Source organism: Chiloscyllium punctatum, chromosome 19, assembly GCF_047496795.1.
Source record: "Chiloscyllium punctatum isolate Juve2018m chromosome 19, sChiPun1.3, whole genome shotgun sequence".
Taxonomy (NCBI): domain Eukaryota; kingdom Metazoa; phylum Chordata; class Chondrichthyes; order Orectolobiformes; family Hemiscylliidae; genus Chiloscyllium; species Chiloscyllium punctatum.
In genome coordinates, this window is record NC_092757.1 from 81,606,108 (window position 1) to 82,080,694 (window position 474,587).

The 474,587-nt window shown below is 41.4% G+C and overlaps 3 protein-coding genes across 6 annotated transcripts; 1 reads left to right on the forward strand and 2 right to left on the reverse strand.

The window, feature by feature from the left end:
* Positions 1–14,706: 14,706 nt before the first annotated feature.
* On the reverse strand, positions 14,707–81,430 carry akap10 (A kinase (PRKA) anchor protein 10). Of its 2 annotated transcripts, XM_072589846.1 has the most exons (16): positions 81,236–81,430; positions 59,848–59,898; positions 44,875–45,060; positions 40,703–41,272; positions 37,354–37,452; positions 35,939–36,023; positions 32,825–32,948; positions 28,782–28,918; positions 28,285–28,429; positions 26,382–26,558; positions 24,706–24,815; positions 23,672–23,754; positions 22,954–23,006; positions 19,657–19,752; positions 19,539–19,573; positions 14,707–15,425 (listed from the first exon to the last, which is right to left on the reverse strand). In XM_072589846.1, exons 1-15 carry the CDS (start codon positions 81,255–81,257, stop codon positions 19,559–19,561), a joined length of 1,953 nt encoding a protein of 650 aa, XP_072445947.1. In that variant the 5' UTR covers positions 81,258–81,430; the 3' UTR covers positions 14,707–15,425; positions 19,539–19,558. The 2 variants fall into 2 exon arrangements, with proteins under 2 accessions (XP_072445947.1, XP_072445949.1); XM_072589848.1 differs by lacking the exon at positions 19,539–19,573.
* A 23,208-nt stretch (positions 81,431–104,638) lies between these two features.
* Positions 104,639–394,974, forward strand: LOC140491533 (LHFPL tetraspan subfamily member 7 protein). 3 transcript variants are annotated; one of them, XR_011963332.1, is made up of 4 exons: positions 104,639–105,352; positions 248,020–248,158; positions 384,384–388,080; positions 389,591–394,974. XR_011963332.1 is itself a non-coding variant. In XM_072589849.1 (3 exons), the coding sequence occupies exons 1-3, from the start codon at positions 105,041–105,043 to the stop codon at positions 384,608–384,610; spliced, it is 678 nt and encodes a 225-aa protein (XP_072445950.1). In that variant the 5' UTR covers positions 104,639–105,040; the 3' UTR covers positions 384,611–394,974. The 3 variants fall into 3 exon arrangements, 1 of the variants encoding a protein (XP_072445950.1); XR_011963333.1 differs by having other exon boundaries at positions 394,560–394,974; XM_072589849.1 differs by having other exon boundaries at positions 384,384–394,974.
* A 5,974-nt stretch (positions 394,975–400,948) lies between these two features.
* On the reverse strand, positions 400,949–450,260 carry spata22 (spermatogenesis associated 22). The gene is made up of 9 exons (XM_072589185.1): positions 450,218–450,260; positions 446,843–446,974; positions 445,942–446,101; positions 436,488–436,589; positions 433,911–434,012; positions 426,207–426,501; positions 424,622–424,751; positions 411,224–411,321; positions 400,949–401,964 (listed from the first exon to the last, which is right to left on the reverse strand). The coding sequence occupies exons 1-9, from the start codon at positions 450,258–450,260 to the stop codon at positions 401,773–401,775; spliced, it is 1,254 nt and encodes a 417-aa protein (XP_072445286.1). The 3' UTR covers positions 400,949–401,772.
* Between the last annotated feature and the right edge of the window lie 24,327 nt (positions 450,261–474,587).

The window sequence follows — 474,587 nt, forward strand, 5'->3', positions numbered from 1 at the left end:
TCAGTGTATTGAGTACAGGAGTTGGGAGGTCATGTTGTGGCTGTACAGGTCATTGGTTAGGCCACTGTTGGAATATTGTGTGCAGTTCTGGTCTCTTTCCTGTCGGAAAGATGTTGTGAAACTTGCAAGCGTTCAGAAAATATTTACATGGATGTTGCCAGGTTTGGAGGATTTGAGCTATAGGGAGAGGCTGAACAGGCTGGGGCGTGGGAGGCTGAAGGGTGATCTTATAGAGGTTTACAAAATTATGAGGGGCATGGATAGGGTAAATAGGCAAAGTCTTTTCCCTGGGTTTAGGGGATACTCTAGATACTTGTAATAAAACTGTTCAGATGTGTGATGGAGCAGGTAAGGTTGGAACCCAGGCCTTTGAGCCCAGAGGTGTAGGTTGCCATAAGAACCTGAAAGCCCTGTTCTAGAAAGCAGTCCCCTGGTTAGTATTTTTGACGATGGGAATGTAAAAGAACATTCAAGTTAGGGAGCTAATCCCATCACTTCACATTTATGACAGTGAAACATATAAGCCTGAAAGGAGAACTGGAGAGATATGGTACTGGATTATCTTTAAGAAGCAGGTTATTGTGTGCTATGCTTTTGATTGTAATCCATGGCTGTACTGCAGGAAAGCAAGTGTATGCTCTGTGGTAAGAGTTCCATTCAACCGATACAACCAGAACAGATGAACCTGACAATTGTCTCATTGCTGAGTGAATCTTTCATGTGTAGAAACTACTGGTCAACAGGGACTGTACTTCAGAAAGGTAACTAATTGGTTGGAAGGTGTTTTAGGATGTCATTAAAAACATCATCAAATATCTTTCTTGCACATGTACAAGTCCGCAAACATTGGATTCGTCCTAAAGCTTTCATTGTCCAGGTACTGAGTCATCTTCACATATATCATGACACGGTCTGTCAGTGCCAATGTAGTCATCATTCTGTCTGGTGGCTTTGTGTATGTTGAACAACTGGCAGAGTGATATGAATGTTAAAAATGGGAGCAGGCCATTTGAACTTGCTATGCCTTTCCATAACATTATAGCTAATCTTTTACATCAATCCTGCTGTCTGTATTCTCCACATAGCCCTTGATGTTCTTTGTATTCAAAAATCTATTGACCACTGCTTTGAATTCAATAACTGAGCATTCGTATCCCCCTGAGGTACATGATCCATAATGCTTTGAGGAGACAAATGTCTTTCATCTCAATCATAAATGTTTATTCTGTGACGAAACTTCTAAGTTTAGGCTCCCAAGGAAAACATGTTGTCAGCATCTTTCTACCAACCTCATTAAAAATGTATATGTTTCCAGGAGATCATCATTCAACATTCCAAATTCCAAGGAATATACTCGCAGTCAACTCAACTCTCCGCAGAGAAGAGTGTCCTAAGCCCAGGAATCAGTCCAATCAGCCTTTGCTGTATTCCTTCCATGGATTGTGTCTCTGGAGCCCCACCACATCCTGGCTGGGCTGAACTTGTACTCACATTGAAGAACTCATTCTTTAACCTAACTCATTCTTTAAAGTAAAAGGTACCCTCACAGGTTGTAGTTGCACCCTCTGGCTGCTTATCTGTGCATTCCCCATTCCAGTAGAACTTGGACCACTCCCTAATTCCTTTATCCAGCATGTTGTATTGGTGTTTTTAACCCGAACAAGAAAATTTATCAACTTTGCTTCCCGTTTATACCTTATCTCACCTTCATATGATTCATCTCCATCTTTCCTGTATGAAGCACCCTCTGTGTGAAAAAGTTGCCCCTTATGTCCCTTTTAAATCTTTCCCCTTCCACCTTCAACATTTGGCCTCTAGTTTTAAAAGCTCTACATTTGGGAAAAGACCTTTGCTATTCACCTTATCTATGCCCCTTATGACCTCCTACATTCCAGGGGAAAAAAAAACGGTCCCAGCCTTTTCAGCTTCTCCTTATAACTCAAATCATCCAGTCTCAGTAGTATCCTTATCAATCTTCTCTGTACCATTTCAAATTTACTAATGTCCTGCCTATAGCAGGGTGAGCAGAGGAAGTGGCAGAAACCGATATAGTTACAAAATTTAAAAGAAATTTTGATGGGTACTTGAACAGGAAAGGTTTAGAGGGATACAGGCCAAACACAGGCAAATAACTCTTGTTTGATTTGGGATACCTGGTTGACTCAGATGAGTTGAACCGAAGGATTTGTTTCCATGTGGTATGACCCTGTGACTCTATCTCTTTCCATTGATTTTGTCTCCATTGCTGGGGATAGGGTATCAACATGTCTATGATAAACTCACTGACTCACACAATTACTTCAATTACATTGCTCTCACAATACTTTGTGTCAGAATTCCACTCTCCCAGTTTCTCCATGTTATCTGTTCTGATGATGCAACCAACCTCACCAGTGCTTCTGACATGCCTTCTTTTTTCCTCAACTGAGAGAGATTCTCTTTGTATCCTCTTCACAGTTTGCCTTCTAACTGCATTTTGTATCATCAGTAAACTTGGATCCAGTATACTCAGTCCCTTCAACTAAATAATTGCCATATATTATAAATAACTGAGGCCCAATACTGACCATTACGTGAGTCCACTTAATGTAAACTTGCAATAATAACCATTTATTTCCACTTTCCATTTATTTGGCAGTTAACAAAATCTAAATGCAAATGAACACATTCCCTTAATAACCTCTTCTGTAATAACTTTATCAACTGTTTTTTGAAAATTCAAATATACTGTATGTGTTGGTTTACCCATGTCCACCCTGTTGGTTACGATCTCAAAAAACCTTAACATGTTTTTAAGCTTTGATTACAATTTCTTAAAGCTGTGTTGGCTCTGCCTAATTATTTTACCACTCCCACCCTGGTAAGACTTTCTTCTACCCTCTTTCATCAGCAGAAGATACAAATGTTTGAGAACACATTCTAACAGATTCAAGAACAGTTTCTTCCCTGCTGTTATCAGACTAATGAATGGACCTCTCATATATTAGAGTTGATTTCTCTCTGCGCCTTCACTGTAGCTGTAACACAATACATGTATTCTGCATTCTGTTCCATTACCCTGATGTAATTATGTAAGGTATGATTTGTCTAGTTAACATGCAAAACAATACTTTTCACTGTGTTTTGATACGTGACAATAATAACTCAAATCAAATTATGATATTGTAAGTGCTCTGTAATTTGAAAATTTTTATTATATAAACCAAACAGTTTTATACTTTATAAACCAGACAATGACTTGAGGAATAATGGAGTGTGCCGAGATGCCTTCTTTGTATTAAGGACTCAGACATCATGGTGCTACACTTCACAGACTACTCTGGGAGACCTTTTCCTCTCCTAGTTTGGTGTCAAGCAACTGCATTTCATGGTATGTGTGGATGAAGCAGATGGTTGTCCCTGAGCTTTACAGGATCAAAAGTTTGTAGCAAGGCCTAGCTGTGTAAGTAGTCTTTTTGCTGACATTTATTAGAAATAAAACAAATAAAAACAACATACTGGATTAGTGGTGCTGGAAGAGCACAGCAGTTCAGGCAGCATCCAACGAGCAACGAAATCGACGTTTCGGGCAAAAGCCCTTCATCAGGAATAAAGGCCACTAATCCAGTATTTGGTTTTCAGCATCTGCAGTCATTGTTTTTACCTTGTTGAAATAAAAACAACAGTCTAGAGTACGTGGAACCAGGTCTGCGACCTGTCTGCTGGCATCTACATGGAGAATCTGGATTGTGAACAAGCTATAACAATCTAAATGATCAATTGCTGACTACATACTGATGCAACTATATCAATATTCATAGTACACAGCAGGACTGAAGTGAAAAGCACGGATTTTATTAAATATCTTATTAAAACTGATGTCATGTGTATTCTTGTACTTTTTAAAGGTTGATACTTAGAACATCATATTTCCTTTTAGTAGGGTATCAAGATGTGATTTTGGTGAGTAATATCATGGACATATTTTTCAGGCATGTTTTTTACCAGCAAAGATGCATTCAGTTGTCCCATTGATGGCAACAAAATGTCATTAATATGTCTGACCCATTTGAGGCAATAATAACAACACTTAAAAATACAAGGGTAGCTCATCAAATTAAAACACAACTGGTGGCCACTCAATAATTCAGTCCTTGTAGTGCCCAATTAAGAGATTGCAAGTGTAGCTGTAGCAATAATTCCCCTGGTTTGATGTTTTAAAAGACCCTAAGGAAGGTATTGTTGAGGGGCATCATTGAATCCATTTAACATCAACCATCCACCATGGGCATCTGCTACCCTGCCTAGTTGTCTCTTTATGGCCCTTTATTTCCTTGGCATTCCTGCTGTATTTAAAATAATGTTAACGTAATAGTTTATTTTTATCTTTCTCATAAGTGTGTAATGTGTAGATCGCAGTCAATGCAATCAGCTGTTGAATGCTTAGCTTACGATAAGTTAGCCAGAGTAATGAGATGCATTGAGGCTGTGTAATAGGCAAGAGCAAGATACGATAAATTTACTAGAGAGGGTGAGTAAATAACTTGTGAATGAAGAGATTAAAGGTGAGCTACAGTCAAATCAGAGTAGAAATAAAAACAGAGCTTGTTGGAAAAGCACAGCAGCTCTGGCAGCATTTGAGTAGAGAAATCAGAGTAAGGTTTCAGTTGCAGTGACCCTTCCTCAGACCCTTCCTTGAGAGTGGAAATGTATACTAGGTCTCACTGTTGTCCATGTCCCATTACGTAATGTGGCCAAATTAAATCCTTCAAACAAACACAAATGGTAAGCAGTAAGAGTGGGAGAGCTTCCTGGTCAGGCTTGTGATGGAAAACAAATTGTAGCCTTGTCCATCACTCCACACCTCCAGGGTACATCATGCATGTAAAAATCTATGTTGTCACAGCAACCTGAACTCCTTGTAATGGGGGGGATGGGACCTAGCTGGCCAGTGTTGATTAGATGGTTGCTGACTGCAAGAGGTTCGATCCCTGGTCTGGGTAAAGCAGATTTAAGACCTGACCTACTGGTGGAGGAAATTGTGGGGCTATGAGATGGACCTGTCTCCAGGAAGTTCATAGAAGAAGAATCATTATTGATTCCATGAACTGCATTTGGGTTATTGTTTTCATAAAGTGGAAATATTGCTTGTCTGCATACACAATAGTCAATCCACATCAATGGAAATCCGTCTTATAAATGGTGAACTATGAAGGGGTGCAGCAGCCCCATTAGGGATGTACGTATACAAACCTTTGAAAGTGCAAGACAAATTAAGAAGGCTTTTACAAGGATAAATGAGATCCTTGGTTTTACAAATGGAGGTATGGCGTATTAAAATAACAAAGCTGTGCTAAGCCTTTATAAGTCAGGGTTTAGGCCACAGCTAAAGGATTATGGCTATTTCTAAGTCCATGTTTTAAGGACAATATCAAAACTGTAGAGAGGGTGCAGAGAAGAGTAAGTGGAGTGGTGCTCAGACTTCAGTTTGGTGGAGAGAACTGAGAAATTGGGTTTGGTCTTCTTAGAGCAGCCAGGTCATCATAAAGGAGATTTCATAGAGGGCATCTTGCATCTTGGCAGGTTTGTCTGTGTGAGAAAGGAGAAGTTATTTCAAGTGGGACAAGGGTCAGAAAGCAGAGAGAGTTTTAAAGTCATCGACAATAGATCTAGAAGTGGCTCTCTAATAGGGTTTTCTTTCTAAAATGCAGCGAGTTGTTGTGACCTAGAAAACACAGCTGGAAAAGGTATTTGTAGCAGGTTCAAGAACAACTTTAAATAAGGGAACAAATAGTGGAAGTGGTGGAAATTTTCAGAGCTACGGGCAAAGAACAAGGGCGTGGGACTAATTCGATAGATCTATCAAATTGACATGATGGCCAAATGACCTCATTTGGTGCTGCTCCACCCAATGATTCTCCATAAAACATTTTATTGAAGTAGTTTTATATAAATTCGAGTCTCTCTTTCCAAGGTAATGACCCATCAATATATGATTGATCCTGTACTGCTCTCCATTAACATGTAGCAGTAAGATGCATTGCCAGTGTTTCTTGTGGCCAAAACTAAATGCAGAAAAGATGCTTGTAAACTACATGCAGGTACAGCAAGCAACTTGAAAGGAAGTGGCATCACAGCTTCTCCCTTCCAGAGGCTTCAGCTCAAATGTTCTGTCTGACGCTCCAGTGCAGTACTGAAAGAGTTGTTAGAGGTGCCACCTTGTGGTGGAGAAGTTAAACTGAAGCCTCTTCCAAAGAAAATATGGGGTACCATGATGTCCCAGCAATATTTATCTTTTCAGTCCATATTGTCAAACTAGATTATTGATCAATACCACAGTGGGATATTTGTGGGACTTTCCTGCCTACTATATTCCACTATAGTCCACTATGTGCACTATATTCTAAATATCACTGTATTTTGAAGTGTTTCGCTGACTGCCAGGTGCTCTGGAACATCTTGAGGTTGTGAAAGAATCTGCACAATCTGAATCTTGCCCCAGGCCAATTCTTAACTTTCTTTCAACTATGGTCTCACCCATCAACTCTGCATTCAGTTGTCTTTTCAGATAGCTTATTCAATTTATCTATTTGTATTCCTATTTTTAAAAAGTGTAAGCCATATTTTTGCTTTCAAAAGAAATCATCGATTGATGAGCACAAATTGACATTTAAATGTCATATATTTCTCATGTTAGTAATATATGACTCGAAGAATTTAATTTTCATTCAACATGATCATTCGGTTGCAGATGTGAATGACAGAATAATTTGCTCCCCACTGCAAATAGTTCATAGAAGAAGAATCATTATTGATTCCATGAACTGCATTTGGGTTATTGTTTTCATAAAGTGGAAACACTGCTTGTCTGCATACACAATAGTCAATCCACATCAATGGAAATCCGTCTTATAAAGGGTGAACTATGAAGGGGTGCAGCAGCCCCATTAGAGATGTACGTATGCAAATAGTGAATTTTAAACAATAATTCAATCAAAGTGTTAATGTTCAATCAACAAGCAGAAACTACTTTGGATTCACTCTCAATTCACACTCCTTGTCATTCACTACCTAATTCAGAAAATAATTATATTTGACAAATGTTGTGGCATTGGCAAAACAGCAGTTACTGTATGTTGATAACAAAGAAGAATTTTACACCTAACTCCTTAGTACTATTAAAAATTCAATTTACGCTAAGCTGCAATTCAGAACTTTGATGTCTCTGTTGGCTAACAGAACATGACCACTTGAGGGCACTCATAGCACAGCGTGTGTTTTCAACTATTTTGATGAACTCTTTATATAAAGCTAACCAACTGTTTTATTTAGGGTATTGCACCTGGAAGTAATTGTAATAATGATCGGTGTCATGATTTTTTAAACTTATTTTGAGACCCTCCAATTTTCTCTGCAATGGTAGATACGTACTTGGGTATATTCCATGAGCAAAATATCCTTTCTCAGCTGTGTCTAAGTGCTCATTCTCAATATGTGAGGCAGGTACTAGAGAATGACCCCATATTTCCATGGGAAATAAGGGTCAAGTGGAATGTAAAAGAGATGGCTCATTCACTGCAGCTTATTTTCTTCTTGAACCATTGTTCAATGTATTCATCAGTTGAATAGCTTGCTAGGCCATTTACAGGGCACCTTGGTGTGTGACCAGCATCATATGTGGGCTAGACACATTGTAAGGACAACAGGTTTCTTGCTTGATAAGGCATCAGGCTGAGTCTTTACAACAATCTATCAATGTTATGGTCACTTTTTAATAGTAAAGACTAGTTTTATTCCAAAGTTCTCCCGACTGACCTTTCATCCTTTACCCTTCAAAAACAGCTCATCCAAATCTCTAGTGCCCATATCCTATTGTGCATTATGTCCCAATTACTATAGTATTCCTGTTTTCCCAACATAGGATCTTAATCCCTAAACTTCTGAGCTGTTGTGCATTTGGGCAATCTGTCCCTATATTGATGTGTGGGTTAGCCATGGGGAATGCAGGGTTAATGGGGATTGGATGGGATGCTCTTTGGAGGGTCAGCATAGGCTGAATGGCCTGCTTCCACACTGGGTAGCACAGTCGCTCAGTGGTTAACATTGCTGCCTCACAGTGCCAGGGACCTGGGTTTGATTGGCCGATTGTTAAGGCACCTGAGTATTCCTAACTCAGACTTTGTAGGATTAGATGTCTTATTTATAATACCATAAGTTTTTCAACTGTTTTGAAACTTCAAACAGAACATACTTATTTATCATTATAAGATAACTGTTGTCAAGTTTGGGCAAACTGGTTCAAACATGTCTAACCTCTCCTTTTCTGTAGCGGGATGGTGAGCGGCACGGTGGCTCAGTGGTTAGCACTGCTGCCTCACAGCACCAGGGACCCAGGGTCGTTTACAACCTCAAGTGACTGTCTGTGTAGAGTTTGCACATTCTCCCTGTGTCTGCATGGGTGTGCTCCGGTTTCTTCCCACAGTCCAAAAGATGTGCAGGTTAGGTGAATTGGCCATGCTAAATTGCCCATAGTATTCAGGATATGTAGGTTAGGTGCATACATCAGGGGTAAATTTGGGAAAATAGGGCAGGGGAATTGGTCTGGGTGGGTTACTCTTTGGCGGGTTGGTGTGGACTTGTTGAGCCGAAGGGCCTGTTTCCACACTGCAGGGATTCTAAGTCTAATTCTAATTCAAATGTGGAATTCTTCTAAACTGTCCTGTCCTTCTAAATCCCATTCCTTCCAGAATTCACTAATACTCTCCAATGTGATCAAATTTTTGGTCAATCTTCAAACGGTCACCTCCAGCAGCTTGACATTGAATACAATGGAGGAGTTTGGTTTATGATTCCTATGTCAAAAGGTATAGTCATTGTTGTAAGTTTGAAATTAGCCTAATTTTCTGAACACCTTTTCACAGAAAATTATGAGAAATTCTTCATTATGTATAAGAATAGCAAAGTGCATAAAACCAAACAAGAGAGAATGTAATATGATGATCAAAAGAAAATAAAATGCAGTTTTACAAAAGGGACAGTAGATCTAATGGATCCAACAATCCTGTTTTGGAATAGTAAAATTTAAGCCTGCACTAATTGAATTCAGCTATTATCATACTGGGCTGTGTGGGAGCTCAGTGATTAGCACTGCTGCCTCACAGTGCTAGCAATCCAGGTTCACTACCAGCTGTAGCTGATTTTCAGGGTGGAGTTTGCACATTCTCTCTGTGTCTGCATAGGTTTCCTCTGGGTGCTCTGGTTTACTCCCACAGTCCAAAGATTGCAGGTTAGGTAGATTCACCATGCTAAATTATGCAGATTAGTTTTATTAGCCATGGGAAATGTAGGGTTACGGGGTAGGATAGGGTCTGGGTTGGATGATCTTTGGAAGGTCAGTGTGACTTGATGGGCTGAATGGCCTGCTTCCACATTGTAGGGATTCCACCATAATGGTTTCTTTATTGGTGCTCATATTTTATTTTGCCAAATCTTTTTATTTGAAGTTTTAAACCCAATTTCCAAGTTTATAAATTTTTAAAATTTTCCTAATTTCCTCAACACCTCCTACTGTAGTGATGAATAATTTCATTACCCTGACTGAGACTGTAAGTCTCATCATCCTGAAATCATTTTATTGGTCCTCAACACTTTTTCAAAGTGTTTTCCATTATGTGTCCCTTTCTCCAATCACTGTTAATCTGCTTTTTCACATACAGTCATGAAGGACACAAATGAGAAGAGTTGACCTTGTATTCTGTCCATGGCTTTTGATTAGTTGTGTGTTTCAATCCTTTTCAGTATTCTTATTTCCAATTACAATTTTTAACAATTCATTCATGGGATGTGGGTGTTGCTGGCTGTGTCCGCATTTTTTGCCCATCCCCAGTTGCCCTTGAAAAAGGGGTGGTCAGCCATCTTCAATTGCTTTAGTCCATCTAGCGTAGGTCAACCCACAATACCATTGGGATGGGAATTCCAGGATTTTGATTGAGTGATACTGAAAGAACAATGATAGGTTTCCAGATAAGGACAGTGAGTGGCCTTGAGGGGTACTTGCAGGTGGCAGTATTTGCTCTGTTGTGGATTTAGAAGATGCAGCCTAAGGAGCATTGTTGAGTTGTTACAGTGCACCTCACAGATGGTACACACTGCTGCTACTGAGCATAGGTGGTGAAGGGAGTGAATGTTTGTAGATTTGGTGCAGATCAAATGGACAAAGCTACTTTGTCCTAGATGCAAAACTTCTTGAATGTTGTTGGAGCTACATCCATTCAGGCAAGTAGGAAGTATTCAATCACATTCCTGACTTGTGTCTTGTAAATGGTGGACAGGCTTTGGGAATCAAGATGTGAACTACTCACTGAATATTCCTAGCCTCTAACTTGCTCTTGCAGCTGTGGCTTTTTACATGGCCAATCCAATACAGTTTCTGGTTGATGGTAACCCCCAGGAAATTGATAGTGACAGATTCAGTAATGGTAATGCCCTTGAATATCAAGGGGGAATGGTTAGATTCTCTCTTGTCAGAGATGGTCATTGCCTGACACTTTTATGGTGCAAATGTTATTTGCGACTTGTCAACCAAAACCTTGATATTGTCCATTTCTTGTTGGATTTGGATATGCTTTAGTATCTAAGAGTCATGAATAGTGCAGAACATTGTGCAATCATCAGTGAACATCCCCATTTCTGACCTTATGGTGGAGGAAGGTCATTGATGAAAGAGCTGAAGATGGTTGGGCATAGGACATTACCCTGAGGGACTCCAGTAGAGATGCCCTGGAGCTGAGATAATTGACCTCCAACAACTACAACTATTTGTGCCAGGTAATTCTAGAACCAGCAGAGATTTTCCGCTAATTCTAATTGGCTCTAGTTTTGCCAGGGCTCCTCGGTGCTGCACTTGGTTGGCTATGGCCTTGATGTCAAGAGCTGTCACTTTCACCTCACCTCTGGATTTCAGCTCTTTTTTCCACCTTTGGACCAAGTCTGTAATGAGGTTAGGAGCTGAGTGGCCCTGGCAGAACCCAAACTGGGCGTCACTAAACAGGTGCTGCTTGATAGCACTATTGATGACACCTTCCATCACTTTACTGATGATCGAGAGTAGATAGTTGGGGTCACAATTAATGGAATGGGATTTGTTTTGCTTTTTATGTGTCGCGTATACTTGGCCACTTTTCAACATTGCTAGGCGGATCCAGTGTTGTAGCCATACTGGAACAGCTTGTCAGAGGGTACAGCAAATTCTGGAGCACAATTCTTCAGTACTATTACTAGAATGTTATCAACGTCCATAACATTTGCAATATTCAGTGCTTTTAAGCTGTTTTGTGGCATCAGATGGAGTGAATTAAATTGGCTGAAACCTAGTATCATTAGTGCTGGGCACCCCGGGGAAGTGGATCATCCACTCGGCATTTCAAGCTGAAAATTGCAGCGACTGCTTCAGCCTTAACTTTTGCACTGATGTGCTGGGCTCGCCTATCAGTGAGGATGGAAATATTTGTGGAGCCTCCAGTGGGTTGTTTAATTGTCCATCAGCATGCATGATTAATATAAAATAGTTTTTATAACACTTTACAGTTTCTTTGAAATATCTCGAAGTGTTCTATGCAGCAAATTAATTTTGAATACAGCAATAATAAGTTGGGCAGACACATTACAATTCTGATTCTGCAGTTGCAATTGTCCTCAAAAGTCAATGATATAAGAGGATGATTATTCTATTTGTTAAGGCATACATTTGGCCAAAGGTGTGGAAGAACCTCAAGCTCTTTTTTGGGTAGCACCCAAGAATCTTTAACATTCACTTTCACAAGAATGGCTCCAGGGATGAGAAACATGCATTGTGAGAATACATTAAAAACCTAGCATGGTTCTCCTTACAGAAGAGACTGAGAGAAGATTTGATAGAGGTTTGTTAGAATTTAGAATTAGAATCCCCACTATGTGGAAATAGGTCCTCCAGCACAAGCCCACACTGACCCTCTGAAGAGTAACCCTCTACATTTACCCTTGACTCATGCACCTAACCTATACATCCCAGAACATTATGGACAATTTAGCACGGCCAATTCACCTAACCTACACATCTTCGGATTATTGGAGGAAACCCACGCAGACAAGGGGAGAATGTGCAAACTCCACACAGACAGTCGCCGAGGCTGGAATCGAACCCGGTTCCCTGGCGCTGTGAGGCAGCAGTGTTAACTACTGTGCTGCCCCATTTCCAAATCGTGAGTGGGCTTGATAGAATAAATTGGAAGAAACTATTGTCACTTGTAAAAGAGACAAGAAGTAATATGCAACAGAAGCAAAGATGATGTGATAAAAGATAAACTTTTTCCCCACTGTGAGTAGTTTGGATGTGGAATGCACTGCCTGGAATGTGATGCAGGTTCAGTTGAGGGATTCGAAGGCATCAGATAAAAATAATGTACGAGGGGAACAAGGAAAACAAAGCACTAAGGCAATGATGCTCATTTGAAGAACTGGTGCAGATACAATGATCTGAACGGTCTCCTTCTGCACAACAAAACTTCTGGCAAAAATCTCGATAACATTCCAACATCTGAAAGTGGAAATTCCTAACAAGACAGCACCACTTCAATACACCGTTCTCCTGTCAATCTAGAATGGGTTCATGAGGAGTGTTGAACAATACTACTAAAATGGTTTGTTTCAACATCCAATTTTTTTTATTGCTGCTTTTGCTAACAATTCACTTTTGTCTCCATTCTTTTATTTCTCAATGTGTTTGTTCATTTATTTTTCTGATCTGAGGAAGGGCACAAACCAAAAACACTAGGTGAAGCTGCTTGGATTGTTTTTCCAGATTGGATGCTGTAGATAATGCAAGTTGTCTACTTAAAGTGAAGTAGTGTATCACTTTGCAATGCTCTTTCTGCCTCGAAAGATTCATCTTCCACCCACTGCAGTTGTAGCTATCTTATGCTGTTCATGGATCCCAGAATGCTCAGGGTTACCTTTAGGATTATGCACGAGACACACAAAACATGGGCAGATTCTTCCTTTCTGTTTAAGATCTAATTTTCATCCTTTCATGTGACAAAAATCAAGATAATTTAATACCATAGCATCCCTAAAAAGGACAACCATTTTGTCCTACTTCAACTTTCCTTTAAATCATGAATGCTACCAACAGATGTTCATTGTTTCCTGAAGAGTATTAAATCTAAAATGTTTCCATTATATACTTTCTCTGCACACACATGTCCCGTGGGTGGGTTTGCCAGTGTGATATACCTCTTCAGAGCGCACAGTTATTTATTTCCCACAATCCAGGGGGAGTTGTAGCCAATCCAATTCCTGCAGAGGCACAGAGGGCATCAGGAAGCTTGCTGTGAGCTCTGGGGACTGCTTTCTTGGCCACCAAGGGAGAAAACAGACACACACAGATCAACAAGTGCATGCCGACATCACTGCTAGGATGAACTTACTCAAAGCAGTACTGCACCCTTCTGCATTACCTAAATTCCAATAGTGTTCATTTAATTGTGAAACTAGTGTAAGATCATTCAGAATGTGCTTCATACAGAACTTTAACAACAACGGGAAACTGATGATTTATGGGGGTCCTGAACAAAAGGTCATTTATGCAACAAGTATTGTTTTGAAGGAACAAGAACAAATATTGAATTCCCAAAAGCGTTGTTTGCCTCTTCTGTAACTTTCTGATCCTCCCACTCTCTACATCTGTATGTCTCCGTCATTGCTGTCATATGTTGAGTTTTTGCACAGTTGTCTCTCTCTGGAGCATTACTCCTGCTTTGTATGCATAACTTTTAATTCGTTTCTAACTAAAAGCACAAATAGTTGCTAACGTTTACAAAGCTAGAAGTCAATGAGATTTTTTTTAAAAATCAGGAAGTTTGATTGAATAATTTCCTCTGCATTTCACTTCCCTTACAGCATGGGACAAAGGAAAAGACAACAAAAATGCTATGACGTCAGTACATTTTTGGTTTAAGAGGCTTGATTACCAGTCAAATATTGAACAAAATAATCAGTTCTTTTAAGAATCAGGTCTAATTAGAATTTTATGTAAATTAAACAGATTACAAGAAGTATCCAAGATCCTTTTTCAAATTGAGAATATTTGAAGCTCAGGTTGGGGTTCTGGATGTAAGTTTGCTCACTGAGCTGCAAGGTTTCTTCCAGCTCAGTGAGCAAGCTTACATCCAGATCCTTTTTTCAAAGCCAGATTCGCCTTAATGGAATGTAATTGGTATTGATTAATCAGAGCGATGAAATATGGTGTTTTGAAGCTCAGTTCAGGGTCATTCAAGCTATTGAGTTTGTATACTGATTGATCCATTTGAGTTTGCTGCCTGTCAATCTATGCTGAAACTTATTTAGGACGACAAAAAAATGATTACAACAAGAACATTTAAATCGAGAGTGAGCGAGGGCGAAAGAAACTGAGTGTGTAAGAGGAGTGTGTGTGACAGGCAGGTAGATTTATTTGAAATAATGAACTACAATTGTAAGAAAAGAACATTAGCAATGGCCAATGGGTTATAATTATTGGTACAAATAAGATGATCAAGTATTTCACTGTACTCCTAGAAACTATTACAAGTCAGAGGCAACACTGTACAAAAGGTTCACCAGCCAATCATCATGAGTGAAAGTGTAGTGACCATAGTGATTAGAATTTCTTCCCTCCCATGTACTCAAAAATCATAAATAAAACACATCACACCATTCGCAATAATATATGTATTTTAAATCAAACACAATTAAATAGGTATGATTTTAGATTAAGTACATGAATACTTATGCATCCGAAAACATAGAAATGGTACATAGTACCAAAAACCTACACACAGCCTTTGTTTGCCTGTTTGTGATAATACTCAATCTCAATACAATTAGGTAGCATCTGAGTAAATATCTCCATTTATCAGATATCAGCTAGAAACATGAGTGAATTTCCAAAATCTTTACAAAACAAAAATCGCAGTTTGTTCTTTCTTTACTCTGCCGATTTTGTTTTTGAACGAAAATCCTGAAGGTATCTAAGGGCTTGACAATAAAACAGACTGCAACAAACCAATGGGGTGCCATTTAGAACACAGCAAAGCTCTATTATAATAGTCACTTCAAATTCTCTCAGACTATACACCCAGAACCCAGAAAAGAAAATAGTGCTTTGTAATCCTTTGATCTGCAACTCAATGCAGCAACTTCACAAGAAGAACCTTCGTAGAGCCCTGACTGATATTAAGGTTGTTGAAACTGGAGGCTGGCGATCCTGGAATGCATAGTTTTCTTCATACAAACAACGGAGTAGTATCAGACTGTGTACAGTGTCATTTCATGGCTGTGTTAACAGGAAGGAGGTGCCTTCTGCTGGACGTGAAGTGAAGCTATTTGACGAGGAGTGTACAGAAACCAATTCTTCTTCCTTTTAGTCATAGCTATAATTAGGACAAAGAAAACACAGACAACAATCAACTTGTAGCTTGCACAAAGCTACGTTGCCTTCAGGGAACAAAGCAACAATGTTTAATTTTTATCGCAACTGTGATCTAACATAAGGTGTAGGAACAGCTATTCAATGCTATATGTACTTTCATAACACTACACATTTAGTCCATTGGTCATAATTCATTATCCCACTAACAGTCAATGAAGCCAACTGAAGTGACTGCAACAAAAACAGTGTGGCCTTAGAACTCTTGTTTAGTCATCATTTTTTGGAACATTATGGTGCAGGCATGCAGAACATTGGTTAGGCCACTTTGGGAGTGCTGTTCAATTCTGGTCTCCCTGCTGTAAGAAAGATGTTGTTAAACTTGAAAGGGTGCAGAAAACATTTATAAAGCTTGTTGCTGGGGTTAGAGGGTTTGAGCTATAGGAGAGGCTGCTATTTTCCCTGGAGCATCAGAGGCTAAGGGGTGACCTGATAGAAGTTCATAAGGTCATGAGGGGGTATTGGTGAATAGCCAAGGTCCAAAATTGTTGTTCAGCCAATATGCACTGGACATGGAGAAAGCATAGATGTTTAAAACTAAGTTTAAAGTAACGGATTAAATTTTCAGCCTGTCTGTGGAAGAAACTTCATTAATAATGTATTTGAAAGTTGGTCAATTTACTACAGCAACAGCTTCATTCAATCTGACAAAGATTATCAATTCCTAGGAATGAACCGATTAATCCACTAAATCTTGCCAAAACTTCTGAGCAGGAAAAATTGTTCCATTGAGATATTCGATACTTATTCAACTATTCATAAACTGAAAGCAAATATCTCATTCTGCTTTGAAACATTGAGATCATTTCATATTTAATAATTCATTTTTCTGCTATGTAATGCTAGCTAATAATTCCATCAGTAGTTCATATGAAACAAAGCTCCCATGCAATAAAATGCATTCAGATTCATCTCAGCAACATTTAAGGGGATTTGGTTGACTGAACTCAGCTGCTTCAAAATGCTTTTCTCCTAGCCTGTATATCCACTGGAATCTTCAGTTTTCCCCTAACCGCTTACATAATATGGGCAAAATGGATATTAAACTTAGTCCCATTCCTCTTCCTCACCCATTGCCAGCATAGGTCTTTGCTGCTTAATGCATGTCTGAATCAGGGACACTCTCCAAATAACTTTGCCTGCATTTTTGTTTTAGTACAGTTATGAAGTACACAGTTTTTTTGAAAAAGAAACACTTGCCTTCCACTCGCTGTTCCCTCCACAACCCTTTCATTTGCTTTCCTCCTCACTGTAAGCAGGAGGGTTGGAAAAAACAATGTTGCCAAGAAGTTTGTAGGTTGGGAGAGTTTTAGAAACCAAAGGGTGACCGAAAAAATGATCAAGCAGTAAACAAGGAGGAAAATATGAAAGAGATTGCGAGATCTTGTCCAAACAGCAAAAAGTAGTGAAAGTAAATGTAGAGCCTTTAAAAGTTGAGACAGAAGAAATTATAATGGGGATTGAGAGTATGTCAGAGATGTTCAACAAATATTTTGTATCCGACACAGTAGAAGAGACAAAACTAGAAAGAGTGGGAAACCAATGGTTCAATAAAAGGGACGAACTCAAAGGCCTCAAACTCAATTCTGCAGATGTAGTCCCAAAGATACACACCAGGATGCCTTGCAAGTCCTGACATACTGATAATGGGGTGGTTATCATCCGAGAAGTTTAAACTTCCAATGAGCACCTACCTTATGCTTGGAGACCTTTGAAGAAGTCTACAACCTTTTACAGCACTAGCTGTTGTATTCTAACTCAGTTAGAGTCAGAGATTTTAGATGATTCCATCTCACTTACCTGGATAGCTCCCCACAAAGAGTTAGGTGGATTAAAACCATGAAAAACTTCTGGGTAACCCAACAACCAAAACCTTCCCCAACAGAGCTTCAACTCTCCATCGCTGATTCCTCTTTGACACTTCACCAACTATCCTGCCTATACCCCATATACCCATCCCCCCACCTGCCACCTTACCTACTTCTCTCCTTGGCATCTCAAAGAGGGTTTGGATATTGAAACTGTTTATTTACTGGAAAATAGCAGCTAGTGCTATAGAGAGAGAAAGTGGCTTTGACAAAAAATGACACCTTCTTCTGTGAAGATTCTTGTGGTGGGAAGTTCTGCAGGGTTCATTAAGAGAAGTCAGACCAGAGGAATTGCAGGTTAAAAAAATTAGTTTTTTTTTGTCTAAAATCCTATTGCTGACCCAGATAGGAAGACTTGGACCAAACAAAAAATACAAATGACAAAGTACTAGAGAAATTAAGGGTTAAAAGTAAAAATTCTCCTGGACCTAGTAGTGTAGACCTTGAGTTCCAACAGATGTGGATGTACTGGTCGTGATTTTTCAAGATTTCTTAGAATCTGGAATTACTTCAGTGGATTGCAATACAGCTATACAACATTGCAATTCAAAAAAAGTCAGGAGAGAGAAAACAGAACCACAGGTATCCTGACATCAGTTGTAGGAAAAACGTTGGAATCAGTTACTAAAGTAGTAACAAGCACTTAGAAAATCATATGATTAGACAATGTCAGTGGTTTTAGGAAAGGACAATGGTCAGTGACAAACATTTTCTAAAAAGGATATACCTAACAAGGTGGATAAAGGGGAACCAGTGGAATTAATGTGTTTGGATTGTTAAAAAGGTATTAACTGCCACAGGAAAAATAAGGGCTCCTGGGTTTTGAGGTACTAATATGGACAAAGGATTGACTAATGAACAGACATTAAAAACAAATGGGCCATTTTTAATTCTATCGGCTCTTATTAGCGAGATCACGCAAGCAACTTATTGGGACATCAATTTACAATGATTAAGATAGAGGGATTGTGTGGAATGTATCTAATTGCAGACAACATGAAACTAGGAGGCAGTGATGAGAACTATGCAACATATTTGAAAAGATATAGTCTAGTATTTGGGCAAGGAGGTAAATATAATGCAAGAAAATGTGGCAAAACAATGTTTTGTTTTTCTATATGGTGTAAGACTATTAATTGTTGGTGTTCTTCCACACAAGGCACCTAACAGAATAATGTATATTGCCTTGCCCAAGGAAGATCACATCTGTGTTGGGAGACGGCAGTACAATGACGTTTCATTAGATTAATTCCTGGGATGCACAAATCATCTTAGCAGAATGATTGAAAAGAATTGACCACTTTTCTTTAGCGCTTAGAAGAACGAGTTCATATCATCAAGACCTGACAGACTGATTCCCCTCTAGCTGCAGTCTAGAATGGAGGAGAGGGGTAAGTGGTTTCAGGATCAGAAGTTGACCATTTAGGACTCAGATGAGGTGAAATTTCTTCAAAGAGTGGTAAATCTTGCGAGTTTTCTACACAAAGAACTGATGGTATTCAGTCATTTAGCTTATTTAAGACAGAATTGATCAATGTTTTGGTCTCTAACAAAATCAAGCGATAGAAGCATTGGACAGGAAAGTGCAGTTAAGCTTGAAGACAAGCCATAACATTAGTAAATGGCAAAACAGACTTAAGGGGCCTTCTGGTTCTCTCCTGCTCATATTTCTGACTTAGTTATTTTTAAGTCTTCTACCTTCCATCATTTCCCCACCTCCTTGTACCCTGCTTTAATACTCCCTAAAAACTTGTTATATTTCTATCATTTTCTGGTTCACATGAAAAGGATACTGACCTAATCCATTAGTTCCATTTCTTCCTCCAAAAGATACTGTTTGTCCTTTTCAACATTTTAACTATTTCTGGTTTTTATTTCAAAAGTTCTGATTTTTTCTTTCGTATGAAAAATGAAGAAGTGAAGGCAGGTGGAGAAAAAGGTGGGGGAGTGTGCAAAGGGCACCCATAAGACTGAAAGCAAGTGTGAACGCAGGAAAACGGAAGACCGAGGGAGAGAGAAGGTTGTGAGAAAAATTTCCTGCCAATTATGTATATAGTGTTTTGTGAAGAAAAAGTCTACCAATGTAATTCTAGTTGCACCAGCTGCCTAAAATTCACCAACTATTCAATGTTGACTATTTCTTACCATTTCTAAATCTCATACTCTGGACGTGAAAAATAAGCACTTACCTGAGACAAAAATGTATCCTTTACATTCTGGTCCACTGTGAACAACACAACATGTTATTTCAGCAGTTCTTAACAGTATTATTAAAGATATAGTGTTTCAGTAGCACTAATTCATTACCTTTGTGGATTTTGGAACAAGTGGCTCACTTTGTGCTTGTTGTACTACATCATTGACAATCATCTTGGCAATCCGCCATGCCATCTCTTCCTGTGCCTAAAACAGAAACAACTTCACAATCCTATATTGTTACATGGCTGGCAAATGGAAGAAAAACCTCTATTTTGACCCAATTTTTTTTTTTTTAAAGTTTTGTCACCTTCATTTTACCCTCCATTTTGTGAATTTTTCAAAATGGTATACATTGATAGGACGTAGGCTTCACTGGCTGGGCTAGTGTTTATTGCCCTTCCCTTGTTCCCCTTGAGAAGGAAGTGGTCAGCTATCTTCTTGAAACACTATAGTCCATTTGGTGCAAGTACACCTAAAATGCTACAAGGGAGGGAGTTCCCTGATTTTGTTAACATAGCCAGCATGCCCACCTGGATCTGAAACACTGAAGGGAATTAGATGCAGTTTCCCAACAGCATCGAAACTGTGGAGGGAAGGGAATGGAGGTTAGCTGTTACTATTGCACATACAGCAGCTTTGGAATCCAGCTGGATCTTGAGATGTATGATCTATGTTACAGATCATACATCTAGGAGAAAGCCACTGATACAAGTTGTGTGCACAATTAAGATCACAGTTTTAAACATTAGAATCTGAGCAACAAGATCTGGGATGGTTTATTTAATGGACCAGAAAGTGGAGAAAAAATATTGACCAAGTATTCAAAATTCTTAAGGGAAAGGTAAATTGAACCCTGATAATGTACTGTAAACTTATTAACCGGCACCTATGGCACAGCTGGTAGCACCTAACTCCAATGCAGAGTGGACTCAATGGGCCAAATGGCCTTAGTTCCACTTCTATTTCTTATGGTCTTAAGTCAGAAATCTAGGGGCTCGAGACACCGTTTCAATTCAAACTTCAATGGAATATGGATTCAAGTGATTCAGATTGATGGCTAAAGATCCTGCAGCAATATTTGAAATGCAAGGAGTGCCCTCAGCCAACGTCATAAAAACAGATTGCACAATCATTCAGCAAATTGTTGTTTGTAGAATTTACTGCATGTTATAACTATTGTGTACACTTAATAAGCAGCATTTGCACAAAGTAATTCATTGGGTATGGAGTGCTTTGGGAAATACTAAGTGCAAATTCCCTCTTTTCTTCACTTAGAAAATGACATTTATTGCATCTAAAGAAAGTTACCCACTATGATTTCTATAGAAGCATCATCCGCTAGCATGATACCATGTTTATGCAGGATATAATTACCTCTGCAAGTTTAATTGAGTGGATGTGGAGAAGAATTAAATGATGACCAATTCAATTCTGTCTTAATATTCAACAGATATAATCAATCACTTATGATCAAATCAATATTGGGTATTTATAGAAAATATTTTTCGACTAATGGTTCACTGATGAGAAGAACCAAAAAAAAATCAGAAACCAGTACAAAAACATAATGGGAAGATCCATTCACAAAGCATTTCAGGGATAAGCCCAGAAGGTAATGCCAGTCAAGAGAAGCGAAATATTGAGAGATTGGTGCATGTTCAAAACACCAGAACGGAGATGAAGATTTTATGAAATGATGGAAAGAACATAGCCTGGTATCAAATATGAACAGTAAATGGAGACCAATGCTCACAATTTGTTGTGTTGATCATGGTTGTAAATACACGTGGTACTGGTTAACTCTGACATGGTTCATAAAAATACAGAAAATACCAATCATGTTTCAAACCAAATCTAAATTTTCTGTAGCTAGAGACTGGAATTAATTAATTTCAGGCAGCAAATGTGGTACAAATGAAAAACAAAAATTAACATGTGCACTGATCCCAAGTGAACTGTTCAAAAACATTAGAAGTTGCAGAAATGGCAAAGGACGTTTTGCCTATATAGGTCACACTAGTTTGCTGGTCATATTTTGGAAAGTTGGCTTTTCTGACTGTGGGGTTAAAGCAGATGCTGCAGCAGGAGCTCTTTTCGGCAGCATAACATGGCCACACATGTGTCTGCTTATTGCAATTCAATTATTTTTGATTTCCAATTTTGAACTCATGGAATTAGGAGACTACTTGTATTTTTAATGGATAAGAAAAATCAGAGGAAAGTGCAAAGGTCACGTCCTTGTCAGTGTATCAGCATATCCATAATGGCACAGAATTTAAACAATGCTAAAAGGAGACACAAAGTCTATCAGGACTAGAAGGCAAAAAACTGACCATTGAAATGGAATGCCAATGTATACAGCTTGAGAAGAGGGATTGACAGGTTGGAACAAGGTTGACATAGACCTGCAGCTGCGTCTGTTAACTGTTAATCTTAACTAGGCATGGGAACACAACATAGACTGGAAGTCTCCATACACCCCAGCAACGGAAAAGGTGTAATGTTTGCTTAAGTTCCTGCCTACCTGGAACAGAGTACTGTGTGCAAATATGTGCAGTTTCTGGCACATACAAATTAAACACATTGAGCCGGAATGATTATTTTAAATTGTTTCCATTGTAATTCTTAGCACAATTGGGATTATTTAGTAAATGCTGTTCAATAGCAGAATCATATCTAGTGCCGGACACACTACTCAGTTTTGATAAAACGTTTGTGAGCACGCTACTTATTGTGCATGTGTTAAAGGCAAGTGTGTTTGATCCAGTCCACCAGCCAAGGGGAGTATGGCCAGCATAGCTGGTATCACAGTGACCGTGAAACCTACACCATAGTACGCATTTGTCCGGTAGGCAGAACATTTTTTGGTGTGGTAGCAGCAACCCATTAGTGCAAAATCCCAGTGCGAGATGGCTAGCTAACCAGAATCAGCCTGCCTGGTTTGAAATTAATCCGCTAGCAAAGATTGACAATTAACAAATCCTGCAACATCTCCATGGCAACCATGGTCCAACTGATCAGCACCCTCTTCTCATGCTGAAGAAATTGGTGTTCCCTTTTGAACTCTGATTTCTTAACAGTCAAGCGTAAGACTAAAAGTTTGGATTTTGTCTCTTTTTAGACGTTATGATTAAATTTCTGTCAATGAAAATTAACGTGTTGTCACATTTTCTGATGTGAGGATGAGCTGTTGACTTCTACTGGAACTGTGCATGATGATGCAAGGGATATGGAACAGTCTGGAAATGTTGCAGAAAGTGATAATCTTGTGACACTTTACCACCACCATTTTCATCCCAACCAAGCGGAGAATTACTTTGCAAATTATAAATTACTGATGTTTCAGAGTAAAGAATGAGCCAATTTTAAAACTTTGTCAAAATAAAGTAAATAAATACTATTTACCTCATCCGTGCTCCCTTGTACCCATTTCTTCATGGCCTGTGAAAACATGGAACCTGTTTGATATAATATAAAAATAGGTTTACAAATGTCATTTGGAATAGGAGTGCATAAAATCCCTCTTGGTTATAGTTTTCAGCAAGATAATATAACCCTGTTTACAAGGTGGTAAGGTGATGGTCGGGATTTTAAAAACAGCGATGCTACTGTTTTTAATGCTCCATTTAGCACAGTTGCTGATGCCAGTGACGGTTACACAGATTGCTAATTGCAATGATCCACTGGGTGAGCCTTTAATCTCGACCAGTTCTGTCAAGGGAAAACAACATTTCGTGGGCGATGAGGGAAGATGAGAAGTGAGCAAAAAGCAAATTACGGCTGGTTCAAGGCCAGAAATTAACAACATTCACTTTCTACTTTTTTTTGTCTCCACGTCTCCATTCCTTTCCTTCTGAGGTTGTCTTGCACAATATATAGAACAAGTTATTTGTCAGCCATTATGTTTGTGAAGTGCTTACACAAAGCTTGTTGCTAGACTGCAAATATTATATCAGATCTGAAGAATACCATAAGAACTTACATTTATATGGTGCCTTTAATGTAGTGATACTTTCCAAGGCATGTCACTGGAGTGTAATTCAGACAAAAACGGATACCGAGTCAATGACTGAAAAATAGCTCGAGCATCTCTCAAATAAAAACAAACTGGGTGAACACTTACCTTTTGATTTTTTTACATCAGGCTCTGGTTCAGACTCTCTTATAAACTGGCCAAGTTCATTTATCTTCCCAAATGTCATTCTCCTACCAAATAAATCAAGAAGAATTTTGACACAATTGACAAACTTATTAAGACAATTTAGTGCTCACACAATCTGTGCATTATTTGCCATAGTCTGGAATGACACAGCTCTCTACTAGAAACAGAAGTCCCTGTAAAGATAACAAGATAGTCGAAGTTCAAACCAAATTAAATAGACATAAGAAACTCGATCTATGGTATGGTTGGTCTATGGAAGGTTAAACATGAAGTAAGTTAGTAAAATGTACTGAACCATATGAACAACAGATAAAATTGATGAAATTGCTATGATTTTGTAAAAATGCCTCTAACTATAGCTAGTTCTAATCTTTTGTTAAAATGTTTAATAATACAGAACTCAGTAATGTCTGAATTAGCCCAAGGACATTACTGTTCACCACTTCCAGCAACAAGAGCTTTTAAAAGGAGAACTTTGAGTTGAAGCACAAGCAATTGTAAACCATTAGAGTGGAATGGAGGTTTACAGTGTTTCGCTATAAAATAGAAAAAGCAATTGGTATTTTTTTTAAATTAAGAACTACCCTTAACAAAATAAAAGCACAATCTCAATTAGTCTTGGCATAATAATGTAAATGTTTTAGTGATTTTTAGAATGATCTGAAAGTTTGTGTTTTTTGCTCCAAATCCCCTCTGTACAGCAGACAACAAAAGACCTCCTATTTCAATCAGCCTGTTCCACATTGTGATCCCTTGTGCATAACAATACACATTTTCCCCCAATTCACCAGGTAACATGCAACTTCCTGGGAGGTATAGAAAACAAAAGCAAGATAATTAGTGGAATATAACCTGTGCCTTCCTCTGCATGATCAAACTTAATGTATCTAATAATGCAGCTGACAACTTTTCTATTGTTCCCTGGTGCGAATTTAGCAAGCATTCAGTGACAAGACAAACAGAACAGCAGTATTTCCAAAATTGGTGTAACTCACCCTGCAAAAGTCCTGTGATATAAAGATTCTGGCTCTAGACTTGCAGCATCAACAACAATTGCTTCATCAAAGTTTTTCAGGATTTTTACTGTGGCTTTTCTGGTGCCATGCTATTTAAAAGAGGTTAACATCAATGTTAATGTAAAAACAAAATTTATATTGCTTACATTTATTCTGGTCAAGCTGCAGTTTGTGGTGTGAGGGCCCATGAGGTATCATGGAATAACAGGATGCTAACGTCACAGCTTCAGGTGGCTCTCTGCAAGAACAATTTAGCTAGTTCCATTCCTCTGTCCTTTCACTGCGACCCTGAAATCATTCTACCTTCTGGTAGTTTCCAATTCTCCTTTGAAAGCCACAATTGAATTTGCTTTCAAAAGCTTTTCAGGCACATTTTAGATATCATCCCTAACATTTCTTCACCTCATCGTTATTTCTATTGTCATTCACTGTAGCTTAATGTCGAAAGTATTCCACTAATGGGAAGTTTATCTTCATCTACGCATATGAACTGTCATGATGTTGAGCACCCCCCTCAACCTTTGCTTCTCCAAGACAGACAGCAACTCCAATCTACCCAAGCATCCTTGGAACCATTCTCCATTTTTTAGCAACTTCCTTATATGTGGTGCCCAGAATTAGACAATATTCCATTTGATGCTAAGTCAGTGTTTCATAAAAGGATCACCACAATTTCCTTGTTTTTATATTTGTAAAGATCACAATCCTGTACGGTCTAAAAATAAATCACTTTCTCAACCTTTTTCAATGATTTGTGCACTAATGTCTCAGACCCCTCTGTTCCTATGCTTCATTTAGAATGGCGGCTTTTAGTTTACTAGATCTTCTTGATCTTTCCATTAATATACATCACCACAACCTACCCTGCATTAAATTTCATGTCACACATCTGCCCATTCCACCTGATGATCAATGCCCTCTTCGAGTTCAATTCTGTCCTCCCTACAATTTAATTCTAACTTTTGTGACATCTGAAATTAAATGCTACAACAGATAATGAATGTGTAAAGTTGTAGAAAGAATATAAAACTGCATGGGAGAACATAAATTCTATTTCACCAACATCCAGTTAAATCATAACGATTATGTTTTTAGCTGTACATACCATCCAATCACGTTTGGCTCTTAATACTCAATGACTGGTTTCTGTTCAGGAATCACAGGATGAGTTTTGCTGGATCATTCAGGTATTAAACCTGAGCTTTAACTACAGACAATTGCCTCAGAATTGCAGTTCCATTCTCAGAGCCACTATTTTCTCTCTTCAAAGGGGTAACGTTCATTTTTAATGAATTCAGGAGCACTGACACTTCCTTAAATCAACACCACCAATATAGATTGAACAATCTTTCATATTATTTGCTGTTCATGCAATCTGCTGTACACAACTTGGTTGGTGTACATGGACTTGCCTTCATAACAGTCAGTAAATTTCAAGAGTAAATTATTTGATGGGGACCCAATTATCTTGGAATACTCTGAGTTTATTATAAATTAAAAGGTGTCTTTTTTCCCAATTTTATGATAACAAGTTGATCTTGTTTTAAAAAGGTATGCAAGTGACAAAGTAAGGTGGATCCTATACTTCAGTACATTCTATAGACTATAATGTGAAGTACAAAATCAGACATATATTAAAATAAGACCTTTCATACCTGTGCTGCATTACCATCAGAGAAGCCTGTGCTGGGCTCTTGTTCATGAGGACTATTTGGTCCTTGGCCAAGAAAGGGAGTGTAGACTCCAGTAAATTCATCATTTCGTACTGAATGGATGAGATCATTCAAGTACTTGTAGTACAAGTTACTAGACAAGAAACCGGGTAAGTAAACCTGAAAGATAGAAAAGGAAAAGCTATTTATAATGAAGGTGAAGAAAACAATCTGGACATTAATCAATATTCATCAACTTCAAGCACTGCAGACAATACACACAGATTTTCCCTAAAGTCAGCCGATTGACTAATCTTATTTGTGCTTCACCCATTCTGTTCCACCACTAAATTTCTCCAGCTATAATTCATTTACATTCTGCTTCTGAATTGTTAGGTGTCAAATTTAGGGCAAAGTCTAGTGCACTGAACTGCTCATAAATCAATTATAATTTCTAGAGTCATAGGGACATATAGCAGAGACACACCCTTCGGTCCAACCTGTCCATGCCGACCAGATATCCTAATCTAGTCCCATTTGCCAGCACTAGACCCATTGCCCTCCAAACCCTTCCTATTCATATACCCATCCAGATGCCTTTTAAGTGCTGCCAGTGTTTCAACCTCCACCACTTCCTCTGGCAGCTCATTTCATACACGCACCACCCTCTGTGTGAAAACATTGCCCCTTAGGTCTCTTATTTCTTTCCCCTCTCACCCTAAACCTATACCCTTGAGTTCTGTACTTCCCCACCCCAAGGAAAAGACTTTGCCTATTTATCCTATTCATGCCCCTCATGATTTTATAAACCTCTATAAGGTCACCCCACAGCCTCCAACGCTCCAGGGGAAACAGCCCCAGCCTGTTCAGCCTCTCCCTAAAGCTCAAATCCTCCAACCCTGGCAACATCCTTGTAAATCTTTTCAGAACCTTTTTTAGTTTCACAACATCTTTCCAATAGGAAGGAGACCAGAATTGCATGCAATATTCCAACAGTGGTCTAACCAACGTCCTGTACAGCTGGAACATGACCTCCCAACTCCTGTACTCAATACTCTGACCAATAAAAGGAAAGCATACCAAACACTTTCTTCACTATCCTATCTACCTGCGACTGCACTTTCAAGGAGCTATGAACCTGCACTACAAGGTCTCTTTGCTCAGCAACACTTTCTTCCCATTAAGTGTATAAGTCCTGCTATGATTTGTTTTTCCAAAATGCAGCACCTCGCATCTAAATTAAACTCTATCTGCCACTCCTCAGCCGACTGGCCCATCTGATCAAGATCCACATTCATACAATGTTGACAAAACCAGCATTTAATGTCCATCACGAATTGCCCTTGAAAAGGTAGCAGCAAATTACCTCTACGCAACCAAATAATGTGATAGGGCATTTTACAGACAATGACAATTGCCGAGTCTGAAGTCAATCTAGGCCAGATGTACAAGGATAATAGATTTTTTTTGCCTGAAGTCACTGGTGAATCAGACGGCTTTTATAACAGTCTGAAAGATTTATGGTCACAACTAGTGATAATAACTTTGTTTGCCTGACTTATTCAAATAATTGAATTCATAGTCCTCAGCTGCAGTTGTGCAATAACAACCACTACTCCGCAGTCGCCAATAGTGTGCAACAACTCACTGTCAACGGAGTTCAGAAGCTCCATTTATCCTATAAAAACAAACTAAATATTTAACAAAGAAAATAGAAGAATGCACTGAGCACAAACAAAGCCCATGTTTATGCCCACAGTCTTCCTCAGAAAATATTTCCAAAAGTTTTCCAAAAAGTTCAAAGTAAGTCTTCTGCCCACATTAAACAGCAGGAATAACATTGATCATTGTTCAAATTGAAATATGGTTTTACACAAGTAAATGGTTAAGGACAAAGTAAACTCACTTTTTCCATTGTTGTCCATGCTTGCCTTAATGGAGTGGTGAAACAGTCAGGGAGAGGTCCTCCTTCTCTGCAGATATTTGATTCTATTTCTAATCGGACAGTATCATCAAATCCTAGAGGGTGTGTAGCTTGCAAGGAAAAGTACCTATAAATAGAAGAAAAATTAAATAAGTGGTGCTACGGGTCTGTTTTGCAATTCTACACGTAACTTGCCCATGTAAAATACAAAGGCACAAATGTTACAAAACACCAGAGGATGGTGATACCATGGAGCATGAGGGTACATTGAGTGCAAAAATTGCAACAGAAAGTTTAGCTACAAATTATATGGTTAGCTCAAGAACAGGGGGGAAAATATATTACACACTCACCATGTATTGACATGAAACTTGAAGACAAAAAGGGATATACAAAACCGGTAAGTTAGATTACGCTATTTATTCAAGTTGCTTTTTCCTAACAGCATTATATGTGGTTATTTGTTCTTTCATACTTACTTATCATACAAGATCATGGCATCATTCTGTGCTTCTTGACCATCGTACTGCCCGCTTTTAGCGGCTAGTTGAGCTTGGAAGTTGTCTGCAGCCAACCAAAACTGCAGGATATTTACAGCTTCTTCTTTCTCCATGTACTAGAAAGAAAGTAGTAATTAAAAATCAAACCAAATTCTGCAGCTCAGATAGCATCTATTCACAACCAAATGATTACCTGATGTGTCAGTCTTACTGAGCAGAGGAAAGCAACCACTTCTGTCAAATCCACAATAGCAAATGAATATCTATAAAGTGTTTTCATTGGTGTTGACTGAAGATGGGACGTTAGCTCGGAAAATGTTGGAACGTTCATTTTAAATTGCTCTATGGGATCTTTTATTATCCTTTCCAAAGGTGGTTACTTCAACAATGTAGCACTGCCTCGTTACTACAATGCTACTCAACCCCTGCTCAGGGTCCAAAGACTGTAAGATGTGGGAACAGAAGCAGGCCATTTGGCCCATCAAGTCTGCTCTGCTATTCAACAAGATCATGACTGATCTGATAACCTTATCTTCAGTTTCCTGCCTTTTCCCTGTAACTCTCTATTCCCTTACTGATTAAAAATCTCTCAACCTTAAATTTACTTAATGATCCAGCCCCGCCAGTCCTTTGCAGTCAAAGAAATTCCACAGATCTATTACCTTCAGGAAAAGAAATCTTCATTTATCTTAAATGGGTAGCCCCTGACTCAGAGATTATGCCTTCTAATCCTAGACTCTCCCGCAACAGGAAACCTCCTCTCTTGTATCTCACTTGTACCTATAATCTTTGGACGCGTGAGAATGCTAAAGCAACAGAAACAAACGTGCACAACAGGTTCAATCAAATTTCAAGTCTTCATACAGATTAAGAGAAATGTTAACTGGTTTGGTTTGACCTCAACTAGAAACAGTCATGGTGGATACTCTATTGTTGAGGAAAATCACCAGGAAATCATATACCAGTAGCAGCCTACACTCCACACGCCACAGCAAGTATACACAAATTACTGTTTAAATGTACCAATTTATGGAACGCAGCCAATTCTATTGGATTGGTTTTCCACTCCCTTTATAAAATTTGATACAGTATTGTAGAGAGTGTAGCACAGAACTCCCTGTTGGGAGTACACCATTCAGTTAGTACTGTGTTCAAAACTATGAAACCAATAGAGACATCACTACATTTCATCTAATCAAATTCACAGTGGATTATTCTTAAGAATTTTTTTTTAAAGAAAGAAATTTGCAAAGGATAGAACTTTATTCTTAAGAATAATCACTAAGAATAAAGTTATATCCTTTGCAAATTTTTTTCTTTTAAAATTATACATTGAGGAATTACTCTTGGAACATTGTGGTTTAAAATGACAACCATCACATCCTCTCCGATCTTATTCTCACGATACTCCCACATGCTTCAAACAGTGACCTTGCCTCTGACCTGATATCGAACTACGCTTAATATCCACCAACCTAAATCAATTTAACTATCAATCCACTCCCTCTACCATCACCCAAAACCCATTACCTTTCCTATCAGCATTTATACAATTTTCTCGTATGATAGTCAAAAGTTTCAGTTTATTCATTCATTTTGGTAAGGTCGACAATCTCCTTTGAGAACATTATTTGAAATTGCTGTGGGACTGTTCAAGTCTCCAGTAAAGTTGCTTGCCTGTCCTCTTTCAAGCTGTTAATTAAAGAATTCCATAGCTTTATATGGGTTTTCTGTCTGGAAATGTAGGTCTAATCAAGAGTTTCAATTATCTCTTTGAAATTGAGATTATTTACAAACACTCTGGTTATGAAATACCAAAGCCATTTTCTTCATGACCCCTTATGATCAATAAACATTCATGAATCTTAAGAATTTGAACCTCATGTTTTTAACAACAAATGACCTGCAACAATTTAGGAATTATTGATTTAAGATTATTATTCGCTCTGCAAATAGTTGAAATCACCTTAAATGTTAAGTTGTGACCTACATCACACCAAGATAACACCAGAGGAAGGCTGCTGACCCTCCATGTTGGCCTGGAACCTCCAGCAATTACGAGATTATTTCCTCGCTGTTGATGCAGACAAATCAGCAGAAAACGTATGTGGCTATAACGTGTGCACTTTTTCTCATTTTCTTTTAACTCTTTTGTCGATCAGATATTTTAAAAGTGGAAACGGTTGAGGCAAAGGAAGGTAGATGTTTATTTGACCAAACACAGTGGTTGGAGCAGGTTGCATGATTGAAATTCACAGAAATATGCTCAGACTTAGCATTCCTATACCTGGGAGCAAATGAAACCAAACATTCAAGTAGTCAATACTTCCATGATAATATGGAAGATGCAGAATCAAAACATATTTTAAAAAAACATTTTCTCTAAATAAAGCAGAATTGTAAAACGAGAGTTTCACGCAAAATTTCATGGAGGCCAAAAAGAATGAGAAAGGATCGTTGCAAACATATTATACTTTCCCAATTAAATCTGAACACTTATTTTAAAATTATCCACATTATGCAGTAGCATCAAGCAGTTCGTTTCCATAACAATGAAGGACTGAATCATTATATTGTTTAACCAATGTCTAATAAGGACATTTACTCCAAAATGGGAAATCGGAAGCCATTATTCAGAATCCTTGCTCAAGATTCAATTTCCCAGACTCTCTCCCAGCAACTGCTTGAGACTAAACAAATCTGTTCATAACCTTGTTTTACATTCAATTCGGTGAGGAGTTTCCAACTGCATATCCACACCATTCTTAAGAATTATTATTTTCTCCAATGTAATGACACTCAAATTCACCACTGCCTAAGCTCATCTGTTTTTTAAGCTTTTAACTTTAGATTTGACTATTCCATGCTGTTCTCTCACATTCCATTCTCAGAAAACCTAAGACCAATCAAAAAACTTTGCTTCCTCCGCCCTTACTCACACCAAGCCCTGCCCCAGTGCCACCTAAATGGCTTCCTGATCAGTAAAATCTTGATTATAAAATTTTTATCCTTGTACTCAAATTTCCACGCCACTTGTGTCACTCCTCCTGACCCCTGCAATCTCGTTGAGGTCCACAACCCTCCGATCTCTGTGCTGGTTTCTTGGGTTCCTTGATTTTTTAATCACCCCACCACTGGTGGCTGTGCCTTCAGTTGCTCAAGCCCAAAGATCTGCAATTCCCTCCCTACACATCTTAGTCCTTCCACCTCACTTTTCTCCCTAAAGCCAGTTCTTAAAACCTACCTCCTTTGACGAAGTTATTGTTGACCTATGCCTTCATGGTTGTTTGACATCATATTTTGTTTCATAATTCTCCTGGCTCTAACTTGTTATAGAATCAATTTCAAGGCAGACAAAAGGCTAGTTTTACTATTGCCTATGTCAATTCAAAGCAGTTTCAAGTTTCAACAGAAAAATAGGCTTACCATAGAGCCACAGAAACCTTACAGTGTGGGAGCAGGCCAACGGCCCATCAATTCCACTGACCCTCTGAAGAGCATCTCACCCTGACCCAACCCCACCTCCCCCCCACCTTTAAATGTTTGCTTTAAATGATACACTACTTACTGCAGTGCACATCAGTATCTAGATTTCACAAACGTCGTAAATGAGTGACAATAAATTACTACACAAAATATCTGGTGGCTGTACAGTTCAACTGCTCTGTGCTTGGTTAGGAGGGCCTGTTGACTATTCGTGCATTTTGTATTTAATTAGTCAAGCCTGGGTGCAAAATCAGGATAAATATACAAACTTTAGGAAGTCCTGGCATTTATTTCTGAAACCTGGAGACCCTGCTTTAAAGTATGGTAAATGAAATCTCTTACACATAGAAACGTTGTCATCTCCACATTGTTCTTGAATGTGAGTGGCACATTCTGAATATCTGAAGCACACTTATCACAAGTCCATGAAGAATGACAGTCCAATTTGCCACAAATTCTGTTTGTCTGAAAGCTTTTACATCCAGCCAGGTATTTACCAACGAATTAAAAACTTTGCACATTGTGTTACATCGTACCTCTGAGAAATAGAAGAGTGCCGACTCATTGAAAAGAATATCAGCCAGGTAAACAACGCCACTAGTCAACACTTCAATTTGGTATTTACAAAAATGATGACTCCGTAAAAATTCCGTAAAGTGCCTGGAGAGGAAATAAAAATGAGAAGGTCAGCATTCATTTTCTATACTGGGCAGTTAACAGAATCCAGTCTTTAAAAACCCTTCCCTGCACAAAATCACATCATTAGAAACAGGAAAAGGCCATTCAGCCCGCTAGCCTACTCCAACGTTCGATAAAAACACGGCTGATCGGATTATAGTTTTCACTGCTTTCTTGCCTGATCCCATTACCCTTGAAAAGTGTATTAGTACTTTCTGCCCTTAAAGGAAAACTGCAGTTTTAAAATGTTACTATCTAAAATATTCTTGTATTGCCAACAGTACCTTATTTTATAAAAGTATCCCTTTAGATAATGCAATTGCCTTGCAGACTGAAAAGGCTACATAAAATAAATTGCTAGGGCCTAGCAATAGATGACCCATTACTGTTTACAACATTCCATCATTACCTCATCATAAATCTGTTGGCAGTGATGGTCCATATGAATCTTGCCAAAAAGGTTGGCACAGCAGCTACAGCAGTGAAATGTATCAGTACAGGCCATCTCTAATACTGACCGAGGAGTCAAGTTTCAATGATTTAATGCTAGAATGATTGCCATTATTTGGCAATTGCTCCAACCCAAGCTCTATAACAGACACTGCACTTCCAACAATAGCAAATACTGGACGAGCAGAATAAAAGGATGAATTGAAAATGCTGAAATAAAGGGATGTTGTACATCTACTCTGAATTTTCATGATAATAAAATGCAGAAAGCACATCTAAATAGGCTATGCAAATTATAAACCCAGGAAATTTTATACAAACTACTGAGCTCACAAATGACAGTGAAATGGCCAAGTAGGTGCCCCCATCATAGAGAATACAGTTGAGGACAGGCAAGTTCAAGTGATATTTCAAATCATTAAAACATTCCTCACATTCCAAATCTTATAGAGGTAGACAATCCTTTGTCTGAAATCCGAAGTTTCTTGAAGTTTTTTTCTCATTAACGAGGTTGTTTGGCATGCAAACTGTTAACCCAACTCCACACCCACTTGACCCACATCATGCAGGGGGAATGGCTCAGCACTGGCAGGCGTCAATTTTGTCTCAGGGCCCGTAATAGTCAAAGGTGTGTCTGCTGTTCGGTAAGATTTTTAAAATTTCACCGTTAAACTGTCGCTCACTCCAAAATCTGAATTCCTAAAACCAAGTGGTCCCGAGGGTTTCAGATAAAGGATTGCGTACCTGTACCATTTCTTACAATGCCTGTAGAGACTAACAAGATATTTGAATTCCCAGTGATCAACTTAAAGGAATTCTACAAGAATTCAAGTTAAGACTTTGACTGTAACAAACTAAAAAGAACACTAACAATTAAGCAAGTATTACTCTAAATGACAGGAATACCTTCACCCAACTGATAAACCCACATTATAACATACTTTAGAGCACACTTTCTACTGATTTGCAATCTTTTCAGGAAATAGTTTAATGTCAAACCTAGTTTCTAACACATTCACTATGCTCCACTTGACTGACTAACAATCTCTCCTTTAGTTTAAGAATTTCCAAGCTCAGTTGAAGTAACGAAGATCATGGTGATGATGTCGTCCTTGGCTTTGCCAAGGCAAATTTGTGTCTCTTAAGTCACTGTGGGTAGTTTCTTTTGACCACCAGGCTTTCCCAAGCATTCATTCCAGTAGCTAACTCAGTAGCAACTAATTGGAACAAATTTGTGCAACACAGTGATTTGTTGCACTTCTGAAAAATAAGCTAGGAAACAGAAGGCAATATGTGCTATTAAATCTGCTCCTTTCTGATACAGCATGGGGGTGAAAGCAGATTAGAAATAGAAAGTATTAAGGGTGCAAGAGCTCTTAAAACAGTAATACACTTATTTTGACCTTGCGATGGCCTATGGTAATGTTTTGCTAACGTTATGCAATCTTTAACAAAGATGATGAACTATTATGAATGGAATCTACTTTGCACTGAAGTTTTGGAATAGCTTGAGAACTAGATTTTAGTTATGATCCAGCAGCAGTCAGAATGTACAAACCCAGAGCCCAAATTTTAGCTTTATGTTTAACCACAAGATGGCAACAAATCATCAGTCACAATTTCATCAAGTTTTTTCCAGTTTATATCTGTCCCTAAACAGTGAACTGGGTGCATTAGGGATCAGCATTCCAGCTGAAATTACACTCATCTCAGTGACACACATTCAGCAATTCTATTTGTAGGTAATATCGCCAATAAAACATGCTTGGGGCAGTGTACTGTTTATGGTAGCAAATGCAGACCAAAAAGGATCACCTATTTTGATTTAAGAAAGAACATAAAGAACAGTTTTGAAAATAATTGCCTTCACTAATGCTCTAGTATTTTAAGAAATACATATGGATTTTTTCCAAACATTTGAGAAATAGCAGGTTAGTGACAAGCACAATAAGGTGCGTTTATGTACAGTGTTTCAAAGTTAAGTTTCTTTTCAATAAACCTGAACAAAGATTGCCTATTAGCAATTATCTCTCTTCGGTGACTTTGTGATAACTCTTGCATCCCACTTAGTCAGATGTTTTAGGGTAAATGACAGGCATCTGAACTGCCCAACTCAACAGGCAGTTTGCAAATGATTGAGAAATGGCATTTGCTTAATAATCTCATTTAACCTTGTTTGTTCTGTACGATCCACACTATATACAGTGTACGTAGGAACCACTGACCTAGCAGAAATCTTCATTCCAGGTTGGTTTTCAGTACACTGGAATGCTGCAATATATGCATTACTAAATGTATAACATTGCCTCCATAGGTTACCACTGAAAATAGCAGTTTTTACAGGTTTCCTTTGGTTACACCCTCTTACTAGGCATCTGATAGAGACAAATCCACCTACTCTAGTTGCGGGTGTGTGTCAAATTGTATAGGCCTAACATTTGCCCTTCTCCAATATCTTACCCACCTCCAACTGAATAAGCTATGAGTATTTTGAAATAATCATTTCCATCATATTTACTCACTCTTTTTCCATCATAACATACACTACAGCTTGTGCAGAGACAAAACAGTTGGGATCTGCTTGTCCATCTTCTCCACATATCTTAGCTGTTAAGACAGAAGCACATTTGTTTACACCAATGAAAGGATTTCAGTACTGCACAGTGATACACAACCAGGATCCATTTCATAATTCTGAAGCTAATAAGAGAATAGTTTTAAGATTTTTTTTGAGCCACAGGATCAAACACAGACAGGACAGCATTTTCTGTGAAAGTAAAAGTAAAACTAGTCACTGCTAGCTTCTAGGACTTTTGTAAATAGCCTTCAGTTAATTCCTGACCACCCAGAGTTTCTTGAAAACCAATAAATGAAATTTTGGGCTGATGTTTCAAGGATAAAACAGCACTTCTCTCTGGAGCATCAAGCAGCTCAGTCAATCAACAGGTAGGCAAGTTCAAAATGCAGATGCAACAAAAGGGACTGTTCTACCCTTGCATCAGATTATTGTTCAGCAGGAAAGTCATCAATAAAAGGAGAGGCAATGCCCATCATTTACTCCAATTCCCACCTTCACATGCTGATCTTTGTCATCGACTTTTCTTTGATATTTTCTCTCTAAGCTTGGCCATTCACCTAACCCCCACCAAAAACTGTTTTCAAAACTGTTTTCAAAAACCTCCTAAAAACTCATGTCTTCAAGCAAGTCTGAGAGGGACCTAGAAAAATGCATTGGTGGAATTCCCAGTCACCCCACACAACCCCAACTGAGTTCCAAGTTGCTCGAAAACAAGCATGTTCAGTGGACTCATCCAAATGGGTCATGAAAAACATCCACTTTGAGTGACTGGAAACATACTGAAGTTGTTTTTTCCCCAGCTGTGACATCAGTGAATTTTGCAATATCAAACAGCGTTTATTCTTATTAAAGTACCAGTAACAATAACATTGCATTACATACATGCAAGATGAGAAAATTGAATTATGCTAGCCTGTACAGTATTTGTTTTTAAGGTTACAGGGCAGTTAGCCTATACATTGCATTCAAAGAGAGAGACTGCCACCAAAATGACACCTAGCAGTTCAGTGGCAATAGTCCAATTAACTATTATTTAACACATCTGGATAAGATTCACTTCATCTGTGAAGGTGTCCACAGATGATGCACCAAACATTGTATAATTCCACTGACACAAGTTATGGTCACAATACTAAGATTATGAAAGACTATCAACACACATGGAATAGCAGCCCAGCAACAGTCACGTGTGCCATTAAAGAATGGTAACAGGCGGAAAGCTAATGGAAGGAGAGAGAAAAAGTTTGTCAGACTCTTGGTTACTTAACTTGCAAAATAAATTGAGAACGTTCTATATTTGAAGGCCAACTAGTCCCACACTACCTTCCAGTTAAAAGAGTGATTCAGTCAGTTACTTACCTACTATATCATTTCTCATTGCTTCCATAATTGGAATTGGTCTAGAAGCATCTGGTGAAATGTATTTAGTAAATATATTAACTGCATCACGCTCTATACCTGCAGAGGAAAACAATCATGAACATGACTGCTCAAAGTAAAACCCTAGGGTACATTAACGAATGCATTACAATTGTTTTCCACAAGCCTGTTAGTTATGGTGATTGAAATTTTATTGTAAATTGAGGAACGTAGAAAACAGAAAACATACCTGATCAGCAAATTTCAAATATGCCACATTACAGCAAATTAATTTTGCATGGTGGGTTATAGAAGCATATAATTTGTTATGCATCTTTTGTGAACTGAATCTCATTAGTAAGACTATGAAATCCCAGCAGAAACAGCAATACACTTCACCAGGCACAAAATAAATTGCTGCCAAACTCTGAGGTGCCTCCCAAAATGACCTGCTGCCCCAAAGCAATTTTATTAAATCTATCACTGAAATTTATTGCCAACTTTGGGGTTTCTTCTGGTATGGAGTTAGTTTTCTTAATTGTCAAAATAATTTTGGATTTGGCTGTCTTTTGTAAAATCACATTTACACATTAAACATAGCACAACATAGGAATGTAAAAAAAATCCAGAGTTCCTCAATTCAATACAGTTAAAACTGGCCTTTTCCTATATCCTTATATGAACCAACAAATGCATTCTAGTTGGGGATGAAGCAAATGCATCTATTGTAAGAATTAGAGATTGAAAATGGTGTTACAAGAGACTGGAGGTTTGCATTTGATTGTACATAACATACCTTACAAATGGGATACATAAAATTTACTATGCTTCATGTAACAGTGTATAAAGCATTTCCCCTCTGTGAAAGAAATGGGTGGCACGGTGGCACAGTGGTTAGCACTGCTGCCTCACAGCACCAGAGACCCGGGTTCAATTCCCGCCTCAGGCGACTGACTGTGTGGAGTCTGCACGTTCTCCCCGTGTCTGCGTGGGTTTCCTCCGGGTGCTCCGGTTTCCTCCCACAGTCCAAAGATGTGCAGGTCAGGTGGATTGGCCATGCTAAATTGCCCACAGTGTTAGGTAAGGGGTAGATGTAGGGGTATGGGTGGGTTGCGCTTCGGCGGGGCGGTGTGGACTTGTTGGGCCGAAGGGCCTGTTTCCACACTGTAAGTAATCTAAGACTTCTTTACTGATTTTTTTTTGTGCTGAAGAATCTTCAAATATTATGCTTCATAACTAAAGTCTGCTTTGAGGTGCCTCCACAAGTCAATCTTTCACAGATTTCCAACTTCAAATTAAAGCTACATTGTGTATACACTGATATCAGGCTTTTTTTTTTAAGGATATGGCAGGAGTGGTTGTGGTGTTTGGGGTGGGGGGATTTGAAGAGTATAAAGGAGAAGGCTTACTGTGTGAACCATCCCACAATTTGCATCACAAAGAACTAAAAACCCTGAAATAGGCAATAACAAGGTCTGTGGTCTTTCATTAAACTCAGTGAAAATATGAATCTGAATTTATTTGTTGTTTTAAAATTATATCAAATTACCAGAAACAAAAATCTCAGCATCCATTTAAACCAGGAGCTTGCACCTTTTATGAAGAATTAAAGTTAAAAATAATTAAATTTACAATAATGTAACATTTAGACAAATAATGGACCCTTTGTTTAACAAGTGCAGAAACGGATTAAAATAGATTCAGTATTCAACTTATCAAATTCTGCACACACTGAATGATTTTATTATTAATGTTGCTTGTTGGACCTTTATCATGCTTTCTACAAATCCAGACACTAAATTCAAGTAAACAACTGGCTGGTTGCCAGAATTTAAGAATTTGTACAATATATTCAATAAGTTGAAGAATTGAATGCAAAGTTCTACGCCACATGACTTACAGCTTTTTCAATGAAACTTTGACTTTTAGTATGGTGACTTTCAGAGGTGTATTTTGTCCCTTTCGTTTAAAAAAAAAGGAGTCGTTTTCATTCAGAGGTGCTGAGCTGTCTTTGTGAAATCAATAAGGTTAACAGCCTGTGAGGGCTTAGTTTTTTTGGAACAAGATAAGCAGCCTGAATGGATGGGGTCATACTTCCCCAGAGCCAAGATTTTTAGTTTGTCAGTAGCAGTTGCTACTGGGGCCTCGAAGCTGGGTTTGGAAGCTGCAGCTTGTATCTCTCTTTCTCACCATCCCCCCTCTCTGTGTTGTCCTCCTGGACTGGAGAATTGCCTGAGACACAATCTATTTTACTGAACTTTTGTCAAGGGTGCACTTATGGCATGCTACTATATTAGAATAGTTGCAGTTTAGTAGTTCAATAAAATATTATTCAGTTAAGCTTTCCAAAAGGTTTAATTATTCCAATTTCTTTCCTTTCTTTTCCAGTATTTTAACTATAGTGTATGAATAATGCTTGTTTTGCATCAAACCTGGTAGTTTGACTAATTGAATTGCACCTGGAACATAACACAACGCCTGGTACTTGCCTTTAAAACAAGAAAAAGTTAGGGTCTAGGCTTCCTTCTTAATATATTTTGAAGGAGTTTGGTCTGGTCCATACCAGCATTTAATTGTCACCTTACCCAATGCTTGTTTTGAGGGTCAAGGATGATGAGACGTTGGTGAGGTTTCAGCACTCTCCCATTACTGCACTGGAATGATAAATGCTGCCAACTTGTTCATGCAGCATTGTACCAGAACTACACATCATTCTTAGTAAAGTAACCCAGCTGGTTTGAACTGAACCATGTCATTACATATTACATTTACCACTTCCTATTTACAACAGAGTTCTCCATAAGGAAGGTTAAACCATGGAAACCTCAAACTAGAACTCATTTGTGCATTCAAAGTCCACAGAATTACAATTTACTCTGCTACAAAATGGTGGGCAATATCAAAATATGCATTTTACTTTTCAAAACAAAAACACCGGCAACATTCTAAAATGTATACCCTCTTGCACTAAATCAGTGCTGCCTTTCATACCGAAACGCATTTCCTTGCCCTTGCTGCATCGCCAAAAAGGACAATCCTTAAAAGATCCTTTCCTGCCTCATGATGAATTAAGTATAGAGCAGAGATGGAAACTGGGACATTCTGCTTTGTTTGGCTCAATTGCTTGTTGATCAACCTACAAAACACTTTGGGGAGGGCATTATATTTTGAAAGTTAATTACGGATTGGCCATTCTAATTAATCATAACAGTAAGCAATGATTTAGGGAGCTTTTCAATGGGTCAATGTCCATAACAAAACTTATTCCATTATCACAGGTAACACATTACAGAAGAGAAAATTGAATCAAGTGATCAGCTTTGAAAGAAAATAATAGAAGCAGGCTTACTTTTCATCAATTTGCCCGATAGGCCTTTCAGCCCGGTTTGCTGTGCATTTCCTTTCAACACAGGTTTTAGAGATTCTTGACTCGCGGGTCCTGTCTGAGTAGTTATTGCTCTTGATGCCCCGTCATTCAATGGATTCAAATCTCTGCCACCCTGATTTAACGAGTGATTTGGAGAGGTTTTGTTTTGTCCAGTGCAGTCCAGGCTTGTGAGGTCTGAGACATTAAGTTTATTATTACTAGAAACTGGATTACCCTTTGCCTCCAGCTCAGGAGACACAGAGGAATCAAGCGATACCGGCACATCAACATCACACTGTCTATTTGCAGGGGATGCAGGTTCTGCTAAAGAGCTATGCTTTACTGTGTTCAGGCTGTGGGCTCTGATGCGAGACCAGCTTGTGGAGCGGAAACTTTCAGCTTCCAACCAGAATTTAACCAAATGTCCAACTCCTTGCATCTCCATGAACTGGATGATATACGGGAGAGCAGTGCTGTCCTGCAGAACTTGTTCAAGAGTCTTTGAGAGTCTGGAGTTAATCTCTTCAGCTTTATAATTCAGGCAAGAATGACCTATTTAAAAACAAAAACATGAGGAGTGTGTAGCATTTAGTACAAAGGTATATCTGCACCGAAGGATTCTGTAGCAAACCAGAGCAGACCACAGGAGGCAAGAACATTTCTTGAATACCATAATGTTGGCTATAATTCTATGATTGTTTAATATTGTTCCATACCTATTGAAAAATAATCATTCTGTGTAACTGTGGAATCATTCCAATCAAGTATCGTTGGGTACAGCCATTCTCCACAATGTGAAAAACATTTCTTAAAGTAGTAATGCTTTGAAATGGAGCACTTGTAGGAAGCTCGCCTTACTTTTGAGATATTGCATGATGAACTGGTAAAATGAGATATGTTGCACACCAGTCACACTGCAGATTACCAAACCCAACCCTTGGGAAAAATGCCAAAGTGGACATGGTACAATGCCCAATACAACAAGTGTGACAAATTCACATTGGCATTTTTTGTCATAGGTCCGGACCATAAAACTTGCATCCAGTGATTCTTCAATGTCTGACCTTCTAAAGACCTCTCCGCATACTTCACTGCGGACAGCTGGATACATGCATCTCTCACTGTAAAAGGTAGACAGTCAACAGTTATACAAACAGCTGGTTGCAATGAAACATGAAGAATGTCTTTTAGAAATTCAGAAAATAGAACTCAAATAGGGAGAAATACTGCAGAGTTAAATCTTGATCTAATGTACACTGTCAAGGCATTGAGCATAAGAAATTATACTTTTGTACATTCATATCTAACATTATGAAATGGCAATTCTTTGGCCTAACATGACACTCCATCCAAATAAATATGCAGAACTTGAAATGCCATGAATTTGCACCAAATGATTTAATCTCCTCATGAAGCCAGACATGAACAAAAATATCCAAAACTGCTGTTGAATTCCCAAGGGCAATAAAAATAAAAATAGCTCAAGGATATCAATTTAACATTACACTATCCAATATTCAGCATGGCCTCTCATTGTCATTTCCATGACTCCCATAATATTGGGCCTACCATCTGTTGTATTATTCAAAATATATAGAAGACAGTCATAAGAATATTTGACATTGTGCTTCCTAAACTTAATATTAAAATTTAGCCATCAAAATATCTGTATTTTGACTTTTGTTGATAGCTTCTTTATAAATATCTCATTTACTGCTTTGAATCAAGCTTCATTCATTTTCTAAGCTTAGCCTAATGGGGCATAGCCAACAACAAAAAAAGGAAAAATTGCAATAGTCTCTTCTTTTCTCCACTACTCAATAAACATTCTGCTCATCACCAGAACATTCCTAAAATATATGTTACTGCACATTAGGCTTCTAGATTTAGAGCCATAAATGTCATTTTCTTAATGTTTTACATAGAGTTAATATTTCTCACTTAGAATTCCTAGTGTGGAACCAAGCCATTTGGCCCATAAAATCCACACCCTCTGAAGAGCATCCTATCCAGACCCACCCCTCCTCACCAAATGTATTTCAAGCAGCTCGGAGAAAGCTTAATATATTAAAACAGGTACCTGGAATAGACAGGTTATCTAAAGAGGATATACTAGGCTTGCATCGACTGGAGTGCAGAAGTCTAAGAGGTGACCTGACTGAAAGGTAAGATCCTGAGGCAGCATGACATGGTGGATATAAAGAGAATGTTCCTCTTGTGGGAGAATCTACAACTAAGAGTCGCCATTTAAAAATATGGAATCATACATTTAAGACAGAGTGAGGTGAATTTTAACAGAGGATCATGAGTCTTTGAAGTTTCTTCAATAAAAGATGTTGGAAGCAGAATCCTTGAATGTCTTTTCCTGCTCCTAACTCAGACATTTGTATATTTATCTTAAAATTTCCGAGTGAGAGGGGAATCTGTTGATCATTCTCTCTCAGATTCTCACACATACCCTTTATTCTCAGTGGCTATAGATGATGATACATATGGTGAAACAAGGAGACTGAAAGTGAGCACCAAGACAGTGGCTATTTAGTGTGGATAAACGTGGAGCCACCTCCCCAAAAACCTAACCACACAGTGTCGGGGAGAGATCGAGAACACATTGAAAAGCAAGCTGCCTCCAAAATCCATTTTCGTACGAATTCCACTAAGTTCTGATCAAAGTGTTCTCCAGAGGCAAATGCAAGATCAGTGTCAGTTAAACTCTGGTCCTTAGCTTAGTCTTATTTCCTTCCTCAAGAACTTTGCTTCTTAAGCAAAAATGGAAAAAAAATGTTACATTCTGCTACTTGGCACAGTTAAATTTATTAATTACTCATTGTTTGTAAATTATCAGTTTATTGCTTTGACTTTTTTGGGGGTTGCTAAGTTGTCTGTTTTCTTTATGTCTCAACTTTATTTTTGGAATTTATGATACATGTTCGGTCAAAACTTTTTAAAAATTGCTTTGGGGGAGAAAGTTTGGCCAAGCCAGAGTTAGAATGATTCAGAAAAAGGATAGCTCTGAATTGAAAGTTACTATGAATGAGTAATTAATTATTGAAAACTGCTAACAAGGCAAAGTCATTATGTCGTTAAAACAAGAGGAATACAAAGAATTTGGATGCTGTTACTTAATGCATGTGAATAACAGCAAATTGTATTTAAAATTTACTCTTCTGCTTCACATAAGCATTATCAATTAAAAAATTGATATTAGACCATAAGGAGAATTAGAACAGTTAACCAAAAGCTTGATCGGCAAAGACAACTGGATTGCCTTAAAGGAGATGAGAGAGCTATAAACAGATTTTGTTTTAAAAATTCAGAATTTTGACAGTAGGTAGCTCTAGACACAGTCACCAGATAGAACACACTTTTACATATAACAGAGAAGCTAGCAATTCAAATTAATCCAGTGATTTCACTGCATGCATAAGTGTTTGAGGTTTCACAGAAAGGGAAAAAGGCAGCACTTATGAAGTATGTGATAATAGAGTTTGCAAAGGAACAGTTAAGCTGCATAGATTCATCCTGCCGTGTGTCAAACTGGATATGAACATGAAGTAGATATCTATTTTAAGCCTTCATCAGCTAATGTTGACATTATAGAAATTCTATTAGATTTGAAGGCAAGCACACACAAGTAATTTCATATTGATAAAGTCAAACTGGCAACTTGTAAACGTACACACTAACATTATAGTGGGATAGTTAGCGATGCAGTCAACCAACGCAGATGCAGATCCATGAAGATAAAAATTACATTAACAATTATGACAAAAAGGGTTCAAAATGCTTTCAAAGGCTGATGGTATTTCCCTCATTCCACATTGATTCTTCAATATGTAATCTTGATTACGTATTGAAAAGCATACCTAGTTTTGCAAATATAAAATTTCAATTTAAAATTTGCCCTGGATCATTAGGTTACCCTTTTTTTGACAATAGACTACTAATTGCCAAATCATTTCATTAAATATTTGAAGACTGGTATAATGTTGAGACCATCAATTAAGACAACTTAAGCATCTGTAACACCCAATGTACAATAACAAACAAAAACATCAGTATGTCTCATACACAGCCTCTCCAGATTTATTCAAGAGTGTGCATAATTATTTTACTATATATCATAAGCATAAGTTAATAAATCACAACTTTACCTAAGTCTCCAAAATGAGCAGCTTCCATATGAATTGGTTGTTGATTGAGAACTGCTGTTCTGCCACGTGCAAAAGAGTCCATGTTGGCAGAGATGGCATTGATTGCCACATAGCTTGGTCCTGCAGCTTCCAGAAGTGCATTGTTCCTGCTTGGTGATGGGGTTGCAACAGGACTGATGGCTGGGCCTGCAAGAAAGTAAAAAAACAAACAAACATTCAGAGGAAAGAAAAGAGCCAATTACCTTCATATTAAATACAGTGGCAATTCATTACTGGTCAAATGACTCAGATCAATTTAAAAGACAACTAATGATGAAAAGACAGCACAAGTTTTGACATTGTTCATAAAATCTGAGAGGAGGGGCTGGGCAAGGAAATGGGAGAGGGACACTAACACAAATTAAAGATATTAGATATATGTCATACTTCTAACAGGAAAGGTGCGAGCAACATATCATGTAATGTTTTCAGTAACATGTAATCTAATTTAATTGCATAGTTACTCAATTGGAGGAACACCTAAACTTAAGTCACCAAAATGCGTTCTCCCCAACAGGAGACAGCAGTTCAGTGCAGTACAGCCAAACAGTGTACAAGTTCACCAATACTTGCATAAAATCAATTAAAAACTTTCAGAATAATTAACAGAAACCTATAAGCAACATTAATAAAATTCCCACTGCACACTTCACAGAGCTACCCAACATAGTTTAATATATACTTATTTTTAGTCCAAAAACTTGAATATTTTGAAAAAAAGCAAAAAGGTTTACATCTCTCATTTATCAGAGCAAATGCAATAATTCCAAAGGGCAAAAATTTTACACGATGAGAAACCAGCATAGACTGATTGGCAAGTGGATCCCAATTGGTCAAGGAATTGCCAAGCAGATTGTACCAGGAAGCATTTTTGGTTAATTTAAAAGAAATTTGGCTGGACAAATTCCTTTACCTTAGAATACTAATTTAAGCAGCATCTAGCAAGTGTACGTGCACTACCTGGTGAGCCCAACTGACAATCTTTCATTGGCTAACAATATATTACTTAGCACACTTAGGATTGTTCAGCAAGTGCTTCCCAGTCTCAGAATCATAAATAATGATAGACATTATGACCTGGGTTTTGTAACCACAAAGTGATTCAGTATGGTCAGTACTCAGTCTGTTGCAAACAAAGGGACACATGGTTTAATAAGACCTACTAGCCATATACAGAGGTTCTTCGATTATCCGAATTTCAGATTATCCGAAGATGATCTCAAGGTCCTGATAGAAAGATTATGTCAAAGAGGTGCTTCAACACTGATCACATGATTAAAAATGAACTTGGTTTTAGTGAAATACTACCAAGAAGAGTCCTGTACATAGATGGGAGCCCAGGCATGGTCTCAAAATGACTGACTGCCTGCCCCCTCTCTCTCCCCACACTTTTCCTTGAGTTGTACACAGATTATCTTCTCCAGATAACCTTTCCAACATTGCCCTGTAAGGACAATGGTAGAACATGTCAAAATGATGCAATAAAAGGTTGTGCGCATGTGTGCGCTATTTTGTGAGACACTCACACACAACCATTCCCCCCCACCAAAAGGCAATAGTGGTTTTCCTGTTGGTGTCCAGTCTGGTAGCCCTGGAGAGGGGATGGGGAGCAGACAGGGGGCTCACAGGAGCTGATGTGAGCGGGCAGATCGGGGCTTATGTGCATTGTGCTGCTGTCTAGTCTCCTGAATGGGGAGCAGACTTAGCAAGTCTCACTCCGTCAATCGCACTGAACTGATTTTTTTGAAGGGGGGGGGGGGGGATCTTCAGCAATGCTGCAGATCCCTTACACATGAGTATGTGTCTGCTCAGAAACAAACCCTGAGACAGACAGAGGAAGCAAGGCAGGCACAGCAATGAAGGAGGAAACTTCAGAAAACTCCAAGCCCAGAGGAGAGGCATTGAACCAATTAACTAAATAATCAATTATCCAAATGAAATAGTGCCCACCCATCTCGGTTGGATAATCAAGGTTCCTCTGCAGATATGGTCTACATATATGGCACCACACTGGCACTGAAATGTGCATACCACATTACTGATTTGAGACACAGGAAGAACATCCTTTTGGCTTGAGAACAGCATCCCATTTGTGGAAAATACCACAAATGTTGCTGGTCAAATGTAGCATTGTGAAACAGGCTAACTTCACTTCTCAATTCAAATCTTTGAGATGCTCTTACAAGGTGATGAGATAGACTGGGTACTTTACATGGCCAAAAGTGGTGGCCTTGGGTCCTAAGTGCAATACACAGCACTAAAAGCGAAAATAAACAAATTGGGAAAATTAATTTTATCTTCCATTACAAACTTTGTGCTTATAAATGCTGCATTATGAAACTTAAAGTGTTTATCTTCACTATTAACTTACTGAAAATATTGTACTCCGTGCACACTGATGAGTCATACTGATTTCTAAACCATCCACCCTAAAATAATCCTACTACTGAACTACAAGTGGAAATCATCACTACAAATAATAAATCACAAGAATTACAACACTTGAAATATAAGCAAATAAAAAATAAACTGAGGATGATTTGGGATGACTGGACAAAGCTTTACTATTGCTAGCATTTAGAAGTAGGAAGAACTCAGTCACATTACAGTTCAGTTCTCATCATTATATGCAGGGACTGGTGATCGCCAACATCCATGCGCGAAGCCTTGCTAAATGCCAAGATCGGTGTCATTCAGTAGAACAAGTGCTTCATGTCTTTTTTAATGTTATCAGTGTTCCAATGAACAATGCCTTCATTTTAAGAATGTTAGTCATTACTATTATAACCCCACAACAGAATAAAATGCTAAAACACAGTAAATTTATTCCATTTAAATAGAATTTAAGCTATTTATATAATTGTGGATCTGCCACCTCAGACTAATAATTGAAGGAAATAGAGATACTAATACCAAATTATTTAAATCATTAAGGATGTACTTTAAGAAATTTTTAATTAAAAAATGGTGTGCGCTCAATGGTTTTAAAAAAAGATATTTACATGATACAAATATACAACACAGTCATGTGCCTGACTCGTGCAGCAAAACCTGTGACTTCAATGGGACTATTTTTGAAACCCTCTCACGGGTCCAAGTGTTAACATTGGGAGCAGCTCCCACTTAAGCCTTAAAAAAGGTCACATTTACGAGAGTACAACTGGCTTTAACAGAGCCCGCAAAGGATCCTCACTACTCCCCAACGTCCATTGTCACTTGGGATGTGGGAGAGAAAGGGTTAGTGGCAGCTTGTGAATTGCTTTGAAGGTTTAGTGTGGACAAGTCATTGAGTCATAGAGACGTACAGCACGGAAACAGACCCTTCAGTCCAACTCATCCATGCCGACCAGATAACCAAAATTAATCTAGTCCCATTTGTCAGCACTTGGCCTATATTCCTCTAAGCCCTTCCTATTCATATATTCATCTTTTTAAAGGCTGTATTTGTACCAGCCTCTACCACTTCCTCCACCACGCAACACACTCTCTGTGAAAAGATTGCCCCTTAGGTCCCTTTTAAAACTTTCCCCTCTCACCCTAAACCTATGCCCTCTTGTTCTGGAGTCCTTGACCCCACGGAAAATACCTTGTTTATTTATCCTATCCATGCCCCTCATTACTTTATAATCCTTTGACGGATCAAAGGACTCTCCTCTATACTGCAATAATTCTGATTCTATCCTGTCTGTTTCATTAGTGTCCATTTTATGTGGAAAGGGGAGGTATTGTGGTTCAGTGGGTGGTGTCCCTGCTTCTGAGGTAGAAACCGTGGAGTTGAGTGTCTCACTTCAGGATATGAGAGCCAGGGAAAGCACAGCCATAATGTATCCAAACAGGCTGCTTACTAACCTACCAACCTTCCCAATGTGCTTAGGTTAGGCAGTAGGAGGAGAAATTCCTAATTGGCCACATGCTTGATGTGCAGTGGTACCACTCAGGCTGTCACATCAGGGAAAACCTACTATAGAAACTATAGAAACAGACATGAACACTTGCTTTTCACTACCCTGAGTCATTAGATGTGGGAAAGTCTTTCTGTTCGTGTAGAAAAGTATTTCAATACACTTCAGGGAGTAAGGAAGCTATTTGGAAGAATGAGCAATATCTTGGTACAGAGGGTACCAGATGAGATTTTAAAAAGTTGAGACTGAAGGAAGCAGGCAAAGGGGGTTTAGAGCAAATTCGAAATGCAGAGTCATGCAGTTAAGTTCTTGCTGTTCTGATATAGACTTATCCAACGATACCCAATTATCCAAATTCCCAAGCTCACAAAACTTAAAAAAAGGACAAATGTAAAAATAGTAAGTACAAACAATAGGATTGTTCTTATAATGCAACTTAAATGCAGTAAAACATCCAAAGGTACTCAACCTTTTTACTTACCAGCAAGATTGAGATGCTTCACATCAGTTGCCAGAACTAGCATGAGGTTGAGAAACCACAGACTTTAAACCCTGATCACCTCTTTCCTTCTCTTCCCTGTAAGGTCTCCCCCATCCTTTCAATCCTCACATTTGTCCTCTTCTAATTATAGATTACCACACATCTGGTTTTATTTGCTCCATCATTGTTAGCCATGCCTTTTGAAGTCAAGGTCCTAACTTTGAGAATTCTATTTCTAAACCTCTGTACCTCTCTCCTTATTAGGATGCTCCTTAATACACACCACTTTGTCCAAGCTCTTGCTAAGTTGCCCCAGCATTTCACTTGATGTGGCAATGTAACAAATTTTGTTTGATAATCTTTCCTGTGGAGCACTCTGGGATGTATTATGTTAAATGCACTGTATAAATGTGGTGGGATACAGATTGACAGCCAACTGAGCAAAGCAATAAAATTTCTTCTTGTTGTGCACTGATTGTAAGTGCTTTGTCAATTTTTGATGCTTTAGTGGAAAGTACTGAATCCCAGGAAATGTCTGGTTTCTGTCATTTTCCCTGCCATCAATATTATTCCACACCCTGACTGGGACTGAATTGAACCGCTCACCACACTTCGACACAAGACCCAGAATTATGCTTTCAACCACACATCCATGCCATAACCAAGATGGCCTAACTTCACTCCATCTCAACTCATCTCCTTCTGAAATCCTCATCCATATCGTTGCTATATATAAGTGATAATTCCACTGCAATTCTGTCCAGCATACCAAGTTCGCCAGTCCATGAAACTAAAAGTTCAACTAATGTCTGCAGGCGATATCTTAACTTGCATCAAGTCCCATTCACACATCATCCCTAAGCTTGCTAAAAGACAACATCTCCCAGTTTAACAACACATCAATTTTAAATTCACCCAGTTTTTAAATCTCTCCACAGGCCTTGTATGTCCCATTTCTATCATCTCAACTCAAAAATATCTATGCTCCTTTACATCTCACCTTGAACAATCCTATCGTTCATAACTTAACTATCACCAGTGTATCTTCAACTGCTAGTTCTCGAAGCCTCAAAATTCCCTCCTTAAAATCTGTGTCACTCACCTTTTTCCTTTGTCATAGAATGAATACAGCACTGAAGGAGGTCATTCAGAGCATCACAATTAAATCATTTGTGATCTTATTGAATAATGCAGCAAGCTTCAGGAGCCAAATGGCCCACTCTTGCTTCTTGTTCATATGTACTGACCCACATGTATGTTAATTGGGAGTTGGTTAGCTCAGCTGGCCAGATAGCTGGTTTGAACATCGTGGGCTCTATTCCCAATTCAACTGAGGTTGCCATGAAGCACACTAATGTCAACCACTTCCCTCACTTGAGTCACGGTGATCCTCAGGTTAAACCACCACCAATCGTGTCTCTAATGAGAACACAGCCCTATGGTCTAGTAGGACAATGACAATTTTAGCTTCGTGTGTACATCATGTCAATGCTGGCACTCTATGCCACTCACCTACCTTTTTCCCATAGCCCAAAAGTGTTTTCCTTTTTTCTTTCTGAATGAATACTTCAGGCTGTCTTTGAAGTAAGTGTTATAAATGCAACTTGCTGCTCTAATTGTTATGGGTCACAGCACAAAATCTGTGTTTAAAATGGGGAGCCTCAATTAAGAATCTAATATTCAAAATGGAAGCATCACATTAACACAATTGATTGAATAATTGGGGTGAGAAATGCTCTCATTCTGCACATAAATTATAACAACATTTAAAAAGGTACATGATTAGGAAAGATTTAGAGGGATATGGGGCTAGTTCAATTTAGGATACCTGGTCACCATGGACCAAAGAGTCTGTTTCCACACTGTATGACTCTATAACTCTATAAAGGATGCCTGCCTTGAAGAAGTTTTCCTCCTCTCTCTATTCCTAATGAAGGGCTTTTGCCCGAAACGTCGATTTCGAAGCTACTTGGATGCTGCCTGACCTGCTGTGCTCTTCCAGCACTACTAATCCAGAATCTGGTTTCCAGCATCTGCAGTCATTGTTTTTACCTCTATAACTCTAAGTCCAACTGATATAGGTACATTCTCCACTTATTAAGCATACCAGTTGAAAACATCACACCTTCTATTTTAGTTCATGCATGGTCACAAGTGTATTTTGCTTCATGGTGGGAGGAGGAAGTTCATTCCAAAAGCAAAATACCAAATATGCTTGAAATTTGAACTAAAAACAAAACTCTGGAAATACTGCCAGTTCTGCAGACTGTATATGTGGAGAGAGAAACAAAATTAATGTTTAAGATCTATGATCTTAATTTCATGTCAACACCTCTTTGAATCTGGTGAGAAAGTTTGAGTGGTACAAGTTAACTTTGAACCTTCTCCCCATTTCATCTGCAAGAATCACCTTCATTCAGTAGATGCCTAGAAAACTCTCAAAATCAAGATCAGAACCTAGTACACTGCAAACCTAGATTTAGTAAGTACATATAAGGAAACAGGAATAACGACAGGGAATTAGTTTTATTTCACAGCCAGCAATTACCAGGTGCTTCTGTACCAACCAAACCCAATCAAGTAAAGGCTTATGACTGTTGATTCTTAGTAATATATGCAGAGTGTTTCATACCCCCAACAGTCACAAATAGCAACAGTCCTTTCAAATACAGGTTTACAAACAAGGATCCATTTAACCACATTATGAAAACATTTTGTTATCAGCATATTTAGCCATTGTTCCAGGTGAAATGTTTAACTCTAGCTTTTAATCAACACAGTTGGAAAGGTTCTAATTTAGAGGGATGTCTGTTGTTTAAACAGGCATTGCAATTGCTTAATTAAAGACGGCAGATATTTCACAATGATCATGCCTGCCAATGTTGACAGGAAAAATGGATAGTGTTTGTCTGCAATTGACAGGTATAAATTTACCCTGCACAACTAAATTCTAGAAACGAATGGATCCAGTATCACATGTTTTTATCCATATGTTGAAACCAAACTGTGAAGTTATAGAAAGGAATGCTTTCACACATGTTCAATCGATAGTTTGGAAAAGAAGTGTCATTTTACCAATTTGGGAAAAGTGCATAATTTTCTTCTCAAAAGATGCAATCATAGTCACATCTTCATTGTTCAACTCTACTGAGCTATTGAAATAAATACAAGTTGCAATAATAATGTGATCTTTAAAATTTTAAAGATCACAAAATTAATAGATTCCCAACACGGGCAGGAATAAAAAAAATTGGCAACTTTGTGTCATGCCATTTTTTTTCAAATGCTGTGAATCACCATTTTCCTTCACGTTATTTTATCAATCTGATTAACCCCAGCCCAATCAACATCAAAGCTGTACATTGAGCTGTACACCCATTTAGTTTGAAACATTAAAATGGAAAAGTTTGCATATATAGTCAAAAACTATTTACTTTCATAATGTAACAATTCAAGTCTGTCAAACTTCACTTCACTGAATTATGGCAGAAAATAAATCTTTTCATTTATCACAGCATCAAGGTGCCCCAAAGCACTTTACAACAAAAACATTTTTAAAATATAGTCTATTATTTGTAAATATGGCAATTTACAAACAGCAAAGTCACATAAATAGCAATTAAATAATCGGATAATTTGTCCTATGCATTTATTCGTCAAGGGATGGTTGTACACCAGGGCACATTCTCCTCTCAGAATTGTGTGGCAGAATACTTTACGTCCATCTCAGAAGACAGCGCCACTTTTTAACATCTCATCCAAAGGATGGTGCTGTAACTTGAACAATGTACCATTTCCACAGTACTGTAATGAACTGCTACATTAAATTACATATTCACTTTTTTTTAAAAAAAAAGAGGACTGTAACCACATTATTTTTTAACTGAGAATTAGGAATGCATGACACTGAGCTAAAGCTGACACAAAAGAAATGGTAATCATTATGGCAAATATATATGGCTTCAGACTTTAGAGGAAGAAAATTCATTTTCATGCTTAAAGTACATTGAATTTTTTTAAACTGATGTTCAATTGTAAGTTAAGTGACATACAGTACTGTTTTGAAGTCCTCACAACTAAACATGGCAACTTTTTATGCTCTCCTGGTATCTTCAACATTACGTTGTGAGATGAAGTAATCAACAATTTCAATTTCACATCAATACAAATGGTGTTACATTACTGAAACACCTGAAGTGTATTTAAAAGTAAGAGACAAGAGTCAATTCCTAAAACTTGCAGCTTTGTACCCAATATTTCCCGCATGACAATTTTGGCTGGTGTGGAATAACTAAACTATATAAAATGGAGTGGCCTGAATACAGTGGATTAAACAAAAATGACCCATTTCCATTAGCAGAAGCAGAAGCAGTTAGGGGCTACTGATTTAATGCAATCTGTGGAAAAATCAGAGCAGAGTTGAGAAGGATATTTTTAATCCAAAAGATTGTAGGGATCTAGAACTCTCTGGCTGAAAGGATGGTCATAGAGATGTACAGTATGGAAACAGACCCTTTGGTCCAAGCCATCCATGCCGACCAGATATCCCAACCCAATCTAGTCCCACCTGTCAGCACCCGGCCCATATCCCTCCAAACCCTTCCTATTCATACACCCATCCAAATGTCTCTTAAATGTTGCAATTGTACCAGCCTCCACCACTTCCTCTGGCAGCACAATCCATACACGTACCACCCCCTGCGTGAAAAAGTTGCCTCTTAGGTCTCTTTTATATCTTTCCCCTCTCACCCTAAACCTATGCCCTCTAGTTCTGGATTCCCTGACCCCAGATAAAAGACTTTGCCTATTTATCGAGGCAGAAGCCCTCAGGTAATGACAATTTATTTTACTACTGGAGAAGCACTATCTTCAAATGGAGACATCAGATGGCCAAAGCAAAAGACTCTTTTGGTGTTGGTCACCATTTATGATACAACATTTATCAATTTAAGATTCTTCATTGCTACTTGTGGGACTTTGCAGTAAGCAATTTGGCTGTTGGCTTGCAAATATTTGGTATTATTGAATTGTTTGATGTAATGGAACTGGAGCAAAACCATGCTGAAGTTAACTGAAGTGTCCTTTTTTACTGGGTCAGATGGTTATAAACATGAAACACAGATTGTAGATTGCATGTTTTGAGAAAACATCAGACTTCAAACGTTAACTCGGTTTCTCTCTGCACAGATGCTGTCTGATCTGTTGATCTTTCAGCATTTTCTGTTTTCATTTGTCTCATTTACTGCGTTTGCGATTTTCCTCAGTGCAAATTTTTTGCCTGTAACAGTGAATTTTCTTTAAAAAATTGTGGTTACTGTGAATGGTTAAAAATGTCATATAACATGATAGCTGCTTTTAGAAATGAAAGATCTTTCTTCAAACTTAATTTATCACCTCAAACTGTTCATCACCACCACCAATGAAAGAATTATATTCACTGGTACATCACTCCCATATTACACATCTGCAAACAATCTCCTGGCTCAACTCAAGCTGGGCAGAAAGCCTTACATATCATATGCAATCCAGGTGACCGTTACAATTCAAGCAGGCAAGTCTGACAGTTTTGCATATCCTTAGCACAATGAAACAAAATGAAGTGAAAGTGAGCATCGCCATAATGTCAGAGCACCACAGGCTGCTCTCTCATTAAAGAGAGAGATGACTGGCAGTAGGTCTAACCTCAGGGTCACTACGTAACAGCAAAGGGGTGAGTTTGAGAAGACAGCCTTCATGGTGATCTCAGCCTGGATGAAAATTGCACCAGTGTTGTTGGCATCACTGCATCACAAACCAACAGTCCAGCTAACCAACCTTATGGAAAGGAAAGGCTACCATACAACTGCATTAAAAAAGGCAAACTTCCCTACATTTCACTGAAATTCTAGTGATAACTTGTGAGGAATAATATTGCTCAGTGACTGACATTTATATAATTCTACAATTTGAAATTAATCGAGCTAACACTTGAGAATCTAGTTCAGAGTCTGGACTTCTATTTTAAGATCCCTAATGTGAGAGAAAAATGTTATTGCTCTATTTTCAAGTCACTATTTAAAGAAAAAACTTTTGATGTTAAAATATGATTGCATGAGGGATAAATTGGACTTGATTTATGGCAACACAGGGAACCAGTGGAGTCTGGCCTGGGCCATGTTAGTGAAAGCTCAGGGACAGGGTATGCAAGCAAAACTGTTTCACATGACTTAGAACAAATGAAGGCTAAAAATAGTGAAGCCAGTTAGAAAAGTATTGTAAAAATAAAGCCACTATATATAAAAAAAAACCTGAAATGGAATCTGCAGGACAGTTAGCCCTGAAAAAGGCTAGTACTGCAATGATAAATGATAAGAATTGCAGTGATAGGAACAGATGTTGAGGAATAAAGTCAGCTCAAAAATCAAATAAGATACAAAGATGTCATCCACCAAAAGGATCCAGAAACGGCAGCTGAGAAAGCAAATGTTTAGAAGTTTATAGGAACTAAATTAATGACTACAGGTTTTGTCTTTCCTATATTGAGCTGGAGAAACTTTCAAAAACATCAGATAGAATTAAGAATGATCAACAACTGACTTTGAATCAACAATTGTTAAAAAGATAAAGTCAAGCATAAACACTGTTCCTGATCCCATGCTTCTAGATTCTGTCACCATAATGAAAAGGATGAGGAGAAGACGAAGGATGGACACTGGGGAGACTGTTCTGATTGTATAAAGAATACCTGGATCTGTTATTGAACAGATACAATTGGAACCAGCACTAACAGTGGGAACTAGAAATTTTCCAATCAGATACAATGACCAATTGCTTTCAAGGTGAAGGTCAAGTTCGAGAAGGACGACCTAATCAGTTAAAGAGAAGACAACATTAATGATATTAATTCAAAGAATGGTTGGACAGTTATTTGTGATACAGGAATAACTGAAATTTAGAGAGTGAAAAGACAAAGTACAACGATGAAATAGTCATTAGGTGACATCACTTTAAAACCCAGACATCAGAGAAGGCTTTGGACAAGTTGATGCTTTTTGTGTCACTTAAACAAAATCACCATTCTAAGTATACTGGACTTGCTTTATGCCAATGTAAAAATAACCTAAAATATTGAATTGTAATGCTCAGATATTTCAGGAACTTGATAAGAATTCAGCAAATTATTTTTTTCTTTGTTATTGATTTGACCTTAAACAAGCCTTGAACAATCCAACATGTCTAGGTTTGACAATCCTAAATTACAATTCAAATAATGTTATCAGAGAACACACACACACATCGGCTAAGTATGTTTAACCAACTCCTTCAGAACAATTTGCAGCAATTAGTTGATCCCTTTTTCAGCTCAATGTGTTGATGTAAAAGGAAGACAGAAAATAAAAGCAAAATTCAGTTGCAAAACTATTACTTTTAATTTGAAACTGCTCAAATTGCTAAGGTTGCAGTTGAATGTCTCTTCTACTCCCTTCCCTTCATCAGCCCCCAAACCAATGAGTCCTACAAATACAAAAAGAAATCTGTTTTTGTGATTGGACAAAACTAGCATCCAATTGGCTTGAGTTCATTACAGATCGGCCAAGACTCAGCAATCCAGACGGCTGTTAGCAAGTTTAGAAGCATTTCTGAGAACAGAAAGGCTCAAAAGATTGAAACGGCCACCTTGGTTCGCTGCATCCCCACAAAGCATAAAATATTTGTCAGCCAATAAGCGTATCACAGCAAAATTCTAAACTATAAAAAACAATAATAGTAAACAATTTACATTTATGCATTCCCAAGACTGAACAACTTCTATCCTGAACAGATATACTCTGATCAAAAGATTTTAAATTTGAAAACAACACTGGCTTACATTCTCAGCTACCTACAGTTCCAATTCAGCGACCGGGATTCAGGGATTCTTTTTAGTTGGTGACCCATGACCAGTGGGATTCCAAAGGGATCAGTGCTGGGAACGCAACTGTTTACAGTATAAAGGATGTGAATGTTTTGTAGCCAAAGTTGCAGATGAAACTAAAATAGATGGAAACGTAGGCTAAGAGGGGGGATACAGTTTAGAGAGAGATATTGATAGGTTAAGTGGGCACAAAGTTGGCAAATGGGAAAACATAAAGGATGTGGGGATACTTGTACATGAAACACATGGAGCTAACATACATGTGCAGCAAGTAATCAGGAAGGCTAATGGTTGGCTGTTATTTGAAGGGAGTTGGAGTACAAGAGTAGGAAAGCTTTACTACAACTGTACACAGTGCTGATGGGACCATACTTGGAGTACTGCAAGAATTTTGGCCCCCTTATTTAAGAGAAGATATTATATATTGGAGGCAGAGAAGGTGCACAAAGATGATCACTGGCACGGAGGGGCTATGAGCAAAGATTAAACAGTCTGGGATTCTACTCACTGTAATTTAACATATGAAAAAGATAAGCTCATTGAAATATAGAATTGTTATGTAGCTTGACAGGGTAAATGCGGAGACAATTGTTTCCCCTCATGCAAGTGTGTAGGACAAGAGAGCATTGTATCAGAATAAAGGGGTGCCAATTTAAGACTGAGGTGAGGAGGCATTTCTTCTGAGAGGGTTGCAAGTCTTTGGAACTCCTTGCCACAAGACTAGTGAGAGGCAGAGGCCTTATGCATATTTAAAACTGAGATAAGTTGTTTATCAATCGGGGAATCAAGGGTCATCAGAAAAGGTCAGATAAGTGGACGTGAGGAATATTGGATCAGCTATGATCACAAAACTTTAGCATGCAGACATAGCAAGTGATTTGGAAGCAAAAATGGAATATTGTTATATATTGAAAGGCATCAGAATATGAAAATAGAGTTATTCTGCTCAGTTGTACAGAACACAGCTGAGACCATATCTGGAGTTACAGCTAGAGAAACTCAGCAGGTCTGGCAGCATCTGCGGAGTTATTGAGAGGACTTCATAGGGCAGATACTGAAAGCATATTACCTCATAGAAGGAACGAGAACGATGGGGTACACAATTTAAAATAAAATTGGGTCTCCCATTTAAGACTAAGTTGAGGAGATAGGTTTTCTCTTGGATGGTTGAGCCTGTGGAAGCCTCTTTCCCAGTTTGCGATGGAGGAAAGGCTGTTAGGTTTAATGTTTAAAGTAGAACTGCAAATAGAAATGCAAAGTAAGCTCAAGGGAGCAAATGCCCTACTCCCAGACATAACTTATGCTCTGTTTTGAGAGGGTGCAACAAAGAGTCATTAGATTGGTTTCTGGAATGCACTAACTATCCCATGAGAACTATGGTAAAATATATGGTCTCATTGAAATGTACAAAATTACTAATGGGCTTAACAGGACAGGATAGATTTCAAGAGGCTATTTCCTCTGCCTGGAAAGTCTAGAACTAATAAGATACAACTACTATGAGGACGGATTTTGTCACTTACTGGGTTGTAAATCTTGGAAATTCTCTATTCCAGAGGGCTGTAGATGCTAAATTAATAATTATAGCCAAGACTGAGATTAATCGATTTCTGGAGGCTGAGGCAATCAGGAGATAGGAGGATGGTTCAGACAATGGGGCTGATGTGGAAGGTTTGCCATTATCTTGTTGCAGTGGTGTCAATTGGTCTTTGCTTACGCTTGTCCCAATTTTACACAATATAAATACTGTTATAGTTTTATTTAAACAAAAGAAAAATGCAAATACATCTCTCCTCCCATTACTACTGTATTGGAGCTCACAAATGCATATTGCCAGCACAAAGTTAATAGAATTTACAATAAAAGCAGAAAGAAAAAGGAAAAAATCCTATAGAAAAAAATATTTTTAACAAATAATTTTCCAATGTCCATAGAAGCTACTGCTTCATCCAAATGTCTGTAGCTGTCCCTCGGAGCAATTATAGACTCCAAATTACTCCAATAAAACCTTGAGTACATTCACTTCCAGAATACGGTCAAAAACATACAAATTACAGCTTTAGAATTTAAACTTCGGTCACATTTGATATGCCTATTTTTATGACTTCAGCACACTTGTTGGTCTGAAAAGCAAAGGCCAAGTTAAAACAATTCATTACCCATCCTCAAACTATAATGAAAAGATTTGCCATGATAATGTTATCACAAAAAGTCACAATCTTAGATTGGGGATATTTGGCAAATAACATGTTTAGCTTTTATATGCAGAAGTGATACATATACAAAATACATGTTTCAAGTGTTAATTTCAACTGGTGTGTCACACATTTTTATATTTGATGTTAATTCTAAATTCTAATTAAGACACAAATAGTTATCATTCAACACCAAATATGTATCCGTGCAGTATCAGAAGCAGGTTAGATGTTAAGGTGGTCAGGAAACTAACAGATGAAAAGTGCTAGTATTACTGAACATTAAAACCCTGGATATGAATTATAGCAGATATTTACAATGAAATTCAAGCAACTTTTGTGATCCTGACTTATTGTGACAGCTTCATTTGTGGTAAATGTAGTACTGTTCCAGATCATACCAGCATGTGCGCACGGACATACTGCCCGATCTCTACACACACTAGATTTTTTAAAAATTACCTTTGTTGGTTTGTGGCTCTGGGAGTTTCTCTTTTTCCCCTTTGGCTTTACCTGTACAAAACACAAACATACTCATTAATTCGATACTCCAGCTGGCAGATATAGCTGCTCTACAAACACTGTCATACAACATTACCACTGAACATGCATATGTTCTTCAATAACTTTTGACAACCAGGAATTTAATGATAACCTCCATCAGTGACCGAAGAGATCTGAAATTTGATGACCCAATCCAAAATTAACTTATTTACACAGGGCACAAAGTTGGCTGTTGTTTTAATACAGTGTATAAGAAAAGATCAATAATTTTCACATCTGACTGACATTGTCGTCTCCTCTTCGCCACGCAAATGGTGAACACTTACTCAAACTTGCTAATGTGGCTCAAAGTGGCCCAATGGTGTAGATAGAAGTTACTGATGCTAAAAGCAAATGGTCTGGAACATCCAACCTAAGATTTATTTGCAGTATACTTCTGATATCTATATCGGAATAAATTTTCTTTCACTTTGATTCTCTGTATCTGATGTCCAGCTGGGCATAAAGTTGCACAGTGGATTGAATTACTGTAACTATTCTATTATTCTCTAAACTTTCGAAGGTAGACATCACAATGATTTCAAGGGAGAGATTACAAGAAAAATTAAGTTACAGGAATGGCAATGAAAAAAATTGATCGATTTAAAGCATTATGTAAATAGAAAAGTAGATAAACTGCCTTCTGTCAAGCATCTATATCCATTTTCAATAGGTTGTAATTGGAAAATTACTTCAACTTAACAGATGAAAGTGAGCGATGGTTCTGCAACACCAGAGTGCAGGAGAGCATTATGCCAAATATTTTATCTCAACCACGCAGCTTTGATCTTTGGCTACATATAACCAACAGATTTATACTAAATACTCAACAAGTCAGTCAGCATGAACATCCAGTACAAATTTCAGGAGATCTAAAAATAGCAAAGTTACATAATAGCTGTTTGCAAACTGAAATGACAAACAGGGCAGCGGGGCGGCAAAGATTTGAAGATGACCGCTGGATGTGATTTTTTAATGTGCGCCACGCCTCTCCAAGACGTTTCAAATGAGATACATTCCAATTTTACTGGAGAAGACTTTTCTGCAACAATTATTATAATGTATCAAGTCATCACTATTAAAGTGTAAAACGTTAAGTAATTTCCAGTGACCAAAATACAGGGTTAAAGTATAGAAAGAGGAACTTCTGTGCACCATCTTCGCAGGTTTAAGTTAATGACAATCACATAATTCATTTTTCACTCCAGTACAGAAATTCACAAACTTCCTCAATGGCATGATCTTAAATTACTGCCATCATTCTGCCCACAGACCTGGGCCAGAATGGGCCAATGACACTGCTAGTGCTATTGGTTTGACTGATTAATAGATGTGATCATAACACAGTACTGCTTGCGATACTTTACTTGTTCAAAGAATTACAAACTTCATTGATGCTTAATTTAGGAAAAACACAAAAATGAAAATACCATGACTATGCAGGAAATTTATCAGCAACTGTGGAGAGAATCAGAATTAATTTTGAATAAACAGGATTCTTCAGAAGTGCCAGTTTGACTTGAAATAGTAAGTCAAATTTCTCGCTCAGATTTTGCAAGACATGAGCACTCCTTGCAATTCTGTTTTTATTTCATACTTCCAGCATCCACAGTATTTTGCTTTCAATAAAGTTCATTTTACAAGATTACTGCATTTAAAAGTCGAGCAAAAGGGTGCTCTATATCTACACTTAAGTTCAAACTCTGCCAGCTTGAGAAAGGGAAGGTAACAATTACATTGTAAAAATCATGGTTTTAACATAATTGCAATATTCTGAACACATTCATCTCACTTAGCACTGGAGCTAATTACATAATTCCACATTTGTAACAAACATAATAGATCTGTAATGCTATGTTATACTTTGTGGTAATTGTCACAACATAAAATATAGTACAGTGGGGCTAGTAATACTTCAGAGTTTAAACCATGATCTGTCAGTCCAGTTCCACAGATCAGGCAAATTTAGTGGTCATTTAGTGACTAGTACAAAATGTCAACAACATGTACTTAAGTCTTTCAAGTCAACATAAAACGTAAAGATGCTACAGTTGTTTTGCACAGGGCATGAAAATTTCTATCACCTTACATCCCTTTCTCTTTAAGCAAACAAAAACATTCCATCCTCCACCCCCACAACAAAATGCTAGCAGTACATTATTTTCCAAAATGAAATCAGGGGATTTATTTTCTGGTATAACAACTTGCAGCTCCAGGGCTCACTGATCTCTATACAACTCATCATCCATAGTCAAAGTACAATATCACTACAGCAATAAGAGAGGTTTGAGAATCCAAAGATTTCAAAGACATAACTCTCTCCAACCAGCACCACAACAGTGGTAGATCCTCAAAGTATCTTTATAAGACAGTGATCTTCAAGATTATGGATGATTTTGACAGATTAGACATAGAAAGATGCTTCATTTATTTTCCTAAACACTAGGACTAACAAAAAAACTAAAACTAAAAATAGAAAACATTAGAAGTGCACAACAGGATGGACAGCATCTGTGGAAATGGGAAAAGGTCAGCAGAACTAAAGTTAAAAACATCACAGTTGCATAAGTAAAAGGGGCTCAGTTGGAATGTAGAGAAAGGCTGGGAACAACAGAAGGATAGTCTGTGATAAACAGTAGGCCAAGAGAGAATATATGATCACAGGTTTCATGATACAGTAGTAAAAAAGGTTGGTAATGCAAAGATACAAATATCGTGCCAAAAAAAACCCATCTTTTTTGTCCCATAACTAGTCAGTGCAGTTCAGACCCATAGATGTCTTACAATTTAATTTCTCCTGCCCTCCATCACAGACCTTACCTTTCGGTTTTCCCATCTTTCACTTGCTCAAACCTATCACATTTTACCTTTTCCAGATCTGGTGAAAAGGTCACAGACCTGAAATGCTTGTTTCTCTCTGCAGAGACACTGCCAAAACTGCTCTGCTTCAGCATTTGTTTTTATTTTGCATTTCCAGCACCCTCAGCATTGTAATTTTGGACATAAAATAGGGTAGCCATAACAAATCCAATAGGGAATTCAGAAGAAGTTTCTTTATCGAAAACATAAGCACACAAGGTTCACAAGCAGAAGTATTTGAGACAAACCACATTTAAGGGAAACCTGGATAAGCATGAGGAAGAAGTGCAGCCAGCAGTGAGTGAGGTGTGGCAGTTTGGTCAGTGTGGAATTAGGTGAAATGAGGGAGGGAGCCTTTCTTTTTGTTCTGTCTTGTTTTCCTAATTACTTGCACAGATCAGTGGGGACAGGGACAAACCAAAGACCAAGAGCTGGAAGAACACCAAGGGTTGAACGGAGAAGCACCAGGGATAAGTAAAAGTCAGAGAATAAAAAGTCACAAAAGTAAAGGAAGCATCTTAACAGTTAACTAATTAGAAAAGTTAACAAGTCAGACTAAGCAAATTTAAGTTTAACTCATGATGGGTGTGTGCAGCCAAATGAAATCAGTAATTGTCATATGTGGGAAGTCATGGACCCCACCAACATCCTAGATGACCACATGTGGAAGAAACGCTCCACGTTTCAGAGTTCAAGCAGTGGTTGAAGACACTGTGGCACACCGAAACGGGAAATTACGAGAAGACCACATTTAGAGAGGTAGTCACGCTGCTGCTAAAGAGACTGGAGGAAACGAGGTAGCAGCTGACCACCAGGCAAAGGGAATCAGGCAGTTAGTGCAGAAGTCCCCTGGGGCCTGCTCACAAACTGCTTTTCCACTTTTGGAAGCTGACGAGATACTCATTCCTCAAGGGAGTGAAGACTGCACAGGAGGGAAGGAAGAAAGGAGTGACAGTGGTAGGGTATTCATTGGACAGGCATTTTTGTGGTGGCAGATGTAACTCCAAGATGGTATGTTGTCTCCTTGCTGCCAGATCAGAAATATCACTTAGTGGCTGTAAGGCATCCTGAAGAGGGAGGATAGGCCAGAGGCAATGGTACACACAATGGTATCAATGATATAGAGAGAATGAGGGATGAGGTCTTGCATTAAAAATTTAGGGAGCCAAGCAGTAGACTAAAGACCTCAAAAGGTTGTAGTCTTTGGATTACTCCCAGTGCCACATGCTTAAATAAGGTGCCCAGTTTGAAGATAATACTCCAAATGTATAACCTATTTGTACAGGTGCAGCATCACTTCCTTGCTTTTATTCCACCACTCTAATTATAAACCCAAAGGTTCCCCTAAACCTTAATAAGTGCTTTAACTTTTCTGATCATCTTCAGAGTTATGCACTTGAACCCCAAGGTCCCTTTACTTCTGTACTCCCCTCAAAGTTGTACCATTGAGTCTGTACAGTCTTCTCATGTTTCTTCTACCAACATACATTACTTCAAATTTCTCTGCGATGAAATTCATCTTCCAGTTGTGTGCCATTTGACCAACTTGTCAATATCCGTCTGAAGTCACTCAATGTCATCCCCACAATCCACTGTTCTCCCTAGCTTAGTATCATCTACAAATTTAGAGACTTTTCTTATACAAATCAAAAAGCAAGGGTCCCAACAGTGATCGCTCAGGAACACCACTTTCAACTCATTTCCAGTCTGCAAAATATTCATCTATACCTAGCCCCTCTCCTTTAGCCAATTTCTACACCAAGGACCCATCAATACCAAACATTTCTAATTTGCCAATGAACCTGCCATGTAGCACTGCATTCTGAAAGTTGAAACATATGCCATCACAGCAATACCTTGATCCACTGCTTGTGCCACCTTGTCAAAGGACTCAATTTACCCAATTTACGAAAGAACTCTCATTATTTTTCTTGAAGGACATATTTATCTTATCCTGTATTATGGACTTAATCAGTTTTTCCACTATCAAGCTGACAGGTCAGTAGTTTCTTGGGTTATCCTCGGAGCCTTTCTTAAACTGCTTCACATTTTCAAAGTCTCCAATCCCCCAGTTCTAATCAAATATTCAGAGGGATCTGGAAAATTTCTGTCACTAGCTCTGCAATTTGTTCCCTTACCTCACATCTGGAGTAAATCCCATCCAGGCCTGGGAACTTTGCTATGTGGAGTGCTGCCAGTCTTTTTGGCACCTTTTTTTTATCCACTGCTATACTGCTTGGTTGCTCAATGCCCACATTTTCAACTGGTCCATTGTCGCCATTTTCTAATTTAGACTAGAAAGATTGCTGACAGGATTTGACACACAGGAAAGAAAAAAAAAGCTTGTGTGGAGTATAAATATCAGCACAGACCAGTTGGACCAAACAGGTTCTCTACGCTACAGAATGCATTCAATTTGGTGCAAAAGATTTCAGTGTCTGATGCAAAACCCCTCTAACTTAACCCTGATAATCACAGTCAAATAAGCAATTGAGGAACATCATGCCTTTTGTTTTGGTTCCTCATTGATGTGTTATCCGGAAATTGACAAGGGAGGGGGATACCTCAGTGGTTGTGAATACAGCTTTTCTCAGTTGTCAGTTTTTGACACAAGCCATTATTAAAACTCAATTGTCTCACCATCTTGTGCTATTGGCACCCTGATTTTGGTGATAGCACAATAAACAAATAAATACTGCATTACAATCATCAAAAATTGCACGTCCTAAGAAATGGGTTCCAATGGTTTCGTTTGAATCAACTACATTAATCTCAAAAGATCTGACACAAGCAAGCAGATGTACCCAATTGGTTCAGTACCTCCCTTTTCTAATTTATTAGACAGACAATCACTGGGGGAAAGCAATAGATAAACAAATATCTGGGTTGCAATTCCATTGGATTAATGGCCGTTATATCAACAGAAATTAAATGGCAAGGATACCATACATCTGCTGTCAATGCAGTCTTTAAAGTTGAAAACACCTATTCATTTATTCTAGGAGCATAGCTGGAAACAATTAAAGTCACATCAACATCCACTATTATACAGCTTCAAAGAAAAACCTTTCAAATTGTTTTTTAAAAGCATAATGCCACCGTGTGACCAGGTCCTGGTTGGCAATGCTCCCGGAACAATATACACACCTGGCCTTTACTGGATTAAGAATGGGAGATAATAGTAGATAATAAGGTAATAGCTTATGAAATGAAAAAATACTGCCATCTTCATTGTACAGGAATCAAAAACCTTTTCAGTAATGCTGTAAATTAGGAGGTGGAAAAGAGAGAGGAACTTGGTGAAACTACAATCACTTGGGAATTGATACTGAGCATAAATGATAAACTCTCCAGATCCTGATGGACTGAGTGCTTAATGAAGAACTGTATGCTCTGGTGTTAATTCTCAAAAGTGCTTTAGATCCTGGAAAAGTTCCACTGAACTAAAAAGTAGCAAATGTAACTCATCTAGTCAAGAAGGTAGGGAAACAGAAATCAAGGCAAGCTAATAAACTTGACATCTGTTGTAGGAGAAGCTGTTCAAGTTGATCACCAAGGAGATTATAGCTGGGCACTTAGAAAAAATTCTAGGTAATCAGAACTAGTCAGCAGGGATTTGAGAAAGGGAAATCATGTTTCAATAATTTACTGGAGTTCTTTAAAGGAAAATAATGAGTTGTGGATAAAGGGGATCCTGCAGGTACTGTGTCCATGGATTTTCAGCAGTTGTTTGACAAGGTGCCATATTAAAAAATACTATATAGAAGCTCATAGTGCAGGGAGTAGCATTTTAACATGGATAGATGATTGGCTAACTAGTAGAAAAGTGCATTACGTCTCAGTAGGATAGCGCATTAGAAATCTATCCCCAATATTCCCAACATCAACACAAAAGTTAAAGACTTTTATAAAGATCTGCAAAATTCCCCAATTTATCTTTCTTCAGACTCAGATTAACAGAAAAACTGGACTAATATTCTTACTTAACAAGAATTAGTACTCAACAAATAAAAAAAATTCTAGCTACAGATAATTACTTAGAAGCCAGCAATATTAGCTCTACTGGTTAAAGCTCTACCCCAACACCTTCCTCCCACCCCCATCATTTCACGGAAATTAAGAAAAATGAGGAGTGGGGGATCGAAGAAAACTTCAAAATTCTGACAGGACTAGGCAGGATAAATGCAAGGATGTACCTGACGAGCAGAGTGTCCAAAATTAAGAGTCTCTATCTAAGAATTTCTTCATTGACAAAGTGAAGAGCCTGTGGAACTGTCCACCACAGAAAGCAGTTGAGACCAAAACATTGAATGTGCTCAAGGAGTTAGATGTCATCTGAGGGCTGAAGGGATCATAAGTTATGGGGAGGCAGTGGGAATAGGGTATAGAGTTAAACGATCACAGTAAATGGTAAAACAGGTTCAAAAGACAGAATGGCCCACCCCGGTCCTTTTTTTTTTAAGTGGCTGTATGTTTCGATGTTTTCCTTTATTTTGAGAAAATCTGAACATAAATGTAAAGATGTTAGGTTCAAATTAGGACACCGATCAATTATTGTGTGCAGCTTTAACTTCATTATTTAATGATTTTTAAATTTTAACTGATGCATCGGATCTGGATGATGCTGGCCAAGCCAGCATTTATTGCCCACCAAATGGTTACCCTTAGGAAGGTGGTACTGAACTACCTTCGCTAGTGGCCTGCATGGGTTCAAGGCAAAAGCTCACCACTGCCTTCTCAAATAAACATTGGCCCAGTCAGCAATGCCCACATTCTATCAACAATTTTCCTTTATAAAAAACTTTTTTTTTTGGAGACTTGGAGGTAGTTCAGAGAAAGTTTACTTGCTTGACACGTTGATCGAGTGCTGTCTTATGGTAGGTTGGACAGATTGGGTTCAGTTCCAATGAAGTTCAGAAGAGTAAAGGCTGACTAGATTAAAGTGAGAAAGATCCTGAAAGGTCTTGAGGAAACATTGTCACCTCTTCATACACCTGTTTTGTAGTGTTACTGTGAAATTGTGACTAATTCAGTTGTCTAGAACCTCCAAATCTACACCATATTAAGATTGTACCTCTTCTGTGAATTACATCATCATTCCTTAATGCGTCAAACTAGATGGTCTTGCTGAAACTGCAAACTAATAAGACGAGAAAATCATGAAGCAAAGTAAGTCAATGTACCCACCGTTCTAACTCAGTTGTAACTTCCATAGCTAAACTTTCTTGTCTTCCATTCTAAAACAAAATCTTACAATAGATTATCTATCCAGATTATCAATATAAATTCTACAATCTTGCACAACTGGATGCAATTAATTGTATGAAGCTTACAACCAACACATGCAATCACAATAATTTGAACATACATTAACACAAACATACCAAAACCATACTGGAGCAAACTATGAAGGCATAAATCTAAGATGCTCATCAGTGGTATTTCTATTTCCTGGTAAACATCATACAAATTCATGTGTTGATTCAACAGGGAATTGCCGCAGTCTTTTATATACAAATATTGCTTTGCTTTAAAACATGGCCTGACTGAAAAAAAAAATCTGAAAACGTCACCACAATAAATTTGAAGGCATTTGGTTTGTAAGGAAACTTTACATCATACTTTTAAGTATACTGTACAGAATTTTTAAAATTTCACTAATTGCTCAACTCTAATTGCACTTGAAAAAGGTGATGCAACATCACCTTATTTAACCACCGCAGCCTGTGAAATTGCCTAAATGCTGTTAGGTTAGGAAATCATGGCATCACGGAACAGACACAGCTCAGATGGAGACCATTCAGCCCATTGTGTGAATTTGGCTCTCTGCAGGAGCACCTCATCTAGCACCTACAAACTTATCTTTTTCAGACAATTATTCAGATCTCCCCTGAAGGCCTCAATTGAATCAGCCTGCATCACATTCCAGATTCCCACTGTTGTTACGCAAAAATGTTTTCACCGTCATTTCGTTTCCAATCACCACCCCTCAGACGGGAGCAGCTGCCAGCTTCTCCAATCTATCCAGAGTTGCAGGTTTTTCATTCCAGGCAATGATGCAAAAAAGCAATTTATTTCAGAGCCAGAGTGACATGTAGCTTGGAAGCGAACTTATTCACAGTTGTGTTTTCATGCATCTTCTGCCCTTGTCCTCCTGGGTCGATGGGAGTTGCAGAGATGATATCAACAATGTACTGAAGGGTTTCTGCCCCCTCCACATTTGAAGAGTCATCTAAACTTAAAACATTAACTTACTTTCTCTCCATGGATGCTACCTGACCTGCTGTGATCTCCAGCATTTTTTTGTTTTCAGTTGCTGCTGTGTATCTTGTAGATGGCACACACTTACACACTTTGAGGAAACAAATGTTTAAGTTGAAGGATGGCGGGGGGGGGGGGCATGCCAACTCAGTGATTTGCTAGATCCTGGATGATGCAAAGTTTTGGGAATGTTGTTGAAGCTGCACTCAGCCAGCTAAATGGACAGCTTTCCTTCAATGCTTGACTTGTACCTTGCTGATGGTAGGAGAATTTATCAGGAATCGGAATCGAGTTTCTTCCTGCAGAATCCTCAGTCACTGACTTGCTTTTGTAGCCTGTGTTTGTGTATCTGGTGTGGCTAAGTCTCTGGTTTCTTATGACTTACAAGAATTAAAAATTCAAGCTGTCACATGTCAGCTTCAAATATCCTTGGGGTAGCATTCAGGAAGCTAAATTTGCAAGTAATCCTCAAAAAGCCTCATTTAATTATCCCCATTAACATTTGAAGGCTGTAGAAAATCACCCATTACTATTACAATGCAGTATAATAATATACCCTTGTGAAAAGGATTATAGTATAAGTGATCAAAAGGGAAAATTTGGAAATTGTTAAAAACAGATGTGAAAGATTACATATTATTCTGGTTCAAACTTGGATCAAATAAAATGTTTAGTGTTCTCGCTCTCGTCTAATTCATATCACACTGTTATTCTTTGTCTCCTCCCAATTACTTCTGTCACTAAGTTTGCTCTAATATCTTATTTCTCTCAGCTTTCTAATCAGCAACAACTCCTCAATCCTCCAAATGCAGCAGTTTATCACCTCCTGCCCTCTGCAGCTTGTTTGTCCAATCTTTCACAAGAAGCTTCCATGAGCATTTTATCTGCTTAATAACTTCTCTATCTGAACATACAGATGAATCATTGGAAGCCCAGTTTCAGTCCCATCTCACATACTGTTTGAGGTCAAGTATTTCTAGAGTTCTCTCCATCTACATTCTCCTGGGAACATTTGCTTGAGAAAGTCGTCTGTTAACTGGCCCTCAGCTTCAAGTTGGTTTTTTTGCATTTCATGCCTTACTCAAATTTCTGGTTGTGCTTTTAAATTCAAGCCACTTTGAGTTATGGAGTCCCACAGCATGAAGACAGGCCCTTTGGCCCAAACTGGTCCATGCCAATCAAAAAGTCCAATCACGCTAACCCCATTTCCCTGCACTTGGCCCATATCCTTCCAAAATCTTTCCTATCCAGGTATTTGTCCAAATAACTTTTAGATGTTGTTAATGTACCCGCCTCAACCACTCCCACTGGCAGCTCATTCCAATTGCGTATCATCTCCTTCATAGCAATCTGCACTATTTGAGGTGACCTGCATATATCCTTCAGGTTTGTCTGTTGCTAGACCTTCCTGACAAATTGATTGCTTGGGGAGATTTTCTTCTGTTTCTCTGGTTTCTTGTACCTTCAGGAGATTACATGGCTATGGAGAGAGGAGGGGAGGTAAGAGGTAGCGCAGGAAATGTTTGATTATGATTCTCTAGGATCAGAAGTCTGAGACAAGTTTATGAAGCAGCTCATCTTTTCCTATTATTTTTTGTATATTACCATTGATTAAAGAGTACCACATAAAGCTCCTCTGGGCATTACCCAGATTATCTACACATTCGCCATTTTCTTACTTTTATTCTCATCCTCATTATGGCTGCTTTCCTTCAAGTATCCTCATGTAACAGTCATCAATTTATGTCATCGTTATTTATCTACTCAAATCATCAGGGGGTAAAATAACAATAATATTAAAATACAATAAATAAGCATTGACTGCTCTTCAGGAACAATATAAATAGCCTGCAGCAAAATATAACTGGATATCTCTAATTCCAGACGTACTGTCCAGTTGTTTGAAATTTCAGTTGCAAAAGCTGCAAAATACAATCTTAGTTTCCCAAGAGGTAAAAGGTCTAACTTACTTATAACTGTACAGCACCACGGTCTCATCAGGCCATCAATTGCAATGACTTCACTTATCAAATACTTCAGCACAAGTTCAGAGTCTGGGCCCTTTGCCATTACAATGAAGTTGAAAGGGACCCTTAAGAGAATGAGTTATTAATTGGCATAGAAGTTACTTGAGAGCACTCTTATAATAATTAAACAATGACCACAGGAAAAAGGAGAGGCGTAAACTGATAAGCCGGACAATCAAGATTTATTTTTAATTTAATCTATTTTTACACACCTCTGGAGCAGGTGCGATTTGTACCCAGGACTCCTGCTCCAGGGGTCACTACCACTGCACCACAAAGCGGCCCTAGTACAATAATTTTTTTTTTTTTAAAAAACATTTAATCTATTTTTCGAATCAAACTGTTCAGAGACTTTATTACCACCACGCTTCTCTGGAGCAGGTGGGGCTTGAACCCTGGCCTCCCAGTCCAGAGATACAGACAATATCACTGCACCACAAGGCAGACCAGAGGACAATCAAGGTTATGTTAGGAAGTAGAGTGATAATGCCTGGAATGGCCTTTTGGTAAACTGGCAGAGACTGAAGTTATGGAATTACTCATGAGATTTTCATATGCTTGTATGGAGAAATGGAGGAAGTGAGGAAAATCCTGAGTTTCTATGGACAACTGAGCTACATTGGTCCAAAGGCAGATCAAGAACAAAACTGATTTGGCCTTTGTGTCAACAATGGCGAAGCAAAAATAATTAGACATAGTAATGTGTGTGTATTCAAGAACATGCATATTATGTTTTCTGTTAATTTTCATAGCAACCTTATTATGGCACATTCAGGGTTTCTGGTCTATTCGTAGTCGCTAATCTGAGTAGCTCTTCACCAGTCGTCACAGCTCCCCCAGAAAATAACTTTTCCCTCCAAGCAGCAGAACTCTAACTAGGTCAATCAGATTTTCCATGTAAACAGCCTAATCCCCACACAGTGTTGCAATACATCAAATCGAATGTATTATGACAATACTGTGATACAACTCTGTGCCCATTACTGCACACAAAGCAAATTCCATTCCTGCCTTCAGGTATTAACGAGAAGTCAATCACATCGCCCTAAAGCATGAAGCAAAGAAGATGAAAGGAAGAAAAGGAAAAATAAATAAACTGTATGTCATCCCAAGGCACATTCCAAAAAGCTTAGCAGTAAGGTCAACAACATACTGGGGGAGATGAGTGTAAGTGGGACATGTACCCCCCTAATATACTGTAAGGAGAAAATTGAAAATGAGAAACCAGAAAATAGCTCAATAAATTAAGCCCTCCAAGATCCAAGATCATTTAAAATAAGTACACAGGTCACAGATTTAACTCCAAAGTCAGGCAGTATGACAGTGCAAAGCAACTGCCTTGAGCAGTTCAACTTCAATCTTCTACCATGCATCAGGTGTAAAACACATTCTGTAGTGTTACGTAAACATAACCAATGTACTGAGTTCTAAAAGCATAAGAAAATTCAAGGACACAAAAACACCTTCTGCAACATAATGAATTTCCCAAAACTGTGTTCATAAACTGGCCCAATTTTTTCAAAAAAACTTCTCCCAATAGATTCTATTAACAGAAGGATATGTAGATGGCAGAAGCAGGCTGTAGCACATAACTGGATAGACCAGACCATTTGGCCTCTCTCCTCCTCAATGTTATACATGTTGAAATCCACAAATGTTCACAGCACAAAAAGAAATCTATTAAATGTGCCTGCTCCACGGCTATGATTTAATCCCATTCTTCACTCCTCCTTGACTGGTACATATTTAAAATATTCAGCAGCTTTATTTTCAAAGGTTCCAAGAATCCTGCTTCCACCAACATTTCTGGTAGAGCATTGCAACTCCTGAAACCTTTGAAGAGATTAATTTTATGCCCCTTAAGTTTAACTCATTGACCAATAGAAATAGACTAATTTATGTCAGCAAACCAGCTCCATCAGATCATATTGAACAATTTTAACTGAGATGAAAAGCTTCTCTAGTCTCTTCTCATACCCAAAACCTCTCATCCAACAACACCTTTGGGAATCTCTATTATACCCAAGGCACTGACATAACCCAATCCACAAGTACCCTCAATTTACAATTTTATTTTAAAACAAACTATTTGTATTTTCTCACTGTGTCCTAGCCTCCTATAGCACTGGATTTCATTTAGAGTCTTTCATATGGAGGATTCCCAACTCCCAAAACAAAAACTAGAGCATGCAGAATCCTATCAGCTTCTTATGGAATAGTGGCAGTGTCGCTGCCCAAGTTCCCACCAGCTTCAGAGGTGTTTCGTAACACATCTGAATTGGATGATTAAAAGTATCTACCATCATCACTACACGACACGGGCCTTTATTCTGCCAACAGAGTTTCTAGGGCTCTTGTGGCACAGTGATAGTTTTCCCACCTTTGGCGAAAAGATCCAAGTTAAAGTGCTAACTGCCCTGGGAGTGTGACAAAATGTTTGATCAGGTTAATTAAACTAACTGTGGTATCATTTGAGTCACACAGCACATGGCAGTGTCCCTATCTCAGAAGTAAAATGCCGGAGTTCAAGTCTCACATGCTCCAGAGGATGTCATAATATGTCTGAACAGGCTGATTAAAATTATCTACAGATTTATTTGTCAAAGTCTTCAAAAAGAAAATCTGACCTTCTCCAGCAGGAAAGTCATCCACTAAAATTATTCCAGCAGGTTGTTATTGCTGTACAAGCACTATTTCAGCTTAACCCTCAGAATAGCCATTGCGATACATTACCAAGGCAAGTGGACCTCTCGTAGTATTGTGGTTCTGCCAAATCTTTTTAATCGGAGGCTCAACTTCACTTATTTCTGAAGGTTATTCCATGTCAATAATCTGATTCTACAATCATTCATAAGATTTGTTAAATCAGTCCCTCACGCTGTTCTGTTATGTAGATCTCCAATCATATTGGAAAGTAGTACAAAATCTGAATAACAAATTATTATCCTGTCCCTCAAATCAAATACTTTGAAAAGCATTTGACATAGGAGCATAGGAATTAGGTGCGGGAGCAGGAAATTCAGCCCTTCCAGCCCACTGTACCATTAACATGATCATGGCTGATCATACCCTGGTCTCAACTCCACTTTCCTGACTGCTCCACAATAGCCCTTTATCCCACGTTTCGTCAGAAACATATCTATTCCTTTCGTGAATCTGTTGATTGATTCTGCCTCCACTGGACTCCATGGCAGTGAGTTCCACAGATTCACAACCTTCTGAAAGAAGCGGTTTCTCATCCCAGTTTTTAAAACTACCTCTCCCTCACTCCATATGCATGCGCGCTTGTTCCAGACTGTTCCACAAGGGAGAACATCTGTTCAATTTCCACCTTAACAATCCCCTTTAGCATTTTATATACCTCAAAACGGATCACCCCACCCCATTCTTCTGAACTCCAATGCGTACAAACCCAAGCTTTTCAACTGCTCCATGTACAACAGCCCTTTCAACTCTTGAAATCAACCGTGTGAACCTCCTCTGAACTGCCTCCAATACCACCACATCTTTCCTCAAATAAGGAGGCCAAAACTGGACACAATACTCCAGATATGGTCTCATCAATGCCTTACATAATTGTAACAACACTTCATTACTTTTATAATACAATCCTTTTGTAATAAGCGCCAGGATTCCATTTGCCTTCCTTATATGCTGCACCTGCGTACCTAAAGTCTGCAATTCATGCACAATGCTCAGTTGGCTCTACACTGACACACTTTATATTTGCTTCCCATTTATATAATAAGTTGCCCTTTCATTTATTTTTCCAACCATAGTGGACAGCCTTGCACTTATCCACATTAAAGACCCTCTGCCAGATTCTGGCCCACATTCTAGCCTATATCCATATGTAAATTCTAGCTCATCACTGCCTGGTTTCCAACTTATTTTAGTATCATCCATGATCTTTTAATAGTTGCAGCAATTTTATTTCAGGATTCAAACTTTTTTACTTAGTACTGCTTTAAACCACAAGTAAAATCTAAATTTAGAAGTAGATTTTGACAATTATTGATGGAGGGGATATCTCCATTTGCACAGAAAATTGAAAAAGACCTGCAAGCAACAACAAACTGACTAGTTTAAGAAGATATAGCACGTACCTTACTCATTGCTGGTCCACAATTTTGTTCCTCTCACATCACCATAGAGAAATATTCATAGATCAATAAGGAATAAGAAATTAGCTGTTTACCATTTATTTGATTAGATTACTTACAGTGTGGAAACAGGCCCTTCGGCCCAACAAGTCCACACCGCCCCGCCGAAGCGTAACCCACCCATACATCTATCTCTACCCCTTACCTAACACTACGGGCAATTTAGCATGGCCAATTCACCTGACCTGTACATCTTTGGACTGTGGGAGGAAACCGGAGCACCCGGAGGAAACCCACGCAGACACAGGGAGAACGTGCAAACTCCACACAGTCAGTCGCCTGAGGCGGAAATTGAACCCGGGTCTCTGGCGCTGTGAGGCAGCAGTGCTAACCACTGTTATTTGGTTGGTTTTTATACTGAGGGTCAAAAAATATCTATCAAGAATAACTTTCCACAGAATATATTACAGTCCTTCAAAAAACAGTTTGTGTTAATGAAAGATTCTCCTGAAATATTTATATCATAGCTAGAAATACCTTCTGAACTTGAATAATAATACAACATTTCCTAAATACTATCACTCTTCATCTTCACTTTTGCTGATCACTTTGGAATGAGAGAATGAGGAGGAAATGAAACTGGTGTAACCATTTCAAACGCAACACAATGTTTATTGGTTTGGTTTATTTCCTTTATGTCATCTAGAGGTCTATTTAGAGAAAACTTAGAATAAACAATTTGAATTGCCAATGAAGAATCCAAGGTTCAGTATACTTCTAGGAGAAAGCAAGGACTGCAGATGCTGGAAATCAGAGTAGAGAGGGTGGTGCTGGAAAAGCACAGCAGGTCAGGCAGCATCAGAGGAGTACGAGAATCGGCATTACAGGCAAAAGCCCTTCCTGATTAAGGGCTAATGCCCAAAACGTCGATTCTCATGCTCCCCGGATGCTGCCTGACCTGCTGTGCTTTTCCAGCAGTGTACTTCTGCTAGCAAATCAATTCTCAAGAATTTCAGTAATTCTGAGGTTTCTTCCAAAGTTCCCGCTCTGTTTCCTTGTGAGCCTTGGACTATTTCTTTATCTTTTATTCTTAGTCGTATCTGCTTCCATGTTGACGAAAGCTTACTTAATACACTTGCTGAGCATACACTGCTTTCCTTGTGTCAAATAATTCAAAATAAATCTCTACATTTAGTAAAGCAATGTTTACTGACCTGGATATTACTAGTTTTCACAAATGAACACTTTGTTCCTCTCCACTACACACCACAAAACACATACTTGTTATAGTTTAAATCAACTATACAGAAGTTAGCAATTTTCTGGAAAGCCATGAAGTACATTTGCAGCTGCGAGGGTGGATGAGTAAGCAACAGACGTCAACAATCCTTAGTGTTCAGCTGAAAGAAGGTACAACTTGTGCAGGGCGAGAGGCTTACTATTTTTACATGTATGAATAATGCTAATATTACTGTGAAGCTAACCTGTCATCTACAGCAATTCAAATACTCACAAATCTTTCCTTTTGGCTATCATGAAGTTGCTTGCTGAAATAGACCCTCAAAGTTATTAAATACGCATAGACATTGAAGTGCCTACTAATATTCCTGCACTATAGTTGTAAAATGTAACTGACGCTTTGGAGTATACAAGTATATACATTGTATTTAAAAGCTTGTAAAGGCTCAAAGTTATCTTGTACATTAAAAATAATTTACATTTATATAAATCTTTGTGGCCAAGGTGTGCATAATACATGAAGATGATTGCACTTGACAACACATCTGTTTCCCAAGGATTAGGTCCCAGTTTGGAAAGACCTTGTGGGAAAACTTAGATGCCAAGCAACAGCTACTTGCATTTATACTGTAATAACATGGCAAAAAAGTTTCACAAGACTGTTAACAATGGCACTGAGCCACGAAGGAAACATAGAAACAGATGAGCTAGGATATCAGGAGTGTCTTAAAGGAGTAAAGAGAGTGTGCGCCTGTGTACATGTGTTCCAGAGCCTGCACACTAGACAGTTGAAGAGATGAATGCCAATGGAGAATTGAAGGAATGCACAAAATGGAGAAGTGCAAAGATAGCAGAGAAATGTGCACCTGCAGATTAAAGATATATGGAGCAACAAGAGAATAGAGGGATTTGAGAACAAGACCAAAAACTTTAATATTGTGATATTGCCCCATCAGAAGCCAACACAGCACAATGGTGAGTGAATGGGATTTGGTATGAAATAGAATATGGTCAGCAAAGCTTTAGATCAGCTCAAATTTAGGGGGATAGAAGATGGAGCCAGCAAGAATGATGGAATATACAAGTTGTAAGTTTACTCACTGAGCTGGTAGATTTGTTCTCAGATGTTTCGTCACCATGCTAGGTAGCATCATCAGTGAGTCTCCAGTGAAACACTGGTGTTCTGTCCTGCTTGTCATGTGTATGTCTTGGTCTGTGGTGGTGGGTGATATCACTTCTGGTTGTTTTTCTGAGAGGTTGGTAAATGGGGTCCAAATCGATATGTTTCTTAATGGAGTTCCAGTTTGAATGCCAGGCCTCTAGGAATTCTGGTGTATGTCTTTGTTTAGCCTATCTCATGATGGATGTATTGTCCCAGTTGAACTGGTGCTCTTTGTCTGTGTATGGATACTAGTGGTAGTTGGTAATGTCTTTTAGTTGCAGTCCTTGCAGGGTATTTTGTAAAGGACATTCATTCTGCTGGTTGTTGGTTCCGGGTCCTTTAAATTCATCAGGAACTGTTTCAGTGTGGTAGTAGGTTTATGGGCTACCATGATGCCTAGAGGCCAGAGTAGTCTGGTCATCATCTCAGAGATGTCTCCTGTGGTTGAGCATCTGGTCAGTGTGCGTCCACATAGTGAACCCAAAGGACAACATCCAACTAGTAAACCTGTGCCTCACAACTCACTTCACCTTCAATGACAAGATCTACAAACAAATCAATGGGACACCTATGGGATCACCAATATCAGGACTCTTAGCAGAAGCAGTCAGGCAGAGGTTAGAGTGAACAGCCCTTCCCATGATCCAGCCCCAAGTTTTGGGTCTGCTACGTGGATGACATCTTTGTCATCACAAAACACAACAAATTAGAAGAAATCCACAAATACATAAACAGCATCCTTACTGGTATAAAGTTCACCAAAGAGGAAGAGAACAACAACAGACTCCCCTTCATAGATGTCACAGTAGAATGAAAAGCCAACAGAGAGCTGCAGACCAGTATCTACAGGACACACACACCGACCAGATACTCAACAACAGGAGCAATCATCCCAACACCCGCAGGCAGAGCTGCATGAGGACATTATTTAAACGAGCCCCAAACACATTGTTTCTTGTAGTTCCTGGGTGCTGCAGAGGAAAAACATCCATACATCATGTTCAGAATGCAGCACCCATTCTGATAAGCATAGTCCACCGATTCTTACACAACAGACGTAAACAAGACGACAACACCCACAGACTTTAGCCACCTGCCATATGTTAACAAACATTACATTGGACAGACGGGCAGAAAACTAGCCACCAAAAGACTGACCAAATATCACTAGTAACCATACACACAGACGAAGAGGGAACCCAGTTCAACTAGGATAGGCTAAACAAAGACACACACGGGAATCCCTAGAGGCCTGGCATTCAAACTAAAACTCCATTAACAATCATATCAATCTGGATCCCATTTACCAACCTCTCAGAAAAAGAACCGCAAGTGATATCACCCACCACAACAGACCAAGACAATAGCAAGTGGGACAAAACACCGTGCTGCATCAGAGGCTCTCATGATATTACCTAGCATGGTGATGAAATGTGAGAACACACCTACCAGCTCAATGAGCAAATTTACAACCTAAGCTACAAATCTTTAAAATCAGGATACACAAGTCGAAAGACAAGACTGACATGGATAAGGTACAGAGATGGGCAGTATTAAAGGAGGAAGTATGCTGCTGAGCTGAAGGTGTAGATGTGTGACCAGAATCTCATCAGTCTTAATTATGATGCCAAGGTTATGAACAAGAAACTAATACAAAATTAATGCTCTTTGGGTGAAGTACTTCTGGTGTTTGGGAGGTAATCTGGCACAAGGAACTTTGGAAGTTTAGTTGTGTGTAGTAAGATCCCATAACTACAATCAGATAATGACTAGGTGCATTTTAAATGGAGTTGGTTTAAGTGATAATGCTCACCAGAACCCTGGAAGAAATTCCCTATGTTTTTCAAGTAGTTAACAGAATCTTTTGCAATTGTCCAATTTAGTTTTAAGGATTTTAATTAACTTTCTTATTTAAAAGCTGGCACCTTCAGCAGTGGATCACCTGTTTACAATTACAATGATCAGTTAGCTTAGATTCAACACTGAACCATAATTTGAACCATGGTCAATTGACACATAAGTGAGGATGTTACCAATAAGCTGAGGCTTACCGTTTAAATAGGAATATACACAAGAATGATAAATGCAAATTCACACGGTCTTTCATAAATAGTTCAAGTTCTCATTCCAGCCTCTCATTGTCAATTCTAAAGTACATCAATTGTCACATTTCCAGACTAACTGAATGAAAGATTGGTAACTGACAAGTGTGTTACTGGAATTGGCAGAGGTCACAATTGCAATCATGTTGCCTTGGGCATCTATTGTCTAAGTTACTATCCATGATAGAGTATTTTAGCATTTAATGTTTCTCTAGAAACAGCTACGTTACAATTATCTTAAAGGTCTAATGTTGAATGAAGTAGGGGCTTTATGTCCATTAGCTTGATCAAGTTCTAACAAGCAACTCCAAGAAGAGCAAACTAACAAACACATCACTAACTGAGATATACATTTGTAGCACATACATTTCCACTATGTTCTCTACTGTAAGCATTCAAATGAAAAACCACAAATTATAGATCTCATTTTATCCGATACAATTCAGGCAGTTAGCTTGCCAAGCAGTCCATGTTAAATTCAAAATTTATATTTATACAACAGAACATCAAAGTTGGATGTGAAAGGGTGAGAGAGTTCATAAGACTCATGAGAATGGCTTCAGGAGTGAGGAACTTCAGTTATGTAGGCAAATTAGGGAAGTGGGGACTGTATTCCTCAAAAAATAAGCTGTTAGAGGTACTCAAATCATGAAGGGTCTTGAAAGTAGGTAAGAAAAGTTGTTCCCAATGGTTTAAAGAATTGAGAACGACAGGACAGTTTTAAGGTATTTGGCAAAAGTAGCAAGCATGACATCAGGTAAAAACATTTTCACCTAGCAAAGGAATCTGGAATGCACTACCACAGTGTGTAATGGAGGCAGATTCCATTGATCCATTGAAGAGAATTTTGGATTATTAACCAAAAAGTAAGGATGTGCAGGGTTACAAAGAGAAAACTGTTAAGTGACACACGGCAAATTTCTCCTTTGAAGGGCTAGCACAGAGACAAAGTACCGAATGACCTCCTTCTGTGTTGTTGACATCCAGTGATTCTGAGTTGGCTTCACAACAGTTTGAAACCTCTATATACTCAATCAGCTGCGCTCTCTTTATTCTCCCCTGTCTCCAAGCTCCGACTAGTTCTTTGAAACGGAACAGAACGCCAAGGTGACACAGTCCGTGAAACTATGTAGTTGAGATTTGGGCTGCTGGTGAACACATCCGCCTAAAATTGCATAACACTCTCTCATTTCAAAACACAGCAGAAACCTGAAAGTTTGTGCCCTACCCCTGTGGTTTCTCTCCAAACTCTCGGGTTGAATTTAAGATTCCTCTGCCTGAATTGTTGAGTTCACTGCATTAAAATTGGAGCTGGGGCATCTCTTTTCTTTTTAAAGAGAAAGCACTTGAATGTACAGAACATTAACACAGGAAGCAGACTAAAAGACAAATGAAGGTGCAGGCTGTTGTCCACCCTGCTCAGGCAGAGACTGTAATGTGAAGGAGGGAGGGTGTTGCCGAGAAGGCAGCAGCTGCTTGTGGGAGGCCTACCCCCAGTAGTAGGGCCTGGTGCCTCCGCCTCCCTCTCGCTAAACCCGCTTCACTCCTCCTTACCTTTTCGCCTAAAAAATGACATGTTCGGGGACTATGCGGGGAATTGTGGCGCCGCTCGTTCAGTGCATGGCCGGCGGCTCAGACCTCGCTTCATTCATTATACGAGAGGGAAAGAGGGAGCTGTCAAACCGGCACTTCCTCCTCCTCATAGTCTCCTGTCGGCGGCCATCGAGCCGAGCGGAAACCGACGGAGCCGAGCGCTGCCGAAGGACGTGAGTGGAGCCGAACGTTGCCGAAGGATGATGAATCGAGCCGAGCGTTGCCGAAGGGACGTGCGTGGGGCCGAGTGCCGTGCGCCGAGTAGAGCCGAAAGGATGTGGCTGGAGCCGAACGGTGCCGAAGGAAGGCGAGTGGAGCCGAACGTTGCCGAAGTAAAGTGAATGGAACTGAGCGCGATGAACGAAGCAAACCGCGCAAAACGCACTAAAGTGCTAGACTCAGTAGGAGAGACCCCAAAAGGACAAGGGACCCTGGACTCTGCATAGTTGCATTCGCACACTGCAGCCACAAACGGATACCTCGCACAAGTCAGCTATATTTAGCACCAAACCTTTGTTTCCCAAGTTCTTTTTTTCTCTGTTAAATCCGCTGGGAAAGCAAACATGTTGGTCGTTAAAAGTGGTCGGACTTGCGGGTGGTTCGAATTCGTGGTCCGAAGTGCCCATCTCAAACTTGAACAGCATCCACGCATTTTCTGCCAGTTTTATGTTGTTGATTACTTTTAATATACAGGGGGTTTATAAGTAAAAATATGTGGACATTTTTTAAAGAAACAGACTGAAATAATTAAGTTCAATAAAACAAAGAGTTTACTTCAGGATGTTAACTCAAGGACTACATAAAGCTTGTCAGAGAGATATAGAGATATATAGCAGGGAAACAGACCCTTCTGTCAAACTCGTGTATGCTTACCACATATCTTAGCGTAATCTAGTCTCATTTGTCAGCATTTGGCCCATATCCCTCTTAACCCTTCCTATTCATATACCCAGTCAAAAGTCAAATGTTGTAATTGTATCAGCCTCCACCATTTCCTCTGGCAGCTCATTCCATACATGCTCCACCATTTGACCAAGTTGCAGTCTAAAATTGTAGAACTTAATGATGAGTCCAGAAAGCTGTACAACACCAAGTCAAAGGAAGGTAATGTTTGAGCTTTATTGGAACACAATGGCAGGTCAGTGACAGGGAGGTCAGAGTGGGAGCAGGGCCTAGCTTTTATATGCCCAGTGAAAGCAATGTTAGGTCATGTTCGCAGACTGAGTTGAGGAGTTCTGAAAAGAAGATGCTGAACCTGTCTTGGGTCTATCTGATGTAACGGAAACTGCATCATGAATAGCAACTATAATGTATTAAATTGAAGGAAGTGCAAGTAAATCACTGTTTAACTCATAAGGAGGACTTATACACTTAATGGTAAGGTCCTAGGGAGTGTTGCTGAACAAAGAGACCTTGGAGTGCAGGTTAATAGCTCCTTGAAAGTGGAGTTGCAGGCAGATAGGATAGTGAAGAAGGCGTTTGGTATGCTTTCTTTTATTGGTCAGAGTATTGAGTACAGGAGCTGGGAGGTCATGTTGTGACTGTACAGAACATTGGTTAGGCCACTGTTGGAATATTGCATGCAATTCTGGTCTCCTTCCTATCGGAAAGATGTTGCGAAACTTGAAAGGGTTCAGAAAAGATTTACAAGGATGTTGCCAGGATTGGAGGATTTAAGCTACAGGGAGAGGCTGAACAGGCTGGGGCTGTTTTCCCTGGAGTATCAGAGACTGAGGGGTGACCTTATAAAGGTTTACAAAATTATGAGAGGCATGGATAGGGTAAATAGATAAAGTCTTTTCCCTGGGGTCGGGGAGTCCAGAACTAGAGGGCATAGGTTTAGGGTGAGAGGGGAAAGATGTAAAAGGGACCTAAGGGGAAACTTTTTCACGCAGAAGGTAATACAAGTATGGAATGAGCTGCCAGAGGAAGTGGTGGAGGCTGGTACAATTGCAACATTTAAGAGACATTTGGATGGGTATATGAATAGGAAGCGTTTGGAGGGATATGGGGTGGGTGCTGGCAGGTGGGACTAGATTGGGTTGGGATATCTGGTCGGCATGGACGGGTTGGACTGAAGGGTCTTTTTCCATGCTATACATCTCTATGACTCTATGACTATTTTGGACCCTGGCCAGTGAAAAGGCTGGTGTTGAAACTCCTGTGCTTGCATGGATAGATGTGTTTGGAAAGGAAGGGGGTTTTGGGGATGTCACAGAGAAATGATCCCTTTGGAATTCTGAAAGAGGAGGTTGGGGAATACTGTATGTGGCAAAAATGCCAAAGGGTTATATATTCCAAAAAGTATATGCAATCATTTTGGAAGTGTGTTGTTATTAGTAGTTGTTTAGTTTCATTAAGTTGTGTAAATACATGTTGTAATCATAACAATTCAAGCTACCCTTGCGGGTGCTTTAGTTGAGCAACTATGAGATTTACAAGTGAAGTCCATTCTTACTTGTATATCCTTACATTATGATTCCATACATATTAAAACTTTAGGGATCCTGCACACAGCATTAATTCCTGATCCTGCATATTTAATAACGTTGTGATTATATCATCTAAGAAAATAAGTAAGGCTGATATCTAAATATAAAAATTTAATATCTCTCTTTCTCACACCACAACATTCAAATATATTATATAGATAACATAATAACGTTATAGATATATGATAGATATATGATAACAAAATTGTGCAAATTTTTCATTTCATGGGAATCAAATGGGATTAATTGTACCATTGGAAATTATTCAATCTTTAGTAAATTATGCTCCTTTTAAACCTCCAGAATGCTAGTTTTGAAAAAAGATGCTTTACACCAGAATTTGTCACTAAGTATCAAACAAAGTTTGATCCTCGGTAATGGAAATGTTAGTGAAATGTGGTGCTGGAAAAACACAGCAGGCCAGGCAGCATCCGAGGAGCAGGAGAATTGACGTTTCGGGCATAAGCCCTTCTTCAGGAATGAGGCTGGTGTGCCAAGCGGGCTGAGATAAAAGGTAGGGGGAAGGGAATTTGGGGGAGGGATGCTGGGAATACGATTGGTGGAAGGAGGTGAGGGTGAGGGTGATAGGCCGGAGAGGGGGTGGGGGCGGAGAGGTCGGGAAGAAGATTGAAGGTCAAGAGGGCGGTGCTGAATCCGAGGGTTGGGACTGAGATAAGGTGGGGGGAGGGGAACTGAGGAAGCTGGAGAAATCTACATTCATCCCGTGTGGTTGAAGGATTCCTAGGCGGAAGATGAGGCGCTCTTCCTTCAGGCATCGTGTGGCCAGAGTCTGGCGATGGAGGAGGCCAAGGACCTGCATGTCATTGGTGGAGTGGGAGGGGGAGCTAAAGTGTTCAGCCACGGGGCAGTTGGGTTGGTTAGTGCGGGTGTCCCAGAGGTGTTCCCTGAAACGTTCCGCAAGCAGGCAGCCTGTCTCCCCAATGTAGAGGAGACCACATTGGGTGCAGCGGATACAGTAAATGATGTGTGTGGAGGTGGAGGTGAATTTGCAACAGATATAGAAGGTTCCATTGGGGCCTTGGAGGGAGGTGAGGGGGGGAGATTTGGGTGCAAATTTTGCATTTCTTGCGTTTGCAGGGGAAGGTGCCAGGAATGTGCATTTCTTGCGGTTGCAGGGGAAGGTGCCAGGAGTGTGCATTTCTTGCGGTTTGCAGGGGAAGGTGCCGGGAGTGTGCATTTCTTGCGGTTTGCAGGGGAAGGTGCCAGGAGTGTGCACTTCTTGCGGTATCTCAGTCCCAACCCTCGGATTCAGCACCGCCCTCTTAACCTGCAATCTTCTTCCCAACCTCTCCGCCCCCACCCCCTATCTGGCCTATCACCCTCACCCTCACCTCCTTCCACCTATCGTATTTCCAGCGTCCCTCCCCCAAATTCCCTCCCCCCTACCTTTTATCTCAGCCCGCTTGGCACACCAGCCTCATTCCTGAAGAAAGGCTTATGCCTGAAACGTCGATTCTCCTGCTCCTCGGATGCTGCCTGGTCTGCTGTGTTTTTCCAGCACCACATTTTTCAACTCTGGTACTCCAGCATCTGCAGTCCTCACTTTCTCCTAATGGAAATGTCAGTCCCTATATTAAAATCTATGTATAAAAGGTGTATAAGTCAATCTTTAAGATTTTTAGTTAACTATCCTGAGCAGGGGAGAAATGTTACTAGGCTAATCCAGGGAGTTGGAGTAATCATCAACAGGTATGAGTTCAGGTGCATACTCAGGAGGGAATTGTGCTGGGACTTACTCTGGGACTGTTCAACATTAACTCTGGACCTCAAAGTTTCACGGCATCATATCAAACATGGGTAAGGAAACCTCCTGCTGATTACAGGCACTGTTGCCCTTAGCTGATGAATCAGTTCTCCTCAATGTTGATTGTCAGTTTGAGGAAATACTGAGGGTGGCAAGAGCATAGAGTGTACACAGGAGATTCAATGTCATCACCAAGAATGGCACATCTGCACTGCTGAGTTTGAAAGCATTGCTGCCTAACTGCATCTTAAGAAAATGGTGAGAGAACCAACAGGAAGGAGAATATTCACCTCATCGTCACCAATCTGCCTGCTGCAGATGTACCTCTCCATGTCAGTATTGGTAAGAGTGATTGCTGCACAGATGTTATGGAGATGAAGTTCCATCTTCACATTGAGAATATTCTCGATTGTATCATGTAGCACTGTAATGGTGCTCAATTGGAAAGACTTTGAACACATGTGGCAACTCGGGGAACTCATGAGGCACTGTGGGCCATAAACAGCAGTGGTATTGTACCCAAACCACGATCTGCAATGACCCAGTGTACCTGTTCGCCCCCCCCCCCCCCCCCCCCCCCGATCAATGATTACCATCAAGCCAGGGGATCAATCTTGGATGAATGAAGAGTGCAGGAGGGCATGTCAGGCGCACCATAAGGCATAAAGCATTGAGATGTCAACTTGTTAGAGCTACAACACAGGACAATTTATGTGCCAAATAGCATAAGCAGCAAATGATAGAGCTAAGCGATTCCACAACCAACGGATCAGATCTAAGCTATGCAGTACTATCACATCTAACCATAAATGGTGTTTTACAATTCAATACTCACTGGAGGAGGAGGCTCCACAAAGATCCCCAATCTCAATAATGAGGAAGCCCAGTGGATCAGAGCAAAAAATAAAGCTGAAGCTTTTGAACAATAACAGAATAATAAAACAGAAGTGGGCAATCCATTTCAGAGTCCCTGTGCATCACGTGAGTGTTTTCAGCCAATTCCTTGCACTCCATGTAAAATGAAAAAATAGTTAGAGGCACTGGATGTTGCAAAGGTTGTGGACCCTGACAACATTCTGGAAATAGTGCTGAAGATTTGTGCTCCAGAACTTGACACAGCTTTAGCCAAAGTGTTCCAGAACAGCTACAACACTGGGGATGTGGATCCACCCGGCAATGTGGATAATTGCCCAAGAGTGTTCTGAACACAGAAAGCAGGACAAATCCAACCTGGCCAGTTACCACCCCATCAGTCTACTCTTGCTCATTAACATACTGATGGAAGGTGTTATCAACAGTGCTATCAAGCAGCACCTGCTTAGCCAAAACCTGCTGAGTGAGACACCAGTTTGGAATTGTCAGAGACGTTCAGCACCTGACCTCATTACAGCCTTGGTTCCAAAATAACCAAAGCTGAATTCCAGAGCTGAGGTGAGACTGACTTCACTTAACGTCAAGGATATTGCCATCATTTAATTCCGCCATTATCGACATCCTCGGGGTTACCAATTACCAGCAAAATTGGTAACAATTGCCATGTAAATACTATGGCTACAAGAGCAGGACAGAGACTAGGAATCTTACAGTGATTAACTCATCTCCTGCCTCCCCAAAACCTGTCCGCCATCTACAAGACACAAGGCAGTTGTATGATGGAATATTCCCCAGTTGGCTTGATGGGTGAGTCTCAAACAACTCTCAAGAAGCTTCACACTATCCAGGACAAAGCAGTCCTCTTTATTGGCACTGCTCTCACAAACATTCACTCCCTCCAACACTGATGCTTAGCAGCAGTTGTGTACACCAACTACAAGATACACTGCTGAAATTCACCAAGGTTCCTTACAGAACACCTTCCAAACCCACAACCACTACCATCTGGAACGACATAGGCAATAATTACATAGGAACACCACCACCTACAAATTTCCCTTCAATCCAAGGGAGTTGGCCAAATATTTGAAGGGCACTATTTGCAAGGAAAAGGGAAGAACAATGGAAAATTAACTATAAAGCTCTTTCAAAGAGTAAGTTCATGCACAATGGACTCAATAGTCTCCTTCTATGCTATATTATTTTATAATTTTATTATTCATTGGCAAAGGTATAATTATGCATTCAAAATATGGAAAAGAAAGATTTGTTTATTCAAATTAGATATTAAAATAGATATACACCCATAGATAAAAGTAGTATTTTTACTGCAGAGGTAAAACCAGGACTGTCTCTGTGATTAAGAGAATATAAAGTTAGAAGTTCAACTGTGATATGAAAAAGACACCAAATTTAAATAACCTGGTCTGGCCTGAGCTAATGACTAAGGAGAAAAATGAAGATAGCAGCAAGGATTTAAAGTTTGTGATAGAAATTAAAGACAATGATTCAAATATTCCAATTGCTAGATAGTCATAAAAAACATAAAAGCTTACCAAATAGGAACAGTAGGCCACTTGGCCCTTTAAGGAGGTAAAAACAATGACTGCAGGTGCTGGAAACCAGATTCTGGATTAGTGGTGCTGGAAGAGCACAGCAGTTCAGGCAGCATCCAAGTAGCTTCGAAATCGACGTTTCGGGCAAAAGCCCTTCATCAGGAATAAAGGCAGTGAGCCTGAAGCATGGAGAGATAAGCTAGAGGAGGGTGGGGGTGGGGAGAAAGTAGCATAGAGTACAATGGGTGAGTGGGGGAGGGAATGAAGGTGATAGGTCAAGGAGGAGAGGGTGGAGTGGATAGGTGGAAAAGAAGATAGGCAGGTAGGACAAGTCCGGACAAGTCAAGGGGACAGTTACTGAGCTGGAAGTTTAGAACTAGGGTGAGGTGGGGGAAGGGGAAATGAGGGTCCAGGCGTCTCCCACTCTGCCGAGGACATGGAGGTCCTTGGCCTCCTTCACCGCCGCTCCCTCACCACCAGACGCCTGGAGGAAGAACGCCTCATCTTCCGCCTCGGAACACTTCAACCCCAAGGCATCAATGTGGACTTCAACAGTTTCCTCATTTCCCCTTCCCCCACCTCACCCTAGTTCTAAACTTCCAGCTCAGTAACTGTCCCCTTGACTTGTCCGGACTTGTCCTACCTGCCTATCTTCTTTTCCACCTATCCACTCCACCCTCTCTTCCTTGACCTATCACCTTCATCCCCTCCCCCACTCACCCATTGTACTCTATGCTACTTTCTCCCCACCCCCACCTTCCTCTAGCTTATCTCACCACGCTTCAGGCTCACTGCCTTTATTCCTGATGAAGGGCTTTTGCCCGAAACGTCGATTTCGAAGCTACTTGGATGCTGCCTGAACTGCTGTGCTCTTCCAGCACCACTAATCCAGCACTTGGCCCTTTAAGTCTGCTTCACCATTCAATATAACCATGGCTGATTATCCAAAAAAGTATCATGTTCTTACTTTCACCCCCATACTTTTTGAACCTTTTAGGATTTTAAGAACTATATCTAACTACTTTTTGAAAACATCCAATATTTTTGCCTCAGCTGCTTTCCGTGGCAGAGAATTCCAAAGTCTCACCAATCTCTGGATGAAGACATTTCTCTTCATCTCCTATATCCTTAGATCCCTGGTTCTGGGATTGTTGCAGCAAGGTTGCACATCAGGGCCACACGGAATTCCCAATGCTACAAACTCTGAGGAAAATGCTCAGGAGATTGAAACTTCCAATTGGAAATTCACCTCCATCTGAAACCCTCCAAAGTAGCTATTTAAAGCCAGAGACTTCAGTGGAATCAGAAACACTTAAGCTTAATAGTTACCCAGGAGAAAGTGGAGGATTAAAAACATACTCTAGCATCTGGATATCAATTAAATTTAATACCTGAGTCACCACAGACCCTCCAAACAAAACTCTGCAAAACCAACCTGACATCTGTAATCACCCAGCCTGACAAACACACCTCAACCTGACCCCGCTAGACCTGATAACCTCTCCCCATCCCCCAATCCAACGTCAATCCACAAGACCTGATAACCCCCACTAAACACACACACAATGACACGCACACACACACTCACTTTATAACACCCAACAAACCCACACCAACCTGACGCAAGCTTCCTCCACTGCATCCAACACTCAACCCTTGGCTCCAGCCCAACACCCCCATCCATTCCCTTTCCCAGCTCAACCCAACATACCCACACCCGACCCAAATCCCTAACCTATCCTAAGCACATCCACTCCCTGGCACCCTACTTAATTCACTTGCCTTAGTATCTTTCCCATCTCCCCCACTTTATCACCTCCTCCCCGGCATTAGGCTCATCTGACACCTAATCTGACCTGGCACTCTACCCCCCCTCACCCAGCTACCCCTCATTTACCTTACACATTTAAACATTCATAACAGATTTCAATACATCTGTTCGACAAATGGCACTCAGTGTTGTAAAAGGGGAAATGGCTTCTACAATGATCTTCTTTGCTACTGGATTCGAGATTCCTGACCAGAGTTGTAACAAGAGGCCCCTGTTCAGGGATCTCCAGTGCAGAAGTCATCAAAGGTAATCGATCATTTGTAATCCATTCATGGTGGAAACAGGATTTCCGAAACTAAGCATAAAGGCTTTAGTCTTCCTGCTGGTCACATGGAGATATTGTGGTTCAGTTACAAGTGGATGGGAATGGAGATTAGGAGGATGTTTACGTTAGTGAGAAATGTGAAGGGACTTAAACAGCAGCGACAGTTGAACAGATGGTTTCTATAAGGAAAAAAGAAATTCATGAGCTTCTGACACTGTTACAGTGAGTGTATAGGAGACATGGGATGAGGTGATTAGCAGCACAAAAATTGGTTTTTTTTAACTCTACTCGACGCCTTTTTTTAAGCTTAATACTTACGTTTGTGCATCTTTGATGTTATGTTTTATTATTTATTGAGTTGGTAAGTAAGAAAATCTGTCTTTCCTTCTCTCAAGTATACATTGTAATTGGCTCTTTAATTGTGACAACTACGATGTTTAAATTGACGTATAATATTGCTGTCTGCTAATAAAAAAGTTAAAATATTTGCTGTGACCAACAGAGGAAGTAAAAAAAGAGAGGAGTCAATTCACTCCACCTCCTCCCTCCCACCCCCCCTCCAGCTGGTTGTAATGAATGACCCAAAAGTATCAAGTCAATTTCATAAAAAAAGGAGGCCAAATAAAGCATGATGTGATCAAGCTCGATCGGTAATCAATTGATAAATCAGTTGTGTGTCAAACGCACACAAATTCGCACCTCTTGGATGGAACGGTGTCTCTGGTGTACACCACCTTTCGGAACATCCTATTAATCTATTAAATATCCAATGAGCTCTACTGGTTAATCTTATCCCCAACATCCCTTCAAGTAGCTCACTTTCTTTGTGTCTTTTAATGCGTAACTTAATTTCAATTTCCTTAATGTCTTGGACCTCTAAATTATTTCCCAAATATTTTAAAATATTTAATATTAATATGCATTAATTTGATTAAATAAGTTATATAATATTCGAAAGACAGTTAAGTTGAAAAAAATTAAAGAACTATAATATGGTCATGTTTGCTTTAAAGTGCATTTTAAAATGATATTAGAATTAAATTTATATTAACTCAAAAGCACTAGTGCCATAAAATGAATAATCTGAAACCCACTTTATTGGATCCAACAATATTGTTTCCCTTCAGACTTATGCTGATTTCACCTCATCCCCAACTTTAAAATAGAAGAAAGGTTCTACTTCATGGCTTTTCTTGCAATGCATGAATATGTTTTAAAATATTACAGAACGTTTTACAATTGCAGCACTTAACCAAGCAAGTGCACTTTTGTTACCGTTAACATCCTTGCAGTAGTACTATAACCAAAGACTCCTCTCTAAGAGACAGAACAGTTTCAAATGATCAATTCTGAGCAAACATTGTGCAGGATTATTATGTACAAGATATTGTTACTTTGTCAAAAAAAAAGGTGGCATTTTGACTGCCAATTGTCAATAAAATTTCATTCCTGACAAAGGACATTATTGAGAGTCCTAATTTATTAATTTCAGGAGGCTTGAATGATCATTAAGTTAGAGCACCTACCTGTATCAAATTAGAACACATTTATAATTTCAACTACAAACACCCTTCTGAAAACAACCAATGCTAGAGATCACAGCAGGTCAGACAGCATCCATGGGGAGACAGCAAGCTAACATTTTGAATCATCTAGACGTGGAGAGATCTTGACATCCAGAATTGATAGTTTTCAGTACACATTCCAGCATCTGCAGTAATTTGCTCCTACAAGCATCCTTCTGTCTGATGGAGACTCTGTCTCTACTCAGTGCTACCCTCTACTGGTAACTTTACTGATCTGAGTGAGTGCCCAAAAACCAGGCAGCAGAAAGCATTGAAGCTCTCATTCTAGGTAACATTCACATGATCAGTTTGGGTTGCAACTTATACCCCAAAGACAAAAGAAAAATACTGCTATCACACTTCCTTTTTTTTTAAAGTTGCCCCATGGGGCAGGGCTGTCATTGACTGGCCAGCATTTATTGCCCATCCCTCGTTGCCCTTCAGAAGGTAGTAGTAAGTTGCCTTTTTGAACCTCTGCAGTTCACATGCTGTAGGTTGACTCACAATGCCCTTAAGGAGGGAATTCCGAGATTTTGGCCCAGTGTCAGTAAAGGAACAATGATATATTTTCAAGTCAGGATGATGTGTGAATTGGAGTGCAACTTGCAGCTGGTGGTGTTCCTATGTATCTGCTGCTGTTGTCCTTCTAGATGGAAGTGGTCTTGGGTTCGGAAATTGCTGTCTAAGGATCTTTGGTGAATTTTTGCAGCTAGTAGATAGTACACACTGCTGCTCCTGGGCGTTGATGGTGGAGGGAATGGATCATTGTGAATCTGGTGCAATCAAGCAGGCTATATTGTCCTGGATGATGTCAAACTTATTTAGTAAAGCTGCACTCATCCAGATGAGTGGGAAGAATTCAATCACATTCCTGACTTGTATCTTGTAGATGGTGGACAGGCTTTAGAGAGTCAGTAAGTGTGTTCTTCTCCACAGTATTCCTAGACTCAGACCTGCTCTTGTAGCCATTGTGTTTGTGTGGCCTGGGACACTCCCTCGAACCAATAGAGCTGTCCTGGAGCTGAGATGACTGACCTCCAACAACCAAAACCATCTGCCAATGTGTTAGGTATGACTCCAACCAGCAGAGGGTTTGCCCTCATTGATTCCAGTTTCGCTAGGGCTCCTTGAATGCGAGAGTAGGTCAAATGCAGCCTTGATATCAAGGACTGTCACTCTCACCTCACCTCTGGAATTCAGCTCTTTTGTCCATATTTGAACCAAGGCTGTCTTGAGGTCAGTAGCTCTGGCAGAACGCAGACTGAGTATCACTGTGCACTATCGATGACACCTTCCATCACTTTACTGATTATTGAGAGTACACTGATAGGAAAGTAATTAGTTGGGTTGGATTTGTCCTGCTTTTTGTGAATAGGACATAACTGGGCTATTTTCCATATTGTTGGGTAGATGACTGTTTTGTAACAGTATTAGAACAGCTTGGCTAGGGGAGTGGCAAGTTCTGGAGCATAAGTCCGCATTGCTATTGCTGACAAGGGCGCATAGTCATTGGAATATCTAGTGCCTCTAAACATTTATTGATATCAGATGGACTGAATCAAATTAGCTGAAGATTGGTATTTATAATGCTGGGGACCACTATAGGAATCTGCGCTGGATCATCTACTTGGCAGTTCGAGCTGAATATTGCTCAGACACTTCAGCCTTATCTTTTGCAGTTATGCGCTGGGCACTTCCATCACTGAGGATGGGGATATTTGTGGAGCCTCTTTCTCCAGTGAGTTGTTTAACTGTCCACACCATTCGTGACTGGATTTGGGACGACTGCAGAGCTTAGATCTGATCCATTGGTTGTGGGATCACTTAACTCTATCATTGCTTATGCTGTTTGGCACACAAAGTTTTGTTTGGTATCCCTGGTTCTTGCACCTGTTATGCTCTCCTGCACTCTCCATTGAGCCAGAGTTGGTCCCCTTGCTTGATTGTAATGGTTGAGTGGGAGATATGCTGGACCATGAGGTTGCAGTTTGTACTGAAGAACAAATCTGGTGCTGTTGGTGGTTCACAGCATCTCATGGATACCCAGACTTGAGCTGCATGATCTGTTTGAAGTCTATCCCATTTAGCATGGTGATAATGTCACACAACATAATGGACGGTATTGTCAATGTGAAGAGAACACTTTGTCTGCATAAGGACTGTGTGTTGGTCATTGTTATTGATACTATCATGGAAAGATGCATCTTCAGCCGGCAGATTGGGAGGGATGAGTATGTTTTTCACTCTTATTGGTTCTCTCACCACCTGCTGCAGACCAGAATAACAGTTATCTCCTTTCGGACTTGACAGCGCAATCAGTAGTGGATAGTGATGGCAGACCTCCGTCCCCGAAGGGTTTAGTTAGTCAGATGGATTTTTCCTGACAATCCACAATGGTTTAATGGTCATTGGTCATTAATTCCAGATATTTGTTTCCATGACAAGATTTGAACCCAGCTCCCCAGAACATGAGCTGCGTTTCTGGATCAATAGTCTAGCGATAGTAACACTTAGCCATCACCTCCCCCTGTAATCACGTCTATGTATATCTCATCTTATAATGGTTAAGTATAACGGTTATACAGTCTTGGGGTAGAGCATTGATTTATAACAAAGTATTATCTATGTCAAGTTTTTACTTAAAATATTACATGAAGGAGTAAACTGTAGTTATTATCCAGTCTGCATTGTTGACAGTTACAAGAAGTGACTCCAACTATTAGAACACCACTTTTGTGAGTTCGCAAAAAGTTAAATTGCCCATGAAAACACACTTCTATAATTCTTTTAAGCATACCAACCAAAGACTAGGCTCTTGACATCATACATTTCTGAACTAATCAGAAAACCAACCATTACAAAGCAGGACCCAACCTTTCTATCTTTGAGGAATATTACACCCTGCAGTTGGTCATGTAATAGAAATCTATGGGGAGATGGTTATAGTCATTGACCTGGCAATTCAGGGGCCCAGGAAGATGCTTAGGAGACTGGGTTCAAATCCCATTACTGCAGCTAGTAGAGTTAAAATTCAAATTCAACAAAAGTCTGGAATTGAAAGCTGATCTTTAGACTAGTGGCCACAGAACTAATTACTGTTAGGTGTAAAATACTATCTGGTTCACAAATGGGAAGGAACCTGATCTGGTCTACATGTGAAGTTAGATCTGCAGAGTCAATGTTGTAGAGTCTTAACTGCCTTTTGAAAGGAACTCAGTTCAGTTAGGGTTAAGCAGTCAATGTGACACCCACATCACATTTTTTTACCAAATACATTGGGTAGATAATTTTTTTTCACTCAGTGTGTGGCAGTGTGAACCTGGTTCTGCAGGATTGTGATCTTTGTAAAGGACATTAACCACGACTCCGTGCCACACCAAGAGACCATCCCTGTATTCAACCATCTGTCTGTAACATTTTGAGTAAGGCATGAACAGATCCTGATTGGTTAACACATGATCAGGCATTGACCTCATGCTATAGGAATGTCTAACATCAATGCAAGGGGAGCCTGAGGCCTGGAGATTAGATTAGATTAGATTAGATTATTTACAGTGTGGAAACAGGCCCTTCGGCCCAACAAGTCCACACCGCCCCGCCGAAGCGCAACCCACCCATATCCCTACATCTCCCCCGTACCTAACACTACGGGCAATTTAGCATGGCCAATTCACCTAACCTGCACATATTTGGACTGTGGGAGGAAACCGGAGCACCCGGAGGAAACCCACGCAGACACGGGGAGAATGTGCAAACTCCACACAGTCAGTCGCCTGAGGCGGGAATTGAACCCAGGTCTCTGGCGCTGTGAGGCAGCAGTGCTAACCACTGTGCCACCGTGCCACCGTGGAGATGTGTGAGTCACTCTGTGGGATGGGGGCTGGGGGACACTGGCCTGTGGAAAAGGGCAACAGGAGGCAGGCCACCAGGTTGGAGGAAAGATGTTTGGAATAAAAGTCACTCCTGTGCCTTAGCAAGGGCTACACATTTATCCAAACCCATCTATCCACAAAGCATTGAGTGATGGGGAGAATTTTGTCATCCTGAATGAGGGAATTGTACTAATGGTGTAACTGCCTTCAGTCGTCCTTCCCAATGCAAGAAAGTCAATTCACATATTCTAAGGTTCTATTAAGGATAACATCTCCATACCACTGGCAGATCAACCTTCTACAAGGGAAGAGCAGCCAATCATAGCAGCATAGAGAACATTCTTTTATTTACAGAGGAGTTCAGAGGGTGAGAAAGCCAGCCTTTTGACCCCAGCGAAGTGCAGCAGTGGACCAGCAAATCATAGAAGCAGTAATTGCAGCAATAGCACAGCTTGGAACAGTGAGTGAGTGAGTTAAATGAGTGAGTGGGTGAGTCGAGTGAGTGAGTGGGTGAGTGACTGCATGAGTGAATATGAGTGAATGAATATGAGTGAGTGAGTTCTGGTGGTTGGTCAATGGTTTGCTGGGTGAGTGAATGAGTGAGTAACTTGCTGAGTGAGTAACTCCAGTGACATTACCAGAACTAAATAATGCCCTGTCTATTTTGCTGCTTGGCATTTTCTAATGGTCATTCATATAGACTTATGAAGAGGAAATTATGCTTGACTAATCTTCTGGAATTATTTGAGGATGTAACTCTGAAGACGGATGAGGGAGATCCAGTAGATGTAGTGTACCTGGACTTTCAGAAAGCTTTTGATAAAGTCCCACATAGGAGGTTAGTGAGCAAAATTAGGGCGCATGGTATTGGGGGCAAAGTACTAACTTGGATTGAAAGTTGGTTGGCTATAGGAAACAAAGAGTAGTGATAAATGGCTCCATTTTGGAATGGCAGGCAGTGACCAGTGGGGTAATGCAGGGATCAGGTAAAAACAATGACTGCAGATGCTGGAAAGCAAATACTGGATTAGTGGTGCTGGAAGAGCACAGCAGTTCAGGCAGCATCCAACGAGCAGCGAAATCGACGTTTCGGGCAAAAGCCCTGGGACCGCAGCTTTTTACAATATATATTAATGATATAGAAGATGGTATTAGTAATAACATTAGCAAATTTACTGATGATACTAAGCTGGGTGGCAGGGTGAAATGTGAGGAGGATGTTAGGAGATTACAGGGTGACCTGGACAGGTTAGGTGAGTGGTCAGACGTACAGCAGATGCAGTTTAATGTGGATAAATGTATGATTATCCACTTTGGTGGCAAGAACAGGAAGGCAGATTACTACCTAAATAGAATCAATTTAGGTAAAGGGGCAGTACAAAGAGATCTGGGTGTTCTTATACACCAGTCAATGAAGGTAAACATGCAGGTACAGCAGGCAGTGAAGAAGGCTAATAGCATGCTGGCCTTCATAACAAGAGGGATTGAGTATAGAAGCAAAGAGGTTCTTCTGCAGCTGTACAGGGCCCTGGTGAGACCACACCTGGAGTACTGTGTGCAGTTCTGGTCTCCAAATTTGAGGAAAGACATTCTGGCTATTGAGGGAGTGCAGCGTAGGTTCACGAGGTCAATTCCTGGAATGGCGGGATTACCTTACGCTGAAAGACTGGAGCGACTGGGCTTGTATACCCTTGAGTTTAGAAGACTGAGAGGGGATCTGATTGAGACATATAAGATTATTGAAGGATTGGACACTCTGAAGGCAGGAAACATGTTTCCGTTGATGTGTGAGTGCCGAACCAGAGGACACAGCTTAAAAATACGGGGTAGACCATTTAGGACAGAGATGAGGAGAAACATCTTCACCCAGAGAGTGGTGGCTGTGTGGAATGCTCTTCCCCAGAGGGCAGTGGAGGCCCAGTCTCTGGATTCATTTAAGAAAGAGTTGGATAGAGCTCTCAAGGATAGTGGAATCAAGGATTATGGAGATAAGGCAGGAACAGGATACTGATTAAGGATGATCAGCCATGATCATATTGAATGGTGGTGCAGGCTCGAAGGGCAGAATGGCCTACTCCTGCACCTATTGTCTATTGTCATATTAGTAATTGATTGAAATTATCACATTATTACTTAGGAATTTTTCTTTTTCCCTGAAATTCATGAATATTCTTGTGGAAAACTTTAACTTTCTGAAATTTGCTCGTGTCTTGACCACGTTGAGAGAAAAATTGAAACGTGACCCTCAATCAATTATTAATATTGCCATTAGAAAATGCCAAAATGCAAGTTACTCACTCATTCTTTCACCCAGCAAACCAGTGTCAAAAGCTTGGGCAACCCTATCTTACCAAGTATCTCAAAGTCAATGATATTACATTGAGCAGAAGTATTTGCTGAGTGTAAGAATTCACATGTGCACCACTGCATATCATACAAAAACCCTCAGAAAACATCGGAAACCACATGGGTTTCTCAAATAATCACTTGATGTCCCTAAAGGTTGGAAGAATATCATAAACCTATTGTGATTGATCTGGATGCAATAGAAAATGGTTGGCTTTGAGATACGAGCTTCACTGTACTTTAGAAACTCATCACAATGAACGCCGATATAATGGGAAGGAAAGGGTGTTGCAGGTCATCTCAATGCAAATGTCTTAGCTGAATGAGAAGCAGCATAGACAGTGTTGTTCAACTAATACCTAAAAAGATTGTTTACTTACTGGTTAGATTCACTCAAAATAGCTCATACTTTGGCTTCACTTTGTATCTTCTGCATTCCTGAAAAGCTGCTACCAACAAACATTCCACTGACAAGTTGCGGTTTACAAAGAGATTCATGTGTGGAGACAGCAGTAAGGGCTACTTCACTTCTTTTATAGTGCAAGCGCCCAGTATTAAAAAATAAATTACAGCGTTGCAATTAAGTTCAATTTTGATCACCTGCCTCTGGATTGATATTTTAGGCACTGGTTAGCAAATGACACTCTGATTAGTTAACCGTGGAAAAAATGAGTCAATGCTGAAAAGTATAGTTGATGCCAAAGAAACCATTCCATCACAAGCTGCACTCCACATTTTATGTGGCAGATTTATCATTTTAGTGTGGGTGACATTCTACTCATGATTAATTCCTCATTTAAACAAAAAAAGAATAAGCCATATAAATCCAAGATGCTTTTCCGTTCAAAGGATTTGAGGTTGCAACATAACCCCAATAGTACAACTGTGTTTATAGTAATGTACTAAACACAAGTGGAGCTTCTGTATATGCGTTGAAAAATACTTTCATTGCAAAATTGCATCGCAGTTTTGATGTATTGTCTTTGACATGTGAAAGAATAACAATTGCAACCTCACTGCTATATGTTTATCAAGTGATAATCGATAGTTGACTAATTAGAACTGATACAAATCAATACACGTTTTATAGCTGTGAACAGCAGATTGTTGGTGTTGGAATTGTGATCATGATTTGAGGCACGCTGTCTTCTTAAATTGACCTTCATTTTGACAAAATGAAAGATCGTTCACCAGTTTCATCATCATTATCATGTATTGTTACACACTGCTAGTAATTGGATGAACAAACTGGCAACATGGAGCCATTCTGGCTCTAAGTCAAACTTCTGTTCCTTCTAGAAGCTAAACATAGGATTGTTGTACTGGCTTCGATCCAGAAAATATTAAACCTGGATCTTTGGTTGAGAGCTAATGCTATTAAGCATCCTTGTGCCAACACTCTTGATAATTCCACCCCCAGCCCACACTTTCTTGTCACTTTGTGAGTCAGTAATGACTGAACACCGTAACAACTAATTTGCGGCATCCAAGTAACAATCACATTTGTAGTTTAGATGCTGTGAAGGAATCTGAGCTCATTTCAAGAGGTTTCATTAAGCTTCAAATTGAAAGGAAAACAATTGGGAATAAAAATGAGCTGAAGAAAGCAAGGATTTTGAAGAAAAAGCTCAAAATATTGTTTCTCTTCCAACTCAAAGCATTACTTCATAAAAATTGATGTTCAAATAAATCATTAATTGGATAAGAGTAGCAAGGGGAAAGTGAGTCTTCCTCTTGATTGAATCTGTTCTGTACAAAGATATAGGGTAGCCTGCCAGTTGCAGGTAAAGTTGCTCTTTCTCTTCCATATGCCTTCACGTGGAAACTTATTAAGGGACTCAGCAACATCCCTGTGTCATTAAATCAAAACAAATCTAAGAAATGTGACCACCCATCCATCTTTGTAGAGGTTTCTGAAAATATACTTCAAAATGACTAATTTCCAGGATGTGGAACTAAATTGGACAGTTTTTAAAAAAAAGAGCTGGTACAGGCATTACAGGCTGAAAGGCCTCTGTTCATACAGCAAGAATCTAAGAATTTCAAAACCTGTGCTGATAATGTCTCAGTTTCATTAGTAGCTCACTGGTTAGTGCTGCTGTCTCACAGCACCAGGGACCCAGGTTCAATTCCATGCTCTGGTGACTGTCTGTGTGGAGTTTGCACATTCTTCGTGTGTATGCCTGGATCCCCTCTGGTTTCCTCCCACAGGAGAAAGTGAGGACTGGAGATCAGAGTCAAAAAGTGTGGTGCTGTAAAAGCACAGCTGGCCAGGCAGCATCTGAGGAGCAGGAGAATGGACATTTTGAGCATAAGCTTCCTGATGAAGAGCTTGTGCTCAAAGCATCGACTCTCCTGTTCCTCAGATGCTGCCTGACCAGCTGTGCTTTTCCAGCACCACGCTCTTTCCTCTCACAGTCCACAGATGTGCAGGTTAGGTGGATTAGCCATGGTAAATGTAAGGCATCTGAAGGGATGCTCTTCAGGGTGTCAGTGTGGACCCGATGGGCCAAATGGCCTGCTTCTGTACTATACGGATTCTATGATTCTCGTTGATGTGCTTAAGACAGTGTTAGAAAGACTCTGTTACTTGGAGGTTGGCTCAATCAATCTGATTTTAAAATTACAGCCTGCCTTATATGTCTCACTTTTAACAGTAAACACACAGGATCAGATTGGTTCACACCATACCTGGAGCAAACAGTGAACAGCTTTTCTCTCTATTTTTGCTGCATGGAACACTTAGAAGAAACCTTCCCTCTGATGCTTACATAATCACAGAGGAAATTCAGACTTTTATCTGCAGAGGATTATTAGAACATTTGCCTATTTGTGGATGTGAGGCATTGACAGCAACATTTAAAAGAGGCATAAATAGTTAGTTGGAAAGGAAGAATGTGAATGGAAAGGGATGGATGCCTCATCAGCCTGGACCAGGGGAATGTCTTTTGACAGGATATCTCACATGTACATGTGGGACCAGCTGTCCAAAATGGGCTTTGGGGAGGGAATCTGCAATTGGATCTGACTGCTCTACACTAACATCGTTAGTGCAGTCTCAATCAATAGATGGGAATTGGAAAACTTCCTGCTTGGATCTGGAATCAGGCAGGTCTACCCACTCTACCCTGACTTTGTGTGTGTGTATTATATAGAGCCCTTGGCCGGGTCCATCAGGAAGGATGTGAGCCTGAGAGGGGTGACTATTCCAGGTAACGGGGGTCTGCAGGGCCTCCCTGTACTTGGACGATGTCACTGTTTAATGCTTGGATCCGCTGTCAGTGCGCAGACTCATGAGCATCTGCAGCCAGTTTGAACTGGCCTGGAGAGTCAAGGTAAATCGAGGCAAGAGAAAGGCCATGTTCTTTGGGAACTGGGCTAACCATTCCTTTATCCCCTTCACAGCCAGGACAGATTAACTGAAGGTGCTGGGAGTACAGTTTGGAGGGACTGGGTGGTGCTCAAAATCTTGGAAGGAACGCATCACCAAAACAAAACTGAAACTGGTGTTTTGGGAGCACTACTCCATTTACACTGCAGCTACAAACCTGGTCATCAGTTATGCGACACTCTGTTGTTGTATGTAGCACAAGTCTGGCCCATTCTTCAAACCACACTGTTTCAGTCACCTGAACCATCTTCAATTTCATCTGAAAGGCAAAGATAGATGGGGTCTGCAGGAACACCAGGGGAGGGGGGTGACCGTACCCAATGTCATCCTCATCCTGATGGCCACATTTGTGTACCACTGCACCAAGCTATGCATACACCCTCAGTACACAAACACTAAGTGTCACTGTGTGCTGAGGTTCTACCTGTCCCTGGTGTTGCGAAGGATGGGACTGGCCTTGTTGCCACAGAATGCTCCAAGTATTTGGACTATTCCATATCACAGTGGAGAAACTTGCCAAGAGAAACACCTTTGACCACCAGTCCATCAGGAAGTGGTCAGCATGTGGCATCCTCAAGACCCTGCAGAAAAAGGAGAGGGTGGATCCTGTTAGGTGGTTCCCTGAGCAGACCGTCAAATGAGCCAAATGCCTCATCACCAGAACTTTCCAACAAACGCCAAGACGCTGCTTGGCTGGTGGTGAGAAGCACACTACCTGTGAGATCCTTCATGCTCACCCAAACTGTCTGCATCACTGCACGCTGCCCTTGAAGTGGCTGTGGGGGCTGGGGTGGGAAGGGGTAGAGACTGTCACCCATCTCCTGGAATATTCCTTTATAAAGGAGGAAGATGCAGTGGTTTGTGTCTTGGTTCAGCTCAAGCGGCTCTGTGATGCAGGACTCTGTGCTCTATGGTCCGTTCCCCAGGACACACACTGAGACAAACATAAGAGAGATCTTTGGTTTTTTTGGATAGAGTCAAAATCCAATGTTTTGTTTATTTACTTGAAATGCAACTGTGCAGAATTGAACTGCAAATGTGACGTTCTAGATATACGAAAAGAGTTTTTTTAATAAATATAGTATATTTTAAAAATAAAAATAGTTGGACTCTGTGCTCTATGATCTGTTCCTTGGGATGCATCACATTGACTGTGCCTGGAGGACCATCAACTCGGTGAATGGTCTCCCTGAAATGTATTGGTCTTACAGGGCACGGAGTTGATATCGACCAAGGGTTGCAGACTGGCACATTCCAAGGTCCAGGACTATGTGCTGGGGGAGACACTGAAGTTTGGGGCAGCTGCTGCCAAGGCACAGTGGGGAAAGACTACCATCTGAGGTTTACCTGCCAGAACACAACAAGCAAGGGAGCATCAGAAGCTGGAGAAGTCAACTTTTTGGGTGTTAAATAGGGGTCAATTATTGGACCCTCCCAATGCCTCAAATATATGGAAATATAATCTTGTACAAGGAAGGAATGCCTTGGGTTTGTATGTTGGATAGAGTCAAGCTCCAATGTTTGTTTGTTTCTTCATATGCTACTGTGCAGAACAGAACTGATTCAGTGATTATGTCTATAAACAATGCTTTTATGAATGAGGTATATTTTTGAAATAAGATATGTTTTGGTCTCCATACCTCAGGAAAGATATATTGCCATAGAGGGAGTGCCATGGAGATTCAGACCGGCTGAGTTTCTCCAGCGATTTCTGTTTATGTTTTAGATTCTTCTCTGGTTGGGGAGTCTACAACCAGCAGGCACCATTTAAAACTAAGGGGGATGACATTTGGGACTAAGATGAGGAGAACTGGTTTAACAGAGAGGGTGGTTAATCTGTAGAATTATCCATCCCAGAGGACTGTGGAAGCTCAATCTCTGAGTGTATTTAAAGTAGAGGTTGACAGATTTTCAATTACCATGGCAAAGAGTGTGGGCAAAAAGGTATTGAAATGCAAATGCTGCATTTTGGGAAAGCAAATCTTAACAGGACTTATACACTTAATGGTAAGGTGCTAGGGAGTGTTACTGAACAAAGAGACCATGGAGTGCAGGTTCATAGCTCCTTGAAAGTAGAGTCACAGGTAGATAGGATAGTGAAGAAGGTATTTGGTATGCTTTCCTTTATTGGTCAAAGTATTGAGTACAGGAGTTGGGAGGTCATGTTGCAGTTGTATGGGAAATTGGTTAGGTCACTTTTGGAATATTGCGTGCAATTCTGGTCTCCTTCCTATTGGAAAGATGTGAAACTTGCAAGGGTTCAGAAAAGATTTACAAGGATGTTGCCAGGGTTGGAGGATTTGAGCAGTAGGGAGAGGTTGAATAGGATGGGGTTGTTTTCCATGGAGTGTTGGAGGCTGAGGGGTGACCTTATAGAGATTTATAAAATTATGAGGGGCATGGAAAGGGTAAATAGACAAAGTCTTTTCCCTGGGGTGGGAAGTCCAGAACTAGAGGGCATAGGTTTAGGGTGAGAGGGGAAAGATATAAAAGAGGCCTGAGGGGAAAGATATAAAAGAGACCTAAGGGGCAACTTTTTCACACAGAGGGCGGTGCATGTGTGGAATAGGCTGCCAGAGGATGTGGTGGAGGCTGGGAAATTGCAATATTTAAAAGGCATCTGGATGGGTATATGAATAGGAAGGGTTTGGAGGGATATGGGCCGGGTGCTGGCAGGGGGGACTAGATTGGGTGGCATATCTGTTCGGCGTGGACGGGTTGGACTGAAGAGTCTGGTTCCATGCTGTACATCTCTATGACTCTATGTTCGATCATAGAATTCCTACAGTGTGGAAATAGGCTCATCAAGTCCACACCAACCCAGTGAAAAGTATCCCAGCCAGACCCACTCCATAACCCTACGTTTCCCACGACCAATCTACCTAACCTGGACTGGAGCACCTAGTAGAAGCCCACACAGACACAGGGAGAATGTGCAAACTACACACAGTTGCCCAAGTATGGAATTGAACCCAGGTTACTGGCTGTGTGAGGCAGCACTGAGCCACCATGCCACCCTGTCACGAACTGACCATGAACGCATTGAATGGCAAAGCCGCTTTAATGGACTGAATGACTTACTCCTATTCCTTGTGTTGTGACCCACCTGCAGTGGGAGTTGATCCAGGGGCACAAGAGCCCCCCCCCCCCCCCGCTCTTCCCCATCATGAGTTGGAGCCAATTGCAGCTCTCACTTCAATAGGGAAGCTCATTGAGCTCAAAATGTGAAAGGCCCCAGGCACATTAGCCAAGACGGCTTGTTTGTTGTCTGAGAGTATACTTCCCCTCAGGTCTGTGGCCTCACGCTCCCATTGCTGGATTGGTGCTCACAGACAGTGACCTGTCTGCGCCTAGCGGCACCGAGCAAGCAGTACAATAAAAACCACATATACACACACACAGGGGGACGCGGCAACCAATCTGTGACAGCAAAGTGAAAAGCTCCCCTTTTCTCTCGGAAGAACCCAGAGAGAGAGAGAGTGGGAGAGACAACACGCTGTTTAAAGCAGCCTCCCAGTCTATCTTCGGGATTGGAGAATCCGGGTTAATCCCATTGTGGCTGAACCGAAAACAAAACCCGCGAGCGATAATTATTTGTTTTCTTAAAAACTAACAGGATCTCAACTGGGACGGATCCAAGTGCCTGATACCAGCCCCCTTTCTCGATCAGATCTCACTCCGGAGCTGGACTTTAGTTTTTGATGTGAAGATCTGATCAGTGTGAGGAGTAGGGTTTGGAGAGGGATAAAATAAAAGGGAACGAACAGCTCCCCCCCCCCATTCCCAAAAAAAACATCACTTGTCTTCCAGATGCATTCGCTGTTGGATCGGAAAAAGAAGGAAGCGGGTGCTGAGCTGGGCTTGGTGGATATGCCAGGGGACAGTCTGCTCGGGCAGCCCCAGAGGATGTGGACATGTGTGGGCTGCCTCTGGGTGCTGCTCTCCTCCTGCCTGGTTGCAGTCTGCAGTTTCAGCTTCATCTCGCCCGCTTGGATCGTCAGGGAGAAGAGCAAAGAGTCGGTGAGCTTCGGACTGCTCTGGTACTGCTCCGAGAGTGTCTACAACTGCTACACCTTCGGGGGTCTGAGCAGCTTCGCTGACATCCCTTCAGGCACTTGGCAGGTAGGGCCCCGAGGGAACGTGGGGTGTGGATGTGTGTGAGTGTGTGTGGGTGGGTGTGTGTGTGGGGGGGGGGGGAGGGGGGGAGGTGTAGGCGTGTGTGTATGTGTGGGTGGATGTGTGTGTGTGTGGGTATGGCTGTGTGTGGGTGTGTGGGTGTGTGTGTGAGTATATGTGTGTGTGGGTATGTGTGTGGGTGTGTATGGATGTGTAAGAATGTGGGTGTATGTGTGTGGGTGTGTGTGTGTGTGCGGGTGAGGGTGTATGTGAAGGTGTGGGTGCATATCTGTATTTGTATGTATCTGTATTTGTGGGTATGTGTGGACGTGGGTGTATATGTGAGTATGTGGGTGTGTGGATGTGGATATATGAGTGAGTGTGTGTATGGAGTGTGTGTGTATGTGTGAGTGTGTGTATGGAGTGTGTGTGTTTGTGTGTGTGTTTAGAGTGTGTGTATGGGTTGTGTGTGTTTGTGTGTATGTTTGGATATGTGTGTGTATGGGGTGTGTGTATGTTTGGATGTGTGTGTATGGGGTGCGTGTATGTTTGGATGTGTGCGTATGGGGTGTGTTTGTGTGTGTGTATGGGGTGTGTGTATGTTTGGATATGTGTGTGTATGGAGTGTGTGTATGTTTGGATGTGTGTGTATGTTTGGATGTGTGTGTATGGGTTGTGTGTGCGGCGGAGTAAAATTGGTTTGCATGCAATTTAACGACCACCACCAACCCCGTTTAAAAAGCCACACCGATTGCTTGTAAATCCAAAAAGAAGAGAGAGACAGCGAAATAGATATGCTCACAAACTCAAATACACTTAAAAAGAGCTACAGGAGCTGTAAATCAGAAACAAAATTGCGGGAAAATCTCAGCAGGTCTGACAAGCATCTATGGTCAGCAACGAATTCTGAGAAAGAGTCACTTGACCCGAAACGTTAATTCTGCGTGGATGCTGACTGATCTGCTGAGCTTTTCCAGCAATTTCTATTTTGGTGACTCAAAGACTTAGTCTTTGGAAGAGGTGTTGGAAAAGGTATGCTGTTAGGCCCATCAACCCATCGAATCTGCCCCGGATCTCTGAGCATTCTGATTGGGTGCTTCCCTCCATCACCCCGTAAGTGAATGTGTGTTGCAACCCCAAATGATTGATGCAGGTATTAGATCTCGTTTGATTCCAGTTCCCCCACCCCAAATTGTTCCCGCTCTTTCACAAGTGACAGTTCAGTGCTGGGTTTTATGAATGATTTATGCCCTTCTGACCGGGAAAGCTTTAAGGAGACATTAGCCAATGTCTCCAGTGGCTAATTAAAAGGACCAATTCCTCTTGACAATACCCACTGCTAATTTCCTTTCCCCCGCCAAGCATTTTCAAGCTCTGAGTTTCAGCACTGCTATTCCAGACTCGCGAGGTGAAAAGTTTTATTTAGAAAGCAAATATATTATTTAGATTCTGTGTTACTCGGTATCTCTCCGCCTTCTGTCAGCCCGGTGACTAATCTGTATTGACTGTACAAATGTGTTTACTGTAAAATTGTCGCTGCATTGAATATAAACCCGCTGTTTGATTTGCATAGAAAGCTTTATGCATGAGCGATATGAAACAGTGTGCTTGGATTTACAGGAATGTGGGTCTATCGTTTTGTTTTAAAGTTAGCATCCTTTCTGAGAATTGTCATTGCTTCTGCATTTAATGCAGTCGTCATATATTGAGTTTCTACCGTCCTGGAAGGTTTGGGCCAGCTTTGGGTGAACTTTTCTCAGCGCCAGCTTCCCCAACAACATTAAGACAAACGGAGTTGAATGGGTCTCGTTGCGCTCTTATACACTGCAAGCGCCTGCGCTGTAATACAATATGGACCAGCAGGAGGCGCAGTCTGTCACCTCACTCTGATCTCTGAGCAGTCACACCACTGCGCCGGCTCGATCTGTCCCCATTCCCAGCTCAACTGAATAGCCAGCAGGGTTTGAAGAGCCTACAGCAAAATAAACTTTAAGTTCAATGCCCAATCCAGGGCTGATCGACTCAAATTTAGATTTTTTTTTGTTTAAAATAATTGAACCGTGACTTGTAAACATGGGGAGGGTGGGGTAGATATTGTGAAACCTGGAAAATAGTAACTGGGGTAGACCAGGAGTAGGAAATGCATCGTTACAGGGATAGGGTGGGATAGTCTTCACAGGGTCCATGTGAACTCGATGGGACGAATGGCCTGCTTCCACAGTATAGGGGATCCTACTCTTCAAACCTGCTGTGCCATTCAGTGTGATGGCTACTGACCGTCCAACTCAGTACCCTCCCTGTTCCTGCTTTCTCCCCACACGCTTTTCATCCCTTTAGTTTAAAAAACTATTATCTAAGGACCTGAATTTGTCAGCGGCTTCGAATTAGAACTTGATCACAATTTGTATAGGCTGGAGGTGGAAAAAAAACCCAATATTTTTCATGGTTCAAAGTCTTTTCAATACTCATCCTGGATATATATGTTAAGAAGAAAAATAAGACAGATTGTTAACAGTCTTCATTAAAAAAGACCACTGCCAAACTTTATAAAGCAGTGATGTCGAAACACAGCAGGTCGCTTCAATGTTTGAAAAGGATGAGCAATTCTTCTGGGTCATCACTCAACCGCAAACAAAATAAAAAAGGATTGGCAAACATTTCTTTTTCCAGCAACATTACGGGTCCTTTAACCCAAAACGTGACTGGACTTGCCATGACTACTGCTGTTGCTGAATAAAAATTGGCAGTAGATTCATCATAGCGTGTGTGCTGAACATTAAAGATCGGGTCATTTAGGGGCATCTTGTGCCTGGGCCAGCTCTGTGTACTTAAAGGTTACAAATGGGCCAGAAATAATATGTAATTGAATTATAAGATATAGTTTTCGTGTACTGGCTTTTCTGCATTTTGATCAGTTTCAGATATTTTCTAATCAACCTGTTCAGAGATGGTATTACACATCTTTAGAGCAGGTGGGCATCAGTTTTATGGTTATCAGAGATGGATAAAACTTAATGGCAAGTGTAAGTTGTCTGTGCAGTCTGGTTATCTGATGGAGTACTCATCTGCATTGATCTGGTTTGTTAAATTAACCTTTTGAAGGACCACAGTGGCATCTTTAGACTAAACTGAATGTCAGTAAACATCACATGAAGTTGCACAATAGGTTGGATTTGGGATAATCATCCTGTTCTCTCCACCTTCTTCACGGACTTACAGGAGACTGAATAAGTAATGTTAAGATATTGCTAGATATCACAGCCAGTCTGATTATCACTGCAATAGAAAATAAATTGTCTTTCTTTTATTTCCTAATCCCAGTAAACTCAGCAAACGTGATATGAGGTGAAAACAACAGAGGTCTCGGTTGTGATGGTTTCCATTGTGGAATATCTAGTCAACAATCTAGTGGCACAGTGGTTAGCACTGCTGCCTCACAGAACCAGAGACCCGGGTTCAATTGTCAGGCAATTGTCTGCGTGGAGTTTGCACATTCTCCCCGTGTCTGCGTGGGTTTCCTCTGAGTGCTCTGGTTTCCTCCTACAGTCCAAAGATGTGCAGGTCAGGTGAATTGGCCATGCTAAATTCTCCGTAGTGTTAGGTTAGGGGTATGGGTGGGTTGCGCTTTGGCGGGTAGGTGTGGACTTGTTGGGCCGAAGGGCCTGTTTCCACACTGTAAGTAATCTAATCTAATCTCTGTCTAGGTTTGGAATTGCAAATGTAAAACATTGTGACATCTTGTGATAGTATACAATATTCAATGACTGCCATGGTAGCATGGTAACAAGACATTTGTAACATAGTATACACAACTGGAATTTTACAGGAACAAATTCCAATTCAGACTTGAGTGAAAGCCAGTTATCCAAAGTGAGCTTTGTTAGGTTTAATGTAATGGTGCACAATCCGTTCATATTTGTTTTGTTAGTTTTGAAATATTATCCATTCTTGCTTCCCCGCTTCAGATTCTGGATACAAAACAGTGGTTTCTTAAGCAACGTATTAAATTGCTCGTTAATCATTTGCTGTGCAGCCCTGTGCTCTAGCATTCACTAAACATTAACTTTTCCTTTGGCTTCCTCTGTCCAGTTTGGAGTATTGCCACAAATGAACCTTTCAAATGATTTCACTCTTCCTTTAGAATTCCAGCTTTCCAATAATTAATTTCCAGGGGGTTTCTGGCAAGGCATATTGTGAATTAGTCTTATTGTGTGTTAATTCGAGCATATTAAAACAGGTTTCTGACTTGGTTTGCCTCATTTGCAAAAGTATATAAGGTAAGTTCTAGCTTCCATAAAGAAGGTATATTCTTGAAACACCCTTGGGCTTCTGACAGAGCAGTCTTCCAGCATGATGGAGGCTGGGCTGGATTGATACCTGGAACAAAATTAGGGAATAGCATGGTGGGCCGGCTTTCCTATGCATTCCTGTCTCTGAGGAAACTTAAGAAGGGAGGGTCAACATGGCAGCAATTAACCCATCAATCAGCAGCAGGAAGGCAATTAGGCTCATTAACAGCACTGGGATCTTTCTAACACTGGGTGACCCCAACTATGTACTAAGCCCTTGTTGGAGGCTCTTGGTGGCAGATCAGTGTGTCAAAGTCCAGCCCAATGTGTACTGCAGTCAATGAATTAGAAAATAAGTCAAATGGATATACAGCAGGCATCATTTAGTTTTTATGTGTTGATTGGAGGAGGAATATTGCGTGGGATACTACAAGAGCTTCCTTGTTTTTCTCAAAATACTTTCAACACACAATAGATTCTTGACATTACCCTCTAATTTGCAGTATTGCACCAAACTGGCAGGCTAGATTATGGGCTTGAATAAGGCTTGAACCCTTCACTGTTGAATTTAAGATGAGAGTGCTACCATTAAGACAGACTGAAACTAGAGTGGAATCCATCCAGAATAGTGAGTTGAAATCTTTCTTTTGAAGTCACCGATCTTGTGTACAGACACGATCCTCTTTGCTGTATCTAAGATGTTAGAGAGGAAATTGGGAGGCATTGATACTGAGGTTGACCTCCCGACTGAAATGTGAGATGTAGTCCTTTGAGATCTTAATTCAATTACTTTAGGTATATTGTGTGATTATGTCCACTGGATTGCTAAACCCTACAAATAGTTGCAGGAGCAAGTGACAAAGAGAATCCTTACCTCATACATTTACAGATAGGTAACTGTAGAGGAGATGGAGAGACAAGTAACTTTGGCAAGTGATGGAATCCCCTTATGTCTAGGGGTGAGCACAGGAAGCATGCAGGAGCTGCTCACTTCATAGCTTGGCCCATCAAATATCATGTAGCACTTTGTATGACTAGGGTCTGTACCTTCAAAGTCCTACTTGTGGCTAGAGAAATGTTTGCACATCCAGAAGAAAATTAAAACATATAGTTACAATGACATGATTATATTGATAATGATATGATACCCACCCCATCAATGTGCCCATTGAAGTTCTTTCTTTCTTCCTCTCTCACTGTGTTTCAGTACAGTTCTGGGGTCCCTGGGGGGTGGAGGGAGCCTGCAATGCAGTGGAGCTGATTGGCCTTGGAGTGCTGGTCAAGTGAGCCTGGAGTCATTTGTTTCTGGAGGACCCAGGCCAGCTGGGTGTGTCCGCTCCAAAGGCAGGTCCACCCTCCTTGGCTAGAACTAACACAGGGTTGAGGCTGTCTGGGAGGATGGAGGTGGAAGACTTGGGCAACCCTGCAGTGTTCTGAAAGGAGGGCTGTGGGTATCTACTGGCACCACGCCATCTGCTTGTGAGGAAGCGGCACGTGAAGTGAGCTCAAGGTGCCTCATCACCCTGTCGCCTTAGCACCAATGGCGAGAGTGGAGCGCAGATATGTGCACGTAGCCAGCAGAGTCTCAGAGTGCTTCACCTGGTAGACCATGGCAACTACCAACCTGTCCATGGGGACAGCAAGGACCCAAGATTGTTGCTGCAGTCCTGCCACCTTCATACCAGGTTGTCCAGTGCCCCTGAGAAACCTGCCCGCTGTTACCGTTTGTGCCTGGCCATCAACTCACAAAGAGGGGACATCGCAGGCTCCTCTCCTGCCTGGGATAACCAAGTTCCAGGTCTCCAACAGTTCTCCAATGTCTGAAGTATTTCTCCCTTGGAAAGCTGGCAAGATGTGGCAGTGATATACCAACTAGCAGGTACCAGAATATACCAGCTTTGGGCATCAGTATTGGGAACTAGTGGACAAATTGCAACTTCAAGGAGACAGTAAGGACTCTAGATGCTGGAAGTCAGAGTCCAAAGAACAGGGAAGTCCTGTCAGTGTATTTCGGACCGAAACATTGACTTCCCTGCACCTCGGATGCTGTACCCTTCCAGTTTCATATCTATTGACAAGTAACAACTTCACATTCTTCATAAATGTTAATACTGATCCTCCCAGTGAGTTATTGGTGTAGTTAAACTTGTTGAGGAACAGAACATTTCCATGTATAATTGCACATGTTCAGGTAGTGGAAGTTGCTGTCATCATAGTGAGCACTGATAGCTTAATTGTTATTCTAAACGCAAACTACAGGCCATTGCTTTTACTGAACTAAATTGCTTTCTAAAATCTCAGAGCTGTGGTTAATTTATTACAACAAAATTGGTTCCAGAAAAAAAAATCCTTGTTGCAAGACGCTGGGAGATTAGTCAGAACACACGAACAATCTTTTGTATATTCAATGAAAGCATACACCAGTGTAATTGTGAATCTGTAAACCATCACCATGTGAGGACCCAACGACAGAACAATACATGAATAGCTGTAGTGTCTAAACAGCTCAGATAATATTTGCTTAAATAAAAATTCAGTCTTGAAGAGATATATCTGATTAGTAATTGAAAGACCCAGTGGAACATCAAAAGTGCTGTCAACACTGAAACCAGTCCAAAATGGCAAAAGTACATTGCTGTCAGCCTGTTGTGATTTGCAGTAAATACTTAATTGTAATGATGTGCAGTATCTTTTAATCCATACGTCAAACCATTCATCAAGGAAAGCCACTGCCAGAATATTTGATTAACCTTGTAAGATCTCTCAAACCACAAGTTCTGCCTCCTTGCAAATTAAGAACTCATTCATATGCCTTTTAGAATGTGTGAAATTTATATCCACACAAATGGACCATACTTGTGTCCTTCTTCATTATTGTTTCTGTGCTAAATTGCTCTCCTGAAAAGAGTCTATGTATTTTGATTCAATTTATTGCTGTCACATGTACTGAGATACTGTGAAGAGTATTGTTTACGTGTTAACCAAGCAATTCACACCTTGTATAAGTACATCAGGGTAATAGAACAGAACAAAGAATATAGTGTTACAGCTACAGAGAAGGTGCAGAGAAAGATCAACTCTAATATATGAGAGGATTGTTCATAAGTCAAATAACAGTGGGGAAGAAGCTATTCTTAAATCTGCATTTAAATGAATGAGCAATTTTTCATTATTCAAAAATATTACTAAAGCTGTCAGTAACAAATGTTAATAGAGCATGTAGTTAAGGAGGTGATTGGGATTCATTGATTAATTAATTGCAAGAGCAGGACTAAAAGGAGACTTAGTGAGACCGATTTGTGTAAGATTGCATAGTTAATAAACTCTAGTCAAAAAGAAAGGTGCCTTGGTTTCTGTCTCACTGACTGGCTTGGATCTCGATTGACAATAAAACTAAATTAATTGGTCTGTTACTTCTAGTTCAATAACATTTCCTCATTGTCCGATATGATCAGTTATGCCTGCTATTACTAGTGGTGTAATTTCTGTCTGTTACACAGAGACAGAGGAAATTGGAGCAGGATTAGGCTAGATGACCCTTCACGCTTGCTCCGCCATTCATTTGTGCTCATGGCTGGTCATCCAGCTCAAGAGTCTCTTCCTGCTTTTCCCCAATATCCTTTGATCCCTTTACCTTTTGGGGCTATATCCAACTCCTTCTTGAAATCATGCAATGTTTTGGCCTTGACTGCTTTCTGTGGTACAGAATTCCTCAGGGTACAGGCTTACTCACCTCATTAGGTGACTTATTTCAGTCCGATACTGTGAGTTCTGATACTTTCTTCTGATTGAAACTAGATTATTTGAACACCATCTCATGTTAGTTGTGGAACCTTGCTGTGCTTGTTTTGTACATTAAAACAGTGACTTACACTTGAAAATGATGAGATTTGTGGAGTACAGTACTTGGAAATGCACTGTAAAGTAAGACTGAATGAGCATGGCTTCAACATGGGGAGGTGCTTGACAAATCTATTAGGATTCTTTGAGGAGGTAACAAGCAAGTTAGACAAAGGGCAGGCAGTGGATTTCCAGAAGGCCTTTGTCAAGGTAACCACACAGGCGGCTACTAAATAAGATAACAGTCTTAGGCACAAGGTACTGACACCGATAAAGAATTGACTGACTGGCGGAAGGCAGAGAGGAGGGTTGAAGGAGTCTTTTTCAGTTTGGCAGCCAATGACCACTGGAGGTCTGTACAGGTCTGTGTTTGCAACCACAACAGTTCATGTTAAAAGTTAATAATCTGGGTGAAGGAGCTGCAGACATTATTGCTACGTTTGCAGATGACACAAAGATAGGTGGAGGGACAGGTAGTGTTCAGGAGGCGGAGAGGCTGCAGAAGGACTTGGGCAGGCTAGGAGAGTGGGCAAAGAAGTGGCAGATGGAATACAATGTGGGCAAGTGTGAGATTACACACTTTGGTAGGAAGAACAGAGGCATACACTATTTTCTAAACAGGGAAAGGCTTCAGAAATCTGAAGCACAAAGGGACTTAGGAGTCCTAGTTCAGGATTCTGTTCAGGTTAACATGCAGATTCAGTTGGCAGTCAGGAAGTCAAATGCAATGTTAACATTCATTTTAAGAGGGCTAGAGTGTAAAAACAGAGATGTACTGCTGAAGCTGTACAAAGCTCTGGTCAGACTGCATTTGGAACATTTTGGAGTAGTTTTGGGCCCTGTATCTAAGGAAGGATGTGCTGGCTTTGGAGGGTCCTCAGAGGAGGTTTACAAGAATGTTCCTAGGGGTGAAGGTCTTCTCATATGAAGAGCTGTTGAGGATTCTGGTTCTGTACTCGAAGGGGTGGGGTGTCAGCTTAATTGACACTTACAGAATACTGAGACGCCCTGGTACCCAAGGGCACAGCCTAAAAGTGAGATGAGCGGGAGTTTCTTCAGCCAGTGGTGGTTCATCAGTGGAATGCATTGCCACAGAAAGTTGTGGAGGCCAAGCCATTAGGTGTATTTAAGACAGAGAGAGGTTTTTGATTAGTAAGAGGATCAAGGGTTACAGGGACAAAGCAGGAGAATGGGGTTGAGAATCATAACAGCCACGACTGAATGATGGAGCAGACTCAGTGAGCTAAATAGTCTAATTCTGCTCATATGTCTTCTGTCTTATGATCTTGAAAGCACGTCTTTGGCTGTAAGTGTGCTTTGAGACATTCTGAAGCTGTGAAATGTAAAAATATTAATTATTTCTTTTAGCAAAGTCATAATGCTTCAGTCCAATTCCTGTAGCACAAAGGTGGTTCCACTGCTCTGATATGACTCGAGTTAGAGGTCTACTATTATAGCCTAGCTACCTTCCATCCAGCCCCACCCCCTTCCATTTATCTCTCAGCTCCCAATCACCACCTCCCCCCCCCCACCACATCCCTCAACATTCCTGATGAAGAGCTTATGCTCAAAACATCAACTCTCCTGTTCCTAGGATACCACCTGAACAGCTGTGCTTTTCCAGCGCCACACATTTTGACTCTGATCTCCAGCATCTGCAGTCCTCACTTTCTCCTCACTTTTATGCCGACTCTGGCTTGAGCAAGTCACTGGAGCTAAGGTTCCTGCTGTGATCGAATCATGTCTTTTACCAATCAGTTGTGGACAGTGAGAATGTATATGACATTTTGAATACATACGGAAGGTTTAAAAAAAAATCTTTGCACCATTGCATCACAGTGAAAATATCAGTTGCAGTTCACTGATACCTTACACAACATATAACTCACTAGTATGATTTTTGAATAAAATTTTATGGTTTATCTTCTAACATAGTTTTGCAGTGCCTTCTAAAACAACAATAGTTAATCCCTCTGCAAGTAACCTATGGACATATGAAATGGAAGCAGGAATAGATCATCCAGCTCATTGACATTACTCTGCCATTTATAAAATCATGGCCAATCTGACTGTGGTCTGATCTCCATTTTCTTGCTTATCCTTTTGAGTCCCTTGTTAGTCATGGATCTCTAACACTCTCTGGGGAAGAGACTTCCACAGATTCATGACCTTCCAAGAAGAAAACTTCTCACCTCTGTCTTAATTGGGAGATTGCTCATTTATAAACTGTGTCCCCAGTCCTAGCCTCCGAGAAGGACAAACATCCCCTTGGCATCCAGTATGTCAAGTCCCCTCAAAACCATATGTTTCAATGCAATCACCTCCCCTTCCTTTAAACACCAATAGATATCGATGCAATCTGTTCAACTTTCCCCACACAATAGCCCTTTCATCCCAGGAATCTTCTCGGTATCACTTTCAATATCCTTCTAAAAATAAGGAGATCAAATCTGTACACAATATCTAGATATGCTCTCACCATTGCCCTGTATGGTTGATAGAGGCACCTACTTTTATATTCCATTTCCCTTGCAATAAACATTGCCTTGCTATTCACTTTCTGCATCTGCATGCGATCTTTTATGATTCATGTCCCAGGAGACTAGAATCCCCTGCAACTCTGAGTTCTGTCATCTTTCCCTATTTAAATAACATGGTGCTTTTCTATTCTTCTGCCAAAATGGACAAGTTCGCACTTTTTCAAATTATCCTCCATCAGCCACACCTTTTCCCATCACATAACCTATCAAAATCCCTTTGCAGACTGCTCATGTACTCTTCACCTTACTTTCAAACATATGTTTGTGACATCAGCAAATTTGGCGATCGTACATTTGATGTTTTCGTTGAAGATGTTGATGTAGATTGTAAACAGCTGAAGTTCCAGCACTGATTCCTACAACACGCCATACATTACATCTTGCAAACCTGAAAATTATCCATTTATGCCAACTTTTATTCCTTGTTAGCGAACCAGTCAATGATCTATCCTCATATATTAGTCCCTCCACCGTGTGCTCTTATTTTCTGTAATAGCCTTTTATATGACACCGTGTAAATGCCTCCTGTAAATTTAAGCACATCAAATCCAGGTTCCCTTTAATCTGCATTGCTTGTTATTTCCTCAAATAAATCTCATAAATTAGTCAAGCACAATTATCCTTTCACAGAGCCATGTTGATTCTGCCTGGTTGTACTGAGATTCTCTAAATGCCTTGCTATAACTTCCTTCACAATAGCTTGTCGCATGTTTCCTATGACAAATAGTATAAAAAGTGGCTGTAGTTTCCTGTTTCTTTTTATCTCCCTCCTTTTTTGACGAGAAAAGTTACATTCACTAGTTTCAAATCTGTTGGCATTCTTCTGAATCTAGGGAATTTTTGAAAATTAAAGCTCTCAACTATCTCAGCAGCTGCTTCGTTTCAGAGTGTAAGATCGTCGTGATCTGGGGACCCATGGGCTTTTAGTTCTTATGATTTTCTCTAGTGAGTGTAATTGTTTTAAGTTGATCCCTTCCTTTCATTGTATGATTCACACTTATGATTCACTAATGTCCTTTAGGGAAGGAAACTGCCATTCTTACCTGATCTGACCTACATGTGACTCCAGACCCACAGCTTGTGGTTACTTTTAACTGCCCCCTGGGCAATTAGGAGTAGGCAATAAATGCTGCCTAGCCAGCAATGCCCACATCCTATCAATGAATAATGAAAAAAAAATTCTGGGATGTCACTTGTATCTCCTGTAAAGAGATAAGTCTGTTTATCTGTTCAGTTCACCTACCATTTCCTTATTTTCCATCATTAATTCCCAGACTCAGTCTTGAGAAGACCAGCTCTCACTTTGCTTACTCTTTTCCCTATTCTCGAAGCTCTTACTTTCTGTTTTTATATTTCCAGCTTTGTCTCATGCTCCAACCCTAACCAATCATCCCTCTTTTTGGTTTAGTATTTTCTTTTGTTGTTATTTTGAATATTCTATCCAATGTTTTGGCCTGCCACTACTCTTTGCAGAAGGAGATATATACTTCCTTTCAATTGTGTAATCAACCTGACATTCAGATGTTCCAGTCAACTTCAAGGGGTAAGGTCAGTAAATGCAGACAGTTTGTTATCAATGTCCCTCCTTCTCATCTGCACCAACAGCCAACCCATTAACATTAGGCATTTTGGGAATGAGGCATTTCATAATAGGGAGGATCAGCAAAGTAAGAAGGTTAAATAGTGTCATGGTGTGGTGGGACTATTAAGACACAATCCCTGAATAAAATGTACAAATTCCAAACCTCAAATTCTAATTAATGATGGATCCACAATGAATTCAATTAGAATCATCAATATTTTGAGTATTTTAGAAATTGCTTCTATATTATTGTATAGTTAAACTTTCTTCTCTTAATAATGGCTGGGTTGGTTGCGTGCTTCAATTCAGAATATCATTCAGTGAAAATATGCAATGAAAACAGAGGAGTTATTGCACTTTGTTCCAAATTTTAAGTTGTAAAGGCAGGATTTTGATTCCTTCAGAAAAAAAAGCTACATTTGAGACCCACTAATATCAACAAGGATGAATTATTAAAGGTGCACGTAGACAGCAATAATCACAACATGATTTTTAAAATTCACTCATAGGACATGGGCATCGTTTCCTGGCCAGCGTTTATTGCCCATCCTCAGTTGCCCTTGAGAAGGTGGTGGTGAGCTGCCTTCTTGTACTGCTGAGTCCATGTGCTATAGGTTGACCCACAATGCCATTAGGGAGGGAATTCCAGGAATTTCACCCAACAACAGTGAAGGAGCACTGATATATTTCCAAATCTAGATGCTGAGTGGCTTGGAGGGGAAATTATAGGGGATGGTGTTCTCATGTTTCTGTTCCCCTTGTCCTTCTAGATGGAAATGGTCAGGGTCTGTAAAAGTCATTTAATGTGATGGGTTGTTTGGCCAGCCTAATGTCATAATTGCAGCTCCACCATGGGAAACCCCAAGCGATTCCAATGTAAGGTCAGATCCTGGTCTACCTATAATCACCATGTGAAGCAACATTAATATACAATATATAGTACTACTTTGAGGTCGAAGCCTGACAACAGTTCTTGAATTTGCCTTCTTCGCAACCAGTCTGTCTTGAACTCAAACTCATAGTGTGGCATCAAATCACATGGCAAAAGCCGGTGACAGCTACAGGATGCACTGCAAAGGAAATCGTGGCTGCACTGAAGATCAGGAAATAGCCTTGAAATCGACCAAAGAGAGAAGAATTTATCGATAGAGCTTTAAAAACTGCTCACAGCCAGAAAAGTTATAGAACTGAAAAGCTGCTAGGAAGGAAACATCTCTGAACAGAAAGTTCTTCCCAAAGAAGCTACCAGAACACTATAACTGTCTACAACAAGAATTCATTTATAACAATATTGTAGTTGATCACTTTGTTAAATCAATTACAGAACTTGTTCATTCAAAAGATCCAATTGCAGTAGTCTAGAAAATTGTTCAAAAAACATTATACAGCAAAAAGTCCATTGAGTGTATAATAACCATCTGCATGGAGACAGGCCTAATATTCTGAACAATGTACCACACGTAACAATATCAACATGAAATTCTAAGCAATAGAATGCTCTAGTATCTTATCACAGGTGCAGACCCAAAACTTCACATCAACAAAAATGATATTGTTGGGTCTTTTGTCAAAAATGCTGCTTCTCAAAGATGTGCTACACATTGAAGAACATACTAATAGAACCATGAAGAACATGTACTGTAAAGGAACAATGCATGGATGGACTGCTTAATTTCATCCTAGAGGAAATGACAATGCTATCCAACACTAATAATGTGTGGCACCTGATCAAATTCCTTCAGAAAGTTCAAAAATATTGCATCCATTTAAACCTGGAAATCTCAATGTCAACAGAGCTTGTTAAAGTTCGACCGACTAGATTAGATTACTTACAGTGTGGAAACAGGCCCTTTGGTCCAACAAGTCCACACAGACCCTCCAAAGAGCAACCCACCCAGACCGATTCCCCTACATTTAGCCCTTCATCTAACACTACAGGCAATTTAGCATGGCCAATTCACCTAACCTGCACGTTTTTGGGCTGTGGGAGGAAACCCGCACAGACACAGGGACAATGTTTAAACTCCACCCAGGTGGTTGCCTGAGGTGGGAATGGAACCTGGGTCTCTGGCGCTAACCACTGCTAACCACTGTGCCACCATACCGCCATGGTTTTCTCTGAACTAACAGTATGTTCCTGGCTGGAATTCTGTTTCCTTTCTGAGTAGATTCATTAATTTAGAACATAGAACATTACAGCACAGTACAAGCCCTTCGGCCTTTAATGTTGCACTGACCTGTGAAACCAATCTGAAGCCCATCTAACCTACACTATTCCATTCTTGTCTATATGTTTATCCAATGACCACTTAAGTGCCCTTGAAGTTGGTGAGTCTACTACCGTTGCAGGCAGTGTGTTCCATGCTCCTACTGCTCTCTGAGTAAAGAATCTACCTTTGACATCTGTCCTATATCTATCGTCCCTCAATTTAAAGCTAGGCCCCTTCATGCTAGCCGTCACCATCTGAGGAATAAGGCTCTCACTGTCCACATTATCTAACCCTCTGATTATCTTATATGTCTCAATTAAGTCACCTCTGAACCTTTTTCTCTCCAATGAAAACAGCCTCAAGTCCCTCAGCCTTTCCTTGTAAGACCTTCCCTCCATACCAGGCAACATTCTAGGAAATCTCCTCTGAGCCTTTTCCAAAACCTCCACATCCAGAACTGTATGCAATACTCCAAGTGCGGCTGCACCAGAGTTTTGTACAGCTGCAGCTTGACCTCATGGTTTAATCCCTTACTATTAAAAGCTAACACACTGTATGCCTTCTTAACAACCCTATCAACTTGGGTGGCAACTTTCAGGGATCTATGTACATGGACACCAAGATCTCTCTGCTCATCTGCACTACCAAAAATCTTACCATTTGCCCAGTACTCTTTATTCCTGTTGCTCTTTACAAAGTGAATCACTTCACACTTTTCCACATTAAACTCTATTTGCCACCTCTCAGCCCCACTCTGCAGCTTATCTATGTCCCTCTGTAACCTGCAACATCGTGTAGCACTATCCACAACTCCACCGACCTTAGTGTCACTCACAAATTTACTAACCCATCCTTCTACGCCCTCATCCAGGTCATTCATAAAAATGACAAACAATAATGGACCCAAAACAGATCCTTGCGGTACACCACTAGTAACTGAACTCCAGGATGAACATTTCCCATCAACTACCATCCTCTGTCTTCATTCAGCTCGCCATTTTCTGATCCAAACCGCTAAATCACCCTCAATCCCATATCTCCGCATTTTGTGAAATTGCCCAGTGGGGAACCTTATCAAATGCCTTACTGAAAACCATATACACCACATCAACCACTTTACCCTCATCCACCTATTTGGCCACCATCTCAAAGAATTCAATAAGGTTTGCGAGGCATGACCTACCCTTCACAAAACCGTGTTGACTATCCCTAATCAACTTATTCCTTTCTAGATGATTATAAATCCTATCTCTTATAACCTTTCTAACACTTTACCCACAACCAAACTAAGGCTCACTGGTCTATAATTACTAGGATTATCTCTACTCCCCTTCTTGAACAAGGGAATAACATTAGCTATCCTCCAGTCTTCTGGTACTATTCCTGTAGACAATGATGATATGAAGATCAAAGTCAAAGGCTCAGCAATCTCCTCCCTGGCTTCCCAGAGAATCCTTGGCTAAATTCCATCGAGCCCAGGGGACTTATCTATTTTTACACTTTCCAGAATGACTTCTCCTTTCCTGTTTCTAACCTCAGCCCATACTACCTAAGTAGATGTGTCCTCAAATGTCCTTTCTGTAACTATAGTACTGTCCTTGACTAACAATGCCACATCCCACCTTTTTAGATATTCTTACTGAAACATCTAAATCCCAAAACCTGCAACAACCATTCCTGTCCCTGCTCTACCCAAGCCTCTGAAATGGCTACAACATCAAAATCCCAGTTACCAACCCATGCTGCAAGTTCACCCACCTTATTCTGGATGCTCCTGGTGTTGAACTAGACACACTTCAAACCAACTTCTTGCTTGCTGGTGCCCTCATGTGACCTTGAAATACTATTTCAGACCTCTCTACTCTCAACCTCCTGTGTACTCGAACTACAATTTAGGTTCCCATCCCCCTGCTGAATTAGTTTAAAGCCACCTGAAGAGCTTTAGTAAATTTCTCCCCAGGATATTGGTACCCCTCTGGTTCAGGTGAAGACCATCCTGTTTGTAGAGGTCCCACCTACCCCAGAAAGAACCCCAATTATCCAGGAATCCAAAGCCCTCCCTCCTGCACCATTCCTGTAGCTACGTCTTCAACTCCTCTCTCTCCCTATGCCTCACCTCACTAACACATGTCATGGGCAACAAACCAGAGATAACAGCTCTGTTTGTCCCAGCTCTAAGTTTCCACCTTAGCTCCCTGAATTTCTGCCTTAAATCCCCATCTCTCTTCCTATCTATGATGTTATTGCCTATGTGGACCATGACTTGGGACTGGTCCCCCTCCCCCTTCCCCCGAAGGATCCCGAAAGCGTGATCAGAGACATCACAAGCCCTGGGAGGCAGCACACCAACCGTGAGTCTCTCTCATTCCCACAGAACCTCCTATCTGTCCCCCTAACTATGGAGTCCCAATGACGAATGCTCTGCTCCTCTTCCCCCTTCCCTTCTGAGCAACAAGGATAGTCTTTGTGCCAGAGATCTGTGCTCAATTGCTTATCCCTGTTAAGTCCCACTCCAACAGTATCCAAAATGGTATACTTGTTGTTGAGAGGAGTGGCTACAGGGGATCCCTGCACTGCCTGCCAGTTCCCTTTCTGTCCACTAACGATAACCCAACTACCTTTTTCTTGTACCTGAGGTGTGACTGCTAGCATTTACTGTCAACTAAATGCTGAATTCTGGGCACTTTGTACAATACTCTCAAATCTATGAAGATTTTACAACACATTTTGCTTAAGATACTGACAGCCTCAACAGAAGAGACAATAAGTATCCATATTAGTCAAAATTGCATTGATACCCATGTCCCAGGGCAACCATTACACCATTTCCCCTGAGATAAAACAGCTCAGCCACAATTTTTTTTAAAAAGCCTCCATCTGCACATTCAGCGCATTTCTCTCTTGCTGAGAGAGGTCAGGGAAGCAGACTTTCGGTATAATTGCTTCACATTGAGGAACACAAAGTGGCCTGACTCAGCAAAGACATTTCAGATGCAGAAAAGAAACTTGCACTTTTCTCACACTTTTTATGATCTCAGAATATCCCAGCAGAGCTCAATGTCAATTAAGAACTCTTAAGGAATATAGTCATTTATAATCAAACAGAGTAGCCATTTTCTGCCCTACGAGGTCACATAAACAGCAATGTTGCAGAGGTGACCAGATAATCTAAGTTAATGAGGTTGGTTGATGTCTAAAATATATTAGCTGGGAGATGGCTCTCCTGCTCTATCCCAGATAGTGTCAAGAGTTCTTTCTGCATCACTTTCAATATGATCTGGCCAAAATTTAAATGACAAAACTGAAAATTAAGGCAACAATGTCATTTACTTTTCAAATTCTGAACAATTCCCGAGGTGCAACAGGTGTAGTGATTGTAACGAGGTCAGCCAGTGGACCTCATGGAATAGGAGTTCCCTGACTGGGGCTGTTAACCTGTTCCAATCAGGGAGCCCTGACTGACAGACATAAACAAGTGTCAGAGGTTCTGTTCATTCTGAGAGCTGGCTCTGAGGGAGCGGGATCAGTGTCAAGGACGCTCCATGTGTAAGTAAAGGATGAACTGGTGATGGGAAACCAGCTTCTGTGGAGTTATTTCAGTGGCAATGAAAGAAAAGCAAGCTCATGAAAACATTTGCTTGCAACAATTGTCTTTAAGTTGGAGTAAGCAATTTCTGGCATCATGGCATTATTTGGGGCTCTTTTGATTCTGCCATTGAAGACTGGGCCCATTATGTGGAAATTGTTTCCAGGCAAATGACATTGGGGACCTGCAGCTTTTTCAGTTATTAGGAGCCTCGCATTCTCTGAGGCACCAGATTTATTTCAAGAGCTGATGGATTTAGTTAAAGAATATTATGACTCTGAGCCTCCTCTAATTCTGAAGCACTATCAGTTTTACTCTGCAATTTGAGAATCAGGGAATTCCATATCGGGATTTTTGACTAGGTTAAGATGACTGGCAGAGGCAAGTGACTTTGGTTTAACTCTTAATGAGATGCTGAGAGATCATTTAGTATGTGAGATTAATGATGTGACCATGCAAAAGTGCCCAGTACCTGAAGTCCATCTGGATTTCAAACAGCACTACAACATCCTTGTAAATCTTTTCTGAACCCTTTCAAGTTTCACAACATCCTTCCGAAAGGAAGGAGACCAGAATTGCATGCAATATTCTAACAGTGGCCTAACCAACGTCCTGTACAGCCATAACATGATGCCCCAACCTCTGTACTCAATGCTCTGACCAATAAAGGAAAGCATACCAAATGCCTTCTTCACTATCCTATTTACCTATGACTCTACTTTCAAGGAGCTATACCTGCACTCCAAGGTCGATTTGTTCAGCAACACTCCCTGGAACCTTACCATTAAGTGTATAAGTCCTGCTAAGAATTGCTTTCCCAAAATGCAGCACCTCGTATTTATCTAAATTAAACTCCATCTGCCACTTCTCAGCCCATTGGCCCATCTGATCAAGATCCCGTTGTAATCTGAGGTAATCTTCCTTGCTGTCCACTACACCTTCAATTTTGGTGTCATCTGCAAACTTACTAATTATACCTCCTATGATCATATCCAAATCATTTATATAAATGATGAAAAGTAGAGGACCCAGCACCGATCCTTGTGGCACTCCACTGGTCACAGGCCTCCAGTCTGAAAAATAACCCTCCACCACCCTGTCTTCTACCTTTGAGCCAGTTCTGTATCCAAATGGCTAGTTCTCCCTGTATTCCATCAGATCTGACATTGCTATTCGATCTCTCATGGGGTACCTTGTCGAACGTCTTACTGAAGTCCATATAGTTCACGTCCACCATTCTGCCCTCATCAATCCTCTTTGTTATTTTTTCAGATAAAGTCAAGTTTGTGAGACAGGATTTCCCACACACAAAGCCATTTTGACTATCCCTAATCAGTCCTTGACTTTCCAAATAAGTGTAAATCCCTCAGGATTCCCTTCAACAACTTGCCAACCACTGACGTCAGGCTCACCGGTCTATAGTTCCCTGGCTTGTCCTTACCACCTTTTTTAAATAATGGGACCACATTAGCCAACCTCAAGTCTTCTGACACCTCACCTGTGACTATTGATGATACAAATATCTCAGCAAGAGGCCCAACAATCACTTCTCTAGCTTCCCACAGAGTTCTCCAGTACACCTGATCAGGTCCTGGGGATTTATCCACTTTTATGTGTTTCAAGACATCCAGCACTTCCTCCTCTGCAGTATGGACATTTTTCAAGGTGTCGCCATCTATTTCCCCACATTCTACATCTTCCGTGTCCTTCTCCACAGTAAACACTGATGTAAAATACTTGTTTAGTATCTCCCCCATCTTCTGAAGCTCCACACAAAGGCCGCCTTGCTGATCTTTGAGGGGCCCTGTTTGCTCCCTAGTTACCCTTTTGTCCTTAATATATTTGTAAAAACCCTTTGGATTGTCCTTAACCTTATTTGCCAAAGCTATCTCATGTCACCTTTTTGCCCTCCTGATTTCCGTCTTAAGTATACTCCTACTTCCTTTATACTCTTCTAAGGATTCACTCGATCTCTCCTGTCTGTACCTGACATTTCCTTCCTTTTTCTTAACCAAACCCTCTGTTTCTTTAGTCATCCAGCATTCCCTACACCTACCAGCCTTTCCTTTCACCCGAACAGGAATATACTGTCTCTGGACTCTCATTCTGAAGGCTTCCATTTTCCAGCCGTCCCTTTACCTGCAAATATCTGCGCCCAATCAGCTTTTGAAAGCTCTTGCCTAATATTATCAAAATTAGCTTTTCTCCAATTTAGAACTTCAACTGTTCGATCTGGTCTATCCTTTTCTATCACTATTTTAAAACTAATAGAATTATAGTCACTGGCCCCAAAGTGCTCCCCCACTGACACCTCAGTCACCTGCCCTGCCTTATTTCCCAAGAGTAGGTCAAGTTTTGCACTTTCTCTCGTAGGTACATCCACATACTGAATCAGAAAATTTTCTTGTACACTCTTAACAAATTCCTCTCCATCTAAACCCTTAACACAATGGCAGTCCCAGTCTATGTTTGGCAAGTTAACATCCCCTACCACAACCACCCTATTATTCTTATAGACAACTGAAATCCCCTTAGAAATGTATTTCTCAATTTCCGCTGACTCTTAGGGGGTCTATAATACAATCCCAATAAGGTGACCATCCCTTTCGTATTTCTCAGTTCCACCCAAATAACTTCCCTGGATGTATTTCCGGGAATATCCTCCCTAAGTACAGCTGTAATGCTATCCCTTATCAAAAATGCCACTCCCCCTCCTCTCTTGCCTCCCTTTCTATCTTCCGATATCATTTATATCCTGGAACATTAAGCTGCCAGTCCTGTCCATTTCTGAGCCATGTTTCTGTACTTGTATGATATGGTTTATAGAGTTATGGTGTTTGTGCAGTGGCTCACAGTGTGGACCTGGGATGAATGTAACTGTACCACTCAGCCCAGGGTGAAAGGGGTCATATTTTAAAAAGTTACCTTTGACCAACAGCCAGTTGGTCTGGCTGCATGGAGACCAACCATATAGGCCTAGCACTAACTGTTTTCAAGGCAAAGGATGCATCAATGGTGGTTTCAAGTTTTCAGTTGCTCACATTATTAACTTTAAACAAAATTACTATATTACTGAGGCACTATTGTTTGAAAGCCTTGATCAAAGAGGCAACTTTAGGTAAAACGGATATTGAGGTGTAAATTTGGGATATGGGCTGCCTCATAATAGTCCTTTCCCATCTTGGCTGCAGAGCCAGGTACATCTCATAATTCACTCCCATTACCTCATCCCAAACGATTGCATACGTGAACCTTGGAATAGACTATCTTCATCCTAACACAGGTTGGGGGTTGGTTTAGCTCAGATGATTGGGTTATGAAACAGTGTGATGCCAATAGTGTTGGTTCAATTTCCATTATCAGAGGAGGTTGCCATGAAGAATTCACCTTCTGAACCAACCCCCCCCCCACCACCACCACTTGAGGCATAATGATCCTCAGGTTAAATTGCCACCAGTTGTCCCTGCTTAATGACATAGCAGCCCCTATGGTATGCTCAAACTATGGTGACTCCCAATGCACATTCTTTCATTTTGCATCAACAGCTTGCATTTATACGGCACCCAATGTGCTTCATTGGAACAATTATCAAGCACAATTTGATGCTGAGTCTTATCAGAGTAACTGGGGTAGATGACCAAAAGTTTGGCAAAGAGGGATATTTGAAGAAGGAGAGAGAGGGACACGGTGAGGTTCGAAGAGACTCAGTACACAGTGCCTCGGCCAGTGCTGGGGTTATTAAAATTCGGGATATGCAGTGTAGCATCCTCAACGTATCAAGGCAAAAATGTGAGATTGTTTGTGGGTGACACAATAGCATCCATGAAGTCACCAGCTGAATTGCTTCCTTAGCAGAGACATTGGAACAGAAGACAAATTGGGTACTATTAAGTAGTGTTTCTGTTTTCTAAGTGCTATAAAAATGTCATAATTTTCAAGAGACCAACGTGATCAACATGTTAAGCGAGTAATTTTTATGACTCACTGTATGTTTGAGAGGCACTGTCTGGGTATAGAATCCAGTGATTAAAGTGAGTCTGCTAGGAGCAAGTGTCTTATCCGTTGTTAAATTTTCATGAGTCCTGTTACATTCTATCAATGGCATGAAGGGCTGCATTGATGTGCTAATTCTTCAGGCTTGTCTTTTTCCTCCTTTCAAAGCTTTTCTGGCCAGTTTCCATCAGCTTCTTTGATAAAAACAAAGCCATTAGTAACCATGTTTTCTTGGGTTGAGATCGTGCAACACACTTGACAGCTCTGATGTATGCTGCACTGTGTCCTTTTTCTGTACTGACGAAGTCCTTTGTATTCACCTTTGTTTTCTTTATTTAGTTGTCACGTTTGTAATTCAAGAGAGTAAAATAGATTTGCCAATAGAAAGGGGAGCAACACAAGGATTATAATTATCGTGCCTTTTGCCGTTTTTCAGTGTTTAATTTCCCTCGCTTATTCCCCCACGCACCCTGCCTCATCTACTGCCCCCCTCCCTCGTTGCCTTCATTCCATTTTCTTCAAGGTAGCAACTTTTAAAGTCATTACTTCTGTATTAAACATCCATAAGGAAGCATGTAGTTGCTCAGGGTAGTAGATTGTTTCCCTTACTGTGAGACAGGAATTAATGGGAAGGTGGTTAGCTTGCATAGCGGGCCAGTTTAGATTAGATTACTTACAGTGTGGAAACAGGCCCTTCGGCCCAACAAGTCCACACCGACCCACCGAAGCATAACTCACCCAGACCCATTCCCCTACACCTAACACTACGGGCAATTTAGTGCAGCCAATTCACCTAGCCTGCACATTTTTGGATCGTGGGAGGAAACCGGAGCACCCAGAGGAAATCCACACAGAGAATGTGCAAACTCCACACAGAGAGCCACCTGAGGCGGGAATTGAACCTGGGTCTCTGGCGCTGTGAGGCAGCAGTGCTAACCACTGTGCTGCTAAAGTTAGTTAGTAAAGTGATGGGAGGAATGTCCCAATCTCTGGTATTGCCAACCAACCTGACAGGCAGCAATACTAACAGTCCTGACACCACCAAGAACTCACTATTGGATGCTACCAGCACCAGCAGCAAGTTCAAATGATTCGTAATAATCTGTTTAACCTCTGTACAACAAACAAGCTATCGCTTTTGGCGCCCATCCATTCCGTTTAGTCTGCGAGTCAGCCTGGCTGTTTAGGGAGGTTAATGGGCTGGGCCATCATCTATTTTCTGGTTATAGGGCCCATCCTGTTTTATGTGCCTTCTGACAAAAACACATTCAGCAGCAGCACGTCAAATTGAGCCCATGATGACTGTTCCCAGTGGATCTTTCACTGTGACATTGCTAATTAACTCTGTCTCATTGTCATTGTTTATATAGTCTATTCCAAGATTAAAGTCTCCCACATTGCCTTTGTTTCAACTAGAAATAATTTTGTGTTTGGTGCTCTGCCCGACTACAGGTATAACTATTGTTACAGACCTGTAAATTCTTCCTGTCAGGAATTTCTGTCCATTGCTATTCTTAATCTCCACCCATACTGATTCTACGTCCTGATATTTTGAGCCAAGATCTTTCCTTTATGATCAAATCAAACTCTCCCCCTTTTTCATTCTGCCAGTCTTTTCAAATTGCTACATATCCTGGTTCTTCAATGATCTCCAGTCACTAGTTAAAGATAGGTAAGGACATGAGACCAAAAGATCGATATTGGAGCAGAATTACACCATTAGGTATACACTCAGAATCTTCAACTAATTCTCATTTGACAAGATCTTCATTCCCTGGGTCATTGTTATGAAACCCTCCAAGGCCAGCACATGTCTCCATAGGTACCAGGCCTAACACCGCTCATCATTTTCCAAATGCATTAACTGGCACCTTATGGGACCTCAGCAGTATATCTCTCTTGTAATCTAGTCCTCTCAAAATGATTACTAACATTGCATTTGCTTTCCAAAGTGCCAACTGAACCTGCATGTTAACCTGAAGAAAATCCCATTTTTCCAGTGTTCCAGCCAGCATTTATTCCTCAACCAGCATTACTGAGACAGATGATTTGACCATTGTTGCATTGCTGTCTGCGGGTTCCTGGACATGAATCGGTTGCCTTGGTCCCAACATTATAACTCCTTCAAAAACTACTGCATTGATTGCCAGTTGGGATGCAAGTAAGACAATTTTGGATGAACTCAAGTTAATGTTGAAATATTGAAATAATCAAACCCTGAGAAAGTAAAAGGAAGGATGAGGGCTTCTTTTGCTCTATATACAAAGGAGGTTCTTCCCTTGTGTTGTGTTGAGGTTGCATTTATCTTCCTCCTCAGATGAAAAGCCTTTTTAAATGCTCTGCTGCTAACTGTGTGGTAAGTTCCTCTGGTTACTATGGAGAGGGACACCATCTACATCTTTGAGAAATTTTTCTTTGTTCAATGTTTCTAGCAAGGCTAGAAGATTCTGAGGTAATCCATTTACAATGGTGACTACAAAGCCACGAGCTGGAATGTCTGCATTGTGTACCTCACAGGAGGTATCAATAATGAAGATAAAAGACAAACAGCAATGTTTCCCTATATAAAAAAAATATTTTTTGACAGGAAGGTGTAATTTCCCCAAACATACATACTTTTAAAAAAAATTAAAGGAGTTATGACTTTATAAATTAATTCTTTAGATGTTGGCATTGTGGATGAAGCCAACAGTTATTGCTTATCCTTAATTCCTCTTGAGAAAATGAAGACTTTTTGAACCACCGCAGGGCACATGGTGTAGGTAGATGCAGAGTGTACTTAGGAAGGCATTTACAGGATTTGATCCATCGACAATGAGCTGGTGGCAATACAGCTTCAAGTCAGTGAATTGATGAGATGTCACAGGCTTGGGAGATATTGCTGCAGGAACTTTGGCAAGTTGCTGCAGTGTATCGATGGTGCAAGGAGTGAGTGTTTAAGTTACTGGATTTAGTGTCAATCAAGTCGACTACTTTGACCTAGATGGCATGAAAACAGAAAATGCTGGGCAAACTCAGCAGGTCTGGCAGCATTCTGTAGAACAAGTGAGATTGAAATAGGTGGGTACAGTGATAGATTTAGCTTAGGAGAAGGAGTAGTGAGCTGAGTAGCCTGTTTCTGTGCTGTATATTCAATGTGAATTACCTGGATGGTGGGTTAAGCTTCCTGTCCATTGGAAACTCAGAACAACAACCCCCAAATTTCTGCCTTTTCTACTGGAGTTGAAGGTAGAGGAATGCTGAGGGAGCATGCAGGTTGGGTGTTGGGAGGGGATTCCTGATTAGTACTGTGTGTAAAATCATGTGATGCTGTGGATAATGTTAAACCATTATCTATAAATGCATTTCTCACATTATACTCCTGGACCCGCAACATGTTTTGACACAGTGCTTGGCTGAGGGGTGAGTTTCCTCTGTCACATTGGGCATTGATTTAGCACATGGTAAGTATTTGCCTCCCACATTGGTCTTTGTTCAAAGTAGTCAAAAGAAGCAAAATGGATTTGTGTCTCGGATAAATCTTGACACATTACAGCACTTCTAATTGTTAGCTGTACCCCTGGACCTAACAGTTTTAAATGGTAAATCTTGGGGGCACTAAAAAGGAGGAGAAAAGCTCACCAGGAATGTTGTTTTTTATGAATTGACTGACTAATAGGGCATTATTGTTGAGAGGCAATGGTGGGGGTTTGCACAGACTAGTTTGGTTATTCTCATTGGCTGCTGCAACATTTGAAAGGTCTTTGCCACAGCAATAAAAGGCTAAATACTGAATAGGCAAAAGGCAAGCTCACAGCAGAGAGGTGCTTCCAGTAGCATTTAGATTATTAATTTCTTTCTAATTTAAAAAAAGCATTCTATATTCTCCTTCACCCCAAGAAAGTGAGTGAGAGAAATTGATTAATCAAAATGTTTAGTTTTTCCCTGGTCAGTTTTTTAAAAGAGGGCTATTTTATAATAAAGGTTTGAATTGTGTACTACAACCCAAATGCACGATTGAATTTAAGTTCTGCAGTATTGAGGTTAGTCAGATAGTGCATTGTTTAATGTATTTCTGTAAAATATCTGTGCATTATTTTAATGGTCATACGGTAGTACAGAACCTGAGTGTTATTTGAAACAGAGACATATTGGACAAAAAGCTGTGACTGCTTGCATTACTTTAATTCAGCTTAACCGTATACAATTTCTTACGAAAGGATGTTGCACAAGTAAACAACTGGTGACCTTCTCCCTTTCGCTCCACCAATTCCTTTCTCTGACTCCTTGAGATTGAACACTGACAGTGGTAAAATTGAAGTGATTGAGTTCTGCATGGTTGCACAGTTGTGCACAGCACATTTCTGATCTTGACCAGGTGAGATGGATGAAAAAAATAGCTCTAAGTGAAAGCTGTGGAGAGAAAGGATGCGATAATTCAATTGGAAAGCAACAGGAACCCAACATGTTTGTTTTCTGTTCTTGCTAGGCAAACCACGAAAAATCATACTGACTTGAAACGTGAACCGTTTTTCTCTCTCCACAGCTGCTGCTAGACCTACTGTCATTTTATTTCAGATCTCCAGCATCCGCAGTATTTAGCTTGCACTAAACTGAGTTATCCTGAAGACACTTTTCACGCTCGTCAGCAGGCCAGGCATGGACTTCAAGCTGCCACCCAGGATGCTGGTTCCTCCATCAGTGTTAGCTCTGGGCAATTTAATCTGGAGCAGTGCTGGGTGGGTGACAGTGTCTACTCTCTTCCAGTTTGTTAGCTTGTGGTCGGACATTTATTGAGACAAACACACACGGGGACACACAGAAACAGACACAGTCACACATGCAAAGACACACACATGCATACACACAGACACACGTGCATGTGCACACACACCTACACACGCACGCAGACACACGCGTGCACACACAGACACACATATATGTGCACTCAAGCACATACACAGACATGCGCACACACACGTATATAGGCACACATGCGCACACATATTCGTATGTGCGCACACATGAACACACACATGCATGCACTCACATATACATTGTTATGCATACATACAAACAGACACGCATACACACATGCACAGACATGCATGCACCTTCACATATATTCACACACACACACACACGCATATACGCACACACATACACGCATACACACACATACACACACGTACGTGAACATAAACACACACATACACACATAAACATACACATACACATACAAACACATACATATACAAACACACACACACACACACACAATGGTGCGCACCAACTGCTGAAACTATTGTATATTTAAAAAGGTTGGACCCTCCACTTTGGGTGCCATCACCCTCACACACCTTCCGTGGTATCCTGCTGTTGCCTCTACACTACAGGGCACTAATACATAGGAGCAGAAGGAGGCCATCCAGCCCATCGAGTCTACTCCACCATTCAATGAGATCGTGACCCATCTGATAATCCTCAACTCCACTTTCCTGCATTTTCCCTGTAACCTTTGATTCCTTTACTGGTTAAAAATCTTTCTATATCAACCTTGAATATACTTAACGACCCAGCCTCTGTGAAGAATTCGACAGATCCACTACCCTTGGAGCAAAGCTATAGGGAAAGATCAAGGAGTGTGACTAAATGGAATGCTCTTTCAGAGAGGCAGCATAAATACAATGGACTGTATGACCTTCAGTGCTGTCTGATTGTATGATTCTATATTATTCCAAGTTCTCCTGCCTGATGGAGGGATTGATGAGATAGCATTGAGTGTGTCAGCCATAGCAGTAAAAGAGTACATTGGAGTGGCTTGTGTTGTATTGGTGATGAAATCAATCTTCCAGCGCCTCAGAAGTACAGCAGACATACATTTCCTGCATAAATGGCTATGGGCAGCTGTATGATTTATGTGGCACTGTCAGCTTTTATGCCGTCTGCACCATAATCGGAGGAGAAGTAGAGTAAAAAATAAATTTGGCTGCATTTATATCACATATCACGATCAGATTGGTTTACAAAACATTTTTGTGCATGTGATGGTGAAATTGGTAACCTGGAAAGACTGCAGACAAATGAGTGCAAATTATGTGCAGCAAATAACGCATTTAATGATGTGAATTCTGTAATGTAATGGGAGAAGGATGTCACAACTCACTGAAGGCTTCTCCCCCACTGTGCCAAGGCACTGGAAATGCAACAGGATATTGAACTGGAGAGATTTATTTGAAATCAATAGAAATATAGTTCTGGTTGATTACATAAAGTAATCCCAGGAAACAAGACATACTCTCAGGTGTGCCATTGTTGAGTGAAATAAGACAGAGTTGCTTTTGTATTGCCAACTCCATCATTGTCTTGGGGGTTTTATGCCTAATGTCTAATTTATTTCAGAAAAAACAAAACGTATCAGAAAGCCGATATTGGAATTGTGTTGTGACAGAATTCATTCACTATAACAGTCCGCCATGCTCTGACTTTTTAAAAAAAAATACATTCCTGGATTTTGGGTGGTGTTGGCTTCCCTTGCTGTGTGAAGGAGGTTCTGCTGGATCTTCTTCTTGAATTGCTCATGGGGACAGTGACAATTTTACACTTGGATGGCTTGCTGGACCACTTCAAGGATGCTAATAGTCAGCGAGGAGCTCACTTCCCTGAAGGATTATAGTGAACGCGATGAATTTTTACAACAGCCCACCAGCTCTCATAGTGATTGTCTATTCATAAATGACCAGATTTACTGAACTCAATTCACAGCTCACTATTGTTTTGAATCAAGTGCCCGAGGCTCGTAGACCTTTATCATCATTACTGCATAGCTGTTGCCCAGTTTTTGCCAACATTTTGTTGAACGCATCCCTAGAGAAAGGGGGAGCTAGTGAGCTTCACCAGCCACAATGTGAGTTGGAACAAGAGCAAGTTTGATTCTTGTGGGTGCAGGCTTGGGAGCTGCCTCCTCCCTTGTATACCAGTGAGTGGAAGGCAATAGCAAACCCGTACCAACAAAAACTGGCAAGAGACTGGCTTGGGGTGAAACAATAGCAGACAATGAGACAAGGACCTGTCTTCAGGCAAAGCACACAAGCCATGCCACTCCCTGGAGGTATCATTACAGGACCAACTAGTTGTAAATGCCCACACCCACCACACTCCTATCATTGGTCCCTGAACATATCCATCCTCACACCATTCAGAAAGCTAATAAACTCTGGCTTACAGAATTGGATGATTCTCAATTATTGCGTGCCTCTAGCATAACTAATAATTCTAAGTTTTCAAAGGAATTCTTTTTGAAAACCAGGCCTATAATTTCTGTCTAGGGTCTGTTCACAGCAATGTCCTGATGATTTTCTTTTATCTTTGGCTATTCCAAGACAATCCTGGATGATTGACATGGTTGTTATGTGCATGTGTTGTGCAAGTGCTACCAGCAAGAGAGAGACATGTAAACAAAAAGGGCTGGAGATCACAACAGGTCAAGCAGCATCCATGGAGGGGGAGCTTCATCCAAGCTCTGTTGAAGAGTCATCTAGATTCGAAATGTTAGCTTGGCCTGTCCCCATGGATTTTGCCTGACCCGCTGTGATCTCCAGCCCTTTTCGTATTCAGTACAGATTCCAGCATCTGCAGTAATTTACTCCGAACAAGAGAGAAGTGCACTTGCAGCAAATTATCTAACGTTGTCTTTCCATTCTTATGAACTGAACGTTCATTCTCTTTCTAAGGGATGTTGAGCCTGGATACCAGATTCAAAATTCATCAGAGGAGCAGCTGACTGTCCCCACCCACAAACCTCTGGGTGGGTCAGTAATCCGAGGATACAGATTTCAAATAATTAGCAAAAGAGGGCTGAGAAGATCATTTTGTTATGCAGTGAGTCGTTATGACCTGGAATGTATATCTGCAGAAGCACTGGAAACAGATTGAACAATAATGTTCAAATGGAAATTGGATATGTATCGAAAATGAAAAAGACATGCAAGATAATGGGAGAGCAGAGGGGAATGAGGTGAAAGATAACTGCAGCATGAAGGCAGATTGGCCTCCTTCTGTGCTATCAGTTTCTATGGCTTACAAGGAAAAGGATCATGCAAGACCACTCCTTACAACATCACCAACCCGCTTCCCACCCCACCCCCCCACACCCCCACTAACTATTTATTAAATAATTTTCTATCCCTGATCTTATTGTTTTTCTGAGCATGCTGAAGTATCTGTGGTCAGAACTGCTTCAGCCTTATGTTTTCTCCCGTACAAACCAGGTAAAGCCTACTCTGGGTTGAATTTTCATTTTGTTAGTAGCAGGTAGGAACTGGAATTGTTTCTGGGTCCGGACTGCACACCTGGTTGCTATTTAGACTATGGTGTCCTTCTGGATGGAATGGCGACAGGATCGCAGTCCAACAGAGGATGGTGGGGGTGCTCTTGAAACCAAATAGAGACCTCCTAGCTTGAGAGGAGTCACTGGCGGCAGTAAGGGGTAAGCAAAAGATGATTTTGTTTCATTCTTTCATTGAGATGTGGGCGTCACCAAGAAGGTGAGCAATTATTGTCCATCCCTAATTGCCCTTGAACTAGTGGCTTGCTGGGCCATTTGCTAGGGAGGCACAGTGGCTCAGAGGTTGACACTATTACCTCACAGTGCCAGGACCCGGTTCAATTCCAGCCTCGGGTGGCTGTCTGTGTGGAGTTTGCACATTCTCCCCATGTCTGTGTGGGTTTCCGCTAGGTGCTCTGGTTTCCTCCCACAGTCCAAAGATGTGCAGGGTAGCTGGATTGATTGTGTTAAATGGGGGGTTACATGGATAGGGTGGGATCTCTTTGGAGGGCTTGTGCAGACTTGATGGACCAAATGGCCGCTTTCTGCACTGTTTTTCTATGGTCCTACTTCAGAGGGCAGTTAAGAGTCAATCACATTGCTGTAAGGCTAGAGTCATGTGTAGGCCAGACCAGGTTACAATGGTAGATTTCCTTCCGTAAAGGAAATGAGCAAATTGATGGTAGTTTCATGGTCATTGTTACTGAGATGATGACTTTATATTCAGGATTTTTAAATCAAATTTAAAGTCATCATGATTCCGGAGCATTAGCCTCTGGATTGCTAGTCCAGTAGTATTACCACTATGCCCCAACTTCCTCCTGCAAAGATGAACATGAAGATGCCTCTCAGCCCTTTAATAAAAATTCAGTTCAAAAAATACAAGCAGGCAGGCCACCATGCAGGGACAGAGGGATTGATGGGGGCTGGGTTTGACACACTCAGATAGACAGAGACAGCTTGTAGTCGAGAGTGTGGCGCTGGAAAAGCACAGCAGGTCAAGCAGCATCCCCTTCCTGATGAAGTGCTTTTGCCCAATATGTCGATTCTCCTGTTCCTTGGATTCTGCCAGCACCACACTCTCAACTCTAATCTCCAACATCTGCAGTCCTCACTTTCGAATAGGGACAGCCTGGTGGCCAGTCCAGAAACCAGTTTTACTGGAAAGTGAATGTACTGGCCATACTGATCCACTATTTTGAAGTATACAAGACAATTCAGACCAGTACGATTGTACTAGAGGAAGCATCATCTTCCACTTTGACTGAGGACCTGTTTACCTGTTTGTGTGGATACGAATGGGACTACTGGAAAAAAAAGCAGAATTCTCTTGGGGGAAAACAAAACTGCTGGAATCATAGTGGGTCAGGCAGCAGCTTGGTCAGACAGAGACCAGGCTATCATTTTGAGTCTAGATAACTTGAAATGATCATTTGCTCTCTCTCCATGGATGCTGTCTGACCCACTGTGATTCCCAGCATTTTTTGTTTTCAGTACAGATTCCAGCATTTCTAATAGTTTGCTCCTATATAGAGTTGTTGTAGTATCTTGGCCAACATTGCCTCAATTAGCACCACAAGAGAGGGAAAAAAACAGGTTAATTTGCTCATTGGTGAGCCATTCCTGTGTACAATTCCTGCCAGATTTGTCTGCAGAGTAACGGTGACTGCCCTTCAAAAGTAATTAGGTAACAAATACAGAAATTGCTGGAGAAACTCAGCAGCTCTGGCAGCAAAGCTAAGTTAATGTTTTAAGTCCAGTAACCCTTCTTTAGAATATCTGAAGAAGAGTCACTGGACTCGAAATGTTAACTCTGTTTTCTCTCCACAGATGCTGCCAGGCCAGTTGAGTTTCTCCAGCAGTTTTTGTTTTTGTTTCAGATTTCCAGCATCTGTAATTCCTTGTTTTGTTATAAGTCATTGCATGGCTTTGTAATGTCTTGAAGATGTCATTAATTCTTTCTGTAAAATGTAGTGCATGCTTACACAGTGACTAGGAGAAAGTGAGGACTGCAGATGCTGGAGTTCAGAGTTGAGAGTGTGGTGCTGGAAAAGCACAGCAGGTCAGGCAGCATCCAAGGAGCAGGAGAATCAACGTTTCAGGCATAAGCCCTTCATCAGGAAGCCAAAAACATTGATTCTCCTATTCCTTGGATGCTGCCTGACCTGCTGTGCTTTTCCAGCACCACTCTCTCGACTTACACAATGTCGCCAACTTTGGCTGCAAGGCCTCAGCTCCCAAATGTTTGGTAATAAAAATGGAAGAGGCTGGGAAATATAATGTTTCAGACGCAGATTTTATTGAAGAATCAGTAAGAGTTAAAAAAAAGACAGAAATAAGAGGGATTGGGAGAAACAACAGATGGTTTCAGCACTGTAACGGGGTTGATGGGCTGAATGGTCTGCAAGGTAAAAACAATGACTGCAGATGCTGGAAACCAGATTCTGGATTAGTGGTGCTGGAGGAGCACAGCAGTTCAGGCAGCATCCAAGGAGCTTCGAAATCAACGTTTCGGGCAAAAGCCCTTCCAATGGTCTGCAAGTTGCTGAACAGAAAGATAAAGAAAGACAAAAGAAGCAGAAAATATTAGGATCAGGATATGATAATACTGTAATACAAAAATCACAGTTGACAGTAAAAGAAACCAAAGCTTTTTTCTAATAACAGTTTTTCTGATATAATTGCAAAGGTTTATGATCCGATCTTGTGGACAGTTTATACGTGGGAAGGCAAGGAAATGAGAGAATTTCTGGGTTTATTTTGATTTTCTGCAGCCTGGACTGGCATTTCCATTGAAGATTGAAATCATTGAATTGTACAACCAGTTTACAGTCTCGTTCAAAGATATTTGAAAAGGTCTTGATGGGCATAAATATTAAACGCCATTCAACATCCCTCTGGGGAGGGGAGAAATGATAATGACACCTTGGAACTATCTAAGTTGTTGCTAATGGCAACAGCTCCTTCCAGATTTGTTTCAATTAATCAATGCCCTCATAAAGTTCCAGAGGAGTCCATTCTTCCCATAGAAACACCTGTACAAATAGACAAAAGCAAGAACTTGGCCAATGAATCAAAGACTTTATCCAGGTTGCATCATAATCCAGGCTGAATTGCTGCATGCTTCTGCTAAGGGCTGTAATTGTTCTAGTAAAAGTGTCCAAAGTCTCCACTTCTGTTGGATATCTAGCAATTCATTTGGGAAGTACATCATGAGTGGAGCATCACATTTGTCCCTGATGCCTTTTGTAGTTAAATGGTGTTCCCCACTTCAAGTGACATAGAACATTACAGCACAGTACAGGCCCTTTTGCCTTCGATGTTGCGCCGCCCTGTCATACTAATCTGAAGTCCATTCCACCTACACTATTCCATGTACGTCCATATGCCTGTCCAATGACAACTTAAATGCACTTAAACTTGGCGAATCTACTACCGATGCAGGCAAAGCATTCCATACCCTTACTACTCTCTGAGTAAAGAAGCTACCTCTGACATTTGTCTTATACCTATCCCCTCACTTTAAAGTTGTGTCCCCTCACTTGAAAGTTGTGTCCCCTCGTGTTTGCCATCCCCATACTTGGAAAAAGGCTCTCCCTGTCCACCCTATCTAACCCTCTGATTATCTTGTATGTCTCTATTGAGTCACCTCTCAACCTTCTTCTCCCTAACGAAAACAGCCTCAAGGCCCTCAGCCTTTCCTCATAAGTCATTCCTTCCATACCAGGCAACATCCCAGTAAATCTCCTCTGCAACCTTTCCAAAGCTTCCACATCCTTCTTATAATGCGGTGACCAGAACTGTACACAGTACTCCAAGTGTGGCCGTACCAGACGAATAGCTGCTTTGGGGAGACTGCCCATGAAACCGTACCCTAGACAAGAAGCATTCTATGAGTGTGGTGCTGGAAAAGCACCGCAGGTCAGGCAGCATCCGAGGAGCAGGAGAATCGACGTTTCGGGCATAAGCCCTTCATCAGGGAGAGCTTCATCAAACCTAATTTCTTATGAAGAGCTTCTGCCTGAAACGTCAGTTCTTCTGCCCCTTGGATGCTGCTTGACCTGCTGTGCTTTTCCAGCACCATAATCTTGATTCTGATCTCCCGCATCTGCAGTCCTCACTTTCTCCAAGAAGCATTTTATGCCCGGAAAATAAATTGTCGCAGAATTAACCATAATACTGCTGAAAAGATCAACTAGACCCTTCCCTCTGGCATCCATTGCAGTTTATCAAAGGCACTGCACCGTGTTTCATTTTTCTAAGGAAATGGTTGCTAGACTTGTCTTGATTATTCTAAGCTGCAGCCATGGTCGATTATCCCCTTTGAGGAGGATTCTCATAATGATTTGGAATGATATATTTTGAGGAGCCCGTAACTGTTACTCTCCTCCTCCCCAGGTAACCTCCAGCCTCCCACATCCTCCCCTCGCCATTCTAACCCCTTCCCCCCACCGCACCCCCCAAGCCCAACCCCCTCCCTCCCCACCCACTCCCACCCAGCCAAAAATTGTTTCTTGAACACTAATGTCCAAAAATATCCCAGCATCACCGAAGGAAAGCTTTGGGCATCTTTGTTTCTGTGAGGTCAAGCTTTTCTTTCTCTCCTGCTTTGACTTCTTCAGGGGATAAAGAAGTTGCTGTCACTGGTGCGTCCACGCATTCCATCACAGTGACTGCACTGAGCAATATCCCAGTCCATCATTTCAAAAGCTTCACTCTGCACTGGACAGCGCTTTCCACTGTAATAAAGCTGGCTTTTGTCCAGCTGAAAAATGTATTGTGTCAGACGTTGTAGGAATTTCAGCTGCTCCCTCTGAACAGATTTGACGTGGAATAGCCCAAGAAAAAAAAGGCGACTTCCTTTACTGGTCAAGTTTCCTGTATTTGCAAAAACAGATTCAGCATGGTTATAATGGCAAATATTAACAAAAATTCATATGGTCGCACAGAATTTGAAAAGAGAGATGCATTTGGAAGCCCCTTGACTTCCCCTCATCAGGGCAAAATGCAAGATTGACAAATTTCAAGCGATCACCACCATCTTTTCATCCTGCATTCATCAGGATAAACCATCGCAACGATTTCTTCGGTTTGTACATGTTTCAGCAATGTGTCCTTCCAACAATAATCAAAGCTATTAATTCTCCCATGCGCTGTAAGCTTAAAATCCAGTAAATCATCATCAATTGTCACAGTAGAACTGTGCGATTTCCCAATCCAGCTATGAGTGGGATAGCCAATTTAGTGCCAAATTATGGCCAATTTCTTCACTGTGAACTTGAACCTATTGGTTGGCTTGCATCTGCACAACCTAATTTCACTTGAGACCATGACAGTCAACAGGAAGAGGAGACCGTAATCTCATCAGTCAGGGCTGCTTTAAACACTTACCCTAAAAATGAAAAGATATGTGATGGTCTAATACAGAATTCAGTCACAGGATACTTACTCATTATTCTTCAATGCTCATGGCGGAGCATCCAAACAGATTAAAAATTGTGATGTGGAATATGTAGCCTGCTGCATGACTCTTAGCTTGTTAGCAGCTCTGGCAAATTCCAGATGACTCGGCATGGCCATTTGAATAGAAATTCAGCTCAGTTAAGAATTCCTGATATTAAGGCACTGAAGTTGCTCAGGGCAGTTTTGGTAATTATATAGTTGTAGAACTAAGGTACACAGATTTATCTGGAATTGGCAGCACACAAATAGGCCATTTGGCCCAACTATTCCATGATGCTGTTAATGCTACAAACTATCCTCCTCCCACTTTTCTTCAAATAGCTCTATCTGCATGTCCATTTATTCCTTTCTCCCTCAGGTCCTTATCCAGGAATTTCCTGCAATTCAAGATGGCGCCGACACTGGGCGGCTCTTTGTGAGCTCTTGACAGCAGATATTATTCTCACATTTCTTGCAACCGTTCCACACTTTTAAGCCCTAAATTAATGTTCACTGTACTTTGTGCACCTCCTGTGCAGTGTAACCTGTCTGCCTCACTCTGTCTAAGCACCCTATGATCTGTATGTCCTCGTTTGTTATGATCTGCCTGTACTGCTCGCAAAACAAAACTTTTCACTGTACTTAGGTACATGTGACTACAATAAATCAAATCAAACTTCCCCTTAATTCCACCAATTTTATTGGACTTAACAATGGCATGTGGTAGCAAGCTCCACATTTTCCACAACATAGAAGGAAGTGGTGTGGTGATAATGTCGGTGGACAAACAATCCAGAACCCCATTTTGGGAATGTGGGACATAATACACTTAACGGTAAGGTCCTAGGGAGTGTTGCTGAACAAAGAGACCTTGGAGTACAGGTTCATAGCTCCTTGAAAGTGGAATCGCAGGTAGATAGGACAGTGAAGAAGGCATTTGGTATGCTGTCCTTTATTGGTCAGAGTATTGAGTACAGGGGTTGGGAGGTCATGTTGCGGCTGTACAGGACATTGGTTAGGCTACTGTTGGAATATTGCATGCAATTCTGGTCTCCTTCCTAAGGGAAAGATGTTGTGAAACTTGAAAGGGTTCAGAAAAGATTTACAAGGATGTTGCCAGGGATGGAGGATCTGAGCTACAGGGAGAGGCTGAACAGGCTGGGGCTATTTTCTCTGAGCGTCGGAGGCTGAGGGGTGACCTTATAGAGGTTTGCAAAATTATGAGGGGCATGGATAGGATAAATAGACAAAGTCTTTTCCCTGGGGTCGGGGAGTCCAGAACTAGAGTGCATACGTTTAGAGTGAGAGGGGAAAGATATAAAAGTCACCTAAGGGGCAACTTTTTCACACAGAGGGTGGTACGTGTATGGAATGAGCTGCCAGAGGATGTGGTGGAAGCTGGTACAATTGCAACATTTAAGAGGCATTTGGGTGGGTATATGAATAGGAAGGGTTTGGAGGGATATGGGCCAGGCGCTGGCAGGTGGGCCTAGATTGGGTTGGTGTATCTGGTTGGCATGGACGGGTTAGACCGAAGTGTCTGTTTCCATGCTGTACATCTCTATGACTCTATGACTCCAAAAGAAGGTATTCAGACCCCTAAAGTTATTCAACCCAATATTGAGTGAGTTCCAAGATGCCACAGGCTTCCCAAGCAGATAATGAGGTGCTGTTCTGGTGCTGTGGCTTACTGGAGCACTGCAACAAAAGTTGAGACAGAGATTCTGGCCAAGCAACACAATGGTGTGTTGAGGTTTGGGGACATTTCTGTGAATAGAGCATAGATTTCCAGCAAAGTGGTCATCCAGTTCAGGGTTGTAGGTGCTGTAGGGTCACCGGATCTGAATTGTGAACCCTGTTTCCTCTCCAGAGAAGGTGATGAATTAGCCAATTCACAGCCATGTTACCAATTGGCCGTCCTGACCAGTCTCTGAGGGGGATTGTCAAGTTAGTTACAACTTAGGGAGAGATGGTGGTGTCATGGTAATGGGGAATGTCACAGGACTAATGATTCAGAGTACCAGGCTAACGTTCTAGGACATGGGTTCAAATCCCACCACGGCAGCAGATGAAACTTGAATTCGTTAAAAAAAATGTTTGGCATTAAGGGAGAAAAAAATAGCCTAATGGCAATCATGTTAACATTGTTGATGTAAAAACACATCCGGTTCACTAATGTCCTTTAGAGGAGGAATCTGCCGTCCTTACCTGGTTTTGGTGACTCCAGACCCACAGCAATGTGGTTGACTCTTACTTGCCCTGTGAGCAATTAGGGATGAGTAATAAATAATGGCCTGGCAATTTCTATGAACAAATTGAAAAAGAACGTTTTGCTCATTGAGCTTCATTGGTTCCAGGTTGGGCAATACCTAAATTTGAACAGTCTCACTCTTGTCTTCGAATCTCTCTCTGGACTTGCTATTCCCAATCTCTGTAACATTTTCTAGTCTTATGAAACTCTTCCAGTTCTGGCCTTGAGGCCATCCCTGATTTGATTGCTTCACCATCAATGGGCCATGCCTTCAGATGCCTTACATTCCCTAAAAGTTTGGCCAAGGATTTAGTCATCTGCTATTACATCACTTTGTGGGGCTCAAAGGCCACTGTGAAGCACCTTGGGCTGTGTTGTTCTATTAAAGGTCCTATACCAATGCAAAGTCTTGTTAAAATGGGAAATGAATTACAATTGGTAACTCTGTTCCAACATTTAAAGGCTATACTTGTCCTACTCAATTCCACAGAGAATGGCTTGGTGTAAATTAGGAAGTGTCTAGCATATATCCATCATCTTTCATGTGTCAAACTTCAGACTTTAAACTTCAAAGTGTCAAAACACATGAAAGAAAGAGGAACATTGTTAATCATTTCCTGCTGTCTCCTGATCATTAGACAATTTCATATCCCCAAGGCCAGGAATGATGGATTTACAAATAAGTACAAATCTAAATAAACTTTCTTCAACAATTATTCTCTTATTAACCCCAGTCTTCCCCGAATTGGACCACTTTCCCAATCAGAGTAAGTGAACACTCTCATTAAAGGTACAAGCAGAGTTAATTACAGCTGTATTTTAGCAATTAAACATTATCACCATCCTTACGTTGCCTTTAGGCATTCTCTTGTATTGAGCAACAACTTGATACAATAGTTTTAATTTAAAAGATGGCCGTTGTTTTCTCTCCCTAATTTCTCTCTTATTTTTATCATTTTAACTTCACATTCTTTTACTAACTGAAGCTCTGTTGTTGTCATTATGCCTTTTCTCACCTGTATTAAATGTAGATTAAGAGATTTTAGCTTAGTTTATGCTCAATGCCTCCCAACATTCATTTTGAAGATGGGAAGAACTTTGAAGAACCTACCTACCTGATAGGATAAGGCCGCCGTCTCATCTAAGCAGGCGTCGACTCGAAGGATTGATTTAGTCACATCACTGAGCATGTCAATCCTTAATATGTTTCAAGACATCAAACAGAGAGCCACTGCTCGAAGGTGGAAATATTTCATCTGCAGTGACAGGAAGTCAAGAGATAGCTCTTTCATAGCATGTCATAGGTTAAAGATGATTTTCTGGGACCATGATGTATCATTGTCATCTATATAACCTGCACCATTCTTCAGTGTTAGGCTTTAGCTGCTGCTGATGTCTTTCATCTCACTGATCATCTCTGAAATTGTTTTCTTATGTGGTCTACCACTTGTGTGTCTCACTTGCTGGCTCTTAATCACACTGGGTTCATTTGTCCTGGTGAATTGGTGTTTATCATTGCAGCAGAAGAACTTTATATAACATTCAGTGTTAACATCAAGCATTTCTAGATTGGGTAGAGCGTGGACCAGGCGCAATGCTGCACTCCCTAAGTCAATGGTGTTCAGATTGAAATTAAAAATCACACAACACTGGCTTTGATGAGGACCCTGAAGCTCAGGCCATACTGTCCTGGTTGTAGTTGCTGTATAATGGGAATGAATGTGCTCATAAGGATGATTTACATAATAATGTTAGGCTGACACTAACAGTCACATGCATTCAGATTCGAAAACAGGAATGGAGCTATAATCAGCAGTCCACATGTTAGAATATAAATCAAAAGGTTTCGGAAGATATTGAGAGTCAGACAATTGTTTGCTGTTAGATAAGCTAATGGCAGAGATGCGGTCGACTCAGAGTGGGAGCAGTCTTGTGATGCAGGGCAATTTTAAAGTGGCAGACAGTCAACACATACAGACACCAAACACCAACCCCTCACGATAGGCAGAATCCCAACCTGTGCTCATACCTCCTCCCTCATCTCCATCCAAGGCTCCAAAGGATTCTTCCACATCCAGCAGAGATTTTCCTGCACATCCAAACACCTCATCTACGATGTTTGTTACTCTCTATGTGGTCTCCTCTACATTGGGGAGACAGGACGCCAACTTGCAAATGTTCCAGGGAACATGCCCACCGTCCTGTGGCTGACCACTTCAACTCCCCCTCCCACTCCGCCAAGCACATGCAAGTCCTGGGCCTCCACCACCGCCAAATCCACCCGACGCCTGGAGGAAGAATGCCTCATCTTCCACCTTGCCTTCCAACTTGCCTCATCTTCCCCTTGCCCTACCTCATCCCAAACCTAACCCTCCAACTTGGCATTGCCCTTTTGATCTGTCCTACCTGTCCATCTTCCTTCCCACCTATCTGCTCCATCCTCCTCTCCAACCTATCACCATCCCCCTGCCTATTGCTTCCTTTAAAGTGGCAGACAGTCAACACATACAGACACCAAACACCAACCCCTCACGATAGGCAGAATCCCAACCTGTGCTCATACCTCCTCCCTCATCTCCATCCAAGGCTCCAAAGGATTCTTCCACATTCAGCAGAGATTTTCTTGCACATCAAAACACCTAAGCTACCTTCCCCCCAGCCCTACTCCCACCCTCCTATTTATCTCTCAGTCCCCTTCCCCCCAACATTTCTGATGAAGGGCTTATGCCCGAAACGTCAACTCTCCTGTTCCTTGGATGCTGCCTGACCTGCTGTGCTTTTCCAGCGCCACACTTTTCGACTCTGATCTCCAGCATCTGCAGTCCTCACTTTCTCCCAGAATCCCTGTGAGTAGAACGATGGAGTCCATGGAAACAGCACAGTCCATGGTGGTAGCAATATCAGTACAAATCTGTCTTTTTTACTTACTGTGTCCACTTTGTAGGTTTTGGGAAGGGTTAGCTATTAATTTATTGGCATCATCCTAAATGAGTATACCAAAATCAATTAATTTCAGTACCTTGATCTATATGCAAGTATAATGTAGCCCTGAAGCATTGTGCAGTTATGCAGCTTACAAGGGCAAATAGCTTTGACATTCTGCCCTACATTAGCCTCATGAAAATGTTCCAATACCTCAGACAGAATATCCTTGTTGACATTTCTCTCTTTCCGGCATTTAATATTCTCATTTGCCTTCTGAGCACATTGGATGAATTAATGCCAATTAGTACCTAATTCAAAGGACACCTGCTGTGGGCTCATGTCTGCTGAGAGCTGGGTTCGAGATGCTCAAATCTTTTTCACTTGAGATTCTTTGCCTGCAACACTCAGAGGTGACCTTTATCTTGTCTGTCTGGACCGAACGCATACAGAGTACCCAGAGGTGAAAGGACAGTGTTTCAACACACTGGGTCACACGTTCCCCAGAGCAACAGTTTCAATTTGTTCTGTGATTGGAACTGTCAAGCCGTGTGCCATTTTATGCTTTGTTATTAATGATTTCAAGCACATGTTTTATGGCTATTGTTCTCTTTCGTGTACTGAATGTGCCCAGGTACTGCTGGGAAAGGACCAAGTGCAATATTGCAGCACCTCAGAAAAGCGAATAAAGACTGTTATATTCAGCATTATGGACACTCTTTGAACAAGAATAAAAATAAAAATAACAGTTCATGGAGCTGAGATTGTTACGATAGGCTTCTGTCTTAAATTGATTTGTAAGATTACAATCCAAGGTTTAATAAATGTAAAATGACTAGCAGAATAATATCTTATTATCCTATAATGGTTCATATGAAAACTATTATTAATCCCTCTAGGATTGTGACAGCTTTTTCATGCAGAAAAATAATAATAACAAGCTTCTCCTTACTCAGACTGTACAGCTAATTAAACGAGCAGTGGCTCTTTGAGCTTGTCTTTTAAGCTTGAAGTCAGCTTCCAAATTGCAAAGAAAACACAATATCAAATGAGCTATGGATGTAATTAACAGATATATGTACATAGAGACATTCCAACGTTGCAGCCTAAAACGTTCTTCTTCCAGGATTTCAAAACTGAGGAACTTTAATTCCTTTCCTTGCACAATCCGCCAAAATCTTTGTTTCTCTACATCAACCTTGGCATCATATAACCACTTCTAATTGGCTTTGTTTTTCTCTCCTACTTATTCATCTTGGAAGCATCCTGTATTATTGCTCTTGGTGCTTTTCATCAGATTTTTGTAATAAAATGCAGTTATTTAATAACAGACCTGGCCTCCACAGCCTTCTGTAGCAATGAATTCCATAGATTCACCAATCTCTGGTGAAAAAGTTTCTCCTTACCTCCATTCAAAAAGGTCTTCTCTTTACTCTAAAACTATACCCTCGGGTTCTAGTCTCCCCTACCAATGGAAACAGCTTCCCAGAATCCACTCTGTCCAGGCCATTCAGTATTCTGTAAGTTTCAATTATATCCCTCCTCACCCTTCTAAACACCATGGAGTATAGACCCAGAGACCTCAAACGTTGCTCATATGTTAAGCTTTTTATTTCTGGGATCATTCTCGTGAACCTCTTCTGAGCATGCTCCAAGGCCAGTACATCCTTCCTGAGATATGGGGCCCAAAATTGTGCACAATACTCCCAATGTGGTCTGACAAAGGCCTTATAGAGCCTCAGAAGTACATCCCTGCTTTTATATTCAAGTCTTTTCAAAATAAATGTCATCATTGCGTTTATCTTTCAAATTACTAACTCAACCTGCAAGTTAACCTTGTGAGAATCCTGGACTAGATCTCCCAAGTCTTTTTGCACTTCAAATTTCAGAATTTTCTCCCCATTTAGAAAATAGTCCATGCCTCTAATCTTCCTACTAAAGTGCATGACCTCACAGTTTCCCACGTTGCAGTCCATCTGCCATTTCTTTGCCTACTCTCCTCACCTGCCCAAATCCTTCTGCAGCCTCCCTGCCACCTCAATGCTACCTGTCCTTCCACCTATCTTTGTATCATCTGCAAACTTAGCCAGAGCGCCCTCAGTTCCTTCATCTAGATTGTTAATGTATATAGTGAAACGTTGTGTACCCAGAATTGAGCCTTGTGGAACACCACTAGTCACTGGCTGCCATCCTGTGAAGGTCGCTTTTATCACCACTCTCTGCTTTCTGCCAGACAGCCAAGCTTCTATCCGTGCTAGGACCTTGCCTCTGATACCATGAATGCCTATTTTATTCAGTCGCCTCCTGTGTGGCACAGTGTCAAAGGCCTTCTTGAAGTCCAGGTAGATAACATCCATTGGCTCTCCTTGGTCTAACCTGCACATTACTTCCTCAAAGAATTCTAGCAGATTTGACAGGAACGACCTCCCCTTGATGAAACCATGCTGACATTGCCCTATTTTACCACACACTTTCCAAGTATTCAGAAATCTCATTCTTTACAATGGATTCCAGGATGTTACCCACGACCAAGGTTAGGCTAATCGGCCCATAATTTTCCGTCTTTTGCCTAACTCCCTTTTTAAACAGGATTGTCAAGTTAGTGATTTTCCAGTTCTCTGGGGTGCCTCCTGATTCTACTGATCCCTGAAAGAACAACACTAACGCCTCCACAATCTCTTCATCTATCTCCGGTAAAACTCTGAGGTGTAGTCCATCTGGTCCAGCTGATTTATCCATATTCAGGCCATTGAGTTTTTCTAGCACCTTTTCTTTGGTGTTGGCCACCATACTCAGCTCTGCCCCCTCACTCTCTTGAATTTTTGGGATATTACTCGTGTCTTCCACTGTGAAGACTGAAGCAAAGTAATTATTCAATTCCTCAGCCATTTCCTTGTTCCTTACTACGATCAGTCCAGCATCATTTTGCAGTGGCCCAATGTTCACGTTTGCCTCTCTTTTGCCTTTTGCATATCTAAAGAAACTCTTAGTCTTTCTTTATATTACTGGCTAGCTTAACCTCATATTTAAGCTTCTCCCTCCTTATTTCTTTTTTTTGGTGCCCTTTGTTGATCTTTGTAAGCTTCCAAATCCTCTGGTTTCCCACTGCCACATTATATGCCTTCTCTTTTGCTTCTATGCTATCCCTGACTTCCCTAGGCAGTCATGTTTGCCTCATCCTCCCTGTACCATGCTTTTTTTCCCTCAGGATGAATCTCTGCTGTGTCTCCTGAATTACTCCCAGAAACCCCTGCCATTGCTGTTCCACTGGCTCTCCTGCTAGACTCCTCTCCCAATTAATTCTACCCAGCTCCTTCCTCATGCCTCTGTAGTTGCCTTTATTCAGCTGTAATACTGTTACCTCTGATTCTATCTTCTCTCTCTCAAATTGCAGAGTAAATTCAATCATATTATGCTCACTGCCTCCTAAGGGTTCCTTCACCTTAAGCTCCCTTATCAAGTCTGCCTCATTGCACAACACTAACTCCTATATTGTCTGTTCCCTAGTAGATGTTCCAAAAGTTATATGATTCTAAGACTTGGTGCGATTATGCACATGGGCAACAGAGATTTGAATGACCTCAGGATTACATTAATGGGTGAACAACCTGTAGCTCCTTCCCTTAGAGCATTGTGGGAGCCAGTGTGGGAATATAAAATTACCAAGGGAGCACTACATAATTGGGGGAATGGATTGCAGTAAAAGTCTTGTTTAGATACAGTCAATAGAAGTAGCAATGGAACAGTAAAGAGTGCTCAAATACACCCATAAGTAAAGGCAGAGGAAATTAGACAAGAACATGGAGAGAACTGTGAGAACAGTGGGGAGTGTGTTAGGGCAGTTAACATTATTTGATTTGGTTGCGAGCATAAGAGGTACAGTTAGCAAGTTTGCAGATGACACCAAAATTGGAGGTGTAGTGGACAGCGAAGAGGGTTACCTCAGATTACATCAGGATCTGGTCCAGATGGGCCAATGGGCTGAGAGGTGGCAGATGGAGTTTAATTCAGATAAATGCCAGGTGCTGCATTTTGGGAAAGCAAATCTTAGCAGGACGTATACACTTAATAGTAAGGTCCTAGGGAGTGTTGCTGAACAAAGAGACTTTGGAATGCAGGTTCATAGCTCCTTGAAAGATAGGATAGTGAAGAAGGCATTTGTTATGCTTTCCTTTATTGGTCAGAGTATTGAGTACAGGAGTTGGGAGGTCATGTTGCGGCTGTACAGGACATTGGTTAGGCCACTGTTGGAATATTGCATGCAATTCTGGTCTCCTTCCTATCGAAAAGATGTTGTGAAACCTGAAAGGGTTCAGAAAAGATTTACAAGAATGTTGCCAGGGTTGGAGGATCTGAGCTACAGGGAGAGGCTGAACAGTATTTCCCTGGAGCGTCGGAGGCTGAGGGGTGACCTTATAGAGGTTTACAAAATTATGAGGGGCATGGATAGGGTAAATAGACAAAGTCTTTTCCCTGGGGTCGGGGAGTCCAGAACTAGAGGGCATAGGTTTAGGGTGAGAGGGGAAAGATATAAAAGAGACCTAAGGGGCAACTTTTTCATACAGAGGGTGGTACGTGTATGGAATGAGCTGCCAGAGGATGTGGTGGAGGCTGGTACAATTACAACATTTAAGAGGCATTTGGATGGGTATATGATTAGGAAGGGTTTGGAGGGATATGGGCTGGGTGCTGGCAGGTGGGAGTAGGTTGGATTGGGATATCTGGTCGGCATGGATGGTTGGACCGAAGGGTCTGTTTCCATTCTGTACATCTCTATGACTCTATGAGTATAGCCTCAAGGGGAGGTTACCTTGAGAGATCTCAAAGGGAGGCGATGGCCTAGTGGTATTATTGCTGGACTGTTAATCCAAAGACCCAGGGCACGTTCTGGGAGTCTGGCTTCAATCCTGCCATAGCAGATGGGTGGAATTTGAAAATGGTAAATGTCTGGAATTTAACGATGACCATGAAACCATTGCGGGTTGTTGGAAAAACCTGTCTGCTTCACTAATGTCCTTTAGGGAAGGAGACTGCCATTCTTAGCTGGTCTGGCCAACATGTGACTCCAGACTCACAGAATGTGGTTGACTCTTACCCGCTCACCCCCACCCCCCCTCCCAGGTGATTAGGGATGGGCAATAAATGCTGACCTGACCAGCGATGGACAATCCTGTGAATGAATTAAAAACAAAAAGATAAAGGGAATGGGTGAAAGTTTCAGCAGCAGCTGCAAATGCTGCTGGATGGTATGATTGAGGGCATGATGGGAATGGATCCTTCATCCCGGGATGGAGTACATCACCATGGTTATGGTCTGTTTGATTCAACCTCAGACATTTGCCAGGGAGTCTGTGGCGAGGCAGTGAAGTTGGTTTTTGGAGACCGAAGACGATGGCATCCGTTTTGTGCCCTGATTAAAATGGAGCATATTTCAGCACCTCCTGGATTGGAATGTCCGACAGGTCAGGACAGTGAGTGACCTGGAGGAAGCTTGGAGGTGATGGTGTCCACATCTGCTCGCTACCCCTGCTCTTCCTCAGTGGGTATTTCAATCAAGTTTGTGAGACATAATTTCCTCCTACAAAACCATGCTGACTATCCCTAATCATTCCTTCCCTCTCCAAATGCATAGAAATCCTATCTTTCAGAATCCCTTCCAACAGCTTGTGTAGGTTAGGTGCATTAATCGGGGTAAATGTGTGTAATAGGTGAGGGGAATGGGTCTGGGTGGGATACTCTTCGGAGAGTCGGTGTGGACTTGTTGGGCCTAATGGCCTGTTTCCACACTAGGGATTCTCTGATTCTAACAAGTCTGGGACTAAGAAAAGACCCCTTCAATCTCTTTAGCTGTGTGCAGGAAACATAACAACCTATGGCATCCTTTGTGCAATTCCATTTCAGGTAGTTATCAAAATTTTTGTCAAATTTGCTTACATGGATCATCACTCACAGCATCCTTTGTCAGTCCCATACTATGCATTCACCATCCTTTGCATTCAGATGGCTGTATCTAAGCTATTTTTGGCAGCTCCTTCTTCTGAATTTTTGATGGTCTGCCCTCTTGTTGTGAGAACTGTGAGACAATGTATTTGGGATTACTTCATTTTAACAGTTGCAAATGCTTTAGAATAATGAGAGAGATCAGATCAACTGCCTATTACAATCCCTCATGATTTTTTTGTATTCGTTCGTGTGATGAGGGTGTCACTAGCTGGGCCAGCATTTATTGCCCATCTGGCAGTTAAGAGCCAACCACATTGTTGTGGGTCTGGGGTCACATGTAGGCCAGACCAGGTAAGGGTGATAGTTTCCTTCCCTGAAAGATATTAGTGAACCAGGTGGGTTTTTTCAACAATCGACTCATGGCCATCATTAGACTCTTAGTTCCAGGTTTGTCGTTGAATTCAAATTCCACCACCTGCCATGGAAGCGAGGTCCCCAGACAATGACATGGCTCTTTGGATTAACAGTCTAGCGATAATACCATGAGGCCATCACTTCCCCAATTGATAATCTGCAATTGATCCAGTATCATTATTTGACCATCATCACAGTGTATAAATTACCCTATTTAGAACATATCTCACCGATACCCTCTACAATGATCAATAAGACCAGTCTTATGTCTTCTCTACTCCAGGTTAATATTCCTAACTTCTGCAGCCTGATGGCTAGAGTTTAATTATGAGTTCATATTTATCTGAAGCACAAGTGTGAGCAGCTAAAGAGATTGAAAGGGTCTTTCCTTAGTCCCAGACTTGTTAGACCTTTCACACACCATTGCAGACCCTTTGTCCTGTGGTCTGTGGTTTGTCTTGGAAAGATAGAAAAACATTTATTTTCTTCTTCACCTCTCACTTGGCACGTACTGCCACGGGGTCATTGAAAGGGTAGTGAAAGAGGATTGGCATATATAGCAGCTCTTATATCCTACTTACGGAATTCCCAAGACTATTGAGGAACAGCAAGACCCTGTGTCTTTCAGAAAGGGAGACAAGGGAAGTAAATTTGGAGGAAGTGTGAGAGAATTTAAGATCATATCCAGTTAGAATAAAGCCACAAAGCCACTCACAAATTCCCAGACAAAAAGTAGCCATTAAGTCAACCAAGCCAACCCATCTCTCCAAAGCATATGAAACACTATTTTGTCATTGATTTTGCCACCTCCTAACTCATAGATCACTGATTCCCATCCTTCAAGAACAAAATACCCTCTCACATTTCTGCTTCAGTTAATATTAAATCATTAATCAATTCTAGCCATCAGCCTGCAGAAGTTAGGAGCATTAACCATAAAGTAGAGAAGACATAACGCATGTTTTATAGAGGCATTGAGAATTGTAGAGGGTATTGGTGAGATATATTTCAAAAAAGGTAATTTATACACTCAGATGGTGGTAAAATCATGATATTGGATCAATTGCTAATTATACATTATCAATAAAATGGGATTCTCCAGTGTGGAGGAGTGTAGGCCCAGCGTGGAGGAAAGTGGGCCCAGTGTGGAGGAGAGTGGCACAGTATGGAGGAGAGTAGGCCCAGCATGGAGGAGAGTGGGTGCAGCGTGGATAAGAGTAGGCCCAGCATGGAGAAGAGTGGGCGCTGCATGGAGGAGAGTGCCACAGTGTGGAGGAGAATGGACCCAGCATGGAGGAGAGTAGGGTGCAGCGTAGAGGAGAGTGGGTGCAATGTGGAGGAGAGTGGGCCCAGTGTGGAGGAGAGTGGGCCCAGTGTGGAGGAGAATGGCACAGTGTGGAGGAGAGTGGGCCCAGTATGGACAAGAGCGGGTGCAGCCTGAAGAAGAGTAAGCCCAGCGTGGAGGAGAATGGGCTTAGCGTGGAGGAGAGTAGGCGCAGCGTGGAGGAGAGTGGGCCCAGTGTGGAGGAGAGTGGGGCCTTACTTATTTTCTGAGGTGAGCATAGGGTCTGGCATTGGAATCAGCGGCTGCTACAGCAGCGGAGGTAATGTTGGGAGGTAGGCCCAGTGGTGAATAGTGGTACCTGAGGTTTGGCAACTTTGACGTTGGCTAGGCCTGGTGTAGTCAGTGGCCAGCTGATGGAGAAGGGATGGCGGCACAGGTGTCATTGTTGATGATGTGCTGGCTCAGGACTGATGGACTCTCTTTAAGCTTTATCCTTCTATTGTTTTCCTTCTTTTTAAATTATTCAAAATGGTGCAGGATAGTGGCGACATTAGAAAAGCTTTCTCCTGTATTTTACAGCTTCGCTCACTGTAAACAGCAGATGACAATAAAATCATTCATAAAATCATTCATAAATTCCTATTTGGTGACACTGACACTTCTGGAATGAGTCCAACAGAAGAGCTGGAAACTCAAGAGTCCCATTGGCACTTTGAGGAGGAGCTTTCAGTGTCCAGAAAGAAGATCCACAGATGGAAGGGGAGATAAGGTCTAGGGTGAGCAATCCCAACACCAACCGTGGCCTGACTTATGGTTAGTAGCCAGTATGTTAGCTCTAATGAAGCTTTCCAGAAGGGTACAAGTGGGCTTCACTATTTAGGCTCAGGCTACGGAACCAGTCTTGAAGACAATTTCAGCAAAATGAATTAAACGTAGCAGTTTCATTGGCAAGGAGGCCTTAGCAATTCTTCCCTGGGGAGTCACAGTCTTTCCTGAATTGTAGCCAATTACTTGAGTGGTTCTGATAGTGTATGACTTTGTTGTTCACTGTACACTTCAGTGTGCCATCCTTTAATGAAAATGCAATGTGTTAATATTTCATAGCAAGCTCCAACCTGTTACGCAGTTCAACCCGCCCCCATCTGTCACATTATCACAAATTCTGATTGTTCATTTTGGGAAACAAATCCCATCTGTTGAATGTTTCGTAAGCTCCGCCCTCCTTTCAAAATAAAATCGCATTTCGGCGCAAGTCTTGACTTTGCCAATCTTACAATCTCCGACAGCAGCACTTCATGCAGCGCTTGCATCAGAGCTATTCTCGAAACCTGCAATGTGCTCGACTGACTAGAAAGCAATTGCACAGACACCCACTGTTTCAGGAATATGTGCATTTCGGAATAGGTTCACCGTTCCATCACATCATTTATGTTTCAGATGCGTTTTTAAAAAGTTGTTTTCTGTCCTGATTTTAATACGGTAGCTGATTTCTCTGCAGAACATCGCATAATTCAATTGAGTTCAATGAATGATACGACATGAAAAGAGGCCATTTAATCCATTACTGTTGTGCTAGGTCTTTATAGGAGCTGTCCGGTATGTTCCTTTCAAATGAGAATCATTGAATCCCTACAGTGTGGAAACAAGCCATTTGGCCCAAGTGCACACTGCCCTCCAAAGAGTATCTCACTCATTCCCCTACCCTATTACTTAATATTTCCCCTGACTAATACACCTAACCTACACATCCCTGAACACGCTGGGCAATTTAGCACGGCCAATTCACCTAACCTGCACATCTCTGGAGTGTGGGAGAAAATCCACACCGACACATGGAGGATGTGCACACTCCACACAGACAGTCATCTGAGGCTGGAATCAAACCCAGATCCTGGTACCATCAGGCAGCAGTGCTAACCACTGAGCCACTATGCCAGCCCATGCTCTTTGACCATGTCCCTGAAAATTTTGCACTTTCAAGTGATTACTTAATTCCCTGCAGGAAGATATTATTGAATCTGCCTTCACTGCTGTTTCAGGAAGTACATTCCAGAGTTAAGTGTGTTAAGGCCTGTGCTGGGAAATGGAATATGCTTCTATCATTTCAGATCAGCATTGACGCTGAGAATGATACAGCATGAGACGTAAGCAGCATAAACTTGCTTTGATATTAGAGTGCTCGTGATACCGGCTCCTAGTAGCTGAAGGCAATTTGATGGAAGACTCAATAAATGAGGACATTAGGTGCTTGTATGAGAACTGTGTCCATTGTAATTTCTACCCTGATGTCCTAATTACATTCGAACTGAACAAGTATGCAGATGAGATTTACTCACCTTTGCAAACTCAATTAATTACCACGATGCTGGTTGATCAACCACATAGCTGATCTATTTACCATGCCCACTCTTCCCCCAATGGCCTCTCCCAACCCAAATCTTCTTGCCTCTTGAATCTGTGTTAGCTGCAGGCACTCTTCATGCTGTAGCCTACTGATGCCATGGGGAAACATCAAAAATCCATATCAAAATGCCACAAGGAAATTCAATTCAGCAAACCGCCTCTGCAGCACCATCTGAAGGAGGTATAAAAACAAATAATCAGTGAGCTACATGCCATTGGGAAACATATTTCTTGCCCATTAATGAAGGTGGTCATAAATAATGACTAGCATTGTATCCTTGATATATCAGAGACAGTTACAGTGAGGAGAGAATGAGGAGAGAAGAGGTTATCTTTTCTCCCATTAAAGCAGGAGCTATAAACAATGCCTTGCCTTGCATCTTTTGACCAAGTAAACTTGTTATTGCGGGGAACTTGCCATATAGAAGGAGTTTTATACGGTTTCTCTGTTAATTAAAAGAAAATAAATTATGTATTTGTAAGTCTGGTATCAGAGATGGTTACACAAGGAGCCATAGCAAATAGGTTTTACCTCACTTCACTAATAATTAAGGAGTTGTAAATAATACGTTCTTGCATTCTTGGCATATCAAAAGCTGTTACTGTTACTGATATGTTGAGGCAAAGGAGTTTGTACAATTTTTCTATTAATTAGACAGTGATCAGCGATACAAGTATTAGAATGACAGGCCTCTATAACTGAAGGGGGAGTAAAAGGGCGAATCACATCAAACTATATTTGTGTGCATTGTCTTTCTTTTCTAATCATTTCACTGATGATGTCTGACGAAGACACGTCGGGTTCAGCAGCAACAATAAAACTCATCTTGAATAATGATTGGGTGACTTGAGCACAAAATCTATGCAGATGCTCCCAGTATGGTACTGAAAGAGTAAAAGGTGAAGTGACCGTAATCCCACTATCTTAATAGAGAGACACAGCTGGTGGTGAATCTAACCTGAGGGTTGGGCAAGGTTGACAAACCAGGGCCTTCTCAATTGCCTGAGCTAGTATGGGATTTGAACCCATGTTATTAGTATCACTCTGAATTATAAGCCCAGTTTCCCAAGCTAACCACTGTGCGAAAGAGAGCAATAGCGTTTCAGCTGTGACATTAAACTAAGACTCCACCTGCCTGTTGTGGTGCACATAAAATATCTCCTGACACTATTTTAGAATAAGGGAGTCCTCCTTGGAGATTCAATCAATATTTATCTCTCAATAAACATTGCTTTCAAACAAAACTAATTAGCTGATGACAATCAACACTTCCATTTGTGTGAGCTTGCTACCTACACGTTGAGGTTTCCTACATTACAATTGTGACTGCATTTGAAAAGTAATTCATAGGTTGTAAATAAATGCCATTCTGAGTGTGTTATGTAACTATAAGTCCTTCACACTTCCGTACCATGTTTGCATGTTAACACCCTCCATTTGTATCTCTTCTCTGGTCACTCTGCTCCACTTCATTCTCTGACCCTCTCCTCACGCCTGTTCCAACTGTAAGTACCTGTGTGTTATGTTATCAATTGCAAACAAAAGGCCCAGTGGTATTGCAGACTTTATTATTGTGAGTGTGCATCAACAGCATGCTTATATAAAGCACCTTTAATGTGAAGAGATGCCCCAGAACTGTTGTTATGCAAATAGATGTCTTAAAATGCAGAGATAGCCCATAAGGAATGACCATTAGCAAAGTCAGCTAGTGCGGGAACCATGGCTGTGAGTTAGATGGTCATGAACTGACTCGAAGCAGAAGGCTGTTCTCATGGGCAATGATGTGGAGGAGCCAGTGTTGGACTGGGGTGGACAAAGTTAAAAATCACACAACACCAGGTTATAGTCCAAGAGGTTTATTTGGAAATGCATGCTTGTGCTTCCAAATAAACCTGTTGGACTATAACCTGGTGTTGTGTGATTTTTAACCTCATGGACAAGGTGAACTTGGAGAAAATGGAGATGAGAGATACAAAGGTTCTGGGCTAAATTAGTGATGGTTGAGGACTTAGAGCAAGAACAAGGAGAGGAGACCTGTGTAACTTTCCCCTTCTAGATGATCATAGAGAGATTAACAACTTATTTTCAGAGGGCAAAGTAAAGAAATATGACAATTGATTTTGTAGACATGCTCATTGGAATTTGTATACTGGATTAGTGGTGCTGGAAGAGCACAGCAGCTCAGGCAGCATCCAACGAGCAGCGAAATCAACGTTTCGGGCAAAAGCCCTTCATCAGGAATAAAGGCAGTGAGCCTGCAGCATGGAGAGATAAGCTAGAGGAGGGTGGGGGTGGGGAGAGAGTAGCATAGAGTACAATGGGTGAGTGGGGGAGGGGATGAAGGTGATAGGTCAAAGAGAAGAGGGTGGAGTGGATAGGTGGAAAAGAAGATAGGCAGGTCGGACAGGTCAAGGAGACAGTAAGTGAGCTGGAAGTTTGAAACTAGGATGAGGTGGGGGAAGGGGAAATGAGGAAGCTGTTGAAGTCCACATTGATGCCCTGGGGTTGAAGTGTTCCGAGGCGGAAGATGAGGCGTTCTTCCTCCAGGCGTCTGGTGGTGTGCCCGTCTAACTTCAGGTAGTAAAGACATTAGGTATAAAGAGGAATGGTATGGGGCAGAAGGGAGCACATGAAGGGTGAGACTAAGAGAGAATACAGGGAGGCCATATTTGAAGAGAGCTGGCTAGAGTAATTCAGATGTGTCTTGAAACCCCCAGAGGATGAAGATCATTCACTGTAAAGACTCAGGAAAATGAAAAGGGTAGATACTTAGGAGAGTAGGTACTACTCAGCAAAGTGGCGGGAATACTATCATCCTGTGGCATTACCATGCTTGGGTCTGGGAAAAGCCACAAACCCAAATGTCACTTACGTGACAGGTAGAATGGAGGATTCTGTAAACTATGCACAGTATCTTTGCATTCAGCACACTAAAATAGCTCAAGTGTAGCATAAATTAATTATAAATAGTTTCAAAATTGCAATGATTTATTCATCAATTCTCCACAGATTAACATTGGAAATATAAATCAAGAGCCCTTGTCTTCACAAGTGAAAAGGAGCCTGGTATTCTGCACTGCCACTGTTCCAAAAGTAGAGAGAAAAAGGGAGAACAGGATTCCATAAACTTGGAACATACACCTTTTAGGAATGCACATATTTTCAAAATAACTATAAAAGGATGGACTCTGTTCAACAATTTAATCCATCTGCCTCCTGCAATGATTAACTTTCGGTCCACTCCACCCAGATAATTGTACACATAATAATAATACTTTCTTATATTTGAACTCACAAAGGAACATTTTGGTGGGTGAACATGAGACACTGATGTGTTGAATTCTGCACTAGTATACTTGTGTGAGATCAGAGCTGATCACTACAGCAGCCCTTCACTTGATGATTGGAAGACTCTTCACTTAAGAAAATATGATTAAGAGCTTCAGGAGGTGCTACTTTGTAGCAGATAACAATGCTGATGCATCTTGATAAAATATCAAAATATCACAGCTACAGATGTGAACCAAAAGCAATTCAAGTTTGAATCCTGCATTCAGCTTTTAAATTGCTAATTTAGTGCTCCTTTGAATTTTTACACATCATAGAGCACTTACATATAAAATGAAGTTATAAACATTTGTGTTTTGCAAGCTTCCAAGAGTAATTATCTCCCCTTGTTCCTTTTCTTAAAGGTGCCAACTCTTAATAGGGCATAAGTTTGCAGCAACAAAGGCTTTATAGCCCCTGGGTCAAGTGGCTATCCTTTGGAAGCTTAAACTGGATCCTGATTTGATGTGTACTATAAGACATGATAAATCCTGACCTCCCTGCTCAATATTTCATAGAAAGAAGCATTAAATAAGAGTTTCTTCCCCAATGAACAATAGATGTGTGACATGGACTTTGACCAATGTGTAGTTGATATATACCAATTAGACTTTTTAAATTAATTGAGAGCAAAATGTGTATCTTATTTGTGAAAACATTGAATATGATGGGGATACATATAGAGCTAGATAATAAAATACTCAATAGAACATGGCAGTTCTACAGAAATACCACTTGTGGAAGAAAGCCTGTGCAGAATGAATAAGCCAATGCAATTCAAATCTGGAGCATGAGTTGATATGTTTTTGAAGTGATGGAAAAACAGCATTTCAGGTTTATTGTTGGTCTTCAATGAAGATTGAATAAAATAGGATCTCTAACAGTAGAAATTCCATTTGGTCTATTCTAAACAGTGGATTCATTGGACCAAAGAGCCTTGTTTTATTTCATTTTTCCAACATTCTTAGTATGTACCTTGACTTCATTTTGTCAATCATTTTACCCATGTGTGTTTTGTTTGTTCCTTTCTAGTTAAGACATTTGTTTTGCCTCCATCTTGAATATATCAACTTTACTGTTGTAACTCTGATGCTCTACTCTATATTTAAAATGGGTTTTAAAATAGCATCCAGCTAATCAAAGTCCTTTTTCTTAGGGTTGGCTGTCATTGACCTTCACAGTTATGTTGGAGATTAAACAGAGCGGGTTGGAGAGTCAAAATGAACTCATCTGCTCCTTTGGTCAGACCTTTACTTCCACAGTTTCCTCATTCACTTGTTCTAAGTGTTATTTTGTTGATTTTGATAATGTTTATTCGTAATTTCCATGTCAATTGGGCAAGAAGGTTTGACCATGTCAACCAGAACAAGGAAAAAGTCTTCTACGCAGTTGCTTTGATTTTATTTTTTAAACAGAGACTTTTGGGGAAGATGCCACAATATGTAACAACTGAGCAAAGCAGTTGCCTATATAAAAACTGTCCACTGTGACACCATGAAGATCCTCTATAAGATAGATTCAGATAAAGAAGATTCTTCCATCCTTTAAGAATGCTAACCCGCCCATCTTGTCCTTACAGAAGCTCATTGTTTCCACAGTGGCTACAATGTGTTGCAATGGAAGATGGCTTCCCATACTTATGCATGACTCAACCTTCGCATCTACCTATAGGTTTTTTAATCATTATTTTTCAGTTACTTTACCTGAGTTGTAGCTCAGCTGGTTTATAATGTACAGTAACACCAATGACATGGGTTCAATTCCTACACCAGCTGAGATTGCCTGAAACATGGTCACCATCAGGTTAAACCACCACCAGTCATCTGTCTCTCTAATATCAGCCCTATGGTCTGCTCAGACTATGGCAACTTTGCCTTTTTATTTGAGCTGTGCATGCTCAACATTCTATGGCTTGAATTAGTGAACTGCCCCCAATGCTTAATAATATTTCCTTGAGAGTCCCCAGTTGGCACAGACAAGTGACATTTAAGGAGACAAGTTGGTACCAAATAAAATCTGGAGTGCTGCAGGTGATTTTGAGAACAGGAAACCAATTAGTGTTGGTTAGGAGCAATCTGGCAACAGTTCAGAATGCACACATATTGACCATCAAAATAATGGCCAAGTTACTGACTGATACTTAGGTGCTGGAGATCTTCCAGGTGGGATATTTCTAATTGTCCTGATAGTGCTCTCATTACAGACAATAAAGACCAAAGGAAACCAACAGCAAGTGATATAATTTCAGCAAAAATCCAGCAGGGGCTTCACTTTGTAGGAAATAGTGAATGGCATCATTGATGATCCAAAGAATAGAGCTTTGTTCGTAGATTTAAAACTCAGTGTGACCCATACATAGTAACTGAAAGTCTTACTGCAACAGAATTTCTTCCATCCATATAACAATGTTTTGTAACTGTTTAGTAGACAGGCCCACCTCAAGCACTTGGAGAGTATTGGTATGCATTCAGATTGTACATAATGAGATGAAATTCAGATCTTGTAATGATTTCTCTACTGACCTTTCTGTGATTGGAGGAATAAAACTGTTTAACCCTGATGTTAATCATCTAATGCTTCATGCCTCTTTTAGCAACAATCAATTTGGTAAAGGAACACATTTGTAGTATGGCTTACGCCATCAATTAGAAACAATCTAAAGCTCGTGTTTTATTCATGACTAAAATCTTAATTCATAAGCAGCAACTTGGTGACAGGACTGTTTCTGTGCTTTTAATCTTAGTTAAGGGAATAATATTGGTGCAGGATACTCCCTTGTCTTCTAATGGGTTGTTCAACAGTTCATTAGTCCACAGAGACAGATACCATGTTTACCATCTCATAGAGTTACTGAATCATAGAGTCATACAGCATACAAACAGATCCTTCAATCCAACTAGTTCACGCCAACCATGTTCCCAAACTAAAAGTCCTACCTGCCTGCATATGGTGTCTCTGCCTCCAAATCTTTCTTATTCATGAACTTATCAAAATGTCTTTCAAACGTTGTAACTGTACCCTCATCCACCACTTTCTCTGATAGTTCATTCCACACATGAAACACTCTCTGTGTAAAAATGTAACCCCCAAGTCCTTTTTAAATCTTTCTCCTTTCCCCTTAAAAAAAACCCAAGTCCTGAACTCCCCCACCCTAGGGAAAAGATCCTTGTAATTCACCTTATCTTTTGGCCATCTTGATTTGATAAATCTCAAGTAAGGTCACCCTTCAACCTCCTACACTCCACTGAAAGAAGTCCGAGTCTTTCCAGTGTACTTTTGCATCTCAAATCTTCCATTCCTGGCAACATCCTGGTATATCTTTCCTGAACCCTCTCCAGTTTAATAATATCCTTCCTACCACAACCGCACACGCAGCACTCCAAAAGAGGCCTCCCCAACATCCTGTACAACCTCAACATGACATCCCAATTCCTATACTCAAAGCTTTGAGCAATCTGATCTGAAGAATGGGCACTTTCAACACTGCCACACCTCCTCAGAACTGCACTTGTGTGTTAGTTTAAATCACACTATAAAGTATTTATAATACATAAACGAGGCATTCAGCCCAACTGATTTGTGCCTGTGCTCAATGTGAGCAACCTCCAACCTAATTTCATCCAACTCCATTGACATGTCCTCTAACTCTTTCTCTCTCAAGGAGTTTTTCTGGTTTCCCATAGAGGCATCTGTGTGGATATATGAGAATTGGAGCTGAATCTACAATTGAGTTAACACTGCAGAGTTCTAACCTTGAAAATCAGAACAGTATGGGATTCAGCAAAAGGAGAAAATAAGATCAATTCGTTTATGATTCTTTTTCATTAATATGAAAATCTTATTCCCATTATGATTGTGGTGTCAATAAGTGGTCATGGCCTTCAAACTATTAATGCCATGATCTGATTCTCAGAGGTACAGTTTTGTACGTGCAGGCTTGTGCCAAGCTGGCTTGATATAGAGTAATAAACAATCTTAATTTTAATTGTATTCTGGACTTATGATCCTTATCAACTCTAAACTTCAAATAGGCCTCATGTTTATTTTATGCCTGAGTGAATCCAGAGCTATTTTCAATGCTTCCTCCCAGTTTCTGAAATAACTTCTGGGTTTTAATCTGCTATGCCTTGAAGCTTGTCCACATTTTATTTACCTTATTATAGCCTGGAAAATTAGCTTTCAATGGTCACTCATTGAGCCAGGAAATGTTAGCTCTTTGAGAGCAAGCAATTCTGAAAGCCATCTTGGAATGATGTCAAACAGACTTAGAAACATTCAGCGGCTCCAGCAGCATCGGTGAAGAGTGTAAAAGGATTAATATTTGTTAGAAGGTTGACAATATAAAATAATAACCTTGTGGTCTCACTCTACAGTGTGTTAGCTGTGGTTCAGTAGTAGCACTCTTACTGTGAATTGTTAAATTTGAGTCCCACTCCAAGGGTTCATTATAAGAGTCTAGGCTTACACACTAGTGCAACACTGAGTGGATGCTGCACTGTTGAAGGTACTATCTTTTACACAAGACGTTAAACTGAGATCCAAACTGGCTGTATAGATGGATGTAAAGATCCCATGGCACTACTTTCAAGGAAGAGCAAGGGAGTTATCCCTGTAGTCCTGATCAATATTGCATCCTCAATCAATATCAAAAAAGCAGATTACCTGGGTCATTGTTGTACTTCAGTATGTGGGAGCTTGCACTGCTGCACTGCTACAGTAACCTTCAAAGGCTGTAACGTGTATTGAGACACCTGGTGGTGTGGAAAGCAGTATATCAACACAAGTCTTTCTTTCACAGATGCTACCTGACCTGCTGAGTGTTTCCAAAGTTTTCTGTTTTACTTCGGATTTGCAGCGTTCACTGTAATTTGCTTTTGATCTGTCCTGTTTGTGGAATAAATACACAATAACATCATGAACTAATTGGCACATGGATATTTTGAAATCATTCCTGTGAAATCATGTAAGAACTAGCCCTTGGTTGAAGCAGTCTAATGTGTGTTAAAGATTAAAAGTAAAAATAAAAATGACAGTGAGAAAAGGAGTCAGAAGCTGTAACAGCACTGATAAAGATCCGAAGTGATTAACTGAGCTGTCTTTCAGATGCGATCTGACCCGCTATACACTTTCTGCTTTTTAACTAAAGTATCAATGTTTCCTTTCTGAGGGGCAACTGATATCTGTACTTAGCTAGTTTTTGGTCAAAGGGTTTTTAAACATAAATTGTGAGTAGGAGGTGTGTAAATTCGCACAGCATAGTGTAACATTTTTTACTCTTCATTCATTGGGCGAGGTAAATAGGCAAAGAGGATTACAATGGAAAGTGAGTGGGTCATGAGGATGGAATAGTGGAGATTATATCATTTTCTTGTTGCACCTGATGCAAATTGGACAGTTTTGACAAACCAATAGTTGCATAAATATCTGAATCTGCTGAAGAATATGTTTAAAGAACAAAATTTAGAATTTAATTGCTAACCTAATCCCAAAAGGTGTCAATGGTTTGGTGTTCTGAATAACTGATTTTGAACTGGCTTAGATTTGACCAAATGCTTTGTAACGATGACACCCAGTCATAGGGAATAGACACTGTTTTAGCAATTTCCAACTTGGCCCCCAGAGGTTAAAAGATCATGTTTTCATCCACTGAACTTCCCGGTCATCGTATCACTCTTATTTATTTGCTGCCAAAACACATTGCAGCCTACATGGCCTATAGAGCTTCAGTCCAGTGGAAGTGACAAGGCTCCTCTGAGATTAGCCTATGTGCACGTAATTACTGCAAAGTTGAAATATGCACCAACTGCAGCAATCAATTACTGGTCAATGTTACTGCTCACACTCAGTCAGCTTGAGGTAAAAGCTTATAACTGTGGGTCAGCCTTGCTTGCATGTGCCCTGAATAAAATTCCCACTCTGAATAGACTGTCTAAACAGGAAGAACATAGGAAACTGCACCCTCTTTAAAACAATAGCATTATAAATAGATTTTCAAACGCTGGCTGTGCTTTTTGTGTATCATGAACTAGAGGGCTAAGTTTCTAATCTACTCACACATAATTCTCTTAATTTGTGTACAGATGCTAAAAGGCACAGTGGTAAAGAGAGTCAGGTATGTCATAATGCCATACTGCTGCTCCATCAGCCATCGACACTATTTTGAACTGTAAGTGCCTTAATTGGGCCAGTTGTGAGCTCTCCTCCTAAATAGAGCGTTAAATGCCTCCGGTAGGTGTAGTTTCCTGAAGCACATAAGCAGCAAAGATAGATGATAACTATGATGTTGCCTGCCAATTTCTTGCCAAAGAATCCTGAGGGACAGGATGTACTTGTATTTGGAGAGGCAAGAACTGATTATGGATAGCCAACATGGCTTTGTGCGTGGGAAATCATGTCTCACAAAGTTGATTGAGTTTTTTGAAAAAGTAATAAAGAGGATTGATGAGGGCAGAGCAGTAGACGTGATCCATGTGGACTTCAGTAAGGCGTTTGACAAGGTTCCCCATGGGAGATTAGTTAGCAAGGTTAAATCTCATGGAATACAGAAAGAACTAGCCATTTGGATACAGAGCTGGCTCGAAGGTAGAAGACAGAGGGTGGTGGTGGAGGATTGTTTTTCAGACTGGAGGCCTGTGACCAGTGGAGTGCCACAAGGATCGGTGCTGGGTCCACTACTTTTCGTCATTTACATAAATGATTTGGATGTGAGCATAAGAGGTATAGTTAGTAAGTTTGCAGATGACACCAAAATTGGAGGTGTAGTGGACAGCGAAGAAGGTTACCTCAGATTACAATGGGATCTTGATCAGTTTGGCCAATGGGCTGAGAAGTGGCAGATGGAGTTTAATTCAGATAAATGCGAGGTGCTGCATTTTGGGAAAGCAAATCTTAGCAGGACTTATACACTTAATGGTAAGGTCCTAGGGAGCATTGCTGAACAAAGAGACCTTGGAGTGCAGATTCATAGCTCCTTGAAACTAGAGTAGCAGGTATATAGGATGGTGAAGAAGGTGTTGGTATGCTTTCCTTTATTGGTCAGAGAATTGAGTACAGGAGTTGGGAGGTCATGTTGTGACTGATTAGGACATTATTTCTGGTCTCCTTCCTATTGGAAGGATGTTGCAAAACATGAAAGGGTTCAGAAAAGATTTACAAGGATGTTGCCATGTTTGGAGGGTTTGAGCTATAGGGAGAAGTTGAATAGGCTGGGGCTCTTTTCCCTGGAGTATCGGAGGCTGAAGGGTGATGTTATAAAGGTTTATAAAATCATGAGGGGAATGGATAGGATAAACGGACAAAGTCTTTTCCCTGGGGTGAGGGAGTCCAGAACTAGAGGGCATAGGTTTAGGGTGAGAGGGGAAAAATATAAAAGAGACCTAAGGGGTGGAATGAGCTGCCAGAGGAAGTGGTGGAGGCTGGTACAATTGCAACATTTAAAATGTATCTGGATGGATATATGAATAGGAAGAGTTTGGAGGGATATGGACCGGGTGCTTGCAGGTGGGATATCTGGTCAGATATCTGGATAAATTGGACCAAAGGGTCTGTTTCCGCGCTGTACATCTCTATGACTCTATGACTCTAAGTGAAGTTAAAAATCACACAACACGAGGTTATAGTCCAAAAGGTTTATTTGAAAGCACTAGCTTTTGGAGTGCCACTCCTTCATCATATAACCCTGGTGTTGTGTGATTTTTAACTTTGTCCCCCCCGGTCCAATACCAGCTCCTCCAAATCATGAATTCCGTGAAGTGAAAGCAAAGGAAATGCTCACAATCTAAAACCAGGCTTACCCAAGTTGGGGGATGGTTGGGGTGTGGGGGATGGGTTCAGGACCCCAAGTGGGCCACAAACTGGCATTCTGAGGCCACAATCTCTGAAACAGCAATGGCTGCCATGCTGGGGGTTTTGGTCTCCATCTGTCTACTGCTGTTTTTCCTTTTGTAAGTGTTTTAGAGATCCAGGAACTTGCAATAGTCTGACTATTATCGGGAAATTGAGTGTTTATCTGCTGTGCTTCCTGGTTTTTGCTTTATATTTTGTTTTGTCTTGGTCTGTGTACCTTCAACACTGTGTTTAGAGTGGCTTTTGTGTTTTCTGTCTAAAATTTGTTCTGTTGATTCTGCATTGTTCCTGATTGCAACCCACCAATTATTTTCATTTGCATTTGATGATCATTTTCCTTTGTTCTGCATAGACGGCTCTTTAATCTTTGAATAAGGTAATCCTGGTTGAGGGAGCTGCAATCGAGAGTGTGTATGGCATCTGTTCAGATGATGACGTCCTGGCCTTAGCCCATTTGGATATTGATCTTTTAAAACAACACCACTCTTAAAGTGATAACAGAATTAATTCTGCATTATAGTGAAAAGAAAGTTTCTTTTCTTCCTGTTCTGATCAAACAGTGCAGTGAAATCACAACCCATAGAACTGACGGAGACAATTGATGCAATCGGTCTGTGCCTGCTTTTAAATAGAACAATTCAAAATTAGCCTTGCTACTTTGCTCATTTCCTACATTTTTCAGATGTCTATCCAACTTCCCTTTGGGACACGCATTGCTCCCTGTCTCAACCATTCCTTGTGATTAAGTGTCAGAAACACTCTGAGTGAAGAAATCTCTCCTGAACAGCTTGTTCGCCCTTAGTGAGGGGTTTCAGTTGACAATCGCTTGCTACTGACTCTCCAAGTTGAGGAAGTTTTTTTTCCTGATTTCACAACTTTGTAGTTTTAAAATATCTGTTGTCATAGTAGACTCCTTGTTATTCAATGTGCCCATCATCATCTTCTGTAGGTTCTCTCATGACAAGAGTCTGAGGAGGGATTGTCGTAGATTCCCACAGAATAGTTGGTCCATGGTTTGCATACGGGAGAGTTTCCCTTCTGTACTCTTTTCCTTTCTAATGGAAATTGTCTCATTATCATGACTACCCACGCCAAACTGTATTGTCTTACTCTTAATTACAAGTTAAGATTGCAAAGAGTAAATGAACCATTTTACACTAACAATTACTGATCCCCATGTTCTTAGATTACTTATGTAAATTAACACAAAACTAAAACTGAAGTATATCTATCAAATGTTATTACAGAAGTCACTGAGAACAGCTCATATACATCCAGCTGTCAGGTTATAGTCCAACAGGTTTATTTGAAATCGTAAGCTTTCAGGGCATTGTTCCTTTAGGTGAACATGTCCCCTGAAGTGCAGCACTTCAAACACTTGTGATTTCAAATAAATCTGTTGGGACTATAACCTGGTGTCATGTGACCTCTGACTTTGTCCACCCCAGTCCAACACTGGCACCTCTACATCATGACTATATATTTGCTTTATCACATCCAACACAGGACTCAGTTCTATTCTGAGGCCTTACCAACCCAAACAGTTTGTGTGTAATTTGAGAACACATAGTCCTAGGATATCTTGACATGTGAGTTACGAATGCAAAAGATTATGGATTCGCGCCATTTAGGAATAGCGTGAGATAGTCAACATAAAGATGTAACATAAAGGGAGTAATCTGGAGGAATGAACTCACCTGACCTTTATCTTCTGTGGCCAAACTGGAATGATTGAATGGTACAGGCTCTGTAAAGTGATTTCAAATGAATGTCAAACTGCCCATTAGACATTTTTCTAGATAATTCCATCAGGAGATAGTACATTCCACTTCTTAACAACCACCTGTGAAAAGAAATTTCTCCTCATTGTCTTTCATCTGTAATTCGGATGTTGGTAATCTATGTAAGTGTAATATTTTTAATAAAGTTCAAATGTTTGAATGTGTGGTAAATTCATCCCTGGTGTATAGATGGAAAGAAAGGTTTAGATTTATGTAGGCATCTTTCACAATCTCAAGATGCACCAAAGTGCTTTACAGCCAATGAAAAACACTTGAAGCTTGGCCATGGTTGTGATGTAAGGAATTTGTTCACAGGAAGATTCCAAGCCAGCAATGTGTCATCTCTCTCTGAGATGTTGGTTGAGGGATAAATGTTCATCAGGACGACAGGAATAACTCACTTGCTCATTTTCAAAATAGACATTTTTACATCCATGTTAAAGAGCAAAGCAGGCCCATAACGTAACATCCCATCTGAAAAAACAACTAATCTCCATTAGTGCAGCATGCCCTCAGTAATGGGTCTTAGAATCACAACAATCTGACTCTGAGGCAAGTTGCTATCAACTGAGCCATAGTTAACATAGCTGCAGCCTTCTGTCTATAGAATTAGAAAATTCACATTCCTAATATTGGCACCAATGTTGTGTGCCTACATAGGCTAAGGTTTTAATGTCCTAATGTTTTAATGAGGCATCCAGTATTGTATACAGCACTCACCTTGGTCTTATCCCAATTGTGTGTAATTTAATTCTGACATTTTCACCATTTATTTATAAAATGGAGTAGCATTGGCACATGGGGGCAAATTCAGGCCATCTGTTCATAAAAGCTGGACGTTACAGTCACTGCAGCTCCCAAAATGTTTATGTCTGCTGCTCTGCTGATGGAGTAAAAAAGTATTAATATTTTTTAATTGGTGGGGACCAAAGAAACACAACATCATGATTAATAAAACTGGGCATACACTTAACATGAAGAGCACTTTGCAAGATTTCAATGTGCAAGCCCTAGACCAAACCGAACCTTAGGCTGGTTTACCAAAGGGGACATGCATTATTTAATTTGAGGTGACAAGCAAATTCTTGAATTTTCTTGTAAATAATGCATTGCCCCTAATGGTCCCTGTAGGAATGTGGATGCGTGTCTTACATTATTCCTATTCTGGCTGCTGGCTACAAACATCTCTTTGCAGTCTCGAGTGATTGTATTTGTGCTTTCAGAAGGACATTGCCTCAGGTTTGTGAGTGCTTTTACAGTTCATAGATTGACTGCATCTTGTAGCAGAGTGGAAACTAATTGCAATCAGATCAATTGGCTTGTGGGAACTGAAGGAGTTCTCCTTGCTGGAGTGCTCCCATTATTTCATAATGGAGAACAAATCTTTGTGCCAGGCACAGAATGTCCATGCATCGTCGCAGTGCCAAGAATAAGATGATCTAATCATCCTGTGGATAAAGCAACTGTTTCTAGGTTTTCGACTGAGTTATAGTCATGTGTAGTATGAGGAAGCCAAAGGTACTGGGTAGAGTATAAAATTTAAGGAACTCACGTATCAAAGGCAATTAAGAATTGTTATTTCTCTCCTCTTGCATGGGTCAGTGAGAATCAAAAATAATAATAATGAGCAGAATGATTCTCTGGGCAGCTTGCAGCTGCATTTATCCATTCCCCTTTCTCTTTCCCAGCTCACACTTGCATCATTTGCTTCACTATTTAGCAAGGGGTTGTTTTCCCTATCTGTGAGGGACAATGCCATATTCTGGCTTAAAACAGCTCAGCAAATGAGAAGGAATGCCAACGGTGGATTCAGTTTCTTCCCCCCCTCTTCCTCCCCCACTCCACTGAGTTACCAATCTCGAGCACAGGTTAACCTTCTTTTTACGAATGAGGGGAATTCCGAGACTGCACCAGCCGGTCAGTGGCCTGGAATTCTGTGGTAAGTCAGTCACCTTTTGACCCTTCAAAACCTGTCCACTGTCCAGAATGCCCAAGTTGGGAAAGTATGGTGAATTGGTGCAGTTCCACTAACACTCAAAAACCTTCACGCACTCCAGGACGCACAAGACACTCTGTCCAACAATTTAAACATTCACTTCCTCTGCCCCGAATGCACGGTGGCAGTGGTGTACATCACCCACGAGATGTATTGCAACAACATCCCAAACCTTCTTCGGCAAAGCTCCCAACTCTACCTACTTAAGGTAGCAGTTGCCTTAGGACTTCATTACTTGAAAATTCCCCTTCAGTTCACAGCCATCCAATATTCCTTCATCATCGCTTCTTTAAAATTGTGGGACTCCCTCCCCTGCAGCCCTGTGGATGTATTTCGACTTCAAGGGTCACATTGGTTTGGGAAAGTGGCTCTCTGACGCTTACAGAAGGGCAACTAGGGACGGGCAACAAATGTTTATCTTTCCATTGATTCTCTTATGCCATGACTGGAAAGAAAATACCCTCTCTAGACCAGATAGTGGTCCAATCCCAGGAGCAATTTGCCCTCTGAGCTGCCGTGACCCAAGTAACTCAAGGAGAGTAAGGGAATAACACAGAAGGAATCAGAGCTTCAAAGTCAAGCTGGACAATGTAGAGAATATGAAACTTCCACTGGGATTTATCCAGGCGTCACAACAAGGCCACTTTCCATGCACAAAGCCCATCTTGGAAATAGCATGTTAGGACTAAAGCCCAATTCTTATACTTCCGACTTCATTGTTTCAACACTTTAATGGAAACACAGGAAGATCATTGTAAATCCATTAAGGAAGTACAGAAAAAAACCTGAGTCAAGCCACAGGAAATGGCTGTTCGATATGTGAGAACATCACATCTTTGTATTGAGATGAAAACCATTAATAGCTGCATGCACAGTGCTGTGTGAATTTTCCAACCTTGTTCCTCAGTTACTTTGAGAGGAAGGAACAATGAGATTTTTGGATTATCCGTCAGTCAACAATAGGAAGCACCTTCACAGTGAATGGAATAGTACATGCTTCAAAGTTATCTGGCCACAGAATGGGCTCATTAAAATCCATAATCCAAAAAAGGTTTTAAAAAATAGAATGGATTTTAAAAATTCTTCCGTGGGCTGTAAGCATCACTGGTAATGCCAGCATCTATCACCCATTCCTATTGCCCATGGCATGATGGTGATGAGCTACCTTCTTGATCCTATGCAGTCCACTTGGTGTACGTGCACCTACAGTACTGTTCGGAAGAGAATTCCAGTATTTTGCTCCACCAGCAGGGAAGGAACGGCAATGTAGTTCTAAGTCAGGATTCATTGGTGGTGGCATTCCCATGCATTTACTGCTGCTGCCCTTCCCGGTGTAGAGATCAAAAGGTTTGGAAGGTGATGCTGTTAATGTGGTTTTCACTGTTACATAGATTAGTATGTGCAACTTTAAGGAAAACACAATTTGTATCCGTGGTGATCCAACTTGGGATAGCAATTTGCAGTGGGATGCATTAAAGCTGTGAAGGCTCCTCCTGTCTGTCACCATTCCGGTCACCTTCATTGGAAAATCTGGGCGGAAGGTACAATTCAATTATGATACTTTCCATTCAGGACCTGTTGGTAACCGTTGTGTTAGTTGTAGCGATTGCAACAAGGTCAGCCAGGTGGACATCAGAGAATATGAGTTCCCTGAGTGGGGCTGTTAAGCTGGACAGATATAAACAGGAGTGTCAGAGGTTCTGTTCACTCTGAGAGCTGGCTCTGAGGAAACTGGATCGAGTACTTTGCACGTGTAAATAAAGGGTGACTTGGTGATGGGATAATGACCTCTGTGGAGTTATTTCATTGCTGATTAGGATCTGAGTATGTTATTAAGCCAAGGACCAGGGTGACACCAGGTGACTTGTAGCCATTCTAAAACAAACATTCTTAAACTGCAAGTTATAATTTAGCTTATTGAGTAAACCTGTTTGAGATTTTTGGGGTAAATAGATCCAACATTACTTACCAGTCCAGCATGAGAGAGTGGTAATTCTGTATCAAGCAACACTATTAGAATATGATAAACCTGTTGCCTACATTGGTTTCCTGAGTACAAAGCTGGAGGGTTTTCATTCCAATGAATGGATGCCCAGAACCTCTGTGAGATTTTGTGCAGCTTAGGTGAATTGGCCATGCTAAATTGCCCATAGTGTTCAGGGATGTGTAGGTTAGGTGAATTGGCCATGCTAAATTGTCCATAGTGTTCAGGGATGTGTGGGTTAGGTGAATTGGCCATGCTAAATTGCCCATAGTGTTCAGGGATGTGTAGGTTAGATGGATTATTCAGGGGTAAATGTGGAGTAGTGGGATGGAGGGGTGGATCTGAGTGTGTTGCCCTACAGAGGGTTGGTGTGGACTTGTTGGGATTCTGTGTGGGGATTCGAAGATAATGGGGTGGGTGGGGGAAGAAAACACACACGATAGTGGCAATTGAATCTGTACTTCGGTGCAATGCAGAAAAAGTATGACACAAAATCACGGAAGAAATTGAGCTCAGTGTCAGACACAGCCAGTGTTTGAACTTCTCGTGCTCTAATGGCTACAGGAACAGTGTGGTCTAATGCCTGTCAATACTGTGTGTAAAACCCTCCCAGGAGCTGCCTGCTGCTCAGTGTTGATAAGGAGCATTTCCCTCTGTAATTTGGGCTGTCAGTGTGACAGAACAGATTCTAAACTTAGGACAAAAAAGCAACATTGTGATCACTTTTCCGGCTGAAAGTGTTGGGTTAATAGGAATCAGTCAGTGAGTTGTAAAAAGGGGTAGGAATAGTTTAATTCTACACCCAAAACACAAATGCTATGGAGCCAGAGACTGCCATTCAGGCTGTCATATTTGCACTGGATCTGCAAATGAGCTTCACGGTGTAGTGCCATTCCCCCACCCACTCCCTATAACCCTACCCAATATTTCTATTTAAACAGTTATCTTATGTCCTCTTGTTGCCCCAGTTGAACCTGCCTCTCCCACACTTACAGGCAGTGAATTCCAAACTCAAACCATTCATTAGGTTCAAGAGTGTTTTTTTCTCGAGACATGTTTACTTCTTTTGCAAACCTCTTTAAATCTGTGCCAAGTGGCTTCCGTTCCGTTTATGAAGAGGAACGTTTTCTCTCTGTCTACTCTGTCCAGACCCCTCATGGTTTTGAAAGCTTCAATCAAATCTCCACTTAGCGTTCTCCTAGCCAAAGAAAGCACCAATCTATATTCACAACTGAAGTTTCTCACCCCTTGAACCATTCTCGTACACCTCTTCCACACTGTGTCCAAAGTATTCACATCCTTGCTAGAGCATGGAGTCTCAAACTGTATAGAAAACTGCAGCTCAGGACTTATAGTGGTTTGGCATAACCTCTCTGCTCTTCTGACGAAGAATTTTGGCCCAAAATGTTGATTTTCCTGCTCCTTGGATGCTATCTGACCTGCTGTGCTCTTTCAGCTATACATCTATTGTCCCTGCTCTTCTACTCTGTTCCGCTAGTAATAAAGCCTAGGATGATGTACACTTCATCAAACAGCTCTCCTTATCTGTCCTGCCACCTTTTAGATTAGATTCCATTCCCTACAGTGTGGAAACAGGTCCTTTGGCCCAACCAGTCCACACTGACCCTCCGAAGAGTAACCCACCCAGACCCATTTCCCTCTGACTAATGCACCTAGTATTATGGGCAATTTAACATGGCCAATCCACCTGACCTGCACATCTTTGGACTGTGGGAGGAAACTCACGCAGACACAAGGAGAATGTGCAAACTCTACACAGTCACCCGAGCCTGGAATCGAACCTGGGACCCTGGTGCTGTGAGGCAGCAGTGCTAACCACTGAGCCACTATGCTGTCCCAAGTAACTTAGGCATGTGTAAACCCAAGACCGCCCTGATCTTTTCACGTCTGGGCCTTTGTATGGGCTCTCCGTGTTCATTTGACCAAAATGCATCACCTCACAATACATGCTTAGAAATGAGCTTTATCATTATTTTAAACTGAAATATATGATACTAAACCAGTGGATTTTTGTGCTGCTGCTTATAAGCTGATCATACATTTTTTTTAACAGTAAGTTTACATAATAGTCTTCCTTTAGTGAGTCCACTATGTTTAAACCCCTCTATCCCAGTGTATAAACATATAGGAGCTTATCACTCACACTTAGTACTTTCACAGAGATCACTGAGATGAAAAAGATGGAAATTAGGGTAAACGTTTCTTAAGTTAAACTTTTCACGTTTTCTCTTCTAAAAGGAGATTTTGTTCCCTCTGCTTCTCGCTGTGAGAAGCTGCCCTAACCAATGGGACATGTGTTTATTCAGTATCAGATCTGGCAATGTTGCCTGTCCTCAATGACACCACACTGAGTGAAGATTGTTGTTTTAGTCACACCCGCTGAACTGCTGTGTGAGAGAGCGCCTCTGTTCTGAAATAATAATAGAGAAGGAATAATCAGTGCAGAAAGACAAACAATAACACGCTAGCAAGATGGCCAGCGGTGGAGCTGAGATGTGACTCCTCTCTCTTTCTACCCTGCCTGTTTTAATGTGGGGACTTCAGGTCAGCAGGGAAGCTCCCTAGCTGTGTAGACTGTGTGACTTTTGGAATCAATACATCACCGGAAGGTGCTCCACCAACCAAACTGGGAAATACAAATAAATGTGTTTTCTTTTATCCCGCAAGTCTTGTGGGGACTGGGGTATGTGAGGAATCTCACTTATGCTGGAACGCCCTTGGCTTTAACAGTTGCTGCTATGGGATCCCGGTGCATAGTGAGTTGTGAGCACGGATACAGCTGTTGCTCTGAGTAGAGACAGACAGTTTGCAATGTGGAAATCTCCAGGGGGTGCTCAGTGGAGCTCACTTGTGAGCTTTCTCTTCCTTTCGCTTTGGCTGTAATTGCTCTGCTCAACTGATTGTTTGCTCAATGTTCACCTCACCCCACGCCTCCATGAGACTTTCACACCAACTGCTTGTCAGATTAATTGAGAATCTTCATTTAATGCCAAGTTCCTTTTAGTTTGGCTTAACATCTAAGCCATAATGTGGCAGTCTTCAAGACTGAGAATAAAAACCAAGCTTTCGGTGCACAGGGCAGTATAGGCTGTTGCTTTACTGTCACTACTGGCTTTGTGACCTCGTTCCCTGGTCATCTGAAGGAGGGAACTGGGGGCATTGGGGTGGAAGTGGACATGAGGAAGAACAATCAATTGAGTAATGGGTGGAAGGGTTACGGAGAGCAGGCAGAAAGGTGGAATTGAGGTCGAGATGAGAGCGGTCATGGTTGTATTAAATGGTGGAACAAGCTGGAGGGACTGAATGGCCTAATCCTGTTCCTCGCTCTCATGTTCCAATTGGGAGCCATCACCTCCCATTCATACACCAATGTTTGAGAGGTCCATAACAAATCAGCACTGACAGAGGAATTCAATTGCATGTTCCTTAAAAAAATTGCTTTTTTATCGATGCTTTCACAAATTCAGGGGGTAGGCATTTTATCCGGAGAGGGGATGGGGAAAGAGAAGTGAGGACTATTTCCTGATGCTGAACCCACCCTCACACTTTGTGATTTACACAGGGCTCCCCTTCCCCCTGTTGTATTGGAAATGGACTCGCTGTCCAATTAAAGATATAGAGTGGACTGTCAGAGCTGGAGGGTTAATTAGGGGCATGCTAGGCTGAAAAGCTGCAGTGGAGGGTAAAATAAGAGAGAGGGTGCCTCAAAATGGAGGCTGTCTCTCTCTCTCTCTCTCTCTCTCTCTCTCTCTCTAACCTTGTGAGATCCTGGGTCTGCAAAGTAAGCTTGGAGCAAGGATGTCACCACACCAGCATGACTATCTCTGTCACCTGCTACCCTTGTCCCAGTGGGAACCGTAAAATCCAGTTCCTTCAGGGTGTCCTGAAGTACACTGAGGTTCCATTGACATGTTGTCGCTGTTGTAATGCATGAAACCTGGCAGCAAACCTGGGTTTACCAAACTCCAGTAAGCAGTAATCATGATGGGTCTGCCTTCTCAACCTCTCTCCTTGCCTGAGGCGTGGTGAGCCTCAGGTTAAACTCACCACCAGTTGTCTCTGTCTATGTGAGAGCAGCCCTAAAGTGCTCTGGGATTATGGTGATATTCACTAAGGTCTGGATAATCTGGTTCATTTTAGTGATGTCGATGAAGGGATAGATATTGGCCTGGGTGTGAGGAGAACTCCCCCACAGTAGGATGTCAGGCCGGATTTGTGCCTAAATCTCTGGAATTGGACTTCAATGCACAACATCTTGACACCCACTGATTTATAGTTTCTGTGGGGAGACGGTTATGTACACCTGCAGTGATTTGTATCATAGCAGAAACAATACTGCTCGACTGAATACACTTGCAGCATATCATTGTTCAAGTTTTTTTCAACTTTAGCATTGTTATGTCTTTTCAAAAGCAAGTTGAATGTAAAGGCAGCCCCTGACTCTCCTGTGAATATTTATCTAAGATCAGTCTATCACTGCTGACAATGAAGCAGAATGTTTCAGGGCTAAGGTGACAAAGGGTTGGAGTGGCCATCGATGAATTGTTCCTTCAGAGGGCCAGTACAGACACAACATGCTGAATGTCCTCTTTTTTTTAGATTAGATTACTTACAGTGTGGAAACAGGCCCTTCGGTCCAACAAGTCCACACTGCCCCGCCGAAGCGCAACCCACCCATACCCCTACCTTTACCCCTTACCTAACACTACGGGCAATTTAGCATGGCCAATTCACCTGACCTGCACATCTTTGGACTGTGGGAGGAAACCGGAGCACCCGGAGGAAACCCACGCAGACACGGGGAGAACGTGCAAACTCCACACAGTTAGTCGCCTGAGGCGGGAATTGAACCCGAATCTCTGGCGCTGTGAGGCAGCAGTGCTAACCACTCTGCCACCGTGCCGCCCTCTTTCTGTGCTGTGCTGCAACCAAGTGAGGAGGGTGAGTGCCCTCACCTCTCAGCTCAACCCTCTTGGTGGGTCACAGCAAAGGTTTAAATTCTGTCAAAGCACATGGCTGTGTCTCTCACTGATTAAAAATACAGTTAGCTATTTGAAAGAAAGGGTAGCAGTGGCTCAATGGTTAGCGCTGCTGCCTCACAGCACTAAGGATATAGCATGGCCTCTCAGAGCATTAATTAGGAGCATGCTAGATTGAAAAGGTGCAGTGGAGGGTAAAGTAAGAGAGAGGGTGTCTCAAAATGGAGGCTGTCTCTCTAACCAGGAGGCATCTGGGTTCAATTCCATCCTCAGGCAACTGTCTGTGTGGAGTTTGTACATTCTCCCCCTGTCTGTGTGGAGTGCTCTGGCTTTCTCCCATAGTGCAAAGATGTGCAGGATAGGTGGATTGGCCATGGGGAATGAGGGATGGGTCTGAATGGGATGCTGTTTAGATAGCTGGTGAGGATTTGATGGGCTGAATAGCCTGCTTCCACATTGTAGCAATTCAATTCTACAATTTTACTGCTGTCAATCATATTGAGGCAATCACAAGGCTAATCTGAAGCAAATCTATCTACTGAGAAAAATAATAAAGATTCAATGTCAATCTGAACTCCTTCCTACAGACACTTGGGCACACACATACACACACATCACACACAGATATATATAAGCACAGTGACACCCACACACAAACACACAGACACACGCATACACACAAAACACACAAAGACAGACACACACAAAACACACACAGACACACACCCACACACAAACACATACACAAAAAGAGAGAGACACACAAACACATATATAAACACAGAGACAGACAGACAACACACACACACCCACACACACAAACACACCCCCCCACACACACCATGTTGAAAGGTGTCAGCACAAATAAAGATAAAAGAATAGATTTCTGGTTGCCTTTGAGACATAAGGCTTTAAATTGAGGTTGATATTTATTGGCTGATTTCTTGGATGCATTAAGTCGTAGAACAAACTGCAATTGTTTCAAAATTTCGAACACTTCCAGAGCCTCTGAAATATTGGTTTCAGTGTGTATTTCCAAGAGGTTTTGTTTTTCTGGATGGCTATGGCATCCATGTGTCAATGTCCAGTACTCTGCACATGTTACTGACACCCTGAGATCATGGTAAGTTTTGAGGTGGGTTTAGATTGTAAGAGTCTCTGGCACTCACCCCCTGTCCCTGAGGGCAATTCATTTGTTCTCTCAACTCCACCTTGACGTGGATTTGAACTTTTAAACTTTTAAACATTGTCCCAGTCCAATTTACAACCGTTTCAATTGGTTGAAGGTTTTAGAAATTGTATCTTCAAAACTAAAATGGTACAGCCTTGTGACAGCTGTAGTCAGACTGTGATTCTAAAATAAAATTGTGCCATGCAATCTCTCTCTTGCTATCACCAATAAAACATGGTCAAGCAATGACTTCAGCGAGTGAAATTAATGAGACCAATTCTGATTTTACAAAGCTGAGGTTCCCACTTTACAACAGTGACTACACCTTAAAAGGTATTTCATTGACTGGAAAGCCATTTGGAGCATTCCATGACCATGAAAGGTTGAATACGAATGCAGGGAACCACCAGTAGTTTTGCCCTTTCCCAGCAGCTCACATTGGGATAGCAAGAATATTTATTGTAAATATCACAATTTAGATTAAATTACTTACAGTGTGGAAACAGGCCCTTCAGCCCAACAAGTCCACACCGACCCTCCGAAGAGTAACCCACCTAGATCCATTCCTCTACGTTTACCTTCACCTAACACTACGGGCAATTTAGCGTGGCCAATTCACCTAACCTGCATATTTTTGGACTGTGGGAGGAAACTGGAGCAAACCCACGCAGACACAGGGAGAATGTGCAAACTCCATACTGATAGTTGCCTGAGGCAGGAATTGAACCCAGGTTTTGCGGTGCTGTGAGGCAGAAGTGCTAACCACTGTGCCACCGTGCCATCCATTTATGTAGGACAGGCTGGGTAGAGTAGCAGGTCTTTTTCTAGCTTCATTTTAATATTTTATTTATTATTTAATATAAATTGGTTAATACCCAAATTGAAAGATCAGAGAACAAAATGGCATATCACAGCACTAAAAGCTCAATTTAACTGATTTAATAAACTTCAGTAATGGGCTCAACATAGTCATTGTGAGACATGGTGGAAATTCACCTACTTGTTGCAAATCTGATGAAAGATTCTGTCAAAATTTTAATCTATGGGCATTTCCCAAATTCTCTGTCCTTTTTATTGTGAAAAGTTGCATTGCAACTACGATACTCAGAAAATAAAATTCATTAAACTCAAGCAGAGGTTGCTGCATTTTTACTAAAAGAGACCAAATGGTAGGGCCTTTAAGCAATAAATCTTTTATTTTCCAAAGGAACACGAATGGCACTCAGCACTTTGCCATGTTAATATTCATTCTGTTACAAATGGAGCCCATGGCCATGCTTTACTGCTGTGGTTAGGGGTTACATTCATTTTGACGGATAGACCAGTTTAGATCTGGAAATAGGCAAAAACAAAGACAGATATCAAAAATGGGGTTTTAAAGGAGGGAGCGACTACAAGGCTGACTTTAAATGTATGAGCTAAATGCTTGTTTGACCATCTGAGACTGCACTCTGCCTGAGCTCTAAGCTTTCCTCTTGTTTTCAGTCCCAGACTGATCAAACTTGCTGGACAGCCTCAGCAAAATGTCAGTTCGCCTTCCCCTGGGCTTTACACAGAGGGCTGGCCTGAGTCAGATCATGCAGCAGGATTTCTTTAAATTACTTTGATGCCAACATTCAGCTTTTGCTATCTGAAGAAATAAACAGAAGTTGACCATTGTAGGACTGGGTCAGCCCTTCACAGAGTTCCTGTTGTGCATGATACCAATGGAGGTCACCCATTATTATAGAGTCCCTATGGTGTGGAAACAGGCCCTTCAGCCCAACACGTCCACACCAACCCTCTGAAGAGTAACCCACATAGACCCATTTCCTCTGACTAATGCAACTAACACTATGGGCAATTTAGCATGGCCAATTCACCTGACCTGAACATCTTTGGACTGTGGGAGAAAACCTGAGCATCTGGAGGAAACCCACACAGATACGGGGAGAATGTGCAAACGCCACACAGACAGTCAGCCAAGATTGGAATCAAATCCAGGTCCCTAACGCTGTGAGGCAGCAGTGCTAACCACTGAGCCATCATTACCACATCATATAATGGCACGGTTTAGCGAAAAGGATCATATCTCATGTAAGGTAGGTAAATTAAATGATGTATTGTCACTTACATCTGACAGTGAATCATACAGTAAAATACAGTGAAAAGCTTCCACTGTTGCCACAATTCCAGTGCCATTTTGTATGGTTTCAGAATAAAAGGCGTGAAGTGATAGAACAGAAAGTGAGTCTACCTTCCTTCTGTCGCCTTCACCATGTGTCCCAAGCCGGCTCACCAGCAACACCTGTGGTGCCACCACTCTCAATCACTGTCTACCCCTACCCCACCCACTCTACCTCTCTCCATCACCCCATCCCCCACCACCCCACCACCCCCCCCCCCCCCCCCCGCTGCCCTCACCCACCTACCTGGCTCTCCCCCACCAACCCCCATCCTCCACCTCTCTCATCACATTCCACCCCTTCCCAAACACTGTGCACCCCTCCCCCACTCGTCACCTCCTCTCGCCACCACCCTCCACCCCTATACAAGCACATCCACTCCTCCCCACCACCTTCCACCCCTCCCCAAACACTGTGCACTCCTCCCCAAACACTGTGCATCTCTCCCCCATCCACCTCCACCCTAACCCTTCCACCATCCACCCCTCACCCACCACCCCCACCCAACCCTCACCTCTCCCCACCACCCAACACCCCTCCCTTAACATGGTCGACCCCTCCCCCACCCACTCTACCCCACTCCCACTGCCTCACCCACCACCCCTCCCCACCAACCCGCCTTACCCAGCCCCCCCACCTCTCCACCACCACCCTCCACCCCTCCCCCACCACCCCACTCAGTCCCTGCACCCTGACCCCTCCCCCTCTAAAGAGAAAGAAAAGATGTAAAAAGAACAATAAAGTAAGAGCAGATGGGAGTGGATCAGACCACACACAGTCCTGCTACTCTGCTGCCATCTTGGAACTTGGGAGCTAGTCATCAAGAAATGTAAGAGGGAACTTATTCTCAAAGAGTGGTGAGAATGTTGGACTCCCTCCATGTGAAGTTGTTGAAGTAAATAGTTTGGGTGTATTTAATTGTGAATCTAGACAATCATGGGGAATAAGAAGGGCCTGTTATTAATTTGACAGCTCTACAAAAGAGCTGGCCCAGGTATGATGGGATAAGTAGTCTTCCTTTGGACTTTCCCATGCTATGATTGTGAGATCTAGATTGGTTTGTAGTCCAGATCTCCCTCTCATTTAAGTGTCCATGCAACATACCATTGCCAGTCCTATGACCCTTTCAAGTGTCTGTGTTCCACCAGTTCTGGCCTTTTAAGAGTGCTTTCAGCTAGCCATACATTCAGCTGTCAAAATCTAAACTCTGCAGGGACCGCCACACATCCCTTCACCTCCATCTCTCATTCTTACCATAGAATGCACCTTAAAACTTACCTTTCTGACCTAATGTCTGCCCTAATGCCTCCTTATGTGGAACAGCATCCTATTTGTTAAACAGCACTCCTGCTTTGGGCCATTGTGCTACATTCAAAGTGCGATATCAATTCCTGTTTTGATAATGGCCTAAAACATCAGAGCCAGTTTAATTTTTCCTCAGCAAAAACAACTTTGTTTCTATTTTAGGCAGAAACCTGTTTTAGTCCAGGAGGAATTCTGCCTTCTTGTTACTGCAGTGTATATCCCAAGCATCTGCTGCATCATTCCCTCAAACTCTGTTCAATCTTGCTGTGGCTGGGTGCATGATGAAAAATGCAGCGTTTAGAGTGTGCTTCGCCATTTTACTTCCATGATATCAGCAAATTAGCCTCTCTACCTTTTCCAAGTTATTGCTTTTGAGTTGTGTAAGATATTCTGAGTGTCAGACTGTGGAGATTGTGTTTGTCTGGTACATCTGTGGAAACGTTAACCAAACAGCCCTTGGATCGCCCTATGAGCTTCATGCTCTCACTTGCACTTACACTGTCATACACACAGATACATTATAATATGCACACGAGCAACTACAAAATGTACCAATGCAATAGTGTAGTGGCAGGGGACTGAGGGATGGCATTGGATGGGATGGGTGTAGGGCAGGGATGTGGTGGTAGGGGACAAAGAGAAAACCAACCCATTTTCACCTGTGTGTAGTTCCCGTTATCATCTTATCTTCTTCCCTGACTAACCATCACCCATCCCTTTGTCAGCCTGTCTTTCTCTGGGCTCTGCCTCCATCTCCTCTTTTCTCCCCAACAGCTCCTGTCTCCACCATATATACCATCTCTTCCTAGCTCCTATCAGTTAGGGTCACCAGACTGGAATTGTTAACTCTGCTTTCTCTGATGATGCTGCATCTCTTGAGTTTCTCCAGCAATTTCTGTTTTTGTTTCAGGGAGAGGCTTATCTGGCTTTTTAGTTTGTGGGTTGGCCTGGATTACATCTGGTCGTGTAAGGTCTGTCTTTCAAAAGTCCAGCGACACAAGTATTGCATTCTCTATTAGAAATTGCTAACTTATGATGACTCTAGTTAAGGGAACAACATTTTAGCCAGGTACAAAATTTCGGCCGCGGAAATGGCCTGTGCACGTTATAGGTGAATGTACTTCATATATGCAGACTTAATGTGAATGCTGAATATGTTTGTTATATAAGGAACATCATTCATAGAACATAGAACATAGAACATAGAACAGTACAGCACAGAACAGGCCCTTCGGCCCACGATGTTGTGCCGAACTTCTAACCTAGATTAAGCACCCATCCATGTACCTATCCAAATGCTGCTTAAAGGTCGCCAATGATTCTGACTCTACCACTCCCATGGGCAGCGCATTCCATGCCCCCACTACTCTCTGGGTAAAGAACCCACCCCTGACATCTCCCCTATACCTTCCACCCTTCACCTTAAATTTATGTCCCCTTGTAACACTCTGTTGTACCCGGGGGAAAAGTTTCTGACTGTCTACTCTATCTATTCCTCTGATCATCTTATAAACCTCTATCAAGTCACCCCTCATCCTTCGCCGTTCCAACGAGAAAAGGCCGAGAACTCTCAACCTATCCTCGTACGACCTACTCTCCATTCCAGGCAACATCCTGGTAAATCTTCTCTGCACCCTCTCCAAAGCTTCCACATCTTTCCTAAAGTGAGGCGACCAGAACTGCACACAGTATATGATCAAGAAAGTTGGGAGGTCATATTGAGGCTGTACAGGACATTGGTGAGGTCACTTTTCGAATACTGCATTCAATTCTGGACCCCTTCCTATCAGAAGGATGTTGTGAAACTTGAAAGGGTTCTGAAAAGATTTACAAGGATGTTACCAGGGTTGGAGGGTTTGAGCTATTGGGAGAAGTTGAACAGGCTGGGGCTGTTTTCCTTGGAGCGTCAGAGGCTAAGGAGTAACCTTACAAGGTTTATAAAATCATGAGAGACATAGAGTGGATAGCCAAAATCTTTTCCCTGGGGTGGGGGAGTCCAAAACTAGAGGGCATGGTTTAAGGTGAGAGGGGAAAGATTTAAAAGGGACCTAAGGGTCAACTTTTTCATGCAGAGGGTGGTGTGTGTATAGAATGAGCTGCCAGAGGAAGTGGTAGAGATTGGTACAATTACAACATTTAAAAGGCACCTGGATGGATATATGATTAGGAAGGGTTTAGAGGGATATGAGCCTAGTGCTAGCAAATGGGACTACATTAATTTAAGATATGTGTTCAGCATGGACGTGTTGGACTGAAGGATCTGTTTCTGTGCTGTACATCTCTATGAGTCTTTGATTCTAAAGTAAGTCACTCACAAGAATCAATAAACTCTTTCATGGTGCTGCATTTCATCTCCCTGTGTTACCAACAAATGTGCAAGTATTGTGCACTCACACACATTGTGGATAAGCGTCTCCAGGCTCACAAGCCCACAGTCCCTCAGCTTTTATTTGCTAATCGAAAATGCAATGAGCCAGAACTAGATATCCAATTAGCCACATGGAATTTGTGACTAATGTTTCGGACAGTACTGCTCTCACACCGTACAGAAACACTAATGACTGCTGGGAACCAGCTCATGAATGTTGAAACCTTTTAAAACTCTCTCTACTGAAAAATTCTAAGGTCAAAGCCCTGAAGAGATAAAAAATTAACAGGGAGATAATGATGAGAAATTTTACCATTATCCTCATACTTAAATGTAAATTGTCCTGAACACTACATTATCAAAGAGACATGCAGATGATCATTTACCGAGGAACATTAAACTTTAAATTGTTAAAAAGTTTTAGTTGGGATTCTGAGAGATGCAAGACGAGAAGTCACTTCCTTATTTTAGAATATGGGGTCGAGACGGGGTGTGCTGGTCATGTCGCCAGACTAGTAATTCAGGTGTTCATGTTCGAAAACAGCATCTGTTTTGTGGTGTTTCATGGAGGGTTTCCTTCCGTGAGACCTAGTGACTTTGCTCACTCAGTGCTCTGTTGCTCACCTCATCAAGTACGTACCACACCACTTACACTACATTGCGCAGAGCGTGGCAGAATGCATGTTGGTGGTCTCTCCCCAGCTTTACTTGCCTGGCATCATGCAGCCTGGCAGCAGCATGGCATTGTGAAGTGTTGGCAAGCTCCACAGTGCAGTATTGAAGCACTGGACTATATCATAGGTGAGTCCCAAGAATCATGATGATGTGATGAGGCTGGCGCTGTTCTGATACCAACCTCCATGGATAAAGGGCAGTATCAATGGAGTACCCTGAGATGTTGGGAGTGGGGGGGAGAATGCTTGATGGCCAAAATGGAGGACCAGAGAAGACACTATTGAGATGTGTCCATTAGGTACATGTTCAGATTTGCATGTTGGGATTTGGCATTGTTCTAGTTTCTCTTCACTGCCCAGGAAAATAGCAAAAAGCATATATATGAGGCAAAATTGAGTAATAAAGAGATGTCAAAGAATGTAAATTAGTCTCTCATGAGTCACAATAGCCCCAGCTTTTACAGCCTCTCGCTATAGCTCAACCCCTCCAACCCTGGCAACATCCTTGTAAATTTTTTCTGAACCTTTTCAAGTTTCACAACATCTTCCGATAGAAGGGAGACCAGAATTGCACACAATATTCCAAAAGTGGGCTAATCAGTGTCCTGTATAGCCACAACATGGCCTCCTAACTCCTAAACTCAATGCTCTGACCAATAAAGGAAAGCATACCAAGTGCCTTCTTCGCTAGCCTACCCACCTGCGATTCCACTTTCAAGGAACTATGTACCTCCACTCCAAGGTCTCTTTGTTCAGCAACATTCCCCTGAACCTTATCATTTAAGTGTATAAGTGCTGCCCTGATTTGCTTTTCCAAAATACAGCACTCACTTTTATCTAAATTCCATCTCAAGCTCCTCGCCTTATCTGATTAAGAACCTGTTGTACTCTGAGGTAACCTTCTTCGCTGTCGACTACACCTCCAATTTTGGTGTCATCTTGTATACTGTGTGCATTTAAGTATAACACCCACTGTTTTGTGTTGACTGCTCCTCTTCTCATACTTATTACCTCATCTGCTGTGCCTGACGTTAGATTCCTGACCCTACCCTTACTCTCTGGCCTATTACTTGTTCTGGAAATTTTAATAACCCCTGCTGAGCAACCCCCCCCCACCCAAGTTTAACTTTTTCCATGAGTGTCCATGAACTTGAATCCCCCGCCCCATCTCCACCATTTAGTTTAAAGCCCAATCTATAGCCCTCGTTATATGATTTGTCTGGACTTGTCGGAGGCTGAGTGGTGTCCTTATAGAGGTTTATAAAATCATGAGGGCATGAATAGGGTAAATAGACAAGGTCTTTTCCTAAAACTAGAGGGCACAGGTTTAAGGTGAGGGGGAAAGATTTAAAAGAGACCTAAGGGGCAGCTTTTTCACACAGAGGGTAGAGTGTGTATGGAATGAGCTGCCAGAGGAAATGGTGGAGGCTGGGACAATTACAATGTTTAAAAGGCATTTGGATGGGTAGATGAATAGGAAGGCTTTAGAGAGTAAAGGGTCAAATACTGTCAAATGGGACTACATTTATTTAATACATCTGGTTGGCATGGACAAGTTGGACCAAAGGGTCTGTTTCCATGCTGTATATCTCTATGACTAGGTTACCTATAGTGGGAAACAGGCCCTTCAGCCCAACAAGTCCACACTGACCCACTGAAGCACAATCCACGCAGACCCATTCCCCTACATTTACCCAACACTACAAGCAATTTAGCATGGTCAATTCACCTGACCTGCACATTTTTTGGACTGTGGGAGGAAATCAGAGCACCCAGAGGAAACCCAAGCAGACACGGGGAGAAAGTGCAAACTCCACACACTCAGTCACCTGGGGTGGGAATTGAACCCGGGTCTCTGGTGCTGTGAGGCCGCAGTGCTAACCAATGTGCCACCGTGACGCCACTATGACTACCTCATCTAACAGTTAAATCATTGTATGAAAAATTGGACTGTTTTTCTCTTGACATCAAGGATCTTACTTTTCAGTTCTCACCATATTTTTCTGATTAATTGCTCACATCTTCAAGGCCTGGGAAAAAGGTTCAGTCTGTACTGTTAGTAATGGTGGCCATGAAACTATTATTAATTGGTTTTAGAAACCCATCTGATTCACTCATGTCCTTTAGTCAGGGAAATCTGCTGTTCCTCCCTTGTTGATCACGTGTGTGACTCCAGACCCTTGGCAGATATGGTTGACTCCGAGCTGCCCTCTGAAATGGCTGAGCAAATCATTTAATTGAAGGGCAATTAGGGCTGAGTGATAAATGTGGCCTTGCCTGCAGACCCTTTATCCCATGAAAGAACAGAGACAAAAGTCTGACAGCGTAGAAGGAGGTAAGACAGTCCATCGTGTCTGTACAGTCTTTTTGAAAGACTTATCTGATTATCCACTCCACTGTTCTTTCCCATTGTACTGCAGAACAATATAGAATTTTATTATGTGCTCTGAGTGTCTCTAATTCCCTTTCTATTTTGAATTTGTGTGCACCAACCTTCCAGGCAGTGCCTTCCAGATCACACGAAGAAAGCCTCTGCACATATTAAGTGTCCCTTCAGATAAAGCCAAGCTACAACAACAACAAAGACGTCTAATGAAACATTAACTCCCCCCTGCTCTGTCCACACAGGCTGCCAGATCTGATCAGATATGATCAGTATTTTCAACCATTTCCCAGTTTTTGCGATCAGATTTCCAGCATCTGCCATATTTCACTTTTGAACAAAATCTCATATTTATAATCTAATAAAACACCCCAAAGCCTTTTGCAGGAGCATTAAAAGATGATGCACAACACATAACAAGGTGGCCATTATGAAGATCTTTCTCAGCATCGGGGGAGAGATTTTGTGTTTCAATGAACCCAACGTAAGATCTACAATGAGAATTTCGAAATGTGCAGAACACTGGGGAATAGACTGCTACCCCCCATCTTTGAATTTGATTTTGAATCTATCACCCAGTTAAGCTCTACACCAGGAATATCATTGTAAGGTCTATCCTTATAAAACCAGTGGGTAATTTAGAGGTTTTGGGGCAGTGAGATGGAATAACAGACTCTGCAAAATATTCTGGTGCCTGAAAAGGTTACAGGCATTAAACGTCACCTGAATTTCTGGATGGAAAGTCATTGTCAATGTAACAAAAAAATACCCTGAATTTAGCTCAGCAGGTAACAACTGATTCCTGGCTGATATTTTAACAAACATCAATCTGACATTTTAATAAAGGTATTCATTAACAGTGACGGAGATGCAGGTCGTTTCACTTCTGATGTATTATTATGGCCACTGGCACTGCTCTGGAAATGAGGAGCATTCAAATAGTTTGATGCTTTTGGCCTGAGGGTCACACAGGAATTCAGTCTCCAGTGGCTTTAGGATGCACACAGAGGTGGAGGGTGGGTTGCACGTTCTTTTTGCTGTAGATGGAAACTCAAACACAACGTTTTGTGTGAAAGTTCAGATCTGCTGCAGTGGAACTAGCTCCCCAGAGCTGTCTGGATTTAGGTCAGCCTGACAGCAGCCAGTAGAAATGACTCTTTCACTAAACCATGCCTTTATATTATGTGGGAACAGGTAAAGCTGTGAGGTGGGAAAACCAGTGGAACTGTGGGAAAGTTTGACGGTTGAGTCTAATTGGATGGCTCTTCAAAGAACCACGACAGATTCTCTATGTCAAATAGTCTTCTCCTGATCTGTTTGAGGGTGAAACATTAATGTTATTTCACCAAATAACTCAGAAATATGGATTGTCAAGTAGGGACCTCTTCCGTTTCTTTCTGATTAGAGATATTATCCGAAAGGACACTACGCTCTTCACTGAGTGTTGCAGATCTGATAGAGAAAAGAGGGTGCTTCAGGCTAAGAGCACTATTTCAGTGAGTACGCTCTCTCATTTGTTTGGGGGATGTTCCTCAGGTGGCATCGAGTGTCTACGTGAGGTCTGGGAGAGAGAGAGTTAGGGGTGGAGATCACTCCGGAAACCTTGAGAGGACATTTGTGAGAGTACGAGGAAGATATCGATATGTAATAGAACCCATGCTGTGCAGTTATAGATTCTTCATGGGGCTCATCTGTCTTGAAAAATTTAAGCAGGGTGCGTCTTCAATATGCCCCAAGTGTTGAATAAATACGGGTACCCTAACTCATTGTCTGTGGTCCTGCCACAGGCTCTGTGTGTATTGGAGTGCTGTGGCAGGAGTAATAGAGAGATCTTAGGGACTGAAGTCAATGTGAACCCGGCCTCTTTGCTATTGGGTCTGGAGAATTTAACTCCCTCAGATGAACATGGGAAAAAGATTTTTAGCATCCTCACTTTTTGTGTGAGGAAGAACATTCTAATGTGCTGGGAATCTGAGAACCGCCCTCCCCCCCCCCTCCCCCCCGGTTCTGTCGGGGTGGAGTAAGTTAATGACGGAACACATTCCTTTCTTATAAATATGGTGCACCAGAAAGTGGACAATTTTTACAAGATGTGGCAGCCCTTTTGAATTTGAAATTTGATAGCCGGACTGTCCACCGTTTTGTTTAGGGCTTTTGCCTAGCCATGATGGTTTAGTCTAATAAACCTAAGGCCATGAGAGGAAGAATTTTGAACAAACGTGAGTTTAATAATTGATGCTCTCGAAGATTGAGAGCTATGGTCTTGTTGCGCTGAGCAATGTTACTTATTTATTGATTGATTTGTAAAATGTGTCATTTTGATTTCTTTTGTAGAGTAGTATGGTAGTTGGCTTATTGTTTATTATTGCTTTCAATGTTATGATGCTGTATTTTCATATTTTTGTAACTTTCTAATTTTGTAAAGAAAACTTTTTCAATAACAATATTTTTTTTAAAAAGCCTCCTCCTAGGCTGTACCATTTTAAATCCAATCATTAAAAGCTTTCCTTATTTGCTAGATGTCTGTATCCGAGAGAGAGACAGACATCCATGCTTGATGTGTCTACCAATACCTGCTTTAACTGGACACTCAGACAAATGAGGTGCTGCACAGGCTAGGCACTGCCTGCCCAATTAACCAATGACGCAGTACCTCCGCCCACCACTTAGACTGCGTCCTGAGCAAAAGGATTCTCACACTCGGTGACACCAAGTCAACACCATCGTCTGTGAAGATCCAATAAAGATACTTCACCCAATAGCTTAAATGGAAATGCAGCCAATTTACACAAAGCAAGAGCCCACAAACTGCAAATGAATGATGACCATATGTTGTGATTGCTGCAGTGCATCTACTGGTGGGAGAGTATAACTGGAGCAGGACACACTAGCAAATATATTTTGTCAAGGACCTGATCAAATCCCCTCAAAATGTTCAGAGGTACTTTAGACTCTAACCTTTTCTTGTTTTAAAGGTAAATGTGAAGTGTGGCATTCCAGATGCAATTTGATTGGTCAAACTAATGGATTTAATGCAAGCATATTTTATTCATCCACTATGGTTAAAATACAACAAAAGAAAGAAGGAATTGAAATAACTTGACTCTTTTGAAAATCTTAACAGAATAATAGATACAGTAACTATTACTAATCAAAGTGGTGATCAGCCACCTACCTGAACTGTTGCAGTCCATGTGGTATGCGTACACCCATAGTATTTTTCCTTTTATTTTCTGGAGTGCTTTCAAACAACTGAACGGCTTGCTAAGCCATTTAAGAGGGCATTTAAGAGTTAACCCCATTTCCTTGGGAACCATGTGTAAGGCAGACCAGGTAAAGATGGCAGATTTGTAAGTGCCCTCTGTAATTGGAGATGGGCAGCCTTGTCAGTGAACACAGCTCTCAGCTCACAAAGGCACAAGCAAAAGCAAAGGTCATTAGTCAACTAGTCAGCTTTTATTTTGCAAAAATCCAGGTAGTTACATGATCGTTCTGAATGAGAATAGCATTTTATTCCAGATTTATTAATTAATGGAATTTAAATTCCTTCAGCTATTGTTTCAGATTTGGAACCCCTATCTTCAGAGCATTTCTAGTAATATAACTGTGGTATCATGTGATTCATGCAAATCGTGCTGTTCTAACTGAATAAAGAACTCTAATATCAATAGAAGAGAAGAATGAGCTAGAATGAGCATTAGACAAGAGAGCTCTTAGATACTAGAGAGCTGTACTTGATAGTCTACTATCTAAGTGAATAAGGGAATGCTACAGCACACAAGGAGATGAAGAGCCTTACTTAGAGTGCAGGAGCAAGCAGCCTCACACATAGTTCTGGATGTAGGTGTGCTCGCTGAGCTGGAAGGTTCATTTTCAGACATTTCGTCACCATACTAGGTAACATTTTCAGTGAGACTCTGGACGAAGCACTGCTGATGATTCCTGCTTTCTATTTATATGTTTCTTTGGGTTTCTTTGGGTTGATGATGACATTTCCTGTGGTGATGTCATTTCTTGTTCTTTTTATCAGGGGTTGGTAAATGGGATCCAAGTCAATGCGTTTGTTGATAGAGTTCCGGTTGGAATGCCATGCTTCTAGGAATTCTTATGCGTGTCTCTGTTTGGCTTGTCCTTGGATGGATGTGTTGTCCCAGTCAAAGTGGTGGGCTTCCTTTATCTGTATGTAAGGATACTAAAGGGTCATGTTTTGTAGCTAGTTAATGTTCATGAACATTTGATTCAAGAAGATTGTTTGTTCAGTTGTGTTTGATAGATCAGATCTCCTCAGTGCAACTGGCTACCCAGAAGTGTCTGGACTTAGGTAAGCATGACAGTAGCTAATAGATATGATCCTTTTCATTAAACCATGCCTTTATATGATGTGGTAATGGTGGCTCAGTGTTAGTACTGCTACCTCACGGTGCCAAGGACCCAGGTTCAATTCCAGCCTCGGGTGACTGTCTGTGTGGAGATTGTACATTCTCCCTGTATTTGCATGGATTTCCTTTGGGTGCTCCGGTTTCTTCCCATAGTACAAAGATGTGCAGGTTAGATGAATTGACCATGCTAAATTGCCCATAGTGTTCAAGGATGTGTAGGTTAGGTGCATTAGTCAGGCATAAATATAGGATAGGGGAATAGTCTGGGTGGGTTACTCTTTGGAGGGTCCGTGTAGACTTGTTGGACCAAATGGTCTGTTTCCACACTGTAGGGATTCTATGATAGTGGGTGGTGGGTCTGGGTGGGATACTCTTTGGAGGGGTAGTGTGGGCTTGATGGGCTGAATGACCTGCTTCCACATTGTAGGGATTCTATGAAATGTTCCTGAATTTGCCACAGAATTTGACATGTCCCAAGGTGTTGCATTCGGCATGTTTGTAATAGCCCTAATATTTACAAACTACATCCCATCTCTAGGTACATAGCCCAGTAGCTCATGGTTCACATGGTTGAAAAACGATGGCACAGTATATGGGATTCAAAGGGGAAATTGTATAAAAAGTAAGGCAGTGTGTCAGAGGGACACCCATTGCCTGTAGAACAGTAGTTCACTGAGGAGGCTGTGCTCCAAGAGAGGACTGATGGGTGGGAAGTGAATGGCTGGGCGGGAGACAGACCAGGAAGTTGATTCCTAACACAGCGGGGTTAAATTGTGTAGATGTTAGACAGCGATATGGGGATTTGAGGCACAGATGTGCATTCTTTCCCTGTTTTTGACTTTAATTCTCTGTGGCTTTGGTTTAATGAAATGAAACAGATTGTCTTGGTTTTGATAAACTGCGACCAAAGGGCTGGAAATAGATCGAGTAATTAAATCAAGCTCTAATCAATTTTCCTTCCTGGGAAGTTGTCATGTTGGATTTGGATTCTCCTGTGACTGGTTGGTTTGTCCTGTCAGCCCTGAGCTGTGTTGTCTGGCTCTGACTCACATCTCGGGGTAACTGCGACTCTAATTAGCTGCCAACACTGACACCTTGCCACGAGCAGCTATTATCTATTGAATCACCATGTCAGATTTGATCAAGTCTCAGGTCAGACGCCTCGGAAACTGGTTTGCGCCGAGGGCAAACAAGATATGGCTTAATATACAGGGCCTAAAGTCTCACTGAGGAAGCCTTGCTCCCTAGACCTGCTTTAATGTTGCACTCAGTTTCTGTGTACAGGTATCTCTTTTATAATGCGATAGCTGCGTTCTTGTGCAAACCCGCAGTATAGAAAAATCGTGCTCTAGAAACAGCGCTTAAAGTATTGGTGACGTAATCACGTTACAGCTAACACATGTTTTAAAAGTTCCCGCTTTAGAAACAGTGTCCCCAATTCACTAATTGCATTACAGCGGATTCATGTTAATGAAATGCATGTTGTAATGCAGTCACGTTTCTGATGGGGAGCTTATGCCCAGGGCATCGGCTCCCCTACTCCTCAGATGCTGCCTGGCCTGCTGTGCTTTTCCAGCGCCACACTCTCGACTCTGACATCAGTGGTGGGCAAGATGTTGGGGGAAATCTTGAGGGTCAGAATATACATGTATTTGGTAAGGCAAGGGCTGGTTAGGGGTAGTCAACATGGCTCTGTGACTGGGAAATCATGCCTCACGAACTTGATTGGGACTGTTGAAGAAGTAATGAAAAGGATTGATGAGGGCAGACGGTGGACATAATATATATGGACTTCAGTTAGGTGTTCAACAAGGTTCCTCATGATAGACTGGTTAGCAAGGTTAGATCACATGGAAAACAGAGAGAACTGACTAGTTGGATACAGAACTGGTTCAAAGGAATGTGGTGGTGGAGGGTTGTTTTTTAGACTGGAGGCCTGTGACCAGTGGAGTGCCACAAGGATCGGTGCTGGGTCCTCCACTTTTCATCATTTACATAAATGATTCGGATGTGAGAATACGAGCTATAGTTAGTAAGTTTGCAGATGACACCAAAATTGGAGGTGTAGTGGACAGCGAAGAAGGTTACCTCAGAGTACAATGGGATCTTGATCAGATGGGCCAATGGGCTGAGAAGTGGCAGATGGGGTTTAATTTAAATAAATGTGAGGTGCTGCATTTGGAATGCAAATCAGGGCAGGACTTATACACTTAATGTTAAGGTCCTGGGGAGTGTTGCTGAACAAAGAGACCTTGGGGTGCAGGTTCATAGTTCCTTGTATGTTGAGTCACAGGTAGATAGGATAGTGAAGAAGGCATTTTGTATGCTTTCCTTTATTGGGCAAAGTATTGAGTACAGTGGTTGGGAGGTCATGTTGTAGTTGTATAGGACATTGGTTGGGCTACTTTTGGAATATTGTGTGCAATTCTGGTGTCCTTCCTATCGGAAGGATGATGTGAAATTTGAAATGGTTCAGAAAAGATTTACATGGATATTGCCAGGGTTGGAGGGTTTGAGCTATAGGGAGAGGCTGAACAGGTGGGGCTGTTCTCCCTGGAGCGCCGAAGACTGGGGGGGAGACCTTACGGAGGTTTATAGAATCATGAGGGGCATGGATAGGATAAATAAACAAGGTCTTTTCCCGGGATTGGGGGAGTCCAGAACTAGAGGGCATAGGTTTTTGGTGAGAGGGGAAATATTGAAAAGGACCCTAAGGGGTAACCTTTTCATACAGAGGGTTGTGCGTGTATGGAATGAGCTGCCAGAAGAAGTGGTGGGCTCTGGTACAATTGAAACATTTAAAAGGTATCTGGATGGGTATATTACTAGGAAGGGTTTAGAGGGATATGGGCAAAATGCTGGCAAACGGGACTAGATTAGGGTAGGATATGTGGTCGGCACGTAAAAGTTGGACCGAAGGGGCTGTTTCCATCTCTATGACTCTTTGACTCTATGACTGTAACTGGTTTCTGTAGCTGCTGTTAATACCGTGGTCTCTAATGCAGTTTGGGGCTTCCTTCTCCATAATGTGTTTATTAACATTGCATTTGACTTTTCTTGTTCGGTCCCCAACTGATATCTCACGCTTGAACCAAATCCCATGACTGGTTCCCAGTCTAGCAAGGTCTCAAATTGATTGCAAATCATGACCTCACTTCCTGCCCCACATCCCTGTAACCCTGACCAACTAATAACCCCCAGGTATCTTTACTCCTCTCATTTTTGACCTCTTGTTTATTTCCTTTTTCCTTGGCTCCAGCATTTGCCTCCAGACCTTCAGCAGCCAAGGCTTCATTCACTACTCTTCCACATAGTTTGTCATTGACTTTAAAATACTGTGCAGATCTGATGGTCAACAGGAGCACCAAATAATAGTTTTTTTTTCTTTAGGCACTACCCTCGAGAATTCTCTCCCTAAACTCTTCCACCTTTCTAGCTTGCTCTCCCCATTTAAGATATGCTTCTGAAAGTCTACCCCTTTAACTAAGCTGTTCTAATATTGCCTTACATGGCTCAGTGTCAAACTTTATTTGGTTTTGTTTGTTCTTGTGACAAATTGTATGTTTTGCTGCCTTAAAGCTGCTAGTGCAATATAAGTGCAAGTTGTTGCTCATCACCTCTCTCTCCTTCTGGTCTTCCAGAGGAATGAACCAAAATGACCATGAATCCATTGTCAATTGTTAAAAAAAAACCATCTGGTTCACCAATATCCTTTAGGGAAGGAAATTGCCATCGTTACCTAGCCTAGCCTACATGTGACTCCACACCCACAGCAATGGGGTTGACTCTTAACTGCCTTATGGGCAATTAGATTAGATTTCCTACAGTATGGAGCCCAATAAGTCTACACCAACCCTCCAAAGAGTAACCCACCTAGACTCATTCCCCTATCCTATATTTGCCCTTGACTAATGCACCTAACACAATGGGCAATTTAGCATGGCCAATTCACCTAACCTGCACATCTTTGGACTGTGGAAGGAAACCGGAGCACCCGGAGGAATCCAATGCAGACACGGGAGAATGTGCAAACTCCACACAGACAGTTGCCCAAAGGGGGAATTGAAACCAGGTCCCAGGTGCAATGAGGTAGCAGTGCTAACCACTGAGCCACTGTTAACTAGAGTTAACTAATACCTGCTGGCCTAGCCAGGGACATCCTCACCCTGTGAATGAATTTTAAAAAACACACACACATTCATTCACAATTGCACAGTCACACACACATGCAGAGAGTACCATGTATGCACACTCACACTCACACACATGCCTTCTTTGCTGTAATTTTGTATTCCTTGTTATGATCTTTGTACAGTATGATCTGCCTGTACTGCATGCAAAACAAAACTTTTCACTGTACCTAGGTACATATGACAATGATAAGTCAAATGAAATACATGTGTACACACACACACAGGGCAGATAAGGATGGCAGATTTCCTTCTCTAAAGGACATTAATGAACCAATGAGTGAATAACTATGGTTGGAGCACGGTCCATTGGGGCCCAGTATCCGTCAAGTGACATCTGAGAGAGTACCGAATTAGTCAGCTTTGCCTCCAGCAAAAGCCCATCTGGTGAATATTCACCTGCAACTTAGCCACTGACAGGGTATGATATAGAAGATCAAGATTTCCCAGGTTAATGATATAGAAGATGGTATCAGCAATAACATTAGCAAATTTGCTGATGAAACAAAGCTGGGTGGCAGGGTGAAATGTGATGAGGATGTTAGGAGATTACAGGGTGACCTGGACAAGTTAGGTGAGTGGGCAAATGCATGGCAGATGCAGTTTAATGTGGATAAATTTATGGTTATCCACTTTGGTGGCAAGAACAGGAAGGCAGATTACTACCTCAATGGAATCAATTTAGGTAAAGGGGCAGTACAAAGAGATCTGGGTGTTCTTGTACACCAGTCAATGAAGGCAAGCATGCAGGTACAGCAGGTAGTGAAGAAGGCTAATAGCATGCTGGCCTTCATAACAAGAGGGATTGAGTGTAGAAGCAAAGAGGTGCTTCTGCAGCTGTACAGGGCCCTGGTGAGACCACACCTGGAGTACTGTGTGCAGTTCTGGTCTCCAAATTTGAGGAAAGATATTCTAGCTATTGAGGGAGTGCAGCGTAGGTTCATGAGGTCAATTCCTGGAATGGCGGGATTACCTTACACTGAAAGACTGAAGTGACTGGGCTTGTATACCCTTGAGTTTAGAAGACTGAGAGGGGATCTGATTGAGACATATAAGATTATTAAAGGATTGGACACTCTGGAGGCAGGAAACATGTTTCTGCTGATGGGTGAGTGCCGAACCAGAGGACACAGCTTAAAAATACGGGGTAGACCATTTAGGACATAGATGAGGAGAAACTTCTTCACCCAGAGAGTGGTGGCTGTGTGGAATGCTCTGCCCCAGAGGGCAGTGGAGGCCCAATCTCTGGGTTCATTTAAGAAAAAGTTGGATAGTGAAAGCAAGAGTTGGATAGCACTCAAAGATAGTGGAATCAAGGGTTATGGAGATAAGGCAGGAAGAGGATACTGATTAGGAATAATCAGCCATGATCATATTGAATGGCGGTGCAGGCTCGAAGGGCTGAATGGCCTACTCCTGCACCTATTGTCTATTGTCTATTGTATAAGGTGGGTCTTCAAGATCAATGACGATCTCCTGGCTACTGTGTACATTTCCTATTTGGGCAGTCACTAGTTAAAGTCAGGAATGCTAACCTTCATCCCTTCTCAGACCAGGGATATGGAGACCAATTGTAACAACGTAACTAGCACATTGACTAAGATTAGCACATGAAGACAAGTCCCTCCTTGTCTCTATGTGTTACAAGTGATATCGAAGATTGTATTATACTAAGATTCTGAAAGGACCTGACCAAGTAGAGACTGAAAGGTCATTTCGCCTTGGCTGGGAAATCCAAAACATTGTCTCAGGATAAGGGGTCAGTTATTGAGGATTGTGATGAGGAGAAATTCCTTCATTTGGAGGGTTGTGCATCTTTGGAATTCTTTATTGTGGATGCTCCATTGTTGCGTACATTCAAGAGTGGGATTGAGAGATTTTTGATCTCACCAGGAATCAAGGGACATGGTGCGTGGAAGTGAAAGTAGAGTTGAGGCAGAAGCTAAACTATGATTGGATTATGGATAGGAGCATGCTCAAGGGGCTGAATGGTCTGTTCTTGCCCCAGTTTCTTACGTTATGTCTTTATACTGCATACTTCCCTATTCATTGACCAAGGCTGTAACAATACAATTTTTAAAAGACAAATGGTAAAAAGAAAACTATGTTCATTGAATGCAGCATCCTGCTTATTTTCCAGTGAAATCTATGTCCCATCGTGTTATTACTAATTCTGCATCGGTTGTTTCTCTTTCCTGGTGCCTTCCTTCAGTCCGAATATAATCTCCAGCTCAACTGAAGCACATCAGTCCTGTGAAGATGGACATTTTTGAAGCTTTGATGAGAATCCCTAGCACTGTTTATTCTCTTGCCCCTGGCCATTTAAATTTCACTTACATGGATGATTATCAGTTAATGACATTGACACACTTAGATGGGCAAAGCTACCGAGTCCTTAAAGAGCCCAGACATCTCTCCTGAGACAGTCACTAGAAGTGGCCTCATTAACACCAGCAACAGCTTGCCTTTATCGAGCCGATTTAATGTACTGAAACATCCCAAGGTGCATCACAGGACTGACCATCAATCAAAATTCAACACAAGACGCAGAACATAATATTAGGAGAGGTGACCCAAAACCAGCTCAAAGGGGTTAGCTTTTTCGTAGAATCTCTATAGTGTGAGGCTCTGGTACACAGAGAAGAGTATGGCATCCTGAACACTTACTGTCCCCGGCGCATCCTCTTAAATTTCTAGTTGACGCAGTTTCTAAATTAATGGCTCTCGGGGTGCGCCATACGATTATAGGAGGAGACTTTAATCATCTCATGGACCCTGGGGTAGAAGGGATGCCAAGGGGTCTGTTGGGTACACCCCTGCAGTCTAGACAGTTAGTGGACCTGTGTGAGGCGTTGGAGCTAATAGATATGTGGAGGTGTCTCCATCCTAATGGGAGGGATTTTACCTTTTCCTCCAACCCGCACAAGTGCCGCACATGAATCGACATGTTCTTTGTTCCATCGGTTTGTTTGGACTTGGTGTTGGCCTGTAGGATTGGGAATGTAACTAGTTTGGATGATGCAGCAGTGTATTTGGATGTTAAGACCAAGGGTAGTGGAATAGTCACAAGGCACTGGCGCATGGATCCGTTTCTACCCCAACTTTGCACAGTACATTACAAGAGAGTTCAGGGCTTTTTGGGACATCAGTTGGGGTACCGCCAGTAATCCATCGGTGCTTTGGGAGACCACCAAGGCGTTCATAAGGGGTCTGATTATTTCATACTCAACAATGAGAAAGAGGCAGAGAGGAGAGCAGCAGCAGATGCTTGAGGCCTGGCTGAACGCAGCTGAGTCAGCATATTATAACAGACCACTTGTGGTTAAATTACAATGGGTCACGGCTCTCCGGGCTGCTCTGGACTCAGCGCTCACACAAGTGGAGAAGAGAGGGGTCTCCTTTGCAAAGCAAAGACTGTTTAAATACGGGGATAAGCCAGGTAGATACCTGGCTTACCTGGCTAAGAAGAAAAGTACTCCACAGTCCATTGTGTCTATTAGAGAGAGAACTGGCAATGTCATTCATGAGCTGAAAAAGATTAATGCCAGATTTCGGGAATTCTATGCAGAGTTATACCAGTCGGAGGGCTATGGGGGTTGTATAGCGAGAACGGAATCCTTTTTTGAAAACCTGGACTTCCCTGGTATAAACGCAGATCAGGCCTCCCTTTTAAATGCACCTCTGATGATCCAAGAGGGCAAAAGGCAGTAAGGCAGCTCCAAGGTGGCAAGGCACCCGGTGCAGATGGGTTCCTGAGTGAATTCTTCAAGGTGTTTATACATATGTTAGCTGAACCACTGCTGGAGATATACAGTCATTCATGTAGCCAGGACTGCCTTCTGCGCTATCTTAGGGAGGCCAATATCTCCCTTATTTTAAAGAAAGGGAAAGACCCCAAGGAGGTGCATTGTACTGACCCAGCTCGTTGAACGTGGACTTCAAAATTTTAACAAAGGTGTTGACTCTAAAATTGGAAAAGATGTTGCCTGTTGTTATAAGAGAGGACAAGACGGGTTTTATCAAGGGCCCGCAGCTCCTCCAACAATATCAAATGGGTACTGACCATAGTGCAAGTATGTCAGCAGAGATTGGTTCCGGGCTTGGTGGTCTCTCTGGATGCAGAAAAGGCCTTTGATCAGGTTGAATGGTTGTATCTCTTTGCTGTTCTAGATCGCTTTGAGCTGGGAGGGGCCTTTGCCAGGTGGGTGGCAGTGTTCTACAGAGACCCCAAGATGGCTGTTATCACTAATGGGGTTAAATTGAGCAATTTTGGTGTGGGGAGGGGAAACCGAGAGGGGTGTCCCTTCTCGCCGCTGCTGTTTACCTTGGTACTGGAACCGTTGGCGGAGGCCATTCAAAAGGACCCGGAAATAGTGGCACCAAAGGTGGGAATTGGGGAACGTAAACTTACTCTTTATGCAGATGATGGCCTTCTGTTTTTGGCTAACCTGGAAAAGGCTAATACAAAAAGTAAATTATTCTGCAGTTTTTTTGGGATACAGAATAAAATTTGCAAAGTCGGAAGTCCTGCCCGTAGGAGGATTGGTAGGGGGATTGAGGCTGGAGGATGGAATGGAGTTTCCTTCTAGATGGTCATATCTAAGGCTTTCTCTTTCTGGGAATTTTATTACCCTACCTTCCATCAGCTGGACAGAGCTAACTTTGTACCGCAGTTTGAGAGAATAAAGCAGGACCTGCAGCAGTGGGAGGGACTACGCATATCATGGCTAGGTCGTACAGCCTTGATTAAAATGAATGTTCTTCCTTGGTTGTTATATCCCATGAGGATGGTCCCGTTGTCACGACCCAAACAGGTACTGCGGACGTTTGTCGGTTGGCTTGGATCATTTATTTGGTGCCAGAGGCACCCCCTAATTAAATTTACCAAATTGCAACTATCACATGTTATGGGGGGGGCATGGTGTGGACCTCCAAGATCTGAAGAGATACCAAATAGGTGCCCTGCTGGCATATGTGGGTGAACGGGTGCGTAAGGACTCGAGGTCGATATGGCTTGATGTAAAGGCCTCGCAGGTGAGATACCCCCTCATAAACTCACTGTTCATGGAAAAGATGAGATTTGTGGTTGAGCACTGTGAGACCCCGATTATCATAAATATGGTGAAAGCATGGAGGATAACATGGCAAGGTGAGGGCAATTTGCGTAAGACTTTGCTGTTCATCCCATTAATGGGAGCCCCAGGATTTAGACCGGGGTCAATGGACTCCGGCTTTAGAGAATGGGAGGGGAAGGGAATCTCCTGTTTGGGAGATTTATTTGAGGGAGAGGTCTTGATGTCTTTCAACCATTTAAGTCAGAAATATGGGATCCTTAATAGGGACCTTTTCGGATACTTCCAGGTTAGGGATTATATACAGGAGAAAGCCACACTCTTAGCCCAGCCTTACAACTTGGATATAGAAGGACGAGTGCACCAATGTGAAGGCACTCTCTTGGTTTGTACCATATATCATCTGGAGAGAGGGAACGCCTTGTGGGAGACTCAGTGAGATCTGGAATCAAGCATTTGGGTAGAAATCTCATCAGAAACATGGAAGGATATATGGGGGAATGTAAAGAAAATTTCAATATGCAAAAAAGCACAAGCTATGCAATTGAAGATCCTCTACAGGGCCCATACGGTGCCAGAGAGATTAGCAAAGTTTAAGAAAGGATCTTCTCCGAAATGTCCTAAAAGCAAAATTAGCATAGGTACCCTTACACATTGCTTTTGGTCCCGCTACAAGATTCGTGGATACTGGGGTGCCATAGTGAATGAGTTGGAGAAGATCCTAGGAATTGAAGTTGAGGAGAATCGGTATCCTTCTTTTGGGACTGCCGAATTTGCCCTCTTTGGGTGAGCACAGGAAGTAGTTATTTAACATTCTTACACACTGTGCAAGAAAAAAACATCCAAATGAACTGGAAATTAGAAAAACCTCCAGGTCTTGTGGGGTGGCGCAGTCTTGTGATGTCCCCCAAGATTTGTAAGACATGGCGGCCCTTTCTAAATTACATAAACATGGACCTATTGGTGATACTAATTAGGGCCTTTATGTAGGAAGGAGGGCCATATGTGGTGGTCTGGGGACCCCAGGGCAGGCAGAGGCCTGGTAAATACGGATATAATAACTGTTGGTCCCATGGACGGGTGCTTCAGTGGAGGTGCAGCGAGTGGAGCAATGTAATGTTGTGTAATGTACTTTAATTTTAGCAGATTGTAATTTAATTTAATACTATTTTATTTAAGTTGAGTTATTCTATTTCGGGTCAAGTTAAGTAAATATTGAGAAGACTTTATCTTGAAGAGTAGTAGGCAGTTTATTGTTAATGTTACTGTAATCTAATAATGTGATATTATTTCTACTTTTCTGTACTTCTGTACTTTTATAACTTTTTTTTGTAAAAGGGTAAAATATTTTTCAATAAATATATATAAAAAGTCTATATATATAAGTCTACACTGATACTCTGAAGAGCATCCCACCCAGACCCTGCTCCCCCATCCCTGTAACCCCATATTTCCCATGGCTAATCCACCTGGCCTGCATATCCCCAGAGACCAAGAGCAATTTAGCATGACCAATTCACCTAACCAGCACATCTTTGGACTATGGGAGGAAGCTCACGCAGACGCATGGCAAATGTGCAAACTCCACACAGACAGTCACTCAAGGGTGGAATTGAAGCAAGGTCCCTGGAGCTGTAAGGTAGCAATACTAACCACTGAGCAACCACGCCACACTGCCAGGAGTGTCTTGGAAGGAGGAGAGTGAGGTTGAGAAAAGAGGAGGTTTTTACAGTACAGGATTAGCAGTGATCAGGAAAGTTTGCAGACTTCAGATAGTCCGATTGTTCCCAGTTTCCTTTTCCAGCAGAACACTTGGTTCAGATGATTCCTCTGTGTCTGCTCAAAGTTTGTTTCTGCAAACAAACACACAGCTGCTCACTTCCAGCACAAATGCCGCAGCAGAGCAATTCATTTGTTTGTTTTATGCATGAGGAGTTTTACTAGCTTCACTTTAAAATGATTAATTACTGTTCCACAGGAAATGACAAATGCTTTTATGATTCAGGACAGAAGATCAAGGTTAGAGCCATGTGCATCACAGCTAGCACTGTCAACTTATTTACCAACCTCTGATGGCCAAATCTCAAATCTTTTTTACGATGTGGCTTCATCCCACAAGGGATTGCAGTTTGAAGACCCCGAATAACTGGTGATCATCATCTCATCAGGCTGTTTGGAATTAATATGTGGGTCCCAGAGGTGGAAGGATACTGTTCTGGCATTCATGGTCTTGCTGTCATCATCCTTGTTGGCTTAAAGCTACATCAGAATCTACTGCCTGCTGTCTAAAGCCACTCTTTAAAGTGTCAGTCCATGCTGCCTAATAGCACTCTCACTCCCCTGTTCTGTGTTAAAGCTCCACTTCAGGACCTCAGAGCATAACCCAGGCTCACTCATGGGACATGGGCGTCCCTGACTGGCCCCCATTTACTGCCCGTCCCTAGTTGCCCCTTGAGAAGGCGGTGATGCACTGCCTTCTTGAACCACTTCAGTGCACATACTGCAGATACACCCACAATGCCCTTAGGAAGGGAATTCCAGGATTTTGACTCAACAACACTGCAGGAATAGCGATATATATGATGAGTGGTTTGGAGGGGAACTTGAAGGTGGTGTTGCTGCCCTGTCCTTCTAGGTGGACGCTGTGCATTAGGAAGGTGCTGTCTGAGAATTTTTGGTGTATTTCTACAGATGCATCTTGTAGATAATACACATGCTGCAACTGAGCTTTGGTGGTGGAGGAGTGGATATTTGTGGATGTGGTGCCAACCAAGTAGCTGCTTTGTCCTGGATGGTGTTGAGCTTCTTGAATGTAGTTGGGGCTGAACCCATCCAGGCAAGTGGTGAGCATTCCATCACAATCCTGACTTGTGCCTTGAAGATTGCTTTGGGGAGTCAGAAGATGAGTTACTCACTGCAGGATTCCAAAAATCTGACCCACTTTTCAATCCAGTGTATTTATGTGGCTAGCCTGATTCAGTTGATGGTCACTGTTAACCCCTCGGCTGTTGCGAGTGAGTGTTTCATCGATGGCGATGCCATTGAATGTCAAGGGGCTTGATTGGATTCTCTTGTGTTGGAGATGCTCATCGCGGGGCATTTGGGTGGTACAAGTGTTACTTGCTACTTTTCAGCCCACTGATTCATGCCAAGAGGGGTAAGCATTTTGCTAAATTGTTGAGTCAAAGATTTGCCTGTCTTTAAGCTGGCACTAGTCAAAACAAAAGGAATGCTTTCCCTGTCTCCTCACCAGCAATCATCACTCAACCAAGGTAACCAAATTAACAACTGATCATTATCCTCTGCTATTATTAATGTGACCTTATCCTCCTCAAAAGACTGCTGTTGTCATCTATATATTGGCAATCTCTGTGTGTCAAAATAGTTCATTGATCATGAAGCACTTTGAAGACATCTGAAGAATTTGAAGAGAAGCCTAAGGATATCTTTAAAATTATGAAAACCTGATATAGGGTAGACAGAAAAAAATGTTTCTGCACACGAGAATATCCAAAATTGGGGCTGATAAAAAAGGAAGTTGCAAATATTTCTCATAAGAATATCCAGAGACAATTTATTTCCCTAAAGTGGAACTCATTATCAATAGGAGTAGTTGAGTTAAAGAGCACAAATGCATTAAGATGAGTACATAACCGAGAAAGGGATTGAAGTTTATGCTGATCAAGTGTGATAAAGGAAGCCAAGATGCAATTTAAGTGGGACATGGATGACAACACAGATTAGCTACACTGAATGTCTGCACTGGTCTTGCCTAAATGTCCTCAACCCACTAACACACACCCACACACACACACACACACATGCACACACACACGCACCCGGTCTACCCCGATCCTTCATAGGATCATGCCCTCCTCACCTTCAGTCCTCCCCCACCCTGTCCATTGGAAGTTGTCCATTTGACTCTTGCAAATGAGCTAAGTGACTTTAAGAAATGTGCATTAATTAAAACGTTTGTACAAATGAGAAGATTCCACACTGTAGGGAATCTAATCTAATCTAATCCTCATTGAGAAGGGGACCATTTCTTCTGTTTGTCACAGAGAAAAAATGCTGAATGACAGCATGCACTAACCATATGGAAAACAGAGGGAGTCTCAAACTCACTTCAAAATGTTAAAGACATGACACATTGAAGTTCACACTGTATAGCACTGGTAATTACGACACAGAATGGGCTGTCTTGACTTGAATGAGAAAACACTTCACTGCCTTGTAAACTGGATGGTTCAAAATTCCCACTGACAATGACTGGGGAGAGAAATGAATCTCTGTCCCTGCAAACATATCAATCTTTTCTGCAGTTTGTTTATTTAAAACCATACATCTCTTTTAGTAAGTGAGAATTGATGTAAAATATCCTCCAATAAAAACACTTTTATGTGCTTTTGTGAAGCCTTGCATTGATAAAGCACTTTGCCATATCCAGCCACTAAATGTAATGAATCACATTGCAGTCCAGTGGTTTTTGTTGTTAGTTCGACAAATATGGCAGCCACATCACGGTTGCTGCTGTGTTCGTGTTCTGGGTATGTCAAAGGTTCTGACAGAAACTTGCCCAAACTGCATGTGAAAGTGAAAGTCATTCAGATCGTGCAGCCTGAGGCCTAAACCAAATTGAGCTGTGCTCTGTGTTCCAATGGCAGGGAAACCAAAAGGCATGTGGTCCACCCAGTTGGAGGTTTGGTCAACAATCAAGTAGGATGTCTGTGTGCAGGGCGGGGTGGTGTGTCGCTTAGTCGGATGTGAGATGATGGGGGAAGGTATCTCAGATATCCTGTTGGCAGCTGGAGTACTGTGGCTGGTTCTGGGCCAACGAAAGTAAAACAGGCAAAGTTTCCTCCACTTCTGTTCTTGAGTGACCTCCAGCATTCTCTGCACAACATGACACATGGTTAAATGGGTAGAACTTGCATGGAGATCAGTTTTTGAATGCTACAGTCAGTAGCCTCCAACTAGATGTACGTACTTAACCTATCCTTTGTTGTGTAAAATAATGGTTCTGAAAGAGTTTATATTGGAGACTCCATTAGGTTCCTTCCAATTTGATACTGACACACTGTCTTGTGGAGATTCAGGGAGCTAGATTCCAATGGGGGTCACATGTATCATCTCTGGCTCATGCTAGTATTAGTATAGAATAGAATCCCTACTTAGACTCATAGAGTCATAGAGTCATAGAGATGTACAGCATGGAAACAGACCCTTTGGTCCAACCTGTCCAAGTGGACCAGATATCCCAACCCAATCTAATCCCACCTGCCAGCACCCGGCCCATATCCCTCCAAACCCTTCCTATTCATATACCCATCCAAATTCCTTTTAAATGTTGTAATTGTACGAGCCTCCATCAGGCTAACATGCCCACACTGACCCTCCGGACAGTATTGCACCCAAACCCATTCCCCTAACTAACACATCCCTGAACACTATGGGCAATTTAACATGGCCAATCCATCTAAGCTGCAACTCTTTAGACTGTGGGAGGAAACCAGAGCACCCGGAGGAAACACATGCAGACACAGGTAGAATGTGCAAACTCCAGACAGACAGATGATCATGTGATGTTTGTTACAGTGTCCCACCAAAGGCTGTCTAATTTGTTTGGTGCTTATCCAGGTGCCTTTTAAATGTTGTAATTGTATCAGCCTCCACCACTTTCTCTGGCACCACCCTCAGTATGAAAACATTGCCTCTTAGGTCCCTTTTATATCTTTCTTCTCTCATCTTAAACCTATGCCCTCTAGTTTTGGACTCCCTTACCCTGGTGAAAAGAGTCCCTTCACCCTATCCATGCCCCTCATAATTTTATAAACCTGTGAAAGGTCACCCTTTAACCTCTTCTCTCAGAGATGGAAGTTTCTACTTCACCGAGAGTCCTCTGGGGAGGCCATGTTGAAAACATAGTACAAATTAGAATTCATAGCAATGTCCTGTCAGTGGGAGTGACTCCCCAACACCTGGAGATATTTAGATGCCTTTCCCCAAAAAGTGATTCTATTTATAGATCTTAAAAAAACCTTTTCCCACTTCACTGAGGTGCAAAGAAGAGAAAGGAGCAGGAATTGACTATACAGCCCCTCGTGCCTGGTTTGCCATTCAATATTATCATCATTGAACCTTTACCTCAACTCCACTTTTTTTTGCTGCTCTCCACACCCTTTGATTTCTTGACAGAGCAAAGATCAAATCTCAGCCTTAAATACCACCAAGGTTGGAACATCCAGGACCCTCTGGGCAGGGTGAATATCGAAGATGACGGAGAACAAGTGCTTTTTTTTAACACACTGAAGGGGGAGAAAAGGCTATAAGGTGTTCCCTAAATCTGAAAGTGGTTGGGAGGAAAGCCACCCAATCATCAAACAGAGGTTAGCCCTTCGCTTAAGGAAGATGTTTGTAGAGCAGGTTAACATGGGATAGTGTCATTCGCTTCTTTGTACCTAACTATAAGGCATGAGGAACACTGACCTGGGCCTATGTTGCTATTTCCTCACTTACTAATAGAAAATTGATGGATGTCATTGGAAAGAATCATAGAATCCCTACAGTGTGGAAGCAGGCCATTCAGCCCATCAAGTCCATGCCAACCCTTTGAAGAGCATCCCACTCCATCTCTGTAGCTCTCTATATCCCATGGTCTAGTTACCTCACCCGCACATCTGATTAGATTGGATTGGAATCTACAATGTCGTAACAGGCCCTTCGGCCCAACAAGTCCACACCAATCCTCCAAAGAATAACCCATCCAGATCCATTCCCCTCTGCCTAATGCACCTAACACTATGGGCAATTAAGAATGGCCAATTCACCTAATCTGCACATCTTTTGGACTGCGGGAGGAAACCGGAGCACCCAGAGGAAACCCACAGGGAGAATGTGCAAACTCCACACAGACAGTCACCCAAGGCTGAAATCAAACCTGGGTCCCTGACACTATGAGACAGCAGTGCTAACCAATGAGCCACCATGCCGCCCTATGGACACAGCCTAGCCAATCCACCTACATTGCACAAAGCGTCTAGAGGAAATCCAAGCAGACATGGGGAGAATGTGCAAACTCCACACGTACAAGGATGGAATTGAATCCGGGTCCCTGGCACTGTGAGGCAGCAGTACTAATCGCTGAGCCACACCAAAGGTGACCGTAACTGAAATCGAGCCTGCAACCTTTAGATAGCACCTCAATTGACATCAAACACAGACACTTATTCATTTGGCTATGTGCCTACTTCACAGACATAGAAAGACTTGGAAAGCCAAAGGAGTAACAACCTTTGGCAATTTATTGTAGAAACCATCCAATTTCTCTGCTTTAGTAAGATCCTCCCAAACACAAGGAATGTCAGTTAGTTGGGTCAAGCTCAACGAGGGATCAAAACCTTGTAAGTTGCAGACATGCTCAACCATATTGTTAATCTTTACAGTGCGGTTAATTTAATCATTGTTCAACAGCCAAAGCAGATCAACAAGAGCGTGGTGCAACATATTTTTATACCAAATAATTTGTTTCGCAAAATGTGCTGCTGAGTGGAAGTAACATTGACCAGTGAAGTATTTAATTATTTTTATTGAACTGAGTGCATGTATTGCAATAATGAGAGCAATGGATAAATACTGGATCAGGATTTTGTATTCAAACAATTAAACACCTTCATTTTTAAAAAATATTAATTCACAGGACATGGATGTCACTGACTAAACCAGCATTTATTGCCTATCTCTAAATGTCCAGAGGGAGTTCAAAGAGTCAAACCACATTTCTTTGGGTCGATATAGCTGCTGCAACATAGGAGAATTGTGTGAAACTATAAAAGAAAACACAAGTGTTGAACCAAAGAAGGAGATACTAGAAGGGATGACCAAAATATTAGTTAAAGAAGCGGTTTTTAATGTACAAAGTTAAGAAGGGGAATGAGGTTGAGGGAAGTAGCTCCAGAAAGTGGGTCTAGAAAGGCAGCAGGAAGCATTGCTAACAAGTTTAGTCCAAAAGGAAGGACAAAGTTAAAAATCACACAACATCAGGTTACAGTCCAACTGCTAGAGTATATAGGTTGGATTGTAACCTGGCGTCGTGTAATTTTTAACTTTGTCCACTGCAGTGCAACACTGGGACCTCCACAGCAAAAGGAAGGAGGTTGATGTCCAATAGCCTAGTATCTGAAGGATAAAAGTGTCTTGGGTGGGGGCGTGGTTTATGAGGAGGGGACTTGTAGAGCTACAAGAAATTGCAGAGTTAAGGAGGGACAAAGCAAAATGCTTCAGAGGGGATTGAAGCCCAACAATAAGAATCAAGGCAGAAAGGAGATTGAAATTTGAGGCATGGGTTCTATATATGGACCCAGATAATAGTGAGTGTGTAAAAGTTAATCATCAGGTAATGATCACCTTCTTCACACTCTTATATCACTCTGTTTTGTTATTATTATTAACACAGTCGTTTCTTGAACAAGCCAACTTATAAACTGTCAATTCACCGTACCACACCATTTTATTCTACTATTCGACTTCCTTCAGACCTCACAGCTCATTCCACTGTCAGTAAGTTGAGACTGGAATTAGAAGCTGGGGCAAGATTGGTGTATGGTAGGGTCAAGAGCCCCAGTCAAATGATTAATCATTATGCATCCAGTACATTATGATGCCTGTGCTTCAGTTTAATGTTTGAAATCGAATATGGATTGAAACGCACAGCAACCCTGCTCATGCCCGGTGCTGCAGATTAAAGCTTGCTTTTCTCTCATCCACTACATGTGGAACTACTTGTCCAGAGAGTCATACAGCACAGAGGAGGCCTTTCTGCTCATTAGGTCCATGATCGACATTAGCCCCACTTTCCAGCACAAGGCCCATAGTCTGAAATGTTATGACATTTCAGAGGTCATCCAAGATCTTAAATTGTTGTGAGGTTACCTGCCTCAAATACCTTCTCAGTCAGGGTGTTCCAGATTCCCACCACCCTCTGCATAAAAACTCAATGTCCCCCTCAGGCCAGGAGTTTTAGGGGGATGGATGTGAGGAAAACTCTTTTTATCCAGAGGGTGGTTATGGTTTGGAATGCTCTGCCTGGGAGGGTGGGAGAGCCAAATTGCCTCACGTTCTTTAAAAAAAATACCTGGGTAAGTACTTGGCACCTCATAACATTCAAGGCAATGGGCCAAGTGCTGGCAAATAGGATTTAGGTGGAAGGTTGGCTGTGTCGGTGCAGACTTAAGGGCCAAAGTGCCTCTTCCGTACTGTATGATAGTATGATTCTAAAACCTTTTTCCTCAAATCCCCTCTAAACCTCTTGCCCTTCACCTTAAAATTATGCCCCTTGTTATTGACCCTTCAACTCAGGTACAACTGCTTTCCATCCGCCCTGTCTAAGTTCCCCGTAATCCTACACACTTTGATCAGGTTTCCCCCTTAATCTTCTCTGCTCCAAAGAAAACATTCCGAGTTCATCCAGTCCCTTGTCATTGTTAAACTAGGCAACATCCCGGTGGAATATCCTCTGCTACCCTTCCAGTGCAATCAAATCCTTCTTATTAGGGATCAGTGCTCAGACCCCAGCTATTCACAACATATGTCAATGATTTAAACGAGGGAACTAAATGTAACATCCCCAAATACTTAGATGACGTAGACGTGGTTGCGAGGGTGAGCTGTGAGAAGGATACAGAGATCCTTTAGTGTGAATTCAACAAGCTGAGTGGGTGGGCAAATGCATGTCAAATGCAGTATAAAGTGAATAGATGTGAGGCAATCCACTTTGATCACAAAAAGAGGGAGGTGGATTATTATCTGTACTGTGATAAATTGAGAAAGGGGAATGAGTGAAGGTAATCATGCAGCTGTAGTAGGCGGTAAAGAAGGCAAATGCAATGTTAGCCTTCATTGTGAGAGGATTTGAGTACAGGAGCAGAGATGTCTTGCTGCAATTGTACCGGACTTGGTGCACTACGCGTGGAACGTTGTCTGTTGTTTTGGTTTCCTCACCTGGTGAAGGATGTTCTTACTATAGAAGGAGTGCAGTGAAGATTTACCAGGCTGATTGTTGGGCTGGTAGGACTGATATATGAGGAGCAGTTGAATCAGTTAGGACTATATTCACTTGAGTTCAGAAAGTGGAGGCGGAATTTCATTGAAACCAATAAAATTCTAAAGACTAGACAGGGTAGGTGCAAGAAGGGTATGTTCCCGGTGATGGAGGAATCCAGAACCTAGGGTCACAGTTTAAGGAAATGGGGCAGACAATTTATCATTGAGAGGGGGTTAAATTTCTTCTTCCAGAGAGTGGTGAGCCTGTGGAATTCATTCTCACAGAAAACAGTTGAGACCAAACCATTGTATGATTTCAAGAGGAATTGGATGTAACACCTAGAGCGAAAGTGATCAAATCATACAGGGGAAAAGCAGGAATAGGCTGTTTGGTTGGATATTCAACCATATTCACAATGGATAGCAGAGCAAGCTCAGAGGGCTGAATAGCCTACTGTTCCTCCTATTTTCTATGTTTCTATAGTGAGGCAACCAGAACTGCACACTCTACTTTGTCTCCACTTACACCCTTTCCAAACACAGTGAAACTCCACTCTGAGTCTCTGCCTTTTGTCTATGCTTATAATGTTACCATTTGATACCCTGCAGCATTATAACCTTTTCATGCTCCCAACCATCTGTCAGCCTGTGTGCAAACAATGATACTGTTGTACATATTCATCTTATTCTCAGCATTGGCATTGATTCCTGTAGATCCTATCAATTGTTTTCAAACCTGCCACTAGCTGTTAGATTTTGCACCAAATTCCTCTAAGCTGTCAAAGGCATCACCTGAATATGTGAACGCATCTATCTCTGTAATCTGTGGAGAATCAAGCTTTATACACTCATTCTTTGACTGACAAATTAAGAGAATAATTCTGATATGAGTGCCCTTTCACTACAACCTCCCAGTTTTTTGATCACATTTGCCAATTTTACTATGTTGACATTTGTGGTAGCAACCAGTTTGCCTCAGCAGGTGGCACTTTGTAGAGCGAAGTCTTTTCGAGACTGGCTGTGATTATATAAAAGCTTGAGGCACAGCACTAAGTCTTACTGTATTGTGAAGAGGTCTTGAATAATCATTATTGAAAAAACACATCTGCTATTCCATTATTCCCAAGCTGTTTCTTGTGGAGTAATGGGGTGTCAAAGCAAATTTCCTTTTACTTACTGTCATGTTTGATCATCCTTGTTTTCAAATCTCCAATGGCATCACCCTCCAAATTGTTTTCATAATCTTGTTCAATGGTGGTGAGCAAAGCTAATGAGGCTAAAAATGATTGCTCATCCCTAATTGCCCATGAGAAGGTGCTAATGAACAATCGTTGTCCAACAGATAGTTAAGGGGGGGGATCTCCAGAGTTTTGACCCACAACTGTGGAAGAACAGTGTGAGATAGTTCCAAATTAGGATGGGTGTGTGACTCGGAGGGGAACTTCCAGATGGTGATAGGTTTAGAAGGTGCTGCTGGTGAATTGTCGCAGTCTCGCAGAGATGATACACACTGCTACCACTGGTCATTGGGGGTAGAGGCAGTGAATGTTCAAGGTAATGGATGAAGTGCCATTCAAGTGAGCTGCTTTGGCCTGACTGGTGTTGAACATCTCAAGTGTTGTTGGAGCTGCACCCATCCACAAGGTGAAGAGTATTTCCATCCACTCCTCACTCATGCCTTGAAGATGGTGGAAAGCATTTGAGAAATTGGATAATGAGTTACTTTGCAGAATATCCAACCACTGATCTGCTCTTGTAGCCAGAGTCTTTATGAACAGATAGATTAGGAACAGCTCCTCAAGCCTGTTCCGCTATTCAATAAGACCATAGCTGATCTATTTTTGTTTTAAATTCCACATTCCCACTTGCTCTCAATAATTTTTCATTCCCTTACCTAACAAAAATTTATCTACCTCCAACTTTAAATTGTTCAATGGGCTCACCTCCAACACCTTTTGAGGCAGGGATTTCCAGAGTTATACATACTCTGTGAGAAAAGAAAATCTCCATATCTATAGCCTAAAAGGAGCACCTTTAATTTTTAAACAGTGTCCCCTAGTTCTGGACTCACCCACATGAGCAAATATCCTTTAATCAAGTCTGTTCAGAAACGCATACACTTCCATTTAGGCACATTTTTAAACTCGAGTAAAAGTGAGCACAGGCTTCCCAAGCTTTCTTCTTAAGACAACCTACTCATTCCAGTAATCAATTCAATAGACCTCCTCTGAACCAGCTCCCATGCAATTACATCTTTCCTTAAATAAGGAGACCTAAGTTATTTGTTGTACCGACGTGCTACCAGAAAATTTAGGTCCCTCTGCACCTCAGACTTCTTTAGTCATTCAGCTGAAGTGATTCTCTGATTTATTATTCTTTCTGCCAAAATGAACAATTTTGCATTTTCACACATTATACTCCACCTGCCAGATTTTTGCCCACTCACTCAATCCATCTCTGCCAGTTTGCAACCTCTTTATCTCCTTTTCACAACATTCTTTCCTGCCTGTCTTTGTGTCATCTAGGTCTTTCATACAAATTGTTGAGACCCCAACACAGACCTCTGTGGGACCCTTCTCACCACATGCTACAAATCAGAAAATGACCCAATTATGTATACCCTCTCTTTTCTGTCTACCAACTAGCCTTTTTATCCATGTTAAAATGCTTTGTGCTTCTCCCTGTGCAATAACTTTTCATGTGGCACTGTGTCAAATACTTTTTTGGAAATCCAAATATAGTACATTGATGTGCTCCCCTTGATCCACAGAACATATTACTCCTTCAAAGACCCCAAACATTGGTTACACATGATTTCTCTTCCATTAAACTTTGCTGACTCTTTCAAATTACCTTGATATTTTTCCTAAGTATCCATCTATCACCTCTTCCATAATTTATTCTAATGCCTACACAATGCACAACAAGCTAACTGGCTCAGGAATTCCTCTTTTCTGCCTTTCCACCTTCTTGAATAGAGATTTGCTACAACCTAGTCTGATGGAACCTTTCCAGAATCTAGTAGAGTTTGGAAAGTTAACACCAACATGCCCACTACCTCATTGCCACCTAGGATGAAGTCCACCAGTCAGCCTGCAATTCCATGTTGCTCAGTGCTGCTTCCCTACTGATTGTAATTTCACTGGGTTATTCTCTGCCTTCCAACCCCTCGTTTATGGCTATGATTGGGATGTTCTGTAACCTCTGCAGTGAAAACAGAATCAACCATTTCTTCATTTCATCTATCATTACCTTATTATCACATTAACTCTCCATTCTCACTCACTCTAGAGAACCAATAGTCAAATTATTTACCCTTTTCCTTTTTAGTTAGCTGCAGAAACTCTTGCTATTTGTTTTTACATTTCTAGCCAGCCTCCCCTCACACTCTACATCTTTTTCTGCTAATTAACCTTTTAGCTATTTCCTGCCATTCTTTAGATACTGACCAATCATTCAACCTGTCATTCAAATTTACAGACCTATATGTTTCTTTTCTTAAATTTGATGCTTTCCCTGATTTCTCCAGTTAATCATAGATGGTGGTTTGAAAATTTTCTTTGTGCTAGGAATGTACTTATTCTGGGTGTTCAGAAATATCCCTTTTAATGTCTGCCACTGCTTTTCCACTGCTTTGTTCTCAGAGCCTAAAACTCCAGTTCACTCCACCTAACTCAGCTCTCACGTCCACACTGTTGTTCATATTTAAGTTTAACATATTAGTCTTAGACCCAGGTAAAAACAATGACTGCAGATGCTGGAAATCAGAGTTTAGATTAGAGTGGTGCTGGAAAAGCACAGCAGTTCAGGCAGCATCTGAGGAGCAGTAAAGTCGACGTTTCGGGCAAAAGCCCTTCATCCTGATTTTACTGCTCCTCGGATGCTGCCTGAACTGCTGTGCTTTTCCAGCATCACTCTAATCTAGTCTTAGACCCACCCTTCTCCCTTTCAATCTCCCATTGTACTCACTGCTGCCAAGAGGTGAATTTACTCTGCGGTCATTAATTCATCCTAAATCTTTACAAGTCTAATATAACCTGTTTTCTTGTTGGATGCAGAAACTTCAGCTCTAAGAAACTGTCTCAGAAATATTCTATGGACTGTGCAACCAGGCAATGCATATCTCATATACTAGCCTTTGCGTATATTAAAATCACACATGCTAATTGCAATCTCTTTATCAAAAGCACCCAATACTTCTTCTTGTATACTTCATCCTACATTGTGGTTACTGGTAGGGGACCTGCAGACCTATCAATGGCTCTTTTCCCCTCCTGTTGCTCACCTCCACCCACCCCACCTTGATCTCCTGAATAGAAATCATCTCTAACTATTGCATTCATGCTGTTCCTGATTAACACTGCTACTCTTCCCCCTTTACCTAACTTCCTATTCTGCTTGAATGTCACATATCCCTATATTCAGCGCACAATCCTTATCATTCTGTACCCACAACTCTGTAGTGGACATTTATTTATAACGGATATTTATTTACTTGAATATGCACTATCAATTTGTTTACTTTGTAATGATAGCTATGCACAACCTGATATAGATTAAGGCTTTGATTAAGCCTTTTTGTTAACTTTGGTGGCTCAATGGTTGTGTGACTAATCATCTGAGCTCATGAAGTCAGAGCTTATGGTGGAAAGTGTCTTTTTCTGATGGCCCACAACTTGTGATGAATGCTCAGCTTTGTATCATCCTCCAGCCCTAACACCCTCGCCATATCTGGGCTCCTCCAATTCAGGCCTATCTTGGCTCCTCCAATTCCAGACTTTTTTTTTAACCTCACCATTGGGAGCTGTGACTTTAGCTGCCCTGGCCCTAAGCTCCAGAATTCCCTCCCAAAACTTTACCCTCTTCCCCCCACCCCCCCCCTTCCCTCTTTAAAACCAATCTCTTAGATCAAATCGTTGGACACTCGCCCTGATCTGTGGCTGTGTGTGCTGCTCTGGTGTGTCTTTGTTCCTTTCGCTTTGTTAAGAAATGCTCTGACAATGCAAATTGCTATCACGTGCACATGTCCCTTCTTAACTCATGCACTGTACTACAGTGGATACCAAGACTTGCTTTGGCCATTATCTTTTGGAATATAAACCTATGGTTCAGTGAACAGCATAGATATATGTTTTTTCCAAAGTTCGGGTGAGTAGCCAGCACATCTGGTCAACAGGATGGTGTCTCACAGTTGTGGCATCCTCCCCTACCTAGCCAGCTTGCCCCCATGTGTGGAGTGCTTAATCTCAACAGGAGGGAGCAAAGGGGCTTAAGTCAGTGGAGAGAGACGGGATTCTGGATTTGTGTGGTTCCAGGAATCATGAGACCGTGCATTCCAAAGCACCAGAAAAATTCCGGTGATCAGAAAAGATTACCAGGAACTCGTAAAGAGCTGTCATCAATATTTGACGGCCCAGGGCTCCCATAGGCCTGTAAAGTGGCATCTTTAATTTATCTGGTGGACTGGTTTCCCAGCTCTATGTGAAACGAGACTGGTGTTATGCTATAAACTCTAATCCTCCACACCATCTGGCACCATATCATGCGGTGAAATATAATTGTACAGAACAGAATCTGCAGCAGACTGAATACATAATATTGGAACATCATGTGATCAGTAACGTGTTCCTCAGGCTGCCTCTAAGTGAGCTTTGTACCCATCCTGTCACTGGTCTTCTATATTTTGATTGGGGTTCTTATAGGTCTTTGGAATCACGATTTCCACCAGTAAGTTCCACAGATGGCCATGTTTCAGATTTCCCAGGATAATGAGCAGCATTTCAGAGGGGGTATCGGAAAATTGTACAGGAAGATCCGCGTATCAATATTCTGAGAAGAATGCTTGCTCATGGAACATTTGTCAAGCCAGTCTCTGTACTCTTTAAAATAACACAAAATTATCTCATGCTCATGTATTAAAGGTAATTTTTAGCTTTAATTGCTAGGATTATACATGATAGTGAAATAAACTGGATTTAAAAGATATCACAACAGAATGATGTTGACACCAGGACTGCTGTAACCAATGTTGAGTTTGTCAGTTTGTATTTATACACCGTGGGATACTGGAAATCTGACCCTGGTTACAGCCAATCCCACTTAATAGCACAATACTCAAATCAAAGAAAGCAAGCAGGTTCAGGGAAAGCAGCCAAGAAGCCAAAAAATGCCACTTGTTTTTTTTTAAATCTCATTTTTCATGGTTCAGTGCCATCTGGAACCACTCAACCATTGGCAATGGGTAAACAGTAAAGATGAAGGTGTCAAGAAATAAGCTAAAATATCAGAGACGGTTAGAAGAATTGTACTTACATATCACTTAAGACAATAAGACCAATAAGAAGTAGGAACAGGAATAGGCCATTCGGCCCCTCGAGCCTGCTTCACCATCCAATAGGATCATGGCTGATCTGACATTCCTCACATCCACTTTCCTGAGTTACCCCACTTGTTACTTGTCCCTTGATTTGAAGATCATGTCTGCTTGGGCCCACGAATTTCTGCAGTGAGTCTTCATGTGACTGAACGGGCTGATTTTCAATCCACTCCTCCTCAGGGATATGGGGCAGGGCGTCCTACAAAAGGGTGGGATCCTGAGTACAGGATATGCTTCCTTTCCTTTCTATCTCTACTGCTGCTCTGCCTCATCAGAGAGATGCCGTGACTCAAAATGGGATGCAATTTGACAGACAGGATCTTCATTTTGAAAGATTGGTCACAAAGCCCTCCCAGCCATTCATGTCAAAACTACCATCCTTCAAGTAGAGCATGAGAGATCCTCTAAAGCATTGTCTTTGTCCTTCCTTCCTGAATATGTTGGCCATTTTGAGAGTTGAGAAAATAGAACAGGGCAGGAAAAATGCTCTCCGATGGAGGGCTGTGGAAGCTCAGTCTTTGAGTATGCTTAAGGTAGAGATTGATAGGTTTCTGATTACCAGTGACATATAGAGTGATGAGGATGGGGTGGATCACAGGCATTGAAGTCTTCAAGCAGCCATGATTCTATTGAATGGCTTGATGGGCCGACTCCTATTGCAGTGATTTTCAGCCATCTGGATATAATGACGGGTCTCTGAATGTTGATTTGCAGGGGGCTTTCCTGAATACTTGTAGAGCTGGTTTCAAAGGATAAACTATTATTCATTTAAATCTACAGGATGCAAAAGAGACATTGGTGATGGAATTTCTCTAACCTGTGCATGTGTCATGAATATACAATCCAACTGTTTCTGTAACACAGGAGTGTGGTGATGGCAGATCATTGGAAAATAGCTAGCACACCACAAGCAGATCCATCGCTGCTATGGTGATCATGATTACATTTTGTGTAGTCAAATATAAACAAGAGTCTATGATATAAGTTATGCAGTTTAAATATCTTTGAATCTTATTTATTTTAGAATTTGGATTTTGAACTAGTGGCATGGGTTTAGCCTATGTGTGAGGGGGATTTAATGATTAATTTCTTAGTATTTTTGGAGCTATGATTTTTTTTAAACCAATTTGAGAGAGAGAGTTCCTGGGATGCTAATGGAGGATTTGTTTGCATTGAGGGAGTTTTTATAAGCAGGCAGTGTGAACATTGAGGAGCACTTTCTGTTTCTTTCTGCTCGCAGGGATAAGGAATTTTGTTTTAGTTGAGGGGAAAAATTGATTGCTTGCAAAGCTTTTGCTTGTTGGTCAGCGTGGTTGATGTTAAATGTATGAAACAGTTTATCCTAAAGAAAAGAGTTGGTTTAGAAGTGTTAGCAAATAGGTTACCTCAGTGTAAAGATTTTAGTTAGAAAGTTGCGGTGTTTGGTTAGAAGCCTGAATGAGTTATTCAAATCTGAGAAAGTCTTAGCTCAGTTGTTTGAATAATCAGGGAAAGAGCTACCAAACTGTAAAGACCAGGGAATTGAAAGAATCAGTTAAGTTAAACTATAGATATTATGGAGAAGTGAACTCTCTTTAGTATTTGAGTCCTATAACGTGACGGCGTTAGGATCAATGGGATCATATTTTTACTGTGGTTTGAAATCTTCCAAATTTTGTTATTTGTTTCTTCTATCTTCTTTTCATTTGTACAAAAAGCTCTGTACTATTGTTAAAACCAAATCTGCAGCTTTGTGTGTTTGTGTTTCAGTGAAAGACCACCATATTAAATAAAAACAGAACAAAATATGATCTATCAAGCCTGATTTCAGTCTGAGAATTGACCAGTTGGGTAATAACCTCAGCTCAGATTGTAACAATTCAATAACACCAAAATATTTATTTTTGCAAGTTATTTTACCTTTAAGTAATTCATGAAAGTTGCAATTAAGCAATGATGGAGAAGGCTAAAAGATTCCAGTGCATTACTGCATTCTATAATTTACAGCACGCGCTTGAAATAAATTGACCCCAAATGTGTACATTAATTTCCAAAACGTGTAATATTGCTCAGCCTGCCTAAGCTATCAATCAAAACAACACCCATGCTGACAGGCATAATGTTATTAATCGCCTTTGTCTGTACTTCGGAACATTTCAAATGATAATTTCATCTCTGATCTGCCATTTTGATGTATTATTTACTCTGAAGACGTGAGGAAATTATTCTTCTCTTATAGCCATCTCCTACATGAGCAGTTCCCCAAGGGACACTAACTTCTATTTAATTGAAGGCTGGTGGCCACAATATAAAAGTCGTCTCTGTCCTCAAAACCTACGAATGCGACTAAACCTTTCTTTTAGAATCCTGATTGCGACCCTTAACACATCAGGAGGTGCAGCACCTTCCTCCATTATTCAACAAAGTAATACAGTCAGTGCCGAGATATCTAAAGCGATGCTGTTTGGAGGGTTTTCTCATTGAATCAATCATTTTTTTTCTGCTTGTTCATTTAGCCCCAATTAATCTTGTGCAGAACATGTTATTGGACCTCACATCTCGAGTGCTTGACAATGAGTGCTGCCAGTAGGGAGTGTGACTGCAGCACTGCCTGTGCATTTTAATATCACACATTCACCTCCTGTCATCGATCTTCACAGAGGCCCAAGCAGAGGCTGCAAACTGAAAATGGGCGGGGGCAGCTGGTGGCTGAAGAGTCTCCGTGGAATTATTAACCAGCATTTCATCTATTTAGCCCTTAATGATAAACGACAGAGCAACAGAATTTGTATTCCTTTTCCCCACTCACAAGTGCTTCAAGCCTCTCGGACCCAGCATTCCATGCTAATCTTTGTTAGAAACATCCAGCTCACTAAGAAGTCACTTAACCCAACGTGCAAGCTCCTGATATCCCCATAACCATGAACTACCTTCATTTTTAAACATATAAAGAATTGGCTTTGCAAAGTCACTATTGCATCTGCTTTTGCCACCTCTTTGAGACAATGCCTACTAGGTCACAACAATTCGCTGCCAGAAAACAAATTGTTCTATTCTCACTTCTGCTTCCTTTGCCAATTATCCTAAAATCACCTGGAATAGAGTTGTTACTCTGGGAGCAAGTGGCAACCTAGGTGCAAATTGAACTTAAAATTGTCCGATATCTTCAGTGTAATATTATTGTTCAAAATAAATTAGAACGTCTTTCCTGAGCCTGGCATCCCTAGCAGTGTGCCCACTGGTTGTGGAAGAAAGATGTACCTTTATGTTGCGTTTTTCCCAACCATTGGACGTCTCAAAGCATTTTATAGACAATGAAGTACTTTTGAAACATACTCCCTGTTTGAATGAAGCAATGTGATAATGGGCAGATAATCTGCTTTAGTGATGATAGTTGACAGTTAACTATTAGCCAGGACACTGAGCACTGAGCACTGAGCACAGTGGCTCAGTGGTTAGCACTGCTGCCTCACAGACCAGGACCAGGACCAGCGTTCCATTCCACCATTGGGCGACTGTCTGTGTGGAGTTTGCACATTCTCCCTGTGTCTGCATGGGTTTCCTCCCAGAGTCCAGATTAGGTGGATTCTACATTGCCCATAGTGTCCAGGGATGTGCAGGCTAGGTGGGTTAGTCATGAGAAATGTGGGATTATGAGGATGAGATGGAATGCTCTTCGGAGGATTGACCAAATGGCCTACTTCCTCACTATAGGGATTCTATAATTACTCCCTTACTCTTCATCAAAATAGTGCCTGGGATCAAAGTGAGGTCCCCTGCTCTCTTGTTGGTGGCTGGGGTCGCTGTGCCTGTTTCAGAGGTGAGGCCAAGCTTGTGATTTCTATCCCACTCCCTGGTCACTGGACACCTGATCCTGCTGACGGGACTCAGCTTAATATCTTATCTGAAAGGCAGCAGGGGAAGGTCAGCTTAGAATCTTGTGCTCAAATTTGGATTGGAAGTTCAACCCAGAAGCTTATGACTCTGAGGTGAGACTGCTCGCAACAGATGCCTGACAGCAAAATTGACGCGGAAATATTTCCTGTACTCACTTACCATGTACTTCCTGATGTCTTTATGGTCAGAAATATGGCCTTTGTAGGAAGGGACCCCTGAAGCAGTCAGAATTGGCAGAAATCTGTCAGTAATATTTTAGCTTGGAGGCACGGATAGTTCTGTGGGTTGGTGCAGGCTCCAGTCTGATGTTAGAAGTCCCACAGTGAAGGTCAGTAAGATTTCCCACCTTGGAGACAGTAAGGATCACAGATGCTGGAAGCTAGAATCAATAGATGTGCAACTAGAAAAGCACAGCAGATCCGACAGCATCCAAGGAGCAGGAAAGTCAACGTTTTGGGCTGAAACCTTTCGTCAGGACTGGGGGAAGGGAGCCCAGAACAAAATAGAGGGAGGGGGTTGGGGCTGGGAAGGGAAGGTGGAATGGTGATAGGTGGATGCACGTAGGGGGTTACTGTGATTGGTCAGTGGGAAGGTTTCTCCTTTGAATCCTCCCACTTCCTCCAGACTAAAGGGGTAGCCATGGACACACATATGGGCCCCAGCTATGCCTGTCTCTTTGTTGGCTATATGGAGCAGTTGATCTTCCGTAATTACACTGGCACCACTCCCCACCTCTTCCTCCGCTACATTGATGACTGCATTGGCGCCACCTCGTGCTCCCGCGAGGAGGTTGAGCAATTCATCAACTTCACTACCACATTCCACCCTGACCTTAAATTTACCTGGATCATCTCTGACACCTCCCTCCCCTTCCTGGACCTCTCCATCTCCATTAATGACGACCGACTTGACACTGACATTTTATACAAACCCACCGACTCCCACAGCTACCTGGATTACACCTCTTCCCACCCTACCTCTTGCAAAAATGCCATCCCGTATTCCCAATTCCTCCACCTCCACCGTATCTGCTCCCAGAAGGACCAGTTCCACCACAGAACACACCAGATGGCCTCCTTCTTTAGAGACCACAATTTCCCTTCCCACATGATTAAAGATGCCCTCCAACGCATCTCATCCACATCCTGCACCTCCGCCCTCAGACCCCACCCCTCCAACCGTAACAAGGACAAGTGGTGCTCACCTTCCACCCTACCAACCTTTGCATAAACCAAATCATCTGCCGATATTTCCGCCACCTCCAAAAAGACCCCACCACCAGGGATGTATTTCCCTTCCCACCCCTTTCCGCCTTCCACAAGGACCATTCCCTCCATGACTACCTGGTCAGGTCCACGCCGCCCCCTTACAATCCACCCTCCCATCCTGGCACTTTCCCCTGCCACTGCAGGAACTGTAAAACCTGCGCCCACACCTCCTCCCTCACCTCTATCCAAGGCCCTAAAGGAGCCTTCCGCATCCATCAAAGTTTTACTTGCACATCCACTAATATCATTTATTGTATCCGTTGCTCTCAATGCGGTCTCCTCTACATTGGGAATACTGGGCGCCTCCTAGCAAAGCACTTTAAGGAACATCTCCGAGACACCCGCACCAATCAACCACACCGCCCTGTGGCCCAACATTTCAACTCCCCCTCCCACTCTGCCGAGGACATGGAGGTCCTGGGCCTCCTTCACCGCTACTCCCTCACCACCAGATGCCTGGAGGAAGAATGCCTCATCTTCCGCCTCGGAACACTTCAACCCCAGGGCATCACTGTGGACTTCAACAGTTTCCTCATTTCCCCTTCCCCCACCTCACCCTAGTTCCAAACTTCCAGCTCAGTAACTGTCCCCATGACTTGTCCGGACTTGTCCTACCTGCCTATCTCCTTTTCCACCTATCCACTCCACCCTCTCCTCCCTGACCTATCACCTTCATCCCCTCCCCCACTCACCCATTGTACTCTATGCTACTTTCTCCCCACCCCCACCCTCCTCTAGTTTATCTATCTATGCTTCAGGCTCACTGCCTTTATTCCTGATGAAGGGCTTTTGCCTGAAACGTCGATTTCGCTGCTCCTTGGATGCTGCCTGAACTGCTGTGCTCTTCCAGCACCACTAATCCAGAAGTAGGAAGATGGACAGGTGAAAACAGGTCAGGCAACGAGGAGGGATGGGGGGACTAGACATGGGATATGGCTGGGGATGGAGGGAGTTTGAAGCTAGTGAATTCAATATTGAGGCCATTGGACTGTAAGCTTCCCAGGCAAAATGTCAGGTGTTATTCCTCCAATTTACATTTGGCCTCACTCTGACAGTGGAGGAGGCCAAGGATGGACACGTCGCCAGGGGACTGGGAGGGGTGATTAAAATGGATGGTAACCGGAAGCTTGGGTTGGTTGATGATCCATTGGTATGTAAGCTCCCCAGGTGAATTATCAAGTATTATTCCTCCAGTTTCCTTTTCCCACCTCAATAGTTATCATAGATTGGCACTTCATCATTCAGTGTTCTTGTCCATGTATTTTCCAGCTGTCATCAGTGGATAAATGGAATAAAGAATAGAAACCCTCACAGCTTTATTTCCCTTTTACTGTTGATGTAAGGTTGCTCATTATAACAGTGACCTCTGCCAGAAAATATTTCTATTTCCCAATGCTATTGTCACAAGCTTTGTTGAAATGGTTCAGTTTCCTGTCATGCATTTATGAACTTTTTTCTTTGAAATGAGGTCAATGAAGAAATGAATTGAGAGCATAATATTGCAAAACATCCTTTTTTAAGACAAGAAGGTACATGAAGAAAATCCAGAGGTGGTACGATGGTTGTCAAAGAAAGGCAGCATGACTGCACTGCTGGAAGAACAGGCCCAGTGGGAAAACTGCTTGGTTACATAGCTTCAATGCTTGGTCCCTGTGGCAGAAGTGGCACAGTGGCTCAATGGTTAGTACTGCTGCCTCACAGCATCAGGGTCCAGGGTTCAATTCCACTGTTGGGTGACTGTCTGTGTGGCGTTTGCACACTGTCCCCGTGTCTGTGTGGGTTTCCTCCCACAATCCAAAGATGCCTAGGTTGGGTTGATTGGATGTGCTGAATTGCCTGCTGTGTAGGGATGTGTAGGCTAGGTAGATTAACCATGGGGGTGAGGGTAGGATGCACTTCAGAGGGTTGGGTGTGGACATGATGGGCTGAACAGCCTGCTTCTACAATGTAGGGATTCTATGAACTGACAGCTACATCCTTGAAGGAACAGAGCTGGAATTCAAGCCTAGGAAGGCCAAGTAAAAGTAACATTTAAGGAAACTTCACCCCTGGTAAATACTCGCAGTTTGACCATTTGTAATCTTTCTAATCATTTAGCACAGTAAGCCCAAACGTTGGCTGGAGTAAAATACTCTCTGATTAGACTGTGCAGCGGTAAGTTAAGTGACACATCATTTTGATTATTGGCTTTAAAAATCCCTCAGTAAGCAAAAAAAATCCTATTACTCACTTGCCTTTCAAGTGGGTTAATCTATTTTTGGAGAAATGGAAGTAGCTCTCTTATTCCAGAAATGAATAAGTAGGTGTGTTTCTCAATCATTTATCTATAGAATCCACAACCTTGTTAAAATTAGCACCAACAGAAATTTCATGGCTACTTTTCTTCAAAGTGATTTTCTTGGGTGTAAATATATTTATCAATATCATTTTCGGAACAAAAGGATTTCAGGAACAAAGCTATGTCCCCGGGGTAACATGTTTAATCTTTTGTTTTTCTTGTTGCTTAACTGCCTTTGTTTTCTCTATCTCTCTGCTGTCCAGCTGGGAGGATGGGACTGTCTGCTCTATAGATAGCACCATCAGTCCTTTACCATGCATACACCCAGTGTCCTACAATTAAAAAAAGGAATATATATGTAAATTATGTCTTGGGCAGTTACAAAATACTCTGTGGCCTGGGATGTGTTTCTGATATTTAACATGGTGCAGGAGAATCTGAATGAAACCCAGTTAATTAAAAGTCAAATGAATCACATCGTTCAAACAGTAGGATATTGTCAGAGAAGAGTTTCGAGCTTTATGGAGTATTCCACACCTGTGCCCTGTTCAAGTTATGGAGAAACAAGGAGACACACAGTACAAAGGTGAGGCATATTGCCTGTAATGTCTGTGCCCATGTTTGTTCGTTTCTGATTGGCATGTCTTTAATGGAAGAGATCTTGAAGCCACACTGTTAAAAATGAATATTTACATTATTTGCAAGGAAAGCAGTTATAGGACTTCATCAAAATGTTGCTCTAGTCTGGTTCCAACTACATCTAACATCATTTTTTGCTTGACTCCAACAATTGGCATAATAACCATTAACCCCTTATATGACAGTGTTCTGCGAAATCTGTAATACTGAAGATTAATTGTCTTCTGCTGTTTCCCTACCACAGTCATGAGGCTGACAGGCCGGCACTTGTGATCTTTGACCCGTTCCCCTTCGGTGAAAAAGGGCTAGTCTTTCACAACTCATCCTCACATGCTTGAAAGATTAAAAAAATGAAAGCTATTCCCTTCTGTACTCCTCTCAATTCTTGCTGTCTGCTAACTGTCACATTTGTTTTACTATATGTTGACACCGACAGTTGAAAAGTAAGTCATTGGATCATCCCTAGAAAGCAAACACAGAAATGCCAGTTTTTCTCATGCTTAGAATGAGACAACCCATTCTGAGCACCATTCTCCGAAGGAGAGTTAAGCAGCCTGACTCTGCACTGATATGCAGGCTCCTTTTAATCTTGTCTCTAAAGGATGCATCAACTCAACTGCACTGACAGAACATCGTGCTATGAATTAAGCTTCTGTTGATCAAATAGAATCATTTCAGTTAACTATTGATGCATGTACAAACACCAGGAGAGAATTGGGGGGCTCTTGTTGTGTAGCAGTTTAGATTCATTCATGAGATGTGGGCATTGCTGGCTGGGCCAACATTTATTGCCTGTCCCCACTTGCCCTTAAGAAGGTGGGGGTGAGCTGCCTCCTTGAACTGCTGCAATCCATGAGCTATAGGTTGACCCACAATGCTGTTAGGGAGAGAATTCAGGACAGTGAAGGAACAGCTATATATTTCCAAGTCAGGATGGTGAGTGGCTTGGAGGGGAACTTGCAGATGGTGGTGTTCCTATGTACCTGCTGCCCTTGTCCTTCTAGATGGTAGTGGCTTTGGGTGGGAAGATACTGTTTCAGGAGTCTCGGTGAATTTCTGTAGTATAACTTGTAGATAGTACACAACGCAGGTACTGAGTGTCGGTAGTGGAGGAAGTGAATGTTTTTGGATATGTTGCCAGTCAAGCAGGCTGCTTTGTCCTGGATGGTGTCAAGCTTCTTGACTGTTGTTAGAGCCACACTCATCCAGACAAGTGGGGACTCTCCCATCACAATCCTGACTTGTGTCTTGTAGTTGGTGGACAGGCTTTGGAGAGTCAGGATGTGAATTACTCGCAGCAGGATTCTGAGCCTCTGACCTGCGGTTGTAGCCACTGTACTTATATGGATAATCCCGTTTGGTTTCTGGTCAATGGTAAACACCACTAACCCATGTTGTTGATGGAGGGAATTCACTGGTTCTGTAAGGCATTGAATGTCAAGAGTTAACGGTTAGATTCTCTAAGGTAAAAACAATGACTGCAGATGCTGGAAACCAGATTCTGGATTAGTGGTGCTGGAAGAGCACAGCAGTTCGGGCAGCATCCAAGGAGCAGTAAAATCGATGTTTCGGGCAAAAGCGCTTCATCAGGAATACGGGCAGAGAACCTGAAGGGTGGAGAGATAAGTGAGAGGAGGGTGGGGGTGGGGAGAAAGTAGCATAGAGTACAATAGGTGAGTGGGGGAGGGGATGAAGGTGATAGGTCGGGGGGGGGAGGGTGGAGTGGATAGGTGGAAAAGAAGATTGGCAGGTAGGACAAGTAAAGGGGACAGTGCTGAGCTGGAAGTTTGGAACTGGGGTAAGGTGGGGGAAGGGGAAATGAGGAAACTGTTGAAGTCCACATTGATGCCCTGGGTTTGAAGTGTTCTGAGGCGGAAGATGAGGTGTTCTTCCTCCAGTCTGGTGGTGAGGGAGCGGCGGTGAAGGAGGCCCAGGACCTCCATGTCCTCGGCAGAGTGGGAGGCGGAGTTGAAATGTTGGGCCACGGGGTGGTGTGGTTGATTGGTGCGGGTGTCCCAGAGATTAGATTCTCTAATCCTGTTTCTAGCTCAGAATGTCTGCGTTCTAGTCTCACCTGCCCTGGAAGTGTGTCAGAACATGCCTGAAAATGGGTCAACATTATATAACTCCCTCCTTTACAGTACAGTCTTTGTCCCAACGCAACATGGATTGAAGCAGCTCACCACCACCTCCTCAAGAGCAAATAGAGATGGACAATAAATCCTGTCTCAGCCAGTGATGCCCATAGCCCCTTAATCTTTTAAGGAAATAATAATATATCCAAATAGGTTGATTATGCAAAAAGAGTATGGAGGCACTGTGGTATTCCTCCTGTCTCTCGACTGAAAGGTCCATGTTCAAGTCTCACTTACCAGAGCGGTGTGTCAATGCAGGTTGTGTAAAAATAATTCTTTGTCCCATGGCAGAGCGAAGAGTGGAGGTCATTTGGATGTACATAAAGTCAGAGTAAATGGTTGGCAGAATTGGTTACATGAGAGCTGGCATTTTCCAGCCCTTGTTGGCAGAGGACATGCATCCAGCTTCATAATGAGCTTTTAAAGCAAAACATTAGACTTTATTATCAGGTGACAGCTGTAGTGAGCTCAGCAATTAGAAATGTCAGTGGGTGTTTTCCTACCTTGAATTACATTGTATCCATTTCAGCCTCTTGTACTGCATCAAGTCTGTGATCTGCCTTCAGGCAGAATCCCATTGTAAACAATTACTCGTTTAGCTGGGATATTTTACACCAATCTAGCAAGTAAATAGTGCCACCCTTCACGCAGGGATGAGCCATAATAGGTTATGGATTGGCGAGAATTTTTTAAGGAATGTTTAGTGAGCAGGTCTGTTTTCTTTCCTGTTCATTGCCACGCAGCTCCAAGTACAGTTACATGCTAACTTAATAGGCTGCAATTTTGTGCACAGCATTTGACATTTTAATTAATTTAGCTGATGGAATAGAAACAAAATAGATTTAGATATGGAACCAGTAAACTTGCAAGGTATAAACAAGCTAAATATTTTTGACTTGGAAGTTGAAAATTGATGGAGTTACATACAAGAATTTCTGCAAACAGAAACAAGCCATTAGACCATCCAAGAACATCAATTTTCTTTCTACACCCCGTTATATCCCTCATTATATTCTCTTAAGGCTGTATATACCTATCCGTTCAACCCATTTGTACTGTCTCTTGTCAACATACTCAATTGGCAACTTGCACCTGTGGCTAAAAAGGTTTTGACGGCTTTATCCTAACTTCTTCATTTGGAAAGTTCATGAAGAAGGCTCACTGGACTCAAAACATTAACTCCACTTCCTCTCCACAGATGCTGCCAGACTTCTGTTGAGTTTCTGCAGCAATTTCTGTTTTTGTTGCATATTTTGTAGAATTCTTGAAAAAAAAATCTTTGAATGGGCAAAAAATCCTCCCCGCATGCTAGAATATTAGTTTAGCATCTTAATACAATTCGAAATTGATGACCCAATCTATAGACTTTCTGGAATAATTATACAATGACAATGAGAAACTAAGCTAATCAGGCTTCATCCAGCAGAAGGACCTGAACATCTTCTAGAGTCTGTACAAAATTATCCATTCTATTTAAGACGAACTAGGCAATTATACGAAACAGGCCATAAGTTTACCAAGGCAAATTATTTCGTCATTAGCACAAAGCTGGTGGCAAAGTAATTGCTGTGTTTTCTACATTACAAGAGTGAAAGCTTCCAAAGTACGTAATTAGTTATGATGCACTTCAGCCCATTCTGGGATCAAACATGGTGCTATATAAATATATTTCCTTCTTTATATTGCCATGGTACTTGACATGGAAATCTTACATGAGAGTGAGGCGCAACTTTGACTTGAGACTGAATTTAGCGAACACTAAGAGGAGGCTACAGTTGAATTTACTAGTGGTAATGAATGCAAGGAGCATTTAAAGTTTCTCTAGCATTTGCAAAGCTAATCATTCACATCAACGTGTGGTTACCTAGGGGTATGAAAACAGGATTCTTCTGTGTAATGCAGATCTGGACAACAGAGAACTGATTAAGCCAGCAAGACCAGACTTGATCAGAGACTTGCTGAACATTGATTTCCCCAAGGAGCAGGCAGTCCAGTGGGAGTTCCATCCCTGTTAGTACTCCAGCAAGTCTGCTTCTCATATGCTTCTGCCTAAACTTGATCCTTACACAGAGGAACTCTGTTAACAAAACCTATTTCACAAATACAGCAGGGCCAGAGGACAGGAAGGTATCAAGTCCCCTGTTGAGTACTACACATGGTTGCTTGAAACCGGGGGGAGGATAAATCAGCCTACATTATCGTTCCTCCTTTGAAGGTTTGGGAGTTGAGGGGCGCTTTGGGGGTTGGTCAGTGCAGGATGATTCGGTTTTGATGCTGTCTAGTGCTCTGGCGCCCATCCTTTCACAATCACAAGTGGAGAATGGGGGTTTGACACAGGTAGTCTGTAATGGTATCTGTGGAACCTCAGTGTAATGGGCACCAGCAAGTCCAGGAGGAGAGTGCAAGGGGTAGTGACATCTGGAATACACTGTCAGAAAGTGTAGCAGATGCAGTTTTAACTGTGACTTTCAAGAGTTTGTTATTTAAATATCTGGAGAAAATACTTAAAAGACTACCAGGAAAGTCAGGAGAAGTGGAACTAGCTGCATTGCTCTTGAAAGAGCCAGGACTGACACGAAGGGCTGAGTGGCCTCCTTCTGCATTATAAACATTCTGGCATTCTCAGGAATGGTGCAACAGTAAGGACCCTTCTACTCTGTGCAGTAGAACATCGTGACGATTACTCACTCAGCTCAACCCACATTGAGCCTGCTGGAAAACATCAGCCTGGTGACAATGAGGCCATCTTCAGCTCCAGGGGATGGCAAGCCCAAGGTCGGAATGGCATTTAATTGAGTGGGATGATGGTGTACCCAAACACAGTCACCTTCCTGTCTCTACCAGGGTTACGTTCTGGTTGGGAAGGCCCTTGGCCGACTTTCATACCCCAATGTGCACTGAGTCCCCAAAGTAGTCGCTCAGAGCTGTGGAGTGGGGGAGGTGGGGGGAGGGATGGGGGAGAGGTCTGCCACTATGCAACATGCCAATGGCTGCTACCCTGGAATTGGAGTAGGAGGTAGAGGAGGCGATGTGTGTGACCAAGCAACGTCCCAGTGGCTGCTACCCTGGAGGCTCTTCTCACCTCAGGGCTGGGGACATCCCTGCATTGAAGGCTATCAGTGCTAGGAACCACTGCTGTATATTTGCTTGCAAACCCCACACCTCTCTAACTGTTAGATCATCTGTTTATTGGCAGTTTTGGCTGTGAGAAGGTTGTTGTCCAAGACACTAGCTGTCCTTTTTCAAATCTCTTACATCCGTTTGAAAGGCCTCAATTTAACATGTCATCCAAAAACAAAAACACCTCAAGCAATGTAGCTGCCTGTCAGCACTGCAATGAACTGTTAGTCTAGACCATGAGCTTATATCCAGAGAGGAGTCACAGCAACAACTTGCAATTGTATAGTAAAGAAACTATATCAAATCAAATTTGATCAAATTAGAAACATCAACTCTGTTTCTCTCTACTGGCAGACCCGCTGAGTTTCTCCAGCATTCTCTGTGCATTTATATAGTTCCTTTGGTGCAGTAAATCCTAGCTAGGCATTTGGTAGCAATATAATCAGCCAAAAGCTAACACTGCAACAAAGAGGGAGACATGAGGTCAGGTGGCCAAATGTTTGGTCAAAGTTGTAGGTTTGAAGGAACATCTTAAAGGAGGAGAGAACCTTTCAACTCAGTGTCAAGTATGCACCCCAACTGAAACAAACAAAAGTAGAACCTGTTGGAGAAACTCAGCAGGTCTGGCAGCATCTGTGCAGAGAAAGCAGTGTTAACATTTCGAGTCCAGTGAGCTATAATCTCTTGTTCCTTCTTTAGATTCTGTGTGTTTGTAGGATTGTCTGATTTTATTTCAGATTACCAGCACCACCAGTTTTTTCTTCCTCCTACTGATTGAATTACTGCCTGCTATTTCACTGCCAAATCTCCATTACCTTCCCTGTAATTGACGGTGTACTGAGGTAACTCATTCCTTCACAACTACATTGACAGCTTCATTAGGAGCAATGCTGTTTGAGTAAGGCACCTTCTTTTACAATGGCTGTATGTTAAGTCACACCGTTGATTAGAACAGATCTCAGAGGCAATGTGGCATTAAAGCCGAAACTACAGCAATTGGTTATGTTCACTTTTTATAACACTTTAGATTTTTTCTATGCAGCTGTGGTGAGCGTTAGAATCCCTACAATGTGGAAACAGGCCCTTTGGCCCAACAAGTCCACACCGACTCGCCGAAGAATAACCCAACCAAATCCATTCCCATTCCCTATATTTGCCCCTGACTAATGTACCTAGCCCACACATCCCTGAATATTATAGGCAATTTAGCATGGCCAAATCACCTAAACTGCACATCTTTGGATTGTGGGAGGAAACTGGAGCACCTGGAGGAAACCCACGCAGGCAAGGGGAGAATGTGCAAACTCCTTGAGTCGTGTGAGGCTGGAATTGAACCCAGGTCTCTGGTGCTGTGTGGCAGTAGGCTAACCACTGATCCACTGTTGCCAAGTCTTGAGAATTGTCCTAGAATTGGAAGTTAACCTCCTGTGAATAAACCCAGGGGTAAACTCATCATGGGCACTAAAAAAAATGGACTTTTATTATTTCTTTGAACATTTTGATGTTTTCGTCTTAAAGGTATTGGAAAAGGAGGGAAAATGGTTGTGTATTATTAACAGTCAAGACTCATTCAATTAGGTAATAGTTTGGTGGCCTTTCCAGTATATTTGCTAGGACAATATTGAATACGAGCAGAATGCTCAGATACTGAAGCAGTTCATGTTCAAATGCAACAAGATCTGGACAATATCCAGGCTTGGGCTGACAATTGGCAAGTAACATTCACACCACACTAATGCAAGGCAATGGCCATCTCCAATAAGAGACAATCTAACCACTGCCCCTGGTGTTACCATCATTGAAACCCCTACTATCAACAGCCTACAGGTTACCATTGATCAGAAATTCAAATGGGCTCACCACACAAACGCAATGGCTACAAAAGCAGGTCAGAGGCTAGGAATACTACAGCAAGTAACTCACCTCCTGACTCTCCAAAGCCTCTCCACCATCTACAAGACACAAGTCAGGAGTGTGATTGAATACTCCCCACTTGCCTGGATGGGGGCAGCTTCACTAAATAAGCTTGACACTATCCAGGACAAAGCAGCCTGTTTGTTTGTCACCACATCCACGAGCATCCATTCCCTCTACCACTGACACTCTGCCGCAGTGTGTATTAGCTGCAAAATGCACTGCAGGAATTCACCAAAGACCCTTATATAGCACCTTCCAAGCCCATGACCACTTGCATCTAGAAGGCAAGGCAGCAGATACATAGGAACAACACGATGTGCAAGTTCCCTTCCAAGCCAGTCATCATCCTGACTCGGACATTTATCGCCATTCTTTCAGGGTTGCTGGGTCAAAGTCCTGGGACTCCCTCCCTCAGGGAATTATGGGTCTACCTACAACAGGTGGACTGCAGCAGTTTGAGAAGGAAGCTCCCCACCACTTTCTCAAGGGCGATTGGGAATGGGCAAAAACTGATGGCCCAGCCAGCAACACTCACATCCTGTGAGTGAATAAAAACAGACCAATTGTGGTAATGTTGGGGCAGGATGGTTTACGATGGAGGTCATGTGAAGAAATGAATAAACATAAACCTCACAAGAGTTGCTAACCTTAACACAAAAGCCTTGAGTACCATGTTTTGTAGCTTCTAGGCTTCATAGTGTGCTAGTGTGATGGTTTAAACACGACAACTGAGCCTACACTCCTCTAGTACATTTTTGTATTCATTTATGGAGTGCAGGTACCACTGGGGGCTAATGCTGTGTCAGTTGAGTTAGGCTCCAGTTGAGATTAAGAGCAGTTGATACTAATCGGGGAAAAGTTGGGATATTTAAGGATCAGCAAATGTCTCCTCCATCAAGAGTAGTGGCCGTCAACAGGGAGCCTCTGTTCACCAATCCACACCTCCACACGGATGGTTTCAGGCAGATGGTGGAGGAGAGGGCTCAGTCTGCTGGTAAGATCAGAATTAAAGATGGCAGAGGAGCAGGCTAGAGGATGCCCTAACAATTGACACTGTGTGTTTATTTAGGAGAAAGTGAGAACTGCAGACGCTGGAGAACAGAGTCAAAAAGTGTGGTGCTGGAAAAGCACAACAGGTCAGGCAGCATCTGAGGAACAGGAGAATCGATGTTTCGGGCATAAGCCCTTCATCAAGAATTTGGGGAAAGAGCTTATGCTCGACACATTGACTCTCCTGCTCATCGGCTGCCGCCTGACTGGCTGTGCTTTTCCAGCACCACACTGTTTGACTCTGAGAGATCAATGCCATCTACCGAATCAACCCCGTGGTGCCTGGTCTTGGTGGCACCCATGGCTCAAATGTTCCACATTGACTCCTGCCTCAACTCCACTTCCTTATCCACTCTCTGTAACCCTTTAACCCCTTATGAATTAAACAGACTGTACATCACCTCCTTAAATTTATTCAGTTTCCCAGCATCCACCACGCTCTGAGGAAGTAAGTTCCACAACCCTTTGAAAGAAGCAACTGAGGCATTTTAGATGCCAAAGAGGAGACATCCGCTCTACGTTTACTTTGTCAATCCCCTTTGGCATCTAAAATGCCTCAGTTAGTATAAACTCAGTTGGCATCTGAAATACCTCAGTTGGCATAAACTCTGTTAGCATATAAAATGCCTCAGTTGGTATAAACGACGAGATTGCAATGGGTTACTGTAGTCCTCCTGTGGTGGAGAGAGTGAATGTTTAAGGTGGTGGATGGGCTATCAGCCATCTGGGCTGATTGCCCTGGATGGTAGCTCGCAATGTTTTAGAGGAGCTCAGCTATGAGGAGAGTGTAGATTAGAAGCCAGCCAGGAGGGCATTGGTGCTGTCCAGTCTAGAGGTAACAAAGAAATGGAAGAGAGGTTCAGTGCATTGCCCTGGTTTGCTTAGCGCAGCCTAACTTTGTACTTGGTCTTTAACTTTGACTAGAAGATAAAACAGCCAACTGGCTCATACTGAGCCTGCAGGGATTTTATCATTTAGTCCTGATCAATACTCTACTAATTACTCTTGAATTCTACATTGACAAATAGGCCAATTTTATACTTAGGCAATGTTTTGCCACATACACATGGCAGACTTGATATTGAATAAGAGATTAATCTGTGTAAGGCCGCTTGAAGCTTCCATCACCCATTTAAAAAGCCAATCACAGGCATAGATCACTTTTGAGAAAGCAATACATTAAGTTGAGGAAATGTGTTGGGTCCACATTTGTGCTACAAATGTCTGCAACAAGCCTAAGATAACACGGAATGTAATAGAAGGAGCCATGGTCCATAAAGGACCATAGGCATCTCTCTCCATTAAAGAGAGAGAATTGGTTTCTTACAGTTTGAGGGCAATCACTCCACGTGCATGAGGTAAGATGATGAAGCAGGCGTCCATTTAATACCACAGGCTGTGCAGAGATCAAACCTTTATTCTGCTTGAAGTAACAAGTAAATGAGTGGAGAAATTGTCCTTGCCCTTGAACCAGTGTCACTTTCACCCATAAGAACAGCAGAAGGCCACTTAGCCCCTTTAGCCTGTCCCTCCACCAGTCAATGAGATCATGTCTGATCTGCACCCTACCTCCATACCTTTGCTCCACATCCTTTGATACCTTTGGATATCAAACATCTATCAATTTCAGATTGAAATTAGCAATTGATAAAGTTTCTGTTGACATTTATGGATGAGTTCCAATCTTCTACCAGCCTTTGTTTGAAGAAGTGCTTTTCCAATTTAGCTCACAAAACATTTTGGCTCTGAGCACAGTCTGCTGATTTTTCAGCAACAAACCCAAACAAGCAGATAAAGTGCATCCAGAAATCCTAGCCACCCTCCCCTACATCAAAGATATCTCGGAAATGACTGCCAGACTACTCAGACCCTTTGGCATCATGGTAGCCCACAAACCCACCAACACACTAAAACAGCAGTTAATGAACTTGGAAGACCCTATACAGACAACAAGCAAAACTAATGTCATTTACAAAATACCTTGCAAGAACTGTAACAAACACTACATTGGACAAACAAGCAGAAAATTTGCCACCAGGATACAAGAACATCAACTAGCCACAAAACGACATAACCCACTCTCACTAGTATCCTTACATACAGATGAGGAAGGACACCACTTCGACTGGGACAACACCTCCATCCTAGGATAAGCCAAACAGAGACTCACGTGAGAATTCCTTGAAGCATGGCACTCCAACCAGAACTCTATCAACAAACAGATTGACTTGAATCCCATTTACCGCCCCCTGAGAAAAAGAACAGGAAATAACATCACCCCAGGAAATGACATCACCAACCCAAGGAACCATAAACGCATAAATAAAAAGCAGGCCATATCACCAGTGCTTCACTGGAGGCTCACTGATGATGTTACCTAGTATGATGACAAGCTATCTGAAAACGAACCTTCCAGCTCAGTGAACAAACCTACATCTGGTTTGGCTATAATTTTTAGGTTATATCCTCTAGTCCTGCACTCCCAACTGAGCAGAAACATTTCTCACAACCTGTTCCTTTTTTTTATTCATGGGATGTGGAATGCCAGGCCAGCATTGGTTATCCTCCTGACTGTCCTTGAACTGAGAGTCTTACTCAGCCATTTCAGAGGGCAGTTAAGATTCAAATACATTATTATGAGTCTGGAGTCACATGTAGGCCAGACCAAGTAAGGATGGCAGATATCCTTCTCTAAAGGACATTAGTGAGCCAGATGGATTTTCACAATCAGGAATGTTTCATGGTCATCATTAAACATTTCATTCCAGATTTTTAGTGAAATCAAATTCTATCATCTACTGTGAACACTACTTGGGTCTCTGGATTATTTGTGCAGTGACAAAATTACACCATCACCTACCCATTTCTTAAACTTCAATCAAATTGGTCCTTAAGCTTCAAAATTCTAGGGAGTATAACCCTAGTCTATTTAACGACTCCTCGCAGCGTGACCCTCGGAGTCAAACTGTTATTCTTGTAAATCTATGCCTTGTTCCCTCCAAGACTAATATATTCTTCCCAGGTAACCACTGTTCTTTATGGGTCTGAAAGGCTTAATACTGATAGAGTGCCAAAAGCTCCACCCACTGCGATGATGTCCTTAGGATGATGGGAAATATAACTAGGGCTCTTCAAGGAGTCTTACCTCGGACCTGGGTGTCCAAAAGGTCTCAGTAATAATGTTCACCAAATGCTTGTAATATGTAAATTGCTACAAAGATGCTATAAACCATATCTTATTTACAACAACAGACTCTTCTAATTAGACCAGAGGTGGCTATCCTCATCCACACAAGGCCATGCACACTCTGCAGAATATATATCTGGAAGGTAACAGTGGCAGTACATATAATAGACAGAACAGCTCATAAGATTCCTTGTGTAGCCTGACCAAGATGTTGATGAATCACCCACTGCACCATCAACAAGGCATATTTTCCAATTGCATCATTATTGTCCAAGATGGCTACTCCCAAGGGAAACACAGAGTAGATCACGGTGTAGATAGCTACATGATCTCATACACTGCATACAGCATGTCAGACTATGAACAGAGACCCTGAGGTGTATGGAGTTTGACTGAAATCTCAACCACGAGTGGCCACTTATTTTGATATGAATCAGAAGTCCTTTCCTCTTTGACTTGGAGGAATCACTGCTTCTCAGTAAATCACAAAAACATTAGACACAAGCCCATACTAGACCATTAGGGATCAGAAGTCCCATGCGTAGACTAGTGCGTATTGGTTGGAATTTCCTTTTCACTTAATGCTACAAAATAAAACATGCTGCATTGTACAGAAGTTGCCATTGCCTTCAGGCATAGGCTGAAAGGAAGCAGTATACGTGTATAAAGATGAAAATCACAGAATACCAGGTTATAGTCCAACAGGTTTAAATGGAAGCACAAAGCTAGTGTGCTTCCAGTTAAACCTGTTGGACTATTACCTGGTGTTGTGTGATTTTTAACTTTGTACACCCCAGTCCAACACCGGCATCTCCAAATCATGTATAAAGGTGAATATGGCAGGATCGAAACAGTACACTATGGTGCCTGAACACACACAATATTGTGTAGGAACATTGTATACGCCAGCTTGGCTCAACTAGTAACATTCTGATCCAAAAGGCTTTGTGTTGAAGTCATAGGAGTTAGCCCAATGCAATATGTTAGTAATTCTCTCTCTGTGAAGGGAGTAAAAAACTGTCATAGATGTTGTCCCTCAGAAGTAACATTAAACCAATGCCCCAGCCGCCTGTTACAGAGGATTTGAAGCACCTTACATGATGCTGTTTGGCTGAGCAGGAAATGAAATTTGTGTCAATAACCACTTAACAACATTTTAAAAACAGTTTTGATGGTTTCTCACCTTGCAGCTGCTGTGGAGTTGGTGTAGACCCGAATAACCTAAGAAATAGCCCTCAAACCTACTTTCAATACGATTGTGACTAATCTTCAAGTCGTAGAGTCACAGAGAAATAAAGATGTACAGCACGGAAGCAGACTCTTCAGTCCAACTTGTCCATGCAGACCAGATATCCCAACCCAATCTAGTCCTACTTGCCCATATCCCTCCAAACCTTCCTATTCATATACCCATCCAGATGCCTTTTAAATGTTGCAATTGTACCAGCCTCCACCACTTCCTCTGGGAGCTCATTCCATACAAATATACCCTCTGTGTGAAAAAGTTGTCCCTTAGATTTCTCTTATATCTTTCCCCTCTCACCCTAAATCTATGCCCCCAAGCACTAGTGATCATGACTGATTATCAACTGATCCTCCACTCCACTATCCCACCTTATATTCATGCCCCTTGATTCCCAGCATGTCCAAAGTCTATTCATCTTGATCTTGAAATTACTCAATGTCTGAACATCCATAGCTCTCCAAGGTAGAAAGCCCCATACAAGAGAGTAGCTGTTACAACTAATGGTCACTTATTGTGCCATATAAATACAAATCATTTTGAGAGCGGCCCCTATTTTGACTGATATAGCTTTTATCTGAGAAAAGAAGTGAGACTTTTATTTGTCCGTGTCTAGTTAAGTTGCAAAATTAGTGTGAGGCTGAACTAACAAAATCCGACAAAGGTCTGCATCTGGGAGGCTGGATGGGATGCATAAAGAGTCTTGGAATTGTAAACTGTATCTCCGTTCAAGATGCATCGTCCTGCCATTGACCTGCACCATCACAGGCAGTGCCCATAGCAACCAGCTCAAGCAATTACCATTCTTTGTCCTTGCCACGTCTTGTTCAGGCAGATAGAAGATATCATCATGTTCTGGATTAGTGGTGCTGGAAGAGCACAGCAGTTCAGGCAGCATCCAAGTAGCTTCGAAATCGACGTTTCGGGCAAAAGTTTTGCCCGAAACGTCGATTTCGAAGCTACTTGGATGCTGCCTGAACTGCTGTGCTCTTCCAGCACCACTAATCCAGAATTTGGTTTCCAGCATCTGCAGTCATTGTTTTTACCTAGAAGATATCATCAGGCAAGAGAAGGAGAGGCATTGGCCATGTTGCATAATTCTTGGTCTGCTAATCCAGAGATTTAAGTAATGTTCTGGGGACCCTGCCATTAGCAGATGACAGAATGTGAATTCAATAAAAGTCTAATGATAACGATGAGTCCCTTGACAATTGCCAGGAAGAACCCACCTGGTTCACTAACGTCCGTTAGGGGAGGAAACTACCATCCTGGTCTGGCCTACATATGACTCCAGACCCACAGCCATGTGGTTAACTCTTAACTGCCCTCTGGGCAATTAGGGATGGGCAATGATTGCTGGCCTAGCCACTGATGTCTTCATCCTGTGAATGAATAAAGGGAAGAGTTGCTCCCTTGTGTAAATAACTAACTCACTTTCAGTGTTGCTTTTGTTGGACAAAATGAGGAGAAAGGTTCAACTCGTCATTCCATAACGCAGTGTTTTTAAAAGGAAACCTTTGCAGCTGTCATCCATCCTCTGCCCAGTCCCGGGAGCTATTAGTATTCACCTAACATTGATAATAGCAAATGCATTACATGCATGAGGAGACTGCACTACTAATACACGTGTCATTAAGCTTCTTTCATGTGTTTCAGTGGTTGGCTTATGGGCAAAACTCACCTTTCCTTATGAAATATGCCTGACAGCTGCTTAATTAAAATGTACTCGGACGGAAAAGCTTCTTGGCAGGAAAAGGGAACAGCTCCACAACTTGGATCGGCAATGCCAATGGCCCAAATGTAATCTTCTGTTGAAAGACTAACTTCAACAGAATGATATTGGTGGTAAATTAATATGAAAAGGGTGAAAAGCAGGCTGTGCATTTATACAGCGTCTTGTCACAGCTCTCGATCATCTTGAGGTGTCCCACCTTCAGTGAATTAACTTGAACTCCATTAGCAGGCCTCTGGGCAAATCATCTCCCTGGAAGCTCTGAGCTGGAGATAATCGTTGTTTTTCCTGGCTCGACAGGTTTGCTGAGGTTCCAATAAATAAACTTGATCAGCATTCTCCCTGGTCGCACAGAGGTCAGCAGCAAGAAATCAGGATGGTTATTTTGTTATCAAACCGGCTGTATCTCAGCTGCTGGACTTGCTCAGTTGGCTTAGGACGGATTGGAAGTTGCACACTGCAGCTTGTCTGATCCAGCACTCTGCTAATCCATCCCCCATCGATTGGAATGCCTCTCCAGGAATGATCTTCCATCCATCACATAGATATGGCCCGGACTTGGGCTGATTGTATCGTCAGCTTCAGGTTATGCCAGAATTCTGCCAAAATGTGGAACAGTTGTAAAACATGGTAGGAGCTATCAATCTTACAGTGGGCCTCTTTTTCCTCATTATCCTCTCTTGAAGGAAGAGAGATGCAAAGGAGGACTGATGTTTGGGACCACCTCATACTGAACAATTCCTTTATATATATAACCATGTAAACAATGCTGTTGCCTATCTTTGTCAGGTGTTCTACACAGGCGCAATGTCCTTGCTGGATGTTCCATTCAGGCACACTGTCCTTGCTGAGTGTTCTGTACAGGTACACAGTCATTGCTGGGTGATCTGTACAGGTGCACTCTCCTTGTTATGTTTTCTGTACAGGCGCACTGTCCTTGCTGGGCGTGTAATACAAGCGCACTGTCCCTGTTAAGTGTTCTGTACAGGTGCACCGTCCTTGCTGGGTGTTCTCTACAGGTGCAGTGTCCTTGCTGGGTGTGTAGTACAAGCGCATTGTCCCTGTTAAGTGTTCTGTACTGGTGCACTGTCTTTGCTAGGTGGGTAATACAGGGACACTGTCCTTGCTGGATTTTTTATACAGGGGCACTGTCCTTGCTGGGTGGGTAATACAGGGACATTGTCCTTGCTGGATTTCCTGTACAGGTGCACTGTCCTTGCTGGGTGTGTAGTACAAGCGCACTGTCCCTGTTAAGTGTTCTGTACTGGTGCACTGTCTTTGCTAGGTGGGTAATACAGGGACACTGTCCTTGCTGGATTTTCTGTACAGGTGCACTGTCCTTGCTGGGTGGGTAATACAGGGACATTGTCCTTGCTGGATTTCCTGTACAGGTGCACTGTCCTTGCTGGGTCAGTAATACAGGGACACTGTCCTTGCTGGATTTTCTGTACAGGTGCATTGTCCTTGCTGGGTGTTCTCTACAGGCGCACTGTCCTTGCTGGGTGTGTAATACAAGCGCACTGTCCCTTTTAAGTGTTCTGTACAGGTGCACTGTCCTTGCTGGGTGTGTAACACAGGCACACCGTCCTTGCTGGGTGTTCTATACAGGCACATTGTCCTTACTGGATGTGTAATACAGGTATACTGTCCTTGCTGGGTGTGTAATACAGGTGCCCTGTCCTTGCTGGGTGTGTAATATAGGTGCACAGTCCTTGCTGGGTGTTCATTACAGGTGCACTGTCCTTGCTGGGTGTGTAATATAGGTGCACTGTCCTTGTTGGATGTGTAATACAGGTGCACTGTCCTTGCTGGGTGTTCATTACAGGTGCACTGTCCTTGTTGGGTGTGTAACACAGGTGCCCTGTCCTTGTTGGGTGTTCATTATAGGTGCACTGTCCTTGTTGGGTGTTCATTATAGGTGCACTGTCCTTGCTGGGTGTGTAATACAGGTGCACTGTCCTTGTTGGGTGTGTAATATAGGTGCACAGTCCTTGCTGGGTGTTCATTACAGGTGCACTGTCCTTACTGGGTGTGTAATATAGGTGCACTGTCCTTGTTGGGTGTGTAATACAGGTACACTGTCCTTGCTGGGTGTGTAATATAGGTGCCCTGTCCTTGTTGGGATGTAATATAGGTGCACAGTCCTTGTTGGGTGTTCATTACAGGTGCACTGTCCTTGCTGGGTGTTTTATAGTGGCACACACTCCTTGCTGGGTGTGTAATACAGGTGCTCTATCCTTGCTCGATGTGTAATACGGGCCCACTGTCCTTAGGGTATTTTATAGAAGCACACTGTTCTTGCTGGGTGTTTTGTACAGACGCACTGTCCTTGCTGGGTGTTTTATACAGCACACTGTGCTTGCTGGGTGTTTTGTACAAACGCACTGTCCTTGTTGGTTGTCAATCAAAGATACACTGACCTCATCAGGTTTTAACTCACACACACATTGCTCCAGATGGTTTCTCATTGGCATTCAGGAGCGTGAACAATGAACAATTTTATTCCTTCCCAAGCAGATGGGTTCAGACCCATTATACCGCCATTGTCTGAAAACAGTTAACTTGGTATAGGCCAAGTTTGGAAGCTGGGGCCTTTCTACCTGATATGACACAACCCCCAAAGTATTTCTCCCGAAGCCATGTGTCTGAATTTATTTTCACAGCCCACATTGCCATGACGTGTGATCTCCATCATTAACTATTGCCTGTTTCTTTAATGTGATGGAGAATACGTAGGTTGTTCAAACAGCAACCAAACAGAATCTAGTACTAAACCCAGTGTAGGTAACGCACTGAGTCTGCTATCCTGAGAACCAACAGTGCAGCTTCATTGGCTGGAAAACACCTGAGGATGCCTTGAATTAGTGAAAGGCGCTATATAAATGTAACTTATTTCGAGTTAGTGAATGCTCAGAGGAGTCTCATGCAATAACCAGATGAACAAAACAGACCTGATGACATGAGGATTTATTGCCAAATTAATATTGATCTGGAGAAGTTATCCTAGTTGTGGAGTGAATGTAATCCTCTTGAGATGAATAAAGTATAACATGTCATGATTAAACACCGCACACTAGAACAGGATGACGGCCAACACCTCACACTGTGGCAGTTTGCTTATTAATATTTACTAAAGCCACGTACGTCTCCAGGTAGATAACTCTTCAGCTCCTCAATGAGAAATATGCTCGTGGCTATAAATGAACCAAATCTTTTATTGTTCCTCATTCAGACCTCATTTCAATGCTTGATTGAACAGTGGACTTGGTGCTCGTTGGCTTGCTCTGTACTTTCCAGCAATTGTTCAATAAAAATTGCTGCTGGTACAAAGGGATAATGCAAAATGATTAGTAGATGGAAATTAACTGGAAGCTGCATTGTTGAAGAGAGTAGGAAATGAAATCGGAAAAATTAAAGATTAGATGTGGCTTGCTGTGATTTCCTGAGAAGAATGAATTAAGGAAGGAATTGTGTAATCCATCTGAATTTCAACTTGATTTTATTAGGGGTACAGCATGATGGTAATCTGAAGAAGATTCTGAATTATTTTTGTTTACATATTTTTCAAACTGCTTTCCTTTCCCAGGTTGAATATGCCCTCGAAATATGCCTCAGCCTCTATTAGTGCCTCTTTATAGGTGTCTAGAGAAAATGAGAGACAGAGACCCACACCGTGAGTGTAATCCAAGAACCACAGCATCAATATATCAAACACTGTGTTTGGGCTCACTTCTTCTCTACATCTATCAAGTCTGGTAACAAGCAGGAAATAGCACAGATCACCCTGAAGTGGGTAGCAAGGAGGGTCTTGGACTGGCACAGTTTCAATTTCCCCCCGAGTGATTTTCCCTTTTGCCTGTAGGGGCACAAGGCAAAGTCTGCCCTGGCATTGCCCCTGCTATTGATTTTAACCCAGATAAGGAACAAACTCGACTGCCGATCAAATCTGCATCGATCCTTCACTCGATGGCTCAAATGGAATGGTGTTTAATTAGCTTTAGCCACTTTACTATTGGGTGTTGTTGGTAATCCATGTGCCCAATGAAATTGGTACAAAACAAGATAAACTTGCTGAGCTTACTGTTAATGACAGCCAGAAAGGCCCAATTTCCTTTGAAACATATCTACCAATCTGGATGGAGGTTTGCTTGCTGAGCTGGAAGATTCATTTTAAGATGTTTCGTCACCATATTAGGTGATGAAACTTCAGTGAGCCTCCAGATGAAGCCTCCAGGCAAACCTACATCCAGAACCTCAACCTGAGCTACAAATCTTCTCAAAACTCACATCTACCAATGTGGTGCCCTTGGTTACATGCTGACCAATATCAAAGAAGACTTTTTTTCTATCAACGTTCAATGCTAACTCAGCTTTGAGGGTTTTACCTGATTCACAAGCAAGGTATATTTGGTAAAAGCTGCTGATACAGTCCTCAGCTCTAATGCATTGGGTGACAGTGTCGAGATCTCTTGAACACCCATTTCCTGAACGTATGTTAATGTATGTCTTCTGCATAAAGGGTGGTCAAATCTGGAACTCACTTCCCCCAAGAAGTTGTTGATAATTGGGTATCAAAGGGAGTGATGCCATTGTGGTATGTCGGCCATGGAATGGTTTTCTACAATGAAATACTTCAATTACCTTTTCTTCTTCCAACAGCTTTATAGAGAGTTTAGTGTTGGCAAGTCAGTTTTGTAAAGAAATAAGTTTTTAAGTGTCTGACCAACATCAACACACTTTTGGTTTCAAGCCCTCTGCCAATAGTGTGTGTGACTGGCTGCTCAGAAATGGCTCACACTGGGCAGGTATCAAAGCACGAAAATCACAGCATATTTCCTCTGCTTGCATTGATCTATCACTTTGATGCTGGACAACTAGTCTGGTAGCTGAATTCTGGTAGCGCCAATCTGTGATTGCCCACTGCTATATCAGTGAAAGCATCCTTGCATGGTGCACCTCGTAAATTTCCCTCTCCCCTTAAAGGGAGAAGCTCCATTAATAAGATTTGTGATGATGCAACAGACTACACTAGCAAGGATGTTGCCTGGTATTGAGGGAAGGTCTCATGAGGAATGGCTGAGGGACTTGAGGCTGTTTTCGCTAGAGAGAAGAAGGTTGAGAGGTGACTTAACAGTGACATCCAAGATGATCCTCGGATGGTGATGGGTAGCATGAAGAGACATAGTTTTAAATTGAGGTGTGATAGATAGAGAATAGATATCAGAGGTAGATTCTTTACTCAGAGAGTAGTGAGAGCATGGAATGCCCTGCCTGCAACAGTAGCAGACTCGCCAACATTAAGGATATTTAAATGGTCATTGGATAAACATGCGGATGATAATGGAATAGTGTAGGTTAGATGGTCTTTATATTGGTTTCACAGATTGGTGCAACATTGAGGGCCGAATGACCTGTACTGTGCTGTAATGTTCTATGTTCCAAGGGTCCCACAGGAATTTCTTGTGCCAGCCCTGTACCAACAGGCTGAAAGAATAAAACCACGTCAATGAACTGGGGACTAAAATAAAGAAGCGAGCATATCATATAAATAAGAATTTTAATATAAACTAATGAGCCTTTAAAATATATGAAACAAAAGCATTATGATACCAATGAGCCAGGACTGTGATATAGATGAGGCAGATGTGCTGCAATTTAAAGGTGGCAAGGCTGTAATCGAAATGGGATGGCAATCTCACTCGGCTGTAATCTAAATGAGGCAGGATTATAATATAAGTGAGGCAGACTGTTGGCTAGAGATGAAGTATTGTAATTTAAATGATTTGTGATTTAAACAAGTTAGGCCATTCATGCTCAAGGGATAGAACAGAATAAATAACAAGGCCAACTAGAATATCAGAGAATCCCTTTATCATTACGATTAACATTGAGGAGATAGTTAAGATTAAAGGGCTGTAATATAAATAAGGGTGGGAATACATTATAATCAATACAAGGTGAAGGAACATAAATGAGATAAATAAATAACATTAAAAAGCTGCAGTCTAAGCACAGCATATTATGATGCTCCGTGTAAATAAATCAGACTAGTTTGTAATGCAAGTGACAACATTCTGTGATGAGATAGGCTTTGATGTAAATAGTTAAACAATGTAAACCAAGCAAAGGAGAATACATTGTATTTTTATCAATTCTGAGCTAGGAAGTGACCAAAGTTGGAATGTGAAATAAATAAGTAAGGGCTGGAATATAAATGAGGTTGTTCTGAAAGCGAAATGAACTCGGGCTGTAATATTAATGCGATTGTCCTGCTGCTGTCATCAAGAGAGTTATCAACAGAGCTGGTCATCTGAAGCTCCAACAAGAGGGAAAGCAGTCCAGTTAATGAGGAAGCTGCCTCATCATGCTGGACATTGGCTTGTAACACTCATCAGCATGTAGATCACCCATTACAGTAATCCAGGTTTCACACTGTTGCCCTTTGTAGACCTTCCTCAAACATTAGAGAATTTCTGTAGCCAAAAACCTGCACTTATGCTTCCATGGCATCTTCATATACATGCAATTTCTACTCGACAGTGATTAGAGAGCGATCAGGAGTGAGGACACAGGTTAATTTAGCGCACCTTCTCTAACATTGTGGAATTCTGATCAGGTTTAGCATCACTGCTGCCATGTCATCTGAGATCAATAGTCAACTGAGCACTCCGCACTTTTTAATCATATTTCTTGTATGAATTCAACTTGTATATAAATTGTTCAATTCGATGCACTAAGAGAAAATTAACTGTCTGGCTTCATGGAAGGGCACGAACTCTACATGTGATATATTTAGCCAGTAAACAATGGTGGAGCTATTCTATCATTTTAATGTATCGTGTGCCCACATTATATAAAATAGAGCATTTAAATTTGCTCACTGTCTTAACTCGTACAATTACAAAGGAGTCTAGAGCAACCCAATGCATTCCACGGTCTCTTCCACACAAGGAATAAATATTGTGTATCTAATTAAGAATGCAAGGGCTGTTAGATAGGAAGAAGCCCATTCATCACTCCTGCTGAAAGAGTTGTGTCTCCAGATGTGTGAGTATACGTGTGTGTGGGGACCGTCAAGACCCAGCAGCAAGTGGTCTGTCTGACTAATTGAAAGTTTGAACTGAGAAGTGGGACTGAAGCCTTTGCCCATCTGTTGATGTTTCAGACGAGTGCTGTTCTGTGTTCCGGAGGCTGCGTGCTGCTGGCTACCAGTGCCCTGTTGGCTATTGTTACTGTCTTCCTGCCAAGTGGACTGTGTGAGAAGAGAATCTGCACACTGGCTGGCTACATGCAAACAACGTCAGGTGAGTGAACTGACTACTGCGATTCTCTCTGTTGTCGTGTCCAGCGTCAGTGTTGCCTTTATCAATACAGTAATTGAACAGGCAGGAGAAGGGAATGGGATAAATGAAGTCTGCTGGGCTGGGTTATTTGCTGATCATGTGATATATCACCAGCAGTTTGCAATAAGACTTCAAAATAAAGAAACTTCAATGTGTGTTATTCATAGATATCCTATATAGGTTTCTAATGAATATATTTTCTAATAAAATGCATAAAAGCTCACAGACTGTGCACCCACATTTCCTGAATAGATATATCAAATAGGAAAGGGTTGCTATTAGCAAACACACTCAAAATTGGCTACTCATCAATAATCTGTCTCTTTCTCACCATCCTGTCAGCGTACTGCTCCCTTACTGGAATACAGTTCAACAGGAAATCATCCAAGGGGCAGCCAGTTATACCGGATTCTCCATAGTGAGACCAACTGTGCCATCCTTGCTGCTGCCTAGATTGAAATCATCAAGCCCATATAGATTGTAGGACACTTCTTGCTTTGCATTGTTCAACTATAATGACAAGCCACAACAACTTGGATTTGTAAAGAACACCTCTGGTGCAGCAAAATGCCCTCAAGAGCATTATCAATAAATGTGTCATTGACAATCGAGCCTCAGAGGGAGATATTGGGTTGGATGGTCAAAGCCTTGGTTAAGGAAGTGGGTTTTAGGGAAGAGATACATTTAGGGGGCGAATCCCAGACCCTATGGCTTTGGCAGCTAAAGGCACAGCGGGGAATGATTAAAGTTATGTTTCTGCAACAGACCAGAATTGGGGAAGTGCAGGTATCTCGGAAATAATGAAGATGGCAGCAATTAATATATGAAGGCTTTGTCAAACAAAAATGAGTATTTTAAAATTGAGGCATTGTCAGACCGGGAGACCAATGTAATTCAACAAGAACTGGGTAATGTGTGAACAGGACTCGGGTAAAATCGCTGTGCTATTAGCAAAGCCTTGAACAATAATGTGTTTGATTGGATGGAGCGTGGTGGCGCTGTGATGGGTGGACCACCTCCCACCTGCTGTCTATTATTTCAGCCATATTGTCAATGTGAGGCACGTGGCAAAACCTCACAGAACATCCTAGGTCCCTCTGCTATCGCTGATAGGGACATCAGAGGAAGAGCTGGACTCGTTCAAAGAAAATCACTGCAAAACATTTGAGCTGTCAAGTGTGGGTTTTCAATTATAATTGTGCTCATTATTGAAGGAGCATTGTTATATACTAGAATATAACTGTATTTAAACAGAGTCCAGTTCTACACTTTTAATGAGAGATTTAATTTAGTTAAACATACTCCAGAACACTCACATTCCACTGAATATTCGCTCCCCATATTAATACAACCAGTTCATGCCAAATTAACTTTCACTTATATATCCATCACCTGTTCCCTCATTCCATTAGATCTCAGGCATTCCTTCCGATCTTATGAGATTATAACAAGCAAGGGCAAAAATTAACAAGCTCCAAGTTGAGTGTAAATGAGAAAGTGTGTTTGATGGTATCAGGAAAGAATTTCTAATTTTAGGTTTAACATTCTCCCCATGTCTGCATAGGTTTCCTCCGGGTGCTCCGGTTTCCTCCCACAATCCAAAGATGAGCAGCTTAGGTGAATTGGCCATACTAAGTTGGCCATAGTGTTCAGACATGCGTAGATTGGGTGCATTAGTCAGGGGTTAAATGTAGGGGATTAGGTCTGGGTGGGCTACTCTTCGGAGGATCGGTGTTGTTGGGCCGAAGGGCCTGTTTCCACACTGTTGGAATTCCAATTCAATTGGGGGTTTTAACTGCAACACTGCCAGATCTGATTTCTCCAATGAGCATTCTTCAATTTAGACTCGAAACTAAGTTTTAAGCTTTGTTCTTTAAAACCCTGCGTAAATTGAGCTAATTTATATTGAATTTACATGATAAATGGTTTCCGAAAGCACTGAGTGGGCTGAGCAATGAGAATCCTTACAGTAAGTGATAAACCAAGCTGGGTTCAAATCACAAATTCAAAACCATACAAAGTATTGGAAGTAACGAAACCTCATTGCAGCTGTGCCCATGACAATTTTGGTGCCAAAAAAGTTCTGTGTTTTATAAGGTCCACCCAACATCTCAGTGGGTAACTTCCCACTGAACTAAACCATCCAGAACTGGCAGATCACAAACTTGTTTCTTGGTATTTACAGACATAAGGGGAAGTCAAAATCTCAAGCCATAGAATCCCTTTGGGTCTGCACTGATCCTCCAAAGCTCATTCCACTAAATCCCCATAATCCCACATTTCCCATGGCTAATCCACCTAACCTACACATTCCTGGACATAACGGGGTAATTTACTCCACCGAACCTGCACAGCTTTGGAGGAAACTGGAATACCTGGGGGAAACCCACACAGACACAGGGAGATTATACAAACTCCACACAGTCACCTCAGACTGGAATCGAACCCGGGTCCCTTGCAGTGGGAGGTAGTACTCTGCTGACCAACAATCTCAGCCATTGCTGTTCCCCACACTCCACTAATCAGCGGGTAGTAGTTGAGATTGGGCAATTGCGAAAGATGGATATATAGCAATCTCTGAATGCAGTCCCATGCTGATCGGAATATCTGAGTATATGTTGTTTGCTGAGACCAGGGAAGGAGGTGGTAGAGGAACATAGAAGCATAGAAACCAAAAACAGCAATAGGTCAGTCAGCTCTTCAGCCTGCTCTGCCATTTAATATGATCACAGCTGAGCCTCTATCACAATACCTTATTCCCAATCTCTCCCCGTATCCCTTGCTGCCTTTAAAATCTAGCAATTCACCTATTTCTTTCTTGAATATATCAGTGACTTGATCTCCAAGACCTTCTGTGGTAGAGAATTCCACAGGGTCACTACCCTTTGAGTGAAGAAAGTTTTCCCTGGGTCATTCTTAAATGGTCTATCCTATTTTCTGACTCCTAAACCAGGGAAAACTTCCTTCTGCATTCAGTCTGTCCAGCCCTGTTAGAATGTGAAATGATTCAAAATGGCAGCCGGGGCCCTTGTTCCTGATTGTTCTCCCAGTTAGCTGTGGGAGAAAGCGGGGTGTGAAATAGCTGACAATCCTTGTCTGAGCTGAAAGGAAAGATCAATTAGCAGAATCAACAATCTAAATCTAATAATGCAGCTGGACTGGTCCACACCCCCCAACAACCCACCCTCCCCTCCTGGCACCTTCCCCAGCCACCGCAGAATTGCAAAATCTGCACCTATACCTCGCCCCTCACCTCCATCCAAGGCCCCAAAGGAGCCTTCCACATCTATCAAAGTTACACCTGCACATCCACCAATGTCACTTATTGTACCCATTGCTCCCGATGTGGTCTCCTTTACATTAGGGAGACTGGACGCCTTCTTACACTCGCACCAATCAACCCCAACGCCCCAAGGCTAAACATTTCAATTCCGCTCCCACTCTGCCAAGGACATGCAAGTTCTGGGCCTCCTCCACTGCCACTCCCTCACCACCCAACGCCTGGAGGAATAACGCCTCACTTTCCACCTCAGAACACTTGAACCCCAGGGCATCAATGTGGACTTCACCAATTTCCTCATTTCCACTCCCCCGACCTTACCCCAGTTCCAACCTTCCAGCTTAGCACCACCCTCATGACCTGTCCTACCTGTCAATCTTTCTTCCTTCCCATTCGCTCCACCCTCCTCTATCACCTTCATCCCCACCTCCATCCACCTATTGTACTCCTGGCTATCTTCTTCCTAGCGCCACCCCCCTCCCATTTATCTCTCCACCCCGGAGGCTCCCTGCCTCATTCCTGATGAAGGGCTTTTGCCCAAAACATCGATTTTCCTGCTCCTCGGATGCTGCCTGACCTGCTGCACTTTTCCAGCCCCACTCTAATCTAGACTCTGATCTCCAGCATCTGCAGTCTTCGCTTTCGCCCAATCCTGAGGCTCAGGCTAATGCTGAGGAGATTCAGAATTGAACATCACCTCAGCTGCTGATGGTATTTAAATTAAATAAACCTATAGAATATAGGAGGCTCTTGTGGTGCAGTGGTAGTGTCCCTACCACTGGGATAGGAGAGCTGGGTTCAAGTCCCATCTGCCCCAGAGGTGTATGGCATAATACCTCTGAACAGGTTGATTGGAAAATTCCAAGTCTGGAATACTAAGAGCCTGAGTAAAGATAAAGTAGACAGGCAGGAGGCTGGAAGAACACAGCAGTTGAGAGTGTAGTGCTTAAAAACCACAGCAGGTCAGGCAGCATCTGAGGAGCAGGAGAATCGTCTCGGGCATATGCCCTTCATCAGGAAACACCGATTATACCTGAAACGTCGATTCTCCTGCTCCTCAGATGCTACCTGACCTGTTGCGCTTTTCCAGCATCACATTCTCGACTCTGATATCCAGCATCTGCAGTCCTCACTTTCTCCTCCTGGAAGAACACGGCAGTCAGGCAGCATCAGGAGGTGGAGAAGTTGACATTTTGGGTGTAACCCTTCTTCAAGACTGAAGAAAGGTTACACCCAAAACGTTGACGTCTCCACCTCCTGATGCTGCTTGGCTTGCTGTGTTCTTCCAGCCTCCTGCCTGTCTACTTTGGATTCCAGCATCTCCACTTTTTTTGTCGCTGAGTGCAGGTAAAGTCACTCTATTCTGAGTAGACCAGAGCAGCTGCCCTCTCATTAGAGAGAGAGAAAGAATGATGACTGGTGATGGTGGTTTAACCTGAGGGTCACCATGCCTCATGGTGAGGGGACTGGTTGAATAAGAGAGTACTTCATGGTAACCTCAGTCACTGTGAGAATTGAGCACACGCAGTTGGTGCCACTCTGCATCACAAACCCGTCATCCAGCCAACTGAGCTAACCAATCCCAAAACTAATGAGGCTGTACACCTATCACCAATAGGGCTTTTGCCCGAAACATCGATTTCGCTGCTCGTTGGATGCTGCCTGAACTGCTGTGCTCTTCCAGCACCACTAATCCAGTACCTATCACCAATTGTTGAAATCTGGTTTGCTGGTGCTCCGTAGGGAAGGAAATCTGCCAGTTTCCTGGTCTGGCCTACATGTGACTCCAGGCACACAGTAATGTGTTTAACTCTTGACCAAAATTGCATTACGATCCATTTAATTCAAGGCAAATCAGGAATGGGTAAATATTGCAGGCCTTGCCAGCAGAACTCATATCTAAGGAAAGACCAAAGAAAATAAATGGACATCCTATTTCTTAGCAAACTCTTGGTTTATATTCCTTTGTATTCAGAAGATTGACAGGTTGTTTCAGTCAAGGCACTGAAAATGATTAAGAGGCGTGAGAGAGTGAATATAGCAAAACTATTTGATCAGGGAACAAAATCCAGAACTAAGGGGCATGACCTTCAAACTAGAACTGTGTCATTTAGGAATTAAAGCAGGGAGCTTTTTCTCACACAGAGGGTTAGTGGAAATCAAGAATACTCTCCCAAGAAAGATGCTGAGGGTGAATTAAAATTTCCAAGACTGATTTTGGCAGTCTTTAATTAACCAAGGTTATCAAAGGATAGGGCATAGGATAGGACTCATTTTATCTAACTCATCAAGAGGGAAACACAGCCAGTTGTGTGGAATGATGGTTTCACAAACAGCCCAATATCAATTTCCAGTGGCTACAGTGTGGCTGAGTTTAGACCAGCATTGTGTTATACCTTAATCGGTTTCTCGATGATCAAGTTAAAGAGTCCATAGAGTCGTAGAGATGTACAGCACAGAAACTGAGCCTTTCGTCTAACTCATCATGCCGACCAGGTATCCTAAATTAATCTAGTCCCATTTGCCAGCAATTGGCCCATATCCCTCTGAACCCTTCCTATTCATATACCCTTCCATATGCCTTTTAAATGTTGTAATTGTACCAGCCTCCACCGCTTGTCTGGTAGCTCTTTCCATACACATACCACCGTCCCTTAAAATTTGCCCCTTAGGTCCCTTCCAAATCTTTTCCCTCTCACCTTAAACTTATGCCATCTAGTTTTGAACTCCCCTACCCTGGGAAAAACATCTTGGCTACTCATTCTATCCATACCCCCTCGTGATTTTATAAACCCCTATAAGATCACCCCTCAGCCTGCCCGATAACTCAAACATCTTTATAAATCTTTTCTGAGCCCTTTCAAGTTTCACAACATCTTTCCTATAGCAGCAAGATCAGAATTGAACACAGTATTCCAAAAGTGGCTTGGCCAATGTCCTGTACAGCTTCAACAGACCTCCCAACTCTGATACTGAATGCACTGATCAATAAAGGAATGCCTTCTTCACTGTCCTGTCTACCTGCGACTCCACTTTCAAGGAACTATGAACCTGCAATCCAAAGTCTCTTTGTTCAGCAACATTCCCCAGGACCTTAACATTGCTCAAATTATGCCTCAAGACATACCTGAAATTGATTATTTTCTAAATCAATGGTGGAAAGGTCATCAGGCTGACTCTAACTCCTATTAATAACAAATAGTAGCTTACTAAGAATAGCTTTAAATTTCGGATTTTTTGATTGAATTTTAACTCCACCAAGTTATCAGGGTAGGATTTGAGTTTGGGCCCCAAGATTACAAATGTACTGCTCCAAATGTAATACCTGGTGTAAGCAATTGTTCGTTCTTTCTATAAGCCAACAGGGGTCTTGTGGTGCAGTGGTGGTGTCCCTATCTCTGAGCCAGGAGGTCTGTGTTCAAGTCCCACCTGCTCCAGAGGTGTGTCATAATATCCCTGAATAGATTACTTATAAAATACCTGTACTAGTCAACACTTTCACGAGATGAGCAAAGCCTTTGAGGAGAGATGCCTCGAGGAGGGAGAAGTGATGGTTACAAAATTCAAGTCACCTTGTTATGTCTAAGTGTGGTAGCTCCAAGAGACATGATACAGCAGAGAGAACAGCGAGCTTGCCCTCAATAACAAAGGGAAAAGCTGAAAGAAGGGCTCTTAAACTTCAAAGCTAGAGGGCACAGGGAGGATTCTATAAAGATATGCAAGGTGCTTGAATCTGAAGTGCTTTGAGACGTCAAGAATTTGATGAGGGACTACATGAATACAAGTTCTTTAGTCATTGGGAAAATAGTATTAAGTGCAGCATAAAGAGGCAGGCAATTTTCTAGAAACTACTTATGAGGACTAATTTTACCATCATTGATTCTAGGTCTCCAATTACTTCATCATCTACGCTGCTACATTCCTGTTAAATGATACACGTGCATTTTAATTGTAATAAGCCTTTCCTGAGTCATGTTATGAAATATGTTGAATGTTTAAGAATGCTCCATCTATTACATTGTCTCTATCTAATCACTGTGTTACTTATCTTTATCAGAATAAATTTTTTAAATGATCTGTTTAACAAATCTTGTTTTCAGGGTTTTCAAACACTCACTAAATTTGACACCTATTCCAGAATATTCTTTTGCAGGATTTTAAATCTTCAGATTGCCAAATTGTCTTCAGATTTTCCTTCCTCTGACAGTCTTGAAAACCAAAGTTGTCTAATTACTAGATTCAGTTTTGTTCTTATACTTTTCAATTGCTCAATTCATATAATGTGGGCTTTAAACTGAAACTTGTATTTCCCATAGAATTTTACAGCACGGAAACAGACACCTCGGTCCAACCTGTCCATGCCAAACCAATATCTTAAATGAATCTAGTCCCATTTACAGCATTTGGCCCATCGCCCTCTAAACCCTTCCTATTCATATACCCATCCAAATGCCTTTTAAATGTTATAATTCTACCAGCCTCCACTACCTCCTCTAGCAGCTCATTCCATACACGCACCACCCTCTGTGTGAAAAAGTTGCCTATTATGTCCCTTTTAAATCCTTCCTGTCTCACCTCAAAACTATGCCTTCTCGTTCTGGACTCACCCACCCTGGGCAAAAGACCTTGGCTCTTCACCCTATCAATGAAAAAGTTCTTCCTGCTCTATACCTGACTCACGAACACTCAGTAATGACAATAAGTGCAGAAATGTTTCGTGCTGTCCAACACTAAATCCCCTAAATAAGTGCAGGAAACCATGAACATGGAGAAAGTACCCATACATTTACAGCAGGCACAACTGAGTGGAGATTTAAAGCCCCTCTGTCAGTCATTTAAATATAGTTTACAGAGTAGCAATCTGGAAAACACTTTAGGGTGATTATGTTCTACACGCTTCACATTTTCAAGTGTTGACACTTGCAAGGATATACATAACAGAGGATGAGCAGTCACGTATATTCTACTCCCTTGGGCACTTCAAATATGGACAGTGTGCTCAATTTAAATAGTGTAAACACATTGTGGAAAATCAGCTCTCCACTCAAGAGAAGGGCACTTTGTTTTAGGTAATGGTATATTTATGGGTGAGCTAGCCATTATCAAATCAGTTGCAGTGTTGAATATTACTGCTGTATATATCGGCTGATTTAACAAGGAAGGAGATGATATTTCAAGATTACTTTTAAGAATCATTAACCAATATCCAAACAAGACTTTGCTCAGCCTTTGCCCCTTTCCCAAGCATCGTATTGAGGAAGAACCAATTAGATTAGATTCCCTACAGTGTGGAAACAGGCCCTTCGGCCCTCCAAAGAGCAACCCACCCAGACCCATTCCCCTACATTTTACCCCTGACTAATCCACTGCGGGCAATTTAGCATGGCCAGTTCACCTAACCTGCACATCTTTGGACTGTGGGAGGAAACCCACACAGACATGGGGAGAACGTGCAAACTCCACACAGACAGTTGCCTGAGGCAAGAATTGAACCCGGGTCCCTGGCACTGTGAGGCAGCAGTGCTAACCACTGAGCCACCGTGCCGTCCCCAAACCTACTCAATTAGGAAGAAATCTGGAGCTGCTTCAATGTGTCTATAAGAAATATCTAACTTGGCAGCAGCATATATTCGGTAATTCTACATTAGATATTGTTAGCTGAGAAAGTAATTGTACGTGCTGTTGCACCCTGAATAATAATTATAGCCAAACTCACTGGGAGGCAAAAAGAAAAGGAGCCTCTTGTTTTTTGAAACAAAAATAGCAATTGCTGATGAAACTCAGCAGATCTGGCAGTATCTGTGGGAAGGCTAGTCACCAGATTAGAAATGTTAACTCTGCTTTCTTCCCCCAGATGCTGCCAGATCTGATGAGTTTCATCAGCAGTCCCTGATTTTGTTTCCGATCTCCAGTATCTGCAGTTCTTTGTTTTATTCCATTCGCTTGCTTTCTGCTCTGTTTTTATTGGCTGTTCATTGAACGCAGTTTGAGAGAGTGGGGCTGTCCTGATTGTACTCTGACCAAGATCTCTGCTTATCACCTCTTGACATCTTTGTGGTTGACAGGAATTCAACCAGGAGCTGGGAGCAAACAATTAACCCATAAATGCTGGCCCCTCCACACTTCACGTCAGCATTGATGAAGAGTCATCTGGACTCTAAAGTTTAGCTTGCTCTCCCACAATGGATGCTGCCCGACTCGCTGTGATTTCCAGCATTTTCTGACTAAGGTTTAATATTTTTCATCAATAGAGATTGATTTCTGAAAACAGATAGTGTTAGCCCTAATGCAGTGGCTGTGAAGTTACTTCACCTGACGAAGGAACAGTGCTCCGAAAGCTTGTGATTTCAAATAAACCTGTTGAACTATAACCTGGTGTCATGTGACTTCTGACTTCAATAGTTGGGCAAGTTCAAAGGATGGACTGTCCAAGGTCATGATTCATATTATGACGAACCAACAGGAATGGGATCCCAGTTCCAACAGTTCACTCAAAAGCTTGATTATCCAAAAATAAAGATTATGATCTTAACCTTACCCTTTAATAACTGACAGGTGTTACGTTAATACATAAAAATTAATTCGTCTCAATGGTCAGAACCATCAATCAGGCATGTAGATCCTCACACCCAATTTCCTTATGCAGTAACTCACTGAAAGCTATTCCCGCAGTCTGAATGTCACTGTCTATTCCCTGATATTTATTGTGGTCTTTCACTTTCAATTGCTAATCAGGTGCAAAACTGACATTGCAGAATGGCTGATCGTTATAGAAATCGCCTGATTCACGGCGTTAGTGTTTCATCCTGTAAGTCTGTTAAAAAATTTGTCATGTGGAGTTTTACTTTATGTTGTGAATTTGATGCCATTTATGAGCTGTGAGTTTTGGGAGTACACAATAGATTCTTGATGACATTCCCCAAAGCTCCTTAACACACTATGACATTAATAGCAGCTACTGATGTTTTTAATGTGGCGCTGATTACTAGGACATGCTACAGACAGCATAGAACATGAGCCTTCCATGATTTGAAAGATGTAGCTTGATTGCCTTATTAAAGAAGGGGTTTCTGTCACCAATGATCAGAAAGTCCCCTGTGAATATGTCGGATTCATTTGGACGTTTCTCAGAATATCTGTTTTGGCTAATAGAAATTTCTGATTGCACAGGAGAGGCTTGTACTGAAATAAGTCAAAATTATGTTTTTCATTTTAAAGCCTGCTCTATTGTGGGCATTTTTTTAATGTTCACTGCAATGATAACGATTCATCTCAGCTCTTAATGAGATGTGTTCACAACGCACAGTGCCTATAATTTGGCATTAACATGCATTTGATTAATAATGGCAATAAAAAATACTATAAGACTGAGTATTGCGAGAAAGGTAATACCACACTGCTGGTCTTGTGAAGATGGATTTAATCTGCATTGTGGCCATATTGCTCAGGAACCGTACCTTCTGTGATGTCTGAACTGGAAATATTTAACGATAAGTCAAAATGATTACATTTCTCAGCATGAACATCCCTCACTTGAGGGACACGAACATGCCCTTCCCCTTAACAACCTAATATATCCGAGAGAGTCAATACCACATCAGCTTTTCAAATGCAGCCTCCACTCAGTGGCTGTAGCTATCAGAAGATCAGGAACAGTCAAATGCAATGGGATTAGGAGCACAGAGAGTGTTGACATAAGAGGTTGGTCAATTTGGTGCAGTCACATTTCTGACCCACGCTTTTGAAACATTGCACCCTGTCTGAGGATAAGGCTCCTTGTGAACCTGTATGGACTATGTTTGTTGGTGGACCCAAAGACCCACCACAGCTTTTAAAAAAAAAGCGAGTGATAGTTCAGGCTCATTGGACGAGCAGCAGCTCCGCTGAGGATTGTAAAAACACCAGGTGCAGGTATTCACCTGCTCAGTGTCTCCTGAAGATGCTTGAAATTCCAGTCTCTCAGCAGGGGCAAGGGCGGATGACCCATTTGCAAAAGGGTCACTTGTCGGCCTTTCACCTGGAAATACTACACCCCAGCCAAAATAAATTGAAGTAGGAGAATTCCCATCAGGCTCCAATAGAGAAAAACAGAGACGCTGCCTTTAACAATCTCAAGACATCACACGGTGCTTTATCATCAGTGAAGATTCATCTTGGCAATTCATTTCTTCTGAAGCGTCGTAACTGCTGTAACCTCGAAAAATAGGCAGCCAATTTACACATAGCAAGCTCCGACAAACAATGTGATAATGACGAGGTGATCTGCTTTTTTATTGGGGTTGGTTGTGGGTTAAAGATTGCAGTGGCATTGGCATAGTTGTATTGTCACTGAGTTACTAATCCATGATCCCAGGCTAATCCTCTGGAAATATGTGTTCAAATTCTCCCCTAGGCAGATCGTGAAATTTGAATTCAACAAAAAAATCTGAGGGATGTCTATTGACCATGATACAGGGAAAAACTCCCTTACCCTTCTTTAAACTAGTATCAAGTAACTTCTAATGCTCCTTGAGATGGCAGGTGGAGTTTTAATTTAATGCCTCATCTGAAGGATGGCATTTCCAACACTTCAGTAGTCTCTGTATAGCAGTGATGTCTCTGTACTGTGTTGAAGTGTCAGTCTATGATTCGCTCAAAGTCACTCAGTGAAGGTGAGTGTAGCGATTGGAACCAGGTGGATCTTATTGATTACAAGATCCTTGATTGCAGTTATTAACCAATAGGGAGCCCTGGCTGACAGATATAAATAGGGGATTGCTGTTATTGGGTAGAAACCACCATCTGTCTATTTTCTCATGCCCTAATTTTGAGTTTTGTGTAACTAAAATGTCTACTGATCACATTTTTGTTGAACTAAATATTTGTAGGTACTGAAAACCTTGTCTAGCTTTTGAGTTGGTTCAACTCTGCGGAATGTCAAACAACCAAAAGATACCATTTCATTGTTAGCTGCATTAAGTTTGAAAAAAAAGTAGGGTTTGGTCAATAATTCTGGGTTAGTCACCTGCCAGAGGTTATTTTGTTAATGTATAGCTAATTTTAAGTGGAATAAAACAAACTTACTGTGAAATTTTGAAATGACTTGCCGAGGGCTGAAATAATTTAAATTCGACTTTAAACATTAAACATTAATAGTTCAGCATCAAAAAACCGGGATTTACAGTCTCAGTTTTCAAATATGTCATCCACTCGGTGGCTGTAGCCATCAGATGATCAGGAACAGTCAACAGCAATGGAATTAGGAGCACAGAGAGTGTTGACATAAGGGGTTGGTCAATTTGGTGCAATTACATCTCGGAGCTGGCTGGTCATAGCCAGTGTAGAGTGCACGTGTAAATAAAGGGTGACTTGGTGACAGGATACTGGACTGTGTGGAGTTATTTCACTGGGGGATGTCAATGGGCCTAGGTATTAGAAGTAGCAAGGAGCAGGGATATTAGAGGCAAATTTCTCCACCCAGTAGTATCCTCATATTAAGGTCACCTATGTACTATTGTAACCAAGATGACACCGGAGAATGGTGACTCTGTGCACTTTTCACTGTACTCCTGTATTCTTGTATTTGAGTACACGTGACAAGAAAAATCTAATTCTAATTCAGCTTAAGCAGAGGTGATTGTCAATCACTCCAACTGAATGTATTGTGCAGGTCGTTCTGCTATAACGCGTATTTCATTAACGCAAATTCATGTAAGGAGATTGACGAATTGGGAACATTGCCTCTAAAGCGCTAACTTTTAAAACGTGTGATAGCTGTAACACGATTACATCGCCAACAATTTAAGTGCTGTTTCTAAAGCGCGATTTTTCTATAATGTTGGGTTACACATGAATGCAGCCATCTTGTTGTAGAAGAACTACCTGTACAGCCATTGTGAACCCGTAAAACATCCAACAATGAAACCTTGTCCCTCACTATCATCTGTAATGATACTTATATAATCGTCCTTTGTTCCAGATTCGATTCCAGCCTCGGTGACTGTGTGGATTTTGTACATTCTCCCCATGTCCGCATGGGTTTCCTCCCACAGTCCAAAGATGTGCAGGGCAGGTGAATTGGCCATGATAAATTGCCCATACTGTTAGGAGTGTTAGTCAAGAGGGAAATGGGTCTGGGGTGGGTTACTCTTCAGAGGGTCGGTCTGGACTTATTGAGCTGAAGGGCCTGTTTCCACACTGTAGGGAATCTAATTTAATCAAGTTACAGGAAGACCATTCATTTATAACATTACTTCTTGGTCTAGATCAGTTTAAGCAGGAAGAAAGGTTTGAACTGAATATTTCATGTAATTCTAAGTCTGTCTGTGCCACAGGTGTGCCTCCTTACCAGATGAGAGAAGTGGGAAAACAGTGTGGCCTGCCTGCCAGGTTGTGGGGGGCTCCATTTTCACCAAAATATGAGCAAAAAGGCAGGGATGGGATAGTAAGGGATGGCCTGTAATAGCGGGTACTTTTCTTATCAGTGCCCATACAAACACAAAGGAATATCTCTACTAAATCACAGGGACATAGAAATGGGAATAGGCCATTTACTCAAACCTGCTCCACCATGCAATGAGATCATGGTTGATCTAATATCTAAACCTATTCACCTACCTTTACCCAATGTCCCTCGATGCATTTGGATAGCTCAAATCTATTGACCTCAGGTTTGAAATTTACAATTAACCTTGTGATTCCCGAAGTACACTCCTGAAAATTTTGGGTATCATCTTTAGTCTTCATCTTTTAGTTCTAAACTTCTTCTCTCTACTTACCCTATCCCTTCTGCTTAAATCTTTAAAACTTAAAGCCCTTGACCTAAATTCGAGGGAATATAACCCTAGGTTGCAAAGTTTTTTCCTCAGAGACCAGGTTCATATCAAAACCCTACAGTATAGAAAATGGCTATTCAGCCCATCAAGTTTGCACTGACCCTGAGACGTGCGTCCCAACTACACCCCCACAGCCTTGCATTTCCCATGGCTAATTCATCTAGCCTGCACACTATGGGCAATTTAAGCATGTCCAATCCACCTAGCCTGCACATCGTTGAACTGCGAGGAAGCCATAGCATCTGGAAGAAACTAATGGAGACACAGAGAATAAGAATGTGCAAACTCCACACAGATATTTGCCTGAACCTAGATCCCTGGTGCTGTGAGGTGGCAGTACTAACCACTGCACCAAAGTGCCAACCACTCTTTCTACTAATTTGACACTACTCTCCCTCCAAGGCCAATATGCCTTTTCCAAGGTGTGTTGTCCAGAGCTACTCACTGCACTGCAGGTGTGAACTGACCAGAGTTCTGTTCTGTCAAAGCATGGCATTTATACCTTTGTGTTTTAAATCTCTGTGTAGAGATGTGTTTCAAATGAGTTATGGTTATAACCTCGGTGGTAAAAGCAAAGTGAGGCGAGGGATTTAGTGTACGTGGATGGAGAATAAATAGTTGAAGGAATATGTTTCTGAGACAAAATTCACATCGTCAGAACGCAAGTACTGTCATTGTGACAGAATTTATGTAACTATGATGATTATGAACCCTCTAATAAAATGCAGAAATAGTTTAAAATGACAGATGTGATGGAGGAGCTATTTGCTTTTTCAGCATTCAAAAAATATCACAATATTCTTTCTTTAAAATAAACTGCTATGATCTCAAGCAATGCAGTCTTGTTTATCTGGCACCCATCACCATGTTGAAAGAATGTTCCTGGTGTTGACGTGATGTGGAAACACTTTATGATTCAGGCAAAGAAAATTAGGGAACAGTTTAATTCATTGGCAAGTTAATAAATTTCTATCAACTTCAGATAAATAGGACTAATGATACACTTCCATTCCGCGCAGCGGTTGTTTCTGAGTACTATCAGAGTGTGAGCAGACATGGGTTGGTGATCTGTAAGGCCAGGGACTCCAGAGGGCTTAACAACAGAATGAGGAAGAAAGTCAAAGAGAGAAAGAGCGATAAAGAGAAAGAGAAAAAAAGTGAACTGAGAGAATCAAATTGGAGGATGTAGCCATGAAGACAAATGCATGTATATTCATAACAAAGATATAGCCCAGTGATTAAAAAAAAGGATTCCAGAAAAGGTATAAACCAACCAGAAGCAAAATGAGGAAAGTGGCAAATGGAAAGAAATGAAACTTACAGCATGGCAGAGATTCATGATAAACCCAAGGATTGGGAACGATTTTAAAAGCCAGCAAAAGTTGGCCAAAATAAAAGAAAATAAATGATGAGGATAAACTAGCAAGTAATGTAAAAACAGACAGGAAATTCCTTTAAATATATAAAAATAAAGCGAGAGGCCAAAGTGAACGTTGTCACTTTATATCATGAGGCTGGAGAAGTAATAACGTGGAACCGGCAGAGGGTTTGAATAAATACTTTGCATCAGTCTGATGGTAGAAGACGTTAATAGCATTCCCGAAATACTAAATAAAGAGGCAAAAGGAGGTGAGGAAATAAATGTGATGACTATCACTAAAGAAAATATCCGAGGGAAATTGACAAAGGAGCAGCGCTCTGAAAGCTTGCGATTTCAAATAAACCTATTGGATATAACCTGGTGTCACGTGACTTCTGACTTGGTTCAGGAGAAAGTGAGGACTGCACCTGCTGGAGAGTCAGAGTCGAAATGTGTGGTGCTGGAAAAGCACAGCAGGTCAGACAGTACCCGAGGAGCAGGAGAGTCGACATTTCAGGCATAAGCCCTTCATAGAAGCCTCTTCTAAGGATGCCTGGATGAAGGACTTATGCCCGAAACATCGATTCTCCTGCTCCTTAGATGCTACCTGACCTGCTGCGTTCTTCCACCACCGCATTTTTCAATTCTGAGTTTGTCCACCTCAGTCCAACACTGGCACCTCCACACCATGCCTTGAGTGTGGGTATTCTTCAGCTGGTCAGTCAAAGCTGCACTTACAGAATTGCTGAGGGAATTTTAGAACTACAGGCATTGCCTAAAAATTAGGGCCCGACCATTCAGGAGAGATGTTAGGAAGAACTTCTGCACACAAAGGGTGATCGGTTTGGAATTTTGAATTCTATCCCACAAATGCTGGATCAGTTGTTAATTTTAAATTTGAGAATGATACATTTTTGCTAAGCAAAGGTCTAAAGGGATTTGGGTCAAAGGCAGTTAGGCCACAGATCAGCCATGATCTCATTGAATGGTGGAACAGGCTTGAGGGGCTGAATGGCCTACTCCTATTCCTAGGCATGTTTCAGTGTAATTTTCCCATATTCTCATATTTTAAGATGAGTTTAATGTACGCTGTGGGAATGCTGTGAGAGAGTCTGTTCGATATTTTTAATGCATGTTTCTGTGCGATTTCTAATATGAAAAGAATTGAGACATTTACATTTTTTTTTCAAAAAACATCATTATTGTTTTTGAGAGATAAAGTTCTCCAAAGCTACATTGACCTGGAGTTCAGAATGTTAAAATCTATCACTGAAGGAAAGTCCAAGGTACAAAAGGTGAAACCAACAGAGGAGCTGATAGATGTGTTTCCCTGTTGTGTGTTAAACAGGAATGTTGTGAAACTTGAGGAAGTCCCTTTCAACAGAACCTTACACCATGAACTCTGCTGTGATTTAATCTCTCCTGCCCGGCACCTTACCACAGACCATTCACTTTGTTAAAAGTGAATTGCTGTAGAAGCTGGAAATTTGAAATAAAAGCAGAAAATCTGGAAATCCTCTGGCAGAATTTATCAAGAGAGACAGAAATAGAGACAGAGGAAGACAGAGACAGACAGAGTTAACATTTCATGTCAAATACGACTCTTCTGCTCCTCTTCCCAACCTCTTCAAATAAGGTGTTCTTCCACCTTATTTGAGATCTGTCACATTTCTAATTTTTCTCAGTTCTGATCATAGAGGACCATACAATCCCTGTAGTGGGGAAACAGGCCATTTGGCCCATCGAGTCCACACTGTCCCTTTGAAGAGCATCCCTTCCAGAACCACATACCAACCCCCCACCCATCCCTGTAACCTTGCATTTCCCATGGCTACTCCAACTTGCCTGCACATTCCTCTCCACTTTGGATACTTTAGCATTGCTAATCCAGCTAACCTGCACATCTTGGACTGTGAAAGGGAACTGGAGCACTCAGAGGAAACCCACACAGACACAGGGAGAATGTGTAAACTCCGCAAAGAACAAGGATGATGAAAAGTGCTTCTGACCTCCTGAGCATTTCCAACATTTTCCGTGCATCTACTCTTCAGTAGCAAAGCTGTGCTGAACTAAGAGTTACAGGTCATTACAACGCAGAACCGGTTGGTGTAAATTTCTGCCAGTATTCCACTTCACACAATCCACCTTGTCCGGTCTCACACTCCAGTCAATCCCAACAATCTTTCACATCCGTTGTTTCCAAGCTGCTATTGTGTGTATGCAGTGAGGTAGATAAATACTGTCTAGTGTGTTGCTACATTTCCTTTGCCCTACTTTTGGTGACCCTTAGCCAATCCTCACATCAGCCTTCACCGATAATCTATCACATGACAGCTTCTTCCCCATCACCACTGGTCAGGCACCCAGCACACTGGAACTGCCCCCATCAGTCATCCTTGACCTGCCCTTTGTTGCTGTTGACCCTCAGGACCTCATCGTTGACCTTTCTTGATCAGCCTTTGATTTCCCCATGATCATGACTGACCTACTGTCTGACCTTCCTTGAGTGGCCCAGCTTTCTCTTCCAGTCTTCCACAAGGGTTCTTAAGGCACCCATCTCCACCCTTCTCCCAATCAGCCTTGCCCTGTTCCCCTTTCACTGCCACTATCGGATTGCTATGCAGTAATGCCTCCTCTCTCCCACTCAAATAAGCTCCCCATATCAGGAAAACAACTGCTACTCAGTCCTAACATCCCAGGAAGACCAGTTCTTCTGCTGCTCACCACCTTTCATCACCTTGGGCTAGTCATGAATCATTTGCTGCCCACTTCATTCTAACAGTACAGTTTAACCTGATGAACTTGCATTTTAATTGAGCAAATTTATGAGTAGTGGTTAGCACTGCTGCCTCAAAGCGCCAGGGACCCGGGTTCAGTTCCAACCTTGGGCAACTGCGTGTGTGGAGTTTGCATGTTCTCCCTGTGTTTGTATGGGTTTCCTCCCACAGTCCAAAGATGTGCTGGTTAAGAGGATTGGCCGTAGGAAATGCAGGGTTATGGGGATAAGCTAGCAGGATGAGTCTGGGGGCATGTTCTTCGGAGGGGCAGTGCAGACTCAATGGGCCTAATGGCCTGCTTCCACACTGAAAGGATTCTATGATTCACCCAGACAGCAGCGAGCCTGTGAAATTCTCAGCCTTAGAAAGCGGTTGAGACCAACACATCGAAGTTTTCAAGAAGGGGTTAGATATAGTTCTTAGGATTAAAGGAATCGAAGCTTATGGCGAGCAAGCAGGAACATGGGACTGAGCTGGATGATCAGCCAGGATAATATTGACTGGTGGAGCAGGTTTGAAGGGCTGAGTGGCCTATTCCTGCTCCTATTCTCTATGATTTTACTAATGCTAAGCAAGTCATGTTAATGTCCTCAGATTTGGTTCACTCAGTTGAAAAGTATGATCTACCCTTAGACTGCTGCCAGCTTAATAATCAACGTGCATCCCACAGCCAGGGTGTTCCATCAGGGACTCCAGGATGCCTTGTTTCCCACATCTGGGAACTGCACAAGATACTGCTCACTGAATCATAAAGCCATTCAGCTCAGGATACGTGAGCCAGCTCTTAGAAAGTGCTGCCCAATTAGCTCCATGGCACATTGTTTCCCTGATAAACCTGCAAATTTGACTTTTTCCACAACAGCTACAATTCCCTTTTGAACTCTACTATCTGCTCTCACCACCCATTCAGATCACAACACCCTTCTGTGGTTAAAAAAAGCTGCTTATCCCTTTGTCCTTCTTTTGCTGATTGGTTTGGGACTGTGCCGAGCGGTTATCACATCTTCTGCCAGTGAAATCGATTTCTCCCAATCTGGTCTTTCGATATACTTCTGCATTTTCAAACACCTCCATAAAATCTATCTTAATCTTTCTTTTCCCAAAGGACACAATCCCATCTCTCGTCTTGACATTGTTAAAGTGCTCAAATCTGTGGTATCTTTCTCATAATTCCCCTCTGCTCCCTCTCTGAGGTCTTGACATCCTCCTTGATTCTGAAGTGTACAGGATCAGACACAATACTCCAGCTGAGGCCTTACTGGTTATTTATAAAGATTGACTATAACTTCCATAGGGACTTGTTCTCTTTTTGTTCCTGAGCTATTACATTCTCGTTAAATGGAAGCTATTCCCCTTACTGTTAACATTTGCTACTCAGTTCGAACTCTGGGGTCAACACAGAGTAGCAGATGGTGGAAAGGAACCATTCTGTCAATGACGAATACATCAATATTAGAAAGGTATGATGCTGTGATGTAAGGTCCCTCTGCTTAAATGTGTCAGGGTTAGAATTTGACTCCATTGTTTCATTCAGGGCAGAAAATGAACTTTGGATTAAATCATTGCAATAATATAAAGAAAAGTTTGCATTTTTGGTAACCTGAATCAATCAAATTGAGAAGGCGATGAAAACAAAGGGAAATCGTTGTCAAGGCTAAGGGGAAAAGGTGAGAAGGTGGAATGAGGCGAGTTTGCTCTTGCAGAGAGCTGGCAGGGATAAAATGGGCTGAATGGCTGCTTTATGCATTAGCCATGATTCTGCAGAATGCCCCGACCTCAAATTCACCTGGACCGTCTCAGACTCCTCCCTCCCCTTCCTAGACCTTTCCATTTCTATCTCGGGCAACCGAAGCAACACGGACATTTAGTATAAACCGACCGACTCCCACAGCTACCTAGACTACACCTCCTCCCACCCTGCCGCCTGTAAAAATGCCATCCCATATTCCCAATTCCTTCGTCTCCGCCGCATCTGCTCCCAGGAGGACCAGTTCCAATACCGTATAACCCAGATGGCCTCCTTCTTCAAAAACCGCAATTTCCCCTCAGACATGGTTGACGATGCCCTCCACTGCATCTCCTCCACTTCCTGCTCCTCCGCCCTTGAGCCCCGCCCCTCCAACCACCACCAGGACAGAACCCCACTGGTCCTCACCTACCACCCCACCAACCTCCAGATACAGCGTATCATCCGTCGTCATTTCCACCACCTCCAAACGGACCCCACCACCAGGTATATATTTCCCTCCCCTATCAGCGTTCCAAAAAGACCACTCCCTCCATGACTCCCTCGTCAGGTCCACACCCCCCACCAACCCAACCTCCACTCCCGGCACCTTCCCCTGCAACCGCAAGAAATGCAAAACTTGCGCCCACACCTCCCCCCTTACCTACCTCCAAGGCCCCAAGGGATCCTTTCATATCCGCCACAAATTCACCTGCACCTCCACACACATCATTTATTGCATACGCTGCACCCGATGTGGCCTCCTCTATATTGGGGAGACAGGCCGCCTACTTGCGGAACGTTTCAGAGAATACCTCTGGGACACCCGGACCAACCAACCCAACCACCCCGTGGCTCAACACTTCAACTCCCCTTCCCACTCCACCAAGGACAACGCAACGGTTGGAGGAAGAGCGCCTCATCTTCCGCCTAGGAACCCTCCAACCACAAGGCATGAACTCAGATTTCTCCAGTTTCCTCATTTCCCCTCCCCCCACCTTGTCTCAAATCCCTCGAGCTCAGCACCACCTTCCTAACCTGCAATCTTCTTCATGACCTCTCTGCCCCCACCCCCGCTCCGGCCTATCACTCTCACCTTGACCTCCTTCCACCTATCGCATTTCCAACGCCCCTCCCCCAAGTCCCTCCTCCCTACCTTTTATCTTAGCCTGCTGGACACACTTTCCTCATTCCTGAAGGAGGGCTTATGCCCGAAACATCGATTCTCCTGCTCCTTGGATGCTGCCTGACCTGCTGCGCTTTTCTAGCAACACATTTTCAGCTCTGCAGAACGCATGTCTTGCACAGTTCTGAAATGCAATTTTCGATCAATCTTGTTCAGACGAGTGGAAAATTATGGAGCTTGTATCTCTTAGATTAGATCCCCTACAAGATGGAAACAAGCCCTTCAGCCTTACAAGTCCACAGTGACCTTCCAATGGGTAACCCACTCAGACCCAGTTCCCCCACCCTATACTGACCCCTGACTAATGCACCCAACACTACAGGCAATTTAGCATGGCCAATTCACCTGACCTGCACATCTTTGGATTGTGGGAGGAAACCAGAGCACACAGACATGGGGAGAATGTGCAAACTCCACACAGACAGTCACCCAAGGTGGAATTGAACCCAGATCCCTGGCACTGTGAGGCAACAGTGCTTACCACTGAGCCACCATGCCGCCCCAATTGATCAATGAGATTGGCTGTATCTTCCTATCTTCTTGTTGGTTTCCCCTGCTACAGTACATCTGCTGCTATTACATCCAGACTCCATGACTTCAAAGCTCCTCTGGTCAACCTCCTCCAGTACCTGTAAACTGAAGTGAACTCAAAGCTCGGCTACCTAACCTAATCCATACCGAGTCCTATTCGGTTAATGCTAAACTACATTGGCTGTTGTTCAGCAATGCCTTAGTTTAAAAATCGCAAGTGTCTTCAAATCCCTCCATAGCTTTCTGCTCCCTATCTCTGAAACTGCTCAGTTCTTCACCCCTTCAGGATACCTGGCCGCCTCCAATTCTACCCTCTAAAGCCCTCCCATTATCATTGCTGCACCATTAGCTGCCAGATTTATGAGTCTTAAAGAAGAAAGTGAGGATTGCAGATGCTGGAGATCAGAGTTGAAAATGTGTTGCTGGAAAAGCGCAGTAGGTCAGGCAGCATCCAAGGAGCAGGAGAATCGACGTTTTGGGCATGAGCCCTTCTTCAGTTATGAGTCTTAAACCCGAGCATTCACTCCCGAAACCTCTCCACCTCGCTACGTTTCTCTCCTTCATTTTGATGGTCTTTAAAACCGACCACTTTGATCAATCTGTCCTCACGTATTCTTATGAGGGCATATAAATGCAAATTTCTGTTGTGGATTTAAGTCCTTACAGTAAACCGATGAACATTCCAACAAAGCCCCAGATATACATTTTTAGCCAATGTATTTAATGCGGTGATATTGCCGGATCTATCTACCGTGCATAATGCAGTAATGTATTTTAATTAAATAGCTTTTAAATGGTACGCAGATCAAACAGAGCAGGTTAATTTAATTCCTCTGCTAAATGGATCAGAATGCAATGAGAGTTTTCAAAACAACTCATCTTAATCTTGGGTCAGGCTTGACTGAATGTGTTCTGGCCATTATTGCTGCGGCACTTCTACTCAAGCTGAGCACTAGATATCAATTTGAATATACAGCTCATAACAAACCATTGAATCCTACAGGTCTCTGCTAGTGCTAAGTTACACAACCATCGTCTCACCTTTCTTTGCCTAATCCACTTATCATAACCTTCTATTGCCGTCTCCCTCAGGTATTTATCTATCTTCCCCTCGAATGGATTTACGCTATCTTCCCTCAAATACTCCTTGAGGTATCACATTCTTCATTCTACCCATTCCTGAATTTCTAGTTGGATTTAATAGTCACTATTTCTTTTTATGGCTCTTCATTTTGGTTTCCCCTTTCATGAGTTTATAAGCGTCTACCAGTGTTTCTTTCTCAAGACTGGAGAGAGCCTGTCCAATCAATACAGATTATGTTAAAGTGTGGCCATTCAAAGGAAATACATTCCCAAAAAAACCTTGTAAATGATGATTTTTATACAAATGATGAATGTGACAAAATGCGTATGCACAGTGTGCATTTTCTACTCCAAATAGTAGTTTCCTTAATGTTTCGTTCTATTTAAAACTAGATGTAAGCAAAGATTAGACTTAGTGTGCAAAAAGATCTATAGCATATTTTGCGCAGGTAAGTGGACATGCAAATGGTGGGACTCGAACTTATTTTGTTCCACCCATTTCTCTACACACTTATGCTAGGCCTTTGTTCCACAAGTATCAACACCCTTTAATTGCCTTAATAAAGTGGCCAAAATGTGAGTCTGGTAGCCATTATTGGACCTACTGAATATAAAGGACTAGTCCCTTGAGATTTTCAGGGAAAGGTGGGCACCGCAGGGTGTGGAGTGCATTATTTCCCCCTCCAACTCTATTTTGGTTTAATCCCTACCCTCCCCTTCACTGTTTGATCATGCAGCATTGCCCTTTGATGTGAAGGGCACTGCTTGTCACTGGCCACTTGGATGTTTCCTTTCTTCCTGGTGGTGGAAATTGAATAAAGATTTGTACACCTGTTGTCTTTCACTGTGTCTTACACCTGCGCACGCACACAACATGGGTGCTGGGGCGAAAAAAAATATAAAGGACTAGTCATTGATGGTCCCTCAGAGATGAAGTTGACTCTTTTCCACCCTCTGGGTGAGTCTGTAGGTGGCTGTAAAGACCAGTACAGCTATTGCAGGCTCTGGGGCAGAAGGTGGTCATGGGAAGGGTGGGTGGGGCGTTGGTGTGGCACCGTGCTCCTTACACTATATCTGCCTGGCTTCCATTTCTTCCTGATGTCTAGTGTTCAGGAGCTCGATGCTTTTTTGTATGGTCCTCCTCCATTTTGGATGGTCTTGGGCCAGTGATTCCCAGGCGTCTGTGGTAATGCTCCACTTTGTCCAGTGAGGCTTTGAGGGCATCCCTGAGGCACTTTCTTTGTCCACCTGGGGCTCGCCTGCCATTTCGGAGCTGGGAGTAGAGCACCTATTTTGGGAATCCCGTGTCGGTCATTCAGATGATGTGCTCAGCCCATCACGGCTGGTGGGGGTCAGTGCCTTGATGCTGGGGCTGTTGGCCCCATCGAGGATGCTGGTGTTGGTACATCTGTCTTCCCAGCGGATTTGCAGGATCTTGCGGAGACAGCTCTGGTGGGACTGCTCCACTACCTTGAGGTGTCTGCTGTAGACAGTCAACATCTCAGAGCTGAATCGGAGGGTAGGAACCACCACAGCTCTGAAAAACAATGATGCCGGTTTCAGATCTGGTATTGATGTTCTTGAACACCCTTTACCTCAGGTGGGTGGAGGGTCCACTAGCACATTGGTGAAGTTGCTCTTTCTCTTCATCAATAGCTGCTATAACTGACAGGACACTTCTGAGGTATTGGAAGTGGTCAATGTCCTCCCCTTGGACCACAGTGATCAGGGGTGGTGGGGGGGTGGGGGGGGGGGGGGGTTGGGGAAGGAGGGGGGGGGGTGGGGAAGGAGGGGGGGGGGTGGTTGTTCAGCCATCATTGGACCCATTGACTATAAGGAGGCACCACAACCAAACCTGATCTTGTATTCACTTTGGGTCCATAAAATGTACTCATTGCCAATGTCGCTGAGCATGAACCGTGGATAGAACCCAGGACTCTTTGATCTAATGGCTCAGTTCTAAATGAGCAGCAAATCCACTGCCTGAGCCACTGAACTTGTTCAGAACTTGTTCTTAAACTTACTCAGAAAGGAGAATGGCATTCTCTTCCAAAGAGTTCACATATCAAATTCTGAAAGGACAGCAGTACCTTAAAGGAAGCTGAATCTTGAGGGATTTAGGGGCTAACATTTTGCTCATAACACTTTGAACAATTAATGTGCCTAGCTTTTCCAATGTGTCAGAATTTAAGTCAGAAACGGTGTTGAGCACACACTGTCCTGGGATATGAGTTGTCCTGATGAAGTCACCTGGATATTTCATGATCTGGATGGAGGTAGCATGATGGGATAATCACGAAATTGCAGAATGCTTCATAACAGAACATAAGTAATAATGTATTAGCAGTAATAACAGACAAAGACAGGGTAGCTAAACACAGACTGGTTCCACTCGTTGGGAATTCTCCAACTAGGGGACACAGTCTGAAAATTAAGGCCAGACCATTCAGGAGAGATGTCAGGAAGCAATTCCACACACAAAAGGGTGGTAGAGGTTTGGACCATCTTTCCACAAATGGCAATTGATGCTGGATGAGTTGTTAATTTTAAATCTGAGGTAGGTAACCTTTTTTCTTATGGAAAGGTATTGATGGATATTGGCCAAATGCAGGTGTATGGAATTAGGCCATGGATCAACCATGATCTTGTTGAATGGCTGAAAAGATTCGAGGGGCTGAATGGCCTACTCTTGTTCCTATGGTGTTTGTAGCTTTTGCAAATGAATAAAAAAACTTTCCAGTAAACCGGCCAATTGATAGCATGTTTACTCATGGCAATGTGTCAAAGCCTAGAATCATGGAAATGATACTGCATGGAAAGGGCCATTCCACCCATCTTGTCCACGCTCGCCCAAAGGTGCCCTCTCTAATCCCATCTTCCTGTACACAGCCCATAGCCCCGCAGCTTGCTGCACTTAAGGTGCCGATCCAGGTGCCTTTTCAAAGTGTTTCGGGTCTCTACCTCCACCACCAACCCAGGCAGCAAATTCCAGACACCCACCACCCTCTGCGTAAATAAGCTTTTCCTCATGTCCTCGCATCCATCTGCCACTTCACTTGAATCTGTGACCCCGGTCTTTGAACTCTCTGCCAAGGGAAACAAGTTGCTCCTGTCTACTCTAGCTCTACCCCTCAGCCTTCTCTGTTCCAAGGAACATGATCCCAACTTCTCCAATCTCTTCTCAGAGCTACTGTTCTCCAGCCCTGTCAATATTCTAGTAAACTGAGAATGCCCAGCAGCTTTGACCAGGCAAGCTGATGTTGGGCAAATGAGAGGGGAGACCTTCTTTGGGAACCAGATATCCCCCACCCTGTGCTCGTTAGAGGCACCATCCCAAGATCATACTTGTCCCCTCCTTGACTCCAGATGGGGATAGAAATCTCACCCTGAACCAGTTAAAGCTCTGTCAAATGTTAAAGGGCTGCAGGGCAATCCATATTAGTGGGGATTCATTCCTTGGGGATAATTCAAGTGGCACCATCCAAATGTTCCCGCTCCCAAGTTCACATTCCCTGAAGTTAAATACAATTAGTTCAATTTTTTTAAAAAAGAAAGCTAGTATCAATAATAGCAACCATTAAACTACTAGATTACCATAAAATCCCAAATAATTTACTAACATCCTTTAGGAAAGGAAATTTGCTCTCTTTACCCAGCCTGGCCACTGCAACGTGGTTAACTCTTAACTGGCCTCAGGAATTCCCACGCAAACAATGCAATGTATTCAGGAAGGCAGCTCACCCCCACCTTCTGATGCCAATAAGGGCAGACAATAAACACCAATGATTCTCACCCACAAACTCCCAATATCATTCATTTCTCTCCTTACTGTTCCCAGTTTGGGAAGGATTTTTACCAATGGACTTGAATTCTTAACATATCCATAAATGCTAATTCAGGCAGTGAACTCGCACCAGTGCATTGGAATTTCTCATTTGGATCATGTGGCATGTAGGAAGCTGTGTTTATAAAGAACTACAGTTCCTCAAGAATCAGTGATATTACTGACATAAACCTCTCTGTGTATTTGAAGATGCAGCAGCAAATGTGTCCACTGTCCCTGTAATCTTTATTTGGAGCAGCATTGAGAGCCAGCAGTCAATCAGAATCTTAAAAGCAAAGTGAAGCAACTGTTAAACAATGTCTGCCTATTTAGCGCCAACAGGGAATAAAGATGGCATTTACGGTAAATGGACTCAAAAGCCCTGGCTGTTCTTGATTCGTTGGTCAATTCCAGCAGCTGGCTTTATTCGTGTGCAATCTGGTTAAAAGGCAGGTGTGGTAAATTGAACTCTGAGCTATTCACCGTACTCCCTGCAGCCACTGGAATTACATTAAAACGTGCTCTGAAAATACATTGAGGTAGACCCTCAATTTTATTTTCAGCCAGCTCCCTCCTCTTTTGGTGCAGTTTTAATTGATCTGCCATTTACCATTTATTATAAATATATGAAGTACACACTGTGTTCTATTGCTAATTGTTGGAACTGGGAAGATAATCTATTCACCCAGCATTATGTTAGGAACTTCCTTGAATGGAATAGAATCATAGAATCATAAGGCATGGAAATAGACCCTTCGGTCCAACTCGTCCATGCTGACAAGACATCCTAAACTGATCTATCCCATTTCCAGCATTTGACCCATATCCATCTAAACCCTTCCTATTCATGTACCCATCCAGAATCCATAATGTTAGGTCCAGTGTAAAACTTCATCTAACTATAATCTTTCACACCACCCTCACTCCACCATTGGGGTCAGTTTGTTGGCAACTTAATTAAAGCACGTCTTATTACGAATGAGTGGCTTACGAGACCACTTCAGCAGATAGTAAGAGTCGATCATTTCTGATGGTGAGAATCATGTCAGGATCGAACTGGCAAAGTGTGGCTGAATTGGGACTGAATTAGTCACTCCTGAATTAGGAGTGAACCAGGAAGGCTATAACAGCAATCTGTCAGCTTTCCTTCTCACAGCTGACCAGATTTACTAATACACTTATGCAACTTGCTATGGTGGGATTAGATTCCACAACCTCTTGCCCATTCTCTCTGTCCAGCCATTTTGAAGGGCTGCTGTACTCTGTGAGGGGATTGCTGAGACAGGGAGGTTGGCAGCTTGGCTTGTGGCTGCAGGTCCTGGTGGCTGGGCTGGTGGAGAGGAGAGACATCCTCTTTCCTCCTGACTGCCAAAGCAGGCCAGGGCACCAGATGCTGCCAACATGGACAGAGCTAGTCACTTGGATCCATGTAGTTTCTCCAGTGAGAGGAAATGCCCAGCAATGTCTTCACTTTTGCTTCACACTCATCGTGACGCCACCATAGTACATACCTCCCACCAAGGCTCTACCACTGTCACTGTTGCCTGCAGCATTTCCACTCAATGGCTCTTACCTCACTCAGCCTCCCAAATCCCGAAGCCTTCCTGCCCTTGGTGCTTCCTATTCACTCACTCAGAATGCAGCAACATCCTTTCTACCCCTACACTCCCACTGACAGCTCTTCCAGCCACTTTCATTTTAAACAGTTCCTTCTTTTACCAGGGCAGTGGTGACTTGCGAAAATCCACTCTTCTACAGCCCCCAATGCCATCCCGGTGCCACAGCAGATCCCCAGAGTTGTCTCCCCTTCACAGTCAGTGTTGGGGAGAGACATCAAAGAGGAATCTGGATTTCTGTGTTCAGCAATACAATCGATCTTTATTTGAGCTCCTGACTGGCCATGATGAAGTGATGAGGCTGCTATTTTTCCAATGCCGAGTTCCGTGGACAAAGGCAGTCATTGCCGATGGAGTGTGCAATGCGAAGTTAGTGATTAGTGATCAACATGGAGACTCAGAGAAGCATCCAGCTCGCTCCATCCACCGGGTAACCTCCCTGGCTTTCAAAGCAGGAATTAATGCCATCGAGTTTGTCACCAGTGCCCGGGAGAAAATTAGACGAGATTAGCTATTGATGAGCTGCAAATGCATGGAAATAGGTTCCTCGCTAATAAGATTTACTAGCAAGGTTCTAATCTAGTTGTTAAAACCATAAGGGGAAAACCAGGCAACATTTTTTTCTCAATATCGAAAATCACATTTTCTTTTCACCACATTCTTCCTGACTTCTTGCCATTGTAAGGGCTGGGAAAACGCCACCATATGTGAACAACTGGTGTATATGCTCAGGAAAACTATTGTGCTAAAGAATGTGGGAAACCTGGACCAAGTAGATGAGCAAGTTTAAGAGGTACAAGGGTCGATGGAAATTTGTCGCGGTGTTCTGTCTCGTGAGCTATTAATATCTACATCTGGTTAATTCTTGATGCTAGGCAAAAGTGAGGACTGCAGATGCTGGAGATCAGAGTCAAGATTAGAGTCGTGCTGGAAAAGCACAGCAGGTCAGGCAGTATCCGAGGAGCAGGAAAATCGACATTTCGATTTTCATCAGGAATGAAGGGCTTTTGCCCAAAATGTGATTTTCCTGCTCCTCGGATGCTACCTGACCTGCTGTGCTTTTCCAGCACCACTCTAATCTTAATTCTTGATGCTAACTAACCCCTACTTTGCATTTACCAAGGCCAATACACCATTATTCCCTCAGGGAATACAATACATAAAATGATGAGATGGCACACTCCTATCTGTTGAACAGTGCAGATCCAGTTGCTTCTTGATGTTTGTGAAGAGAGCACTAATGGCTTAGTTACTTTAGTTAAAGCACAATTTAACTCCCAATGTTAAAGATTAGTACTTCAGAATCACTGTCACAGATTTTAGCTTTGCCAAAGCCCTGAGATTGAAAAATCATTAAGTAATTTTCATTTTTGTCTATGAATAGAAGATTTTTTATAGGTTCTGCGAAGGGTTGTAATTTATTACGTTCCGCAGTCTGACTTTCACAAATTACTTGCTTCAACCCATTAAATGGCTGGCAATTAAATGCTGCCGGTACAATTGAATTTTTTTTGTGCATTTAAGTGAATTACCACCATGCACTAACCTATGAGGGATTAATAATGGTGGGAAAAAAATCTTGTTTGACCTGTAAACATCTAATTGAGAAAAATGACAAATGCTAGATTGTCATTAATCTACAAATGTTGCAAATAAAGCAATAAATGTCACTTCCATCACTTCAGCTTTTCACTTAGCTTCTAGTTCCACTGAAGTAAAAATTCCATTACACAGCTTCAGAGAAATCAATCATCATGATAGATTTTACATGCTCTGATTTTAGTTTTGAAAATGAAGTCAGCAAAAAAGAAACGTAATTACAATGATTAATGAATCTTCTTGACTATTTACAGTAATTGTCAGAGTGATGAACCAGTTTGATAGGAATATCAAGTGCATCATTTGGGTAAAAATGAACTTTTAGTGTCAAAAATAGCTTCAGGATTCATTCTCATGATTGTACTGAATTTAGAGAAGTTTGTCTCTCAAATGACAGGTTGTTACATAAACTCAGCATGTATCTACCTCAAGCTATTGACCCTACTATTGGTAGAGTGGTGACTATCTCCCAACACAGCTTATCTTTTGGTTTCTCTCCATGTCTTCGAGTGCCATATTCCAGTCGTTCAGGCAAGATACCATCGATAAGAAACCTGCTTTTAGGAATCAATCAATTTCTAACCTGGTTTCTAGGGGGTGCAAGAGAACTATTTCAGTTATTGTGACTTCCAAATTTTGGAACATAAACACTGGCACAAGAAAACAACAAATCCATCCCATTGAATCCTGTCAATTCCAGAGTCCATGTTACTGCTGCTCTGTGTAAAGGATCTGGCGAATAATCGCAGCCTGATCTTTATACTTAAAGTAGGACCTTGCTGGTTTGAGTTTGGGCTGGTGTCTCTGTCGCCTGCTCAAAAGAGCATTGTGGGCAGAGTTAGAGCAGTTGAGAAAGAACCCTCTGAAAGGCACATTGGAGTGAGACTTGCTAAGAGACTGCATTTAAACATGAACTGATAAAACAGATTGATTACTCCTTACCTAATGTAGCTATCAGCACCCTGGTATTCCCACATACGGCAGTATTTAATATTACTGTCTGACAAATAGCACTATTTTGAAATCCAAGCCCTCAGACTTTGCCTTCTCAGGTAGACCTGGTGGCAGTGGTTAGCACTGCTGCCTCGCCGTGCATGGACATGGGTTTGATTCCTGTCTTCGGTGACTCTGTGTGGAGTTTGCACGTTCTCCCTATGTCTGCCTGAGTTTCCTCCAGGTCCTCTGGTATCCTCCCACAGTCAAAGGATGTGCAGGTTAGTTGGATTGGCCATACTAAATTGCCCATTGTGTCCAGGAATGTGCAGACTGGGTGGATTGGCCTTGGGAAATGCAGGGTTACAGGAGTAGGGTAGGGCGTTGGGTCACGGTCAGGTGCTCTTTGGATGGTCAATGCAAACTCAATGGGCTGAATGGCCTCTATCTGTACTATAGGGATTCTATGATCCTCCTCAGCCAGTTGTAAAGATCCCAATCTCATAGTATGGCAACAGACAACCTTATAAATGACCACCCACCCTGGTCCAATTCCCAAAACAGTGGTTGAGTAAGGTGCCTCTAACCTGTCTCTATGTTGATTGAGACCTTTAAGTGTTCATTTAATAGCTACTTAAGGGCGCTCTGTCCACTGCCATTATATAATATGTTGGGCCTTGGAAGGTTATCAAGAGTGGGAAGGCTGCTTTTTCACGTGTTGTTGAGAGATGAAGTGAAGGCAGTACCTCATTTGGGGGTGGTCCCCTATTTGCAGAATGGGCATCACCCATGCCCCTTTTTTTTATGCCCTCCTTGCCTGGCCTCCAAACTCTGCGTCCCACCCCACTTAGTATTGTCCCGAGGGTGCATGGTTCCTACCTTCTCAAAATTTCTGGAACTTAACAAACTTCCTTCAATCTTTGAGAATCTGCTCAGAGTCCCAGGATAAACTCCCACTACTGACCTCAGTTGCTGCTGGACACCAGGAGCTGTTGGGCACTCTGGTTGGTTGGCAGCTCTGGAGAGAAAGTCCCCTCCTCACTGAGAGACAGAAGTCCCATTCTCTGTTTGTTCAAGCCACCAACAGCATCACATGACTGCAGGGCTGGCATTTTGGAAACTGGTCAGGTCCCGCCCACCTCCGGAAAATTCAACCATTTGCGTGTTCGGAGACTGAAGGCAGGATCTTGTCCAAGAGACCTCAGCACTGCTTCCTGTAAAGAATATTCGCTGAGTGAAATGCCCATTAAGGGCCCATTAAGAAAGCAAAATACTGTGGATGCTGGGATCTGAAACAGACACAGAGAATGCTGGAGAAACTCAGCAGGTCTGGCAGCATCTGTGGGGAGAGAAACAAAGTTAGTGTTTCAAGACTTCTTCTGAACCTTTTCAGAATAAAATGGCGGCATTGGGCCCTCCCTAGAATGAAGGACCGACAACTTGACCCCCACCTCCCCATACACCACCAAGAGCAGTTGGCCAATCAGAGGTTAATGGCAATGCATTGTGGGAAATGACATTGAGAGAAATGGCAGCCCACGCCAAAGGCCCAGGATTACTGACGGAGCCCAGGTCATGGGGGAGTGAGAGCATAAATGAGGATCCTGGAGAGATAAAGTCAGCAACATGGGCGGGACAGTGGCTTTCAGCAGCATCCACCCCTTCTCACCAGTGCCAGCACTTTTGATGATGCACAGAGAGGTTGCCAATGAGGGACCTCTGCCTGCTGGGGAGCTCATTTTGTCCTTCCCACACAGCAAGCCTCCTACCTGCCACTGGGTGAATTCTTGAGGCAAAAAACTGGATTAGTGGTGCTGAAGGGCTTTTGCCCGAAACGTCGATTTCGCTGCTCCTTGGATGCTGCCTGAACTGCTGTGCTCTTCCAGCACCACTAATCCAGTGTTTGATTTCCAGCATCTGCAGTTATTGTTTTTACCTCGAATTCCTGAGGCAGCAGAATGAGAGCCTAATGTGGGCCACTGATTGTCCAAGTACGGTTTTCAATTGGCAGGGTAGGAAAGCTGTCAATGAGGCTTCCTGCCCCAGACCAGGAGCAGAGAGGGGAAAAGCAGCAACGTGACTGAATTTCTTCTAGCCTGGATTTACAGGGTGACTTTCCAGAGCTTTTCCAAAAAGGGAAGAAAAGAAGAATTTCTGGCAAAGAATAACATCAGTGAATCTGTTTCTGGATATGGTGATATGTTTGCTTTGGCTGATCCTTTTCATCAGCGCGTTTGGATAGTTGCAGCCAGAAGCCAACGCAGAGCTGCTAAATCAGGTCACACTGTGTGCTGTGACCTCGGGCCGAGCATGGAATTGCTCACAGTGAGAGTGTTTGATGTACTGAAAGCTCAACTTCCAGCAACAGACGGTGCGAACCTGTCAGATCAGCCCAGCAGCTGTTGAGAGGAACCTCTCGGGACACAAGCTGAAGTAGGTGACCACTTTGTTCACCAATCACTATTGATACGATATTCACAAGGTGAAAACGAAAAGCACACGGGATTCTTCCTTCATTATACAAATATTACAGCAGCAACAAACAGTCAATGCGCTGAGTATGCTTAAAGAAAACATAGAGGATTGAACAGTATCAATGTGATTGAATTTACTCAATCCCAGGAACAGGCCCTTTGGCCCACATTGCTGTGCTGAATATGATGCAAAATTAAAATAATCCCTTCTGCCTGCCTTTGGTCTGTATCCCTCCATTCCTTGCATATTCATAGGCTTATCTAAAAGCCCCTTAAATGACCCTATTGTATCTGCCTCCAACACCAGTGCATTCCAGGCTCCTGCCACTGTCTGTGTAAAATACCTGCACCTCACATCTCCTTCAAACTCTCCCCCTCTCATCTTAAATGCATGTCCCTCATATTAGACTCTGGGAAAAAGATTCAGACTGTCAACCCTATCTATGCATTTCATAATTTTATAAACTTCTATCAAGTCTCCCCTCAGCCTCCATCGCCCCTGGGAAAACAACTCTAGTTTTTTTCTAGCCTCTCCTTATAGCTCATACCCTCTAATCCAAGCAGCATCCTGGTAAACCTCTTCTGCACCCTCTCCAAAGCCTCCACGTCCTTTCTGTAATGTGGTGACCAGAATTGAACAAGATGCTCTAAGTGCTGCCTAAGCAAAGTCCTACAAAGCTTATGAGAGGATCGTTGGAAGCTGTCTGTTTATAAATAGGTCCAATGTGGAAGTGTGCTGTGCAGTTAAAGCTCCACTAATCTAATACAGAAAGTGCTGAAGCAACTCAGCAGATCTGGCAGCACCTGTAGAGAGAAACACAGAGTTGATGTTTCGAGTCCAGCAACAGAACTGCCCTGAAACGCTGACTCTGTTTTTCTGTTGACTGCTGCTGCCCGACCCGCTGTGTTTTTGAGCACTTCCTGTTTTTGGTTCAGTGCCCGCTGTGTTTTTGTTTTATTCCCCCCATCTAATCTTTGACCACTGTTCATTTTATGGGACAGACAGAAGTATCTGATAAGAATAGATTGAAACAATTGAAAGGAGTTACCAGACATGCATTTACACTCCAATCTGTGATAGTGTGAAAGTCTCCAATCATATCTGTCGTGGATGGCTGTTCTCATTGTAACTCAGCAATTCGTGCGGTAACAGGTCTCCCTCGGTGAGTGGATAGATAGGGAATGGCAGGATACATCAACTCCCACCCAGGGATTGATCTCAACAGTAGTCTGAGCCTCTCTCTCTCTCTCCTGCTCTCCCTGAATGAAGAAGCTGCCTTGCGGAGACCACTTAGCAATTCCAACTTGCCCACTGAACAGTACCTTTGACCTTGTACAATGTCCCGAGGTGCTTCTCGAGATCAAACAAAATTTTGCCCCAAAAAGAGATACTCGGGCAAGTGGCCAAAGGCTGGCTGGAAGAGGAAGGATTTAAGGAGCACCTTAAAGGAGGTGGGGAGGCAGAGAGATTTAGAGGAAAATTTTAGAGACTGGGATCTAAGCAACAGAGGACTGACTGACAATGTTGGAGCAATTAACATTTGAAAAAACAAGGGGTGAGAATTAGAGGAGCACACAGATCTATAGCACTCTCTGTGCAAACGCTTGTGAAACTCAGTTGGTCTGGCACCATCAATGGGAAGAAAACAAAACAGATTCTTTATCAGAACACTGTCCGTTAAGTCATTGGACACAGTTATATCTTTTTTAAATCAGCTTTAAACATCATAACCCTTGGTATCTATCCCACTTCACACATGGGATGGCAATTGTCCCTTAAAAATGATAAACATATCCTTATCATCCTTTATTCAAGAATTTTCTCTCTTCTCTTGAGATACTGTGTGCATGCCCAGTTACTGGTGCCTGACTCTCTCCACACCACACTGACTTTAGTGCTACCGAAACGGTTGAATCTGTCGGACAACATTGTCTCGCTGCAGTCACTATGGCAACCACTTAAGCCATGACCAATAATTGCACAGCGGCTGCCACCTTGTGAGGCATCTAACCTCTGTGACACTTCCTTCACGTTTCCCAAACACAGCCTCATAAGCTCAAATTGGTTTTCCAATGTCAAACAGACACAAATGGACCAACCATCTTGGGGCCATTTGTTTAACAGTTGTCAACCTGGAAAGAATGTGGAAATTAATATTCACATGACCGAAGATAAGGCTTTCATCCCCGAGTTGTTCAGCACCGACATGTAATTAAAGAGGTCTTCCTAATTTAGTCTGCTGTTGTGTGGTCATCCACTTAAATTGAAATGTTGGAGAGGGAAAAGCCTCACCTATTAAGAAGGGAACCTGAAAAGCAGTCACTAAGACACATTATATCGCACATGGCTGCAATGCTGATTTAAAATCTCAGTTATGAATTTGGTCTGTAAAGATCAAAGGCAAAGTCATGAATGCTGACAGTCAGAAATTCAAAACAGAAAATTATGGAAGTTGAAACACAGAAACAATAATTGTGTGGGCCCATCTTTTGGCCCTGACATCCTAAGATAACTTAAGTGCTGAATTTTCAACTGAGGAATAGGTTAAGAACAACAGATCACGAACAATTTTAAAGGAGCGAGAGAGAAAGAGAGAGAGAGAGAGAGAGATGATTAAAGCATGGTCATATTGAAAATAGATAAAAGTAAATGACTAAGGAGAAGTAAATGCTGAGTATCACTTTAAATTAAGGTATGATGTTGAGACCAGAATTCATAAATTTGCCACCATCTTTCAGATGTTGATGGATCTGCTGTTCAATTCAACATGCAGTTCAAACAGAAGAGATACCAAATTTATACAAGAGTCAACGATTTTGCTATGTTAATTTGATGATAGAGATTTCAGAAATTTACCTTATAATCAAAGTATTTCACAAGTCAGAGCTGCAAAGACCAAATAGCTGTAATTTTGTTTTCAAGTACTTCAGCTCTATTGCCACTGCCTTTTTAAACTCTCTACTATACAGTCCATCAGAAACAAAAGCAGAAATTGCTGGCAAAACTCAGCAGATCTTGCAGCATCTGTGGGAACAAAAAACAAAGTTAACTGCTGACTTGTTATCAGAACCCTGTCCATTAGATCATTGGACACATTTATTTTTATTTTTGGTATCTGCTTTAAGCTTCCATATTTGTGAATTCTGGTCTCAAATACAACGTAATATTCAGCTTCTATCTCATCTCAGTTCTTTAGGTTTATCTTCTTGAACATGGTCCAACCTTGAGCATCTCTGATGAGGCTGAAACATTGTGTTTGACCCCTTTCTCAGAGTCTCTCCCCTGAACAAGTGGAGATTCAAACTTTACACATATACAAGAAAGTTGTCAAGAGCAAAGTTTCCCTTTGTGGAAGAGACCGGAACCAGAGGATACAGTTTAAAAACCAGGCATTTCCCACTTAAGATGAAGATGAGAAGAAATTTCTTCCTCCCAGAGGATTGTGAATCTTTGGAATACTCTTCCCCAGGGAGCAGTGGGGACAAAGTCATTGAATACTTTTAATGCAAGATTCTTGAAGAACAAGGGAGATGTTACTGGTTATGAGAGTTGGGCAGGAACGGAAACCACAATAGAATCAATCATGATCTTGTTTCATGGCAGATCATGCTAGAGGAGCTGAGTGGCCAACTGGTGATCCTAATTCATAGTTAAAAACATGAAAACACCTAACATTAAAAACCATGATGAGGAGGGATTGGGGTGGACAAAGGTAAAAATCCCACAACACCAGGTTGTAGGCCAACAGGTCTATATAGATGTACTAGCTTTCGGAGCTCTGCTTTTTCATCAGGTAGCGCCATTGGTGAAGGAGCAGTGCTCCAAAAGCTAGTACTTTCAAATAAACCTGTTGGACAAAAACTGGTGTTGTGTGATTTTTAACATTAAACGGGCAGCCCTTTCTATTTTTCATCTATTTTGTAAGGGTACAGTAGAGGTTACATGCAAATAGGATGTTATTTGACCCTGTGCAGTATGAGATGCCCTTGTTAGTTCTTTCCATGGTACTAATGCTTCCGACTCAAAATCAAAACACTTCAGTGAGGCACTGATATATGTTAAGGTGGCAGTGATGCATCTTTATGGAATTTTTCAGTCTCCACTGTACTTTACAATAGAGAATTCTACGGACTAACTGCCTTCGGAAAGAAACAAAAAGGATTATCCTAATCTCAAATGGGAAAGCCCACAGTTTTAAAGAGTGTCCCCTCATTCTAGACTCCCCCACAATAGGAAACCTCCTCTCAGAGTCCACCCTGTCAAATATCTTTTATGTTTCAATTGAGAGATAAGAAGCTGACTATACAAATGTCCCTAGGTTGATGCCAAACCTCATATTTTGTAGCAGGGTATGACAAAATGTCTGATAAGTAAGGTTTCTTCTTCAGAGAGTCAGAGAGATGTACAGCGTGGAAACAGACCCTTCGACCCAACTCATCCATGCCAACCAGACATCCCAACCCAATCTAGTCCCTCCTGCCAGCACCTGGCCCATATCCCTCTAAACCCTTCTTATTCATAACCCATTCAGATTCCTTTTAAAAGTTGTAATTGTACTAGCCTCCACCACTTCCTCTGGCAGCTCATTCCATACCCATACCACCCTCTGTGTGAAAAAGTTGCCTCTTAGGTCTCTTTTATATCTTTCCCCTCTCACCCTAAACCTATGCCCTCTAGTTCTGGACTCCCCCACCCCAGGAAAGAGACTTTGTCTATTTCTCCTATCCATGCCCTTCATGATCCCAGAAATAGAAACTGAAAGATAGGAAGGAACTCAAGAAAGTTACAACAAGTCAGCATGATGACTAAGTGGTTAGCACTGCTGCATCACATCACCAGGGACTTGGGTTCGATTCTAGCCTCGGGTGACTGTCTGTGCAGAGTTTGCACATCCTCCCTGTGTCTGCATAGGTTTCCTCTGGGTGCTCTGGTTTCCTCCCACAGCCCAAAGATGTGCAGGTTAAGGTGGATTGGCTATGGGAAACCCAAGGTTACAAAGGTAGGGTGGGTCTGGGTGGGATGCTGTTTGGAGGTTAGTGTGGGCTGAATGGCCTGCTTCCACACTCTGTAGGCTGTAGTACCTGAGGAAATCATTGGAACTGTGAAACTGACACATCCCTAGGTGCTGATACATTTCATTCGAAAGTCTTAAAAGAAGTGGTAGATGAGAAATTTGATGCATTGGAACTCCGTTATGCAAAAATTGAGGGAGATAGGAACTTTGCTTAACATCTGTTGTCGGGAAACGTTTAGAAGTTATTACGAAAGATATCGTGACAGTACACCTGGATGAGTAATCAGGCAGAGCCAACATAATTTTGACAAAGGGAAATCATTTTGAACTAATTCGTTGGAGTTCTTTGAAGAAGTGGATAAAGGGGAACCAGTGGATGTATTGTACTTAGATTTCCAGAATGTATACGATACAATGTCACATCAAAGATAATGGCAAAAACCATAAAGTAGCAGTGTTGGGATAGCATATTGGCATGAATAGAAGGTTTGCCAACTAAAAAGAAATAGAGGGTTGGAATGAATGGGTCTTTTTCAGGCTGGCAGGATGTTGTGAGTGGTGTACCACAGAGATCAATGCTAGATCCTCAACTCCTTACAATTTATAGAAATTATTGGGATGAAGGGATCATAGATATGGTAGCTGCATTTACTGATGACATAAACATAGGTAGAAAGTAAAGAGGACACACAAGGAACCTACAAAGGAATATAAGTAGGTTAGGTGAATGAGCAAAGATCCAGTAAATAAATGTGGGAATGTCTGAAATTGGCCATTTTGGCAGAAAGAATAAAAAATAATTGGTGATGTGTTGCAGAACTCCAAAGATGTGCCGGTTTGGTGGACTAAATTGCTTATAGCGTCCATGGATGTGGAGGCTAGGTGGGTTAGCCAAGGGAAATGTGGGGTTACAGAGATAGGGTAGGGGGCCAGGTCTGGGTGGGATGTTCTTTGAAGGATCAGTGAGGACTTGATGGGCCCACTGTAGGGATTCCATGACTTCTGAGATGCAGAGAGATCTGGGTGTCCCCGTGCATGAATCACAGAAAGTCAGTATGCAGGTACAGCAATTAGTCAAGAAAGCTGTTGGAATGTTACGGTCTATTGCAAAGGAGTTGATGACAAGAGTAGAGAAGTTCTGCTTCAGTTATATAGGGCCTTGGTGAGACTACATCTGGAGTGCTGTGTCCAGCAGTGGTCACCATATTACAAAAAGATGTTAATGTGTTGAAAGCAGTTCAGAGAATGTTTATCAGACTAATATCTAAAATGAACATAGACCCTTCTGAGAAGAGGCTCAACATGCAAGGCCTGTATCCTGTGGAGTTTAGAAGAGTCAGGGGTGATTTAATTCAAACATCTAAGATCCTGAGAGGATTGACTGGGTGGATGTCAAAAGGATGGTTTCACTTGTGAAGGAATTGAGAAGTAAGGATCCCAGTTTAAAAAAAAAGACGAGGAAGGATTTTTTTTCTTGGAAGGCTGTGAATCTTTGGGATTCCCTTTCCATTTCCAAAAGCTGATGAGTGCAGAATATCTCTAAGGCAAAGGCAGATAGATTCTTGATTAGCGAGGGGATGAAAGATTGTCAAGAAAATGCAGGAATGTACAGCAGAGGTTAGAATCTGACCAGTTGTGATCTCAGAGTCATAGAGTCATAGAGTTGTACAGTCCAGAAACAGACCCTTTGGTCCAACTTGGCCTTATACTTAATTTAGTCCCTTATTGAATGGCAGCTAGCATGGCAATGCAGCCTTGTTCCTTGTTTGAATGTTTATAGGATGGCTGCAATTTGTATGAAACACCCTCTCACAGACAAAATTGAGTTGATAATTAAAGTTAATTTATTTTGCTGCAACTCCACAATGGCAGAATCATGGATTGTAGAATGGTCATGGAGGAAGCACATTCGGCCCATCCTGTCTACACTGGCTCTCCAAATAAGCATCATGACTAAGCAACATTCTCCTACCTTTTGCCTATCCCCTTGCACCTTCATTCTTTTTAAATCTTGAATGCCTCAGTTGTTAAATAAACATACCTGACAACACGCCTGTTTCTCCCATCCCAACCCTGCCCCTGTGACTTCATGAAGAAAGCCATTGCATGATATGGGACTGGGTCAAGCTGATTTGGAAGACATTACAGTTAGTTCCCCAATGTTAACTTGTCTCAGCAGGGCAGCACTCAGATTTCACTCAATGTGTACAGGATAGGGATAAAGAGAATCGAAAAAGAAATTATCCAAGGTTCTTTTTCCTTATTACTATCCAACTTGAATGTCAGAGAAGGTTAGGTCTATGTTTAACTGTAATATCTCCTCTATGAGCCAGCAGCCTTAAAACCCAATCAGGTTCATACATGAAAGGATCTCAATACAATGGGAGAAATGGAACCAGTTACACAGATGTCCCCCAGTTGGTGCTGAATTTGATATTTTATCGTCGAGTTTGATGAAATATCTGGAAGGTAAAGGGGAATTCTTCACTTGAACTTTATATGAGTAAGCCTTTAAGAGAAAAGTAGTTATGAAAAGTTTTCCAGAACCCTCAGAAAATGTACATCTTTTGTACTATTTCTGCATTTTTACAAAGAGCTAACAATTCCACTCCTTTTCAGAGAGCAGTTTGAAAGCCGTCTTATTGTGAATCAGTTTTACTGCAATGTTTTACAGAATGTCAAATTGGTAGACAGCAGCCAATGAATAAACATGCGCTTGTATTGAAGTGCTGAGGAAATTTATTCTTTGAAAGGTTAATACATTAGCAGGTATCCCATAAATCAATTACACGAGTTCAGTATCGTTACATCCTACACAAAGCATGCTCTGACCATCATCACTACTCAGGTCTGAAGCTGTGGCCCGGCAGAAGATTAATTATAAGTGTAGCCTTCCTGTTACCAAGCAACCCTATAGGATGCCCGATCCATTCCATAGAGTCTTATTAGATTTTGCAATCCCCTAAGATTTTGCATCGCCTTGTCCTAGTGAACTAATTAACATCCACAGTGAATGTTAAGAGAAAACAATGTAAATCTAAGAGAGGAATGTGTCTATGCAAATGACAAATTAACAATGGCTCTTTTTGGATCCGATCGAAAAGAACAAATGGGAATGTGATCATCTTTCTATAAAGACAGAAATGGTGAATCTATTTTTACATCATCTTTTAAGGGTATTACAGTTATGCAATTTATTGCAGGGTATTGTTAGTCAGACCTAATTAAGATAATTTTACATTGAAAATAACATTTCTTAAATTAAATTATATTAAATATAGTTCTGTCTTGATCTGTCTGCTCCTGCAATAATAAGAATCGTCCATCCAGACCTCAGTTTCTGTTTCTGATAGAATTTGGGTAAAGTTAATCAGGACTCCTATGGGACTAGCTGGGGTGAATCTGGAAGAGATTCCTGGGAGTGGCAGTACATAGCTCTCAGCTCCTATACCTCCCCAAACAGCATGTCTCTGATCTTGGCTGGGTGCCAGGAGATAAAGAATGTGTCCACTGTCTTTTCCCCTTCTTTGCTAGGGAAAACAAAAAAACAGTAATCCAAATCCTAAAGGCAAGGCTTTATTCAAATAAATCCTTGTTCAATAGAGCAGAGGGAAGTGGAGAGCAAACAGGTTTCATATCAGCATATCTGTACAGGTTTTAACATAACTGAAATAAAGGAGCCCCTCCAAGCCTGAACAGTTTACGATTACTTAGAGGATTACTGCAGCTCATGCTGAACTCAACCAGTGAACTTCTCATAATGAGTTCACTCAACCTCTTGGAGAGCCATGGAATTAAGCAATCCAGTCAGTTACCACCTTTGCATCCACCATCTTCGCAAGCAGCAAGTTGCAGGCGTTGTACCACGATACCCTCTAAGGACAGGATGGAAAGAAATCTATTGGGCAGTCCCCCTTCCCTGATATGGCATGACTAATGCTGAGAAAAGTGGGAAAATGTGATGAGAATAAAAATGAAATCAGATTCTCAGTGCTGGGAAACACGTTTTCGGATTTCCTCTCAAGTCTTAAATGGCGACAGTAAAACCCAGGAGGTAGCGAGGACTGCAGATGGTGGAGAGGTCAGAGTCGATAAAACATGGTGCTGGAGAAAGGCCAGCAGACCAGGCAGCAACTGAGGAACAAGCGAGACAATGTTTCGGGCATAACCCTTCGTCAGGACTGATGAAGACTCTAGCTCGCAACATTGACTCTCTTGGTCCTCAGATGCTGCCTGATCTGCTGGACTTTTTCTAGCGCCACACTTTATCAACAGTAAAACCTCACCATCAAGCGTCAACTACATTACTTCCATACTGTTGTATCACACTAAAACCGAAGCTCGTTTGACTTATATACCACCTCCAATTCTCCACTCCTTCCCCAAGAAACTGAATGTCGTGTATACCTGACCCGTCAGTCGGAGCAGCTCTCTGCCAGCTGCAACTTGTTGAGTGCTTGTCCTGGCCATCATTGTAACTGCATTCTCCATGATCATCACCTTCCTCCACCTTCCATCCATACACATTGGTACCAGCAAGCATCCAGCCTCACACCATCACCATTCCCTGCTCTCGGAGCAGCTCATACATCCCTGCAGCTGTTCAACACTTTACTTTGGTACTCAGGGAGTTGCAAGCTTCTGCCAGGTCACTTCGAGTACAGGGACTCACACACATCTCGTGTCTTTGCACAGGATGCATCATGGCTTGCTTTTTTAGCACTCGCTCAGTCTGCACTGACTTAGCAGCTGTCAGCCTCAGATTGCTTTCTGAGTGCACACTCACTGCCTTCAGCTTTGTGAGCTCAGGGCAGCCAACCTCGGTGTGGTTTGCTATTGCTATTTTAGGACAGAGGGACTGGGAGACAGCTTGTGCTGACAGGGAGCATTGAACAGCCAAGTGTGTGGACATGACACTTTGCAGCACTGTACTCCGCCAACCTCATGCCTACAGCATGTGGTCACAGTTCATGTGGCAAATGTGTTACAGGTAAGAAGCAATAATTCAAAGGGAAGCCGTTCTACTCTAAGCCTCTTAACATGTGGAAGTATATTGTTGTTCCTCCAGTGTAACTGGGTCAAAACCCAGGAACTTTCTCCATGATAGCATGGTGGGTCTAGCTATAGCACACGGACGGCAGTGATTCAAGAAGGCTACTGACCACCACTTTCTCAAGGGCAACTAAAGATGGGTAATAAATGCTGACCTAGTCAGTAACACCTACATCCCATGAATCCCACTTTGTACAGTATGATCTTCCTGTACTGCACACAAAACAAAACTTTTCACTGTACTGAGGTACATGTGACAATAATAAACCAAAGCTAATTGAATGAATAAAAACAATAATGAAGGTTACGATGCACTTTCTAGATGGGATACACCTTCACTGAGAGTTAAATTCACAGTTAATTTAATCTCAGAAATGTGTCCTCATTTGCTTTGCCTAAGGTATGCAATTATTCAGAAGGCTTTGGCATTGCTGCAGGAATTTTAAAGTTGTTCAGTCATTGCGTGTCATTCTAAACATGATATTACAGCTTCGATTCAGTGCTCTACATTGTTTACCCGTACATAATCCTTGAAGATTAATTACATTTTAACAAATACTATTATGCTCTGGTTCTCTGGAGGGTGGCAGTAATATTCAGTAAGATTAAATCAGATTAACTTGTTTTGTGTGTGTGTGTGTGTGTTTTAAAATCTGCACTGCATGTTATCATTATCCCCTCAAGCATAGGCGATAAGCCAGGGAGAAGTACAAGGTGCATCAGTTAAACGATCATTCAAAGTTCAGATCATTTCCGAGGGATTTTAGTATTTAGCCTTTTCACTGGGCCACTGTGTTCTTTACAAAAAAACTATTTTTAAATAAGAAAGGTCTCAATCAGTAAAGAGCCCATCCTGGGGCCAAAATCCAGGCCTCTTATGGATTTAGCTGGGCAGCAATGAAGAGAACCAAGTGTTACATCATCTTCCGTATACTTTCTTCATGTTGTGAACACAGAATCCAGATATCGATTCAAAGCAGGGTTTCAAGGGGATCCATTTCATTGGTCTCTGTTTTTTTATTCAGCTAAGTTTAGTATACATTATGGAATTTTTAAAAAATTGTTTATATTGAATTGGCACATGTGGTGCTGGAAAAACACAGCAGTCCAGGCAGCATCAGAGGAGCAGGAGAATCGACGTTTTGGGCATAAGCCCTTCTCCTCTCATTCCTGAGGAAGGGCTTATGCCCGAAACATCGATTCTCCTGCTCATCGGATGCTGCCTGGCCTGCTGTGTTTTTCCAGCACCACATTTTTCAACTCTGGTACCCCAGCATCTGCAGTCCTCACCTTCTCCTCATTGGTACAGTATGTCAATCATAGAATCATAGAATCTCTACTGTGTGGAAATGGGCCCCTTGGCCCAATAAGTCCACACCGACTCTCCAAAGAGTAACCCACCCAGACCCATTCCCCTAAAACTCTACACTTACTCCTGATTAATGCACCCAACCTAAACATCCTGAACACTGGGCAATTTAGTATGGCCAATTCACCTAACCTGCACATTTTTGGATTGTGGGTGAAAACCGGAGGAAAAGCAGGATGAAGAAATGGCGGCTCTCCAATATCCATCTGGTAAATGACTCAAAGTACCATCAGCAGTAGCCAGGCAGATAGTTGACTGAGTCCCTCCCATCCAGGGAACAGTGTGCAGCAGGAAAGTCAAAATACCCAACAAGTTGTTTTTCGAAATCGACACAAAAATTGAGCGTTTCCTTCTCATTTTTACCCCTGAGCCTGAGGCCCAACATCTCACTGTCAAGGGTCATCTACCCACAATGCTGTACGGCAGCTCAGCTGCTGTGAGCCAGACGATGCTGAGTCTGACATCCACTCAGTGGATGAGCACCTCAATTCCAGCCAAAAGTTCTCCACGATTGAGACCAGGTAACTCAGATGAATGGATCTTATTATTCCAATGCTTCACAAATTGCAATGCCATTGAATCAACGTGGAGTCCATTCATGAAGCAGCAAGCAGCTACAAATTTCCATTAATTACAAGCAGGGCAGAAGTCCTGAAGATAATGATGGTAATTGACCAGAGGTTAAAGCAATTTAGCAGATACGATTATGGAGACAATGGTACATGAAAAGGTAACTCTCCAAATCCCTAAAGTTTCCAAAAATACACTTAACACGCCTCCATTTGCGAGATGCGCTCTAAAAAAATGAGAGGAATTTGAAAGTGAAATGACGTTACATGCATCAGGAATATGTTCATTTATTGCAAATTAATGCACCTCCCAGTGTTTTAAGACTGAGGTTCTATTCAGAGGGCCAGACCTGAAATCAGCAAATCCCCTCTGGGATCTGTCTTCAGTCCCAAACCACTTTGCAGCACAGTAATAGGAACATTTTTCATCCCTGTATTAAATTAATGTACTTTGGACAGAACAAAACAAGCTCTTCTATGAGACGGTTTGACAGTAGATTGGAAGCTGCTTTCGTTGCTCACCGCTGACAAAGCACTGACTCTGCTGGGAAAACTCATTCTGCCCGGGTCAAGATAGATTTTGATCGCTGTCGCGTGTTCCCAGCCTTGTTGATATAATCTAGTGACATACCCGACACACTTCATACATCCAGAATTTTTAAATCTTGAGCTTGTTGTAATGGTGCATATTAGAGGAGTTTGTGAAGGAAATACAACTGTCCGCAGGTTGGCTTATAACTTTGGCCAAATATCCGTTGATGCAGCTGAAGTAAAAAGCTGGAGGCTGCTCTCCCTCTGCTAATTCTACTTCCTTTCACTCCTATAACCAGTGTTGCCCCATATGTATACATATGGACAGAACAGTGCATTGCATGTGCCCAGGCTCCTGACAGGTGTCATTTACAGGAAACAAAAGGAGATTCACATAAGATTTGGAATTGATTCTTCTATCAGTTTTGCCTCTTGAACAGCAGTTAGTTCTCATCAGCCACAGCACTAATCGCCCCAGGAATTTATTGGACATCTTCTCGTACTGTGATCCTAGCGAATGGTAATATTGAACTAGTCAGAGCTCAGAGTGATACCTGGCTTAATAGACCAAAAAGATCAACATTCTGGAATTCTGGTCCTAATGGTACTGTGGGTCTATCTATACTAAATGGACCGCAGTGGTTTAAGAAGGCAGTTCACCCCCACCTTCTCAAGGACAACTAGGAATGGTGGTAAGAATGAAAAATGTTTCTACTTCTGTGCTGCAAAGTGGTTTGGGACTAGAGTCAAGAGGAAGCTCTAGAGAGGGTTTGTGCATCAGTTAATGAAGTCCATACCCTACAAATTAATTTTAAAAACTGACCATCAACATTTGCATGAGGCTGCCAAAGTTCAGTTAACAAAAGATCACAAGTTTATTACACGAAAGAAAACAAAGCTATAATACCAACTTATAAAGAACAACATAAACAACAAAAAGAAAGATAAAGCAATATCCTTTACTGTCACTCAATCCCAGTGAAGTTTCTTACTCAAATGACCCTTTCCTGTCTTCTCCTTAGTCTGATGAGACAGCTTAAGACTTCCTTTCAGTTCTGATAGTCTGGCTACTTCTTTCCATTTCTGACAGCCTGGAGATTTCTACCAATTCTCAAATGTTTGGAGACTTCTGACAAACTAAACTTTCTAGCCTGGAAACGTCTACAAACTAGAACACTGTCCTCCACCACAATGACTTCTGTTCTTCTAAACTCAACCTGCTGGTAGCCCTTGACTGTCTGTTTTTTTCTCATAACCCTCAACTCTATTAATGTTCAACAATTAACTCCACAGGTAGCTGGTCAAGTCATTTAACTGAAGTCACATACTTTCTTGGGAAAGCTGCCTTTAGTTCACCACTCAAAAATTACTTTCTGACCACTGTCAGAAAAAGCCTCCTTCACAGAACCGAAAACTTAAATCTATTCTCCTTCCACTTTCAAATCCAAATAATAACATTACACTACAAACATGCACCACCCTAGCAGTTTACTCAATAGTAAGACCAGGAAGGGTTTAGTACAGAGTTTCTTCATTCTCAGCCAGATATACATTTTTTTTCAAAATAAAGAAAGAAATGTTAAGCACATTTTCTTGTTTTAATTTCAAACAAAATGTTACAATACTTAAAATTGGTTAAAGAGGGTTTTTAAGGATGAAAAGCTTTAATTATAGGTTGGTCTAAACTTGGACAGTACTCAGAGAAAGTTAAGAGGAGATTTGATTAGCGGCATTCAAAATCTTGAGGTGTCTGGACGGAGCCATTAGGAGGAAACTATTCCCGTTAGCTGAAGCACAGGGAATTGATTTAAGGAGATCAGCAAAAGAAACATAGATTAGTGAAATGCTTTTTTATACAGTGAGTGATTAAGGTCTGGGATGCAATGCCTTAGAGTGGGGTGAAGGCAGTTTCAAAGATGGTGCTCAAAAGGAAATTAGATTGTTGTCTGAAGGGAAAATTGTGCCAGCTGTGGTGAAACTAGTGGGTTGCTTTGACCAAGTGTTAGCATAAATATGATGGACCAAATGGCCTTCTTCCATTCTGTAACTCTTTTTTGATTCTATGGCCAATTAAAGATTTCTTGATTAGAAATTCACATAAAATAACTTGTGCTATTATAATAAAGAGAAAAAGCGCCACAATTCCACAAACTTTAGTCCTTGCGAAATGTTCAAACACATCCAAAACTCTGATTCCCATATCCCTTTCACATTTACCCATCACTGTGTTCATTGACCTATATTAGTTGTCAGTTCAGTGACATCTAAATTTACAAATTTAATTCTTGTTTTCAAATCCTCCCAATGGCCTCTCCCCTTCCAATCTCTGCACCCTCCTTGAGATTCAAAATCTCTAAAATCCTACAAGATCTCTGCAATCCTACAAGATCTCTGCAACTGTACTGTTCTGATTTTTTAATGCTTTCTGATTTTAATTGTCCCATTGCTGATGGTTGTGCTGTCAACTGCTGAGAGAAGAAGCTCAGGAATGACCTTCCTAAACCTCTCCACCACTCTTTACTCTCCTCCTTTAAGTTAGTCCTTCATGTTTTGCCAAAGCTTTTGATCATTTGTCACCCCTTATTTGCTTTGGTGTCAGATTTTGTTTCATAATACTCCTGTGGGACACTTGATAATAAACTACATTAAAGGCTTGAGGACATAATATAATAAAGAGTAATAATAACATTACAATGATCGGTAAGGCCATTTGACTCTTGGAATGATTCTGCCATTCAGTATGATCATTTTCTACCTCTTCTGCTCCTTTCCCCACTGTGCAGAAATCCCTCAATTCCCTGAGTTTTCAAAAAGCTGCCCCTCTTTGAGTTCAGTGAATATTCACTGATTGAACATCTTTGATCTCTACAGTAGACCATTCCAAAGATTCAAAACCCTTTGAGTGAAGGAATTTCTCCTCATGTCAGTCTCATGTCTCTCTTATTCTGAGACTATGTCCCCTATATCTAGACTCAGGAGGCAGCAGAAACATATTCCCAGAATCCACCCTGTCAATTCCCTTAAGAATTTTGCGTGTTTCAATCTGCATCCCTCTCATTATTCTAAACACTGGAGAACTGAAGGCTTTGTCTATACAATTTCTCCTCAAAGTCAGTCCCCAAACCTCAGGATTGAGTCCAGTCGACCTTGTTGCACTCCCCAAGGCAAGAAAACCCTTTCTTAAATAAGGAGATCAAGGCATGGGTTGTTATCGTCATTACCAAGAAAACACGGTTTAAAACAGCTACTGGACAAAGACCAGACAAAGGCGAAAGTGAGGACTGCAGATGCTGGAGATTAGAGTCAAGAGTGTGGTGCTGGAAAAGCACAGCAGGTCAGGCAGCATCCGAGGAGCAGGAGAATCAATTTGCTTTTGCCTGAAACATTGATTCTCCTGCTCCTGGGGTGCTGCCTGACTTGCTGTGCTTTTCCAGCACCATGCTCTCAACAAAGACCAAACAAAGGCTGCTCACAAGCAAAGATGGAGTAAGAGTATTACTAAGAGTTAAGAATGACCTCAAAGGGCATTCAGTAGATGAGGAGTGGGCAAGCATCTTTCCAAGACCAACTCACTCAATTGTTTATCCTTCTAACCCATCTTCCTCACCATTCCAAGAAGGGGAAAATTGTGTCAATAGTACTCTAGGCTTCTATTAGTCCTGGTACCCTGCAGTTAGTGACATAAGGCAAAGTACTGATGCAGTAACTGGTAAACAATGTGTGTTTAATGGAGCAGGATGAATTATATTGATGAGCATCATGAGGAAAAGGAATGATCTGATCATAGGACAAATCGAAACTAAATTCCAGATAATGTCTCCCACAGAGAGGTGCTCGGCTTAGGGCTGGCCATCAAGGCTATTCATTAATTTGGACAGTGGCCAATTGGGAAAATCTTCATCTGAAAGAATAAAAGAAAGACTTGCATTTATGTAGCACCTTTCGCCACCAGAAGGATACCCCAAAATGCTTTACAGCCAATGAAGCGCTTCTGCAATAGAGCCACTGCCTCTTTGCAGGAAACACGACAGCTAATTTGGGTGAGATGGGGTGAGGCTGTGGAATTAGCAAATCATCCTTTTTATTCCTGTCTAACAGGTTCAGTGCAGCCCATGGCACTGGACCGAGAGCCTATTCTCCATGTGCATTGTGAGAGGCATAAATGGATTAAATCTGAGCACTATTAATCTAATTCTTAATGGGCATGAGGCCAGAACACAGAAATTGCCTATAACATTATTAATTGGCATCAAATGGCCAATTTGTACCAAAGGGGTAAATGGATAGATGGTTAGGAATAATAAAAGGTAAAGTTGCTCCTGAAAGGTATATTAATTTGGGTTAAAGGTGCCTTAACCTCACCTGAACTCTGCTGAATTCTCCAAGGAGTGGCTGTGGCCCACACTGGACATCAAGATTTAGAAAAGTCTCAGTTCCCCGGCTCTTTGAGTGAAACGATTTATTTCTTTCTTTTGAAGAAAATAAATTTAAAGTCAACACAGATGAGAGAACGCAGCCTGTGTAAAATTGCTTCCAAATCTTGAATATGCACTTTGTGAAAGAAAAGATTAACACTTGTAGCATAATCATTAAATGACGATCTCTTCCATACTGACGAAGGTAAAATGAATGTGCATTGACTGTGATTCACCAGTTTGCAAAATATTAGCCAAAGTGTGCTCTCATGTCCCCTGTTGAGATCAATGCACTTCAAAATACTGGCCAACCTGTGACAGAGGGTCTCTGCGGTATCCACGTGAATGGAAACTTGGTGCAACAGAGACAGATGTAAAATCAATACTTTCCACCTGAGAGACTGTGACAGCAGGATCTCTACTGCAACTGGCAAGGCTTTAGGGACCTGGAAATGCCAGGAGCTGAACTGCTGAGGCATTGTATAGAATGAGATACATGTTCAATTCCCGCTGGACTTGTCACAGTCAGTGAGTAATTTGTTTTGTTTGTTTTGTATTGCTTACAGCTGGTTTGATTTTATTCAGAAATTACACATCTGAAAAAAGGGTTGGTTTTTGGCAAGCTGGATATTCTTGAACGCACGCTACGCTGGAATGAAATCTGTGTATATTCTAAAAGTGGGGAGGTTGTACTTCAGTTAAACATTGCACTGGTGAGACCACATATGTGTACAGAATTTCAGGAAGGGTGTATTTACATTGGAGGCAGTTTACTAGACATATTCGTGGAATAGATAAGTTGTCTAATGGGGAAAGTTAGACTGACTAGACGTGTATCCACTGGAGTTTAGAAGATAAAAGAATAGTGGGCACAAGCAAGATGCTGATGAATTTTGAGAGGCTGGATGTGAAAAGTGTTTTTCTTGGTAAAGACTTGAGAACTAGGGGTTAGTCCTTTCAAAATAAAGGGTCACCCATTTAAGACCAAGTTTCTCGACAGCATGTGACGGTCTCTTAGCCCAGCGTGATGGTCTTTCAGCACAGTGTGGCCTCAGGGTGAACTTTCAACCTCAAGGTGATTCCAGAGCAATCCGCCGGTGGTGAAGCCAGTATGGTCTGGAGTCAAGGCCCAGCGCGGGCTGGAGGCTAAGTACCAGTGTGGACATTTCATTTCTCTGTTTTTCTCATTTGTTCCTATAATCTGTAATGCTGGATTTTTTTTTGTTTCTTTATTTTTTTCCTAAGAACTTGTACGGAAGAATCTGTACCTAGGTACCTTGTACCTAAGATGCTACATGTAACAATACAGCTAATTCAAATCAGGAGAAAATTTTCTTTTGGATTGTTATCAACCCTTGGAATTCTTTTCTTCAAAAGATAATGGAGACAGAATCTTTGAATATTTTTAAGGCAGAGGTAGATGAAGCCTTGAGGTTGAAATCAGATGAGCCATGATCTTATTGAATGGTGGAGCAGGATTGAGGGGGCATGCAGCCTACTCCTATTTCATATGTTCATATGAAATGGAGTTCATGGCTTTGTCATCCCTTCAGGATCTCAAAATCTCTTCAGTCAAAAGTAGTGAGAATAAGCAGGGTAACCCTCATAGAAATCTACCTCAAGATATCTGCTTGATCCATTCCATTGGCTGTCACTACTCAGAACAAAGGAAAGTCTAGAAGGTGGTGAGGAAGTGAATAGTCAATGAGTCTGTTTGGAGGCTGGGAGTTGGAAGACCCTGAGTGCCACATTACTCAAACTAAGTTAACCAGTCAACTGAATTTCGTTAGTCACTGGCTCACCCCTTAAATATGTTTTTGTCATGGTCATTAACAAGTCATTGTCAGTTTACAAGTCAATTTCATTTCATATAAAGTTACAAATCACACAACACCAGGTTATAGTCCAACAGGTTTAATTGGAAGCACTAGCTTTCAGAGCGCCACTCCTTCATCAGGTGGTTGACAACCACCTGAGGAAGGAGCAGCACTCCGAAAGCTGGTGTGCTTCCAATTAAACCTGTTGGACTATAACCTGGTGTTGTGTGATTTGTAACTTTGTACATCCCAATCCAACACCAGCATCTCCAAATCATTTTATACAAATATAGTTGTATATGTGTTGGCATCTCTTTATGATTCTACCCTTAATTCCATATAAGGGTAGAATGATCCTCAGAGGAGATGGCAAGAACATGTGGTCAGAAAGAAGCTCTTTTATGTCCTCTTAATTCTTAGGAAGGGATCCTCATGGCCTCACTGCCTTTGACAGTGGAGGTGAGCTGCCTTTGTCAAACTCCCACCTTGCAAAGGTGCATCCACAGTGCTATTAAAAAGTGAGTTGCAGAATTTGATTCAGTGACAATGAAAGAATCCAGACGTGTTTCCAAGCTTGAAGGTGTCTTGATTGCTTTTGATAAATTCAATCCCTCCTGAGCAGATTGCAAGAATAATTTGCAAATGGATAAAAACAAAATGACTTGATGGGGAGCGGAGCTTTGCACTTCTGGCTGCTGCAGCTGCAGTCCCTGGTTTGTTTTTGTTAGTCACTGCCCTGCTGGAGAACATCTAGGGGACTGGAGCTGGCACTAGTGCCCTCATTTGAAGGCTTGGGCAAGGCTGGCTAAGATTTTGCCCTTGATCACTACTTAGTGGAACTTACTGAAAGTACATGCTTGAAGCTCAAGTAAGATCAGGAATAGAGTTAAACTGTGATGTTTCTGAGGCGAGAAAGCTTGCTCATGCTCACCGTCGTGGTCCATTTGTCAATAATCTCAAGACATGGAAGCAAGAGGAAGGATGGAAATTGAGCAGAAATAATACTCTACAAGTTAGAAACGTAATGGTAACACAATTTCATAAAATGCAACACCATGAGGTGTTCCCCTTCCAAACTCCAGGATGCACTGTGCCAGACAGGTACAACATTTTGATGGCTGTTTAGAATGAAGCAAAGTGATTGTTTTCCCGAAGGGCTGAGCTGCTGTTGGTGGAATCATGAAGCTGCTTAATTTGCACTGAGGTACAGGACGATAGGGATAGTGTCCTCGATGACTGGATTGGCCAGGGGAGAGAATAAACAGCCTATTATCAGTCAGGGGTTAGGATTAGGCCATCTGGTCTTGAGCCTGCTCCATCATTCAATAAGATCCCGTTTGACCTGATATTTCCACATTCCAAAACAAAACCATTGAACCCTTTGTCAAGAATCTACCCAGCTCTGCCTGAAAACGTTCAAAGATTCTACATCCAAGAGAGTTCCAAAGACTCTCAATCTCCATTTGAAAACAAACTTCTCCTTATCTTTGCTTTAAATATTGCCCATAGTTGTGGATTCTCCCACTCTGGATTCTAGCTCTCCTCGATTTGGAAGGGTTTGCCTGAGGATGCTGGGTGAGGACAGGATTGAATTTGCTCTTATCACCCCCTAGTGTGTCAACACTGGGTTTCTAGTATCTCCCTTGAGGACTGGCAGCTGGGTCAAGAGACCTGCAATGTGCCAAGGTTCATGAAAAAAATGTATTTTGCAGTTTGGACATCCATGGGGCATTGTGGACCATTCGCAGCAGCAGAATGATCGCAGCTGCTATCTCCAGCATCATGGCCCGACATATCCCCCACTGTAATCTGACCGTCAAGCCGTGAGATCAACACTGGCTCTGTGAGAAGGCTATGCCACAGCAGCATCAAGCACATTGAAAAATAAGGTGTCCATCTGGTAGTGCTGCAATCCTGATGAATAGCTTATGCTCGAAACGTCAACTCTCCTGCTCCTCAGATGCTGCCTGACTGGCTGTCCTTTTCCAGCACTGCACGTTTTTGACTCTGATCTCCAGCATCTGAAGTCCTCACTTTCTCCTGGTAACGCTGCAAAACAGGGCTAATTGCTGTCCAGTGTGATGGGCAGGGCTAAGTTATCACCCAGGCTCTGCAGTCCTGCCACATCCGGTCTTGAATGGTGGTGAAGAAGGAGGAGATTTGATGAGTATACCCATCTTCAATGATGGGAGAGCCCAGTACATCAGTGCACATGTCAAGGCTGAAGAATTTACAACAATCTTTAACCTGAAGTGCCAAGTGGATAAGTCAAAAAGTGTGGCGCTGGAAAAGCACACCAGGTCAGGGAGTATCTGAAGAGCAGGAGAATCGACTTTTCGAGCATAAGCCCTTCATCAGGAATGTGTGGGGGCCCAAAGGGGCTGAGAGATAAATGGGCGGGGTGTTGGGGCTGGGGAACGGTTGCTAGGAATGCGATAGGTTGATGAGGTGGGGGTGATGCTGATAGGTTGGAGTGGAGGATAGAGCAGATAGGTGGGAAGGAAGATGGACAGGTGAAGAGGACGGTGCTGAGTTGGAAGGTTGGATCTGGGATAAAGTGGGGGGAGGGGAAATGAGGAAACTGGTGGTTGGAGGGTCCCAAGGTGGAAGATGAGGTGTTCTTCCTCCAGCAGCAGGAGTCAGTGGCTAGGATTTGGCGGAGGAGGAGTCCCAGAATTTGTATGTCCTTGGCGGAGCGGGAGTGCCAAGTGGATGATCCATCTCAGCCTCCTCCTGAGGTGCTCAGCAATGACAGATGCCAGTCTTCAGCCAATTCAATTCACTGTCAAGAAATGGAAGGAGGCACTGCATGCTGCAAAGGCTTTGAAGTGAAAGGGTTACAATGATGGGATGTGCTTAGTGTTCTGAGCTTATCACGTCTTTGCATTCAATCACGATTCTCTTTATTGAGAAATAAAGCAGCCATAAAGCTGCAGAAGTTCAAATATACTCCAGGTCGTTGTGAACATTCATGGCAACAGATGCCACCTGTCACCTCTCACGTTGGAAGCCATCAGGAGAAAGATTTAAAGCTTTGCGAATTGTTTGGGAGAAGAAGAGAAATGGAAGGAACAAATGGCCATTTTGTAAAGATAGAGGGGAAAAATGCACCTGTAGGATAAATTTATTTAAACAATGGATGTAAAAGTAGTTTTTATTTTCACTGGCAAAACATGACTAGAGATATAATCACTGGTTCTTAACCTTCTCACTTGGAAATGATGAATGACACCATATGCCTCAATGGTGGAAGGGATTCTAAGATGAAATGCGAAACAGAAATCTGGAATATAAACAGAAATAGAATGAGACCCTGGAGGAGATGGAAACACAAATGTCTGAAAGGTGGGTTGCCCTATTGTGTGCTAAGCAGGTGCTGTGAAACCTGAAGCCTAGAGCCACATTCCAGTCAAACTGTTTAAAAACAGTAGAAATAGATTAAATTACTCACCTGTTCATCCAGAGAGTTACATGATCCAATAAGTCTGCATGGTGTCTTACTTCAGTGAAGCCACATGATCCAAGCTCACCTTCCAATTCACTCCTCCAACTCTTTAATATTCTTTTATCCTTACACTACACTTCAAAGTTAAAAATCACACAACACCAGGTTATAGTCCAATAGGTTTAATTGGAAACACTGACTTTCGGAGCTCTGCTCCTTCATCAGGTGGATGTCAGGTGGTTCATCAGATGAAGGAGCGACGCTCCGAAAACTAGTGCTTCCAATTAAACCTGTTGGACTATAACCTGGTGTTGTGTGATTTTTAATTTTGTACAGCCCAGTCCAACACCGGCATCTCCAAATAATGTCTACACATCAAGATCGCTTCATTGGCTGCATCACGCTTTGAAACATCACAGAGATATGGAAAGCGCTGAATAAATACAAGTTGTCTCTCTCTACTATTTGGCTCTCATGATAGATTCCACTTCACTGTTATCTACTCTTCACCTGGAACTCTGGTACGAGGAGGACACAGAAATATAAAGTGTTGGAATCATTTGTACCTCAGCAAATAATTCAAGAGACAACAAACATTATTTCTCTGCAGCCTTTAGCTCCCTATGGAGCCAATTTTGACAGATGTCTTGCAAATATATATCCTACTTGCACAGATTTAATTTATGGGACCCATGAACCTCCTGCATAGTCTGTAGCTTTATTGCTTATTCACTGGATTCTCCCATTTGAATTTCACAGCCCTGGGATTTTGTAGAGGGCTCCTCTTAGCAGTTGGATACATTCTGAAACAGAACAATAACTGCAACTGGAGGCAAATATAAATTTGACTGAAAGTTTGCAGCCACTTTTCCTCTGCTTTGTCCACGAATAGCTCAATTGTGCAGGCACAGCATGAAGGAAAAGAAGCTGGGAAGTGCTAGTCTGTTACACCAGGATATGTTTGCCAGAGGGAATTGCTTGGATTGTGTGTGCGTTTGTTTTTATTTGGGTGTGAGGTGGTGTGTCTGTGTGTGTGTTTGACTGTATGTGTATGTTTGTGTGTGTGTGTGTTTGTCTCTGCATGTGCCTGACTGTGACTAAGTGGGTGGCGTGGTGGCGCAGTGGTTAGCACTGCTGCCTCACAGCGTCAGAGACCTGGGTTCAATTCCCACCTCAGGTGACTGACTGTGTGGAGTTTGTACATTCTCCCTGTGTCTGTGTGGGTTTCCTCCCACAGTCCAGAAATGTGCAGGTTATGTGAATTGGCCATGCTAAATTGCCTGTAGGGGGGTGGGTTGTGGGTCGGTGTGGACTTGTTGGGCCAAAGGGCCTGTTTCCACACTGTAAGTAATCTAATCTGTTTGTCTCTGTGTGTGTATGTGTTTGTCACTGCATGTGCCTGTCTGTGTGTGTGCATATGTGTTTGTCTCTGCATGTGTGTGTAGGTGTGGGTGTTTGTCCCTGCATCTGCCTGTCTGTGTATGTGTTTGTCTCTGTGTGTGTATGTATCTCTGCGTGTGCCCAACTGTGTGTGTTTGTCTCTGTGTGCCTGACTGTGTGTGTGTGTGTGTCTCTGCAGGTGCCTGTCTGTGTGCACGTTTGTCTTTGCGTGTGCCTGTCTGTATCTCTGTGTGTGCCTGACTGCGTATGTGTTTGTCTCTGTGTGACTGTCTGTGTACGTGTTTGTCTTTGCATGTGCCTGTACGTGTGTATGCTTGTCTCTGCGTGTGCCTGTCTGTGTGCGTGTGCCTGTCTGTGTGTGTTTGACTCTGCATGTGCCTGAGTGTGTGTGTGTATGTGTTTCTGCCTGTGTCTGTGTCTCTGCGTGTGCCTGTCTCTGTGTGTATGCATTGTCCCTGACTGTGCCTGTCTGTGTGTGTGTGCTTGACTCTGCATGTGCCCGTCTATGTATGTATGTGTTTGTTTCTGCATGTGCCTGACTGTGTTTGTGTCTCTGTGTGTGTCTGTCTGTGTGTGTATGTGTTTGTCTCTTCATGCGCCTGACTATGTTTGTGTCTGTCTGTGTGTGTATGTGTTTGTCTCTGCATGTGCCTGACTGTGTGTGTGTCTCTGCGTGTGCCTGTCTGTGTATGTATTTGTCTTCTGTTTGTGCCTGACTGTGTGTGATTGTGAGTGTGCTTGTGTGTGTTTGTCTCTGCCTGTACCTGTCTGTGTGTGTGTGTGTTTGTCTGCATGTGCCTGTCTCTTTGTGTGTGTCTGCGTGTGCCTGTTTGTATGTGTTTGTCTCTGTGTGCGCCTGTCTGTTTGTGTGTGCGTGTGCACATATGCCTGTCTGTGTGTGTTTGACTCTGCATATGCCTGTCTATGTGTGTATGTGCTTGTCTGTTTTTGTCAATGCATGTGGGACAGGGGGAGCACTTTCACCTAGAACTGGAGGAAGCATTTAAACACCATGATGTTGAGGTGGGAGTGTTATTAACATTTTTTCTACCTATTTCCTGCGTCTCCTTTTTGTCATTGGCCAAAATGGTCCCATTACAGACAGGTTATAGTGAGCATGCCCAAATCCTTCAAATTAGGGGAATGGAGACATATCCGCCAGCAAATACATTGGTCTCCTTAAAAAGGCTGAAATTATTTGTAGAACCCAGTCCAGCAAAGAGAATCAAGCTCAAGTCTTTTAGATGTTGTGAATGTCTCTCCTTAACCCTAAGCTGAGAAGTCCTAAACTCTGGAATTTGTTCCCTAAATCTTGGCCTTTAAGATGTACATTAAAATTCATCTTTGATCAAGATTTTGCACCAAACCAATACCTTCCTCTTTGGCCGTAATTGTGATTCTGTGAAGAGCCTTAGGGAATTTTCTTACACTAAGGGCATTGTCTCAGTTCAGATTGTGATTTTGAATGCACTCAGGAAAATGATTTGGGTGTCTCTACTTCCTGCTCCCCTCGGTTTTTCTGGCATGTTTCACCATACATTATTACTCCTGTAAATGCATGCCCCTGAATATGGATAACTGAGTCTTAATTAGTTTCAAATAACAGGAAACATCAGATAAAGCATTTCCTGTGATTCAAATTAAGGAAATGTGCCAGGTGAGGTACACTTCATGAGATATATCCTATTAATGGAACAACAATGCAGGGCAAAGGGATTTCTCTGGGGGGAGGTGGTGTTGTAGGGGAGAGGAGTGCATTGGAAATTGTGTCCTCAGATGATGTCACTTGCTCCGAATGGCTCTGTAATGGAACACAAAGTTTCAAAGGGATGGGGCAATGGGGAATGCTTGCCTCCAATTAATAGCACATTTTGTTCTCTGATGAGCTTGTAATGGACCACAAGGTACATTTCAAACCAGAAACTGATATATCAGAACAGTCTGAGGTACAGGTTTTGGGTCATAGTGTCCCTATGCTGGGCCATATGTTTTGGGTTCAAGTCCTATCTACCATGAAGGTATGTCGGAATGTGTCCAAACAAGTTGATTAAAAATATATTTCTTTCCCATGCCCAGGTTTCTGGTTCAATGCAAGGAGCTACAGTTAGATTTCGAAGTTGTGCAAGTCAGTGGCAATCCTAATTATAGCTGCCATCTGCCTTTCAAACTGAGCCATAGAGTGATAAAGCACAGAAACAGACCCTTTGGTCCAACCCATCCATGCTGACCAAATTTCCAAAAATAAACTTGTCCCATTTGCCTGCTTTTGCCATATCCCCCAAAACCTTTCCTATTCATTTACTTATCCAAATTTCTTTTAAATGCTATAACTGCCTCTACCACTTCCTCTGGCAGTTCAATCTATATACATACCACCCTCAGTTCCCATTAAATCATTCCCCTCTGACCTTAAACCTATGTCCTCTAGTTTTGAACTTCCCTACCCTGGGGAAATGGCCTTTGCTATTCACCTTATCTATGCCCTTTCTCAGCCCCACACGATCTTATAAACTCTATAAGGTCAACCCTCAGCTTCCTACAGTCCAGGGACAGCCTCTCTTTCTAACTCAAGTACGCCCATTTCGGTATCATCCTTGTAAATTTTTTCTGCACCTTTTCCAGTTTAATACCACCCAGAATAGATCGCTCTTGCTCTCTTCTCTCTCTCTCTCTCTCTCTCTCTCTCTCTCTCTCTCTCTCTCTCCCCCCTTTGCTCTCTCCTTCTCACCCCTTCCCTCTCTCTAGGCACACACAATTCCAAAATTGCCCTCATCAATTTCCTGAACAGCTGCAACATGACGTCCAACTCCTGTACTCAATGCTCTATCCAAAAAAGGCAAGCATATCAAACACCTTCTTCACTATCCTACCCACCTGCTGCTCTGCATGGGGCTTAGTGCTCAAGGGCACCACTCATAATGCAGTCTTGGCATCAGGATCCGGAACTCTCAGGGCATTGGGTTCCTGACCTGAATTTGGAAATCAAGCTGGAACAGGCAGCAAAGGTAGAGTGACTGATTCAACTCGACAACACCAAGAGAGAAAAACTTTCACCCTCTTGTGCTGGCCTTGAGGCTCCCAGCCATTCTAAAGAAGCAGTTGCTTTCCCGTGTTTATATCCAGCCTGCAGGACCCAACCAACCCTGCCCCCCACCACCCCCTCTGCAACCCCCGTTTCCCTCCCACCCCACACCCTGCATCCCCCTCTTGGTCCCCCCCTTTGTCACCCCCGCCACTTTGTTCCCCCCACCCCACTGTTCCCCTACCCACCCTGTTCCACCCCGTCCCCTCTCTCTGACACCCTCCTCTCTGTCTCCCCCCCTCCATCTCCCCTCTCTCTCTGTCCCCCCAATCTCTCTGTTCCCCACATCCCACAAACCCCTCCATTCCCCCCTTCTCCCTTGTCTCCCCTCCCATTTCTCTGTCCCCGCCCCCCCTCCCTTTCTCTCTGTCCCACACCTCTCCGTGACCTCAGAAGCTTGCCTGGGGTCATAGGCACTGCCTTGCTTTTGCGATTCTGTCCCACTGGGAGCCTGGCGAAGTAGAAGTTCTAAACCGGGTTTATCTTTTAAGAAGAAAGGAAAATTTAATGTTGCTCTGGTTTCAAGGATTGCTCTGGCTTAGGTCAAATTGCAATTTTGGAGAATAGATTAAAGCAAAAAGAAATAAGGAGCATTTTACTCTCTTTCTCTAAATAAGCATTCCTAATGATCTCAGAGACAACCAGCAAGATGTCCTCACACACATATTGAATTTTTTAATACCCAAAGTAGCACAAAGTGATCTTTAATGGTTACTGTGAATAAGGCCTATTTACACAGAAGTCATGCTAATCCAACACCGAAGTAATGTATCTACAAGAAATGAATGTGCATTCATAATAAGCTTTCAGAGAAATCAGTTTATTCATCAGTTTAGCCTCAGTAATACCCAGTTTTTTTTCTCACAGTTAAGCCTTTAGCATTACAGACTGTAGCTCAGATTCTGTTTTACCACTGGAGTACATTTTCAAATGAGATGTTACAACAAGATGGATGTTAAAGATCGCACAGAACTACTTAACAGAGGGACAGCTTGTTTACTTACAGCATTCAAGGAGAGAATGGCCTACCTCTGCGCATAATTTATATGTTCACATGACAGGTCTCCCTCTGTCCGCGTCAACATCCTCCCCTCAATCATCAGAACTGTCTGATCAATTTTCCCACTTGCAGTTTAAAGAACCTTAACATGCATACATTGGCTGCTGCATTATCCATCAGAACAACAGCTCCTGCACCCCAAAATGTAATGAGGTCACTGTGAAGCACTTCGACTTAAGTGCTCCGTGCATGGTAAGGGAGTCAGTGGGATACCCTTTCCACTCAGGACTAATTGAATTGTGGAACAGATTCACAGGGAAGGCCACTCAAAGAGGGTTTGGATTTCTGGAGACAATCAGGACAGAGCAGGAATTGAGAGCAACAGCAGCAGAAGTTTGAGCTTGAGCATAAAACTGGCCTTGTGACTTATGGATATATCAACTGGGTAGGTTCTATAATGGAGAGAGCTGCGGCGCCTGAATTAGGCCCAATCTGCAAACTGCTAACATGAGAAGCTGGGAGGAATGGACCAGCATAGAAATGGATGTGGAGGCTGAAGTGAGTTTCTCCCCATCACTGCAAAGACTCACCTTCTTAGAATAACTGGTGCAATATTAAACAAGGCCATGGGTGACCATTAACCCAGTTGACAGGGATTCATTTTTTATGAACTCCCTCCTTTTCTGTTCATTTCCCTCTTGTCCAACCCTGAAGACATTGAGTCCATTGACTCACAATCACAGCAGAATGTATCATTTACAAACACACTACTGCAATTCATCCAGGCTCCCGAGATAGCACCTCCCAAACCTACAAAATCTATCACCTGGGATGACTAGGGCAGCAGATAGGAGGGATTGCCACCACCTGCAAGTTCTACTTTAAGCCACGCACCATCCTGACTTGGAAATCCCGCACTGTCTCTGGGTCAGAACCCTGGAACTTACTCCTTAACAACAGCATGAATATCCCCACAACCCAAGGACTGCAGCAGTTCAACACAGCAGCTCACCGTCACCTTCTTGAGGGCAATTAGGGAAGAGCAATTAATGCTAGCCTAGCCAACTCTGCCCATATTAGTGAACAAGTGAAAAGGAAATCTGTTGGAGAACAGTATCTCTTTCATGTCTGTCCCTCAGTTGGTGTTGTCAAAACGAGTCATTTAGAGAAACAGGATTAACAGTAAAGATTTATGAAAGAGATGTGTTGTCTGAATTCTCAACAAGCAATCTAAACCTTCATCTTTTAAAGTTCCACAGTGCGAATGGAGTATTATCGTATTGGCGTATATGTACCACCCTCAGTAGAAAAATATGTCTTCAGAGGTCCTGAGGTGACTGACTTTTCTGTGCGATGACGAACAGCTTGTTTTAGTTGCTGATCTCTGGCTCTGATTGCAGTGATTACCGGGCCTAGACTGCATTATCCCCATCAATCCCTGGCCTTAGCTACAGTGACCCCAAGTGCAATTCACTCGCTGCAGTTAGATCAAACTGATCTCTGGTCTCACCCATTAACAACCAACCCAAGACACTGTCATTGACAAATTATTCATTCATCCTACCAGTCCCCTGAGACTGAATACTCTGTCCTTTCAATCTTATTGGGTTCACCAAGGTTACAGAGTTCCATTTTCATTTGGGCAGTTCGATTGATCAGTAGTTTATGAGGGACACAAATACAAGTTACTCAATTAGCCTTAAGAAAATACGGTCCTATCATTATGCATAACGTGAGGAGACTGGGATTAAATGAACAGTCACACTTAATCCACAAATTATTGAATGTTACTGTGGAGACTACTTCAGTTACCTTTGTTCTTTTTCCCATGAGTCTGTCTCTCACGGAATGACAAGTAGTGTGCTTGTTTATCCTCTGATAAGTGATTTGCACATCATTTGCCTCAACCATCAAATCAGAAGGTACATAGTCTAATTTTTTATTATCACTCACTTCTCCTCCCGAACTCTTCATTCAGAATTTTATTTCCAAATTATGAAGATAATGTGTGTGTGAATGAGAGACAGAGTGAGTGAAAGTGTGTGTGTGTGTGCGTGTGTGCTTTTTTTGCTCGGTGGGGGGGTGGGGTCAGAGGGGTGTGTGTGTTGCTCGGTGGGGGGTGGGGGCAGAGGGATGCAGGTTGGGTGTCTGGATATGGTTGTATTGAGAAGTGAAATCTGTTCCTCATTTTACATACTTATACCAACAATCTTTCATGGATTAGAAACAACACAATTAGCTACAAAACAAAGTCACCTATTCTCTAGGCACGGTGGCTCAGTGGTTAGCACTGCTATCTCATAGCACCAGGGTCACAGGTTCAATTCCAGCCTCGGGTGACTGTCTGTTTGGAGTTTGCACATTCTCCCTGTATCTGTGTGGGTTTCCTCCTGCAGTCCAAAGATGTGGCAGGGCAGGTGAATTGGTCATGCTAAATTGCCCATAGTGTTAGGTGCATTAGTCAGAGGAAAATGGGTCTGGGTGGGTTACTCTTCGGAGGGTCGGTGTGGACGTGTTGGGCTGAAGGGCCTGTTTCCACACTGTTAGGGAATCTAATCTATGCTATTTGTACACTTTAACATTATGAAAGCCCACCTTTCCTGTCCACCCACTGTTATTGGCCGCCCGTTCACCCTGGCAGATTGCCATATCAATATCAATTTAAGGGCAATTTGTATCATAAGTGTAGGTACTGGGAACTAGCTCTTGTGCTTACCCTATCTCTGAACTAGAAAGCACAGGTTCAGGTTCCACCAACCACAGAGATGTTTCATTACATGTCTGAGCATATTGATGAAAAACAATTTTTTGTTCTCTTTAGTAGCTGTGTTAACTCATTTTGCATAGGGTCCTTCCAATTATTAGACAAAAATTACACCCACTCATTCCAGTTATAACCCAGAAGTGTAAGGCTACTTTGCTAACTCACTGTAGCATCCAATCCTCTGACAGTTTCTGTTCTTCTTGTGCGTTTTATGAGTTTCCAATAATAGAGCAAGACAATATAGAGCTCTGTTGGTGTTTGAAGTTAAAGGAAAGAGGGATAGAGAGAAATATAGTTCATTCTCTCTATTGTACTTTTTTGGGATTGGCGCAGTGATCTACTTTTGTGGAACAACACATCACAGACTGACTCTTTCAGTTATCGCTCTGTAGGGCATTATGTTTAAGTAGGAGAAAGTGAGGACTGCAGATGCCGAAGATCAGAATCACAGAGTGTGGTGCTGGAAAAGCACAACAGGTCAGGCAGTAGGAGAGTTGAGGTTTCGAGCATAAGCTCTTCATCAGGAATGATGAGCCCTTACTGATGAAGAACTTACGCCCAAAACATTGGCTCTCCTGCTCCTCGGCTGCTACTTGACCAGCTATGCTTTTCCAGCGCCACACTCTTCGATTATGTTTAAGTATGAAGTTTTCACATAGATAATTTTCCGTTTTACTCCAGATGGATAATTTGTCTTATATTGGAGTAACGAAAGGTTAATGTGCTTGTAGATGTTAGGTCCCATCCTTTCTTTGAAAATGGACCAGGTTTAGTCAAACAAAAATAAAGAACCGCTGATGCTGGAAATCTGAAACAAAAACTGAAGTTACCAGAGAAACTCAGGAAGTCTGGCAGCATCTGTTGGAGATATTTAGGTACCTCCCCAATGTCTGGCAGTCATTTAGCAACTCCCTTATAATAACCAGCCATGCATAACCAACCTCCTTCTCTGTATGTCTTTCTACTTGGAGGCAAGTATCATTTGATCCTGAGAATTTGTGTCCTAGTTTGTCCAAAACATTAATTTTATTCATTTTTAAGCCTCTAATTCTATCTGAGCTGTTCCTCATTAAGAAGGCCATGTTGTCTGAGTGTAGGGCAATCATTCAGCATGTTCATTGTTTCGTATTCACCCGCAGTTTCAGTCCTAATTGCACCTTTAGCTCTCAAAGTCTTCTCTCTTCAAACATGCTTTGGCTTCTAAAACTTTTCCATTTCTGTCCTCAAGCCTTCCTTTTCTTTATTAAAAGTCCTGACCCTAGCCACCCGACGCCTGGAGGAAGAATGCCTCATCTTCAGCCTTGGGATCCTCCAACCACACGGGACCAACATGGATTTCACCAGTTTCCCCTCCCTCCACCTTATCCCAGTCTCAACCCTCCAACTTGGCATCACCCTCTTGAACAGTCCTACCTGTCCATCTTCCTTCCCACCTGTCTGCTCCAGTGTCCTCTCCGACCTCTCACTTTCACCCCCACCTTCATTTACCTATCGCATTCCTAGCTACCTTACCCCCATGCCCACCGTCCACCCCTCCCATTTATCTCTCAGGCCCCCAGCCTACAAGCCTCATTCCTGATGAAGGGCTTATGCCCGAAACGTCGATTCCCCTGCCGCTCAGATGCTGTCTGACCGGCTGTGCTTTCCCTGATCTCCAGCATCTGCAGTCCTCACTTTCTCCACAGGCTTCTGCTAGCAATTTGGGTTCTTCTGCTTGCCCAAAATGCAGGACACAATGGGCTGAATGGCCACCTATCCTGAATGGCTCTATGGTAACTATGTTTGCTGGCCTCATCTGTTGTAAGTAGACCATATATCTTTTAATTAAGATCATAGATCTATTTACGTCGCAGGCATCTATATTGGTTAAGTACTGCATGCACAGAACAAACTGTAATTCACATCATAACCCGAATGGCAGCTTCTGGAAACTCTGAGTGAAGCTTCTCGCTGAGTAAAGCAATTCATTTCCCAAAGTTATTATGAGAAGTGGCGCCCTGTACATTTTTACAGATATTGCTATTTAAAAAAAGAATTGCTGAGAACCCATTATCACAATCAAACTGAGTAGCAGACTGCATTACAAAAGCACTTTGCCTGGGAACAGTTGATGTAAAGGCTTTATTACAGGTCTCTATCATTCACCATGCTTTCACGATGCTGCCTTCAGGATAAAGGCCTTGAATCAGTAAAACTCTGTTGGTGGTTTGATGAAAATCACAGTCCCATTTTACACAGATTTTGCTCCATAATTGAGCTCTGACTAAGTCTGCAAATTGCTCTCTAACTGACAAGCCAGAGAGGGTTCGAAGTAAATTCAATTGATATAGCAACACCATCATCATTGTGGCTTCATTTGAAATCCAGGACTTGTTTCGAGTTGCTTGGTTTTAAAGGGAGGGCAACATGCTCCTGTACATACTCAGATTCCCACTGGCAGGTGGGATTTACAGTGCAGGTAAATCTTTGGCAGCCAATGTGATGTGTGTGTCACTGTGGAGTGTACAGAGCACTGTCAGCAGTGTTTGGGCAGGACATGTCAATTGTATACCTGACTCCTGACACAACTGCCCTACCCAGAATGCAGTTGCAACTGAAGACTCCCAGGAAGACAACAAAATGGGATGTCCCCAGCACATCGCTGAAAAGATAAATCACATCCCTGCTGCAGACCCATGGGAAACGCCGTTCATGAGCAACCAAAATGGAGAAAGCTCATTGAAGAAAGGCACCAAAATCATTCAGAAATGTCATTGGGGATGTGTAGAGGTGGTGTCAAGGCTGCAGAGGGAGTGCACAGATCTCCAAATAGCCCATCCACTCAACTTTATAAGGACCACTTGTGCCCCATTCTGCCAGAGACGCATTGGGCTTGACATCCACCACCTCTGTGACAGCAAGTCGTCCTCAGTCCTGAGGAACTACCTAAGGCTCAGAAGCACTGTCTGCTTTGTATCCCACTTTCAACTGCTTTGCTTGTCAAGGTGAGGCACGTTAGTGCTGAAAGTTGGAGCCCTTCTATCTCGGGCAATCATTATCAATGTCAAACACTCCCAATCCAGGGGGAGTTAGGTGTATAGTAAAGTGCCAATAATGTGCTTCCTAAGAACACGCCCAAGTCCACCCCAAGTTCTATCTTATCCCAGTATCCCTCTCCCCATTACTTTTTTCACAATATCACAGAGAGTTTTCATCAAATCATGGACATTTATTATACAGAATGAGACCGTTTGGCCCATCATGTCTTTGATGGCTAACCAATGCCCGTTCAGCCCAATCCCACTTTTCAACTCTTACTTTATTATACAGAATGAGACCGTTTGGCCCATCATGTCTTTGATGGCTAACCAATGCCCTTTCAGCCCAATCCCACTTTTCAACTCTTACTTTGCAGCTTTCTTCATTGCAATACATTTAATTGTACATCAAAGGACTTTTTAAATGGTGTAAGGGATCTACCTCTGTCAACCTATCAGACATTGAGTTCTAGATTCTCTCCATCTTTGGGAGAAAGAAACCGCATCTAAAATCCCCTCTAAACCACTACCAGAGCAAACCCAACAGATCAGGGAAATTTCGATTCATTCTATTCAGCGCCCTTAGAATTTTATACAGTCAATTAGTCTCCTGTCAGACTCATCCTTTCCAAAGAAAGCAACCCTAGTTTATCAATCTTTCCTTGACAGTGAGAACCTTTTTCCGCGTATGGAGTCAGCTGTTACTAGGGGACACAGCTTTAAATTAAGGGGTGGTAGGTATAGGACAGATGTTAGGGGTAGATTTTTTACTCAGCGGGTTGTGAGTTCATGGAATGCCCTGCCAGTAGCAGTGGTGGCCTCTCCCTCTTTATGGTCATTTAAGCGGGCATTGGACAAGCATATGGAGGTTATTGGGCTAGTGTAGGTTAGGTAGGCTTCGGTCGGCGCAACATCGAGGGCCGAATGGCCTGTACTGCGCTGTATTTTTCTATGTTCTATGTTCCTTACATAACTAAAACCCTCCACTGGAGGCAATATCCTTGTAAATCACCTTCCCAGCACAATCATGTGTTTCATACAGTGCAGGGCCAGAAGTGCACATAGTTCTCATAGTAGTTCTCAGAGTTCTCATACTGTTGACATAGTAGTTTACAGTAGGTATAAAGGCAAAAATTGTGGCTGCCACACAGTTCTCCATGCGAAAGTGTGTACTGCCGATACTGGAGATGAATCAAGACTCGAGTAGTGCTGGAAAAGCACAGCCAGTCAGGCAGCATCCAAGGAGCAGGAAAATCAATGTTTCAGATGAAGGGCTTTTGCCCAAAATGTCAATTTTCCTGCTCCTCGGATGCTGCCTGACCGGCTGTGCTTTTCCAGCACCACTCTAATCTTGACACAGTTCTCCAGCTCTGGCCTGACTAGTGTTCCGTATAGTGCCAGCATATTCCCCCAGCTCTTGCATTCTATGTCTTGGCTAATAAAGGCTGGTATGATACATGCCTTCTTGGTAAATACGATTTGAACAGTAACTTATACATTGGAAAGAGAAGTAAGCCATTCAGGCCTTCGAACCTGGTTTGCCAAGTCATTAGATCATTGCTTTTCTGCATTATACCCACCAGAAATTCAATCAAATCTACCCAAACAAGTTTTCTGTAGGACAATTACAGCCTATGAATGTAGGACAATACTCATCTGTTCTGGAAGTCCCTGGGAATGACATCTTAATCACTTCACTCAGGCAACTTGGACTTTTTGAAACGATTGTGAAATAATCAGCCAATCTGTCAGCCTCTTTTAAAAAGCCTCCCAGTATCACCATTTCCTATTGAAATCAGACATTACAAAGGGCATCCTGCATTCAGCAACAGCCTACATTCTAATGATATGATTTCAGCATCTACTTACATAGGCACTCTGCAGTAATAGGAAGGTTGTGACTGAATGGGGGAAGGGAAAAAAGAAAAAGGGGAATGATACACGCAGACCACTTGCAACAAGAATGCATCCAGTCAGAAATTCTGATCTCAAAGTCATTACAGAATGTGTGAAAATAGGCCAGAAGGAGTACAGAGAATAAAATGGAACAAACGCAAATAAAAGATATGAATTCCTGGATCAACTCTTCATTAACAACACAAAGACCGATCAGATGCATCATTCTGTAATGACAGATTACGAGATAATAGAAATTTGCTGATCCTTACAAATCAGTAACACGTGCAACTATCAGACTACACAGAAACAGATCAGTGTTTAATATCCATTTCATCTTTGTTGAAAATGTATTGGCTGTGACAGTCAATACAGTTTAAAATTTCAGACAGTAAATGTGAGTAGTGGTGGTGGCATTGATTGGGACAAAAGATATAACTAACACAATTATTACATTAATTTTGAGGCTTTAATTCAACAGATCATTCAATCATGAGGATAAAGCCTTCCTTGAAGCATAAGTAAATTTTGTGCGCATTGTTCATAATGTACTACCAATCAAATGTTTGCTCCTGTTTAGAAGATAGCAGTTGAGTTTGGAGAGAACCTCACTCTACAGTGCAACTTTGCAGCCAGAGACTTCAGCTACACAAGTTAGCATAAAAACTTTGAATGGGAACTGTTGACATAGTTGTTTACAGTGGTTATAAAGTGAGAAATTGTGGCAGGCACCAGTAAGCTTTGTGACCAGGAAATGGGTGTCCAGTGCAAGATTATTGATAACACACTAATCAATCTCCCATCATATTGTGTGCAATCAGTCAAAGGGTTATTCCTCATAGTAAGTGACTTTATATAATAGGGAGTAAATGAACCATAGAAGGACATAATTTGGTACACTCTCAGGAGTTGTGCAATCTTTCTATATTTATATCCAATAGTTTGACTTTACAGTCAAACAATTTATGCTAAGTTTGGAAACAGAAAAATAACTTGTATTTATATAATTCTTTTCACATTCTCAGAATATCCCAAAGCATTTTATACAAGTGACATGGTAGTTACTGTTGTAAGAATTTCAGTGGTGAATGTGCACAGAACAATGCCGTAATAACCAAATCATCTGTTTTAGTGACATTTATTGAGAAATGAACATTGACCAGGACACTGGGCAGAATTTCCTGCCTTTTGAGTAATGCCATGGAACCTTTTATGCCCATCCAATTAGACATTTTTTTGCAGTACAAGCTAAAGAGATGATTTGGAGATGCCGGTGTTGGACTGGGGTGTACAAAGTTAAAAATCACACAACACCAGGTTAAAGTCCAAAAGGTTTATTTGGGGGAAGCACTAGCTTTCGGAGCGTTGCTCCTTCATCAGGTGACTGTGGAGAATAAGATTGTAAGGCATAGAATTTATAGCAAAAGTTTATAGTGTGAGGTAACTGAAATTATATATGGAAAAAGACCCGGATTGTTTGTTAAGACTCTCATCTTTTAGAATGACCATGTTGGTTTCAGTTCTTTCATATGTAAATTGCAAAACTTTTTTTTTAAATTTACATTCTCAAGTGCACTTTAACAATTGGTATCATGTCGGTCCAGATAAGGTATCAATTGTTAAAGTGCACTTGTGACTGTAACTTTTTAAAAAAGTTTTTCGATTTTTAGTTGTGTAATGGGGTAATTCTCTAGCTTATGACTGGTCATTCAAGTGGAGTGTTTAAACATTTTAAAGATATGCAAGACACCAAAGTCTGATTCTGTCACAGCCTGTCAATGAAATAACTGGCACCTTCCTTTTCCCTTTGTTGTTTGGTTTGTCTGATGGATTCCATCAGCTTATTGAGCACAGACTCGAGCATTTGGACTAGAGGGAGTCAGCACCTGCCAGTTCAAGTGGGCAGGAGGTGACCAGTCAGACACAATGGTCCTTTCTTGAGAGACAGTTCATAGCACCCATTCTCAATGTCAATCGATTTGGGTTTATCATTTGTAACTCCTGATCCCCATATAGTGTCAATGTTCAACAGCGTCCTCTCCAGGGACCAAGCCAGGCAAAATGTATAGAGACCATGTGGTGTCTGAAGATGGGGGTCCTCCTCATAAGCTCATCAAGTAGAGTCCTAAGGAATGTAAAGCATTACATTTGACATTGGGTCAGTTGCAGGAATTGTTGGAAAGATAACATATTTAGACATCACTTGATGTTGGGGCTGCACTTCAGTTTCTCTTTCATTTGGCATTGATTCTCTTGGTCTTAAACTCCCCACAAAGTAGTGGAGGTCTTTGCTCAGAGCTGGGGGTTTGCTTCATGAATGCTGAGATTCCACATTTCAGAGGACTTGCAAATTGCATGAATGTGAGGCAAACCCACTCAGAGTTTCTCTGAGGCTGTAGCGTTCCTGATGAAGGGCTCATGCCTGAAACATTGATTTACCTGCTCCTCAGATGCTGCCTGACCTATTATGTTTTTCCAGCATCACACTCTCGACTCTCAGCTCCAGCGTCTGCAGCCCTCTTTCTCCCTGTAGCCTGGAGCTGCAAGGGACCCGGTCGTCAGCAGTGTCTCAGTTGGTAACACCTTTATTTCTGAGTCACAAGGTTCTGGGTTGAAGTCCCACTCCAGAGACTGAACAAAAAAAGTGAAAACTGTTGCTCCAGTGCAGCACCAAGGGAGTGCTATGGGAGGTATTGTCCTGTATTCAACACGCTGAGGTGGTGTCACTAGTGAAGAGGGTTAGCATTGCTTCTCATTTTCCACCTACCTACAGGTTAGCAGTAATATAAATAAAAGTGACAAACGTACAAGTCTCTTTTTGCCTGTGTAGGTCCTCATCAGTGCTCCTTATGGCAATACAATCCAATGTTACCCTGAGCTAAATTATTACCATGACCTCTGTTTGATTTGGAAAGAAGTTTGGGCGGCATGGTGGCTCAGTGGTTAGCACTGCTACCTCACAGCACCAGGGCCCAAGGTTCGATTCCAGCCTTGGGCGACTGTTTGTGTGGAGTTTGCACATTTTCCCTGTGTCTGTGTGGGTTTCCTCCGGGTGCTCTGGTTTCCTCCCACAGTCCAAAGAGGAGCAGGTTAAGTACTGCTGAATTTCAACACTGTTAGAACAGATTCTAAGTTTTGCTGAAGATAAAATTAAAGTACAGCTTACTTGTAAATCTTATCTTGTATCTTTCATAAATTTTTGTTAAGAGAGTTTGTTCTGAAATCCTTACTCAAAAACAGCGATCAATTGTCTGGGAATGTCTTTATCCAATCACAACAGGGCAAGGCAACTAAACAAAGGTTCAAAACAAAATCTTTGTTTCTGATGGAGTTGTGCCTCTATTTGCATATGCATAGAGGCATTTTCTTTACGGACTGCATAGCCTGCGCTGGGAACTGCCAATTATATGGACACTTGTATTCTCAGCAGTCCTTGGTTTTGTCTCATTGCTTCGCCTTTACACTACCCCCAGAGGCTGTCCATGATTTGAATGTCTATTAGTATATTTTGAGAGGCACCAGACAACCTTCTAACTACAAGGGCCAGTTAGGGTCAGACAACTGTCTGGACTACTGTATTTAACAAGCGAGGGGGACAGAGCTGCAGACAATAGGCATCCAAGCAAGGTGCTTTACTCAGACAGCAATTCATTGACTCCGGTTGTTTTCAAAATCTGGCCAGCATTCAAAGGCCTGTTGTTAGGTTCCTTGTGACTTTCCAACACCGCGTCAAAGCCTAAATATTCCACACATTGATTCCGGAGGATTTGGGAAGGAAATGGCTGGAGGTGGGCCTGGCGGGATTTAACAAGGACCTTGCTTCAGCCCTGGAAAGGGAGAATAGGATTGCGGCTCCAAAGACTATTGAGGTAAAAGGTACGATAAAGAGAGCGTGTGTACTCCAGACCAAATCATGGGGATAGAGAGACAAAGCTGCAGATACGGTCATTGAGTCATAGAGATGTACAGCACAGAAACAGACCCTTCGGTCCAACTCATCCATGCTGACCAGATATCCCAACCCAATCTAGTCCCATTTGCCAGCACCTGGTCCATATCCCTGTAAACCAGGGGTGGGGAACCTACAGCCTTCTAGGCCATTGTGCGTGGCCTTTTGAAAGAATCCAAATTTTGCAGAACAAATCTTTTATTTTTTATTAATATGTTTTTTTCGTCCTTTATTATTTTTATTTTAATCTTAAAATGAATGTATTTAAAATACCAGAGAGTAAAAGAAAATTAGTAGCTAGATTTTTACAAAATATTTTGAATTTTGAAGAATATATAATTGAAGTTTCTTGGATGCAGCCTTATTAGATTACAACTAACATAATGTGGTCTTCCAACATGAAAAGTTTCCCCACCTCTGCTCGAAACCCTTCCTATTCATATACCCATCCAAATGGCTTTAAAATGCTGCAATTGTACCAGCTTCCACCACTTCCTCTGGCAGCTCATTCCATACATGAACCACCCTCTGCATGAAAACGTTGCCCCTTAGGTCCCTTTTATATCTTTCGCCTCTCACTCTAAACCTATCCCCTCTAGTTCTGGACTCCCCCGTCCCAGGGAATAGACTTTGTCTATTTACCCTATCAATGCCCCTCATGATTTATTAAACCTTTAAAAGGTCACCCCTCAGCCTCCGACACTCCAGGGAAAACAGCCCCAGCCTATTCAGCCTCTCCCAAAAGCTCAAATCCTCCGATCCTGGTAACATCTTTGTCAATCTTTTCTGAACCCTTTCAATTTTCACAACCATCCTTCCAATAGGAAGGAGACCAGAAATGCATGCAATATTCCAACAGTGGCCTAAACAATGTCCTCTACAGCCCCAAGTTGACCTCCCAATGCCATTGTCCAATACTGTGACCAGTAAAGGAAAGCATACTAAACACTTCTTCACTATCCTATCTACCTCTAACTCCACATTCAAGGAGCTATGAACCTGTACTCCAAGGTCTCTTTGTTCAGCAACAGCCCTTAGGATCTTACCATTAAGTTGATAAGTCCTGCTCTGATTTGCTTTTCCAAAATGCAGCACCTCTCATTTATCTAAATTAAACTCCATCTGCCACTCCTCAGCCCATTGGCCCAGCTGATCAAGATCCCGTTGTATTCTGAGGTAACTTTCTTCGCTGTCCACTACACCTCCAATTTTCCTCAAACAAATATGAAAAACAGAATGAGAATGATCTGAACCTGCGGTGCAAAACAAGAGCAACAAGAGCAAGGAATGTTAGTGCACTTGATTGCTACTTTCAGTCTCATGAAGAGTACAGTCACAGAAACAAAAAATGCTGGAAACCGCCAGCAATCCAGCATCATCCCTGGAGAGAGCTAGAGAGCCATTAGCTCCAGGTTAATTACACGACAGAGTTCTGATGGGAGATCGCCAACCTAAAGCATCAACTCTGAGCAGACCCCCATCCCCATCTCCATAGATGCTGCCAGATCTGCTAAAAATCTCTGTTCATTACTCAGACATCCAGTATCTCCAGCATTTTGCTTTTATATGAGAACACAGCAGTCTTCGGACTAGACAGAGAACATTCCAAGGACTGGTGATTTGGGAAACATTGACCTTAGAACCATAGAATCCCTACAGTGCAGATAGAGGCCATTCGGCCCATTGAGTCTGCACCAACCTTTCAAAGAGCATCCCACCTGTAACGCCACATATTTCATGACTAACCCACATAGCCTCGACATCTATGGGACAATTTAGCATGACCAATTCACTTAACCTGCACATCATCATTAGACTGTGGGAGGAAACCAAAGTGCCCAAAGGAAACCGACATAGACACGGGGAGAATGTGAAAACTCCACACAGACAGTCGCCCGAGGTTGGAATCAATCCTGGGTCCCTGGCGCTGTGAAGCAGCAGAGCTAACCACTGTATCATTAGGTTTAAACTAGCAAGAATGAAAAGGTAAAAAATGACAAGTGGACAATCACTGGCAAGGCCAGTATTTGTTCTACATTCTTAATTGCCCCTAAGAAGAGGATGGTGAACAGTGCAGTCTATGTAGTCTATGTACACCAACAGTTGTGCAAGAAATAGAGTTTCATTGTCTTAACTGGCAAAAATAAAGGAGTGGCATATAGCTCAAACTCAGGATGGTGGGTACATTGGAAGAGAACTTCTAGGTGTTATGTTTCCATCTATCTGCTGCTTTTATTGCTTTAGGGGCTGGAGCTGGTGAATTTGGAAGGTGCTAACAAAGGAACATGGACAGATTACATTTCTGATTATACATTGCTGCCACTGTGTGTTGGTAACAAAGGAAGTTAATGTTTAAGGTTGTAAATGGAAGTTCACTCAAATTGCCTGATTGGTCTTGGAATATTAAACTTCTTGAGTGTTGTTGGGGCTACATTCATCCAGGCAAATAGACAGTATTGCATCAGACTCCTGACTTGTACCTTGTAGATGATGACCTAGGGTAGGAAGAGATCATTCCCCACAAAATTCCTAGCCTTTGATCTGCTTGTAATATGGCTGGACTGGTCAATGATGACCCTCAGGATGTTGATGGTAGGGAATTCAGTGATGACGATGCGGTTGAACATCTAAGGGAGGTGACTAGGTTACCTTTTGTTGGAGATGGTACTTGTCTGATGCTTGCGTTATTTATTCACCTAAGACTGAACGTTCCCTCTACTCCTATCTTGGTTTTGGAACTAATGGTCAGTAATAGACATATTCCTGATAATCTTTCCCCTTTATCTAGTAATGAATCAATGCTGTATATTGGGTTGCCTTCCCTCTCTATATGCTGCAATCAATAATAGAATTCATCACTATCCTCCATTTTCTGGCAGCAACATTACCTTTCATAAGAAGCCGTGTGATTGTAGTACAAATAAAGCAGTTACAATTAAACAGGAACTGCAACCAAATTATAAAGCAATTATAATTCCAAAGGGATGAGTAATAAAGGAAAAAGATTAAGGTTACATTTAATTTGGATCACTGTCAGAACCGAAGAGCCGAACCTCATTTATCTGCTATAATGAATGAAGCCCTCATGGACATGGTGAATAATCAAGAATGCAAACTTGACTAGATCGGATAATGGCAAGTTGTTAAGCTTCTGACCAAATTTACACAATCTTTTTTAAATCAGGTGCGGTTAAATCCACGCTTTTGAAAGATAATTCCACTTGTAGCTCAATTGCTGACTCAAACTAAATATCAACATTTATCTGGTTATAGTCCAACAGGTTTAATTGGAAGCATGAGGTTTCGGAGTGCTGTTCCTTCATCAGGTGGTTGTGATGAACCACCTGATGAAGGAGCGGCGCTCCGAAAGCTAGTGCTTCCAATTAAACCTGTTGGACTATAACCTGGTGTTGTGTGGTTTTTATCTTTGTAAACCCCAGTCCAACACCGGCATCTCCAAATCATAACATTAATCTGAGTTTCAAACTCCAGGTGACAAGTTACTTTGCTGGTTAATCAAAAACAACACAACAATGTTAGATGGTAAAACACATAAGGCATTTCATGAAGTAAAATGTGACACCAAATCACATGAGGAGGTATTAACAATGTCAAGGTGGAGTTTAAAGGTGCACAATGGTAGAGAGCTGGAAAGCCTTACAGACAAACTTAGGGCCCAGGAAACTGAATGCGTGGTCCCCTATAATGCAGTAATTAAAATTGAGATTGGTCAAGTTGCCAGAGGTAGAGGAAATCACATATTTTGGGGCTGTGGAATTTACAGAACCTGTCCCAATTTGAAAACAAGCATGAGATTTTAAAATCAAGGCATTGCTTATCCAGAAACCAGTATCATTGAACATAGGGAGTGATGGTGAATTGGATTTAGTGCCTGTTAGGATGGTGCAAGTGAGATTTTCAAAAGTTAATTTGACAAAAAGAATTTTAGTCAATGATCCAGTGAGAGCAAACTATTTCAACAAACTCTTCTGTATGAAATGTAAACGAGGTGCTTAATCTATTCTTGTCTCTTTGAGTAAAGTAAATGAAGGATTATTTTCTCAGTTTCACCCCATCCTGTGTACAGACTCAGACTGTGCTACAGATATAACAGACCCCAACAGCATTGTTGCCCAAGTGAGTAACCTCACTAACAGAAACCAAAGTAGTAGCAGACGATTACGAGAATAGACTTTAAAAGCATACTTAATATTTTCCATTCCGAAAGAACATTTCCTTTTCCATAACCTCAACTAATGGTTGTGTCTTTACACAATTCCATTTAGTGGTTAATAAGACAGAGCAGATTAATGGTCATGGCAGCTCCACACAACTGATTCGAATGACCGTTCGAGCTGTAATTGAAGCCAGGGGAGTAAAGAAAAGATTCAGATTGATAGAAAATGGGTTCTCACAGTCCTTTTCAAAGCAGTTTCCAAACTGAAGATTACATACACGCTCACACACATATTTTATATTCATATACATACACACACACACACACATATATATATATATATATATATACATATCGATCATAATGGAATTTGTATACCTCCTGGAAAAGATAAAGGAGCAAAAAGACTAAAGATGTTTTCAAACCTTTGGTTGACCTCTACATGAACTCACTTGGTGCTTACGGCATCTATTGAACAAAGGTCCATCCGGTCAGATTGACTGAGGTGATACCTAGATTAATTGTAACATCTACAGTATTTATACGTTGCATTTATTTAACAATTTTGATGAGGTGGAAAGTCTCTAGACACTTCAAGGACTTTATAAAACAGAACCTGATTCTGAGCCAAGCAGGTAATACGAGGGCAATTGACCAAAGGCAAAGATAGGCATTAAGGAGTATCTGAAAGGAAGGAAGTGTGGTAAAGAGGCAGAGACTGAGTAACAATGGTACCTTAAAAAGACACAAGCATTACAATAGGAAATTAATACATTGTGTGAGGTATAATAGCATAATGGTTATAAACTAGAAGGGTTTGAAATTGATAAGGAGGAGGTATTGGATAAGCTATTGAAACATAGAATGGAAAGACACTAGGACCAGATGAGGTACATCAAGGATATTGAAGGAACCGAGAGAGTGTGAATTGCTGGGACACTGGCCAGGACTCGTGAGTGATGCCCGAGGACTGAGGGATTGCAAACATTATACTTTGTTCAAACAGGTTGGTAAGGATAAGCCCAGCAACTACAGATCAATCAATTTAACGTTGTTAGTGAGGAAACTTCTAAAGACAATAATTCAGGAGCGAATCAATCGTCATGGATAAATGTGGTCATGCCTGACAATTTTGTTAGAATTCCTTGAGGAGTTAACGAGCATGTTAGACAAAGGAGAGTTGGTGTATGTGTTCAGTTTGGATTTCCAGAAGGCCTTTGTCAAGGTGCCACACAGCAGGCTGCTAAATAAGATAAGAGCCCATGGTGTTGGGGGTAAGTTACTGACATGGATAGAGGATTGGCTGACTGGCAGAAGGCAGAGAGAAGGGGTAAAGGGGTCGTTTTCAGGTTGGCAGCTGGTGACTAGTGGAGTTCTGCAGGAGTCTGTGTTGGGCTATTCATGTTATACATTAACAATATACATGAAGGAACTGAGGGCATAGTTGCTAAGTTTGCAGATGACACAAAGATAGGTGAAGGGGCAGGTAGTGTTGAGGATCTGGGAAGACTGCAGTATGACTTGGATAGGCTAGGAGAATGAGCAAAGAAATGGTAGATGGAATACAATGTGGGAAAGTGTGAGGTCATGCATTTTGGTAGAAAGAATAGAAGTATAGACTATTTTCTAAATGGGGAAAAGCTTTGGAAATCTGAAGCACAAAGGGACTTAGGAATCCTAAAGTTCAGGATTTACTTATGATTAACATCCAGGTTTACTTGGCAGTTGGGAAAGCAAATGCAATGTTAGCATTAATTTCAAGAGAGCTAGAGTATAAAAGCAGAGATGGGCTACTGAGGCTGTATAAGGCTCTGGTCAGACCGCATTTGGAATGCTGGGTGCAGTTTTGGCCACTTTCTCTAAGGAAGGATGTGCTAGTATTGGTGGGGATCCAGAGGAGGTTTACAAGAATGATCCCAGGGATGAAAGGCTTGTGATATGAGGAGCAGTTGAGGATTCTAGGTCTGTACTCAATGGAGTTTAGAAGGATGAGGGGGGATCTGATTGAAACTGATGGAATACTGAGGGGCCTGGATACAATGGAGGTGGAGAAGATGTTTCCATTAGTAGGAGAGGTCAGAAACCTGAGGACACAGCCTCAGAGTGAAGGGATGATCCTTTAGAACTGAGATGAGGAGGAATTTCATCAGCAGAGGGTGGTGAATCTGTGGAATTCATTGTCATAGAGGGTTGTAGAGGCCAAGCCTTTGAGTGTACTTAGGACAGTGATAGATAGATTCTTGAATAGTAAGGGGATCTAGAGTTATGGGGAGAAGGCAGGAAAATGGGATTGAGAAATATATCAGCCATGATCGAAGGCAGAGCAGACCTGAGGGTCCTTTTTCTTATGATCCTACAGTAATTGGGAAGTCTTAATTAGAGAGGCAATGTGGCTTTCTTAAGGAAAAATCTTGTTTAACAAACTTGGTACAGGTTTTTGAAGAGGAGGTTGATGAGGTGTGGTGTACATTGATTTCCAAAAGCTGTTTTATACAGTGCCAAATAACAGACTTGTGAAAAAAAATGATAGCCCATGGAATAAAAGGAACAGTAGCAAGCTGAAAACAAAATTTTCTCAGTGATAGGTAACAGAGGAATGGTTAGTGGATATTTTACAGGTGGGAGGTATGCAGTGGGCTTTTTCAGATACCCTTCCTTTTCTAGATTTATATTGGATTTATACCCAGAGCTTGCAGTGCAGGGGACAATTTCAAACTCTGTGAACAACACAAAACTTGGAAGTATTGTAAACTGTGAGAACATTGTGGGTCAATCTACATCACGTAGACTGCAGTGGTTCAAGATGGAAGCTCACCGCCACCTTCTCAAGGGCAACTATGGATTGGTAGTAAATGCTGGACCTAGCCAGTAATACCCATGTTCCACAAATGAATAAAAATAAGTGTAAAACTGTAAATGTTCCTTGTCGAGAGTGTCGTGCTGGGAAAGTACAGTAGGTCAGGCACCATCTGAGGTGCAGGAGAATTGATGATCCGGGCATAAGCCCGTCATCAGAAAGCTCTTCATTCCTGATGAAGGGTTATGCCTGAAATGTTGATTCTCCTGCTCCTCTGATGCTGCCTGACCTGCGATGCTTTTCCAGCACCATGCTCTTGAGTCTGATCTCCCACATCTGCAGTCCTCACTTTTTCCTACAAATGACAAGTTATTGAAGTTGTCGGATAGGTGGCAGATGAAGTTCAATACAGAGAAGTGTGAGGTGATATATTTCAGCAGAAAAGGCATGGAGAGAAAGAATTGTATAGTAACCACTCCAGGGACATGAAAGAGCAGAGAGACCTGGGTGTAGATATGCAAAAGTCATTCATGGTCAGAGAACAGGTGGAGAGAACAATTAACAGCTTGCAGTATTCTGAGCTTTATTAATGGCAATGTGGAATACTGGAGCAGAAGGTTTTACTGAAATCATGTGAGAATACAGCTGGAGTGTTGTGTACTTTAGGAAGCTGGGTACCATATTTTAGGAAGGATTTGAATGCATTCAAGAAAATGTAGAAGAGGTTTACGAGGCTCATGCTATGGATGAGAAACGTTTGCTATGAGGATAGATGAGAGATATTAGGATTGTTTTCCTAGAGGAGATGAAGGCCAAAAAAAGATTTGATTGAAGATTACAAAAAGGCAGTCCGGTGGCTCAGTGGTTAGCACTGCTGGGTCACAGTGCCGGGGGCCTGGGGTCAATTCCAACCTCGGACAACTGTCTGTGTGGAGTTTACACATTCTCCCTGTGTTGGTTTCCTCCAGGGGTTCCAGTTTCCTCCCACAATCCAAAGATGTGCAGGCTGGGTGAATTGTGATGTGTAGGTTAGGTGCATTAGTCAAAGGGGAATGTAGAATAATGGGATAGGGGAATGGATACTCTTCGGAGAGTTGGTCGGCCACGATGTGTGTTTCCACCCTGTAGTGATTCTAATTCTAGACAAAGTAGACAGGAAAAAAAACTATTCCTGCTTATTAAGGAATCAAGAACAAAAGAGAGCACAGAATTTAAAATGTTTTGCAGAAGATATAAACGCGATAAAATTTCTTCACAAAGTGAGTGGTTGAAGTCTGCAATGAACTGGCCTGGAAATGCAATGGAAGCATTAGAGTGCTGAGTTGATTATTTAAATAAAAACAACAAGGCAGGGTTATGGGGAAAGTGTAGGAGATTGGCACAAGGTCATGGCACTCATTGAGAGAGCTAGTATAGATATGATGCATCGAATGACCTCTGTCTACACTATAACAATTCTGTGAGTGTTACTAAACTTGTAATCCAGAGGCCTGGACTGACAATTTAGACATGGGAATTCAAATCTCATTATTAAAACTGGAAAATTTTAATTCAATAAACTAAATAAATCTATAATAAGAAAGATACTTATACGAGGGATAGTGAGGCTTAAACCTGCTAAATTGTTGTGAAAACCCTCCATGGTTTTGTCCTGTCTTGTAGTGAAGACAAACCTGCATTCCTGAACCAGTCTGGGTTATCCAAGGTTGCACATTCACAATGAACCTGACATGGTTTTATATAAGAACCTCTACAGAAAATTATAATCCCCATGATCTGCAGCGTTGGCTCAACATCATGTTCCCAAAGACAGCGAGAGATGGGGAACAAATGTTGGAATTGCCTGTGACACCCACACCCCATAAACAAATTAAAGAATGAAACTTCACTTTCCCTATCGAGTGATGGACTGGCTGAATGCAGGTAGCTCAGTGGTTATTACTGTTGCCTTACAGCACTAGAGACCTGGGTTTGATTCCACCCTTGGGTAACTGTCTGTGTAGAGTTTGTACATTTTCCCTGTCTCTGTGTAGGTTTCCTCTGCGTGCTCTGGTTTCTTCCCACAGTCCAAACATTAGATGATTGAACATGCTTAAACTTTGTTACACAGAGAGTAGGTCATGTGTGGAATGAACTTCCAGAGGAAGTGGTGGATGCAATTACAGATACAACATATAAAAGACATTTAGCTAAGTTCACAAATAGGAAATGTTTGGAGGGATATGGGCCAAGCACAAGCAGGTGGGACTAGTTTAGTTTGGGATAATGGTCAGCATGGACTGGTTGGACCGAAGGGTCTGTTTCTCTGCTGTATGGCTCTATGATTCTATTACTCTAAATTGCCCATAGTATCCAGGGATGTGCAGACTAGGTGGGCTAGCCATGAGAAATGCAGAGTTGCGGGGAAGGGGTGGGGGGTGTGGCAGGAGTTGGTGGATCTGGGTGGGATGCTCTTCGGAAGATCAGTGAGGACTGATGGGCCAAATGGCTGGCTGCAATTTTTCAACTGGCGAGAAGGGTTCAAAGAGCATGGGAGGCCTGAGGTGTTAATCTGCTCAGGCCTCAGTCAGGAAAGAGATGGTAGCCCAGATGTACCGACATGGACCTGACTGTAGTCTCCAGCCTCCCAACGGTCACCAGCAGGAAGGAGGTGCTTCCCCTTGACAAAAGTAGCCAGCAGCTTTGGCCTTTGCTCGGTTTGGAGGAGAGACTGAGTAGACTGGGATTATAATCTTTGGGATTCAGAAGAATGAAGAGGTATCTTATGGAAACATATAAAATTATGAAGGGAATAGATAAGATAGCAGTGGAGAGGATGTTTCTACTGGCAGGTGCAGCTCGGACGAGAGGGCATAGCCTCAAAATTAGAGGGATCAGATTTAGGACGGAATTGAGAAGGAACTTCTTCATCCAAGGGTTGTGAATCTATGGAATTCCTTGCCCAGGAAGTAGTTGACGGTCCTTCAGTAAACAATTTTAAAAGTAAGGTAGATTTTATTTGAACAGTAAAGGAATTAAGGGCTACAGTGAGATGGCGGGTAAGTGTAGCTGAGGCCATGAAAAGTTCAGCCTCTTATTGAGGGGTGGAGCAGGCTCGAAGGGCCGGACGGCCTACTCCTGCTCCTAGTTCTTAAGTTCTTATGTTCTTATAAATTTGTAACTGGTGCTAAGAGGCTACCTCCATCATGAAGTGACCTCTCTCTCTTTTAAGACGCTCAGCAACTTGCTCAGTGCTGGACAACCCCTCTCATTTGCCTTTCCGGTTTCTAGAACCTTCCCATTCTCCTTAGTGCACTCTCTGGCTGCCCCTCTGAACATCTTGCCTACTTCTGGCATGGATTTGGTCCTGAAGTCAGGATCCCAACCCCAAAGCACACGCTTCGACTCAGACTATCACAGAAGGAGGTCCACCAAGGTTAAAAGTAACAGGAGTGTGAGAAAATTCTCCCATGAAACAGCCCAACAAAATAGTAAAGACATGTACATCAAGTTCAAGGAAGGGCCCTGCTACACAATATCACCTACCGCATGTCTCCTTGAGTCTGGGCTGCAAAGGGAGCAGTTGAATTGGAGGAGCTGTTAGCGAGTGTGAGAAACAGAATCTGTGAAGACATGTTCGTCCAGTCAGAGATGCTGTCTCTTGCATGTTGCCGCTCCAGTCAAATGCTCCATCCTTGGGCTCTTGCTGTTCCTCCAGAGGCAAATGTTATTATCGGAGAAGCATCAAAGGTAGGAAGGATGAAACTTGCCGGTGTGGGGACTGGAACGGTAAGTGTAGATGACGACCCTTTCAACTGGAACTTCCAATATCCTTCAGAATGAGGCCTAGGAAAGAGAAACAGAGAAGGAGAAAGGACAGAGGAGATGGCTGAAAACCCAGAAACAAGGCCCACAGGCGCCACTTGTACTAAGAACATGAGCAGCAGCCAGCAAAAAGAAGGCCCATCACACCTTAATATGGTGGTGGTTGACTCGATTGGAGAGGCAATGAGAAGAAAATTATCACTTAGTCTTCTCCAAACTTATTGAAACTACTTCTTATGATTGTTTGATTTCTGATTCAAAGTTTCTCAAATTGGAATTTAAGTTGAATTTGCTCTTAGTTGATTGTTGTAAAACGAAAGTTATATTCAAGTGATGAACAGAAACTCTTCCAATGAGAGGGCAGAGAACTTTAGATCATGGGTGGAAAAAAATTTGCCTCATTTTACCAAACTATACTTTACCAAATCCAGCAAGGTGGTAGTCTGTTGTTAGTATGGACTTAATGCCGTGTTACTTGCAAAAACAGCTGGAAAAGCTGTGCATTTTTGTGCTATCTTATCTATCTAAAGAAGAATTGTCAATACAGACACAGAAGATAGTGTTACTATGTGACTATATTGTTGTAATGAGAATGGACAAGGAGCCAATGAGAATCAAATGGCAAGAAAATCTAAATATTTAGATCAGAGTGGTGCTGGAAAAGCACAGCAGGTCAGGCAGCATCTGAGGAGCAGGAAAATCGACGTTTCAGGCAAGAGCCTTTAATCAGGAAGCCTTCATCAGGATTCCTAATGAAGGGCTTTTGCCCGAATTGTCGATTTTCCTGTTCCTTGGATGCTGCCTGACCTGCTGTGCTTTTCCAGCACCACTCTGATCTAAACTCTGGTTTCCAGCATCTACAGTCCTCACTTTTGCTTAAGAAAATCCAAAAAGCAGCCCTCAAGAAAGAGAAAAAAAGCATGTTTTGACCTCTGAAGTCCAGCAATCTACAGCTATTATCATCAACAATCTGTCAGTACTGAGTAATCTGCACCCCCCACTTCCTCAAAACTACATTTCCTACTTCTCCCTCCTTTCCAAATTAATGTCAGTCCTTGTCATTCTATCACAATGCCTACAACAACTTGCACTTATATAGTGGCTTTAACATAATGAAACCAAGTCCTTGGGCAGCAGGAGAAAGGGTTCGCTGAATCATAGGCACTCTACTGAATTATTCCTGCGTGCTTAGACCAAGATTGACAAATTTTGCCTCCTTCCAGAAGGCAGAGGCAAATGAGAGACCGAGCTGACTGCTGACTGCTGACTGCCCTTGACTGAGGATTTACTGTAGCAATTCCATTAAAAAAGATTCTTCACATTTCGTTTTTATTTTCGAATCCATTTGTTTCTTCACAAATGGATTCAAATTGCACTGTGTAATGTTAATAATATTACTATAATAATAATGTAATTTAAATTCATTTGCCTTGTCTGCTATATTAACTAAATGTTTTTAATCCTTCAATTTCAATACTATCATTAACATAGCAGAGGAAAACATTTGTAATACAAGATTTAGTTAGTAATGTCACACAATGCAGTATGAACTCAGGAATCCTCTTCCAAGAAACATACTGGGGGAAACAACAGCAGAGTTTACCAGTTTAAATCTTAAACTCTTTTCTTTGTGCAGTCTTATTTTAAAGTCACGGTGTTGGCAACTAACAGTAACATTTGAGAGGGACTGTGTTTCAGTAGACATGCCAGGATATCGTCTTTGAGTTGGAGCACTTCACTTTGTGAAAACGGATGATTAGTCAAGGCACCTTCAAAGCGGTATCTGTGTAAAATTCTCTTTTGAGCTGCATTCAAATCCTTCAAGAAGAGAGAATAGAGAGCGAGAGGGAGAGAGCGAAATCTCTGTAGGCCAATACTGCTGGGACGAAAAGAGCCTGCAACCCATCAGTTAATATAAAAATGATGGTGTAACAGTGTTCAACAGGATGAATCTTATCACAAATCCAATTAACTGTCATCTTCCCAGCCTGGTGAAAGAATGGACAGAATTGCATTTCGAATCCATTTGCATGATTTATACAAGTTCAACTGTCCATGTGTGGCAGCCACTATGTTTTATTTATGAAGACACCGGCAGACACCAGCGGCTGAGATATAGAGGCTGCTAGAGATATTATGCTGCCAGGCTGGCCTTCAAGTGCTCTTGAAGAATGAATAGCTCAAGTCTCACAAGTCTGAACTGTTAAACGCTATCGGTTACATGATAGGATCAAGAGAGTCTTGATGTGTTGAGCTTCGTGAAAATATCTTATTTGCACCATTTGTGTAGTTGGATATCCCCCCATTAGTTAATCTTTTCTCCCCATTTTTGACAAGCTTCTTCTGTCAGCGATGAGGAAGAGACAAGTCTGTATCACAAAATTCACTGGCACTGTCAGCGACGCTATTAAAGCTACAGTCTGCCATGAGGGACATTGTTTGGACAAAGGGCTTTGGTACAGTGGTTCTGAAACTTGAAGTCCATGGACATCTGGGGATATACAGAGACTCTCTGGGTGTCTGTAAAAAGAAAATGAGGAAATCCTTATTAAGCAGGGACAGCCCTATTGAGGAGTGACATGGGCAAATGTCAAGTACATCATTGTCTGGGGCTGGGGTGTCATGATTGTAGAAGTGAATGATCAGTGGATTAGTTGAGAGTGAAGCACAATCACTGGTAAAGTTAGGCTGGCAGTCTTTCCCAGAATGGGAGTGCATGAGAATAGGCAAACTCTGGATTGGGAAGTAGGTATCCCCTAAAAGCATTAGTAAGATATATCTTTTATATATAGGATTTTTCCATTTACCTGTATTCTCATTTTGATGAGAAGTCAAGTCCATTTGAACCAAATAAGTTTGAGAATCACTGGGTGAGTACTTAATGGAACAAAACAATTCTGGGTAGTCAGCACGGATGCTGGCCGGAGATGGTGCACTATTTTGACAGCCATCTGTTCCCTCCATAAACTCCCACGACAGTCTGTCTATCATCAGTTCATTCTTACCTCCCATTTGTATATCATTCAGCTCAGCTTTTAGCCTTCTCTGAGTCAGCCAGCATCATTTCCCCTTTCATGACCTGAGGTCAAGTCCAAGGACGCTTGGCAACTAATGAAGTACATTTGGTTTTGTGCAATCTTTGTGCTAATATGGACAAACAGAAGCAGCCAATTTGCAGATGTCAGGTTCCCACAAGCAGCAGTGAGGTACAGTCCCAAATAGCTTCAGTGATGTTGGTCTCTAAATAATTGTTGACTGACCCATGGGGAAAACTCCCATGCTCTTCATCAAATAGTATGAAACAATTCTTTAAATCCACTTGAGAGGGCAACCAGGAATCTGAAAGACGGCACCTCTGAGTAATGCATCTGTGTCTCAGTACAAGATGTTAGCCTGGCTTATGTCTTTCTGAAGTGGATCTTGAACCTGTGACCTTTGAGGGAGAGATGAGTGTGCTACCAGGGAGACAAAGCTGACTCTGATCTTCAATCGTGTTTGCATCAATGCTGCCCTTTGCAATGATCTCGCTTTAACATGCTATATGTCAGCATAGATAACATGCTCACGTTGAAGATAGTTCTTACTGTATAAAAATGCCTGGAGCAAAACTACCTTGAGGCAGTGTTTGTTGATGCCTGATTAATTTTGAGATGTGGTTTGTTGCTTGGCTTATTTTAAGAACTGACAGTCCGAATTGGCACTCCAGACTTTCTATTGTCCACCATCCTGCTCCTTTGATCTACCACACGGAGACGTCCAATGGGGTCTACCCCACATCGTACATCAAGGTCAATCCACTTCATCCATTAACCACTTCATCCATCATCCATACTGGGCGGCACGGTGGCACAGTGGTTAGCACTGCTGCCTCACAGCGCCAGAGACCCGGGTTCAATTCCCGCCTCAGGCGACTGACTGTGTGGAGTTTGCACGTTCTCCCCGTGTCTGCGTGGGTTTCCTCCGGGTGCTCCGGTTTCCTCCCACAGTCCAAAGATGTGCAGGTCAGGTGAATTGGCCATGCTAAATTGCCCGTAGTGTTAGGTAAGGGGTAAATGTAGGGGTATGGGTGGGTTGCGCTTCAGCGGGTCGGTGTGGACTTGTTGGGCTGAAAGACCTGTTTCCACACTGTAATCTAATCTAATCTAACCAGGTACCACACTGTGTGGTCAGGGTAAACCTCTCTAATCTAAAACAATTAAGCCCCCCACCTTCCTCTCCACTACTCCCAAAGTGCGATGTGTGATTTCTGACAAGAGCATCTTCTTTCCTAACTACATGGAGCGATGTGGGGGAACCTGATCCTTTCTCTTCGTCCATTACACATCCATTTTCAATCAGGACTGTCTTGAGTGGTTAACAGGAGGAAGAACCTTATTCGATTCCTGTTCCCTTCATAGCTCAGTGGGAATAAGTCCCTTTGGTTGAATACTGTAGGCACCTACAAAGCACACAGTTGAATGGTGGCCAGTTGTGTGTGATACTGCAAGGTGACCTCTGCCTACAAACCCCCACCCATTCAACAGTCAGAGAAGAAGGGAAAGATTAGTGAAGAAGCAAATAGCAGAGCAAAGAGCAACAAACCTCATTCTCAATATGTGCCAAAACTGCCAGAGATGCTCACATTCCAAGAATGTAGTTTTGAAGAGATAGGATGAGGGGAAATGGAAATTAATTTCAGGGATACATACATCAATGCTTAAATACTATGTCGGGAGAGTTAACTTATTATAAGGTTGAGCTTCAAAGAGATGAATGACCTTTGTCTCATATTAAGTATAATGTCTGGTTACTCCCTTGATTTACATCAGCTTGCTTAGCACAAGTCCGAGGTCTATGGTGCAGACTAGTGAAGGTTCTGGTGAGGTTAAGGGGTGGAGCAATGCTTATGAATATGCAATGCATTGTTTGACATTGATAAGACAATCCCACAATTTCTATATAGAAATCATGCCATGCCAATGGGACAGAAGGACATAGGTTTACCCAAGTAAAACTTAAATGTTTCATGGAATTAGCTGGAACCCTGAAAACAAAACTAACCTGTTGATATTTCCAATCAACCTATTCTAGCAGATTGCGAGAGGAGGTGGGTCATGAACCTGGGCTTCTGACTCAGAGGTAGGAACACTACCACTGCAGCACAAAATCCCAGGAACATTAAGCAGAACCTCTGGATTACTATCCTGGTGCCATTAGTTCTATGCAAATATCACTTCCTTAAACCAGCACGTAAACTGGTGGATCCATCTATGCGGACTGTCTTATTATAGGCTGGTGAGTTGAAATACCATACTCCAGATTTAATGGGACAAATACCTTAATCTCGACTTTCGTTTAATACTTTCGAAACATTTTCTGTTCAGCCATCAAGGGGAAGTTTTGCGAGATATTCTCCTCTCCCACTTTTCCCAAGAGAGAGGGTGCAGCTTTCCAATCAGTGTTTCACTTTGTGAAGCAGATTAAGAACTAAGGGCCAACTCATTGCAGAAGGTCACTTGAGAGCAGTGTCAATTCAGCTGTAATTTTTATACCTCACTATCCTCAGAGCCAGGATTCCAGGCATTCATCTCTAAAAGCGTATCCCTAATGGAATCCAGCTTCCATCTCAACTGATTTGTAAAGAAAGATCTTGCGCACTTACAAAATCGCATGCAGGTCCCACTGCCTAACATTCACTCAATTCTTATATTTCCCTTGTGAGGGTTCCACATGAAATGAAGAATTACATGCACTACACAACTGGAAACTGAAGTCCTAACAATGTATAATGATGTGAGGCTAGAATGTTTTCTTTGATTATTTGTGAAGTCTATAATGCATACAATTGGCAGAGGCAGCACGATCAGATCAAAGTGAAAAGGAAGCAGCAGAAAGACCATTGTCTATATCCTGCTCAATTACTAAGGGCAAGGCCCAGTGTTGTTGTGAAGAATTTGCCAATGTTTCCTGGTCAGGAACCACATCCTTTCTTTACAAATCTGGCACTGGAGAAAGGATAAAAAGGGTTTGAAATGCAAAACATGTCACTAATCAGAGAGCAAAAAGTCTGGGGCTAGAATGGAAGAGGCCAAGAAACCAAAAGCAATGGCTGGTGATGGATTGCTAAGCAACCATTTTCTCTCTTCGATGGCTATGACTTCCTCCATGGTCTCCACCCTCCCTCTCCCAACCATCCCTTTCTGAGGAGGGAACCTCACGAATCAAACTTCAATCTCATGTGAAAATGAATATTGTGATCTGTTTGGATGAGATTGCTAATCATTTAACAGCTCATGTATGATTTGCATTTCAGAACCATTCAAGCAATACAGTGCTGCTTCCCTCGACGCTTTCTCATCTTTTAAGATGAAGACATTAGTTGGCAGCGAATGCATTTAAGAATCACAGGAGAGACTGCAAAATGCACAGTTGTTGCACAGTCACTGGTTTCAAAAGCAGACTTGTGTCGACTTGGCAAGTCTTTCCAAATTCTTACCCACTACCTCACCAGCTTCCTCAAACAGAAGTCACCCATTCCTGTTGGAGTACAGCTGTATGAACTGGAGTGGGTTGCGCTGTGGGGGCTGGTGCTGGTGTACAGGGAGGAACTATTCCTCCATGCCTCATTGAGTTAAGAAAGCACACAACACCAGGTTATAGTCCAACAGGTTTATTTGGAAGCACTAGCTTTCGGAGTGCTGCTCCTTCATCAGGTGGTTGTGGAGCAGAAGCTAGTGCTTCCAATTAAATCTGTTGGACTATAACCTGGTGTTGTGTGAATTTTAACTTTGTTAACCTCAGTCCAACACTGGCGTCTCCAAATCATTGATGTAGCATTGCCACCCATGGGAACATAGTCAGTGAAAGTTTCAGCCTGATCCTCCCCTCACTTATTCACACGGACTTGCAAGAAAGGTCACTCATTAGTAACATGGAAAGACAGATATCCCCTTCCTTCAAGCTGGAGTGCTGAGACATTTTTTACCAGCTCCAGCATCAGCAACAAGCAACTAACAAACGTCTGACCATTTTTCATCTCGCTAGGGAACTCCAAATTCATAGAATCCCTACAGTGTGGAAGCAGGCCAACCCTCCAAAGAATATTCCACCCAAATCCATTCCTCCACATTTCCCCTGACTAATGCACCTAACCTGCACATCCCTGAACACAATGGTCAATTTAGAACAGCCCAATTCACCTAACCTGCACATCTTTGGACTGTGGGAGGAAACCCACGCAGACACAGGGAGAACATGCAAATTCTATACAGACTGAGGCTGGAATTGAATCTGGGTCCCTGGCACTGGGAGTCAGCAGTGCTAACCACCGAGCCACTGTGCCGCCCCAAATTGGACAGTGCTTTTGTCTTTTATAGGTGTCTTTGGGAAATGTGGGGTTCAGGCTCCAATGCTTTGAAAGCTTTCACAAGGGGATCCTGTTCTGTTCCTGAGCTGACAGAGCTTGATTCTTTGAATGACAGGATTTCAAAAGGACAAAACCAAAGGAAACCTGAAACAAAACAGAAATTGCTGGTGAAACTCAGCAGGTCTGGCAGCATCTGCAGAGAGCGAAAAACAGAGCTAACGTTTCAGGTTCAGTGACCCAAACCCACTTTGAATTCTGATGAAGGGTCACCAAACCAAAAGGCTAACTCTGTTTCAGTGCCCGGCAGACCTACAGAATTTCGCCAGTAATTTCTCTTTCTGTTTCAGAAGGGTAACATACTTTGGTGCAACTTATGATCACCGAAATGCAGAGAATCACATTTTCCTTACTGTTTGGAGATAATATCTGCGCAGTACTACTTGACAAGGCCCAAAACAAAATAGAATTGAAGAAATTGGCTTACTGCCTTTGTCTGAGGTGCATTCCCCATCCCCCTACAATGCCTCCCAGAGGGATTTCTTTTATGGTGAATATCTTGTGACATAGCCTGTGGTTACCATCTATTTGTTACTCTCTATGAACACTTAAAAGACCATTTATCAAAATCCATTCATTAACTTCTGCAGCTTACTGGAAGGATGGTGCTTGATTTGTGCAATATTACTGTTATCTTTTCTTTGTTCAAACGCTATGATGGAAGGTCATGTTCCCCAGACTTGAGAACTGCTGAACCTTACAGCATTAGCCATTACACTGATTGCTGCAGCGTTGGGTTTATTCAGCAGGAGAAGGGTTAATTCCAGCCTATGACAGGGACACAAGCCTGTCAATTGTACACAATAAGAACATTAATCTTCGCTCCATATTGTGGTAACACTGCTGCACTCAGAGTCTACTTTGCACCGAACCACTGAACACTCATTAGCAACAAATAAGTCCATAATGAGCTGACCTATCAGAGCTGGTCATGCTCAGAAGGTCCATGGAGGCAAATTGATCTCAGTCCAAGCTGGATAGCAGAATGTGGAAAATCGGGGCTGTGACTGTGTTTGTGACACAAGGAGAAAACTTCAGAATCAACACCTCTGACACTGAGAGGTCTCAGAGATTGACTCTTTGAGTCGCTCTGTAAGACTCCCCCCAATTATTTCACGCCCATTAGGAGTGTCGAGCCCATTGGCTCTTTGTTAATTCACTCTTGTACAAACCCTGCTCGGTCTGACATACCAGAGAGGTTTGGGAATCCTGTTCCCTCCGTCTCAGCAACCTGCCCCCCCCCCCCCCCCCCACCCCCTGTAAATGCGATTAGTTACATAGTATTCATATCGCTAGGGGCATAATGGCAGGAGGCAAGTGGAATGAATTCAGCCTCACACAATATGCCTATGTTCACAGTTTTTCAAGCAATTCAATTAGTATTTTTCTATTTGAGCCTTTTGAATTTGCCTATTCAAACTTAATTAAAATCATTCATCACTATTTCCCCTCTGTTAAATGTCACTGTTGGCCATTCACGCTCCTGGCTTCTATTGGTGCTGAGGTTAGAAGGTTGGGGGGTGGGGGAGGAGGTTTTCTGGAGTAAAGTCAGTGGCAATGCTCATTATTAAATCTCTATGGGGTGTCATCTCCCACACAGGAACAATACAGTATGTTTCCATAGTAGCAGCAGACAAATGGATGTCAAGGCTTATTTTAATCACTGTTTAAAATCATAAGCTTTGTTACAGGATTCACAGGGATTGTTCAAATGTATTTGCTTGCATTGAACTCAATATTAAATGACAGTTCTTCTATCCCTCCCTCTCCCACCTGCCACCTCTAATCTGGGTCACTTGCAGCTTGAATCATTCTGCATGTTGTTATCATTGCCAGTATAACATATCAGTGAGGCTTGGGAGAGAGATGTCTTCCTGCTGCTCTGAAGGAGCTAGCATACTTTCAGAAGCACCCCATCTAAAGGACAATGACCCCCAGTCTGGGCATTACTGAAACCAGTTCTCTTATTCTGATAGCACACCCACAGATCTTTAACACTGCCTGGATGAAAGAGCTAGGTTTCTCTGCATAAAGGAGGATGCCAGCTCCATTATTTAGATGCCGAATACCAACTCCACATCTGTTAAAATAACGATTAGCATTAAAAGAAAATACTAGAAATGAATCTCAGCCCAACAACCTGTCACTGAGAACTGGCAATTTGACTGGAGAACTTTGCCGCATAGGTCCTTTCCAGTCACTATATTAATAATTTTCTAAACAACCTGTCCAGAGACATTACAGTATCTGGAGCAGAGACTCAAACCCAGGCCTCCTGGCTGAAAGTTAGGGACACTACCACTGCATCACAAGAGCCCCAAAGCTGTCATATTTATGGACTTTGATCAATCCTTATTCATGTGTATGAACCCTAATAACACATTTTGTTCAAGATTTAATCTCACCCCTACAAAGCCACTGTTGGTCACTACAGCATAGTTTGCCCTTTATAAAATCAAATTGTATCATGTTTAAGATGCCATTTGTCAGTCAGAATTTTATTCCATAATTATCAAACAGGCATTTTGTTTCCCTCCTTTCCATTCCAGTCCAATTTTGTTTCATTATCCCACCCCTCAACAAAAGTTAAATAGATGGGGATTCTTAAATGAAACAACACTGAAATAAACTAAAAGGCAATCAAATTGGGTTCGTGGTGATGTTTGTTGCTACCTTTATGTTTAGTTTCAAACGCCTCCCAACAGCAACAGAGTGAAGTTAAATGAAAAATACAACTGCTTTAATGTAACAGAAGGCATTTAAATTATTATTGCACATAGTAAAGCATATTGATATTTATTAGCATTTTGTGAAATGTCATTGCAGCCTTGGTGTCTCCCAGGGGTTCCTTCATCCATCTTCACTTTTACATCTGTGATGCTTTTCGAATGTGTGTTAATGTTTGAGAAAGACAGAGACATGTGTGCACGCATAGGGAGAGTAGACTCAATGCTTTACACTTACACACGCCAATGAAGGTATCTTTGCGAGGTGTTGCACTTTCAAACACAGGGAAGTGACCAGAATTGTGCAGTGTCGGTCAGCCAGAGAAAAGGAACACCTAATAATAATAGCTTTAATTGATTGGCTGGGGTGAATCTTATGACCCCAATCAGCATATTTGAAAATGGAGGTATATAAAGGCTGCAAATGGGCAGCCAACAGATCCCACTGTGTCCTATCTCCCATTTTATGGGAGGTTGGTGCCCTCAGGCCTAATGAGATCTTTAAGTGGACATTTAAGAAGCGCCGTCCCTCTTTACTCCAATTTTACATCCAGCTCGGAGGGCTCTTGTAGCACAGTGGACGTGTCCCTACGTCTAAGCTAGGAAGCTTGGGTCCATGACCCACTTGCTCCTGAGATGTGCAGTGACATCTCTGTACATGGTGATTCAATATAGTTACATTGAGCTGGGGAAGACAGAGGAGTAGCCAGCAGTCTGACAGCATGGGCTGCTGTTGCTAAGGCAGGGTGTTATGCCCTTTTGGAGGGGCAGCCAAAATACCATCCCTTTATGGCTCCACCAGCTTCTGAAAACAGCACCACCCCATTCCACACCAACCAGACCAAGGGTCTCCAAAATGCCAGACTGCCCATCAAGTCTAGGAGACAACTTGTTCCTTCCTAGTGATTGCTTGTAGTGCCAGCAATGGTCATCACTGTATTCTGATGCTCCTGGGATTAGAACATAGAACAATACAGCACAGAACAGGCCCTTCGGCCCACGATGTTGTGCCGAACTTCTATCCTAGATTAAGCACCCATCCATGTACCTATCCAAATGCCGCTTAAAGGTCGCCAATGAATCTGACTCTACCACTCCCACGGGCAGCGCATTCCATGCCCCACCACTCTCTGGGTAAAGAACCCACCCCTGACATCTCCCCTATACCTTCCACCCTTCACCTTAAATTTATGTCCCCTTGTAACACTCTGTTGTACCCGGGGAAAAAGTTTCTGACTGTCTACTCTATCTATTCCTCTGATCATCTTATAAACCTCTATCAAGTCACCCCTCATCCTTCGCCGTTCCAACGAGAAAAGGCCGAGAACTCTCAACCTATCCTCGTACGACTTACTCTCCATTCCAGGCAACATCCTGGTAAATCTTCTCTGCACCCTCTCCAAAGCTTCCACATCTTTCCTAAAGTGAGGCGACCAGAACTGCACACAGTACTCCAAGTGTGGCCTAACCAAAGTCCTGTACAGCTGCAACATCACTTCACGACTCTTGAATTCAATCCCTCTGCTAATGAACGATAACACTCCATAGGCCTTCTTACAAACTCTATCCACCTGAGTGGCAACTTTCAAAGATCTATGAACATAGACCCCAAGATCCCTCTGTTCCTCCACCTGACCAAGAACCCTACCATTAACCCTGTATTCCGCATTCTTATTAGTTCTTCCAAAATGGACAACCTCACACTTGGCAGGGTTGAACTCCATCTGCCACTCCTCAGCCCAGCTCTGCATCATATCTAAGTCCCTCTGCAGCCGACAACAGCCCTCCTCACTGTCCACAACTCCACCTATCTTTGTATCATCTGCAAATTTACTGACCCACCCTTCGACTCCCTCATCTAAGTCATTAATAAAAATTACAAACAGCAGAGGACCCAGAACTGATCCCTGCGGAACTCCACTTGTAACTGGACTCCATGCTGAATATTTACCATCTACCACCACTCTCTGACTTCGACCGGTTAGCCAGTTTTCTATCCAATTGGCCAAATTTCCCTCTATCCCATGCCTCCTGACTTTCCGCATAAGCCTACCATGGGGAACCTTATCAAATGCCTTACTAAAATCCATGTACACTACATCCACTGCTCTACCCTCATCCACATGCTTGGTCACCTCCTCGAAGAATTCAATAAGACGTTCAATAAGACAATTACAGACCTGATCCACTGGCCCTTCTTGAAACAGGGACCTTTTGCCCTGGGTGGGGCATCAAGTAATTCCTGTTGCCTCCAGCATATTGTTGCTGCAGGGAGGATGGATTTAAAGCCAGCCAGATGTGGACTTATACTCCGATTGGGTTGGGATGGGCGTGTTAGGGAATGTTGCATCGATTTCACCTCATGCGTTTCCAAAATCATTTTTTTTTGTTCCTACATTTCTCCCTGCATCCATTTAAAACTTTCATGCACAACTGAAGAAAAGTGGGCCAGCGTGGTTCTAGGTGCCAACGGTGGTCAGTGGCCAAGGTGCGTGGTCAGTTGCTGTTGCTGAGATTGAATACAACCTAAAACTTCTCCATTTAGGAGACGGAGCGTATTTATAGCTCTTAACTGTGCAACATGATTTCAAGGTACCTAGCCCAGTCAGGAAGAATAGGTGAATTAGAATGTTCATTGGAAACCATAACCCTCTGGATTAAGAGTGGATTTCCATCTTTTGAACTCCAACGAAAATGAATTTTACTGAGAAAGGAAATCCCGCTTCCCAGAATGTCAGGAGCAAATCCTCCCACCCTCACTTAAGTGGATTACCCATTGCCACTGTCTGAGGTTTGGGACAAGTGCCACAATCAAGGGGTCAGTATTACCTCCTGAAAACTTCCAGCCCCTGTTTGGAGGGGAAACATGTGGTGAGCTGTGTAGATGTTACAGGGGGAAGCATGTGGTGAGCTGTGTTAGAAGGTGCAGGGGGGAACATGTGATGAGTTGTGTTAGATGGTGCAGGGAGGAAGCATGTGGTGAGGTGTGTTAGATGGTGCAGGGGGGAGCATGTGGTGAGCTGTGTTAGATGGTGCAGGGGGGAAGCATGTAGTGAGCTGTGTTAGATGGTGCAGGGGGGAACATGTGGTGAGTTGTGTTAGATGGTGCAGGGGGGAGCATGTGGTGAGCTGTGTTAGATGGTGCAGGGGGGAAGCATGTGGTGAGCTGTGTTAGATGGTGCGAGGGGGAGCATGTGGTGAGCTGTGTTAGATGGTGCGAGGGGGGAATATGTGGTGAGCTGTGTTAGATGGTGCGAGGGGGAGCATGTGGTGAGATATGTTAGGTGGTGCAGGGGGGAGCATGTGGCAAGCTGTGTTAGATGGGGCAGCAGGAGTATGTGGTGAGCTGTGTTGGATGGTACAGGGGGGAGTATGTGGTGACCTGTGTTAGGTGGTGCAGGTGGAGGATGTGGTGAGCTGTGTTAGATGATGCAGGGGCGAACATGTAGTGAGCTGTGTTAGATGGTACAGGTGGAACATGTGGTGAGCTGTGTTAGATGGGGCAGGGGGAACATGTGGTGAGCTGTGTTAGATGGGGCGGGGGGTAATGTGGTGAGTTGTGTTAGATGGTGCAGGGGGGAGTATGTGGTGACCTGTGTTAGATGGGGCAGGTGGAGGATGTGGTGAGCTGTGTTAGATGGTACGGGGGAAACATGTGGTGAGCTGTGTTCGATGGGGCGGGGGTAACATGTGGTGAGCTGTGTTAGATGGGACAGGGGAGAACATGTGGTGAGCTGTGTTGGATGGAGGTGGGGGGGACGTATGGCGAGCTGTGTTAGATGGTGCAGGGGGGATCATGTGGAGAGCTGTGTTAGATGGTGCGGGAGAACACGTGGTGAGCTGTGTTAGGTGGTACAGGGGGTAAACATGTTGTGAGCTGTGTTAGATGGTGCGGAGAGGATCATGTGGTGAGCTGTGTTAGATGGGGCATGGGGGGAACATGTGTTGAGCTGTGTTAGATGGTAAGGGGGGAACATGTGGAGAGCTGTGTTAGATGGGGCAGGGAGGAACATGTGGTGAGCTGTGTTAGATGGGGCGTGGGGGGAACATGTGTTGAGCTGTGTTAGATGGTACGGGGGGAACATGTGGAGAGCTGTGTTAGATGGGGCAGGGAGGAACATGTGGTGAGCTGTGTTAGATGGTACGGGGGGAACATGTGGTGAGCTGTGTTAGATGGTGCGGGGGGAACATGTGGTGAGCTGTGTTAGATGGTACGGGGGGAACATGTGGTGAGCTGTGTTGGATGGGGCGTGGGGGGAACATGTGTTGAGCTGTGTTAGATGGGGCAGAGTGGAACATGTGGTGAGTTGTGTTAGATGGGGGGGAGAGCATGTGGTGAGCTGTGTTAGATGGGGCGGGGGTGACATATGGCGAGCTGTGTTAGATGGTATGGGGGGGACATGTGGTGTGCTGTGTTAGATGGGGCAGGGGGGAAATGTGGTGAGCTGTGTTAGATAGTGTAGGGGGGAGTATGTGGTGAGCTGTGTTAGATGGTGCAGGGTGAATATGTAGTGGGCTGTGTTAGATGGGGCGGGGGGGGGGACATGTGGTGAGCTGTGTTAGATGGGGCGGGGGAGACCATGTGGTGAGCTGTGTTAGATGGGGCGGGGGAGACCATGTGGTGAGCTGTGTTAGATGGGACGGGGGGGGGAGTATTTGGTAGCTGTGTTAGATGGGGTACGGGGGAACCTGTGGCGAGCTGTGTTAGAGGAGGCGGGGGAAAATGTGGTGAGTTGTGTTAGATGGAGCGGGGGGGACCATGTGGCGAGCTGTGTTAGATGGGTCGGGGGAAATGTGGTGAGCTGTGTTAGATGGGGCGGTGGGGATGTATGGCAAGCGGTGTAAGATGGTGCAGGGGGGAGTATTTGATAGCTGTGTTAGATGGGGCACGTGGGAACATGTGGCAAGCTGTGTTAGATGGGGCGGGGGGAGCATGTGGTGAGCTGTGTTAGATGGTGCAGGAGGGAGTATGTGGTGAGCTGTGTTAGATGGGGCACGGGGGAACATGTGGCGAGCTGTGTTAGATGGGGCAGGGGGGAAATGTGGTGAGCTCTGTTAGATGGGGCAGTGGGGAAGTATGGCGAGCTGTGTTAAATGGGGCGGTGGGGAGCATGTGGTGAGCTATGTTAGATGGGGCGGAGGGAACATGTGGTGAGCTGTGTTAGATGGGGTGGGGGAGACGTATGGCGAGCTGTGTTAGATGGTATGGGGGAAACATGTGGTGAGCTGTGTTAGATGGTGCGCTGGGAGTATGTGGTGAGCTGTGTTAGATGGGGCAGTGGGGAGTATGTGGTGAGCTGTGTTAGATGGGGCAGTGGGGAGCATGTGGTGAGCTGTGTTATATGGTGCGGGGCAGGTATGTGGTGAGCTGTGTTAGATGGGGCGGGGGGAACATGTGGTGAGCTGTGTTAGATGGGGCAGGGGGAACATGTAGTGAGCTGAAAATGTGTTGCTGGAAAAGCGCACCAGGTCAGGCAGCATCCAAGGAGCAGGAGAATCGATGTTTTGGGCATGAGCCCTTCTTCAGGAATGAGGAAAGTGTGTCCAGCAGGCTAAGATAAAAGGTAGGGAGGTGGGACTTGGGGGAGGGCGTTGGAAATGAGATAAGTGGAAGGACTTTAAGTTGAGGGTGATAGGCCGGAGTGGGGGTGGGGGCGGAGAGGTCAGGAAGAAGATTGCAGGTTAGGAAGGTGGTGCTGAGTTCGAGGGTTGGGAATGAGACAAGGTGGGCGGAGGGGAAATGTGGAAACTGGAGAAATCTGAGTTCATCCCTTGTGGTTGGAGGGTTCCTAGGTGGAAGATGAGGTGCTCTTCCTCCAGCCGTCGTGTTGCAATGGTCTGGTGATGGAGGAGTCCAAGGACCTGCATGTCCATGGTGGAGTGGGAGGGGAGTTGAAGTGTTGAGCCACGGGGTGGTTGGTTCGGGTGTCCCAGAGGTGTTCTCTGAAACGTTCTGCAAATAGGTGGCCTTTCTCCCCAATATAGAGGAGGCCACATCGGGTGCAGCGGATGCAGTAAATGATGTGTGTGGAGGTGCAGGTGAATTTATGGCGGATATGGAAGAATCCCTTGGGGCCTTGGAGTGAAGTAAGGGGGGAGGTGTGGTCGCAAGTTTTACATTTCTTGCGGTTGCAGGGGAATGTGCCGGGAGTGGAGATTGGGTTGGTGGGGGGTGTGGACCTGATGAGGGAGTCACGGAGGGAGTGGTCATGTGGTGAGCTGTGTTAGATGGGACGGGGGGAACATGTGGTGAGCTGTGTTGGATGGGACAGGGGGAACATGTGGTGAGCTGTGTTAGATGGGGCGGGGCGGATATGTGGTGAGCTGTGTTAGATGGTTCAGGGGGGAATATGTGATGAGCTGTGTTAGATGGTGCGGAGGGAGTATGTGGTGAGCTGTGTTAGATGGTGCAGGGGGGAATATGTGGTGAGCTGTGTTAGACGGGGCAGGGGGGAACATGTCGTGAGCTGTGTTAGATGGTGCAGGAAGGAACGTGTGGTGAGCTGTGTTAGATGGTACAGGGGGAGCATGTGGTGAGCTGTGTTTGATGGGGTGGGGGGAACATGTGGTGAGCTGTGTTAGATGGGGCAGGAGGAACATGTGGTGAGCTGTACTAGATGGTGCGGGGTGGATCGTGTGGTAAGCTGTGTTAGATGGGGCAGGGCAGAGCATGTGGTGAGCTATGTCAGATGGGGCAGGGGGAACATGTGGTGAGCTGTGTTAGATGGGGCAGGGGGGAGTATGTGGCGAGCTTTGTTAAATGTTGCAGTGGGGAGCATGTGGTGAGCTGTGTTAGATGGGGTGGGGGGAACATGTGGTGAGCTGTGTTAGATGGTGCAGAGGGGAACATGTGGTGAGCTGAGATACATGGGGCAGGGGGGAACATGTGGTGAGCTGTGTTAGATGTGGCGGGGGGGGGGTACGTATGGCGAGCTGTGTGAGATGGGGCAGGGGGAACATGTGGTGAGCTGTGTTAGATGGTGCAGGGGGACATGTGGTGAGCTGTGTTAGATGGTGTAGGGGAACATGTGGTGAGCTGTGTTAGATGGTGCAGGGGGGAACATGTGGTGAGCTGTGTTAGATGGGGCAGCGGGGAACATGTGGTGAGCTGTGTTAGATGGTGCAGGGGGGAACATGTGGTGAGCTGTGTTAGATGGGGCAGGGGGGAGTATGTGGCGAGCTTTGTTAAATGTTGCAGTGGGGAGCATGTAGTGAGCTGTGTTAGATGGGGCAAGGAAGACATATGGCGAACTGTGTTAGATGGGACAGGGGGGAACATGTGGTGAGCTGTGTTAGATGTTGCTGGGGGAACATGTGGTGAGCTGTGTTAGATGGGGTGGGGGTTAGCATGTCGTCAGCTGTGTTAGATGGTGCAGGGGGGGTATGTGGTGAGCTGTGTTAGATGTTGCGGGGGAAGAATGTGGTGAGCTGTGTTAGATGGTATGGGGGGAGTATGTGGTGAGCTGTGTTAGATGGTGTAGGGGGGAGTATGTGGTGAGCTGTGTTAGATGGGGCGGGGGGGGCATGTGGTGAGCTGTGTTAGATGGTGCAGGGGGGAATATGTAGTGAGCTGTGTTAGAAGGGCCAGGGGGGAGCTTGTGGGGAACTGTGTTAGATGGTGCGGGGGGAATATGTGGTGAGCTGTGTTCGATAGTGCGGGGGAGGTATGTGGTGAGCTGTGTTAGATGGTGCAGGGGGAAGTATGTGGTGAGCTGTGTTAGATGGTGTAGGGGGAGTATATGGTGAGCTGTTAGATGGGGCGGGGGGAGCATGTGGTGAGCTGTGTTAGATGGTGCAGGGGGGAATATGTGGTGAGCTGTGTTAGATGGGCCAGGGGGAGCATGTGGTGAGCTGTGTTAGATGGTGCTGCTGGGAACATTTGGTGAGCTGTGTTAGATTTTGCAGGGGGGAACGTGTGGTGAGCTGTGTTAGATGGTGCAGGGGGGATCATCTGGTGTGCTGTGTTAGATGGGGCGGGGGGAACATGTGGTGAGCTCTGTTACATGGTGCAGGGGGGAACATGTGGTGAGCTGCGTTAGATGGGATGGGGGAACATGTGGTGAGCTGTGTTAGTGCAGGGGAGAACATGTGGTGAGCTGTGTTAGATGGGGCTGGGGGAACATGTGGTGAGCTGTGTTAGATGGTGCAGGGGGGATCATGTGGTGAGCTGTGTTAGATGGGGCAGGGGGGATCATCTGGTGTGCTGTGTTAGATACAGCGCGGGGGAGTATGTGGTGAGCTGTGTTAGATGGGGCGGGTGGAAGTGTGGTGAGCTTCCTACTGCTGTGGGCAAAATCCCAGGGGCAACATGGGGATCCCATCAATTGACCACCAACTGGCCACGTAGTGACCTCAATTTGCCAATGGGTGGGCAGCATCCACCCCGGTTAAAACGCAGTGGGAGTGAGATGGCTTGGTCCATAGATGCTAGATCAGCATCCTTGGTTTCACATTAATTTTATGCCACCCTCCCCAACTGCCAACCCGACCCAAGGGTCTGTAAGTCAGCCCTGTGCGTTTGCTGTTAGATCCATGGTGAAATTTCCCAAGTTCAAGAGGTTCAGGAAAGGCACATTTCTCCAGATTCTGCATAGCTCCTTGAACACAGTGGCATCTGTAGGACATTGCTACTTAACCACCATTTTTAAGAGGGCAGCTGCAATGCGGTATATTTAAGAACAAGGTCTGGACATCATCTAACAAACAGTGAAGGAACAGTACAAGGAAGATGCAGGCGAGTTAATACAGCTGACACTTAGATAATAAAGTAACAAAATCACTCAGTTCTTTTGTGGGTTCAGGTGATTGCCTTCACACACACTGTCTGCACCACAAACCCTGCACCAGGGACAAGGGCTTGGAAATCTTACAGGTTGGAAGAAGCCAAAGCAGCACATTGATTACAGTGAGCATTCCCTGAACATCTCATGTGATCAGGCCTGAAGAAAGAGCTATAACAAGATACTTAGCAATTAAATAGGCACAAGCGAGGATTGGACAATAGTAAACTTTAAAATTAAAGTGAGAGGGAGCGGCATTGGACTTGTGCTCACTCAGATGCAGAATTTCTATTTCGAATCACTTTACTTTGACAATGAGTGCTATTATGCTGCCATTTCCTGATTGGCACAGTGGCTCAGTGGTTAGCACTGCCACCTCAAAGTGCCAGGGTTCAATTCTAGCCTCAGGCAACTGTCTGTATGGAGTTGCTCTGGTTTTTTTTTCCCCCAGTTCAAAGATAGGTGGGTTAGCCATGGGAAATGCGAGTAGTGGGGGTAGGTCTGGGTTGGATGCTTTTCAGAGGGTCAGTGTGGACTTGATGGGCCGAATGGCCTGCTTCCATGCTGTAGGGATTCTGTAACATCATTCTGTAACTCATATAATACTGTCAGTACAAACCAAAAGATTATTGAGATTCTAAAACTGTTAGGTGCAAGACATCTCAAGGGATAAACTTGGGAGATTTTTCAGGTTTCACAAAACTTCAGTCAAAAACAAATCTTTGAAGCATACCATTTCAAAGAGACAGCACTCTATTTAAATATTCAATGTATAAGCAGACCATCAGGTACTCATTCAGCAAAGCAGACAATGGCCCATACTGTTACATTCGATATAGTATCATTTCAATGCAGTCTATAAACTAACCTTCCTAAATGATACAGAATTGTCGCTGGAGGCTGAACAATAGACAATGAACAACACCTAGACAAAAGAGCAAATACAGTGACAGTTACTTCATTGACCTTTGGAGCACGAAGATTCTTCGGTGATAATCTCAGAGATAAACCAAATCACCTTATCATTCAGATACTAGCTGTTGGTAGTTACTAAAGTAACAGGATAACAATATTCATGTTAAATGCTTTAGACTCAGACAAAACAACACAAGCAGTGAGAACCTGGTCCTTCCCTTGCCTTGAACAAAAAGCTTGTTTTGAAGTCTAAATTCTACAAACTGACGTCCAGTCTTCAGGCGAAACAATTTGTCTTTTTCTCATTTCGGTTCACCCCGATTCCAATCTCTATGATTGCCTCTGATTTGTATCCATCATGGCACACATCTATTTTGTTCCACCCTGCCTTTCATATCTTCCAATATTGCTCATTTGATTCTTACTGTCATATAAAATAACATTAAAATTTATTTCAGTATTTGGATGAATCAAGAGGGTGAATGCTCGGCTCATTTTCCCATATTCATCAGAGGAAGGCAAGCCTGAGGCAGGCATAACTCAAGAAATATAGTACATCACAGCCTCAGAGACTGCCTGCCTCCTATAGCAGTGAAGCACTCTAACTTTATTTGTCTCATGTGCCTGCAGAAGTGAATGCATTACTGGGGTTCATTACCATAAACTATCGAATGACATTGATTAATCACTGCACACTCCTCAGGTGCTTTTTAAAGCATGGAATTGTTTAATGCTAGATGCCTCTTTATTCAGGAGTAAAGCTTCCCAGTATAAAATATGGTAACTACAAACTGCTTTTGTCTAATTGGATACAGCAAGTGGCTTCCCTATTCCAGTTTCCAAGTGTTATAGCCATATGTATGGTTCTTCTAAGCTTACTCTATTTCTCCTTATTCTATCCCCTCACTACTCCTCACTGATTCGCTAATACATCTTGGCATTTCCCCATTGGTGTCCTGTACCTATTGGCTCACAACAAGCATGTGACTCAGAGGTTTGTCAATGCTTAGGTTTTAATGGTGTTTAATGACAGCAGTTGACCATACAGTGGATAGGCACTCTCGGCACAAATACATGACTTTGTCACCCTCATCTGGAAGGAGGAGAGCATGCCAGCGATCTCTGCTTCTACCTTGAAGAAAGCAGATAAGATAGCTACAGAGGGGGTGTCTCTGCTGTCTACCACAGGAAAGGTAGCTGCAAAAATTCTCCTCAGTTGTCTCCTCCAAGAGCTGAAGGAGCTCTTACCAGAATCACAGAAAAGTCACAGTGCGTAAGGGAGCCATTTGTCCTGCTCTGCTTATGCTGGCTCATTAAATGTGCATTATTACCACATTCTAATCTGCTTTTTACCCACACCCCGGAACATTATTTTTATCCAAATAATTACCCAATGATTACCCTCTTGAATACCTCAGTTGAAACTACCTCCTTCACACTTCCAGGCAGAGTATTTCACACCCTAACCCTAAAAGGATTTTCCTCACTTTATCCTTCCTTCTTTGGCACATCACTTTAATTCAATGACATCTGTTATGGACTAAAGCAAACCCCCTCAAAATGTATTAAGAACTTAGCCTAAACTCCAACTTTGTATTTTTAAAGGCAAGTTCAAGGCATTCTGTTTCGGATGCAATTGAACTGGTCAAACTAACAGGCAAGAAGCAAGGCATACTTTATTCTTATAGTAAAGTTACCTTGGAATAACAACTCTGTTGGAAAACTTTACTGAATAATCAATTATTTAACTACTAAATAGCAACTGTTCTAATGTACTAAGATCCCATAATACGCCCTTGGCAAAGGCAAATTCATTAAATTAGATTGTTTTACATACAGTTCTCCAGTCCAAGATGAAAGAACATCAAAAGAAGATTCTGGCAGATAGAGAGAGAGCTCAAGTGTTTGTTGTAGCAAGGAGAGATGTTTAGCAGCTTCCAAACCCCAATAGCTACTGGAAGTTAAACTAAAATCCTGGTTCTATGGGAGCTTAATCCCATTCCTTCTCACTGCTTTTATTGTTCCAATTTATTAAAAAACCTAAAGCTTCACAAGCTCTTCATTGGCTTTGAACAGACCACTCAACACCTCCATCTCAACCTCTCTTTGTTCAAAAACAAAATACACCTCTTAAGGTTATAATACCTTCACCCCTCCACAAGACCTGCCTGTAGGATTGGAGTCCTTATCAGTGTGTTCTCTCAGGCCATCCTCAGTGTCAAGGCACTAGTTACTGTCAATCAGCTGTATAGCATGAGCCACATTGTCTGTATGCCTGACACAAGATTCTCTGAACAAAATCATTACTCAGAGCTCAGGTTACCAGGAGGGTGGAGAAATGCCTCAAGAATGTTCCCAAAGTCACCCTACAAAAATGTAATATCCCCACTATCTCAAACCACCCTAGCCAGAGAGGAAATACCTATGAAGCTGCCAATTATCTTCAGCATCTCAGACAACCCAAGTGGAGGCCAATGTGAAAAATTGAACATTCTGCCCACCCACTTCTTGAAATACCATCTGGCTGTCTGTGGGATACTGTTGAACTGCTCCATTAACTGAAGATCAGCAACTCCAGAGTGGAATAAAATCATCCTCAGTCTTGAGGGATTCCCTAAGAAGGATATGGAACAGGACACCAGTAAGCATTCTCCAGCTCTCCTTCAGAATCGTGCCATGGGAGATTTTGCATCCACCCATGATAGCACAGAGGTCCTGGGTTTAACACCGGGCCCCTCTGTCTCAGGAGCACAGGAATGGCAGTCTATATTGACTTGATTCATGGAGCTACAGCATTCCTAACTTTGTAAAAGAGGAGAGTAGCAAACCAAACTGTTTAAATTTGCTGCTGTATTACTGTTGCCTGTAAGAAAGTTTATTTTGGGAATTAAAGGCATGTTCAGTGCATGATACAGTGGACTGATTAGATATTTTCCTGCCATATTGGAACTCAATTTGACTGCAGCCACATGTAGCCTTCTTACAGTCATAGAATCATGCAGCATGGAAACAGACCTTTGGTCCAACCACTCTATGATGAACATAATCCCAACTTAAACTAATCCATTTTTGTCCTGCTCTGGTTCAATCCCTCCAAACCTTTCCTATTCTTGTACTCATCCAAATGTCTTTAAAACATTCAACACCAGGTTATAGTCCAATGTGTTTATTTGAAAGTACTCTAATCTGGTGTCATGTGATTTTTAATTTTGTCCACCCCAGTCCAACACTGGTACCTCCATGTCAATCATTGGAATTGTGCGCACACCCACCCACTTCCTTGGGAAGCTCATTCCACACACAATCCATCCTCTGTCTAAAACATTTCCCTGTCATGTCTTTTTTAAATCTCTCTCCTCTCACCCTAAAAATGTGCCCTCTGGTCTTGAAATTCCCCCATCCTAGGAAAAAGGCAATTACTATTCACCCTATTATATCCAATAACAATCAAACTTTACATTTAGTGTTTTGAAATCCCTACCTTTCAAAGCTAGAAATAGTCACGTCCTGAGGCAGGAACACTACCGCTGCACCACAATGGCCTCATGGCCAACATCTAGAAAGAGCACATTAAGTCTTTTCCACTCCCGTTTGAAGAGCTGACCATGGTCCTGAAAACTTTCTGTAATTTGATTCAGGCATTTTCCCAATCTAGTTGCAGTGTCACACGGATATCTGTGGTTATTTACAAGAAGCACCTTATATTGTCAGGGACATGATATAATTTATGTGTGCTCATCAAAGCAGGGATCCAATTACTAATCCTTAGTGTAAGGAATGTGGTGCAGAGTTGATCCGGTCTATTACCCAAGAACATATCAAATGAATAATTCTGCATTCCTTCGCCTCCAGAGTTGTCATTAATTGTTATAATTGGCTGTGATTAATTGTGGAGAATGAGGGTTCTGTAGTGAGAACTCCAACAAAGAAACCAAAATGAAAGAGCTACAGAGAGGGGACAACAGGTGAGAAAATTGAATGCACAGTCACCACTGTAAAATTTAGGTTGAGCACTGCAAAGAGAATTTCGTGTTTAAAAAGAAGTGGGGGGAAGAAAAACAACAATTATTTGAAATCTGAGATAAAAACAGAAAATACTGTAATAGGAAAGCAAGCTGGCTTTGTAATCTCCCTGCACATTCTGCCCGGAGATATTTCCATAAAGTATCAGACAAGTGTGATCCATGTGTGGATTCAAATCATCTTTTCTCCATGTAGTTGGTGGCAGGGAAGCTATGCACTTTCAATAGTTTCTGATTTAATTTCCCTTCTCCAACCTTCTGCAGTTTTTTTTTAAAGAAAGACAAATCTCGGAATAGTCAAGGTACGGGATAATAATTGCCGCTCGGGGTCAGTTAACTGGTCTTTATGAGTACTCGGGAATCCACTCTGTATTATCAGTCATTTCTAAAAGCGCTGTTAAAACGAAGACGTAGCAGTGATGGGATATTGCTCCATCCTCAAAATGCTGCAAAATGTGTTAAATTACCCATTTCGCCAAACGATTAGCCACTACTATTAACCAGAGGATTAATGCCACTTACATGTGGACATTTGTTCTCCATGCTCAGCACAACCTTTAATGCAGTAATTATTCCTGCACAACAGTCAATATGCTTCACAGTTGCTAATCCACCTCTCAATCCGCACTAAGTTCTTTGTGCAGTTGTAAAGAGAAAGCAAAGCTTTGTATTTTTTCTAACTTCAATACCAGGTGCTTATGAATTACCTTGTTCTGCATGGGTCACCAAGCACAATAAATGAATGGTAGCACACTTGTGGAATTTTGATTTTGTTGGAGCCTTCTACACGTTGTATTGTGCAGTCACAGTCAGAGCCTGATCATGTGAGACCGCTTCCAAAGCTCTCACCTTCCTCACCCAAGACATCAATAATGAAATCAATGTTTCTTAGAAGCATGCAGCTTTGCGCTGAATTATCTTCCATGATCGAACACCTTTCCAGGATTCATTGTATTGTCCTGTGTTGTTGGCTCAATTAATGATTTTGACTCTTGATTATCAGGGGCAGACGCATAACTGTTCTTCACACACGTTACAAACTGTAACAGGAAAATGTCCCATGGTCTCATTAGGACCTCAGTCACTGATTCCCAGACAATCCTAACTCACATTTTCATTTACAAAGAACTTATTCAAAAACAAACAAAACCCTTAATTACAACAATGGTTTTATCTGCTCCCTTCAACAGCAGAGCGAGGGAGAGGCTGATAGCAGCGAGTGTCAGGCCTGGGGTTGCAGTTATTAAGTTATAATTTTATTTTCAATTGTAAGACATTTTTATCTAACTTATCCGACAGCATCAGCTGCTAGAGCAGGGAGCACAATGCATGACATTTAGTGCGGATACACGCAGGAGGAGCAAGAATGTGTGTCTGAAATACCACAACAGCTGCAGAAACAACGCAGCGTATTTGTGTGAAAACAATTTCCGTGGGTAGAGGTGCCCTATTCCTTGTGACATTTAGCTCTGTCTTACCTGGGATCATGTACAAACATCAGCGCGACAGCAGGCCACTCTGCCCTTCCAGCCTACACAGCCATTCAGGGCAGAGCTTACTTTAACCTCAACTCTACATTCCTGCAAGCCCCCAATAACCTTTCATCCTTTTCATAATCAAGCATCTATCTCTGCCTTAAAAAAAATCAAGGATTCTGCACGCATTGCCTTCGGAGGAAGGGAATTCCAAATACTGACAATCATCTGGGAGAAAATGCTTTTCCACATCTCTGTCTTAAATGGGCAAACCCTTATTTTTAAACTCTGATCCCTAGTTCTAGATTCTCCCACAAGAGGAAACATCCTTTCCACACCCACCCTGTCAAAGTCCCCTTCAGGATTTGCACTTAAGTCATCTTTGACTATTCTGAACACCAAGGGACACATGCCTAGCCTGTCTAGCCATTCCTGATAAATTGATCTATTTATTCCAGGAACTGGTAAATGTTTTCCAAACTGCTTGCAATGCATTAACGTCTTTCCATCAGTACAGAGACCTGTACTGTACACAATACTCCAGATACAGTCTCACTAATGTCCTGTATAGATGAAGCAAGACATCCTTACCTTTGCATTCAATTCACCTCATAATAAATCATACATTCCATTAGCTTTCCTGATTACTTGCTGAATTAATATACTTGCCATGATTCATGCTCTAATCCATAAGACCATAAGATATAGGAGGAGAATTAGGCCATGCTCTAATCCATAAGACCATAAGATATAGGAGGAGAATTAGGCCATTCAGTCTATCAGGTGTGTTCCCCCATTCCATCATGGCGGATATGTTTCTCGACCCCATTCCAAATGCGGTCTGACGACTGCCTGATACAGTTTCAGCAATACATATCTGTTTTCACATCTCGCCCTTTTGAGGTGAATGTTGACATTGCATTTGCCTTCCTAACTGTCAATGTTAACGTGGATGTTAATGTTAAGAGAATCCTGAGCTAGGACTCCTAAGTCCCTCTATGCTTCAGGTTTCCTTTGCCCATTTAGAAAATGGGCTGTGCCTCTATTCTTCCTCCCAAAGTGCATAACCTCACACTTTCCCACATTGGATTCCATCTGCCTCTTCATTGCCCACTCTTGTAGCCTGTCCCAGTCCCTCTGCAGACTCCCACCTTGCCAACACTACCTGGCCCTCCACCCTATCTTTCAATCATTTGTAAACTTAGCAGCAATATCATCAGTCCTTTAAGCCAGATCGTTAATGTATAACGTCAATAGTCCCAACACTGCACCCTGCAGAACTCCACTAGCCATTGGCTGCCATCCTGAACAAGACCCCTGTGTCTCTGCTGTCTGCTTCTGCCTGTCAGCCAACCCTTTTATCAATGCCAGTATCTTGTCCCTAATGCTATGGGCTCTCTCTGCACCTCAGATTTCAGCAACTGTTTCTCACCATTTAGATAATATGTTCCTTTTCCAGTCCTTCTGCCAAAATGGACAATTTCATAATTTCCCATATTATTCTCCATTCACTTTTTCACCCTATATTCTTTTGAAGTTCCCTTACGTCCTCTTCACAACTCACTTCTGACTATTTATCATACATTTCATCTATTCATCCAAACCATTTATATAAATTATGAAGTGCCCTTGTGGCACATAAGTCATGATATCCTGCCAGTCTGGAAAAGACTGATGTATTCCTACTATTTGTATTAGTGAACCAATCTTCTATCCTTGTTACTACAACCCTGTGAGCCTTTATTTTCCACAGTAAGAACATAGAACATAGAACATTACAGAGAGGTACAGGCCCTTCGGCCCTCAATGTTGCATCGTGGTAAGCTTCGATGTGGCACTTTATCGATGCTTTCTGGAAATCTAAGTACAATACATCCACTGGCTTCCCTTTACATGTGTAAGTAACATCTTCAAAGAGCTCCAATAAATTAGACTTCCCTTTGACAAATCCATACTGGTTTCTGCCTAATTTCCTTGAATTATCCATTGCCTTCTTATAGTATATTCCTATGACAGACGTTAAACTAATCAGCTTTTGCTTGCTGCTTTCTGTCTGCCTCCCCTTTTGAATAAAGCAGTTACATCAGCTATTTTTCATTTTGTTTTCTTTTTTTTCTCAGCATGAGCAGAACCTCTGACACTCCTGTTTAATTTTTTTTCGCAAAATGGAGAAACCTTCACCATTGATCCAGCTCTCAGAATGAACAGAGCCCCTGGTGCTTGTGTTTGTTGGTTTATTTATTCTTTCCTCCACACCACTGCCTAACAGGGATGATGCTGATTTTTCCCCAGCACCCATGTCACACGTGTGTGTGCAAGGTGTAGGACACAGTGAAGATCAACGAGTGCGTAAACCTTTATTTAAATTCCACCACCAGGAAGAAACACCAGAGAGGTCAGTGACAAGCAGTGCCCTTCTTGACAAAAGGCTATGCTGTGTGATCAAAACAAAGTGAAGGGGATGGCAGGGATTAAATCAAAACAGGAACCTTTCTTAAATCCAATGGGCTTCCAAAAAGTAGAACCAATGCATCAACTATCTCACTAGTTACTTCTTTTAAGACTGTGGGATGAAATCCATTAGGACCTGGGAACATGTCAACTTAAAATGCGAATAATTTACTGTATACTATGTCACTAGTAATTATAATTTTCCTGAGTTCCTCCATCCCTTTCAATTCTCAGTGTACAGCAATTTCCAGGATATTACTTGTATTCCACCTAGTGAAGACTGACACCAAGTATCTGCTCATCTTCATCCTCCATAATTAATTCTTCGGTCTCATTTTCGATAGGAACAACATTTAGTTTATTAAATAAAGAACAAAAGAACTGTGGGTGTTGGAAATCAGAAACAAAAACAGAAACTGTTGGAAAAGCTTAGCAGGTCTATCAGAACCTGTAGGGAGAAATCAGAGTTAACGTTTCAGGTCCCGTGACCCTTCTTCAGAACTGCTCCAGTTCTGAGCAAGGGTCACTCAACCTGAAACGTTAACTCTGATTTCTCTGCACAGGTGTTGCCAGACCTGCTGAGCTTTTACAGCAATTTCTGTTTTTGTTACTTATTTTATTAACTCTTTTTCTCTTTAAATATTTGAAGAAACACTGCCTGGCTGTTTTTATACTTTTGGCTAGTGTTCTCTTGTACTGTAATTCCGCACTCCTTATCGACTTTTTAGTAATTCTTTGCTGCTTGGCTTGCATTCTGCCCTGATCTTCTGACCTGTCACCTATCTTTGCACAATTACTTGTCTTTTCTTCGAGTTTGAGACTATCTTTGAGTTTTTCAGTCAACCATAGAATTATACTTTCATATTTTGATTATTTGTTGGAATTTGTTCTGAGTTTTCTGGAATATCTCCTTTATTGTTTACTACCTGCATCAATATTGACCTATCCCTCAACCCGTATTGTCAATTCAATGAATTGTTATTCAAGACTATGTTAGTCCATTTGATTTTTTCAGTCTATACATAGATTAAAACCCTCTACTATGATCATTGTATCCTTCTGATAAGCTCCTGTTATTGCCTCCTTGTTACCCTGTTCTACCCTGTACAAAACTCCAACACAACCTTTTGTCATTATCATTCCTCATCTCCACCCAGAATGCTTCTATATCCTGGTTTCCTGAATTAGATCATCCCTCTCTATTGTACTGATATCAACTTTAATTAACAGAGCCAGTCTTCCACCCTTGCCTAGCTTCCTGTCCTTCCTAAATATTGAATGTAAGTTGGCTACTGTTGATGTTAGAGCAAGAGAAGGAGAGATGTTCGGAGAAGCACAGTGGACCAGAGTGAAATGAAAATGACATTAAAGTTGGAGATTGTTTAAGGCATTAGAACCAAAAACAAACTCTCCAACTAGAGGCAGAGACTATGTTCAGCAAGCCATGAAAAAGGAAGGGGATAACAAATGTTTTAAAAGGTGCAACAATGATAAAATTCGAGAGCTGAAGGGTACAATTCCATTGGAGGCATTTTAAATTAGTATCAGCAATCCGTTTGAATTACTGGATAATGTAAAACAATATCTGACATGCAATTGTGATAAAAAGATAGAGCTCTGAGGTGAAGAGGGTTCAGAAAAGATTTACCAGCAATTTGCCTGGAATGGAGTGTTTGAGTTATAAGGAGAAGCTGAATAGGCTGGGACATTTTTCACTGGAGCGTCAGAGACTGAGGGGTGATCTTATAGAGGTTTATAAAATCATGAGGGGTGTAGATGAGGTGAATGGCAGGTGTCTTTCCCTACTGTGCGGACATTTCAAGACTAGTGGGGCATATTTTTTAAGGTGAGAGGAGAAAGATTTTAAAAAGACATGATGGGCAATTTTTCTTCCCCAGAGAATGGTTTGCGTGTGGAATGAACTTCCACAGGAAGTAGTGGATGTGGGTACAGTTATAATGTTTAAAAGACATTTATATAAAAACATGAATAAGAAATGCTGGGAGGGATATGGGCCAAGTGAAGGCAGATGGGACTAGTTTAGTTTGGGATTATGGTCAGCATGGACTGGTTAGACTGAATGGTCTGTTTCCGTGCTGTATAACTCTTTGACGCTGAACCTGACTCAGGAATTGAAACTGTTTCGTCAAAACAGATAGCTTAAACTTTAATTTTAAATATTCCAGTTACAGACCTACGTTCAGGCATACTAATGTGAATAAGGAAAATATACAATGTAAGCAAACATTCATCTGTTCTGATAAGTCTGAGGAACATGTTATACCTGCATTGTGACTGACCACTCTGATTTCTTTATATTATACTTAAGTACTCACTCTGTAGCAGAGTATCTATCTTCAATAGTGTATCATTCGTAATGGACTTGTGATATGTATCGTTTGAAAAGTAATGTTTAAATGTGTAAATGAAGACCACTTTGCCAAATAAAGCCTCAGTCATAATATGTAGTGATGCATATTAGGCAGCCAGTAATCGAAAGCACCCATCAATCTTCTCATATTTTTACATAAATGATCTGATGCTTGGCCAAGCCGCTAACACTTTGCATTGTAAAGTCGAGAAATGTATTGGCAATTCAAATCCCTGAAGTGACGTTATTCTGATGAAAATGTGAAAATGGTTATTAATAACGCTGTTACATTATGTTCTTGTTACTGGCAACATTTCTAAAGAAGGAACGTGGTGTGATGAGGGAAAATTCACATCTGAAATGCTCCCAGAGCTTACTTTATGATGCAAGGTTAAACTCAACCAGTTAACACTTTCCTTACCTCAGTGGCCCAAGTTTGATGTGATTTGATCTGATACCTGGGGGTCAATTCTTAATAAATAGCCATCACTGCTAACCCAAATGTATTCTGCTACCATGACTTCCCGTAGATGCCATGATAGTTTTTTTTACCTTCAGCAGGATATTGTTCCTGATAACATAAGTATTACCTTCGCTCCAACAAGATTAGAATGAGACACTGGTAACGCAATACTGAAGGATTCAACACAAGTTTTCTACAACTCCAAGTATCTACATATGTTACAATCAGAGGCACTTGTGTATTTGGGCTCAAGCTAAACGACTTAATGTGAACTGTAAGCACTTGCCTCAGCATATCATGCTGCAAGAGGATTCAGTAAGATGGACATGGAGACTTTTCTACTGCTTGGTCACATGCCATGTTACAGTGATGACATTATGAGTATATCTCTTAAAGCTATATTAAACTAAAAGTGAGACATTAAATAGCAAGGTTTATAGGAGAGAAGCTCCATCCCAACTCTATCCCCCAATGAACATACTATCTTATGCAATCACTCTGGCATGATAATTCAAGATCTGATCAATTGCCAAAGAGTCCTGGTGCTGCTTGTTTCCAGACCTTAGGAATAAACTACAAGGTGGGAAGACTGGCAAGGTGGTAAAGGGAGGGAACAGTTGGCATACCTTTTGGTTTCCAGCTGCCATGCCACTGTGCCAATGGCAAGAATGCCTACCCACCTGCAGCCCAGTTGAGCCAGGCTCGAATCTGTCCAAAAACACTACATTGGACAAACAGGCAGAAAACTAGCCACCAGGATACATGAACATCAACTAGCCACAAAATGACATGACCCACTCTCACTAGTATCCTTATATACAGATAAGGAAGGACACCACTTTGACTGGGACAACACATCCATCCTTTAACAAGCCAAACAGAGACATGCACAAGAATTCCTAGAAGCATGGCATTCCAACGGGAATTCAATCAACAAACACATTATCTTGGATCCCATTTACCAGCCCCTGAGAAAAAGAACAAGAAATGACATCACCATAGGAAATGACATCACCACTGGAAATGACATCACTAACCCAAACATATAAATAAAAAGCAGGAAACACCAGCAGTGCTTCGTCCAGAGGCTCACTGACGATGTTGCCTAGTACGGTGACAAAACGCCTGAAAATGAACCTTCCAGCTCAGTGAGCAAACCTACATTCAGGACCTCAACCTGAGCTACAAATCTTCTCAAAATGTGAATGTACGTTTTGTTCAACTGAAACTATTCCTAGGGGAAAGTGAGGACTGCAGATGCTAGAGATCAGAGTTGAAGAGTGTGGTGCTGGAAAAGCACAGCAGGTCAGGCAGCATCCGAGGAGCAGGAGAGTCAATGTTTTAGGCATAAGCCCTTCATCAGGAGTGAAACTATTCCTAGACTCATCAAAAAAACTAGAAATTACGATGGGATACAATGGAAATCTTGGTCTACCATCTTGGTCAGTTTGTATACTTCAAGTGAAGACTTCTGTTCTGAAAGTAGAGACGAGCTGAATTTCATAAAATTTAGCAACAAAAACAGAAGTTGCAGGAAAAACTCAGCAGGTCTGGCAGCATCTGTGAATAAAAATCAGAGTTAACATTTTCAGGTCCAGTCACCAGACCCAAAACATTAACTCTGATTTCTCTGCACAGATGTTGCCAAACCTGCTGAGCTCCTCCTGCAACTTTTGTTTTTGCTTCTGGCTTGCAACATTCGTAGTTCTTTCGGTCTTCATAAAATCTAGCAATTGCTTTGGGCAGAACTTGGCAATGTGCCTAAGTTTAAAAGATAGATGCACGAGATAACAGTTAGTTAGTCATCAACCAACATGACTGCTGGGAAAATGGACAGAATTATTTTGTTTTTATTGAGTTGTATCTAGAGCTGAAAAATGTGTTGTTGGAAAAGCGCAGCAGGTCAGGCAGCATCCAAGGAGCAGGAGAATCGACGTTTCGGGCATAAGCCCTTAAACGTCGATTCTCCTGCTCCTTGGATGCTGCCTGACCTGCTGCGCTTTTCCAGCAACACATTTTTCAGCTCTGACCTCCAGCATCTGCAGTCCTCACTTTCTCCTAGTTGAGTTTTATCTACCCAAGTATTGCAATGACCTAATGAGGTCTGAGTAATGCTTTCTCAAAAACATATGCATTCTGAGCTAGACATTAAAATCACTGCTGTTGTCATTTAGAAGCAAATTTCTGGTATGATTTTGTAGTGTGCGGAATTGGGGAAAGAAAAATATATGTCAGCTGATATGATATTAGGACTGAGACTCTTTCAAAAGAGTATATGACAGGGATTACACTTTTACGAAGTATTAAAGGTGAATTAAATGGGTTACCCTGCATGCAACCTGAAGCAAGTCACTATTGGGAGAATGTGGGTTACTGTGGTAGACATATAACCCTAAAGTGAGAGGAATTTCTGGTCCCTGTTGGGCGCACACACAACAAACTCAGTTCAAAGCCATCACACATTCAATAAGTGGTGGAGCAGAAATAAATGTAAATAAGTCCTGGCCCTCCATGTGCTGATGTATTCCATCACTCATCATTTGTAACTAAGACTGGTGACCCTTCTTTAACCCTCCATCACATTTTATGAATTTGATTTAAAACCAAATGGTTACTCACACGGTTCACAAAAATCTGTGCAACAGAATAATTTTTAAGTGTCTTTAATTCAGGCTTGTTCTCCAACACTGTCTTGTCTCAGGCATCTTGACCACTGCACTGTGTTGTTAACTTAAGAAGAAAATGGAATTCTGCAAGCAATATTCACATGATACCAATATTAATGTGATTCGCTATATCTCAGCACAAATTCCTCACAGGTTTAGAGATGGTCACCTCACCGTCATAATCAGGTTACCCATATGCCTCAACATCTCTCCCTGACCACTTTACAGCTCCTGTGACTGTTCACCTATGGCTATTTTTCAGTCAGGGACGTAATAGCCTCATGGTATTATCACTGGACTATTAATCTAGAGACCTCAATAATGTCCTGGGGATTGTGTTTGAATCTCAGCATGGCAGATAGTGGAATTTGAATTTTTTTAAAAATTACATCTGATGACGACCATGAACCCATTGTCAATTGTGGAGAAAAACCCATCTGGTTCACTAATGTCCTTTAGGGAAGGAAATCTACCATCCTTACCTGGTCTGGCCTACTTATGACTCTAGACCAATAGCAATGTGGTTGACTCTTAACTATCCTCTGTCCAATTAGGGATAGGCACTGAATGTTGGCCCAGCCAGTGACATCCTCATCCTATGAATAAATAAACCAAAAGTACTTGCTGAACTCAATCTCTCAACCTCAGCTACTTTCTGACGGTATTGACCTCCCCCCATACTCTACATATACATTGTCATTTGTATCTAACTTCAATGAATACATCAGCTATAGCAATATGACATTAACATATAGGAAAAGAAGGAGGTCTTTACATTTATAGAGGAATTTTCAATTCTCAGAATTACATTTGATGTGGAGTCTCTGTTATTTGGGGAAACACAATTGGTATTGTGTACACTGTGAGGTAGGAATTCCAACAAAACCCTGGACAAGTGTGCCCTAATAGGTCACTAATTTAGTTAACCTTTAGCTAAACATGGTGGGGTCTGCATAACTTTCAGTTTGTAAACATTTACAATCACACTGAATTTTGTCTGGGTGCTTTTCATTGTAAGGAAGCAATGGGTAATGAGCGAATTACGTAAGGGAGAAGGAAGAAGGGAGGTTATCTTTCACGTTGATGCGATGGTTAAGACTGCACAATGCCTCTTCTTCCTCAGGAGGCTAAGGAAACTCAGCATGTCCATGAGGACCCTCACCAACGTTTATAGATGTATCATAGAAAGCATTCTATCTGGATGCACCATGGCTTGGAATGTCAAACAGCTCTGACCAGGACCATAAGAAAGTAGAGAGAGTTGTGAACACAGCCCAGACCCATCATGCAATCGGCCTTCCAACTATTGACTCCATCTACACTTCTTGTTGCTGCGGAAAGACAGCTAACATCAAAGACCGCTCCACTCCTTCCAATCTCTTTCAACCACTTCCATCAGATAGAAGATAGAAAACCTTAACACACATACCGACAGATTTGAGAACAGCTTCTTGCCCGCTGTCATTAGACCTCTGAGTGGACCTCTCAAATTTCAATTCTAATGTCGATCTTGCTTCTTTGCAGCCTAAACTTTGTATTCCTCACTCTGCTCGATCTTTGACTCTTTGTACATTACGATCTGCTGTACTGCACGCAAAACAAAACTTTTCACTGTACTTAGATACGTGTGTCAATAATAAACCAAATCAACTCAAATAGGAGCAGGAGTAGGCTATTCAGTCTTTCAGGTCTGTTCTGCCATACAACTGGATCTTGCTGATTTTCTACCTCAGAACATAGAATATAGAACATAGAATGTTACAACGCAGTACAGGCCCTTCAGACCTCGATATTGCGCTGACCTGTGAAAACAGTCTGATGCCCATCTAACCTACACCATTCCATTATTATCCATATGTACGTCCAATGCCCGTTTAAATGCTCTTGATATCGGTGAATCTATTACTGTTGCAGGCAGGACGTTCCACACCCCTGCTACTCACTGAGTAAAGAAACTACCCCGACATCTGTCCTCAATCAATCACCCCTCAATTTAAAGCTATATCCCCTCATGTTAGCCTTCACCATCTGAAGAAAAAGGCTCTCACTGTCCACCCTATCTAACCCTCTGATTATCTTATAGGCCTCGATTAAGTCACCTCTCAACCTTCTCTCTCACGAAAACAGCCTCAGTTCCCTCAGCCTTTTCTCGAAAGACTTTCCTTCCATACCAGGCAACATCCTAGTAAATCTCCCCTGAACCCTTTCCAAAGCTTCCACATCCTTCCTATAATGCGGTGACCAGAACTGCACGCAATATTCCAGATGTAGCCTTACCAGTGTCTTGTACAGCTGAAGCAGGACCTCATGGCTCCAAAACTCAATCCCTCTACCAATAAACGCCAACACACTATATGCCTTCTTAACAACCCTATCAACCTGGATGGCAACTTTAAGGGATTTATGCACCAAGAATCTTATCACTAGCCCAGTACTCTGCATTCCTGTTACTTCTTCCAAAGTGAACTATCTCACACTTTTCAGCATTAAACTCCATTTGCCACTTCTCAGCCCAGCACCTGCATCTTATCTATGTCCCTCTGTAACCCACAACATCCTTCGGCACTATCCACAACTCTGCCTACCTTAGTGTCATCGCAAATTTACTAACGTATCCTTCTACGCCCACAGCCAGATCATTTACAAAAATGACAAACAGCAGTGGCCTCAAAACAGATCTTTGCCGCACACCACTGGTAACTGAGCTCCAGGATGAACATTTCCCATCAGCCACCACTCTCTGTCCTCTTTCAGCTAGCTGATTTCTGATCCAAACTGAGAAATCACCTTCAATCCTGAAACTCCTTATTTTGTGCAATAGCCTACCGTGTGGAACTTTATCAAATGCCTTACCGAAGTCCATGTACACCACATCAACTGCTTTACCTTCATCCACCTGTTTGGTCACCTTCTCAAAGAACTTAGTAAGGTTAGTAAGACACAACCTACCCTTCACAAAACTGTGTTGACCATCTCTAATCAAGTTATTCCTTTCCAGATGATTATAAATCTTATATCTTATAACCTTTTCCATCACCTTACCTATAATCGAAGTACGGCTCACTGGCCTATAATTACCAGGGTTGTCCCGACTTCCCTTCTTTAAAAAGGGAACAACATTTGCTATTCTCCAGTCTTCTGGCACTACTCCTGTCGACAATGATGACATAAAGATCGAACTGAAAGGCTCTGCAATCTCCTCCCTGGCTTCCCAGAGAACCTGACGATAAATCCCATCCAGCTCTGAGGTCGTATCTATTTTCAGATCTTCCAAAATTGCTAAAACCTCCTCTTTGTTAACCTCAATCCCATCTAATCTTGTAGCCTGTATCTCTGTATTCTCACTAACATTGCCCTTTTCCAATGTGAAAACTGATTAAAAGTATACTTTAAGCACTTCCCCTCTGTCCTCAGATTCCACACACAGCTTCCCACTACTATCTATGATTGGCCCTAGTCTTAGGCAAAAGTCATGAAGGGCTTTTGCCTGAAACGTCGATTTTCCTGCTCCTCAGATGCTGCCTGACCTGCTGTGCTTTTCCAGCACCACTCTAATTGGGGCCCTAATCTTACTCTAGTCATTCTTTTATTCCTGATATACCTATAGAAGGCCTTAGGATTTTCCTTGATCTTATCTGGCTCTTCTTATCCCTCTCTTTAGGTCTTTTCTGGCTAACCTCAAGCACCCTAAATGAGCCTTCATGCCTCATCCTCACATAAGCCTTCTTCTTCCTCTTTTTCTTTAGTAAACCATGGCTCCCCCTCTCGACAACTACCTCCCTGCCTGATAGCTATATACAGTACTTATCAAGGACCAGCAGTAGATGTTCCTTGAATAAGTTCCACATTTCAAGTGTGTCCATCTGCTGCAGTTTCCTTCCCCAACCTATGCATCCTAAATCTTGCCTAATCGCACCATAATTGCCTTTCCCCCAGTTACACCTCTTTCCCTATAGTATATTACTATCCCTCCCCATTGTTGTCATAAACATAGCTGAATTATGATCACTATTGCCAAAGTGCTCACATACCTCCAAATATAACACCTGGCCAGGTTCATTTACCAGTACCAAATCCAATATGGCATTTTCCTCAATGCCATAACTCAGTGCCATTTTCCTTTTACCATCTTCATTTCCAATGATATATTTAATATCTAGAAATCTCTCGATTTCCAATCATCCTACTGAAATCTCACTACGACATTTTAATGACCCAAATACTGTAAAGAATTTGATGTTAAAGTTAATTTTGGAGACTCTTGGAATATTATATTACAATAGAAAGTAATGATTAATATTTTGTGCTAATAGTCATAGAGTCATAGAGCTATACAGCACAGAAACAGACCCTTTGGTCCAACTCATCCATACTGACCAGATATCCTAAATACATCTAGTCCTATTTGCCAGCATTTGTCCCATATACCTCTAATCCTTCCTATTCATATGCCCATCCAGATGCCTTTTAAATGTTGTCATTGTACCACCCTCTACCACTTGCTCTAGCAGCTCATTCCATACACACACCACCCTCTGCGTGAAGAGGTTGCCCTTAGGTCCCTTTTAAATCTTTCCCCTCTCACCTTAAATCTATGCCCTCTAATTTTGGACTCACCCACCCTAGGGAAGATACCTTGTCTATTCACCCTGTCCATGCCCCTCCTGGTTTTATAAATTTCTATATGATCACCTCTCAGCTTCCAAGGCTCCAGGGAAAACAGCCCCAGCCTATTCAGCCTCTCCCTACAGCTCAAACCCTCCAACCCTGGCAACATCCTTGGAAATCTTTTCTGAACCCTTTCAAGTTTCACAACATTCTTCCTATAGGAGAGAGACTAGAATTGAATGCAGTATTCTAAAATTGGCCTAACTAACGTCCTGTACAGCCGCAACATGACTTCCCAACGCCTATACTCAATGCACTGACCAATAAAGGAAAGCATACCAAATGCATTCTTCACTATTCTATCTACCTGTGACTCCACTTTCAAGGAACTATGAACCTGCACTCCAAGGTCTCTTTGTTCAGCAACACTCCCCAGGACCTTACCATTAAGTGTATAAATCCTGCCCTGATTTGCTTTTCCAAAATGCATCACCTCACATAGTCAGTAAAGGACAGGCTGTTACTGATTCATACTTCTCGCTAAAAAGGTTGGATGTTACACTGTTAACAAAGTGTTGCATGGGATATCCAGTTATTCATAATATTTTGAACACCATAATTTTTGGAAGAGTAAAAATAGTTATTTCTTGACTCAAAGCAAGGGCTCGGAACACATGCTCAATGAGAAGGCACTGAAGAATCTAGATGAACAAAGAGTGTTTACACTTCAAATGCAGAGTTGCTGAAAGGGAGAGATTGTTAGAATCTAAAACCATAAAGAAATTCATTAGAAGTATCTCTTTTTAAAGTAGAGAGTCTTGCTTTTGTAAAAAGAAGCTTTGAGTGCAAAACATTGCTATGTGTAGCTCCTGATAGTCTTGCAAAACCAGTGTTAAAGCCAAAGAGAGCATAGATTGACCAGGATGATAATAGAGATGAAAATCTGTAGATTGGAGATCCCAAGACTACAGGGGCATGGCTAAGGAGAAAGTTAATAAAGTATTTTTTTAACTTTTGAAAAACTTTGATAAATCAAATATGGAAAATGCTTTTCATCTGTTGTGGGTAATCAGAGGTCATTCATTTGAATTGACTACCAATCTAGTGAGGAGAGAGGTCAGGGGAATTTCTATACATAGGGCTGAGCGGACAATGAAATATTTTACAGCGAATGGATGCAGCACAGGGCATTGTATCTTTGAAAGGATAACTGAAGAAAGTTGCAAAGCTCTGGGGAAGCAGTATGATTAGTCTTGAATTGCATAGCAACGAGGTCGTTTAAACATGATGAAGCAAATGCTCTATGTTTATACTGTTGTATAATTCAATGGTTGCATTGTGACAATGACATCAAGAGCAGAGACATTACAAAAAGTGCGCATTTAAATAGCACATTTCACAACCTCAGGACATCCCAAAGTACTTTATAGACACTGTTGTAGGAAACACAGCAGCCAATTTGTACATGGTATGCTACCACGCATATCAATGTGACAATGGTTCCACAATCTGTTTTTGTAAGTGATGTTAATTGGGGGATATATATTGACCAGGTCACTGGGAGTATCCCTCCTGGTCTTTCATTTTGAAATCAGATTTCTTTATGCCTGCCTGAGAAAGTTGGATTAAAGTCTTATCTGAAAGATGACACCACCAAAAGTACAACACATCCTCAGAGCTGCATTGGAGCATCGCCTCGACACTTGTACACAAGACACACTTCATGAGATCCTAAAGGAGGTCTTCAACTCACAGGCTTTTCATTCAGAACTGAGAGAGCGACCTACTGACCACCAACTGACATAAAGCAAGATTAATCCCATTATCCTAAAGTAGTGTGTTCAAGGAGGAGATACATTTATTGGACTCCAACAATACCGCATCATAGATTTACCAAATAAAGCACAGGGGAAGTATTGCAATACTATTCAGTTCTTGAAGAGAAACTACACTGGCTAAATGTAATTTGTTTTCATTACAAAAATTGAAAACAGGCTTAATGATTTGTTATATTCAGCCATTTATAACCTGCTTCAGTAAGGTGCAATACTTCATCAGTGTTGCATTGCATTAAGGCCTAAATAGAAAATGTAAATAAAACCTTTCACTTTTAATATGCTTTATTAAACGAAACCATTAGGAATACAAATGTACTTTGAGAGTAGGTATTGTGGCATTGATTTTTTTTTAAACAACATAACTATTTTTTCTAAAAAGGAGAATATTTCCACTGTAAACAAAATACTGCAACCATAAACTCATTTTGCCAGAAAATGTAATTAATTCAGTTTCAGGGACACATTAGAGAAATGATCATCTCTGACTAAGCACGTGCAATAATGTGCATACCAAGCAGGTAGGGCTGTGATAAATTGGAAATCGGTTTTCTGTGGCAAGGTTGTAATGAACAAGTTTATTCCACCTTAGAAATATGACCATTGGCAAATGACAATCAGGTCTGCCCTTATACTGGGGTAAATATCACAGGTTCCAACCTACACACTCCCAAACCTCCCCTCTACCACATCCCATCTCTGCTTTAAAAAAAATCTGATTGACCTAAAGGTTACACATTGCTCATAGTGTCATTTAGAATACGGCCAAAATGCTAATAATTGTGATTGCATGCTGGATGTGTTTTGCAGAGAACTGGAAATTGCAACAGAAAATTCAGGCCAGACTTCCATCCATTTTCAAAGCAATACATCCTTTCACAGCAATTCAAATCTACTTACATCTTGAAAGACTGTAGAATATTGATAGAAAACAGACTATTTCTGTGGTGTTTCAACAATGTAACTTAAATAAAGAGGTGCATTGGCTGTTCCATAATTGCCAAATCAAGTGCAACATTGAGTTTTACCACAGGGTTTAAGGCTTGGACAATTACTCACTATAGTGTTACAATTACTCACTATAGTGTTGCAACCACAGGTCTTGTCAAATACCCTTTCATAATTGAGGGACAGCACAGGCACTCTCCTGAATGGTGGCGGCCAAACCCGGCATGTTTAATAAATGCAGACCCTGGCTTTTATCAATAAACAATTTTATCTGCACCTCCGTTTCCTCTAAATTCACCTCTTCTAACCCACAAACATTTCAGGCTATTCTATTACTCCTGATGAAAACTAGATGTCCAAGCATATGTCTGCCACAACACACAAACGTGAACCAGCTCCTCCTGTATGGTATGTGCCTATTGATTGGGATAAACAGGTTCATCAATGTATTAAACTTTCAAAGGCCATCTATTGAGTAAGTTTAAACCCTGAATCATTACATTTCATTGTAAAGTTTGATCATCTGTTGTTTGCGCTATTCCAGTGTTTGCCCTCTGCCTTTCAAAGGAACTTGCATACAATATATAAATTAGGCCTTTCAGCCCCTCAAGCCTGCTCTGCCATTGAGTATGATCATGGTTACTCCATATTCCCATCTACACCGTTGTCAAGAATCCAGCCACCTCTGCCTTTAAAACATTCAAGGACTCCATTTTGAAAAGGGTTTTGGAGGCTGTGATGAGGCTGGTCTTTGTTTGATGCCACCCGCCATGGGCAAGGGGAGTGATGGGCTGTCACTGCCAGTGGAACATACCTGAGATGTTGGGGGGAAGCTGGCTAAGATGGAATCCTAGAGAAAATAGGAGAACGTGAGGACTGCAGATGCTAGAGAATCAGAGTTGATAAAGCGTAGTGCTGGAAAAAGCACAGCAGGTCAGGCAGCATCTGAGGAGCAGGAGAGTCAACCTCAAGAAGGGTTCTGCCTGAAACGTCGCTTCTGTTGCTCCTTGGACGCTGTCTGACCTGCTGTGCTTTTTCCAGCACCACACATCCCAGAGGGAGCTGCCAGGTTCCTGCTCTGACTTTCACGTTAAGATCAGGCATGGATGGTTCCTCACCACTGCCTGGGAAAATAGCAAACTGTGTGTAAAAAAAAACAACAATTAGTTAATAATGAGCTGTTAATATATTCAAATAGACCCCTTGCTGCTCACTAGTGAGATTGGCATCGAGCTGTTAAAACCTCGGCTGAAAAACTATTTCTCTGTAGTGTCGAGAATCTCATTTTTCTGTTTTCACCATATTTTTCTGATTGACTCTCCATTGCCAAAATCATTCAGGGGCTGAGAAATTTCCACTCATCCTTTCCACAACCACTCTGTCAAAACCCCCTCAGGACCTTATAATTAAACTACATCTTACCCTTGTAAATTCTAGTCTGCCTATCCTTTCCTCATAATATAACCCATTCATTTTCGGTAATAGTCGAGTAAACCTTCTCTGAACTGCTTCTGATACGTTTACACCCATCCTTAAAGAAGGAAACAAATGCTATATATTGCCAGGTGTGGTCTCATCAGTGCTCTGTATAACGAGAGAGCGACCTGCTTTTGTTTAATTACTTCCCTCACAACAAACAATACCATGCTCTTACCTTTTCGAATTACTTGTTACAGTCACATACAGCCCTTCCTAAAACCCCACAACATCTAACCCAGGAGCTGAGTGCGATGTATAGACAATGGCCTAATGGTATTATCGCTAGTTTATTAATTCAGAAACTCAACTAATGCTCTGGGGGACCAGGATTCAAATTTATCATAGCAGATGGTGAAATTTGAATTCAATTTTTAGAAAATCTGGAATTAAGAACCCACTGATGACCATGAAACCATTGTCAATTGTCAGGAAAACCAATCGGACTCACTAATATCCTCCAGAGAAAGAAATCTGCACTTCTCATCTGGTCTAGTCTCTAAGCAACTCTAGACCCACAGCAATGCCAACCACTTTCAATAGGCCTCTGAAACAGCCTAGCAAGCCACTCAGTTGTATCAATTGAGATGAAATCTCAACAAAGAAATGAAACCAGAGGGACCTCCTGGCATTGATCTGTAGAAACAGCACCCTGTCGACCCTGCAAAGTCCTCCATACTAGCATCTGGGGGTCAGTGCCAAAATTGGTAGTGCTGTCTCACAGACAAGTCAAACAACGGCCTGACATAGTCATACTCAATTTTCTGTTACAGGCAATATCCCAGACACTACCATCACAATCCCTGGGTATGTCCTGTCCCACCAGCAGGACAGACCCAGCAGAGGTGGCAGCACAATGGTACACAATTGGGGAGGGAGTTGCCTTGAGGTTCCTTGAGTCCATTAAGTCTCATGGCTTCAGGTTAAACATGGACAAGAAAACCTTCTGCTGATTAACACACCGTCCTCCCTCCACTAATGAATCAGTGTTCCTCCATGTGTTGAACAACACTTGGAGGAAGCACTTAGGTTGGTAAGGGTGCAAAATGCATTCCGGATGGGGAATGTCAGATTCCACCACCAAGGGTGGCTTGGCAGCAGCATTAATGATCGAGCCAGTCAGGTCCTAAAGGACATAATTGCTGATTGAGTCTGTGGCAGTTGGTGACAGAGCCAACAAGAGAGAAAAGCATACTTGACCTAATTCTTATCAATCTACCGGCTGCAGATACATCCATCCATGACAGAATCAGACAGAGTGACCACCGCACAGTCTTTGCAGAGACAAAGTCCTACCTTCACAGTGAGAATACCTTCCATCATGTTGTATGGCACGATCACTGTGCTAAATGGAACAGGCTTTGAACAGGTTGTGCAACTCAAGCCTGGGCATAATGAGACAATGTGGACCATCAACAACAGCAGAATTGTACTCCAACACAATTTCATGGCCCAGCATAATTGAATTGCCTGCTGCCTCACAGCGCCAGGGGCCCGGGTTCGATCCTACCTCGGGCAACTGTCTTTCGGGAGTTTGCACATTCTCCCCATGTCCGATGGGTTTCCTCTAGGTGCTCCAATTTCCTCTCACAGTCCAAAACTGTGCAGATTAGGTGAATTAGCCATGCTAAATTCCCCAAAAAGTGTTCAGGGATGTTTAGGTAAGGTGTATTAGTCGGGGAGAATTAGAGTAATAGCATCGGGGAATGGATCTGGGTGGGGTTACTCTTCAGAGGTCAGTGTGGACCTGTTGGGATTCTGTGATAGCATATCCCCAATTCAACCATTACTACCAAGCCAAGGGATCACCCCTGGTTCAATGAAGAGCGCAGGAGGGCATGCCAAAAGCAGCATCAGGCATACCTGAAAATGACGTGTTAATTTAGTGAAGTTACCAAACAGGACTACTTACATGCCAAACAACATAAGCAGCAAGTGATAGATAAAGCTAAGTTATCCCACAACCAGTGGCTCAGATCTAAGCTCTGCAGTCCTGCCATATCTAATCGTGAATGGTGACGGACAATTAAACAACTCACTGGAGGAAGAGGCTCCTCTAACGTCTCCATCCTCTGCTGAGGATTACACAATGTTCAGAACCATTTGCGAATCATCAGATACTGAAGCAGTCCATGTTCAAATACAACAAGATCTGGTCAATATCCAGGCTTAGGCTAACAAGTGGTAAGTAACATTTGCATCACACAGATGCCAGGCAACGGCCATCTCCGATAATAGACAATCTAACCACTGACTTGCAAATTCATTGGTGTTGCCATCACTGAATCCCCCACTATTGACATCCTGGTAGTTACCATTGACCAGAAATTCAAGTGGACTCATCACATAAACACAGGGCAGATCAGAGGCTAGGAATATTGCAGCAAATAATTCACTACCTGACTCCCAAAACCTGTCCACCATCTACAAGATATAAGTCAGGAGTATGATTGAAAACTCCTCACTTGCCTGGATGGGTGCAGTTCCAACAACACACAAGAGACTTGACACCATCCACAGCAAATGTCCACTCCCTCCCTCACCAATGCTCAGTAGCAGCAGTGTGTATTACCTACAAAATACATTGCAGAAATTCACCAAAAATCCTTAGATAGCACCTTGCAAACCCACAACCACTTCCATCTGGAAGGCCAAGGACAGCAGGTACACGAGAACAACAGCACCCACAAGTTCCCCTCCAAGACACTCACCATCCTAAATTGGAAATATAGTGCCATTCCTCCACTGTCACTGGGTCAAAATTCTGGAATTCCCTTCCTAACAGCATTGTGGGTTAACCTACAATACATGGACTGCAGCAGTTCAAGAAGATCACTGATTTTTAAAAATGTTTCTGTCAAAGTTAGATTGACCATGTTTGACAGAGTCCAATCAGTACTGTGGCAATTGAGTTCTGAAGTTTGAGTTTGATTTATTGTTGTGACATGTTCGAGGTACAATGAAAAATGTTGTTTTGCCAGTCAAACTGGCAGACCATACCATACATCAGGGTAGCAGAACAGAGTGCAGAACAGTGTTATAGCCCCAAAGAAGGTGCAGAGAGAGAGAGAGAGAGAGATCAGAATTAACATTTGAGAGGCCTGTTCAAAATGCCCTTTAGCATAAACATACACAGTGATACTGTCAACCTGTGACAAACTATTCTTACATTTTTGATATTAACATCAAACACTAACTGAAACGTTCTTCTGAGAATATATTCAGCTATATTAGAGGTTTGTGAAACAAACACCAATGGAAATGGTCTCCCATTAATGTAGCTTAGTTGTGTGAGTTCAAATCCCAGATAGGAACACAAAGCTTTGGAACAAGAATAGGCCCACTCAGTCTTTCAAATCCATTCCACTATTCAATAGGATCATAGTTGATCTGCAATATCAACTCCACTTCCCTCTCTATGCCTCTCCCCAACCTTTGACCCTCTTGTCTACCCAACTCTATCTTGAATATACCCAAAGACTTAGTCTCCACTGTTTTCTGAGGGTGAGGTTTGCACAGACTATGATAGTAAAGAATTCTCCTTATCTCAATCCAAAGAGCAAGATCTCTTTTTCTTAAAATGTGCCCCCTACTTCTAATTTCATTGTTAGAAGTCAGGCGACACCAGATTATAGACCAACAGGTTTATTTGAAATCACAAGCTTTTGGAGTGTTGCTACCATGTAATTTCATTCGGGTAAGTTGAGAGAACATCAGAGAAGGTGTAGATACCTCTAAAGCTATGGATTAATTATGGTGTCGAAGAATTATAAGAGATATTCACTGTATTTTGGCAGTAACCATAAATATCTCAAAGGATATTCACATCTAATATGTGATACAGATTAGACAATGAAAAACTCATAGCAAAGACCACTGTAATTCCCATAGATCCCAAAACAGGTTAAAATCCCTGGGGTCCCATGTAATAAAGTGAAAGACATATTCAATCAACAAAAATCATTCAGCCTGTAGATTTTGAGCACGTGCATAGATATGAGATGCTTTCTTGTGGTTGCTATTATAACTGTCAGGGTTTTTTTGATTTAATAAAGAATGTTCCATTCAATCGTTGTTCCATAATTTTCTCGGTAAAATCCACTGAAGTACCATTTAATATGATTAATAATACGTTCAAATATAAAACAACTTACATCACCAGAAATGCAGCAAAATTAAATAAAACTTACTTCTAGTCCCAACTAGCCCTCCTTATTGTGCCTCTCAAGAGATGTTTTTATATGAAATATATCTATTAAGAAAGGAGTGCTTGCATTTGTCATGTATTTTATGCCAGAGCTTTTCACAGATTGCATAAACAGAGAAACCGCTGCAAACGCTCCTGTTGAAAGGTTATTAGCCTGGAGTATTATCTCGATCTTCCTTTCTCCACAGGTGCTGTCTAACCTCTTGAGCATTTTGAGAGTTTTCTGTTTTATTTCAGACTTCCAGTGACATTTCACATAGTGAATTCCTTAATTTGAATATAATCTTTGAAGAGCTCTCTAAGCCTTACTGGACCCTTTCATCAGTATTGCATTGGATTGGATTGCCACTTCAATGCCAGAGATTAGAATTGCTGAGTTATGAGCTGTTCATTTCTCAGGTTTCATTGTAGGCATGAAGCAAGATTCCCCAATGATGGTGTGGGTAATGGGAGTTGATTTTTCCTTTATGCAACTTCTCTTGGGATTGATGCCTACAATTCTGAAATAGATGTTGAATTAAGTATTGATTGTTCTTCTCTACCACATGCTCATAAACACAGCATTGCAGACAGGAATAAGACAGAAACTCAATTAATCATGTATTGCACACAGCACACCGAAAACCTCTGTTGATGCACACACATCACTGCACACTATTGTCTCACTTCATTTTGTACAGCATGTGTAACAAAGGAGAGATTGTCTTGGCAGAGTACAAAATACTATTTTTGGCATTTAAGTCATAAATGCTGCTTGCCTCTTTGACTACGCAAAGAAAGCAACGCTGCCCTCTTCCTCCCGGCTGAATGATTTGTATTGTGATAGATTATAACAATGTTTTGCAGTAAATATGGACATGATGTGCTTCATGCTTTTCTTTATTAGAATCCAATAAGTTGTTCAGGATCAACTACTTACACAAGCAAGTGAAGAAGCCGCTTTGTACAGGTTTATGACTAGCTAGCAGTTACTTCTTAGAAGCAAGGGAAATCTTTCATGATAACCTGATATTACACAACACGGTAAATTACAAAAATAGAGAAGCAGAGAACATTTAGAATGGCAGAAAGCTGGAAGAACCTAAAATTGCTGATTGATTTTACTCAACTTTCCTCCTGCTGTTCCTAGCCTTGGTAGAATCAATACACAGACCTAGGCTTCTTCACCTGGATTTTATAGTAATAATAATGAGGTCAGCCAAGTGGACCTCATAGAGTATGAGTTCCCTGATTGGGGCTGTCAATCTGGTCCATTCAGGGATACTTGGCTGACAGATATAAACAATTTAACCTGCACATCTTTGGACTGTGGGAAGACATCCAAGCAGACACAGGGAAAATGTGCAAACTTTACACAGTCACCCAAGGCTGGAATCAAACCCCAGGTCCTTGGCACTGTGAGGCAGAATTGCCCTAAATGTTCATCTGGCTCACTAATGTCCTTTAATGAAGGAACGCCACTGTCCTTACCTGGTCTGGCTAACATGTGATTCCAGAACCACAGCAATGTGGTCAACTCTTAATTGCCCTAAAGGCAATTAGTGTTGGCAATAAATGCTGGCCAAGCCAGTGATGCTGAGATTCTCCAGCATGTTCTGTTTTTATTTCAATTTTCCAGTATCCACAATATTTAGCTTTTTTTATTATTGTACTGCAAGTCTGTCAGGAATAATACAATAATCAGAAAGCAAACACATGATGGGCTTTGCAACATTTGGAGGATGTCCCACTGGCAGCAATCCCAGTGTTAGTGTTTTCTGTTGGAGAATGCCCACCCTTGGTACAAATGGCCATTTGCACGGCACTTTCAAAGACAGCTTTGGGAACTGATTATGGCCTAACCATAGCTCATTATAAAACACTGAGTATTTGTCTCACCGTATTAAGTGTGCAGTATTCTATTGTGGCTAAGTGAGGAACTGGCCTAGATGATTGAACTCCATCAGTAAAATATATTAGAGAGAAAAACAGAATCGGTCGCAGATTGGGTATGAAGAAATTATCACTTGGCTCAAAAGACAATCTGAAAAGTTTGACTGGGGATTTGAAATTTTGTGATGCAATGGAATTCAAGCAATGAACCAATCCCTTACAACCTCATATTATAGCAACTCAACAGAGAACAAGTATGTGGTTTCAGGCTATGATTTCATTTGGCAATGTCATACCAGGTATAAGCTGTCAATGTACTTCAACAAATACAGTACCCTTTTGTAAATTTCACGCCTTGGGGGACATTCACATACGGACTTCCTCTGGATGGAGTCATGGAGCATAAAATCAGGCCTTCAGCCCAATATGTCCACGCTGACCAATTAACACCAAACTATACTAATCCCATTTACCTGCACTTGGTCCATAGCCTTCTATGCCCTGGTATTTTAAGTAGTTGCCCAATGCTTCTTAAATGTTGCAGGGAGTACCTGCCCCTACCACCCTCTCAGGCAGCATATATATACATCTTTCATCTTCCCTTCACAACTGTCCTGAAAAGAGCTGTCCCACTTTAGAAAAAATCCTCCAGTTGAATCTGATCCAGTGTTCTGGAAATGTTCTTCAAAACTGGAGAGCTGTGCTGTCATAGTCTGTGCCTTCAAGATTGCCCTGCCATTTGCTTGCTATTGGCATAGGCAGCTTAATTTCCATCCATCACTGCTCTCTGCCAAACAATCTTCAAAGAAACAGACAACACAAGTTCAGTGTCAGCAGATCTACTGTGGTGTTGGACTGTTTTACAAAGATGAGGCCACAACATCTTGCCAGGAACAGTGCATTGATTTTGCTGCACCACTGGAAATGAAGCATCTCTTGTAGACCACAAAGTTCAATTGCTCTAGACTCTTGCTTGAATTAACCTTAGATGTGGAAACAAAAGACTCACATGTTGCAACCTCCTTGACCAGAGAGTATTTACAGCCAGTGAAGTGATTTTGAAGTCTAGCCACTCTTGATGGGTGGGGGTGTATGTATGTTGGGGGGAGAATCACTTAGTTGGACTGCTTGTTTGTGATGCTTAGTGACGGCAACAGCATGGGTTCAATTCCTGTACGGGTTGAGGTCACCATGAAGGTCATATCTTCTCAAACTCACCCCATCTCACTTGAGGTGTCATACCCCACAAGTTAAATCACCAGCAGTCATCTCTCTCTACTGAGAGAGCAGTCCTCTGGAACTATGGAAATTTTATCAATGAAGCTTTAGTTTAGACCCGGTTTTGAGATTATTAAAATTAAGATTACTCGAGCTAGGAACACCAAATTCCCACAGACTACACCACAATTTTTACACATATTTACCTCAATCTTTAACAATTCAAAAGGGTATGTATCCTATCCAAAAGACTCTGGCAACTTGAGACCCTTTGTTCCAAAATGTAAAGCCCAAGAATCACGTATTCCACATTCTGCTAAAATAAACTTCATCTGCTTGTGATTTGAGTTGTGTTACCAGAAGTAAGACAATGCCCATTTCAAGGGATTGGAACATTTCTGGTGCTCCCCTCCTGCTCCTTTGAATAGTCTTTCATAGACACGGAGCTGCCCTTGGCAGCACTGTATGGCATCGGGTCAGCTGGTATGCTGAAAGGGGGCATGAAGCCACGCTCGTCTATCTCAGAGGTGAGAGCCCAACAGATAAGCAAAAACAAATGCAGGGACCTAACGCCCAGAGAAACTCCACGTCCCAACCCTGCACCTCAACCATGTTACCCTTTTTAAACATCATTCTCCTGACAGAGATAATCTCAGAAGCCAGTAAGTGGTACCGATTGCACGTGTCTCCTGCATATATCACCATGATGTATGTGTTAATTGTGGGTGCTTCTTTGCAGAGTGACAGTGCCCCTATCTCTGAACTTGGGTTCAACAGCCACCTGCTCCAACAGTGTATCCTAACATCTCTGAACAGGTTGATTAGAAAATGTTAATTGCCATCACATAGGAGTCAGCCAAAAGTGAGAGAAGAAATGACACCCATCTCCAGGTCCTCTGTCAGAAGCAGTGTGTCAGGGTTAAAATTCTGTCTGTAGTGTCTAAGGTGCTATCACTCTAACCTCACTAAACCTGCTCTAAACTTTTAAAAGGAGACTCTCATGTAAAAAAACCTCCTGTTCAAAGTACTGCCTCCTTTGAAAAAGAGAATGTTTGTGGAGCCGAAATTTATTTGATACCTTTTGGGGAAATAAAAACCTTGCATACTGGAGTCAGTCCTGAGCAGTCTGCTGCAGAGACTTGACAGATAGGTCTGTGACAGCATCTAGATTAGATTAGATTCCCTACAGCATGGAAACAGGCCCTTCGGCCCAACAAGTCCACACTGACCCTCTGAAGATCCACCCACCCAAACCCTTTCCCTACTTCTGACTAATGCACCTAACACTATGGGCAATTTAGCATGACCTATTCACCTGACGTGCACATCTCTTTGAGTTGGACGAACATGAGACTCAGTGAGCCAGCTAGACATCTCACTTTTAACATCTCAGTGGAGTGCAATCAGCCTGCTATGGTCATTCTATCGTATATTAAAAAAAACACTGCTGTACAAATGCAATATCTTGACCAAGAAAAGTGCAGCTTGATAGGAAGGTTCAGGAATCAGAAAGCACCAAATCTAATCCAATTAAGTTGCCTTCTAATGCTTTCAAATGTTTTCTAATTTTTTCCAGTTTCTTTGTCTGCCAACTATGCACTTTGCCAAACACTGTTTGCGCAGAATTAATAGGATCTTGCTTACTTGTAGATTCTGCTGGCTGGTTAGATGACATAGAACTATTACTTAATAAAAGGTTATGATCTGCTTTTAGTGAACTGAGCAATTGCAGATTGAAACATTCCTGTTTTGTTCAGCTCCATCATTATAAGTGAGACTGAAGTGCTTTTATTGTGCATCCTTCTGTGAGCCTCTTTGATATAGATGCAACCAAAATAAAGGCACAAGGTTAAATTTATCTGTGACTATTTATGCGAGAAGCTAAAATTTCACTATTTCAATTTTGAGCAGCTATAATAGTCAATTATTAAAAATACAGATCAATATGCCGAACCACTCCAGAACAATGCTCAGGATTATAGCAGTCAGGTCCTATTGATTGACCTTTGAGATTTGTAAAACAGGATAAACTTCAAAATGCATTAAAACCAAAGGTCCTGCCAAATGTAATGGCATGCTCTCATTATCACTCTTTAAAAATGAAATTCTGTTGTACTCTCTAGCAGTCGGCCACATTGACACTGACCACCAAGAGGGATTGCAAAGGGTGGGAGGGTGTAGCCAGGGATTATTGAAGATGTCTCTGACAAGCCAGGAAGCAGCACATGACAATGTCAGGGTAAGAACCCAGCAATCGAGAGAAAGCAGACATCAGAAGATGGGTTGGTTGGGTGTGTCAGACTGGCAATCGGGGGTGGGCTGAGGAAGAAACAACGCAGCATCACAGATGTATGGAAGAGGAATACGAAGCTAGAAACAGGGAGGTGGGTGCTGCGGCTATTCAGTGGAAATCATGGGTCTGGTAAACCTACAGTGGCAGAAGACTTTGCTGGAAGCTCAAGAGGGTTTGAGGCATTTCTGCTGCCACAGGCTCATAAACAGTGCTCCAAAAAGCAACAGACCTGCTGGATTCATATGTTGCTGAATTCCTTTAGCTACCAGGTCTGGTATTCCACTGCAGAACTAGTCTGATGGCCTTACTGGAGAGTCAAGTGTAACTGCAGGATGTCATGGTCAAATCTGGGGTTGGAGCAAGGTTTTCCACAGAATCGGCCAGGTAAGGATTAAGGAGCAAGTGAAAGCAGAAATTGCCGCAGAAACTCAGCGCATCAGGTTTTAAGGAACCACTTGTACATCAGGTAGCCACACCGCCCACATGTTTTACAGAGGGGTGTCCACACGCTCCAAGGCAGAGGCTGGTGGGGGCATGGAATGCGCTGCCCGTGGGAGTGGCAGAGTCAGAATCATTGGCGACCTTTAAGCGGCATTTGGATAGGTACATGGATGGGTGCTTAATCTAGGTTAGAAGTTCGGCACAACATCGTGGGCCGAAGGGCCTGTTCTGTGCTGTATTGTTCTATGTTCTATGTTCTATGTTCTAAGGCAGATTGAGGTCTAATTGTTGAGATGTTCAGTCAGAGTCTATGTGTTCCTTTAGGAAGATGCTTTGTACCAATGGTTTCCTCCAAATTGTGTCGACCTTATGGAATTTTTTTGCAGTAATAATTGATCTAACCACAACTTACCATATGACAAATGTGCATTGCTGTATATTTACTTAAGCAAGTGTACAATGAGTCATTCAAGTATAAAGGATCATACCAAAAAAAACTGTGTGTTTCGAATGGGGTTTGCAACCATATCAGTCATGTGATTTTAAAATGCTATTCCTTACATTCCCTAAAATGAAGGATTGTTGTACTATTACTTGTTACTGATTTAACTCCAGAAACATATGAAAAGAATTCTGATTTCTGCTACAGAGGAATGGGGAAGAAATTACAATAATGGAGCTCCTAAATGAATAAATTGTTTTTTTCTCTTTGCAGTGTTTATTATGGCATCTGGACTCCTGATCTATCCTTTCGGATTGAACTCACCCCTTGTGCAGAAATACTGCGGAAATTCCAGCATTTATCATGCAGCGGATTGTCAGATTGGATGGGGTTATATGCTTGCCATTGTCGGGGTCATGCTTGCAGTCTTCTTACCTTTCTTCTCCAAATACGCACCGAAAGAATCCAGCTCACCGACTCCAATACCTACAATCTTATAGTACATGTTACTGAAAAAGGACAAGTACAGCACTGCTAAACAAAAACCCTGCTTTTAGACTTTCAGTAATGAACAGAAGATATGAGAGCACTTCTTTAAGCTATAAAAAAGCAAAATAAGGTCAATTTGATTTAAGTGACCCAAAGTGCATTACACAAAAAGTCTTCCTGATTTCCTCAAAATACACAACCAGCTGCCAACACTGCAATTTGTGCAAAATGTTCTAAGGAAATCAGTTCCGAAATACGTGCTGTGAGCAGTATTACTGTTACATGGATTATAAATTTAACCGGAAACAAGTATCTATTAATTCAGGCAATTTGTACCATCAGCTGGGTTGGCTGTAGTTTTGAGGAAACTACAAGGTTGAGTAACAGTAAGATATGCGAGGGTTCAATTTACTAAAGAATTTTGATTACGATGAACAAAGTAACAGAAATAAGCTCTGTGAAGATATCACAGTTACAGAATGGCAGCATAATGTTTACTAGCTCATAAGAAGGATGCTGAGGTTTATCATTGTTCAATGCAACCCTCAAACAATGAACTGTGAACAGATTAGAAAATGAAGAGTAATTCTGTGGTTACAAGGTTGCTTATTTCAAAATATTCTTCTGTTCCATGTCTGCGAGCATCAGAATAAAATTTTAACTAGTGTACAAGACTGCCAGGTAACATAGAAATGTACACTTTTTGAAACTGAAATGATAAGTTTAATCAGCAGACATCCAGAACATGCTGGAGATTGCAGATAACTCCAGTTTTAACAGCAAAGCATAGCTTGTCAATTAACTGGAGATCTTATTGTACTTTATAACATAAGATCAAAATCTCAGTAATAGACCTCACAGTGAGACTTTTATCAAATGTTAGCAGATGGACATAAAATAGAACAAACTGTGGACTGCATATACAATTATTTCTAACCAAGGTTGTAAGATCAATGCAATGCCTAAGTTCTCAAAGGGCTGCATACTCTTAAAATCTTTGAAAGCATTTCATGCAGTCCTGTCCACTAATGTCTCATGATCAGTGTAGTTAACCTTTAAATAGAGAACCTCAATTTTGATCCTCCAACTTTCATGTCAGTACAAAACACATCAGAACATGTGCTACAATCAAAAAGGAACAAATTCAGGATAAACATCTAGATAAATTATCCATATGGCTTTACACTTCTGCAGTTATTACTTAATACAATGGTTCCACCTTAACATGCAATGCAATTCCTTCTTATTAACTCATCATCACATACATGCCACCTATTGAGAATGTGTCCTTTCTACACAACACCAAATAGCATTAAATTCAACTTGTTGGGATCTAGGAACTGCAGCCAAATGGAATTAATCAGTGAACAGTGATTTCTTTCCCCCTGACAGATGCCTCAGTCTACTACTAATATATGCCACTTAAAATCATTTTTTTTTAAATTAAGTTGATTTTACACATAGTTTTTTAACAAAATATATCCTCCTGCAAGATTTAGATTTACCAAATTTCTTGGTGTTTCACTGACATACAATTACTTGTACAGAAGTTATTTGCTTTATTAATTTTCATTTAGAACCATTATATATTACTTAGATGGGGAACAAATTTGTAACACACTATAATCTACTTGCTGTACAATATTCAATAGTGTGGTAATTCTATTCACGACAAAATACCTTTGCTCTATTCTTAAGCCAAGCAGTCTGAATGTTAATGTCACAGACCATTGGCCTAACCCTGAACCAAATAAAGCACTAAATTGCCCATTACATCCGTATTGATCAAACACTGATTAAATTGTCATCTTAAATTTGGAACATACATCCTCTATCTCATAGTTTCTTTATTGTATCTCTAAACTGATCTATAAAAGCCTTCGATAACACCTACATGCAGCATCAGATTGAAAGGATCCTTATCAATGTCATTAACATAAAAATCTTATTTCAGCATTCTAGTAAATGTCATTCTAGCAATTTATACCTTACCCCTACTTCCAATTGCTAATTGATTAAATTGGACATTTCACACCTGAAAATTCTTTAGCCAGGCTAGAATGAGATTAATTTGGGGCCCTTGTGTGGTGCTGTAATAGTGTCTCTACCCAGTTCCAGGGAAGCCATGTGTTCAAATCCCACCTACTCCAAAGGTGTATAATAACATCCCTGAATAGGTCCATTTGAAAAATGGGTTATTAAACAACAAATTACATTAACATCTTATTTGGAATTCACTTTGCAGGTATTTATGTGCTCCTTTCACCAGAACGGTTTCAGTTATTTGCAAATAAAATAGCTAGAGGAATGCCATTTTGATTAACCCTATAATGAAGCAAGTGTAGTCCTTTACATTTTATGATCTGAGTTGAGATTTAAATTAGAACAGATTAAAAGATTAATTGGAAGTTTTTTGCCTGATGGGAAAATGTATTAAAATATGATTATTAGGTAGAATTGCAAGCATAGGTAACACCATTAAAAGCTGAGGATATCAGATTTGATTTCAGAGCTACATCAGTCCAACAACATTGTTATGACCAGATGAGGAAGGCTGATCAGCTCCCCCTTTTTCAAACTCCTCTCATTCGGTGCAACAAATATTTTTATTTCATTCTAACACACACACTTCAACTAAATAGTCATACTCATCAAAATTAAAAGGTTTTCTTGAATGAAAGAGGAATTTTACAATCTATTAATGCAATAGAACAATAATTTGAAAACGCAATATGCATGCAGACACAGGTGATAAGTTTAAAAATGAAAGTGTTTAGTATAGGCTGGAAGAATAAGGGCTAGCAGTTTAAAGGTTTTTAGAGTCCTTGAGGTGTTAGAATTTAACCTAAGGCCATAGTTGTTTAATTGTTGACTTGTACCTTCCGCAATGGGAAAATATATAAACACTTTTTTCAGTTCTTGCAAATGGTTGGTTCTCCAATTTGCTTTTTTGGTAAGTATCATAGAGTATAGAACATAGAACATTACAGTGCAGTACAGGCCCTTTGGCCCATGATGTTGCGCCAACCTGTGGAACCAATCTGAAGCCTAACCTACAGTATTCCATTCTCGTCCATATGCCTATCCAATGACCGTTTAAATGCCCTTAAAGTATTGCCTTCAAGATTGAGAGAAACAGGAAAGAGATAAATACTTCCAGCTCTTGTTCTTACAAAGTAAGTTTTCCTCCTCTCTGCTCTGCTCTGCAAGCAGCTACTGAAACATGGTTTGTTTGTATATTCCTAAATCTGGCTCCATTGTCTTTCAAAGCTGCCTAACTGGCAGGTGAGCCTTTCATCTCCCAGAATGTGAAAAGATCATGTAAACGTGAATTAAGAGATGTGAATTTCTTGGTGCTGACTCAGTTGCAAAGTTTCAATGTGCTAAGATAAAATTTCCGGAGAGATGGTTTCACTTATTCTACATTTATCTCCTAGGCTTGCCTCAGTTTGTGGTCCTGTGATCACACCAACCATTTAAGGTCAGTATTCTTTCCTCTTTTAAAAACCATTTCAAAGTCCATGAAAGATCTCAGGTAGAGCAATCAGATGATGGGATGTTAAAATATGACAGTCTATATGTACCACTGTTGTAACAAAATATATTTAAAGTCCAAAACAAATGTTTTTAGCACTTAATCAATTGACATCAGTTATAAATATTTTTTGATGAGACCTGCAATAATGTGCAACTAAAATTCCACAGTCCATCTGTTTAGCTATTACAGCTGCTCAGTGATCTACAGCAGTCTTAATGTCCCCTACACATAAACAAAATTTAATGCAGCTTTTGATCAATAGAAAAAAATGATTTGATCAGAATAGGTTTTGAAAAGAGTGATAATAACCTAACACCGGCATTTGATTTGGCTCTTTTAGAAAATTTTACTCCATTATATTATCAGTGCAATAGGCAAAACAAATTCTGAAATGAAGCAAACATGACTTAATATCATAAGACTTTAATTACTTAAAATTAAATGACTAATTATATCATGGGCCACTCAGAAACATGAAATTCTAAATGCTCCATGAGGATGATTTCCACCAGGTTTTTCATAAATGTATTTGCATAAAATGCATAGAAAATCTTCTCCCCCCCCCGCCGTTTCTGGAACATGTGGTTTTATTGGCTTGGTCTACACTTCAATATCAGTAAACTCTAGCACAAGACTAGCTTGTTTTCTTTTCTAATAACATACATATTCCCCTCTACTATTTAACATTTTCCCTGCCCAATTCTACCTAATTCTTTAACAAAACACCAGGGCAGAAATCCCTAGGAGTTGATTTTTAAAATTATTGGAAACAATGATGAAACATTACTTTTTTATTCTCCACCCAAAATTGCCTGGCCAAACTGAGGTGACATTTAGCTTTTGACAAGAAGTTAACAAAATCACATTTACAACTATCAGATCAGTGATAAGACCAGCCTGGGATTCACAGTCACAACCACAGGGAGTGTTTACTTAAACTGCTAAATTGTTTAATGAAACTCTGTTTAGATTTAATAGAAAGGTCCAATTTTCTTCTCCTTTAGATAAATATGTAGTTTAAGTGAACAGAGTGCAAAACGGAACAGCTTTCTTACCGCCAATCTCTTTCATTTAATATGCATTGTGATATTTAAAACTCTATGTAACAGCTATAATATTGCATCTGAAACTGTCTGTGCATAACATTGGGGTCAGTTAGCTCAAGTGGCTGAACAGCTGGTTGCGCTGCAGGGTGACAAACAAGCGTGGGTTCAGTTCAAGTACCAGCTAAAGTTACCATGAAGGTGCCCTTGCTGGAGGTGTGGAGACCCTCACGTTAAACTCACCACCAGGCAACTCTCTCTGTATTGAAAGAGCAACCCATGATCTTCTAGGACTATGACAACTTTACTTTTACTACTTAATGTGGATGAAATTACTGCAAACTGACTCTACTTCTCTGTCTTACACATTGTTCTGACCAAACCAATTTGTGCCTTTTATTATCTAACAGCAAGAAACATCAATAAACAAGATAACCAGGTTTTCCACTTAAACAGTTTGTTCAAAAGAAGGTTTTGTACATGGTGTACAAAAAGTGTGTGTGCTATATTTGGAATTCTCTTTTAATGTTTTTTTTCCATTTTTGTGTAAACTGATTTCTAAATGTTTGGTATAAAAGTGGCTATCTGTTTTTCCACAGAAAGTTCTGCAGGTAACTTATAGAGTGGTGGTCAAAAACCAGTGTTTGTACCTCAAACAATTTTCACGTCATGGTGAACAGTAGGAAATATTGGAAACAGTCACATTGATAACTGTCTTAATTTCCAATGGGACAGCAGTCAGCTTTGGGAATTATCCAGATTGACTGCTGTAGGCAAAAAGCTTTGATCTGAAATCAACCAAGCTGGCAAATTGACCAATAATCAAAGTTAATTTAGTGGCTGTTTTAACATCTTACTGATCTGTTCTTTAGTGGCTATGAGCCAAAGCCAGGTGTAGATCGAATTTCACCCTTAAAAATTGCCTTGAGACAAAGTCATGCAAATAGTACCTATTTGAGATTCCTTTTCCATTATTTCACTAAGCGTCATGCATTTAAAAATGAACAATTTAGTTCCACTATTAAAACTGATGACAAAGAAATTTCACATGAATGAATAAATATTGTAAGCTGACTTTCTTTATTTTAATATCAAAGCCCAAGGAACTTCTTAATTCTGAAGACAGTGAAGGTGGCCAACAGTTCAATAAAATCAAGAACAGCAGTTTTCACCATGTACTCATGTACAAAATAGCTTCATATACAGGGTAACATGCCCCATTAGCTTCGACCAGTAGAAATAGTGGTGATGGTTGCTAGATTATCTCAACTAATAACTTAAATTAGCAGAATTAGTATAGCTGGTCAAATATCAACTGCCTAACAAACTATTTCAAATATTTTAAACATAAATATTATGGGAGAAAGGCACATTTGTTGAAGCATTTCATCTTGCACTCATCAGGACATTTCACAAGAATACTAATCCAATCGTGAAAAGTTTCAATGAAGTGTGTCTTTTGTCAGTAATACCCAAGTTCTACACGACCAAATGACTAAATTTACTAGTTATGCTACAATACAGTATATGATCAGTATATTAGACACAATATATTCTGATCATTTATTTCTTTATCATTTTTACTGAAGTTGATGTAACCTTTTAGCTGTTTGTGCTCTTCCCCTTTCATGAGGTTGTCCTAAATTACATGAATTTCTCAGCTAAGAGGGTCATAAGTGATTTGGCCCAGGTCCTGGGCAACTCTGATCAGAAAATGCGCAAACAGATACTGGAAATGATGCAAAGTAATATAACAAGTGTGAATCTGAGTGTAAAAAAGGATGAAGTATGAAGAAAGACAATAGAATCCTGAAGTCTATAGCCTAGAGTAAAAAATGTTAGAAGATATAACCCCAGAATATTACTTCAAATTAGGGTTAGCTGGTAAAACATTAAGACACAAGATTAAAGTTGTGAGAAGTAAGTCCAAAAAGTTACCAGAAGCAACCTGTTTTTCCACAAAAGGAATGGTTCATGTTTGGAATTATTACCAGGCATAGCGATAAAGAGGAAGAAATTGAGGATTATCAAAATGTCATTGGATGCCAAGATGCCAGCTTACTACAGGAGCATTTCCTCATATATAAAAAGCTTTATTCTTAGGAGTTTTCTCATGTTCTCAATGACACTCTGATATCTGGTGTAATATGCTATGATATTGCCGGACATGATCCATTCCTTTTAACATTACCTTCCAATATTTTTAATTTTAATAACATTAAAGGTTGCCATCAAAACACAAATCAAGTGATACTCAAATGACTCATGGATTAGCACACTGTAACATAACTTGTTGAATATATTTCGTTGTATATATTTGCCTTTATTTTTCAATGCAATTAAAGAATGAAGTGTTGTCTGAAATGTCACTTTAAATCAAATCCATCAGCCAGCACTTATACTCACACTCAGAATATTAATGAGGGTTTTCTTTAACGTGGTGTTATTCAGCTTAGTCGTTTGAAGTGAGATTTATGCATAGTGTTGCGAACAGAATTTGAGATAGGCAAGCAGTTGGGGCTGTTGCACCTGCTTGATTGCAGACAATGCACTCTGAGCTGTAAACTAGTGGCAATATGATTACATGTGACTAGTTGCACGTAACATTTGGAGGTCAATACAGCAATTTGGTTCTCCTCTCCACTGCATCTTTCCAACTGTGCTGCAGAGTGGAGGCAGACTCCATGAAAATGTTTAGCTTAAAACCTGTTAAAGAGATCATCAGGCAATACTGAGCCATTTAAAAAAAATCAGCTGGAATTTCATCGGCCACTAAAATGGACTCAGGTAAAGACTGGATAAACTCAAATTGTTTTCAATGGAGCAGAGAAAGCTCAAGATAAATCTGATTGAAGCACATAAGATTATGAGGGCCTGGACAGGATGCAGCTGCTCCCTTTAGTTGAAGGATCCATTATGAGGGGGCATAATTTTAAAGTGAAGGGCGGGAGGTTCCGAGGACATTTGACTAAAGACTCCTTTTTCATTCAGAGGTCGGTCAGAATCTGGAATGCACTGCCTGAGAGGGTAGTAGGGATAGGAAAGCAAACAACCTTTAAAAAATATGTAGATGAGCACCGGATCAAGTGTGAAATGTGGGATAGATTGGCAGAGGATGCAGGCCAAAGAGCCTGATCTTGATGTATGACTCTATGATACCCCCCAGGGGTGACCATTTGTCTGTGAACCCTTCAAATGGCCAAAAAAGAATGACTTCCACCACCCGCAACAGAAATGTAAAATACATCAATTTTGACATTTAATGAGAACAGAATTGAGTTCAGTTGCAATTCATGAAATCATAGAATGGTCACATTACAAAAGAAGACCATTCCACCCACTGAGTTTGTACTAGCTCATTGCGAGAGCAATTTCATTCATCCCTCAACCCTAGCCCTTAAATATTCCTTCCTTTAAGTGTTTATCCTATTCCTTTTTTGAAGCCATGAGTGAATCTGCCTTAACCATCCTCTCAAACAGGACTTTTCAGATTACAGTCACTCACTACGAAAAAGGATTTTCCCCTCATATAGTCATTGTTTCTTTTGCCAATCATCTATAATTTCTGTCTTCTGGTTCTTGAGCCTTCTTCCGATCCAAACAGTTTCTTTCTACTCTCAGAAGAACACGCTCATGATTTTGTAATTGCCATCCATAGCTAATAGATTGAGAATACTCACTGTGAAAACTAACTGAGGAAAAGTGCCTTAGAGAGGGAGGCTAATGCTGGTATGATAACAAAGGGAAAGAAAGATGAAAATCGGAGGGGCAAAACGTTTGAGATTGGTTTTCAGACAATAATATGGAGCAAGTGTTACAAATAATTCTTACATGAAATAAATGGTACATCATGCGACACTGTCAGAAGTCATATGACACCAGGTTGTCGTCCAACAGGTTTATTTGAAATCACAAGCTTTTGGAGCAGTGCTCCTTCACCTGATAAAGGAACTGTGTTCCAAAGGCTTGTGATTTCAAATAAACCTGTTGGACTACAACCTGGCGTTGTGTGACTTCTGACCTTGTCCACCCCAGTCCAACACTGGCACCTCCACACCATCTGGATAATGTTCAACACATTAGCAACAACATTTTCATTTCAAAACAGTCACATTCTTGTTTTGACTCTTACTTAATATTCTGCTTCAGTTTATGAACATAAAACAGAAAATTACAATTGAGTCTTGATTTTCAAATTGGTGTCAGAACACCAATGCTTGGATAATGTTCATGTGCCAATCCTGTGCCACGTCTGCACCACTCATTGTTCAAATGTTAATGCTCTCAATTAGTGGAGCCAAGGATAGTGGGCATGCCTATTCAACCAAGCCAACAAAGGTAGGTGGGAGCCATTACAGGGTCAGCAGCGGATTTACACAAACGAGGAGGCAGGAGTTCAGACAGCCGAATGCATCATGCTCTGAAAATTGGCCAGATGGTCAGACAAACAACACAGTAGCCAATACCTCATCAAAACCCCCTCATGGCAAATTTTTTTTCCAGTTTAAAATAAAACCTTGCTACTTCCCATATTGAATTCGACAGCTGTGCACAAATTATTTGTAAAACTACTTCAAAAATTACCATCTGACCTTCTGCTGGCTCCTTAAGGAGTTTTAATGGGACAATCATTGGATTTCAGCAAGTTTCCAACTCCCCCACCCACATCCAAACCTCCATCTGAAAATGCCAGATGCACCAGAATTCACTGATACCCTTTGGGGACAAAATTTTCAATGTGTGCCCGCAACTCTGCTAACCCTCTCCTTTGAGTGAAAATTCAGTCCATGATATCCAAACATCTATACTAAAAGTTTCCATTTCATTTCATTGATAATTGCAACTCAGAATGTTCCTTTATTTCCTGCCCTGATATAATTCTGGACAATCAAATCATAAAAGTCTCATCTCAATTCTAAAATGAAGAAAGCGTAAATAATCTACTTATTCATAATCTACTTACAATACATCCCATTAGCATTCCAACATCAGAACAAGTAAGAAAATGCTTCTTCACCCAGTCAGTATGGTTTACATTTAATCCCTTCTCCCACAGTTTAAGTTAGCATAAAATGTTAATTAAATAAACCTTGTGAAAATAATTGCCTTGAAATATAACATAATAAATATTACAAAATAACAAGTGCACATGCACAGAAATCACTATTACAAAGTATGATGGGCTATAAGACATAGCTTTATTAAAATATGTTTTTGTGCATCAAAACACAAGCTTTCTCTCGTACCCTAGAGGGACTAATTTACTTCTCTAGAAAGAAACCTGCATTAAATTCAAGGGATAAGTGAGTAACAAACATAACTGATATAATCTAAATCATTTTACAGGAGACTAATTAATGCCATTCACTTACCTTATAGAGCTCAAGACATTGGATCAGCCTCAGTATGATAATGGGACGACTGTAATGCTGCGATAAGTTATTCTGTAATCTATTCTTGCAAAGTGCAAACAAGCTAAGTGCATCAAAGTATAATTTTTGTACTTTCAAACACATTCAAAACTTCCACATACAGACACTGGTAATCCACTCTATTATGTGCCACTTTCTGATGTTGTGAACTCGATTTTGTACAGTGATTTTATTGTAAATAAATAAACAAGTCAATTGTTAGGTTTTATTGACCATTCTAAATGTAGAATTTTTATGTTGATGAGTACACAATGAATTTTAAACTCCTTGACCAGTTCTGTTTGTGTTTTAAGTTGACATGTCTACACCTTTCATGACGTTAATACATTTATGTACCTTACTTGTTACTGAATAAAATTGTGAATTACAAACTCAAAAAGTATTCACTTGTCTTATTAGATGTCCAAAATCTGATTAAGACAATGTCAATCACATTAACAAAAGGGAAAGTCAACTGGGGCCAATACAGATCTTATTGGTATTTAAAAGTAGACGCTATCTTTGGATCATTTTATGTTTACTTCAACCTTTATGCTAATTTATTGGAACCGAAAGAAAAGCAGTGTGTGCAAGAACCTTGTGATCAATATGATAAATGATTGATGGTTTATAGTTGTTAAGTAAATGGGTATATATGAAGTACATTTAAACAGTTTTGTGTCTAAGATCTTTTCCTTTAAAACTGGTGCCCCATACAATATGGCTGATTCTTATTTCCATAGATAGAAACATAGATTCTATACAATGTGGAAACAGACCATTCAGCACAAGTCCACACCGACACTCCAAAAGGCAACCCAACTAGACTCACCCCACTACCTTATCTCTGTAACCCTACATTTCCTATGCCTAATCTACCTAACCAACACATCCCTGGACACTATGGGCAATTTAGCTTGGCCAATTCACCTAGACTGCACATCTTTGGACCGTGGAAGCAAACTGGAGCACCCAAAAACCCACGAAGATAGGGCGAGAATGTGCAATCTCCACACACACAGTTGCCCGAGGCTGAAATTGAACTTGCATCCTTGGCATTGTGAGGCTGCAGTGCTAACCACTGGATAAGCAAGACAATAGTAAAATGATCCCTATTGCAAAACTATACAGATACAACAAGTCCACTGTTAAGGCACCCAGCAGTGGATAGTAGATGTGCTGATTGTGTCACAGATTAAAATGTTCAGGAGAACTTGTGTCTTAATATGCCTTATATCTTGTAAAGAAATGCAATAAGGTTCACTAATATAAAAATGCATTTAAAACAAAAAATAATTTGAAATTCCACTTACAATAAATCTGGAGTTCTACTTGATACTAGACCATGCACAGAAGCTCCCCTCCTTATTGCGATGCGAATAATGGCGAATGAGGTGACTGAATTGGCCAAGAATGAAAAAGTCAGATTCTTGGCTTTGCACAATACTCAATTTTCCGCTCAAACTTTAAATGCCGAGGTCAGAATCTTATTCGAGCATTGTTCCCTCTAGACAGAGTGACATTTTTGCAAGTGGACTTTGGAGATTCAAGCAGAAGAAAAATAAGAGGTAATGTAGCTTTCGAGTGGCAACTAGCTCCATTCAATACATTTGCAAAATTTCCCAACTTATCATATTAATGTTATACATCCAATTCTCCTCTTTGAGAAAGTTGCTGGCACAAAAGCTTGAGAGGTGATCCAGAGCAGATACCTGGTGACTGGTCTCTTCAGAATCTGTTGCCAATCATGAATAATTGTGTTGGCCATCTACGTTCTCTCTTCATGGAACTTCTGCACAAGATTTCTACATCGTCCATTGCTACTAAGGTCTTCGATCTTCCACTCACACAACTGAGTACTGGCAAAGCACCAGCCTCACCACATCAACATGATTGCTCTTGGATTAACAAAGCCACCAATACAGGGCATAATCCCTCTATTTTGGAGATAAAATCTAGCACTTGCAATTTTCTGTAAGATCAGCCAGGCATCTCATGGATCGAGCAGGACAGTTTTGTGCTGACATGAAGACATGTACCGTATGGGTCTAATCTTGCTTGATAGCATTCACTGACTTAGATTCTCATTAGGAGGCATCCAGCTTTGGGGATAAAGTTAACAATTTTGATTTTGAGGATTTCCTTACCTTTCTGACCTTCCCCACAGATTATCTGCTCAAGATGTTCAATTGGATAATGGGGAAGGTGATGGTGCCTCTTTGTGCAAGTTGAACATGTCATAGAGTCATAGAGATGATCAGCATGGAAACAGACCCTTCAGTCCAACCCGACCATGCCAATCAGATACCCCAACCCAATCTAGTCCCACCTGCCAGCACCAACCCATATCCCTCCAAACCCTTACTATTCAGATACCCATCCAGATGCCTTTTAAATGTTGCAATTGTACCAGCCTCCACCACTTCCTCTGGCAGCTCATTCCATACATGTACCAACCTTTGCATGAAAAGGTTGCCCCATAGGTCTCTTTTATATCTTTCTCCTCCCACCCTAAACCTATGTCCTCTAGTTCTGAACCCCCACCCCAGGGAAAATACTTTGCCTATTTATTCTATCCATGCCCCTCATAATTTTGTAAACCTCTATAAGGTCACCCCTCAGTTTCCAATGCTCCAGGGAAAACAGCCCCAGCCTGCTCAGCCTCTCCCTTTGGTTCAAATCCTCCAACCCTGGCAACATCCTTGTAAATCTTTTCTGAACCCTTTTAAGTTTCACAACATCTTTCCGACAGGAAGGAGACCAGAATTGCACACAATATTCCAACAGTGGCCTAACCAATGTCCTGTACAGCTGCAACATGACCTCCCAACCCCTGTACTCAATACTCTGACCGATAAAGGAAAGCATACCAAACGCCTTTTTCATTATCCTGTCTACCTGCAACTCCACGTTCAAGGAGCCATGAACCTTCACTCCAAGGTCTCTTTGCTCAGCCACACACCCTAGGACCTTACCATTAAGTGTATAAGTCCTGCTAAGATTTGCTTTCCCAAAATGCAGCACCTCGCATTTATCTGAATTAAACTCCATCTGCCACTTGTTATTTATGGTTGAGAATGAGGACATTGCTTCAGCCTGGACTGAGCAAGTGCCCAGCCTCTGGCAGTCTGCCAGTATGACAGTGTGCCATAGCTCAGGGGTATTGCTTCCTCAATCAGCTGTGGTGACATATCAATGTGCTCACTAGATGGTGCAACTGATTCCAATGTAGATCGAGCGACCATTGAGGTGAAAGTCTCTGAACTGGTGAAAAGTGCAGGTGAATACCATGCCAGTACATCGTCTAAGGATTCACTGGCTCTCTCCACAGAGGTGGAGTGAAGCAGAGGGTGTCCAGTGCGGGCCTTATCCTTATGGAAGTTCCCATGATGCTGGAAGTGCCTGTGTAACAGCAGAGAAGGAATTAGTTGAATAAGATTGATAGTTGTTTATGCAGAATGAGTTAGTGCTGATGGCAATGGGACAGCAGCACATGACATTGGGGCTTACTGTGTCAATTGGCCAATGGTATCTCCCCATTACCGAGAGTGAGGATACTGACATAACACCACAGAGTCTGGTATCCCATCACCAAGTCACCCTTCATTTACACATGGAGAGTCCTTGACACTGATTCAGCTTCCTCAGAGCCAGCTCAGAGTGAACAGAACCTCTGACACGCATGTTCTTAACTGTCAGCCAGGGCTCCCTGATTGGACCAGACAATCGCTTCGCACAAAATTTATGCCAAGAGTAATTTTAACCTTTGCATAAAATTGAAACAATATATTTCATATAGGTGGTGAATAGCAGAAGTCTTTTCCCTAGGGTGAAGGGGTTCAAAGCTGCAGGGGCACACTTTTAAGGTGCGAGGGGAAAGATTTAAAAGGGATTTAAGGGGCAACTTCTTCACCCAGAAAGTGGCACATATGTGGAATGAACTGCCAGAGGAAGTGGTAGGTTCAGGTAAGTTACGACATTTAAAAGACATTTGAATAGGTACGTGAATTGAAAGATTGAGAGGAATATGGGCCAAACACAGGCAAATGGAACTAATTTAGTATGGGAAACTTGGCATGGATAAATTGGAATGAAGGGCCTGTTTCTGTGCTGTATGACTAAGCTACAAAAAAGGTGGACAGAGGGAAGAAAGGTGATATTAAACATGCCTTGCAATATCTATTCAATCTTAGGTGAGATCATTAAAGTTGGGCAAAGAGGTTATTCTGGTAATTTCCAGATCTCATTGAGCATTATCCCAAGATATACAACACAAGCTTGCTGCCTCTTATGTGATGAACATCAGATCTTGTCTAGGTAATCAAGATGAGTAGCCATGCTAGAGGGAACGCGCTTATCATTCCTGAAGGGCTTATGCCTGAAACGTCGATTCCCCTGCTCCTTGGATGCTGCCTGACCTGCTGCGCTTTTCCAGCAACACATTTTTGAGCAACGTGCTTAACACAAAGCTGGGATGGAGAATAGGGGCTGTGAGAGATGGTGGGAGGGAAATGGCACTTTGGGGATAATTGTCACCCCCTAGACAGTTGCCATTAATAGTAACCATGAAACTGGAACAGAAATTAGACTTGAGCAAAATGAACGAGTTAAGCACTGCAAATTCGATGAATTGCTGACATCTTGAGAAAGCCAGGTTTTCAGCTCATTTTTTTTTCTCAGTGGCATTAAAGTCCTGGTTTCTGTTTTGTGCAATAAATGTCACAAGCTGCATTATATTAATGTCTGGGTCAACTAAATTCCTCAGAGGTGAACATGACCAAAAACTGGTTTGGAGGTGCACACGTCCTGCTGGTATGAAGTGAGCTTCTTGCCAAACCTCTGCACTATAAATGGGGCATCTGAACAACATATTCAATGATAAATCCAGTTTATAACTTCGTAAATGTGATACATGTTCCTGCTATTGAGATGTGATTATAGATTTTGTAATACAGCTTCAGTTTATAAGTTTTAAGTAATTATTTATTTATAGTTAACTGGCAATGGGAAATGTGACCTATTGGTTGACTTCTGCAGAGATTTATCTTCGATATATTCTTTGATATTACTGACAGTAAATTACTGATGTTGTATAATAAAACAGCTCCATTTAATGTGCGCTAAATTTATTTTAATATGTTGCAATTAAAAGACATTTTGGCAAGCATATATTACTCTCTCAGAGTTGTTCCCATTTTTGAGCCATTTCATCTGATGTGATTGTATGTGCCACTAGAGAGCCTCTCTGCAATGGTGAAGCTGCCTGAAACAATTGCAATTGACTAAATAAATAAATTTAAAATGACAAGATTTTTTAAACCAGTTGTAAAAATAAAATAGACATTGGAGACTGGTGTATTATTAAGAATAGAAGACTTGTGATTGACGTAATTAGTTTTTAGCTTGTGGCATTTTTGAACAATGAGATCAGTTGATTTATTTTCCACAATTAGTGGTTCCCATTTTATATCCCCTATTGTAACTGGCATTTTCTTTAGGTAGATTATTAATTAACTGAAGTAGGGAAAGTAGGAAATATATTTTGTTAACAACACTGTAAAGGGAAAATTTATGGCACAGTCCATGAATAGATAGAAAGAAAAAGGCAATTTGGCCCATTGATTTGTGCCGTTAGCAGAGCAATTCCAAACTACCTTTTGTCTTCCCTTACCCTATATCAACTATTTACCTATCATTTTCATAGAAGATGCAATGGTCTCTGCTGCATCTATTTCCTGTGATGAAACATTTCATCCTTCATTAACTTGCTGTGTAAAGACTTTTTTCCTAATCTTGTCACTGTAGTGATTGTGATTGTCCCAAGTGATTTTATAAACCTCAAAAAGCATCCCTCATCTTCCTGTGCTCCAGTGAAAAAAGTCCCAGCCTATCCAGCTTCTCCTTATACCTCAAACTCTTCAGACACGAAAAGTTCAGGTAAATCTTTTCTGAATTCGCTCCAATTTAACAATATCCTTCCAACAGTAGGGTAACCAGAATTGTGCACAGTTCTCCAAAATGTGCCATCATTCTTTATTTCTGCATATTTACCACACTATTGCTAATGCCACTTTTTAAATTTCATCCAGTAAATTTGGAAAGCTGGTGGAATCTAGCGCCCTTTTGACTTCTATTTCCTCCTTGGTGTGCATCTCAGACATCCAAATGAACTTGTGAGCTCCCAATTCATAGGACAGCAGCTACTTTTCATTCTTGCCGAAAAAGGTTAGATTAAAATATCAAGTGCATAATTAATAAAACACCTAATAATATAAATCCTGGATTTACAATTTAAAAGTATTACTTGTGCAACAGAGTAACAACACAACAAAAGCAGCAGCAGCAAAGAGCCTTTAATGAATAATAATTTACTGACTTAAAGTATTGGATGTGACACAATATACAAAATTTGTTATTGATTTCTTAATGGGATAATATAAATTCAACATAGAATTTTCTTATAATCAAATACTGATTACTTTTCAAAAACACTGCAATAACGATGTCACAATCATTAATCATTGCTTTGTGAACATCATAACACATCAGATAAGGCACTCGCTGATAGCCAATGTCTGCTATAAGATTAGTAAGGAACCAATTTTAAAATCCTTCGCATAAAATTGAAACAGTATATTTCATATAGGTGGTAATAAAGTTTAAAAGTTTAGATGGCTGCTCTTTATTTTATTGCCCGACATAAACATTTTCATTGGGGTGCCAATTTTCAGTCAGAGAAAAATTCCCCTTTTCATTTTGAGTATGGCATTGCAGTAATACTGCATAGAAGAACTTTAAAGAACTGATGGTAAATGAAAAAGAATGTATTTGGAACAGGTTTGTGTATTTTGACAAGAGGTAACACAAGTTAGCATTCTGAATCTTATATTTTTAAAGGAACCCTGCAATGGAACCATGTTTTCCTCAACATGCATTTAATTATGTTCCAAGTAACACAGCATTGCATATATGTATTTAACATTAAAATAAAAATTTAATGGTTCAATCAACATTTGTTGATTCACAAAACACATCTATCCCATCTATTGTTGTAACTTTAAAATTAAAGTCTTGAAATAGCTATGAAATTCATATTTCAAACTGCAATTTTATAGTGTCCTTTCAGCCTTTCTTATGTGACACAAATAAATGACAAATTTTTGATACTGGTTTAGAAGTATTCAGAGTTCATTTAGTGCGTTAACAAACTGTGTCATTTCAGCATTTGCTACACTGACAAATTCAGCAAAGGTGTTTTGTTCTACAACTGAGGCAGGTCTAACAGACACACATTTAAAAAGGTTTCTTCTTTGGTCATAGGTTCCCATGCATCTGTGTGCTTGACCTCTGATCAGCCTTGGAAGGTCACGGTCCTGAAATAGCAAATACAAGGCTTGACATATCAACTGGCATATTAGTATTCAGTAGGAGGGGGAGAAAAATCAAAATGCTTGGTGTGCTACAAGTCTTACAGCATTCAATGTTAATATGATAGCTACAGTGGACCAAATACAAAATAGAAACTACTGCCAAGCACTATAATTTATTCATTAGAACCCAAGCCAAGGTTAAATAAAATTTATAAAGACTCAGTTGGCATAACACATCTATAGAATGAAACAACTAAGAACATAACAAATTTTGACACGAACATAAAATTTTGGAATTGAACGGCATTATTGTCAAGGCAGTGCACTCTTAAGTTGTTCTTAAGCAAAAATTAAGTAAAGATACAATACAAGCATGTACCAACACACTGGTACAATTTTCAGTATCAAATTGGGAAAATCTCCAGACTAGCCCAACCTCTCTCAGTAAAAAAGTACAATTTTCACTCCAGTGAGTAGATAAGAGTTGTGCCAGACAACTTTGGAATATGAAAATAAGCAGCTTTTGGGGAATGGTGAGAGCCAAGGGAGGTTGGAGAGAAGGCCTTCCCTGATTCTTTAGAGCTTAACTACATTGACTTATAAGTTTATTAGTCAACCTACCAGTAATAAATATATAAGTATGTTCAGGAATTATTCTATGGGAAAGGTTGTAGTTGATGCTATTGTATTATCACTGTGTTGAATATGAAAGTGAAATCTAAAATTGAGATTGGAGATGCAGTAAACAGGTCAATAGCTGCCTGATCAAAACATGAAACCATATTAGCTCTGACCTCACTAACCTACAGAGGGTGGATTTAGGATGATTGTGTTGTGTATGAAAAAGCATGTGTATTTTAAAAGTAAAACTTTTGCAAGCTAATGCTTTTTGTCTTGTGACAAATTGAGTCGTGTGGCTTCTAGGAAATTAAGGTCTTCCTGTATGGCTTTAAGTTTAACAGCACTGATTATTATTGAGAATATTTCTTCTCTCTGCATGTCCATTCTGTATGTCAATACAAATACAGAAGACAATGCACTACCTGACTGCATCACCTAATATAGGAGTGAGAGAGAAGGAAAAAATAGCCCTTGACAATCAAAAAGTGCCCCTCAAGAGCAGATCTCAAAATAAAACAGTGCGCGCTGCAGGGTAGCATAGCAAATAGATCACATGATTATGAAAAACATTCTGCAAAAACATTTTTTTGTTTCTAACGAAAGTGAAACCAAGTCCATTGGTTATTTGTGACTTTGCCTTTTTCTTCCATACTTGATCATTATTGGGTGAATGGCAGAAAAATAAATGGTTGAGAGAATGTGATGGGGTTATACAATTTATCTGATTGCTGTTATTTCAATTTACATAAGAACATGACATAAAGAATGTAAGAACGAGAAACAGGAGTGGGCCATTCAGCCCCTCGAGCCTGCTCCACCATTCAATATGATAATGGCTGAACTCTTCTTGGTTTCAATTCCACTTCCTGTCCTTCCCCATAACCCTTTAACCCATTATTAATTTAAAATCTGTTTACTTCCTCTTAAATTTACTCAATGACCTGGCATTCATAGCATTCTGGGGTAGTAAATCTCACATATTCACAACCCTTTGAAAGTAGCAATTTCTCGTCTGTTTTAGAACTGCTTCTCTTTATCCTAAAATTTGTGGACTTCCATGGAACTGCAGAGATAGACTATGAGAAGCCTGGCTACCTGAAAACCAGCAATGTTCAAAAACTGGCTATTTACGTAATCTTTCATACATTAATTTTAGAATTTTTAGAATTAGAATTCCTACAGTGTGGAAACAGGCCCTTCGGCCCACACCGACCCTCCAAAGAATAACCCATTCAGACACATTCCCCTATCCTATATTTACCCCTGACTAATGCAACCAACCTACACATCCCTGAACACTATGGGTAATTTAGTCTGGCCTGACCTGCACATCTTTGGATTGTGGGAGGAAACTAGAGTACCCAGAGGAGAATGTGCAAACTTCACTTAGACAGTCGCCCAAGGCTGGAATTGAACCCGAGTCCCTTGTGCTGTGAGGCTAACCACTGAGCCACCGTGCCACCCTCAATTAAATAAGTTTAATTGAGCTAAACTTTTAAAAATTACTTGGAAAATTGGTTAGGCATTGCATTGGTGCAGTGTGGCTCCAGACTAGTTGCCAATTTTGCCACTTAGTGCTTCATTCCATGCTGTGTTCCAAAGTGACCTTTGATACTACCTGACCTGACCCAAACAGCCCATGGCCTGAACTACCCAACCTAAGTTCAGAAATATCCAAAATCTGGAACAGCATCAGTATCAAAGGTGCCAGATTTGAGATACTGTTTCTACAGAAGATTATTTACATATAAAATTACAACAGAATTGGCAATACAGAGTGGACACGCAGAGAGAAGAAATATTCTCAATAATCATCAATGCTGTTAAACTTAAAGCCATAACATACAGGAAGATGTTAATTTCCTAGAAGCCACACTACTCAATTTGGCACAAGACAAAAGGTATTAGCTTGCATAAGTTTTACTTTTAAAATACACATGCTTTTTCATACACAACACAATCATCCTAAACCTACCCTCTGTAGGTTAGTGAGGTCAGAGCTAATATGGTTTCATGTTTTGATCAGGCAGCTATTGACCTGTTTACTGAATCTCCAATCTCAATTTTAGATTTAACTTTGATGTTCAGCACAGTGATAATACAATAGCATCAAATACAACCTTTCCCATAGAATACACAGAATTTTTTCACAGTCAGAGACCACAACTGCATTGTGATCAGTGATGTATCAAAATTGCGAGGGAAATATTGGCATGATAATTTACAATACTAAGCGCTGATAGTAAAATACAACCAAAATAAATGGAAGTAAGATTTGTGGACAGGAAATGTGGACCATATGCAATTTTCGTAACATATTGCTGAGGTTTTATGTTGTCAGTGATATTACCTGGCAAATGCTTTACATGTTCATGATAGTTATGGGTATTCTATTTTAATGTAGGCACTAGGCAAATGTCTCCATTAAAGTGCCACACAAAAGTATTACATTGAGCATATTAACTTTCTACCACCTAACATCCACCAATATTCAATCATTATTTTACTGTTCTCTTCCTTCCCTTAAACCCAATGAATATGTCAGATGAAAATTAATCTTAGAGAAATTTTGCTGAGCAACATTCAATTAGATATTTCTTGGAGAACAATAAACCTATACTGTATGCATTACCAGCACAGAATGTTTGAACCCTATAAGAAAATAATATCCTGTTTCAAAACTATACCTCATTTTATGCCTTACTGGTCTGAGATTGATGCGGAATTGTAAATAATAACAGATCACCTTTTCAGAAACTGTCACAGCTGTGAAGAAGTTGGGCTAAACTAGTGATTTTTAAAAAATAGTCATGAGAAAATGTAGTATATAACATAGGTCCATAGAATCAACTGCAATGATTTTACACCGATAGGGCAAATAGTTGACTGAAGCATAAAAGTGAATGGACTGCGAGATAACAGAATTATTTTTTTGAACTTGAGTTTAAAAGCATGGGTAAGTTTGTTCAGCAGATTACTTTGGGGATGATGTTCGTCTCATTTCACATGCAAAACTGGTTGACATTTTTTATCAGTTGTAAATTCATTCGCTATGTACCAGGAATTGGGTGTCTTTTTTTTTCAAGTTTCATGGAGGGTTTCTCTGGAAGGCATAGCAAGTTTTCTTGTCCAATCACCCAAATTCATCTCACCAACTACGTACTATGCCTTTAGGGCATCCTGCTTTCTAATGCCAGCCTAATTTTCCTACTTTCTGTAGGCAGAGGTACTTGCCACTGTTGGCCATCCAGAGATTCTTGGTGCCCACACTATATTTAAAAAGTCATTGAGCACCCAGTCAAATTCTATCAGTCTGAAATTGCCTTGCATCATTCATCATATTTGCCCTGAACATGGCAAGTTTGGGGAGACTGGTGGCCCACTTTACAGGCTGAAGGCCCTGGTGGACAAGGTGATGCAGAAGTGGTTCATCCTCTCACCACAGGACCAGCAGAAGATGCAAAAACACCAGAGCTTACCAATGTGGTTCAAGATTGCCATCCAGGTCAGTATGGTCTCAACCAGCTGGTGGAATACTCAGCACTGCTGCAAGAAGGTTAGTGATATTTTCTGCACTACCAGACTAAATGCCAGCGTTTTTTCTCTACTGCCTCACATTCACACTGGGCAATATCTTATTGGTGTTTGAACATGGTTATGACTAGATATGTGGCAGAATTAGGCAACAAATTCACTGAGGCACATCTTGAAGTCAGAACAACTTTCAGTATCTTTTATGCTTTTCATAAGTGGCGTTGGAGATGCAATCTGATGGGAACTGCTGGTTAAATATTTTGTTAATGACACAACTTGTCTCATTAACATTCAGCCTCCCATCACCTTATTAACTTACTAAACAAGCTAGACATTGAGAAAATATGACAAGGTAATCAGAGCTAGCAGGTCATACAGAAGACAAAAGTGGGAGGTGCTAATATTACCAATGGTGCAGGGTGGAAGATGTCCTGAGGATGTAAGCAGGCAGCGCAGAGTCATGCAAGATTAGTATTGTCAGAGTTTGGGGTCAGTGATGGCCAATATGTTACAGGCAATAATGAGACTGGGAGAGTATGAACTTTGGTGGATGTAGCAACAGACAGACTGTGATATACCAGAAGCAAGATGGCTGCACTTACATTGTAGAGTGAAGGAAGACATTTGCCTTCTTGCCAAACATGACACCACCCCAACTCTGCTCAACCCAATCATCCCCCATACATCTGAACAACCATAAACACCATCACCTACCTGGTACCCTTCCCACATGGCACCCTAATCATTTCCCTGGCATCCTGACACCGAGCTCACCTGGAACCTTAAACTCACACTTACCTGACATACTTATTATTCCATAAGAGTTATCAAAATGGTTGTCTGTGCTACAGGACAATAAATCTCAGAATACAACTACAGCCACATAAAAGGGGCGTAGCTTGACTTCCCAATTATCCTTGACTGTGAAGAACTTGCTAGATTTGAGGTATACTCTGCACTTCTGAGGAGCTGTAATTAGAAATTCCTGCCAGAAATTCAGAACTCTTTCTTAATGTACAAAGGTATAACCAGAGAGACAATCTGACTGGTACTCTCTCTACTTGGTAAATCTGGCCTATTCAGTCAAAGTATACAAAATAAGTAACTGGTAATGATTCTCTAATATGCCCAAGTATCTGATTCCTTTGTTTGCTCATTCCTTCTATAGAGGGGCTTCCCAAAATGGGATTTAAATCCTGAGTGGGTGATGAGCTCAGTGATAGCCTTGGCTGGTTGTGAAATTAGAACAGTTGCTGCCTATTCAAACAGACCCCACTCTCACGTATCTAACTGAGGGGTTGCGCCAATTTTCAAACCTTGAAATGGGGTTTATCAAGGGAAATTGTTTGGGAAGCACTGCATTGTAGAATGATAAGAAGTAACAGTAGTTAATGCCTGTTAAAGGCTCCAAGATTTGTTATGGTTACATAAACAGCACTTATAATTCTGTACTGTTGCATTAAGTTGGGAATCTCATCCACTGGAACCTTACTGCAAGAGCACTATACAAAATGTGGCATATGTCGAACAGGAATATTTGGTTTTAAAATAGACTAAACAGGAATAATTTGTGACTTTCATCTTTATTCTCTGCCTTACTGAACAGAAGATTTGCCACTAAAATGTTACTAAAATTGATCAACTAGAACTGCAGACACATTTTGCAGAACTAAAATTAATTCATACAATGCAAACTGCAGGAGATGGACTTTTATTAAAAGATCCAACATCTTCATACATAGCATGCAGGATAACAGCAGTTTCTTTTTCTTCAGTATGATGCACCACCCTGTGGTCCAATTAAAAAATTACAGCATCTCTGCACTCCGTATGCAATCACATCCTAACAATGTAACTGAATGTCATAAGAATGGATGAAGTTAGTCATTTTTAGTAATCTCAACATTATTCTGCATGGCATATTATTTATTTTTTTCTTCTCATGTATAGCACTTTATATTTGTCAGCATTCATTTTCATTATTCCGACCATCTACATCAATTTTGCAACTCCTCCCACAGTTGTTAAATTGCCTCTTCTGATTCTAATGTCCTCTTATTTTGGTAACACGTGCAAGTTGAACTACTTTTCAGTGTGTTTTTGCATTCAGGTAATTTGTGAGAGACCAAATGATCTAAGTATTGAACTCTGAGACATTGTTCCTAACATCATGATTCATGTGCTTTACTACCATCCTTGAGTTTTTTTTCAATGCCTCAAATGTCAGAGTGACACCTAATTCAGGATGTTCCCTGTCTGCATCAGAAAGCAAACCCCCTCCCTGACATGATGTCACATCAACCTTGCCCGCCTTCCAAATCCCAGCCTCCCATCCCTCTCCTCCCTCTCTCTGGGCTCAGAGCTCATTCCACCCTAAAATCTCAGGACTTATCATTCTGGGGTAACCATGATATTGCTCATTCTCCTTTATTCATTCCTAGCTGCACCCACTACTGAGCCCTGGCACTGTCGGGATATCATAAGGGTGGAACTTCTTTCACTGAGGGACAAGTCTTACTTTCGATCACATTAGTCTACCTGCACTATAGTATATCTCTCGGCATACTGACCTAGATTTAGCCTTCAAGCAGTTCACTCACTCATAAAATGCAGCCCTATGTTTCCTCGATTGTTTGCATAAAGCTGGCCTTCAAATCAACTCCCTATAACAAATTCTATTATGTTACAAGAAATGGAAGACTAATGTTCGAGTTGCAAGTGTCTTGCTTTTTTTTACTTCGTACAGACACCACATTAAGCTGTTCCCAAACTCTCAATATCTTTCGAATGCACAATTATTCCTTTATTATGATTCTCAGCTTCACAAATTTCTTCAACAGTCTCATTTTAAATCATTTTCATTTAACTTATTTCTCTCATTTACCTGTTCAGAGATGTTATTACATATCTCTGGAGCAGGTGGGACTTGAACCCAGGCCTAGTGTCTTTCAGAATTCTACCATCCTTCCCAGGGGAATTATTTGTTCAGAGCTTGATTAGCCTGACAAGGACTTCCAGCTTGTTTATAACAAAGTCACTGATTTTATTTGAGGCTTTTTTCTTAAAACAGAGCTTGTTGCTTGTACCTTTTATGAATACTTGGAAAAGTACTTGGTCAAACCTGTTACATTATTTGTGTTCATCTTTAATTTTGCCCCAGCTGCTTTTGTGGGTACATTTAAGGGCAGCTAACACCTTAAATGCATTATCTGGGCCGACATGACACCAATTTTAAAGTTCACTTGAGAATGTAACTTTTGAGTGTTCTGCAATTTACACATGAAAGAACTGAAACCAACATGTTCATTCGAAAAGATGAGAAACTTAAACAATCCAGGTCTTTTTTAATATATAATTTCAGTTACATCACGCTGTAAACTTTTGCTATAAATTCTGTGTCTTACGATCTTATACTTCACAACCACATGATGAAGGAGCAGTGCTCCTAAAGTTAGTACTTCCAAATAAACCTGTTGGACTATAACCTGGTGTTGAGATTTTTAACTTTGTACACCCTAGTCCAACACCAGCATCTCCAAATCATTCGTAGGATATGTTCCTCTTCAAACATTTGATTCATTTAAGACACAGGTTTAGTTTGAGCTTGTTAGATTTCAGATGCTAATGGATGCTTTGTCAGATATGCCTGAAGCGCTCCAATTATTTAACCCTGTCTCTTCAAAGACACCTCTTAAAGTACACCTCTTTAACCAACATGTCTTAATCTCCCTATGTGGCTCAGTGTCACATTTGATCTGATAATACTCCTTTAAAGTACCTTGAAACATCTTGCTACATTAAAGACACTACATAAGTGAAAATTTTGTTTCACAATTGTGAATGCCCCACGGTAAACTTCACTCTAAGTTTCCTCTCAGCAATGTTTTTCTTTCTTGTTATATTTCTCCTGTTTGTATTTGGCTTAATGTTTTAATCCAGCTGTTCTTGACCTTACAGTATATGATCATTTCTGTGCTTGTGCTGCCAACTACTACCATATAGTGGCTGAGGTAGTTTGCTGCCACTATCCATTACATTGACTGGTTTTAAAGCCTTACTTGGGTCAGTGGTAGAGGAAAACACAATCATGGCTTTTAATGAAAAGCGGTTTTAGTCTTAAACAAAATACAGTTGTTTTGCAAGACACCAATCAGGTATAAGTTACATTAGTAAGCTAAATCTTGTTATTAAAACAATTCGGAGACTGTTGGATACAGGGTATTTGCTTTATAAGATCCTATGATTTCTGCCTTTGACCCCCAAGTCTTTATAACATCATCAGATTTGATGGATTATAATGCAGTCTCTGACATTAGTCCTTTTCATTCTACTCATGTTTAATTTTTTCCTTTTATTTCCCTTGGTTACTTCTTTTAAGTTATTCCTGGGACTTTGGGGTCTGGTAAGGCCAGCATTTGTTATGTATCCAGAATTGCTTTTGAGAAAGTGATGGTGAGCTATCTTGTTGAAATTTTGCAGGCAAACTTACAGTACTGTTAGGGAAAGAGTTCCACAGATTTGGCCCAGCACCCATGAGGAAGAAATGATTTATTTTTATGTCAGGATGTTGTGAGACTTGGAGTAGACCTTGTGGATGGTTTTGTGTTCCCACCCATGTTCTTACAGGTGGTTGAGGTCACAGCCTTGGAAGGTGCTTTTGGAGAAGTTTTCACAAGCTGCTTCAGTGAATCTGACAGATTGTACTATTTATTTTGGTTTATTTCAGGTACCCCTTTCCTACCACCCTCCTCCTTTTGTTACCTACTTCAAAGGTGTTCTCTTTCAACTTAATTTCTTTCTTTTACAGCTATCACTTTTTGGTTTTCCTTTTTAAAAAAAATCCAGTTATTGATCAATCTGTTTTCCCAGATCCCATTGCTTCTACTGTTTCATTCAAACTTCACATACAATCTGCAGTCATTTTGCTTTACTTCAGATGCATTTTGAGATCTTTGTTATATATCAATAGTCTGAGGTTTATCGAGTTAAGAAGAAATTTTGTAGAACTTTATGGAGTATCAGAGGACTAGAAATGACTTGTGACATGAAGAAATTCCATGCTGGTAGTGTTTCAACAGGACTTAACATTATGGGCTACCATATTTACCATTTCATAGAACACAGACGGAACTGAATCATTCCTGTCTCTCAGAAGAAAGTTTTTGGCACTTTGCTCTCCAGCTCTGACAGCAGAATCCAGGGTAGCTGTAAGATAAAAGATTGTGCAAATTTAAAAAGGGAAAAGATTAACATTGTGCATTTACTGATTAGCTTGGTTGTTTCTGACAGTAATTAACAGCTTATTCACATTTAAATATTTACAATGTTCATTTGGAAAAAAAGGACAAATAAAATGGCCTGTATTTACAAATTGAGAAACAGGGAAGTACATAAATATCAATTCAATTTATACTAGCTGAAATGAATTAATTACATAAAAACTTTAAAAATGCTCAAACTATAAGCAGTCAATATTGGACACAAAGATATTTCAATATTCTAGGCTTAAGATACAGTTTTGTTTTAAGATAAGATGACACCGAAACTAGCAATGCTCACCATTATATCAGGAAATTGAAAAACAACTTCTAGAATTCTCATATGAACAATTAAATATGATATCCAGAAATCACTGTCAGAGATATAACATTGCTCTACATGGTACACTCTTATAATCATCAGTCTGCAGTAAAATAAACAATATGATGTGCACTAAGATACATGCACACTCTGATCATCCTTGGAATGTAAAAAACAATTCATAGCTCTCTACCCTGTAGTAAGCTATCTTCTTCAAACCCTTTTCCCTGTCTCATCTATAAAGTCCTCATGGATGTTTTTGTGCCTGAGACTTAAATCATTCTTTTAGCTGCCCACCACTTTCCTCCCTTTCCGAAACCAATTGAGCTAAACAATCCCTAAGGAATCGGAAGAATGCTGTGAAACTTGAAAGGGTTCAGAAAAAATTTACAAGGATGTTGCCAGGATTGGAGGATTCGAGCTATAGGGAGAGGCTGAATAGGCTAGGCCTGTTTTCCCTAGAGCGTAGGAGGATAACGGGTGACCTTATAGAGGTTTATAAAATCATGAGGGGCATGGATAGGCTAAATAGACAAGATCTGTTCCCTGGGGTGGGGGAGTCCAGAAGTAGAGGGCATAGGTTTAGGGTGAGAGGAGAAAGATATAAAAGGGACCTAAGGGGGAACTTTTTCACACAAAGCGTGGTGTGTGCATAGAATGAGCTGCCAAAGGAAGTGGTGAAGACAAGTACAATTACAGCATTTAAGAGGCATCTGGATGGGTATATGAATAGGAAGAGTTTAGAGAGATATGGGCCAAGTGCTGGCAAATGGGACTAGATTAGGTTAGGATATGTGGTCAGCCTGGACGAGTTGGACTGAAGAGTCTGTTTCCATGCTGTATATTTCTATGACTCTAAATAGTTCTCAACTCGTGGGTAATGATCTCATCCACCCTGCTCACCCAACCCCACACCCCGATGGAGTCACAGAAAAAGCATTTCTGAGCTACCCCTCCTCTGAAAGGACAATGGTGACCATAAAGAGATTCTGTCTGGATAGTCCTCGATCCAATAAATCTAAGTCCCCAAACAGCAAGATTCAGATACTGATAACTCATTCACATTAGGAAGCACTTTTAACGGGGATTGTAGTATAGTCTCAGGATGATCATGCACTTACTTCATGGAAGCAGAGGCAGGCAAGCACAACACAATCAATGATTGAAAAAGGGGGGAAAAAAAAACAAAATAGTCAGATGGCTTATCCAGAGAGGTGAGTGGCATTGAATCTGACCAAAAATCAGCTGAGTGAGCTTCACAGAGAGTTTCCCTTCATAAGCTCTAGTGAGTTCTCTCATGCAACTCTCCACTGATCACTTCATTATGCATTCAACAAACCCCTATCCCATCTATTCACGCTATTTTGTGCTCACTAGTAGTGGAAGTACTTGATGCTGCTGGGCCCTTCAGAAATGCACACCTCTGGCACCATAGTCCCAGCTAGAAATAGCCCTCCATTTCTTACCAGACTGGTAACAGAGGTGGGAATGTAAGCCAAGTTCGGTCCCACCTCCCAGTCCCTGCCTTGAATGGGAAAATGCAACCCTTTCGCGGCAGAAAAGATCCAGTTCTCTTTGCTTTGATTTCTGTTTACTTCTTTCTCTCAGTTCACTATCAGTGCTGCCCATTCTTCTACCATCTTCAAATCTATTACATATCCTCCATATTTTCTTCTCTACTTCCCCCTCACTTTATTGTGGTACAATATGGCATTTTACAATGCAATTTATTAGAGTAAATACAGTTACTTGCCACAGCTTCTGTAGAAGCAATTCACAGCAAGAGAGAAATGGAATACAGATATGGAATATGTATTCATTTAGCACAATTTACATTCACAGGTTGTCCTAAACATTTCACAGCCAATGAATTACTTTGGAAGCATTGGCATGTTATAAAGGCATGTTCGACAATCAATTTTGTGCACAAGATCTATCAAACATCAATGAGATGAATTAATCTACTTTTCTGATGCCAGTTAAGGGATAAATGCTGTCCAGAATACTGGCAGAGTGCCTATCTCTTTGAATAATGCTATAAAATATTTTACTTTCAGTTGACAGAGCAGACAAGGTCTCTGCTAACATCAAATTCAAAAGATAGTGACTTCAACAATGTGGGTTTCCTTCAGGACTGCACTTAAATGCCAGCTCAAATTATGGAAATTGAAGCATATTCTTCTGAAACATAGCACATGGTTTCTCGAGTTAAGGGGGAGCCACAAGTAGAGGTTCTGCTTTAAATTAAGGAACTCCAGTCAGGAATTACTACCCTTTAAAAACTTACTAACTTTGTTTTTCATGAAAAGAAACTTAACTATCACCAATCTCATTAAAAATATAGAGAATACATATTAAAACCATAATTAAAGCAGTATACTTTGTTAAAACAATTATAGATACTCAGGAACATCAAGAACTAAAGAGTCTTCATACTCATAAAATTACAAACAATAAAAATAAAATGAGTTAACCCAAAGCAATGTTTTTCAAAAATGTCTTATTTTGAACTATGACTACTACTCACGATTCTAAATTGCCATTGTTGCACAATCTTTGGTATCATATAAAGTAGCTTGGTGAAGAATCACAGTTTTTTTTACCTTCAGTTTTATTGATTTGTTTTCCCTTATTATAAACATAACCATCTGCAAATTTGTCAAATAACAGCAATTTCACTTAGCAGATATTCGCTGATTACATTTTTATTTAGCAATTCTCCGGTGGGTATAATTCCTCCATTCCAAACAAATTTAAAAAGTGTACAGCTAATAGTACAATTGCCATTTTACTTAATTCCTTTCATCTATCTTCATTAGGTAAAACTGAAGTTACTGGTGAGAACAAACCAAATTAAGTACTAATGAAGTATGAGTAACCTAGTCATGAAAATCCAAAAGATTTAATAACACACATACAAATTTATTTTCCTAGTTCATTTTATTCTTTTTTATCATTCTGTCATTGGATTCAAAATTGCATTCTCTCACAATATATAGCATGAGTAAGAGTATTTTTTGAGCAGGTTCACACAGATCTTTGCTCGCCTTTACTCTTGTCTGTGTGTTTAAAGTTATTTTTAGCTGAAAATGTGTTGCTTGTCAGGTCCACACCCCCCTAACCAACCCAACCTCCACTCCCGGCACCTTCCCCTGCAACCACAAGAAATGCAAAACTTGCGCTCACACCTCTCCCCTTACTTCCCTCCAAGGCCCCAAGGGATCCTTCCATATCCGCCACAAATTCACCTGCACCTCCACACACATCATTTACTGCATCCACTGCACCTGATGTGGCCTCCTCTATATTGGGGAGACAGGCTGCCTACTTGCGGAACGTTTCAGAGAACACCTCTGGGACACCCGGACCAACCAACCCAACCACCCCGTGGCTCAACACTTCAACTCCCCCCCCACCCCCCCACTCCACCAAGGACATGCAGGTCCTTGGACTCCTCCATTGCCAGACCATAGCAACACGATGGCTGGAGGAAGAGCGCCTCATCTTCCGCCTAGGAACCCTCCAATCACAAGGGATGAACTCAAGATTTCTCCAGTTTCCTCATTTCCACCAACCCCCCCCCCGCCCCCCACCTGTCGCAGTCCCAACCCTCGAACTCAGCACCACCTTCCTAACCTGCAATCTTCTTCCTGACCTCTCTGCCCCCACCCCCACTCCAGCCTATCACCCTCACCTTAACCTTCTTCCACCTATCGCATTCCCAATACCCCTCCCCCAAGTCCCTCCTCCCTACCTTTTATCTTAGCCTGCTTGGCACACTTTCCCCATTCCTGAAGAAGGGCTCATGCCCGAAACGTCAATTCTCCTGCTCCTTGGATGCTGCCTGACCGGCTGTGCTTTTCCAGCAACACATTTTCAGCTCTGATCTCCAGCATCTGCAGTCCTCACTTTCTTCTAAAGTTATTTTTATTCTGGCTCATTGTTGTTGCTGTGCTGAGTTGCTGACCCCGAAACTTTTTCTTCAGCAAAGTTGGTTGCATCTATCTCAGTAACATCACCCATCTACACCACTGCCTCAGTTTATCTGTTGCTGAAACTCCCATCCATGCCTTTCTTATCTCTAGGCTCTATTCCAATTCTCCCCTGTCCTCAAGTGAAAAGTTCTCATTGTTATTTTGAAATTACTCCACAGTGACACTGCTGCCTATCTCCAATAATCATATAGACAAACCACTTACAATAAATTTGTTTTTTTTGTGAAACACTATTTGAAACATTATTAAACATTGTATTGTCATTTTCCTGAAAGTCAGCTGGCAAAGGGTGAAACTGAAGCTAATTTTTGTGATTTTATAAGTATTGGAGTTATACAGTATAAGTATGCACCTCATAATTCAGCAACCAATTTCAGTCTGTATCTATATGTAGGCACAAGTAAATCCCAGTTATTGCTGACTAGCTGCATATCATTAAACACAATTAACAGTCAATTAAAATGTATGCATCTTGGGTCAATCCAAATTTAGTTATATAATTTTTTTTCCTCCAACCTGATCTTGGACTAACTCAGAAGATACTTCAGCATTTCAACACAGATTCTAGCGATCACTGACACGTTACGTTACAATGCTCTCGTCAGATCACTTTGTGCAGCGATATACATATCTCACGTATCTGCAAAGGATACAACTCAAGGATATTTTCTTAGTGCTCACTCACACTGCACTTGCTTGGAGTCTCACAGAATCTTTGCTTTGCCTTGCCTTTTAGTACATTGCCACATCAGTTATAACATACAGGATCACAGCAACTCTGGCTCATCTTGTTTCGTAAAGGAGACAAAAAGTCAGGCAGCTCGCTATGGTTGTCAGTACTGAACAGACAAAGGGTTAGACATTGCTCTAAGGCACCAGGCTACATCAATGACATATCTAAATCATGTGTCAGTAGCTTACATGGTAAACACACTACATGTGCATCAACCAAATGGCCTAATCTGAAAGCCTAAAAGGAACTATACTTAATCAAGTGAAGGAGTACTATAGCCAGTCAGTCGGTGCTGCCACACTCAATCAACAGCATCATTCAATCTCAGTCGAAGTTAGGCCACAGTCAGTTGGGTACTTGGGTAATCAGGGTATGAAAATCCATGCACTTTCAGACTTGAGATTGGGCCTTGGTCAGTAATGCAGTTCAAGTCCAATCAGCCCAGTGCGTACAAATAAGTCTGTCAAGGAACTGTAGAAATATCAGTAAGGGGACTCAGCCCTGCTCAATTGAAGTGGTCCTCAAGTTAGTCCAGAGGATTAAGCCTTGGTAAATCCTAGGGTTTCGGGCGGTAAAAATAAAGTGGAGTTATCAGAGAGTAGTCCATACTGTGTCAGGGAAAGTGGGAAACTTAATTGTGGGGATTGGAGTTGTTACATTGAGGCACAGAGCGGACTATGACTGTGAAAGGTCAATTCTAAATATAAGGGTGGGATCTAATGTAGAATGGGAGGGTATGAGGCACTGTGGGAGGATTCTTGCAAGTGACCAACATTTTGGTTTCAATGGGGAGGAGAGTAATTAATTGTGTATGCATGGTAATAGATGAGACCAGGGGTCGAGGAGGAATATAAGTGATATAGAGCGGCAATTGGTTGGATGGTAATACGGGGACCCTTAAAGCAGATGAGGTTGATAGAGACAGCTACACTAAAGGATACGAAGAGTTGGTGGGAGGGTGAGGGGGATATTGACATTCAGTTGGAGCCTGGAATTTACCCAGTAGTGCCATCTGGATAGCATGCATTTTCCACGAAACTAAACTGTACAATATGGATGGAAATTTGCTGTGACTATATTCAGAGTAGGCAGAGCAACATTGTATTCTGCTTGCAGGGGCAGAGTTGACACATTTGCACTACAAGACAGAGTTTTGTTGTGAACTGAGGATCCATCCTTAACTAAGTACATATTTCCTTGTAAGGCACACAGGTAATATGAATCTTTGCCTCCAAAGACATGTGCACTCATGAATGATCACAGTCTCATCCACAACAAAGCCCAAAGTATGGAACATGTTTATAGGCAAGGACCTATTTACATAGCATCCACATCAATTTTGGACTCAGTGATCTCCTCACTACAGTGTTGACTTGGCTGCACTTGCGAACGTAAGTGATCAATGATTTGCAAAATTTGTTACTATCCATGATACTTTTCAGAGATGAGCAACACCATGCAACTATAATGTCTATACTCTTTTGGATATATGTAGAGGCAGCTAAATTGACAGTTGATCGTATCATAATTTTAAAGTGCATATGTATTTACAGAATGTGGAGGTACCAGTATTGGGCTGGGATGTACACGACACCAAGCTATAATCCAACAGGTTTATTTGAAATCACAAAGTTTTGGAGCGCCTCTCCTTCATACAGACTCACCCTCCGCAGCTGCAACCTCTCTGAGTCAGGGATCATAAGCAGGGGAAAGGTGAAGGCACATGGAATTTTCCTGAGGAGAGATTTTTGCTATTTCTGTTGTGGTTTCTCCACTGTCTGAGTGCCTGATGGCACCCTTCTTTGAAAGGAAGGGGTACTTGATTGAGAGTGAGGAGCCACGCCAGCAATCACATCCCACCTCTTCACTTGCTGCTGATTCTGAACCACACTGCTGTACACCATTTTCTCCCACAATGATCTCACTTAAGTCTTCCTTTTGTCTTAAAGTGGTTAGAAGAACCATTAGTGGTGATGCAGGAATGGGAAAGGTGGTGAATTGTCCCACTGGGAATTGCAAAAGGCAGGAAAGGTTAGTACTTTGGAAGCATGAAGTCGGTGACACCATTGAGTGGAAATGCCATATGGAATTATGAGAATGGGAGGTCTGAGGCCTTTTGGGGAAGGTGTTTGCAGTGGTAGGGCTAGAGTGAGTAAGAGGTAGCAGAGAGAAGATTATGGCATTTACCCTTGTGCATTGCAGAAGATCATTAATCTTTTTTCTACATTGCTGGGAATAGCACTGAACTGAGTGCTAACTCTGTCCAAACTGGCAACAGTTGGTGTGTGGCCTTCTTTGGTGGTCCAAACGAAAGGGTATGATCCTTCTCTCCATCACCCCATCCGCTAGGATCTCCAGGTCCCAGTTGGTGGACCTGCTTCACTTTCTCAGTCATGTCCTTAGTAATAACAGTAAAGTAGCATAATGCAAAAGCCAGTTTCTGGCTTACAATATTTGAAGTGCTGTGAGGTGGGGTTTCAACATTATGCCAGAAGTGTGTATGCCAGAAGGCCCCAGCAGTGGCAAGCACTTCCACCCTGTGAATTCAGGTTTAAATACCTTTCAGCCCATAGTTTCTAGCTTCTAATAAATTTCAAAAAGTGGGTAGGAACAAGTTTGATGTCCAGCTACAAATAACAAAGAATCTCTTGCAGGTAAGTTAGACTAGTTGAAAATTGTTTCTAGTTGATACTTGATAATGCCAACGGTCACTACAGGTCATAGTCTTTTCATTCAGATAATTTTATAGGTAAAATTCAGTTAGTTTCCATGCCCATAGTATGTTGTGCAATAATATTCAAACCAACACATAATAATAGTAGTATGTTAGCATATGTCATTACATCCGCTAATTCATACATTAAAATCAGGATTATTATACCAGGGTAAAAACAAGGACTGCAGATGCTGGAAACCAGATTCTAGATTAGAGTGGTGCTGGAAAAGCACAGCAATTCAGGCAGCATCCGAGGAGCAGGAAAATCGACGTTTCGGGCAAAAGCCCTTCATCAGGAATAGAGCCATCTACTGTTGGATAAAAATTGTTTTATTTTGTCCCTTTTGAATGTCATATTACCTCCCTGACATTAAAGCAGTAGGTTATCTTAAGAGGATCAATTCACTCATTTAGTTAAAGTGTACGCTTAATGGCACAGGTTTAATCCCTGTTCTGGCTGTGTTAAATCTTGGGGCAGCTTCTGTTTCTTGCTCCACTGTAATAACATGACATTATAAAACCACAATTAACAACCCTCAGACAAAAAGCACACCAAATCAAGATTTGGAGATGCCGGTATTGGACTAGGGTGTACAAAGTTAAAAATCACACAACACCAGGTTATAGTCCAACAGGTTTAATTGGAAGCACTAGCTTTCAGAGCGCCGCTTCTTTATCCTCCACAACAACCACCTGGTGAAGGAGCGGCGCTCTGAAAGCTAGTGTGCTTCCAATTAAACCTGTTGGACTATAACCTGGTGTTGTGTGATTTTTAACCAAACCAAGAAACAGACAGAACAGCTGTTGGCCTGAATTTATGTTATTATAATTTTACATTAATTTACTTTATTTTTAAAAGACTGCTTTTGCTATCGGTCAGAAAATCAAAGACTAATAATACTCTGATAATGTAGAGTAAAGGATTAACACTCAAATACGTAAGTAGTAAGCTATCAGTCATGACGCTAGAGATCAAATGATGGAGAGAGTCGAAAGATGTTACTGTGTAGACCTTGTGCCAAGTTTAAGAGTATATAGGGCTCACAGAATGCTCAACAAACAACCACCTTTAACAGTCCTGAGACTTCAACAACCTCTTTTAAGCAATATAGAATATCCAATATTTTCCAAGGGTAACACTGTAATAAAATATGGTGACACCAAGTAAGACCCAGCAACAGGACAGAACTGGGTGAAAAATCACCAAATGAACAACTCAGTGCCTGAGAAGCAGCTAATACTACTGTGATGATGACAACAAAACAACAAGGAAAGCAAGCTTCAAAAAGGGAAAGCAACAGAAAAGACCTTATCATTATCAAAATCTTTTGAGCACATGGAAGACTCACAACAAGCTGAAAAGTGGCAGAACCAGTACAGGAGATTTACTAGATATAGAAGTTCTTCAGGGTTGGGAACCAAATCAAATAAAGGCCACATTGTGGGGACATAGTGGATGAGGTTTTAGCAAACTGGAGATAAATGGAGAAACTGTTACTTACAAAAAAAGGTTATTGGAGCTGTTGATACGCAATCAATATTTGGCAAAACACAACTGTAAAGACAGTAATACTTAGATTAGATTACCTACAGTATGGAAACAGGCCCTTCGGTCCAACAAGTCTATAGTGACCCTCTGAAAAGTAACCCACCAGACCCCATTCCCCTTACCCTGAATTTACATCTAACATTATGGGCAATTTAGCATGGTCAATTCATCTAACCTGCACATCTTTGGACTGTGGGAGGAAACCGGAGCACCCGGAGGATACCCATCCAGACACAGGGAGAAAGTGCTAACTCCACACAGACAGTTGCCCAAGGCTGGAATCGAACCCTGGTCTCTGTGAGACAGCAGTGTTAACCACTGAGCCACCGTGCTGCAAAAATAGCCAGGGGAGAGCGTAGGTTCATTTACTGAACAGTTGTATCATTAAGCAGAACAGAGAATACAGGACTAAAAGTTGACCTAATTAGAGCTTGGATCATGCCAGACTTTAGAAGAAATCCAACTGGATTTCTTACAAGCGAAAGAGGATTTGATTTTAAAAGTGGTGAAAGTAACAGGACAAGCTGAATCAAGGAAGCAGACTAAAGTCTTTATTTGAGGCAATAGTGAGGAAATTTGGAAAACACTATTTCAGACAGTATAATATGTTAGGCATAAAAGTGAAAATGCACTAAAGTTGAAGTGTGAAGAAAGAGCCCTGGATGCCATTACACAGTGTTCAGTGTAGTGGGAAGAAACTGCACCAGGGTGAAGACTGTCCTGTTAAAAATGCAGAATACGGTGCCTGAAGAAAGTTTCAAAATGACCAGTTAGTCTGTCATTATGAAATTATTTTAACCCCAGAAAATAAACCCCATAGGAAAGACCAATATTCAAAAGATTGAACAACGAGACAGCAATGAAATAACATTCTTAAGACAATTAAGAAAGTCAAAAGGGACATATGGGAATGCTGACATACAAGTAAATGAGCACAAATGAATTTTAAATTTGATATTGAGACAAGTGTATAAATCCTCTAAGATACAGTAAAATGGCTGAATAAAAAGACACTCCAGCCATCCACCCTCTTAACTCTAGAAACTGGGAGCTGTCCAACTTAAACAAAAAGGACGACTGACTGTGAGACTGTTTTCATCAAGTTATTATATGTGATTAAAATGTTCTATACTGAACTTTCACTGATCTCAACCTGATTTACAAGGTTGATACAGTGAACTACTGGGAAAATTGAGACAGTTTCAGAACTGCAGTCTCATATTTGCAGAGTGATCTATGGAAGCAAAGGACAGTTTACTACATAACAAAAAGAGAAGATGCCAAACCAATTTGTCTGATCATACCTGCACCCACTTTTGAGCAAAATGCAGCATGTAATTGAGACAATTCACCAATGAATGATTTCACCAGTGACAAAGCCAACTGTGTCTGGAGTGAAACCAGTTTCAAAATTGAATTAATTACTAATTTGTGTGAATATTACACAACTGCATAAAGATTCAGACAGAAATCCACTCAATGGCATCAATGAATGGCACAGTTAACCAACAGACACCATTTTCACCAAATGTAATGCAAACTGTACTTTCTGGCAACTCCCACTGCAGGAGATAAATAAACTCTTCGTAATGTTTATCACATTTGAACAGCATGACTAACTGTTTACCCACCTGCATTACTTTTGCATCTGAAATATGCCAAAGGACAATGGCAAACATCTTAGAATAATTAGAAGACTTTATTTGTCACATGCATAATATTCTAATTGTTGATTCAACCAAAACCAAATACAAAGAAAGAGTTAGAGCAGTACTACAAACATTAACTAACATTAAACAAAAAACGTGCGATCTCACAATCTATTATCAAGTTCTTGGGAGAAGTTGTTCAAGCAACAGGTATTATAGCAGACTCGCAGAAGACCAAAGCAGTCAAAGAGTTTCCCTCACCAAGAGATTCATAGGAATGGTTAAACAAATGGACAAATGTTTACCACATCTTTCACAAATCCACCACTGAAACAACTCCTCAGACAGGAGGAATGAAAATTCGCATGTCCTTTGAGAAAATAAAGGGAATGATTCTCATTAGAAATTCTTTCTCATTATTATCCTGAACTATCAACCATTTGGGTAGTGCTATCCCAAATCCAGAAAAATGGAAGATGAAGACTAGTTTACTGTGCTGTAGCTTGTTAACAGAAACAGAAGCAAAGTACACTGTGATCAAAAACAATGCACTAACATTAAAAAAATTGATTATGTTTTACAGATGTAATTTGCTATCGAACAAGACCATCACTTCGTTAAAATCCAACAAAATTGCAAAACAGCCATTAATGATGCAAAGATTAATGAGATATGACTTTATAGTAGAATACATTTGGTGAAAGTAACAAACTACAGTAAATATATTGTCAAGTATGCCAGTTGAACAACCAGAGCAAGGAAACAAGAACTTTATCAAAGGAAAGAAGTGTTCATATATGAAGATGTTTTCATATATTTGACTACCAAGTACTTGCCTGCAACAGGTATGAAGCTACAAGCGCAGAATAATGACAAGGTGATGAAATTTTGTTCATACAATAAACATATTCTGCTCTGAATTGGGGCAAGATATAGAATAAAGGGCTAATAATGAAAAATGCAAACAATGAGTTGTCATTAGCCAATGCTGGCATTTATTGACTATCCATAGTTGCCATTTGAGAAGGTAACAGTGAGTTGCCTTCTTGAACTGCTGCAGTCCATTTGCTATTGGTACACTCACAATATTGTCAAGAGAGAGTGAGTTCAAGGATGTTGACCCAACAACACTGAAGGAATGGTGGTGTATTTACAAGTCAAGGATGTGAGTGGCTTTGAGGGAAACTTGCACTTGGTGGTGTTTTCCTTGTCCTTTGTGAAGGCAGTTGGTGTAGCTTTGGAAGAAGTCTAAGGATCCTTGGTACATTTCTGCAGTTCATTTCATAGATGGTACACAGAGTTGCTACTGAGCAGTGATAGGGGAGGGAATAAATCTTTGGCGTGTAATGCTGATCAAACTGGCTGCTTTTACCTGGATGTTGTTAAGTTTCTTGAATATTGTTGGAGGCTTACTCAACCAATCAAGTAGCGCCTTAAAGCATCTACCTCCACCACCTCAGACTATAAAGGTTCAAGATAGTGGCTCATAACCTTTTCAGGACAATTAAGAATACTGGTCTGGCCTATGATGCCCATACCCTGTGAACAAATATAATAAGTTATCCCATAAACATCTATAATTAGCACAGAAAGCTCCTGGTTTCTGTTCTCCACCAACTCTAATTCCTCAGTGCATAGTAAATGGGTACTTAGTCAGCAGAAACCTTAATCTCAAATAAGTTTACACACATTGACAGGAGGTTTGAAAAAGAAAAATGGCAATTCCTTTTAATTTACTAAAGAAGATTGCGTAAGAGTTATTTGAACAAATTTAGAAATGCATACAGTTTAGCATTACACTTATCAGTCCAAGTGCACCTTTATCTAGACCAATAGGCTGTTTAGTTTTGTAGATGCTGCATTGTTTGGTTTCTCAACTTTAATATTTTTGCATATTTAATTTGACGTATGCAGTCTTCAGAATGAGCAAATAGTCTTTAAATTCCAGCATCACAATGAGACAGACTATGCATCTGATTCATACTAATTACAATAAAATCATGATCTATGCATGGAGATATTAAACTTTGATTCAAGCACAGCTCAAAAGCTCAGTACATTAAATTGCTAACGCACTTTAGATGCCTGACTACACTCTATACATTCACCTTTCTGGTGAATTCAGATTAAAATTCAAATGATTAACTGTTATTTTTTGGCACAAATGATTGCAACTGGTCTATTTTTGCCCAGCATTTATATAATCCATATTTCAAAATAAAATTTATACAGAAACTAGTCATGCTAGTTTGACTAGAATGAAAAGTAAATCCACGTACATACCAATGACTTCAAATAGCAATGCACATTTGTGGTTATACTGAGTCCAGTGTTTCATGCCTTCTATAGTTGTGGTCACAATACGTAATGAATTATCCGGTTGCAGAACTCTCATGGGTACTGGTTTTGACTTCTGTTTATTTAAAAAGAGGTAAAGGTTCAGCATATGCACCAGCACAGAAATGTTCCTGAATAGAGAATGTAATAAACTTACTGAAACAAAATTTCTATTCCATTATTTCTAATTTTGGAAAGGTGATAGCCAAATTTTGTTGATAAGAAGGGGATGGAAACCCACAGATTGGCATATAGGGTTTAACGGGCCATGGAGGTTGTGTTTGGGGTTGCATGCCTTGTCAAGGGGGTTTTGGGGGGATATACACTGGCAGAGGGCCATGAACTTTGTTTGAGTAGCATACTTTGGCACAAAAGACATGAGGAGCAATGGGGTTAACTGGAGAGTGCATACATTGGCATAGCTGTAATGAAAGGGCCATCAAGGATTGTTTGGAGAGGGTTACCTTGGTATGGGGGCAAGAGGAGCTATACAGCATGTTTCAATGGGACATACTGCCATGAGGGAATGAGGGGCATGACTGGGCATTGAGTACATACAGAGTTATATGGGAATGAGGGATGGACAGTCTGTTTGCATTCTAACTGGGAACAAGTCTCAGTGCATTGAGGTGGACCTTTTAAATAGCCAATCTCTGTAGCCAGTAGTCTCTATAGCTGCTTCCGAACATATTTCTGCATTGATTGGCCCAATTTCAGTTGCAGCTTTCGCTCACCATGATGACTGAATCTTCCTCAGCACACCTTTCCGAGCTGGGGATTTTACCAACTCCTGCTGCCTGCTTTGAGGATGCAAGTTCAAGCTTGAATCCCAGCCCTCTGCCAATGTTAATTTCTCATCAATCATTTGACAGTGTACAAGAGCCAAGTTGGAAAAACATATATTTTGTATCCAATTGTCCACAAAGATTTTTGTTGAAAGATCCTTTCAGTATTGAGTATTCCTGGACACCACCTTCCACCACTCCCCCATCTAAACTATGACATCATACTCACAATATGAAAGTACTGCAAGTCAAGACTGCTATATTAACTCTTAAGAAAATAGGTATTTGCTCATAGATATCACAAAGATATCTCTATATTTTTAAAAATCTCCCCTCTCTTGAACAAGGCTAGACTCACCTGGCGTTCATCAGTCGTGTGGGTCCACTACTCTTAGCACTTGTCCATGAGTAGTCCCTTTTTAAAAATGGGAATTGCACTCCTCTGCCACTTTGCAACAAACCCACCTCCAGCCAACATTGAATTTGTTCACTCCAAAACCCATACAAAGTTTTATAGATCCCAATTTGAGAATCACTTTCTAGATTACTGGACCTCAAAGAGTTCCTGCAGCACAATAAATGTTCGATCATTATTCAAATTTACATTTCTCCTCGTAGGTTATCTGATCTTGTTTGTCCTATATTTTCATTTTAATTTGCATTCTTGTCACACACAGTAAATTCAAATTTCCAAAACCAAAATTCAAAAAAGACTAACTAGTTTGACATTGAATTTAGGAACGTACCTGGTCAATTACATCACGTGGATTACTTTCAAACTGGCTTTCAAAAAATGGATTTGGCTGGCCACTACGTTTACTGTTTGTTGAACTTTGAGAGGAATTCTTGGGCCACTGATGTGATTGCTGAGAAGATTTTGTCTGTACTTTGTACGATTCAGATGGCACACACGATCTGAAAGTACTTGCTATTTTTGTTTGAATATGATTATTCCCACTAGAAGTACATTCCTTTCTTTCATTCATGATAGATCTAGTATTTTCTTTCCAAGTATTTCCAGTCTGTGGTCTAGCATCTGTGCTAAAATTTAAACAATTCAAGTCAGTAGAGTGTAACATAAGCATTATACATATATTTCCAGTAAAATGCAATCAAATTTAAATTTGCCAAAGAAAAACATGATCCTGAAAAGGTTTCAGAGGCATCTCAAAGCAATCTTTGTGTGTTCAGCATACAAAAATCAATGTGACTTTGCTTTACACAGAATACTAAATAAACAAACAGAGGAACCATTGACTAACTAGAAAATTACACAATGTAACTAACCGTCCAAGAACAAAGCTGAAGCAAAACAAGCAAAGTTCAAGCCTTAAGTCCAAAGTATACTCAACCAATAAATGCAACAACGCTCTTTTGAAAGAAGGAAAAATAAAAGGAAATTTTCTGGAGTACAGTATCACACTTCCATTAGCTTTCTCAAAATGCCAGTGATAAAAGCTGCACCTTTCTCAATAATATTTGTCTTTGCATGCTTCTCTCCATTTTTGTTCTTTCACCCCATAGTTTCTTAATATATTGCCAAACTTCAGTTCTGTTGCCACTCACAATAAAGTGCCTGAAACACTTTTTCTTTACATTTTGCTTTGTTTAAGATATCTATTTTCATCTTCCTTTAAAGGATAAGAGAGGTTATATGCATCAACTATATTCTACAATTCTGTGGCATATTAGAAAGTTATCACACTGAAAATTAAAAAGCTCAAAATAGCCAACATTTGGGGAGAGAGTAAGAGTTAGCAGCCAGGATTTAAGCAGCCCCTAGAAGGTGAGAAGGCGAGAAGGCGGCTTAGAGTTGTCAAAAATGTGAGAGCTCCATTGGATTAGCTGCCCAATGCAGTCCTGATGATGTCAGGATATTTTACCGGTAGCAGGACCAGATATGACAAGACTGCCCAGCCAACGGAGGCAGACAGCTGATTTACATGGCCCCAGATTGGGCGATGTGATGTTGTGTTGGCAATCTTTCACCACGTGGAAAGCTTGCCAGCTAAATGGAAATAGCTTTCCAGAAATAGCCAAGCAAAATGTCATTTAATATCTTCTATCCTTATGGGCCAAAGGGGCCCCTGGCAGGGAACACAGAACATAGAAAAGTACAGCACAGAACAGGCCCTTTGGCCCACGGTGTTGTGTCGAGATTTAATCCTAATGTAAAATAGGACAATCTATGCACCCCTCAACTCAATACTATCCATGTGCATGTCCAGCAATCGCTTAAATGCCCCCAATGACTCTGCTTCCACCACCACCGCATTCCATGCATTCACAACTCTCTGTGTAAAAAACCTAGCTCTGACGTCTCCTTTATACCTTCCTCTTAATATCTTCAAACTATGACTTCTCATACCAGTCAATCCTGCCCTGGGGAAAAGTCTCTGGCTATTGACTTTATCTATTCCTCTCATTATTTTGTACACCTCTATCAGGTCTTCCTCCTTCTCTCCAGAGAGAAAAGTCCGAGCCTATTCAACCTTTCTTCATAAGGCAAGCCCTCCAGTCCAGGCAGCATCCTGGTAAACCTTCTTTGCACCCTCTACAAAGTCTCTGTATCTTTCCTATAGTAGGGCGACCAGAACTGGACACAATATTCCAAGTGTGGCCTCACCAGGGACGTGTAGAGCTGCAGCAAAACCTCACAGCTTTTGAACTCTATCCCCCTGTTGATGAAAGCCAAAACACCATATGGCTTTCTTAACAACCCTATCCTCTTGGATGGCAACTTTGAGGGATCCATGTACTTGCACACCTAGATCCCTCTGTTCCTCCACACTGCTAAGAATCCTGTCTTTAATCCTATATTCAGCATTCGAGTTCGACCTATCAAAATGCATCACTTCTCATTTATCCAGGTTGAACTCCATCTGCCATTTCTCAGCCAAGCTCTGCATTCTGTCTATGTCGCGCTGCAGCCTGCAGTAGCCCTCTATACTATCGACGAAACCTCCAACCTTCGTGTCACCTGCAAATTTACTAACCCACCCTCAACTTCCTCATCCAAGTCATTTATAAAAACTACAAAGAGCAGAGGCCCAGGTACAGAGCCCTGCGGGACCCCACTCAACACTGTCCTCCAGGCAGAATACTTTCCACCTATAACCACTCTCTGCCTTCTGTCAGCCAGCTAATTCTGAATCCAGATAGCCAAATCTCTCTTATCCCATACTTCCTGACTTTATGAATGACCCTACCATGGGGAACCCTATCAAATGCCTTGCTGAAATCTATATACACCACATCCACTGCTCCACCATCATCGACCTGCCTTGACCACTCCTCAAAGAACTCAATACGATTTGTGGGGCATGACCTGCCCCTCACAAAGCCGTGCTGACAGCCTTTAATCACACTATGCTTTGCCAAATAGTCATAAATTCTATCCCTCAGAATTCTTTCCAAGACTTTGCTGACCACAGATGCAAGACTGACTGGTCTGTAATTGGCAGCGATTTCCCTATTACCCTCCTTGAAAAGAGGAACAACATTCACCTCCTTCCAATCCTCCGGTACATCTCCTGTGGAGAGTGAGGACGCAAATATCCTTGCCAGCAGCTTAGCAATGTCCTTTTTCACTTCCTGGAGCAGCCTAGGACAGCCTAGACAGCATCCACAGCCCCAATGACCTCACTAAAGGAATTTTCCTTCCAACATCAACAGGGGAATACAGTTTATTTCAATAAAACATTCTGCACCAACTTCCTGTAGCCCTGACATTTGCAATTCTAGGCAGTGAGCCCCTCACTCATTGGTGTTTCAGAATTTCCAGCCCTGTGATTGGGTTAATAACATGAACAACTTACCTGCTTTCCACAACTGAATAATATCCAAAGAAATGCTGAGCAGGTTCTGATGTCAGTGTTTGTATGATTGAAACATAATTTTTATGATGGGGTTCTGATGCCAACTCAAAATTCAGCCCAACATTTCAGGTCAATGACCTATCAGTCCTTTACACAGCATTAAAAAAAATCTAAAATACAGATATGAAGTAGCAGTTTAGATGTTTATTTGTCATAAATAAACTACCATTGATGATTAGCACTTCAGTTCCTACATGTTGGGCACAGATTTGGTTGGGTATCACCCCTTTGCTGGGGTGCGCTGCATCACCTACTGCCTACAGCTTGGCCAGGACATCATGGACGACCCTGATATGCATTATATGCAAAATAGAGCATGTAAGTCCATTAAATGAATTTGAGTATAATTTTACACTAATGAATTGCTGAGCTGCAAGGTGGAGCCTGTGCAAACACCCAACTTGTACCAAAAACCCAGAAGTACTCTCCCAGTATTTTAGAGAACCTGTAATGAATTCTTATAGAAATTATCTGTGAACATGCTCACTGGTGACTTGGCAAAACAAACATTTTTAACTTTGACTTGGTTGTACCACACTTTTCCCCAAATTACAAACTGTATGGTAGATCCCAGCTTTATAACTATTTCTAATGTACAGTATCAGTTTATGAACTGGTGTCAGATGATGAAGATTTTTCAATGCCGTTATGTTGGTCTTCCTCTTTGTGTAGATTTTGGTTATTTAACATCTGAAGCAGAAATTTAGAAGAGGGAAAGTTGGTGTGAGAGGAGCAGGAAACAAAAAGATCCACAATCACAGCATCTACAGCTTGTTCAGCATGCCAGTTCTCAAGTTGAGAATGCAGTGGGATTTAAGAAGGGTTTTAAAAGCAGGAACAAACCAACATTCTTGGTGTTTTCAGCAATATTAGATTACATTGGTTCAGGAATAAGACGGACAGCAGTAGCAATGATACACAACTGGCTGAGGGATAGGAAACAAAGTAATGGTTAACAATTACTTTTCAGACGAGAAGATGGCTTGTGGTGGAGTTCCCCAAGGAGCAGAATTAGGACACTTAATTTTCTGAACTTAACTGACCGAACCATTCCTCCATCTTTTCCAGGTTTCTGAATGGCAAAGGTGCCATGAGTATCAAAAAAGGTGCAAAGTGAGTGAGTGCTAAGGAAACAACAACCACGATGTACACCCTTGCCTGATGCATGTGTGCCTATCCCTGCAAGGTAGCCTGGCAGCGCGCTATAATGTATAATGTTGGTGCCCTTCAGTACTGCACTTCAGAGAGCAACAGAAGTACTGAACAGCAGTCTATGCGAGTTGGAGATGTACCACAATGATGTGGTCCAATGCCAACGTCCATGGATAAAGGATGCAGGCAGTCATTGTCCATAAAGTGTGTGCTGGATTGTTCAGGGATGCTGGCCAAGATGGTGACTCTGAGGAGTAAGTGGCGAGTTGCAGCTATCAGATACCCATTTAGAACTTTGATGTCTCTCCATTACCTTGTAAGATAACAAACTGCACACAAATGAGGTGTGATTAGGTAATAATGAGATGGTAATCAGACAAATAGGCCACTCACCACTCACTAACAAGATTCTCATGGAGTCAAAACATTTGGGTAGAAAATCAGACTTCTTTTTTGATGTTGAATACCTTATTTTCCATTCTCACCATATCTATCAATTGCCCAGATTAAGCAGAGGCTGGCTAAAATACATCCAAAAATTCTTGCTCTTTGTCCCTCCTCTGACAATCTATTTCTTATTTCCCGTATTAACACCTTTCTCTTTGATCTTGTCTCTACTCTTTGACTTACCATGTCTTCTCAAATTTGATTCTTGCATCCGGTATTTAATTAAAAAGCCTCTCTACTTCCCGAATTATATGGTTGACAAAAGCCTTGCCCTAACATGATTCAGGTGCGATTGTCCCGTCGAAACAGATCCCACTTTTCCCAGTACTGGTGCCACTGATATATGAAGCAGAATCCACTTCTTAAACACTTGACTGTGGGTTAGGCATTCATCTCACTAATTTGATTTAACATATACTAATTTGCATGTGGGTCAGGTAGTAATGCAGAGATTATGACCCTTCAGGTCTGTTTCTTAATTTGGTGCTTCACATCTCATACTGGTTATGCAGGACCTCTTTGTTTCAGTCGCCTATGTTACTGGCACCTACAAGGACAACATTGATTGGATCCTCGCCTTCACACTGCAAGTTCCTCTCCAAGTTTATATCTCAAACCTTGGCAGTTAACAGAGTCATCTGGACTCTCACTTTTTGCTGCAAAGTAAGTTTTCAATGCCCCTCATTATATTTCTGCTACTATTCTTGCATTCTTTTTTACTCTCATCCTCTTGAATGGCTTCCTGTATAACATTTCAGTCGTCAGTTAGCTCACCCATCCTGCAGGCCTCACAATCATCCAAATAAATTGAAAGAACTGCAAACCTGTTAAAATATTGTAAAGGCAGAAGCTCCTGTGCTCTTTGGGTCGCCTTACTGCCTTACTCTCAGTCACAATTTTCTATCTCTGAGCACTGACCAATATAGACAGCCTAACCCCTGATGTGTGACTGCCTTCTAATACAAAGAACCCAATTAATATTCTCTGTCCCTGATGCATTGCAGTATCTGCAGTTCAGCCTTAGCTCAGGCTGATCGAATGTCAAACATTTGTCACAAGTATTTGCTCTGGACCAAACCAACATCTAGGAATTTTCATGTACTACAGCTGTGACAGATCACTTGCCCTGCCACCCTTAAAGTGCTCTAAGTAATTTTTAAATTCAGTTTATATTTAGTTCTGTTTTTATATTACCTGACCTTACCAATAGATATTGTTTTGAACTGCAGCAAGATACTAAACCTTCACCATTTACAAGACACTCATCGTATAACCAGCATCTTTTCTTGCAGCAAACTAAGAATCAGTTCCTGAGGCTGTGATGTTTGTCTTTACTTCTTGTTTTTCTAGAAAAGCACAGCAGGTCAGGCAGCATCCGAGGTGCAGGAAAATCGCCGTTTCGGGCAAAAGCCGTTCCTGATGAAGGAAACGTTGATTTTCCTGCTCCTCGGATGCTGCCTGACCTGCTGTGCTTTTCCAGCACCACTCTAATCTAGACTCTGATCTCCAGCACCTGCAGTCCTCACTTTTGCCTTCTTGTTTTTCTGACCTAAGGTTATACTATGCATACCTGTAATGTAACATTTTTCTTCATTTCTCTGTTCTGTAATTAAGGATTGTACCTATGTATTCTGTACCTAAGATGATGCCATGTGTTGGGTGACACTGTTACACTAGACCTAATCTTATAACTGAAGAAGCCATACCTAGGTACCTTTGTACCTAAGATGACACTGTAAGTGGCTACTTTTTACTGTATGTTTTTGAGTACGTGACAATAAAGCTAATTCAATTCAACTGAAAAAGCTTACAAAAAAGCAAAAGCAACACAACAGTTCTTGCCCTTGCTCTCTGAACTTCCTTAATCCTTTAACTCTGGAAAACTAAGTCACACTCAGTGGCTAAATCACACTACATTGGCTAGTTTTATGTGCTCCTTAAACAAAGGCCTATCATTTAATGATGACACAGTCCCACCTAGTTCTTAATTAAATTGCTCTTTCACTGGAAGCCTCGTTACAACCCTACTTAAGGCAAACAACTATAGAATTTAAAGTGTAGATTTCAGTTTAATAACTAGACTTTATCAACAACTGCACACTCAGGCATAGATCAAACTGAGTTTGCTAGGTGAATTTATATTTCTTTTCATATCCAGAAGTGCTCTCATACACAACAGAAAGGCTTTTTTCCATCATCAAATCACACATAGTATTTTTTCATCTATTAATAACAACCAGTAAATCACCTGGTTTATATTCTCTTAAAATTTATATTCTCTTAAAACAAAAGGCTGAGCTGATTGATTAATGAAATTCCAGTTTCATTTAGTCCTTAATTAAGTTACTCTTTCACTAGAAGCCTTGCCACAATGCTGCTTAAGTCTGGCAGCTACAGCACTTGAATTGTAGATTTCTGTTTAATACCAACGATAAACTACAAATTAAATTAGATTTGTAGAGAAGAAAAGTACAGATTTTCTTAGCCAACAACTGCATGCACTCAGTCCTTGTAAGCGGAGTGTCACGCTCTTTGCAATGTGGGAGGTGGTGTGATAGCAGGAGATGTCATGTGAAGATGCATTCAATGAGCTCATTAGGCTTCTAATGGCATGGCTTTCAAGTTTCCAGTGCCAAATGCTGGGAATTGACCTCTTTAACCGTCAATTTCATTTCTCTCTGAAGGTTTACCCCTTGAGAGCAAACCATGCTCCCCGACCCAAATAAGCCAGTTTAGCCCACTCAGTTCATTCATTCCCCAAAGAGATGCAGTGTATGATCTTACAAATAGCAGAAGAAACATAACTTTTTGCTATCATTAAGAGCACATTAAGATGGTAAACCTTCAAAACATTACTTCTATCAGGTGAAAAAAAAATTTCCAACCCCCACTATAACTGAAAGACATCTGAATGGAAACACAGAAGAAAAATGAATAAAAAGCTAAATAAACTACGGTATACAATCTACTTACTTCCAACCTGTTCTTTTGCTTTGTTCTGCAGTGTTAGATCCACCAGAAAACTGCCTCTGTACCTGACTTTGTTGCCGTGGAGGTACCTGTTGCTGAAGCTGACTGGAAAATGAATTTTTTATATACTTATTGTTTAAACTATATTTTATATTAGCCAAAATAGTACAGCTTTCACTGTTTCATAATCACATGATTAGCAGTCTGCACTGTCACTGTCTGGTATTACACCCTCACCAAAGAATGGAAAACTGGCAGAAATATCGATGATTGTGTACAATATCAAAAATATCATACTTGCATTTTATCTAAATATCACTGCATCTCACATTTCAGATAACATTGCTAAGCTTATTTTGTGCTATATAATATTCTTTGAATTCATTGAGTCTATTACTATTTTATATCTTGCTATGTTTTCTCATATTTAAGTAATGCAATGGAATCTAAATATTCGAGAAGACTGTAGTGCAGAGTACAACTTTCATGAAAATTCTCTGTTGATGCAAAATAATTCTTCAAAACGAATGTCCACCATCTTTTTAAAAATAACTTAACAACCTCTTACTGTCACATGCTATTTATGTCATGCAGGTTCCCAAACTGGCATTCATGTCATGTTGTATGATACTATCAGTTTCTAACCCCATTAAGATGCAAATAAATTTAATTATAGTTTTTAGAACAAAGCAAATTAATACTGGCAACAGGCTAGGGTAATGTTATAGAGCTACTTGAGATCTCAGGCTGAATTTTCCCAGTTCCATTGTGCAGGTTTGGGGGACTGCACCAGGGTGTCTCAACATTGTGTTCTGACCACTGAAGATCTTCCACCTTTTTTCCCTAATCAACCTGTTTAGAGATGTTATTACACATCTGTGAGACAGGTGTGACTTGAACTGGCTGTCCTGGTCAAAGGGTAGGAACACTACCACAGCACCAAAAGAAGGCCCTGAGGATCTTCCACAGGTGTAGACTGGGATTAGGATCAGCTATCTGCCCCACCAAAGCTGAGAGCAAATTAATTCAAAGCCCCAATTAGAAGTTATTTTTCAACTCATTCACGTTTTTGCCACTAGCAAAGCAGTAGCCCCAGCCCCTGCCATCCACATACATCATGCAAAGGCCACCAGCTCAATGGTAGTAACCTCAATTCCAAAGGTGAGGGGATAATGAGCATTAACCTAAGAGATTCTAAGTCCCAGTCATGGAATTGTGGACAAGAGGACTAAACAATTCATCCAAAGTGATCACACCATGGTCCATTGGATGTAACAGCTTTGGCCCTTATAAAGTTTGCTTCTACATCTCCAAAGGTGCCTCCAGGTTGATGAGTCTCATAGTCCACAAATAGCCTCAGCAGCACTGCTGTCAACAAATGTGGGCTTGGGACTCTCCAACCCAGAGACTCCCAGCCTCATTCCTGATGAAGGACTCTGACTCGAAACGTCAATTTTGCTGCTCATCTGATGCTGTCTGACCTGCTGTGCTTTTCCAGCAACACACCAGTATTTAGTAACCTTAACACAATATCCCACCTGCTATACTCAAAAGTTTGAGCAAAAAGACAAGCTTGCTAAACACCTTCTTAACCATCTTGTCTATCTGTGATGCAACTTTCAAAGAACCATGTACCTGAATCCCTTGGTTTCTCTGTTCAACAACACTACTCAGTGCCCTATCATTAATTGTAGAAGTCCTGCCCTTGTTTGTTTTACCAAAATGTAATACCTCGCCTTTATCCAAATTAAACTCCATCTGCTACTAACTGATGAAGATATCTTTGTAATCTTAGATAACCTTCTTCACTGTTGATTATATCACCAATTTTCGTGTCATCCACAAACTTACTAACCATGCCTCCTAAATGCTCATCCAATTTTTTATATAAATGACAAACAATAATCTCAAAGCAGAATTAAGTAGGGTTACTTCTGAGGAAAGCTGTACGTCAACTTTGTGTTGCCTGCGTGCTGAGGATGGGACAATTACCAAGGGCCTATCTGCTGCTCCCGGTCTGGGTCCCAAGTCCTTTTCCAACTTTTCTTACTTCCAAGACTAGGGAGTCCTTTCCCTAGCCTGAACACAGTGGTTTCCCTAGCATCCCAGACCGCAGTTATTATACCCCACTATCCTGGGCCCTGGGAACATGAAGCACTACTGATTGGCTTTGTGCCTCAGCAACTGGCCCAGAACTCTAAGAAGCTAAGTGCCAGTTAAAGTCAGCCTGCACAATTTGAATCCCAGCTATACAATGTGACACACCAGATGCTGAAAGGATCCTCAATCCAGTCACTGTCCAAAGAACAGTCCCGGCAGGGGGCTACAGAATAGTATGCAGCCATCACCAAAGATATGAATCATAGGAAGCCAAAGTCCACATTGAAAATGCAATAAGCTTTTTTAAAGAAATCACTCCAGGTATTTCCATGAAACTTAAAGTATAGCTATTTTCTGCAATCCTTCAAAATAAAGTTTCTTTGTAACATCTTCAAGACCAGATTTTGTAATTACATCTAAATACAAAAATTCTTATGTGTTTAATACTCAAATTTTGACATGAACATGTAAATCACTTACTTCCAGCTGTTCTTACTGTTTTGTCTTGTGATGGCAGGTTCATGAGAAAACTTTCTCTGTTCTTGAATTTGTTGATGCTGAGGTAAATGTTGCTGAAGTTGGCTAAAAGATAGCATTCAAGTGATTAACATTCATTAAAAGAAACGGTAAGAGTGATTAGACTCCTGTAGCCATTCATTTTATTTCCTAGCATTGGTCAAATACTTATGTATCAAAGTATTATTCATACAGAATAGCAAGCTATTATAATGAAATGATAAATTCGCAAAAATTGTTTAACTAACAGTCAGGTCTATTCACTCTTTTTTCAAACATATAGAACATAAACATATTCAAGTTAACATCCAACATAACCTAATTAGAATTACCTACAATTTCCTCTCCACTGTAGACAGATATTGATACCCCTATGACTGCCTTCCAAATTATTTAAATCTATGGTTGTCCGTAAAAATACTGAAAACACGAAACAGTTGTGATCTGTACAATTTTGTTTGCCGATATTCAACATATACTGGCATTTGTAAGAAACCACGTAGTGATCGACAACTATATATGTTGGCAAAAAAAACTTCCAGATCTACCAGAATGATAATATTAAGGACCTTATCAGGTGTAACCTAGAACTCTGTGGGAAGCTAGAGAAGTGATTGCTGGGACTCTTGCTGAGATATTTGTATCATCCGTAGTCGCAGGTGAGGTGCCAGAAGACTGGAGGTTGGCTAATGTGGTGCCATTATTTAAGAAGGGTGGTAAGGACAAGCCAGGGAACTATAGACCGGTGAGCCTGACGTCGGTGGTGGGCAAGTTGTTGGAGGGAATCCTGAGGGACAGGATGTACATGTATTTGGAAAGGCAAGGACTGATTTGGGATAGTCAACATGGCTTTGTGCGTGGGAAATCATGTCTCACAAACTTGATTCAGTTTTTTGAAGTAACAAAGAGGATTGATGAGGGCAAAGTGGTAGACGCGATATATATGGACTTCTGTAAGGTGTTCGACAAGGTCCCCCATGGGAGATTGGTTAGTAAGGTTAGATCTCACGGAATACAGGGAGAACTAGCCGTTTGGATACAGAATTGGGTCAAAGGTAGAAGACAAAGGGTGGTGGTGGAAGGTTGTTTTTCAGACTGGAGACCTTTGACCAGTGGAGTGCCACAAGGATCGGTTTTGGGTCCACTACTCTTTGTAATTTATATAAATGATTTTGATTCAAGCATAAGAGGTATGGTTAGTAAGTTTGCAGATGACACCAAAATTGGAGGTGTGGTGGACAGTGAAGGAGGGTACCTCAGATTACAACAGGATCTTGATCAGATGGGCCAATGGGCTGAGAAGTGGCAGATAGAGATAAATGTGAGGTGCTGCATTTTGGGAAAGCAAATCTTAGCAGGACTTATACACTTAATGGTAAGGTCTACCAAAGAGACCTTAGAGTGCAGGCTCATAGCTCCTTGAAAGTGGAGTCGCAGGTAGATAGGATAGTGAAGGCGGCGTTTAGTATGCTTTCCTTTATTGTTCAGAGTATTGAGTACAGGAGTTGGGAGGTCATGTTGCCGCTGTACAGGACGTTGGTTGGGCCACTGTTGGAATATTGCATGGAATTCTGGTCTCCTTCCTATGGGAAAGATGTTGTGAAACTTGAAAGGGTTCAGGAAAGATTTACAAGAATGTTGCCAGGTTTGGAGGATTTGAGCTATAGAGAGAGGCTGAACAGGCTGGGGCTGTTTTCCCTGGAACAACGGATGCTGAGGGGTGACCTTATAGTGATTAACAAAATTAAGAGGGGCATGGATAGGATAAAGAGACAAAGTCTTTTCCCTGGTGACGGGGAGTCCAGAACTAGACGGCATAGGTTTAGGGTGAGAGGGGAAGATATAAAAGACACCTACGGGGCAACTTTTTCATGCTGAGGGTGGCATATGTACAGAATGAACTGCCAGAGGAAGTGGTGGAGGCTGGTACGATTGCAACATTTAAAGGCATCTGGATGGGTATATGAAATGGAAAGGTTTGGAGGGATATGGGCCGGGTGCTGGCAGGTAGGACAAGATTGAGTTGGGATATCTGGTCGGCATGGACGGGTTGGACCGAAGGGTTTGTTTCCATGCTGTACATCTCTATTATTCTAAGTCAAAGTTTGAGCTGCATTTACTTCACATCACAATTCGGTTCATACTACTAGTATTGAGAAATTCTCTTCAGTATGCACTGGGAGGAAAAACTGACCACCAAAGCCTATAAGTCAAAATGTTATGTTTACCATAAAAATATGGCATAAGAAAATAGCAAGATGTAAACAAATACGAACATGAGACAGGCAAACAGCACAGATTGCCAGAGGAATAGACAGTTTAAAAAGTTATTTTTTTCTTAATTAAACATATATTAGATGTGATAAGTTAATTGCCACAGAAATAAAAAGAAACATTCACCATGAATTCTGACAAATGATTGCAACAAATGCCCTGTCCAGAATTTTTATTTCTAGTTCACATTTTTGTAACAGCCTTTCCTTAAATTCCTATAATCTAATTGGGAAAAATTAGCTTACTGGTTTCACAATGCATTCCACTTGGCCAACTTTAGCATTTGTGGATTTTTTCCAGAGCATATTTATATAACCCTAACTGTTACTTTGTCTTATCTATTCAGGTCTAGTTGCACCAACGGACTCTAAGGTTGGCAATATTTGCAAATTTTTGAATAACTCAAAGGTCGGTGCAAAGGTTGCTGGTTTTATCCTGCAGTCTATATTTTGGCTAAAGCAGAGCTGAAGGGAGAAACACGGTGAATGAAATTGAGAACAATGCAACACAGAAAAAATAACAACATAGGGATACTTTGGAAATGAATCAGAGAAAACCGTGCTGTTAAGGCACCTACGTATTCTAGGAGTATTCCTAACTCAGACTTTGTGGAATTGGGTGTCTTATTTACAATACCACAAGTTTTTCAACTGTTTTGAAACTTCAAACAGAACATACATCTTTATTATTATAACTGTTGTCAAGTTTGGGCAAACTGGTTCAAACATGCCTAACCTCTCCTTTTCTGTACCGAGATGGTGAGCGGCACGGTGGCTCAGTGGTTAACACTGCTGCCCCAGGGTCATCTCCAACTTCGAGCAACTGTCTGTGTGGAGTTTGCACATTCTTCCCATGTCTGCGTGGGTTTCTTCCAGGTGCTCCAGTTTCCTCCCACAATCCAAAGATGTGCAGCTTAGGTGAACTGGTCATGCTAAATTGCCCAAAGTGTTCAGGGATGTGTAGATTTGGTGCATACTCAGGGGTAACTATAGGATAATAGGACAAGGTAGTGGGTCTGGGTGAGTTACTCTTCAGAGGGTCGGTGTGGACTTGTTGGGCCGAAGGGCCTGTTTCCATACTGTGGTGATTCAATGATGCTTTTTTTTAATATAGATATTTTAATTGAAAATTTAACATGTTTTTACAAGTTTACAAAAGAAAACTAAAAAAAAACCCAAGTATAAACATTGATATACAGTTAAATCTTAAATAAATGATAACCAAAATCTATCAAACAAGAAAAAAAGAAATACCAAGAAAAAAAAAGACCAAACTCAACTAATTACTCATCTAACTTACAACTAACCAGAATGTATCATTAAAATTCTTACATTATTCAAGAGGGAAAAAAAATCCAACGGATAACACATAAATTGAGCAGTGATATACATGCTCGGAATGTGTTAACATCAGATCACAAAACCCGTATTTATCCAAAACAGCCCAAGCATAGAGCATATAAAATTCACAAAAGTAAAAGCTCTTTAGTACATTCAGAACAATATAATAAAAAAAACTATTTCTAAATAGTAAAAAAAAGTATAAAATGTATTTAAATGGAGATCTTCCCCCTTATTCCCAGGGGGCATCACTTCCTTTCCAAAAAACCCACCATAACCTCTCCCAATCAGTACCCCACCCTTGACCCAGGCACCCCACGATAGGATAAAGAAAATTCAAGTATACTATTGAACTAGAACTAACAGTGAGTACCCTATCCCCCACCCCCACCCCCCGGATATATCTGGTAATGTTAATACCATATATGAACATATAGGACTATAAAATTACAGTCTCAGCAATTAATAATTAAATATATTAATACAAAATAACAGGGGAAAACAACCCTGCTCCCAAGGACAAAGATAAAATAAGATAAGGTAGCCACCGTCCCCCCATCTACATTAACTAGACCCCCTGGCCTATAAAAACAAAGGAGGGAAAAGAAAATCGCTAAGTAAAGGATGAATAAATAAACCTTTCTTCCCACCCCCTGGAGATAATATTAAACAGTAAGATAATGAAAGGAAAAAAGAGGGGGGTAAACCAGGGTGGGGGTAGGGCAAAGCAACATCAATTAACTCTTATAATTTGTCTAAGAAAGTCCAAAAGTTCCTTGGCCTTCTCCGGTGATCCGAAGTTATACACGGACCCTTCATGGCTAAAGCGTAGTATAGCTGGGTAGCGCAAGGAGTATTGAATGTTTAAATCCCTTAAATGCTTCTTCGCTTCATCAAACACCTTCCTCTTTCGGACCAAAGGTGGGGAAAATTCCTGAAATAACATAATCTTGGATCCTTTATGAGTCATGGCTCGGGGATCTTTCCCAAGATTTCTGGAGGCTTCCAAGGGCATCTGCCTCACCTTATAGCTCTGCAGCCGGAACAGGACCAGGCGGGGGCGCTGGTTCGAGCCGGGCCCGCATATTGCAACCCGGTAGGCCCATTCCACCCTTACCTGGCCTGATCCAGCCACCAGATTCAATAACTGCGGAAGCCACTGTTCAAGGAACCTTGTAAGCTGGCCTTCTTCTTCCTGTTCGGGAAGGCCCAGCAAACGAATATTTTTTCGACAACCTCAATTCTCGAGGTTGTCAATGTGATTCTCTAAGGTCCAACGTGCTGCTCGAGAGTCCGGACACAATCCACGGCCGATTCTGCAATGGCCTCGGAGGTTGCGGCATTTAGCTCCGCCCCTCCGACTCGGCATTCAATTTCTTCGATGTCTCGGCCGTGCTTTTGTAGCATGGCCGAGAATGAATTCCATCAACTTCGGGACTCTTCAATGAAAGCAATGATCTTCACATCGAGTTTGGAGATTATTTCCGCAAGGCTCGCCACCATAGGTAAGTGCCCTGGGGCGGCTCCAGACGCCTGTGCTGCAGCTGGGGAGGGTGGGGGAGGGGTTCCTGCCTGCTGAGAATTGCGGGCTCCTTTCCCCCTAGTCATTTTTACAAGAGACTGAACTGTTTAAATTTAGTACTAAACCACTAATTACATTAAGTAAAAACTATTTTTAACAGATTTGGTGAGTTTGGTGGAGGAGGGTGATCCACTTTGCCTAGGTCTTGGGAGGAGCACTATAAACTCAGACTTGCTGAGTCGCCACCATCTTGGATCTCCGTCCAATGATGCTTTCTGTGTCTGAATTATCTTAGAAGCATATAAACTTCGAATGTATTTTTACATCAATATTCTTTTAGCAGATACTTTTTCATTATAGTTGGAAAAACAGTAAATTATCACATTGTTTAAAATAACAAGTAAATAGTTCTGGGAGATGGTGGAAGGGAGAGATACAGTTCTTGTGGTAGCATTCCTACCTGTGAGCAAAAGGCCTGGGTTCAAGTTCCATCTGCTCCAGAAGTGTGTTATAACACATCTGAACATATTGATTAAAACAGTGCGAAGCCATACATCATGTTGCAGTACTTGATAATGTCTGTAAAGGACATAACCAGCACTTCCAACATCTGGATATGACTGTTCCTCATCCCAAGTGCTGCCCTCAGACCACAGCATATCTCCCTAGGGAAATGTGAAGTGATTTTTGTCTTTGGGATCTATATTTTACTAAGGCAGTAATCAAGATTTTCCAAGCAATCAAAAAACAATTAACAATTTTAAAACATGTTTGATTGAAGGAAAAGCCAACTTCAGTGAGTTTAAAACAGACTCATCCTAGAAAAAAGTGCTGGAGAATCTCAGCAGGTCTGGCAGTATCTGAGGAGAGAGGAACAGAGTTAATTTGAGTCCATTATGACTTTTCTTTGGAACTGTAAAGTTCTCTCCAGGATTAATTGGACTGAAAGACTGACAAGCAAAACTGTAATGGACCAAAAGCAGCCTTTAAGAAAAGATAGCTTGGGATGGTTAAAGTATATTCTGACACAGGGAAAGATAGGGAAAACAGAGTAAGTGCTTCTTGGGTGACGTAAGTGATAAAGAGTAAGGTGAACCAGAAAAAGGGACAGCATGACAATGTCAGGTTGGTAATATGTTAGAACCAATTTTAAAATAAGGAGGCCAAAGTGAGGTAAGAAAAGGAAATAAGAGAGGCAAAGAGAAAATATAAAATGAGAACAGCAGCTAATATAAATGAGAAATCAATAATCTTCCACAACCATATAATAGTAAAAGTCTATTAAGATGAATTGTAGAGGTGATCAGAAACCAAAAAGGGTTGCAGAGATGGAAACAGAAGGTATTACTTAAAGTATTTTGGAATTGTCTTTATCAAGGAAGAAGATTCTGTCGGAATCATAGAAAATAACGGAGTTCAGCTATTGGATTGGAAAAAAATTTCAAAGCAGAAATATGTGTAAGGTTGATTGTATTTAAAGCTGATAAGTTGTTACATATGAATGGGAATCATCTGAGAAGGCCAAAGGAAACATGGGAAACAAGGTCGGAAATTTTGGGGTTATAAGCCGTATCCTTCCAGTACTCCTTAAATATAATGTAGCTAGTCTTTCTGCACAAACACAGCCAACTTAAAAGAAGCCAACACTTAAAAAGCAATAGATAATTTTCATAAAACTGGCCAAAATCCACCTCCATCATTCTACAGGATGGATAAAACTTGATATACAAACACAGATTGTATTCTTCAATACACAGGCCACACAATAAGTTTGCACAACAAACTTTAAAAATAGCTACAGATTTGGAGCCCTTTGTGTCTGTACATGCCTAACACTCCTTGAAAATGCTAATCCCAAATAAACGTTTTTTGGTCAAAGCAACAATGATCTGATACAGTAAAGTCCTACCATTCATTTGCTCGCCCTTTCCAAATTTGCTTATTCTTGCAATACTTACCGTGTACCTTTGTACTGATTCAACTACAATGTTCACTCATCTGTGGTTTACTGAATATAAATCTGCATACTGTGCTTGTGTTGCTTTTTGCTTGGCTTTTTCTTTCCAGCAGTTCACTTAGCACTGCTCTCCTTTGACTTTGAGACATGGCCATTTGCTTGAAGTACATGCAGTGTCTTTGATACATATGCAGCCTGGTACATGGCGCAGATGTAAGATATAGCAGACTGCCACAAAGTAAGATGTTCACCTCTCAACTGATCACAGCTGACAACCATAAAAAGCTTCCAGGCTTTGTGTCTGCACCAAAGGGCAAGGCAAGACAGAACTATCATTTGAGGGGCCAGAACACAAAAAGGCAAGGATGCTGTGAGCATCCAGGTAGCCATAAAGTAGATGAAAGATGCTAAGAAACAAGTGAATAGCTCAAATGCAGTATGGCCCAATCCATGAGCTGGTGCGCATTCCTGAATACTAAGTGTCATTGCAGCAGCATTCCAATAATAGGTGCTGGTTTATCCCAGAACACGGCAGTGAAGTTCAGAACATGGGAGATATGCCATTTTAATGAAGGAAGACAGTATATGTCGATGGATGTGGGGTGCATGCACTAGCTGTCCATGGACAGTGCTGAGATGCTGGTGACTGATGTCCAAGATGGATTTCCAAAGGTGCAAGCAGTAAGCTGCAATCACAAAATAACCACACTGACTTTTAATTCAAGAATTACAGATGGGCGATACGGTGGCTCAGTGGTTAGCACTCCTGCCTCACAGTGCCAGGGACCCGAGTTCAATTCCTGCCTCGGGCAACTGCCTGTGTGGAGTTTGTACATTCTCCCCATGTCTGCGTGGGTTTCCTCCGGATGCTCTGGCTTCCTCCCATAGTCCAAAGATGTGCAGGTTAGGTGAATTGACCAAGCTAAATTGCCCATAGTGTTAGGGGTAAATGTAGGGGAATGTGTCTGGGTCGGTTGCTCTTCCGAGGGTCGGTGTGGACTTGTTGGGCCGAAGGACCTGTTTCCACACTGTAGGGAATCTAATCTAATCTAAAATTCTCGGTGTCTAGTTTGCATCTGGTGAATTAGACAATAGGAGATATAATATTAAGTAACAATGAGTGGTAATGAGTGACAATCTATGCTAACAGGCCTCTCACCATTCACGACTGAGAATCTCATCTGGTCATCCAGGACGTGGTTGAAAATGGGACATTTTAGTCTTTACATTAAGAAGCATCTCACTGGACATCTCACCCAATTTTCTCAAAATTTCTTTATGTAGCCGATGTCATTCAGCTGGGTAGATACTGCCCATTACGTTTAGAAAGTTGATGTTGTGTTGTTAAATAAAATCAGAATTGAAGAAACTGTTTGATTCACGTTTGTTAAAATTAGCTTAAAAGCATTCAATGGACTCTGCAAGACTGTTATAACCATTAGGTCAGAGCAGGCTATGTGACAAGAACTTGAAACTTGCGAACACAGGAAGTGGCTGAAGTGAATAGATGCATTTTAGGAGAAGTTCAATAAGTATTTAAGAGGAAAAACAATTATGAATACAATAGTATCTTAGATGAAGAAAAATGGGATGAGGCCTAAAAGAAATTAAATACCAGCACTGTCTGGTTGGACAGAGTCCTACTTCTGTGTCATATGTCCGATGAAATCCTGTCCAATAAACCTGAAAATGGTGGAGAAGAGCAGTGTGGTCATCCATGCATAAAGCTTCAGTGTCAGCCACTTTTGCTGAGAGTATCATAACTTTGACTAAGGTAATTTTAGTGTTTTAAGTATTACATTAGTCAAGAACCAGAATCAGGATTGTAGGGATTCAATCCTGGTACATCCTTAATTCCATCATACCAAGAGGAAGAAATAACAGATGCAGGAAAAGAGAAAATAAACAGATGAATCATTTCTTTACACCCACTGTGAATCACTTTGTCACATTCTCTTCATGTGCCAATATACAATAAGGAAATATGAAGCTTTAAATATGCAAACGTATCCTCTGCCCCTCAGACTGACAAAATTATATTTATATATTCTATAGAAAAGCAGTGATGGGTCTAAGATGTTGTTCACAAGATGAGCAAGTCCAGGACAGTTTGCCCTTGTTCCCAGGTATCCTGGCAATAAAATTATGCTTTGCTCTTTAACTGAATGTATAAATAAGTCAAAGAACTTTGAATATAATTCGAAGTCATTACAATGATTTCTCAGAATACTACACATATTCTAGTTAAACAGATTTTATATTCAGAGCAATCATAACAAAAAGGTGAGCTTAAAATTGATATATATTTCAGTGCTATATATTTACCCAGTATTCGTAGATTTCGCTGAATTTGATAGAGAAGTCATCCCACAATATGAATTATCCACATTACTCCTTATATTGGGATACTGAAACTGGGTCCTATAATTGTTTTGAACTGCTTTCTGACTGCCTGATGCTCTGTTTTGAGTTAATCCTTTGTGGCCTTAAAATAAATAAACATTTTTTTTTCATTCAAATGTAAAAATGACAAAGAATGTTTCTATAGCATCGTTCAATAAATATGGTCGTGTAAAAATGTTATATAATGGTCAACATCAATGTTTCTTGTTTTTTGCCTTCCTTGTGGATCTCCAGAGTCCACGTGTTGCAGCAACTTCCAGAACCAAAAGTCAATGCTGCAATCTGTATCAGCACACTGTTTGTCATGTGAGGAACACTGGAACAACCTACATGCAACATTGGTCAATACTGAAATGCAAGTCAACACTAAGGAGATTTACAAATTATACCTGACTAAGTCATGGCATGTGGAAATATGACTGAATCTTTATAATTTGAGTTCTCACTCTGAGCTATAAGAGGAACATTAATGGACTCTAAAATCTTACCCACCACCAAGGTCAGGCTAACCAGCCTACAACTTCTCATCTTTGGCCTCCCTCTTCTTAAACAGGAGTGTTACATTAGCCATTATCCAGTCCTCTATGACTTTGCCTGACTCCAGTGACTCCTGAAAGACACTGCCAATGCCTCACAACCTCCTCAGGTTATCTCTCAGAAATCTGGGAAATTAGTCTGTCTGGTCGGGACATTATTCCACTTTAGACCTTTCAGCTTCCGCAGCATATTCTTCTTAGTAATGGCCAATAACATGATGAAAGTGAAGCATAAAGTAGAGAAAAAGTTAAGTAATGTATGATCAAAGAGTGATAATCTTGATTACCTGCTGGTGGTGAATCAAAACTCTCTGGTGTAGGAAACAGGGTATTTGAGCCTAGCTCATGTTCCATAGGATTTGAAGTCAATGGCAGTCGGGTTCTTTTCTTTTGATTAAACAGTAATACAGGAAGGCAACCTGAAAAATATCATTTAAAAATCAGATACGTTTCTACATAACCTAACATACCTGAAAAGAAAAGCAATCTGAATTAATGGCAAATATTGTGCACATGGCTTCGAAACACATCCAAAAGAGCTTTTCAGTATAGCCACAACCATTATATTACACCCATTAATATCACAATTAAACAATTAACTCTGTGAATACTTCGATCAATCTGAAATAAACTGAAAATTCTTACTAACCAAAATGAATAAAACAAGTACCATTCAAATTAAATGCATGAACAACTCCATAGGTAGTTGTTTTAACAGCTAACACAATTACTTTTAACAGTTTTACCATTACTTTTTTTTTGGAACAATGTTTTAGCAATTAATTTTGGCACAAATTGTGAAAAGTCATTGAAAATTCAATATCTTTGTTGAAGTGTGTTTCTCTTTTTGCTTCAGATCAGAGTTAAGTTTATATTCACAGATGCTAAAAATTCTGATATTAAAATGAAAGATTTGTATCTGTTAGCATTTCCAAGTGCTCAAAATAGTTAAAGGGAAACTCTCGATCTTAAATAAGTTCATATATGGAACACCTCACTAATATACATAATATATGTACTGAGATAGGCCATTCAAACCAACAGATCCATGGTAATGTTAGTGTTCTACATGAGCTTCCTCTGACCTTTGATAATAATCTAATCAACATATACTTTGATTCCTTTGTCCCTCAAAGGAATCAAAGTATATGTTGATTAGATTATTATCAAAGGTCAGAGGAAGCTCATGTTCATCTACCTTCCCATTAAATTCACATATGTTAGTTACTTCAATTATTCCTCAGGTGATTAGTTAAACATTCAAACTCTGAGAAAAGACATTTCCTCAAATTTCCTTTTGAACATATTAGTGATCAAGTTATTTTCATGGCCACTTTTTCTGATCTCACCACAAGTGAAAAACACCTCCTTTACATCAAATTTATAAAACCTTTTCATAATCTTAAAGAAATTAACCTTAATACTATTTTGCTACTGTATGACCCTATTAACCCATGTTCAAGCACTAATTCAACCTTGACTCTTGGCAACATGTTTGCCTGTGTCAAGAAGCTGTGGGTTCAAATCCCAATCTAGAGACCTGAGAATAAAATAGAAAGTTACTGCAGTGCAGTCAGTGTATGTGGACATCAGATATTGTACAGTGAGATGTAATTTTCTTCAAATAAGGTTTAGGCCAAGACCCCACATCTTGTTCCATTGGACATTAAAGATCTCACGGCACTATATAAATAGCAAATGAGTTTTCCAATGTCTTGGTCAACATTTATCAATCAACAGCACCAAAAACAGACAGGTTATTTATGTCATTACACCCTCTGGGAGACTGCTGTACAAAAGTTGGCTGCCACGTTTACTGCATCAAAATGAATGTATTACAAAACCACTTAATTGGCTACATAGTGCTTTTGGACTTATGGTTGTGAAAGTAGCTATGTAAAGTCTGTCTTTAGTTCATTTTCATCAATGTTTTTCTTGACATTGATATTTTCTACAGTTTGCTGTGGATTGTTGGCAAAATGGTTTTACCCTTATCGGTGACACAAGCATCCAATCAATGCATATCAAAGGCAATTCCAATGTGGTCAATCCTGCAAGCTCTCTCATTAGCATGGGACTTGTTTCAAAAGCTGTTCCACAGACTACTTTAGCAACACCCAGACAATGTCATACCCATAGAATCATGCAGATCTATCAACATACTACCTGTTTTTAAGTATATGGTATTACCTTTTACAAATGAGTATAAAGCTTCTTGGGAGTTTGTTCATGTTTAGAGTAGGCTGGAGTATGCTAATATTTGCAGGAATCCTACATATAAATATTTGCAAATAATAGGAATAACAGTACCAAAAATAATTGTATAAACAGAAGATGGATTGGTCGATTGTTCTGTTATTTGCATTTCTCAATAAAATAATGTAAAGTTGACTTTAAAAATAAGATTAGAATGGGCTTAAAACATGCAAGCACAATAACATACATATTAAAATATCATGGCTAGTTATCGGTGAAAAGATATTTTCAATAATGGCGGAGAATTCTCCAATATACTGAAAGAAAAAATGGTAGGTGTCATAGAGATATACAGCACAGAAAGAGACCTTTCGGTTCAACTTGTCCATGCTAACCAGATATCCTAAATTAAGCTAGTCCCATTTGCCAGCACTTGGTCCATATCACTCTAAACCCTTCCTATTCGTATACCCATCCAAATGCCTTTTAAATGTTGTAATTGTACCAACCTCCATCACTTCTTCTCGCAGCTCATTCCGTACATGCACCACTCTCTCCGTGAAAATGTTGCCCCTTAGGTCCCTTTCAAAACTTTCTCCTCCCACCTTAAACCTATGCCCTCTAGTTCTGGACTCCACCAACCCAGGGAAAAGATCTTCTTATCCATGCCCCTCAGGATTTTATAAACCTCTATAAGATCACCCCACAGCCTCCAACACTTCAGGGAAAACAATGCCAGCCTATTCAGCCTCTCTCTATAGCTCAAACCCTCCAACCCTGGCAATAGCCTTGTAAATCTCTTCTGAACACTTTCAAGTTTCACAAAATCCTTCCTATAGGAGGGACGTCTGAATTGCACACAATATTCCAAAAGTGATCTAACGAATGACCTGTACAGCCGCAAAATGACCTCCCAACTCCTATACTCAATGCTTTAACCAATAAAGGAACGCACACTAAATGCCTTCCTGGTATCCTATCTGCCTGAGAAGCTACTTTCAAGGAACTATGCATCTGCACTCCAAGGTCTCTTTGTTCAGCAACACTGCCCAGGACCTTACCATTAAGCGTGTAAGTCCTGCCCTGAGTTGCCTGTCCAAAATGCAGCACCTCATATTGTTTTCCTACTGTGATGGTCCCATGCCTGGTTCTCAATATTAAATCAAAAGGAATAAATGGTAAGCACTTCTTCACAGGGCTGCAGGAAAGAGCGACAGTGCATCACCAAGTTATTCTCAGATACAGTCCCATAGCAAATCAAAATTATCAGTGAATTTCTTACAGGAGGTCATTTTCATGCTACACTTGGATTAAATGTTTAATCTGGAAGACCATTAATCAAGGCAGGAAATTAAAGCATAATATTGTGGAAATAAGGAGATGAATGTGAAATAAATCTGCCAAATTAATAAAATGCATCAAATAGGACTAACACTCCAAAGTGACTGCCTATGAGCAAAATATACCTGCTGTAGCTCGGGTTGAATTTTCTGTAATATTCCTCTTCATGGTCTGATCCCGGTATCACTTCACTAATATATTAGCAATCTATAAGTTATAAATAAAAATGACAATGTCATCAACTTTACACACCGTTCCCTCTGATGGCCTCTGAATTGTAAAAATGTGGTCAAAGATCAAATTTCTTGAACAATGCTGATGAAACAGATATTGAGTAACAAGGTTTTAGAGGAGTTGTTTGTATCTGGAAAAAAAACAAAGATTCAAACAAAACAAAGTTGGCTTTACATATGTTACTCTTCTAATAATATTAATTATTCATAGTTATGTATTTTCTTATCCTACAGCAAATAGTTTTAACCTATATATTACCCATAAGAAAATCTTACCAATTCAAAATAGCACTAGGGAGTTATACAGTAACTCCTGCCACCCAAGTATTTTGTAACTTGTTAATGTTTCAGGGCTATAAGTCACACCATTCTGTCCATCTCTGCTGGGATAATATGGACATAACAAGTCACAGTCTCAGTACATAACTTCTGTTCACTGATGATGAGTCACACTGAAATGCTATGTAGACATCAGATCACAAAGTCCTCTTTGAAAACAGCTAAGACAGTTAATAACCTTTCAGTAGAAGACATTATAAAATGAAGTCTCCATCTTTTTTAGTCTGCATTCTACCTGAAGTAAGTGAGGACTGCAGATGCTGAAGATCAGAGCTGAAAATGTGTTGCTGGAAAAACGCAGCAGGTCAGGCAGCATTCAAGGAGCAGGAGAATCGATGTTTCGGGCATGAGCCCTTCTTCAGGAAGTATTCTACCTGGAGTATCTATATTTCTGACAGACACGAGTATAAAATTTGTGCAGAGAAACAGATTCTATTTAATGCTGAGGTCACTTTTCAAATATCAGACATTTTAATGACACCATAAAGTGAACAAGCCCAACTAGTCATTTTGACTAGCTCACCCTCAACTTGAATTAAAGGATAATTCTTCATTTACCAGGTATAGAGGACTAATCTGCTGCAGTACTGATTTCTGGAAGATGAAATTGTGATCCTGAACACAGCACACATCCAGGACTTCTTACCTCTTTCTGTACTGTAAAGAGACAGCTTCAAACTGAAGCTTTGGAGCCAGGTTGTCAATTGTTCTGGTGTGGGATAACAAATTGCATTGAAAACCCAACAGATGGAAGAAAATAACTTAAACACATACCTTCTGTGTATTCCATTAATAGCCACTTAATTCCATTCAATATATACTTTTAAACTCTTAGCAACTTAACATCACAAGGGAAGTGGAAAAAAGCGCACTTTGGAGGGGGAAGTGTAGGCTGAAGACATGTAATAAACACTGGAATGGGACCAAATCTAACCAGACTTGCTGCAAATCTGGATGCAGTCATTGGAGAAATGAAGCCAACCACAGAAAATGTTGGAAAAGCTCAGTAACACCTATGTATTGAGAGGTATAAAGGGTCTTAACTTTTCCAGTGGGGGAGGGGGGGGGGGCCTAAGTCTGAGTCAATCTCTGTTACTTCTTAAGCCACCGCCCCACTCCTGCTTGAATCAGAGAAAACAAACTTTTTTTTAAATTAATCCTGACAAACTGACAGACAGCTGGGATTTAACCAAGAATACGAACCTGAACTCAGAGGGGAGGGTAAAATCAGCTCGGAATATTTTATAAATCCTGAGGTATATTATTTTATACCTAAGAAGCTGTAAGGATGTTGTGAGGTGATGGTTACACATTGATATAATTATATATAATCATTTCGTGAAGCGGAACCGATGAAGTGTCTCCAAACCGTTGAGACTAAAACAAGATGGCGCCCAAAGCAGCACCGCGCGACAGAAGCGCGGGAACCATACGTTGCCGCATACGTAGTGACGTCAAGTGCGTGTCGCGTGTGGGGACGTCAATGTGTATGACATTAGTTAACAGCTGTTTGGATAGATTCCATAATAATACGACTCTTCCAGCACAATTGTAGTGTCCCTATCATTGGGGCTAGGAGGCCTGGGTTCCAGTCCCACCTGTACCAGTAGATGTTTAATAACGTTAAAAATCACACAACACCAGGTTATAGTTCAAAAGGTTTAATTTGAAGCACACTAGCTTTCGGAGCGACGCTCCTTCATCAGGTGATAGTGGAGGGCTCAATCCTAACACAGAATTTATATCAAAAAATTTGCAGTGTGATGTAACTGAAATTATACATTGAAACATTGATTGTCTGTTAAGCCTTTCATCTGTTAGAATACAGTGATAGTTTCACTTCTTTCATGTGTAAATCACAAAACCATTTTTTTTAAAAGTTGCATTCTCGGGTTAGCTGTTAACAATGGTGATAACAACTCTGAACTCTGAACAGGTTGATTAAGAAAAATAGGTTAACAAAGGTGTTGGGTCATCTGTGGTTTAGTGGGTACTACACTTGTTTCTGGATCATGAGGTTTTCAGGTTCAAATTCCACTCTAGAAATGTGTAGCACCAAACCTATGCTGTTGGAGGCGTCACATTTCCTGCAGTTATGTTTGTGCCCAGAATCCTTGGAAAGGGAGCACATAGTGTCCACCAATACTCTTGATGCCTTAAGAGAGAGATGGACACCATGGCGATAGAATGCTTTTTTTCTCCTTACAATTCCATTTGATTTTGCTCCTTACCATTTCCTTCATCTTTGATGGTTTGCATTGCCCTTAACCAGCTTTGCTAATAAATTATTCAGTTGGAAACATGGGTGATTTATGGTAGTGTTTAATAGAGCAATATGATTTGGTGATGGTACAAAGAAAATGTTCAGTTGTGTGTAAAACCACTTCTGGATAGAAAAAATATTAAAATTAAAAGTGATGGGTTTAGGGTGTTCTCCTTGCTGGAGGCTGCTGAACAGTCTCTTCTGAAATCATTGTGTTTTTAAAGCTTGATAATCAACTTGATTACTAAATGGAATAATAAAAAAGCCCTTTTTTTAATATTCATCCAGGAATGTGGGCACTGCTGGCCATATTATTGTCCATCCCTAATTGCTCAGAGTGCAGTTGAGGTTGAACCACATCACTGCGATTCTGAAGGTATATTAGTGAAGGACATTGGTGATCCAGATGGGTTTCTCCAACAATCAGCAACAGATTCATCATCATAACGTGGCTCTTAATTCCAGACTTTCTTTATTGAAAATGTGCTAATGTGGGATTAAAACCTGGGACCCCAGATCATTATCTGAGTCGCTGGTTTAACAATGCTACTATCTGAAACCAAGTACTCAATGGGAATTTGTAATCTAATGCTGAAAATACTCAGCAGGTCTGACAGTCTCCGTAAAGAGAGGTGAGATTTCAGATCTAATTCTTCCACTTGCGCTATGCACTCGCATGCTAGGGAGATGACAGGCTGGTGTTTCAATGTGGCTTGTGTTTGACAAATGCTTAAACTTGTGATTTTCCTCACAATGTTAAGTTTCCAATCTCTAGCTCTGGAGCATGTGGGACTTGAACAGGGGACTCTTAATCCAGAGATAGATGTACCATCACTGCACCCTAACAGCCTCTGCAGCAAAAAAACCCAGAAAAACCCAGTAACAACCATCTGATGGTAGCAGTAAAATTTGTTTCGGCAAGGGAATAAAAATGGGTTTCAAAGGAGCGACAGTTAATATACTGATCTTGCACTGAGGATTAAACCCAATTGGCTGCAAGTCTAGAGGAAATTGTACATAAAATGTCATTTTCTAACTTTTGCCTACAACATAAAACTACTAAGAAATTGGCACTAAGTGTGAATACTACTCAGTAGTTGGTGTGGGAAATAAAAGTGGTAGACTGGTGATTTTAAAAAATTTTTCATTGAAGGACTATTAGATTAGATTACTTACAGTGTGGAAACAGGCCCTTCAGCTCAACAGGTCCACACCGATGCGCAACCCACCCAGACCCATTCCCCTACATTTACCCATTCACCTAACACTACAGGCAATTTAGCATGGCCAATTCACCTAACCTGCACATTTTTGGATTGTGGGAGGAAACCCACACAGACACAGGGAGAATGTACAAACTCCACAAAGAGAGTTGCCTGAGGTGGGAATTGAACCCAGGCCTCTGAGGCAGCAGTGCTAACCACTGTGCCACCATGCCGCCCATTGATGAGATTGATTAGAACAAACTTTATGTCACTGTTCCCAGATCTGTTGTTCATCTGTAACTGTTTGAGGCTGATAGTGGTTTTCTAAAAATTAATATTTCTTATATTCCCCAGCAGTAACATCCTTCGCCTTGATGAGCGCAAAGATTCACCAATTTTAGAGAAAATCACAATTATTCAACAAGGTGCAGCTTCAGAGCAGTTCAGACCAGTTAATTCAATTGCCTGTCAGCTTTGATATAAATCAGAACAAATGTCATGGTTCCAGATGGCTGGACTGGAGATGAGTATTCTGTTAATCCTTTAAATAGTAATATTCATTCCATTAATCATTTACGCGTCAGGAAAATTCAAGCAGCAATGAAATATGCATCAAAATTTTGTAGGTGACATTCATTCGAATTCACTAAATGCAGTCATAAATGGAGAAAAGAATTATTGGGTGTATAAAAGTGTTATTAAAACGACCACAAGATGGAAGCAAAAAAAAAACTCAGTATTTGAATTGTGCTAAGCATCCAATTTAATGTTTGAAATAACCAATATTGGGGATAGAATCTGTTACGGTAGAAATCCATTCACTATGACAGCCTCATAAATACTACCACTGAGTCAACCATCATCTTAAATTAGCAAGGCCAGTGTGAAGCATGCCAGAGTGAAGGAGATCGAGCCCTGTAGGAAATGCAGCCCCAGCATGGCTAGGCATTTTCGAAAGACTGTAATGTTTAAGCTTTTCGCTTTATTTCTTTATTTTTCTACTTATAACTGAGAAAGTCTGTAATGTTTAACTTTTAACTTTACTCCTTCATTTTTTTACACTATACTAAGAAAGATTGTAATGTTTAACTTCAAACTTTGCCCTTTACTTCTTTCTAAATGTTCTTCAGATTTTGCACCTAGGCACTTGTACTGAAGCTAGCACCGTGCGTGATAACATTGTACACTTCTCACTGTACCCCCCGTACCTGATTACACATGACAATGAAGTCTAAATCTAATTCTAAAGCTTAGCTTCTTATGATTTCGTTTTATGTAAAAGACAGAAACAGATTGTTCAGTGAAATTGCAACCAGATTAAAACAAATTATGTTAAGATTTTCATTAATACCAAGAAGTACAAAATGACTCCCTAAGGAATAAGTGCATTTCTATCATTAACTTGATAATTTTGATTCCAAAGAAACTAAGATGGGATTAATACTAATAAAAAGTCAGCCTCAAATGAGTAATAGCAAGGGACTCAATGTATTCTAACAAAATTTAGATTGTGCTAAACGGCAAGGGTCTAGGTTTTATAATTATTTATTAATATATGGAAACATAGAAAATAGGAGCAGGAGTAGACCATTTGGCTCTTCAAGCCTTGTTCATCATTCAATATGGTCATTGCTGATCATCCAACTCAATACCCTATTCCTGGCTTTTCCCCATTCCCTTTGATTACTTCAGTTCTAAGAAGTATATGTAACTCCTTGAAAACTTTAAATGTTTTGGCCTCAGCTGCTTTCTGTGGCAGAGAATTCCACAAGCTCACTTCTCTCTGGGTGAAGACATTTTTCCATATCTCAGTTCTAAATAGCACTGTTCTGGACTCCATAATCATTGAGAACATTTTTCTGCATTTACCCTGTCTAGCCTTGTTAGGATTTTATAAGTTTTTATGAGATCCCTCCTAATTTTTCTAAACTCCAGCAAATATAGTCCTAACTGATCCCGTCTGTCTTCATATGTCAGTCCTGCCACCCCAGGAATCAGTCTGGCAAACCATTGTTGTACTCTCCCCATTTCCAGGGTATCCTTCCTCAGATAAGAAGACCAAAGAGTGTGGTTCTAACAGGTGTGGCATGATGGTTCAGTGGTTAGCACTGCAACCTCACAGCATTAGGGATCTGGGTTTGATTCCAGCCTTGGGTGACTGTCTGTGTGGAGTTTGCACATTCTCCCCATATCTGGGTGGGTTTTCCTCTGGATGCTCTAGTTGCCTCCCACAATCCAAAGATGTGCGGGTTAGGTAGATTAGCCATGCTAAATTGACCGTAGAGTGAGGTGCATTAGTCAGAGGAAATATAGAGAAATAAGGGAATGGGTCTGGGTGGATTACTCTTCAGAGGGTTGGTGTGGACTTGCTTATGGGCAGCATGGTGGCTCAGTGGTCAGCAGTCCTGCTTCACAGTGCCAGGGACCTGGGTTCAATTCCACCTTTGGGTGACTGTTTGTATGGATTTTGGATTGGCACAGTGGTTAGCACTGCTACCTCACAGCACCTGGGCCTCAGGTTCGATTCCAGCCTTAGGCGACTGTCTGTGTGGAGTTTGCACATTCTCCCATGTCTGCGTGGGTTTCCTCCCACACTCCAAAGATGTGCAGGTTAGGTGAATTGGCTATCCTAAATTGTGTTAGGTGCATTAGCCAGAGGGAAATGGCTCTGTGTGGGTAACTCTTTGGAGGGTTGGTGTGGTCTTGTTGAGCCAAATGGCCTGTTAGCATACTGTAAGGAATCTAATCTAAAACTATACACAATACTCCAGGTGTGATCTCACTAAGGCCTTGTACAGTTGATAATCCTACTCCTGTATCTGAATACTGCATTGTAATACTGTAAAATCAAGTAATCTGATGTTTATTTTGGTTGATACCAAAATGTCAGCAATCTTCAGGAGAATAATAGAGGTATGATGGATTATAGGATACTCCACTGTGATGTTATATACAGCAGGTTTGTAATTGTATTGTAAACTACTTCACAGGAGTGGCTGTGCTGGTATGGGAAGTTAGATAAAAGCAAAACTACAAAATTACTGATAAAGGTCCTGATTTATTGTTTGGTCTAATGAAGGTGATCAGAAACTAAACTAGGGCAAAAACTAACAACATACATGATAAATACCCCTACAAAAGTAGTAGCAAAGAGAAATGCTGAACAATCATCCCTTCTACTGAATAAGGCAAGTTTTGCATGTATTCTATTTTGTACAAATGTGTTAACTGTTCTATCCTGTTACTGTGCTGTGGGAAATACAGAGTATGCCTACTGGACGCACACTACGTTGGAATGAGGATGAACTCCATACATCTAATAGCACCAATAATTCAACGTTTTATGGACGAGTATAGAAATCTGAGACAATTAAAGCAGCAAATTATATCTGTTGGTCTGACAACAGGGTTCAGAAAAGATTTACCAGGATGTTGCCGAGAATTGAAGGTTTAAGTATTAAAAATAGATTGTATAGGCTGGGACTTTTTTTTACTGGAGAGTGGGAGGTTAAGGGGGTGACCTTATGGAGGTTTATAAAATCACGAGGGGCATAGATGAGTAGGGAAGGTCTTTTCCCGAAAATGGGGGAGTTCAAAGCTAGGGGCTACATTTTTAAGGTGAGAGGAGAAAGCTTTAAAAACAACATGAGGGGCAATTTCTTTTTATACTGTATGATTCTTCTATGGAATGAACTGCCATAGGAAGTAGTGGATGCAGGTACAGTTAATAACATATAAAAACATTTGGATAGTACATGACTAGGAAAGGACTGGAGGGATGTGGATTGAAGGCAGACAACTAGGACTAATTAGTTTGACAACATGGTTAGCATGGACTAGTTGGACAGAAGGGTCTGTTTTCATGCTGTATGACTATGACTTTATAACAAGAACCAGTCAAATGTATATTCAACAGAGTGATACATGGAGTTTGTCGGACTCTCCTTAAAAATAATTCTTCTGGAGTCTGAGGGCAGATGTGAAATTATCACATTTCCTGTTCAAGAGATTCCACACTTAGCCCTTTACGTCTTTCTGAATATCATTGTGGCTAGGGACAGCAAGTATCCAATGCACTCCAACATTCCACTACTATTACTCTGGAACCTCCCATGAGATTTTAACTACCATAGGCTGGGGGGTGGGGGGTTTTCATTTAGATGTAACACCTGGCGCTACTCAGCACCTCTTGCCAGCATGATTCCAATTCGCATCAGACAGCCGTATATAATTACAGAGCACTCAACTGAATATCAGGATCAACTTCCTTCAACACAGCTGCTTTTGGAGGTTTTAAAACAAAATATTGTTTTTCTCTTCTGCAAATGAAAATAGCAAAGAAAATCCTACAAAAATAAAAAAAAACCTTGACATAAATGCAAAAAGATATAGCAATGTAAAGCATTTAAGGAAAATGGCATCATTCATGTTAAACAGCAAATAATCCAAGCCACCCGGCCTGGAGGAAGAACGCCTCGTCTCATGCTTTGGGACCCTTCAACCACTTGGCATCAATGTCGACTTCACCAATTTCATTATTTCCATTCCCTTCACCTCATCCCAGATTCAACCTTTCAACTCAGCACTGCCCTCTTAAACTGTCCTACCTGTCCATCTTCCTTCCTACCTATCTGCTCCACCCTTCCCTCCGACCTACCACCATCAACCCCCACCTGTATCTACCTATCGTCCTCCCTTACCCGAACCCCAAACCTTAACCCAAACCCCACCCCATCCTCCTATTTATCTCTCAACTACCCCCGATGAAGGGATTATGCCCGAAACATCGACTGTCCTGCTCCTTAAATGTTGCCTGATCTGCTGTGCTTTTCGAGTGCCACACTTTTCAACTCTGAACTTCAGCATCTGCAGTCCTCACTTTCTCTCGATTGATAAGTCTGGTAAGCAAGGCCTAATTTATATGGCATTCATAACTGCATTGATCCTTGGCCAAATTAAATTGTCAACTTAACTGAATAAATCAAAAAAGGTCTTACACAATCTTTCAACTAATTGGCTTGACAGGCTCCAGATTTAATAATTGCAGGCTAATTAATGCACACACTTAAAGTCATAGAGATGTACAGCATGGAAACAGACCCTTTGGTCCAATCCGTCCATGCTGATCAGATATCCCAACCCAACCTAGTCCCACCTCCAGCATCTGGCCCATATCCCTCCAAACCCTTCCTATTCATATACCCATCCACATGCCTCTTAAATGTTGCATTTGTACCAGCCTCCACCACTTCCCTGGCAGCTCATTCCATACTCGTACCATCCTCTGTGTGAAAGAGTTGCCCCTTAGTTCTCTTTCATATCTTTCCCCTCTCACCCTAAACCAATGCCCTCTGGTTCTAGACTCCCCGATCCCAGGGAAAAGACTTTGTTTATTTACTCTATCCATGCATCTCATAATTTTGTAAACCTCCATCAAGTCATCCCCTCAGTCTCTGACACTCCAGGGAAAACAGCCCCAGCCTGTTCAGCCTCTCCCTATAGCTCAAATCCTCCAACCCTGGCAATATCCCCGTAAATCTTTTCTGAACCCTTTCAAGTTTCACAACATCTTTCCGGTAGGAAGGAGACCAGAATTGCACGCAATATTCCAACAGTGGCCTAACCAATGTCCTGTACAGCCACAACATAACCTCCCAACACTTGTACTCAATACTCTGACCAATAAAAGAAAGCATACCAAACGCCTTCTTCACTATCCTATGTACCTGCACCCCAAGGTCTCTTTCTCCATTTTCCAATTTTTACACTCTCCACAAATTACATGCCTGCCTCACTCAAGTGCCTTCTTATGGAGTTTATCAAAGATAATCTATTGAAAAGGTAATTAAACCCATTCAAAGGACCCTATGTTTACTAGAAATGGGTACTTTACCCGGTATCAAAAGAGTTCAGGAAGATTTTGTGCATCGTATCATCCTAACACAGTGCTTATCTTTCCAACTCTACCAAAACTCCACTTGGGCCCACTCAATAACAGCTTAATTACATTGAAAGAAACACATGCCTCTGTATCTTTGAAAAGAACCTAGAATCATAATATCTTCCAAACCTGTGACTTCCACCACCTGGAAAACAAGGGCAGTACATGCGTGAAGAAGCAACTGTCTGGAAACCACCTCCACCTCAAAGCCAAGCACCATTCTGACTTGGACTTATAGTACCATTCCTTCACTGTCACTGAATCAAAATCCTGGAACCCCCTTCCTAACCATACTGGAGGTCTACTATGGAGCACAGCATTCAGGAAGGGATCCATCATCTGCTTCTCAAAGGCCATTTGGACTGGGCAATAAATACTGACTCTACAACGACACTCCCAAGAATAATTTTTAAAAATCGTTATGGTTTGATGTTGAACCAATGCCCATTGTGTCAGTACCATCTCTTTGAAGGATCTCTCTCCTATCGTCTCTCCTATTCCGACGGCACTACAAAAAATATAGCATCCAACAACAGCTATAAGTAAGATGAAGGAGTTTCTTAATTAAAGTAGGGTCACTAAGTTCAAAATCCAGGATTCTTTTGAATAAGTCATTGATTCAATAAGTGATGTGACCTGGGTGCAATTTCCCACACCTTATAAAAAAAGATTTCAGAGCTAATAAAAGATGCAATAAGGTTTCAATACAATCAAGAGGATAGAGCTTAGGTTTTGCAGTCAGCATCTAACTGGTGACTCTTGCCACTAAGTTCCAAGAGAGCTGTCCACAAAGATCGACCCTTCTCTCTATCGTGGATTTCATCTTCCATGGTTCTTGTGATACCGATACGATGTTCAAAAGGTTCTCCAGGCGACCAACAACAATAATATCACCAGCAGGCTCAGTAGCCTTCAAGTATTTATGCAATTCTCTTTGGGAATTATTATTGAGTTGCTCCCATAATCCTCTCAGATTGTGCATTTCAGATTGTAATATAATGCAATGCAAAAAACATTCTCGTCTTACTTCTAATTCTTTTACCTGTCCTTTTGTTACTGACCCCCTTGCCAAGGGAAACTGTTTCTCTTCATTTTCTCGATATCAAAACCCTTTCTGATTTTGAACACTTCTATTGCATCTTCACTTTACCTTCTTTGCTGTATTCTTTTATTCCATGATATGTGGCTGCTCAAGTGGACAGCACCGTGAAAAAATATATTAATTTCCTGTTTCTAGCATATTTTAATAAACAACATAAAGGAAAACAGATAGGGTTGCATAGTGAATGTAACAAGGTCAGCCAGGTGGACCTCATAGTATATGAGTTCCCTAATTGTTGCCATGAACCTGGTCTATCAGGGAGTCCTGGCTGACAGATATAAACAGGAGGTTCTGTTCACTCTGAGAGATGGCTCTGGAGAAGCTAGACCAATGTCAAGTACTAGGCAAAAGTAAGGAATGCAGATGCTGGAAACCAGAGTCTAGATTAGAGTGGTGCTGGAAAAGCACAGCAGGTCAGCCAGCATCCGAGGAGCAGTAAAATCGACGTTTCGGGTAATAGCCCTTCATCAGGAAGGGCTGATGAAGGGCTTTTGCCTGAAACATCAATTTTCCTGCTCCTCAGATGCTGCCTGATCTGCTGTACTTTTCCAGCACCCAGTGTCAAGTACAATGCATGTACAAATAAAAGGTGACGGGATACCGGCCTCTGTGAAGTTGTTTCAGGCTGGTATGTTTGTGTTTTTCTGTGTGACTTATGGCTCTGTGCTTCAGAGCTGTAAGAAGTAATTAAATAAACTCAGAGTGCAACACAATAAACATGAATTAAGCGGTGGAATATATTAAGAAAAAGCATTAGTATCGTGTATAGAGTGCCATGTAACAATTGGGATCAGCTTCTGCTTCCATTATAATATCATCTGATCAGACTGAAAGGATAACAAAAATCCCTCAAAGCCACCCTGTGGCTCCCACTCATCTTCTTCAAGCCAGTTTAAGACAAAAATTGACAAAGGCTTAGGAACGAATCCTATCCAACATAAAAATGTAGGATCAAAGAGCACAAATATTAAAATGAAATTTTGAAGTCGACAAAAGCAAGGCAAAGGGTTTTCTGCATTAAACTAGCGTAGCCAAGTATAAATTCTGAAACCTATGTGAACTAATGATGCAGAGGTGCTGGTGTTGGACTGGGGTGGATAAGGTCAAAGGTCACTCCGAATGACATTTTTGAACACCTGCAGAGACTTATTATTCAGCCTGTCGACACTCCATTCAGACTGTCTGTACGATCTTTTGATCACTCTGCCTATAAATTCTATACCTGTGTGCTTCTCTTCATAGCACCTGACGAAGGAGAAGCACTCCGAAAGCTTCTAATTTCAAATAAATCTGTTGAACTATAACCTGGTGTCGTGTGACTTCTGTATTTGAAATAAGACTTTCAGTAGGCAACATAAACTGGGTCAAAGAGTGTAGTGCTGGAAAAGTAAAGCTGGTCAGGTAGCATCCAAGGAGCAGGAGAATCAACATTTCAGGCATAAGCACTTCATCAGGAATCATGCCCAAAACATTGACTCTCCTCCTCTTCGGATGCTGGCTTTTCCACCATCACACTATCCGACTCTGGTCTCCAGCATCTGCAGTCCTCACTTTCTCCAACATAAACTGGGGTGCAACTTTTCGTACCATGTTGCAAGAAGGATTTTGAAGCCACGACAACAATGCAATATAATTTCAACATAATTCAGAGGATATTCATTTTGCCCAGATGTTGCAGTCTAGACAAGCAGGAGGCTGGAAGAACACAGCAAGCCAGGCAGTATCAGGAGGTGGAGAAGTCAATGTTTCAGGTGCAACCCTTCTTCAGGACTGGGGCTGGGTGTAAGGGGAGCTGAAGACAAAGGCGATAGTGGGGCAGGGTGGTGAGGTGGGGATAGGTGAAGACAGGCAGAGGATGCAGCCTGGTTGGTCAATGGAAGGAATGAATCCGGGAGGCGGCAGGGAGGAGTGGAAGGGAGGGGGAGGGGCTGGCAGGGAGTCAGAGGAAGGAAAGGGAGGTTGTTTGAAATTGGAGAACTTAATGTTGAGTCCCCCGGGCTTTAGGCTGCCTTGGTGGAAGATGAAGTGTTGTTCCTCCAATTTACAGCTAGGTTTGTTGTGGCAATGGAGGAGGCCAAGGATGGTCATGTCGGAAAGGGAGTCGGACAGGGAAATAAAATGAGCGGGCCCAACTGAGATGTTCAGTGAGCTATTCCCTAAGTTTACGTTTGGTCTCTCTGATGTAGAAACAACCACATTGGGAGCACTGGATACAGTAAACTGGGATGGAGGAGAGGTAGGTGAACCTCTGTTTCACCTGGAAGGACTGTTTGGGGCTCTGGATGGACGTGAGGGGGTTGGTGTATCAGCAGATTTTTCATCTTTTATGGATGCAGGGAAGGTACCTGGGGGTTCGGAGGTGGGGGTCGGGGGTGTGTTGGTGGGGAGAGTGGCGCAATCCAAGGACTGTCGAAGGGAATGGTCCTTGTGGAAGGCAGAGAGGGGTGATGAAGGGAAGATTTTCTTGGTGGTGGAGTTTAGTTGGAGTTTGCAGAAGTTGTTTAAGAATGATGCATTGGATGTGGAGACTGGTGAGGTGGTAGGTGAGGACAAAGGGGACTTTGTTTTTCATTTTGGGGGGTCCTCATTGCATTTGGAGGGTCTTAATTGCATTTGGAGGGGGGTCTTTATTGCCTTTGGTGCAGCTCACTGATGACATTTGCCACGGACCACCAAGAAAGCTGTCCACAAAGATCTACCTATACCTCTTATTGTTCAGAGGGTTGGTGTAGAATGGATGGGCCAAATGGCTTCTTTCTGCACTGTAAGGATTCTATGATTCTTTGATGTCAATCATGGATTTGCCTTTCACAAGTTATTTTGATTCTGACAGCAAGTTCAAAATTTCTCTAGGCATCCAACAACAATGATGTCACAAAGCAGGCTCAGCAGCTAATCACAATGAAGAAATCTCACAGACAGCAGGCAAGGCAGCAAAATGCACTGATTGTAGACATTTTCCAAAGAAACATAAAATCTATGACATGCATCTGGAAATAAGGCATAACTGAAATGGCATAAACAAACTTTTTAAAAAACTACCATATAATGATATGAATATCAAAATGAATAATTCGACATTCCACAAATTTGAAAAGGTTATTCAGGGCCAGAGAATTTGTTCAAAAATATGTGCAACTTAACATACCTTTAAAAACTAAGCTATCCTTCAGCTACGAGGCACAACATTTTCTGAGATTGTTTTTTCACAATGATACCATTTGAAACCATAAAAAAGGAGTTCACATCCATTCAAATGATCTTTAAAGATGATCTGTGGGTTATTCAGGAGCACATACTGCGGAGGAGGAGGGGATCACAGACAGCAACTTTTTGATTTCTGTGGATAAACAGAAACAAGTGCCAGAAGTTGCTGTCAGTTTCAGAGCTAATGACAAACACTGACAACTGTAAAATCCAACCATTGTTGGATATTTAATCAGCCACAATGGAGGAACTAAGGGGTTTCTGCTTTTAACAATATGTTACAGCTACAAATAGAAAATTTCAAAACTGGGAACATCTCACAGGAGCAGAGAACATGCAAAGTGTGCAAATTTCTAATGGGTTTGATCGTTAAATATTGCAAGATTGCTTCCACTGTTTACTGAATTGATAGGAAGAGAGTATAAACTGCAATTTAGTGCTGGTATCATCCAAGGGTAGGCAAAAGAAGATTTTCCTCACAGTTATTAATATGATGTGGAATGAATATTCTGAATTCAAGCATGATATCAGATTCACACCCCAAAAAGACCTTTTAAAAAGTGTATAGGAAAACCACTCAGAGTGAATTAAATCGTTTCAGTATTGAACTCAGCATTGGCAGAGACACAGTAGGCTGAACGTTCTTCTCTGTTGAGAGTTTTATGATCTCAGTGAGACAGCCTTGAGTGGAAAAAGAGCATGTGACAGAAACCACATGTAATGATTAGAATAACAATACAAAACACCAGATAAGGCATTGAATTGAACTTTAATTTCCTATCTCTGGGACCAGGAATCAATCCAAACACTGATAGGATTGATGTATATCTGATGGTATTTGTAATAGACCAATATAAAATTATTTTGTGCAATTTCAATTCAGTCTCAATTCTTATTATGGCAAAAACGTGGCTAATGTAGCACATGTTTAAAATAGACAAATTTATTTTTAAAACGATGTAGGAAAAATGAAACATCAAGCGAGTGTGATATTTTCTTCAATTGGTATTTTTAGACAAGGGGAATGAAGGCAACTTGAGCCGATATCAAAGAAGTAATATGTTGACTTGCTGTGAAAAGCTTTGTCCACCAGTAACAGACATCTGAACTATAATCTGGCAATGCAGGGAATCAATAATGAGAAACTATCAATTTTAAATTGTCACTGAAAATGTAACAAGGAAGAAAAAATTCTTCACTTAAAGAATAGGTCTGGGTAGGATGCTCTTCAGAGGGTTGGTGGAGACTCAGTGGGCCAAATGGCCTGCTTCCACACTGTAGGAATTATATAATTCTATAACAATCTACAATGATTGGAGCATCCTTTGTCACAGAAAGTGATTGTAACAGACCCTATTATATGTTTTAATATAAAAATTTGATAAGCACATTCAACAGATTAAGTTGTTAAACTATGGGACAAGAACAGGGCAGTAATATTCATTTTGGACTGATGTAGGAAAAATATGGCAAAGATAAAATTGGCCATATTCCCACCATCTTTTTGTATATCTACTATTAACATATTAAGATTTACCACTGGTGCATTCACATGCTTTTTTTTGTAATCACAAAGAATGCTGCATTGTTTATTTGAAGTTAACCATTCTACTCAGCAAATACATACTTTGTACTTATAGTGTAAATATCAGTTACCATTGAATTATCTAGCCTTGTCACTTGTTGTGCATTATTTACTCACTACCAAGCAATGGAGGTTCCTTTGATGATTTTGCAATGTTGGTGTATTTAGCCAGACTAAATACAGTCTGAAAGCTATTTGTTTTTCTTAATATGCTTGTTAGACAGCTGCAATGTCGACATTTATGCCTTTTTTCTCTTCAACAAATCTGATCACACTAATCATCCCAATTTTGTGCCTTTGGGTTTCAAGAACAGGCATCTGACTTACATCATTAAATGTACCACTTGCATTCCTCGGATTCCCAAGTATACTAATGGCATTCAACTCCACCTCACCACCTCCTTTGATCCTTCCACCATATCTTATTTATTACATTTGTCCAATATCCAGTAGTAGAGTGGTGTGAGTGTCTCTATTAATGTGGTTCTACCTGATATGGCAATATTTATATTATCTCCAATAGAGTAAGACACTTTGTGTGGTTCTTGTGGTATGGAAGAAACTAACATATTTATTACAATAAACTAGTGTGGTATACACATTAAATTCCTCCAGCACACAAATTTCTGAGTTAATATGAAGCCACTAGTTGAATGTAGATGAACATTTTTCCAGTTGAGTATCATGCTTCAAGTGATCTGGGGTAAGATGGAGTATGAGATCTTGATATTCTCAGGTCATATGCTCTGACATTCTTCTTTGACAAAGCTGTGGGCCATTTATACCTGAGACCATCCTTTGCGTCTTCATGACACAGTTTTGAATAACATAGGCTTTGTGAAGTGCCTTAGGTCATTGTCCCACTAAATGACCAGCAAGACCCAAATTGATTTGGCTTGACTGTCGAAACTGACCATGGCTCAATCCCTTGACTAGCAATGGCCCAGCTCCTGGGACTGACTGTGGTGGTATCCCCCAACTGACTGGAGTTTACCTTTGCCCCACTGAGCATGCTTTCCTTTCCCATATCACCATGCTTTTCAAGCACATGTGCTGACTGTGTTTTCTGCATTAGCTGCTGGCACATGTACCACCTTTTATGTTGATGCATCATTGTGTCATACCATGACATGTACCATGTTTGCCAACCACCTTTTCACATTGATTCTTCACTGTTTCCTTTAGCCACAAGCTACCTGCCTTACCTTCTGTGCTAACATGCCATCTGAGAAGCTGGTGCTGCTGCCTGGCCATGCCTGCTGAAGTGTCACCTGAGAAACCAAAGCCATTGGCTAACACTGGTGTATTGTCATTGCACAGTTGGGTGGAGAGATATTCCAAGAACACTTTGCGCCTTAGACATAAGAAGAAGCCTACCGCCATTGTAGCAGTTCCAATGAAAGTGAAGAGAAGGGACAATGCCAAGGTATTGTGAAAGCTGTGTACTCACCCAGAATGGAAGCAGAAGAGTAAAGTCACCAGGTACACATTTGGTTTATACCAATGAACTTCTGAAGCATTGACTGAGCAGAAGTAAATTGGGAAGCAGAAGCCTATTCTGATGAGTTTTATAATGATGGAGACAAAAATGCATGTGTATAGACTTCTCACCACCTAATTTTGAGAAAGTGATGTAAGAAGGGAGGACTTAATTGTGAAAGCTTATCTCAACGGCACAAATCTGCTTTTTGGACTCTCGCCTGATTGACTCATCCATTATTCTCACCAGCTCAGGGAGAGGCAAGTCACACCCATAGAATTGGATTAAAGACTTTCACGTGTCATTAGGACTGGCATATGATTCATAGAGTCATAAGCAAAGAAACAGGCCCTTCAGCCCAACTAACCCATGCTAACCAGGTTGACTCAACTGAACTGTTCCTGTTTGCCTGCACTGGCCCATATCCCTTTAGATTAGATTACTTACAGTGTGGAAACAGGCCCTTCGGCCCAACAAATCTACACCGACCCACCGAAGCGTAACCCACCCAGACCCATTCCCCGACATTTACCCCTTCATCTAACACTACGGGCAATTTAGCATGGCCAATTCACCTAACTTGCACATTTTTGGACTGTGGGAGGAAACCGGAGCACCCGGAGGAAACCCACGCAGACATGGGGAGAATGTTCAAACTCCACACAGAGAGTTGCCTGAGGCGGGAATTGAACCGGGGTCTCTGGCACTGTGAGGCAGCAGTGCTAACCACTGTGCCACCGTGCCGCCCAGAAATAAATATTTTGGTACTAATGTACCACCAGAACAATTATGTTATAAGACTAATGCATCAACTAGTATAGAGAAAGAAGCTAAGAAATAAAGAGGTGATAGCTTCAGGTCATCTCTACAAACCCAAACTCCATAAACAACTTCCTTTGGAGTTGCTAATCCTGGATTACTGTTTGGAGCTGGGTTGTTTGATAAGCACCTTATCGTTAGGATTTTTGATTACGGCTGGAAAGTATTACTTTAGTCTGCCTCTATGAACACACCTCTTTGTCCATGCTTAATTTATACAACACTCCCTTTCCCTTCTATGTGAGGTGCCTTAGAACATAACTGAATTTTTAAAAAAAATTAATTCATGGGATTGTGGGCATTTCTCGCTGGATCAGCATTTATCGAGAGTTGATCATTCAAATGATTTCTAACAGTACACATTTTTATGTGCAAATTAAGAACCACATAAACAGCTGCATAAAGAAAAGTAGAGCTTATGAAATAAAATGGACAGAGGAAACGTGGAGAGAAAATTGGTTGAGTGACAGGAAACAGAGGGCATTGATGAATATTTGTTTTTCAGAGTGCAGGAAGCCAATATATCTTTCCTTAGGTAAGAGGACCAAAACTATTCATGGTGTCCCAGCTGTGTCTGACTAGTTCTGACAAAACCTTCCTACATTTGTTCTCCATTCTCTTTGAAATGAACATTCCAACATTCCATTTGCCTTCCATTTTACCCATTGAACTTGGAAGATACTCTTTTCTGATTCAAGAACAAGAACTCCCAAATCCCTCTAGTGCCTAGCTTTCTACAGACTTTCTCCAGTTAAATAATATTCAACTCCTCTGTTCTTCATGCTAAAATGAAAAACCTCTCATTATATTTCAAGCACTAAGTTCCTGCCCATGGTTATGCCCCTTTGTAGATTCTTTGTGTTACCCTCGCTTTGTAACATCAATGTCAAATTGTGCCAAACAATGACATGCTCACTCACTGGTCAGTGTTCTTCATTGTGACAAGCTGCCTGCATCAAAATACAAAGTGAAGTGAATACTAAGAAATCAGACTGAAGGCCATGAGATTCATCTTATGCCAAAGCATGAAATGGGTATATGTTCCTGTGTGCAAGGTGAATTGGCAGAAATTTTTAAGTCATACGTTAGCTCCAAAGTAGAGTATTGAAATGCTGACGTGGTGTGAGAGTTGGACTGAAGGCAGGCATAATGCTGTGGTGAGGCTTGTAGTTTGCCAATGTTGGCTTGTGTGGCTGAAGGAGGATGGTGGTCATGGAGTATTTAAGGACATTGTTGTGAAAAAGCAATTGGATGACCGTTGGGGCAAGCATTTATTGAGCTGCAGCTGCAGCTGCAGCTGCAGGTAGATGCATTGATTTACATGTCAGGAAATTGTGCCATCGATTTTTTTCAGGCAAGGAAAGGAAAATTGGAAGTGGCATATAAATGGTGAGTGCAATGAGATCAAAAGGCATGGATAAACTAACTGTTACTCAATGGCAAAATTCTACCTTACGATTCTATTTTGACATTCAATTTGAAGATGATTTTTAACACCTTTTCGTCCACGTATCTTGACTCAGTGTACCACCTTTTTATGGTGCATTAGATCTGATGCGCTGCACTACTATATTGTAGAATAACCAACGAACATTGAGTTGTTGTGACAATAAACAAATGGGAAGTAGGTCAGTAAAGCTACAGAGGCTTGCCTAGCATTTAGATGTTTGGTGGCCCGAAATTTAATGAATTTAGCTCATTAAGAAGAACACAAATGACAAAAGCAACTATTGTAATTTCTGTGCTGTAACATTTCTCTCTTTTGTAAATCATTGCGTAAACATGCTATTAAGCAGTTTACCACTGTGTTCCCCATCTGCAACTCTTGTGACTGATAGATATGTGTTTATGCTTGTCAACAATGGGGCAGCAAATCAGCTGTTGAAATACAGACTTGCAGCTAATTTCTGAGCTGCCTGCGGATGTGAGGGATGTGGATCTACAAAAAGAAAAGAGAGATTTTGAGGACATGGTGGTCATGTGCTTTGTTGAATATGGATAAACTGAAATGTCTTAAGTCAAAACTTTATCACATGAAATAAAAAAAGATATTTAATTCAAGATTGCAGCTCCTGTAATTATAGCCTCAGTCTCCCCCAATGCTCCTGGAATTACACATTAGGATTGGGCCTGTGTTTGAAAGATTTGTGAATGATCCTAGCCAAATTTAGCTCTTACAACCCTCAGCAAGCCTTCACATCTTTACTCAAGGGCAACAGGACATTTGACCTCAGACCTTCGGGTGACCATCCTCAAAGGTGGACTTCAGGACAGGGAACAACAAAAAGTGGTGAGCAGAGGCTGTTAGCCAAGTTTGGTACCCATGGGGATGGCTTCAACAGGGACCTTGGGTTCATATCACACTAGAGGTGACCCATTTGCACCATTTGCACCACACACACACACACACACACACAGAGCAAATATTTATATGTTTGGGTTTCTTTGGGCTGGTGATGTCATTTCCTGTGTAGATGTCATTTCCTGTTCTTTTTCTCAGGGGTGGTAGATGGGGTCTAACTCGATGTGTTTGTTGATAGATTTCCGGTTGGAATGCTATGCTTCTAGGAATTCTGATGTGTATCTCTGCTTGTCTTGTCCGAGAATGGATGTGTTGTCCCAGTCAAAGTAAGGAAGGACACCACTTCGACTGGGACAACACATCCATCCTCGGACAAGCCAAGTAGAGACACACACGAGAATTTCTAAAAGCATAGCATTCCAACTGGAAATCTATCAAAAACACATCGAGTTAGACCCCATCTACCACCCCCGAGAAAAAGAATAGGAAATGACATCACCAGCCCAAAGAAACCCAAACATATAAATAGAAAGCAGGAATCAGCAGCAGTGCTTTGCCTGGAGGCCCACTGAAGATGTTACCTAGTACGGTGACGAAATGTTTGGAAATGAACCTTCCAGCTCAGTGAGCAAACTTACATCCAGAACCTCAACCTGAGTTACAAATCTTCTCAAAACTCACTGCATGAATTCATGTAAGATTCTGTAAATCCATTTTTTAGATTAGAATTGGTCTGACCATTGTCACACAGACAATCTCACACAGGGTAGCTCACCCCTTAAATGCATTATCTGGGCTGACATGACACCAATAGTTAAAGTTCACTTGAGAATGTAACTTCTAAATGTTCTGCGATTTACATATGAAAGAACTGAAACCAACATGTTCACTCTAAAAGATGAGAGACTTAAGAAACAATCCAGATCTTTTTCAATTTATAATTTCAGTTACATCACACTGTAAATTTTTGCTATAAATTCTGTCTTACGATCTTAAAGTCCACAACCGCATGATGAAGGAGCAGCAGTCCAAAAGCTAGTGCTTCCAAATAAATCTGTTGGACTATAACCAGGTGTTGCGTGATTTTTAACTTTGAACATCCAGTTGGAGTGGGCAGTATTCCTGAAGAAAAACTTTTATTTTCATCACATAAATCTCCCACATTAGGGGGAATACTTAATGGAGAAGAAATGAGTACCTTTAAAGTTTTCCTTGGATATTCTCTAACTTCTATCAATGCTAACAGTTGCTTGTTTAAAGGCACTGTTGGGGGGAAAACAACAACTTCACACAGTTATGTCAAATTCAACATAATTGACAAAAAGCTTATTAAATAAACTTTGATATTGCATCTGTAAATGATTTCACACGCTATTCTGATTGACACTCCTATGATATTGACTCAGGTGAGTTGAAGGAGATATTCCTGTCATGAGAACTTCAAAATGGTACACTCATGAAAATTTCAAAAACTTTGAGAGCATTCCTTCCTTCCATAGTCAATAAAGCCACTGATTCCCCCTCCCTAAAACAGCATCACTCTCCCTCAAAGCAGGATCTTCCCACGTGGAAATAAATCATTCATACAACAGAAGTAAATGTGGCACAATAATTCAAATCAATTTCACTAAAACTTTGTTTTCCTTCACTGCATATTGGCAAGGCGAGAACCCCAACCCCCTAAATACATTTAAGTCATAAAACCGTAAGAAAACAGAACAGGAATCAGCCATTCAGCTACCTGAACCTGCTTAACTATCCAAAAGGATCATGGCTGATCTGACATTCCTCACTTCCACTCTCCTGCCCTTTCCCGGTGACCCTTGACTTGCTGACTGATCAAGAATCTATCTTAACCTGAAATATACACAAGGATTGCCCCCACTACTCTCTGCAGCAAGCAGTTCCAAAGACTCTCATGCTCTGAGACAAGAAATTCTTCCTCATCTCAGCCTAAGATTGGTGTCCCTTTATTCTGAGGCTATGTCCTCTGGTCCCAGACACTCCCATGAAGGGAAATGTTATTTTAGCATTTATTTAAAACTTAAGAATCCTATATGTTTCTATTTGGTCACTTCTCATTCTTCTAAACTCCAGTGAGTAGAGTCCCAACTGATTAGCCTTTGCTCGTAAACAATCCCTCATTATCATGGATCATTCAAGTGAACCTTCACTGAACTGCCCCTTATGAAATGATACCTTTCCTTAAATAAAGGGACCAAAACTGCTCACAGTATCCCAGATGTGGTCTCACCAGCACCTTGTACAGTTGTAGTAAGGCTTCCATACTCTTATATTCCAACTCCCTTAAAATAAGGGCCAACATTCCATTAGTCTTCCTTTTTACCTGCTGCCCTACATGCTAACTTTCTATGTAATGTACACAGGTTTCCCCAAATCTCTTTGTATTCAAGCTTTCTGCAGATGTTCACTGTTTAAATAACACTTTTTTGTTCTCCCTTATAAAATGAACAATCTCACATTTTCCCACATAATACAGCATTTGCCAATTTTTTTTATCCATTTGACTAACCTATCAATATCTCTGTATGGCGCTTTTGTCTGAACTGTCGATTCTCCTGCTCCTTGGATGCTGCCTGACCTGCTATGCTTTTCCAGTACCACACTATCGACTCTAATCTCCAACATCTGCAATCCTCACTTTTGCCTAGATATCTCTGTGTATTCTATATGTATCCCCTTTGCAACCTGCCTTTCTACCAATTTTTGTGTTCTCTGCAAATTTGACTACAAGACATTCACTCCCTTCCTCTGAGTCATTTTTAGATATGTATTGTAAGTATTTGTGGTTCCAGCACTGATCCCTGCCCTGCCCATTCTCCTGCCTATTAGTCAATTCTCCATCCATGCCAAAATATTACCTTCAACACAAGGAGTCCTAATTTACAAATTTACCTTTTGTGAGGTACCTTGTTGAATGTCTTCTGAGAGTCCAAATACTGTACATCTACTGGTTTCCCTTTATCTGCTCTGGCTGAGAATTCCTTGAAAAACGCTAATAAGTTAGTCAGATATAATTTCCCTTTCACGAAACCATGCCGACTCTATTAGATTAGATTTTGATTTTTCAAACGTTCTGCTTTTACTTCCTGAATATTTGATTCCAATATTTTTCCAATAATTCATGTTGGATTAATTGGCCTATATTTACCATCTTTTTGCCTCCCTTCCTTTTTGAATGGGGGTGTCACATTGGCAGTTTCCAATCCTCTGGTACCTCTCCTGTGGGAGGTGTAGCAAAGTGGTGAGCTGCCTTCTTGAATTGTACTATCCATGAGGGCTATCATTTTATTTTTGGCAGTGGATTTCATGGCTTGTCAGGTCAATTCAGAGGGTAGTTTAAAGTCAACTGTAATATTGTTGGTCTGGAGTCATGTAGGCCAGACTGGGTACATTTTCCTTTCCTAAATGACATTAGTGAACTGGTTTGTTTATTATGACACTTGGTAGTTTCTAATTTTGTCATTACTCTTTATCTGAAACCACATTTTTATTTCCGATTCATTGATCAAATGAAGCAAAATTCACCAAACTGCTAGAAAGCAATTTGAAGGGCCAACTTGGCTACACTATTTCCCCAACCCACTAAACCCATACTCATTCACCTCAAGGCAATTTTAATGCATATAACATTTTATTTCCCAAATGTATATTTTATTCATTAAAAGTACATTGCGAAAGACTTATACACTTAATGGTAAGGTCCAGGGGAGTGTTGCTGAACAAAGAGACCTTGGAGTGCAGGTTCATAGTTCCTTGAAAGTGAAGTCGCAGATAGACAGGGTAATGAAAAAGGCATTTGGTACGCTTACCTTTCTTGGTCAGTGCATCAACAATAGGAGTTAGGATGTCATGTTGCAGCTGTACAGGACATTGGTTAGGCCATTATTGGAATACTGCGTACAATTCTGGTCTTCCTGCTACAGGAATGATGTTGTGAAACTTGAAAGGTTAGAAAAGATTTATAAGGATGTCACCAAGGTTTGAGTGTTTGAGCT

Bases quoted from the DNA above. Each gene is read 5' to 3' on its own strand.
- akap10 (XM_072589846.1), bottom strand. From the start codon at position 81,257: ATGTCATTTTTTAGGCGAAAAG. The intron at 37,453-40,702 runs GTAAGCCTGCTT...TTTCCTCTGCAG, and splicing joins ATCGGGCAAATTGATGAAAA to GTATAGAGCGTGATGCAGTT. The intron at 36,024-37,353 runs GTAAGTAACTGA...CTGTCTTAACAG, and splicing joins AATGAGAAATGATATAGTAG to CTAAGATATGTGGAGAAGAT.
- LOC140491533 (XM_072589849.1), top strand. From the start codon at position 105,041: ATGCATTCGCTGTTGGATCGGAAAAAGAAGGAAGCGGGTGCTGAGCTG. The intron at 105,353-248,019 runs GTAGGGCCCCGA...TTGATGTTTCAG, and splicing joins TCCCTTCAGGCACTTGGCAG to ACGAGTGCTGTTCTGTGTTC. The intron at 248,159-384,383 runs GTGAGTGAACTG...TTCTCTTTGCAG, and splicing joins CTACATGCAAACAACGTCAG to TGTTTATTATGGCATCTGGA.
- spata22 (XM_072589185.1), bottom strand. From the start codon at position 450,260: ATGAAGAGGAATATTACAGAAAATTCAACCCGAGCTACAGCAG. The intron at 411,322-424,621 runs GTATGTACGTGG...TTTATCTTACAG, and splicing joins ATTGCTATTTGAAGTCATTG to CTACCCTGGATTCTGCTGTC. The intron at 401,965-411,223 runs GTAAATATGGTA...TTGCTATTTCAG, and splicing joins CGTCTGTGTTCTATGAAATG to GACCGTGACCTTCCAAGGCT.